This window comes from Trachypithecus francoisi, unplaced genomic scaffold (assembly GCF_009764315.1).
Source record: "Trachypithecus francoisi isolate TF-2019V2 unplaced genomic scaffold, Tfra_2.0 Lachesis_group17, whole genome shotgun sequence".
Lineage (NCBI taxonomy): Eukaryota > Metazoa > Chordata > Mammalia > Primates > Cercopithecidae > Trachypithecus > Trachypithecus francoisi.
The window spans coordinates 37,244,620-37,739,705 of NW_022681462.1; the positions used below are offsets into that span (position 1 = coordinate 37,244,620).

A 495,086-nucleotide genomic window follows, 5' to 3' on the forward strand; every position below is an offset into this window, starting at 1 on the left:
TATTATTATTATTTTGAGACAGTCTCACTCTGTCATCCACGCTAGAGTGCAATGGAGTGATTTCGGCTCACTGCAACCTCTACTTCTGGGTTCAAGCAATTCTCATGCCTCAGCCTCCCAAGTAGCTGGGATTACAGGCACATGCCACCACACCTGGCTAATTTTTGTATTTTTTGTAGAGATGGGGTTTCACCATGTTGGCCAGGCTGGTCTTGAACTCCTGGCCTCAAGTGATCCACCTGCCTCGGCCTCCCAAAATGTTGAGATTATAGGCATAAGCCACCACTCCCAGCCAACAGTTTGAGGAGTAGTTTTCAGGTATATTGTAGATTACCCCTCCGTTGGAATTTGTCTGATGTTTTTCTCATGATTAGACTGGGGTTATGTGTTATTGGGAGGAAGACCCATAGAGGTAAAGGGTCATTCTCTTCACATCATATCAAGAGTGCATACTATTAGCATTACTTATCACTTGATGTTAACCTTGATCACCTGGCTGAAGTAGTGTTTGTGAAGTTTCTCCACTGTAGTTATTCTTGTTTTCCTCTTTCACATGCATGTATGCTTTGGAAGGAAGTTACTATGCACAGCCCACATGGAAGAGGGGAGAGTTATCCTCTGCCTTCTTGAGGGTGAACTATCTACATAAGTTATTTAGACTTTTCTGCTGGGAGATCCGTCTCTTCTCCATTTTAAAATTCAATCATTTACTTTTATTAGTATGACTCATAAATATTTATCTCACACTTTGGAGATAAATTACTATATTACTTTATTTTGTTGCTCAAATTGTTTCAGCTTTGGCCTTTGGGAACTCTTTCAGTTGGCTCCTGTGCCCCTTTGACCTCTTCCCATCAATGTGAGTTGGGGTGTGTGTGTGTGTGTGTGTGTAAAACACTTCCTTACTTTCTGGCACTAATGATGCTCCAGCCTCATCTCATCTTGTACATTTCCTGCCTGTCCTAAAATCAATCTTTCCTTTATGAGACAAAATAGCGAACATCTGCCTCTGACTAGTCACATAGTTGGCCCTTACTGTAAAGAGGGAGGATCACTTGAGTCCAGGAGTTCCAAACCAGCCTGGGTTATGTGGTGAAACCACTGCTCTGTACAAAAACTTAAAAAAAAAAAAAAAATTAGCCAGTCTTGGTGGCATGCACCTGTAGTCCCAGCTACTCGGGAGGCTGAGGTTAAAGGATCACTTGATCCCAGAGTTCGAGGCGGCAGTGAGCCATGATCACACCACTGCACTTCAGCCTAGGCCACAGAGTAAGACCCTGTCATAAAAAAAAAAAAAAGCTACGTTTGCTCCTTCTGCTCATTCAGAAACCTCTGACTCAGTGACTGAGCACAGCCCTCCGGAAGAATGCTTTGAAGATGATAAGCAGGATAGAGAATATGTTCCCACATCTCTTGCCTGATTACCACATTTTTAGAAAAGATAAGTTCAATGATTCTAGCCTTTGCCTTTTCCTGTACATAAGACAATGACAGGATGAAGAATTATGCTTCCGTAATCTATTACCAGATATATCTTACACCCAAACTTTGATGAGATTTTGCCCGAATGTAACTTCTAAATAACTATTACTTAACAATGACCTGTAATTCTGTTTCAATTATATGTTTTTAACCTTTTGACATCTTCGGCAGGTTTCCCCAGGATCAAAATACTAAATTAAGTGTTTTTATTCTTTTTTTGGCTTCACGTAACTTTGAGATTTTCCAGTTGGGTTGCTGAAAAACCTAAAAAAAAAAAAAAGCATCTCTCATCTTGCATAGATGTTAAATGATTAGGCTTATTTGGTAAATTATAAGGAAAGCATGATCAAATCATAAATGACACTAGATCTTCCAGTTACATTTATGGGTATGTTATTGATATAAATGTTCCAAAATTATATAAATCCAAAAAATTCTAATAGGTTATCTATCAAATAATTTTGATTGTAATGTTAAATGTTTTCCAAAGTTATATTTGTATGGATGTTATTAATGTGAGCATTCTAAAGAGTATACAAAATTTATAAAAGACTGATGGTCCTGATGGGTCACTGTCTGTCATCATTCTGGTCGTTATCTTAAAATACTGTATGTAATAGAAATAACTAAATTTTCTTCAATTGAGAACTTTCATCAGATTTTAACCATGGCTCTTATAAGTTTCTGTCATCCACAGTTATTGTTTTGAATTCTTCTCTAAGTACTCTTTTTTTTTTGCTCTGTTACCCAGGCTGGAGTGCAGTGGTGAGATCTCAGCTCACTGCAACCTCCACCTCCCCAGTTCAAACAATTCTCATGCATCAGCCTCCCAAGTAGCTAGGATTACAGGCAGGCACCGCCACGTCTGGCTAATTTTTTTGTATTTTTAGTAGAGACAGGATTTCACCAGGCTGGTCTCGAACTCCTGGTCTCAAGTGATCTGCCCACTTTGGCCTCCTAAAGTCCTGGAATTACAGGCATGAGCCACTGCGACTGGTCTTAACAAGTACTCTTGAACATAGATGTCTAGTAACTTTAAGATCAATGGACTAAATAAAAAATTCCAGAACTCTAATGACAGCATTTATGAAGATTGCCAAACATCAATCAGAACAAGAATTACATGGGACTGAACTATGGAGAACTAAAGCAATTTTCATGGGGCTGAACTGATGGAGGGTTACAGTGATTCTTATGACTTCTGTTTGAAACATTGCTGATTCTATTTATATTTTGTTTTCCAAAGTGAAGAATGCTTCTTTTCTTTTGAGCTATTTTACAATTGGATAAGTTTACTTTTGTAAACAAAATTAAAACGTTTACCTTTCTCTCTACCTAAATTCTTCAAAATTGGACAACTATTCTTCAATGGCTAAGGCCAAAGTACTGGTCACCCACTGACAAGAGATGAATCATTATTCAGGAGAATGGCATGCAACCTTGTGTCGTGACCTACTCCATGCTGCTAGCAATCTGGCCTGCCTGCAATAAGAAGGTTCTTCCCGCCTGCCAAGAGAGGTGACTTCCTGGGAATGAGTCTGATAACATCTGACAAGATTAATGATTGTGCCTCTGTAATCTACAACCAGATGGACTCGCGTGCCCAAACTTTGACGAGATTTTGCTGTAATGTGACTTCTGAACTCAAGCAGAGAACCTCTGTCACCTGTATGTGAGCTGTGGGCTGAAATACTGCTTTGGAGCAGTCTAACAGAAACTCTCTGAAAGACCCCTCTGGGGTTGGACTCCTCTGTAAGACTCTGAGTAATACTAACTTTAATTGTCTAAAAGCTTGTTTTTGTTGTTGTTGTTGTTGTTGTTGTTGTTTTTCCTTTAGTGGCCATTTCCAAGAAGCCCTGGCTTCTTTTATTAGAGGATGTCATTATAAGAATCTATACATTAAGCATGCACATTACAAATAAGTTAACAAAGCCAGCTTTATTTTCGTAAGAAATGAAAATCATCAGCCAGGTAGGCAGACAGGGAAGGCCAGTGGCAGAAAAAGGGTCCCTGTTAGGAAGGCAGGCGGGACGAGACACTGTCCCTGGGAGAAGGGTGTGGCTGGGGCTCCGTCACAGGAGACTTGCAAAACAAAGAGAGTCCACTTAGACCTGTTCTGACCCCATCTCAGGGCTCCTCCTGAGTGGCCAGTGGGCTGGGGGTGGGGAAGAGGCAAGGGCTCTCCTCTCCCTCTCTCTCTCTCCCAGGGTCACTCAGAGCACGCAGGAAGGGGCAGGAGTGGGAGGTCCCTGCTTGGGGCCTGGCTGCCCCAGTTCCTGCCGTGTTCTGGTGTACCAGGCCGGACCTTGCACAATGCCTTTGGGGTGATGTTCAAACCTGTGTCTGCTGGTCACTCTCTTTAGCTGCCTGGCTGTACCACAAACCCAGTTGTGGAAAGTCCCACCACAAGGACCTTGACAGAGGTGGAGGCCCTCCCCATGCAGAGGCCAGAGAACAGTGCCCAGTGTCCCGGTATCCGTCGGTGGGACCACAACACACGCCTGTACTGCTCACTGCGCATGTGCAGTCAGCTCTGGTCTGGGCTGGTAGTGGGGCACTGGGAGGTAGGAGCTGACTCTTGCCCAGCCCTGGCCCAGCCCTGGCCCACAGCAGGGTGCCAGGTACACTTGGTGACCGACCCAATATTGTCTCAGGAGTAGGGTTGCTAGATTTAGCAAATAAAAATATAGGACATACTTGTGCTAAATGGGACCTGCTTATACTAACAAAGAAATTAATCCGTGTTTATTTGAAATGAAAATTTAACTAGGCATCCTGTGTTTTATCTGGCAGCCTCACCCAAGGGAACTGTCTGAGGACTGTCTCAAACCAGAGCAAAGTCAGAGGTGGGACTGTGCCCATCAGGGTGTCTTCTTCTAAGTCAGGTATCAAGTCATCTCTTACGCAGTCATTTTGCCTGAAATCCTGATAATATTCAACACAAACTTCCCCAGCTGATAAAAGGCAATTAGAAGTGTCAGTATTTGTTTTGCTATGTGGTGGGGTTGGGGACACTGACTGTGTCATTTACTCTCAGTCCCAAGCACAGCACCAGGGGCTCAACGTCAGGATGATGTCCAAGGAGCTGAGGTGCACGCACCAAGAGTGTGGAAAATCCAAAGAAGGCACCTGAAAAGAGAATTAACTCACCTACTGAGCCAACCAGGATGGGAGAACTGGGAAAGCTGAGACAGTAGCCAAGTGTTACGGGACAATGGGGAGGTGGGTGTGGTGGAAATCTGATGACATAGGCCAACATGCACCTGAATGTGCACCCTTTCCTACTGTGTGTGACAATAAAGATAAGATGACCTTTCTCCTAACCCTGTATAAATGACATAAAATACAGCCAGTAACTTTCCCCCATTTATATGCCTTTCTCAATGAAAGCAAGACATTTGACTGGGTGCAGTGGCTTACGCCTGTAATCCCAGCACTTTGGGAGGCTGAGGCAGGTGGATCACTTGAGGCCAGGAGTTCGAGACCAGCCTGGCCAACCTGTTGAAACTCTACTGAAAATACAAAAAATTAGCTGGGCATGGTGGCAGGCACCTGTAATCCCAGTTATTCGGGAGGCTAAGACAGGAGAATCGCTTGAGCCTGGTAGGCAGAGGTTGCAATGAGCCAGAACAAGGCAAAATCGTGCCACTACACTCCAGCCTGGGAGACAGAGCAAGACTCGATCTCAAAAAAAAAAAAAAAAAAAGAAATCAAGACATTCAAGCAAGCGTAGCAAATATGGCATTTGCCAGTTCTCAATTGATAACTGTGCTTTCTCCCATTGGATACGGACACTGCCTCAGACTCATGCTCAGCACCCTACACTGACCTTGCTAACAATACAAAACCCTTATTCCATCTCTGCTTTACAGCTGCTTATTTCATCCCTATCTACTGCTCCGATCCCTGGACAATGCCATCAGACCTCTTGAGTCAAATGACCCTATAAATTTATGAGGATTTTTATTATCTTTGTTTTCTTTCTGTAGCTGGGCAAGTGAGCTTGATGCTATTTTGTAAAATTTCAAGTCATTGTTCAATCCCTAGCCCTGCAGGGAAGATAGCACAAGTTGAGACAGGTAGAGTCTGTACTGGGGTCCCAGGGAGAGATCGTGGGAATGTTCTTACTGGTAGCCTGAGTCTAGATGCTGGAAGATGAATATCAGGCTTGCGTTTGGGACTCCAGCTTTTTCGAAAGTGGGTGGAAAAATTACTGTACTCCTATCAAGCACAATGTGACATGTTCATCTGAGTAAAATCCAGCTTTGAAATATTACATATTTTCATGCCTAGAGACTCAATCTTAATAGTTTCTGCTTGAATTATGTGATTTACTTGAAAATTGCAGCATACCCATCATTTGTTTTGGAAGTTTTATGTCAACCTTTGACCCAAAGCAGAAAAGTTCTGGAGAAAATAATGAAATGAGTGTTGGTGGCTTCATTAATACATTAAGCACTGCGCCTGAGGCAGAAAGGGTCTTCAATAAATGGTAGCAATGTTCATTCTCCTTCATTAATTGTTGACAAATAAACATTTTCAAATGCATTTCTAAGCTAAAGGAGTTCAACAAAATAGCAGCCACACATGTACTCGGGACTTCTGTAGAAAGCGTTAAAAAAAAGACATGGTAATTATTGTCTAGGGTTTCTGAATCTTGTCACGATTGGCATTTTGGGCCAGATAATCTTTGATGTGGGGGCCTATTGTGTGTACCGTAGGATATTTAGCAACATCCGTAGTGTCTCCCCACTAGATGGGTAGCACCCTCTTCTCAATTGTAATAACCACAAATCTCTGCACACATTGTCAAATGTCCCCTGGAGGGAAGGGAGGCACAAAATTGTCTCCAGCTGAGAATAACTAATCATTGTCAAATCACCTGTTTTAAGGCTAACAGAAGGCAACAAAATCTGTGTGCAACCACAACTGGGTTATAAAGAAGGGAGTATGTTATGCAATAGGACACTTTGTTCATCTTGGATCCAATGTAGCCAAAACAATGTTGAGATAAGAGAACAAGGTTGGAGGACACAATTCAAATTTCAAAACTTACTAAAAAGCTACAGTAATCAAGACAGGGTGGTACTGGCATAAGGACAGACATAGATCAATGGAACAGAATTGACAATCCAGAAACAAATCTTCACATTTATAATCAATTGATTTTCAACAAGGGTGTCAAAACAATTCAATGAGGAAAATAATAGTATTTTCAGCAAATGGTACTAGAACAACTGCATATCCACATGCAAAAGAATGAAGTTGGACCTCTGTCTTATACCATATACGAAAATTAACTCAAAATGGATCAAAAACCTAAATGTCAGAGCTAAAAAATTATAAAGCTATTAGAAGAAAACATAGGCATACATCTTCATGACCTTGGATTATATATGACACTAAAAACATGTGACAAAAGAAAAAAAGAAACAAATTAGACTTACTCAAAATTTACTCTTTGTACCTCAAAGAATATAATCAAGAAAGTGAAAAGACAACCCACAGAATGGGAGGAAATTTTCACAAACCATATATTTGATAAAGGTCTTTTACCTAGACTATGTAAAGAATCCTACAAGTCAATGATAAAAAGATAAATAACCTAATTTTAAAATGAACAAAGAGTATTAATAGACATTTCTTCAAAGAAGATATACAAATGGCCAATAAGCAGATGAAAAGATACTCAACATCATTAGCCATCGAGGAACTGCCAATCAAAATATATATGTTCACCTGATTGATGGCAAAGGTGACACCTACAGTATGGTGGGGCAGGGGGGCAAAGATGGTCTTTTGAAGGGCAATTGAATACTCAAATGGACAAAATAAATTGTGACCCCTACTTCACATATTGTTCATAAAAATTCCAGATGGATTGTAGGTCTAAATGTGAGAGATTTAAAAATAAATCTTTTTTTTTTTTTTTTTTTTTGAGATGGAGTCTTGCTCTGTCGCCCAGGCTGGAGTGCAGTGGCACGATCTCTGCTCACTGCAAGCTCCATCACCTCCCGGGTTCACACCATTCTCCTGCCTCAGCCTCCTGAGAAGCTGGGACTACAGGAACCCGCCACCACGCCCGGCTAATTTTTTTTTGTATTTTTAGTAGAGATGGGGTTTCACTGTGTTTGCCAGGATGGTCTCGATCTCCTGACCTCATGATCCGCCTGCCTCAGCCTCACAAAGTGCTGGGATTACAGGCGTGAGCCACTGTGCCAGGCCAAAAAATAAATCTTTTAGAAGAAAACTGGGGTAGGCAAATGTTTCTTACAATGACACAGAAATAACTTATTGTAAAAGAAAAAAAGAAAAATTGGACTACATTAAGATCAAGAACTGCTGTTCATCAAAAGACATCATTAAAAGCATGAAAGATAAGCATAGACTGGGAGAAGATATTTACAATATTGGACTCATGGTGATGTGAATGCACTATTCAGGTCCTCCTTTAAGAAAAGACCCCCTGTGAAGCTATGAGGAATGTGATGAACTCACAACTTCCTGCTGTTGGTGCCTGCCTTCAGGTCCACATCAGCTTTTGAGCCAAGGTTGTGCTCTTCTTGGAGGCCATCTGTGGCCAATAATTCAGAAAGGCAAAGGCAACCAACCATGCTCTTTGCAGAGTATGCTCCAGCCAATGACTAAAGAAGGCAGTGGTACAAAGGCCTAGCTATTTCCACCTGAATCAGGGCTCCTCTGATGGGCAGTCTTGGCTTCAGAGCTCCCTATTGGGCTGTCAGAGGCCACCAGGGCTGTATTGCAGTTCAATGGCTCCTGTTACCCAATCCCACCTTCTTTCCTTTTCTTTTGTAGTGTACTCCACAATAAGCCTTTTACACTTTTTTCTCTTTTTCTTTTTTTTTTTTTTTTTGAGACAGAGTCTCGCTCAGTGGCCCAGGCTGGAGTGCAGTGGCGCGATCTCGGCTCACTGCAAACCCCGCCTCCCAGGTTCATGCCATTCTCCTGCCTCAGCCTCCCAAGTAGCTGGGACTACAGGCACCTGCCACTATGTCCAACTAATTTTTTTTGTAGTTTTAGTAGAGACGGGGTTTCACCATGTTAGCCAGGGTGGGCTCAATCTCCCAACCTCGTGATCCACCTGTCTTGGCCTCCCAGAGTGCTAGGATTACAGGCATGAGTCACCACGCCTGGCCCAGCCTTTTACACTTCTAACACCACCTCAGTCTCTGCTTCCCAGGGAACACAAACCAGTTCAACTTATATAGAATATATTAAAAAAAAAAAAAAAAGAAAAAGAAACAGCATATATAAAAAGAACTCCTAAAATCAATAAACAAATCAGTAGACAACCCAATAGAAAATGGGCAATATACCTGAATGACTACTTTATAAAAGAAGATATGCAAATGGCCAATAAACAAATAAAAATATGTTTGTGTTAATTTCCTGGGGGCTGCTGTAACAAATTCCCATAATCATGGCAGCTTAACACAACAGATATGTATTCTCAAAGTTCTGGAGGTAAGAAGTCCAAAATCAAGGTATTGGCAAGGCCATGCTCCCTCTGGAGGCTCTGAGGAAGATCCATTCCTTGGCTTTTCTCACTTCTGGGGGCTGCTGGCAGTTCCTGGCTTCCTTTGGCTTGTGGCTGCATCACTCCAATCTCTACCTCCATCTTGCTCTCACCTTCTCCTATATGAATGTCTAATTTCCCTCTGCCTCTCATTTAAAAGAACACTAGTGTATTCTTATAAATTATTAGTCTGTATTAGTGTATTAGTCTGTTCTCATGCTGGCTAATAAAGACATACCTGAGACTGGGTAATTTATAAAGGAAAGATGTTTAATGGTCTCACAGTTCTGCATGGCTGGGGAAGCCTCACAATCATGGTGGAAGGCAAAGGAGGAGCAAAGTCATGTCTTATATGGTGGGCAGGCAAGAGGGCATGTTCAGGGGTACTGCCCTTTTTAAAACTGTCAGATCTCATGAGACTTATTCACTATCACGAGAACAGCATGGGAATGACCTACCCCCGTGATTCAATTGCCTTCCACTGGGCCCCTCCCATGTCACATGGGAATTACGGGAACTACAATTCAATATGAGATTTGGGTGGTGACACAGCCAAACCATATTATCCTGCCCTGACCCCTCCCAAATTTCATGTCCTCACATTTCAAAACCAATCATGCCATCTCAACAGTCTCCCAAAGTCTTAACTCATTTCAGCATTAACTCAGAAGACCATAGTTCAAAGTCTTGTCTGAAACAAGGCAAGTCCCCTCCACCTATGAGCCTGTAAAATCATAAGCAAGTTAGTTTCTTCCTGGATACAGGCATTGGGTAAATAGACCCATTTCAAATGGGAGAAATTGGCCAAAACAAAGGGGCTACAAGCCCCCATGGAAGTCCAAAATCCAGCGGGTCAGCCAAATCTTAAAGCTCCAAAATGATCTCCTTCGACTCCATGTCTCATATCCAGGCCACACTGATGCAAGAGGTGGGCTCCCAGACTTTGTGTAACTCCACCCCTGTGGTTTTGCAGGGTACAGTCCTGCTCCTGGCCACTTTCAGGGGCTGGTGTTGAGTGTCTGTGACTTTTCTAGGTGCATAGTACAAGCTGTCGGTTCATCTACCATTCTGGAGTCTGGAGGATGGTGGCCCTCTTTTCACAGCTCCACTAGGCAGTGCCCCAGTGGGGACTCTTTGCAGGGGCTCCAACCCCACATTTCCCTTCCACATTGCCCTAGCAGAGACTCGCCATAAGGGCCCCACCCCTGCAGCAAACTGCTGCCTGGACATCCAGGCATTTCCCTAAGTCCCCTGAAATGTAGGTGGAGATTCCCAAACCTCAATTATTGACTTCTATGCACCTGCAGGCTTAACACCATGTGGAAGCTGCCAGGCTTAGGGTTTGCACCCTCTGAAGCCATAACCTGAGCTGTACCTTGGCACCTTTTAGCTACAACTGGAGTGGCTGGGATGCAGGGCACCAAGACCACAGGCTGCACATAGCAGTGAGACCCTGGGCCCAGCCCAGGAAGCCATTTTTTCCTCCTAGGCCTCTAGACCTGTGATGGGGGGTGGCTGCTGCAAAGGTCTCTGACATGCCCTGGAGGTATTTTCCCCATTGTCCTGGTGATTAACATTGGGCTCTTTGTTACTTATGCAGATTTCTGCAGCAGGCTTGAATTTCTTCCCAGAAAATAGATTTTTCCTTTCTATTGCACTGCCAGGCTGAAAATTTTCCAAACTTTTATGCTCTGCTTCCTTCTGAATGCTTTGCTGCTTAGAAATTTCTTTTGCCAAATATCCTAAATCATCTCTCTCAAGTTCAAAGTTCCACAGATCTCTAGGGCAGGGGTAAAATGCCATCAGTCAAGTAAAATGCATATCAAGATTGACTTTTACTCCAGTTCCCAACAAGTTTCTCATCTCCATTTGAGACCACCTCATTCATTCTGGACCTTATTGTTCATATCACTAGTAGCATTTTGGGCAAAGCCATTCAACAGGTCTCTAGGAAGTTCCAAAGTTTCCCACATCTTCCTGTATTTTTCTAAGCCCTCCAAACTGTTCCAACCTCTGTCTGTTAACCAGTTGCAAAGTCGTTTCCACATTTTTGGGTATCTTAACAGCAGCACCCCACTCTACCAGTATCAATTTACTGTATTAGTCTGTTCTCATACTGCTAATAAAGACATACTCAAGACTGGGTAATTTATAAAGAAAAGAGATTTAATGTACTCACAGTTCCACATGGCTGGGGAGGCCTCACAATCATGGCAGAAGGCAAAGGAGGAGAAAGGCACATCTTACATGGTGGTAGGCAAGAGCACATGTGCAAGGGAACCTCCCTTTATAAAACCATCAGATCTGATGAGACTTATTCGCTACCAGGAGAACAGCATGGGAAAGATCTGCCCCCATGATTCAATTACTTCCCACTGGATTCCTCCCCTGGCATATGGGGATTATGGGAGTTACAATTCAAGATGAGATTTGGATGGGGACACAGCAAAACCACATCAATTTGTAATGGCTTTTAGTGCCCACCAGATGATCGAGAATAATCTACTTATCTCAAAATGCTTAACTTAATGACACTTGCAAAAACTTTACCATGTAAAGCAACATTCACAGCTTTCAGGAATTAAAGCATCTGATATTTTTGGGGGACACCACTCAGCCCACTACAGCTTGTATTATTAGGCATCAGGAAAATCCAAAGGAAATGCAAATTAAGGTCACAATGTGCTGCTACTTCACACCCACCAGAATAGCTAAAATGAAAAAGGCAGGACCAAGCAGAGCTCTCATACACTGCTCATGGGGGTTATGCCAATGTAATTCCTTTGTCAAATTGATTGGCACCACCAACACTGAGTATATGCATACCCTGTGGCCCAGAAATTCCACTCCTGGGGATGCGTCTAATTCTTTGACACACCTTTCCTCAAGAGGCAGAATCTACATCAAATGCCTTTGAATTATGGAGAGCGTGACAGTTCAACCAATAGAATGTGGTGTTTGTGACACTATGAGACTCTGCAGAGAGAAAAAGGTCATAAGATGCCTTCCAGCTTCAATTTTCCTTTCTAGAATGATTACTCTTAGATTCCTGAGCCTCCAGGCAGGGAGTCTGACCATATCAAGACCTTCCTGCTGTGAGGAAGCCTAAGTCACAGGGGCAGACTATGGAGAGGGATCCTGAGGTTTAGTCCCAGGTAAGAGCAGGTTTCAACTTATTCCAGCTCAGACACCAGATTTGTGAGCAAGAAGTCTCCACATGACTCCTGCCCTGGCATTCAAATCATCCCCAACCATCTGGATTTCCCAACTGAGACCCCACACAAGGTGGAGCAGAGCAAACCATACCTTCCATGCCCCCATTCAAGTTCCTCACCCACAGAGCCCATGGGTATAATAAAATGAGTGTTGTTTGACACCATTACATTTGGGACACTTTGTCATGCAGTAATAGGTAGCTGGAACAACACTCAACAGAAATGTAAATTCATCAAAAGACAAACCTGAAAATACTCATAGCAGCACTATTTGTACTAACCCCAAACTGGTAACTACCCCAAAACACTCATCAAAGAGTGGGATGGATAAATGCTTTGTGGTAATATTAACACAATGGAATATTGGATCTGTGACAGTTAAACTCCCTAAGGCACACCCCAGGATCTAAATCAGTATCAGCAGGAAACAGAGTGTAAATGCTATGCAGCTCCAAGAAGCATATTTTTATGCCCACTCAGACGTGACCATGGGGGACAGGGGATGGGGAGGAGACTCAGAGAAGGCAAAGTGATGGTCACAAAGGACAATAGATTAGGATGTTCCTCCCAAATGGAAGAACCTGGGGCTGCCAGATGTACTAACCAGGCAGCTTACCCCACTGCTAGGGCTGGAAGCCTCCACTCCTCCTCCCCAACTGGACTTGGTGATCACTATGGACCAGTGATGACTGCATGCTTCTCATTTTCCCCTTTGCTGAACAAGAGCTATAATTGTGTTAACCTATTCAGTCATTGTTTATTAGATGGATTGTCTTTTGTTTTATAAGTCACTAGAACATAAAGAGCTACATCTAGACCTGATGGGAAGACCTCTGTGTCACCCAAAGATACTGAACTTTGACCTAGATGTAGTAACTGGATGGGAATTTCAAGGTTTCTCTTTTGGAGGTTGAACATGTTCCAAATGTGGGAATGGAGTGTAAAATGAATGTCTGATAGCCAAAAGGCAGACTGTGGTAAAGATTGGTAGTTGCCTATTCTAATAGCACTCATCCTCCTCTTCATATGTCAGAACCACAAATTCATTTGGAATGGTAATTTTCTCAGTTCATTTGTGTTGCTATAAAGGAATACCTGAGGATGGTCAATTTATTAAGAAAAGAGGTTTATTTGACTCATGGTTCTGCAGGCTGTACAAGAAGCATTGTGACAGTATCTGCTTCTGGTGAGGGTGTCAGGCTACTTCCATTCATGGTGGAAGTCAGAGCAAAGCTGGCCTGTGCAGACATCAGACGGCAAGAGAGGAAGCAAGAGAGAAATGGGAAAGGTGCCAGGCTCTTTTCAACAATCAGCTTTTGCAGGAATTAATACAGCCAGAACTCATTCATTACCATGAAGATGACACCAAGCTATTCATAGAGGACCTGCCCCTGTGACCCAAACATCTTCCATTAGGCCCCACCTCCAGCACTGGGGACCAAGTTTCAACATGAGGTTTGGAGGACCAAATGTCCAAAGTATAGTAGCAATGCAACCTACTAAAGTTCTATTATTTCTAGCCTCCCTTTTAGCTAGGCATGGTCATGTGACTGCATTCTGGCATTGAAGTATAAGTAAAAGTCTTTAAGACTTCTGGGAAATCTCTTCAGAGAAAAAGGGGCAAGCCCTCCTTCTCTTGTGCCATCCTACTGGCTGGGACACAGGTATGAGGGTGGGAGCTCCAGAAGCCAACTTAGACCCTGAGAAAGGAAGCCATTATAGGGCAGTGGAACAGTGAGCTAGAAGACCCTTAACAACCCGGGATTGTCCAACATCTGACTACTTGCATGCAAGAGAGAAATAATCTTCTGCCCTTTACAAACCACCATTATTTTGAGTTTTCTGTCACATGTGTTTAACTTAGTTCTAAATGGTGTAGACATAAATCGACAGATTCAGAAAGCCCAACAAATTCAATGCAATAAAAATAAAAGAAAGGCCGAGTGAAGCGGCTAACACCTATAATCCCAGCACTTTGTGAGGTCAAGGTGGGTGGATCACTTGAGGCCAGGAGTTTGAGAACAGCCTGGCCAACATGGTGAAACCTTGTTTCTACTAAAAATATAAAAAATTAGCTGGATGTGTTGGCAGATGCCTATAATCTCAGCCACTCAGGAGGCTGAGGCACGAGAATCGCTTGAACCCGGGAGGGGAGGCGGAGGTTACAATGAGCTGAGATTGTGCCACTGTGCTCCAGCCTGGGTGACAAAGCAAGAGTCTGTCTCAAAAAAAAATAAAAAATTAAAATTAAAAAAAAAAGGAAATTTTAACTAAACACTCATGGCAAAATTGCAGAACACTCGAGACAGAGATCTTAAGGGCAGGCAGACAGAAAAGACAAATTACCTACCAAAGAATGACAAACTGGTAGTTGACTTATCAACGAAACAGAAGTCAAAAAACAGCTTAATGATATCTTCAAAATAGAGAAAATAACTGTCAGTGTAGAATTTTTAATCCAGGAAATTCTCATTCAAGAACAAAGAATAAAATAAAGACATTTTCAGGCAAGACTGGTAAGTCCAACACACTCCTACAGTAGAACTCCAAAGGATTTATTTCAGGAAGAATAAAACTGATTCCAGAAAAGCAATCTAAGATGTATAAAGAAAAAGTGAGCAAGAAAAAAATGTGGACGTCTGGTAAAATTAAGCAAACACTGACTATATAAAATAATGATTTGTGTGCTTAAAAAGAACTAAAATTCTACACAATGCCATATAAATTGGATGATGGTAGTTTGAGTTAAGGTTTTTGTATTTTGCAGGAGAGTAAAGATATTAACTGCTAGCAGATGCTATCAGTGCCCTGCCCATACAGCCTTGGATTTTAGCATTTCTGGCCTCTCTCCTAACTTTTAACTGGCAGTATTTGGGGCTCTTTGCATGAGGGCTCCCTCTGACCACTGTGTCTCCCCTGCATGTGTGCAGGATAAGCTGGAAGTGCTGAGGAATTAATGTCCCCAGAAGCAGGCCTCAACTAATAATGGGTTGGACTTAATGGATAAACACCCCAGCTCCCTTACCCTCATTCCTTGGTTTGTTCTGCACTGTCTCCTAGAGTTACCTATTGGGATTTAGCCCTAGCTGGCCACACTGGTAACCAAATGAGACATACTTTATTGGCTTCCTTCCCTTCCCTGTCTCATCTCTCTACTCCCTTATCAGGGTTCTCTCAAGCTACCTCTCAAATAAACCTTTTCATTCAAATTCTTACCTCAGGGTCTGCTTCTGAGGCAATCCAAATTAAGACATTAACTTTGAACATCTGTAATAAATGTAAGTGGACCAAAATCTCCAGTTAAAAGACAGATTATCAGATTGGATCAAAAAAAACCCTCAACTACATGTTGCCTATGTGACACAAAGATAAAACATAAGAACATTGAAAATTTGAAAATAAAAGCATGAAAAAATGATACCCTAAGCAAATTTTATTGAAAGAAAGCTGGTGCAGCCAGACTGATAACAGATGAAATAGGCTTTAAGTTTAAAAATTATACTAATCATAAAGAGAGTTACACATTTTGCTACAAAATTAATTTCACAGGAAGATTTAACAATTCCAGACTTGCAAATACCTACTAACATGCCTTCAAAAGATAGCAAAAATTAGAATAACAAGGAGAAATTGACTTATCCATCATTATAGTGGGAGATTTACAGACCAAGTAGATAGAAAACAAAAAAATTCATGAAAATATTAATGATTTGAACATCACAATAATTAGTGACTTATATAGAACTTTTCACCAATTAATTTAGGAAAACATTATTTTCAAGCACCCAAGATATGTTTTATAACAACTGACACATGCTAGTACAGAAAGCAAGTCTAAATAAAGTTCAAAGAATTGGCATTTATATAAATCACTTTCTCTAAATAAAATAATAAAGTTAATCAGTAAAAACAAAAAATCTATAGACTTGAAATTAAAACATATTGTCTAAATAACTCATGCCATAGGTCAAAGGAAAACTGATGATCTGAGGCTCTAAACTTTCATGAGGTAAAACAGTGGAAAATCTCAATGTTGGGATGAAGGAAGAACCTTTAAGAAAAGAGAACGGAATGTTGAACTTGAAGCTGCATTGACTTCTTTAGCATGTTTTGGGTAAAGAAGGCCTTAGTGCTTGTTGTCAATCCTAATTGACTGTGTTTAGGTCACATGCCCACAACTGAACAAAGTGGATAGAAAGACGGAGTCCTCTGTCTGGCTATTGTGGGCTAGGTCCCACTTCTGTGGAGATGGAATAGGGGTGGGGGTATTTGGACTCCCAGAAACTCCAAAACTACATAGGGCCAGAGAAGAGGTCCCTTCTGGGAGGAAAGCTAGAGCAAGAAAATCACCCTTCTTCCATAAATGCAATTCTCTGAATGCCCCCACCTAGCATAATACAATGAGTGTATAAACAAAAACTTAAAAACCAATTAATATCTAGTTGCCAGATCCAGTCCCAGGCCCAGAGCTTCTGGGTGATATATTTTCCTTCTTCATTAGGTTTTGAAACAACCTTCTGTGGATTTGGTAGACTATAGCTTTAAAAGAAGTTTAACTGTCATCACCACCATGCCCAACATAGGGAGGCCCCAATGATAAAGGGAAAACAAACACTGCAATAAAATCTCCCATTTGTATACTGCATGCTTTACAGGGAAGGAACTGCGACAGCCCCAGGCAGGGCACTCACTTCCTTGGTCAGCCAACCCAAGTGACCCCAACTCCCTTCCTATTTCAAGGACACCCCCTGTCTAGGGTTTTCGATGGCCACTTCCGAGAAGGGCATAGGGAAAGACTTCCCACTGGGGGCCTCCTCTCATCATAATTGCAGGGTCTGGAAATTGCCCTTGCATTTGAGCAATCACAGATCACCATTTGCCAAGTTTGGAGTTCTCTGGAAATTTTATTTCCCCACAATCCTACTGGGAAGTTGTTCCATTTGATCTTTTATTAACTGATAACTAACTTCAGAAAATTGTTCCTGGTTATGGTCCTTGAACCGAATTTTCCCTTGTAGTTTCTGACACTTAACAATAAGCACAGCCCCTTTGACCTTATGCCCAAATTGAGGGCTTCCTCTGGACTTGAAATGGGGAACAAAGCTAATCTGACCTCTGCCTCCAGCCTGTATCCCAGTGCATGGTGAAAAAAGAGAGAATTTGTTAGCTCAATTTACAGGTAGATCCAGGTATGGCTCCAGCTGAAGGTATAGCTAGATCTTGGGGCCCAAATGATACCGTCAGTGCTCTGTCTCTTCTTCCGTCTCTCAGATCTGCTTGCCTCCGCTTGGCACCAGGCTAAATGAAGCTGTGTTCATATGATGGACAAGGGAGCTCCTCAAATTCATACTCATTCAAATTAGCAAGCAGCTGAGAGAACATTCTCTCCCCATATCAACCTTAGGCAATTCTCTGATTGACCCACCTTGAGTTCTGTGGCCACCCTTGTGGCCAGGCGAGTGGGGCATTTTTGCCAGCAGTCAGGTACCCACGCCTGTGATGGAGGTGGGGCTGGGCACTCTGATTGGCAGCTCTGTAGGGACCATATGGAGTGGGACAATATGTGTCACAGGAAGGGATGCCAGGCAGACGAAAACAAGGTTCATTCTGGACAAGTAAGAGAAATGAAGGCCAAATAGTAGGATAAGAGGCGGGAAGCAACTCTGCATAAGTTCCTGAACATTTATTATAAGGGACCCCCGATATACCCTAAGTTTCCCAACGATGAAAGCCAATAAGTTCCTAAACATTGATTATAAGGGACCCCAATATACACAATGACCCAGTGAGTTTCCAGTGACGAAAGCCAATAAGAAAACACAATCAGTCATGTAAGCCAGATGCTGGCTGGGATCCCCAGGCCCAGGGGAGGTGCAGAGCATGACTTAAGTTTTCTTCTGTTCCCCTGGAGGCCAAGTTTCTCTGAGCTCTTGATCTTACAAAGGCTACCTCTTTCCACACCACATGGCTTGCAGATGTGAAGCTTAGCCTTTTCTTTGACTTCTACAAAGACTCTACTCACACAAAATAGTGAAGATGTTTACAGAAAGTTAAGGTTAGGGAGATGGAGGACACGGCCTTTGACCCTCTGCCACTGGCCTTCACTTCACACACTATCTTATAGGCATCTCTTCCCTTTCTTTCCTGGCTTCTCTGAATTTTCTCTCCAGCCTCTTAGAGGCCAAATTCCCCTCTTTGTCTCAGGTAGAATAGACCATCTCTTACCTTGAGTTACTTGTAGAAACATCCAGTACTTTGGGCTTCTATTCCCACCACTCACAGCTTATGGAAATGTTTTCCCAAACAAAAGCCATTTGCTGCCTAAGAAAAATTCAACTCCCAGCAATTGAAATAATACAATTTCCCTTTATTATGTCATTTTTCTAGGGATGAAGACATTCCAGTGCTCTTTCACCCCCGCGATCCTGTGTAAAGGAAACTGAGTCACATCCATCCCAACATGCCCACCATAAACCCACTCAGCTCAAGCATACAGCGAGGGCCCAATACCCAAGGGCAATGAAAGCAAATGTGATACTTGCAGGGAAGGTCAGAGTTCCAAGAGCACAGGCGTTGATGGTCTGGTTCCGTCAAAAATCTATAGGAAGAGATACATTAAATACACTCCAGGCAATCCTCTGTGAATGTCATTTCTCACAGGGTTGAGATTAGGATTGGCAGCAGCAGTTCAAATCTGAAAGATTCACAAGGTCACGGCACACAGACATTGCCATTATGATTACAACAGATCCATAGAGTTTTAAAATCAACCATACGAAAGATGAGGCAAATATTATTATAATGTCCATTTCACATTTGAAAAAATTGAGGCTCAGCTTAGTTGAGTAAGGTCAAGGTCAGAGCCAATGTTTGCATCCAGTCTGTTTGATGCTGATGCCTCTAACCTTGAAATTTAGCTCTTGGTCTCATTTCTGTTAGTTTGAAAGGCAATAGGTATACCGGTTAAGAGCAGAGGCTCCAGGTTCAAATCCATCCTGGCTTTACTATTTCATAGCTGAGAGGTTTCCTGTAAGTTACTTAACCACTCTGTTCTTCAGTTTCCTTAGCTGTAAACTGAGGGTGGCAATAGCACTTGCCTCACAGGGTTGTTGTGAGTATTAAATGAACTTAGAACAGTGTCTGGCTTGCAATACGTACGCAGTGCATTATTCTTCTTCCTGAACTAGAGCTTCTTGTGTCTGTCTGGTCTTCATCAATAGATCTGTAGGAAGCACCTGCCAGACACTGTGTCCCTCCCCTGACTTCAAGCTGCTCTAGCAGAGGTGGGAGAGACACAAGTGTCAACAACCAAACGGCAGTAACCCTATTACACAAGGTGGAGACCAGAGTAGCAAACTGCCTAGAGGAGAAGGTACACAGAGCAGTGACATTTTCTCCAGCTCTAGGAGAGTGAGTAATGATTTTCCAGGAGAGGCATGCTATTTACAAGCATAGAGTCCTCAGGGACTGGTGGTTTGTCATGGGCAGCAGGAGAGGTGGAGGAGAGCAAAGGGTATCTGGGGGCTGGGGAGGTGATGGCGAGATTAGACATGATTTTTACCTGCAGGGAGGGCTCACGCCGGTGTTTAAAATGTTCTGGCCAGCATCACAGGGAGGGTGGTTGGTGGGATTAAGGAGACTGTTGTTAGGTTGTTAGGTGCCTGTTGTCTAGAAAGGTTTCATTCAGATCTCGTGCCTAGGCACCAGCGTCTCGTGAGAACTCAAATGGGCTGAGTGTCCCAGGCTGAAGTGAGAAGAGGGAAGTTTCCACCCTGATAAGGCAAAAGCTCTGAGCAATCTTTGGTCCAGAGACCAATGTTCACGAGGTCTCTGCCTGACTGTTTACCTGTCGGGGCAATGCCTCTAGAGGGCCTATAGGCTAAGTGAGGTCTGTGGCCTGCATGAGGGAAAGATCAAATCATGTGTCCCTGAGCTCTGGAACAATACTCGAGAGAGTTGGATGAAGCATGTGACTCTTCTGAAGAACAGTCCACCCAAGAGATGGCCACCATGCAGCTGATAAGGCCAGGGAGTTACCCTAATTGCACAAGGAGGTGTGTACCCAAAGTTCACCTGATGCTGGAGAGACGTTTTCTAACCAGAGACTAGCTAATCTTGGACTATACAGCTGCTTTGCTCCCTAGGAAGAAATGTGTTTGTGAGAACCAAAAAATATGGGTGAGCAAGAGCAGTCAGGTAGTTTTTAGACTCACAATGCACATTAGAGTAGTAAAAGTCCCAAGAACCCCTGCTATTTGGAAATAATCCCGTGTAAAGTTGCTAAGTCAAGGGAAGAAAGGCAGGAAGGAGGAGAGAGGGAGGGAGGGAGGGAGGGAGGAAGGGAAGGAGGAAAAGGGGAGGGAAAGAAGGAGGCTTCATGTTCAGGAGTCCCCTTAAGTGAGCTGCCTCTCCTTATCGTCCTAACCACACCTGCAGCCTGAACTTGGTCAGGGAGCGTCCCTGTCTGCCCAGACCTGACAGCGTATGCTGATGGCACAACCTTTGCTACTCTCCATGGGCACACCTAGGTTATGACACAGACTTTCCCTTGCTGAATCTGCCATCCTGATCTGGTATTTTCTCTCTGGTAGGGTAACCTGACCCAGGCTCCAGAGTGCCCCTCCACATTGACTGGGGTCTATACCACACCCCCAGGTACCCCTACCTTCCTGTCACTCCAGTCATTCCTCTGGACATCAGTGACCAGTGATGTGCTTACAGAAGAGCCGTAGTGGCATCTATGGTCCTAGGTGGCTTAGACCTGGGGAAGCCCCTCTACGGGGTTGGCTGTGCAAATACAGCTCTTTATTGTGAGCAGCTTGTAGTTCCAATGTCTTTTGTTTCTTTCCAAAGCACCAAGCACAGAGCAGAGAATGAAGGAATTGTCTCATGAATGCCATTTGGAATGGCTGTGTTTGCCACAGAGCACTACCATCCTTTTGCTAGAGTCTCTGCTTCATGTCTAGGGAGATCCCACAGTTGGGGATGGAGGGTGACATGAAGCCGTTTGAGGGTGACTATTCTCTGATACCGGAGCTGGTTGGGCCCCCGGGCATGTGATGAGGAGCCAGGGAAGGGAAAGAAAGCACCTTCTGCCTGCTTCCTTGCTTCCTCGTTCTCTTCCTGCCCTTTCACAGCCCCATGGACACTGCTTCTGAGTGGCCTCCCTCCTGCTCACAGGCACCTCTGAGATTTCCTGGCTGACACATCGCATCTCCCTGTGGCCACAGCCAAGCAACACCAGATGTCTGCAGTAGCAGCAACACTTTGGATTCCTGATGGAAAACCCTAAGACAAGCCTCTGTGAAATACCTGTTTCATTTTGGCTTCATTTTCATGCCTTGTTATCTGATCCATTTACTTCTTACCTCAGGGCACAGACCACGGCTGTGACCTTCCGTAAAACCCTGTGGGATGGGGAAAAGTAAAAATGACACACACCGGCCAGGCACAGTGGCTTACGCCTGTAATCCTAGCACTTTGGGAGGCCGAGGTGGGTGGATCACCTGAGATCAGGAGTGCGAGACAAGCCTGGCCAACATGGTGAAACCCCGTCTCTACTAAAAATACAAAAATTAGCCAGGTGTGGTAGTGGGCACCTGTAATCCCAGCTACTCCAGAGGTTGAGACAGGAGAATCGCTTGAGCCAGGGGGACAGAGGTTGCAGTGAACTGAGATTGTGCCACTGCGCTCCAGCCTGGCGAAAGAGTGAAACTCCATCTTGGCGGGGGCTGGGGGGAGGGGGCGGAAAAAAAAAGACACAGACGTCTCAGGGCATGGCTGCTTAGGAGGCTATGAGGCTCTTGCTGCAAGCTTTTCCCCACTTTTCATGGCTGCCCTCAGAGGATAGAATTGCCACAATTTTAAGGATAAAGAAACAGGCTTGGAGAGGCCAGAGGCTTGCCCAATACCACACAAACAGGGGTGCCTTTGTGTTTCTGGGTCAATGCTGTTTTTCACACAGACTGGACCTCATGGGGGTCAGGAGCAGTGGGACTACCTCGTGCTCTCTCCGCGCTCATACCTTCACATGGTGTTGATCTCCCCTTGCTTCCCAGACAGAGCAACACGTGCTTGCCACCTTGATGGTGCAAATGTCACTGGATCTGAATTTGAGGTGAGGAAATTCAAGGCAACCACGGTACACGTTGTCCCCCGTTGGACCCAGGGAAGGACACTTGAGGCAGGAGCAGGCCTGTGGTGCTCTTGGCACAGGGCGAAATGGAGGAATAGGGTGGTGGCGGCGGGGTGCCCTAACCTGGTCTTGGGGCGTTTAAGGAGTTTCTGTTCTGAAGTGTTTCAATAGCCAGTGAGAATGAGCCATGAGAATAAAAATGTACAAGTAAACAGTCGTTCCACTTATACACAGTTAAGGACTTGTGGGAGGGGGGCAAGTTCCAGTTTTTCAACATAGTTTCTAATTGAAAGTGCTATCGTAACCCTCCTTATGACCACCAGCTTAAATTTGAGGTCTCCGTTTGCCCTAGAATAAACCCCTAGGTTTCAGACTTCCTGGAGCCACCATCCTTCATCTCTTCTGTTTACTTTTTTCTCTTCTGTTTAAATTGGAGGGCCGTTTCTGCCCTACCCTTCCCCTTGCTGAGGTTCTGTACACAATGTCTGGCACACAGGTGTTTTTACCTGCACAGGCTCAAGACATTCTCACCGTCAGCCCATAGATTGGTTTCTTCTCTCAGTCTTAGAGATAAGGAAACTGAGGTCTTAAGTGGTCCAGTCATTTGATCAAGTTCACTTGGCTGCAAGTGGTACCCACAGTGCTAGCCAATGTCTCACTGACATGTGTGCACACCATGTGGGCCCATGCGTGGTCAGGGACCTTTCCTGGCTCTGCCCATATTATCCTCATTTGTCTTGTTTGCTTATATTTTTCTTACAACTACCTCACAGCCTCAACCATGTCTTTAAAATTATTCAATTATTCATAGAGGTGGATTTACAAGTCTGGGTCTCCTTCGTCAGGGGTGGCCTTCTCCTCCTCCTCCTCCTCCTCTCTGGAGGTGGTTTCATCACAGACTGTAAAGGCTCTGTAAAAACTAATCTCTTCCGTCTGCCTGAAGCAGTTCTCCCTGTGCACCAGTGACTCCTGCTATGGTAGACTGGGGTAGTTACAGGGTTTTTTTTTGTTTTGTTTGTTTTTGTTTTTGTTTTTCTGAGACAGAGTCTTGCTCTGTCACCCAGGCTAAAGTACAGTGGCACCATCTCAGCTCACTGCAACCTCTGCCTTCTGGATTCAAGCAATTCTCCTGTCTCGGCCTCCTGAGTAGCTGGGATTATAGGCACATGTCACCACTCCCGGCTAATTTTTGTATTTTTAGTAGAGATGGGGTTTCACCTTGTTGGTCAGGCTGGTCTCAAATTCCTGACCTCAAGTGCTCCACCTGCCTCAGCCTCCTAAAGTGCTGGGATTATAGGTGTGAGCCATGCGCCCAGCCCTAATTACATATTTTGTTTGGCTTTCCCATTTTCAGTCCCCTAGTAACAATGTTCTTCCTTTTTTTTTCCTTTAGGGAATTGTCTTTTCTCTTATCCTAATCCATATGGCTCAACTGTCAATCACAGTCTTCCTCTATCCCCTAGCAACAGAGGAGAGATGTGTGACTGAGGCCTGACCAATCAGAAGATCCGATCCTTCTGGCCATTGTGATTGGTTCAGGGACAAGTTCATGGCCAAGTGATTACAATTTTACCCTCTCCAAGCAGTGACACAATGAATAGGCTACAGTGGTACCAATGTCAGTTTTCATTTGCCCAGTTATTCCCACAAGATAAATGTTTGGTCTGTAATTGCCAAGTTATACGTATATACATTTTAAATGTTGGTACATTTTGTGAGATCGCCCCACAGATAGGTTGGTGCAAATTTACACCATTCCAGCAATATGTGGGAGTCTGCTTTGCACACCCTAGCAACACCTGGTGTTGTCAGTCTTTAACATTTGCCAGTCTGATAAGTGGAGACAGCTGTTGAAACCTGTTCTCAATTCTGGGCCTCCCTTGGGTCATGTTCCCACATGCCTGTCCCTAATGTTGCCTCGCTGGCCCTTGCTTCTAAATCTCTTGCCTGCTTCTTTATCTGGCTTTAATGGTCTGCTTATCACCTGGTGTCACTGTACTAGACTAGAAAGTGGGTCTTTATCATATATATATATATGTTTTTTTTCTTGAAACTCCTGGCAGGTGCTAAGAATGGTTTTGGAATCTAATAATTATTTGTCAGATGAATGAATGGAAACTCCTCTGTGATTCTCACCCATTTCCTATCACTGAGTGATACCATGTGGTTGGATCAGTGCTAACCTGGGTAGATGAATGCCCAAGAACACCAGATTTCAAGAATCCCAACATTTTAGTGGTTATATTGGATGCTTAACATGATAATGGAGCATGACTATCCCATTCCAGGAAACGACACTCCCCACGGGAAGTCCTTGGTTAACAAATCTTTAGTGATGGTGTGCCATGTCTCTAGTGTGGGGTCAAAGGACCCAGTCCCTGATCTCAAGTGACTAAACATCTGTGTGAGAGGCAAAACTAACTAAAGAAGGATTTTAAGTGGCATTTGTATCAGGTGGCATTTATGAAATGCAATCCTTTGGGAAAAATAGAACATATCTTGAACTGGAAATGCTTAAGAATATTTTCTAAAAGAGGCAATTGTTAAGGGGATTTTTATGAGGATTATTCAGGTGTTCTGGGCTCTGCCAGTTACATTTTGGGGGTCTGATATCATAGCTGGTGTGGTATGAAGCAATGTTATACGCCTCTAATTTTCATGTCCCTCAAGTTGAGTTTTTAATCTTTTTAGTTGTTGGGTTTGGATACCGATGGTCCAAGAGGAAGGTCCTCATTCCTAGTGTTTTGGGGACGAATGTCACAACTTGCTACAAGCTCACCAGGAGGTGAAACAAATATTTCTGAGTTAGGGGAAGTGCTACAGTTGTGGGAATTGCTCTTAGGCTCGCCCAGCGTAGTAAAATTCCCAAGCTATTTCAAACCAATTTTTTTTCTTCTTTTTAGTGGTGTCAGGATCCCAAAAGGTCACAGTTGCTATTTAATAGAATAGAGCATTCTGGCCCTCTTAACAGGGAATTGTAGAAATTATATAAAGGAAGGGAAAAGGAAGTTCATTCCAGGCAGGGTGAATGAAGAAGAGCATTTCCATGAGACTTAATAGTTTATAAGGTCCCTTGACAAACATAATCTTTTTTATAATTCCAAGGAACCCTGAAGGTATTATTTATTATAATTATTAGCATTTCTGTTTTCATATGGAAAAACTGAGGCTTAGAGAGGTTAAACAACTTGTTCAAATTCTCTCAATTATTATTATTATTATTTTTTGAGACAGAGTTAAGACCTGTTGCCTAGCCTGGAGTGCAGTGGAATGATCATAACTCACTGCAGCCTTGACTTCCTGGGCTCAGGTGATCCTCCTACCTCAGCCTCCCAAGTGGCTGGGACTACAGGCACTCATCACCATGCCTAGCTAGTTTTTAGATTTTTTTTTTTTTTGTAGAGACGGGTCTTGCTATGTTGCCCAGGTTGGTCTTGAACTGCTCGCCTCACGCAATCCTCCTGCTTTGGCCTCCCAAAGTACTGGGATTACAGGTGTGAGCCACCATGTCTATCCCCTCTCAACTATTAAGAGGCAGGGCCAGCAGGGCGCGGTGGCTCACGCCTGTGATCCCAGCACTTTGGTAGGCTGAGGTAGGAGGATCGTGACGTCAGGAGCTTGAGACCAGACTGGCCAACATGGTGAAACCCCGTCTCTACTAAAAATAAAAACATTAGCTGGCCATAGTGGTGCGTGCCTGTAATCACAGCTCTTGGGAGGCCGAAGCAGGAGAATCAATTGAACCTGGGAGGTGGAGGTTGCAGTGAGCCAAGATCGTGCCACTGTACTCCAGCCTGGGTGACAGAGCAAGACTCCATCTCAAAAAAAAAAAAAAGGAAAAAGAGGCAGAGCCTAGGCAACCATTGATTGGGGAGGAAAAAAAAAAAAAAAAAGGCAGAGTCAAGCCTCAAATCCATGTCTCTGACAAGGGATGGTATTCAAAATATTTAACAACTAATATGGCACAGGTACAACACGAGACTGGTTAGCGGCCCACCAAACCCATTTCCTCTTCTCCTTGGGTTGACAACTTTCCAGCCTCCTTACTGTTAGAAGTGATGCCTGCCACTTTCAGGCCAGCCTCAAACTTTCTGGAAAGACATGTGTTGCAGTTGACAGAACATAAGAGGGAAGGAACTTAGGCCCCAAGTTCCCTCTTAGAGGAGATCCACCCACAAATTAGGAATACCCATTTTAGACTTTATCTGAAAAACCAGCTGCTTTTATCCTTGAATCACAGTACGTTTTCGTTATGGCAGCCAGCTTTACCATAACTAATACAGACCCCCACTATTAGAACCGAGGTCATCTGGTGCGCGGAAGCAGAGGCCTGGAGACCCCTGCAGTGCCTGCGCCACCCTAGGACAGCAGTTCCTGGAATAATGTCATTCAGTTCAATGTGGTTTCGTTCTAACACTGATGAGAAAAAAATCGATCCCCAGCCAAGCCTTGTCTGTGTGGAGCCTGCAGATTCTCCTTATGTCTGCATGGGTTTTCCCTGGGTACTCCAGTTTCCTCCCACATCCCAGAGACGTGCACATTGAGTGAATTGAGGTGTCTACCTTGTCTCAGTCTAAGTGAGTGTGGATTGTGTGAGTGTGCCCTGAGATTGGCTGGCGTCCTGTCCAGGGCAGGTCCACACCGGGAGCTCTGAGCTGCTGGGATGGGCTCTGACCCACCCCACCTTGAATGGAATAAGCTGGTAAATCATTATCTTGCTTGTTTTTATTAATCTTTTAAAAATGTATGTATAGCTCACATTTATTTCAATGGTTAATATTAGAAGTATTTTTGGTCTCTATTTAGAAGTTTAGTGATGTTTTTACAACCGGAAGTAGGCTGTAGGAACTTAACTTCTGTTTAATCAATTAGCCTCTGAGAAAACTGGTTTCTTTTTACATCGTTTTCCTTAGACATTAGGTGAGGACTTACTGTAATTGTTGGGGAAAGTACATTCTCAGGCACTTCCAATACCATGTAGTCTGAGGATAGTCCTTTGAGAATGAGCTGCAGTTGCTGGCTGTTATGGGTGGGTGGGAGGAGGACAAAAATAGTTTTTAAAAAGGATGGAGGTCCAAGCTGAGCACCAGCATTGTCCACCAGTGGGACCAGACCGTGGAAGCCTTGAATGGCTAGAGAGGAGCTTGAGCTTAATACACCCCAAACAGGGACCTCTAGCAGATCCCCGAATTGGGGTGTTCGGGGATGAACGTGAGGGAGCTCCATATCTCACGATCTGGTCACCCCAAGTGTGACGGCTTCCCCCCTTGCTCCCAAACACACACACTGAGTGTGTTCTATCTCTGAACTGTAACAACTTGCTTTCCTGTGAGCTCCTATGTCCGCTCAGATCCCCTCACCTCTAAGTGGCATATTTTAATTTCAGGAACTGTCATGCTCTTCCCTAAGCTTTCCTGCCATCCCAATCAACCAGCTAACAGGGATCAAGTCTGATTTTCAATGTCTGTGACCCCAAGTTCTGGCTGCACATGGAATATACATGGAAAATGGATTAATATTTGTTGACTGCTCACTACGTGCCAGACTTGGTGCAAAGCATTTAAAATAGCTCATTAGTCACCTTCTCCATAGTTCCTGTGATGTCCCCAAGGCTGTTCTAAAAGGAATCCCCCAACCCCCTGACCATTCCTGAAGGGAGGCAAGGGGCCGGAAATACTTGGCAGTCCAGTTTTTTGCCTCAGCTCATATCAATCAGTAAAGTTGTATTGCTTTTACAATTGAAGCCTTCCATATTTCTTATTGGACCTATTTATAGATGTTTGATCTTTCTGTGTACAGTAAATGGGATTTCTTTTCTGGGATGGTTTGAAATTAGCTATTGCTGATGTATTGGAAAATGATTTTGTATGTTGATTTTTTACTTGGCAACTTTTTATGCTCTCACTTTTAATCCATTTTAAAATTTATTCTCTTTGATTTTCTTAGTAGATAATCATGTAGCTGATAATGATAATTTTTTAAGAGCTATATTAAGATACAATTCACATACTGTTACGGGATCCCTGGAGTGTCATTTTTCTTGCCAGAAACCTCTGTGGCTGGTGCTGTCTTTGCCTAACTTTTGCTCAGGCCTGCTGGGCTCGTTCTGCTCACTCGGCCTGGCACACTGCGCTCAGCTCATGCTACCAGCCTGGATCCCACACCTGCCAAGGGCAAGTCAGGCATGGAGTGGCGAGGGGTGTGTGAGCAAGCATGGGGTCTGGCTACTGATCAGTCAGACACGCCAGCTGCTGCAGAGGGTGGGCGTTCCAGGTGCCAGTGTGGGCTCTCTGCGAGGCTATGGCTGGACCAGGCACACTGCAAACAGTTTCCACAGCTGGCACCAGGGAACGTGGGGTGCCTGGAAGCTTGGAGATGCCAAGAACCACAGGGCCCCAAAGAGGGAGTCACAGCCCTGACTTGGGGAGCTCCCAGGTCTGGGCTCCCCGAAGGGTCACAGCTCTCTCTCCCCTTCACCTGCAACGTGGTGAGCAAGATGGGTATCTCAGTCCTGTGTGTGTTACAGCTGTTTTAGCCCCACCATTTGATGGGTCCCCAGTTCTTGTCCTGCGACCAGGAAGAATGAGGTACACAGAAAAGTGGAGAGTGAACAAGACAAAGGGGAGATTTGAGTGACAGAACAGCTTTGAGGAGACCCGCAGTGGGTAGCTCCTCTCTGCAGCCAGAGTGTCCTGACAAGTGTTCAGCTTTTTGCAGAGAGGAGACCCTGGAGTGGGAAGCTTCTCTCTGCAGGCAGGTCATCCCATCATCTCTGCAGCCAGAGAGAAGCCAGGCAGTGGGAGCAGGCACTTCTGAGCCTGTGAGGGCAGGGTGTGCCTTCCTGGGCTCCCAAGAGTGCAGAGATGCCTGGGTCTGCAGTTGCAGTTGGGGCAGCTGCAACTGCGCCTGGGGAGCGGGTCTCCTTTCTGCTCTGTGGAGCCAGAGGCCTGGGTCTGCAGGGACAACTTTGGCAGCTGCAGCTACACCCAGGAGAGTGCGTCTCCTGCCTGCTCCCAGCCCCGAGAGTACAGGGATGCCCAGGTCCACAGTCATGGATTGGGCAGCTGCAGCAGCATCCAGGCAGCTCCTGCCTCAACACAGAAGGAGAGGGTCTCCCGCTTGTCCCTAGCTCCTGCTGGCTCAATAGAGTGCAGCCCCAGCCATGCCTCACTGCTGAAGCCAGCGTGATGACAGCAGCTGCTCCAGATGGCCTGTCACTGCCATCAATACCATAGGATTCACCCTTTTAAAGGATATAATTTAATGATTTTTAGTATGTTCAGAGTTGGGCAATCATAACCACAATCCATTTTACAAGAAATGGCAACTTTTAAATTCATAATTTTTCTTCTCCTTTCTATTTTTATTTCTTATTGAATTGGTTAGGATCACCAGTAGACTATTAAATAAAGTAGTAATGGTGGCAGTGGGCCATCTTGTCTTGCTCTTGACTTTTCTGGGAATGTCTAATTTTTTGCCACTGAATAGGATGTTTGCTACAAGTTTTTGTTAGTTAGCCCTTAGTAAGGAAAATTTCCACCTACCTTTAGGTTGCTAAGATTTTTAGGTTCTAATTCAGAAATAGGCATACATTTTATCATATCTATTCATGAAAGCATTTATTGTGATGGGAATATCTTTTCTGCCCTTCATATACTCCTGTAGCAAATTATCTTAATATATTCTCTACTTAAAGCTATCTTTATATTCTTTATGTATAATCCTTTTAAAACACCGTTGGAGTCAAGTTGCTAATAGGCTTATTATTATTATTTTTTGCCTTTAAGTTTTTAGTGTGATTAGCCCATAGTTTTCTTTCTTTCTCTTTCTTTCTCTCGTTTTTTCTCTCTTCCTTTCTTTCTCTCTCTCTTTCTTTCTTTTCTTTCTTTCTTTCTCTCTCTCTTTCTCTCTCTCTCTCTCTCCTCTCTCTCTCTCTCTCTCTTTCTTTCTCTCTCTCTGTCTCTTTCTTCTTTTTTACAGGGTCTTGCTCTGTTACTCAGGCTGGAGTGTAGTGGCACAATCATGGCTCACTGCAGCCTTAACCTCCTGGGCTCAGGTGATCCTCCCCCAACCTCAGCTCTGCAAGTAGCTGGGACTACAGGTGCATGCCCCCATGCCCAGCTAGGTTTTTTTTGTATTTTTTTGTAGAACGGGGTTCTCGCCACATTGCCCAGGCTCAAGCAATCTTTGTGCCTTAGACTCCAAAAGTGCTGAGATTACAGACGTGAGCCACCATGCACAGCCAAGTTTTCTTTTCTTTCTTCTTCTTTTTCTGTTTTTATTATTTTGTGGTGACACAAGGTCATGCTTTTCTCAGAATGCTTTCAGGTTATGACTAAGCTAGAGTGAGGAAGAAACAAGGGCCCAGCCAGGCGTTTTCCTTGAACACAAGCCTCGGCTTATTTGTTTGTTTATTTATTTTGAGATGCAGTCTTGCTTTTTCACACCCAGGGCAGAGTGCAGTGGCATGATCTGGGCTCACTGCAACTTCTTCTTCCAGGGTTCAAGCGATTCTCCTGCCTCAGTCTTCCAAGTAGCTGGAATTACAGGCACCTGCCACCATGCCCAGCTAATTTTTTGTGTTTTTAGTAGAGATGGGGTTTCACCATGTTGGTCAGGCTGGTCTTGAACTCCTGACCTCAGGTGATTCACCACTTCTGCCTACCAAATTGCTGGGATTACAGGCGTGAGCCACCATACCCGGCCTCTAATTTAATTTATAATTTTATTGCATGGCTTCTAGAACTCTGGAGTTTCTCGTTGGGCTGATAAATACTTGGTCAGATATGTATCCTGGTCTGACAGCTTCTCTGACCCAATCCTGAGCCTGCCTTTTCTCTTTTGCAGGTGTGACAAACTGTTTGCATCCCTAACTTCAAGTCAACAGTTGCCTCTCATGGCACCCAGCTGGCACATATGCTACACTTTCCAGTTTGGTATCTATTCTTGTAGATTTCTGATTATTTCCTTTACTCTGGAAGAATTCATATATCATAGAAAGTATTAGACCCTTGAAAATTAGATGTAATTCACAAATAAAACCATCTGAGTCTGTTTGGGTGTTTTTTTAAAAAAGAACTTTGACAATTGTTCTAATTTCTTATGTGTTTATTGACCTATATAGATTTTCTGTCTCTTCCTGTGTTAATTTTGGTAATTTTGAGAGTTGAATCCAATCTCTCTTCCCTGCTACAAAATCTCATTGCAGTAGTCCCTACAAAAAAAAAAAAAATGGTAATTTACACTTTCCTAGAAAATTGTATATTTCAATCTAGGTTTTCAATTTTTTAAATTAACAATTTCTTTTTGGTCATCTCTGGAAATATTTTTAAAATCTCCATAGTTGTATTTTCTTGCTCATTTCAAACATTAAATGTCTTTGAAAATGAGTTTTAACTAGATTTGTAAATAGCAATGGTTTTTTCAAAGATCAAGATTTTGTTTTATTAATTAAGTTCATATTTTTGTGTGAGTGTTCTACCTTGTTAAATCCTGCTGATTTTATACTCCATCCCTTTACTTTCTTTGAGTTTATTTTGCTGCCTTTTCATTCTAGACTGTTGATTTCATGCTCTTTCATTTAGTGTTAGCCCTACTTGCTTCTAATAAACTTATCCTGAGTCCCACTTGGGCCATGTCCCACAGCCCCTTAAACAGAGTTTCTGATTGTCACTTTTTCTAGTTTACAGTTTCCTCTTTAACTTAAGAGTAATGTCAGAGCAGGAGTCCCCAACCCCCAGGCCACAGACTGGAGCAGTCTGTGACCTGTTAGGAACTGGGCCACACAGCAGGAGGCAAGCAGCCTGAGAGTGAGCATTACCACCTGAGCTCCACCTACTGTCGGATCAGCAGCAGCATTAGATTCTCATAGGAGTGCAAACCCTATTGTGAACTTCACATGCAAGGGATCCAGGTTGTGTGCTCCTTATGAGAATCTAATGCCTGATGATCTGGGGTAGAACAGTTTCATCCTGAAACCAGCTCTCCCACTGCATATGTGGAAAAATCGTCTTCCATGAAACTGATCCCTGGTGCCAAAAATGTTGGGGACTACTGCCTTAGAGGTTGCTTTAGAACTTCCAGTTGGGGGAAAAAGTATATATATAATGTATCTATATATATATTTGTTATCTTGTATGTTTCATTTTGCTTTTTATTTATTTATTTATTTTGAGACCAGGTCATGAGGCTGGCTAGTTTTTGTATTTTTGGTAGAGATGGGGTTTTTCCATGTTGCCCAGGCTGGTCTCGAACTCCTGGCTTTGAGCTATCTACCCACCTCAGCCTCCCAAAATGCTGGGATTGCAAGCATGAGCTACCACGTCTGGTTGCTGCTTTTTAATTTTTAATTTTATTGTGCAGTGACCAAAAAACTTATATAAGTTTGTATAACTTATGCTTTTTGAAATGTATTGGAATTCTCCTTGTGGTTAAATACATGATTCATTTTGTAAAAGCACTGTAGATGTTTGAAAGAATGGGTACTTTCTATTTATTCAGTATAATATTCTATTGATATGTATATATTAAATAGATTTCGGAATTCTATTTTGAGGTATACTGAAGCATATGATTAGTATATCTTTTTGGTGGACTATAACTTTTATCAATATGAACTCTCCCTGTTGGCCTTGATGCTTTTTATTTCAAATTGTTGTTTCTGGTGTTCATATTGATATATCTGTTTTTATAGCAATTTACCTAGTGTTTGCTGCTTATTATGTAATAAACAACAATTTATCTGTTCTTGAAGCAATTACATAATATTTGATACCCATTTAGGTAGCATATATAGTTCTATACCTTTGTTTTCAAATATCCTGCATAATTTCATTTTAGATATGACTTTTGGCAATGGCAGTGGCTCATTTTTTAAATTTGTTTTACCTAAACTGAAACTCTGTGTCTTGCAATAGGCTAATTTAACCTATTCATGGGTACTGTTATTACATATATGATTAGATTTATTCCTGTCATGTTATTTTATGTCTCCTATTTATCATGCTTTCTTATTTTCTTTGTTTCTTTTACTTTTTAATCTTTTCTTCAGATGATCATTTTTTTTTATTCCATTGTTTTTCCTTTTGTTGATTGGCAGTTGCATATCCTATTTCTATTCATCTTGTGGTTATAATTAAATTTTGATGACATGTACTTAAACATAATTTTCTAAAATGTTTTGAAGTAATCTAGACTATTAAACTATACTACGGGCCAAATGGAAACAAACCGAATAGTCCCATAGACTGTTCTTTTGGATAAACATAGAAATTGACCTTTCTGATCTTAAAGCTTGAAGTTTACATTTGTTTTATCTGAGTGCCTTCCTCAGGAAAAGACCTTCAAGCCTCTCAAGAAAGTAGCAAAGAATTGAAACTCCCCAGATCATTACATTCAGACAATGATATGCCTGACCCCTCATTCATCATGATTGCTTCCTTGCCCCTCCCTGGTTCCTGTTTCTTTACACATCATTACATTTCTTCCCTGCTATATAAACCCCAGGTTTTAGTTGGTCAGGGAGATGGATTTGAGACTGAGCTCCCATCTCCTTGGCACCTGATTAAAGCCTTCTTCTTTGGCAGTGTGTGTTGTCTCAGTGACTGGCTTTCTGTGCTGTGAGCAGCAGGACCTAGACTGAACCCCTAGTATTTTGGTAACAAAATCCCACCTGTCCCACATTTTTGCACAGCTTATAAGCTAAGAATTTTTTTTTTGTATTTGTATTTATTTTTTATTGAGACAGGGTCTCACTCTGTCACCCAGGCTAGAATGCAATGGCACAATCAAGGCTTACTGCAGCCTTGACCTCTGACGCTCAAGAGATCCTCCCACCTCAGCCTCCCGAGTAGCTGGGACTATGGGCACACACCACCATGCCCAGTTAATTTTTATTTTTGTTTCTCTTTAGGGGGTAGAGACAGTGTTTTTCTATGTTACCCAGGCTGGTCTTGAACTCCTGAACTCAAGTGATCCTCCCGCTTTGTTCTTCCAAAGTGCTGGGATTCCAGGAATGAACCACTGCATTCAGCCTTTATATTTTTAAGTGGCTCAAAATAATCAAAAGACAAATAATATTTTATGACACATGAAACGTATATAGCATTCAGATTTCAGTGTCCGTAAGCAAAGTTTCATTGGAACACAGCCACACTTATTTGTTTCTATATTGTCTTTAGGTATATATATTTGTTTATATGTAGCTGCTTTTGTGCTATCATGGGAGAACTGAGTGGTTTAGACAAAGACTGTATGGCCCACGAAGCCTAAGATATTTGCAGTCTGGCCCTTTACTGAATAAGTTTGCTGATCCTTGATCTAGACGTTTATCCCCAATCCCCATACAAAATGAGAATTAATACGGAGATTAATTATTTCCATCCAAGACTCACTCCATATCATTTCTATATTGTATTCATTTGGGATTTGAGTTCCAGAAACAGAAAATAATCCAAATGTTCATCAACAGGTGAATGGATAAGCAAATTATGTACATCGAGCACAATGGAATGCTACTTTTCAGTAAGAAAAGAATGAACTATTGATACATAAACAGCGTGGGTAAGTCTGAAAAGCATGTGGCTGAGTGAAAGAAGCTAAATGCGGAAGTTTACATACCATATTGTAACATTAATATGACATTCTAGAGAAGGCGAAATTATAGTGACAGAGAGCAGATCAGCGTTTTCCAGGGGCCAGGAGTTGGGGAGAGGTGATTGGCTGCAGAGGAGCATGAGGGAAAGTTTTGGGGTGATGTGAGTATGTTATGTCATGGCTCTGGTGGTGGTTGCACAACTGTGTCACAACTTTGTTAAAACTCATCCAGAAAAACAAAATAGATGAATCTCATTGTATGTAAATTATAACTCAATAAAACTAAATTGAAAAACCTGTCCTGGGTAAAATGACTCTTTAGTGAAGAGTGGGAAGAATCTATGACAGGAAGGGGCTTGAGAGAACTCTCCGAGGTGACGGCAATGCTTCGTGTCTTCATGGGCATTTGCATTGTGCAGGTGTGATGCATTTGACAAAATTCAGCTAACACATATGCAAGATTGGTACATTTCATTGTATATAAATTTTACATCAAAGAGAATATATCAAATATTGAATTCTAATTAATGATCTGTATACTTGAATATTTAGGGAGAAATGTACTGAAGTCACAATTTACTTTGAAATCTATAAAAAATAAGATGGATTAGTGAATGGCTAGATGAATAGATATGTGATAAAGCAAGTAAAGTGTTAGTGGTAAATGTCATGCTAATGGTGGGTGTTCTCTATAAAATTAAAATAAAATCTTCGTTCTGCCTTGTAAGAAGGTTGTGTTGATATTGAATGGTTGTATGCACTCAGCCTGGCACCTGGATCCAGTCTCTTTAACTATTTCATCTATAAAGAAATAGTGTTGAAATATTTTTATGCAGAGTACATATCTCACTGTGCTCATATTGCCTTCTTTAAGTGCCAAGGAAAAGACATGACAGGATCCATGTACTTGCCTAGTTCGAGCCAGCAGCTCACCTGGACCTTCCTGTTTGCTGACATGCAGCTGTGTTTGTTGATGATCTACAGGGGGCCCTTCTCTCTAAGCCTGAGGGAGTACAGGAGTTTAAGCGGTTCCCTGGGACCTGGTTTACTGCTGGAACCCTGGAGATGGCATGCTGGCAATGAGAGAAATTTATGGAACTCAACCTGGTACCAATGCCCTAGTGGAAAAGTAGTGGAGTCCTTATATGTTAGCACTGGAAGAGCACTTAGACACCATTTTACAGATAAGGAAACTGAGGTCCAGACAGGGAAAGTGGCCTGCCCCAGCCCACAAAGCTCCATGATAGTAGGTTCTACACCCCAGCTCTCCCTACTCTCAACCTTATTTGGGCTGCAGCCAACCTGATGGTTTCTTGAGGGCACTGGTGGGAGGATTCCTGGGGTTTGTGAGGTGGTAACAGCCACAGTGTGAGTGAGATCTGGATTCCACCTCTAGCCCTGTGACCTTGGACAAGTTATTTGATCTCTAATACTGGGTTTCTTCAGGAGTAATATGAGAAGAACAATATCTTTTTTGTCAGGGTACTGTGAGGTTTCACTGGAACATCATCTGTGGAGCCATTTATGCAATGCCTAGACCTGGCGGATGCTCACTCCATGGGCACCACTGTCATTGGGGTACTCATGAGAACACTGACCTGAGATTCTGAGAAGCCAGATTCTGGCTCTGGTGCTACCCTCAACAGCTGTGACTCTACTCCTCGCAAGCATCTTCAAGGTAGTAGTTTTTTTCCAGGTTTTACAAATAAGGAAACTGGTATGCATGTCCAACCTCAAATCTTCAAATCTGGATCAAATGCAAATATTATTTCTAGTCATTCTCTTGGCAGGAATGGCCTCAGCACGATCACCAGTAGGCAAAGTTTATTTTAGTGCTTCCTTCATCTCTTTCCAATCTTCTGTCCTCCTCTCCCCACCAAGTAAGCGGGAAGAAGAGAAAGTTGGGGACCGTCTGATGTTCCTGGGTGACAGTAACACTTGAGGGAGCCACACTTCCCAGGGGCCCTCAGGGCAATCTAGAAAGCTCTCCACTCTTCCAGCACTAGCAGACAAATCCAGCCAGTGCCTAGAAAGGGTTCATTTGTGACATCCACAAGGCAGGGGCACTTTACACACACTTCGCTGACCATTCACATCTGTATCATTTGGGAGCTTGTCAAAAATGACAATTCTGCCCCTGCACCACCCAGACCCACTGAATCAGGGTCTCTGGGGATGGGGCCCAAGAATATCAGTTTTAAGAAGCTCTGTAGGGGATGCTTCGGCACGGTAAGGTTTGATCTGTAGGGGATGCTTCGGCACGGTAAAGTTTGAAAAGTACTATTCCAAGGGACCAGTAAGAGGACATAGGAGTGGACCAGTCTCTGTAATTTTGCCATTTTCCAAAAAGAGACCTCTAATCTGTGCTGAAGGTCATTTCCAAGGACTGAGTAGGGTTGAACAGGGTAAATCTCATTTTTAAATAAGTGTTCCCTCATTCCTCTCACAGCCCTCTTCCAACATGTTGTTTTCGCCTTCGACAGAATGCCTAAGTGAAAATGAGGGATGCAGTGTGTTTGGCAGCATGGAAGAGATCAGAGGGGTGTGAAACGAATTCATACGTGGCATGACCAAGCTCTGTTGGGAGGACCTGGCAGGGTGTGATGCAGCCTCAGATGAGAGGCGGACGCCGGCCAGTGCTTAGAACAAGAAGCCTGTCAGCTGCTGCCATTTTCCTGTGTTGTAGGAAGACCACAGATCCAAGTCTGACAGGCCTGGCGTCTAATCCCTGGGACCTTGGGTGGTGACTGGGCTCTCTCTGCCAAGAGGATTATGTGTGTTCGAGCACCTGGCACCTGGTGTAGCCCCTCCTTTGACCCTTGTTGGGAAGGGGAGGCAGTGCCAGACCCACACCAAGCAGCCTTTCTGGTAGCTGGTCTTTTGGTCACACAGGGGCCCCCTGATGCCTCGCTTCAAGCCCTCTCTATAGAAAACCCATAGAGTCAGGGTTTGCTGTGGCTCCTCTGCCCTGTTGAATGTGTCTCCGTGACCGTGTCCCCATCTGGAAGACTGAGTGTGTGGCCACCTTGACTAGCAAAGATCACCCTCCCTCTGCCAGGTTCTCTCCTTCCCACTCTCTCTGCACCTCTGCCCTTTGGTCCTTTTCAAGTACTAGCCCCTGTGCCCAGTCTTCGATGTGGATGTTGGGGCCTTTTTAGCCATTTCTGTCTGCATGGCTGGTTGGTGGGCCGGGGGTGTGGGGTGACGAGTGGGCTGGCAGAAAGTTCCTTCAGATTTCATTAACCCTCATAGTGATCAGCATTGAGGTAATGCATCTGCAACATCACATGTTCAACCTATGAGGAGTAAACTTACTGTTAGCATTTCTACTATATCTTGTTATTCAAAAATGGTATATGTCTAGGTCAGGTGCAGTGGTTCACACCTGTAATCCCAGCACTTTGAGAGGCTGAGGTTGGTGGATCACCAGAGGTCAGGAGTTTGAGACCAGCCTGGCCAACATGGTGAAATCCTATTGCTACAAAAAAAATTCTGTAAAACTACAAAACTCAGCCGGGAGTGGTGGCTGGGCACCTGTAGTCCCAGCTACTTGGGAGGCTGAGGCAGGAGAATTGCTTGAACCTGGGAGGTGGAGGTTGCAGTGAGCCGAGATCATGCCACTGCACTCTAGCCTGAGCAACAGAGTGAGACTCCATCTCAAAACAAAAACAAAAACAAAATGGTAGCTATCTCCTCCCTAGCCTTGAGTTGCTTTGTGAGAGCCTCAGTAGTTCCCACACTCCAGGAAAGGGGGTACAGAAGAGGGAACACCTGCCTCTCCATCATGTTGTTATTGATTAATTAATGTTTCACCTTGGGCATCCTCAAAGCTACCTGAAGAATCTCACTCTGGGTGTTTTTTCTTTTCCTTTTACTTGTACTGATAGGGACCTGGGTTCTCAAATAAGAATTCTATTATGTACTGAAGAGCTAAGGGAATGGTGCATGAAGATCCATCCACAACCATCGCCCTGTGTCTGAGGCACAGGGCTTGGGGTAACCTGATCCCACAGGAGGCTGCAGAGTTAGCCATGCATTTATTCAACAACAACTACCCTAGTGTGCTTTGGTCTAAAAACTCATCATGTGTTATCAAAATGCATGCTGTTACAATCCTCAAAGCCAATTCCAGGCCAGATGGGGGCTTTCAGGAGGGAGGTAGAGTTAGACGTGTAAAAGATTAGAGAAGTTTCTAACAACACAGTTTATGTTCTTAGCTTCCTACGAAGATCCACCCCTTGCTTGCTGCTGTCCTCAACTCTGTTTTATTTGTATCTTTCTGTTTTCTTTTTCTTTTCTTTTCTTTTCTTTCTTTTTTTTTTTGAGACGGAGTCTCCCTCTGTCACCCAGGTTGGAGTGCAGTGGCATGATCTTGGCTCATCGCAACCTCTGCCTCCTGGGTTCAAACGATTCTCCTGCCTCAGCCCCCAGAGTAGCTGGGATTACAGGCACGTACCACCATGCCTGGCTAATTTTTGTATTTTTAGTAGAGGCGGGGTTTCACCATGTTGTAGTAGAGGCAGGGTTTCACCATGTTGGTCAGGTTGGTCTCAAATTCCTGACCTTGTGATATGCCTACCTTGGCCTCCCAAAGTGCTGGGATTACAGGAGTGAGCCACCCGCCCAGCCGCATGTTTCTATTTCAGCTCCTACCTCTCATCACTCCCAGTTCAGATGACCCCCAAACTCCATCACCAGAGGCAGAAACTACAGAGTTCTAAATGCAGCTGGAAATGCCTCCTGGAGTTTTTGCATCTGGCAGTGACTATCTCACCTCTTAACCAAACTTAATCACTGGCAGGGAGAACCTCACTTCAAATCTGGCCCCCTGCCCAGCTGGGTTCAGTGCCAGGGTGTGGCTGGCACAAGATTAAATTCTGTAATGTATTAGCAGCAGAGTTGCATTTAACAAAAGCCAAGAGCTTCTGAATACACATGTTGGAAGAAAAAAGAAGCAAGTTGGAGCTTAGCAGCCAAGCAAAAGCCAGGCATGGGGGCATGAGGTGGGTGATATTTCTCTTAGGACCAGGGGTCCAAGGGTCTAAGGGTCATGGAGGAATCTTTGTTAGGGCTACAAGGCAATAGCAATCAGTTAATTCATTCCAGAAACACTCAATGGCACTGTTCTAGACAGTACAACTGAAAAAATGGCACCAGAGATGACTAAATATGAGCCAAGGGTTTTTGTTTGTTTGTTTGTTTTTCTGAAAATTATCCCTCAGAAAAGACTAATTCCATATAGTCTTATATTGGAAACCTTAGCCTCCTCCCTCCCTCCCTCACTCCCTCCATTCTTCTCTTCCTTTCTCCCTTCCTTCCTTCTTTCCTCCCTCCCTTCCTTCTCCTCTTTCCTCTTCCTTCCTTCTCTTTCTCTCTCTCCTTCTCACTCTCTTCCTCTCTTTATTTTTATTTTCTTTTTCTCTTTCTGCATTTCTCTTTCTCCTTTCCTCCCTTCGCTTTTTTTCTTTATTCATCTTTTGAAGTAATGACAGCTGTCTGAGATGCCTTCACCTGAAATGACCTCAGTCGTTTCGCCTGATGGTGAAAAAATAGGCAGAGAAATTTGAACACAGATTTAGTAAGTCTCCCTAGGGATATGACCTCACCATGAAAAGAGCTGTATGTTTTTGTAAACAAGGCTTTTTAAAATCATTTTAAAATGCAAGCTTGAAGACTATAAATATATATCTATGGGGCAGATGGGATAAAAACTGTCTGTATGTTATTTGAATGTGTAATTGTGGTTTGGGTTAAAATTCCCAATGTCAGCATCAGATGCAGGTTCAGAAAATGGTGCCTATCAAACAATTTAGGTGGAAGTGAAATTATGTATTCTGAGAAACTGAGTTCAAGACTCAAAAATTGTCCTAGTGAAGCTATTACATCCCCTTTCCAGACTGTGGTCCCAGCTATCTGGGAGGCTGAGGTGGGCGGATCACCTGAGCTGGGGTGTTCAAGTGGTGGCTGTTCTCCTCCTGCCCTCATACCTTGGCCCTGGGGTGGGGTCAATATCCTCTTCAGTACTGATTGCTGATTCCAAGCCATTCTCTCTTTCCTTCCTAAACAACCACTGGGTTGAATCTCCCTTCGAATCTCATCAAACTATGCCACTGGTCCCCTCCTTCTTTTTTTTTTTTTTTTTTTCTTGAGACCAAGTCTCACTCTTGTTCCCCAGGCTGGAGTGCAGTGGCACGATCTTGGCTCACTGCAACCTCTGCCTCCTGGGTTCAAGTGATTCTCCTGCCTCAGCCTCCTGAGTAGCTAGGATTACAGGCGCCTGCCACCACACCCAGCTAACTTTTGTATTTATGGTAGAGATGGGGTTTCACCATGTTGGCCAGACTGGTCTCTAACTCCTACCTCAGGTGATCTGCCCACCTCGGCCTCCCAAAGTGCTGGGATTACAGGCGTGAGCCACTATGCCCGGCCTACCCCCTCCTTCTTGAAGGCACCTGCTAACCCCAGGTCACTTCTCGTCTTGATCCTTGAGGACTTTGAGTTCATTCTCCCTCTCTGCAGCACTACATTTATCTCAAGGTGATTTCAATATCCACACAGAAGATCCTTCTGTGCCTCTCAGTTCTGTGTCCTACTGTCCACCAGTGACCTGGTCACCTCTACCCTAACCTCTCACTCCCACAGTTGCACCCTGGAACTGTCATCCTTGCTGGCTGCAGTTGTCTGTCGTCTAAGTTTCTATGTCCCACTCTCCAACCACCGTGCCCTGGGTTTCCAGCTCACTCCTTTTCTTATTCAGACTCCAATAATCATTCTACCAACTGAGACTGAGAATCTATGATCCAACCACTTCTTCATGAATCATTAGCCCCTTAATTGCCTCATTTCACTCCTTTCCCAATGTAGATTTCACAGTTGATCATGAGAGAACTTCCTTGCTCACATGCCAACTCCCACTATTGGATTTGCATTGGTGAACCTCACCATGTCTGACCTGGAATAACAATATGGGAAGCAGAACAACAACTTAGTTCTCTTCCTTTGTCTCTCATCCTACTTTAGCCATTGCTCCCTGCTCTGTTCCCCTATAGACAAAACTGGACTTTTTTTTTTTTGAAACAAGGTTTCACTCTCACTCAGCTGTAGTGCAGTGATGCAATCACAGCTCACTGCAGCCTCGACCTCCCAGGCTCAAGTGATCCTTCCACCTCAGCTTCCCAAGTAGCTGGATCCACAGTCGTGCATCACCACACTCAGCTAATTTTTTGATTTTTTTTGTTTTGTTTTGTTTTTGTTTTCTGTAGAGACAGGGTCTCACTTTGTTGCCCAGCCTAGATTACTTTTTTTTTTTTTCTGAGACAGGACCTCACTCTGGTTTCCTAGGCTGGAGTATAGTGATGCAATCAGGACTCACTGCAACTTCCACCTCCCAGGCTCAGGTGATCCTTCCACCTCAGCCTCCCCAGTAGGTAGGACCACAGGCGCAGGCCACCACACCTGGCTAATTTTTTTGTATTTTCAGTAGAAATGGAGTTTTGCCATATTCTCCAGAGTGGTCTCGAACTCCTGGACTCAAGCAATTCACCGACCTCAGCCTTCCAAAGTGTTGGGATCACAGACGTGAGCCACTGTCCCTGGCCTAAAGAATCTTAAGAGTGTTCCAGTTCCTGTCTCAATTCCCTTCCTCAGAGATTTGACATGAGCTGTTTCAGTGGAGCCAGGCGACAAAAGTCAAAGAAATTTGTTGCTTTAACTCCTGCCTGTTGACTTTTATTACCTGGCTCCACTGAAACAGCTCATGTCAAGACCTCGGAGGACCTCCAGCTGCCAAATGCAACGGGCCATTCTCAGACCTCATTTTACTTGGCCCATGAGCAGCAGCCTTTGACAGAGTAACTCTCTCCATTCTCCTGACCCTCACTCCAGGGATCTCCCCTCCCTCACTGGCCACTCCCCACTTCTCTCTGCCCATGAACATTGGAGGGTCCCAAGGTCCAGGCCTGGGTGTTTCCTCTGTCATTCCTTCCTGACCTCACCCTCTTTCTAGGACTGAAGGACTCCTAAAGCTAGATCTCCAGCCCAGACTTTTACCCCAAACTCCAGACTTCTATATGCAACTTACAACTTGGCCTTTCTACTTGGATGTCTAATGGGCAATTCAAACTTTTTGTTTTAAGACAAGATCTTGCTCTGACACCCAGGCTGCAGTGCAGTGCTGTGATCACAGCTCACTGCAGCCACAACCTTCTGGACTCAGCCTCCCACCCAAGTAGCTGGGACTACAGGCACATGCCACCATGCCCGGCTAATTTTTTAATTTTTTTGTAGGGATGGAGTCTTGTTATGTTGGCCAGGCTGGTCTCGAACTCCTGGGCTCAAACAATCCTCCCATCTGGGCCTCCCAAAGTGCTGGGATTATAGTCGTGAGCCACCCAGCCGGGCCGCACCCCAGATGACATCTCCTCTCCCTCTAATGTGTTCCTCTTTTTTTTTTTTGTTTTTGTTTTTGTTTTTGTTTTTTTGTTTGTTTGTTTGAGACAGAGTGTCACTCTGCCACCCAGGCTGGAGTGCAGTGGCATGATCTTGGCTTGCTGCAACCCGTGCCTCCCAGGTTCAAGGATTCTCCTGCCTCAGCCTCCCGAGTAGCTGGGACTACAGGTGCTCACCACCATGCCTGGCTATTTTTTGTATTTTTAGTAGAGACGGATTTCACCATGTTGGCCAGGCTGGTTTCCAACTCCTGACCTCAAGTGATCCACCTGCCTCGGCCTCCCAAAGTGCCGGGATTACAGGTGTGAGCCACTGCACCTGGCCCTCTTGGTCTTCTAACTCTCAAATAAGGGCAACTCCAGTTGCTCAGACAAAAACTCTGCGGGTCATTTTTGATTGCTCTCTTCCTCTCATGCCCTTCATGGCTCGGTTAGTAAATCACATTGGCATACCTTCAAAACACATCCAGAGCTCAGTGTTTCTTATCACTGCTTCTAATACAGCGCAAACCACACACAGTCCTCTCCCACGTCACTGCAGCAGCCTCCTAACTGGTCTCCCTGCCTCTGCCCTCACCTCCACCATCCAGTCTCCACCAAGCAGCTGGAGTAAACCTTTTAAAAACTCAAGTCAAATCATTCTACTCCTCTATTCAAAACCCTTCTGTGACTTTTCATCTCATGCAAAGTAAAACCCCAAATCCTTAGCAATGGCCACAAGGCCTGACATTGTCTAGTCCCTAGCACCCCACTGACCAGGTCCACTCTTTCCCCACACTCACTCCACTTGAGCTCTGCTGGCCCCGGCTCTTCCTTGGATGCACTGAGCATATTCATTCCTACTTTGCAGTCCACGCCCTTTGCTGCTCCCTTTTCCTAGGACAGTTGTGACCACATAGTCACAGGGCTTGTGTCCTCACTTTACATATTACCTTGTCAAAGTGGCCTTCTCAGATTACCCTGTGCAAAAGCCCAGACCTACCCCTACCCCTGTCTTCCTGGCCGCTCTGAGTCCAGCTTCACTCTTCCTTTACAGTACACATCACTATTTGACATACTCAACAATGATGTTTCCACAGTTCTCGCCTTCTCCATGGCCCCTGCATGTCATGTCAACTCTGCAGACTTGTCTGTTTCATTCACTGCTGCATCCTAGAGCCTAGAACAGATACGGGGCACATAGTAAGAGATCAATAAATGTCACTGAGTGAATGAATGGATGACAGAGAGCAATTGTCAGCAATGGAGAACTAATTCCCTCTATTTATTGGGCAGAGTCTTATACATAGAGTATTTTATTTGCATTATTTTACTTTTTTTTGAGATGGAGTTTCACCCTTGTTGCCCAGGCTGGAGTGCAATGGCGCGATTTCAACTCACTGCAACCTCCGCCTCCTGGGTTCAAGTGATTCTCCTGCCTCAGCCTCCTGAGTAGCTGAGATTAAAGGCACCTGCCACCACACCCAGCTAATTTTGTATTTTTGGTAGAGATGAGGTTTCTCCATGTTGGTCAGGCTGGTTTTATTTGCATTTTATGAGAATACCTTGTGAAGGAGATACAACCTTTCCCATTCACAGTTAACGCTGAGGCAGTTAACACATGCCATCAGCCTCTGCCACCCCGCACCTGGGGCAGCCTGTTTCCCCACCCTGAGGGCACGAGGGCAGGCCTCACTGGGAGAGCTTGCCCAGGTTCTCCTATTTCATTAAATCTCACACCATCTCTAAGAAGGAGGTGCCTGAATCCCCGCTTTACAGATGAGGTAAACCAAGAACTTCAAATGGCCAAGTTTGAACTCTAATGGCAAACCAAGAACTCTAATGGCAAACCATAACTAATTTGCCAAGTTCTAATTTGCCAAGAACTCTAATGGCAAATCAGAACTTCAAATATGGCCATCTCGGGCTGGGAGCAGGATGGAAGACCAGAGAGGTGTGGAGTGATAACCAAGGGAGAACAGTATCTAGCGGAGCCAGCAGAGCCAAACACAAGGAAAAAAATTAAAAAATTAGCCGGGCATGGCGACATGTGCCTATAGTCCCAGCTACTTGTGTAGGGGGCTGAGTCTGGGAGGCTGTGGCTGCAGTGATCTGTGAGTGTGCCAAACACAAGGAACTGTGTTCCAGGAGCCTCTGGCTGTCCTTTCTCTTAGTCCTGGGGGGCATCCAGTTTGATCTTTTAGTCATCGTTCCAGGGGGCGTTCAAGGGTGTGCCTTTAGTCTGGAATGCTGGAAAGATTCCCTGTCCTTACAAAGGCAAAAGTCGGCCAGGTGTGGTGGCTCACGCCTGTAATCCCAGCACTTTGGGAGGCTGAGGCGGGTGGATCACGAGGTCAGGAGATTGAGACCATCCTGGCTAACACGGTGAAACCCCATCTCTACTAAAAATACAAAAAAAAAAAAATAGCTGGGTGTGGTGGTGGGCGCCTGTAGTCCCAACTACTCGGGAGGCTGAGGCTGGAGAATGGCGTGAATCTGGGAGGCAGAGCTTGCAGTGAGCCGAGATCGATTCACTGCACTCCAGCCTGGATTACAGAGCAAGACTCCATTTCAAAAACAAACACACAAACAAAGGCAAAAGCCATGTCTACATAGAGCTGGGTTTTTGGGAACTGCCACCTGGGAGAGTGGAGGGGAGGCTGGGCAAGGCTTCCACAGTGAGCCATGGTTTCTGGTGGGTGCCTGTGGCTTCTCCCAGGAGCCTCTCTTGCCTAGGATGCAACATCCCCAGGCAGAGGAAACAGAGATGCTTACAAGCTGGGCTGAGCGAAAATAAATTCAAATTGTATAGAAATGCAGAAACACTTAAAAAAAAAAAAAAATATTTTAGCACTTACCAGAAATGCTTTAGATGCAGCGAGAACACATGCAAATGTGCTGAGTTTGTAAATCTCACCTTCCAAATAGGAAGCAGTTCTATACTCCCAAGGCCTAGCTATCTCACCTCTCCAAGAAGGAAACCCCACCAGAAAGGCCTACAGAAGCCCAGACTTAAGGATGATCGCAGTCTCTAAGTTTAAAAACCAGGACACACCATTAATGAATGAATTTTTTAAAAAGGTAATTTTTTTTTTGAGGTGGAGTCTCGCTGTGCCACCCAGGCTGGAGTGCAGTGGTGCAATCTCAGCTTATTGCAAGCTCCTCCTCCCAGATTCACACCATTCTCCTGCCTCAGCCTCCCAAGTAGCTGGGATTGCAGGCGCCTGCCACCATGCCCAGCTAATTTTTTTGTATTTTTAGTAGAGATGGGGTTTCACCATGTTAGTGAGGATGGTCTTGATCTCCTGACCTCATGATCTGCCTGCCTCGGCCTCCCAAAGTGCTGGGATTACAGGCATGAGCCACTGCGCCCAGCCAGTGATATGTGTTTATAATAGAATGCTATGCAGCCTTTAAAGAGAAGGAAATCCTGTCATTTGTGACAACAGGGGTGAACCTGGAGGACATGATGTTAAGTGAAGTAAGCCAGGAACAGAGAAACAGACAGCATATTCTCACTTCGTGGAATCTAAAAAAATAATTTAATAGAAATCAGGAGTAGAATAGTGGGATGGGGTAGGATGGTATTGAAGAGACATTAGTCAAAGGACACAAAAGTTCAGTTAGGAGAAACAAGTTCAAGAGATCTGTTGTATAGCATAGTGACCATAGTTAATAGTAACATACAGTATGACTGAAAATTGCCAAGACAGTAGATGCTAAATGTTCTCATCATAACAATAAGTAGGTGAGGTGATAAATATATTAATTAGCTTGATTTAACCATTCCACAATATACACTTATATCAAAACTTCATGTTGGAAAGCATAAATATCATTTGTCATTTGTCAATTAAAAAAAGAATCAGACACATAGTCTGACAAATGATGTCTCTCTGGTTTGCAATTGTATTCATATTGAAAATCCAGCAAATGCTGCTGGCTGTATATACTCCTTACCCTAATGCTGGACTGAAAAGTAGGAAATTCTGTGAGAGTCATACCACCATGGATAGACTGGGATGTATGGTCACCGAAGGTGTGATGTTGAATAAGAAGTTTGGTCAATTTGGGGGCTGAATTTCAAGGCCCGGTGCGGTGCAGTGGGGAGAACAGACGCTTCACTTCAGACAGCCCTCCACTGGCATCTGATACTGTCCCCTCCTCCTGAGGCCCCAGGCGAGTCGTTGGCAAGAGGATTGGTGATGATGACGTAAGGGGCCTCAGCCCAAGGCCTCGCTCATCAGGCACTTAATGAATGGTATTAATTTCACCTCTAACTGCCATTCTCCATTCCTGTGGCCTGCTGGGACGTGTCACCAAAGCTGTCTTGGGAGGGGTGCTCTGTGCATGAGGAAAACCCTCCTCTTTCCTCTTCACCTCATCCTGTTCTGCTAACCTGGGCATCAGTTCACTTCACACTAAGTGCTGGAATCCAGGGGCGTATTCCTCTGCAGGGAGCCCAGTTAGACTGTCCCTGGCAAATAGGTTTTCAACTCACTTGTCACCTCCAACCAGTTGTTTAATACTGGTTTGGGTGCGGCATAGTAGCTCACGCCTGTAATCCCAGCACTTTGGGAGGCCAAGGTGGGTGAATCACCTGAGGTCAGGAGTTTGCGACCAGCCTGACAAACATGGTGAAACCCCGACTCTATTAAGCACAAAAAAATTAGCTGGACGTGGTGATGCATGCCTGTAATCTGAGCTGCTTGGGAGGCTGAGACAGGAGAATTGCTTACCTGGGAGGCGGAGGTTGCAGTGAGCTGAGATAGCGCCATTGCACTCCAGACTGGGCAACAAGAGCGAAACTCCATCTATAGATAGATAGATAGATAGCCTGATTTAACCATTTAACCATATATATATATACAATATGTATGTATATGTATATGTATATATGTATATATACTGGTTTGAAGTACCCTGTTGAGAACTCTGGGCTTCTAGAAAACAATGCTGCGATTGATTGGTAATGTCTGCCGTGGCCTAGGAGAAGAGAGCAGGGCACACAAGCTCCATGGTCGAATCCCTGACCCAGGGCTCCTTCCCAGGCAGGCTGCTCACATTGGGCTCCCCAGAAGGTGACGCCAGGACAAGGATTTGTGTGCAAGTAGTTTTTAAAGATGGGATATCAGGAGTGGGGAGTGGGACAAGGAAGGGATAGAAGACAAGAGACAGAAGCCTATACAGGGGTGCTAATAAGTGGGTTCCCACTAAGTTACAGAGGCCCGCCTGGGGGCACCTCTGGGACAGGACAGGGAATGTGCCTTGGAGTTATCCACCCGAGGGGAGGGGGAGGGACAATTTATCCTGCCATGCTCCCCAGCCTGTCAGCCCACCCCACAGTGAGCCCTGAGTTGGAGGTCTTGGTGGCTGTGGCGGACACTCTTATGCATGCCTGGACAGGGTGCCAACTCCAGAAGCCCCAGTACCAGTGTCACTGAACCCAAAGTTCACAAGGGGAGATTCTGGAGTTGGCCAAACCTAGGTTCAAATCCTGGCTCCAGCTGTGTGACTTTGGCAAGTTACTGGACTTCTCAGCATCCCCTAACAACCTAGAGGCAACAATTCCTGCCATTTGGGTTGTTGTGAGGGTCCCCCGATACTCCCTTCTGAGATACTTCCCTGACACTCTAACTAACTCAGCATCTGCCTCCCCCACCCCCGTCTTGCATCTACCTGGCTCTGCACACACATATAAAACATAAATTGCCCAGAGACCCAGCCTCTATCTACTTGAGAAGATCTGGGAGCAGAGTCCTGAGCTGCCACTGGGGACATAAAAACAGCCAAATTGCCTCCAGACACAACGCCAGCCTAGAGATCCCCAACAGGCAGGAGTTAGTGGTCCACTGCCGGGCAGAGGGAGGATGGTTGTCCTGCCTTTTATGCTCATTTGTAATAACCTTTTATAAAAGTTTTGTTTTTGCTTTTGTTTTACAACATCCATCAGAAATAATAATGTTGTGCAAGTATGCAATTGATGCATAAGCAGATACACATATTAGGGTGTGTGCTCAAAAATATTTTATTAATGCGTAACCAAAAAACTTTGGAGACAATTGGAATTGATCCTCCTTTCTTGGCCTGGATAACGTATCTGGCCTTGCTTGCTCTTAACTCTCCGCACGCCTTGCTCTGCTTGTCTCACTCTCTTCTCGTAAATTACGTCTTGCTAAAATTCAGTCCCTGGGATCTAAAAGTTTATAAAGGAATCTGTTACATGTTACTTGTATGAACACCATGAGAAGCCAAATCATGCCCCTTCCCAGCCTTGGATTATTTTTTCTGGGCCTCTCTCCCATCCCCACCTCCTGACCCATCTCCCACCTGTGCTCCAGCCAGACCACACCTTGGCAATCCCTTAGGCAGAGCCTGAGTGTCCCACCCCAGGCATTTCCTCAAGGTGTATGTTCCCCCATCCCTGCAGGTCTTAATCGCCCCTGGCTCCAAAGCCCAACACAGAGGCCACATCTACCACAAAGCTTCTCTGGATCCTGAAACCACCAGGAGACCCATCCTCTAGTGCTTCCTGGACACTATGCCTGAATGTGCCCAGTGAGACCTGACACGTGCTGCTTTGGGTGAGGACATGCTACATAATTTGTGGGGCTCAGTGCAGAATGAAAACATGGGCACCCTGTTCAAAAGGGGAGAAAAAAGTGTTGCTAAAGTGCTAAAATGTAAAGCTTTCTCCTTTCCCCCAGTCTCTGTCTTTCGATATATCATCCCGCTTTTTGTTCTCTATTTACGGCCATGTTCCATCAGGCACGGGGATACCGATGTGAGTGCAGACCCTCACAGGCACCCGTGCTCCCACCCTCTACCCCGGAGCTCACAGACCACTGGCTGCCCTGATCCCCTCCCACTATAGCTGCTGAGTCAGCATGTTGAGCTATAACTGCTGAGTCAGTGTGCTGAGCCGGGCATCTCCCTATTCCATGGGCCAGCTGCCCCAACCCACAGTGGACGGGAGACCTCCAGGGATATCACCATTTCTGCACTGGCATGCTGGATCAGGGGTGGGCAAGAGGTCTACCTCTGCTGAGTGACCCACCAAGCATAGTGTTAAGCTGCCCCCATGCCTTCCACGCCTTAAAGAACTCACAGTCTCGGGTAGTAGTTCCCAAACTCTGAGTACCGTCTTCCCATATTTTGCTACAGGCACTATCATTTACTTAATACTTTTATTTTTTAGAAGGGGTCTCACTCTGTCACCCAGGCTAGTGTGCAATGGTGCCATCATAGCTCAGTGCAGCCTCAGCCTCCGGGGCTTAGGCGATCCTCCCACCTCAGCCTCCAGAGTAGCTGGGACGACAGGCATATGTCACCATGTCTGGCTAATTATTAAATATTTTGTAGAGACAGGACCTTGCTTTGTTGAGTTGAGGCCAGGCTGGCCTCAAACTCCTGGCTTCAACAAATCCTCCTGCCTCAGCCTCCCAAAGTGCTGGGATGACAGGCGTGAGCCACTTAATATTTTTCTTTAGAGTAACTAATTATTTTACCTGCAGTAAGTTTGCCTCTAAGGGAGTCTGTGTACCCCTGTGAAATTATATTAATAGATGGAATGTAATAATCACATTTTTTCTAATGCACATCAAAATCAATACTAAACTATTAAAATGTTTAAAATGCCTGTTCACGTATCACCAAATGGCATCTTGTGGGCCAGCCCTGGAATGAGCTGCCTTCGGGGAAACGCTGATTATATTGAGGAGGTTTGACTTACACAACGTGCAAGAATAATTATAACCCAAAGCAGGGCCGGTCATGTTTGAGACCAGTGTGAGGCCCTCACTTAAAAGGCCTCACGTTTGGGGTTTAATGCTCTGAGTTGATTATCTTGAAATTTTCTTCCCCCGAAATGGAGTTTCGCTCTTGTCACCCAGGCTAGAGGGGAATGGCGAAGTCTCGGTTCACTGCCACCTCCACCTCCCGGGTTCAAGCGATTCTCCTGCCTCAGCCTCCCAAGTAGCTGGGATTACGGGCACCTGCCACCATGCCCGGTATTTTTGTATTTTCAGTATTTTTTGTCTTTTCGTATTTTTGTATTTTCAGTAGAGACAGTGTTTCACATGTTGGCTAGGCTGGTCTCAAACTCCTGACTTCAGGTGATCCACCCGCCTTGGCCTCCCACAGTGCTGGGATCACGGGCGTGAGCCACCGTGCCCGGCTTATCTTGAAATTTTTAATGATTTTCTCTTTGAGTTTGTGTTTTGTGAGTTGATGGGAGGATGAGGTATGTGCCAGTGACTTGGGCCTTGGCTTATGTGCCATTTTGCCTTCTACACCTCCCCAGGATCACAGTCAGTAATGAGCCAAAGCTGAGTAACTAAATGAACAAATCAACAAATGAAAATGTGGACACCCAGGAGCCTGAGCTTTTCCTTCTAAAATTTTATTAAGTAGGACTGTTTCTGATTAACCAGTTCACTCAAGGTTAATTTATACACATTTTAGAAAAAATGATTAAAGAAATGAATTCCTTTAAAATATATAGGTGGTGGTTCATGCCTATAATCCCAGTACTTTGTGAGACCAAGGCGGGTGGATCACCTGAGATATGGAGTTCAAGACCAGCCTGGCCAACATGGTGAAACCCCATCTCTACTAAAAATACAAAAATTAGCTGGGCATGGTGTTGGACACCTGTAATCCCAGCTACTTGGGAGGGTGAGGCAAGAAAATTGCTTGAACCTGGAAGGTGGAGGTTGCAGTGAGCCAAGATCGTGCCATTGCACTCTAGCCTAGCCTGCTCAACAAGAGCGAGACTCCATCTCAAAAAACAAAAAACAAAACAACAACAACAACAAAAAACAACAACTCATCAGACACATTTTTGGGTCAGGTTCAAATGAAATTCATGATTCCAAGGGTCTTCTAGACTGACCCAAAGATTTTCTCCCCATCACCAAAAGCTGGAAGAACAATCTGATAGTCATTAATTTTTGAGGGAACAGCTGACTCTTCTGAGACCATCTACTCTCTGCTCACAACCTCTCCTGCATACCCCAGCTGCAGCTCTGCTATTCATCCCAAATGTTCTGGCCAGGCCCACCCACTTGGCAGTCAGACCTAGTTGATTGGCCTGACTTCGCAGTCAGACCTAGTTGATTGGCCACTATCCTCACAGGAAAAGTCTGAGCTATGAGAAAAAAAAACTAATTTCTTCCAAAATATAAAAAGAAAACTGTATGATCAAAGTGAATAAATGTTTAATTAAATGCCTGTGAAGTGGAACACCATGTCAGCTTCCTTAATTGATACATTCAGTATTTTTAAAAATTTCATTACATTTGCAAAACAAATTGAAAGTAACATTTCCTCCTTTGCAAGAATTCTTGAGGAGTGTGTGGGGATTGCCAAGAAATAACAAGTTGCTCATGTCCTATTATTTTAAAAAGAAAAATTATTAAAACCATTTAAAGATATTTTGCAATATTAAAAATACACATGATCCTGATCTGATCACTACACATTAAATGTATCAAATCATCACTATGTATTCCAAAAATATGTGCAATTATTATGTGTCAATTAAAAATAAACAAATGAATAATACACATATGTGTACATATATGTGTATATACATACATATACTCAGTGTGGGCTGTGCTTGATGTGTTATTGGAACAAGGTCTTTAAAAGTAAGCTGAGGGGCACTTTGGGAGGCCGAACCGGGCAGATCACAAGGTCAGGCGATCGAGACCTTCCTGGCTAACAAGGTGAAACCCTATCTGTACTAAAAATACAAATATTAGCTGGGCGTGGTGGGGGGCGCCTGTAATCCCACATATCGGGAGACTAAGGCAGGAGAATCACTTGGACCCGGGAGACAGAGGTTGCAGTGAGCCCAAATTGCGCCACTGCACGCCAGCAAAAAAAAACAAAACAAAACAAAACAAAACAGTAAGCCAAGGGCTAAAGGGCCTCACAGGTCTTCAAGAGGCCCAGCCTGGGATCAGCACACCCGGGAACCCTGTGCTGAGTCAGGATCCCCTTCTGTGGACACAAGATAGGAGTGGTGCTGTCAAGAGGAAGTTCTAAAAATAGACCTTGCATGTGGGGCAGAATGTTAGTGGTTCTGAGAACTAGGAGAATCAGAGGCAGAAATGAGACACGTGACCAAAATGAAAACCCCACAGCCCAAAGGGTGTCTGTCTCCCAGGCTCCCTGGGCTCTCTAGAAAAACTAGCAAAAAACTAGAAAAACTAATAAAATTATTATCATTGGAGCCAGTGGCATTATTGGCCTCTGTCCCTCACTAAAATGTGAGTAACTTCAGGAGAAGATGCTCTTTTCTTCCTCCCTTCAAAAAACTTAAAGTGTAACATGTATAGTAAAAAGAATTTTTTTTTTTTTTTTTTGAGACAGGGTCTTGCTCTGTTGCCCAGACTAGCATGCAGTGGCACAATCACAGCTCACTGCAGCCTCAACCTCCCAGGCTCAATCGATCCTCCCACCTCAGCCTCCCGAGTGGCTGGGACTACTTCCCTAGGGGTCCTGGGGAACCCACCCAGGGGTGTTCTGGGCAGTGTGTAACCACAGCTTTCTGAAAACAAAAGCCCTCCATGGGTTGAATTGCCAGTTCACTGTGGTGACTAACATGAAAGTGTGGGCGTGGAACTGTGAAGGGAGGAGCATGGTCAGCTTTTCTGAGCTGGTATGAGCTGGCTTCAGCACATCACTGCATCCCCCAGATGTGGAATCTGAGGAGTTAATATCCAGGAATTCGGAGAAATCCTGGGAAACTGGGCAATAGTTCCTTTCCCAATAGTTCCCCAAAAGATGAGAGGAGCATCCCTGGCTGCAAATCGGGTAAGATCCTCTCAGGGTGCAGCTGACCCTGATTCCCACCTTAAGTCCCTTTTGCAATGGGGAGGAAGTGAGAGCAGTGGCTCTACCCAAACCAAAGCTTGGGTGTCACACACCCTGGGTGGGACTGGCTCCAGTGTACCAGCTGTGTGACCCAGGCCGAGTACCCCTGACCTCTAGTTCTTTCTCTGCAACATGAGTGGGCACAAGGAGGATGAAGAGGGCTCGGGGCGCCACCTGGCATGGATGATACCATCTGTCAAGGAGAGTCACTGGTAGTGTTTGGGTCCTTAAGCACACTCACTCCAGGGGAAATGGTGAAGTGGATGGCTATTGTCCTGGGAATCTTTGGGACTATACATGACGATCATTGGGGCTCTTTTGTTTTTCTAGCCCATCGATGACTGACTTCAGACCCAGCAGAATAAGAAAGCCTTAAACTAGTAGCTTAATGTTCTTTTTCTGGATCTTCCCCTAAATTCTAGGAAGGATGTGGCAGTGATCCATTTTATAGATGAAGAAACTAAGGCCCAGAGAGGCAATATATCTGACCTTGCTTCTCTGTGACTTATTTGACTTCTTCATTTAGAGACCCTGAGAGCCAGGCAACCGTTCTCTAGGACAGACATGCAGGAAGGTCAGAGGAGCTGCTTCCACCCCACCCCCTGCAGAAGAGGCAGGACTCAGCTGGGACAGAAGGGGAAGACCTGTGAGAGGCCTAATTATGCATCCTCTTTCCTGCCCTCCCTGTGGCATCTTTCCTGTCTCTGGTGAAACACTCTAAGATGGACATAGGTGGGTAGAGAGTCCATTGTGTGCCCCAGAGTCAGGACACACAAGGAGAAGGAGGGAGTGGCGGTGGGAGAAACGGCTGTGATACAGTTCCAACAAAGACCTTGGCCAAGCCCTGGAGGAGCTCTGGAGCTGGGCTGGACGCTGAGAGCTGCCGTGAGTTGGGACAAGCGTACTCGGCCTTTATGCTCTGTATTAACCATTCATTGGATTTGGGTTGAATTTCTTCCAAAGAGGGCTGAACTGAGGGACGACCACTGGGCTGCAGGCCCTTCAGTCCTGGAGGAGTCTGGGTAGTACCATGCCCAGTCCAAGTGGAACCAGTGTCTCCACCAGAGGCAATTTTCCTCTGAGTCTTGAAGGCCACATTCTTGAGAGGGAGAGTGTCATGACCCCACTCACTTGTCTGACCCAAGCTACCCAGGTCAACGGGCACTGGCCAACCCATGGATTGACCAGTGTTTAGGTGAGGCATGCAGGAGTCTCCAAGCTAAATTTATTAATTAATTTAGAGACAAGGTGTCACTCTGTCACCCCGGCTGAGTCTTGTCACTCCTACATGTGAATTGGTAGAGGAGAGAGACAACCTATTGATTCAGTGAGGGAAAAAGGCACAAAGAGGGCATGTGTCATGGGTCTGCCTCCCTTCCCCGGGTGAGCAACTCCTGAGGAACGCATGCCTGGATTTAGGATCTCATATAGTGTCTGCCCCCAACAGCTCCACCCTTTCCTGAAGAAGAGGAAGGAGGTGGGCAGCTTCGGAGGCCCTGGTCCCATCTCATAGCTCAGTGCACAGGGGCATCTGCAGGGCCAGAGGGACAGCTCCCCTGCCTCGCACCCCCTCCTCCCCACCCCATGGGAGAGGTGGGGCTCAAGAACCCCCACACAATGTCTCCATTGTCACTTATGGCCAAATCAGCTTCTGGGTGCCATGGAAACCTCTCCCAGGAGCCCTGAGGGAAAGCAACAGCCCAGCCCTCCCACACTAAGCTCATTGTCCCCTGAGCAGTGAGAGCAGCCCCTTATCAGCCCCTTCTCAGGCCTGCAGCTCCTGGCTTCCACCCCATCAGCAACACGAGCTTTCCTCTTGCGGGCCAGGCCTGGGCAGCCAGAGGGGTCTCATCAGTCACATAACCCACCACCACACCTGGGATCCTGCCCTCCTGGGCCCATTCCTTATGTCCTGTGAAATCAAAGGCAGCCCCAGTAGTGAGGAAAGAGAGCTCATTTCTTAGTTGCTCTGAGCCTTGAGAGTGGAGGGGGCACCAGGAAAAGAGAGGCCCCTCCCTCTGTTTGGGGCAGCCTTATGCCCTGAGCCAGCCACAGTGTCCCTCAGGCCTGCAGGAAGAAGGCCAGGCTCTGGGAAACGGCTCTGGAATAAATCCGTCTGGGCCACCCCATGCCTGGTTCTGGCTACAGGCTCCACTCATTCTTTTCTCCTCCCCCAAGTCCTGGAAACTTCCCCAGAAGTCCCTCCCCTGCCAATGCCTGCCTTCCTTCTATCTCCCATGTCTCCTTGGGCCAAGGCCCATCAGCGTAGATCATGGCAGAATAAAGTCAGAGAATGTCAGGGCCAGGAGAGGCCTGAGAAATCAGAGGCCCGCATCCCTCTCCCATTCCATCCCCACTTACCATTTTATAGAGGAGAAGCCGAAGCTGGGTATGAGGAGGGACTTGCCCAAGATCACAAGCCAGGGCCTTCCCCTCCAATGGGCACCATTTCACCGACCTCATGGGCTATTCTCCCTGCTCTGACCCGGGACTTGATCATCACAAACCAGGAGTCTGCCAGGTCTTTGGAAGCAGTAAAACCCATAGAGATTGGAAGGCCCCAACCCAACTCTACCCAAAGTGGGGGTGTCAGCAACTAGAAGGAAGAAGGGCTCACGATTGATTATAGCACCTCCTCCCTCCAGCTGTCACCCAGGTGTCCCCATAATGACTCCCTCCACAGATACCCAGATGGCCAACAAGGGCAGCTGCCTTGAAATAAATATCCCCCGAACTCCTCAGCCCCAGGAGGGAGAGGCCATTGGGATGGGCAGTCCAGAGAGCCTGGGCTTTGCACCCAAAACTGGGCGAGCTCAAATCCAACCTGACCTACTGGGACAGTTTATGCAGCCTCCCTTTCACCCTCTGTAGAAGGAGAATCACAAAAAATTCTACCTACCTTATAGGATTGCTGTAAGGATTTGGCAAGATACTGAATAGAAAGTTTGAGACAACACTGGGCACAGAGAACACAGGGTGAACAGATGGTGTTGCTGTTCTCATCTGTGGCAAACTTTCACCCTTAGAACTCTGGGCACCAAGTTGGGGTGGGGTGCCGGGGTGGGGAGGAGTGCCAGGGAGCCAAGGGGAGGCCTTTAAGTGACCCTCAGAGAGGCCCTGACCTTCCCCAAAGTAGGAGTCCTTGGCCCAAGGGAGAATGAGTTTTGGACAGCCATGTGGCCCCCAGTGAGGGGCCCCCCTAACTTTCCAGTTGGGCTTTAACAGGGGGTGGCCCGGAATGTCCAAGAAAAACAATCTGGTTATTCTGAGTGAAATTACAGCCTGGCTAAGGCAGACTGGGTCTGCTTTAAATTAAACATAGCATTTCTGAGATTCTTTTCATCTCCTTGCCACTGCGGGTTAGCGGAGACATTACCTCACCTCACCTTCCACTCTGAGGTGGGAGGCCGACAGGGTGTGGGTCTGGGGGTGGGGACAAGAGAGGGAGGCTGGAGAGCCCACCCAGGGGGGCGAGGGGTCCCTCACTCCAAGAGCTCAGGCTCTCACTGGGGCTGGGAGCAGTGGCTGTGTGGGGAAGGGGAGCACCCACGCACAGCCCACTCTGTCCTTGGCATTTAGCAAAGGAATGACGGCACTTTCAAATACACTGCTTTCCTAGGAGCACTTGGGGAAACTGGGCTGCGGTTTCACGGGTCCAAGGTCAGTCCCTTTCTTGCTCCCTGTCCCACGCTTAGGTGCTGGGTGGCCGCGCCTGCGAGCTCTTCAGAACTCCAGGATGTTCTCGCTCGAAACCAGATGGAGACACCAGTTTCCTCACAGAGTGGTTTTGGTTGGGGGTGGAGTTCTCTCCTGGCTTTGGCTGTTGCTTTTGGCCAGCTTTGCCTGCCTGTGGAGTCCTAGAAAATTCCACAGTGCTGCAGTTGGGTAGACCCGAGTGTGAGTCCCGCCTCCCAGGATAAGGTTCACCTTATCTTACTCAGATCCTAAATTCCCTCTTCTTTAACATGGGGAAGGATGTCTCCTTTTCAGGGTCATGGGTTAGATGAAATGAAGCATGCTTGAGGTTCTTGTTTTAGATGAAGGATACCCAAAATTCTTTGGTTATAACCAAGAATTTAACCAAAGAATATAACCAAAGAATGTTGGGTATACTTCATCTAAAACTTGAGGAAGTTTCTATTTCTTATAACCAAAGAATTTTGGGTGTACTTGAAACTGGAAACTTTGGGTATACTACAAACTTGAGGAAGTTTCTATTTCTGCCTTGTGTAAAATTGACATTTTTTTTTTCTGAAATCAGGAGACTTTCACGGAAACAGGCCGCAAAACCTCTCAGAGAACTGGAATCACGAATTAGAAAAGGGATTAGCAGTTTCTCTCCCTCCGTCTCTGCCTGTGCTCGGGTATTTGCTTCCCTCAGGGCCTCAATGGCAGGCTCCTGTCTGTACAAACCATTTACTCAGAGCCCCAACCTTCGCCTGACATCATTTCCTCACACTGGGTCCATGGTTAGAGCTCAGTGAAAGATAGCAGGTTTCTGTTGTGCTGCTTGGTTTCGCACATCAATAGTAGCATGCTGAAGGTTTCGTTTGTCCCTCCAGACCCACTTGCTCTCCTTTCTTCTCCACCTTGCCCTGATCCTGGGACTGGCCTGTAGGAACCATGTCAACTGAGCTCCCATACCTTCTGGGTTCTGGTTGAGTTCAGCCCATCGTGGCCAGCAGCAGGGAATAGGAGGGCAGGAGGAAAGAGCCACCCCGGTACTTATTGTTCTCCCTCTTTGCCATGGAGGGTGGCTTGGTGGTGAAGTGTCTGGTTCCTCTACTGAAGGCCATGGCACCCTTTCCAGCAAGCCCCTCCTTTGGCTGTAGCTCTCTCTGCTTTCTTTTGTTGTTGTTGTTGTTCTTTTTTTTTTTTTTTTTTTTGAGACAAAGTCTCACTCTGTTGCCCAGGCTGGAATGCAGTGGCATTATCTCGGTTCAGTGCAACCTCCGTCTCCCAGGTTCAAGTGATTCTCCTGCCTCCACCTTCTGAGTAGTTGGGATTACAGGCACCCGCCACCACATCCAGCTAATTTTTGTATTTTTAGTAGAGACGGGGTTTCACCATGTTGACCAGGCTGGTCTTAAACTCCTGACCTCAAGTGACCCGCCCACCTCGGCCTCCGAAAGTGCTGTTTGCATTCTTGATGCCACGTTCCCACTTTGGTCCTTCACCCTTAGGGTGGTGATAGCTCCCCACTGTTACTATCCCCGAGGTGCCGCACCACCCTTGTTCATTGTTTTCCATCTTGCTCATGTCTTTGTAAAGCGTCTGCTCACTGTGTTCTCTCCAGCGACTGAACTGTAACTTTGAATTGGCATCTGTCTCCTGCTGGGACTCTGACTGATGCAATAAGATCAAAGGGGAGTCAGCTTTGTCTCTTTGCCCCACCTCCCACTCTGGCTCCCGTAGGAAGTGGATGAAGAGCTCTAGGTTTGAGATAAACATTAGCAATAAGATAGAACTGAGAAGATACTCATTCTGCTAGAGTGAAAAAGAATGCACGTGCACTGGGTGAAGTTACTTCTTTTGTAAGAAACTTCATTTTCCTGGGAGAATGTGACCATGGGAAAGAGGTGGAAATGTGCTATCAATTTGGTCAGGGCTCTCTCTTTTTCTGGGGACACAGATGCCTAAAATTTCAGCATCATACAGGTTGTGGACAGATGATATCTTTAAATTGCCAACTTCTAAGTATTTTTCACTCTCAAATTCATAGGATTAGTCACTGGAATCCCTGTCTTTTCCTTTCCTTTGGCAGTTTGGCTCATGGATACCTCACTTTTGGCTTTGACCACAACAATAGCCTATGGCCCTGTCTCTGGTCTCTTTTTCCCTGTCTGTTCCACAGCCCTCTGTCAAGTTTGTCTTGGTTTGACCCAGATCTACACATGTCAAGCCCCAGATCAAAGCGTTTTATGGCTTCCTGTTGAAGTGTCTGAACATTTCAGTCTGACATTCAAGGCTTCTGCAGCAGTTCTCAACTTTCTGGTCTGCCTCCTATTTCAGGAACTTCCCACACCTGACAAATCAGATCTTCCTCACTGACCTTGCAACCCCTGCTCCCACTCTCTCCATTTGTTCTTCAACATGCCATCCAAATCCCACAACCCAGCTAAGGCCTTCCCTGCCCACTCAGCCGGAGGTGACTCCTGAAGGTGAACCCCTGCCATTTTGAAGTGGGAGTGCTCCGAGATCAAGGAGGAAGAGCTGATGGAAGGAGAACCATGTTCCTATTCCAGTTACAGCCTCTGTGCTGTCCTGTTTAAATATCATTCAGGTACACACAGAGGACCCTCTGTGTGCCTCACTGCACAGATGCATAGCCAACTTCATCCCAGAGGAGCTAAAGGGAGACCCTGTGGCTCCCGGCAGCGTCACCTTCTCTTCAGGCCTCTCGATTACCTGGTTTTGGCCTCTGGTTTCATCACATGATGGTGCCGGTCACTCTCTCTTGACAGAAAAATCTGGGGCCCCAGGTTGTGTCATCTGAGTGCTTGGATCAAAGGCGAAGACTGGGGACCTTAAGCAAGCATCAGGAAGAACTTCCCCTGGGAGGTGCCTTCACAGAACAATCTGCCTGTCTTCAGATGGGGAGTCCTGACCTGGCCTTGTGAATGCTGTGGGATCCCAGGTCTCCTTTTGCCCATATAGAAAGTCCAAGTCTTTGCTGCTTTTGAGGTTAAGCGTCAGTTGGTTTCAACTATCTTTGGCTACACACACACACACATACACACACAGGGCTTTGAGGATTCATAATTCTTTTGCTCATTCAATCTTGAGTTGCAATTACTTTGACCATAGCAACAGAGTCCTCTATAACAAAGGCCTTTACAACACTTTAACAGTGAATATAATGCAATTAATTTTTGCGGCAATTAATTACACATGCATTAAGAAACCAGAGACTTGTAGATTTCTGTCTCTCCCTGGGAAAATTCTAGAATGGTTCATTAAACATTAGGTTGTGACTACACAGAATATAAATTAGAAATAAAAATAATTTAAATTGGAGCATTTTTAAGTTAAAAGAAAAAATATATATCATTGGAAGCCAATATAAATTTACCAAGAATATATCATGTCAAATTAATCTCATTTTCTTTTCTCTCAGAGTCAATAAGCTGATCCGTTAGAGATTCACTATAGACACAGATTTGAAGAATTTTAGGTGAAGTACATTGGTTTCCACAAAGCACATAGGAATCCTCTCATAAAAGCCGTGATAGTCATTAGCACCGTGCATAGATAATCAGTTTTTCCTCCTCTCATCCCCATAGTAAGGTTGTATTTTCTTGCCTTCTTTGAAGTTAGATGCTATCATGTAAACTGCTTTGGCCAATGAAATGTGAGTGGAAGGATGCCCCATGATGAATGAATCAATGTACCAGGTAGTTCTTGGATGAACACTCACAGACAATAAATGAAGCCATGCCCGGACAGCATTATCAGTCCCTCCAAAGGGCAGGCTAAAGAGAGAAGGACCTTTCAAAGTAAATAATGGCAATGACTTTGGAAGCAAAGAGGTGTTAATCAGAAGAAAGTGCTTAAGGTGACAAAAGTCAGCCTTCTGGGTGAGACGTGGGGACCAAGCATAGACACATCAGAATCAGGGTGGTCAGAGCCTGGAGGCATGACACCACGGTCTGTCTGGTGGCTGGCTCTGTGACCTTGGCCAGTTCATACCTTTGAGCCACTGACTCCTTCCCATATGTGACTGGGGGCTCGATGAGGTGTAAGTACATGGGAGGCAGAGGTGCAATGAGCGAAGATCGTGCCACTGCCCTCCAGCCTGGGCGTGGAGCGAGACTCTATCTTAAAAAAAATAAGAGATGCCAGACCTCCCTATTAATATACGCAAATGGGTGCTCAGGCAACTAATGGGGAAAACGCAACAGATACTTTTTTTAAGCTTGCAAAGTGAGTCACAGCTATTATGTGAGTATGCATTTCCTAAGACCAGCACACATTTAACCTGTAGGATTAAGTGAGATAATAGACAAGAAAGTGTATTTGAAAAGAAGAGTTACACAGGCATGAGGACAGCAGGAACTAACACGGATTCTCCCTTCCTTCTTTGTACTAATAGATTTAGTCTTGAGATTAAGCTGGGCTTATGGCTGCACAAGTAAAGACTTCATTTCCCAGCCTCGCTTGCAGCAATATGTGATCATGTGGCTAAGTCTGAGCCAATGGGATGTGAGCAGAAGTGATGTGTGCAACTTACAGATCACACTATTATCAGTAAATGGCTCATCCTCCACTTTTCTTCTGTCCTGTGGACTGCATTGTGGACATGGTGCTGGTGAGAGAGCACCTTTGATGATGTGGACAACCTCATTAAACCAAATGGCCGTCCCACCTTGTACTGCCAGTCTACTTCTGACCAATTTCATAGGCAAGGCATAGATTTCTGTCTTATTTGAGCCTTTGTAGTCACTGTATTTCAAGATGTCTGTCACCTTACTTGTGTCTTCACTAATATAAGGAGTGGTGAATCCTACTACCAAGAGCATTGTTCAGCTTCCTGCTTCTAAGGATTAATGGGGAAGCAATCTGTGGTTGTGACTGCCTTGGTATATTTTTTTCCATTCATTCAGCCTGTCAGTCAGTCCACCAATGTTTAATGAGATCCTCTCAAGTGCTAGGTGCTATGCAAGGGGCTGGAGATACAATGGCAAACAAAACAAACATGGGTTCTACTGTAATAGAGATTTCCATCTAGTAGGGAGATTCACATGAAAGACATAATCCCACCGATAAATGTTGAATTACAGACTGTGATATGTGTTTGAATTAAAAGTATAGGATGTGGGAGGCTGAGGCAGGAGAATTGCTTGAACCCGGGAGGCAGAGGTTGCAGTGAGCCGAGATCGCACCATTGCACTCCAGCCTGGGTGACAGAGGGAGACTCCGTCTAAAAGAAAAGAAAAAAAAAGTACAGGATATCTTGAAAGGATATAGTAGGGTCTTCATTTAGTTTTGAGAACATCTAGAGGACTTTCTATGTTGAGACTTAAAGAATGAGTAGGAATTAACCAGGTGAAGAGTTAGGGGGAAGTGTTCTAGAAATGGGAACAACTTATTTCTTTCCAGAGGTTGATACTTCAGGCAAAGGAAGGCTAGTGTGGCCAAAGGAGGGCAGACAATGAGGACAATGGCTTGGATCACATCAGAGGGAGACAGACATACGGGCCAGACCATGCAAGGCCTCAGAGGCCACTGTGGTAGGCAGGATGCTAAGATGAGCTCCAAGATTCCTGCCCCCTGTGTACACACCCTGTATCATCCCTTCCCCTTGAGTGCAGGTTGGACCTGTGAATATAATGGGATGTCACTCCTGTAAATAGATTACATTATATGGCAAAAGTAGAGAGATTTTGCAGATGTGATTAAGATTCCTAATCAATTGACTTTAATTGATAAAAAGGAACATTATCTTTTCTCTTTTTTTTTTTTTTTTGAGTCAGAGTTTCGCTCTTATTGCCCAGGCTGGAGTGCAATGGTGTAGTCTCAGCTCACTGCAACCTTCATCTCCTGGGTTCAAGTGATTCTCCTGTCTCAGTCTCCCGAGCAGCTGGGATTACAGGCATGTGCGACCATGCCCAGCTAATTTTTGTATTTTTAGTAGAGATGGGGTTTCACCATGTTGGCTGGGCTGGTCTTGAACTCTTGACCTCAGATGATCCACCTGCCTCAGCCTCCCAAAGTGCTGGGGTGAGCCACTGTGCCCAGCCTGGAACATTATCTTCTTGGGTGGATGACCATTAGGTCAGTTTATGTGAGCCATTTAATAGAAGGCCTATAAGCCAGTTACAAATAGACAAATACCGTATGACTCCATTTATATGAGGTACCTAAAGTAGTTAAAATTACAGAGACAACAATGTGAAAGTACTTAATGCCACTGAACTGTACACTTAAAAATGATTAAGATGGTCAATTTTCTGTTATGTGCATTATGCCACAATTTTTTTTAAAAAGGGTCTAGATGTCAGAGTCAGAAGAACCAGCAGAGATGTTTTCTCCTTGGCCTTGAGGGAGCAAATTGCCATATTGTGGAGAGGACCATGTGTTAGGGAACATCGAGCAGTCTTTAGAGGCTGAGTGTCAGACCTATAGCTGCAAGGGCCCTGCCGAAAATGAGCAAGTCTCAGATAAGATCATGGTCCCCGTCAACACCTTGACTGCAGCCTTGCGGGATCCTGGCCAGAAGACCCAATTTAACTGTGCCAAAACTCTTGACTTACAGAAACTGGGATTATACATGTGTGCTCTTTTAAGTTACTACATTTGTGGCAATTTGATATGTAGCAACAGGAAACTTATACACGATGCTATAGGTTTAAGGTCTTCTACATACTTAGGAATAAATTTAACCATCTCATAAAAGAGGACTGTGCAGGTTTTCTTAAATTTAGGAACATGGTGAAAGGCATAGTCTTCCTCGTAAAATGTAAGAGTGGTGACAGCAAATTAACTTTAAAATACAATGCAGAGGTGAGGCTGGTGGCTCACACCTGTAATCTCAGCACTTTGGGAGGCCAAGGTGGGCAGATCACAAGGTCAGGAGATCGAGACCATTCTGCCTAACACAGTGAAACCCCCGTCTCTACTAAAACTACAAAAACCTTGCCGGCATGGTGGCAGGTGCCTGTAATCCCAGTTACTCAGGAGGCTCAGTCAAGGAGATTCACTTGAACTCAGGAGGCAGAGGTTGCAGTGAGCCGAGATCACACCACTGCACTCCAGCCTGGGCAACAGAGTGAGATTCCGTCCCCCCCCCCAAAAAAAATGCAGAATAAAAATGGGTCACAACGACTCAACCATGACAGGGCCCTAGGTCAGCAAAGCCTCTGCCAATCTCTAGGCATTCCAATGGCAGCAAGGTGACTGCCCCAGCTCCACACCTGCACAGGATGGTGCACAGAGGCAAGGGAAGGAGGGGATGAACCTCTCCCTATGGATGTAACTAGGTATTTTCCCAGAAGCGACTTACATGCCATTGATCAGGGTCTGGCCAGTCAAGAGCACAGGGGCTGGGGTTGCTATGATTGGTTTAGGCCAGTTATAGCTGAACATATTACAGCCTGATTGAAACTGGGGTTTTGTCAGTAAGGGAGGCAGAGCAGGCAGAGGGGCTGCAAAGTAGGGAGGGAGATGTCACACAACTGCTGTTGCTGCCTCCCCCTAGTCCCCACTCTGGGAGCCCACTGTAGAAGACACAGTAGGAGGGCAGGAAACAGATGTGAAAAAGCTCAATTTTTACAATGCAATAAATGTTAAACAGCTTTGTTGGAGAGCAAGGAGCCTCATAAAGTGAGTCACCGAGGATCCTTCTCACAGGACTGGGGCACGCCAAAGGGCAGGCTTTGAGTGTAGGTAGACCTGGCCGCCTCTTAGTGCACCTCTGATGGCACCAGCTCCTGGGCAGGGAGCTGTTCCCCCAGGGCACTGGCATCTGGGCAGGGCCAAGGAAGTCCTCACCTCTGCTCCCAGGCACTTGACGTCCTTCTTGGCTGGGAAAGTGTGAACTCCAGGAAAATGCTGGAGACGTGCAGAGGCCAGCGCCCTCTGCATGGGTCTCCTGGGAGGCCTGTGAGGGGCCTGGGAAATGATCACAGGCTTTTCCCAGACTTCCTCCATCCTTGGGAAATTTGCTGAAGGCCAGTCCCCTGTTGAGTGCGGGGCTCTAGGCCCTCTTGGGTCCTGAGCAGAGCTAGGCCCTGTTCCTTTCTCTCCCAGCAGTGACCATAAGACACTGCCCCCAAGTGAGGAGATGGAGTCCTGTGTGAATGGGCTGCAGGAAGCCCTTGCTCCTTTCTCAAGGCTGCGAGCCAAAGAGAGCAGGCTTCTGGGGCTGTCTCTTCACTATCCAGTCCAGCCCTAACAACCTACTCCTGCTTGGGTCTCCCCACCCCCTACCCTCTGCCCTGTGCTCCCACCTTCCACTTCAAGCAAAGGAGAGAATGTGCTGTCCTGCACATGCTCACACATTCTTTTGCCTATTACCTGCACCCTCACCTGGAAGGCCTGCCTTTGATCTTCCACCTAGACAGAGTTGCCCCCCTCTGGCCCTCCCAACACGCAGCTAACCCAGGATGGTCCTGCAGCCCACACTGGCCTCGAGGAGTACATCTCACAGGGCTAGGTAGGGGTCACTGGCTGAGAATTAGTGCCCAATGGGGAGAGGCTGCAGCAGAACCAGAGCAGGAGCACGTCCAGGGCAGGATGCCCACCTGCAGCTGTCCCCAGGGGGCTTGGCCATGCGCTGCTGGTGGAAGAAGCTTGACTGAGCATGGGGGCAGGGGAACAGGCCCCCACACACACTCAGACGCACGTTTACAATCACGTGAGCTGCATTCTAACAGCTAGCGCATGTCTTTTTTATTCTCAAAAAATTTGTTTTACTGTAGTTAATACACATAATATAAAAATGACCTTCTTAACTATTTTTAGCTGTACAGTTCAGTAGCATTAAGTACATTCACATTGCTGTGCAACTCTCACCATCATCCATCTCCATAACCCTTTTCCTCTTGTAAAACTGAAACTCTGTACCCATGAAATACTAACTCCCCATTTCCCCTTCCCCCAGGCTCTGGCAACCATTCTGCTTTCCATCTCTATGGTTTTGATGATGCTAAGTACTTGAGTCTTGAATACCTTTCTCTATTCCCCACAGCACCTCGCTCCCCAGTCGCAGACACCTTTGCCTGCTCTTGATTTGCCTGTGACATTGCAGTGGTTAACATGGGCCCCCTTGTCTCCAGTCAGAAGGCAAATCAATCCCTCCCCTGCTCTAGCAGGATTGGAAGTCACTGAACCTATTTGCTTCTCATTCAAAGTGATGGCAGCCAGAGGGTGATGTGGCAGTGCTAGGATGGGTGGGGTGCAGGCAGTGGAGATGGCAGGAAGGGCAGAAGTCTCAGTTGTTCTAGGGGACAGTGGCAGGAAGAGCTACCTGTAATCCAGACAGACCCCAGTATAGGCATCTGTGCAGCATCTCTAAGACAGATGCAGCATATCCTGTACAGTGGGAGGAAGGAGAAGGGTGAACCCTTCACGAGAGACTTTCAACTGTCTCTGATGGTTCATCCCTACCTCACAGCCTGCTGTGACACTTAGAGTTCTCTAGGCAGCCATCCCTAATTGAATATAATGGACTGAATGTCTGTGTCCCCCCCCTCAAATTCATATGTTGAAGCCCTGACACTCAGTGTGGATGTATTTGGAGATGGGGCCTCTAAGGAAGTAATTAAGGTTAAATGAAGTCCTAGAGTAGGGCCTTGATCCAATAAGATTAATGTCCTTCTAAGAAGAAATACCAGAGTGTGCCAGCACATGCTTGTGCTCCTTCTCCTCTCTTCTCTCTCTGCCTCTGTCTTCTTGTGGAGGAATGAGGAAGGGCCATGTGAACACACAGCAAGATGGCAGCTGCCTATAAGCCAAAGAAAGAGACCTCAGAATAAAACCTACCTTGCGGGTATTTTTATCTCGGACTTCTGGTTGCAGATGGTGAGAAATAAATTTCTGTTGTTTAAGCCACCCAGTCTGTGGTATTTTGTTACAGCAACCCAAACAGGCTGAGACATTGAATCATCATGAAGCCATGGGGCAAAGGCATGGGAGTATTAACAGGCATAGCTTGTATCAGAAACAGGGAGTAGCATGGTGTGTTCAGAGGCCGTGGTATTTAGAGAGGGGTGTATCTAGAGATGGAATCAGAGAGCAATAGCCTCTGTATCATTTATGGCCATATAGGCCATGCCAGGGCCTTGGGACTTACCCTAAGAGCATTGAGGAATGATCTTCAGATTTGCATTTAGAAAGAGCTACCTGACTGCTCTGTGCAGGCTTGATCAGTAGAAGTGGGCAGGAGCAGTAGGAAGGGTGATGAATGTGCAAGAGATCAAGAGGCAGCTGTTCCATGGATCAACCCTAGGGTAGATGTGGGCCATGGGAAGGGATGGGCCTGGTCACCAACTGGCTGCAGATGAAGAGGCAGAGGTGAATTACTCCCCAGTTTCTGGCCCAGATGATGATGAGTTGGATGAATGGTTCTCCCCTTGACAGAGATGTGATTGACTCCCAAGCCTGGGAAGGTCCCAGGTTCCAAACAGAACAAAAGTCCCCGAATCTTATTTCTACCACATTCAGTTGGTCAAAGCAAGTCACAGGCCAGCCCAGATTCAATGCTGGTGGGGCCTACCTGACAGTGTGAATACAAGGAGGCTTAAGTCGTTGGGATCATTTCATAACACCCCACCACCACATCCAAGTTCCAGACAGGAAGAAAGGGAAAAACAAAGTCAAAGGCCAGAAGCACCTGCCACCTAGGCCTATCCTTTTGAACAACCTTTCCCCGAAGTCTCATTCAGTGCCTTCCTCTGGTCCAGAGAAAGAAATGGGTCACATGACTACCCCTAGCTGCAAGGGAGTCTGGGCAACAATATTTTAACCTGAGCACACTGACATCACCAATAAAATCTGAATTCTCAGTAAGGAAGAAGGAGAGGCTAGATCTTGAGGAAGCAACTAGGAGGCCCTGCTGCAGAGGCCATGGAGGAGTTGGGGGAAATCACCACCACTAAGTGCTTTTGTGGGAGAGAAGTCATGCTCAGCATGCACCACCTTATGAGAAAATGGAGAGGTTGGTTCATCAGGTCTGGGGTGGGGTCCAATGTGTGCATCTCCAACACGCTCCAAGGCCTGCTGATGCTGGCAAGAGGAAGACCACACTTGGAGTGGCCCTAAACTGGGTTACACTGGGGTCACAAGCAATCCCACATGTCAGAGGCTTAAATCACTGAGATTTGTTCCTTACTCATGCAGCCTGTGCACTGTGAGTTGGCTGGGGCTTTGCTCCTGGGAACCAGGCAACCAGAGCATCTACCATCTGGAGCAGCACTGGTGACCAGGCCAGAGGGAAAGAAGTCATTCACAGCAAAGAATTAAACAACTCTTAGAAGTCATTCAAGTCGAATGGCCATGCCAACATCTGGCAGGGAGGGGAAGCCGATACTGGTGAACGATACTGCAGACTATGACAGCTTCACAGAAGAGGTGGGATTTAAGCAGAGGGGTCTTTGAAGGATAAACAGGAGCTTACTCTGTAGAGAAGGGGCCAGAACATTCTAGGCTGACGGAACATCATAAATAACTATAACAATATTGAACACCTGTCATGTGCCAGAAGCAATCAAATCGTTTCCTGCCTGGTCTTCATGAGAACTCTGAGATATTATCAGTCCATTTTATAGAAAAGGAGGCTGGGGGTCTGAGATCAGCTGACCACTTGCTGAAGGTCACAGGGCCAGAAAGTGGGGCCCAGGAAATCAAACCCAGTGTCCCGGCCCTTCCTTCTCCTGCCACAGTGGAGTCATGGAGCCTCGTGACTGTGTAGAGTGTTTGCAGAATAATCTGCGTGCTGCTCTTTTTCTGGAAATGGCCCCAACACCCGGAGGATTTTTTTGGGGTGGATGGGGGAATTACTAAGGGGTTGCAATAATTTTTTATTGTGGTAAAATACGCATAATGTAAAAGTTATCATTTTCATCATTTTTAAGTGTACAGTTCAGTGGCATTCAGTACATTCACATTGTTGTACAACCATCATCACCATCCATCTCCAGAACTTTTTCATCTTTCATAATTGAAACTGCCTCCATTAAACATTAGTTGCCTATTCCTTCCTCACCCCAGTCCCTGGCAACCACCATTCTACTTTCTATCTTTAAGAACTGGAGTGTTCTAAGTACCTTATATACATGGAATCATATAGTATTTGTCCTTTTGTGTCTGGCTTTTTCTCTTAGAGTAACGTCCTCAGGGTTTATCCATGTTGTAGTGTGTGTCAGATTTTCATTCCTTTTTGTGGCTGAATAAGGTTCCATTGGATGTATACACAACATTTTGTTTATTTATGCATCGGTCCATGGATACTTAGGTTGTTTCTACCTTTTGGCTATTGTCCATAGTGCTGCTATGAGTGAGCAAATCTGTCTCTGAGTCCCTGCTTTGGGTTCTTTTGTGTACAGACCCAAAAATGGGATTCCTGGTTCTAGAGGAGATTTTCTGTTATTTTTGTTTTGTTTTGTTTTTTTAGACAAAGTCTCACTCTGTTGCCCAGGCTGGAGTGCAATTGCACCATCTCTGCTCACTGCTACCTCCGCCTCTCAGGTTCAAGTGATTCTCCCGCCTCAGCCTCCCAAGTAGCTCGGATTACAGGTGCCTGTTACCATGTCCGGCTAATTTTTTTATTTTTAGTAGAAATGGGGTTTCACCATGTTGGCCAGGCTGGTCTCAAACTCCTGACCTCGTGATCCACCCGCCTCGGCCTCCCAAAGTGCTGGGATTACAGATGTGAGCTACCATGCCTGGCAGGAGTTTTAAACATACAAGACAAAGGTGCCGGTGGGCTTTGTTGGGTCTGGGAAAATGCTGCGCAGAAGTGCTGCAGGAGGATGCCAGGCCCTTGGATGTCCTAGGATCTCCCTTCAGCTGGCTCTGGGGAGGAGGATCTGTGGGAGCCCCACATCCCATCCAAGATACACAAAGCTTCTCTGCCAGTTGTTTAACTGCTTCACAGACACAGACCTTGTCCCCAAGGAGTCGGAATGTTCTCACGGGAAAACAGTCGATAACACACCCGAGTCTTCCTTTCCTTCACGTATAAAACAGAGGTGCTGGTGTAGCCCTCCTGACACCTCACAGACAGTTTTGAAGTTTAAATGAACTAATGCAGAGAGAAGCCGGTGGCTCACTCTGCACCTGCTGCTGCTGTAGACCTGCCATGCCTAGCCCGCTTTGGGTCAAACTGGGGCGCTGACAGGAGCTGCGATCTGCAGAGGCTGAGGGTCTCTGGAGCTATTTCCACAAACCCAGGAGAGTTCTGGGGCTGAAACAGCTAAAAAGAGGGCAGGCCAGAGGTAAGATGGCTTCCTCATGACAGTTCTAGGGCAGTGGTTCTCAAACTGGAGCATGAGTGAAAATCCCCCAGATAGTGTTCAAATTCAGATAACAGGCTCCAACCTGCAGTTTCTGACTCAGGAGTCTGGAGTGTGGCCTGATAATTTGCATTGTAACAACTTCTTCCTTTCCTTCCCCTCTCCCACCCCCTACCCCCTTCTCCTAATCCTTCTTCTTCTTGAGACAGACTCTCGCTCTGTCACCCAGGCTGGAGTGCAGTGTCGCGATCTCATCATCTCAGCTCACCACAACCTCTGCCTCTTGCGTTCAAGCAATTTTTCTGCCTCAGCCTCCCAAGTAGCTGGGATTACAGGCACACACCAACACGCCCAGCTAATTTTTGTATGTTTAGTAGAGACAGGGTTTCATCATATTGGCCTTCTGGTCTCGAACTCCTGACCTCAAGTGATCCGCCTGCCTTGGCCTCCCAAAGTGCTGGGATTACAGGTGTGAGCCACCATGCTCGGGTTGCATTCTAACACGTTCTTAGGGGCTGCTGTTGCTGCTGACCTGGGGACTTCACTGTGAGAACCACTGCTCTAGAAAACGAAGGAGAAAAAGATGTTCATTTTTGAAGACCGTGGACATACGGATTCCCTCCTCCTTCCCTTTTTTCCCATTTCTTCCTTTTCTGTCCAATATTTAATTGCGCATTAAAATTGGGACTACAGAGGAAAAAAAAAAAAGACAGAGTCTTGGCCTAGAATAGGGAGTCTAGAGCTGGGCTGGCCAGATGGTTGCCGGCTGCCCAGGGGCCCAGCCTGTGGTGTGACCGGACGTGGAGGAATCCCAGCGAGTCAGCCTGCGGGTGGAAGGGAAACACCGTGTCCCAGGCCAGGGGCCAGGGCGGCTTGCCGGGTCCTGTGAGAGCCCAGGCAGCCCTGTCCTTGGGATTGGTTGGTCCCCAGGCAGCAAGATGCTGGGTGAGGAGCCGGTCTGTGGGAGAGCATCTGCAACAGGGCTGTGGCAGGCACGGCCAGCCTAACACAAGGTGCCCGCCCAGGCCAGGTCTTCAGAGGCAGGGATGGAAGACAGATGAGAAGTACAGTGAGCAGGGCAGACGTCCTGTGGGCAGCGGAGTGACTTTGGCCTTGGCTGGTCAAGTTGTTCCATTTCCCGTTTTCAATACTCTGCCTCCTATGCTGAGCCCTGCAGGCCACCTTCCCATGCACCCACCCTCCAGGCTTCTATGCCCTTCCCTTCCCTCCTTCACCGACCTGGCTTTCATTCCTCAGGGGCCTCCTATTTTCAAAGGAGAGAACTAGCTGCTTTGATCAGCACGACCTAGGAGCTGTCACCCTGCACCAGTCAGAACCCGAGGACAATGCCACAGGTGCCCCATGCAAAGGCACAGCTCCCAGAAGGGCAGGAGACCTGGCCTCCCCTTCACCACTAGATCCGTTTCTTCAACTGTGAAATGGGGCCAACAGGACATGTGTCACAGGGCTGTGGGGATTTGATGAGATGATATCATGAAGGTTCTTCGTAACTGGTACAGTCCATAGCTAGGTCCTCTCTGCAGGAAAGCCCCAAGGCTGGACGATCCCTTTGGGTTAGCCCAGCACTATTTCCTCAAACTCTTCAATATTGACTTATGCTTTGATTTGGGCCATCACTTGGGAGTCTCAGTTCTTTAAGGTGACTGCTTGTTATTTATTTGCTCTAATTTAACCTCTTGTGAGCTGCCAGCTCCCCAGCTCGACAAAGTGCAGACCCCACCTCCTAGTAGTCTCATCTGTCCCTCCTAGAGACATACCTTAGAAGAGGTGTTCCAGGGCCTGGGGAGGCATTTGGTGCCTTCACATCTACCTGCCGTACCGCATGCAGGGCAGGCTCTAACAAAGTCCTGGCATCAGGGTTTGTCCAAGCAAAGGGGGTGGATGCAGGGAGGAGATTAATGACGCGGACTCTGGAGACACCTGCTTGGCTTCAAATCCCTGTTCCACGACTTGATGACTATGTCTTTGGGTGAGTTACTCTAAGACGAGGAGAGTCACTGTACTCCCTCACTGGGTGGTTGTGAGGAGTGGACGGATGAACAGGTGTAAAAGACTGGGGCCAGCCTGCACCTGGCGAGCTCCAGGTCAAGGTGAGCCCCTACATTTGCAAGTGAGCCAAGCAGAAGCCACGAATGACGGCAGGGCTGCTTCATGTTGCTCCTGACTTCTGGTAATTCTCTGCTCTTGCCACAGTCCCCTCCAGCACAAATGGACATGCTGCTGTAAGTGTAGTCTTCTTATCCGTCACAATGGGTAATTTGCCTTTTTAAAATTTTTTATTTTTGAGACAGAGTCTGGCTCTGTTGCCCAGGCTGGAGTGCAATGGCACAATTTTGGCTCAGTGCAACCTCCAGCTCCCAGGTTCAAGTGATTCTCGTGCCTCAGCTTCCTGAGTAGCTGGGACCACAGGCGTGTGCCACCATGCCTGGCTAATTTTTTGTATTTTTAGTAGAGACGGGGTTTCGCCATAATGGCCAGCCTAGTCTCAAACTCCTGGCCTCAAGTGATCCCCCTGCCTCAGCCTCCCAAAGTGCTGAGATTACAGGCGTGAGTCACCATGCCCAGCCGTGCTTTTTCAATCAATCTATGTACCTTAGAAAATGCTCCAAAAGGTTGCGGTGAGCCGAGATCGTGCCACTGCACTCCAGCCTGGGTAACAGAGAGAGACTCCATTTCAAAAAACAAAACAAAACAAAACAAAAACAAACAAACAAACAAAAAAACTGCTCTAGAAGCCCTAGCCAAAGTCTAAAGGTGGCCACTGGCCTGGGTGGCCAAAAGCTAACATCTTTACTCAAGGTTTTACATAATGCAGGGACTGCACTAAATTCGTCACCTGGCTTGGGAGAAAAATGTTTAGCACAGTGACAAAAGGTTATCTGTATCTATAGTAAATACAATTCTTTAAAATTGACAAAAGCAATACCAATAACCCAACAGAAAAATGGGCAAAGGATACAAATAGGCAGTTCTCAGAAGTGCAAATCAGAATAACCAGTAAACATGTGAAAAGATGCTTAGATTTATTAATAGTGAATTGCAAACTGAGGTACAAATGAGGCTGGGCATAGTGGCTTACTATGGGAGGTGAAGGCAGCAGATCATGTGAGCTCAGGAGTTTGAGCCTGGGCAATATGGTGAAACCCTGACTCTACAAAAAATTTAAAAATTAGCTGGGCATGATGTTGTGCACCTGTAGTCTCAGCTACTTGGAGGGTTTCTTGGTCCTGGGACTTCAAGGCTGCTATGAGCTGTGATTGCGACACTGTATTCCAGCCTGGGTAACACAGTGAGACCCCATCCCCCACCCCCCCAAAAAAAGCCACTGTTTCATCTATCAGAGTGGCTAAAATGTAAATGATTCCACTTTGTAACATAAACAATGTTAACCTGCTATCTATGTGTATGTGGCAGGGTTTCCTCAACCTCGTCATTATTGATATGTGGGGCTGGACAGTTCTTTGTTGTGGAGACTGTCCTGTGGACTGTAGTTTAGCAGCATTTCTAGCCTCCACTCCCTAGATGCCAGTAGCACCTCCCTCCAGTAGCAACCAAAACTTTGAGACACTGCCAAATATCCCCTGGGGGGCAAAACTGCCCCAAGTTGAGAACCACTTAGTATACAGGTACACACGTATAGTTGTGTGCGATTTAATGAACACAATTAATTGTATCACCATTTTACATAAAAGGAAACTGAAGTGCATTTCTTAGGGTCCCACTGTAAGTTGAGGGCCTGAGGTTCCAAGAAAAGTCTTATCTCAGAGCTCAGTGTCTTGCCCAGAACGCAGCCTCACTGCTCAATCACATTCTTGAGGTTTGATTGGCTGAATGCACGTGGAACATCAGGTTCATGTTTCCAAGCAAGAATCATGGGTTGGGGAAGGCAAGTGTTTACAGTGGTCCAGCTGAGGACTGTGGTGTCTGAAACTCTGTCACATGGGAGGCTACAGGTCCGGGGCTGCCTTGGCTCCCGTAAGAACACTGCAGCAGGCAGCCAGTCTGGAAGGCAGCATCTGGCAGGACCTCCAGGCCTTCTGAACAAGGAAGACCCCAACTTGCAAAACACGTAGAGGCAGCACTGTGACTGGAACCGCACACCCACACCTATATCACCTATATTCAAGGGCAAAGGGCCAGCAGCCAGGGTGGAAGTGGGGGCAGAAGGTGGGGGGGGATGGCTGGACTCTTCATTCTTTTTCAATTTCCCTCCCGTCTGGCCGCTGAACAGCTAAGTACCTCCCCACTGTCCTCTCCACTCTGTCCTTCCTACAAAGCACCCTCTAGAGTGCAGCCAGCAGTGCAAGGCATGATCCTATCTGGGGGCAGTGTGCATGTAAATGAAGCCTGCTGGGTACCTTAACTTTTGGCCTGATCATGATGAGGGGGAACTGTCTTGTTTGGGGCAGAAGACTACAAGTTCTGTGAGGGCAGGACCCACATAGCTTGTGCATCTTAGGGTTCCTGGGACACAGTGGAGATTAAGGTTGGATGGATGCAGCATGGGGGAGGGAATGGTTAGGATGGGAATGGTCAGGCATCTGTGGGTTGGAACAAACCTCCCAGGCCACTGAGTCCAACTTGCGCGAAGATAGTCACTGAGGAGCTGCGGTGACACCTGAGCCTGTGAATAAACCAGGTCCTATCAGGGGGCAGGGTGCACATGCACATCAAGCCTGCTGGGTACCTTAACCCAGGTGGTTACCCAGGTACCCTGCTGGGTAACTCAGAGTTGAGTTAAACCCTGCTCTTTGATGACCACTTGTGGTAGGACAGCGATGCTGCTTAAAGAACTTAAGGTACAAATCTTATTAAATAATTATGATTTAGCATTTTAAGTGGAAACCTCTCATAGAGCTGTTTGTAGGAAATGCTGGCTGGCTGAGTTCCCTCCTTCTGCCCCCACTGGCAGGGACTTTTAAGTTGGACAAATGGCCTTTCTGTGCTGGGCTGGCAGAGCTGCAGGCCTCCAGTTTTCTGGAAGCATCATCCCTTTCTTTTTTCAGGCTTTGTTGAGCCCCAGGTGGAGCTGATGGTGGCATCTTTGGACTCCACTGTAAAGTCCTTGCAGACATCTGTCATGGCACTATGACAGCTTTACCACACATGTACTCACTTGAGGGCAGAGATCAGATCTTAAGATCTTACTGCAGAAACCTAGGGCCAGTGACTCACTCCTTGAGATGTCATCGTATTGATAGGTGGTGACGGTGGCCATGCATTTCCACAATTTAGGGCTTTTTCTAAGTCCGTGGCTCTCAATTCCGCTGCACCTTAGACTCTCTTGAAGATCTTCTAATGCCTAGGTCACACTCCAGGCTAATAAAATCAGAATCTCTGGGCAAGGCCTTGGGATCAATCTTTTTTTCAGACAGGGTCTCACTCTTGTCACCCGGGCTGGAGTGCAGTGGTGCGATCATAGCTCACTGTGACCTTGAACTCCTGGGCTCACTTGCTCCTCTTACCTCAGCCTCCTGAATAGCTGGGACCACAGGCACATGTCACAACACCTGGCTAACTTTTCTAGATATGGGGTCTCACTATGTTGCCCAGGCTAGTCTCAAACTCCTAAGCTCAAGTGATCCTCCTGCCTGGGTCTCTTAAAGTGCTGGGATTGTAAGTATAAGCCACTGTGACTGACCAGAATCAATCTTCTTCTTCTTTTTTTTTTTTTTTCTGAGACCGAGTCTCACTCTGTCGCCCAGGCTGGAGTGGCGCAATCTCGGGTCACTGCAACCTCCACCTCCCCAGGTCAAGCGATTCTCCTGCCTCAGCCTCCTGAGTAGCTGGGTGAAACCCCGTCTCTACTAAAAATACAGAATCAATCTTTTTAAAAAGCTCCCTAAGTGTTTCCAAGGTATAAAACTGAGAGCCTCTAAGTGGACTCTGGACAGAAGTGGGGGTGGAGGTTGATGGTGTAGGAACTTTGGAATTTTTGACTATTTTGGTGGTTGTGATTGAAGTGAAACTGCACCAGGGTCAGGAGACCTGCGGTAGGCCCAGCAACTCTGTGACCTGTCTAAACTACACCATCTTAAGGGCAGGCTGTGGTATGGGGCTGCCCCATTAAGCCATCTGCAGAGGTGGTATCACTCAATGATGAAAGACTCAACAAAACCAGCCTTTAAGGACCAGTCTGTCCTATTTCAAGAGCAGTCTGGACTCCTATAGCCCCTGATTCAAGTGCAAACTAAAAATTTTAAGACTGGCAAGCAACAGACACTCCTTACGTGATTCCTAACTCTCCGCAGGTGCAGAACACTTAAGGCTCCCAACATCTGATTGAAACACAGTCCATACCAAACCACGAGACGGCATCTCACATGCATTAGGGTGGCTACTATACCAAGGACAAGGATGTGGAGAAATTGAAATTGTTGTACACCGTTGGTGGGAACATAAAATGGTATAGTTGCTGTGGAAAATGGGACGGCAGTTCCCCCAGAAATATTAAAGAATTACCATGGGATCCAGCAATTCCACTTCTAGGTATATATTCAAAGGAAAGCAGGGTCTGAGATTTTTTTTTTTTTTTTTTTTTTTTTTGAGAGAGAGTCTCACTCTGTCACCCAGGCTGGAGTGCAGTGGCGCAATCTCGGCTCACTGCAACGTCCACCTCCTGAGTTCAAGCGATTCTTCTGTCTCAGCCTCCCGAGTAGCTGGGATTATAGGCACACGCCACCACGCCCAGCTAATTTTTGTATTTTTAGTAGAGACGGGGTTTTGCCATGTTGGCCAGGGTGGTCTCAAACTCCTGACCTCAGATGATCCACCTGCCTCGGCCTCCCAACGTGCTGGGATTACAGGTGTGAACGTCCGTCCTGGTCTCAGATATCTGTATATCCATGTTCACAGCATTATTTGCAACAGCCAAGAGGTGGAGGCAACCCAAGTGTCCACCAACAGATGAGTGATTAAACAAAATATGGTATATACACATGATGAGGTATCAGCAGCCTCAAGCAAGAAGGCAATTCTGACACATGCTACAGCATGGATAAACCTTGAGGACATTATGCTAAGCGAAATAAGCCGGTCACAAAAAGACATGCTGTACTTTTCCACGTGTATGAGGGACCTAGAGAAGTCAAGTTCACAGAGACAGAACGTAGAACAGTAGTTGCCAGGGGCTGGGGCAGTGAAAGGAATGGGGAGTTCGTGCTCAGTGGGTACAGACATTTGTATATATTATTTGGGGTAGGGCAAAGTGGAGAGAAAGGAAGGTTCAAGTTCCAGACTGGGGATGAGACAAGGTGCTTCATCCATTCCTCGGTTTTATTCTTACTGAATGCAGGATAGAAAATGTTTCAAAGACTCACAGGAATATCTGTGGGAATGCTGACAGCGTTTCTGGTGAGAACCCAGAAAAGAGACACTAAAAAAAATTAACTGGCCAGGCACGATGGCTCACACCACCCAATACTTTGGGAGGCCACAAGGGCAGGACCGCTTGAGCCCAGGAGTTTGAAACTAGCCTGAGCAATAAACCAAAACCCTTGTCTCTACAAAACAAATAAAAAATCTGTTAGAAGCAAGCAAGTAGGTATGGATATCACCCCAAAGGGCAACGTGAGAAGGATGGCCAAACAGTGGCTAGCTAATGGCATCTCAGGATTCTGAAAGAACTCATAGCTCCAGCCGGGCACGGTGGCTCAGGCCTGTAATCCCAGCACTTTGAGAGGCTGAAGCGGGCAGATCACCTGAGATTAGGAGTTCGAGACCAGCCTGGCCAACATGGTGAAACCCTATCTCTAACAAAAATACAAAAATTAGCCAGGCGTGGTGGTGGTGCATGCCTGTAATCCCAGGTAATCGGGAGGCTGAGGCAGGAGAATTGCTTGAACCCGGGAGGTGGAGGCTGCAGTGGAGTCGAGATCGTGCCATTGCACTTAGCCTGGGTAACAAAAGGAAAGTCCGTCTCAAAAAAGAACTCACAGCTCTCATGAAAAGTTTGTGAACCCCACTAGATGATCAATCTCCATTACATTTTGATTAAAAATGACAATGCAGCGTAATCCATGTTCTTGAATCCATCCATCAGATTTGACTTGGGCCTACTTTCCAGAACTCAAATGCATCCTCAATGGGCACTTTCAGTGCTGAGAAGACTCCAAAGCCTCTGCCACCTTAAACTGCCAAGGCCACTCTCAGAGGCTTCTGGGCATAGAGAACCACGGAAGTGAGCGTGTAATCCCCTAAAGTGACCACAGTGAGAGTCCTCGCTCATCAGGATGTGCAAGCTCCCAAATGTCTGTTTAAAAACCAGACATGCTGTCTTAATACGCATCCATCAGGAAACAAACAGGAATAAAACAGAGCTGCCCAGGAACCATGTGGATGGGTGGGGCAGGAGGGCATCCCTCACATCCCAACACAGGTCGCAGGTCTGATCCAAGTGTGAGGGTCACAGCCCTGCCAATATGCAGGGCTCGCTCCTTCGCCTCTGCGCCCTCAGTGCCTGGGAGAGATGGAACCCACAGAACCAAATACTTATCCATTCACCATGTGTCACAGTCACCAGGTTACTTTGTGATCTCCTTTAAGGACAATCTCTCATAATTCTAGCGTGTGTAGAAATCATCAAGTGAATATGCCCTTTAACTCAAAGAATGAATGCCTTACCCTGCAGGCTGGGCCCTTCCTGCCTGCCTCAAAACTGTCCTATTCCTCTGTGCTGTGCCTTGGTGAACCTGGCAGACCCTGTTAGGATGTACTGATTTCTGTTGGGCTTTCCCCAGTGTAGGCGTAGGAAGTGCAGGCTGGGTCCTATTGTGTGTCTGTAGGGAGCAACATGGTCACTCTCCCTTAACAAGGCCTCCCTTGATCCCCAACCCTACCCTCGAGGTCACAGCAGCAGCCTCCCCAAACCAGACCAAGGCGAGCACAGCTTCTGCATAAAGGCTTCTGCCCTGTGATTCTCCTGGCCACAGGGCCAGCAGCTAGCTCTGGAAGGGGGTCACTGCAGAGGCAGGCCAGGGGCAGAGGTGCAGGAGGCTGCAGAGGCTGAGCTCTTCCTGCTAAGGCCTCACACAAGAAAGAACAGGAAGAGGGACCCAAGATCTGACCGTGCCAAGAAAATCCCTGTCCTGGGTTCTCAAATCCAAATGCAGAAACTGCAAACCAAGGGAAAAAATTGTTTTAAAAAAACCCAAGTTTTTTTCTGTCCTAATAGCTAGTTCCAATGATGTTTATTACCCGCCCTGAGCTGAAATAACAGTAGACAAAAATAGCAGCCTCTGGTTTTACAAAGCCTTTGCACAAGTCCTCTCTGTCTTTTCTGTCCATGCCAGGGAAATGTGTTGCTGCTGGTAGAGGGAGACAGAATGTGGACGACCAAGTACAGGGCGGCACAGTCCTCTGGGTGGAGGCCTGTGTTCCTTCCCATAAGCAGGGCCTATGGGGCGTATGGGGCAGAACATAGGCCTCCACACCAAACTGACAGCAGAGAAAAGTCAGGCAAACTGTTCAATCGCCCCAGCAGTGACCTGGGTTCTACGGGCGGGAGTCAACTGCTGCCGCCCTGGAGCGACTGTCCTCAGCCTTGGGGCTGATGTGGTCTAGAAGGACACCTTGCCACCCTGGGTGGGCAGAGAGGATGGGTGGGTGGAGGACTGTGCTACCCTGTACTTGACTCAGGGAAGGTCTTGATGGGGACTCTCTGTGGACTCTGCCCCTAGGGACTGGAGCAGCTGGAAGGAGCAGGCCTTGGGCAGCAGGCTCCATGTTCCTGCTCATCGGGAGCCCCCAGGAATCTTGTCTGTTGTCCCTGGCCACTCATAGCAAAAGAACCCCGCTTCCCTACTCTGGAGGTGCCTGGGGTCCCCAGCAGCAAAGCATTGCTTCCCCTTGGTCTTCTCAGTGAATCAGAGCTTCTCCTTAGCGGTTATGCCACAGAGGCCTCCTGCGGCACAGGTGAGGCCCCAGCCATCTCAGGGGGACTCAGAAGACCTGGTAAACCTTGATACAAATGCAGAGACAGGGAGGGGCAAGGATGAGCAACTTTGTCACTTTCCAGGTGAAACTGGGCCAGCTCAGAGACCCATTGTTTTCAGGCCCAAGGTCGCTGCTGTGCTCTGTACTGTCACTTGGAACTGCCCTGGATTCCAGTCTCCTGGTCCTCTCATGCAGAAGGCGGGCTGGGCCACGCCCTCCCTGAGGGTCCTTGGAGCTGGGCAGATGGTGTCGCTATCTCAGCGGCTGCTTGAGCTCGAACAGACCTGTCCCGCCCTTGACGACCTTCCCGACCACAAGGCAGGCAGAAGGAGACCTCAGCTCATCGTGGGATCCTGGCAGAGACACAAGAGCACCTGTTAGGGTGTTGAGGTGGAAGTCGGGAATGCTGCGAGGGGACTGTGGGGCTAAACACTGAAGCCTCAGGACTCAGGTGGGTCCTGAGTCTCTGAAGCTAATGGGATCACGAGGCAACCCCGCTCTAGCACTTGAGAGGGGAAGGCCCTCTTCCTGTTCCTTCAAAGCGTAGAGGCAGCTGTTGTTCTGCTATTCAGCCCCCTCCAGCTGCCCCTGCTCCCCTCAGATCCCAAGATCCCACTGGTGTGCAAGGAACCATGGAAAGATGACCATGGGCAGGCCAGTGTGCCCAGGGTGGTCAGGAGAGGGGAGGTCAGGGTTCCTGCCCACACACTAACCCAGCATGGTGGCTTGCTTCAGAAACTGGAAGCTGGTTTCAAACGTCATCTGCTGTAGCGGGGAAGAGTTTGACCGGATCCCAAAGCGATTCAGTGGTTTGTAAACACCCTCAAAGCACATATAATCAGCAACCAGGGAGAGATGGCGAGGGTCGACCGTGATGCCTGTCACACGGGAGGTAAAATCAGAAGCGATTAAGCAGTGACCATGGGAACAGTCAGCAGACACAAGCCAGGCTGCCTCCACATCAGCACATGGCTCGGGAGTCAGACTCGGGCTCCCCTGCAGCTCCGCCACCTGCTCACGCTACTTAACCCTTCCCCACGGTCTGGGGCATCTTTCCCTGACCCCTGCATCCTGCTTCCCGCTTTCCTCCAGTAGCACAGGAAATGAGGATCTAACCGCACTGTTTTCACTTGGGAACTGAAACCCCAAAGGCAGGATGGGGCCAAGTTATCAATCAGGAGCTTCCTCTAAGGGACCAGCAGATGAGACAGCACTGAAGCGGCCCCAATGATGGGAGATGTCACCTCTTCACAGATCTGCAGTCTCCTACAGGTGCACTCACTGCACCCGTGCTGCAGTGTTCGCCTTGGTGCTGGACTGACTTGGTGCTGGGCTGACATGGTCCTGGCCCTCCTGCCCTGAGCCTTCTGGTGTCCTGACTGGTGTCCAGACCTCAGGGTATTATCTGCAAGCTCCTCTTACCATACACGGCAAACACATCCTTGATCTCCTTCTCGATCACCCGCAGTGCGGCCTCGATGCCATACGTGTTGGCCATGGCGTGGATGTCATTGGAGTAGAGGCGGCGCAGATCCAGGACCTGGAGAGAGGAAGGAAGGGATTTATTTAGAGGGCCTGGCCTTCTGCTCCCTTCTGCCTGCATATCTCCCCATGGCCGCTCTCTCTCTCCTTGTGTCTGGCAGCTTGGTACAGTTGATGACAAAGTGGTCAAGAGGTGGCCCAGGATTAACAGAAGGAAATGGCTAGGCAGAGCTGCTGACGGCTCGCTGGCCGCGGCCCAAGGTCTGTATCGTCATTACAAGAATCCAGGGATAACTTCAGACACGCTTTAGATTCAATAGGAAGAAACGGATTTTTTCTTCTTATTTTTAAACTGACAGACCTATTTACTAGGATTAAGGCTTCCCTTGGGAAGCGAGGAAAGCTCCCCCCGCAGTGACACATTACACACCCTCCAGGGTGCATGGAGTGCACGTGCGGTCAGCCACACAGGCATCTGCTGGGCCTCACCAAGCGGCCAAGGCTGCGGCTGAGCTGTCTTGGAGAAGCCTCTCACCCTGCACTCTCGGCAGGTGCCAATCCTCCCTGCTCATCCTCTCGGAAGCGTTTGGTAAAAGAGTTCAGGGGAGCAGGAGACTTTACAGGGTGGTCATTGGTGGAGGCAGAAGTGTACCTGGCAGGGGGAGCTTTACCAGCCTACTGTAGACTTGTTGGGGAGTTAGGCTAGAGGGCCCCAGTTCCTCAGTGTTCTGTGGGGGAAACCTAGAAGGTTCTGGGAGAGTCAGTGAAGTGGGAGAACTTGGAGACACAGTTCAGAGGAAAGAACAGATGAGCTGGTGAGCAGGTGGGACAGGAATGCCAGGGCACCTCTACCCCGGGACCCCCTTTACCAGATAAAGCGAGCAACATCTAGGCAGGCGATGCAGCAAGGATTTCTTACAACTCTACTTCGGGAGGGTCTTAATTTCAAGGAAAAAACGACTCAAATTAGCCCGGGCGACTCTGGGTGGGATAAGTTCAGCAGGGTGCTTTACTGGGGCCCTGACTGAGGCTAACATGCCCGGGAATCCCCGGGAGGTGGATGAGGGCACACACACTTGGTGTGCGGAATGTGGCCTGGAAGCATGAACGGCTCAGGAAGGGCCAGAGTAAATCGGCTAGAGCGAGCGTCCCAGCGGCCGGGTCCTGAGACAATGTGGGGTGAGGGCTACTGCTTTGTCCCAGGCCAGCAGACAGCCTGTCGGGGGGGACACTTACCTCTGCATACTTGAACAGCTCTGGGAGATTGATTCCTTCTGTGTTTAGCACAAGTTCCTTCTCGTTCTTATTGTTGGTTGTTTCATTCAGGAGGCACCGAGTGATGCCCTTGGTCGCATAGATGACGGCGCCATGGGCCAAAGATACTACCAGGGAGCCCATGTCAAAGTTGATCTTCATCAGAGGGAGCTTCACGGTCACCTGCAAAATGAGGGAGAACTGGGTAGGGAGACAGCCACCCCAATGCCCACAAAGAGGACTGGGGCGAGACTCCTTCCAAGCCTTTTCAGGAACTCCCTGGCGGGGGGAAGGAGATCCTGCTGGAAAAGCCGGCAGGTAGTCTGAACACTGAAGATGGCTCAACTGCGTGCAGGTCAGCCATCTCCAGTCCCCCAGATTCAAGGGAGAAACAGTGGGGTTGTTTTCACAGCTGTCGGTGACAATGCTGAGATTCACATCCACTCAGCGCTGCCCTTAATGTCCTTAAAGACCACAAAGCATGGTACATGTTGTTTCACGCGTGCAATCCCATCAGTGATTCTTGTTATTACCCCATCACTTGGGAACCACTGAACTGGATCAAAGGAAAGACAAAGCATTAAATGTGTGCACATGTCTAGGATCCAGACCATCCAGGCTTTAAGGGAACCATGAAATCCCTAAAAAGATGGTGGCAGGGGCTGTGTGTGGGGGGAACTGAAGTGTCCCTGCCTGAGGGCACGAACAGTGTCTCTATAACATGTGTGGTCCATGTTAACATGTCTGTTGTACTGAAGATTAAAGGAGGTGGTGTACCTAAAGGGCCTGGTAGATCGGTCCGTTGTGTCTTGAAAGATCTGGAGAACTGGCTTACCAGGGGTTTGAAAATGACACGTGTGGGCCCTTTTTTGGGGCAAAGGGGTTTATAGCCATCACCAGATTCCTGAAGGGATCTGGGATTAAAAAGAACAAATGACTCTTACAGGCCCCAAACAGGAGGCCTGGGTATGCTCTGAGTGGGAGACGATGGGAAGTGCTGGCTGTCCCCCGCCCAGCTGTGCAGGGGAGCTCAGCAGGCCCCTTCCACACAGGCACTTGGCCAGCTGGACCAACTACCCAAGCCCTGGCCTGCACAGCCACACTGACCTGGCACCACAGACTCTCCTCAGTGTCGTACTGGTAGTCATCTATGAACGAGTGGATCTCACGCACAGCCTGGACCCGGCGCTCCACGGCCTCGGGCCCCTGGGGCTCCTGGCCGTGGGTGGGTTTCCGGGGCTGAGTCAGGAGGGCGGGAAGGGCCGGGTCCTCTTCGGCGCCTGAGCCCACCTCTTCGTCTCGCTCTTGGGTCTCTCGAGCACCTTCCCTGTGGGGCTTTCGTTCCTCCTGCGTGTTTTCATCATCGTTCTCCTCGCCCTCCCTCTCCTCCTCTTCCTCACTCTCATAATCAACCTGGCAGAAAAGGGAGCAGAGGTTGTGTCACCTGGGGCCCCACCATCTACCTGGACTCTGACTGTGGAACTAAGACCCCCGCAAAGCCTTGGCTGGCCTGGGCTACCTAGGCCCCACCTACTCCACGCTCCCAGCTCCTCTGCTCCGGCCTGGTTGGTCTTTCCTCTTCCTTTTACCTTGAGAATGCCACCTCTCTGTCCCACTGAGCCCCCCACAGAGGTGGAGCTCACCCTCGCTTGGCCTTCGCTGGTGCTCCCACTCACCAGTAAGTTCCCTCGGCCATAATGACAGCAGGGGACTGGTTTGCGGGAGGAGAGAGAGGTGTATTTTCATCGTAAAAACCAGAGGCAGCCTGACTTTTTCTCGCCAGAAGCCTGTCTGGGTCCTTGAGTCTGATTCAAGTCCAGGGATGGCCAGATCTAAATGGTAGTCCTGGAATGGACCTGTGCCAAATTCCCACCCTATGAACCCCATCTTCTCAAGAGAGAGGTGGCTGGGCACGCAGGTGCAGCTTCAGGGTTCCTTGTGGGTTCATGGCATGACACAGAGGTGTGGCCTGGGTGCCGGGAGATAATCCCTCCAGGTTAACAGGGAAGGGGGCCGGGACCACAGCCCCCTCACCCCACACAGGGTCTCTCACCTCCTCCTCCTGCTTCTCCTTGCGTTTGGCATCAGAGGCATCAGCGTCCCCCTCCTCAGCTTCAGCATCCACAATGTGCCCCTCTTCTTCCTCATCGCCCTCCTGCTCTCCCTGTGGTTTGTGGGCAAGGAAGAAAAAGCTTAACTCCAATATCTAGTGCTCAGTGAATCCATCCATCCACTCACCAACCCATCCATCCATCCATGCCCCACTCTTCTAACCCCTTCCCCCATCCAGCCACCACCCTCCGTCCACTGCCACTCAACCCAAACCGTCCACCGGCATCTACTCTGTCCAGCCCCGGATCCCAGGCCTCCTTCCCTTCAGTCTTCATCTTTACATACACTACTTACTTGCAAAATTTCATGCCTAAGAATTAAAAAAAAAGTGCCAGGACTTGCTTTCTTAGAAGAAGATGGTGTAAAATATTGTTCCAAATATTTTTGATCAACCCAGTTGTAGGTGGGGATGAGGAAGGAAGGGTTATCTTGTGGAATACTGAATATCTCTTCCTTTCTCCTCCTGAACTTGGCTCCTAGTTTTTTATACTTTCCTTCCGGTTGAATTAAGAATTAAGACCAGGCAGCATTCTAAAGATACTCCATGCCCACTTGTGCTTGAGCGAGCTAGCACGTGAATTCACCAAACAGGAGAGACCTAGCATTTTCCCTGGTGTAGGCCAGCCCCTCATTTTAGGGGTGAGGAGACAGACCCAGAGAAGGGTGACACGACTGAGACCACAGAGCTGGCTGGGGGCAGTCCCAGTCCATGTCATTCCCAACCCGAGCAGGCTCGCTGCTGGCTACCTGTACCACCCTCAGGTCTGGTCTGCTCCTGGGTCTCCTGGCAGATGTCCGAATAGTTATTCCTGGACTATTTTGCTCCTACTGGTTTTTCCCTCTTCTTCCCCTTTTTATCACTGCAGCCCAACTTCCCTGCTTCCATCTCTCTGGTCCCTGCCAGTGCCCTAGTGGGCCTCAGTTCATCTTGCCCAGGCAAGTCAAAGGCAGAGCCAAGGGAAACCAGAAGAACTTTCAAAGGCTCAGTGCACGCCATGACCTTGAGTCCCTCCTCAGGATGAAGACCACTTACGGCGGGGTCTTAGAGAGCAGAGTGATGATGCAGAGGCCCGCCCCGGGGCTGGCCACACCATGCTGCCTGGCAGCCTCACCTGCCTGGCCCATCAGGCCAAGAAGTGAATGCTGCTTCTGGGCTGTCTCAGAACAGCAGGCAAAAGCTGAGATAGGTAGGAGATGGGCCAGCACCAGGACAGGGCTGGAGGAGCACAGAGAACAGGCACAGTGCCTGCCCAGTCTGGGGGCTCTCCCTGTGCGACCCTAGTGATCCCCAGGGACTCACTCACACGACTTCTCCCTGACTCTCCAGCGTTGTCCAGATCCCGCTGCGTAGCTCTTCGAGTATTTACATTCCTGAAGGCTGATGCTTTATTATTCTTCTTTTTGATGGATTCCATCAGAAGTTTAAAGAATCTAAAATGAGAAGAAAGCCACAAAGCCCTGTGCAGTACCAGCATGTCCAGCCCTGCCCTCATTGCGGGGATAGGACGCTGAGGGATTCCCACAGGGGATTAGTGCATGAGATGGAGGCCCAGACTCTCCTGGCCGCTCACTTTTCCCTACCCACTGTTTTGGAACCATCTCTGGCGTGTCAGGAACACTGGTTCCACAGCCTGATAGGCCTGGTCTCAATATGTGCACTGCCATTCCCGGGGTATGAGTACGACAGGCACCTTCCTCAGCTTTAAGCCCCTTGTCTAGAAAATATGGTAATTACTACATATTCTGCAATCTTCTTTGCTAACGATGAGAAACAACCCTATGTCTGATTCCTTTCATAGGGCCTGGCAGAGTGGGTGCCTGGTGAAGGACAGTTGTAGGTGCTGCTGTGGTCGTCCTCTAACAAGGAAGGCAGAGTCTACTGTAGGAGAGGGGAACCCCACCCAGGACTAGGACCTTCCGCTGCCCACCACCTGCAGCATCTCCAGAAGGTGGTGTTGCTCTGGCCAGAGAACTCTCATCTCCTTGGTGTGGGAGCCCCAGCAATGTGATGAAACGACGACGACTTCGGAAGGGCTCATCAGAATTTCGAAGGGCAGGGATAACTTAGCTTGTGGCAATGAATTGTGTCAACAAGTTAGAACCACACCAATGTAAAAGATAACCAATCTGAAGCTCAGAACCTGGCCCCCTGCCCCTTCCTCTGGAGCCATCTATTTTTACGGCCTCTTAGGATCCATCCTGTCCCCTCCATACCACTTCTTTCCTCATGTAATCCCTTGCCCGTCTTTTCCAACAGGCCAGAATAGCACACCAAAAAGGGCTGCTTGTGACTGTGAGAATCAGGTCCTCACGCATCCAGCCAGCCATCCCATTTTCTCTGAGCGCCTATACTGTGCCCAGCATGTGCCAGCCCTGGCGGCAAAGCAAGGAGGAAAAGACAGGCTCCAGGCCCTCAAGGAGCTTAGAGTCTTCATTTGAAAAGCAGGCAGGTCAAATGGATACTATTTTGCTCATTAAAAACAAAAGAATGCCACTCATCTTAACCAATATTATTATTATTATTTGTTTGTTTGTTTGTTTTGAGATGGAGTCTCCCTCTATCCCCCAGGGCTGGAATGCACTGGCGCGATCTTGGCTCACTGCAACCTCCGTCTCCCGGGTTCAAATGATTCTCATGCCTCAGCCTCCTGAGTAGCTGGGATTACAGGCAGGCGCCACCACGCCCAGCTAATTTTTCTATTTTTAGTAGAGATGGGATTTCACCATGTTGTCCAGGTTGATCTTGAACTCCTGACTCACGTGATCCACCTGCCTCGCCTCCCAAAGTGCGGGGATTACAGGCGTGAGCCACTGCACCTGGACCCCAATATTATTTTGGAACTTTTTAAAGGTGTACATGGTTTGCTCTTGGCAGAAAAAAAGCCCCTCATCCATTAATCTAGACAAGAGCTTGTTTACCAGGCACTGGGGACAGGAATAGGATGGCCAGATGAGAGGAGGCCGGGCTTGACTTTAGAAAGATACAATTCCACTGGAAAGAGAAGGCGGGAGAGATGTTTCTGTAAGGACAGGTTCAGGTTAAAGTCCTCATCCTGCCACAGACTGGAGAGGAGGGCCTTGATCTCATCTGCAACATGGATCGCTCTCACTCCGTGCCCGAGGCTACTGTGCAGAGTGGAGGAGATGGAATGAGGCGGAGTGGGGGTGCGGGGCTCAGCTGCTGCCACACACAGGGCTGCTTCCCACAGCTGGGCACCCAAGCCTGTCTCAACTTGCGGCAATGTCTCGGCTTTGATGCTTTTGCTCTCAGCATTTCACATCTGGCCTCAACTCTAACTGCCCATCTGCTCCCTCCACCCTGTGCACCCTTTGGGCCTTTGCTTGAGCTGCTCACTCTGCCAGCAACTTCCCTGGCCAATATCTACCGACTGAAGCTGTACCCATCCTTCAAGGCTAGGTCTCAGCAGCTGTAACTCCTCCAAGAAGCCCTCCCTGATTTCCCCAGTTGGGAATGCTTTCTGCCTTCCCTGCCTCTTTTGGTGACCAGGACTTGTGGAGAACATAGGAGGTGAGGAGGCAGAATGAACGCCCGGTGAGTAAGTGGTAGGCATGCGACCAGTGTGCTAGTTTTCCTGGAGGTGCAATTTGCCCTTCTGTGATTTTGCCAAGAGCAGGGGAACTAATGGTCCACAGTGACTGCCTTCTCAAGGTTGTGCTGTTCATCAGAATGTAGCAACCGAAAGGGAACAGGAAGGGCAGGGGCAGAGAAGCCTCCCATCCCACGTAAATAATTACAAACAGAGCACATGACCCCTGGCGGTTTCTGAATGCGCCTGGCAACAGCTCCACCACCTGCTGTTTGGAAAGTCAGATTCACAGCAGCTACAATTACAGACCCGCAGCTTGGTCTTTTCATGGCTAGGGACCGGAGGCCAAAACTTACAGCCCCTAACTCCTAGCTCAGTGCTCTTCCCACTTCACCTCCCCGGCCACCTGCCAGACAATTTACACAAACAGCCAATGTGACAGGTGCCAGTGCAGAGATCTGGGGGGCCTTTTATGCTTGTATATCTCTACCTAGGGAGCCATCGGTCTCGTGTTTTTTTTCTCCAGGCTCTGTCAAGAGTCTCATGACCCCACAGCTGGGAGAAGGGAGGGTGGGGGCAAAGAGAAAGAAAAGGAGGGTAGTAGAGAGGAAGGAAAGGGGAGGGAAGGGAGAAAGGAAGGAGAAAAAGCTTCTTGGGGGTTGGCTGCTCTTTTGAAAGTGCACTCACACTTCCTCCCATTTCCTGTGGGCAGCCAGAGGCCTGAACACAGCTGCTCTGCTGCCTGGGGCCTGACACAGGGAGTCCAGACCACACCCAGCTCATCCACTGCCCCATCTTTTAGCTCTCCCTAACCCCTCAGCCCCATTCTGCTCAGTCCTTGAGGCCACCTCCACCGAAAGCCACCACGCATGGCTTTATTTATCATGGCTTTTCAAGCACACAAGCAAAACACAGGGAGGAGGTGAAAAAGTCCTTCATGGCTGGGAACAAGCCAGGGCTGTCTCTCATCAGGAAGAAGTCTTAAAAAGTGATTTCCTATTTTCAATTCCATGAGGTAATATAAGTAAAAAGAACCCCAGGACGGGCTGGCGCCGGCCTCGTGCCAACCTATCTGCTGGGCAGGCCTGGGCCTCCTGTGAACAGAACTGGGGCAGAACATCTAACTCCGCCCACCCTTGGTTATTCTCAAGAGGCCATGAAATCTGAATTCCCATTTCTCAGAAAACTGCTGCCAGGCCAGCACAAACGTCCCCCGCACTTGGTAGTTATGTTCCTTGCTGTTATTTAAGGAGCCGGCAGGTGGGTGCACACAGCACTCCCCTGCCACTCTCCCAGTGCCCAGATAACACGGAGGACCACTCGACAGAAAGAACGTTCTCAGCCCAGGCTGGCACCCACGCAGCTGCTCCCAAGGCCCAGCCAACAACTTCACCCATGGCTCATGAACTGGGGCAGGAAGCACCCGGCCAGTGACCCCCGTCCAAAGGACTGAGTTCACATCCAAGCTCGTCCACCCCAAGACCCACCATCCCAAATGCCACCTGCACAGAGGGCTGGCTCGAGGCCAGGCCCCATAAGGTGAGAGGGCACAGGGCTGAGGGCAGAAAAGTCGTACCGTGTTGCCCACGCCTGTCCCTGTGACTCGGCGACGAATGGGCATGGCTCAGTATGTGTTTGTGGAGGGAGCTTTCTGCTTCTGCTCTGTCATTGTTTCTCTATCTGAGCAGCTCCCAGAAGACCCGAGAACTGGTCTAGATTAGAGACAGTGGTCAGTGGCCTATGGCCAGATCCTGCAACAGATGAGATCCATCTGGGCCTTACTGGGCTTTTAAAAACACAGGAATTAGTTGCTGATGTTTAAAAGTCAGGAGACCTCAATTATATATAAAGCAAAGGCAAGTAACCAAGTAACCCAAGAAAGAAAAAAAACGTAGGGGGTGGGAAGCTTTCTTTCTTTCTTTTAAAATCAAAAGATGTGGCCCCCCCTGACCCCCATTCCTGCATGGTAACCGATGCCCCTTGACACAGGTTCCACACTCTTCAGTCTGCCAGGGGCCCCCTAGCCTGCTTCACTGGCCTGTCACCTGCTGGGCTATGCAGCCTGTTTGTGTTCACACTTCGCCGTCTAAGGTTAGCTGGTGAATCAAAAGTGCTTCGTGGGCTCTTCCAGGCTTGCCCCAGTCCCCCAAAAGCCCATCCTCCTGCTCCCCTGAACTCAGCATTGCAGCCTCTGCTTTTCAAATATCTAACAGTAACTTGAATTTGAGACAAAAGTTCCTTTTCCCTAGCAGACAGGAACTCAAATTTCTCTGGAGGCAATCCTGGTTATAGAATGGAGATCTAAGAGCAGCACGCCACCCACACATTGTTCATTATTCACAGAATCTAAATGCATCAGGAACCACATTATACTGCCTGGAGTAACACCCTAGCAAACATTAACAGCATGTGCTGCTCTGACAGCACAGAGGCACCACTTGACACTGCTCCCTTCTCTTTACCACACCCACATTTCCATGTCTTAATGCCTGCAAGCCCCAGAAGACAACAATCCTGATGTCAACCCAAGAGAAGAAATGGGCTCAGGGACTGACATGTGGCTAACAAAGTCACACCCACAAGCCAGACTGGGGGTCAGGTTTCCAGATCAGGCTGCAAGGCCTTCTGTTTTCCTAAACACTTCCCTTGAAGGGCTCATTTGGGAAAAGGCACTCAATCTCTAGGAGCCTTGTGGCTAGGTGCTTCCTGCCCCAGTTCATGAGCATTCTCTGGGTCAAGGTCAATGACAATCACAGCCTGAGCTCTGACCTTGTTTCCATGAAGCGTAGGATGTCCTCGGGTCTCAGGCACTTCTCCTGCTGGTAATATGCATGTGGCAGGAAGTGAAACCGCAGCTGGTACACCTGGAATTTGTTCTGTTTTTCTTCCATACAGAAGGACTCCTGGACGTCAATTTTCTGCAACACCTGGAACCAGACGGACACAGAGAACATGACTTGTTCAGGTCCTCGGTGACTGTGCAACGTGGGTGGGTTACGAGACCCAAGGGTTTATAGAGATAGCAGCTGAGAACACAGGCCAAACTCCAAAGAAACCCTGGCAAGCTATACTGGTGTGGATCTGCTGGGGGCCCACAGCCTGCAGTCACCTCCAGAGAGTGGCCTGAACCTCCTAGGAGTGGCCTCAGCAGAGCTGGTAGCAAACTCAGGAAACGGTTTGTTTTTCAGGCACAGGAGGATGCTGTGGAACTAATGACTCTCTTAAAAGCTTCCTGATCCATCTCTGCTCAGCACCTGGCAGAGACAGCTTATTTCTCATGGGTGGGAATCTGAGCCTAGGGTCAGTGCAGTAAGCAAAGCCTGTTCTTCATACATGGGGAGGATATAGAAACGTGCCTTCACCCCATCTACAGCCCGGGAAGGAGACATTACCTCCCCTAAGCACACCCTGGTGAGTTGTTTCTTCAGGCTTTTCACTCTCTTCAGGGCTTTCTTGGTGTTGAGCACGGGCACGCTCATCATGGGCGTCTTGATGTTGGCGCTGGCCACCATGAGAATCTCCCGCAACCTGTCACAGAATAAGGACACATCCAATAATGAGTGGCAACCAGACCCTCTGTTTGGGTGCAGCTTCTCCTAAGGATGTCAGAGGTCTTCTGGGATCTGAGAGAGGTCTGGGGATCTCACAGGGATAATATGCTGGATCAGAGAATCCCAGCTCTGGCCCTGTGTGCAACAGTAAGGGACTCCCCTGTCCCTCCCTGTTTCCTCCCTGGAGTGCCCACTCCTTGAGCTCAGGGCTTTGTCTGATTCTTGTTTCCTATCACCTGTGCCTTAAACAGCAGGTGCCTGCTGATGCTTACTGAATGAACAAGCGATGCAGGGAAGGCAACGAACACCCACAGTGCTCCTGCTGAGCTCAGCCAGCCCTCACTGCCCGGATGTACAGTGAGTCCCAGCCTCTGGCATTCCACAGAAGGACCCCTTGAGGTTTGGAAAGTGAGGTACCTGTCCAGAGTCCATCTGCTAGACAAAGGCAGAGCCAGGGACTGAATGCAGATGGGTCTGACCCCACACTCGTTCCCCTTGCCCAGTGCATATATTCACCTGAAGGGCCAGGGCCCAGGGCCACGTGGAGGCACGTTCTATGTGAATGGTTCCCCTGGAGTTGGGCAACCAGGCACCCTGTGTGGGGCTTGTTAACAATGTATGTTCCTGAGTCCCTCCCCCAGCAGTGTGCAGTCTCACAGGCATCCCCAGGAACTTGCAGGCAGGAGTTGGCAGAGGGATAAATGGAGATCCTACCAGGCCTGGGCACCAAAGAAACCAGCTGGGCTCTGGAAATTCTAACCCTGATCCCCACTTTAATGAGACTGACTCTCTCTCTCTCTCTCTCTCACACACACACACACTCCCTCCCTCCCTCTCATTAAATGACTCCTTCTCCAGGAGAGGCTAGGACAGACCCCACCCCGTGCTCCCTTGTGCTCCACACCTTGGAATGCCCAGGGTGACGTTCATCTCGCCTCTGCCTGCAAAGTGGAAGGTGTTGAGGGTCATCTGGGTGGAGGGCTCTCCGATGCTCTGGGCAGCTAGCAGGCCCACAGCCTCACCCGGCTCACACAGTGAGCGCTGCCACTTCAGCTGCAGCAAGGTCCTCAACCTAGAGAAGGCAGTGGGGGGTGGGGGGGAGTGGCAGGGTCAGAAGCAGACACTACAGACTGTCAGTGCTGCCTGAAACCAGAAACCTGAAACCTCTACCTCTTTCTGGACTCGTTTTTCCCAGGCAAAAGATCCCTCTAATCTTCAAATTCCCACCAGTGACCCTGAGATGTCCTGAAATTACACAGCACAGATCCCAGCTGGGCGGGTGAAGCTCTAGACATTCATGCTTGGACTCTTCATGTTTGCCTCCAGAATGTCACATGCCCACTCTGGGCCTGTTACCACAAGCCCCCTAAGCAGGAGAATTTCTGGGTTCATTATTCACTTTTTCCTTTATTCATTCTTTTTTCTCAATTATGACAATTTGGAGACAGCTTAAACCTCCTGCTAGGCCATTATGGGGATGAGGGTGATGACAGTGTTTATATTTTTAGTTAGTGCCAGTGGCTGCAGCCCCCATCAGAAGTATTCATGCTGCACAATTCTGTAATTTACTAACCATTTTTCCTATGAAGCCTGACCCTGTAAGAACAGCCACAAGGAGCACTGAGCTACACTGTGTGTGTGTGTGTGTGTGTGTGTGTGTATGTGTGTGTGCGTGTGTGTGTGTCTGTACTAGTCCAAGCTGAGGCCTTCAAATGGGAACCCAAAGTTCAAAGGATCACTGGAGTAATCAGATCCAAGACCTCATGAAAAGTTAAGACCTCGTGTCCCTGGGCATGAATGACCTGTCCTGGGTCACATGGTTGGCAGCAGCTGAACAGTGGATTCCCTGACTCTCAATTAGCCCCACCTACCACACCAAACCCAAGAGAGCCGACATTCCTGCAAGCCTCTGTCCCAGCAGACCACCATCCCTATCTTGGCCCGGAGTGGGGTGTCCACTCCTGTCTTCCTGCACTTGTTCACTCCTGGGCCCTCGGGGCTTGTGCGGTGCCCCTGGCTGTCTTACTGCCCTCCCTCTACCTGGAGTCTCAAACCCAGGAGGCAGCCCTCTTCTCCCAGAGTGGGTGGGGCAGGGGCTAGGAGGTAGATTCTCCTGCACATGTTGTGCAACAAATCACTGTCATTACCTGTCGAGAGAAAGCTCTGATTTCTCATAACTCTTCTCTGTTTGAGCTGCCCACTGTTGACTATAGTCATCAACCTTTGTTTCAAACGTTTCGGAAACTGATGCAAAGTAAATATCAGGACGCCAGACAGACAGACTGGGGTCAGGACAAGTGGCCGCCTTCTTCTGGTATTTCCTTCGGCTTTCCTCATCCAACTCATACCACATCCTCAGCATCTGAATGGAAGGATGGGTCTCAGCTATGTGGGAGGGACACCCAGTAGCATAAGAGGGATCAAAAGCATTGGCTTCCAATAATAAAGGGAGAAGAAAGACAGAAACCTGATTGCAATGAGAAACCATCTCCCCATTTAAAATGGGGAAAGACTTCAGTCTGTCCTAGTTCACCCTGCTTGACTACAAGCCTAGCAGCTCTTCATTCTGGCCTATTCAAGCCCAGAGAGGGTGAGCATGTAATTTACTGAGCAAACTGGGATTCTTTTAGAGTAAAACAGGAGACTGTTATGATTAGGATAGGACAAGAGGCAAAGCCACGACTGTCTCAGGCCAGCTAGGACACAGTCACTGTGCTGGATCCACGCTTATTTCTGGATCCAGGCTCTTTCACACGCTCTGTGACCCTCAACGCAGTCCCAAAGTGACTGCTTCAAAGAGATCTCCTGCTTCCGGCTCCCAGGTGTGCTTGGCTGATGGGAGGCACCAGTAGCAGAGGGAAAAGCAGGAGGAAGGGGATCCTGGTATTTATCCCCAACCCCCCTCTAGTGGGTCTCTACCCAGGGCTCTGTCCAGTGGCCCTAGCACATAGCCATCCTCTCCATTTCTCATGACTGCTCCCCATTCCTTCACACCTGGGATCGTGGGGAACCCCAAAGTCACAGGCCCCAGTTAGTTCCCCCAAACCCTGCCTACACCCTTGTTAAGAGTCCCTGCCTTACACTCCCATTTGAGAGCCATTCTGTTCTGACTGACGATGAACAAGGCTGGAATTCATGATTCTACCTTCCCTTAGGAAAACAGCCCCTAATCAGTCACCCACTGACTAAGCCTGGATGTGCTGGATGTTAAGGACATCATCTCCCTGAGTCACCTCCTGAGTCCTGGGGCTGCGGCCATTCCGGTTTTCACTCTCAAGGTTCAGGGCTTTCACAGCCGCCTGAATTTTCTGGGAATAACTCAAGAAGGCGCCTCTTCTCAGCAGCGTGTTGGGGTGCTTGCTTTGCCATTTTTTGATAGCTCTGAAGTGGCGGAGAGCTTTTTTGGGATCTGCTCTGGATAAAACTTCATGGAGATGCTGCGATTTCATTATCACCTAAACAAACAAACAAACAAATCACACACGAGATCAAAGAGATGAGGGTGTGACAGAGGGCCATGGAGCACAAATTCAGGGGACCCAGGTGGCTGGTGTGGAGCCCTCATGATGGGGCCAAACACCCACTCTGAGAGGCTGAGCATCCATTGCTAATCAGGGCCCTCACTTTGTGCAAACCAGATTTGGGAACCAATGGTCTTGGGAGCAGAGGGAGACACAGGAAAGAAAGCAGCACACTCAGAGCCCCTCCAGGAGCACAAGCGAGTTTCTGGGAAGAAAGGAAGAGGGGAAGAGTGATGGCCAAGTTCAGGGATAGGAACCGGGATGGAAAGGACTCAGCACCAGAGCACAACCCTCAATTCTACCGTCAGCTTGATGACCTTGGACAGGTCATATCAGTTTCAGTTTCCCTATCTGCCAAATGGGGTGACTCTCCAGTCAACAGTGATTGTCACTACAAGGGCATTAAGGTACAGAATGAAAAATCATGAGTTTGTGTCTGACGGGCCCATGCTCAAATGCTGGCTCCGCCACTCACTGACTGTTTACTTACGCTTTGATCCTCAGTTGCCTCAGCTGCAACATGGACAGAGTAATGCTTACTTCCCTGGGTTGCAGTGAGGAGGAAAATGGATAGTATCGATAGTGTGCTTTAGCTGAGGGCCCAGCACGTGGCAAATGGCCCCAAAGAGTAGGTATTATTCCAGAGGTGCTCATGCCCTCCAGCCACCTCAGGTGATTAAAGTTCACAGGCTTTGAAACTGTCAAGTGTTTCAGGGCATAGACTGATGTCTTATAAACTCTTCCCACTCTACTTTCCAGTGGCCACTTGGACTGGGTTGCGAAGCTCAGCGCATTCCAGTTCTCTAAACTCAGTGGGGGAGGCCCACTGCTCTGGGGTCTAGCACGCTACCTCGTAGTTGCTGGCCAGGAAGGGGAACTGCTTGGGCTGCAGAAACTGTGTCTTGGGGATGTCCAGGCCATCCTCCCCATACAGGAACTGTACCACACTGCCGTCGCTGTCACGGACCGTGAGATCATACTGCACGACCAGCCCCTCCAGGTGCTTGATGATGCACCTGTAAGGACACCATTGGCTCAGTCCCCGCTGGCTCATCACTTCCCAGGGCGGCCTCTGATGAGGGTTGGGGTGGTGGAGGGGAGGGAAAGGGGGGCTGCTGTTCTGCAGGCAAGCAAGACTTTGGAACACAGGCTGGATCCAATGCCCCGGGGTCTGGGTTGGCTCCATTGTCCCCCAGCCAGAGGCTGCATTTCCTGATGGTTTTCTAGGAGGAGGAGGCTGCAGCCATGTGAGAGGCTTGGCTGTCACCCCTAGAGCTGGGCTCCCATCTAGCCCCAGCTGCTGAGGATAACTGCCTGCCCCTGCACTCTCCTGCAGTGCAGAACTCCCCAGAGACCAGTGACCTTAGAACCACAAGGCGGGCGAACCAGGGAAGCTGTCAAGGATTCTCAAACTTGGTCAACCCAGGGATCGCCAAGGACACTAAGGGGAATTAGGAACTAACTACTGATGTGAATCCCTCCGCTGGCGGCCTTTCTCCTTGGTTTTATCTCAACGTCTCCTGCTCTCTGCCCCGGTCCTAGCTCCTTTGCTCACCTCTCTGGACACTCTGCCTAGGTTTCCCCTCCTGCCACACTAACAGGGGGCTTCCCAGGAGTCACTGTCCCCCGACCCCAAGCTGTGAGGACAGAGCTCAATGTTAGTCACTACTGTCTTGGCAGCTGAGCCTTCCAGGAAGCAAGACAAGCTTGCCACTGCCCAAGACCTTCTCCCACAGCCATCGCTTCCCCCAGGGAATGGCAGACCCTCAGAACACAGAGCCCTTTGTATAAGCCTCTGAGCTCATGCTCTACCGATCCTGCGAAGGGGAAGAGTGTTTGCTGCTTTCTGCCTCAGGCCATTCATGGAAACTCTTCAAAAGTTTTTTCATCCAAGGAATCTTAAACGAGCTGTTGATATAATGTGAAAGATAATGGGATGAAGGGTCCTGGCACCCTACCTCAAGGGGCACGGCAGACACATTTTACCTTTGGAGATAGCCTGAGCGGCTGGTTTTCACAGCAGTGTCGACCAGGCCCTCTCGTCCTGCCATGCAGTGGAAGAAGAACTCCTGCAGAGAATGGGACCCAGGTCCCAAAGGTGACCGTGAGGACAGTGTGCTTCCCAAAGGGCTCAGGCCAACACCTCCAGCAGCCCTTCCTGACCAGACAGGCCACTCCCTTCCCTGATCTCCTAGGACTTTTTGACCTCGACAGCTACAACAGCCCCCAGTGTCTTCTGCCCTACTCTGTAGGGCAGTCATAGTTCACTTACAATTAAGCCTAGAAATAAGGGAAAAAACTACAGAAAAACCAAAATACATACAGGAGGTTTGATGCCAGTGAGGAATCTGCCAGTGACAAAGCCACCAGCCCTGGGGGTGAACTCATAAGGCTCAAAGCAGGGCAGTGACTTGCCAGACGCCATCAGCGGGGGTCTCCGACCTTCCAATTCAATCTGGCCCAGGAGGCACGAGATCTAGAGGACAGGAAACCCACAGGAAACTGAAGATCCACATGTGTTTTTAACAGTGCTTTGTCCCAGCAGGGAAAGTATAATCTGACCTTGAAGAAAAGCTGCATGGAAATTGAGTTCTTGAAGGCTCACCTACATTTCTAAACAAACCAGGAAGCTTTCATTTTAAGAAAAAAAAAAATACCTGCATCTTCCTTTTGTTGACTGATCTGGATTTTCACATTTGGGGTAGGTTGAAAATGGGTGCTGTCTAGAAAAGGAGCCATGACTCAGAACCATCTCATGTTATACCTGTAAGGGACTGGAGGGTCCTGATGGGGAAAGAGAGGCCTGCAGGAAACAGCCATTTACTGCAATCCTCACATTCTAGAGCCAAAAGGGAATTCGGGGCCGGATGTGGTGGCTCACATCTATAATCTTAGCACTTTGTAAGGTTGAGGTAGGAGAATCCCTTGAGGCCAGAAGTTTGAGACCACCCTGGGCAATACAGGGAGACTCTGTCTTATTTTCATTAAAACAAAAACAACAACAAAAACGGGAACTCAAGCTATTGAGCCGTTTGCTTAGAAAGTTGCCTGTTAATACTCTTGGAGTGATGGAGGACAGCAGTATATCTAGGTTTCGATTTAGTCAGGGGATTTCCTAATGGCTTTCGGCCTTTCTGTTGTCATACTCAACAGACAATGGGGTGGGCCGTTAGACCCTCTCAAGGTCATTAAGGTTTAAGTTTAAGAAATCTCTAGGACAATGTTTATAATTTAATATTAAGAAAAGAACGGCCAGGCGCGGTGGCTCATGCCTGTAATCCCAACACTTTGGGAGGTCGAGGCGGGCAGATCATGAGGTCAAGAGATTGAGACCATCCTGGCCAACATGGTAAAACCCTGTCTCTACTAAAAATACAAAAATTAGCCGGGCATGGTGGCACATGCCGACAGTCCCAGTTACTAGGGAGGCTGAGGCAGGAGAATCTCTTGAACCCAGGAGGCGGCGGTTGCAGTGAGCCGTGATGGTGCCATTGCACTCCAGCCCAGTGACAGAGCGAGACTCCATCTCAAAAAAAAAAAAAAAAAAAGGAAAGAAAGAAAGAAAAGATCATGCAAAAGTACATCAAAATTGTGTGAGTATACATAATGTATCTATATAACATGAATATACGCAATAGAAGTTTGTAAATTTATAATATATAACTACATTATATATATCCCATCTGGACAGTCATAGCTACATCTGCCTTTAACATTGGCATGTTAACAGTGTTTAGCTCCTGTAGTGATTTCTATATGCTTTTCTCTTTTTCAGTATTTGCCACGTTTTATAGGGAACAAATTGAAACCACCTCCTGCTATCCCCCACCCGCCTTTGCTGACACCTGTAAAGCTGCCAACCCGCCTCTGCCCACACCTGCATCGTGTTCACAGTTGAACCTTTGGCTCCCGACTGCACCATCATCTGCAGGCTGTTCTCTGGGAACTGTCTGTGTAGGCCAAAAGGCATGCATGCCTGCAGATTAAATCAGCACACAGTGGTCAGTGACTTCACCGCCTTTAAAAATCCCAGAATCAGGATGTAAATCCAGGAGGCAGAAGCAATACAGCCAGAATATTTATTCAGACCTAACTGCCAAATCCCACTCGAGCTAAGGGAAAGCCTCATTTGGCATTAATCCTTCCCTGGAACCCCTAAGAGGTCAAATAGGTGCTCCCTGGACTGTCCTGCACTCGCTGGACTTCCTCTGCCAGGATCCCTGAGGTTCCATTCATTGGCCAAAGAGCAGCAAAAAAGGAGAAAGAAAAGGAGAAGCAGAGGGGCTGGCAGATCCAGTTCGTGATTCTAAAAAGAAGCTGGAGAAGAATAAAATTTAAGGTGATGCCCTTGATTAGCCCAGCAGAGCCTGGCCTGGGTCCTCTCCCAGCGTGAATACCAACGTCCGCATCATGTCATATTTATGAACATGCCACCCGAGCCCCAGGTAGGAAGCTCTGCCTTGGCTCAAGGGCCAGCAGAACCAAGCATGCCTCTTCACGGGAAGCCTGGGGAGATGCTGGGAAGGGGGCTCTGAGTCTGGGGCTTTTAGCCTGTGCCTGGAATTCCACAGACTCAGCCCAACACAGGAGAGGCAGAGCCTGGGTGGGCAGAGATGATGGGAAGACGGCAACTGGAGGGACAAGAAACCATTCTGAGATGCATCTGAAGACAACTTCCCTACTCCCAGCATGCCTAGTCAGCCCTAGAAGCTGAGCCTCCTGATTCTCAGGGAGGTGCTAGGAAAGCTCCTGTCAACAAAACCCCTCAAGGATGGAACCTGTCCCCATGAGAGGTCAGTCTTCTCGGCGGCCTAAGGGATGCTAAAAGCCAGGCAAGAGAGCACCACAGACAAACTTTGTCTTTTGATGAGCATTAGCATTGCCTCCTCCTCACCACTCCTCAGGCTGGGCCCCGAGGGCCTAGGAGGCAGGTTGAGGGCCAAGCCAGCTCCTCCAAGCAGCAGGATGGACAGCCCTGGCTCTGGGGCAGAAAGGCAGAGAAAAGCAGTCTGTGGTTTCAGCTCATGCAGAGATTTCCCTCTCCTTTCTCAACTGCCCAGGAACTGGCTTGGCATTGTGTAATAGTAGCTCCTGAAGCCTCTCTGCAGCCCTGTGAGGTAGTGCCCCTCACAGCCCCACTTCCAGGTGAGGAAACCAAGGCAGGGACTGGTTATCTCACTTGCCCAAGGTCACACAGCAAGTTCAAGGCAGAGCCAGGACTGGAACCTGAGTCTCCACTGCTGGCTCTGCTGCACAAGCAGCAGGGGCGATCTGGGTCCCTCACCCTGCTTATTCAGCCCCTTGAATGCAGTCACCCCAAAATAAAAACATTTAAAAAGAAAAACAGTACAAAGCATTCTCTCTCGCCACTATTCCGAGGCCTGTCTAGACCCTAACTGGGGAAGGGAACAAAGCCCTGGGCCCTTCAAAACAACGAGTTCTACCCATCCCACCTCACATCTCACCTAGTCAGCTGTTAAACAGCCGAAGTGCTCCGTAGGGCCCGGGTGAGAATCAAAATGTAATTTCTTTAAAAATCAGCATTCATAGTGGTGGGGATAAATGCATGCAATGCTGGGCTAACCTTGTTAATCTCATTGCTGTAATGGTTCACTTCCTCCTTGAACTTCAGATCAATCATGTTAAAATCCCTCTGGTCCTTGCCCAGATGGGCATCCTGCCATTTTCCTCGGATCTCATCATACGATGTGGCTTCTGGCAGGTTTAATGCAGCCCTGACAGCCTAGAATGAGAACAGAAATACATTGGAGGCTGAGGTCAAACGAGGAGGGTTGTGGGTTTTGACTCGGCACACACTTCACCCCTCTAGGGCAGGCCACGGCCTCGAAGTCCGTCCGTACCCGGGGCCCACAGTGGGTGGATTCTTCAATGATACGTTGCCTCTTGACATCTGCCTTTGGCTTCACCAAAATGTCTTCCACGCCTGTGAAGTGAAACAGACAAGCTTGTAGGGGACCTCAGGCCTGATTTCTCCCACCAGACTAAACTCAGTAAGGTCAGAGCACAAAGCCCAGTGCCACAGATGCAGGAAATACCTGAGTAATGAAGATTATATTAACATCATTAACAGATTGTCACCATCTCTTAGGTGCCTACCAGAGCCCAAACCTTATAATCCCCATTTTACAAATGACAAAACTCAGGCTCAAAATTGGGTCACACAGGTAGAAAGTAAACCCAGGCCTGGGTCCCAAATTCATGTTCTTAGCCACCAGCTATACTATCACCATTCTATAGGCATGTGTTGGATGAATAGGCTGAAATATTTGGAATTCCCAATGCAAGGTCCTGGAGGGCTTCTAAGAACATGTGTGAACAGAAGGGGAAAGAAACAGTTCCTCTGTAAGCAGGACACACCATGAAAGTGGGCCTTCCCATGGGGTCAGCTCCAGGCCATCTAGCTGTGCCCTTTACAGACCCCGCTAGCTGAGACAGGCTGGAGTGAAGTCAATCTCTCGCCTGTTCCCTCTCGTAGCCCCACTCCCAGCTTGGCCCTGCTTCCTTTCTCAGCCCTGAGCCTCTGGATCATCTTCATTCTCAAGGGACCAACTGCTCTTTGTACCATGCATTAAGCAGAGCTAAAGCCTGGCACCTATGTTAAGTTTGCTCCTCATCATGAGCTGGGTGTGGGATCCTCCTCTATTTTCATTTCAAAAGCACTCTGATTTCTTTCTAGCTAGCAGAAATCCTTGCGCTTATTCTAGGTCAACATCTGAAATTGAAATATACATTTCATGAGGTGTAGTAATCATGCTTCACTTTCTTTGGTTATCCTGGAAGGGACTCTAGTCTGGTTCCCAACTGGAAGTGGGTGACCTTGGACACAGATGTCCCCAGCAGTGGCTCAGGTCTCTTAGTGGAATTAAGATGGGGGAAGGTGAGTTTCAGTTGCCAAACAAGACTTAACTTATAATCCTTATCCTGGTAAAATAATGGGACATACAAACCAAGAGGTTTGTTCAAGGATGCTCATCTCAGCAATAATGTGAAAATCTGGATGCAGCCTAAATGTTTAATTATAGGAACTGGTTAAATAAACTATGATATATCCATAAGAATGGAGTAATCTGTAGTTACCAGACATGAGGATGTAGATTTGTATTAGCTGATCCCAAAGGACATTTATAAATACATTTGGACGTTTGGTGGGTGGGTAAGGGAAGTAGAGTACGTAGCATAGGATCCCACTTTTTCCAAATGTATTTGTACTAGAAAAGTCTAGAAAAACAAACATCAAATTACTATTAGTGGTTATCTCTGACAAACGCATATTGGGTGATTTTAAATTATCTTCATGTACGCTTTTTTTTTTTAACCTTTCCATAATTAAATATGTGATAAAATGTATAATGCAGGACCCAGCGTGGGCCAATGAACAAACTCCAGCTGCAGCAGGCGCAGGTCCACAGGCCCTATGCTGAGACTCCCACTCTGTCTGCACATGAGTAAATCTGTGAAGCAGAGGAGCTTTACTTCCACCATGAACCAGACAACACCTATGCACACTGCGGTGCATGTCTGACACGCAGCATCTCGCATCCCCCTAATGGGAACAGTGTGGAAGGGCTGGACCCTGCTCTGTGTACATGGAGACGCAGTGTCCTCCATAAGCCTGGCCAGAGGCTGAGCCTTTGGATAGATCTGATCTCAAGCCCACACTAAAAGGGGCCCAGTGACTGCTCCAGGGGAGCCCCAGGGCAGTGAGCCCAGCACTTACCCAAGGTGAAGCCTCTTTATCAAAGCCACTTTCCTAAAGCAGCGTGCTCTCATTTCTAGGGTGCAAACAAGGTAGTTCCCCTTCCTGTCTTAGGATCACCCCGACAGGTTTGCCCAGCATAGTGTTTCCAAGAGTGCTGATGGCCCCACTGCATTGGGAAGGCGTGGGCAGTTCTTTTGCTCCATCACCCAGGCTGGAGTGCTGTGGTGCAATCTCGGCTCAGTGCAACCTCTACCTCCTGGGATCAAGCAATTCTCCCGCCTCAGCCTCCTGAGTAGCTGGGATTATAGGTGCACACCATCACACCTGGCTAATTTTTGTATTTTTAGTAGAGATGGGGTTTCTTCATGTTGGCCAGCCTGGTCTCGAACTCCTGGGCTCAAGTGATCTGCCCGCCTTGGCCTCCCAAAGTGCTGGGATTACAGGTGTGAGCCACACGCGCCCGGCCGGCAGTGGGCAGTTCTGACAACAGGGAAGCCCCTCTGTGGAGTGCGATGGGCCCTGATAATTCTGAAAGCGCACTTGTGTAGCAGGGAATGGGGTTGTATGAGTATGAGAAATCAGTCTGAGGACAGAAACTCGTAAAGGGAGGGGTTAGGAAAGGAACAGAATGGAAATGGGCACGAGGGTGCCATTCTGCACTGTGAAGGGGAATAAGCACTGGCTATGGAGGAGAGGGGTGGCCAAGTGAGGGTGCCTTTGTTGCAGGAGCCTGGTTGCTTCCCCGCTCCTTCCCCTGAGAGGACACAGAAAAGAATTTCTAGCTGCATAATGCAGCACCCATGAAGCATATGGTCTATAAAGGAAAATAAAACTGGCAGCTTCAGCGGTGAATGGACTGTCCGTTAAGACCCTGTGATAAAGCACTGTGCACTGGGGACCTGGAAAGGCTTCTCCACTGGGAACACGCAGAGGCCTTGGAAATCTTCAGTGTGGACGGCTCTCTCTGCCCTCGGCGCGGGAGATGGCCAGGCGGCTGCACGGACCCTAAAAGGGGCCAGGTCACTGTTCCAGGGCAGTGAGCCTGGCACTTACCCAAGGTGAAGCCTCTGTAGAGCTGCAGGTAGGCGGTGAAGAGGCGGGCCAGGCAGGTTAGAACCTTGCCGCTGGTCTCGCCCCCATAGATCTCATAGCAGCAGTGGACCAGGCCATAGGCGGAGCTCCCATAGTGCGCCTTGTCCAGCACTCCGCAGAGCAGCTCCCCTTCCCTGATGACCACCTGTGGAGGGCAAGGCCACCAATGCTGGGTGGTGGGGGATGGCTCCTATGGGAGCCACCCACACTCTACTCTGTGTATGACCCTCGTTGTGCAAATCCCTCTACAATACCTGCCTAGAATCCTTCATGGAAAAAAGTAGGGCATTTGTGAAACTAGTATTTTCTCTCTCTATATATTATTATTATTATTTTTTATTTTAACAGAGGCAAGCATATACAGACCAGCAGGTTTTTTTTCTTCCCTTCAGGGACTATACCACATATACACACACACACACACGCACACTCTCTCTCTCTCCAAGTTTTATATCCCCTACTCCCCACACCCACCCATGCTGACTTGAGGTCAAGTATCCTTGACAAAGACCTGTGACCAGATATGGGAGCTTCTAGCCACAAGGTCTCCTGAAGTGGTGAGCTTCAACCTCATAACTGTGCCTCTGGCCTAGGTACTTTCTGCCTTGAGCCCTGGGAGTAACAACAAAATCTTCCTAACATCCTCTAAGGCCTGAATGTGTACTTTCTCAAAGCTGGGTTAAAGCATTGGAAGCTGAACAGAAAAGCATTTCTAGATGCGTAATGTAGCACCCATGAAGCATACGGTCTATAAAGGAAAAGAAACCTGGCAGTTTCAGGGGTGAATGGACTGTCCATTAAGACCCTGTGATAAAGCACTGTGCACTGGGGACCTGGAAAGACTTCTCCACTGGGAACACACAGAGGCCTTGGAAATCTTCAGTGTGGACGGCTCTCTCTGCCCTGGGCCTGCCCTCTTGCGGCCTGGTTCCTAAGGCTCAGAGTTGGGGTATGGAACCTTACAGCAGTTTGATTATCTCAAGCCACTCAGCAGTCTTGCGGGAAAAAAGGACTCTGTGTTGCCAAGCTTTGCATAATCAATTTCAGCTTTTTTGTAGGAGAAGCCTTCCTAAACTGCTTGTGAGTTTTATACTGAGGGTCAAATGCTGGAGATCAACCCTGAACCTTTCCAAAACAAAAGCTGACACCAACTCAGGCACAACGCCTTCTCTTCTGAGGTACAGCACCTGCTTCTGTGAATGTGCCTCCATTTCTGTATCTGTTTTAAACCAATCTGTCTAACCCTGGGACTAGAAGTCTCCACTCCACACAGCTGGACAGCCATACCTGGGACTCGCACATCGAGTCAGGGTTAAAGCCAGGAACAGATCGAGGAGTTTCCTTCACCCAGGCTTTCCCGGTGATTTTTGCCTTTCCAGATAAGTTCAGCGGGATGTGATCCTCTGGGATTATATTTATGAGCAGCGTTGACAAAATCTGCAAAGAAAAAGAGGACAAACTGATGGCAGAAAGAAAAGTTGAGAATTTCCCTTTTAGGACCTCCTGCCCTTGGATTGCCATTTCTGATGATCTCAGGTATGGCAAGAAAAACAGACAGGTCCACCTCCATAGGACAAGGTGATCTCAGTTTTTATTTAAACCAATGAGGAGTGAAAACAAAAATACACGAGAAAGAACTTCACTGGGATTTTTACTCCCTAAAATAGTTCTTAAAGTGAATAATACCCTAGACTTGAATTAAATTACTAAATAGACCAAAGGAAGGAGAGGAAAAAGTAAATTGTTTTCATTTTATGCCACATACTCAGATATTTCTTTACTATGACTGGAATTAATTATAGCTACTGAAAGGCCAAGGAATCTTTCCCCGGCCCCAGCTGGATCCCTCAGAGGGGTCATCTACCCAACAAGCAGTTGCTAACAGGAAGCCAAGAGAAGCACTTTCTCAAGCAGCTGCTCTGCAGAGAGCTCAAAGGGAGGCAGCTTTATCTGCAGATAACCAGAGTTGGTTCCAGAGGGGTTGAATGCAGGTGCACACATTCCCAGAGATGAAGCAGGGCAGGGGCAGACTGGCAGGTGTCACAGGTTCCAGGGCTGGGAGACTAACTGCCATCAACAGCACTTAGTGTGCCTGCAGCAGGCCCCACAAAGCAGTATCTTTAGATGTGTGCAACAAGGGCATGGTGGCTCATGCCTGTAATCCCAGCACTTTGGGAGGCCGAGGTGGGTGGATTCCTTGAGGTCAGGAGTTCGAGACCATCGTGGCCAACATGGTGAAACCCCATCTCTACTAAAAATACAAAATTTAGCCGGGCATGGTGGCATACACCTATACTTCCAGCTCCTCAGGAGGCTGAGGCATGATAATCAATTGAATCCAGAAGGCAGAGATTGTAGCTAGCCAAGATCACGTCACTGCACTCCAGCCTGGGTGAGAGAGTGGGACTCTGTCTCAAAAAAAAAAAAAAAGTGCAACGGGACAGGGCAGTTATGAGAGCAGCTGCCTTTTCACCCCACGTGCACCAGGAGCAGGGGACAATGGACAACAGCATTATTAAAGAGAGCAGAAAATACTCCCTGTTTTCTCAGCAGAAGATGACCAGAAAGGTCATGACTCACACTCTCCATGCCTCAGCTCCATAGAAGGCCAGCACTGTGCGGTGAGTAGGGTGAGGGAGTAAAGGCAGGAGGGTGACACTTCCCTGGGGTGCCTACTTCAAGCTGCACCTCAACCAAGGTGCCACATGCATAGTGGGGACCCCCCCAGGCTAGGCATAGTCAAGACTGGAACTTAGTGTGAAACACACCCATCCAAGGGCAGGGAAATATGACCTGCCACTTCATCTATGAAATCAAGAGGGCAGAAGAGCATCTGATAAACTCTAACACCCTTTCAGGAGAAAAATACTCAACAGACTAGGAACAGAAGGAGACGTCACCAACCTAATAAAGGGAGGCACCTATGAAAAACCTACTACTAACATGCTCAGTGATGGAAGACCAGATGCCTTCTGCCTGAAGTCAGGACCAAGACAAGGATGTCTACGCTTGCCATTTCTATTCAACAATGTACTAAGAGGTTCTAGCCAGGGCAATTAGGCAAGAAAAGAAATAAAAGACATCCAGATTAGAGAGAAAGAAGTACAACTACATTTGCAGATGACATGATATTATACAGAGAAAATCCTTAAGTGCCAACAAAACAAATTATTAGAGCTTGTAAATGACTTCTTCAAAGCTGAAGGATACAAGATCAACATATAAAAATTAGTTCTCTTTCTATATATCAGCAATGAACAATCTGAAAATGAAATTAAGAAAAAGTTCCGGCCAGGTGTGGTGACTCACGCCTGCAATCTCAGCACTTTGGGAGGCCAAGGTAGGCGGATCACCTAAGGTCAGGAATTCGAGACCAACCTGGCCAACATGGTGAAATCCCGTCTCTACTAAAAATACAAAAATTAGCTGGGCATGGTGGTGGGTGCCTGTAATCCCAGCTATTCAGGAGGCTAAGACAGGAGAATTGCTTGAACTGGGGAGGCGGAGGTTGCAGTGAGCCAAGATCGCGCCACTATACTCCAGCCTGGGCAATAAAGAGGGAAGCTCCGTTTCCAAAAAAAAGAGTTCCATTTACATTAACATAAAAAAATACTCAAGAATAAATTTAGGCAAAGAAGTGTAAAACTTGTACATCAAAAAGTCTAACATACTTGAAAGAAAGAAGATCTAAACACAGGCATATCTTATTTCGTTCTCCTTTGCAGATAACATGGTTTTTTACAAATGGAAGGTTTACGGCAACCCTGTGTGGAGCAGTCCAACACCATTTTTCCAACAGAAAGCGCTCACTTTGTGTCTCTGTATCACATTTTGGTAATTCTCACCATATTTCAAACTTTTTCATTATTACTGTATCTGTTATGATGATCTCTGATCAGTGAGTTCTGATGTTCCTGTTGTTGTTTTGGGACACCCCAGGCTGGCAGATTTAATTGTGGTTCATGGTTCTCCTGAACAGTCCCAGGGATGGCATGATATGATCTTATTCTCATTTCTTTTATTTTTTTTGAAACAAAGTCTCATTCTGTTGCCCAGGCTGGAGGGCAGAGGCGCAATCTCAGCTCAATGCAACCTCTGCCTCCCAGGTTCAAGCGATTTTCATGCCTCAGCCTTCTAAGTAGCTGGGATTACAAATGTTCGCCACCAACCCTGGCTAATTTTTGTATTTTCAGTAGAGACAGGGTTTTGCCATATTGGGCAGGCTGGTGTCAAACTTCTAGCCTCATGTGATCCACCCACCTTGGCCTCCCAAAGCTCTGGGATTACAGGCATAAACCACCATGCCCGGCCTCATTCTTATTTATTTTCTATGAGAGTATGTGTGTATACGGAGAGTGACAGTGGGGCTGGGGAGGGATGGAGTTTTTCCTTTTATGTTTATCTTTATCAATAAACTTGTTTACTTTTATAGTTTAAAAGAACTTGAAGGACAGAGATCTAATAACTGAATTCATAAAGCTTGTTGAATATAAGGACAATATACAAAATTAATTGTATTTCTAGATAACCATAAAAAATTAGAAAATTTAATAAACAATATCATCTGCTGTAGCAATACCCAGGAATGAATCTAATGAAAAGATGTATATGGCTTTTACATAATTGAAGGGCATGCTATGTTCACAATTTAGATGACTCAGTAGTGTAAATATGTTGATTCTCCCTAAAGTGACCTACAGAGGCAATGCAATCCCAATGAAAAATCCTAGCAGGTATTTGTGTGCACAGTGTGAATGCTTACAAGCTGACTTTAAAATTTATATGGAAATACAAACGCCCCAAAATATTCAATACAGTCTTTTTTTCTTTATAAAGGTATACTGAGATGTAATTAAAGCCTATCAAGATAGTCTTGAACACAGGTGGAGACTTTTACTATCAGAAGTCAAGATTTAGTATAAACTCACAGTAATTACCACAGTGTGCTGTTGGTGCAATGGAAACAAACTGGGTCCAGAAACAGACCCACTCATATATTAGTACTTGGTTTGTGACACAGGAGTACTAGCAGTAGAGAAGTGGACTTTTCCAACAAATGATGTTGCAATCACTGGATAGGAAATCCACATGGGAAAATGTGACTCTTGACCCCTACCTCACTTCATGCACATCCACAAAAATCATCCCTAGGCAGACAGCAGACCTAAGTGTGAAAGGTAAAACAGCTACAAATGATAACAGAGGGGAATACCTACAAGACGTCAGTGCAGGCAAAGAGCTCCTATTAGGACTAGTCACAAAAAACCGAGATTAGGGAGCTATAAATTAGAAACTTCTGATCATTAGAAAATAGCATTAGGCGAAAAGGCTAGCCACCAAGTAGAAGGTATTTGCAATATATATATATCTGGTAATGGACTTACACCAAATTATATTTTTAAAAACTTCTCATCTGTCAATAAGAAAATGACATAGAAAATAGGCAAAAGATTTGAACAGGCACATCACAAAAGATGATATCCAAATAGCCAATAAGCATATGAACAGGTGCTCGACCTCTCTGTCATTAAGGAAATGACAATTAAAACAGTAAGATACCACTACATACTCACCTGAATGGCTAAAATTAAGCCAGAAAGAAAACAGCAACAACAGCTGGGTGAGGTGGCTCATGCTTGTAATCCCAGCACTTTGGGAGGCTGAGGCGGGTAGATCACCTGAGGTCAGGAGTTCGAGACCAGCCTGGCTAACATGGAAAAACCCTGTCTCTACTAAAAATACAAAAATTTGCTAGGGGTGGTGGAGCACGCCTGTAATCCCAGTTACTCAGAAGGCTGAGGCAAGAGAATGACTTGAACCTGGAAGGCAGAGGTTGCAGTGAGCCGAGATGGCACAACTGCACTCCATCCTGGTAGAAGTGTGTATTATTACAAGCATTTTGGAAAACTTTAGGAAACTATCTATTAAAGTTGAACACATATCTTATGACCTAGTAATTCCATGCCTCAGTAGTTACCCAATGAAATGTATATTTGTGCTCAACAAAAGATACACACAACAGTGTTCACAGTAGCCCCATTTGTAACAGCCAAATGAAGGTAAGTGAGACAACTCAAATGTGTATCAATAGAAAAATGGATAAATATATGATGACATAGTCACATAATAGAATATTATAAAGCAATAAAAAATAAACTGCTACTATGTACAATAATATGGGTAACACACAAAGATTTCATTTCAATAAACTTCAAGGAAAGACAAAACTTGTTTATATGTTGGAAGTCAAGTTAGTAATTACCTTTGACGAGAGGTAAAAACTGGGGAGGGGCCATGGAGAGGTCTTCTGGGGGTGCTGGTGATATGCTACTTTCTGATCTGGGTGAGAATTTGCAAAGATGTATTCACTTTATGAATGTGCACTGAGCTATAAACTCGAGATTTGCAATGACAGGCAAATATCTTTCTTTGCATGCTCTTTGAACAAATAATGACAGACCTTCGGTTTGTAAATAGAAAATCAATCAAGAGGCTGTATGAAATGTCCTGGAGAAACACTCTAAGACTTCATTTCCCAGGGCAGTAGAAATAAACTTCCTAGCTAAGTTCCTTATCTTCTGATTCTAAGCATGGTTTTTCTCTGTAGCACCAGGCTGAACCATGAACAAATTCTTGTATAGTGTAGTCACTCTTGCCCTTTTCACCTATTTGCAAAATAAAAAAGCCTGTACCAACCTTTAGAGATACACTGAAAAACTTCACCCATGACAGAAGCAAAACTTGGGCCTATTTCCTGATTTTATTTGGCACAAAGGATTTTAAAAGGATCCAAGGTGTAGTCTCTAGGCATAATGAAATTAAACTGGAAATCAACAACCAAGATATTTGGAAAAGCCCTCAATATTTGTACTTCTAAATAACTAAACAACATACTTCAAAATAACTCATGGATCAAAAAAAAAAAAATCAAAAGGGAAATGAGAAAGTATTCTGAAGTAGATGAAATGAAAACATGACATATTAATTTGTGGGACGCTACTTAAGCAGAACTTAAGGGGGAAATTTATACATAAAATGTCTAGATTGAAAAGAAGAAAAGGGGTCTCAAATTGACTTCAGCTTCAAACTTAAAGAACTAGGAAAAAAAGAGCAAATTAAACTGAAGTAAACAGAAGAAAGGGGAAGAAAGGGAGTGATAAAGATCAAATCAACGAAACAGAAAACAGTAAAATAAAGTCAATAAAACCAAAAACTTTTTTTTTTTTTTTTTTGAGAATAAAAAAACCTCTAAGCAAACTGATCAGGAAAAAAGAGAAGACACAAATTATCAATGTCAGGAATGAGAGAAGTGACACCACGATAGGCATTACAGATAGAAAAGGTCAACAAAGGAACATTATGAACAACTTTGTGCCTATAAATTCAGTAACTTAGACGAAATGGACAAATTCCCTGAAAAACACAAACTATTAAAGCTCATTCAAGAAACAGATAACCAAAAACAGCACTATGTCTACTAAAGAAACAGAAATTTTGATTGAAAATCTTCCCACAGGTTGGGTGTGGTGGCTCATGCCTGTAGTCTCAGCATTTTGGTAGGCCAAGGGAGTTCGAGACCAGCCTGACCAACATGGAGAAACCCCGGCTCTACTAAAAATACAAAATTAGCCGGGCATGGTGGCGCATGCCTGTAATCCCAGCTACTTGGGAGGCTGAGACAGGAGAATTGCTTGAATCTGGGAGGCGGAGGTTGCAGTGAGCCAGGATCGCACCATTGCACTCCAGCCTGGGCAACAAGAGCAAAATTCTGTCTCAAAAAAAAAGAAAGCGGGAAGGAAGGAAGGAAGAAAGGGAGGGAGGGAGGGAGGGAGGGAGGGAGGAAGGAAGGAAGGAAGGAAGGAAGGAAGGAAGGAAGGAAGGAAGGAAGGAAAGAAAGAAAACCTAGGCCAGGTGTGGTGGCTCACACCTGTAATCCCAGCACTCTGGGAGGCTGAGGCAGGTGGATCATGAGGTCAGGAGCTCGAGACCATCCAGGCTCACACGGTGAAACCCCATCTCTACTAAAATATAAAAAATTAGCCAGGTATGGTGGCAGGTGCCTGTAGTCCCAGCTACTTGGGAGGGTGAGGCAGGAGAATGGCATGAACCTGGGAAGCAGAGCTTGTAGTGAGCCGAGATCACGTCACTCCATTCCAGCCTGGGCGACAAAGCGAGACTCCGTCTCAAAAAAAAAAAAAAAAGAAAGAAAGAAAGAAAGAAAGAAAACCTTCCCACAAAGAAACTCTAGGCCCAGATGCCTTCACTGGTGAATTCTACAACACATTTAAGGAATAAATAATATAATATAGTACTATACTAACTCTTAAAGAAAATCAGAGGAAATATCTCCTAACACTTCATTCTATGAGGCCAGCATTACCCTGATACCAAAACCAAACAAACGTATTATAAGAAAATAAAACTACAGAACAATATCTATCACAAACACAGAAGTAAAAAAATTCTAAATAAAATATTAGCAAATTGAATTCAATAATATATAAAAAGGATAATACCTCATGACCAAGGAAGGTTTATCCAGGAATGCAAGGTTGGCTTAAAAAGGAAAATCAAGTTGCAGGTCCACAAACTAAGAACTGGAGAGCAAGAAGAGACCTTAGAGATAATCAACTTGAAGCTGAAGTCATTGATTTGGGACCCTTTTTCTTCTTTTCAACCTAGGCATTTTATGTATAAATTTCCCCCTTAAGTTCTGCTTAAGTGGCATCCCACAAATTATATGTTGTGCTTTCATTTCATCTACTTCTGAATGATTTCTAATTTTCCTTTAGATTCTTTTGACCCATGAGCTATTTAAGAAGTACATTATTTAGAAGTACAAATATTGAGGTCTTTTCCAAACATCTTGTTTGCTGATTTCCAATGTAATTTCATTATGCCCAGGGGCCACACCTTGAATCCTTTTAAAATCCTTTGTACCAAATAAAATTAGGAAATAGGTCCAGGTTTTGCTTCTGTCACGGGTGAGATTTTTTAGTGTGTCTCTAAAGGTTGGTACGGGCTATTTTTTTTGCAAATAGGTGAAAAGGGCAAGAGTGACTACACTACAGAAGAATTTGTTTGTGGCTCAGTCTGGTTTCAAAGAGAAAAACCATGTTTAGAATCAGAACTTAGCTTAGAAAGTTAACTTCTACTGTCCCAGGAAATGATAAGGAACTGAGACCCGCAGGGCTAAGATCACATAGCCAACTAGAAGTTGATCCTTAAGGCTGATCTTGGAGACTCAAGCAATAGTAGAAGAACATATTTTACTGTTTTTCATCATTTGGTCATCACATATCATGTAATTTTGTTACTTTGAGAAGAAGTATGGTATGATGTTTCGAGGGTTGAAAAGTCCTGGGTTTGATCTGCCTCCTGTGGTCTTGGGCACGTAATTTATCATCTCCTAAAGGGAGATAATAATGGTCTCTGCATTGCAGATTAATTGTGAGGATTAAATCAGATAATATGCCTACAGCACTCAGCAAACACATGGAACTTCCCCAAAAATATGACTATTACTCCACCAGCACCACTGCCTATTACCACCATATTTGTCTTATGAGGATGCCAAATTTAAGTTAGAAGCGAAGGACAGAAACTATGCAGTCTAGTTTTTTTTTTTTTTGGAGACGGAGTCTCACTCTGTTGCCCAGGCAGGAGTGCAGTGGCGTGATCTTGGCTCACTGCAACCTTCACCCCCTAGGTTCAAGCGATTCTCTTGCCTCGGCCTCCAGAGTAGCTGGGATTACAGGTGTGCACTTCCACGCCCAGCTAATTTTGTATTTTTAGTAGAGATGGGGTTTCACCATGTTAGCCAGGCTGGTCTCGAACTCCCGACCTCAGGTGATCCGCCCACCTCGGCCTCCTAAAATGTTGGGATTACAGGTGTGAGCCACGGTGCCTGGCTACTATGCAGTCTACTCTTGCTAGACACTCCCTTGAAGCCACTCAGACTCAGGAAGCCACTCAGACTCTTTCCCCAAACAAAGGGGAAAGAAAGTCAGACTATTGCTAGCTTAGCCATTTCTCTGTCTCTGGTATAGGCTCTTCTGAGAATAAAACGTTTTACATGAGTGGCCTATTTCCTTTTGTTACATACATTGGTTGTTCTCTCCCAATTACCTGTTTTCCTGTCCACAGCGGAAAGGGCTTCAGGATGGAAGGAGGAAAGAGCTTCACGCGCCCCACTTTGTCTGTGAGTCCTCGGTACACCAGCTCCATGTACTGCTCCCGGGTGAAAAAGCAACCCCGAGTAGTCATGCTTGCACCTGAAACCATGTGGTCCTGGATCAGTCCTGCCAATGGTTGGCCATCCTATAAGCCAAAACAGACAACACAAGAAGAATGAAAACAAATCTTAAGTCAAACTCTAATCCCTAATCACCTGCCTGGAAGCCACTTTCTAGCAAGAGCCCTTCTTATATCCCTGTCTTGTCTGGCCCACGTCCTCACTATGTTCTTGCTTGGGAGCAAACTGCTTCACAAAGCACATGACCAGGGTTTAGCACTGGCTTCTACATTTGCCATTTGCCCACTATCCTGTATCAAAACTGTTTCAAACTCATCCAGTTCCCCAAGCCTTCTCTGTTTAATCCCATCTGGTTCTAGTTACTCCAGCATATTTTTGGCATTTATGCCTAAATTTGGTCTGGCTGCTGTCAGCTGTGTTCTTGTTTTTATACTTTGGTTTTATGCTTTAGTATTTTTCACACATTTCTGGCCTGGCTCTTCTGTAAATCAGTCATGCACTCAACAAATATTTATCAGGAGCCTCCTGAATGCCTAGGCCCTGGGTAGGCTTTTCTGTACTCCAGTGGACCAAACAGACATGGTCCCTTATGATGAAGAAGAATTAGACAGTAAACAAATACAGTATCACAAAGTGTTTTAAATGTTAAAGAGGAAAATAACAGGGTAGGTCATAATATAGATTTGAGGTGAAGAGGATGGTCAGAAATAGCCTCTCTGAAGGGCAGTTTTACAGCTGAGGCCTGAGGGGTGAGTTGGCCAGTGTTGGGAGAAGGGGTTCTGGCAGATTCCTCAAGAGAACTGTCAGTGGGCCTGACTGACGTACATGATTGCAGAAGGGAGAAGAGCCATTATTAGTTATCTCTTCACAACACAGTGCAGGGTTCATGGTGGGCCCTTAATAAAGGCTGTTATCTACCAGATGCCAAAAACAAGGGCTTTTATGAAAAGCCTGAGATTTGGTGAGTGCATTAATTTCATCTGACACTTTCACAGCCATTCTGATTCCCAGTCTCCTGAACCTTATCTGTCGGGTCTGTGTTCATGGCAACATAACGCACACTAAAGTAAGAATAGCTATGCTCACTGACGTTCTTTAAGATGTAGCTTTTGTAAACTTTTCAATGTTTATAGGAATTTGAGAAAAACCTGTGCCTTGGATATAAGGATTGTTAATCATTTGATTATTTGGTAAATACTAGCCAACAGTATGGTCATGTTTTATAATTAAGGCAAAGGGAACTCACAAACGCAGCCTGGGAGAAGCACCAGAAATTTAACCACATGTACTAACTCAAAGGCTAAAAAAGGATCCTGGTCAAATGGTCTAAACACTACAGTGATAGGCTCTATGTAAACTCAAAGATAACGATTACAGATGGGCTGGAAAGGTGGCACAGACCTAAGGCAAGATCAGATGGGGCACACAGCCCCTCTTATGAAGGCTTTGACTTAATAACGTACATAAAAAATTACACTCTACCCCTTGTTGCCTAGAGGGTCTTATTTTGCTTGGGGGAAAAAGCCAAACCAGTATTATGCATTTGACTCATCTCACCGTCTTTGGCGGGCAGATACTGATTTTTCCTTTTGTTTTCTTCCTTAAAGAACATAATTACAGGTTCTGCGATCTATTCAGTGCCTTTTCCTCTCTCTGTCCAGATTTTTCCGTGACTAGACAATTACTTTGATGGCTAAATCGCTTTCAATGCCATCATCACAAATTACATGGCAGAATGCTGATTAAAGCAAATTACGAAAGGTCTACTTATAATTCTAAATTTCCTAAATCCTGCTGAGAATCAGAAAGAACATCTCTGAATCAAAATCCCAGAAAATTGTCATCTTTACTATTCTCCTTAATAGCACAGCAAAATGACATTACAATTAATGTCTCTGGTCAGGATGCTTTGGGAATAGGGTATTCTGTAATTTGAATTTTCTAGCTGACTAGGTAGAAGTCAGGAAACATATCTCAAGCTTTGCTTAAAAACTTTCCACAAAGCATGGGCCCTCAATAAATAAACAGAAGGAAAAAAAATTAGTCCAAAAAGTAACACATAAATGAAAAGTTTAACTGTTTTCATGGACAAGAAATAGAGTTCCATTCAACTCCTACTTTAAGTAAAAAGATGCCACAAAACTCTACTAAGTACATAAAACTAATGACAAAACGTACTTTAATTTGGTATTATGGTTAGTTAAGGGAAAGAACCTGGTAATACAGAAGAAATGGAATTATAAATAAATATGGAAACTAAGGGAAATAAAGATACACTAAGAAAAATGACCCCAAAATACGGGTTTTCCTAGTTTAACCAAATCAGCTCTTGTCCTTTTAGGACTCTGCCAATAAAGACGTTGCATTTTTATAACCATTAGCAAATATAAGGATTCCACTTCTTGGCATTTACACCAAGGACTAAATGAAATTTATCAAGAATCAAAAGCTCTTTACCTCTGACAAAAGAAAGTGAATGAAAGTACAGTGAATCTTCAAAGCTATCTCCCACAAGCTTTTTTCAATAAATTAATTTATTGACCTTAAGCTTATTTACCTGTGTTCTCCTGCCTCCCTTAAGTGTACGCCCAACCTAAAACTCATAGGCATATGAGCATGTGATGAGGCCCACGTGGATTTACATAAGTCAGTCCACTGTAGGACACAATGTAAGCATGAAGTCTCCTACGGCTTTTGCACCTTATTCAATCAAAATCAAACACAGCACATTCAAGATCATTGGCCTGAGGACTTTACAGCACCTCAACTCCCCACGTAGCTAATGCCTCAGGTTCACTCTGCCAGCAAAAAACCATCTGCTGCTCCCTGGTAGCATCCCCTCTGGTGAAATATGACTCGGCTGCTATAGAGTCAGAGACCCACACAGTCCTGGGAGCCACTTCCGGTCACCTGCCTTCCCTTAATCCCAGCCTCGCCTGTCGAGTGGGGCTAAGAACATGCTAAGAATACGCACAGGCAAGCACATGGACGGGGGGCGGGGGGGATGTCGTCCAAAGCTGCTGGGTTCGAGTCTTGGCCTCATTGCTGGCTGACATATTACTTACTTGGTGTTTCCTTGTCTGAAAATCACACGAACCTCATAAGGAACGGAATGTCTGCAAACTGCTTACAGCAGTGTCTAAGGCCCGTGGCCCACTTAATAAATGGCAGCTTTTACTGCCCCCACCACGAGAGCCACATTATTATTTATATGAAAACATAAAAAGTTACTTTTCAAATTAGCAAATGTATTTTTTTAAAAAAATTTCCAAGTAATCTGGGTAGGCCCTTCACCACTTCTTCCTACATCTAGTTCCTTCGCTAATCCACAGCCAACAAAGGTGGGCAGAGAAAGGAAAGGCCAACTTAAACAACTGGGATCCTTGTAAAGCCACAGTGGTGCATCTGGTGGGAAAAGGGTCTGGGAAGTCAGGCTCCTGGCCACCTGCCTGATTCCCTAGTGGCAGACAGCTGATGGGAACAGAGAAGCTCCAGGGAGCAGAGGATGCCGATCGACGCCAGGCATCTCTGAGCAGCCTCTGGCACTCCCTGTGCACAGAGCTCTCCATCCCTGCGGCAGCACAAACCCCAGGAAGATCTGGGAGCTCCTTGTCCTTCCTCCTGCTTCTCAGCTGAGCGTCCCTGGATAAGTTACACAAATGCTTCAAGTGTAAAATGTGGACATGAATAGCACCTACCTCCAAGGACTGTGGGGAGGGTGAAATGAGGAGCCTCTAAAGTGCTCTCTGCACAGTGCATGGCACTGAAAAAGTACTTGGGAAATGGGAGCCTTGGTCTGACATTAAACGATTATTCTTCATACTCCACCACAATCCAAATGAATGATGTATAACTGTGAATCACTGTGGTGCAAACAGCTTATAATTTAGGAGGCCTCGGACCTTTGGGTGGGTGGTGAGGGTGAAGCAGGTACTGGAACACACTGTGTCTTCTTCCCTGCAGCCTGCCTCTTTCCCTGCTCTGACCCTCCCATGAGCACATGCTAACTCAGGCCCCTGCCACTCCTGGTCACGAGTCAGCTGCTCAGGAGATGGGGGAAGAAGTTCTATCCTTCCCACATGTCCCTCTGGATAGCTGTGACCACATGGGGTTGCCCTTGAGGACTGAACTTGGAGAAAGAAGGAAGGGATTCAAAGAGGAGAGAAGATGCCTTCACGGGCTGATGGGGGATTTCTTCTGGGCCCTTGGGGTTAGGCTGCTTCTTAAAACTCATGTTTGTCAGAACAAAGGATCAAAGTCATCTGTGGACCATGAGAACCATTACAGTGTTGGGATGCTAACGCTAGCCAGGGGCTACTAAGTTGCAGAATCCAAACTTAAGTGTTGAATACAAGATCTATTATATAGCTATTAAGGTAGGCTTTCTGGGATGGCTATCACAATTTCTGTCCTGATTTACATTTTACAACGTAGCAAGACAGAAATATTTCCCAGCATCTAAGCAACTAGATGGGCTAAAAGCCCCGCCTGGGAGAAACCAGGACCCTCCATTCCAGGTGCCCCTGTCCCGGAACTGCCCAGTGACCCCAGGGGCTGGCAGGGCCCAAGTTAAAAGTGCTAAGTCATGCTGACGATGACCACGGAACGGCCTCAAGGTCAGACTTACCTTGGGAACAAGGTACTGCTGATCAGTGCAGGCCAGGACGTAGGCCTCCGCCCGGCCCAGCTCACTCTGGGGGAAATGGGCATTCATCTCATCTCCATCAAAGTCGGCATTATAGGCCTTGCAGTTGGCATAGTGGAGTCGCAGCACTTTCTCTTCAGGCAGGATGCGGGCGTGGTGGGCCTGGATGGAGGGTCTGTGCAGGGTGGGCTGTCGGTTTAGTAGCAGAATGTCCCCATTCTTCACATGCCGGCACACCTGGGAACAGAGTAGACAGGTAGGTGATCAGTGCAAACATCAGTATCACCACTGCTCTTTCCAAGTGCTCACCTCAGCTTGGCCAAGGTGTGGCTTCTGGCTTCTGTCTCACGTTGTAGTCAGCTAAATGCAAGCGGAATTTTTAATCTGGAGCAAAACCCTAGAAATCTCTGAGAAATACCTCCTAAGCCCTTCTGGTCCTGGCCCTTTACAACCCTGATCTTGGCTCTAGGCTCAGAAGTATAAGGAACAAATAAGACCACAGGTCTTTGTCTTCTTCAGAGAGGCATAGCCCTCCCAGGTTCCTGGATTCCTCTGAAAACTAATCTGAAGAAAGAAATGGATACAACTCCTGAAGACATAACCATAACAAAATGAAGACATAACCATAAAACCACTGGGTTTGAAAGGCATTGGCAGACTCTCAAATCCCCCCATGATCACATGTGAGTACATTATTCTAAACAGAAATTCTGCATTTCACAAAAAATTTGCCCAGCTTCATACAGCAGAGCCAGAACAGGGTTCTTAGTTAGTTCAATGCCCTCAGAGAACACTTTATTGCACTTCAAAAATTAAGAACTGTACATGGTCATCGTCTTTTGGGAACGGAGTTTGAAAATAGCTATTAGAACACTTAAAACACATTTCCTGTTGGCTCTTCAGGGAAAAAAAAAGCACCCACACAGGTTAGATGAGTATGTATGTCCATGCAGCAGCATTTACAGCGGCAAAAGCTAGAAATAACCTGACTGCCCCATAGAAGCGACAATAGTGTATCCACACTATGGAATATTATGCAGTGATGAACAAGGATAAGGTAAATATATACAAGGTCTGAAGTGATGGCAATAATGTATTACAGCAAAGAAAAAAAAACCCAGGTGGCATGTGACGTGATGAAAAAAAGCAATTTAAAAACCAACCCAGCTTCTGTGTGTGTGTGTGTGTGTGTGTGTGTGTGTGTGTGTGTCTACATGGGAAAGGGGTGCTTGGATCCTCTCTAGGCTGTTACTATTTTTCTGAGACAGGGTCTCTCTCTGTTGCCAGGCTGGAGTACAGCGGTATAATCATGGCTCACTGCAGCTTCAACCTCCTAGCCTCAAACGATGTTCCTGGCTTGGCCTCCCAAAGTGCTGGAATTACAGGCACGAGCCACCACACTGAGCTACTTTCCTACATCTTAGCATTGTTCTTCCTATAATGAATATGTGATGCTTCTGTAAATTGTAAAAAAGATCTTCACTTATTTTTAAAGAAAGAAAGAAATATTGAACAAGTGTTATGCTTATTGCGGGAGGGAAAACAGAAAATACAGACAATTTTAAAAATAAGGATTTAAAAATCACAAGTAATTGTACCCCTCTAAGACAGCCACTGCTCATACTTTTTCCCCCTTATAAATACCTGGCTGGTCATGTCCTTCTGACAGACATCTCTCTCACAAAGCTGACTTTCCCGTAGCACCTATTAAGACCCTTACCACCCTTATCTTTAATTATATTAACTACTGGGCCTCCTAAACACTGAACATAAAGTGACACCTTAAAAGACAAATGCATGAAGGTAACTGCCATCCCATGCATTTTAAAGGGATCCTCTTAGTAGTACAAAGGAATTACGGAGACTTGGTGAAATCTCTGCCACCCCAAATCTCCTCTAAATCACAACAGATAGCAGGTAGGAGAAAACAACAAATTATTGGAAGTCTAGTTTCTTCTTATGTTGCCTACATTTATGAAACTGCATGAGAAAGTTCACTAAAGAGAGAGGCTAGAAGTAATTAAGAGATGCTCCCCAAAACTCTCTCCCCAGTTCCTGTTCAGTGAGGTTAAAAGTTCTCTCTCTCTAGCTCAGGGAAGCAGGGAGCAAACTCCTCATGTGCTACAAAGCAGTCCTAAAAGTACCTAGCATGGAGTCCATCATTTTGCTCCCCAAGGAATTCAAACCTTCCCCTCCCCATTGCCAAGTCCCATGTTTCCAAGGAGACCTAAACTCTGAGGGTTCCCATGAGCATCTGCCCAGGGCACTGGCTGCCGTCTGACTGCGTCATACAAACTGAGGTCTTCTTTCTTTAGCCTCTCAAGGGAGGAACTGCCTAGATCTGTGGCCCAAGCCCAAAGAGCCAGGCTGGGCCTAGGATTTGAGTCTTGCAAATTCGAGACATCCTCCAGCGTAAGCAAACTTACCACAGCTGGGAAGGTACACAGGCCAGTCTGGTAGGCACTGGCCAATCCAAACAGAAGCCCTGGAGCACAGGGTATTCCCCTTGCCAACCCAAACCGGAGGCCCTTCCTTTCTCTTGTCTCTAAATAAATACTGCAGTGAAAATTAACGTGCCCCAGTGCCCCCAGGGTCAGAGATTTAAGAGGCAGGCTCGGAGCCAAAGGCTGGCTTCTAGCAGGCTGCTGAACAGGGCAATGAGCCTTGGATCTTTGGGCCATTTCCTCTTTTATGTACGAGGCCCAGGGGATGGGGCGGAGCTTTCATACCTCACAGGGGAAATGGGTCCTTTTGGCCTTTCCCCTCCTCACCTCGCCTGTGGTTCCTCCTCACCCAGACCTCGGTGTTTCCTTCCCCATCAGCCTCACACAGCCTTCAGCCTTGCCTTGGCCCATAGGCAACACATTAACCAAAGTCTTCCAAAATCACAGGCCAGGAGCAGTGGCTCATGCCTGTAATCCCAGAGCTTCGGGAGGCTGAGGAAGGCAGATCTCTTGAGCCCAGGAGTTGGAAACCAGCCTGGGCAACATGGTGAAACCCCATGTCTACAGAAAATACACAAATTAGCCACACCTGTGGTCCCAGCTACTCGGGAGGCTGAGTCAGGAGGATCATCTGAGCCCTGGAGGTGGCGGCTGCAGCAAGCTGTGATTGCGCCACCGCACTTCAGCCTGGGAGACAGAGTGAGACCTTGTCTCAAGAGAAAAAAAAAAAAGAATCACAGTTTTGGGGGTAGCAGACTATAGTCCTCAGGCTGGCCACCTGGTAAATAAAGTTTTACTGGAACACAGCCATGCCTATTTGTGTACTATCCGTGGCTGCTTTGGCATTAGGCGGCAGAGCTAAGCAGCTACAGCAGAGCCTGCATGGCCAAGGACCACAGAAATATTTACTATCTGACCCCAGAGGAATGAGGGCTTGCTAAGGCCTGAGGGAGCAGCAAGAGTTCGCTGCCTTCAGTCCCCTCTTTAGCCCTGAGGCTGGCCCCAGCACCTGGCTCACAGCTGCCTCCTGATGACCCCAAACTCCCCCTGCCCACGTGCCCTGCACATTCCCCTCAAACTTGTTTCTTCTTCGGCATTATATGCTTAAAGTCACTGTCTGTCACTGCTGTTCCCTGTGGTGTCTTCCACACCCCTCCGCAACAGCAATACATTTATATGCTCATTTCTTAGTGGTTCCCCCACCCATGCTGTCAACTCCAGGGTGGCGAGGATCCGTCCACAGGGACTGCAAAGTGCTAGCATGCAGGGGGCATCAGTACTGCCTCATCCCTCACCGCTTCTCCTAGTCTCTTTCTCATCCTTTCCTATTGTGAGTCTGTTTCACATGGTTGACCTGAGTTAAATGTAAGTGAAGTGAAATACACCTTGCTTCTTTTTGCATTGCTCACAGAGTGCCTAGCCAAACACCAGGCACTTAGGAAAGGCAGACTGATTCTACGAACCTGAATACAAACCTTACTTTGTGCACTAGAGAAGAACAAAAGAGGTGACTTGATCTGTGTTTGCATGTGCCCCATCGCCAAAGGATAAAACAGGTGGTGTATTACTGTTGTCCTCAGGATGGCAGTGAGAACCAGAGGAAGCAAGAAGGCCTGTGGTGAGCAGTGATGAGCACCGCCGCAAGGCCAGGAGCATTTCCTTTTCCTCTCGGTTCCTCCAAAGTTTCTCCAAAGCTGATGCAACTTTGCAGAGCTGAACTTAGTGTTAAAGAAGAGTAGGTCAGCCATGGGGTATGGGTGGGCAGAGGGCAAGGAGATGCCTGCCTGCTCTGCAGGTGGGTGAGGAAAATCCAGGCAGTCACCCATTGACTCCGGTAGTCACTTGTGGATTACACCCAAGTCGAATCCATTTCCCTCCAACAACTGCTGCCACTGTTGCCTAGTTAGGGGTCATCTGCTACTCCCCTCCCAGCAGGAATGGCTATTACGTGACAGAGCCACAGAGCTGTCACCTGCTGATTGTATGGATTCAGCAACATTGTTAATTGATCATGTGCTCCTTCCAGTGGAACCAGATAGAGCCTCAGGATTCCCTACCACAGCACTATGGGCTGGCATTAGCAATTGCCCCAAATGGAAACATTAGTTATAACCTGCCACTTGTTGGTTATCACTGGCACAGAGCACTGCCTTCCTAAGAGTGGCTCTCAAACAACAGCATGCAGAAGAACCCTCTGGAAAGCATGATAAAGAAAGATTCCATACTCTATTCTCAGAGATTCAAATTCAGTAGGGGTGGGGGGATCTGCATTGCTCACAAGCTCCGGGGATGCTGCTGATGCTGGTCCGGGGACTACCCTTTGAGTTGGCCTGTTTAATAAGGGCAGTCATTCTTCTGCCCAGGGACTACAAGGTGAATCTTAAAAGCCACCCACGTGTGGGGGAGTTTCCTCCTAGGGATGGGCTCCTGTGTCAGCGTGCACTGGAGCCAAACCTGATGGCCACCAATTACCAAGATCTGAACAGGAGCCAGATAGGTCCCTGACCAAAGCTGCCCATACTCACAATTTTTGTCCCCTGGGGCTTAGGTGCCCCTGTGGCTGGGGTCAGGAGCTGCTTGGCCACGGCCTCTCGCTGGGTCATGTCCACAGCACTCAGGGCTGTGCGGCTGCCGTCCTCATTGATGACCATGGAGGCTCCTGGGTGCACATTGGGGCCGTTGATGACCGCTTGCCTAAGTTCCTGAACATTCCACGGGGTAACTGGCTGCGGGTAGGTCAGTTTCGTGGCAAATACCTGGAAATGAGGAATGGAGGTAGCAAATCAGAGCAGGGAGAAAAAAAGGCCTCATGGACCCCAAATCTGTCTCAATAGGCTGTTTCTTTTCCCCCAAGATGAGGAGGAGCTGTCTGACTTGGCCAAGGCCTTCCAGTGAGCCAAGTAACATCCTGCCTGTCTTCTGCTACTCCCTTAACGGTATAGAGACTAGCCCTCCTTTTCCAGCAGTTAGTCTGAGGAGAATAATTTAAGCGCAGCAGTTTATATATTACAATTTTTTTTTAAAATTTTTTTTTGAGATGGATTTTTGCTCTTGTTGCCCAGGCTGGAGTGCAGTGGCGTGACCTCGGCTCACCACAATCTCCGCCTCCTGGGTTCAAGCAATTCTCCTGCCTCAGCCTCCCGAGTAGCTGGGATTACAGGCATGCACCACCACACCCAGCTAATTTTGTATTTTTAGTACAGATGGGGTTTCTCCATGTTGGTCAGGCTGGTTGCGAACTCCCAACCTCAGTTGATCTGCCCACCTCGGCCTCCTAAAGTGCTGGGATTACAGGTGTGAGCCACCACGCCTGGCTAATTTTTTTAACCCACTCTAAAACTTCATTTTCTTATCTGTCAATAAATTCAAAGTTCCCAAAGGTGGCATGGGGCACTTGCTTGAGACAGGTGGCAAATACCTGTCCTCAAATACCACGACATTCCTCATCCACCCCGGCAGACATCACTAACGGATCATGGCGCTGTCCCTGAGCCCAGACATGGCATTGGAATCTCTCAGCTCCAGTTCTGCAGCAGCCATTACAATCAAGGTGGTACTTGAGACGAAACTGACACATTCCTCTGACACCTAAGAAAACGCAGTGTGCTGTGTTTAAAGTTAGGCCTGGGAGACGCTCCAAGTAAAACAAGTTCCCTGTTTAAATGAGTTTTTGAGCTACTGAATATTATAAATCTCTAATGTACCTTCCAAATGTACACAAACACACCAGAGGCTCTGAGACATCCTACATAAAGGAACTCGTCTAGCTTTGTACAGGTCCCTTGCAGCAGCACTTTCTCAGAAGGCTCCTGGGGCTACCCCAGCCCCTGCGTTCCTCAGCCTGAGCCTGCTCTACTATTGCTGATGCACTTACCACCCATCACCGTTCAATAGAGCGTATCTATACTTGTTCATCTATTTACTGTCTGTCTCCACCCCTGGATACTGCTTTATATGGGAGCACACTAGTCTGTGCTTCACTGCTGGTCTCTAGCTCCTTGCTCCTGTGGTACCTGTCAACAGTACTCTATGGGAAGCGTGTGATCCAAGAGGCCAGAGGCAGTTCTATCTGCTCTGTTCTTCTCAGCTATACTGTGAGGAATACCTACACCCCAGGCCACCATGGCCCTGAGACTCGCAGCAGTCTGCAGATGGGCAGAGAAGTGACTTCGGAGTCTCTCCTCCAGGGACAAGCCACTACCAAACAAACCCAGATCCACGAACGAGAACCCAGCACCTTAGAAGACAGAAGAGGCAGCACAGAAGGTCTCTCGCAGAGCTGGGGACGCTGTAGGCACTATGAGGTCAAGGCCAACAAGGGTGGTCCCTGCCTTCTGTCCAGAGAGGGCAACCAAAAGTTGCTACATGTCTCCTCGGGGCCTCAGATTTGGGAATGTCACCACTGGATTTCACAAAGCTGGTCCTCACCATGTGATCCAGCTTTCGGATGCAAGGACTATGGTTCCCAGGAGGCAGTGGGCACAGGACTGGGCCTTCTCGGACTCCTGTCTCCTCATGCATCATGCCTTTGTCCAGGAAGCCCAAGTGTGCCACAGAGAGATGAGGCCATGGGGACATAGGATGATCGGAAAGAACACTTCAGCGCTGCTCATCACCAGTCCCCAGAGAGGGGTGGAGCGGGTGGCGTGCGAGGAAATGAGGCTCTCCACAGAGGGAAATTAAACCACCTTCACATTATTGACCTCGAGGCCCATTAAGGAAGAAGCTCATTAAAGGCTGCTGCTGCTGAGCACCATGGTGTGAAGTGCTAAGGAAGTGAGAAGATGAAGCTGGCTCCCAGAGGGGGTTGGGGGAGAGCACTAACAGGTGAATAGTAAACTGCCTATCCTGAGAAGCAAAACAGGGCATGGGCAACATGCACACGCCTCTCTCCGGGACTCACTCCCTTTCCTCTTCCCAGTAACCTGGGGTACAATTTCTGACGCCTGGACCCCATGCCCTCTTCCTCTCACCTGTCATGTATTCAATTTGGTGAGGAAGGTCAAAAGACTAGGCTGAGGTGGGCAGGAGGAAGCTATGTGGGCAGGGATGTGGAATACTCCGCAATCAGCTCCCTAGTGCTGACTTGTGGGTAGAAGGTGTCTGTAAGCCTGGCAAGGAGTGAGAGCAATGCCATCATGTGGCTTCCAGTCACCTCCTCATGGGCTGTCCAGGAAGAGGCAGAAGCTAGTTCTGCCCAAGCCACTATAATCTGCTGCACATCCTGTCCCCAGCCCTTTGTGGCATTCCTGTCTGCCACCCACAGGGAGCAAATGAGCCCTGCACGCGCGCACACACACACACACACACACACACACACACCATGGGAATTCCAATTTCGTTGGTGTTGATGTACATGTCTGGGCAGATGACTGAGCGTGCAGCGTAGTCCACTCGCTTTCCCATCATGTGTTTTCGGAACAGGCCTTCTTTCTTCTCCAGGATCTTTATGGAGAAAAAAGGTCATAATAACATTCAACAAGAATTCCAGTAGGCTTATTAGTTTCTTGTTTCAATACAAAATGTTTATTATTTATCCTCAGCAGCTAGCAATGGGAATCCAGTTTTTGCTCACCTGCCTAATGCCTGGGTACTTGTCCATCATTAGTTTGTCCATCTCACTATCAAACACAATATTGACGTGGCTCTGAAGGCGAATCCAAATGTTGTAAAGTTTGTCTATGAAGGACTGGCCTGGAAGTGTACTCAAAAAGGATCGGTCAATAGCAATCAAAGAGTCTTTTTCCTGGAAGATAAAACCAAGAAAACAGGAATGATGGAAAAAAGTTCCAAAAGGCGTGGCTTGATTTAGTTCTTCTTTCTTACCCTGGCTCTGACGACTATGCAGTCTGGAGTTTATCTCCTCTGAACCTGACAGATCAGAGACAAACGTGCTGATAAATCAATCTTGTAAGTACATGTCGATAAGACATATCGGCACTATTACATATTTACCAGTCTGTCTCTTTCTAGTAGTAAGATGAACTCAAAATGAGTAAGCATGCTCCTTTCTTAAGGCATTTACTGAAATTCTTTAATATGCAATTCCTAAAGAAAACTAAGTCCTTCCCACATCAGTACATTTCTCAGGAAGTTCTGCTATCCCACCAGATAACTGATTCTCATATGCAGTTTCAGTTTTAGTTATAGCTTTGAAAAACTTGATCCAAACCACTTACAAACATGCAGGTGGAACAATTTCTTAAAAGGAATTAGGTTTGCCATATGATATTCTATGTCATCAATTAAGATGTGGGTCTTCAACTGAGCTATATCAAGTTACTGGCTGATTGCCAAGTCTCATTGGAATATTTAACCAATCCTTTTTTAATATTTTTGCCCCTAGCTCCATCTCCTCCTCTCTCTCACTCCCTACCCAGGGGACAGCAACTGCCTTCAGCTGGTTTAGAGCACCACCTATTAATACTGTCTGGCCACTTACTGGCCCCATTGGCTGGGTATGACACAAGGAGACAGATGGTCCCATGTCTTCCAGTGTGGGCAGATAAGAGAAGAAACCTGTCAGTGTCTTGAGGTGGGAGGGTGACGGTGGGTGAAGATTCAGTAAATGAGAATGTCATGAAAACCCAGTAGTGATGAAGTGGGCTTGTCCTCAACCCTGAGGAACACAGGAGTCTTCTTTAGTTGGAGGGAAAATAGATGTATCCTACATAAAACACTCAGGGTCCCCTTCTGGCTGGAGTCCCAGTGGGAGATATGGTCATCTGCATGATGACTGAGTCCTGTTAGCCCAACTCACTGCTCATGGCATTACCTGGCTCAGGACCAGTGATTATGAAATGAGTGAGAACTTGTCTCACTGGCGTATCCCCAGTGCCTAGACGGTGCCTGGCAAGGGCTGCCATGAGGATTGAACACAGAGAGTAAGGGGGAAGAAAATACACGTCCTGTCAATCACAAGGAAAGAGGACACTGGGGCATAGGAATCAGAGGATGCTATTTGCCCCTCAGAGACCAAGCATTTGTTCGACAAAGGGAATGACCAATTTTTTTTTTTTTTTAATTTAAATTCTTGAGATGGGGTCTAACTCTGTCACCCAAGCTGGAGTGCACTGGTGCAATCATAGCTCACTGCAGCCTTGACTTCCCTGGCTCCAGCAATCCTCCCACCTCAGCCTCCTGAGTAGCTGTCACCATAGGCATGGGCCACCACACCCAGCTATTTTTTGTGTTTTTGGTAGAGATGGGGTTTCGCCATGTTGCCCACCTGGTCTAAACCTCCTGGGCTCAAGTGAACCTCCTGCCTTGGTCTCCCAAAGTGCTGGGATTACAGGTGTGAGCTATCATGCCTGGCCAGGCTGCCTGAGTTTTAAGGGACATCCAACTAAGATTCTCAACTCTAGTCATTGGGAGCAGTTATCCCACGGTCTTTCCTTGGAAACTGCACTAAGGCATGCAGATGGCTGATTTCTCTCACACTAAGGAGTTTTTAAAAGCACACCAATGCTGGCCGACCAGGAAACAAGCAAAACCAAAGAAAGCCCCAAGTGTAACCTGCAGCTTAAGTGTCCAGGAGACAGTGGCGCCACCTTGTGATGGGCCCGACAGACAGTGGGACCGTCCCAGTGGCTGGAGTCTGAGAATCCTGTCTGTCTACCCAAGGCTGCCTATTTGCATCCAGAGAGTACTTTAGAGCTGGGAAGGATCCTGATGACCTCAGCAAGCTTCCTGGGTGCCCAATTCACCTTTGTACCCACTGAAGACCTACTATTTAACCCGGCATACAGAAGGGGCTCAGGAAATGTTAGTTGAAACTGTCCTATTCTGAGAGGAATTTATACTCTGCAATACTGCTTTCCTGACCCCAATGCTGGAGACATTAATGTGTCCAAAATAGAGCTGACAACGTGAGCTCTAGTACTGTGACCCAGAAGGGACACTCTTAGAGCCTGAGGGAAGCAGGCTATTCTTTCTAGAGCTTCTGAGAGCTGGTAGCCCGGAACAGCCTCAGTGTGAAATCTCACCACAAATCACATGCATTTTATAGTAGACACTAGTATAAGAAAGTGACTCAACTAGGGTCACCTGGCATGGTCGTTCGGCACAGAACCCAGATCTTTCCATGCTCAGACCCATGTGCATTCCCCTAATGTTCCTAGGTGCCCCCTAAGCCCACAGCTCACACTAAGGCTGCCGCCAGCTGCACAGAACATCCCAGGAAGCATCTCCTGGTACCCGGTGTCTGCATCCACACCGCACAGAGTTAGCACCAAGTGTGTGTGCTCATCACATCAGCACCAGAGCAGCCCTGACCTCATCTGGACGGGGTGCGGCCACTTCCTCTGGCAGCTTCTGTGCTTGGGCCATCAAGGCCAGAAGTTTTCGAATCAGAACTACATCCTTCATGACAGCCTGCAAGTTCACCGTCTGGCCATTGGTAAACATCTGGTCTCCTAGGCGACTGACTGGGCGATACCTGCAGGGGGACATACAGAATAAACGAATGTTTAGTGTGAGGAAAGGGTCATGTTCTTCAGCCTCTCACCCATGCCTACTGTAGGGAGCACACCCCACCACGCTTAAAACAACCAACCTTCCCAATCAACATTCCGGCTGGGTGTGGTGGCTCAAGCCTGTAATCCCAGCACTTTGGGAAGCCACGGCGGGTGGATCACTGGAGGTCAGGAGTTCGAGACCAGCCTGGCCAACATGGTGAAACCCCATCTCTATGAAAAATACCAAAATTAGCTGGGTGTGGTGATGCATGCCTGTAATCCCAGCTACTCGGGAGGCTTAGGCAGAAGAATCACTTGAGCCTGGGAGGCAGAGGTTGCAGTGAGCCAGGATCATGCCACTGCACTCTAGCCTGGGAGACAGTACAAGACTCCATTTCAAAACAAACAAACAAGCAAACAAAAACAATTAACATTCCTATCGCATTCACAACAAACAGGAAGGAAAGTAAGCCCTCCCACCACCCGCACCTGGAGCAGAATTGCAGCTCTGTCTCAGTGCCCTCGGCCCTTTCACCTCTCCTAGAGGTCACGGTTCAGTTCCTTAGTAAGCATTTTTACAGGTGAAATAAGTTAATTAAAGGGTATTACCTTGAGGGTGGCACCACCAAGAAATCGAGAAAGAACACACTGGGATTGAATCTGGACTCCATACCATCATCATCCATTCCCGAAAAAAGGTAGTTCAGAAAGAATCCTGCGTTGGAAAGCAACCGAGGAGACCATTTAAATCTATCACTAAGGGCATGGGAGGACAACCATAAAAATATTACTGAGTGAGGAAAAAACAGAATACAAGATAATATGTAGAGTTAAGGTCACATTTTTCTTTTTTGAGACAAGGTCTCACTCCTGTCACCCAGGCTGCAGTGCAGTGGTGCGATCATGACTCACTGCAGCCTTGACCTCCCAGGCTTAGGCAATCCTGCCACCTCAGCCTTCCAAGTAGTTGGGACTACAGGTGCATGCTATCATGCCCAGCTAATTTTTGCACTTTTCTTTTTTTTTTTTAAAGAGATGAGGTTTTGCTTGGTTGTCCAGGCTGGTCTTGAACTTATGGGCTCAACTGATCCACCTGCCTCAGCCTCCCATATTGCTGTGATTAGAGGCATGAGCCAATGTGCCTGGCCTTATTTTTCTTTATAAAAACAAAAAATAGCCTCTGTGTACATGACAGTTTGTATGCAGGGGATATGACAGCATAAAAACAGGTACTACAGGGACAATAGCTCTTAACCCAGGAACTGAGATGAGCAAGGAAGGGGAAGAAACTTTACTGTTTTTAATCACCCTCCTGGACTATTAAAACACATACACATCACACACATAATTATTACTTTGATCTTCATAAAAAAAATGTTGAATAAAAATTTTTTTTCTAAGTCAGTCTCCTCCTACCCCTAACAGGTGCTGCCAAGAAAGGATCTTCTGTGGACCAAAGCTGTATTTCAGGTTTCTGGTGACGTGAGAAAAAGATTAAAATGTGCTAGGGCCTGCCGCAGAAGCAATCATACTAACTCCAGTGCTTTTTTTTTTCCTGACACCCCTTTAACAACATGTTCGTTTGTAAGTGCTTATTACACAGAAGTTATAGTTAGCGTTCCACAACACACTCTCACAAGGGCTTGAATATACTGCATAGGTTTGGTTATACATTCAGAAGGAAAGAAGGATTTCCCTTATAGTACAGTCTCAATTTAAATAAGACAGAGTTCATTCTCTGATTCACAGAAGGACAAAGCATTTTACTTATGGGCATTTAAAATAAGTTACACTGAATCTTCTAAAAATACGCCAACCTATATTAAGCGAGGCCTACCTGCAGTTGTCATTTGATAACCTGGCTCAGCTGCAGTAATTGTCAAGTTTTTGGTGCTGGGTATGACCTCCCCTGCTCTATGACATCTCAATGTCAATGTGCCCTGAAGACTGCCCCAAACCTCTGGATCAGTTCCAGGACAGAGCTACAATCATCACAATGTAAAAGAAGTAATAAGTCAGGGTTAATAAGTCCAGGAAATAAACGCCTAGAGGAGATCAAGGCTATTTCTTTAGCCTGATACAGCACCTTCATTCTTCCACAGGGCAAAAAGGTGTTCGCGGGCACTGGTGGGTGTTAAGTATCCTCGTTTTCCCATCTGAGTTTCCTCAATTCCTGGAGCCAAGGAGGAGAATCAAAGTGCAATAAATCAGGAACAGGTACGCTTTCTGCAATGGGATGTATCCATTCTTTATCAACAAGCCTGCAACTTGACCACAAAAATCAATCTCTATGGTAGCATATTCTCATGCCTGGATTCCCTCTGGCCGTTAATCTCATTTCTATAGTAATAAAAATCATATGGCTATTGTATAACTCCCCCCAAAAAAAGCAAAGAAAACATTACCCATAATCCCAACACATTAACAACTATCACTTTTATATATTGTTTTTCCAGCACTTTTGTCTATACAAGTATTTTACACAACTGTAATCTTCAGTGTGGATTTATTTTGAACACTACTTTGCCCTTTTAGTATCATCTCATCAGCATTTCTGCACATTGCTATGTAGCTTTTACCTGATCACCATTTTTCATGGCTATGTGATATTCCATTAAGGATGATTCCTAATTCACTTAACCATATTTTCATAATTGGACATCTGGATTGATTTCCATATTTTGCTATTATAAGTAACATTATAATAAATATCTTTATCTACCTGGTTTTTACCAGAAAGGTTCACATAAGTTGAATTATGGATAAATAAGTATTTTTATGGGTAAATACTGACTTCTTTTTACAAATATACTGGTGTGCAAGGAATAGATTGGGCTTGGGTTCTCACACTAAGCAAGGTCACTCTGGGATGCTGTCTACCAGTAACACCCAGGTTACATTAGAAAACCAGGCTTGGGGCTGCCATTCAGGAGGTAGGGTCCAGGCATTTAGATGATTAACTAAGACAAGTAAGTAGTGTGTCTTTCAGGTTCAAAACTTTCTGGGCACTTTGGGAGGCCAAGGCAGGCATATCACCTGAGGAGTTTAAGACCAGCCTGGCCAACACAGGAAACCCTGACTCTACGAAAAATACAAAAATTAGTTGGGTGTGATGGTGCACACCTGTAATCCCAGCTACTTGGGAGGCTGAGACAGGAGAATCGCTTGAACCTGAGAAGCAGAGGTTGTAGGGAGCCGAGATCGTGTCACTGCACTCCAGCCTGGGTGACAGAGTAAGACCCTGTCTTAAAACAAAACAGAACAAAACAAAAATCCAAAAAACCTTTTCTGGATACATCCACGGAAACTAAGCGTTGCTCAATTTTCCCTTTTTATTCACGTATCAGGGCAGGAACTATGCCTTGTCTGTGTTCCTAACACTTGACAGGGTGTCTAGCTCACAGCAAATTCTAAATTAAGAGTATACGGCTCAAATATAGATGTTTAAAATAGCCTAAGATAGTCCACACTTAAAAACACCACTCTTGCCTTTTCCTCCATTTTTTTTTTCTTCGAGACGGAGTCTTGCTCTTGTTGCCCAGGCTGGAGTGCAGTGGCAGGATTTTGGCTCACTGCAACCTCTGGCTTCCCAGGTTCATATGATTCTCCTACCTCAGCCTCTCAAGTAGCTGGGATCACAGGCACACGCCACCACTCCCTGCTAATTTATGTATTTTTAGTAGAGACAGGGTTTCGCCTGGTTGGCCAGGCTGGTCTCGAACTAATGACCCCATGATCCACCCGCCTCGGCCTCCCAAAGTGCTGGGATTACAGGCATGAGTTACCGCACCCAGCCTCCTCCATTTTTAAAAACTAGCTTCATTCCACCTCCAATTCCCCAGCTAGTTTATTTAAAATCTGCAGAGGATATGTCATCATAGGTTTTTAGAGAAATCCCTAACTTGGAGTACAATTAACAAAAGCACCGTAATTTAACTAGTCTCTGTTAATAGGTATTTAAGTTATGTCCAGTTTTTTTTTGTTTTGTTTTTTTGTTTTTCTGAGATGGTGTCTCGCTCTGCCATCCAGGCTGGAGTGCAGTGGCACGATCTCCGCTCACTGTAAGCTCGCCTCCCGGGTTCACGCCATTCTCCTGCCTTAGTCTCCTGAGCAGCTGGGACTCCAGGTGCTGCCAGCATGCCCGGCTAATTTTTTTGTATTTTTTAGTAGAGATGGAGTTTCACCATGTTGGCCAGGATGGTCTCGATCTCCTGACCTCGTGATCCGCCCGCCTCAGCCTCCCAAAGTGCTGGGATTATAGGCGTGAGCCACCACGCCCAGCCCATGTCCAGTTTTCAACCATTCAAACAACACTGTGAGTATTCTAATTCCTTAGGATAAAGTCATCGAAGCAGAATTGCTAAGTCAAGGAGTCTGCATGTTTAAAGTTTTGATGGCGATAAAAGCAGAATATTTCAATGAGTTAATGCAGTTGAAGGAAGCATGGGTATGCAATGAAGAACGGCATTCGTGGACAACCACAGCGTTAGAAAGCTACATATGTTCAGTAGGAGAAAACAGACCCCATTAACCTGCATTTTGTGGGCATTTCTGAAAATGAATGTCTGAACTTTCTCTTCTACTAAATACATCAGAAATGCTGAAGATCAGTCAAATCTCCTGAGCTCCTGTACCAGCAATGTCCCCACTGCAGTTTAGTCACCGTGAAGGCAGAGGCTGTTCTTCAATCACAGGATCTTAGAGTCAGAGGAGAGCTGTGGAAGCCCATCTCCTCACACGAGCTGCATCCTCTCCTAACAAGAACTTCTGCAGCTTGCAGCAATGACTTCTGCCTAGCTGGGATTTCAGAGCATCTTGAATGTGTGTTTCTTTCAGCTGTCAGAGGTGCCACAGGAAAAACGGATAAGGAGGTCAAATAACCTGGGATCACAATGGGTGGAAGTGTCTTGGCTATATGAATTCTTATTTTAAATGTTAATGTGCCTTGTGGGGCTCAGGGGGCACAGGGAGCACACTGGAGCAGCATTTGCGGCATTTCACAAACTGACAGCACTCCTTGTGGGATCACCAGTCCGTGGGGACTACTCAGGCACAGCCCTCATTTTTTATTTTATTTTTTTTCCGAGACAGGGCTCCGCTCTTGTGGCCCAGGCTGGAGTGCAATGTTACAATCGCGGCTCACTGCAACCTCCGCCTCCCGGGTTCAAGCGATTCTCCTGTCTCAGCCTCCCGAGTAGCTGGGATTACAGGCGTGTGCCATCATGCTCGGCTAATTTTTTTTTTTTTTAAGTACAGACAGGGTTTCACCATGTTGGTCAGGTTGGTCTTGAACTCCTGACCTCAGATGATCTGCCTGCCTTGGCCTCCCGAAGTGCTGGGATTACAGGTGTGAGCCACCACACCCAGCCCAGCCCTCACTTTTTGAGTCCCTCTGATACCAGGAAGATGGTCAGACCCACGCTGAGGGTGCTCGCCTTCCTCCACATCACCTGCTGCTCCCCAGAGTTACTGACCTATGTCGCTTGCAGCCCCTTCAGAGGCAGAGACCACACGGTCTGGTCTGTATCTTGGCATCGTGCTCATCACAAACATGGTCCTTGGCATAACGCTGAGTGCCCAAAAAATAAATGTGTGCTAAATACTGAATACCCAAGCCTGGAGCTGTAGAAGACTACGGTCTGCTCGTTTCTAATGCACAGACTTGTGGTTGCACCATCATATTCGCGTGGCTGCAATGGAAGATGACTTGGGTTTGCGGAAGGCATTGAAAGGCTACTTACCTGCTGGACATTTGCCCCACGAAAACTATCTTCTAGAATTCTGACCATCTTTGTTCTCAATCTATGAACATTTTATAAGGCATCCTAAGGGCTACAGAAGCAATTCCCAACTGGTATTACAAGAAAATTGTTTTGAGGGCTATTTAATGGTTAAGTGCAGGAAAATCCAATCTTATGGTGTTAACTGCCAACCATGAAACAACAGTAAAAAGGCTTTCTAAATGTAATGTGGTATCCTGGGTTGGATCCAGGAGCATAAAAAGGAAATTACTGGAAAACCAGCAGAATTTTAAAAGTCTGTAGTTTAGCCAGTAGTGTTGCACCAATGTTAAACTCAGTTTTGACAAATGCACCATGGTAATCTACTATGTAACATTAGGGCAAATTAAGTAAAGAGTATAAAGGAATTATCTGTACTATGTTGACTACTCTTCTATTAAGTCGAAAAATTATCCTAAAATGTAACACTTAAAAAATAATAATAAACAGGTTTTTCATTTACTCCAGGTCATGCCTGAGTGTTCAATGTAAAAGATACATCATGCATCTTCAGGAGGGGATCTTATTTCCATGCTTATTCCATATTCTCAAGCTCTGGTGAAAGGTTTAGTAACAGTATCTGCTATGGACTTCCATGCATGTAATTTCGTCAATTCTAGGCAAGAGGCCTTACGAATGCCATTATAGAGTTGGAAATGGAAGCTCCTCAAAATAGCCTTCTATCCGCCACTCAGAAAAAGTGGCAGAGCCAAGTGACAATTGCAGGTTGTGCTTTTTCTTTCTTTCTTTTTTTGAGATGGAGTCTTGCTCTGTCACCCAGGCTGGAGTGCAGTGGCACGATTTCAGCTCACTGAAGACGGCGCCTCCTGGGGTTCAAGCAATTCTCCTGTCCCAGCCTCCTGAGTAGCTGAGATTACAGGCACCTGCCACCAAGTCTGGCTAATTTTTGTATTTTTAGTAGAGATGGGGTTTTACCACGTTGGCCAGGCTGGTCTTGAACTCCAGACCTCAAGTGATCTGCCTGCCTCAGCCTCCTGAAGTACTGGGATTACAGGTGTGAGTCACTGTGCCCGGCCAGGTTATGCATTTTCTATCCTGGCAAGCTGATGACTTAATAAAAAATGAACAGTTAACATCTACATAGCACATATTACACAGCAGGTATTGCTCTCAGTGCTTCTCTTGGAATACTCTATTTAATCTTCTGACCACTTCAGAATAAAAACCAAAAAACATTTTTAAATAAGCCTACTACTATAAAAATTAAAAAGTGGGAGTATTAAGTTATCTCAAAATTTGTCCCAAGCAGAGCTTGGGTGGGGCAGAGCTGAGGAAAGAACTCTACCCAGGGGGGATCTGGGTGGATAGACAGGAGCAGCCTGGCAGGAGGCGCTAATGTTTTGCTAAATTCTTGCAGTTTTTCTTAAAAATGATTCACCTACATTTTATTCCAAAATAGATCCACACTTGTATTACAGTAAAATATTTCAAAATATTTGCCAGGTAAATTTCTTAATTTCTTCCTGAAAAACCTTTCAGAAAAACGACCAGTTAAGGCCAGAGGCGCCTGTGGGGCACTGCCTCATAAAGCAGCCCCTGCCATCAGCTCTCCCGTGTGAGAGGCCTGAGCTGGGCGCTCGCCAGGGTCCCCGTAGGCCTTAGAGGCCTGCACACTGTGCCTCTGCTGGCCCCTCCCAGACGCGGGGAAGAAACACGTAGTGAGGAGAACCAGGTATTCCCAGGGTTTAGGACACATCTGCTGGCCTCACATGGAGCTCCTCTCCAGACCCAGTGTGCTCACCCAGGGGCTCGGAGTCCTTCTGGCCAGCTGTCCTGTGCACCATGGCTGGAAACGTGATCGTCAACTTGCTGTTGTGTTCCTTTCGGACAACAGATCGCCCAGTCCTGCGCAGGAGGACAGTTGTGATTGAGGAGATAAAAAACCCGTAAGATATTTAATAATAGCCATGAGTGACTGCCCAGAGACGTCTCACCTGGGGAAAGGGCCCTGATACTTACTTGCAGTGGGGACAGCGCTTAGCATTCATATGTGCCTTCCAGAAGACAGCAGTGAGCTTGCTCTTGCTCTCACACACGTTCTTTACCTGTTTTTTTAAAAAAAGTCAGAGAACCTTGGAGTGCCATTTTGAAGAGAATCCAATATATTTACTTTATGGTTTTCACCTTTTATTTTTAACCAGAGGAAACACCCCTACCACCACTTTCTTAAACAAAATCTTCCATAGAACCCTAATATAGTTGAGCTCTGACAATTATTCAGTGACCTCTTTAAACCTTCAGTTTCCTCAATTATAATATGGGAATAAGAATAGTAACCACCGCAGCAAGCTCTTACTAAGATAAATAACCACGAATGCAGTGGGGGCTTAAAATACAGCCAGTACTTACTAGGCCGGGCGTGGTGGCTCAAGCCTGTAATCCCAGCACTTTGGGAGGCCGAGACGGGCGGATCACAAGGTCAGGAGATCGAGACCATCCTGGCTAATACAGTGAAACCCCGTCTCTACTAAAGAATACAAAAAAACTAGCCGGGCGACAAGGCGGGCGCCTGTAGTCCCAGCTACTTGGGATGCGGAGGCAGGAGAATGGCGTAAACTCGGGAGGCGGAGCTTGCAGTGAGCTGAGATCCGGCCACCGCACTCCAGCCTGGGCGACAGAGCCAGACTCCGTCTCAAAAAAAAAAAAAAAAAAAAAAAAAATACAGCCAGTACTTACTAAATGCTAGTTACATTCACTTGTAAAAGGAAGCCCTCTGGATGCAGCTGGTCTGCCTCAGAAGGACCTCAGGGTTCTGAGGAAGGCACATCCACAGTCCAGCCATGAGTGGCTCTGCACCTGGCAGCAGATGGGAACCATTTGGGAGCTTTTGTAACTCCATTTGGACCCTATCCCAGACCAACTAAATCAGAATCTCTGGTGTGAAACCCAAGCAGGAAGTGAAGCAGATTTCAAGACTATTATCACAGGTGAATTATCTACCCATTCATTCATTTGAACAAATTAATACTTAGGCAGTGTATGGAGAGGAAAATAAGGTAGCGGTGGGTTAGAGACTAGTGATGGAGAAGGAAAAAAAGACCTGATGCCATTTTTTAAGAAGAGGCTTGCTGGATGCTATACCGAAACCAACTAATGTCACATAATCCTCTCATTGGTCCTGCAGGCAGGCATTAGAGATTAGATAGTGGACACTCGGGGACAGTTGCGCAATTCGTGAGGTTGCAGGTCTCATGAGAGACAGAGTTCAGATTCAAATCCTGGTCTACTATGGGAAGCCAGAAGTATACGCAAAGGACAACACAAAGGGAAAGTGATAAAATAATGCCAAAAACAGCATGGGAGAAAGACAGTGTTAACTCACATGTGCGCCCTGGGACCCCAGGAGGTTGTTCTGCACAATTTCAACTGTGTATTGTTCTAATTCCTCCTGAATTTCAGAAGCAGAGGGATCAGCATTTTCTTCCAGAAACTGGAAAACAAAGAGGAAAACCACATTATCACCGTAATGTACACCTCTGACGAGCAGCACAACTGGGACCAGCCTCTCCACGTGTGGAAAAGATTCATTTGAAGGGAAAAAAAGAAACCATGGCTACTGTGTTGCACTTTCAAAAGAGTGAGACAACATACAGCTGTTAAAAAAAAATCAAATGAGGTCAGGCATGGTGGCTCACACTTGTAATCCCAGCACTTTGGGAGGCAGAGGCAGGCGGATCACTAGAGCTCAGAAGTTTGAGACCAGCCCGAGCAACATGCTAAAACCCCATCTCTACCAAAAATATAAAGAGTTAGCCAGATGTGGTGGCATCTACTTGTGGTCCCAACTAGTTGGTAGGCTGATGTGGGAAGATCGCTGGGAGGGGGATGTTGCAGTGAGCCAAGATTGTACCACTGCACTCCAGCCTGGTTGACAGAGCCAGACACCATCTCAAAAAAAAAAACAACAACAACAAAAAACATCCAGTGAGAACATCCTACTTCCAATAATGGTGGGCTAGATTCCCCAGACCAAACCTAAGACTGCGAAGAACCAAGATAGGTTAAAATATTTTAAAAATCTTAACGCTCTGAAGAGCTGACAGGACAGTGAGGAATAAAAAACCAGAGCAGACTAAAGGGGAACAAAGAATCTAGCGAGATGAAAGAGCATGCAGCCACGTGCACTGATGTGGGGCTTTGGTGCTATGCTGAGGCAGGACATCACTTGGGGTACTCATGTGCCCCAGGGAATAAGCCCATGATGCTCCCCAGGAGCCCTGGCCTTGAGTGCATTTTCCAATGCAGCAATTTTGAACTTTTTATTCACAAACCCTCAAATGATGTAGGAAACAGAAATGAAAGTCTTAACCTAAGCCGGGTACAGTGGTGCCTCTGCAGTCCCAGCTACTCCAGATGCTGAGATAGGGGCTCGCTTGAGCCCAGGTGTTTGAGGTTGCAGTGCACTATGACTGTACCTGTGAATTACCACTGCACTCCAGTGCTTGCCTAAGCAACACAGTGAGATCCTGCCTTTAAAAAGAACAAATTTAAAAACCTAAAGCTTTTTTAGTATAAGGTTAGAAATCTAACAGGAAGCCATCATTCTTCACCCCCTGACACATAAACATAGGAAGCTGGAACACAAAGGGCTGTACTCTCAGGAAACTACCAGCCCTTGTACAATCACTCAGGCCATCCAGGGAGCTTTAAGCGTTGAACCTGGATAATGACAGTCCCAAGTTGGCAGTGGTGCCATGCACACAGCAGAAGCAATGAGAATCTTCTCTGGAGAAGGCAGCATCATCCTAGCCTTCAAATTATTCCTATAAATAATTTTTATTTTTACATTTATTTTTTATAATTATTAGAAAACTAAAGGTAGCATCTTGTTATGTTACCCAGGCTGCTCTTTAACTCCTGGGCTTGAGAAATCCTCCCACCTCAGCCTCCCAAAGTGCTAGGATTACAGGCATTAACCACTGTGTCCAGCCCCAACAAAGAATTTTTAAAGGACAATGACAGACAAACTGTCAAAAATAAATACACAAGGGGACAGGGAAAGGAGGGAGGGTTTTTGGGGACAGAAACAATATGCTGACATTGAACTGGACTGTAAGGGTGATGGTTACTTTGTATTGGACTGTACATACAATTAAAGCATTTTTGTGTATATTTTACAAAAAAAAAGATTAAGGTATAATAGTAAGCACCATGAATAATTTTATGCCAATAAATCTGAAACTTTAAATGAAATGAGGGAATTCCTAGAAACATGTAACTTATTGTTAGCACTGGTTTAAGAAAATCTTTTCTTTCTCTCTCTCAATCTCTCTTTTGGACAAATGTGACCATGAGTTAACTTTTTAGCTCTGTTCCCTTGGAAACATAATAAAAGTAGAAACAGGCCAGGTACGGTGGCTCACGCCTGTAATCCCAACACTTTGGGAGGCCAAGATAGGCAGATCACCTGAGGTCAGGAGTTCAAGACCAGTCTGGCCAACATGGTGAAACCCCATCTCTACTAAAAATACAAAAATTAGCTGGGCATGGTGTTGGACACCTGTAATCCCAGCTACTTGGGAGGGTGAGGCCAAGAGAACTGCTTGAACCTGGAAGGTGGAGGTTGCAGTGAGCCAAGATCATGCCATTGCACTCTAGCCTAGCCTGCTCAATAAGAGCAAGACTCCATCTCAAAAAAAAAAAAAAAAAAAAAAGACAACTCATCAGACACATTTTTGGGTCAGGCTCAAATGAAATTCATGATTCCAAGGGTCTTCTAGACTGACCCAGAGATTTTTTCCCCATCACCAAAAGCTGGAAAAACAATTACTACAAAGCAATTTGTAGATTCAGTGCAATCCCTATCAAAATACCAATGACATTCTTTGCAGAAACAGAAAAAAAAAAAAATTATAACATTTGTATGGAACCACAAAAGACCCTGAACAGCCAAAGCAATCTTGAGTAAAAAGAACAAAGCTAGAGGCATCATCACACTACCAGAATTCAAAATATACTACAAAGCTGTAGTAACCAAAACAGTAGGGTACTGGCATGAAAACAGAAACATAGGCCAATGAAAACAGAGAACCCAAAAATTAATCTACATATCTACAGCCAACTGATATTTGCAAAAAGTGCCAAGAATATACATTGGGGAAAAGGACAGTGCCTTTAATAAATGATGCTGGGAAAATTGGATATCCATATGCAGAAGAATGAAACTAGATCTCCACCCCTTCCCTCTACAAAAATCAACTCAAAATTGATCAATGACCTAAATATAAGGTCTGGAAAAATATTTTATGAATCAGACCTTGAAGCACAAGCAACAAAAGCCAAAATAAACAAATGGGATTATATCAAACTAAAAAGCTTCCGCACAGCAAAGTAGTCAGTCAATAAAAAGACAAGCTACAGAATAGGAGAAAATATTAGCAAACTATTCATCTTAGGGGCAGAGGCTTAATATCCAGAATATATAAGGAACTCAAACATCTCAACAGCAAAAAATCCCAAACAATTCAATTAAAAAATGGGCAAATCATCCCAACAAACATTTCTCAAAACACACACAAATGGCTAACAAATATATGAAAAAATGTTCGATGTCACTAGTCACTGGGAAAACACAAATCAAAACCACAATAAGGTTTCATCTCATCCCAGTTAGGATCGCTATCCCCAAAAGACAAAAAAAAAAAAAAAAAAAAAAAAATGCTGGCGAGGATATGGAGAAAAGGGAACTCTTATACACTGTTGGTGGGAATGTAAACTAGTATAGCCACTATGAGAAACATATGAGGGTTCCTCAATAAACTACAAATAGAACTACCATATGATCCAGCATCCCACTATTGGGCAATTATCCAAAAGAAAAGAAATTAGAATATCAAAGAGGTATCGGTATCCCCATGTTTACTGCAGCACTATTCATAATAGCCAAGATATGGAACCAACCTAGATGTCCAATAATAGAGGGATAAAGCAAATGTGGTATATATACACAATGGAATACTATTTGGCCATAATAAAGCATGAAATCCTGTCATTTGCAACAACATAGATGGAACTGGAGGACATCATGTGAAATAAGCCAGGAACAGAAAGTTAAACACTACATGTTCTTACTCATATGTGGAAGCCAAAAAAAAGTTGATCTCATAGAAGTAAAAGTAGAATAGAGAATACTAGAAGCTGAGAAGGATAGGGAAAAGAGGGGAACAGGAAGAGATTTGTTAAAGGAGATAAAATTACAATTAGACAAGAGGAATAAATTCCAGTGTTCTACCCCATTATTGGATGACCATAGCTAACAATAATATAGTTTCAAACAGCTAGAAGAAGAATATTGTATGTTCGCAACACAAAGAAATGATAAATGTTTGAGGTGATAGATATGCTAATTATCCTGATCTGATCACTATACACTGTCTGTATCACACCATCATTATGTACCCCATAAAATATGTATAAATATTATGTGTTAATAAAAAAAAGACCAAAAAAACCAAACACAAGAAGTAAACAAAGTAAGCATTACCAATAGGTGAACAACCTGACATCATAGGCCTCCTAAAATGATGCAATACAAAGTACCCTGTATCATGTAGGTTGTATTCTTGCCAAAAAGTGAATCTAATTACAGGAAATAATCAGACAATCTAAAATGTAAGAAATCCTATCAGACAACTGGCCTTGAGCCTCCAAAAAGGTATCATGAAAAAGAATTCTCTACATTACAGTGTTCTACTTTAAGACCAATCACGAGGTCAGGAGATCGAGACCCTCCTGGCTAACACGGTGAAACCCCGTCTCTACTAAAAATACAAAAAAAAAAAACTAGCCGGGCGCGGTGGTGGGCGCCTGTAGTCCCAGCTACTCGGAGGCTGAGGTGGGAGAATGGTGGGAACCCGGGAGGCGGAGCTTGCAGTGAGCCGAGATTGTGCCACTACACTCCAGCCTGGGCGACAGAGCGAGACTCCGTCTCAAAAAAAAAAAAAAAAAAAAAAAAGACCAATCAAAGAGATGTAACCATCAAAAGCAATGTCTTTTGATTGAATAAACCTTGACTGAATCCTCGGTCCAGAAAATCAGAAAAAGCTCATAAATGGATTAAATGGTATTTCACTATTGTTTCTATTAACATTCCTTTTATTATTCTTATAGCTTCCTGTTTTCACACTCAGCTATTGGTATCCAGTTATAAGATATAAAGATCAAACGTTCTGGTGAGTATTGGCATGGTAACTAGGACAATATACAAGCATCTCTAGTTCTCCACCCCTTTGCGTTTCCTGATTTCTGTGACCACCACTACCCACCTACCCTGTTCAGAATTCTCTCAAGCTCGTAGACTGCTTGTAGGGCCCCGACTTCCAGAACCCTTAGCTGGCAGAGTAAGAGGTGAATCACGGCCCGGGGACAAGTCAGCATGTGGCAGTTTAAACAAGAGCCCCGAAGCAGCAGGTACAGCTTCTGAAGAGGGAATAAAAACGAACAGGATATTAGAAAGAGACACAGTAGTCATGGTGATTTTCAGTATACTCACAAGTTTCTTCATTTAGTCAGTCTATTCCTTTAAAAACTCTACTTTAGCCGGGCGCGGTGGCTCAAGCCTATAATCCCAGCACTTTGGGAGGCCGAGACAGGCGGATCACGAGGTCAGGAGATCGAGACCATCCTGGCTAAGACGGTGAAACCCCGTCTCTACTAAAAAATACAAAAAACTAGCCGGGCGACGAGGCGGGCGCCTGTAGTCCCAGCTACTTGGGAGGCTGAGGCAGGAGAATGGCGTAAACCCGGGAGGCGGACCTTGCAGTGAGCTGAGATCCGGCCACTGCACTCCAGCCTGGGTGGCAGAGCGAGGCTCCGTCTCAAAAAAACAAACAAACAAAAAAAAACAAAAAAACTCTACTTCAGCCTACAGGCTTAGAAAGGTCTTTGCTATCTTGGCCGGGCGCGGTGGCTCAAGCCTGTAATCCCAGCACTTTGGGAGGCCGAGACGGGCGGATCACGAAGTCAGGAGATCGAGACCATCCTGGCTAACATGGTGAAACCCCGTCTCTACTAAAAAATACAAAAAAACTAGCCGGGCGAGGTGGCGGGCGCCTGTAGTCCCAGCTACTTGGGAGGCTGAGGCAGGAGAATGGCGTGAACCCGGGAGGCGGGGCTTGCAGTGAGCAGAGATCCGGCCACTGCACTCCAGCCTGGGTGACAGAGCGAGACTCTGTCTCAAAAAAAAAAAAAAAAAAGAAAGGTCTTTGCTATCTTAAGAACCAGATAAATATTCCCCTCTATTTTCTTTTAAGGTTTTATTTTAATCCATTTAGATTTGAAATTTACTTTGGGCGTATGACCTGAGGTAGAGAAATATCTTTATTTTATTCCAAGATTTAATTAAGACCCTTCTCGGCCAGGTGCGGTGGCTCACGCCCGTAATCCCAGCATTTTGGGAGGCCAAGGCGGGCGGATCGATCGCTTGAGGCCAGGAGTTTGAGACTAGCCTGGCCAACACGGTGAACCTGTCTCTTGTAATTTTTGTAAAAATATAAAAATTAGCTGGCATGGTGGCATGTGCCTGTAATCCCAGCTACTTGGGAGGCTGAGGCACAAGAATCACTTGAATCCAGGAGGCAGGGGTTACAGTGAGCCAAGACCGTGCCACTGCACTCCAGCCTGGGAGACAGAATGAAACTGTCTTAAAAACAAAAACAAAAAAAGACACTTCTCTTTAACATGATTAACAGACAAAAATCATGTCCATGTATACCAACATATGTGCAGCTTAAAAAAAAAAAATCCTGCAAGTGAGGTTAGCTGAAATAAAAAGCTGAAAATGTACAAGCATGACTCTACACAGAAGCTTAATTCTGATCTCACTGTTGGGCTTTCTGGGGCTTTGCTTCTCCTGCCACCACCCAAGAGCCTAGAGAGACACCTGAAAGGCTCAGGGAGGCCTTGAGAACACTGAAGCTCTCTCTATTACCAGGCAGGTGCCACTGAGATTTCTGAAGAGCACAAAGCCCCTGAAACAAAAGGTGTAGGGAATGAATCTGAACCCTCCCTGGCCCTCCACGTGAATGGAATCAGGCTGTGGCTCTACTCAACTGGAAGCAAACTGATACTCATTTATTTAGGGCCACAGGGTAAGTTGAAGTTATTGTATTTGGCTCAAAGCTTCAAAATCTCATTCTACAGAATGCTTTCATTGGAGTGTCTGGGGCTTAACGTCCTTAGACCACTCTTGTGGGAGAGAGGCAGAACTCATAAATTCCACCAGCAGCCCTGAGACCCACACAACTAAGGCAGCACTTACATCGAAGAGGAGAGGGTTATAGACCGTGAGTGGGAGCTCAATGTGGCCCAGGTGCCCGGAGCAGTTGTTGAAGTCCTGCACGCAGGTGGAGCACACCTCTTTGGAATCTGCAGGACCCAAAGCTAAATCGTATAGGCCATTTGCCGATGGGTTCCCCAGGCTGTCCAGGTACCGAGGGTTCGTAATGGATTTAACACTTAATTTCCTAAGGGGATAAAAAAGACCAAGAGGAAAGCTAAGGTTACCAACCTCTCTGGTATTTCCTTTCCAGCACAAAACTATAGTTAAGTGATGATTTAATGCCTGCTTGATAGCTCTGGAAGGCACAATCTCTGTCTGCCTTGCTCACCAGTGCACCCCAATACTAAGTGCAGAGTTGGTACCCAACAGTTAATAAATACATATGTGCTAAATGAATGAGTGGTAACATCTTAAAAACAGATTTAGAACAAAACTTGCACTAAGTATATTGGTAAACTGTTTATAAAAACAAGTTAAGCATCTACTATACACTGCCTGCTTCACAGGCAGCATTATTCTGTCTTTTTTTTTTTTTTAAACAAGGTCTCACTCTTGTTGCCCAGGCTGGAGTGCACTGGTGCAACCTTGACTCACTGCAGCCTCGAACTCCTGGGCTCCAGTGATCCTCCCACCTCAGCCTCCCGAGTAGCTGGGACCACAGACATGTGCCACTATGCCCAACTAATTTTTCGATTAATATTTTTTTGTAGAGACAGGATTTCGCCATGTTACCTAGGCTGGTCTTGAATTCCTGAGCTCTACAGATCCACCTGCCTCAGCCTCCCAAAGTGCTGGGATTACAGCAGTGAGACACCATGCCTAGTCGCATTATTTAGTTTGATCTTAATCCTCTGAAATGGTCATCACTACATGTACTTTTCAGGGGATGAAACCAAGGCTCAGGGAATTTAGGTGATTGAATCCAGGTGACACAAACAGAATGTGGGGGAGGCAGGATATGGAATAGACTTAACTCCAAAGCCTACTCAGTTCAATGAAGGGAATGTGATGCAACAATCCCTGTATGCAGAAATAGTAAATTTGACAACATTAAACACATATAGTCAAACCTTAAAAAAGGTTTCATCACATTTTATGTTTGGTTTGAAAGGTGCTCCCATAGGACACAACTATGTTTAGTACGCTAACTTTGCTTTTACCACTTTCTCCTTTCTGATTTAGAAAATAAAGACAAGGAAACTATCCCAATCTCACAGGCTAGAGGAAATCTGAAGGTTGAAAGGAGAGTCCCCTAATGATGTAAACACTCCCTTTAATAAAGCACAAAAATAGTGTCAAGTTTTCATGAGTGGTGACATGTTCTGAGTGTAAAACGATGTTAGTCTATCAGGAATTAAGCTGCTCAGATCTAGAAGATTCTATGTTGCATGGCCAGTGTCACTGTAAGGGTCAAGGCGACATGGTGGCAGATCTGTTGTGGCTGTTGTCTATACGGTCACCTTGCTGCCAGTAAGCTAATTTCATGAGAAACTTGATCTAACTCAAAAGTTGTGTGTGTGGTCTCTTCCCACAAACCTGGAGTCCACCTGCAACCTTGAACTGGGTAACATTGAACAAATTACTTACCTTTTGTTCTTTAATCTTAACTTTTGAAACTGTAATTATATATTCATTATCTTAACTGTTTCAATTAGTACAGTTCACTGGTATTAAGTACATTTGCATTGTGCTACCATTACCACTCTCCATCTGCAGAACCCTTTTTCATCTTGTAAAACTGAAACTCTGTACCCATTATATAATAATTCTTCATCTCCTCTGCTACCATCATTTTACTTTGTTTTGATTAATCTGACTGCTCTAAGTACCTTATATTAAGTGGAATCACACCGTACTTGTCCTTTTGTGACTGGTTTATTTCACCTAGCACAATGCCCTCAAGGTTCATCTATGTTATAGGATGTGTGAGAACTTTTTCCCTTTTTTTATGGCTGAACAATATCCCATTGCATGTATATACCACATTTTGTCTATCAACCCATCCATTGATAAGACACTAGGGTAGTATCCACTTTTTCACTATTGTGAATAACGCTGCTATGAACATACGTATACAAATATCTCTTTGAGACCCTACTTTCAATTCTTTGGCTATGTAGCCAGAGGTAGAATTGCTGGATCACATGGCAATTTTGTCTTTAATATTTTGAGAATCCACCCTACTGTTTTCCATAGTGGTTGCACCATTTTACATTCCCACTAATGGTGTACGAAAAGGTTCCACTTTCTCCACACCCTTGTCAACACACACTACTTTGTTTTTTTGATAGTAGCACCCTACTGGATCGGGAGGAGCTTTTTATTTGCATTTCCCTAATAATTGGTGATGTTCAACATCTTTTCACATGCTCACTGGCCATCTGTATGTTTTCTTTGGAAAAATGTCTATTTAAGTCCTTTGTCCATTTTAAAATTGAATTTGTTGTTGTTGTTGAGTAGTAGGAGTTCCTTTTATGTTCTAGATAACAATCTCTCATCAGATACACAATTTACAAGTATTTTCTCCCATTCCATGGGTTGCCCTTTCACTCTGTTGACTGTGTCCTTTGATAACTACCTAATTTTTTCTCACCTGAAGTCTGGGCATCGCAGCAGCTCTATGAGGATGATTAGAAGATAACATATAGAAAATACAGTGTCTAGAACAAAGTTCCTCTCTCTTTGTTGGGTAGAGGAGAAAGTCCCTCCCACCACTACAGGAGTGGGATGAAGAGTAGGGGCAACCAGCAAGGATTCCACCGGAGAGAGCAGAGTTTGAGATCAATAGACTTAGGTTTGAAGAAGACCTTTGCCACTTCCTAGAGAGACATTTTGTTCTCTGGGCCTGAATTTTTTACTGGAGGTGACACCACAAATGGGTGTTGTTAAGAACTGAGAATGGGTGTTGTTAACGACTGAAAGTGCCAAGCACTGAGCAGCTAGCTCCTCCATCCATCTATTCATACACTCAACAAATACCCACTGAGTGCTCACTATGTGCCAGATAGCATAAAGTGCCAAGGACACAGACAAAAACCGCTATGCTTAAGGGCCTTACATTCTATTGGAGGAAGAGGAACAGACACAAAATAAATGTATAGTCTGTTAGATGGCAGGAAATGCTATGATGAAAAATAATACAGGCAAAGGGAAGAGCGGAGTAGTTAAGTGGTCCTAGAAGCCCACTAAGGAGGTACTTGGGCAAAGGCTAAATGAGTTGAGGGAGCAGGCCATACAGTCACCTGGGCAGAAGGTTTTAAAGGAGGAAGAAGCAGGGAGTGCAACGGTCCTGAGGTGGATGTGTGCCCGTGGTGCTCTGGATGTAACAAGGAGGTCAGGGTAGCCGGAAGAGGTGAGATCAGAGAGGTAATAGGAGACTGAAATGGCCCCTCCAGGCCATTTTTAACTCAACCCTAAACCAGTTTGGAAACTCCACAATTATCTTTTTAAAAATTCAGGAAACTTAAAACACTTTTGCTTTTGGATGAAATCGTATCCACTTATGGCGGTGATGATATAACTGGAATTTCTGGGCTAGCACACTGTTACCAATGACACCAGAGCTCAGGAGTTTATTCATCCATTTATTCAGACTTGAGGATAAAAGACAAGAGTGGCATACATAAAAAGCTCAAGAGTAGTGGAGGAAGACAAATATACGTAAGCACAAAAAGTGACTAAAGCACCATAACAGACAACTGTACCATGTGCAAAATGACCTCAGAAAATGAGGGAGGTGAACAGAGCTTTCAGGTGTGTGTGTTGGGAAAGGGACAGAGGGAAGTACCTCCTTTTGGCTAAAAGGACACTGCAGGCAGAGGGAATAGCTTTAAAAAAGACCCAGATGTTGAAATATGAATGGCAGTTTCTGGAATATGCAAGTAGTTTAATAGGGCTGGAGAAGGGATGATGTTATAGCTAAAATCAGCATTGGACTGATCATGGGAGACTTTGCAGGCTATGCTAAGAAAATATCCTTTATCTGAGGGAAATGGAGAACCTTTGGAGGGTTTTAAGGGTGACAGTAGCATGACCACATTTGCACTTTGCAATAATAATTTTGACAGCAGTGTGGAGTATGCACTTGAGAGGTGTAAGGGGAAGGTGGAAGGAAAAGACAATTCAAATATGAGATAAGGGCCAGAGGGAACACAGTAGCAATTGGGAGAAAAAGGAGAGTAAAGAACAAATAGACATGTAGGTGACACAAAGTAAGAGCCCAATAAATAAGTTAGATGTCAAGAGAGATCTAGAATTATTTTCCAGTTTCTAGTGACCGTCTTGCACTAGGTACACCATTTTGGAGGGGTAAGTTACCCCTCCCTTTGAAGAGGGGTGCATGTTGAGGTTTTTTTTGTTTTTTTTTGTTTTTTGTTTTTGTTTTTTGAGACAGTCTTGCTCTGTTGCCAGGCTGGAGTGCAGTGGCGCAATCTCGGCTCACTGCAACCTCCACCTCCTGGGTTCAAGCGATTCTCCTGCCTCAGCCTCCCAAGTAGCTGGGACTACAAGTGCCCGCCACAGCGCCCAGCTAATTTTTGTATTTTTAGTCGAGACGAGGGTTCACCATGTTGGCCAGGATGGTCTCGCTCTCCCGATCTCGTGATCCGCCGGCCTCAGCCTCCCAAAATGCTGGGATTACAGGCGTGAGCCACCGCGCCCGGCCATGTTGAGCTTTTGATATGCATTTAAGATCGCTGTGTGAAATTTAAGTAAAGATGTCCAGACAGCTGAACAAATGGGTCTGAAAATCAGGGAAAGAAATTTGCGTTGGGGATTTAAATTTGAGACTATAAATCATGAAAGCGGTGAGATTGTCAAGGGGCAATATTTACCATGAGGAAAACAACATTACCAGAACAGAATCTTGAAGAACATCAACATTTAAGGAGTAAAACGAAGTACAGACCTTGCTCACCAATGTGTCATTAACGCCTAGCTTGGTACCTGGAAACAACTGGATGCTTAATAAATGTTTGTGGGGTTATAAGACTGATAGAGGAAGACAGGGAGGTAGAAATATTTGTCATAAAAATAGGAGAACTTGAAGACAAATAAGGTTCTGGAAGAAAGGAAAGTTTCAAGAGAGTGCATTGGAGAATGTCAAATGCTACCGTGATCAAAATGAAGACTAAACAGATTTCCCTTGATTTAACAACCAGACAGAGAATATAACGGAGTCCTAGCAAAGATAAGTTAACTTGAAGGACAAACATTTTATAAACAAGAGGAAACTTAGTACGTGCCTAATTAACCATGTCAGGTGCATTATGGTTAATTCTACAAACGCTTGTTAACGAGGAGACTGGTAGACGCTAACGCTGCAGACCAGGACCCTCCCCACTCTTACACTCCCCCACCCCCAGCGCAAACTCTTTCCGCCAGCCCCACCGGACTCTAGGCAGTCCACGCCGGCCCAGGAACGTTCCTAGAACTACGGCTCCCAGCAGGACAAGCGCCAGACAAGGCTGGACTCAAAGGATTGACTGGGCGCAAGGGCTTCTGGGAATGGTAGTTTAGGGCGCAGATCTCAAGAGCCAGGCTGGGCACGCTACCCCACCAACTCCTTACTTGAGCTCTTCAGCCGAATACATCCCGAAGGAAATGCCCTGCAGCCGCCGCCAGGGCATGTTCTTGGAGATCAACATCCTCCAGATCCGTTTTGAATTCCAACACCCAGAGAGACGGTCCACTCACCACCTGACTATTCTTAATTCAGCCTCAAGCTCGGAGTCACCACGTGATTCAAAGTGCGCTTGCGCGCGGAAGAGGTCGCAGGAACGACATTTAAGTGGATGAGATCACTTCTACATGGGGAGGGAACAAATAGTTGTACGACTCTCTGCTCGCTCATTTATTTTGAAAACAATCAAAGATATATAAGATATCAAAATAATCATTTAAGAAAATTCCTCCGAGGCAAATGAGGTGTATAGAGCTTTTAGCTTCCGTGACAAAGTCTTTCAAACCATGAGCTTGCAACCTCCCATTTTATGTTTGCTTTCGTCTTCCGCTTCAGCCAATAGCGGAGCTGTTCCCTGCTCCCCGCCCACTTCGCCCCTTCTTCCTGAAGGTCGAGGCGGGCTTTCCCAACATGCTCTACAGAGAAGTCAAAGATGGCGGCTGTAGCTGCTGTTCGCTGGCTGGGCCTCCGCAGCAGGCTTGGCCAGCCGCTGACAGGTCGGCGGGCGGGTCTCTGTGAACAGGCACGCAGCTGCAGGTAAGAGACGCTTAGGGGTATCCGCGAAGAAGACTGCAGAGTCACCAAGTCCCAGCTTGCTGTGGGCGTAGGCACGATGAAGTAAAGTGGTTTGCTCATGCGCGCCCTTGGGGCCGCGTGCCCTTAAGGCCAGGTACGCGGAGGTGGCCCTTTGAAATAGGGGCCGCAACGCATTTATTCATTAGAGAAATACTTATTGATTGCTTGCAGTGTTCTGTAGTTACCACCGGCAAAGCTGGGTCCCTGCCCTCATGAAGCTTACGTTCCAGTGAGTGTGGCTATTAGCAAAACTACCCCAAGTTAAAAATTATCCGCCTTTACTTATTTTAACCCAGTCAGGAGGAGCGCGGAGAAAGTACAAGAGCTTCCCACATAAAAGGCAATCTCTGGTCGCCACGGTGGGGTCTTTGGCTAAAGAAGTTATCAGGTTTTCATGAAAGCAGAAAAGTCTAAAAGATCTGACCATGCCCTTTTGATCTGTGATTAGTTATAACTTGGAACCTGTATGACCTATTTATGTAATATTTTTTTCACTCAGTGCACACAGTGGCATTGTGGGAACATGAGAGGCAGTAATTTGTAGTGAAAATTTGCTAAAAGCCTAATTTTAGATTTAGTATTTGCCATTCACTTAATTGGATGATAGTAGACAGATTTCCTCCTCTGCAGACTGGAGTTGGTAATAACCATCCGAAAAGTTTGTGAGGTATAAGTGAGATATGTAATTTACAATTTTTTTTTTATATGTACTCTCCCTTAGTTCCCCTCAAGAAAGAAAAACCACTCCATCTGATATTGCAGAAGCCTTTGTGCTGCCATTCAATGTCAGTCCTTCTTTTCCTGGTAGCCATCGTTAGCATTTTTCTACTCATTTTCTTTGCTTGAAGCAGAATCTCTCCCTCAGCATCCGTTCTCAAAATAACCGTGATCTCTGTTTTAAGGTCATGAGAAACAAATAGCGTGACTTGAAAGAGTTGATCTCTTTCTGAAATGTCCTTAGCTTAGAGGGGCATTCTTGTTTTAAAATGATACCTGAAACCAGATACTACTGGAGGAAGTATCTTTCTATGCAATCACATCTTGACAACTTTCTGAATGTTACCGGTGCCATTTAGTAAGGGGAAACACAAGACAATATTAACGGTGCACATTATCTGTATGATGTGTTGACTGTATTTTCAGTGTGATCAGAACACCTAAAAACTCAGTCATGGGCCAATGATTCTATATTTTGGTTTAAAAAGGATTTCATATTGAACCTCTGAAAATAGAAAGTATCAGCAATTCCAAGTCTGAATCAGGCTTTATGTATTTGGTACGTTCTTGATTGTTGAAGGAAGTGGAATGAAAAAGCCATGGGTGATCTTCCCTATGTTGTAATTGCTTTAAGTGAGGTAGTCCTTTCTGATCAGGGCAGTAACCATATAGAAGCAAGAGCTCACTAAATTGTTCTTTTTAATGTCATAGTGTTTTGGTTCCTGAAGTTGAAATTCTTGCATTTCAAACCAGATTGTTCAAGGGCCATTAAAAACTTCCCTCCCCCCTCTACCATTTATGTAATGAGATTGCTTGCTTCCAAAAATATTGACTAGCTGGGCATGGTGGCATATGCCTGTAGTCCTAGTTACTCAGGAGGCTGAAGCAGGAGGGTCGCTTGAGCCCAGGAGTTTAAGGGTTCAGTGAGCTATAATTGCACCACTGCACTAAAGGCTGGGCAATGGACCAAGACCCTGTCTCTAAAAAAAAAAAAAAAAACAGTTTTGACAGTCTTGTCTATATCTTATATCCATTCGTTAATGATATCGAACATGCTGTACTACAGACTGTCTTCTCAGCATTCATTGACATGAGTATCCACTTTAATCCGTGATAGTTGGAGAATTTGGGCTCAAAGTACACACAGGTGGAGGTGAGCTGGGTACTTCATTAAGGACTATTAGCTTTAAGGCTTTTATTTTTTTGCAGATTTTATTCTGGTAGTGCAACCCTCTCAAAGGTTGAAGGAACTGATATAACAGGTATATTTTAAAATATGTTGAATTCTATTTTTATATCAACACGTTGGATTCCATTGTAGTACTAGAAAACTGATTCATGTTTTATTTTTTACATTAGGGATTGAAGAAGTAGTAATTCCAAAAAAGAAAACTTGGTAAGTATTCTATCAGTGTTCATTCAGCAAATGGTTGAGTGCTTACTATGAGAGAAACATAAGGGTTAAGTAAGGAGACAGCGATGGGAAGAGCAGTAGGAGAGCATTCTTGAAGAGAGAGTAGCTGAGTGGGGAGAAGCTAGGAGTTTAAAGGACAAAAAATAGAAAGGTGGAGAATAGTGAGTGAATGAGCAATGAGATTTACTTAAAAGAACAATTGAAAGATATTTTGAATTAGTGTGGGTTAGTATTTATGTGGTTAATAATACATGGTTATACATGAACATCATCATTATAATTTTTTTAAAGGAAGTTCTCTCACATGGTTGGAAGAGCAGACAAAATTACTGTCTTTATTATCTCTAATGAGGTAAAATAAAGTAAATGGTGTGGACAGCAAAATTTAGCTTTTTTATTCAGTGGATGTATCCTTGAACAAATTGCCTCATCTCATTTATTCAACATTTGTTGAATATGTAGGAAGTAAAACTTCACAAAAGTGCTTGTTACAATGTAGTACTATTGAACGCATTTAATGGCCCCTTGAAAAGCTAGGTCTTAAAATTATGTGACCTAAAGACTCGGATTCATTAAAAAGCCTTTTTAAAAAACTTTATTAATCTGAATTGTGTGATTATTTTAGGGAGCCAGGGAGCCCAGTTATGTCAATGCATAGGTAACTGGGATCATAAAAGAAGTGCAAATTAAAACTTACCAGATTGGCAGAGAGGGAATTTGGAGAAATACGTTTGTTCGTGGGACAGTAAATTGGAACAGCTCTTTGGCAGGAAATTTGGCAGAATCAGAATTGGAAATGTGCATACCGTACTGGTTAGCCACTTTGGAGGAACATTTGCATATATACATGGACAAGACTGTTTATTACTTGGGAATCGTAACAGGTTGAAACAGCCTGAATGCCCATTGGAAAGTGAATGGATAATTTTAAAAGGTTATCATATAATAACTTTTTACATTGAAAGGAATTAGTTAGCTCTATATTTAATAACATGGATAATGCAGTCGAACTTACGTAGACACATGCAGAATGACAGTGTGTATACGTTTTTTACGGAGATGTATGTGTAAAAATACTTTAAAAGTTCTGGAAATACAAATACCAAATTCATCGTGTAGAGGGGTCACAAGATGACAGCAGACACTTTAGGTTAACCTGTAATGTTCTAGTTTATTTTTTTAAGATAATATATGATAACTTTTTAAAGTAACCCTTTTAAGAAAGCGAATTATTGAGTAATCTGCCATCATTTTGTCACTGCCATTTGTTCAATGTGTTAGGAAAGTATGCTAACTTGCTAAGACTTAAATAGGCTATTGAAAGATCTGAGGAAATGCTGAGAGATGAGAGAATATGTCGTCATCACACTTGCTGAAGTTACATAAATGTGACTTCTAAATGTGGAAAGAAAATCTTGTGGATATTATATACATCAGGGAAGTAGTTTTGATGAAATATAAAATGTCCTGTACTTTCGTTTTTCTCAGATGACTTATAGTCTTAAGAATGTTATGTTAAACTTTATTTAGAAAAATACTCTTGGTATAATTCCCTTTTGGAAAGGAAACACATTAAATCTAACATAGGAGGAAAAATACATTTGAGATCGAATTATCTTGTCTGTCATTTACTCCAGTGAAGCCTTTTCTAATAGTTCAGTGAAGGTCTCTATTCAGAGGTGCAGTGGACAGCTGGCCTGCAATTCTTACCATGAGGTTATATGTGGTTGAGAGGTTCTAAACCAGGAGGGTGCATCAGAATTATCTGGGAATTCAGTAAGAATGTGTGTGACAGTCCTCCGTGGATCTTGGGAGGCTTTGATGCAATAGGTCCAGAATGAAGCCTGTGGTTTATTCTTGTATAACTGAATCAAGAGCTACCAATTAAGTTAGTAAAGGCAACAGTAGTCCTGAAAGCCGCAGTAAGAATCCATAGGAAAGTGGATAGAGGAAGTAGGCCAGATAGTTTTATGAGGGGAGGATGGAAATCACTAGCCCTGGGTTATGGCATTATCCACCAGGCCAGAGAGGACAGGCATAGCAAAGAGAGGCACATGTACCAACTAGGGAAAAGAACTGGCAGTTTTCTTCATTTCTAATTTATTCTAGTGACCTTGTGACATATGAACCAGCTTCAGATGAGATGTGCACTTTGTTATTGGCCAATACACTGAGAGTAGAATCACTTGTTCCGTTTGTGGCTGTGAAGAGCCCTGATGAGGATTAACTTGTGATTCTTATTCTTAGGGATAAAGTAGCTGTTCTTCAGGCACTTGCATCCACAGTAAACAGGGTAAGTAGGATTTTAGTGTTTTTTTAACCTAAAACTTGGCTAATAACATACTTTTTAACTTGGCTAATAACACATTTAATACTCATACCTCTTCATTATTCAGAATTAAACTGCTGTGGATCTAGAAAGTTTCTTTAAAATTATCTAATCCAGCTGAGCCAGGTGCCTCATGAATGTAATCCCAACACTTTTGGAGGCAAAAGCAGGAAGATCACTTGACATCAGGAGTTCAAAACCAGTTTGGGCAGCATAGCAAGACCCCCCATCTGTTTTTTGTTTGTTTATTTTGAGACAGTTTCGCTCTTGTTGCCCAGGCTGGAGTGCAATGGCGTGATCTCGGCTCACCGCATCCTCCACTTCCCGGGTTCAAGCGAGTCTTCTGTCTCAGCCTCCTGAGTAGCTGGGATTTACAGGCATGTGCCACCACGCCCAGCTAATTTTGTATTTTTAGTAGAGACAGGGTTCCTCCATGTTGGTCAGACTGGTCTTGAACTCCAGACCTCAGGTGATCCACCTGCTTTCCCCTCCCAAAGTGCTGGGATTACAATGTGTGAGCCACCGTGCCCAATTTTTTTCTTTTTCTTTTTTTTTAAGAGTGGAGTTATTGACTGGGTGCGGTGGCTCACACCTGTAATCTCATCACTAATCCCATCACTTTGGGAGACCAAGGCAGGCGGATTGCTTGAGGTCAGGAGTTGGAGACCAGCCCAGTGAACATGGTGAAACCCTGTCTCTACCAAAACAACGAAAACAAAAATTACGAGGCATAGTGGCGCCTGTAGTCCTACCTTCTCAGGAGGCTGAGGCAAGAGAATCTCTTGAACCCCGGAGGCAGAGGTTGCAGTGAGCCAAGGTCGTGTCACTGCAGTCCAGCCTAGGCGAGTTAGTGAGACGCTGTCTCAAAAAAAAAAAGAAAAATTAAAATTATCAAATCCCTTCATTTGGCAAATGAGGAAGCTAAGGTTTTGAAAGTGGCCAGTGACTGGTTACGATGTTAAAGCCTTAATTAAAGGCTTAATTCCACATCTTTTACCTCGAAATGCAGTGTTTTTCTACCATACCAGTGATCTTTAATCCCTGGAAGGTATGTTGAAATATATGTTCTTAGGAGATGATTTGGCTGTAGTATACCAACTTGGAGAAATAATGTACCTGTGATGCTGACAATCATGCAGTGATTAATAATCTGGGTCCTGGAGCCTACTGGTTTAATAGACAAGCAACTAGCTTTATGATCTTAGGCAAATTACTTTACCTCTTGGTAACTTCTGTTTCCTAGCTTATAAAATGGGAGTTTATTATAGCACCAAACCTCAAGGTTGCAATGGGAATTATTAACAAATGAATTAAATATACATACGATTTAGGACAGAGTCTGGGACAAAGGAAATGCTTGGTACATGGTATTTTGTTACTACTACTATGTTGTTGATTTCATTGACATGAAGTTTGTTCTGTTGGCAACTCAAGAATAGAGTTTGTAGTCTGGTAGATACACTGAAACTTTGGTAAGTGCATCAGAAATGGAACTTTCTGCTTGGTTGTAGTTTTTATTAACCGAAAACTTTTAATTTCATCTGTGGGGAAAAGTCTAAAATAATTAAGTTTTTTTTTCTGCCACAGTATCTGTATGGATATTGATCCTCCTTAAGTTGATTATTACAAGTACACAGAATTGTTCTTCTATTGTAGATGTTAAACTACATCTAAAAGTGGAACTACTAGGCAGGGCATAGTGGCTCATGCCTATAATCCCAGCAGTTTGGGAAGTCAAAGCGGGTGGATCCTGTGAGCTTGGGACTTTGAGATCAATCTGGGCAACGTGGTTAAACCCTGTCTCTACAAAAAACACAAAAATTAGCTGAGCATGGTAGTATGCGCCTGTAGTCCCAGCTACTTGGGAGGCTGAGGGGAGGCTCACTTGATCCTGGGAGGTGGAGGTGGAAGTTGTGGTGAGCCAGGATCGCACCACTGTACTTCACAAAGTGAGACCCTGTCTTGCCCCCACAAAAAATAAATTAAATATAAAATAAAGATGGAGCTACTAAAGATAGTGTCGGGGCTAATGTGCATTGGTGTACTCTACCAGTTTCTGAAAAAGTACTTTACTACATCTCCCTACTTGCAAAGCATTGAGGTTTTCAGTAGCTCACTTATCCATAAATAGGCACCTGAAATGTAAACATAGAAATGGACCTCTGAGATATCCTCAACATTTTAATGAGAATGGTCCAGGGCCACCTTCAAGTCAAAGAAGTTATAGAAATTATGTGTAGAATTGTGACTTACCTGGCCCTTGAAATCCAAGAGTTATTCGTTTATCCATTCACTCAGCAATCGTATATTGTGCCCTTATGATGCTTATCAAGCACTGTGCTGATATAGAATTAGACACAGTTATTGTGTAGTTCTAGAGGGGAAGACTGAGGTAGCACTGAGAAGGGGTTACTTCGCTGAGACTGGGAAAGGAATTCTTTTTTTTTTTTTTTTTTTTTTAAGAGATGGAGTCTCCCTCTGTTGCCGAGGCTGGAGTGCAGTGGCGCGTTCTCGGCTCACTGCAAGCTCTGCCTCCCGGGTTCATGTCATTCTCCTGCCTCAGCCTCCTGAGTAGCTGGGACTACAGGCGGCCACCATCATGCCCGGCTAAGTTTTGTATTTTTAGTAGAGATGGAATTTCACTGTGTTAGCCAGGATGGGGGGAAAGGAATTCTAAGCAGACATTTTAGAAAAGACAGCAATGTGGAGAATGGGAAACCTTTCCACTTGAGAGTGTGATAAAGATCTTAACATATCCAAAACCAAACCCCTTTCCCTCCAAACATTCCTTACACATTTCTTTGCCATCTCATTAATGGCAACTCCATTCTTACAGCTGCTCAGGCCAAAATCCTAGGAATCATGTTAGCAAAGCCTTTGTTTATCCCTTCAAAAGATGTGTGAGGTCTCCGTGACTACTCCCAGACTAAGAGTTATGACAGCAAGACATAACTCTTATGCTGACAAAGCAAAGTCAACAAAGGAAAGGCTCATGGGATAAAGACCAAAAGAAATCAGTCACAAGCTTCCAAAAGACGTCTCCAGAAGATTCAACACAGGACATGCTTGATTCCTCCATCAATGACTTGTGACAACACAGGCGAAGTGTCTAACAAAGCTCATTGGAGACCCAGTGCCAGAGTTTTTAGGGGAGGCTGGCCATGTAGACCACCCACTGGCTGGCATATATTATATTAAGTTTCCACACTCCCAGAAGGAAAGCAGATATTTGGCACAAAACACACTGTACAAACAGGTTAGGCACAGTGAACCATTGTTAGCAGTTTGGGAATGGTGGGAACCCTTCCAATATCCAGGTTCCCAGATGGCAGCCAAGGGCCAGCCTTGGAAGCAGACCTTTCTAAGGATAGTGGTTTCAGGCCTGTTAACTCTTTTCTGTACAATGTCAAAATTTTAGATGCTTGATATCATCACCGATCACCTTGGTGATTGTTGTCTTACAAGTCTGGATTAATTGCAACAGTCTCTGTCGTCTCCCACTTCAACTCCCTACACACTGCACTCAGTTCAGCAGTTGTAGTGACCCTGGATCATATCACTCTTAAGAATTCAACATTGGCTTTCCGTTAGTATAATTAAAAACTGAAGTTCACAACAGGGCTGCTAAGGTGAGGCTCCAGGGAAAGGGGTTTTTGAAAGGGGTAGCAGAAAGCTAGGTCCAAAATAACATACTCCCTCCAGGCTCCAGGTATGAGCAGCTTTCCCTTGAGAGCTGCTGGGAAGCTTCCACGCCCCCTCCCCAAGGAGTCCAGGTCAGTAAGACAGGGTTAAGGATATAGGATAAGTTTTTGTTTGTAATAAAGGCCCAAGTAAGGCACTCAGACACAGAAGAGAAGAATAGAGAAAGCAATTCTGGGGCATTTCTCAGTGGGGACCCTGGTGGTATTGGAGAGTTGATTATGCTCAGGTTTAGGGAGCAATTTTAATGGGCAACAGGACGTGGGAGAAGCTGCTGCTGTTCACTCCTGAGGGGGTGCGGTGGTATCTTCCATTTGGAGGAGGGACTCTTGGTAAAGATGAGTGTGGGTAGATAGTGACCTTGCTTTGGAGGAAGTCCTATTCTGGGATTCTGCTGTTAGGACTAGTTAATTCAGATGATTCTTACCTAGAGTTTAAAACAGAAATAGTCCCCAGTGATAGCAAACTTAAATATTAAAATCAGCCATGCGGGGGTGGGTACAGCTTAAGCCATTGTTTGCTTTGCGTAATTAAAGGCAAGTCTTGTAGAGCTGGGAGTACAGTGCAGGTGTTTGTCTTTTTTCTCTATATACCCATGTATATATGCCCTCATACATTTGCGCATGTAGGTTACATACATAATTAAAACTTACAGAATTTTTGTTACTCAAAACTCACAAGGTCCTTTTAAAAGTTTAGCTGAAAAGACTTGTGGGCTGGATGCAGTGGCTCACATCTGTAATCCTAGCCATTTGTAAGGCAGAGGTGAGAGAACTGCTTGAGACCAGGAGTTTGAGACTAGTTTGGGTGACACAGCAAGACACCCTCTCTACAAAAAAATTTTTTTTTTTTTTTTTTTTTTGAGGCGGAGTCTCGCTCTGTCGCCCAGGCTGGAGTGCAGTGGCCGGATCTCGGCTCACTGCAAGCTCGGTCTCCCGGGTTTTACACCATTCTCCTGCCTCAGCCTCCCGAGTAGCTGGGACTACAGGCGCCCGCCACCTCGCCCGGCTAGTTTTTTGTATTTTTTAGTAGAGATGGGGTTTCACCGTGTTTGCCAGGATGGTCTCGATCTCCTGACCTCGTGATCCGCCCGTCTCGGCTTTAAATAGCCAGCTGTGGTGGCACACACCTGTAGCCCAGGCTACTTGGGAGGCCCAGGAGCTAAAAGTTACAGTGAGCTGTCTTCAAAATAAATACAGAAATTGTATTATGTCTTTTCCACAGGATACCACAGCTATGCCTTATGCGTTTCAAGATGATCCTTACCTTATACCAACATCCTCTTTGGAATCTGTGAGTATTTTCATATAATATTCTAGTCTTTTATCTCGCTGGTTTGCGCACAACAGTACATAAATAATTTAGTTGTAAGAACCTGGGAAAGGTTTACAAATGCTGAGAAATTAATAGACTTTGTGAATCCTTTACTACTTTTTTCAAAAAGATGTACATATAGTCAACGGGGAGAGGATTTTTGGTTTTGGTTTCTAATACTTAGGGCTTTTTCACACTGGAGTGACCCACTCAGTTTAAATGACTTGCTTTTTATGTATTTCAATCTGTGTGTAAGATGCTAACTGAAATTGTATCACAGTAGGAAAGGTGGGATATTCTATAATTTCTAATTGGGATTCTGTTTGTCGTTGCATTTTTTTTTTTTTAAGGGGGGAGAAATTATTGCTGAGAGTGTAACTGTAAACTTGAGTCTAAATTACATGTATTTAAATCTTTTTCTTTATGTAGCATTCATTTTTACTGGCAAAGAAATCTGGGGAGAATGCAGCCAAGTTTATTGTTAATTCATACCCCAAATATTTTCAGAAGGACATAGCTGAACCTCGTATACCGGTAAGGACAGGTAGTTACATTATTTACATAATACTATTTTAAATGTAAATTAAACCAGGCTTTCATAGCTAATATTTAAGTAGCCATTTGAATACCCTCAATATTTGGATGATAAGCCTTTTAAAGTGTGGAGTTAGCTTTGATCACAACACTAACCTTTTAAAATTCTTTCTGTATTTATTTGCTCTTCATCTTAATATTTTCCCCATTTGATTTTTTGTGACACCATGCTCTTAGATCTTTACTTCTGTGACTAAAGTTTCCTTCACTACCTCTCTATCCACATCTTTCTCTTCCTTTTTTTTTTGAAACAGTGTATCATGCTGTCACCCAGGCTGGAGTGCAATGGTGCAATCATAATAGCTCACTGTACTCTGGAACCCCTGGGCTCAAGTGATCCTCTTGCCTCAGCCTCACAAGTAGCTTGGACTACAGGAGTGTGCCACCATGCCTGGCCAATGTTTTTTAATTTTTAGTTTTTGTAGAGAACAGGGTCTTGTCTTACTGCATTGCCCAGGCTGGTCTCCAATTTCTGGGCTCAAGCAAACATCCCTCTGCGGCCTCTGAAATCTCTGGGATTGCAGGTGTAAGCCGCTGCTGCTTGCCCTTGATCTGCTTCTTTTTTTGTTTTTGTTTGAGATGGAGTCTCACTCTGTTGTCCAGGCTGGAGTGCAGTGGTGCAATCTTGTCTCACTGCAACCTCTGCTGCCCGGGTTCAAGCAATTCTGCCTCAGCCTCCTGAGTAGCTGGGATTACAGGTGCCTGCCACCGCGCCTGGCTACTTTTTGTAGTTTTAGTAGAGATGGGGTTTTACCATCTTGGCCGGGCTGGTCTTGAACTCCTGACCTCGTTATCCACCCGCCTTGGCCTCCCAAAGTCCTGGGATTACAGGTGTGAGCTACCGTGTCTGGCCTTGATCCACTTCTTAAGTACGGGTGTCTTTCTTAGATTTTTATGCTCATTTTCTTTTTTTATTGTGTACACTCTTCTGTTTCAGTGACTGTTATAATCCATTTGGCACTCTTGTATATCTAGCCTAGATCCCTTTACTTTGAACTCCACATTGTATTTCCAGCTCCCTCTTTGTTCTGTAGTTTGGAGTGAGGATTTATGGAGTGTAGTGGGTATTGTGCTTAGTGTTTGTCCATACAGTGGTGAGCAAAACAGATGTGACTCTGCCCTCCTGAGTTTGTTGGTGGAAGTACTAATCTCAGACTCATCATATCTAAACTACTCCCATCCCCCCACATCTCTGCTTCCCAAAGCTCACAGGGAAATATACACTTCTCGTTTTCATAGTAGAACTTGTGGACAGATGAGGAAGCCAGTGTGATTGTGTAAGTCAAAATATTAAAATCCTGAACTAAGACAGTGGCAGTTGTGGAATAATCATTTGTTGGTTATCTGCTTTCTCCATTAGATTGAGCACCCTGAAGGTAGAGAATGCCTTTCGTCTCTGTATCCCCCAGTGCTGAGCTTAATGTCTGGGATCACGTAGTAGGCATTCAGAAAGTATTTGAATAAGTTAGTGAATGAGGTAAAATCAGCATACCTTGGGTAGTATTAAATGTTTAGAGGATACACAGCATTAGAGATGAAAGGTTTAGTTCAATTCCCTGTGAAGACAATCATGTTAAAATGATAAACAGTGTCTGGTGCAGGAAACATGAATTGGAGCAGTGAAGTTTTACTTTGGTATGTTGGTGATAAAAATTTTGTCCTACTCAGTTATCCTTTCCTCACCTTTACCTGTTTGTAGTAACTTTAGTCATCTTGTTTTCCTAGTGTTTAATGCCTGAGTACTTTGAACCTCAGATCGAAGATGTAAGTGAAGCCGCCCTGAAAGAACGAATCAAGCTCAGAAAAGTCAAAACCTCTGTGGACATGTTTGATCAGCTTTTGCAAGCAGGTGACCTGAGTTCGATTAAAGCCCCTCTAATAACATGGGCTTTGAAGTGGGCCCCAGTTACATGATTCAGATATTTTGAGTAAAAGTTACAGGGCCTGCTATACTTATTTTGCTTTTATGGCCGCGTGCTTTGTATTTTTAATAGTTTATTTCATTTTTAGCTTTAGTGTTATTTAAGAACTATAGGTGAAGTAGAATTGCAGCTTTGTTGCTTTATTGTAGCACTAGTAGAGAAATTGTATCACCCTTCTACCTTAGCTTCTGTTTTTAACGTTAGGTAGGTATGCAGTGCTCCCAGATTTCCTGTACTCTTTTTCTTTTCTTTTTTTTTTTCTTTTGAGACGGAGTCTCGCTCTGTCGCCCAGTCTGGAGTGCAGTGGCGCAATCTCGGCTCACTGCAAGCTCCGCCTCCCAGGTTCACGCCATTCTCCTGCCTTAGCCTCCCAAGTAGCTGGGACTACAGGCACCTACCACCACGTCCAGCTAATTTTTTTGTATTTTTGGTAGAGACGGGGTTTCACCGTGTTAACCAGGATGGTCTCGATCTCCTGACCTTGTGATCCACCCGCCTCGGCCTCCCAAAGTGCTGGGATTACAGGTGTGAGCCACCATACCCGGCTGAGACGGAGTTTCACCATATTAGCTAGGATGGTCTTGCTCTCCTGACCTCGTGATCCACCCACCTTGGCCTCCCTAAGTGCTGGGATTGCAGATGTGAGCCACCGTGCCCAGGTTTCCTGTACTTTTTAAGGATGTTTGGAAGATTGGGCTACAGCACACAAGAAGGAAATATGTAAAAAGGAAAACACACTCAGTAGGATCGGGGCTTTGATGCTGGTGCCATCTGTGTCACTAATTGTTCTTAGCATTCAAAAAGTTACTGAATTTCTCAGAGCTTCTAGCTCTAAAATTGTGTGGTTCTCTGAATTGGAGCTGGATGTAAACTTTCGGAGCTACACATGTAAATAGCACAGCTGGTAAATCACCATGAAAATGTATATATAGCAACATCAGAAGCAGCTGGCATTACGTTTTTAGAATCTGGAGTGCTATTTGGTGATTTAGAATAAACATGGAAGTGGTGGAAACTGGACTGAATCATTATACACTTGAACCAAAGAAACATTTGCAGAAAGCTATGTTTGAGAATTTTGGTGTGTGGCTTGGTACAGCATCAGATGTATGGGTAAGTGATGGCAGTAGATTATAATTTAGTGAGGCGCTTCCCTCTGTTTGTTAATATGATCGGCAACTGATGTGAGTCAGCATTAAAGTTCTTAGTGCTATGGCTTGTCTTTTTTTAGTTTTACCCCCTTTATTGGGTAGGTGTGTGCAGTCCTTCAGTAAAGACAGGTGTCAGACCCATAGCTCAGTAACCAAGTGAGCTAACATACCAGGGAAAGGATCCTAGAACATTTCATTATCAGGCCTCTAATAAGTGCAAAACACTGTGCTAGTCATTTCACATACTTAATTCTACAATACCTTATTCATTGGTGTGTTTTTTGGTTTTTTTTTGTTTGTTTGTTTGTTTTGAGACGAGTTTCACTCTTGTTGCCCGGGCTGGAGTGCAGTGGCGCAATCTGGGTTCGCTGCAACCTCTGCCTCCTGGGTTCAAGCAATTCTCCTGCCTTAGTCTCCCAAGTAGCTGGGATTACAGGCATGCACCACCATGCCTGGCTAATTTTTTGTATTTTTAGTAGAGATGGGGTTTCTCCACATTAATCAGGCTGGTCTCGAACTCCCGACCTCAGGTGATCCACCCGCCTCAGCCTCCCAAAGTGCTGGGATTACAGGTGTGAGCCACCACGCCTGGCCCTCATTGGTGTGTTTTATAGTAATCTTATGAAGGTAATTATTAGGTAATTTTTCCAGGGTCTCATAGCTTTGAGATGGTGTGAACCAGTTGCTTCTCCATAGCCTGTACCCTCTTCGCTCTGCCCTGCTTTCTCTTCTGTACTCTTACATTTCCTAATACTCATTTTAAATTTATCAATGTATTTTGTTTAGAAAGAAAATTTATTGGCTGGGCATGGTGACTCGCACCTGTAATGCCAGAACTTTGGGAGGCCAAAACAGAAGGATTGCTTGAGCCCAGGAGTTCAAGACTAGCCTGGGCAACATAGTGAGACCTCATCTCTGCAAAAAATTTAAAAATTAGCCAGGTGCAGTGGCACATACCTGTAGTCACAGCTGCTTGGGACGCTGAGGTGGGAGGATCACTTGAGCCCAGGAGTTCAAGGTTGTAGTAAGCTATGATGTCCTTGCACTCCAGCCTGGGTGACAGAATGAGACCCTATCTCAAAACAAACAAAAAGATACATTTACTTTTCTTCTAAAATAGCAGATTATATCTCATACATTATATCTCTTCCTCCTGTTCCCTTTTTAGCGTTTTTAATGAGTGTCAAGATGGGGACATAATGTTTTGAACAATTTTTAAGAGACTAGTATAGTTAGACAATTCTGCTAGTGTTTCTAAGCAAGTTTTTAGTGAGTATCTGGATCCAAATGGAGTAATGCTGCTTGCATTGTTCAAATGGACCTGAGCTGAGGGAAGTAAGTGGGGATAGTTTCCAGTGTGTTCAGTTTGGAGATGATAATTAAAACCATGAAGTAGCTTGAGAAAAATGAGTACATAAAATAAGTGAGCACAGGCCCAAACCTCATCTTGTGTTCCAATCTTTTACATCAAATTACATGGTTAATGGGGGTTATGTCCCTGTCTACGTCACTCCAGGTGTTTAAGTTGATGTTGAGTGCATAAAGTGGTGGACAACATTAAGTATGTAGCCATGAAGACCACAGCTAATATTAAAAAATGAAGCATTTTCACCTAACAGGCTTTAGTTCTTCATTGTTTCAAGGTTTCTTTCCCTTTCTGTTTCTACCCACAGGAACCACTGTGTCTCTTGAAACAACAAATAGTCTCTTGGATTTATTGTGTTACTATGGTGACCAGGAGCCCTCAACTGATTATCATTTTCAACAAACTGAGCAGTCAGAAGAATTGGTAACAACTGTTGGCCTTGATTTTTTTTTTTTTTTCTTAAGCTTCTTTTTGAAGAAATCGCTTTTAAAAATAAGATGGGTTCTTTTGCCGTGTGTCAGGGTAGTAGTAAGAGATTTGTACTGAGATGTGTGGTACCATAGCCTTGATTAAAAAGTGGTACAGGAAGAAGAGAGATTTTAAACAGTTACTTCTGTCCTAGTTTACTTTTTAACAATATGTTGTCCTCTCCTACCTCATATTAAGGCAAAGCGTTGATCCGAAATGTTTGGGCTGGCCTGTGTCACTTACATGATGTATTCTGGCCAGGTAAAGACTCCATGGCCTGGGCCCCCTCAAAAATTCATACATGGACTTAGAGGAGAGAACACACTAGGCTGGAGACAGAACAGTAGTGTGCCTGTAAATTGAGTCGTAGCCTCTCTCTCAACTCGTGAAGTTTACTTCTAGAACTAGGTCTCAAGAAATCCTTTGGATCAGTCAAATAGAGATGCTCATGTGACATTTTTCATAAGGAGGTGTTTATACTTGCAAAAATGTTGAAAACAATCTAGATGTCCAACAGTAGATGATCAAATTATGATAAAAGTTGTGTGGCCATTGAGCACATTAGAGTAGATGTGTTTGGGTATGGAAAGATTCATCCAATAAGTGGGAAACAGGCTATCAGCAGTATATATTCCATTTTTGTTAAAATGTTTTTACAAATGCGTAAGAAAAAAATCATTTAAAAAGTGTTTCTGGGTGATGGGATTATTGGTGTTTTTCTTCTTTTCTATCTTTCCTACTCTTTGCCCAACTAAATGTGGATTTTTTTCCCCCCCTCAGAGACAGTGTCTCACTCTGTCACCTAGGGTGGAGTGCAGTGATGCTGTCATAGCTTACTGCAGCCTTTAACTCCTAGGCTCAAGTGTTCCTCCTTCCTCATTCTCCCAAGTAACTGGGACCACAAGTGTGGGCCACCATGCCTGGTTAGTTTTTGTTTGGGTGGGGAGGGTGGGTAGACATAGGGTCTTGCTGTATTGCCCAGGATGGTGTCTTCAACGCTGGGACTCAAGCAATCCTTCAAGCCTCCCAAAGTTTTGGAATTACTGACCAATGCACCTGGCCAAATGTGGATTGTTTATGTAGAGAACCTTACATTTTTAAAAGTGCATAGGCAGTAGGTTGCAGTTACACCTTACTTTCCAGAGCATCACTTCCTGAAGCAATGCCAACCAAGCCTGTATTGCTCTATGTCAGCCTTATCCCAGACCTTGGTTTATAAATAAAGACAAGATTTAGTCTTGTAAGAAGTCTTGCTGGGTGCAGTGGCTCACACTTGTAATCTCAGCAGTTTGGTATGCCAAGGTGGGTGGATCATGAGGTCAGGAGATCAAGACCATCCTGGCTAACATGGTGAAACCCTGTCTCTACTTAAAAAAAAATACAAAAAATTATCTAGGCATGGTGGTAGGCGCCTATAGTCACAGCTACTCAGGAGGCTAAGGCAGGAGAATTGCTTGAACCCAGGAGGTGGAAGTTGCAGTGAGCCGAGACCACGCCACTGCACTGCAGCCTGGGTGACAGAGTGAGACTCTGTTTCAGGAAAAAAACAAAAAAACAGAAGTCTTAGTTTGCTTGGGTGAGTGTTAGACATTAACTATATGTTGTTTATCTTGCTTTCACCCTAATTATGACAGTTTATCTGTATGGATCAAGCCAGATGTAGTCCCTGAGCAAATAGGCTGTGTTGTTTGGTTTTCCTCTTTCTATCTGACGACCAGGCCATACAGGGAACTGGCTTCATCTTGTCTCCATGCTGTCACTTGTTGCTTTGAGGGTCAACTTGACTTTTCATCTGATTTGCACTTAAGAAATTAACTGTATAGGTGTAAGCGTTATTGGACTTCCTCTTTGCCATCTGCTGGATCTGTGTTTCCTTTATTTTTCTGAGTTCCCTTTGCCTTTCTGATTTAGAGTAGTCTGGGAAATGCATTCCATCGCTTTAACTTTTATTTCTCTTGATGATGATTCATTTCAGGAAGAGGAAGATAACAAGAAATCTAGGAGGAAAGCTGGTCATCAGTTTGGAGTTACATGGCGGTATGTCACATGTAATTAGAACCTTGAATTACAGTGTCTTACAGTACATGGAATATGCCCCATCACCCCGTGAAGATGTTTTCTTGTGATGTTCTTAAATAATTGATTTTTATCGTGCAATATAAATTTCACTATTTGTATTCCTATACATTTTAGACCATTTTTCAGTAGGGTCTTTGTCCATTCAGCAACACAAGAATCTGTTGAGAGGTTGACCCTTTTTTTTTCCCCTCATCTGTTTAACTCAGCATAACTTTCATATGGTATGGTTCCTTTGGTAGTTTCATTAACAGTGCTACCTTGGAATATATACCTCTAATTTTGAAAGATTTAATACTTTTGTTTACTAAAAGTATCATAGACACTAGAGTGTACTGCTAAATTAAGACCACTCACCAACATGTAGACGTACACAGCAGTTTAAATGAAAGGTGTAATAATTATGTTGGAGAATTTAAGTTAGCTGGGTGTCTAAAAGGAGGATATTTCATGTGAATGTCTGGAAAGGGAAAGCTACCATGATTATCTAAAATCGTTATTGAAGTGATGAATTTGATAAGATAAAAGGTTAAATTCCTTGGGGTAGGCTGGACGCGGTGCCTCACGCCTGTAATCCTGGCACCGTGGGAGGCCGAGGTGAGTGGATCACTTGAGGTCAGGAGTTTTGAGACCAGCCTGACCAACATGGTGAAACCACATCTCTACTAAAAATACAACAATTAGTTAGGGGTGGTGGCATGTGCCTGTAATTGCAGCTACTCCTGAGGTGGAGGCGGGAGAATCACTTAAACCCGGGAGGCCGAGGTTATGGAATGGGAGAAGAGATGAAAGTACATATGCTGGAATAAGACCAGAAGGATCCTCCAAAAGAAACCATTTTGCCTCTGGGAAGTAGCAGCTGAAGATTGAAGAAGGATGAGGCAACTTTACTAGGGACCTTGTCATACAGTTGCTTCTTGTTTTTAATACATAGATATTTATATACTTGTTTATAAACTTTTCATTTTCAATTCTAATTCTGCCACTTACCCTGCAAAGCCCCAACAACACAGCCCCGACAACACATTAAGATTATTAAGTCTTGATTTTCCCCATTTTCAAAATGATAATAACCATAACGCCCTGTGAGAATTGAGATAATGCATGTAAAGTACTTGGCACATTGCCTGGAACATAATAAACCGTCAGTAAATGGTGGTAGCTCTGATTGATATTTCCTGTTGCCCGGGTTCACATTTACTCTCTTGTGTCTAGAGCAAAAAACAATGCTGAGAGAATCTTTTCTCTAATGCCAGAGAAAAATGCACATTCCTATTGCACAATGATCCGAGGAATGGTGAAGGTACATTTGTTTTATTTATTTTTATCTTTAATTTCCACCAATCAGGGTGTTTCAGCCTCAGAACCACTAACATTTTGGGTCAGATAATTTGTTGTGGGGTCTGTCCTGTGCATTGTAGGATGTTAGTAGCTCTCTGGGTTCTACCCACTGGATGTGAGTAGTACACTCCTCCCCCACTTTCAGTTGTGACAAATAATAGTATGTTCGGGCATTACCACTAGATAGAAAACCACTGCACTAGAGTATGAGCTTCATGAGAACAGGAGCCTGATCTATTGAGCCTGAGCTATGTTAGCAAACTCTAAGACAGAAATGTGCAAGGACTTCTTAAGTAAATGAATTTGATGATGCTTAATTTTTCCTTTTCCTTTTCCAGCACCGAGCTTATGAGCAGGCGTTAAACTTGTACACTGAGTTACTAAACAACAGACTCCATGGTGAGTTTGAGAACTCCCCTCCATCCCTTTCTGCATTTCCTTCTTTCTCTTAATTGTCTGTGTGAAGGCTTTGGATCTTGCCTCAGTCATTGGCCTATACTTTGTCTTTTCCTGAGGCATAGGTGATTGAAGCAAGAGTAGAGATCCAGAAAGGAGAGTGGTTTTCCAGTTTTGTGGGCATGTGATTAGCCAAGGGACACATAGGAATGACTGCTTTGCCTTAAACTCTGCCATTTAGGGATTCATCTTCAACCCCAAATTTTATCATTTTATTATTTTACAGCTGATGTGTACACATTTAATGCAATGATTGAAGCAACAGTGTTCGTGATAAATGAGAAATTTGAGGCAAAATGGAGTGATATACTGGTAAGGAGGAATCCTCAATTTATTTTTTAATAGGGCTTAAATACTCTTTGCCAGAAATAGATGGGCTGGCCAGGTATGGAGGCTCAAACCTGTGATACCAGCACTTTGGGAGGCCGAGGCGGGCAGATCACCTGAGGCCAGGAGTTCGAGACCAGCCTGGCCAACATGGTGAAACCTGTCTCTACTAAAAGTACAAACAAAGCCGGGCATGGTGGTGCATACCTGTAATCCCAGCTACTTGGGAGGCTGAGGCAAGAGAATCGATTGAACCCGGGAGGGAGAGGTTGCTGTGAGCAGAGATTGTGCCACTGCACTCCAGCTTTGGCAACAGAGCAAGACTCCTTCTCAAAAAAAAGAAAGAAAGAAAGAAAAAGAAGTATATGGGCTGGAGATAGCATTTATGAGCATGTGCATGGCAGTCACTGTGTAGCAGTTAACTGTTCACTACCCTTTCCGCAGCCCTGGAACTCAGCTGTGTCTGGCACATGAGAAGAAAAAGTTACTTGACCCAGCGTATACAGCTAGAATTCTGGACCATTTTATTCATTTATTTTTCATAATAGTTTTTCTGTTACAAAGTAATGCATATTTGCTGTCAAATTCCTATCAGGTGTAAGTTCAAAAAGTTGAAATCACTGGATTGATTCTTGCCTAGTAACTTAACAGAAACAGCTGGGCACGGTGGTTCATGCCTATAATCTCAGCACTTTGAGGCTGAGGCGAGTAGACTACCTGAGGTCAGGAGTTTGTGACCAGCCTGACTAACATGGTGAAACCCCGTCTCTACTAAAAATACAAAAATTAGCCAGCCATAGTGGCGCACGCCTGTAGTCCCAGCTACTCAGGAGGCTGAGGCAGGAGAATCGCCTCAACTCAAGATTGCGCCCCTGCACTCCAGCCAGGGCAACACGAGTGAAACTCCGTCTCAAAAAAAAACACCAAAAAACAAAACAAAAACAATTTTTTATATCATACTGGTCTATTACTTTTGAGTCTTTTCTTGGAAAACTCTCCTTGGTAGAAGACTGAAGACAGTTGACCATCTCGATCAAGTGGGGTGGGTGTTTGAATTAGCAGGCTTCTTTAAAAGGCAGAATCATGGAACCTGCTAATTAATAAACAGTTCTTAAAATAGGGATATAGTTACTAACCTGCTTTAAACATAAGCAAGAAAGCTAAATTCTTTATTTTGTATGAAACATAGATTATTGGACAGATTACCCAGGCATGAAAGATACTTGTTTTTTATTCAACTAGGAGCTGCTAAGACACATGGTTGCACAGAACGTGAAACCAAATCTGCAGACTTTTAATACCATTCTGAAATGTCTCCGAAGATTTCATGTGATTGCAAGATTGCCAGCCTTACAGATTTTACGTGAAATGAAAGCCATTGGAATAGGTGAGGATGCGCCCTTGAGTCCTCTGAAGACAGAGACTGTGCCAGCCAGAGGTTTCAGGGCAACATAAGCAAAGACCTTTAAATTCTTCTTCTGCTTACATAATATGCTGGAAATTTTGTTTCCACGTTTGGCACATTAAATTAAATGTACTGTACTTATAGTGGGAGTGTCTTTATCATCTTAGTGTTCATTAGTATTTTAGGTACTTTGTTTATGGTTCTGTTGAATCTGAGGAGAAGTGATTGCTTTGAGTCAGCTAGTTTTAAATTCAAGACATTTTTCCAGCATAATTAGGTATTTGAACCTAAGTGTGTGCTAGTGTATTGTATATTTTTCATTAGTTACTTTATTGAAAGTTGCTTTGGGAATCAATTCACTTCAATATATTTTACTGTTCTTAGTGAAGAATGTGACTAATAAGTATTTGGACTTTCAAAAAGTGATTAAGTCTTTATGATAGTTCTTCACCTTTACATTAATGAGTTGGAAAATACCTTTGTTCAAAGGAACAGAAATGCATCTTTTGCTTAAATATTAACATTAATATGTTTTAAATTCAGTGTGTCTCAGTAAACTACATTTTGGATTGCTGTGTGTTTACCTCGTTGTTTATTTTTTCTATCCACCCGGTAATTCAAGAACCCTCGCTTGCAACATATCACCATATTATTCAGCTGTTTTATCAACCTGGTATGTATGGCCTTAAATTGTGTTAATTTATATAGAAAATTGACCAGCTTTCTTGAATTTATGTGATTAATTGTTGCAGGTTATCTTCTCTGCATATGAATTAAGAAAAGATAATTTGTAAATTAACCTGTATAGCCTGAGCAGAAAGTTGTGGCTTTTTCTTTAGAGATAGGATCTTGCTTATTGCAGCCTTGAACTCCTGGGCTCAAGCAGTCTTCCCTCCTTAGCCTCCTGAGTAGTTGGGATTACAGATGCCTACCAGCATGCCCAGCTGATTTTTTTTTTTTTTTTTTTTTGAGACGGAGTCTCGCTCTGTCACCCAGGCTGGAGTGCAGTGGCCAGATCTCAGCTCACTGCAAGCTCCGCCTCCCGGGTTTACGCCATTCTCCTGCCTCAGCCTCCCAAGTAGCTGGGACTACAGGCGCCGCCACCTCGCCCGGCTAGTTTTTTTTTTTTTTTGTATTTTTAGTAGAGACGGGGTTTCACCGTGTTAGATGGTCTCAATCTCCTGACCTCGTGATCCGCCCGTCTCGGCCTCCCAAAGTGCTGGGATTACAGGCTCGAGCCACCGCACCTGGCCTCAACTGATTTTTTTTATTGGACAGTGTCTTACTACCTAAAATTATTCTTGAGGTTAGCACTCTTGTTTATGGTATGAAACCTGAGCTGAAGGGGAGAGGGTTATGGAATGTACTGTCAGTGATGTTGTACAAATGGGAATGGTTAGAATGTATTTTGGCCGAAGTCCCTTTTGTTCTCTGGAGCTATGCTATTTAATACCGTAGCCAATAGCCACATGTGGCCAATTAATTAAAATTAAGTAAAATAATAAATTACTTTGTCACGTTAGTGCTCAGTAGCCATGTGTCTAGTGGCTACCATGTTCAGTGATGCAGGTTCAGAACATTTCCATCTTTGCCAAAAGTTTGTGGACGTTGCTGCCTCAGAGGAAAGGTAAATTTATTATGCAGCCTTTTGGGAGGACCTCAAGGCTCCATTTTTAGGTCAGTTCCAGTTGTCCGCTTTTAGGTCAGTTCCAGTGGGAGCTTTGCTCTGTAGATGGACTTTGGAGAGAGACACACCTCAACTGAGATATCGGCTCTATCATTTATTTACCAGCTATATCAAAGTGACTGGATACCTACCTGAGGAATAGCAGCAGGGTGTGGTGGTTAAATGAGTTCCACACCGTGTCTGCTACTGTGTTTGGAAGGCACATATGAGACACTCCGAATCTTTTGGTTCTTATCCATTTATCCCCAGCCTAAGAAATAACCCTTGAGTTCAGAATTGACAGTTCTAGTCATTCTTTCTTGTGATAGACTATAAAAATTACGGAAGATAACTTGATTCTCTCTGGTTTGGAGGACTAATTTTGTAAAATCCATATCCTCACCTGTATAGGCAAATTTTATCTTTAGGAAAAGGAAGCAAACAGTTAATTGACTATACCTTGGAAACAGATAAAGTTTCCATAATTGTGTCCCCTAAAATTTTACTCAACCTTGGTGAGATTGTGATGGAGCTAGTATTTCTGACCCCAAAGTATATTCCTTTCCTCTGTAACTCTCATCGCTGGTTCAATTGCTAATCAAAGTCAGATGTACTTACATTTCCTAAGTAACAGCCAGGACTGGGGGATGGGGAATCTGGGGGAGCTGTGTTGGTTTGTCTTATGTATATAAATTGCCTGTCTGCAATAATAATTTTGGCTTACACCTGTAATCCCAGCAATTTAGGAAGCCGAGACAGGAGGATTGCTTGAGCCCAGGAGTTTGAAACCAGCCTGGACAACATAGAGAGACCTCCATGTCTACTAAACATGAAAAAAGTAGCTGGACATGGTGGCGCACCCCTGTAGTCCCAGCCACTCAGGAGTGTGAGGCAGGAGGATTGGTTGTGGCCAGGAGGTGGAAACTGTAGTAAGCTGCGTTTGTCCCACTGCACTCCAGCCTAGGTGACAGAGTAAGACCCTGTCTCAATAATAATAATTTCTAGGAATTTACCCAAAAGAGAAAGCCTAAATTAACCAAGAAACAATACATTGAAAAGGGAATATTATGTAACTGATAAAATTAAGAATGTTAGCAAAGGGAAACATGCTTGAGCAAATTGTGGAACTATCTGTACTGTCATTACAACTCTGCTACCACGAACACACAGAACAGGTAGGGAACAGAGTGTAGAGAAATATTTGACTGTGAATATTGTAGATGATTTTCTGACCTATTAGTGCTCAGCTCACGTTATTTTTAAGAACTGCCCTGTCCATTCTAGTTTACTTTTTCTTGACCTCATTCTGATTATATTTAAAGGGAACACAAATGATTACTAGCAAAAAACATTTTTGGTTGGGTGCAGTGGCTCGTGCCTGTAGTCCCAGCACTTTGGGAGGCTGAGGCGGGCAGATCATGAGGTCAGGAGTTCAAGACCAGCCTGACCAACATGGGGAAACCCCCGTCTCTACTAAAATCACAAAAAATTAGCCAGGCGTGGTGGCGGAGGCCTGTAGTCCCAGCTGCTTGGGAGGCTGAGGCAGGAGACTCGGTTGAACCCGGGAAGTGGAGGTTGCAGTGAGCTGAGATTGTGCCATTGCACTCCAGCCAGGGCAACAGTGCATCACTCCATCTCAAAAAAAAAAAAAAAAGTTTTTCTAAGTACGCTGGTTTGGTGAGGGAGTGTGTGTTACTGTCTGCCTCCTACTCCAGTAAGTCAGGCTTCATGTGAAGAGCCTAAAGAAAGGGTAAAGTCGGGCCGGGCGCGGTGGCTCAAACCTGTAATCCCAGCACTTTGGGAGGCCGAGACGGGCGGATCACGAGGTCAGGAGATCGAGACCATCCTGGCTAACACGGTGAAACCCCATCTCTACTTAAAAATACAAAAAACTAGCCGTGCGAGGTGGCGGGCGCCTGTAGTCCCAACTACTCGGGAGGCTGAGGCAGGAGAAAGGCGTAAACCCGGGAGGAGGAGCTTGCAGTGAGCTGAGATCCGGCCACTGCACTCCAGCCTGGGCGACAGAGCAAGACTCCGTCTCAAAAAAAAAAAGAAAGGGCAAAGTCTCAGTGGAGCACATGAATAGAAACCTGTAATTATTCCAGATTTTACAGAGAATTGCTCTCTGCAGGGTGTAGTGGTTCCTTTAGCAAGCATTGGCCTCCACTCAGCTCTATGCGAGGACTTAGGCTGGAGGTGAAGGAAGGAGAAATGTGTCCCTTTGTACTAGGTACTGTGAGGTTGGTGGTGGTAAAGGAAGTGGATTAAACACATTTGCTTTCTTGTTCTGCAGGAAACCCTTCAAATAGATCATCCTTCATCATTTATGATATAATGAATGAATTAATGGGAAAGAGATTTTCTCCAAAGGACCCGGATGATGGTATGTACAGAAATCACTTGTGTTTTCCTCCTCTGAAGACAGAGGGCCAGTTTCCCTGAGTGCCAGTTAGAGGCCTCGTCATCCCTATATAGCTTAGTAGTATTTTTTTTCCTATTTTTTAAATAAATTTGAGTACATAGTAGGTGTATATAGCTTAGTAATATTTGCCATGATCTTTCTGAGAAAGCCAAAATGTCTGTGGCACGTTCCTGCCTCTCTTAAGTTTTTACGTTCGTAGCTTTATTTTACATGTTACCAGTTTTGTTGGCAGGATTTTTGTTAATGCTACTGACTTGAAAATTTATCCATTGTAACCAAAGCTCTTGTGAACTTTGATTTTCAGATAAGTTTTTTCAGTCAGCCATGAGTGTAGTAAGTATCATTTCTTTATTAATTCACTATCCATTTCCTAAATTTATCTGTAGCTGGAGGGTTCTCCCTGGTTCTTTTCACTTTCTAACTCTTCAGTCATGTCTTTGCTTCTGTTTTTTCTTCTTTCTCTAAAATCTATAATTGTTTTTTCTCTTAGAGATAGAGGTTCACTGTGTCACCCACACTGGAGTGCAGTGGCTCACCACAACCTCTGCCTACTGGGTTCAAGCGATTCTCCTGCCTCAGCCTCTTGAATAGCTGGGACTGCAGGTGTGCGCCACCACGCCTGGCTAATTTTTGTATTTTTTTTTTGGTAGAGATGGAGTTTTACCATGTTGACCAGGCTGGTCTTGAACTCCTGACTACCTCCCAAAGTGCTGGGATTACAGGCGTGAGCCAACGCACCTGGCCTAAAATCTGTACTTTTGAATCACATACTATCCCTACCCTTTGTTTTTTGTTTACGTTGATGTTTTTCATGCCCTCGAACAGATAAGCGTCCATAATATTTCGGATTTGACTATTAGTAAGTTAAAATTGATAATGGTTTTTATTTTATTTAATCATGCTTATCATAGGAAAAATTTCAAGCAGTTTTAAGATGAACCCTGTTCCCTAAGGGTAATTTAATTGCTTTACTATTAGATTGGTGCAAAAGTAATTGTGGCTTTTGCCATTACTTTCAGTGGCAAAAACCGCAATTACTTTTGCACCAACCTAATATTTAGTGTGGATCCTACCAAGGTATTTACTCTGGGTACTTAAGCGTATGTATATCCAGGCATACTTTCAGGGTGTTTTATTTATTGACAGCAATCAGTATTTCATAGTAAGAACTATAACTTAACTTTCCTGTGGGTAGATTTTGGAATTACTTCATGGAGATTTTTACTAGTCCAGACTCTGCACTGCAGGTGTCTTTTGTGCGCTTGACCAGATGTTGTTATAGGATTAATTTCTAACGGTATAATTGCTAAGTTAAAATAATATTGTAATAAATTTCACAGGACTTGGGATTTGTCTCCCCCTATTTCTTGTAACTTATTTGCTGTCAACCAATAATACGTTTAATCAACATTTAGTATTTTCACAAGACGCTCTACTGTTTTTATTCATTTGTGAACCACGTGGCTGACAGGGTATCAGAGTGATACTTACTACTTGCAAATTTTCAGTGCTCATCTCTCAGAGATCTAGAACTTGCCTACCAAATACATGACCTTTTAAATACTGGAGACAACCGGAAATTCATTGGACTTGATCATCAGCGTAATTTCTATTAGTAAGTGTGTTGGAAATGTATCCTTTTGCATGAGTTACCATATTCTGCAAGTGGGAGGCTGTTGATGTCCCCTCATACCTCACCTCTGGTTTCAGGCAGCATTCCAGTGATCTAATAGGACATGTTAATTGAGCACTTAGGAATTAAAGCAGTGGTAAAACTGCCAGATTTGAAAGACTGTACTAGCTTGTGTCCTTTGAGTTTGTTTTTTTTTTTGGCAACACATTAAAATCCACATATCTTTTTCCTCTACCCCCTCTCATTTTACATTTTCAAATTGTCATAGCAGGGTGAGCCCTGAAGTTTTCCTCTCATCTCCCTTGCTTTTGTATTCAGAGATCAAGATACCGGAACCCAGAGATACTCCCTGAATGGGTTTGCTTTTAGGCAGATAAGAACATGAATTTAAGAAGGCAGCATGTTAACAGATGTGTGAGAATCGTTTTCTGTGTATCCAAATCCTTGTTTCACATTGAATGTTTCTAAAATGAATTTGAAGTTCAGTATCTGTTCACCATGACCTAAGAGTAGACAGAGGAAACAGTTAGAAATGACCCGTGAGGGTAACGGGTTCAGTTGGGAAGTCAGCATATACTGGCAGCTCTTAAACCAAGTGTTGGCTCGTTTAACTTGAAATTGTAAGTATTTTGAAATTCTTTGTAACATATAATATGCTATAATTTCACTCATTATTTCCCCTGTTGTTAGGCATAGGGACTTTAGACTAATATACTTTTTGCCTTCATCACAGTTCCAAGTTCTTCGATTTGATTTGTCTAATGGAACACATTGATGTCACCTTGAAGTGGTATGAGGACCTGATACCTTCAGTAAGATGGTTCATTACTTGTTATTTATCATTCTAGATGAATTGGGTTTCTGTAGATTAATGCTTTAAAAATGTGTTTCTCTTAATCAGGTCTGCTTTCCCCACTCCCAAACATTGATACATCTTCTCCAAGCACTGGATGTGGCCAATCGGCTAGAAATGATTCCTCAAATTTGGAAAGGTCTGTTTTACTTTGTGTGTGTCCAGGTGCATGTCACCTCAGTATCTTCTATTTTGATAATGAATGTGCTAACATTACTGTTAGGGGATGAAAACTTCCATTTTGACTGAACTGAATGTGTTAGTTGAGATCTACTTCAAGGTCACGTGCTCATGTTGCATGTTGACTATCAGGAGAAAAATTTGTTGAAAATGACTTAAGTCAGTACCTTGGTGACATAGGAATGAGCTGAGTTTTGTGCACCTGTTGTGTGATATGACCCAAAGAAAGTAAGTGCTGATGACGTGGCAGACCCTAAAAATGAATGAAGGCCTTGGATCCGAGAGCCTGTGCAATTCCTCTGTGCCAGTATGGCCTCACTTTGCTAACCAGTCAGTGATGATTATGATTCCAAGTCATAGCCATGAGCGTCACACATCACGGGTGTGTGTACTGGTCTGTCTTATGTGTATAACTTGGCTGCAAAATGAAATAGATACTCTGTATCTTCCACTAGGTGACTTCTGTATTATAAGCAAGTAGACTCTAGTCCTGCCCTCCTGCTTGACAAGACTGCTCTAATGAGTAATAAAAGTATATCAAAAATTCCCAAGTGCTATAAAACAGTGTCTTGTCTTACCACGTGGAGCTGGTGGCCGCTCCCATGTAGTACACGTGCTGTGATGAACACTTCACTGGAACAAGGCCCAGGCATTGGCTTTTACATTTGTTCCACCTTGAATCCTGGTGGGTTTCTGGAATCCTGGGATAAGCCTAGAATAAATAATAGCAACTTATTTTTACCCAGCAAAAAATAGGTTGACAGTGAACAAGAGAGTGTTGGTTTTACATAACAATGATCACTGCTTGTTCCTTTCTTGTCTCAAGATAGTAAAGAATATGGTTTCACTTTCCGCAACGACCTGAGAGAAGAGATCCTGACGCTCATGGCAAGGGACAAACACCCACCAGAGGTAGGCCTGAAACTCACCAGCCAGTATATCCTCCTATACTGAGGTCTTCTTAAGGCTAGCTTCCCCAGTTTCATCTGCCATTTTGGAGAGTTCTGCCACCCAAACCCATATTTGAGTGATGATACATCTAAACATATCTTGCCTTTAGCAGAAATCTGTCCTTAAAAACCCTCTTTCCTGTAGTCCAAAGCAAGCAACATGAAATTAGCTTCTGTCTTCATCTTGCTTTTTAAAAAATCTCCATCTACAAAGGAAATGCATAGCTGAATTTGAAAGTTGTGGCTAATCAAAATACTTAGGACAGGGTCCTTTTTTAATTACTCATGTGCTATACACATAATATATTCAAATGGTAAAATGTATTTCTCAGAATTTAAGGATCCTGTAATTCTGAACTGAAATTCTCACAAAATCAGTTAGGCAGTTCTGCTGACTCCTAAAGCTTCTCAGCTTCAGGTGGCATTTGCTGACTGTGCTGCTGATATCAAATCTACATATGAAAGCCAACCCATCAGACAGACTGCTCAGGATTGGCCAGCCATCTCTCTCAACTGTATAGCTGTCCTCTTTTTAAGGGCTGGGAGAACTCAGGAAGCCTGGTGAGTACAGTACCACAAGTATACACTTTAGAAGCTTTTGTATTTGGATCTAAAACATTGACCCACGCTGGTAGAAGTTCTCTCATTTGGCCATATAACAAGTATTTGATTCGGGAACTTGCAAATACCAACTAAAAAGGAAACTTTTGAAAGAAGACAATATGCATGATGTATTTGAGATAAGGCATGGTTCTCTCAAACCATAGGCTGAGAATTAATTGTCTTTCCCTTTCTGCTTTCTATGTCTATGGACAAGTAAGTCACTTAACCCCATTACTCCACTTAAATGGACTAAAGATGAAAGTAACGTGATCAAGGAAACATAGTTTTGAAAATGTTTTGGTCATTTGGGTTATTGAAGTATTTTTGGATGCTTTTCCCATCCTGCTCTCCAACTTAAAATGTGGGCTATGTACTTAGACTTCTGGAAGTAATGTTTATACACATTAACTAAACTTGGCCTTGACCACAACCCATCCTTGGTTGGTGCCACTGTGTTCTGGTTATGTTTTTATCAGCACTTCATTCACATACTGATTTTTGTGTTTGTGAATGGGAACCTTAGGCATATTCATGTTTCCAAAAATGAACAAAAGGATCTTTTGTAGGGATAGTGACAGGTGGTTTTCCTGTGTTTTGTTTTGTATATAAATGTGTGTTCTAAGAGTCATGAGTGGGAGGTGCTTGTGCATGGCTCCTTGTACAAGAAAGTAACTATTTGAACATCCGATGGCCAGTCAGCTATCTCCAGGAAAAGATGAAGGCTTGTCTTTGAGGTGCAGCTCACACACGCCCCTCTAGCAACTATGCTGCTAGTGACAGAGACGTATGACATTTGCATTTGGTTGTTAGCTCAGGCAGTTTGGCACACACTTGATACGACCAGGCTGTGATGATTGGCGCAGGGGTACGGACCTCAGCTGAGTCATGGGAGCTGAATGTATGTGTTTCTCTTTTGTCCTGCGTGTGGCAGGCTAATGGGGAGCACTTACATGAGACTGTTGCCTCAATCTGAGCCTGCTCTTCATAACAGAATTCTAAGACAGACTGAACCCCTGCCGTATTTTAAGAGAGGGAAACAGCATTGTTCTGTTCCATGCCTCTTTTCCAGCTGTGCACAGGATGGATTCCCTCCCTAGGACAGTGGTGATCCTCTACAAGAGGACAAATACAGTTGGAGTATCCCTTTTCCAAAATGCTAGAGACCAGAAGTGTATGGGGTTTTAGATTTTGGAGCATTTTTGGATTAGGAATATTCAACCTGTACCAGCAAGTCTTGACATTGGCAGCATATCAGATTTACCTGTGAAAATTGCAGTATAGATTCGTTTGGGGAGTTTAAGCACCTGTGGTGATTCTCATGTACACGCAGGGCTGGGAGCTAGTAGAGCCCACAGATGTGTGTCTTTGGGAGCTTACAGTGTAGTTAAGAAAAGGGCATTTAGTCTCTGATTACAGAGGGATGACAGCTATAGTATCTGATTGCCTTGTTTTTCTAATAGTATTCATAATCTTTTTCGTATCTTGAGCAGGAAAATGTTGGGACTTTGCAGGAAGCATAATAAGATCCCTAGGTAAGTTGAAATCAACCAGCTCTCTTTGAGTACGGCCTAGAAGTAGCCACATTTGGAATTTTTTCACCAGCCCTAGCCACCACATTTGGGCACTCTTCTGTTAGGCAAGCATACCGTCAACTCCCTAGTATCCAGGGCGTCCTGAGGCAAGCAGTTTTTTATCTGTGCTCATGGATCACCATGAGCTACACAGAATAGATCATCATGAAGTCATAGTGAATGAATGTTGATAATCCCTTTGGCCCTTTAGACTTTCCAACCTCACTGGAAACAAAATAAATGTTAGACTTCATCTAATTTTGTCTCCAGAAGTACTGTTAGGAATTCTATTACTGAACTTACACTGGATCTTGCCTATAAATGTTTTACTAAAGAGGCTGGAGAAAGTTCACACTTTGCCTTTCTTTTACAGAAATGAGTTGCTGAATGAGTTTATGGACCATGCAAAAGCATCTAACAGCCCTTCCCAGGCCATTGAAGTAGTAGAGCTGGCAAGTGCCTTCAGCTTACCTAGTTGTGAGGGCCTCACCCAGAGAGTAAAGACTGATTTTGCAATCAACCAGCAACAAAAGTAAGTGGGTCACCACGAAGGAAAGTTTGTAAAATGGTGCAGACCTTTCGTCCATCTGCCCATTCAAAATGTTCATAGCTTTCTATCCCCTGTATTTCCTTGCAGAAGGTCAGAATGTAGTAATTTAATGATGATTTCATTTGTCATGCAAGTCAGGAAGGCCTATAGATTTGACTGTTAGAATCTTTTTGTTCCTAATATACTTTAATGCAGCTGCAGGGTCCCTTTTTCTGCTTTCAAAACTGATAGGCTATAGGTGTCAGAGACACCAAGAACCCCAGCACCCAATTGAATTGCAGTGTAATCCTCCATTTTCTTTTCTTAACAGGGAAGCCCTAGGTAACCTAACTGCACTGAGCAGTGACAGTGATACTGACAGCAGCAGTGACAGCGACAGTGACACCAATGAAGGCAAATGAAAGTGGAGATTCAGGAGCAGCAGTGGCCTCACCATAGCTGCTGGAATCACACCTGAGAACTAAGATATGCTAATATTTAACACTGTTACAAAGAAGACAAGATAAAGATTTGGTGACTTTGTTACTGTGAGGCACAGTCAGTACACAGCCGACTTATGTAGATTTAAGCTCCTAATTTGCTACTTAATAACCATCTATTAATGCACGGTTAAAGGTTTAGCATTTAAGTAGCAACATTGCGGTTTTCAGACACATGGTGAGGTCCATGGCTCCTGTCATCAGGAGAAGGCTGCACACCTAGTGTCTGAGCTGACCTCACGCTGCTGTCCTCGTGCGACCGGCATCTCCCTGCCGCTGGGCTTCTGCCTCTGCTGGCCTGTGCGCTGTGGGGCTGGCCCTTCATCCTAGAAAGGTGTTCCTGCAGTTCTATCACAGTTGGGGCTGGGTCAGTACTTTCCCAATTTCAGGATATTTCGATGTCAGAAATAAGCCTCTTAGGAATGACTCAACAAGATAATGGCAGTTTAGGCTGCACAACTGGTAAAATGTAAATAAATGTTGTAATTAATGTACACGTTTGCATTTCTCTTAATATAGCCATTGCCATAGTTTTCCAACTTGAACAGCCATGTATGTTTCATGTCTCCCTTTCTTTTTGTCTATAGCTGGTACCTATTTTAGTGGTTGAAATGAGAGAGTGATGACAGAAGGATGTGGAATGTATTCTTGACATCATTGTGTTATTGCTGGTAATCAAGTGGGTAACGACTACTTCTAGCAGCTCTTACCACTGTGACTTAAATGGTCCTGGAAGGCAGTAAGTGGAGGTTTGCAGCATTCCTGCCTTCATGAGGGCTTCCCCCACCAGCCACTTTGCACATACCTGGCTTGCAGATTTACTTAGGTACCCCGTGAGTTGTCCACATGAGCAGCTTCATCTTTACCTTGCCAGAGTTGACAATTATGGGATGCTCTAGTCTACTAATACTTGTGTTCCCATCTGTCTGCCATCCTCTGAAGGCCAGGACCCAGTCACACATCCTTAGAAACCAAAGTATGGTTTGTGCTTTCTCTTAGGATGTCAGGTCTTAAGGCATTTAATTGAAGGAAACCCCCTAACCCCCGCAAAAAAAAAGCTGATATAGTAACTAGCTACTTAAGCATCCATGGGTATTACTCCGTATCAAAGCAGATTTGTAGGACAGAGAGGAAATTAGCCTCCAGTCTTGGTTTACAGCTTCCAAGGAGAACCTGGCCACCTGAAAGGTTAACTCAGTCCCTTCCTGTCTCTGGTTCATCAGCACCTGCAGATGCCTGACTCTTGTTAGCCTTACTATTCGATACAGTCCTTAGATTCATGGTATGCGTTTCCCTATCCAGGTGCCAATTCTGAATCACCATGTTGCTCTGCAGCTAGAGTTGATAGGAGAAAATCCCATCTGGGAAGATGGCCCATGAATTTGTAGTGGACTTTTCAAAATGAGTGATTTGTTAGCTTGGTACTTTTATGTTTGTGGTACAGATACTCCAAACCTATGCTCTGAGCAATTAACTGCCTTGAACTCAGAGAAAAATTAAGGCCTCACAGGGTAAGTCTCCATTCTCTGTAAATGCTTATTTTATCATAGTCTAGCCTCTACTATCAGTAAAATGTTTTCTTTGGGTGTGGTGACTCACACCTGTAATCAGCACTTTGGGAGGCAGAGGCGGGAGGATCACTTAGGTCCAGGAGTTTGAGACCAGCCTGGGCAACATAGTGAGACACCAGCTCTACAAAAAAAATAAAAAGCCAGACTGGCAATGTGCACCTGTGTCCCAGCTAATTGGGAGGGTGAGATGGGAGGATTGTTTGAGCCTACTAGAGGGAGGTTGCAGTGAACCATGATCGCACCACTGCACTCCAGCCTGGGCAACAGAGCAAGCCCCTGTCTTAGAGAAACCAGAATTTTGGAAGAGCAAATAGGGCCAAGTGTGGTGGCTCATGCCTGTAATCCCAGCACTTCGGGTGCCAATGTGGATCGCCTGAGCCAAGGAGTTTGAGACCAGCCTGGGTAACAGTGAGACCCCCCTCCCTACAAAAGATTTTAACAATTAGTTGGGCGTAGTGGTGCATACCTGTAATCCCAGCTCTCTGGAGACTGAGGTGGGGGGATTGTTTGAGCCTGGGAGGCTGAGGCTGTAGTAGCCATGATTGCACCACTGCATTCCAGCCTGGTTGACGGAGTGACCCTTGTCTCCAAGGAAAAAAAAGCAAATGGGATTAAGGAGTCTCATGGAATGGGGAGGGGTAAGGGAGTCTTAATATATGTGGAATAAACTTGCTCAGTGTTGTTGCCACAGAGTTACATTACCAATGTGTAGAAGTCAGAAACTGGACTTCGTTTGGTTCAACCTTTGAGGATTTGAGGATTGTCTTAAAATTATAGCCATCAAAGTATTCAAGAGGTTGGATGGCACTCAAAGATTCTACATGTCTAGAATCAAACTCAAATTAGCACCTAGGTCTTAGTAAATGCTTTATGAATGCCACCAACTCTGCAAAGTATTCATTCGTTGATTTTGAGACCTTAGTCACGTTGCTACTACAAGTAGGGCATATGACCTCTTAAGAAACAACTTCGAGAAGTCCTTACGTAACCACAGTAAAGCAGACCCTCCCCTTTCAGCAACCTCAAAGCAAAAAAACAAACAAAACCCCTAGTGAGCTGCTGTATGAACACTATGCCAGGCACTAGGCTTAGAGGAAAAGATGTCAGATTGTACTGTCACTGGCTATGTACCTATAGTCTCTAAGATAGGGTAGCCTTTGTCTTTCAAACTGCATTGCAATATAGATCTGTGCATAGATATATGCATTCAGTGTAGCAAATTGTGATTTAAATTTTTTACTGCTGGTCATGGTCAAAAAGTAAGATATGCTATGAAATTGAGTCACTAGGAGCATGGATGTATAAGGCAGGTTTTATAGAACCATTTAGATTCAACATTAATGGTAGAGTGGCATTTTACTAAAAAAATCGGCGTATTTGGTTTGGGTGCTGTAAGGCAGTTTGCTAGGACATGGGATAATCAGATTACACAAAATGTAGGCAGTGAACAAGTCTTCATCCTGGCCCAGAAAATAGCCTATTAAAAAATGCTGTCCAGGCCAGGCACAGTGGCTCATGCCTGTAATCCCAGCACTTCGGGAGGGTGAGGCTGGAGGATCGCCTGAGTTCAAGACCAGCCTGATCAACATAGTGAGAACCCATCTCAAAAAAAAGAAAATGTCCAGCTGTGGACTTTCAGGATTCAGTACTGCTGGGGATCAAGCCCAAGAACGTTTTTCAGAGCTCTGATTTAAGGTGCTTGAAAAGTAAGAGTGTCCAAGAGGAATAAAGGTCACGACAGAATTTACTCCCAGGACAGTCTAAGTTCTGCACAAGTACCCGTGGTGTCTGTTCCCACAACAATGGCCCCTTCACAAGCTCTTGCCTCACAACCCCTGCAGAAGCCCTTCAGCAAAACTGATAGACTAGTGAAACCTACTCCTCACGTGGGTAAGAGTTGCAGTGGGCAGGTGACTCTCCTGCTTCCTGCCCCCATCCTTTGCTTCCTCAAGCTCCCCGCCAATCTCAGGGCCCATGGATACATCAATGGGAAGGAAGTCAGGGGAGAACAGACCTATCGTATAACAGGGATGTGGTGACCACTGGACCTCATGAAGAGAATCTGCCTGACATTTAATAAGCCTTTTTATTTCCCTTCTGCGTTACATCAAATGATCTGTTCTGCACTGAGCCAAGCAAGTTACTTTAAAACTGGTGGCACAACTCATTTGGGACTTGGAGACTGCTTTTATCCAGAACCTGTTAAGAGAGCAGGGGATTTAAATTAATACAAAGGAATACGAAGGTAGTGTGCCTTAAAGACTGTCTAAAATTAGGTGTTAGTTTGTTACATTATTAATTTTGAAATATTAAACACGAAAATGTTCAGTCAGGATGCATGAGTTTTAAAATGTTGAACACTGTCCTACATCAGTGAGGAGGGAGGCAAGATAATTTCAGACTAAAACAGATTGAGGATGAAACCAAGACAGAAGTGATGATTTGGCTTTTTATGATTTTTGCTGTGGCAGTAGCAGTCGCGTGACTTTTCACTTGCAGTATAAATGAAAGGTTGAAGTGAAGCCGACCTGCCCTAATGGCTCAGGGCTATAGCCACCTCCCAGATAACCCTGGCCCTTGGGACTCCATCTCCTTGAAGTAGCACTGAGAACCCAAGAAGAGGCTCCGCTGCTTTTTGCACATAGTTACATCTCAGGAAGATTTTTAAGCACGAGAAAGGAAAATAAAGGCCTGGCCAAGCAGGGTCCCCTTTTCAGTATCATCTTGGTTCCTAATAAGCAATCAAGGAGGTGGGTGTGTTGGCTGGTAAAGGAACTACTAAGATTCAGAAGCCTGCAGTCTTCATTATTTTGATTTACAGGTTAAAATAAACCACTCGGCTGGGCGCGGTGGCTCACACCTACAATCCCAGCCCTTTGGGATACCAGGGTGGGCAGATCATGAAGTCGGGAGTTCGAGACCAGCCTGGCCAACACAGTGAAACCCCATCTCTACTAAAAGCACAAAAAAATTAGCTGGGTGTGGTGGTAATCCCACCTGTAATCCCAGCTGCTCGGGAGGCTGAGGCAGGAGAAACGCTTGAACCTGGGAGGCAGAGGTTGCAGTGAGCAGAGATCGCGCCACTGCACTCCAGCCCGGGCGACAGTACGAGACTCTGTTTCAAAAAATAATAATAAAAAATAAACCACTCAGTATTGTTTCTTCTAAGTTCAAACAGATAATCGTATCTGAAGGAAGTTATTTCGGGGTTCCAAGATAAACTTAGATTTTCTTATAATCTATAATATTTTACATTATCTCATACAAGTAAAATAGAAATTATAAGCATTTCTAGTATGACAAATAGGGAAGTTTAGCTTTACAAGTAATGTATTTTGCAATTTTGTGCCATTCCAAAAGGGAAGACTGAATTTAGAACAGTCCTATTATCTTCTAATAAAAACTTAGTATCCCCCAGGTAGGTGGGCACAGAGTGCCTCTCTCTGCCTTTGAGATTAAGGGCATTAATCTCAGGAAGGAATACAAAGCATGTGTTCCAATCAGAAACTAGATGTATTTTGCTGAATTAAATAAATCCACTTAGGAGGGAATACAAGGACTACTGACAACATTTAACACAAGCCAAAGGTGGACCAATATATCCCCAAAGCAAAGGACAAGGCCAGTGCCATACAGACACTAGAATGTAATTACCCAAATGCTGGGGCTGGCATACACCTACAGATGCAGAGCCTGTCCCCTTTGTGATTGCAGATGTGTTGCTCAGAAAAAAGTGCCTCCTCAATTTCTTTGTAAACACACAATCCCCAACAAAAAGTTGTAACTCTGAAGAAAGTTGACAATATTTTTATGTAGAGATGGTGGTCTTCATGGATTAAAAGAATTTGTTAGTGCTTATGCAATAACTTGTACTAATCTTTAGAAAGGTGAACTGAGAAAGTTCTCTGGGTTTTACAGCAATCTACATCAAATACACAACAAAACCATTTAATCTCTTCATTAAGATTTCAGGCTCCCCATCCCCACTTTGAAGGGATTCAGAGCCTGGGTACTAGGAAGAACTGAGCTCCGTTACCATTGTTTTAGAACTGGGAGCTGTGACCCATACAGGGCCGCTGAATTAACTTGTGGGCAGACCAACATTTTAATGTCACTAGAACGATATATCCCCAATTACAGATACATTGGCACTTTGGCTTGTATATTACTCTTTTGAGACTGAGCAACAGGAATCAATTCACCAAAACCTTCAAAGCCAAAAAGCAGGCTGTGGACTTCTGGTGACGCAATTCACAGCCTGGAAACTGTGTGTGCCAGAAGTTCCTACTTCTGCTGTTGTTGTTTCTCCAGGAAATTTTCTGTACATACAACAAGCTAGAATTTTTTTTTTTTTTGAGAGAGAGTTTTGCTCTTGTTGCCCAGGCTGGAGTGTGATGGCACAATCTTGACTCACTGCAACCTCCACCTCCCGGGTTCAAGCGATTCTTCTGCCTCAGCCTCCCAAGTAGCTGGGATTACAACAGGCATGTGCCACCACACCGGCTTAATTGTGTATTTTTAGTAGAGACGGGTTTCTCCATGTTGGTCAGGCTGATCTCGAACTCCCAACCTCAGGTGATCCACCCGCCTTAGCCTCCCAAAGTGCTGGGATTACAGGTGTGAGCCACTGCACCCGGCCAGAAATGCACTTTTTGAAAACGGGTAAGATACTCAGTTTTCATCTTGTTGCTTTATTCAGTTTGCTCCAAGGGCAAAATCAACAGTAGTACAGATCACAAACATTATTTTGATTGGCCTCACAAGCCTCATCAGTAAAACCTGAAAAAACAGAAAAATGTTACACAAGTTGCAAAGAAAGCACTCCTGGAGTTCACTGACATGATAGCAAATGGAAAGAATATAAATGCAACAGGTGTTAACATTTACAACAGTACTTGTAAACCTGCTCATTTCTAGACAATTCTGGGACCCTTGTTGCGAACCCTTCATCTATCACTGCTGATTTCCTTTGACATGAAATACAACTTTATGAAAATCTTCCTAGACCTTACTCTGGCTGCACTTGAGTGGTTCCTATTCCTACGGCGCTGGCATACGCTGTCAGGATTTCCACTATCTGTTTCGTTTCTAGGGTCATTCGGGCTTCCTTCAGCCAGTCCTGTGCCACTCGTCTGGATTCCCCCTTCAGCTGATTGACAAACTTTGCTGCTAGCTCCAGATCACCATGCTCAATGCAATAGGAAGCATATGACAGTAATTTAAATGTGTTTATATCCTCAGGGCAGAGCTCCGGGGGCGGCTTCAGTTGCTGAGGCGGGAATAGGAGCAGGGACTGTAGGTAGGAGAGGAAGTACTGGTACAAGCTATTTCTGGTTTCATCAATCATTGCTACCCTTCGGGCCAGTTTTTGAACAGCATAGAAACGGGCTCTAAGGGTCTCTTCACTGTACACCCCACGGGTCAGGGACTCTGGAGGGATAGCTGCGGTTAAAGCTTGGGTAAATTCGTTATCAGAACAGTTGGCTTTGATGGCCTCAACTGCACTACCCAGTGGGATAGTAGGTGTTTCTGCAGATGAGGTCTTCATGCTGTACTTTAACGCCTCCACTGAAAGCCAAAGTTGGTGGGCTTTTCTAGCTTCCTCTTCAGCAACTGCATGACCTACAAAGAAAAAAAGGCAAAGCCAAACATTTTTCTCTATATCTGATGACATACATCCACAAAACTGATGCACATTCAACAAGCTACGTCTACACATGTGGAAGATGAGGCCAGAAAGAGTTTCTTACAACCCCACCCCCACCACTTATTTCTGGTGTATTTTCCTAGCTGGCCTCTTCGTATCAATCAGGCAGTAAGACATGACATGATTTTATGGGGACTTGTTTTCACTAAAGTCATGGAGAAAACAGGGAGGATATACATGCACCAGCACAACTAAGTCTCCCTTCCCTCTTCCTGTGACACCCAGGACAATGCTAGGTCAAAGAGTACACAGAAGTCATTCACATAGGCCGGGCGCGGTGGCTCAAGCCTGTAATCCCAGCACTTTGGGAGGCCGAGACGGGCGGATCACGAGGTCAGGAGATCGAAACCATCCTGGCTAACACGGTGAAACCCCGTCTCTACTAAAAAAATACAAAAAACTAGCCGGGCGAGGTGGCGGGCGCCTGTAGTCCCAGCTACTCCGGAGGCTGAGGCAAGAGAATGGCGGGAACCCAGGAGGCGGAGCTTACAGTGAGCTGAGATCCGGCCACTGCACTCCAGCCCGGGTAACAGAGCCAGACTCCCGTCTCAAAAAAAAAAAAAAAAAGAAGTCATTCACATCTGCATGCTATCTAATCCACATATTTTTACCTTTAATAGTTGAGAAAGAAACATACTATTTAAATTAGGCTAAGACTTATGCTAAGGCCATCAGAAATTTTCTGCAAAAGAAATGAGACTTTAGGGCCAGGCACAACGTTTCACGCCTGTAATCCCAGCACTTTGGGAGGCCAAGGTAGGTGGATCACTTGTGGTCAGGAGTTCAGGACTAGCCTGGCCAAGATGGTGAAACCCCGTGTCTACTAAAAATACAAAACCTGGCTGGGCGCGGTGGCTCAAGCCTGTAGTCCCAACATTTTGGGAGGCCAAGACGGGCAGATCACGAGGTCAGGAGATCGAGACCATCCTGGCTAACACGGTGAAACCCCATCTCTACTAAAACAAAAAATTAGCTGGGCGAGGTGGCGGGCGCCTGTCATTCCCAGCTACTCGGGAGGCTGAGGCAGGAGAATGGCATAAACCCAGGAGGCGGAGCTTGCAGTGAACTGAGATCCGGCCACTGCACTCCAGCCTGGGCAACAGAGCGAGACTCCATCTCAAAAAAAAAAAAAAAAGGTACAAAACCTTGCCAGGCGTGGTGGCACGCACCTGTATCCCCAGCTACTCAGGAGGCTGAGGCAGGAGAATCGCTTGAACCCAGGAGGCAGAGGCTGCAGTGAGTCGAGATCACACCACTGCACTCTACCCTGGGCAACAGAGCAAGACTGTCTCAAAAAAAAAAAAGAAAAAAAAAAAAGAAATGGGAGACTTCAAATGAACTTAACAGACTACTGGATCTTGAAATTCCATGAGTATGGAATTTATTTTTATTGTTATGTGACAAAAAAAGATTCCACAACATCCTAAAAAACCCATTTTATTAACACCCTCATTGTCAGGACATTTCTCTTTCAATGTGGCACATGGAGGCCTCAGCATAAATACTGTCCATTTGGTAGTTGGACTTGGCAAATCATTTCCTCCAGATAACCCACCAGGCCTGCAGAAGGCAAGCATGGGACCACACTGACGCCTAGCCCTTACCACCCAGGCACATGAGACATAACCAAAGGGTACTGGGTAAATAGCCTTGTAAATGGTGATTTTGTGTTTGTCATACAAGGTATAAAATTTCTAGTTATATAGATTTTGCCATTACTTTTAATGGCAAAAACTGCAATTAAGTAGCGTGATTAGTATTTTTATGTCCTGATGTCAATACATATACCCCATTTTCCCTATAAAATTATTTTAATAAATTATGCTGAGGAAAATTATCTGTAAGATAACATAGCTTATGCTTACTCTGAACAGCCTGTTCGATTCCTCTGAGTCTGGCATAGGCAGTGTTTATATCCAGAGTAAAGTTGTCAACTTGCTCTTGACTGAGACGACGAAACTGTAATTCTTGTTCAGAGAGTTTCTCAGACAGGTTCTGAAATAAAACAAAAATGGTTTCAGAAAAAAGCGACACTCAATGCACGTCACGTAACTGTGTAATCTTCCAGCAACTACTTGCTGAAGCAAAGAGGGCCTTACAGTTGTCAAGAAATTCCTACATTTTGTGTAAAGAAAGTTTCAAAAATGTCTGACTCATATTTGATGCATATATATATATATATATTTTCTTTTTTTTTTTTTTTTGAGACAGAATCTTGCTCTATTGCCAGGCTGGAGTGCAGTGGTGCAATCTCGACTCACTGCAACCTCTGCCTCCGGGGTTCAAGTGATTCTGCTGCCTCAGCCTTCCAAGTAGCTGGGATTACAGGCACGTGCCACCATGCCCAGCTAATTTTTGTATTTTTAGTAGAGACGGGTTTCACCATGTTGGCCAGGATGGTCTCGATCTCTTGACCTCGTGATCCACCCGCCTCGGCCTACCAAAAAGTTGGGATTACAGGCGTGAACCACCATGCCCAGCTGATGTATATAATTCTTTACAAATTTACGGATGGAACCTAATATTAGAGGAAGCATACCAAGAGAAGAGAGAAGGCTGTTAAAGTCAGAAACAAACTGCCAACTGTATTTTATTTTTGAGACAGCATCTTGCTCTGTCACCCAGGCTGGAGTGCAGTGGCACAACCTCAGCTCACTGCAACCTCTACCTCCCAGATTCAAACGATTCTCACGTCTCAGTCTCCAGAGCAGCTGGGATTACAGGCATGCACCACCATGCCCAGCTAATTTTTGTATTTTTAATAGAAACAGGGTTTCGCCATGTTGGTCAGGCTGGTCTCGAACTCTTGGCCTCAAGCAATCCACCTGCCTCAGCCTCCCAAATTGCTGGGATTATAGGTGTGAGCCACTGTGCTCAGCCACAAATTGTCAGCCTTAGAAAGTAAAGTAGCTGTACTGCAAACCTAAACGTAATAATTAAATTCTATTCCAATAACATGTATTTAAGAGCTTATCCATTAATTTTTCTCAGAAAAATATCCATCAAATAGAATTTAAAATACCTTTTCATATTGACATACATTGCGATTCTCTGGAAGATTGTACTTAGAAAACCTCAATATCTTCTTGCAAGACAAAGTAACAAGTTAATATTACTGTAAATGATTTCTTGAACAGAAATTATAATTACGGGCATCTTGATAATTTACTGGGATTTCAAAGCCTAACATCTCTGGGAAATTACCTCAGTTACAAAAATCTAATAAGCACTACCATGCCATCTATAGGAGGAAGATGCACATGTCAAATATTACCGTCTGCATTCCTGAAATCCCCTTTACCAACTCTCCTTAAAGCTCTGAAGATTCCAAATGACTAGAATATATATTTTAAAAACACATCTGATCATGAACACACAGGTACACCATTATGTAAAAAGAAGCAGTTTTGTAGACATACAAGGAGATTTCCAATTCTTTGACATCCTTGGAGTACATTAAAAGGAAAGGAGAGTCTGTTAATCCTGTCAGGAAGAGGGGAGTAGGGCTAAAGGGAGTCCAGGTCCTCACCTGCTCAAATTCAGACTTCAGTTCCTGTTCTTGTACCCTAAGGACATCACGCAAGTGATCAGTGTGGGCAGCTGCCTGTCGGCGAAGTTGGGTTCTCATTTCATTCTCCATGGCATCTCTGACTTCCTCTATCTGTGAAACCAAACATAATAATTATTAGTTTCCAATTCTCCACATATACTTTTAGGAAAACAGAAAGCCCACTATCAACCATGACAACAGCGGCTTCCATATCCTGAACCCCTCTAATGTGCTGGGCATGTGTACACTTCTACTTCTTATATGAAACAGAAAGCTAAACCCTGGAAGGTGACTCAAACAAGATCACACAGCTGTGGCAAAAAACAGATTTCAAACAAAGGTCTCTATCACCCCCAAATTTGTGGTTTTTTCCACATCACCAGGCTGCCTCTCATATAAAACACTCATTTCCTGAATCACATGCTCCTCTGAGAAATAACTAAATCCAGGATATGAAGAAAAGTAACTATATACTTGGGATCAAGTGTAGCTTTACTACAATCATCTGTGTGACCTTGGGGAAATGATTTCTCTTCTCAAATCTCCGCTTTCTCATCTGTGGGTAATAATACCTACTTGGAAGAATCATTAAGAAAATAAGTAAGTATCTGGGAGTTATTGAACACAGTTTCTTCTAAACAAAGAAAACTGCTTATTTTTAAATGAATTTAAATTCAACATGGGCCAAATAAAACAAAAAATATACCTTGCCTAACAAATAGCCGTAAGTCACTTTACAATTACTTAACACTGATTACTTGAAATTCAGAACTTATTTTTTCTCAGAAACAATATAATAAATCAATGAATCCATTCAGTCAGTGCGTAAGTATTTATGAAGTGCCAGCCCTGTGTTCCAGGCAGTGCCTACTATCTGTATGGATCCAATGGTGCTTAGGGCAGACGAACTTCTTGCTCTCACACAGTGTGTATCTCAATGGAGGCAGCAGACAGTAAACAAGTAAACAAAACAGACATGTCAGATTGTGACACATATTTCTACGTATGACTTTGAGCAGGCAAGGACCTGTTGTGAAGCATCAACACCCCTTCAACCGCCTTTTCCCCCACCTTACATTTAAAATAAACAGGGCAACATAACAGAAAGTAATACAGAGGCTCTACTTTGGACTGAAGGGATAGAAAATCTCAGTCTTGCTAAGAAGGTGACATTTAGGCTTAAAACTTAAGCTTAGAGCTCAAGGTTTAAACAGAGAAGACAAAACAATGTGCCAGGCAGAGAAAACATAAAGGTCCCAAGATGAAAGATATAGTCAAGGTACAGACAAAAAATACCAGGGTGCCTGAAGCAGTGAAACGGCTCATGGCATGCAGCGCTCAAGAAGCCTTTTGGGTTTTGGTTAAGAATTTGGAATTATATTAAATGAAATGGGTAGTCCATGGAGGATTTCCAGCAGTGTAGTTCGTGTCTGATTCGACTATGTTTTATTTGCCTGCGTAAACAAACACAGAAAGAAGGGTATGAGGAAAGGGGAAATTGGCTGGGCATGGTGGCTCACACCTGTAATCCCAGCACTTTGGTGTTTACATTCCTTGGGGTAGGCTGTGCATGGTGCCTCATGCCTGTAACCCTGGCGCCGTGGGAGGCCGAGGCAGGTGGATCACTTGAGGTCAGGAGTTCGAGACCAGCTTGGCCAACATGGCAAAAGCCCGTCTCTACTAAAAATACAAAAATTAGCCACGTGTGGTGGCATGCGTCTGTAAGTCTAGCTACTCAGGAGTCTGAGAGGCATGAGAATCGCTTGAACCTGGGAGGCAGAAGTCGCAATGAGCCAAGATTGCACTACCACACTCTACCCTGGGCCACAAAGACAGACTCTGTCTCCAAAAAAAAAAAAAATAATAATAGTGGAAGCTATTAAGATGACAGTTTGGGCTAAGGTGGTAGTAATAGAGTGGACAGATTTGGGATTTATGTTGGATGCAGAACTGGTAGGATCTGTGGGGCGACTGAATATGAATTGATGGAGGAACAACGAAGCATGATTTGGGCTTAAATAACTGAGTAGTTTGTTCAACTCTGTTTATTTAGAGAGAAAAAAGCTGAAGAGCTAGAAGACAAGTTGGAGAGAATAAAGAAATCTGTTTGGAACGTGATAAGCATGAAATGACTACTGAAAATCCAACTGGAGATACCAGGTAGGCTGCTGGATAGGAACCTGAAGCCAAGGCAGACGTCAGAGTTGGAGATAGAGATTTATCAGGTATAGATGGTATTTAAACTTCCAAGCCACGGGACTCAACAAGAACACTTAGAGACAGTTTAGATGGAGAAAAGGTTTCAGAACTAATGCCAGGCATGCCACTATTTGAGAGGCTGAGCAGAATAGGAGGTTAAGGAGTGGCCAGCAAGGTAGGAGAAAGGCCAGAAGAGTATGGTGTCAGGGAGCCTAGGGAAGAAACAGTTTCAAGAAGGAGGGAGTGGCCAATAGTACTGCTAAGAAGACACAAAGGTGGGATGAGTAGCTAGGTTCCCAAATCAGCCTGTGTACACCTATTTAATAAATGATGTGCCCAGAGAGAGGGCTAAAGAAGGTGTTTCACCTGATTTTTAACCACCAACCACTTAACAACACTAGCAGGGAAAAATATACTCAGACTCCAACAAAGATTCATTCAGCACTGCTTTAAGGGACAGAGGCCCAGCTCCACTGGAAAGATGAGCTAGATAATCCTGGATACCAGTAGCTTATTACCTTCTTACACTTCTGTATCTGCTCAACATAACGGAACTCTGCTTGATCACTCCTTTCCTAGAAGTTCTCATGAGGAGAATGAGGACCTAAGCTCCACTCTAAAGGTCAGTTAGCATGACTTATATTCAATATCCTAAAGCCAATGACTGTCAGTATTTTTTTTCTTTCTTTTTTTTGGAGACAATCTTGCTCCATCGCTCAAGCTGGAGTCAGTGGCACAATCTCAGCTCACTGCAACCTCCACCTCCCTAGTTCAAATGGTTCTCCTGCCTCAGATTTTCCAGTAGCTGGGATTACAGGTGCGAGCCACCACGCCCAGCTAATTTTGCTATTTTTAGAAGAGACAGGGGTTTCACCATATTGGCCAGGCCAGTCTCAAACTCCTCACCACAAGTGATCCACCCACCTCGGCCTCCCAAAGTGCTGGGATTACAAGCATGAACCACTGCACCCGGCTGAGCCAGTATTATTTCTAGAAGTAAACAATCAAGTTAGAGTCACTTTAAAATGTTAGGCAACAATTCTCACTTCTTTTACCTTTCTGTCCTGTTCAGCCTGTATTTCACTTCTGTGATGCTCTAATGCTTTTGCTACTGCAGAGTCAAATGCCCGCTTTTCTTCCAGCTTTTGTTTCTCCAAGGCTAACGTGATGTGCTGCTTTTCAGTGGCCTTCTGTTCTGCCAGCTCTCTGTTCAGCTGATCGATTCGACGATGTGCATGAGCAATCAGGGAGTTCAGATCATCAGTAGAGAGCTTGTCAGCTAAGCAAAAGAACACGTTAAAATTCTAATGATGTCACTGAAATTATACTCATTACAAGGTAATCTGCATCAACTGACTGTAATTTAAGAGCAGTAAACAAACGTAAAACTTAGCTAACATGAAAAGAGATTTAGATTCCCCAGTTCTATCAGAAATTGGCTAGTGCCCAATAAGATATTTTCAGCCCCTGGCAAAAATCAGGTACCCTTCAGATAATCAGTTGTTTTCCAGGAACCCTCTTTTAATCTGAACTAATTATAAATAGACTTTCTACTTTACTGTAACTTTGTCTTTAAAGAAAAAACTTGCATATACAATCACTTCTATATTTTCTTTCAGCCATAACTATGATTAGTTACAATAGGCATCCAATTGAAGATTCTTTTCTGCTAAAACTAAAAATCAAATTCAAATTCTCTCAGACTTTTCCTTAAGTTTTTTTACTTTTCTTAAACACATATGATATAGATTAAACCCCAACAGAGCAACCAGAGCTGTCCATCAGAACCACTGCAAAGCTTTTTAAAATATGCCCAAAGATTCTCATCCAGGCTTAAACCAATGTTTGTGTTTTAAATCTTAATCCAAAAATGTACCAACACATACACAGATTAAGAATTATGGTTCCAGCCAGGCACGGTGGTTCATGCCCATAATCCCAGCACTTTGGGAGGCTGAACTGAGGTGGGCAGATGACCTGAGGTCAGGAGTTCGAGACCAGCCTGGCCAACCTGGTGAAACCCCGTCTCTACTAAAAATGCAAAACTTAGCTGGGCATGATGGCCGGCACCTGTAATCACAGCTACTCAGGAGGCTGAGGTAGGAGAATTGCTTGAACCCAGGAGACAGAGGTTGCAGCAGGCCGAAATCACGCCAGTGTACTCCAGCCTGGGAAACAGCAAGATTCCATCTCAAAAAAAAAAAAAAAAAGAGGGAGAGAATTATGGCTCCACTGGCCAGATGCAGTGGCTGATGCCGATAATCCCAGCACTTTAAGAGGCAGAGATGGCTGGATCACCATAGGCCAAGAGTTTGAGACCAGCCTGGCCATCATGGTAAAACTCTGACTCTACTAAAAATACAAAAATTAGCCAGGCGTGGGGGCACGTGCTTGTAATCACAGCTACTCAGGAGGCTGAGGCACAAGAATTGCTTGAACCCAGGAGGCAGAGATTGCAGTGAACTGAAATTGTGCCACTGCACTCCAGCCTGGTGACAGAGCAAGACCTTGTCTCAAAAAAAAAAAAGAAAAAAAAAGAATTATGACTCCATCTCTTCTTAGTCTTTTGGCTAAGATGAAGTGAAGAATTATGGCTCCAACAGCAAAATATAGAATGTAGGAAAATCTATAAGACTAATGACTCAATTTCTTAATAAATACATTGAAAAGCAAAAAACAAAAAGGGGCAAGAGATATATATACTGACTAAACTCAACACGTGGAATATCTTATGGGTATCAATTCGAATAAAAAACTGTAAAAACTCATTCTATGAAACAACAGGGGATATACCAACACTGAATGGACATTTGCTGACTAGGGAATTGTTAAGAAGTTTTGGGTGTGATAATAGCATGGTGATGTTTTTGAAACATACTCACAGTATTTACAAGGGAAAGAGTATGATATTTGAGTCTGCTTCTATATGAGCTGAGGAGGAGTGGGAATAGATGAGACGAAACTGGTCATATGCTGATGGCTACAAAACTGAGTGATGGGTCCTGGAAGTTCCTTAGTTTTCTTCTTACTTTTTAATGTTTGAAATTCTCCAAAGTAATCAGTTACAATCCATATTACACACGCGCACGTGCACAAACACACACGCACACACACTTCACATCTATAAGACTCCAATCACTTGATGAAACATTTTCGTTCTTGAGAGCATTCGGATGCCAAAAATATCCAATTCAGATTTATCACGTGACATAATTCTACTTTATATCTATTTAGATGGCTTTGTGTAAGAAATCATAGGCACAACAAAAAGACTTTAGTCTTTTAATATCCAAAACAAAAGACTTTAAATGTGAAATATACACTCACCTAAGTCTGAAATACCTACAAAGGAAAAAACAGAACAGTTTGAAAAAAAAAAAAAAAAGCACATACGTTAGTTATTGATCATTAAACAGAAATATCTAAAAGGAAACAAGAAGGAAACGGAGACTAGTACCAGGAAAAGCTATTTTAATACTGGAAAGTGAAATGATACAGCTATTTTCTAAAATGTAAACTGTAAAACAAGACAAAATCAAGGTAAATAACATTTTAGAAAATAAAAGAATCATTGATATTGTGGTTTTGGTTTTAAAGGACTTATCTTTGTTTCACAGTAATCAACTTAAATTGTTTGTTTTTTTGTTTTGAGACACAGTCTTCCTCTGTTGCCTAGCCTGGAGTGCAGTGGTGCAATCGCAGATCACTGAAACCTCCACGTGCTGGGCTCAAGCAATCCTCCCACCTCAGCCTCCCAAATAACTTGGACTAGAGGTGTGTGCCACCATACCCAGCTAATTTTTGTATTTTTTGTAGAGATGGGGTTTTGCCATGTTGCCCAGGCTGGTCTCGAACTCCCGGGCTCAAGCGATTCGCCTGCCTCAGCCTCCCAAAGTGCTGGGATTACAGGCATGAGCCACTGTGCCCAGCAACCTAAACATTTTTTTTTTTTTATTTTGTTTTGAGACAGAGTCTTGTTCTGTCACCCAGGCTGGAGTGCACTGGCGCAATCTCAGCTCACTGCAAACCCCCGCCTCTTGGGCTCAAGCGATTCTCCTGCCTCAGCCTCCCAAGCAGCTGGGACTACAGGCGTGTGCCACCACCCCTGGCTAATTTTTGTATTTTTAGTAGAGACAGGGTTTTACTATGTCGGCCAGGCTAGTCTTGAACTCCTGACCTCAAGTTATCTGCCCGCCTCAGCCTCCTAAAGTGCTGGGATTACAGGCATGAGCCACCATGCCCAGCCTCAACATAAGCATTTCATAGAAACTATAATTTTCTTTTATCCCTCATATTTTTATTAGTTCATACAGTATTTTACTAAATTACAGTTTTGACTCTCTGTTCTCAGTTCCAGGCCTCTCTTAACATTTCAAATACTTAATAAATTCAGTTTTTCTTTGAAATTTTTAAAATAATGAATTCATACTAAATTTTAATTTAACCTGTGCAAATTAAACAAAGAACTACAGTGGCCTGATTTGAGAGTAAAGAAAAAATGGCATTCTGTATAGGTGGAATGATGTCCCCCACCACCATCACAGGTATCCCAAGCACCCAGTGTGAACACGTGACAGGAGAGGGGAGTGCAGCCAGTCGCAGCTACTGCCTCTCAGGATGAGCTGTTGAACATCCTGGTATGAATGTCCTGACCATCTTTTTTTTTTTTTTGACGGAGTCTCCCCTGTTGCCCAGGCTGGAGTGTAGCAGCACGATCTTAGCTCACTGTAACCGCCACCTACCGGGTTCAAGTGATTCTCTTGCCTCAGCCTCCCGAGTAGCTGGGACCATAGGCGCACGCCACCATGCTCAACTAATTTTTGTATTTTTAGTAGAGATGGGGTTTCACCATATCGGCCAGGCTGGTCTTGATCTCCTAACCTCAGGCAATCCACCCGCCTCAGCCTCCCAAAGTGCTAGGATTATAGGTATGAGCCACTGCACCTGGCCAGTCCTGACTTTCTTAATAACCTTTGGATTCAACATGTCCAAAGACTGGTATTTTTCATCCAAGGGGCTCTGAACATCAACTGATGTTCATCACTCCCTCCTACACCATCAATCTCACAAAAATAAATTTTCCTCCTTATTATGGTTACATCATTCTTCTTCTCAAAACGCTAAAAGGGAGTCCCATGCTGCTGATACAAATCATTCTGGCAGAGAATAGTGAGGCTAGTGAGGGAGAATGAAATCCCGGCTCTACCCCAACCTTGGGCAAATTACTTTTCTGCCTCAGTTTTCTCATCTACGTAATTGGGATAATAACAAAATTTGCCTTATAAGGCTGTTATGAATTTCAAATAAGTTAAGATATGTGACGCACTTAGAACTCAGTGCCTGGTACAAACTAATGCCCAATACCACTAGCTATTATTACGTTTGGAACCTTGCTCAGCTATAGATAACACAGAAAGAGTACTGGACATAGTGAACATCATCAGGACATTTGTTGTTTAGGGAAATAATAATAAAAGCAATCCCAGAACTTAAAGTATAATAAAAAAATGATAATAAGAGCAAAATGCCTCATAACACAAACCAGTACTAACAAATTTGGTTTAGGTCTTAGTGCATTCTGATTTCAGAGTTGAGGACATCCACTGAGGGCTAGGGTAATCATGGAATAATTACTGTCTCTAGAAATACACAGGAAATCAGTAATACCGGTTGTCCCTGAGGAGGAACACCATGTGAGAGGGAAACTTCAAATGCCATTTATACCTTTCAAATTTTGTATTGTGAATATATACTCCATTTAATAAATTAATAAAGATTTAAATGGAGAAACAACTCAGAGATTGCTTCACAAGGGACATTCACTTTCTACATGGCACCCTTCTTTAGCACAGGTTTCTCAACCTTGGTGCTACTGACCTTCCGGTCCAGGCAGTTCTCTGCTGTAAGGGGCTATTCTGTGTACTACAGGATGTTTAGCAGCACGTCTGGCCTCCACCCACTACATGCTAGTAGCTCCCTCCAGTTGCTCCCTCCAGTTGTGGCAAACAAAAATGTCTCCCAGTGCTGCCAAATGTCATGTGAGGAACAAAATGCCCTCGGTTGAGAACCACTGTTTAACATTTTCATGTTTTACGATAGGCGGCCAGGCATGGTGTCTCACGCCTATAATCCCAGCACTTTGGAAGGCCAAGGTAGATGGATAATTTGAGGTCAGGAGTTTGAGACCAGCCTGACCAACATGGTGAAACCCAGTCTCTACTAAAAATACAAAAAAATTAGCTGGGTGTGGTGGCACACGGCTGTAATCCCAGCTACTCGGGAGGCTGAGGCAAGAGAATCGCTTGAACCCATGCGGCGGAGGTTGCAGTGAGCCAAGATCCCACCACTGCACTCCAGCCTGGGTTGACACAGCAAGACTCCATCTTACAAAAAAAAAAGATTTGTGATAGGCACTTTCAAAAGCAGAAAAAAAGAAAAAAGTTAAAACTGTCAGAGCTGGCTTGGGAAAATTAGTAGGATTTAGTCTACTGGGAAGACCAAAGACAGAATGCAAATTCTTAGGGTTGATGCTCATATCTAACTCTCCACAAATAAAATTTGTCCTGCCCTGTCAACCTAATTTCATTTTATTTGAGCCACTGGAGACTCCCTACTACTACCAATGTCAAGTTTATGCCAAGAAGCTTACATATATCTAATGCAAGGAGACAACAAACAAGCCAATGAATAAGAATTTCAAGAAGATAAAATAAAGTAATACGGTACAGTGGTTTGTGGAGGAATATAATCAGGGAAGGTCTCTGAGGTGCTCACATCTGCTTCCATTGTAACCTCAACGAAACACAGACAACCCCTTGAGAAATTCTGATGAGGGAAGCAGTGTCAATGTGGCTCAAGTTTATCCTTCTCAAGGACTAACTGTCCACAATGCCCTCTTTGCTAGATGGTAGCTATCCAGTGTCTAAACAAGAGTCACTGGTTCCAGACTGAACTTTGTATTTCTCCACATTATTCTCTCTCATAAATCGTACTGTCACTTTTTTTTTTTTGAGACGGAGTCTCACTCTGTCGCCCAGGCTGGAGTGCAGTGGCCGGATCTCAGCTCACTGCAAGCTCCGCCTCCCGGGTTCACACCATTCTCCTGCCTCAGCCTCCGGAGTAGCTGGGACTACAGGCGCCCGCCACCTTGCCCGGCTAGTTTTTTGTATTTTTTTTAGTAGAGACGGGGTTTCACCGTGTTAGCCAGGATGGTCTTGATCTCCTGACCTCGTGATCTGCCCATCTCGGCCTCCCAAAGTGCTGGGATTACAGGCTTGAGCCACCGCGCCTGGCCGTACTGTCACTTTTTTATTTGACAACAGTCTAACTGATATCTGCCTCCTGAGTCAACTGCATTCAAAGAGCTAAATGTCTGAGTTATCTTTTGACAGCCTTAACTCCACTTCTTGACATTTAGTCTCCCTGGATGGCCATGATGCAGAATGATTATAAATCCTTGCACTGGTGTTTCACTTCACTCCTTAGACCAGCCATGGTTCTTTGAGGCAACCCTGATACCTTCAGCCTGGAGAGGCCTACGACATGAGAAGTCTCCTTTCTAACAAATGCTAGCATTTGAACAGTGTTTTAAGCCAGGTGTGGTGGCTCACACCTGTAATCCCAGCACTTTGGGAGGCCAAGGTGATCACTTTAGGTCAGGAGTTCAAGACCGGCCTGGCCAAAATGGCAAAACCCTGTCTCTACTAAAAGCACAAAAAAACTGGTAGGGCGCAGTGGCTCACAACTGTAATCTCAGCTACTTGAGAGGCTTAGGGAGAAGAACTGCTTGAACCTGGGAGGCAGAGGTTGCAGTGAGCCAAGATAGCGCTACTGCACTGCAGCCTAGGCAACAAGAGTAAAACTCCGTCTCAAAAAAAAAAAAAAAAAAGAAAAAAAGAAAAGGTACAAAAAAATAGCCTGGTGTGGTGTTGCACGCTTGTAATCCCAGATATTTGGGAAGCTGAGGCAGGAGGATCGCTTGAATCCGGGAGGTGGAGGACTGTACTGCAGCCTGGGCAACAAAAAATAAAAATAAAAATAAACAGTTTTTTAATTTTGCTGAGACGGGTGATCTCTGTGATTCTCAGTACTGTCACAGAACTTCAGGGAAATGTGACTATAGTTACACCATGAAACGACTTCAGCATCAAAATTCTCTGTAGTCTCAGCCTGAGGAAGTGGATAGCCAGACAGCTCGTTCCTTTCTCAGTGCAGGGTCCCTAGGTACATTTTCTTTTTTTTTTTTTTGAGACGGAGTCTCACTCTGTCGCCGGGGCTGGAGTGCAGTGGCCGGATCTCAGCTCACTGCACGCTCCGCCTCCCGGGTTCACGCCATTCTCCTGCCTCAGCCTCCCGAGTAGCTGGGACTACAGGCGCCCGCCACTCGCCCGGCTAGTTTTTTTGTATTTTTTAGTAGAGACGGGGTTTCACAGTGTTAGCCAGGATGGTCTCGATCTCTTGACCTCGTGATCCACCCGTCTCAGCCTCCCAAAGTGCTGGGATTACAGGCTTGAGCCACCGCGCCCGGCCCCTAGGTACATTTTCAACAAAGTGTTGTTTTGTCACAGAGCAGACATAAAATGTGCTTTAAATAATTCACTACAAATACTTTTAAAGTAACAAGGTTTTTAAAAATACTTATACAGTAACACTTCAGTAGCATCAAGGTTATAATGTCACTTGTGTTCACCTGAATTCCAAACTTTTTTTTTTTTTTGAGCAGCAAAGATCAGAACAGAACCAATCACGGATTATGAAATTAAACACTAGCTGAAACTCATGTTCATCACGGCTAAAACTACAAGAGTACTGTCGCGGCTGTGTCATCTGTAATGATTGTGGTTAAAATAAAACGCTGAAACAGTGTACTGTACACAAAAAGAGATATGCATGCATGTCAGAGGGATTTGGACTAAGATGGAGATGAAGCAAGTTTAGATTCGTTGATTAGTTGTTAAAACATCGAAAAAAAAACATTACTTCAGTTGTACTTACTCATTCCTTTCCACCCAGGAAGGACTTCTGGAGTAATACTGTCTAGCTCTCGTTTAAAGTCGTCCCGAGCTTGGACCACCAGCTCATGATACTGAGATACAACCTTAGCCTCAGACTGAGCTGCTTGGACCTGAGCAAATACAAAGGGTATATGATAAATTGAACAAAAAGTACCACAAACATTCCAAGAAACAGAAGTAGTATTCCTTCTTTTGTTTACATTTCGTTGGAAATGTGTAAGGAAATCTGAAGCTCAGAAACGAAACATAAGCCTTGTTTCCTTCTAATTCCTATTCAAATACCATGGACAGGCCCTTTCCCATCTTACTAGGCCCCCTCCCTCCATACAGATCACATAAATGCAGCCAGAAGATCTGCTACAAAATGGACATTTTCATAAGTGACAAAAATCATAACCAAAAATGTTACCTATTATAGAAAGTATCAACAATACAGAACAATCCACTTGGTTGGTGTCCAAGGCAAAATTTTTTTTTTTTTTGACAGGGTTTCACTCTGTCACCCAGGATGGAGTGCAGTGGCACCATCTCAACTCACTGCAGCCTCAACCTCCCGGGCCCAAGCCATCCTCTCACCTCAGTCTCCTGAGCAGCTAGGACTACAGGCGCACACCAACACGCCCACTTAATTTTTTGTATTTTTTGTAGAAACAGAATTTCACACCATGTTGCCCAGGCTGGTCTCAAACTCCTGGGCTCAAGTGATCTGCCCGCCTCAGCCTGCCAAAGTGTTGGGATTACAGGTGTGAACCACCACACCCAGCCAAGGCAAATTTTTTAAAACAGTAACAACTAATATATTTTGCAGGAGAAAAGAGGGGAGATGGTAGGAATTTACTGTTTTCCTAAATCCTTAAAATCCTCTAAGAGATTATATTTTAAAATATAAAATATTATAAGGTAGGAAACATACCTTTTTGACCACATTATCCAGATCAACTATCATGTTGTGAAGTTTACCCTCTGCAGCAGATATATGAGGCTTGGCCCCAGTAACCTCTTTTTTCTTTGCATTTTCAATCACACTTTTCATCTTCTCTAACTCTTCTCTGGAAACCAACAAAACAAAGATTTTGTCAACTGTATTAAGGCGTTTTAATGTCAGTACAGTATATAATTGTTAAGTCTATGAAAGAGGCCAGGAATAGTGGCTGATGCCTGTAATCCCAGCACTTTGGGAGGCCAAGGCAGGAGGATCACTTGAGTCCAGGAGTTCAAGACCAGCCTGGGCAACATAGGGAAACCATGTCTCTATTTTATTTTAAAAAACGAAAAGAAAAGTCAATGAAAGAAATGTAACTGCTTTTTCTTTTTTTTTTAAAGACTAGTCAAGTGCAATAGTAAGAAGAGAGGAAAAACTAAAGCGAGAGAGTTCCATCCATAACTGACTGTGAACAATCAACTGAGCTAACTCACTACCTTTGGACGAGCATCAGTGCTTTTTTGGAGTCAATAAACGAGAGGCTTTTCTCATCAACAACTGAAAACATCTTGGTTAGAAGCTAGATTTACTAGAGTGAACCAGAGAGGGAATATGGTATATGGAGTGACTCAGACTTTAGAATAAGACCCCCAGATTCAGTATCAGCCTTTCATTTCCTACACGCTTTTGTGTAAGGAAGAGAAGTTAATTCATGAGAAGTACTTAGTGCCTGGCCGAATCATTAGCATGCAATAAACAACAGCTCTTGCAAGGATCAACCTGACTCACCAACCAATGAGAGAGAGCTAAGGAAGGCAAAGGCACAGGAGAAGGCCAAAAACCTCACTGAGCAAATACTTAACTGGGACTCAGGGAGCCCTCACGACTCAGAATGTTTCGTAAGTCAGACAGACTGTGGTCTACCCACCATAAAACACCGAACTCAAAGTGATATGAGCATAATGCCTTAAATCTCCTAAAAGATATGCTGGTTTTATCAAAGACTTCTTTCTCTACTAAGAATAAATATTTTCCTAAGAAAGACAGCAAAATTTTGAGTGACAAATAACTATTCCATACTGCTGATGAGGATCTTTAGTCAAATAGAGGTTTCCACCAACGGAGGTTGATCTTATATCTGGGTATGCTTGTTCAATGCTAGTTTTAGCCAACTTCCAGGAATCAAGGTCAAGGTGGCATACCTATTACATACTCACTATTTTGGTTGTTAAGGCAAACAGACTGTGACATACTTTCTACATTCTGATAAACTGCCCAAACTGTCCCAGTAAAATCTTAAAATTACAGCAGAATCTCAGCACATCTGAAGAGATACATCATCTAAGCAATAATCCAAAGCAAAACTGACTTTTATATAAGATCCTCTATATGTCTGGGTATGGTGGCTCATGCCAGTCCCAGCTACTCAGGGGGCTGAGGCGGGAGGATGGCTTGAGCCCGGGAGGTTGAGGCTGCAGTAAGCCCTGATCATGCCCCTGTACTCCTGCATGGGCGACAGAGCAAGACCATGAATTAAAAAAAAAAAATCCTTTATATAAGTTTCTGCCAAATTTATTCTGGCCTAATTTTATATATATACATTTTGAGACGGAGTCTCGCTCTGTCGCCTAGGCTGGAGTGCAGTGGCACAAACTCATCTCACTGCAACCTCTGCCTCCTGGGTTCAAGTGATTCTCCTACCTCAGCCTCCCGAGTAGCGGGGACTACAGGCGCACACCACCACGCCTGGCTGATATTTGCATTTTTAGTAGAGACAGGGTCTCACCATGCTGGCTAGGATGGCTCAAACTCTTGGTCTCAGGTGATCTGCCTCCTAGGCCTCCCAAAGTACTGAGATTACAGGTGTGAGCCACTGTACCCAGCCTGGACTAATTATATTTTATTCCTTCTCTCTTTTTACACCTTTGTACGAGTTCCTAATGCCAATTCAGAACAAGCACGGGTGGAAAAGGGAAGGAAGGGTTTCTCTACCTCCTCTTTATTCTATACAGACAATACAAAAAAACCCAGCCCAAAGAAAGCCACCAGGAGGCCCTAATTACTTGTTAAAGTCCATGAGTAATTACTTGGCTTTGAGAAGGGCATCGGCAGCTTCATCTACTGCCTTTCTGCGTTCCTTCAATGCACCCTCCACTGTGCGCCACTGAGCAGATTTCTTCTCGCCTGCAATCTAAACAAAACATTTTAATTATATAATAAATAATTGCTATTATTGTCATATAATAGGCCAACAAGATTAAACACAGAAACATGTGACATTAAAGTCAAAGGTAAAAATTTATATGCAATATTTCTCCAGAGTAAGAACTCTTAATTTAAGGCTTATGATCCGCCCACGTCAGCCTCTCAAAGTGCTGGGATTACAGGCACGAGCCACTGCCCGGCCATATAAGCATTTTTTAAGGGGATTTTTTTTTTTTTTAAAGATTCTCAAAAGGATGTTTTTGAGTTTAAGGATAAATCAGAGTTTAAGGATAAATAGCAGGTTTACATATTTGTATGATCCTTATTCCGCCTAAATGTTACTCTAAAGAATTACTCTTCCTAATTAGTTACATATAAGTCAACTATTCTCAAAAACCTCCCTTGTGGTGACTTTTACGGTATGTGAATTGTGTATTAAAAAAAAAAAAATTTTGGCCAGGCGCAGTGGCTCACGCCTATAATCCTAGCACATCGGGAGGCTGAGATGGGCAGATCATGAGGTCAAGAGATCGAGATCATCCTGGCCAACATGGTGAAACCCCGTCTCTACTAAAAATACAAAAATTAGCTGGGCGTGGTGGTGGGTGCCTGTAATCCCAGCTACTCGGGAGGCTGAGGCAGGAGAATCGCTTGAACCCAGTAGGTGGAGGTTGCAGCGAGCTGAGATCACGCCACTGCACTCCAGCTTGGTGACACAGCAAGACTCCTTCTCAAAAAAAAAGTTTTCCTTGAAAATCTTAGGCAGATCCAACACATTTTTCTCCAGCTATGGAACTGATTGCCACTTTTTGAAGCAGAGCTGGCTCATATTTAGGGAATATATTAGGAAGAAAACCCTCTAACACTAATACCACTAAGTGCAGCAAGAGGCTCACATTATGAGGGGGTGCAAGGTACCCAGAACACTCAGGGCCTAGACGTGGTTCAGTGGCTCATGCCTGTAATCCCAGCACTCTAGCAGAATCACTTAAGCCCAGTTGTTTGAGACCAGCCTGAACAATATAGGGAGACCCCATTTCAACAAAATAAAAAAAACAGCCAGGCGTAGTGGCTCATGCCTGTGGTGCCAGCTACTTGAGGGGCTGATCTGGGAGGATCATTTGAGCCCGCAATGAGGCCACAATGAGCCGTAATCACACCACCGCACTCCAGCCTGGGTGACAGAGCAAGACCCTGTCTCAAAAACAAAAAAAATGTGAAATAATAAACAAGATCTAGTGGTAGAACTAATAAATACCCTATTTAGAACTAGTGATGAGCATACATAATATTCAAGAGATCTGCAAGTACTATAATGTGATCTGAAAACATCTGTGCTTTCTATTGGTGACATGGTCACAGTACTGCTAACACTACTGTGGTTTGCTGCCAGTATTCATAGTTGAAGAAAATGGTTTTAAATTTCAATTTGAGGCTCGGGAAAATAAAGATGTTTCCCTCCTTCAAGTTCAATGAGCACCTGAATTCTATCTACAGACTCAACTCTAGGTTAAGAGCCCACACATTTAGAAGAAATATTTGTATTTGTCTTCGTGTATTGCTTTTTAAATGTTCTATGTAGCCGGGTGCAGTGGCTCACAATTGTAATCCCAGCACTTTGGGAGTCTGAAGTGAGCAGATCACCTGAGGTCAGGAGTTTGAGACCAGCCTGGCCAATATGATGAAACCCCATCTCTACTAAGATGGGTGTGGTGACGGGCGCCTGTAGTCCCATCTACTCGGGAGGCTGATGCAGGAGAATCGCTTGAACCTGGGAGGCAGAGGTTGCAGTGAGCCGAGATCATGCTATTGCATTCCAGACTGGGTGACAGAGCAAGACTCCATCTCAAAAAAAAAAGAATGTTCTATGTAAAATTTTACAAAGTATATCTTATTATGTGAAAAATAAAGTTGATGTTTCAGTGAGTTCCCACTGTAGTCTTTTTTTTTTTTTTTTTTTTTTTGAGATGGAGTTTCACTCTTGTTGCCCAGGCTGGAGTGCAATGGCTCGATCTTGGCTCACCACAACCTCCGCCTCCCAGGTTCAAGTGATTCTCTTGTGTCAGTCTCCCGAGTAGCTGGGATTACAGGCATGGGCCACCATGCTCAGCTAATTATATATTTTTAGTAGAAATGGGGTTTCTCCATGTTGGTCAGGCTGGTCTTGAATTCCTGACCTCAAATGATCTGCCTGCCTCAGCCTCCCACAGTGCTGGGATTACAGGCATGAGCCACTGTGCCTGGCCCACTTTAGTCATCTTGAAAATAAAATACATCAAGAATGGATACTGATTTGGTGCCAGGCATGGCGGCTTGTGCCTATAATCCCAGCACTTTGGGAGGGGAGGCAGGTGGATTACTTAAGGTCAGGAGTTCGAGACCAGCCTGGCCAACATAGTGAAACCCTCTCTCTACTAAACATACAAAAATTAGCCAGGTGTGGTGGTGGGCACCTGTAATTTCAGCTACTTGGGAGGCTAAGGCAGGAGAATTGCTTGAACCTGGGAGGTGGAGGCTGCAGTGAGCAGAGATCATGCCACTGCACTCCAGCCTGGTGACAGAGCGAGACTCTGTCTCAAAAACAAAACAAAAAAAGAATGGACGCTGATTTGGGCCACATGAACCAACCCAAGTAGAATCACAAAGCATGTAAATGTCAATGACATATCTGGGGGCCAACATTTATCACCCTTGTTGAAGGTACTCCTGCTTACAGAAGTCCAAGGAAAACCTACTCTGTAACAGACACAGATTCCCCTACAATCAAACTAAATCCCACTATTACCAAATCCAATTCTTCATAAACACTGCTTTGTGAAAGTTATTCAGCATATACTAGAAATTACATGTGCACCTGTAGCTTCTACTAGAAAAAAAGAAAGCTGGAATTCATTCTTAACATTTCAAAACGTGTTCATACATTTTTCTAATTATTTTGTACATTAGCTAATACTCTAATCTGTTAACTGCTACCATTAGGTTGTAAAATCTTGACTGCAATAGATTTACATTGTCTAATCACCATGTGCTACACATTATGTGCACTGGGAAGACGAAATACCACCTTGTGTACCCTTATACCCAAGTAGTAACATGGCATTTAAAGCTTCTAATCTGTGTCCTTCTGAGGGATACTGGTCTACTTGGGTTTGAACCCAGCACCCTGACATCATGCAACTTCTAGCCTTCCCGTATCTGTAACGAGCAAATTAAATTTCCTGAGTGGTTTCCACTTTGCTGACTGAACTCTGATATTTAAGTATTTTTCTTGGACTTTGACTAAAATGGAATTTTCCTTAAGTTTTCAAAGGTTGTAGTTTCTTGCTATTAACATCAGAGATCTAATTAAACTCTTTTGTAATATAAGTATATAGGACTGAAACAATGTAAAGTGTGTGTAAATTTTTTTTACAAACTAGAGTTATGACGGCATAGTAACTTTACTGACCATGTATGATCCTGATCTTTAAGATTAATAATTTATGTATTTTACTTTAATTTACTCCTTAAATGACCTGGAATAGAGATACATTTATACATAGTAAGTAACTTAATGTAATTATAAAATAATTTATTAGGTCCCAATATTAAATTTTGAAAAATCAATGTTATTACTTCATTCTTTGAAGTGTTTAGCATAAATTAAATAATCATAAACATTTAAAATAGCAGGTGTTTCAGGGAACATGGGATCTCTCTGTATTATTTCTTAAAACTGCAAGTCAAGGCCAGGCGTGGTGGCTTATGCCTGTAATCCCAGCACTATGGGAGGCCAAGGCGGGCGGATCACAAGGTCAGGAGATCGAGACCACGTTGAAACCTCGTCTCTACTAAAAATACAAAAAAAAAATTAGCCGGGCATGGTGGCGGGCGCCTGTAGTCCCAGCTACTCAGGAGGCTGAGGCAGGAGAATGGTGTGATCCCGGGAGGCGGAGCTTGCAGTGAGCCGAGATCGCGCCACTGCACTCCAGCCTGGGGAACAGAGCGAGAATCCGTCTCAAAACAAACAAACAAACAAACAAAAACACTGCAGGTCAAGTTTGAAAAGTATCTTTAAAAGTTTATCTATGGAAATAGCAATTTTAAAGCAAACAACAAAAACATTTAAGCACTATTAAAATATGAAAGCAAATCTGAACTAATTACTGTACTGCATCAGTGTTGTAAGATAAAATAAAGCACAGTGTATAAAATTCATTCTAAAAAATTTAAAGGCTTTTTTCATTTTGTTTTTTAAAGATAATCACTCTAAGGCCAAGCACAGTGGCTCATGTCTGCAATCTCAACATTTTGGGAGGCCGAGGCAGGCAGATCACTTGAGGTCAAGAGTTTCAGTCCAGCCTGGCCAAAATGGCAAACCCTGTATCTACTAAAAGTACAAAAATTAGCCGGGTATGGTGGTGGGTGCCTGTAATCCCAGCTACTCGGGAAGCTGAGGCAGGAGAATCGCTTGAACCTGGTAGGTGGAGGTGGCAGTGAGCCGAGATCGCACCACTGGACTCCAGCCCAGGCGACAGAGCAAGACTCCATCTCAAAACAATAACAAAAAAAGGTATCTTCCCCTAGTGAGAGAAAGCCCGTACCATAAGGAAGAAAGCAGTCTATTAAATATTACACTTCTCTCCACCCCCGATTTTTCTTTTTGACCCCCAAGTCATAACAGCTAAAAACCTTCTAATCATTCATTGGGCTCACCTCAGAATTGTCCATGGCGGCTTTCAATATGTTGGAGTGTGCATTGACAGCCTGGACCGCAGCATTCTGAGCTGCAATAGCCTGCAGAGTGACACTTGCAGTTTGCCTCAGAGCATCTTCTAAGCTCTTGGCTAGAGCTTAAAAAAAAAAAAAAAGAACAGTTAAAAAACAAATCCCTACCCCATAAATGACTAAACTTTTGCTGTTCTCCTATTTAGTCTTCCATTCCATTTCCCAAAAAATTTAAAAAGGAACAACAAAATACACAAGACTCAAATTTAGGGAATCAAAGTTTCACTTAACAATATGGTAAAGGGTGGGTGCGGTGGCTCACGCCTATAATCCCAGCACTTTGGGAGGTCGAGCTGGGTGGATCACAAGGTCAGGAGTTTGAGACCAGCCTGACCAATGTGGTGAAACCTCATCTCTACTAAAAATACAAAAATTAGCCGGGCATGGTGGCGGGTGCCTGTAGTCCCAGCTACTCGGGAGGCTGAGGCAGGAGAACTGCTTGAACCCGGGAGGTGGAGGTTGCAGTGAGCCGAGATCGCGCCACCGCACTCCAGCCTGGGCGACAGAGTGAGACTCCATCTTAAAAAAAAAAAAAGTATGGTAAAATACTGATAATTTAGTCTGGATGATAAATGTATGATTTATTATTTCTTTTTTTTTTTTTTGAGATGGAGTCTTGCTCTGTCACCCAGGCTGGCGTGCAACGGCACGATCTCGGGTCACTGTGAACTCCACCTCCCGGGTTCATGTGATTCTCCTGCCTCAGCCTCCTGAGTAGCTGGGACTACAGGCGCCCGCCACCACGCCCAGCTAATTTTTTTGTATTTTTTAGTAGAGACGGGGTTTCACTGTGTTAGCCAGGATGGTCTTGATCTCCTGACCTCCTGATCTGCCTGCCTCGGCCTCCCAAAGTGTTGGGATTACAGGCGTGAGCCACTGTGCTTGGTTTTTTTTTGGAGATGGACTCTCACTCTATCGCTCAGGCTGGAGTGCAGTGGCATGATCTCAGTTCACTGCAACCTCTGCCTCCTGAGTTCATGTGATTCTCCTGCCTCAGCCTCCTGAGTAGCTGGGACTACAGGCGCCTGCCACCACCCTTGGCTAATTTTTTTGTATTTTTAGTGGAGACGGGGTTTCACCGTGTGAGCCAGGATGGTCTCGATCTCCTGACCTCGTGATCTGCCCACCTCAGCCTCTCAAAGTGCTGGGATTACAGACATGAGCCACCGTGCCCAGCCTACTTTTTCTTTTCTGTATATCTAAACTTTTTCAAAATAAAAAGTGTTTTTTTCCCTCAAAATTATTTAAAGAAGGGTAATGTATTTCAAATGGGAGAAACAAGGTTTAGGACAATATAGCCCCTTTTACATATTTGTGGCTATAAACTCAACAAATCCATCAGCTTTCTTCATTTTAAACAACAATTGTACAGACTCAAAGGGAAAAAGAAGTGCCCATTTTCATCCCCTTAGCAAGAAGGAATACTCATAGCAAAACACTTATATTGACAAGACATAAGAAAACAGGAGAAAGAAAAAGACAAATAAAAAAATAGGCCAAAAAACCCCAAAACAAAACCCAAAGGCAACTTGAAATGGAGAGTGTTCTTCCACAAAAGGACTCAAGAAGTAGCAGACACCAATGTTCAAGAGGCACCTGTTAAGATCACATTTCTATATGCTGTCTCAGGAATACCAAAAAGTAAAGCAAACAACCATTTTAGATAATTTACTAAAATGCAAAAAAAAAAAAAAAAAAAAAAAAGTCATTTGAAGAAAGAAGGCTAGTGAGAATACTAATTTAATAATAAATGGGCCGGTGCAGTGGCTCACACCTGTAATCCCAGCACCTTGGAAGGCCGAGGCAGGCAGATCACCCGAGGTCGAGTTCGAGACCAGGCTGGCCAACACTGTGAAACCCCATCTCTACTAAAAATGCAAAAATTATCCCGGCATGGTGGTGGGTGCCTATAGTCCCAGCTACTCCGGAGGCTGAGGTGGGAGAATCGTGTGAACCTGGGAGTCAGAAGTTGCAGTGAGCCGAGACTGCATCACTGCACTCCAGCCTGGGTGACAGAGTGAGACTCTGTCTCTAAATAAATAAATAAATAAATAATAAAATAAATAAATAAATAAAATAAATGATATCACATGGCAAAAAATAAAAAAAAATTTGACAAGTGAGAAAAAAAGATGATTTTGAGCAAAAGAAGCATAAACTAGCAATGAACAAATGGAACCTGATGAACTACAAATGGTACCTCTGTAAGATAAAAGAGGAAAACTAACAAAGAGAAAATAAAAAGAAATTGACAGAAGTGATAGAAGTGAAACGAGAGCAGGGGATACAAAGAGAGAAGGGGACAAGGGAGAGAAACCGTGGTATCTGGATCCCATGACATGCGTGAGTGAACAGTGGACATCAAGTACAGGTAGTTGTGAGCCACTTTATGGAGGCCACAGAAAGTGGGCTGCTGGGAGGCACCTGCTGCTTCCAGCCCTCTTCAGAGGTCTAGTCACTGTCCTTTGATCCTTGATAAATATTTCACATGCAAATGCATGCATGTGTATTTTTAAAGTCAAGTTTGAGGGAGAATTAAGAGGTGACAGATAAAATTCTGAAAATGTTCACTTTGCCCAAAATGAAAGATGAGAGGAACCAGGCAAGGAAAAGAACAGCTGAAACAGCAGACATCTCCATCTTACATTTATAACTTAATTTCAAGGTGCCCAAGTGATAAAGAGAGAAAAGTGAAAAGTGAAGAAAAAATAGGACTAAAAGAAAAAAGGAGTAGGAAAAAAGAAACATTTCACTTAGAAGTCATTTATTAAATATTCTAAAATATTTGTAACACAATCAGAAGAATACAAAAAATGAAAAACAAAAATCCAAATCCAAGTAGCAAAACTAATGCCATAGGCACAGAATGACACCTATGCTATTCTAAGAAAATTGGTTCCTCAGGGTAGGGCAGAACCAGCACATTACAAGGGAAACAGGAACAAAACAAATGATGATGAGATCAAAAAACTATAAAGAGTTGCCATGAGTACTTAAACAACTCTCTGTCCAGCAAAAAGCTATATCCCACGACCTCCAGAGACATCAACATATTATAGCACAGTACAAAAAATCATGTTACAAGTGCTTTAAGACAGAAAAATAAATTTATAAGTATCTATTACCTTTTTTAAACCATCAAAAAAATTTAAGAATTCTGACCTACCAAGGACAGCAAAAATAATAATAAAAAACTTGGCCAGGCGTGATAGCTCATGCCTGTAATCCCAGCACTTTGGAAGGCCAAGGTGGGAGGACTTCTTGAGGCCAAGAGTCCAACACTACCCTGACCAACATAGCAAGAGCCCATCCCTTAAAAACAAACAAACAGGCCGGGCGCGGTGGCTCAAGCCTGTAATCCCAGCACTTTGGGAGGCCGAGACGGGCGGATCACGAGGTCAGGAGATCGAGACCATCCTGGCTAACACGGTGAAACCCTGTCTCTACTAAAAAAATACAAAAAACTAGCCGGGCGCGGTGGCGGGCGCCTGTAGTCCCAGCTACTCTGGAGGCTGAGGCAGGAGAATGGCGTGAACCCGGGAGGCGGAGCTTGCAGTGAGCTGAGATCCGGCCACTGCACTCCAGCCTGGGCGACAGAGCGAGACTCCGTCTCAAAAACAAACAAACAAACAAAAAAACCATAAAATTGAAACTTAAAAAGGAATATGCTTGTTAGCTGGAAACCAGCGATGTGTAGAACATTCCATGCCCCACCAGTGTCAGACGAGAGCACTACTAGAGAGTCCAGAGGCTAGATGATAAGGCAGTGTAAGCCATTCTGACTCCAACAAATAAATGTACAATTATTAACAAACAGTTATTTACAATTATAAATTGACAATTATTAATAAAAGACTCTTAGGGCTGGGTACAGGGGATCACGCCTGTAATCCCAGCACTTTGGGAGTCCAAGGTGGGAGGATCACTTGAGCCCAGGAGTACGAGACCAGTCTAGGCAACATAGTGAGATGCCTGTGTCTACAAAATTTTTTTAAAAAATTAGCTGGGTATGGTGGTACGCGCACCTGTAGTCCCAGCTACAGAGGAGGCTGAGGTGGGACGATGGCTTCGGCCTGGGAGGCTGAGGCTGCAGTGAGCCATGACAGTGCCACCACACTCCAGCCTGGGTGACAGAAAAAAAGAGCCTGTCTCAAAAAAAATAAGTAAAGGACTTTTAGGCAAGCTGTTAAAACATAAATAATCGCCGGGCGCGGTGGCTCAAGCCTGTAATCCCAGCACTTTGGGAGGCCGAGACGGGCGGCTCATAAGGTCAGGAGATCGAGACCATCCTGGCTAACCCGGTGAAACCCCGTCTCTACTAAAAAATACAAAAAACTAGCCGGGCGAGGTGGCGGGCGCCTATAGTCCCAGCTACTCGGTAGGCTGAGGCAGAATGGCGTGAACCGGAAAGGCAGAGCTTGCAGTGAGCTGAGATCCGGCCACTGCACTCCAGCTTGGGCGACAGAGCAAGACTCCGTCTCAAAAAAAAAAAAAAAAAAAACAACTAAAAAAAAAACATAAATAATCAATTTCTGTTACCCAGAGTATAAATAATCTTTAGTGCTAACATAATCTTTAGTATTATTTGGAGTTTTCACCAACTATACACTAAGAATAGCCTTTGTCACTTGGGTAAAAGAAGTTGGGATGAAATGAAGGTGGTGAATAAAGCAATGCCACTAAAAAACAACAATAGCAACAAAAGAAACCACAACTAGCTGACAGATGACAAACTTGTGCTGATAGTTTAAGAAGAGAGCAACTGGGAGATGACCCAAAATCCTTAAGAAGCTGTCTGGTTTACATACACTCAATTTTAACTTGTTCTTGTTTTTCCTGTTGTGCAAGGCGAGCTGCAACTTCTTCAGGTGGTCGCTCCCTTATAGAAGATGAAGATGCTTCTTCTTGCAGCAAAAGTAAATAAGAGGAAATCAAATTTCAGCACAGAATTTTAATAGCTAACAGGGATATAAAAACCAGCATCATTTGTACTGGCCAGTTGTATCAACACAGGGCATTTCTGCGGTAAGAATTCTAAAACCATTATCATTACTCTTAATGATTCCAAAATGAAGAAATAGGAATCAGTCTTTAATCTCCTTGTTTAAAAAGATGTATTTGGACACTTAAATTTTTAAAATTTCCTAAGAAAGTCTGAAGACCTGAACCTAGTGTAAATGTATACATAGTGCCTACATGTTACCTAGCCATTACATAGTTCTGATGAGCATATCATTCATAAAAGAACAAACAGAAATAATTAAATTACCTGAAAGCGCAGGTGTGGGTTTTCCTTCACCAATTTCAGGGTAATCAGTTTTTAAAGATTCCTCAGGCTGAACCGCAGGGGCTGGGACTGACAGGGTATCACCTGCTGCAGAAATAATTTGAGCTGCTTCTGTAGGTGCTATAAATATATGTTACTCATGGTATCTATACTTTCCTAGGTTAACAGAGAAACAGACAGGAATTTACTACCATCACCACCCACTTCACATCTGACTCCTTAAAGACACAAATATTTGTACTGCCACATGTTTGAATAACACACAAACAGGAGCACTGTCCACTGCATATATAAACTCACACAAAGTGGACAATGGTTGGGAAAGAACAAAAGAAAAGAAGTCTTGTCTGCATCCACCCACATTTTAACCAACATTATTCCAGGCAAGGCTTCTAGTAATAATATTAAATATTAACACACAAGAAGTGGACATTTACACAACATGGAAAAAGAATAACATAGGAAAAAGCCTGTTAATGATGAAGACAGACAAAAGAAAGCAACTAAACAGGATATTTTTTAATTGTTTTGAAGAGAGGTGGAAGATGTGTGAGCAGGAAAAAGATTACAGTTTTAAACACAAAGATGAAAGGTCACAGTGATCAAGAACAGAACTGAGTTAAAATATACATATACATATATATATATATAATTTTTTTTTTTTTTTTGCACACTTTGGGAGGCCAAGATGGAAGGACTGCTTGAGGCCAAGACCAAACATGGCCAACATAGCAAGACCCCATCTCTATCAATCAATCAATCTTTTTTGTGTGTAGTATTTTATATATTTATTGATTGATTGATTTTTATTTTTGAGACAAGGTCTCACTCTGTTGCCCAGGCTGGAGTATAGTGGCACCATCATGGCTCACTGCAACCTCGACCTCCCAGGAACAAGCAATACCCCCACCTCAGCCTCTGGCACATAGCTGGGACTACAGGTGTGTACCATCACACTTCGCTAATTTTTAAATTTTTTTGTAGATACAGGGTCTACCTCTCTTGCCCAGACTGGTCTCAAACTCCTAGGCTCAAGTGATCCTACCTCCTCGGCCTCCCAAAGTGCTGGGATTACAGGTGTGAGCCACTGTGCCCGGCCTTGGTTTTAAACCAAGTAACAGTCAATTATCAATCCCCTGGCTCAGCATTCTCTTCCCATCCCACCCAGAACATGAAACATTTTCTTTTGTTTGTTTGAGACAGAGTCTTGCCCTGTCACCCAGGCTGGAGTGTAGTTGTGCAATCAGAGCTCACTGCAGCCTCAACCTCCTGGGCTCAAGTGGTCCTCCCTCTCAAGTGCTGGGACTACAGGCATGCACCACCATCCCCAGCTAATTTTTAATTTTTTATAGAAACAGGATCTTGCTATGTTGCCCAGGCTGCTTTCAAACTCCTGGGCTTAGGTGATCCTCCTACCTTGGCTTCCCAAAGTGCTGGGATTACAGACATGAGCCCCTGCACCTGGCCTAAAATTATTACAATGGCTTCCAAGGACTGCCACAATAAACTTTTTGCTCCCTCTCTGACCTCATTTGCTCCTGTTCTCCCCTTACTCAATTCACTCTAGCCTCATCTGCCCTTTGCTTGAATATGTCAAGTCTCTACACCAGCTAATCCTGCTGCCTGGGATGCTTTTTCCCCACCACCCTTTTACATGACTTACCCTCCTTATGTCTTTCTAATCTTTGCTCAGATAACCCCTTCCAGGTAAGGTATTCCTTACACACTCCATTTAAAACTGCAGTATTCCTTCCCACAATGTCTGACGTCCTACACATTTTACTTGTTTATTCCCTCTCCTTATCCAATCAAGAAATATTAGCTGGAATTTTTTTTTAACTGTTTTGTTCATGGCTATTTCCCCAGGGCTTACAAGAATGTCTCGCACAGAAAAGACAGTAAATATCTGCTGAATTAAAGTCGAGTGATTTAATTAAGAACAGATGCAACAAAGGAGAAACATAAGAAGTTCAAATGTATACTGAAGAGGTTAGAGTTCAACAGGCAAGTGCTGTAAATTAGGGTGGGGTGACTGGTAGTTTCTGAAGTCAAAAAATATCTGCAGGGACTAGAGCAAGACACTTTCATCACTAAGAAAGAAGAGAAGATAGAGAACTGGTGAAGAGGCTGGGCATGGTGGCTCACGCCTGTAATCGCAGCACTTTGGGAGGCCAAGGCGGGCGGATCACCTGAGGGCGGGAGTTTGAGCCGGCCTGACCAACATGGAGAAACTCCACCTCTAGTAAAAATAGAAAATTAGCGGAGTGTGCTGGCACATGCCTGTAATCCCAGCTACTCAGGAGTCTGAGGCAGGAGAATTGCTTGAACCCAGGAGGTGGAGGCTGCGGTGAGCCGAGATCATGCCGTTGCACTCCAGCCTGGGCAACAAGAACGAAACTCTGTCTCAAGAAAAATAATAATAATAATAATAATTGGTGAAGAGATTTACCTAGAATTTTAAAAAGATGGTTAAAATATAAGTACCTGTTGCTGAAGCTGGAGTATCTCCCTTTTGTTTCTGGAGTTGTGAGGCAGGCTGTTTAGATTCTTTCATTACTTCTGATATACTAGAGATTTTTAGTGGACCAGACTGAATCTTGGAAATAAAAAACATTTATTTAACATTTCAGATATACTACTATTTTTTAAAAAGGTACAGTAATTTGCAGTATTTCAAATGTCAAGTCTTTCAGGCTTTTAACGTAAAGTTATCAACACTCTATAACACATATATTTTATTAAACATAGTTGAGAGAAACCACCATTACTAGAAAAGTGCAGTCCAGAAATTTCATTCCAAATGACCAGCCCATATTTTAATAGTAACAAAGGTTTCTATTAGGGTGACCAGTAAAGTCCATGACACATGATCTTCTCATTAAACACCATTCCTTGTACTTACACAGTATTAAGAAGACTATTATAATTTCCTTTCTAAATCAAATTATGATGTCTTCTGTATACATTCAGTTAGAAGCAAATGATTATTAAAGGCTCTGAGTAAAAATATACATGAATTTTGTTTCTTTGATTGCCAGGATTCATGCAATTGCACAATAAGATATATGATATCAATTTGTAAGCAAGGCTTGCCTTCCTCTTTCCCAATTATTGCCTGCCTTAAGTTTAAGACATTGTTCATTTAAGAGGGCTGCCAGATATGTGCCAGGGAAAATTACTTTTATTTTTATTTCCACTTATGTTATTCCACTTTTTGCCCTAACTTAGCAGTAGGACTCAGATATCCCTAACATGACTACTTAAACACAACAGAGATGGTTCTGAACTTAGTCATTACCAGAAACTAGAATTATTTCCATTTTCATTAAAATATTATTTTTGAATGATGAAGAATGATTACTGTAACAAGCAAAACAATACCAAGATATACCAGTGGCTTTAACTTGCCTCTTCACTGCTCCTTTCCCTTTCCACTCTCTTAGGTAGGCACTGATAATAGCCTGGAATCTATCCTTCTACTCCTGAGCAAAAACTCAAGTATATACACATAAACAATGTTTCACTTCCTTAAACAAACCAAAATAGGGTTATATTATACAAATTACCTTGTAACTTGCTCTTTTTTTTTTCATTTAACACTATATCATGGACATTCTCTTTCAGGTCAAGAAATTCTTTTTAGTTGCATAACATCCTCATATAACGATTTCCCATAATTTGGTCAACTTCTCCTCTATAGTCATTCAAGTTGTTTCCTGTTTTGTTTTGCTTTGCTGCTACAAATAAAGCAATGAACATCCATCCCTGTCCGTTTAACTGAAAAGCACCATAGAGTGACATCTATCGGACAGTTTTCAGAAGAGGAATTGCTGGGTCAAAGGGGTTGTATATTTTTAACAGATGTTAACAGATCACTTTCACTTAAGATTCTAGTGATTTACATTCTCACAATTAAAGTGTGTGTGTGATCTATTTCCAAATTCAGTTGCTCTATTCCTCTAATTTCTTTTCCTGTGTCACAATCTTATTAAAGTAGCAGTATAAAAAAGTCTATCTAGAAAAGCACCCCCCTCATGCCTTTTTCAAAATGTTCTTGAGTAGTCATGTACATCATTAATTCCTCCATATGAATGTTAAAACTGTATTATCTGGTTCCTCACCATCTAGAAAAATTCATTCAAATTCTTACTAGATTTGTGTGAATAGACACACCATAAAAACATTTCTCTCTAATATATACATATACATTTCTCTCAAACATATATATGTATGTCATATATATTTAGTACTATCTTAATGTAATTTGGTACTATCTCAATGTATTATGGTATTATCTCAATACATATTTGGTACTACCTTGGTACTATCTTTAATGACATACATATATATTTGAGAGAAATGACATTTTTATGATATGAAGTTCTATCCAGGAATATAACAGTTGTAACCATTTAAGCAGGTGTTATTCCATGTCCATCAAAAAGATTTTATGCATGGACAGTAAATATAGAGACAATGTTACAACAAATCATGTTGCTACTAAAAAGGTTACCATGAAATATAATGCACAGCAACAAGTTGACACAATGTTTAACAGTAGAGAGTGCTTGAATAAATGGTAAAAAATAGGAACACTAACTGCTATTGTAATTCAGAGGAGAGAAAATTAAGTCTATGCAGTGAAGGATGCAGCCCTTGAAGAGAACATTAATGGGCAAAGGAAAGGAAGTCATTCTGGTTAGGAGACCATCCTGTAAAAAGCTGGACAAATGGAAGGGATCTTAGATCTGAGTTCTCTCTTTAAGCATGGCCCTTGGAACATTTTAATCACTTGATTAACATTGGTGGAATAAATGAGGAAAGCAAAGACATATTTGTAATGAAGGGCAACTGGTGCAGAGCTAAGGGCTTATGTGCAGGACCCAGAGATAAGGCTGCAAAGGTAAACAAGTGCCAGATTGCCAAGGGTATTGAATGTCAACTTAAAAGTTAGCAAAGACCACAAACTACAGAAATAAAGGAGTCCAATGGCCAGTTCCTAGGTTGACATTTAAGCACTACTGGCTTCATACTTATTCAGAAGGTGAGATAGACTCTAAGATTTCTCTAGTTTTTACATCCCGTGGTCTTCTTTTAAACATTACATCCTGTGGTCTTCTTTTAAACAACACGAAATATCTAGAAGTACATTAATAGGTGTTATCATGAAAATATCATAGCACTTCTTTTAGAAGATTCTCTGATATTGATATAAAGATGACCCAGATTCTGTTAGGAGAGATCTAGGTGGGTAGAGACTGGGAGGAAGATGGGAAAGACTGTGTGCACATGGAGAGCAACAGGTCTAGTTAAGAAGATAATTTGGATATGAAGTGATAAAGGTCAGAATAGGAGTACAGATAGTGGTAATGCAAGAAGATTAAACAAGATAGGATAGCTAATGAAATATGGGCAACCTGTGAAGAATCTACGAATTCTGGCCTAGCTACACCTGACAACTTGGTATACTATCTTTAATATAAAAAAGCAAATAAGGAGTAGTATAAGTATGGAGGTGGTGTAGTACAAACGTGCTGAGTTATTAAGTAGAAATGTTCTCCAAGGTAGCTAAAGTGGAGTGAGAAGAGGCTATTTGGAGGGATAAAGGATTCATCTACAAAGAATGACATTTGAAGTCATGTCAACTGAGAAAAGAACACTGCTCTGAATTTTTTAACCATACTCCATGCTCCTAGAATAGCTTTCAGCTATTTCTCCTGGGTCATGAAGCTTAAAATAGATTCAGGATTTTAGAATAAATCCACAGGGTTCTGCTCCTTGACTTATGAAGCTGCCACATTATCTCCCTCAGTCAGTATGGTCATTTTAAAGTCCGTATAGAAGAATAAATGATGTAGAAGACTAGTCAAAAACATGTTGAAAAAGTATGGTCGGGGTGGGTTACAGGGAGGAAGTTAGATGACAGTTCTTTTCCCAAACGTTAACTTTGCTATAGGATGGGTCTCTAGATCATGTTAGATACTAGAGAGTAAGTCCACCCAGTTTCTAAGAATAAACTGATCAGCCATGTCCAGCCTCATAGCATAAAGAAATACCCAATACCAAAGAGTCAAAAATCCATGCTCTTTTACAAAATTTTTGTTTTTTACAAGAAGCTGTGTGTGAATGATGAAACATTTAAGATTAGAGTTTAAAAAAACTTTTAGGCTGGGCGTGGTGGCTCACGCCTATAATCCCAGCATTTTAGGAGGCCAAGGTGGGCGGATCACCTGAGGTCAGGAGTTTGAGACCAGCCTGGCCAACATGGTGAAACCCCATCTCTAATAAAAAAATGCAAAAATTAACTGGACATGGTGGCACACGCCTGTAGTCCCAGCTACTTGGGAGGCTGAAGCAGAAGAATTGCTGGAACCCAGGAGGCGGAATTTGCAATGAGCCGAGATCACACCACTGTACTCAAGCCTAGGTGACAGAGCAAGACTCTGTGTCAAAAAAAAAAAAAAAAAAAAAATTTTTTTTAGGCTGGTGAGAAAAAAAGGAATACACACACAGTTACAGGAATAGAAGATATCCTGTCAACTAATCAGCATCTAGCTGAAAATTCTGTGACTTTGTGTTATGGTCTAAAAGGAACCACTACTAACCATAATACATGGTTTTATGTCATGACCATTCTGCACTTGTTTTTATAGTGTTCTAAGTAAGAGCTTGATAGCTGCAACAGCATGGGATAACATATAGACATCCCCCTCAGTCCACAGGGCAACCATGGTTACCTCTGCCCAAGGTGTCTCCTCCATTTACCCTTATGTGCAGCACAGTTATTTTCTATGTGGTATGTACTGACAGCACTTATGGGACTCCAAAAGCATAATTATCCATCTGTACCAGCTACTATTAGTTCAATTTAAAGAAAACTGGCCAGGCACCGTGGCTCACACCTGTAATCCCAGCACTTTGGGAGGCTGAGGCGGGTGGATCACCTGAGGTCAGGAGTTCGAGACCAGTCTGGCCAACATGGTGAACCCCATCTCTACTAAAAATACAAGCAATTAGCCTGGCATGTTGACAGGTGCCTGTAATCCCAGCTACTCGGGAGGCTGAGGCAGGAGAATCGCTTGAACCCAGGAGACGGAGGTTGCAGCAAGCCAAGATCATACCACTACACTCCAGCCTGGTTAACAAGAGTGAAACTCCATCTCAAAAAAAAAAAAAAACCAAAAACAAACAAAAAACAATAAAAGAAAAAAACTGCACCTGTACTGAACATGGACACTTTTTTTCGTCATCATTCCCTAAATAACAAAGTATAATGAAAATTTACACAGCATTTACACTGTATTAGATATCACATCTAATCTAGAGATGATTTAAAGTATATGGGAGGGTGTACATAGGTTATATGCAAATACTGTAACATTTTATATCTGAGACTTGAGTATCCATGGGATTTTTGTATCCACGGGAAGTCCTGAACCACTCCTTCAAGAATATCAAAAGAAAACTGTATTTTCAACATGAAAACAACTTGCTTTTAAAGTATTTCATTGGATAAACTGAAATATTGTTTAAAACTCTTACCGATTTCTTTGGCAATGGAACATCATAAACTGCAGAACCAAGAACCATCTCGAAGAGTTTGTCTGAGTAAGGTACGGTTTTCTCTACACTTTCCCGGAAATGGGAATCCCATTTGGCATATAAGATAGTGCCACCAATACCTCCCCCAACAAACAAAAGGCCAGCTCCAGCAATTTTGCCAGTAGTCAACCTAAGTGAAAGAAATAGGAAATACATTTATATTTATTGGCTCTCCTACACCTATTTTCCTATACCAATGTAACCATCTCAAAGACCTCTAGCCTCTACTTATCTACCACAAATTCAGATCATAGCAGCCAAGTTTACCACCACATCTGCACATCACCTTTTCCTGATTTGTTTCTAACATGTTGCCACCAAAAATAGTATTTATTCATTTTGGGAGGCCTAGATTAAAGGGTTGCTTGAGCCCAGGAGTTCGAAACCACCCTAGGCACCATAGTAAGATCCCATCTCTACCCGCCGCCCCTTGCCAAAAAAAATTAGCCAAGTATAGTAGCAGGTGCCCCAGCTAATCACGAGGCCGAGGTAGGAGGAATGCTCAAGCCTGGGAGATCAAGGCTGCAGTGAGCCGTGATCATGCGACTGCACTCCAGCCTGGAGCAACAGAACAAGACCTTGTCTCAAAAAAAAAAAAAAAAAAAAAAAAAGAAATAGAAAAAAGTATGAGTAACTAAAAATAACTACAATATCTAGGAATCCACCCTTTAACATTTAATTCAACATGTCCACAATCATGATATTCTCTCTGAATCCAAACAAGAACTATCACTAACTTTCAAGGCTCCTCTTCCTCAATCAAACATTTCTATAAACACAATAAACTTTTTTTTTTTTTTCTTGAGACAAAGTCTTCCTCAGGCTGGAGTGCGATGGCATGATCTTAGCTCACTGTAACCTTCGCCTCCCGGGTTCAGGTGATTCTCCTGCCTCAGCCTCCCGAGTAGCTGGGATTACAGGCATGCGCCACCATGCCCGGCTAATTTTTGTATTTTTAGTAGAGATGGGATTTCACCATGATGGCCAGGCTGGTCTCAAACTCCTGACCTCAGGTGATCCGCCCGCCTCGGCCTCTTGAAGTGCTGGGATTATAAGTGTGAGCCACTGCACCTGGCCTAAACACAATAAACTCTTTACAAAAGATAATAAAACATCAGCCAGGCATGGTGGCTCACACCTGTAATGCCAGCACTTTGACAGGCCGAGGCGGATGGATCACCTGAGGTCAGGAGTTCGAGACCAGCCTGGCCAACATCGCAAAACCCTGTCTCTACTAAAAATACAAAAATTAGCTGGGCATGGTGACACGCACCTATAGTCCCAGATACAGGGGAGGCTGAGGCAGAGGCAGAGGCAGAAAAATCGCTTGAACCTGGGAAGCGGAGGTTGCACTGAGCCAAGATCGAGCCAGTGCACTCCAGCCTGGGCAACAGAGCAAGACTCTGTCTTAAAAAAAAAAAAAAAAAAAGATAATAAAATGCCAAATAAATTTAACACTTGTTTAAGTCACAACATGAAAAGATAATAAAATGCCAAATAAATTTAACACTTATTTAAGTTACAACATGCTGAGTTCTGGATATAAATCTATTTGCCGTAGAATGGAAGACTGCACATGCAAGGAGAGCTCTGCTTCAGATGCCATCCAATTACCAAAGAGCCAAAAGGTGCATTATTAACAAATTATTACCTACAAACAATGCTCCAGAAGATAGCCCAACAATGTTACAGCAAAGCTTCGGTGTATGTATCCCTTAAAAAAAAAAGGTTTAGACAGCTATTCCCACATTCAAGGAAAACACACACATACTCCCTTAGCAGCACACAGTGAAAAGCCTGGTTATAGGGAGACACACTACATACCCAGAGCTGCCTGAAGTTGAGTATCTGCGGCATGGTCGCAATGGACGGAGGACAAACTTCCCACAGAGACAACTCTAAAGAAGGAAAACACATCACAACCAATACAGTTAAAGGAAACTGGTAAGCTTTTTGGGTTGGTAATACAGATAAAACACTTTTATTAAAAATGTCTTCATTAAACAAAAAATTACTTTTTTTCAGAAGTCAATTTATCCCATATTTATAGATTCCTAAAAGCAGTGATGCTTCTTATACCCCAAGGCTCACATAAAATTACTTTTAATATTAAAAAGAATTATCAGACTATGATCAATTAGCACCTTTAAATAAGTCTTAAGTATGCTATTTCTTGAATACAATTGGTATTTGCTATATGTTTTCTTAATTGGCAAAAAAAAAAAAATCTATTTTTACTTTATAAGCTTAGTTTAGACATCTGAAAAATCATCCACAAAGTCTAGCCAAAAACATGGCATTATAGGATACACACTCAAGGGACAGATCTAACCTCAGCTAACTGATCCAGAAAACCAGGTTTTCCATCTCTGAACTAACTATGTAGCTGGTCAACTCCTAGAGGCATTCATTTAAAAGCTGATTTTTGGTTTATCTTAGCATATTGTTAGTCTAAAAGCCAACCATTTTAAGAAAAACATTTTAATTAATGTTGCAAATGCTCAAGTACACCTGTCCCCATATAACTAGTCTATTCTTACATAAAACAAATGATCAGGGCTATATGGTTTGTGATTGGTTTTAATAAGAGTAAAATATACCAAAAAATTTCTTAATAATATGTGGATCCCCTAAATCAAGCAAATGAACAAGCATCTAAATACTGTTGGGAAAGGTTTTCATAAACTTTAAACCATTCATACCTATCAATTTGAAAATTTACACTTACCAAATCCATAAAAGTATCTTCTTTTAAATACAAAGAAAAATTAAGCTGCAACAAGGGGAAAAATGCTTTCTCTAGGTTCTTTACTGAAATTGTATTTAAGGAATATCAGAATAACAAAAACTTCCTTTTAAAAGTATCTATAGTTTTAGGAAAATATATCACATCATCAGAGGACACATGAAATTACTCTATAGTTATAATTTATACTCTACTGGCCAAAGCCTAGAGGTAAACAGCTAACTAATGTAGTCATACATTTTGAAAAACAAAAAAACAAATCAGATGTTTTAAAATATGTAAAGCAGATACAACTGGTATTTAAAAGTATTTTAATTATTGGCATGGTGGCTCATGCCTGTAATCCCAGCACTTTGAGAGGCTGGCGGGGGTGGGCGGGGGGATTGCTTGAGCCCAGGATGTCAAAACCAGCCTTGGCAACATGGCAAAACTCCATCTCTACTAAAAATACAAAAACTAGCCAGGTGTGGTGGCACGCACCTATAGTCCCAGCTACTTGGGAGGCTGAGGCAGGAGAATCACTTGAGCCTGGGAGGCGGAGGTTGCAGGGAGCCAAGACTGTGTCACTTCAGTCCAGTATGGGCAAAAGAATGAGACCCTATCCCCTCCACTCCCCCCAAAAAAATGAAAACAAAAAATAACAACAACAAAAACCCCAGTATTTCAATTATTACCTACCCTGTAGAATTCCCAACATTTTTAAAACCATTTTTAATAGAAAAGATGTTTTCCTTCTATTCTGTAAAGCAGGTAGTATGAAATTATAAACAGAAATGCATCTATTTTTATATGTCAACAACTCCATTTTTGTGACGTAGGGAGAAAATATTAAGAGGCCACTGAAGTTGTATTATATTTAAGGTTGCATTTTTTAATCTGTCTAGGTATAAATAGGTATTCAGGTCAAAAGTTAAGGCACTGTTAACAGTGGATAAGTAGCTAACTGGAGTATCAAGCAGCAAGCATAATGGATAACCGACTCCAGGAAATCAGGGACAAATTTAACACTAGAGTTTGAGACTACCGAAAGTCACATCAGTTTTTCTTTGAATAATATTTTTGCTTGTTTGTTTGTAAAGACCAGGTCTTGCTATGTTGACCAGGCTGGTCTCAAACTCCTGGCCTCAACCTATTCTCCTGCTGCGGCCTCCCAAAGTGCTGGAATTATAGGCATGAACAACCATGCCCAGCATTAGTATTTTTAAATGTTTATCTACCTTCTATTTTCTTTTATCTTGACTCTCCATCCTCCCTTTGACAGAATGTATTTTGACTATAAGTTAAAACTTCCTAATACTAAATAAATTTAAAATCTTACTTTAAATAATAATTTTAAAAGTTTAAATATACATAGAGTGAAATCTCCCTCATACTTCTTTCCCCAGCCACCCCATGCTTGCCAAAGGCAACTGACAGTCAGTTTCTTATTTATCCAGAGACATTTTATGTATATTTATTCAAATATGCATATTCTCCTGACTTTCTCCACCTTTACACAAATGATACTATAATATACACACAGCTCTCTATTAAAGTTCAAGGATATATACTTTAAATCACTATATATCAATACATGAAAAGCTTCCCACGGGATTTTATGATTTGGCATTCCATTGTTACTTAATGTTTAATTGTTAACCAGCCCCTATTGACGGACACTGAGGTTTTTTCTAAATTACTGTTAAAATAAATAATGCTACCTGAGTAACACTGTATACACAATTTTGGGTCTATTCTTTGTTTTTTTTTTTTTTTTTTTTTTTTTTTGAGACGGAGTCTTGCTCTTTCGCCCGGGCTGGAGTGCAGTGGCCGGATCTCAGCTCACTGCAAGCTCCGCCTCCCGGGTTTTACGCCATTCTCCTGCCTCAGCCTCCGGAGTAGCTGGGACTACAGGCGCCCGCCACCTCGCCCGGCTAGTTTTTTGTATTTTTAGTAGAGACGGGGTTTCACCGTGTTAGCCAGGATAGTCTCGATCTCCTGACCTCGTGATCCGCCCGTCTCGGCCTCCCAAAGTGCTGGGATTACAGGCTTGAGCCACCGCGCCCGGCCGGGTCTATTCTTAAAAGTAAAATTTGCATGTCAATATTGCCAAATTAGCCAAACTGCTCTCTAGTAATATGCAAGTATGTTTTCCCACATTTTCTCCAACACACTGTATTGTATTTTTTTAATCATTGACAATCTGAGGGGTGAAAATGTAGAAATAGAGTGTTTCAAACATATAATTTTTTTTTTTAAGAGACTGTTGCCAAGGCTGGAATGCAGTGGCATTACCATAGCTCACTGTAACCTCGAACTCCTGGGCTCAAGTGATCCTCCAGCCTCAGCCCCCTGAGTAGCTGGGACTACAGGCACATGCCCACCATACCTAGCTAATATTTTTGTTCTTGTTTTTTATAGAGCCAGGTCTGCTATGTTACCCAAGCTGGTTCTGAACTCCTGGCCTCAAGCAATCCTACCTCGGCCTCTCAAAGCACTGAGTAATTTTTACTTACATAATTTATATATTAATACGCTTATTATTGTTAATATAAGATAACAATTATAATTACACTGCTATTTAATACCACTAAGTTTAGGGTGATCTGTTACACTGCTACAGATAACCAAACATATGTTTATATCTAGAAGAGGGGTGCTACTACAACAAAACATAAACACGAGGTCATGACTCTGGGACTGGTGTGGGGGTGGCAGAAGCTGGAAGAACCTTGAAGAGACTGTTAGCAGAAGCCTAATGGCCTTCGCAGAGCCTGTTGGTGAGCGCTTAAAGAAAAGCAAAAAAAAAAAAGTTTTTGGAACCTGGAGGAAAAGATATCTTGTTACATACTGACAGAAGTTTATCAAAACTGTCATCTGTAATGACAGACATGGAAAAGAGAAAATTAAGCATAGCTATAGCTATACCTAACGAACTGATGTATTTTGCTGAAGAGTTCCAAGTACAGTGTTCACAAGTGCTAACTGATTTCTTTTAGCTGAGTATAAGGACAGAGATGAGCATTAAAAAACAAAACAAAAACCTGTTTAGCTTTCAAGCAAAATTTAAAGGAAACATAAAAGAGTCAGGATGGCTGGGCATGGTGGCTCACGCCTGTAATCCCAGCACTTTGGGAGGCCAAGGCAGGCGGATCACAAGGTCAAGAGATCGAGACCATCCTGGCCAACATAGTGAAACCCTGTCTCTACTAAAAATACAAATATTATCCAGGCGTGGTGGCACGTGCCTGTAATCTCAGCTACTCAGGAGGCTGAGGCAGGAGAACTGCTTGAACCCAGGAGGCAGAGCTGCAGTGAGTCAGGATTGCGCCACTGCACTCTAGCCTGGCAACACAGCAAGACTCTGTCTCAAAAAACAAACAAAAAAAGAGCCAGGATTCGGTGGGTTCAAAAATAAAACTGTTTTTTGTTTTCAAATAGATTCTCAAATAGAGAAGGGTTTCAAGCCAAAGACCAAATCCAGTGTGTGACCAAAAGACACTTTGAGATCTCGGAAAGATCTAAGGAGATGCCCCTCATAGAGTCTTTTTACCTTGAGAAAAGGCCCTCTAAGAATCTAAGGACGTGTTTCCCAGATTCTATTAAAACAATAAGGTTACTCAGAACATTAAAGGTGTTACCTACAGCAGCCTCACAGGAAGCCCAAAATGGAGAAGGGCTTATCTTGAGAAGATGTGTGAGTATCACGCGTCTAATGAAGAAGACCCCATTAAGATTCACAGGAAACTCACAAACTTGTTAATTGTATTAATAAAAAACATCCTGGCTTATATTTAAAGTGAAAAAGAGGACAAAATGAAAAGAAGCTTTTGGACTCTTAAACTTCTACAGACAGAAAGTAGGCTATGAAACAATTCAGCTGCAACAGGCTACATATTCTGGAAACAGACGAATAATTCAAGTGTAAAACCAGGAGTCCAAAGGGTAGAACAAAGAGCTGAAGAGAATCATTCCCAAGCAGTAGGATTGAGCTCTAATTAAGGAATTAGAAACAGAGCACCAGCTGAATTTTACACTTGTTATTGAATGGTGACTGCTGTGTGCCTCTTAGTTTCTTCCTTTTTGAATAGGAGTGTCTAGAATGATTATCCTGTGCCTGTCATACTACCATATGCTGAGTGTATGGGGAGCAGATAATTTGTCTCTTTAGTTTACAGGGCTTTAGATCACCAAGAAAAGTGTTTAAGAAGCTATACCCTAGGGACCACATTCAAGATGCCTTATCCATAGTAAGATCTGATTTAGATAACAAGATCTTATTCCTAATGCTGATGCTTTGATGGCATTAGACTCTGGAGGGTCTTGGAGAAGGTTGTGAGTGTATTTGCATGTGGGAGAGATGTCAGTTGCGTCCAGAAGGCTGAGGATAATATCCGGAATTGACTGCAACAATACTTCCTGTACCACACGCTGTTCCAGAAACCTCCCAACAATAAGTTTTATGTACACTTCCCACAGGGCAGGCCTTTGTTACTAATTCACTAATAAAAGGCAGTGAAAGTGATGCTCTGTAACTTCTGAGACTAAGACATAAAAAGGATACAGCTTCTACCTGGCTCTGTCTCTTGTTACACACTTGCTCTTGGAACCCAGCCACCAAAGTGTTTGGAAGTCCAGACACTTAAAGATGCCACAGATGGGTGATCCAGCCAACAGTCCCTGCTAAGGTGTCAGCTGCAGCCACTATTTACTGCCACATATGAGAGTAAAGACGACTTGGGGATGACTGTAGACCTAGTAACTATCTGACTGCAACTTCATGAGAGTCTCTGGGCAAAATTTTCCAGAACTGAGTAAACCAATAAATACTGTTATTTTACCCCAAGCTCAAGTTGGCTTGTTATGCAGCTATAACTGATAAGAACAGACCTTTTTAAATTCATGGATTTCAACACTTACGATGGATTTCAACCATTTGCAATTACTGTCTTTTTGATCAAATTTTCCTATCTTGGGCCACTGGAAGCCTCTTCAAGTTTAGGGTGTGTATGTGTGTATCTAGCTCTGCCTCTATACTTCAGGCCATCTGCAAATACCTGGTGGCAGGTGTTATTTTTTTTTCCTCTATGTGACAAAATTCCCGTAACATAAAATTCACCATTCTAACCATTTTAAAATGTACAATTCCATGGTATTTAGTACATCCACGATGTTGTACAACAACCATCACCACTATCTAATCTTAGAACATTTTCATCACCCCAAAAGGAAATCCTACATCCATTAAGCAGTCATCCCCTTTTCCTCTCTCTCTAGACCCTGGCAACCACCATGTACTTTCTGTTTCTATGAATCTGCCTATTTGAGATATTTTGTATAAATGAATCACACAATGTACATCTTTTTGCCCAGCTTCTTTCACTTGGTATAATGTTTTCAAGATTCATCCGCATTGTAACATGTATCATATATGCAGCTTGTACTTCATTCCTTTTTATGGCTGAATCTAATATTTTATCACATAAACATACCATATTTTGTTTATCCAGTCATCAGTTAATGGACATTTGGGTTGCCTCACCTTTTGGCTGTGAATTGTGAATAATGTTGCTATGAATCTTCATCTAAAAGTTTTTGTTTGAACATCAGTTTTTTATTCTTTTGGCAGGGTCATGTTTAATTCTATGTTTAAATTACTGACACACAGCCAGGCTCGGTGGCTCACACCTGTAATCCCAGCACTTTGGGAGGCCGAGGCAGATCACCTGAGGTTGGGAATTCGAGACCAGCCAGACCAACATGGAGAAACCCCATCTCTAGTAAAAATACAAAAATTAGCTGGGTGCGCTGGCGCATGCATGTAATCCCAGCTACTCGGGAGGCTGAAGCAGGAGAACCCCTTGAACCCAGGACATGGAGAAACCCTGTCTCTAGTAAAAATACAAAATTAGCTGGGCGTGGTGGCGCATGCCTGTAATCCCAGCTACTCAGAAGGCTGAAGCAGGAGAATCCCTTGAACCCAGGAGGCAGAGGTTGCAGTGAGCCGAGATTGCGCCATTGCACTCCAGTCTGGGCAACAAGAATGAAACTGTCTCCAAAATACTACTACTACTACTAATAATAATTATTGAGGCACCACTAAACTACTTTTTCATAGCAGCTGTACCATTTTACATTCCCACTAGCAATGTAAAAGAGTTCCAATTTCTCTATACCCTCCCCAACATTTGTTTTTGTTTTGTTTTTGAGACGGAGTTTTGCTCTTGTCGCCCAGGCTGGAGTACAATGGAGCAATCTTGGCTCCCTGCAACCTCCGCCTCCCAAGTTCAAGTGATTCTCCTGCCTCAGCCTCCCAAGTAGCTGGGATTACAGGCATGTACTACCATGCCCAGCTAATTTGCTATTTTCCATTTTTATTATAACCATCTTAGTGGTTGTGAACTGGTTTTAATTTGCATTTCATGTTTTTAATTTGCATTTCACAATCTCATGGTTTTAATTTGCATTTCCCTAGTGTCAAAGGATGTTGAGCATCTTTCCATGTGCTTCTTTGGCCATCTGTATATCTGCTTTGGATGAATGGCTATTCAAGTACTTTGCGCATACACACACACACACACACACACACACACACACACACACACGTATATATTTGGAGACAGGGTCTCACTCTGTCACCCAGGCTGGAGTGCTGTGGCACCATCATGGTTCATTGACGCCTCGACCTCGCAGACTCAAGCAATCCTCCCACTTCTCAGCCTCCCGAGTAGCTAAGACTACAGGTGCATGCCACTACACCCAGCTTATGTTTGTATTTTTTGTAGAGACAGAGTTTCGCCATGTTGTCCAGGCTAGTGTTGAACTCCTGTGCTCAAGCATTCTGCCTGCCTCAGCCTCCCAAAGTGCTGGGATGAAAGGCATGAGCCACAGAGCCTGGGCCCTTTGCCTATTTTTTTATTTGGCTAGTCTTTTTTGTTACTGAGTTGCAGGAGTTCCTTACCTAAAAAGGAACACCTCATCAGATATCATGAGGGTCTAGTATCCAAAATATCTAGTATCCACTAGAATACTTTCATTCTTTTCACTCTCAACTATCCCTTTGATGCACAAAAATTTAAGATTTAATGAAGTCCAATTTATCTTTAGTTTCTTTTGTTGCTTGTGCTTTTGGTGTTATAGCTAAAAACCATTGCCAAACATAAGGTCTGTCTCCAGAGCTCTCTTAAGTACTAAACTATCAATATAAACTAAATATCCTATATTAACACACAAAATATTGGCTACTTCTTGCCCTGGAATTCCTTTTTATTAATAAGGACCTATGACATAGAAAGGACAATACTGTTTCAAAGCAATCTGTCTAGACATATAAGGTTAGCCTTGTTGCTTCTAACCTGCAGAAACGTGATATTAAAAAAAAAAAGGAAACATACAATTCCCACGTAATTTTTTTTTTGAGATAGAGTCTTGCTGTGACACCCAGGTTGGAGTGCAATGGCGTGATCTCGGCTTACTGCAACCTCCACCTCCCAGGTTCAAGAGACTTTCCTGCCTCAGCCTCCCAAGCAGCTGGGATTACAGGCACCTGCCACCATACCTGGCTAATTTTTCTATTTTTAGTAGAGGTGGGGGTTTCACCACACTGGCCAGGCTGGTCTTGAACTCCTGACCTCAAGTGACCCGCCCCATGATTAATGTTGTTACACAGACCATCTGTTCCTTAGCTCTACCAAAGTGAAGACATAAAGAAACCACAATCTAGCATGACAACCTGGACATGGAGCCTGCAATATGAGCTGCCTCGTGTTAACTCTAATTAGAGGTTTCAGGTTTCCTCCACAGACTGCTGATTGCTGTCAGCTGATAACATTTTTGTGGATTTTTGTCATAAGGACTCCTCCCACACAAAAGAAAAGGCACCCATAAGTTAATGGGCAGTTCTACATTTGAAATATAGACTGATATACAACAAATTAACTTTTCCTACTGTTAATTTAAAATAGTTTATACGAATCATGCATTAAGGTTAAAAAGTATATCCCACAAAAAATCGAGTAAGTTTTTACACTGAAATTTTACATTACACTAAATTTCATTACATGAAATTCTACATTTTACATTACAGTTTTACAATGAAGCAGCATTACACTTCAGTATAAACATATTCTATTCTAGGAGAAAAACATGCTCTTTAGTTATAGAAATGGCAGATACTTATCAATATGACAAAAGCAGGAACTTGATACTTTAGCTTTCCCTGCATATATGTGAATATATTTTATACGTTATCACTTGGGTATAGTAAGTTAAGGCGTAAGATGTATTTCAAAATGGTTTGAAGGCTACTGGTCTACAGATATGAAAAAAGGAATAATAAAGAGGATTCTAGAAAGGGTAGAAGCAAACACCTGGCCGCATGATCTACTAAACTACTTTCTAGCACGTGCAGTTGGCTGCCTATCTCTATCACTGAGCAACATAATGTTTCATAATCCTAACAGAAAGAAGGAATTCTAGAAGATGATAGCTCATGTCCACACACAAGTTCAATCCTAAACTAGCTGAGCTATCAAACTTGGTCTTAAATAAGCTGGCATGGTTGATCCTCCAGAATAATAATGTTTCTTCTTCTTCTTTCAAGTTATAAGCAGGAAAGATACTCCATATATAAATGATCACTTCCAGGTTTGTAGTTTGAGAGAGGGCTAGGCTAAGTGGAAAGCCCATGTCCTCCAACTCAATGACCACTTCAAAAAGGTTGGGCCTGGTGATGCAACACTGGGACTAACAGAAGAAAGATGGTGTTAGGTCTGAGGGAAAAAAAAGGAAACAAAAACAGGAGGGACTAGAGTTCTAAAGCACATTTACTGAATACCCACATCTAAGGCATGCAAGGATGATGAGCCCAAACATAAAGAATAAGGTAGATACTGGGCCGGGCGCAGTGGCTTATGCCTGTAATCCCAGCACTTTGTGAGGCCAAGGCAGGCAGATCACAAGGTCAGAAGATCAAGACCATCCTGGCTAATACGGTGAAACCCTGTCTCTACTAAAAATACAAAATATTAGCTGGGCACAGCGGCACACACCTGTAGTCCCAGTCACTTGAGAGACTGAGGCAGGAGAATTGCTTGAACCCGGGAGGCGGAGGTTGCAGTGAGCCGAGATTGCACCACTGCATTCCACCCTGGACAACAGAGCAAGACTCCATTTCAACAACAACAACAACAACAAAGAGTAGATATTATCTGTGATGGTTCATTTTGTGTGTCAACTTGGATTGTGTTTTTGGATGAGATTAACATTTTAATTGGTGAACTAGTGGCCAGGCATGGTGGCTCACTCCTATAATCCCAGCACTTTGGGAGGCAAAGACGGGTGGATTGCTTGAGCCCAGGAGTTTGAGACCAGCCTGGGTAATATGGCAAAACCCTGTCTCTACAGAAAAAAAAAAAAATACAAAAATTAGCTGGGTGTGGTGGTGCATGCCTGCAGTCCTAGCTACTCAGGAGGCTGAGGTGGGAGGATGGCTTGAGCCTGGTGGATGGAGGTTGCAGTGAGCTGAGATTGCACCAATGCACTCCAGCCTGGGTGACAGAGCAAGACCCTGTCTCAAAAAAAAAAAAAAAAAAAAATTGCCCTATAACATGGGTGGGCTTCATTCAATCAGTTGAAGGCTCAAACACAACAAAAAGCAAGAGGCAGTTCTCTAGCAGACTGCCTCCAGACTGAAACTGCACGATCCACTCTCCTGGGTCTCCAGGCTGCTAGCCAGTAGACTGAAACTGCAATATTGGCTCTCCTAGGTCTCCAGCCTGCCAACCCACACAGCAGATTCTGGATTTGCTAGCCTCCATAACTGTGTGAGTAGAGTCCTTATGATGCATCTTCCAGTCGGGTGTGGTGGCTCACGCCTGTAATCCCAGCACTTTGGGAGGTCGAGGTGGGTGGATCACGAGGTCAGGAGATCAAGACCATCCTGGCTAATACAGTGAAACCCTGTCTCTACTAAATACAAAAAAAAAAAAAAAAAAAAAAAAAAAAAAATTAGCTGGGCATGGTGGCAGGCACCTGTAGTCCCAGCTACTCGGGAGGCTAAGGCAGGAGAATGGCGTGAACCCGGGAGACGAAGCTTGCAGTGAGCCAAAACTGTGCCGCTGCACTCCAGCCTGGGTGACAGAGCAAGACTCCGTCTCAAAAATAAATAAATAAATAAACAAACAAACAAATAAATAAATAAATAAATAATCTTCCTAGGCTGAGCACTATGACTCATGCCTATAATCCCAGCACTTTGGGGAGGACAGGGTCGGGAGATTGCTTGGGCCCAAAAGTTCAAGATGAGCTGGAACAACATTGCGAGACCCCATCTCTACTAAAAGTCCAAAACATTGGCTGGGCATGGCAGCCTAAGCCTGTAGTCCCAGCTGCTCAGGAGGTGAGGTGGGAGGATCGCTTAAGCCCAGGAGATTGAGACTGCAATGAGTTATGATCACGCTGCTGTACTCCAGCCTGGGCAACAGAATGAGACCCTATCTCAACACACACACACACACACACACACACACACACCCCTACTGTTTTTGTTTCTCTGGAGAACCTTAATATATAATCAGAGGTTTGAAAATATATGGGATGTTTAAAGGGAAGTCACATCCACTTACGCAGATTTAAGAAAAATTCCACTTTGGGAGGCTGAGGTGGGCATATCACTTGAGCCCAGGAGTTGAAGACCAGCCTGGGAAACACAATGAGACCCCATCTCTAAAATATTTTTAAAAATTAAAAAACAATTTATGAACACATTCATTCTTTCATTTATATATCATAAAACATTCACTGAGCATCTACTTGGAGCCAGTGACTATTGTCAATATTGGAAATACAGCAGTAAACAATATGGACACAGTTCCATTGTGGAGCTTACTTTTTAAAGGTGGAAACTGTGTAATAAATACACATTATAACATCAGGTAGTGCTAGGAGCTACAAAGTATAACAAAGTAGGATGGGGTAAAGATACAGTGATGCAAGGAAGGCCAGAGTAGTGAGAATTTTATTTTGGATCAGGATGCCCTCTCTGAAGGGAAGATGACATTTGAAAAAACACCTGAAAGGAATAAGCTAAGCAAACATGTGTGAGAAGAGTTCAGGGCAAAAGAAACAACTGATGAAAAGGCAGTGAGGCACATGCTGGAGATTACCAGGAGAATATGAGTGAGGCAGTAGAAAAACGAAATACGAGAAGAATCAGATCAAGGGCCCATGGTAAGCAGTTTAGATTTTATTCTGAATGTGATGGGATGTCTCTAAAGAGCATGACCTCATGTTTGCATGTTTGCCTTTTAAAAAGCCTTTTACTAAATGCCTTACTGCTTTTACTATTCCCTCCTAAAGAATGGACTCCAGGAGGCAACAGTAAAAGCAGTAAGACATTTAAGAAGATGGGGTTGGCTGGGCACAGTGGCTCAACACCTATATTCCCAGCATTTTGGGAGGCAGAAGTGGGAGGATCATTTGAGCTCAGGAGATTGAGACCAGCCTGGGCAACACAGAGAGACTCTGTCTCTACAAAAATTTTTTAAAAAATTAGCCAGGGATGGCAGCACATGCCTGTGGTCCCAGCTACTCAGGAGGCTGAGGTAAGAGGACTGCTTGTGCTCGGGAGGTCAAGGCTGCAGTGAGCCATGATTGCGCTACTGCACTCCAGCCTGGGTGACAAAGTGACACTCCGTATCCAAAAAAAAAAAAAAAGGAAAGATGGGGTTTAATAAAGTGGAAAGGATCTTGACATGTGAGATATTCTGGATAAATTGGCACAATCAAATACGATAAGGCTCGAGAGTCATCTGCTTGGGGATGAAAGTTCTGACAGTTGATGTAATCTCAAATTGGAGAGTCTATAAAGAGACAGGGAGAGCTGAGAAGGTGTATATTTCGAGGTACGAAGAAGCAGCAGACTCAGTAAGGGAAAACTAGATGGGACCCAAAATATTACTTGAGAGAAGCCAAAAGTGCAAACAGCCTCATAAAGCAGATGTCAAATGCTACAGAATGATTGAGGAGATGGTGAGAATAAACCAAAGAATTTTACAAGATAGCAATTTCAGGAAGTTTAGACATCTGGATTCAGAGCTATAAAAGGGTTCATTTTTTATTACCAAGTTTTAATTAGTTTTCTTATTTCCCAAATGGCATCCCAAAAAGTTGACTCTGCATTAACTGAAAAGGAGGTCATCCAGGTGGGCCTGGTCTAATCACATAAGCCTTTTAAATCTGGGTCTAGAAGAGGAAAGACCGAAATAAAAGAAATTTGGAAGTTAGAGAGGCAAGCTCCTGGAAGCCTGCACGAAAGCAGCCATCCATGTTATGAATGGCCTCTGGAAGCCTTGAGGCAAGGAACTGTGGGCAGGCTGTAGAAGCTGGGAGCAGTGGCTGACAAGAGGCAGCAAGAAAAAAGGGACTTCAGTCGTGTAACCGCAAGGGACTGAATTCTGCCCACAAACTGCATGAGCTTGGAAGAGGACTCAGATCTCCAAATGAGAACCACAGCATGGCTAATACTTTGCAGCCTTGTGTGACCTGGAGGGGAGAACACAGATCATCCAGGACCAGGCTTCTATCCTACAGAACCCGTAAGGTTCTGCTAAATTTGTGGTTGTTACGTAGCAATAGAAAACTAACATAGCTTCGTTCCACTTTCCTATGGAAGGGGTTGCTTCTGTTACCTAGCAGCAACCCCTTCCAAATAGGAGGAGAAGCGAACTTGAAAAAACAAAGCCTGACTTTTATGATCTCTAACTCACTCTTCCTAGGGATTCTGTTCACTTACTGCTTTAGTCACAGTACTTGTTTTGCTATCTACAACATTTTGCCAAAATATCAACTTTCTGATAATCGTGAGCAATGGAAACAGGCTTTTTTATTTTCAATTTTAGAAAGTAACTTTGGCAATTACGTAAAACTAAAAGTAACTGGGTATTTAGGCTTCTTGAATGTCAAAGTAGTCCCAGCGCCTGGAGACACAGATCCCTGTCCTAATCTCAGAAATGAGCCACAAGGTCATGACTCCTGTCTTTCCTTGAAGACCAGGAGTTTCAGCTCCACAAAGGAAAATCTTTCGCTTTTGTTTGGATTAAGAATAGTGCAGAAGTGTTCCCAGCTGCGAAAAGAAAGGCAGTCCCTCACAGATAATTACAACCTTGACTCCTAAAATGTGGACACTCGCTAAAAGTCCAGGCACCTCCTTATTAAGGATGCAACAAGCCGCGGCTCCGCTCGTCCTGCCGGGAACTGTAGTTCTCCCCCGTCGACCTTCAGCACTAAAAACCTATCGCGCGCCCAACCGGCGACCCAGACGCCAGCAGCCAGGATTGGTCCTGGACGGGGGCAGCGCGGCGCTGATTGGACTACACGCCCTCGAAGCCGCGCCTCCCGCTACTCTCCACACCCCACCGCGCTGCTGCAATAACCTCAAGTCATCCCAGTCTGGCGAACTCCCTGGTGGCTGCCTCGCTGCCAGCCCGGGCCTCTCCCGACGAGGGAAGCCCAGAGACTCGCCTTTGTTCTGGAGGCTAGGCAGAGTCCAAGGCTCCCCCGTTTTTCGCTGGCAGTCCTAGGTCAGCCTCCTCACGCGCCCTCGGGAGCCCCAGTGCTCACCTGGGCGGCAGCGGTCACACCCGATAACTGACAGGCCCGCAGCATCTCAGTCGAGCGGACGGCACTGTTGCTGGACTCGGGAGCTGCCGAGGCTGCGCGAGTTAAGTGGAGGCGTGCTTGCGTGTGTGCGTGCCCGCGTCCGCGCCCGGCGCACCGGAAGCGCGGCCGATGCCACTGCGCACGCGCGGCCCCTTCTGCGGTCCGGACTCGGCGGCTCTTAGAGGGTGGGCTCTGTCCCGGCTGCGGAAACGCCAACTCCGGGCGATTGGTGCGCAGGAGGCGAAAAGGGCGGATTCCTTTTCCGGGTCGCGCCCGGGCTGCAGGTCCTTAGCCCCGAGCTGGGGTTACTAGGTGAACGCGGCTGGAAGGAGAGCGTTCTGAAATCCAGTCTTCAGCCTCACGTGGGAAATGGACAGCTGTGGCTCTTCAGAGAATTAAAGCAAGAAAGAATCTCATCCGGCTCTGTGAGCTAGATATTTCGTAGGAAGGAGCCGATTTGGCGAAAGTTACGTAAACAATGCAGTTGTCACAGGTTGCGCGTTTGTTTCGTCTGACGGCCCTTCAGGGAGTCATCCTGATTGCTGGAGACGGTGAACGAACACTGTAGGGACCCTTGTGTGGAACGTGTCAAGTGGCACGACAAGGATAGGAACACGGGTCCTTTGGACTCCACAGCTTCTGCTCCTTCCATGTTAAACCACACTGCGTTCTCCAAGTTTTTACTATAGTAACATCATTTTGGCTGCAATTTGTGGATGCGTTGGAAGATGGGAAGTCAGCGCAGAAGCACCGTTGAAAGTATTCCACTGGGCCGGGCGCGGTGGCTCACCCCTGTAATACCAGCGCTTTGGGAGGCCGAGGCGGGTGGGTCGCCTGAGGTCAGGAATTCGAGACCAGCCTGGCCAAAATAGTGAAACCCCGTCTTTACTAAAAATACAGAAAATTAGCTGGGCATGCTGGCGGTTGCCTGTAATCCCAGCTACTCCTGAGGCTGAGGCAGGAGAATTGCTTGAGCCCTGGGCGGGGCGGGGCGGGGCGGGGCGGGGGACGGAGGTTGCAGTGAGCCCAGATCACACCATTGCATTCCAGCCTAGGCAACAAGAGTTGAGCTCTGTCTCAAAAAAAAAAAAAAGTATTCCATTGATTCGATAATCAAAATAAAACATGTTAAATATTAAGCGTGGTATTAATACTCCATGTATACTCCAGAATTAGTATGTGAGTATTAATACTATTAGCATCTTATTGCAATATCGTGGAAACTAACTTTTCTATCTTCTACTGAGTTTGCAAAGTATTCCAAGTCTAAACTGGGTAATTTATTATAGTATGTATTCTCTCTAGAGGTAGGCTGCGCTATGACTTGTAACATGGAGAGAGAGACTTGAAAATTATCTAAAATCGAAGGGTTATGTTTGCATATCTTCTGTGGTTTTCAGGGGACTACAGTAATTACATATACTCAGTTTCGTATCTCTTTCACTTAGCTTCCAGAGCAGTCTCCTGTTTTCTTTAGTAATTTTAGCAATTGAATTGCTGCCTCCCTGCCCACTGCTGTCATGCCCAGTGGTGCCGGTGTGATGACTTTTCTAACACCCTTGGCTTTGAACTTCTCAATGCCAGTGAACGCTTTCATCCTACTTCAGTCATGTACATCACAGCCACAACTTGCACCTGAACATCATTAGCAACCTCTCTAGCTTCAAGATCTCAAACCTCAAAATTAGTCTCCCAACCCCTCATAAGCTATGTGGAGAGTCCTCACTCTCCACATGCAAGTTGTCAATATTTTTGCTTTAAAATGTTATCAGGGAAGCTGGGCGCTGTGGCTCACACCTGTAATCCCAGCACTTTGGGAGGCCGAGGCGGGCGGATCACCTGAGGTCGGGAATTTGAGACTAACCTGGCCAACATGGTGAAACCCCTCTCTACTAAAAATACAAAAATTAGCTGGGCTTGGTGGTGCGCGCCTGTAATCCCAGCTACTTGGGAAGCTGAAGCAGGAGAATCGCTTGAACCCGGGAGGCAGAGGTTGCACTGAGCAGAGATCACACCACTGCACTCTAGCCTGGGGCACAGAGTGAAACTCCGTCTCAGAAAAAAAAAAAAAAAAAAGTTATCGAGGCTGGATGTGTTTGTTGGTTCATATCCCGGCATTTTGGCAGACTGAGGTGGGAGGATCACTTGAGCCCAGGAGTTTGAGACCTGCCTGAGCAAAAGAGCGAGACCTCTTCCAGCACTTTGGGAGGGCGAGGGGGGTGGATCACGAGGTCAGGAGGTCAAGACCATCCTGGCTAACACGGTGAAACCCCGTCGCTACTGGAAAAAAAAAAAAATACAAAAAATTAGCCGGGCGTGGTGGCAGGCACCTGTAGTCCCAGCTACTCGGGAGGCTGAGGCAGGTGAATGGCATGAACCTGGGAGGCGGACCTTGCAGTGAGCCGAGATTGTGCCACTGCACTCCAGCGTGGGCGACAAAGCGAGACTCTGTCTCCAAAAAAAAAAAAAAAAAAAAAAAAAGCGAGACCTCATCTCTACAAACAATTTTTTTAAATTAGCAGGGGATGATTGTGCATACCTATGGTGCCAGCTACTTGGAAGGCTGTGGTGGGAGGATCCCTTGAGCCCAGGAATTACAGGGGGCAGGGATTGCACCACTGCACTCAGACCCTGTCTCTAAAAAGCAAAATTTAAATCAAATCACTCACTTGTTCAAAAATGTGCAGTGAGGCCAGGCTCAGTGGCTCACACCTGTAATCCTAGCACTTTGGGAGGCCGAGGTGGGAGAAATGTTTGATTCCAGGACCAAACAATTGAGACCACCCTGGGCTCACATAGTGAGAGCTAGGTCTCTACAAAAAAATTAAAAATTAGCCAGGTGTGGTGGTGTGATGCCTGAAGTCTCAGCTACTCAGGAGGCTTAGATGGGAGGATTGCTTGAGCCTAGGAGGTCGAGGCTGCAGTGAGCTGTGATCACTGCAGCCACTGCACTCAAGCCTGAGCAACAGACCAAGACCTCGTCTCAAAAAAAAAAAAAAAAAAAGTGTGCAATGACTCCCATTGCCAATTCAAAGAGCTTTTATGAATGTCTCAATATACTTGTCTAGCGTATGTGCCTGTTTTTGGACTCAAAGTGGCCACCATAGGTGGGAGATCAAGTTGGCAACAATAGTGTTCCAAGGTAATACACCCTAGGTCTCGCTCTGTACCCCAGGCTGGAGTGCGGTGGCTCGATCTCGGCTCACTGCAACATCTACCTCCCGGGTTCAAGCGATTACTCCTGCCTCAGCCTCCCGAATAGCTGGGACTACAGGCGCGTGCCACCACGCCCGGCTAATTTTTTGTACCCCTTAGTAGAGACGGGGTTTCACCGTGTTAGCCAGGATGGTCTCAATGTGCTGACCTCGTGATCTGCCCGCCTCGGCCGCCCAAAGTGCCGCGATTACAGGCGTGAGCCACCGCTCCCGGCAAGAATTTTTTTTTCTTTTTTTTCTTTCTTTTTTTTTTTTTTGGGACGGAGTTTCGCTCTTTCGCCCAGACTGGATTTCAGTGGCGCGATCTCGACTCACTGCAACCTCCGCCTTCCGGTTTCAAGCGATTCTCCTCCCTCAGCCTCCAGAGTAGCTGAGATTACAGGCACTTGCCACCGCGCCCGGCTGCTTTTTGTATTTTTAGTAGAGACGGGGGTTTCATCATGTTGGCCAGGTTGGTCTCGAACTTCTGACCTCGTGATCCGCCCGCCTGGGCCTCCCAAAGTGCTGGGATTACAGGCGTGAGCCACCGTGCCCAGCCCCAAGAATTTTTTTAAATAATAAATTTTGTGGAACCTTCTATAGGCACTCTCTTTACAGCGGCGAAGAGCGGAACCCGGCAGATAACATTGAATAAAGGTTGAGTGGACAACTCCTTTGTTATTTTCCTTTTCCTTGACTCCGCCTCCTTGCTTTCCCTTCATTCCCTTTTGCGCTTGTGCTTTTAAACCCAAAGCGGCCGCCGTAGGCGAGGGTGGCAAGATGGCTTCGTTTGCCTTTGCTAGTGCAGTGAGAGCTGCTTCAGGTCAGTGGAGAGCGACATACTCCATGCATGCCTTCACAGGAGGGGGAACTGGTGCGGGATAGAATGGGCGTTTAGAGGGAGGTTAACAAGCAAAAAGGGTCATTATTTAAGATAAGAGGGTTGAGCCCAATTTTCTCTGGGGCGGTGTGACCGGCAGCCTGTACCAGGTTCCCTGACTCGGACTCACGTGGGCCTGTGTGTCCCGCATTTTCCACTTCCTTACCAGCTTTTTCTTCCCTAGAAAACAAGCCAGAGAAACTGGAACGGAGGGGGCGAGGGAGACCAAAAAGTCTCACCTAACTTTCTGATTTGGAGGCTAGGACCCGCCATTCTGGACCTTTAACCTTGAGAATTAATTTCTCCTAACTTCAGGTTATACACCTTTACAATGGGGGTCATACCACCTACCTGGGGATTAAATGAGATAATGCACGTTAAGCGTCTTGGGCAGTGCCTGACACATGGTAAGCTTGAAGGCCAATTTAATTTTTAACTACAGCCCCCGGCACAAGGGCTGGCATGAGGACTTCTTGACTGAGAGATAGCAGAAGTAAAGGCGACTAAATTAAGTTGCCGTCACGTTAAGTACTTGTTGCACAAAGTTAAAAATCATCTAAATACCATAAAATGCTCAGTAAGTTATTTTCACACAAAATATATTAAGTTAGGATAACATTTTGTGGGAGAATATACGAGATCAGTCAAGAAAAAGCAACGATGTAAATTTTCCCGTTAGAGAAAAGCTTTTTTTATGTGAAGTATTTTTTGTGTTCGCAAAATATAATACATACGAAGAAAATTTTATATAGTATGCATGAATGGTTTAACAATTCTAAAGCAAACACCTGTTTAACACTCAGGTCAAAACAGTGCACCACATCTCCCCTGTGTATCAAAATTCTCTACTTCCCCCCCAGATATAAACACTGTTCTCATTTTTATAGTTACTATTAGATTGCCTATTTTTCCTATAGTAGTTTTAGCATCTATATATGCATCTCTCAAGAACATAGTTTTGTCTGGTTTTGAACTTCACATGAATTCATACAGTATATACTCTTTAGTGTCTTTTACATTGTGAGATTCATTCATTTTGCGTAGTTGTAATGCTTTCTCATTGATATACAATTTTTATTTTTATTTATTTTTTTTGGGGGGGGGGGATGGAGTTTCTCTCGTTGCCCAAGCTGGAGTTCAGTGGCACGATCTTGGCTCACTGCAACCTCCGCCTCCCAGATTTAAGTGATTCCCCTGGAGTAGCTGGGATGACAGGCATGCGCAACCACGTCCAGCTAATTTTGTATTTTTAGTAGAGATGGGGTTTCTCCATGTTGGTCAGGCTGGTCTCGAACTCCTGACCTCAGGCGATCCACCCGCCTCCGCCTCCGCCTCACAAAGTGCCGGGATTACAGGCATGAGCCACCGCGCCCGGCCTGCTATATAATATTGTATGACTCTTCCACAATTCTCCATTTCCAGTTTGGGGCAATTATGTACAAAGCTGATTGATCTTGTCCTGGCGCATGAGTCTAATTGTTTCTAAGGATGTGGGTGTGTGTGAAACTCGCTGTGAAATTGCCTGGTCAGAGAATATGTATATATTCAGCATTGCCTGATATTGCCAAAGTGTTGGGGCTGCACATCCTCACCAATACCTGATATTGTCAGACCTACAAATTTTTGTTAATCTGGTGGCTTTGTAATGATATCTCACTGAGATTTAAATAAGCATTTCTCTGATTAGTAACAAGCTGTAGTGTGTTTACACATGTTTATTGGCCCTTTGAATTTCCTTTATGAAATATCCACTTAAATATTTTGCCCATTTTCCTATTGGATTGTCTTATTTAGTTTTTGTTTTGTTTAGTTTTTGTTTTTCATTTATGTGTGTCCTTTATCTTCTCCCACTCAGGCTTGTCTTTTACATTATTTTGGAGTGCCCTTTGATGAAAAGTTATTTTTCATCTACTTGAATTTATGGTTCTTGTAATTTTTAAATAGATGATGTAGGTAGTTATCAACTTACTATTAATTTAGATTCTACTGAAAACAATTTAAAGAGTGAAGTGACAGCTTATTTTTAAATGTCAGTATTTTAAATATGCTGGAAATTATAGCCTTTTAAACAATTTAAACTATTTGATATTTTAGATATTAAGTATTTGTGAAAGGGTAGTTTTTCAAAATTCTTTTTTGTTGTTGTTGTTGTTGAGATGGAGTCTTGCTCTGTCACCCAGGCTGGAGTGCAGTGGTGCGATCTTGGCTCACTGCATGCTCCGCCTCCCGGGTTTATGCCATTCTCCTGCCTCAGCCTCCCACTACAGGCACCTGCCACCACGCCTGGCTAATTTTGTTTTATATTTTTAGTAGAGACAGAGTTTCACCATGTTAGCCAGGATGGTCTCGATCTCCTGACCTTATGATCTGCCCGCCTCGGCCTCCCAGAGTGCTGGGATTATAGGCGTGAGCCACCGCGCCTGGCCAGTTTTTCAAAATTCTTTTAGGAAACATGGGATCAAAAATCTTGAAGACTCGGCCGGGGGCTCAAGCCTGTAATCCCAGCACTTTGGGAGGCCGAGACGGGCGGATCACGAGGTCAGGAGATCGAGACCATCTTGGCTAACACGGTGAAACCCCGTCTCTACTAAAAATACAAAAAAACTAGCCGGCAGCTACTCGGGAGGCTGAGGCAGGAGAATGGCGTAAACCCGGGAGGCGGAGCTTGCAGTGAGCTGAGATCCGGCCACTGCACTCCAGTCCGGGCGACAGAGCGAGACTCCGCCTCAAAAAAAAAAAAAAAAAAAAAAAAATCTTGAAGACTCCAGGTTTCGATACTGTCACACTCTGCTCCACTCCCATCCAGTGCAGTTCATGTCCCCCATTCATTCCTTTGATTCATGCCACATAGGGCCAATGTGATTCCCCAAATGTACATCGTCGCCTTTGTACATCCTATTCCCTCTGTCTCTTCGTACTCTTTCAAAGCTCTGGTTTTATGTTACTTCTTTGGTGAAAACATCTGTGTTCTCTATACAAGAGTGTATTTAGAGTAGATTAGTCTGTATGAAAATGCCCAGACAGGGGCAGAGGACTGAAGGAAATTAGTTATTTCCCTTGATGTACTTGCACTTTTGTTAACAAAGCTAGTCTGTTAGGTTTCCCTCACAGGCTTAATCACATGATTGGTCCACCAGAAGATGCAGTAGATAGAGCCTCCCCACATATTTTCCCATGAACTGCTCTCAACCAAGTTCCCAGTTCCTGTTGTTCCCGTAACCATTTTCTCTAACTTCAGTGTATTTATTCCTGATTTCATCTTGTTGGCTTTGATCTGTTTTTCTCTCTTACTGAGATCACTTGGAGTTCTGATACTCTGTCTCTTCACAAATACGTTAACAAGCCATCGTTCCCAGCTTGCTTTTTGTGAAAATTGATAAATATGTCTTATGCAGCCTCAGGATCTTCATAGAAATTGAGAACAAAAGAATTTCTTACTTTTTTAAAAAAAGTTTTTAACTAAGAGATACCAAAATCTGATGACCTATGGAAATTGGAACATTTTCTTGTCTACAGTCCTCCAATGCACTTAATCTTCCAAAGATTACCTCCTGCCTTATTACATCTGCACATCTTTTCAGTTCTTTAACTTATTTATTTGATTTCCAAGACCCTATGTAAGGGCTCTCTGATCAGTTTTCTGCACCAATGTTTATACTACCCTTTTCAGTTGCAAATTGTTACTTTTTCTTTTTTGGAGACAGAGTCTTGTTCTGTCACTCAGGCTGGAGTGCAGTGGCATGATCTCGGCTCACTGCAACCTCTGCCTCCTGAGTTCAAGCAATTCTCCTATCTCAGCCTCCGAGTAGCTGGGACTACAGGTGCGCGCCACTCTGCCCAGCTAATATTTCTATTTTAGTAGAGACGGGGTTTCACATGTTGGCCAAGCTAGTCTCGAGCTCCTGACCTCAGGTTATCCACCCGCCTCGGCCTCCCAAAGTGTTGGGATTACAGGGATGAGCCACCACACCCGGCTCTGTTATCACTGATGGCCACATATTAATATACAGGTTAGGCATCTCTAATCTGAAACTTTTTGAATACCAACATGACACCACAAGTAGAAAATTATTATTATTATTATTATTTTTCAGACGGAGTCGCGCTCTATTGCCCAGGCTGGAGTGCAGTGGCACAATCTCAGCTCACTGCAAGCTCTGCCTCCTGGGTTCATGCCATTCTGCCTCAGCCTCCCGAGTATGTGGGACTACAGGCACCCGCCACACCACGCCCAGCTAATTTTTTTAATTTTTAGTAGAGGCGGGGTTTCACTGTGTTAGCCAGGATGGTCTCGATCTCCTGACCTCGTGATCTGCCTGCTTCGGCCTCCCAAAGTGCTGGGATTACAGGCGTGAACCACCATGCCCAGCCCACAAGTGGAAAATTCTTTACCTGACCTCATGTGATGGGTGGCAGTCAAAACTTTGTTTCATGCACAAAATTATTTAAAACATTGTATAAAATTAACATCAGGCTGTATGTGTAAGATGTATATGAAACAAATGAATTTTGTGTTTGGACTTGAGTCCCATCTCCAAGATATCTCCTTTATGCAAAATTTTAAAAAATCTAAAATACAGCCGGGCGCGGTGGCTCAAGCCTGTAATCCCAGCACTTTGGGAGGCCGAGATGGGCGGATCACGAGGTCAGGAGATCGAGACCATCCTGGCTAATACGGTGAAACCCCGTCTCTACTAAAAAAATACAAAAAAAAAACTAGCCGGGCGACGAGGCGGGCGCCTGTAGTCCCAGCTACTCGGGAGGCTGAGACAGGAGAATGGCGTGAACCCGGGAGGCGGAGCTTGCAGTGAGCTGAGAGCCGGCCACTGCACTCCAGCCTGGGTGGCAGAGCAAGACTCCGTCTCAAAAAAAAAAAAAAAAAAAAAAAAAAAAAAAAAAATCTAAAATACTTCTGGCCACAGGCGTTTCAGATATTCAACCTGTATCATCTTTGCTAAGTATCCCTCTTCTTTATTATCTGCCATTAGCATTCGTTAAATGTTTTCTCTGTGCTACTCCAGGCACTTTACATGCTTCATCTCATTCAAGTCTCATTATCTCTCCATAATTAACTTGATTTAAATTTGAGGAAACTGGGGCACAGAGAGGTTAAGTAACTTGCCCCTGGTTACATAGCAAGGAAGTCATAGAGCTAGAATATGAGCCCAAATCATCTGATTCAAATCCTAGCACTTCTGTATCAACATGGCCCCTCATTTATTATCTAAAATCAGTGCAGTAGAAAATAGGAGAGTAGTTCTAAGTCCCAGCTGAGCATCAGACTCAGGTGGAGTATTTTTCTCTTTTTTTTTTTTTTTTTTTTGAGATGGAGTTCCACTCTTGTTGCCCAGGCTGGAGTGCAGTGGTGTGGTCTCGGCTCACTGCAACCTCTTCCTCCCAGGTTCAAGTGATCCTCCTGCCTCAGCCTCCCGAGTAGCTGGAATTATAGGCGCACACCACCACGCCCAGCTAATTTTGTATTTTCATTAGAGATGGGGTTTCTCCATTTTGGTCAGGCTGGTCTCGAACTCCTGATCTCAGGTGATCCGCCTGCCTCAGCCTCCCAAAGTGCTGGGATTACAGGCATGAGCCACCTCGCCTGGCTGCAGTATTTTTATTAACCAATTTTATTGAGGTAGAATTTACATGCCATAAAAGTACCCATTTTATGTGTACAGTTTTATGATTTTTTAAATTAATTTAGCAAGCTGTACAACCATTACCACATTCCAGCTGTAGGACTTTTTTTTTTTTTAGTTTTGTATTAGTGCATTTTTTTTTTTATACTTTAAGTTCTGAGGACATTTTCACCATCCTGTGGAACTTGTTTAATGCACAATTTTGAGTCCCACACTAGACTTCAGTCAGAATTTATAGGTGGAGTCAGAGCTCCACGAGTGATTCTGATTTGCAGCCATGAACTATTAGTCTGGCCATAGTTGGAAGGACTGATAAGAGGACTTCATCCACACCACACATCTAGGCTGTCTGAAATCTGCCTTCTGACCTGTTCCACCCCACTGCCCACTACTTCTCCCAAGGCGTCTCTGATAGTCAGGCGAGCAGTCTCAGCCTCTGAGGCAGGTCTGGTCCTCAACCCATACATGTACAGTTGACCCTGGAACAACACAGCAGGTAGGGTGTCAACTCCCAAGCAGTTGAAAATCGAGTATAACTTTTGGCTCCTCCAAAACTTAATTACTAATAGCCTACTGTTGGCCGGAAGCCTTACCAATAACATAAACCATTGATTAACATTCTGAGGCCGGGCACGGTGGCTCACACCTGTAATCCTAACACTTTGGGAGGCTGAGGCAGGTGTATCATTTGAGCCTAGGTGTTCAAGATTGGACTGGGCAACATGGCAAAATTCTGTCTCGACAAAAATTAGTCAGGCATGGTGGCACGTGCTGTAGTCCCAGGTACTTGGGAGGCTGAGGTGGAAGGATGAATTGAGCCCAGGAGGTCAAGGCTGCAGTGAGCTATGATTGTACCACTGCACTCCAGCCTGGGCCACAGAGTAAGACCCTGCCTCAAAAAAAGAATTTTAAAAACATATATCCTTCATGTTATATGTATTATATACTGTATTCTTACAATGAAACAAACTAGAGAAAAGAAAGTCATAAGAAAGAGAAATAGGGTACTGTTCATTAAGTGAAAGTGGATCATCGTAAAGGTCTTCATCATCTTTACATTGAGTAGGCTGAGGAGGAGTTGGTTTTGCTGTCTCTGCGCAAAAAAAAAAAAAAATGATTGCAGAGAAAGAAGAGGTGGAAGAGGTAGAAGGGGAGACTGGAAAGGCAGGCACACTAGGTATAACTTTTTTTGAAGACAATCTGTATGTAAGTGGCTCTGTGCACTTAAAACCCATGCTGTTCAAGGGTCACCTGTATTTGTTTCAGTCCCCATGCCTTTGCATAAGTTCGTCCTGCCTGAAATGTGTTCCTCCTCTTCTAAGGGTCTGTTCACTTTCTTTTTTTTTTTTTTTTGAGACAGAGTCTCTGTCGCCCAGGCTGGAGTGCAGTGGCGCGATCTTGGCTCACTGCAACCTCCGACTCCCGGGTTCACGCCATTCTCCTGCCTCAGCCTCCCAGTAGCTGGGACTACAGGGCCTGTTCACTTTCTAGAGCACTTTCACTTTCTAGAGAACTCAAGTGCCTCTTCTGTTTCCTTCGAGAATCTTTCTCTCGCCACTCTTGTCAAGTGCATCCCTGACCTGCCATTGTACTGTGTGTGGGAGTTCTGTCTCACCAGAGTGTAAGATCTGGGAGGTGGGAATAAATGTTACACACATCTTTTTTTCCTAGTACTGGACATAGAGCTAGCAAACGTCTGACTGGATTGTGACGATGATTGTGCAGCTCTCTAAATTTTCCAAAAATTGTTGAATTGTATACATAAAATCGGTAATTATTTTATGGTTATACCTTAGTAAAGTGGTAAAAGCTTCACAGATGAGTCTGATGCTCAGGGCACGTTAATTGTGTTTAATACTTGGTGGCATTGATACATCTCTTAATTTTTAATATCTGGATGCATACTTTGGAGTATTATATTAAGTATATACGCTCCTATCTTTACAGGAATTCTACGGCCCCTGAATATTTTGGCATCTTCAACCTATCGCAACTGTGTCAAGAATGCCTCTCTTATTTCTGCATTGTCCACTGGACGCTTTAGTCACATTCAGACACCAGTTGTTTCCTCCACTCCCAGACTTACCACATCTGAGAGGAACCTGACATATGGGCATACTTCAGAGATCCTTAATAGGTAGAGTATATTTCTTTGTGGGTATATATTCTCCTGCCTCAGCCTCCTGAGTAGCTGGAAAGTACTGGGATTACAGGCGTGAGCCACTGTGCCTGACTGGTAGAGTATATTTCAATAAACATGATGCTTAGACAAACTTTCCAAGATATTCATGCCTGCAAAGGTATCCTAGAAGTAGGTGGTATTCTTTGCCTACCTGCAGTTAATTATGTAGACTTCTGCTTGATTGAGTGGGAGACTCTGACTGACAGCCATGTATCTAGGCGCCTGCAGCAGGAAAATGCCAAATACAGCATGCTTCTGATGTTGTATGTGTGCTTTCCTGCATGGAAGCTGTCATCCAAAGTAGAGGGTGCACAAGATGCTCAGTTTGTAAGGATGGGCTGCGTGTGTTGGTCATTCAGTCAGCAAACATCCAGTTAAACACACCTGGGTGCCTAGCACTGTAGTTGGCAAAAAGGACACAAAGGTAAACAAATTGAAGTCCTCAAGGAGTTTGCAATCTGGTGGGAAGATGGATAAGAAATCAAGCGATGATGATAGAATGAATTATTTTACAGGAATTGAGGGGTAGGTTTTAGAAGACTTGCGAGTTGGTGATGGTTGCTATTCTAATTTATACTTAATATCACGGGTCATTGGAAGTAATATTGTGTATGAAAAGTTAGTTCCATCCCATTGGAGCAGTCATTTCTCAGTATAGATATGAATTTTAATCTTGTAATCAGTCTGATTATATACTAAACATTTTTAAATATATTTTTAGATTGGCCCCCGTGCTTCCAAGTGTCCTGAAGCTACCAGTCAGATCTCTAACATATTTCAGTACAAGAAAAGGCAAGAGAAAGACTGTGAAAGCTGTCATCTATAGGTTTCTTCGACTTCATTGTGGCCTATGGGTGAGGAGAAAGGTGGGTCTTCACACTGTTACTAAATTGAAAAAGGAGTGTGAGGCCGGGCGTAGTGGCTCACATCTATAATCCCAGCACTTTGGGAGGCCGAGGCAGGTGGATCACGAGGTCAGGAGTTCAAGACCAGCCTGGCCAGCATGGTGAAACCCCATCTCTACTAAAAATACAAAAATCAGTCAGGCGTGGTGGCAGGCACCTGTAATCCCAGCTACTCAGGAGGCTGAGGCAGAGAATTGCTTGAATCCAGGAGGTGGAGGTTGTTGTGAGTCAAGATGGAACCACTGCATTCCAGCCTGGGTGACAGAGCGAGATTCCATCTCAAACGAAAAAGGAGTGTGAACAGATTAAAATGAAACAGAATTCAGCCAGGCACTGTATGTAGCTCACGCCTGTAATCCCAGCACTTTGGGAGGCCAAGGCACTTGAGGTCAGGAGTTCAAGACCAGCCTGGCCAAAATGGTGAAACCCCATCTCTACTAAAAATAGAAAAATTAGCCAGGTGTTGTGGCAGGTGCCTGTAATCCCAGCTGCTTGGGAGACTGAGGCAGGAGAATCACTCAAACCTGGAAGGCGGAGGTTGCAGTGAGCCAAGATCACACCCCTGCGCTCCAGCCTAGGTGACAGAGTGAGACTTCATCTCAAAAAAGAAGAAAGAAAGCAGCCAAGACCAACCAGTTTTGCAAAACCATTTTTGTGATATAGTAACTGCCCAAATCATAATTCCCTTTTATTACTTGGAAATTAAATCTTTAAAAATCAAAATTTGGTTCCCTGTAAAAATAAAATAGTTGGTAGAACTTTCTTGATGTTTGAAAGGTTGAAAGGATTCTCCCGTTTTATAAACAGTCCTAAATTTGTAGATAAATGGGTTGATTGGAACTCTCAGCTCTTATCTCTGTTGAAACACTGGTGGGTAGTTTCCTACACCAGTCAGCAGAAGCTCATATGATCCATAAGCAGCTAAACTAAAGGTCTAATGTTCTGAGTTTTGTGAATTTGAGACCACTGGAAACATTTCTTCCCTTTTGTGTGTGTGGTTTTTTTTTTTTTTCTTTTTTCTTGAGACAGAGTGTCACTCTGTTGCCCAGGCTGGAGTGCAGTGGCACAATCTTGGCTCACTGTGACGTGTGCCTCACGGGCTCAAGCCATTCTCCTGCCTCAACCTTCCGAGTAGCTGGGATTACAGGCATGCACCACCATGCCAGGCTAATTTTTGTATGTTTAGTAGAGACGGATTTTCACCATATTGGCCAGGCTGGTCTTGAACTCCTGACCTTAAGTGATCCACGTGCCTCAGCCTCCCAAAGTGCTGGGATTACAGGCATGAGCTGTGGCACCTAGCCCCTACTTTGTTTTTATACCAATTATTTTCAGGTCCTCTTCTAGCCCTAGGTAAAATGAAATGGGTGGGTTTCCTTGCCTTCCTTTCCATGTCCCTCTCACTGGGCTCTGGAGCCCTCATGTTACTGTAAAGGACCCGATCATACTGTCCGATCATAATACCTAACTTCAGTTCAGGGATCCCGAAAGTATACCCAGTATAGAATGCCCTGCCTCTTCAAAATCTAATTTTCAGAGAAAAACAAAAAATCTGGGTAGATGAATTCATACTAACGTGTAAAACAAAGTATCTTCCATGACACGGTTTTATCCAGCAGTCCTTGATATTTATTTATTCCCTCCTTCCATTTTTGAATCTAGAGACTGTGTAAAAAAATTCAAGCATTTTCATAGTGATTCTATTCCGTGAATAATCTTTAAAGGATACTGGTGGTAATGGGCAGGGCAGCAAATTAAGTGTTTGTACGTCAGAGATCCATAGTAACCCTGTTTGGCCTACAAACTATAAAATTATTACACAGATGTGGAGATTTGGCTTTGAATGTTTGCATTTAAAATTGTAAACAGTGAGTAGCAAAAATTTAACTTCTAGCATTTTAAAACCAGAACTATTAAATAACCTTTCCTAATTTCATCACTGTCCTTATAGAAGTTGATGGTCACAGTGATGATACTAAGACATGTCAGAAACCCAAGGCACATTCTCAGCAAAGAGCCATGGTTTTATTCAGTTGGTATTGTGCCATAAAGAACCCTTGGCTTGAAAGGACCCAAGGGCTCACTGTGTGGTTTTAGCCAGATGTTAAGCTGGGTGGCACCTAAGATCCCTTCCACTTTAAACAGGTTATGATTATAGTTTTTATATTCAATCTAATTTTCCTTTCCTGTCTTTAAAAGTTAATTATTCAAAATTAATAATACCTGTATGGGTGTATATGAAAGTTCTGGGTTAAATATGTGGGTTAACCATTCCTTCACCACTCCTAATAATAGTCTTACCATATTCATAATTCCTTAGAAAAGTACTTCCTATAAAAATTGGTCCCTTGTGTGTGAAAAGAATAAATGAAGCAATATATTTGAGAACTGTGCTTCTCAACTCTTACAATACTCAGCTTAAGAAATATTAATGTTGTTACCTAGCCAGCACTGCATCCTCCTCTACATTAGGAAAGACAGTGGTTAAGAACTCCTATTAGCCTGGGCAAGATGGTGAGACCTCATCTCTACAAAAATTTTAAAAATTAGCTTGGTATGGTGGTGCACACTTGTGGTTCCAGCTATATGAGAGGCTGAGGCAGGAGGATCGCTTGAACCCAGGAGGTAGAGGCTGCAGTGACTGTGATCACGCCACTGCACTCCAGCCTGGATGACAGCGTGAGACCCTGTCTCAAAACAAAACAAAAAAAGAACTCTTATTAGCCCTTAGACCTCTGTCTGCTACTTCTCTAATCAATGGTTTCTTTTTTTAAAGATGTAAAATAAGAATAATAGTACGTTGTTAAAGATTGCTGAAGAGATAGTAAGATCATACCTGTTTAGTGATTATAATTCTATGTCATTATCTTGTACTTTCCCAGCCACACACATTTAGTTTTATTTTCTGTGAGTTTCAGTAACATTTTTTTCTAAAATAGTATTTATTACTATTTCTTTTCAAACTACACATGCTTTCTCCATCCTGCCCCCTCCATAAAGAATCACATCTTTCCAAGAAGTGTTCCAGCCTCTATGGAAGTGTGGTTTTGTTCTTATTGGGTCTATAAACCTTGAGTTGTGAAGATACCTATTGTTTCATACATAATATGATGGTTTACATTTCTTTGTAATATCTGACAGGCTGGCTATAAGAAAAAATTATGGAAAAAGACACCTGCAAGAAAAAAGCGATTGAGGGAATTTGTGTTCTGCAATAAAACCCAGAGTAAACTCTTAGACAAGATGACGACGTCCTTCTGGAAGAGGCGAAACTGGTATGTCGATGATCCTTATCAGAAGTATCATGATCGAACAAACCTGAAAGTATAGATTAGAAGTTTCACTTGTTTCTCAGTTATTGGATATGTATCTTTGTGTACATGATATCTTTGCAAAAATGGATAAGTACAAAACTTGATGTAAATTGTACCAATGAATATGTAAACATACAGTGACAACATTAAACTTATAAAAGTATAAAACTTAATGGATCAGACTTTGCCAGATTTGGTTAGAGAAACAGAAATTTAGAATGGTGCATTATTTTTAACAAATGGTATTGGCTTAACTAGTTGTTTCAGTTAGGCTCCTTTAGTTGCAAGGAATCTCAAGTGGGACAAACATAAGAAGACTCAAAAGCCACAAGTTAGCTCAAACAGTATGACATTATTTTAAGGATATGTACCTGGGAATTCAGGAACCACCTCACCAACCCCATCTCCCACCCAGAAATCACCCCCCAGCCTCAGGAAGAGCAGAAATTGGGTGGTGCTCCTCAGCAGGGGCAGGTGGATGTTTAGGCTTAGGCTCTGCCACGCATGTGACTTGCTTCTTTTTACATTGTTAACTCCATTCTCTTTGTGTTCACCAACTTCTCTACACAGCTTTTGCATACTTACAGTTTCTGTTCCTTTGGAATAACTTTAACTTGCACCTTTGAGGTTCTTTTCTACATCGTGACCTTCAGCTCCTGTCTCTAGTGTCCAGTTGCCAAGGAAATTTAACTGGGCCAGACTACCTTTTTATACTAGGTCTGGTTGGGTCATTGTCTAGAGCAGGGATTGGCTGTTCTTAAGTCGGAAGCCCACCCTAGCCCGCTTTGTATTAGCAAGTTTGCATGCAGCAAAAAAAGAGTTATGTGAGCAATTTCACTTGGAGGTTCACATGGGGTGGCAGCACACTTAACGTCTAACACACCAGGTTCATTGTGTTCATAACACTTCTCATTTATTTTAACAACACTTTTTCATAGAGAGGAGAGGAGCCCTTCAGCATGCTCATTCATGAAACAGAAGAGGCTGTACAAGTGAAGACAAGGGCCTTTTATGCAAGTTTTGAAAGATAGGTATTTTTTTTTTTTTTGGAGACAGGAGTTTTGCTCTGTTGCCCCGGTTGGAGTGCAGTGGTGCAATCATAGCTCATTGAAGCCTCGCACTCCTGGGCTCAGGTGGTCCTCCTGCCTCAGCTTCTCAGGTAAGGATATGTATTTCTTAAAAGTTAGTTTATCCATTTCAGATTTCATGTTTTCATTTGTAAGGATAAACTTTTCCCACAAATTTTCAACAATCATTGTAGAAACTAAGGGGAGAAAGTAATCTCAGTTGTTTTAGAAATGATGAGAGAGTTAAGCATTGTTTACTTGAAGTGGGCAGGGAAGCATCTCTTCAATTGAGTGGTTACAGTCTAGGGCAGTGGTTCCCAACTCTCCCATCAGAATCATGTGGGAAACATTTTCAAACAGCAAAGTACTTTGAAAACCATTATTAAATAGAATTATGCATGAATTACTGTTTCAGAAACTTTAATGTAGTAGTTGGTGATAAGATGAAATTCCTCTGTTAGTAAAATTATGAAATTGAAGTTCTGCAGCATGTCAGGCCAGGATTATTAGTACTTGAAAGTAGTGTGTGTTTATTAAAAGGAGAAAGGATAACAATAGAATATTCTACAACCAGAAGTCCAAGTGCGTGTCTATTTATGGGACCAATAAATAAAGAACAGACATTTGATTTGAGGTAAGGTAAAAGCCTGAAACATGGAATGGCATTCTGTTTTGATGGATTTTCATTTCTTTGCACTTTTGAGACGGCAAAGCCAACCACTTAGAAGGCTTCCACATTTTTGTCACCTGCCTGGCTCCTGCCCTTTGATGTACCTCTGGGTAGTGGGATGGAAATGGTGTCTGCAGAAGTTGGGGAGGAGGAGACTTTTGCACAGCCTCCATGACTTCTTTAACGCAAATATAGATGACAAGGGTCTCTGTTACAGGGGCCTCAGAGCACCTTCGTTTCTCCTCTAGACCAGGGACAGGAGGATAGAGATAAGGACTGGCAACCAGAGCCTCAGCATCCAAAGATGGTCTGAAGTGGGATGGCTGACAGGCACATAACTTAGGGGAAAGGGAATTTCATACGTACGATTTTTGTTTTGTGGGTAGGAGGGCTTATCATCAACACTGATTTTATAATCTGACAATAAATGAAAGACAATAAATGTCTTTCATTAAAAAATTTACCTAAATGATGTTCGATTATATGTATAATTTATAACATATGCATAGTTTGTTTATTCGGGTATATGTATAATTTATTGAACACCTACTATGTCCCAGCATATCTACAAAACTGGGTACATACATATCTATCTAACTGCTAATCCATATTTCCAGTCTTACAAAGGATATAATGATCAGTTAAGCCCTAATTTATATTTGAGGAAACTGAAGCTGAGAGAGGGTTAAATAAATTACCCAAAGTACAGCTAATAAGACCCAGAATTTCAGTCTCACTCCTTGGGATCCTGTGTATTTCCCTGAGTCTTCTGACAACATAAGAAAATTCATATATAAATCAACAAGTGACTGTAATCTGGTACTATAAATACTAAATAAACACTTCTTCATAACACTGTACCAATTTGGCTTTTTTGTTTTTGTTTTTGTATCCAATATATTACCTTTGTCATTAACAAAAATTATATCTCTCATTATATATTTCTCGGATCTGAAGTTTTTATTCATAATCAGTAATTTCTGTAAAGGACAAATCTGTCTCTATTTTCCATATCATTTAGAAATATACCACATTCACTCTTTTTGATGTGAACTTTCCCAGGAAATTTCTCTTGTGCCTGTTTAGTTTTATAAGAGTGTCATTTTGTGCTATTACATCAATATCCTGTTTTATTTCCATTATGTTTTTCAACAACCAAGAAAATAAGGTTTTTCTTAAAAAGTTAGACATTTTCTCTTATTAATTCTGTATCCTGATATTTACAGCTGAAGATAAACTATTTTAACTTCAGTGTAAAATGGTTTAGAATAGCAAATGATACAGTCCACTCAGAGTTTACAAAAAAAACATTTACCAGGTAGACAATAAATAAAACAAGCACTTGGAAAAAGTTCTTTGAAAACAGACCTAGGGACATCCACCTGCATCTTTTGCGCAGATTTCATTAAGAAAAGGCCAGATCTAAAAATGTACTGTCAAGAAACAAGCAAACCAATGCATACATACGTAGGTATTCTAAATAGAGGTTTATGTGGTGTCCATTTAGAGTGACTGATGCAAATACCAGTTGTAGAAGCATTAATCTAAATCTTTTACTCGGCGACAGATTTCCTCTGTGAAGTCTGAGCATTTTGCATTGCCTCCCAAATCTTTTGTCAAGCTCTTTCCATCCTTAATTGTAGCAAAACATGTGGCCTCAATTCTTGCAGCATGGTCAAATTTTATTACTTTGCTTTCCTGTCCTTTGCCAACTCTTAACCTGGATAATCCCAGTTCTGTCAACATTGGACCAGGCTCAGTAAATAAACAAATGAATGGATTTCCAGGCTTTTTTTTCCCATCTCTTCCTGCTTTTAGTCCCCTGAATCTGCTTCTTTGCTTACTGCTGCTTTATTTTACAGTGGTTTGGTCAAACCTAGAATATAGGACTAAAAATGCAAAGAAATTGGGTTTGTATTTTGATGTTTCAAATTTTGAGCTTCCAAGTCTTTGTGGCCACCCAATGAAGTTTGAGTCTGCCTGTTCAGATGTGAAAGGTAAGGGCTGCAGCAGGTTTTAGGGCATCCCTTCCACCCACAGTGGCCCTTCACCACCCTGTTGTCACCTGCACAGGCATTCCCCCATTTGTAGATGAAGAAACGTTCAGAGAAGAAAAATGATGGACCAAAGGTCCGTTTGCACAATTGAAACTCTACCAGTGGACTATTCTATTTTCACAACTACCTAGTTTCTGCTGATGATTTTTTTAAATGTAAAATAAAAGTGATACTTTCAGGTTTGTAGTTGTGTGATGAACTGGTTTTCAAAACACTTATATCATCTGATTTTCTTACCTTCTCAACATCCTATGCAGCAGGCATGGGGCCAAGTCACCAGGCCAGTCCATGGCTGAGCACTAAGCTTCTAATCCTTGCTACCTCCCATATTTGAAAAAAAGTATTTCCTTTTTCCTTTTAAGCCCAACATTACAAAGATGTTTTTTAAAAGAAAAATGTTAAGACTTTATTCAAGATGTGTATCAGGCATTATAACAAAACAGCAGAACTTCAACCTTTGGAATACTGTAATTTTACATCCCTTTGATGCACAGTCCAGTATACTATTTTATTACAGATCGTTCTATAGGGACTACAGAAATGAACTAGAGGAAATGTGCACAGTCACAATCCAGAATATCAGCTCTGGGAGTGTACACTGTTAGAGGATGAAGCACATCCTTTGCCATTTCAAATACTGTGCCAGGTGGGAGACTAGGAAGGCTCAAAGATGGTCATGGTTGACAAGCACTCTTATCACAAACACATGGACAGCTTATCATAGAGAACACATTTCAAAGGCCAGCAAAGTGAGCAAGCTATTCACACAAAGCCAGGAGGGATTGTGAGTAAACTCTCCAGTTCATAAGCACAAGTCCACATCTCACCTCCTCAGAACAGGTGCTCAATGGCAATTAACTAAAAGTTATGACATGAACATTACAGACTTTCCAGCTAGCGTTTTGTAAACAGCCTGTGTCTGTAAGTCAGCAAATTAAAAACATTCAGTTGTATCCTCTAGACAGAACACCACACCACTACATGTACACTTACAGGCTTTCACATTTTATGTCAGTTCATACACAAATGTACAGCTTGTCAGATACGTAAACACATTTTGCCAGAAATATGACAGCTGCTCTCAGTTGTACAGTGAGTGTCTTTAAGAGAGAAACCGACTCCCTAGTCAACACTTGAAGGAAAAATAGTTACATTTACATTAAGACAGCAGTTTGGATACCTTCATCTTTTTCAATCTTGAATGAGAAGTAATATAGCATGTCTGAGAATAGAGCGCTTCAAACATTTTTGGCATAGTTAAGTGCAAACTTGATAACCTGTACTTGTCACAACTTTCCATTGTAAAATGGTGAAAATATAGCTTGTTCACAATAGGATTTTAAACTGCTGCTAAAGGCAATTTATTGTTATGCCAAAAAAAAAAAATTGCTAAGAAGCTGTGTAAGCTTTTTTTTTTTTTTCTGCTCTTGTTTCTCATAATTCTGGGTACTTCCAGCTAACAGGTAAATATATTTTAAAGAGTGTATTATTCTTCCGTCTGGAACTACTCATTGAGCACAAAGAAAACATTTTCTGTCTTCCTTAACAGATTTAGGTATCAGTGGGTGTGGGGCACAGAAAATGAGCAAACAGCCTCTGTTTATCCTCTCAGCCACAGATTTGCTTTTAGGCATATTTTCCTATACACTTTTGCAAATTACAAAATCACCTTCAGAGGAACTATGGGTAGACAGGATTCCAGTATGCATATCTGGCAACAATCAGCTTCAAATTAAACCCTTTCTGGGGTGGCTAAGGTCCAGCTAATGTATCATCAGCAAAGGCCTCTAATATGTGTTTGCGTACTAATGGAACAGTTTTTAATTGGGCCTGTTTATAGTTGATTGACAGTTCTATGTTGTATATAACACTAATTGTCTAGTCTTCTGGGCATATCCACGAACAAATACAATCCAAATATTATGAGTAACTGGGTTGTGACCACTGCATGCATTACACTGAAAGAAAACACCAACTCGAAGCACAAATATATTATTCTTACATTTCGGCTCAGCTCTCAGCAGGGAGAGCAGCTACCTCAGACCACAGTGCCATTTAAACCAGATTCTTTTCAAATAAAATTCTCAATCTAAGTGGAAAGCCCCCTCAGAGAGTGTCTTATTCCCCTACTAAGCAATCCACTCTTGTATAAAACGTCTGAAAAGGCCTGTAGTGCCCACTGAGTGTGAGTCTGCTGTTTCTATTCTGCACAGGCCAGGAGGGGAACAGAAGGTGTGAGCCACAGGTGCTCCTGGGTCTGACCAGCAAGTGTGACCCATAAAGATCTCAAGCTCAAAAACCATTCTAGAGCCCACCATTTGATGGTTACACATGTGTTTCAGATGTTTGTTATGGCGTATCTGAAACAACACAGTTCTCAGTTTTTTGTGTGTTTGTTTTTGCTAAGCTAAACAAGTTTCACTAGAGTTCGCTAAAACAAGGTGCTCAGAGTGTAAGCTCCTCTGTCTGGGGAAATCAGCAGCACTGGTCACGAAAAAGGAGAAATCGTCCTTTGTCAAGCACAGAATTACTCCTTCTAACAGCTCTACCCGTTCCCATCCTCAAGAAATTGCGCCAAGGGTGAGCCACCTGCCTATCCCTGGAAAAGATTCAGAAGCTCCTAATCCAGAATCCAGGGAGGAGATGAGCTTCCTGTGATTTTTCTCTTATCCTAGGATGTTCCCCTGACCTCTCATCACACTTTACTGTGTTGTGAAATATTGTTTCTCTTAGTTTGTAACTTGTCTGGTCTTTTGACTAAACAACTATCTAAAGAATATAGACCACATTCCTGCAGGGAAAGGGATGTCTTACTGGAGTTGTATTTGGAAGCTTTATAAGCACATCTGAGACGTTCTCTAGAATCAAAATATTTTTCTCTATTTGTTTTTGCAGTTTTCTTACATGTCAGAACCTCTGGCAGCCCTTGCAAGTCCATTATATTAAAAGCCAAAAGCCATAAATATGTACATCATAGTTGAAAGTATTAGTACCAAGAACAAAGAAAGTTTTAAAAAATGCTTTGTTTGCATTTACAGGACTAAAAACTAAGTATGCAACAGATAAATTACAAATGTACATCTCAGCGGCATAGGGGTGATTCTCTTATCTTTCTAATTAACACACTGCTGTCTATAATGAGAATCCAATTGTGGAAAATGACCAACCTCAGAAGACTTAAAGGTCACCACCCCCGCCCCTACTACCTTTCCCTTTAGCCTCTCCCCAGCAAAATAAAGAAAAGGGGGAAAAAAAGAAATCCTTAAAAGTGGAAGGGGAGAGAGAAAAGGCCGTGTTTGTGAAGCTGCACACTCCAAGCACACCCAGCTTGCGGATTTCTATGTTATTAGTGAATAGCTCTTTAAGGCAGAGAAGAAACATTCTGTGGATCCGGTGCTGTTGGCTCATCTCACTCACGTGGTTTCGGTGGCTGAGGATGAGGTACTTTTCTTCCTGAAGTGAGATCGAAGGATTCTAGGCGGTGCCTGGTAGAGAAAACAGAAAGGTGTCCCTCAGTTTGGTGTGAATGTGGAATCTTGGGGTCAGCACCTGGAAGGCATTGTGTTGAGACCCAGCTCAAAGGTCACTTCCAGCTCCTTTGGCCAATGCTGGCTAGGGCTGGGGTCTCCCTGAATCTCCGCAACAGGAAGCAATCATCAGAGTCCCATCCCACATATTCCATGAAGCTGACCCTTTGAGAGGCTGATGCCTCCCTCTTAAATTAGGCTCCTCGATCTCCCAAGGGAACGGTTGTGCAGAATGACACATCTTTGTTGTTTCCGCCTGAGGAGCAAAATGATCTTAAATGATTCAGCAGAAGGAGACATCTCCCCATCGCTTCCTTTGCTTTTGTTATTTACTTTGGGAACCAGCCTAATGTTTTTTGGCACTTGCCTCAAATTTTCATCACCAAATTTCCAGTCCCCTTTCTGGATGTGAAACCTCTTAATGTACAGCACACCACACCACAAAGGCAAACACCAGGTTGGAGTTCAGGTTGAATATCCCTTATCTGGAAATGCTTAGGGTCAGAAGTGTTTTGGATTTCAGATTTTGGAATATCTGCATATACATTCCAATTGAGCACTGCAATCGGAAAATCTGAGATTCAGAATGCTCCTAAGAGCACTTCCTTTGAGCATGACCTTTGTGCATCATGTCCGCAAAGAATTTCAGATTTTTCGATTAGGGATGCTCAACTTATATAAAGGGCTCCACCTCATCTCTCCCACAGATGACTCTCAAGGGACCCCTCCTTCCATAGGATACACAGATCACAGGAGGAGTTCCTATTTCAATGAAAGTGAAGGGGACTGTTTCTGGCACAGCACTCAAAGGGGTTCGTACAACTGGCCCCAACCTACCCTCAGCCCCCCGTATCTGTCCACTTCTCTGTATACACATAGAACTTGCTCTACACTGTGCCCATTCATACCTGTCTTCCTTCTGACTGGAAGCCCTTCCCTCCCTCCTCTGTCTTGCATATTTCTAGGCCTCCTGAGGACCCAGCTCAAAGGTCACTTCTGCAAAGGTTTCCCGGAGCCCCTCTTGCCACTGCCTAGCCACACACAACCAGGCATTGTCACCTTCTGTGTTCTCTCATCATGTTTTGTACATGTCCCACAGCAGAGGACTTTGCACCCAGTGAGAAGGGGTTGTGTGGGGGCCCTGCTCACTCTCCACCAGACTGGGGACTTCCTGAGGGCAGGAATGTGCTCGTGGCACATTCACTACCATTGCCTGGTGAGTGGCTCAGTGCTGGGCAGGCACGTAGAAGGGAGGAAGTGAATGAGCTAGAGAACAAGACTCAGGCCCTCTCATAGAATCCTCATGCTACAGCCTTACCACTACGAGATGCTTACCAGCCACCTCTGGACAGAGACTGAAAACAGAAACAACGGAACCCACCTTTACAGTAATCTGCCTCTTGGCAGGCTGGTGAACAGTAAACAGTAAAGCATTTTGTGCAGCTTTAATAAACAAAAGCAAAACAGCACAAACCCTTGGGCCCTAGAATTCTTTAGGCTGGGCTCCTCTCCCCATCAGGAGGCTCCCCAGGCCAGATTGCCCAGGCCGGACTCCTCCAGCAGTGTCCAAGCCCAGAGCATCCTTTCCCAAACCCTCTAACTTTAAAAGGGATGCATGTGCGCCTCACCTTGGAAAGGAACCTGATTAACTGCACATAGAGGTGGTCATAATTACAGTCCTAACGAATAAGAATGCTAGGCTGCTCAGTGTCTGTGGAAGGGAATATTTCAAGGCATCTCCCCATGTAAGTCTCACAAGGGTCTGTACAGAGACTTCCTGTTTGCTTCAGATGGCCTCTCAGGCGGTGATACTCAGCAGATGGGGAATAAGAGAGGAGACCTTAGGAAGCAGAGAGAAAGACTGGGGTCCCTGCACCTGCGCTTATAACTGGTGACTCCCTACCCACGTCACAGAGCAAGGCCCAAGAGGCTCCTGCTGCCAGAACTCCATCTACATCCTACAACTGACAATAGCATGTATGTCAAGGGTATTGGTTCTGGTAACTCTAAAGGGCTGTACCCCTTCAGTAACATTTCATGAATAGCTACTTTGAATCCAGGCACTATGCTGTTCTTGGAGATACAGCGATGAACAAGCCTTGTTCTTACTTATGAAAACTTTTCAAATAACACATTCTGAGTTTTCTTCCCTCAAAACACTCATTTAGGTTGCTTTTCACTTGTACGTCAACTTACAGTAGTAGTAGTTAATACCTGGAAAAAAACAAAACAAAACAATAAAGACCTAGATACTTTACCACTCTCCTATTACTTTTTTTTTTTTTTTTGAAAAGGAGTCTCGCTGTGTCATCCAGGCTGGAGTGCAGCAGCGCAGTCCCACTGCAACCTCCTCCTCCTGGGTTCAAGCGATTCTCCTGCCTCAGCTTACCAAGTAGATGGGATTATAGGTGGACGCCACTATGCCTGGCTAATTTTTGTATTTTCAGTAGATAAGGGGTTTTGCCATGTTGGCCAGGCTGGTCTCGAACTCCTGACCTCAGGTGATCCACCTGCCTCAGCCTCCCAAAGTGCTGGGATTACAGGCGTGAGCCACTGCACCCAGCTCACACTCCTATTTCTAAATGAAATTAATAGGATTTCCTCTCCTTGGCAAGTAGTTGCATGCTATCCAGTGGCTGGTTCTGCTTGTCTGATGGAAGGAGATCTTTCCACCCCAGGTATTGAGGAGATGTTGGTGCCCCAAGAGATGCTGCTCCCAGGACCCCCAATCTCCAGGGCACAGCCTTTGGAAAACACACTCCAACCCACAGCCCCAGACACTGTGTACCTCCACGGGCAATTCTGTCCTTCGAGGTGCTTTATACTTGTACATGAAATCCAGCAGGTCTTCCTCCTCCTCGTCAGAAAACGCCAATGGGTTTTGGACCTGGTGGGGCTCCCATGCCTTCACACCACCCTCATTCACATCTCCCTCAACCACTTAATGTCCATTTACAATCTACACAGAGGAGACAAAGTATAGCAAGGAGGCATCAGTGCAGGGAGCAGGGAAGGGCAAGGTTAGGCACACAGCACAGCAAGCCAGGCCTGTGAGGACAGCTGAGGCCCCTGCATCTGAGGAAGCACTGATGTTTTGGGGGCCTCCTTGTAGGGGGTCTGCGATTGTGAAAATGAAGTTGTATGACTCTCCAGGCACTGTGCACAGAAACAACCACAGACTCAGAATCTACTGAAAAGCTACCAAGGTGGCACCACTTCCCTGGGTGAAGAAAGAAGCGGCCTTAACTGACACACATCAATCCCTGCAGCTCAGTCCTGTGATCCCACACCAGGTGAATGCTCAGGGAAAGAATCTCCTCTAGAGAAGATGGCAGCAGTGATGTGGGGTGGGGTGGGGAAGCAGTTTCTATGTTATACATACAAGCCATGTTGACAGTGTATATTATTTTTTTTTTTTTTTTTTTTTTTTTTTTTTCAGACGGAGTCTGGCTCTGTCTCCCAGGCTGGAGTGCAGTGGCCGGATCTCAGCTCACTGCAAGCTCCACCTCCCGGGTTTACGCCATTCTCCTGCCTCAGCCTCCTAAGTAGCTGGGACTACAGGCGCCCGCCACCTCGCCCGGCTAGTTTTTGTATTTTTAGTAGAGATGGGGTTTCACCGTGTTAGCCAGGATGGTCTCGATCTCCTGACCTTGTGATCCGCCCGTCTCGGCCTCCCAAAGTGCTGGGATTACAGGCTTGAGCCACCGCGCCCGGCCGACAGTGTATATTATACTTGCATATTCAACTCCAAGCATTCTGTAAGAGACAGAATGTAAAATGCCAGGAGGCCTTAAGGGATAACCTTAAATAAAGCTATATAGTTTTGTTTTTTTTTTCCCCAAAGGCCCAGTCCCAGAGAAGCAGGGAAACCTAAGGAAGGAGAATCTGACAGAAGCCGCTGACAAAAAAAAAAAAAAAAAAAGCAAGATTCCTGGTTTAGTCTGCCTTGAATACATCTGTAGGAAAAGCTTCAGAATTAATTCATCTCATTGAACCCACAGTATTTCTTAAATGTTAAATGCTAATACATACTCCATGTCATCTGTCTAGGTGGTTCTTAGCTAGCTGAGATGTAAAATATCTTCTGCCCCTACCCAGCTATCTGATATCATACACACACATCTTTCTATGCTTCATCTATTGTTTTTACCTATAATCACAGAATGTAGAACTAAGGAGATCTCAAGCCATCTGGTCCAATCACCATGAGGCCTCCAAATAGAAACCAGAGCTCTTCCTGGGACACCCTGCTCCTAAGAACATATTCGGCCACCAAATGTGCTCTCTCTCCATCAACAGTGGACTTGCTAGACTATTCCACCACCAGGCGTGGAGTGAAACAGACAACTGAACCCTCATCTTGGGCAGCTTTACCAGCTACTACTGCTGTGCTCCCCAGCAGCCAGCAGGAGGCAGCACAGCACCGAAAGCTGACTTTTAGGCTGGGGTGTGATTGGTTCAGGCTGGGCCTTAGTAAGTAAAGTCCTGAGATCATTGATGTTCCTTTGTTTTTTTATTATTATTATTATTTTTTATTTCTACTCTGCACTTCCCTCAGCTTATTTACTCTGGGTTTAGTTTTTCTTCTGCTCCCTTCCTCTGTCCTAATCAGCTGCATCCTGTTGAGCACAAAGACCAGTGACTCCAGGGAGCCCTTGCTGAATACTCTGACCCTCCCTGGCCTCCCCACTCTGAGACCCGACAGTGCTTGGAGGCTGTGCCACACAGCTTGTGTTGGGTGCCCTGGTCCTCATGTCAGTCTCATTGCCTTAGCCAACAGAAGGCATCCTGAGGTTGGGGGGCCATGGCTGATCCTCTCTCAGTCCCTCTAAGCACCTGACCCAGGGCTGGGCACACAGTGGCCACTCATCAACTAAACTAAGTAGAATCCTGAAGTCATCTCAGTAGAGCTGAGCTCTTGTCCCAAGTCAAAGCTTGATACTCCCATTAACCAAACCAGGAAATTGCTTCTGGACACAGATACCTCCTGCCTGGCAGGAGGGAAAGAAGACCAAAAGCCCTCAGACCAAGGCAAAAACTGCAGAAGCATCCTGGCCAGCTCCACCCCCGCAGCAAACTCCATGACGTGGAAGTGGGGTAGGTACCATTTCGAGTCTGTGCCTCTGCATATGCTGTAACCTCCACATCCAGGTCCAGGGCTTTCCCTGTACTGATAGCTGTGGGTGTCAGAAGGTGACCCAAAGTCACCGTGAGATCCTCAGGCATCTAACAACCCAGGCCAGTCATCCAGTCTGGATTCACTGAGGCTGAGCAATGAACTCACACATTACCAAAATCACCATCATCACTATAATCTCAGGCTTTGTGCATGTTCTCCACTGCAAGGATTGCAGGGTAGAAAAGAAATGATCCTCCAGCCCAGTAGGAGTGATGGTTCAAGGACAACCCAGATATCCAAGCAGGATTAGAAACAAGTACTCAGCTCAGCAGAGGCTGGGAGCAAAAAAGGTCAGTGTGGGTAGTAAGGGGGCCAGAAGTAGCCTCAGGAAGCAGCTACAGAGAGAACCTTCTAAAAAGAGAAGACCTCTCCTAGTCACTGTGTCCGCTGAGCATTTCTGCTAAGAGTGTTGTTGGTAATATTTGCCTTCCTCTCAGAACCAGTGAGAATAAACATTCTAAATAAGACAAGCTTCCACGCCTCTGGCTGGCTGTTGCACAGTGGACATGAATCTCTTAACTAATTGTATTTCCCTCTTTGCAGTGGTTTCAAGGAAGCCAGGTGTCTCAACAGTCTTCACCTTGATGGCATGCATTTAAAATGTTCTTCTCCCCACTGATTCCATCTTACTTGCCCACTCCGTTTTCCCCATGCTTCAATTTTCTTACTTTTATTTGCTACTTTAGATATATTTCCACAAGTAGACCTAACTCCTTTTTGTATCAGGAAGGAATATACATGGAGAAATGAACCCCACAGAACACAGTCCCAAAAGAAAGGCACCAGGAGGAGCATGAGAGTGAGTAGCTGGGTAGAAAATCCCATGCTCTGCCTCCTCCGTGTTCTTGTCCCTGAAGATCTAAAGATTGGTGACCCAACAGGTCCTTACCCCTGGCAACAGGCCTGAAAGAGTATTGCTATCCATATCTTAGGACTCTAATTGGCTCCCAGAGACAATGTGTATGGGAGGAGGGTCTCCCACCCAAGTTCATGGCCATAACAACTTGCAAACCTCAGGTGATGGTGGCCACGGCCTTGAGCCTGCAGAGCTGCCACTATGATGCCCAAAGCTGGGGTGCTTCTAGGAAAGGGGAGGGTCTCTGCTGTCTTCCACAGCAGGGGAATGGGTGTGTGGCCTTAGCTGATGTTTCTGTATTAGCAAATGTGTCAACAGGGTTACAGCAGCCAGGGCTGCAGGCTCCACCTCTTCTCTCTGTGGGGAAGGCAGGGAGGGAGAAACTGGCAGAGCCTCTCAGCCCTTTAAAGGTCTATGTAGCCTGCACTGGGCCTAGGGCCGCCCCACCCCTGCAGTGCAGTAGAACCTCCCCTAGGTTAGCAAAAACATCCCACACAGCACACATTAGCGGGAGCATTAATGGAAGGCAGCAAATGTCTGCAGAAGAGCACGCCTGTCTGGAACACTTAATCCACGTCCCCAACAGCACCGAGGAGAGAGAAAAGAACATTCCGTTAGAGAAGGGTCTGTGGCACGGAAACTCACACATGTGTGCACCATGCACACATGACCATCCACACACACATGCACACTCACATGCACACATGTAAACACACACATGCTCACTCACTTCCCATGCTGTAAACCTCAGGCAACTCGTCCTGCTGTAATCAGGACACTGCCCAGAGGCCACACTCAAAATGCAATTCTCTCTCTCTCTCAGAGGACAAAAAGGATGGCGGCTTTTAAAAATTATGTCCTACATGCTTGATTTTAAAAAGCAGGGAGGGGCACCTCTATGACTAACCACACAGGCAGTAATCCAGAGTTCAGCTCTATATTACATAGAGGTAGGCAGAGAAAAAAGGAGAGAGAGAGATAATAATAGACACACAGAAAAAGAGAGACAAAGACATGCAGAAAACAATAGGGAATCAGTTGACAAATGGGGCAGGAACACAGCAAAGATGGGAAGAGAATGTTCTGGCATCTGAGATGTGCAGCTTAGAATAGAGGCTGCTGCCCTCTGGGGCCTCCAAACTCTGTCACTGCCCTAAAAGGCACTTAGCAGCCTCTGAAAGGCCTCCTTTCCCCTACCCCCATCATGAATTAAGACCTGAATTTACAGCTCCTAGAAAATGTTCCTGTCTGCTAAGGGATCCTGGGGCTCTGCACGGCCCCAGAAGTAATTTGAATCTTCCCAGGCGCCCCCTGTGACATTTCAGGGGACCAGGAGAAAAGTGTCCCCGACACCTGTGAAATCCTCTTACCGCTGGAGAGTCAGCCTATAGCCCCAGGTGCAAGACAGACCTCCCCCAACACCATCTGCCACCACTGCACAACCCAGTAGACTGTCAGAGTTGGGAGGACCAAGGGACACCTAATGGAGGGGGAGACCGAGGCCTGAAGAGTGCAGGGGTTTTCCCAAGGCCTCAGAGGGAATGGTGTAGGCCAATCATCAAAGGGTTCCTCACATGCAGACCTGAGAGCCAGGACACAGGTATTAAGAGGCCCTTGGAGAGGCAAAGGCCAAAGAAAGGAAGGGCTGGGGCAACGGCTTCCAGGTCTTGAGGCCGCCACCAGGCCTCACCTGCTTCCCACTGTCCAGCAACCCCCATCCCAGCAGCTCCCAACTTGCTCGGGGATGAGGAACCAGAACTTGGACACTGAATCTTGGACACACTCTTATGCATGTGCAGCCTTCCAGAACTATTCAGTTCCTACAATCAACCACAGCTCTATTGAAATGCACTGGAAACGCTCTGTCTGATCATGAAACCACCAAGTGTCATGGCAGGAAAGGGCTTCTGAGAGCAGCGCAGAGCAGTGCCAGGGGAAGAATGGAGGAGAGGACAGCCACTCTCCCCGACCAAGTGCCAGTCTCCCAGAATTAGAGGCTTTTGGAATTGCTCACAGAATTTGCAGACTCAAAACTACAGTGTGAAAAGACAGAAATCCCTGCAGTTGCCTGGAGCCACTGGCACCACAGGGTCATTTCCCATGAACTAGTGTGTCCACCAGGCCAGCGTCTAGTGCCCCAGTGCTAGAAACAGCTGAACGCAGCCCCTTCATTTCCAACTTGGACCAGGAGGCCCCACAGGGACACAGGGTTAGAGTCAGAGCTGGGCCAGGACACTTGTCTCCACCTGCAGCCCTGCTCAGACTCGTCTGTCAGCTCAGTTTGGCCTTACGGCCTCCAAAATCCCCAGCTTTTTTTTTTGATGGAGTTTCGCTCTTGTTGCCCAGGCTGGAGTGCAGTGGTGCTCTATCAGCTCACCGCAACCTCGGCCTCCAGGGTTCAAGCGATTGTCCTGCCTCAGCCTCTCGAATAGCTGGGATTACAGGCATGCACCACCTCGTCTTGCTAATTTTATATTTTTAGTAGAGACAGGGTTTCTCCATGTTGGTCAGGCTGGTCTCAAACTCCCAACCTCAGGTGATCCACCCGCCTCGGCCTCCCAAAGGGCTGGAATTACAGGCGTGAGCCACCGTGCCTGGCCTAATCCACAACTCTTCTATAAAGGACTTAAAAAGCTGAGCACTGAGAGCCTTAAAAATAAAGCAATGCAGGGAAAACAGGACACGTCACATAATGCAGTTTCCTGTCTTGCTCACTGCCGATGTGGGAGGGGCATGTCATGTCTTCGCGGCACCAGGGCTGGAGCAAAAGCTATATTAGGCACCTTGCGTGCCTTCCTTCCTCCCTTGACAGTAGCCAGCAGGCTGCAGGCCAGGCATAGCCCCTGTTGCCTTCTGAGCCTAAGGCAGCTTCTCCATGGGGAGCCAGGCAGCATGAAAGGGGCGCTGGATTAGTCCAGCACCCTCACTAGTCCCTAATGTATCTAGTTAAGGTTAGGCAACTGGAGAAGCAGGTCACGGCAACCACCAGGTGGCTGTGGCTCCAACAAGCCATCACTCACACACTGGGAAGGCAGCAGCAGGAGTCCCTGTCCAGAACTGGGAGACCTCCACTCTCCCGGGGGTCTCCTGGCTGCTCCAGGCTATCACCACCACCACCATCACCATCACCACCACCACCACCATCACCATCATCATCATCCTTCCCAGGATTATTATGGCCCTTTCACAGCCATTTTCACAACAGCACAGTGATGCCAGGAAGCAGGATCTCATCTCCGTTTTAAGAGGAGGAACTGAAGCTCACAGCGGTTAGGAGATTCATGCAAAGTTGCACAGCTAGTAAGTGGCAAAGCAGGACCAGGGCTCCCTTAGCTGCCCTAGGACCAGAAACCCCTGGAACTTCAGGACTTCATCATTTCAGAGGACCTTAGTCCTCTGAAGTTCCTGTGTCCTTACCTGGAGCACAAAGAAGTATGACCCTGTTGTGGCTTTTTTTTTTGAGATGGGGTCTTGCTGTGTCACCCAGCTTGAGTGCAATGGCACGATCATGGCTCATTGCAACCTTGACTTCCCAGGCTCAAGCAATTCTCCTGCTTCAGCCTTTCGAGTAGTTGGGACTACAGGTGCACACCACCGTGCCTGGTCTTTTTTTTTTTTTTTTTTTAATTGTAGAGATTCATTCTTGCTATGTTGCCCAGGTTGATCTCGAGCTCCTGGGCTCAAGAAATCCTCCCACTTCTGCCTCCCAAGTTCTGGGATTACAGGCATGAGCTACCGCACCCAGTGACCCTGTGGTGGTTTTAAGATATCTCCACACATTCTTTGATGCTCCTCCCTTCAAGAGGTGGAGATTAATTCTCCTCCCCTTGAATGTTGACTGGGCTTAATGACATGCTTCCGACAAATAGAATAAGGCAGAAGTGATGAGTGTGACTTCAAAACCTAGGACAAAAATGGTACCCTGGCTTCCTGCCTGCCCTCTCTCTCTTGAATGGCTCAGTCTAGGCCAGGCCACCTGCCATGTTGTAAGGACTCTTAAGCAGCCTCAGAGAGGCCCATGAGGTAAGGAGCCTCCAGTCAACAGCCATCTTGAAAGTGGACCCTCCAGTTTTGTCAAGCCCTCTGATGACTCAGCCCGGGCTGACATCTTGACTGCAGCCTTTTGAGAGACCCTTAGCCAGAACCACCCAGTTAAGCTGCTCCCAGATTTCTAGCCTACAGAAACTGTAAGCTACTGTGTTTGCTGTTATAAAGGGTTAACCTCCTGACCCCTCCCTATGACCATGCAGCTGAAAGGGAGCCCCAAGATCAGGTGCCCACTCCTGGTTAGAAGCTCTTTCCAAGTGAGAGTCCAGCACACTGCAGAGAGGCTGTCTGCTTACTTACCTTTCCAGGTCCTGCAGGTGGAGCAGCAGGTACACACTGTGGGAATGGGGTAGGGGCACCATCAGTGACATCCCCCACTGGACAGGAACCAGCCCCGGGCAAACAGGGAGGCCTCGGAGAGGTGTGGGGACCCCAGTGTGTACAATATAGGGATCCCAGGAATGTGGGTCTCTGTAGAGACACCAAAGTGGGGAAAGAGTCATCTCAGATTCAATTTCCACTCAGGTGCAGAAGATACCCTCACCCGGCACACAAGTCAATTCTTGCACCCTGCAGCCCTAGGCAAGGCAGGCAACAGTCAAAGTTCCCTCTGGGAAATAACTCCAAGCACCCCTGCCCAGAGCCTCCTCTTTTCGCTTTCCAGTTCAGAATGTCCTCCAGGAAACCTCCTCAGACTTACCTCTGAACTCCAAAGTGCTTCATATCTGGGCATTTGCAAAGGCCTAACTGGCTGCTGCCTTGTACATGCCATTGGTCTTGGTGCACATCTGGGCCTTGGCATAGAGTAGGTGCTCACTAAATACATGCTCACAGAATGACTCCAAGTCCATGGAAGGGCAGGGTCATTCTTTCAACATTTCTTGTACACTTCCTGGTGTCCAGTGCTAGGCATTCAGCATATGGTATCTGACTACACACCTCCCAGCTCATTCTGCAGGGAGGGCCCTGTCAATCCCTGCCTGCCCTGACCCTTTAAGCAAAGAGGAAAACTCCAGGCAAGAGAGAGGTCAGGCCAAGTACACTGTCCAGCCCCATTCTGGGTGCTGAAAGCAGCAGGAAAGAACTCTCCTTCCCCTTTTCCAATGCCTAGACCCTGTGTCCTCAGAGCACATGCAGAGGTCTCTGTGTGCCAGGCATGTGGTGAGTATGTTGGGTAGGCATTTACAGAGGGAAGCACAGAACCCTTGTCTGCCTGCCAGGAGCTTGCAGCACTGAGTGACCGTGCAGGGACAGTCTTTGTGCCCCTTCCTCTCTTCCTTGTTTGTGTGCATCTTCCTTCCTTTTCTCAAGATGCAAGAGGTCGCATGGATATCCCTTCTCGGCTCACAGCAAATGGTCCATACTGGTTCATGGGATCCCCCTCATTTTTTTTTTTTAAATGAGACAGAGTTTCACTCTTGTTGACCAGGCTGGAGTGCAATGGCATGATCTCAGCTCACTGCAACCTCTGCCTCCCAGGTTCAAGCGATTCTCCTGCCTCAGCCTCCTGAGTAGCTGGGATTACAGGTGCCCACCTCCACGCCTGGCTAATTTTGCATTTTTAGTAGAGATATGGTTTCTCTATGTTGGTCAGGCTGGTCTCGAACTCTCAACCTCAGGTGATCCGCCTGCCTTGGCCTCCCAAAGTGCTGGGATTACAGGTGGGAGCCATTGTGCCTGACAACCCTTTTTATGTGCCTTTACATGACTTTTATTCCCACACCTCACTCACATTCTCCTTCCTCCTCAAGGAGTGTCACTTCTAATATTTTAATGTGCAACTTTTTGTTTGAACATGTTCTTCATATAAGCTCTGTATTGTTACTTTGCATGATAGGCGTAGCTTTTTATTTTACATAAATTGTTAGATAAAATCTCATTCTGTTCTGCACTTTTCTTCAGCTGGCATCATGCTTTCAAGTTCCATTGTGTGCACATTTAATCTGTTGCTTCCAGAGGCTGCAGAGAATTCCACGAGGCGCAGCTCCCACCTCTCTCCAGGTTGTCTTCAACTCCTGCCACCTGTCCAGGGTTTGCAAATTCTCTGGTTTCCTCTCCTCACAACCCTAAGACATAAGCTGAATAGGGATTATTGGGCGTTTTGTTTTACAAAGAAGAAAGCCTAAGGGAATCAGGTCTGTCCTCTGTGCCAAGGTCAAATCCTATGGTAGCGCCTGCCCGGGTTGTTCTGAGAGATGTCCTGAGGCTGAATTGAAGCTCAGCAGGAACGAGCATGCCTTGCTGTGCTGCATTTGCTGTGTCTGCACAGGCCCGGCATCACCCAGCCAGGATGAAGTCTAGCGTCTTCCCCTCTTCTGGGGCCCTTTCTGCTACCTGATGTGGCCTGGCATTCGAGGCCCACACTGGGGGCTGAGCTGGGAAGGCTACACCAGCCCAGTATAAATGGGCTTCCTCTGCCAGACTTCCTCCAAGGCATGTTGACCTTACTTGAGGGTATGATAGCCCAAGAGCCTCTGACCCAGGCAATTCTGCCCTATATCCAGGCCCCAGGCCATCTTTCACCTGTCTTCCTTTTTTTTTTTGAGACGGAGTTTTGCTCTTGTTGCCCAGACTGGAGTGCAATGGCGCAATCTCAGCTCACTGCAACCTCTGCCTCCCAGGTTCAAGCAATTCTCCTGCCTCAGCTACTCCATGAATAGCTGGGATTACGGGCATGCGCCACCACGCCTGGCCAATTTTGTATTTTTAGTAGAGACGGGGTTTCTCCATGTTGGTAAGGCTGGTCTTGAACTCCCGACCTCTAGTGATCCACTCGCCTTAGCCTCCCAAAGTGCTGGGATTACAGGCGTGAACCACTGCGCCCGCCTGGCTCCTGTCTTCCTTTTTGAGATGGCTTTTATTTTAGGCTCCAGAACAGCTGGAAAGAGCACCACACTGTTCCTAGCCTCCTTGCTGGGTTGCACCTTTCCTTTTTGCCCCCTGTGGTCACAGGTGCTGAGGCCAAGGGGGCCAGCAGTGGGTAGGGCTGGGGCATGATGCAGCACAGCTGGTCCTCTCAGCCCAGGACAGCCGGAACACTCCCCACTGCCTCCCTGGGGAATGGCAGGGGACGTCATCCCCTCTGCTCATGGAGAGTGGCAGAGCCAGTGCCAAAGCAGTCATCTCACCAGGTAGCTTTTCTACCTGGTGCTGGGCTGGGAAGATGCTCCAGGCCCAGAAGACACTCCTATCTCCCTGCAGACCCTGCCAGCTTCTTGCATTCCCAGTTCTGTGGCTGCCTTGAATAATTCACCAGGGGAGGTCTAGGCAGGAGGCCTGGATTCTGGGCCTGGGGGCCTCAGCCCACTGCACAACCTCTCTGAGCCTGCTTCCTCCACTGGGCTCACCTCTAAAATGGCAACACAGACTCTTAGAGGCAAAGGGATGCCAGGGCCACCTAGGCCCGCTTCCTAGCCAAATCAGGAATCCCTCCCTTGAACCTGACCATCCAGCTTTGGCTTGTGTACTTCCAATGTCAGGGATCTCACTACCTCCCAAGATGGCCCATTTTGCTTCTGGACACTCAGCATAACCATGCGCCTTCTCAGGCGAGACAAATTACAAAAAAGAATAGTGGTAACAGCCACCATGCGCTGGTGCCAGGCATGACCATAAACACTTTTACATAGTTTGTTTCACTTGAAGCCTCACAGTACCCCTACAAAGGGGTGTCATTCCTTGTGTAGATAAGAAATCTGGGGTGCAGAGAGGGTAAACAGCTTGCCTGGGTCATGCAGCAAGCAAGTGGCTACCCCCTTGGAACTTCACCCCACTGGCTCTTGCTCTCTGCCCTCTGGGTTTCACTGAATTGAGGTCCCTTTTCCATCTAAGGGGCAGCTTTCATCTGAGGCTTGGTAGATGATGAGCTGATACAGTGTGGAGATGAGACCTAACTCTGTTTTGTATCCCTATTTCTGGGGCAGTGTCCAGCAGGTCAGAAGCTGTAGATGCTTGACAAAGCCTGGATGGTTGATGAGTGAGTGACCAAGGGCACTGGCCCCGGAGTTAGGAGGCCACACCCTACTGCAGCCCAGCGTGGGTGACTCTGCACAGTCCCCTTCCCTGGACCTCTGTCTCTTCACCCGTAAAATCATTGGATTTAACTGAAAGATCCCTGAGGTCATTTCCTGCCTGGCCTTTTGGGATTCCATTCCTGCGGCAGAGTAGGGGGGGTCCCTCAGGGGGTAACCCCTCCCTGAGGTGGCCATCACCCCCACAGCCGAGACTCCACCTCCCCAACCGTCTCCTGCTTCCAGCAGTGACAGGGTTAAAACATCTTCCAACAGAAAAGCCACAGTCTTAAGACCTGCGAAGGGCCAAGGGACACTGCTGAGAGGGAGGAAATGGACAGAGCCCTGAGCTGCACTTGGCTCTGAGCAGGAGTTGCCATTCCCAGGCAGCCACAGGCCTCATGCCTTCCTGTCAATGGCTAAGACCCCCAAGCATCAGATGGGGTCTGTCAGGACATGGGGCTTATGGCCAAGGTGTCCCCTGCAGGCTGCACCTTATAGCACACGGTCAGTCACAGGTGGCCAGACATCTCCATTTGTAGATTTAAGGGCCAGGCAGCCACTAGACATACGTTGTGGACATCGATTCCCACCCCTCTCACCACAGGGAGGCAGAAGAGGTGATCCAGAACCGTCCCGCACGCTCCCACCATCAGTCCTGGGCAGCTGCTGTGCTCAGCCCCTGAGAGCCAAGGCCCCTGGTATCCTCCCAAGGAGCAGCCTGGGAAACTGTGTGTCCCTAGCCTGTGTCCCCACCCTCCCTGAGCCTGAAACCCACGCTGGTGGATGCGATGCCAGGGGGTTCCCAAACGTGACTGCATCTCCATGAAATCACACTTCTGGGTCTCACCGCAGACCTAGTGAAGCCTCTGCGGATGGGCCCAGGACTTTGCATGTTTAACGTGGTCCCCAGGTCAGTCCCAATACCGGCAATCCCACGATGGGCGTGTGACACCAGAGTCAGACATTGGAGGCAGAGGTGTGGTTACCGTAAGGTCCCGGTCACCACAGGAACCAGAACTCAGAGCTAGCATGGCCCTTGGTATGCAGAGGCTGGGGATGGTGTGAGGTACATGAGAGGTCAGAGATGAGAAGGAGACAGCAGAATGAGAGAGAGGACAGGCAATATTCAGGCAGGGAAGAGGGCCCGTGAGAGCAGTAAGCCCGGGTAAGAAGACAACGTTCAGGTGTCAATAGGTACGCTTCCCCGGAGTCTGAGAAGACAACACAGAAGGCTTCTGGGGCCCAGGTCCAGTTGTGCCTGCTGCCTCCAGGCTTTGCCTAGACACTATCCCCCAACTACCCCCAATTCCCCAGACAATCATATGGAGGAAGGGGGACCCTCTGGTGCAGGTGACCTAGCCCTGTCCCTGATCAGAGTCACCAGGCCGGTTTCCTGGCCTGGCCTGAGGGGTGCTCTGCCCCTTGGCTGACCTGGCATGATCTGATGGACACCTCTGTTGGTGGCAGGTCCATGGGGCCAGGGCCAGTCTGCATGCCACACTGCGGACTGGGCCTCTCTTAAGGAAAGCGGGGCCCAAGGAGTGGGAAAGAGGGGAAGTCAAGTAACACCTACCTGAGCTGCTGGCGCTCTCAGAAGCACTCCTGGACATCTTAGGCTGGCCGTGTTTGCTGCTGGCCCGCCCAGGCCCTGGTGGAGGGGGGCCCGAGGGAGCAGGGGCGCCGTCTCCCCTGATGGTGGTGAGGTCCTGCATGCTGAAGCTCCGCAGTCTCTCTGATAAGGCACCCTGTCCCTGGATACAACACAGGAAGGGCACACGTCAGAGGTCCTGCTCCACAGGTCAGACTCGACAAAGGCCAAGAGGGAGCTCTGATGGTCAGCAAGGCGGAAATCAAGACCTGGATCAACTCTGAGGCGCAGGTGCCCAGACACTGCTGCTGGAAACACAGAGAGAGTCAAATCCCAGAATTTTCTAGGGGGTCCTCTGGGGCTCAGCAATTGCTCCTTTGGCTCCAGGCTCCCTCCCTACCCTCAGACACTCCCACGATGATACGATGATGATCCTGATCAGGAGCCTCAGACAGACCCAGGGCCAAGAGCGTGACTACTGCCTGCAGCTCCTACTCCCTCCAGGCCACCTGCTGCTTCTCTTGCTTTGCATAAATAAAAATCCACATGTATCTACGTTTTTCTAAGTACATGAGAATCTGGTCAGGCAATCAAAACCTAATATTCAATGTACTTAGCTCTTACTATTTTCAAAGGACACAAAATACAGACAATATTTTTCTAAATGTTTGACAACAGAAATTTCTTTTATTTGTATAGCATATCACTGTCTGCAAGGCACACTTACTTCTGCTGGTGCATTTCAGCTTCATAAAATACCCAAAAGGTAATGAATCAGGAAGGAAAAAAATGATTTAAAAAACCCCTGCTGACTGTCACCATTTCACATTCTGAGGGAGACAGAGAATCTCGGAGGGGAATTGTTCTTTTGTTTAGAAAGCAAGATCAATGCATTTTACTTAGGAAAGAGCAGCTCCTCACTGTCTGGATGAGAGAATGTGTCAGAGTGAAAATGATCACAGTGAAGGCTCAGGGATGGTGGCATTGCTTTGTGTGCCTCAGGGGCTGCAGAGAGAGGCTACAGAAACCTGAGAGTGGGAAGAGTCTGGGGAAATTTGGAGCAAGAAGTGACAGGCAAGTAACTACCAGGCAAATGAATGAACTCAGACATCTTCAGAAAGAAGAAAGCCTGGAGGGTATGCAGGCTTCCCTCGGGTGCATGGCACAACAGTGGCATGGGAGAGGTATTCTATGCCACTTGGACAATGAAGGAAAGAGTGCTCCCAGAGATCCGGGTGACTTGAGGACAATACTGCACAACAGACATAACAGAACCAACAAATCAGCACAAAATCAATTCAAGCCGCTGACAAGAGGGCTGTTGGTGGGAATGATGAAACAAGCAAGGGCCAGAACCGTTGAGTAAGAGGTTTTCACGGGTGAGAGAAGGGTTTGGGAGATTTTTTCATTTTACTTAATATAAAAAAATACAGAAAATGAACCAACAAAGCACAGCAATTCGCTGAAGTGAAAGATCCAGATGGGATCAAGGAGCAAATGCAAAATGAGTTCATTAAAGGGGAGGGGAAACAAAAGGGGCCTGCAGGCAGGTTTAAAAGAAATGCCAGAAGAGACCAGGCCTGGTGGCTCATGCCTGTAATCCCAGTACTTTGGGAGGCTGAGGCAGGAGGATTGCTTGAGTCCAGGAGTTCGAGACCAGCCTGGGCAATGTAGTGAGACCATGTATCTACAAAAAATTTTAAAACCTAGCTGGGCATAGTGGTATATGTCTGTAGTTCTAGCTACTCAGGACACTGAGGTGGGAGGACTGCCTGAGCCCAAGAGGTAGAGCCTGCAGTGAGCCGGGATCATACCACTGCACTCTAGTCTGGGCAACAGAGTGAGGCCCTGTCTCAAAAAAATAAAAAGAAAGAAAGAAGTGCCAGACTAAAACCAAGATGCACTAAAATATGAACCAGATCTGTTCCCAACCTACCAAAGATATAAAAACCATGTCGCCAGGAAACCAACAACAATAGCACAAAGAAAACGATTTAAATAATCAAATAAATACAATTAGAATTGTAAATCCAGGCCAAGAAGTATTTGGAGGCTATTACATGAAAAAAGACAGACATCACCCTGGTTGCCTCCGACACTGCTCTAGAGTGATGGTGGGCAAGGGTCCAAGGCCTCACGTCCTTGGCAGGAACAGCTGGGTGGTCTTTGCCAACGTAGGCTGGACCAGCCAGACACCCATTATATAACCCCTTCAAATATAACAGCCAATGATCCATGATTATTTTACTCAGAAACATTCTAGGCGGCATCTAGAATTTAGAAGAAATTTGATGACTAAGGAACCAAACTTGACTCTGAAATGAGTGAGAAAATATTCTGCTAATTATAAGTGAGTAACTCAGGTTAGTGTTCAAGCCAACTATTCACTGACTCACTCGTTCATCCTCTCATTTCTTCATTTACTTTACTTGTTCAACAATTACCAAGAACTTTTTATGGGCAAGAACATGGTGCTAGGTGTTAACATGAAACACCAAAGGTACACTTTGATTTCTGAGAAAGTGTAAAACGACAAATATACAGATACAACACAGAAGTGCCCTAACAGAAGCTACAGAAAGTGAAGATTGAGAACAGTTAGTTCCTGAGTCAGGCCTGGATTCAAATTCCAGCCCTATCATTCAACAGCTGAGTGATCTTAACCTCTCACCGCCTCAAGACCTTCATTTGCAGAAGAGCATCCAAATGGCCAGCTGCTGGTGCGGATTCAATGAGATTACATCCTTAAGATACCCATCACATAGCCCATTGCATATTTAGTCTTCAATAATGTCAACTATGATGATAATGATGTTGATGCTGCGGCTACTGCGTAACACACAAAGGTTGCTATTGAAAGCTAGTGAAAGCTGCCTAAGACACAAAGGTTGCTATTGAAAGCAGAAGTGGAAAAGGTCACTTCCTGAGCTTCATTTATTTGGGACCCCAAGCCCAAATAAACGGCCAGGGACGAATTCCCTCAACAGTTTGCCAGTTCTCGCTCACTGTCGCTCGGCAACATATGTGAGAGAAAGTAACAGCAGGCATCGCACACCTTCATTTTAGCAAAGTGCTCCATTCGACTCCCAGAAGCCAGCCAGTCTAGCTCCAATATCACACTGGCAGTGGCAGAGGTTGGGAAAGAGAGGGAGATAATAATAGCTCAGTATCAACCTAGGCCTGTGTCAGAGGAAATTATAGTGGCATAGATACAAGACTCTTGAAAACAAATTAGTCCTTGCCCATCAAAACACTCTGAGATGGTTAAAATCAATATGCCTGACCGGGTACAGTGGCTCACGCCTGTAATCCCAGCACTTTGGGAGGCCAAGGTGGGTGGATCACTTCAGGCCAGGAGTTTAAGACCAGTCTGACCAACATGGTGAAACCCTGTCTCTACTAAAAATACAAAATTAGCCAGGTGTGGTGGTGCACGCCTGTAATCTCAGCTGCTCAGGAGGCTGAGGCAGGAGAATCTCTTGAACCCAGGAGGCGGAGGTCGCAGTGAGGCAAGATCGCACCATTGCACTCCAGCCTGGGCAACAAGAGCAAAAACTTCATGTCAAAAAAAAAAAAAAAAATCAATATGCCTCTCTCATTTGTAAACCTTTCAGCCCTTCTCAGTCTCTACACAAAATCTCATTCCTATTCACTTTCCACAAACCCCATTCCATACTGTCAGTTCAGCTGTGCTCTGTAGAATCTTTGTTATTCTAGACTATTGTCTTCTGGGAAGAACCACAAGTTGTTCATTGGTATTCTACAAAATTGGGTTCCCTACTTTGGGGAAATAAATTTGGATTCTCAAGTGTCAGAGGGCTGTGGGTGCACCGGGCAGAGGGCACACATCGGAGAGGCAAGGCGTACCAGAGGAGACTGCACTTGAACTTGGGTGGGTGGAGGACTTGGGTAGGTGAAGATGGAGACCAGGTAGAAAAAGAAGGAATATGTGTTAGTATTTATCACCACTGAGAGTGGCCACTTCAATCCACCCCCAAGTGAGGTCTTTGCAGTTTTGTGTGCTAAGGAGATGGGGGTCCACTTATACCTTGTTCATGGCCAGGGATGTATCTGAATGCCTGCAGAAAGACTACGTGGTTTCTTTGTAAACAACCATGCCAGTGGAAGGCAGGGGTAAGAGTAAGACTTACTCTTCACTGGACACTCTCTTTTGTCCTTTTAGAATTCTGCACCAAGAACATGCATTACCTTTAAAAAATCAGTACAATTTAATTTTCAGTAACACCCACAGCACTCACTCAAGGTCACCCTGAGGACCTCATTTTGTGAATATACAGTGTGCACGATGCAGACCAATGCCATCTAGACCAAAAAAAAAAAAAAAAAAAAAAAAAGACATAGGAGTAATGAAAACAGCAATAACAGCAACACAGAACTAAGAAGGAGTTCACGGTATCTCCAGAAACTGAATGAGTTTTGAGCCTTTAATGAGGTCCTCTTTTCCAGAGGGACACACCAAGTCACAGGGGAAGGCTCCAGCAAAGCACAAAGTTTAGCCCATCTCACTTGACACAATATCTAATGCCTGCTACTGAGGACAACAATAAAGACAAAGGGTTTTAGTGAGTCAGGAAATTGATAACAAAGCCACCAGCACAACCGCATTTCCCACCGGTAATTCAGAAGGGGTTAGTACTTCCTTCCAAACTCCACAGGGTGCCCGCCTCACTGATGGAATGAGCCTCCACAGCCATACATGCACCACATCCAAGCCAAGCAGGCTCCCAATGACATGCTGCATGAGGACCAGGCCCTTGTTTGTGACGTGAAATGTGATTAACAAACCAAACAGAGAAGGATAATTTCTACTGCAATAGCATCCATCATCAAATTCAATCCATTCTCCAGGCATTAAACAAAGGAAAAAAAGCCCAAGTACGTTAATCACATGTTAGATGCTACCAAATTCACACCATAAGAGTCTCTGGAAAGACGATGAAGCGGGGCCTGGCTCTGTGTGCCCCACATGGATTAACACACACGCACACGCAGGTGCTGAGGCAGCGGGGACACCTGCCTCTGATCCAGACCACGTGCTGGTGAGCAGAGCCGGCGGCCTGGCCTCGCTGCCCGACTGGATCAGTTTGGAGTTAGTCACACCTCTCAACAGGGTTACCTGCCCTTCTCTCGGGTCCAAAGAGAAGATAAAATGAAAGAGTCGAGCCACCTGATAAAGGGGAAAAGGAGAAAAAAGCCATGGGCACCAAGGCAACAAAACGGGGTTGAAGGGAGCCATGTCCTCACCTCTTTCCTCCCATCACTCCCTCGCTCGCTCACCCGTTTATTCACTCACTGGCAACAGACGCTGCTGGAGTGTTCACAAAGCTCTGTGTGAAGCACCGCAGAGGAACAAAGATGAGGATGGTATGGTCCCTGCTCCCATGGAGCTCACAGTCTAGCTGGGGCATCAAGACACAAAAGTGTATACAAGGGCACAAGTGACAAAGATGACCAAACGTGGAAGAGTCCAGGGCAGGGGACAGCACCTTCACCGTGGCTGAGCACGCACAGAGGCCTCATCCTGTCATACAATGGGTGAAATCCAAGAGAGGAGTGAGGTGAGGGCTGCATCCTCTGAAGCGGGTGGGGGAAGGTGCGTGCTGGTGGGGAAGTGCTTTGGGCCAGGGCGTGAGAGTGGATGAAAACCCAAGGTACATCTGGGAAACGGTGGATGAATCCACCGGGGGAGAAGAGGCTTTGGTGCTAGTGAGTAAAAGGAGACCAGCCTGGGAGAACTGGGCTTCAGCTGCCTACACTTGGTTTTTGACAATAAACTGAGCACTCCACTGAAAGTTTCTGAGAGGTGAGCAGCGTGAAGGAGGCAGGATGTTAGAATGATGAGAACATCCTAGATATGCCATGTGGCACACAGCAAGAACTTGCCCCCAGTACCTGTTCTCCCCTTTTCTCTCACTTTGCAGCAGGCACGTGGTTGTCTGGAATACAGACTGTATTTTCTAGTCTCCTCTCTGGGAAGTGCCCTTAAGGAGAGACAGCATGCAAGAACAAGCACTAAATGGTGAAGGAGGTGGGCTTGGTGCTTCTGGTTCGGAGCAGGCTGGATGGGAGGTGAGAAGCGGGAGCCCGGGAAGTGAGACAGGCCTGTGCTGACCAATGATTGTGCTCCGGGGAGTCGGGTCTTTATAGCCAGACCAAGCCTGGCTATCTGAGCCAGGCCCTTGCCCGGTGATGGGGAGTCAGGGCCACCGGGAGAGACCCTCTACACACAGCTGCTGCCCCTGGCCTTGCCCATGGAAGTCTCAGCTGGAAGCTTTGCTTTGTCCATGCTTCCTCCTTCAAAGGCAAAGGCCCTGCTGGAAAGGGACAATGAGAAGGGAGGAAGGACTAAGCGTGGGAAGGGGGAACCCACGGGACAAATCTGCCCAGCTGCTGGTGCAAAGTGAGCTCTAATTATACTGGTGTGCAAACATGCCCATGCTATGGCACGTGATCGAGCTTTACAGAAACTGTGACTTATGGTGACACCTACTTGTGATCCTCATTCTTTCACCCTGCATTAAGTGTTCCCCAGCCTTGCCACAAGGCCAACAGAGAGCTGATCAATCATCAGAAGAGCAGTACCTGGGGTGTGAGAGACTCTCAAATCCTCAGTGAGGGACAATCACCTCTCAGGTACTCAGCCACCAGGACCTGGTAGTGTAATCCAAGCACAAAATGGCCAGGAAGTATCAGTTTAGGGTGTGTGTGTTGGGGTGGGGGGTGCTTGGAGTGATGCAAGGGCACTGGAGGAACTAGAGACCCTGGTGCTGATCACGGCTCAACAACCAACAGCTGCATGGCCTTGGGCACGTCACTCAAACTCCTGCTTGGTTTCCTCCCTGAAGTAAGGGTTCCAGCTGCTCCAGCAGCCCACATTTGACCTTCCTCCTGTCTTGGCGGGTGACAGGTGCTCATGTGTCATAAGCTGCCCCTCAGGGGCCCACATACCTCAGGGTGGAAGAGGAGGAAGAAGCACCCCTATGAAAAGTCAGGCCCGTAACAGTGGGGAACCCTGAGTTCAGGGGAGTGTGACTTGCGCAGGAAAACAGAGCACATGCGAGGTGGACCAGGATAAGGCAGGAAAGTCAGCCTCCTGTGCAGAAGAGCCTGCCTTGTAAATAACGTCCCAACGCCAGGGCCCGACTTCTTTGTTCTATTCTGTTCAACAGTGAAGAAAGAGAAGATCATAATCAGCCTGAGATCAAACTGACATATGAGCAAATAACAGGCAACCTTTATTAAACATTTATTATGAGCTCTGCATCCTGTGAAGTCTTTACACTGCCTCATAATTCCTGTGGCAGGTACTACGATCATCCCTGTTTGCAGGTGAAGAAGCGAGGTTCACAGAGGTGCAGCAGTAAGTAGGGAGCTGAGACTTTTAAACCTGGCCTGCTTATCTCCAAAGCCCAACTTTGGATATCATCAATGCTAAGTATTGCTCTGTTGGTCATGGCAGCTAAAAATATGCACAACAGTCTTTCATTCCTTTAACATTTAATGAGCACCTATGGAGATGCAGGTAAAACACAAATATAAATGACAACAGTGGTGCAGAGGACCCAGGAGTGAGAGGCCAGTTCTACCTGGGACCAGAGGAGGCTTCATGGAGGAGATGGCATTAACCTGGAAGGGTGGGGAGGATTTCAAAGAGGTAGAAACAGAGGCAGATGAAGCACCAACATGAGCAGAAGCAAGAAAGAGAAAATTCTGGAAGTAGCACTCAGAGTTGCTATTTCCAGAACAGTACAGAAGGCAGTGCTGTGAATGCAGTATCACAAGAGCCAGAGAAGTAAGGAGAGACAAGACTGGAAGGCTAGGATCAGGGTCGGACTGCACAGGCCTTAAACAGTAGGGAGAGGAGCAGTTGACCATTTGGGTAGCTACTGCAACAGTCCAAGCTAGAAGGAGGGGTGTGGAGGAAGGCCCGAAAGCAGAGAAGGGATGTCCAATAGTTAGGACTTAAAGAGTAAGTTGGGGGAAGGTGGGGCATCAAAGGTGACAGAGATTTGGAGCTTGGGTGCCTGACAGGATGGTGATTTCATTATCATCAGAATGGTGGGACACGTGGAAGGGCAGATTTGGAGTTATGGAACTGTCGACTAAAGTACGAAAGAAACAAGGGAGATGTTCAGCAGAGAACCAGGAACACTTGGATTGAAGCCTGGGCAGAGAAGCCCATCTGGGAACCAGGTGCATCAGGTGACAGTTGAAGGTGAGGGACAGGATGAGATGGTGCTGGGAGAGAGAGGAGAGAAAGGTGGGGCCCAGAGAAATTCATCTAACACTGAGGAGTGAGGAAAGGAGGGAGGAGGCAAACACGAGAGGGGAATCAGAGAGAAGAACGAGGAAGTGCCATGTCACCACAGCCAAGAGACAGCCCTTCCTGCTCACGCCTGATCCTCAGTTTCCTCAGACCTCTAGGTTCCACCGGGCCCTGTGAGGTCAGGCAGGCAGGCTTCCCTCTTTCCTCTTGGACCCTTGAGGCATCAGGCTGCACAGTCTCCACAGGTAGCCACAAAACAGAGCAGGTAAGTAATGTCGGACCACCAACTCCATGTGAATTCCTGGCCCTTCCTCCTCAGCTGAGTGTGATGTGGGTGTTTCATTCATTTGAATCCACTTCACTATTCATGGAGCAGTGTGAGGTGAGGTAACATTCCAGGTAGAAACACTGGGAGAACAGGAATCCAGCACACTGATAAAAAGTCTTGCTTGGTTCTGCTTCGACACTTTTTGAGAGTGAAACTTGGGTACGAGTTGACTAATATTTGGGAGACTGGATGGGTAGGGAATACTTCCAAACTTTTTCAGCAGTTTGTCCGTAACAGTTTAGATAATCTTGGTGTTTAAAAATGGTTGCCGTGGTGAATTCTAAATATTAATTTCATGTCACATAGTACTTGGCTAAAAAACGAAGAAAGAAGGCTAACTTGATGTGAGCTAGTACAGTGGCCAGGAAATGCTTCTCTGAGGGTTGAAGAGACAAACACGGGCTTTCTGGAATCCTTACCCTCTTTGATTCAACAGATGGTAGAGACTAAAGCCAGAGAGGTGAAACATATGGATCTGGGTAGGGGACAACATCTCTTCTCCGTCCTTGGAAATACCTCCTAAGTATGAGCTGAGACAGGGAAGTTTTATAAAAAGAAAATCAATGCCTGCCCTCTGACTAATTGTAAACAGGTAGTTTTTTTGCTAGAAAGCAAACAAAGGCAAGGCAACTGACTCTAGTCAGGTGAGAAACCCCAAATCACTGGGCTTATGAAATTCCTCAAATGAGCTTTTGATTCCAAAAATAAAGTTTCATGGTGATTTAAAAGCAGTATTTTATTCAAGCTAGACATTTAGATAGAGCACTGATGGATAAAAGATAAGGCTTTTTTTTTTTTTTCTTTTCTATTGTGCTGAACTGTTTTGTGGAGCTTCTTTTTCTTTTTAAGGAAAAAGTGAGTGGGAATTTTCTTTTTTTAAGTGGAAAAACAAAGTAATTTAACTCTCAGTGGATTGTTCCTGGCTGTTCAGATGCTAAGGGCTATAACCAAGGCTTGGTTATCCCCTGTTGGCCACTGACTATAATTGCAGGCCAAGTGCCTGAGTTTTAGAGGGCAAGTCAGGAAAGCAGAGGTCATGGTGTGAAAGCAGGGCCAGACCAGTGAAGAGGAAGAAGAAATAAGAGCTACAGCATGGGTGCTGCTATAGGCTGTTTCCAGCTCTCTATTTTCCTGGTGAACCTTATATACAGAGGCCTCAAGGAGCTGAGTAGGTAAGGAGGGGTGGGTGTCCTGTTGAAGCCAGAGCAACTATGGGCAAAGGGGTGAAAAAGAGGCAAAGGAGAACCCTGGAGGGTTAACAGAGGGCTTGGGGCAGTGCTGTCCAAAATAACTTTCTTCAATGATGGAAATGTGCTATCAGCCACACTGGCGAATGAGGACTTGAAATGGGGCTAGTACGGTCAGGTACGGTGGCTCATGCCTGTTATCCCAGCACTTTGGGAGGCTGAGGCCGACAGATCACCTGAGGTCAGGGGTTCAAGACAAGCCTCGCCAATATGGCGAAACCCCATCTCTACTAAAAAATACAAAAATTAGCCAGGCATGGGGGCAGGCACCTGTAATCCCAGCTACTCTGGAGGCTGAGGCAGGGAGAACTGCTTGAACCCGGGAGGCAGAGGGTACAGTGAGCTGAGATCATGCCACTCCACTCCAGCCTGGGCAACAGAGTGAGATGCCATCTCAAAAAACAAAAACAAAAACAAAAACAAAACAAAACAAAACAAAACAAAAAAACGGGGTGGGGGGCTAGTACAACTGAAGAATTCAATTTTAGGTATACTGTTGGGAAAAGGGCTTGTGGGGTGCCTGTATAAACTGGCCATAAAAATATGGGACAGTAAGTTGTGGAAAGCCACAACAGGCCTCTGAAGAGGAAAGCCTCCTAATTGCCATCATGTTCCCATGCTCAGAGCGAGACCTGCTCTCTTATCCGTAAACACTGTGTTCAAGGAAACAGACACTCCTTTGAAACACTGGGATGTGGACAGATGTGCAGACTCCTAGTTAAGCCTGCTCCCACTAGCTACTCTCTGATAAGTTAAAGATAGGCTGTTTGCGCACAAAGGAGATTCATTTAAACCGCTATTGCTATAGATTATGCCTATGATGTACTGTCTCCTTTTCACTGTTTTGCCCTGAATATCTGCTTCTTAGATCTAAGTGATTGTATTCAATAAATAGTGTGGATACCAGAACTCTGGGCCTTTTGCAGCCTCCATTTTGCAACTGGCCTCTTGGCTCCTACCTTTATGAACTCTTAACCTGTCTCTTCTCATTCCTTTGTGGCCACCAGACTTCAGGTACCCTATGGGTGGTGTTGAGGTTGGTCCCCAACATATACTCAATGTTTTTTTTTTTAGACAGAGTCTGACTCTGTCGCCCAGGCTGGAGTGCAGTGGCATGATTTTGGCTCACTGCAAGCTACGCCTCCCTGGTTCACGCCATTCTCCTGCCTCAGCCTCCTGAGTAGCTGGGACTACAGGCGCCCGCCACCATGCCTGGCTAATTTTTTGTATTTTTAGTAGAGACGGGGTTTCACCGTGTTAGCCAGGATGGTCTCGATCTCCTGACCTCGTGATCCACCTGCTTTGGCCTCCCAAAGTGCTGGGATTACAGGCATGAGCCATTGTGCCCAGCCGCTATACTCAATTTAATTAATTTAAATTTAAACAGCTACATGTGGCAAGCGGCTACCATATTAGACAGGGCAGGTTTGGAGGAATCAAAAAGGCATATACTTCAAATCAATCAACAAGGTTTAATGAATAGCTATGAGTGCAAAGCACTAAACAACAAAGCATTGTTCGGTTTTTGTTTATTTTCTAAGCAAGAAGCGAAGGAAAAGAAGCCAGAGCCCCTCATCTCAAGAAGCTTACAATACCAGATTTGGGGATGGTGGAGGATGGAACCGTATACACACAAACACAACTCTGAAAACAAACTGCAAGAGAAGAATCCCTAATTTACAGAATGCTGGTTTTACTTAGAGCAGCTTTCTTCAATAGGTGGACTATAGTAATAGTATTGGTACTACTGGAAATGTTCTGGAGACGAGATTTCCAGGGGGAACTAAAACATTATTTTTCGAGTTATGAGACAAGCAAAACACTAATGTTGTTTTACCACATCTGAGAATTCAGCAGGCAGAAAAAATCTAGTATGTGGTTCAAACTGCAAAGGAAGTAAGGTAGCCTGGAGACCCTATGGTTTTAAAACTTTTGTTCAGTGGCTCGTCTCACTGTGGTTTCTTTTTCTTTTACTTTACTTTACTTTTTTTTTTTTTTTTTTTTGAGACAGAGTTTTACTCTTGTGGCCCAGACTGGAGTGCAGAGGCGTGATCTTGGCTCACCGCAACCTCTGCCTCCTGGGTTCAAGCGATTCTCCTGCTTCAGCCTCCCAAGTAGCTGGGATTACAGGCGCCCGCCACCACGCCCGGCTAATTTTGTATTTTTAGTAGAGATGGGGTTTCATCATGTTGCCCAGGCTAGTCTTGAACTCCTGGCTTCAAGTAATCTGCCTGCCTCGACCTCTCAAACTGCTGGGATTATAGGAATGAGCCACTGTGCCTGGCTAGGGCTTCTATTTATATAATAATGTGGTTTACAAATTTTTTCCACACTTCATGATGATACAAAAAACACTCCTGCAAACATTAATTTTTTATTAGAGAAAGGACACAGGGCTCAACATTATTTTTGAAAGGATTAACTAAAAGTGTAGTCTAAAGATTTTTCATTCTTCAGTTTAAGCTCCATAGTTTACTCCTAGGAAGTCACTGAAGTATGGGAAAAAGAAGACGGAAGGAAGAATTTACTCTTTCATCCCATCATTTTATCCCAGCCTCCAAGTAATCTGTCAGAACGAATCTGTTTCCTAGCCTGTAATTCCAGCCCAGTGTGCGGAGTCTCTTCCAGGAATGATCCTAAGGAAGGGTCTTCTCAACATGCAACACTCTCTCTTGCATCCCTTTCACCAAATGCAGTAGATACTGAGAGTGAGAACTGATGTGTAAGTTGAGGGTGTTTCATGGGAGGAGAAGACAGACAGGTCCAAGAAATTTTAAATGAAGCCAGGAGTCACCTGATCATAAATCCTGGTTTCCTTGGGACAGGTCTAGTTTATTTATTTATTTATTTAATTTTATGTATTTATTTATTTATTGAGACAAGGTCTTGCTCTGTCACCTAGGCTAGAGTGTAGTGGCATTATCATGGCTCACTGCAGTCTCTACCTCCTGGGCTCAAGCAATGATCCTCCTGCCTCTGCCTCCCAGGTAGCTGGGACTATAGGCATATGCCACCATGCCTGGCTAATTTTTAATTTTTTGTAGAGACAGGGTCTCACTATGTTACCCAGGCTGGTCTCTAACTCCTGAGCTCAAGCAGTCCTCCCACCTCAGCCTCCCAAAGTGCTGGGATTACAGGTGTGAGCCACCACGTCTGGCCAAACAGGCCTAGTTTAGACCTGTTGCTTCAGAGTAATTATAAGCATCCTTTACATTCTCAGATGTGTCCTGGTTTGAACAATAAATTATATAGTCACCCCAGCCATGGATGACTTTGCAGGGTGTCTTTTTTTCAGGCAGTTGCTCTAATTATTCCCCTTGGGTAATCAACAAGGTTGATAAGGGCTCAGCCAGGTGCAAGGCACTGTGCTAGGCTCTTGGGAGCACTACAAAAGAGGTGGGATACCTGTAATTCCAGCACTTTGGGAGGCCAAGGCGGGTGGGTAACCTGAGGTCAGGAGTTTGAGACTAGCCTGGCCAACATGGTGAAACCCAGTTTCTACTAAAAATGCAAAACTTAGACAGGCATGGTGGCAGGTGCCTGTAATCCCAGCTACTTGGGAGGCTGAGGCAGGGAGAATTGCTTGAACCCGGGAGGCGGAGGTTGCAGTGAGTTGAGATTGCACCACTGCACTCCAGCCTAGGTGACTGAGTGAGACTATATCTCAAAAAAAGAAAAAAACAAAAAGTGGGAGAATTTGTCGTCCCATCATAGTATTTCTCAATTGGCAGTAAGTTTTGGAGAAATAAAAACCAGCCTCCCCTCACCCCCGCCCCCGCCAGTTCCCACACATGCCACTGCTTTCCTCAAGGTTAAGGCTTCTAAGGAGGTGAATCTGCATTCCAAGAATGTTACAGAAGTTAACTGCTTCAACCCTAATCACCTGTGCTCCCTGTGGTTCTGTATGGGGCCTCAGGCAGTGACTTGTACAGAGCTGGTTGTTTAAAAATCATCTGGGGAACTTGTTAAAAATAGAGATTCACGGGCCCACTGCCTGAGATTCTGATTCAGCACATCTGAGAATCTATTAAAAAAAAAAAACAAAAAGCAAAGCTCTCCAGGTGGCTTGGGCATGCAAGCCAGATTTGGACCCACTGGTGAGTCATCATCCTTTGACCAAGGCCTGAAGTGATCCACTGTTGCTATGGAAACCACTGATGTACACCTCGGCCAGATTGGAGTTTTGGATTTTACTTCTTCTTTTATTTTTTTTTAAGTACACATCTGGTTCAAAAATAGAAGGCATTATTTTTAGAAGAGAATATGTGTTTTCTCTCTCCAGATATTTATATTTAGAGAGAAAAAGCAAAGCCCCACAAGGCAGAAAATTTTCTCCTCTGAAACCAAATTCAACAGAAAGCAGATGTCCCTCACTACGTTAGTCCAGCTGGAAAGAACTAATGAGCAGTTATTTCCTGAGGCAACTTTCAGACTGTCTGGCACTTCTTTTAGGTTTTAGCTGCTATAAGGTGCCTGGCTGGAGAAGACTTGGGCTCACGGGCTTCCCGGGTGGTCAGAGGACAGGCAGTGACTGGCCAGGATGATAGGAAGACTCCGGAGGCTCCATCTTGAGGCAGACCCAGAAAAGGATGGCCTGCGGAAGTTATTGTCAGAATGAAATCTACACACACGCAGCTATGCCGCCAGGTGACCCACACTGAACCACCCTGACAGATATAGCACGTTCATACTCCATGAACGAACGGAGGAAAGAGCAGCAGCAGCCTGTTTTCCTTAGGCTTCAGAGGCAGAACAGATGGGGTAGAGAGAGGCTGAGACAGGGTTTCTGTAGCTTTATGTTGCCAGATTTAGCAATTCTGAGTTCTCTTTTGTTTCAACTTAAAGATTAAAGCATAAAATGGTTGCATCTCAAATAGAAGGTGCTTGGAATTTATTGCTGTTCATAAATCCTGATTGATCTTGGGAAATCAAAGCAGAATTTCCCTTCCAAAAATACTAATTGGGATCCCTCATTTTGCCAGCAGCTATTATAGTAAAGGGGGCAGGGACCCCCTGGATCCCCTAGACCCCCAAACCCGAGATCTGCCATATGGAGTGGCAGGATGCCTTGCTTACAATTCTGTTATAGACGGAGCTGGTCTTGTCTGAAAGGGGAGTCATTCATTTTTGGTTCCCCTTCCCTCTTGCCCAGGCTTTGTCTGCAGAATTCCTTGGCTTTCTGAAAGGTACTTTTCAAGCAACCACCCAGCCCAGTGTGCTGAGTCTCTTCCAGAAAAGATCCTAATGTGCTTCTCTTTGGTTCAGGGCAAGGAAAACCCAGCTCAGTCTTTTGAAACTGGCTCTCAGCACCCTCCATCCTGCCATCCGCACAAAGCTCATAAAGCACCAAGATCTGTACTAATCATCTTCTTGCAAACCTTTTACAGCCCCTTCGCCTCCTTTCCCAAAACCCTCACATCACCACAAGGGACTAACTTCCTTATGCTAATACAACTCACCTCCCAACCACTGTGTCTTTCCAAACATCAGCATGACTGCCTTCCCTCCACCACCAGCCGAATGTACTCCACATATGGTTTTTGGGGAAGGGCTTGTCACTGGGGAACACTAGGATGATCTGCTGATTTCACATGAGAGGAAATATCTGACCCATTTAACTCTTAGGGTCTATGTAAATAATGAGAAATTGACGACAACAGGAGGGTGATGTGAGAAGATACTAGCAAGAAACACAGTTTTGAAAAGGGCTGGAGAGAACAGAGGAAGAAGTAATGCTTATACCGCAACATCTCACAGACGGGTGTTTATTTTAAACCTCCTCTGCCTCAGTTGTTATGGCTTGGCACGTTACTGACCTCCATGTCTGGACCACTCAACTTATTCTAGGACCTGGGTTCCTTCCCCTGGATCTGCTGGGCCACATGAGTGTGAGTGAGTCCACCCACTTGTTCAGGTAGTCTCTCCACCTGTCCACTGCATTTAGGAGACTCTCCCAGGGCACCCTAGGAAACTGCGGAGAAGCACTCTCTGCCTCTCTCCTCTGCCCTCTCTGTTTCTCCCAGGCCTAAGTGCCAAGTACGTTAGAGATTCTATTATTGTATTGTTTCCAGTGGGGTTGGATAAGTTAGAAATTCTTAACCTGGGACCCACAGATGAGCTTCAGGGGCTCTGGGAACCTCTTGATATTGCAAGTGTGTGGGCATGTGTGTGTGGGGGAGGGGGTGAGAATTTTCTGGGGCAAGATTCAGCATTTTTTTTCCATCAGATTTTCAAAAGGACCCCCAAAAGATGAAAACCACTGATTGGTCCTTAGCCCTATTCTGTGTGGTTGCACAGGTGATGAGCAGGGCAAACTAGAGGGACTGAGACTCGTGTAGTTGTGGTACTTCCAGCACAGTACCTTGGAAGCAGCCATCACAGCCGCTGTGGCGGCCACGTTCAAGCCCCGCTTCCCGAAGTGCACAAGGGCATCGTAACTTCGGTCTTTTGCTTGGACCAGGCAATCATCGATTTCCTGTCAAAGGAAAAACAGAGGCACACTGAGTTGGAGGTTCAAATACCTCTCTGTTCTCTTTCCTTTCCTCTGAGCATTGGGCTTGGCAGCTTGCCCAATCCTTGTTCTTGCTGGGCCTGAAAAGCTGTAGGCACTTTGAAAGTGTGCGTGCAGAGGGGAGAGCAGAGATACAGGAGAGTAGAAAAGGGAACTCTGAAAACACTGCAACTTATGGATCTAGCAATGCCCTGAGATTGTTTCTAAAGCCCTCTAACCTTCCAGGGGACTCTAGGAAGTTCTGGATGTGGACAGCCCTGCCTGCCATTCTACACACAGCCACTCACCAGACACTGAAATCACCCAGGGTGGAGAGAATGCCCAGAACTGACCTTGTAGCCTCAGACCTGTTGCCAACTAACTGTCAGACCTTGGCAAGCACTTAGCCTCTCTACGCACAGTTTTAGTCTTCTGAAAAACAAGAAAAATGATAATACCCAATTCGCGGAGCATGGTGAGGATTAGATGAGGTAATTCCAGTAAAACATCTAACACAGTGGCTGGTTTCAATAAATGATAACCAAGTCATCTTCCTTATCTTGACAGGGTTGAGCCCGTGCAGTTCTAAAATTCTGCTATTCTGTAGTTATTTAATTCTACAATCAAATATCACCCCATTTGTATATCGATGGGAGGGATTACAAAGCTGAAAGAAATGAGTATTACTGGATAAGGGAGATAGTTTTACCGATATTCAAATAAAATCAGAAATTAGAAGTCATCCAGTGTCATGCAACAAGGTAAAGATGAGATGGAAAACAGGATTGAGGTCTTTCTTCTTCAGGGACCAAAGCCAAGTACAATATTGGTTTAGCTCAAGTTTGTATTAACTTTGGTTTATTCTTTTTGTTTGTTTGGGGGTGTTTTATTGTTGTCATTGTTTTAAGAAAATGGCTGTTTGTTGGCCGGGCGTGGTGGCTCATGCCTGTAACCCCAGCAGTTTGGGAGGCCAAGGTGGGCGTATCACCTGAGGTCAGGAGTTTGAGACCAGCCTGGCCAACATGGTGAAACCCCATCTCTACTAAAAATACAAAATGAGCTGGGCATGGTGGTAGCTGCCTATAGTCCCAGCTATCCGGGAGACTTAGGCAGAAGAATTGCTGGAACCCAGGAGGCGGAGGTTGCAGTGGGCCAAGATCATGCCACTGCACTCCAGCCTGGGCAAAAGAGCGAGACTGTGTCTCAAAAAAAAAAAAAAAAAAAAAAAAAATTCAGAGTTCAGTAAGACAATGACATTTGGCCTCAGTCAAGTTCTGCGCATTATGTATTTCCATTGCCTTGAGGTGTACAAGTAGGTCAGCAACCTCCTGCTGGATTCCCTGTGGAAGGCTTCCCCAGGAAGTCACAGCAGCAGGCCCCCTAACTGTGACCCCCCTGGCCCCCACCACCACCCCTTTGGAAGTGATTCTTGGCAACTCTTAAGAGTCAGTCACCTTCACTTCAATGCAAGTTACACTGGCAGCTTCAGGGGAAGCCCGGCATTTGGGGAAAGGGAAGTAGGACCAGTAGAGATTTGATAACCAGGTCAAGACAGGGATCCATTCCTCAAAATCCACCCTTCTGAGACAGGAAGTGTTGCTGTCCTAGTTCTTAAAGAGATTTTCAGAAACTTCTACAGTAGCCTGCTCATCCAACTGACATGTTTCCCAAAGCCTTCCCCTTTCTAGTCCAAAGAATTCAACTTTCAGAAACAACAGACATTAATCTATCAAGCCACCTATGATGCTCCTATTTTATGTTAAGAAGCCCCACTACACAATCAGTTTAGTAAGTAATATAGTTAACCAATGATACAATGTTGGAATCGTTTGACTCAATCATCCTGCTCTTGGGAATTAATTCTAAGACAATCAAAGGAAGCAACTAAACACCAGGAATAGAAGTGCTCACTACAGGACTATCTATATCAGGAAAAAGTAGAGACAATCTAAATATCTAGCAGTAAGGGAACATCACCATGGGTATTATGAAGACCAAGTAGAAATGGATTTGTGTGCAAACACATTTAAGATCTCAGGATACAAATATTTTATGTATTTTAAGTTTTAAAAGTCATTTAAAAAATTCTACATAAAATTTTAATCTTTCTTTCTTTTTTTTTTTAGAGATGAAGACTCTCTAGGTTGTCTAGGCTGGCTTTGAACTTCTGGGATCAAGTGATTCTCCCACCTTATACCCCTGAGTAGCTGGGATTACAGGAATGCACCACTGCACCTGGCTTCCAGGTAAGATTCAAAATAGACTATGTAAAAATCATATCTATAAAAGGTCAGGGGCTAAGCATGACAAAAGGAAGGAAATTCAGTTTGCGTGGTTAAATTGTGAGTGAATTTTTTTCTTTCTTTTGTTTCAATTTATGGAAATGCTTTCCAGTAAATAATGACAAATAACATCTTTTAGAGAACTTCACCACTATTTCCAAACACATCCCAGAAATACACTTAAAAAAAAAAAGATTAGGAGGAATGACTTGCTGGAGGCAAATGAGAGCCAAATGAGAAGTCTCCTGCAATAAGATCATCCCTTTTTATTTATTTTCTTTTATTATTATTTATTTCACTTATTTTCTCGCTTGTTAGAAAGAATGAAAGGCATGGCAGCACATATTACCTTTTCTTTTGAAGATAGAGTGGGATGTACAAACTTCCTGTACAGGAGGCTGGAGCCTTTTGTGTAGGGAGACAGCAGCCAGGCTACAAATGCTATTTTTAGTTCATAATAGAATGGAAACCTGGAGAGACAGAGGAAAACACAAGTTCTGTTAGGTTCTCAGCAACACTGCCCTTTTGAAGGAGACCCGGTGGGTGGCAAGGACGCCTCTCCTGCTTACATACCGCTGCAAGTTTCCCAGATTCCTGTCCTCCACCTATGAAGGCAAGGGTACACACTTGCACACACACACAGTACAACCCCAACGCCTCTCTTTGAAAACCAGTTCGTATTTTCTTTTGTTACCAAAGCAAACCAGGAACACAGGTTCTCTCCAGCAATCACCCCCCATGACCCTGCCTGGCACAGGCTGGAGCTTCCTGCTAGGCTGTGCTCATTTAGATTGGAGCTGGGGCTCCGGCCACAGCCTACAGGCTCAGGGGATCTCTTCTGTGCTGTACACCCAGTCACTTACTCTTCACTCACATCCAAGAAGGCAAAAACACCAGAGGGAATTACAGCAGGGAGGAGCTGACAAAAAAATCTCTAGACTGAGAATGAATTCTTGGCCCAAATAGAGGCAAGGACAAGAGCCTAGCTCTTGATAGGAAGGAGAATGCTACTCACCCTACTCAAGTCAATGGCAGGCAAACAGATTTTGATCTTCTCAGTGCCAAGAAATAGAAGAGTCCACAGTGCAGATAACACATAATTTTGGAGTCTGCAGTCCTGCATACCCTCAAGCTTGTTCATTGATTTGTCCCCCCACAGGCACCCAGGCCCTGTACGTGCAAGCTTGTACTGAGCACCAGGTACAAGGAGGTACAGAGAGGCAACTGTGAGCAAATACCTGATTCCTGCCCTCTTGGAGCTTCTGGTCCAGTGGGAAACACAGACAAGATTCTGGCATCCTTGGAACTAAGGGTCCAGTCAGGGAAACATGCCCAGACTGTATTATTTTATAATTTTTTTTAAAAAAAACCTAAATGAAATGATTTATAAAATAATCACAAATAATATAGAACAGAAATCTGAGCCACGTGCCATAGTGCTAGCCCACACGGTGCCTTTGAATGGATTAGAAGAAAATTGGCCTCTTCAACTGGAAGTAGTTCTGTGGCCACATGAACCACAGAGCTTGGTCTGGATTTCAGCCCCGTTCACCTGCTTGGTCAGATATTGTGTGCTGTGAACAACCTGAGCAACCATATTTGGCAGTCCAGAGGTGTAGTAACCATGTGTTTATGGTTTATTTTTTATTTTCTGAATTCTGATGTACTTTGGGGCCTTGCTGACTCTGGAGGAACTGCCCCTCCCAAGGTGAGCCAATTGCTAGAGATAGTAAAGAACTCACCTGCAACATACCTTTCATATGCAAACCAACCAATCCATGGGCCCAGGCTCCAGCCACGACCTCTAATGGACTCTCACATTCCAGGCCACCATCCACCTGCCCCAATCACCCCAGGGCCAGGGTTAGACAACCAGAGACAGCCCATATACCCTACAGCCCACTGAGATTATTCAAACCAGCCAAGCCCAAGCCTGCCCACCCTGCTTTGCCCTTTCCTTCCTTCAGCATGGAACATGACAAAGTCCCTCACCCTGGTTCCTTCCTCTTCTCCTGACAGACCCTGAGTGGCCCCCAATGTGGCTCTGCCTGGTGTGCTGTGCCTCCTGTTTCTAGGAATCTGTGAGTAAAGAAACTTCTCCCTTCGCGACAATTATTTCCATGTCTGTGTCTTACCCACACTTGCTTAAAACAAATCCCAGGTATCCTTAAAACCTGATGCTATGAGATGAGACAGTCACCTGTCCTAGTCTTAAAGATCAGAAAGTCCTTTCCAGGCAAGCGATCCCCAGATAAGCGATCAGAAAATCAAAAAGAGCAAGTCATTCGAGGGCCCTTAACTCTCACATAGACACCCCATCCCCCAGTTAGCAGCCCCACCCACGCCTCCTTTCTTCACCAAGGTCTCCTGGGCCCCTGCCTTCTGCCTCTGGTGGGTGTTTCCTGAATATTCCCTCAGCAATTAGTGGGCACTTTCGTGGCAAGATTGTTTAATGTTTCACAGCCAGAAAAGAGAGAGACCGAAGAACAGAGGTATGATTCTCTCACATTGAACACTCCATTAATAATGGAGGAACTTTTGTTTTGAAAACAAGTATTCACCAGCACCAAAGGGAAAGGAAATGAAGCCAACAAGCTCAGACACCAACACAAGACACACACATAATCTGTCGCACTGCAGCTCTTTTATTTATTACATAAAATATGTCTTTTTAAAAAATAGGTCATGCATGCATATAGTTTTAAAAAATTCTAAAAGTCCAAAAGCATATACAACAAAGAGTCTCCTTCCCCGGCCTGACCCCTAGTCCCTTTTCTAAAAGCAAAAACATTATCAGTTACTTGCATATCCTTCCAGAGATAGACTAGGGCCAGGCATACATCATCCAGGTATATATGACTTCCTGAGTTGCCCCCAACAGACAGAAGCATTCTATATACCCATTACTGCATCTTGCTTCTCCCAGCACATACACACAGTCAACAGTATGCCTGGGGACTATCTCATACCAGTACAGGGAGAGCTACCTCACTCATCTTTTTTTTTTTTTTTTTTTTTTTGAGACAGAGTTTCACTCTGATGCCTAGTTCAAGTGCAATGGTGCGGTCTCAGCTCATTGCAACCTCCACCTTCTGGGTTCAACCAGTTCTCCTGCCTTGGCCTCCCAAGTAGCTGGGATTACAAGTGTGCACCACAATGCCCAGCTAATTTTTGTATTTTTAGTAGAGATGGGGTTTCACCATGTTGGTCAGGCTGATCTTGAACTCCTGACCTCCGGTGATCCACCCGCCTGGGATTACAAGCATGAGCCACTGCGCCTGGCCTATCTCACTCATCTTAATGGCTGTATATAAGTGTACGAGCACTGGCTCAGGCCCCCATGAATGGATATTTACTATGGTTATGATCTTTAGCTACTACAGCCAAGCTACAAGGGAACCTCTTTGTGAACAGTGCTGAGGGGAGTAACTGGCAGCGCTTCAGTGCTAGGGTTCCTAGGGCACTCTGGCTCCTCCCTTTCCAGAGTCTTAGTTTTTCAGCTTTTCCTTTTATTCTGTGAGTTACTTCAGCATCTACCAACAGAGTGTCATTGTTTTATATTCTTTTCCTTGAGTTTGTCAGAGGGGTCTCTGTTACTTGCTAGAATGGATCCAGGGGTCCCAATAACCCATGGCCCATGGGCCAAATCCAGCCTGTCATCTGTTTTTATAAATAAAGTTTTATTGGAACACAGTTATGCATAATGATTTATTAATTGTCTATGGTTCATTTCATGCTAATAGCAGAGTTGAGCAGTTGCAATAAAGATCATATGGCCTGAAAGTTCAAAACATTTACTATCTGGCTTTTTACAAAAAAAAGTATGCTGACTCCGGATTTAAAGCCAGGACCTCCCCACATAAAGCCTGAAAATCTGTCACTGAAGTGTGGGGGCATGGGTTGGAGGGGAACAGTCCTGCTGCCTCTGGAATCATCACATACAAAACCAGGTCCTTGACGGGCATCACAAGATAATCTAAGCTGATCCACTCAGACCCTGTGCTTCCTAGAGGCCTTGGGGTCCCTTGACTCTACCAACACAATCACCACCAAGTCTTCTTCCAGCCTACCTTGAGAGGCAGAGTAAGGCCCTACTCATTTTGTAACGAGAACTCCTTGAAGAACCCTGACCTCTGAGATGTATTTGAAAAGGCCAGATGCACCCACCACATTTCCTCCATCTTTTCCAAGGCATATGCACAGCACTGAGGAGCACAGGGCAGCTGTTATCTCCCGACTCTCCCCATATAACACCCAGACACTCTAGAGGGGCAGATGTATTCTAAGAGGGTTAGACAGGGGATGAAACTGTCTAAAATACATGCAATAAATGTGTAGAGAGCATTTCTGGAAGAAAAGAAAACACAAGTAACTTTTTTTTTTTTTTTTTTTTTGAGGCAGTGTCTCGCTCTGTGGCCCGGACTGGAGTGCAGTGGCCAGATCTCAGCTCACTGCAAGCTCTGCCTCCCGGGTTTACGCCATTCTCCTGCCTCAGCCTCCCGAGTAGCTGGGACTACAGGCGCCCGCCACCTTGCCCGGCTACTTTTTGTATTTTTAGTAGAGACGGGGTTTCACCGTGTTAGCCAGGATGGTCTCGATCTCCTGACCTCGTGATCCGCCCGTCTCGGCCTCCGTAACTTTTAACAGTGTTACTGGCCAGGCATGGTAGCTCACGCCTATAATCCCAGCACTTTGGGAGGCCGAGGTGGGCAGATCATGAGGTCAGGAGATAGAGACCATCCTGGCTAACATGGTGAAAATACAAAAAATTAGCCAGGCATGGTGGCACGTGCCTGTAGTCCCAGCTACTCGGGAGGCTGAGGCAGGAGAATCGCTTGAACCTGGGAGGCAGAGGTTGCAGTGAGCCAAGATTGCGCCACTGCACTCCGTCTCCAACAACAACAACAACAAAAAAAACCAATGGTACTTCTAGCGAGGGAGACTGTGGGTCTGGGGGAGGAGAGGGGGGGGAAAGACACTTACTCTTCAGTGTATTGTTTCTATTTCATTTTTCCTTATGTATTTATTATTTTATTTTATTTTTATTTTTTTGAGATAGAGTTTCGCTCCGTCGCCCGGCTGGAGTGCAGTGGTGTGATCTCGGCTCACTGCAACCTCTGCCTCCCGGGTTCAAGTGATTCTCCTGCCTTAGCCTCCTGAATAGCTGGGACAACAGGTGCTGCACCACCACACCTGGCTAATTTTTGTATTTTTTAGTAGAAATGGGGTTTCACCATGTTAGCCAGGCTGGTCTCGAACTCCTGGCCTCAAGTGATCTACTTGCCTCGGCCTCCCAAAGTGCTGGGATTACAGGTGTGAGCCACCATGCCCAGACTGTATTATTTTATAATAATAATAATAATAATAATAACTAAATAAAATCACTTCTACAACCTGTGAAACAAACCACCATCTTATCTATTCTGGGACCATAAATAATTGCTGTTTTCATCAAGATAGAAAGTTTTACAAAGTTAACCATGAAAAGGGACCTGCCCTAGAGGAGAAGTGGGAAGAAGGGAATGGGGGTGAGCGAAGAGTGAGGAAGAGAGGGTCCATACAAGGGGTTCCAATTCTGGAAGAGAACAGAAGTTAAAGGTGCTTCTAGGAAGACAGAAGACATATTTTAGGACAGAAACTCTCCCCTTAACCTTTTTTAATAGTAAAGAATGCTCACAGCTGTGGAGATGGTGCCCATGTCCTTGGAAGTGAAGCAAAATTCCTACATTCCCTGATGGGCCCATCCCGTGCCTGTTCTCAGGGTGAGAGGAAGGAAGGGGACAGAGGACCCTCCCAGAAGAAGACTAGGATCTATGATACCTGGAGGTTGGGAGAAAAAGAGAAAGCAGGGTGAGGGCATGATCAGGCTGTGGGATAAAGCAGGCAGAAAAGTTCCCAAGGAGCCTCTTTCCTGCAGAAGCAGAGCTCAGGCCACCAGGAGAAGAGCAAAGGACCTTCACTTCCCACCCACAAACTGCCTGGACACCCCCAGCTAAGAGACCAAATGAGGGAACAGAAGAGGCCTCCACATGGGTCAGGAAGAGAGGGGGATGCTACCCATACCTGCTCCAAATATACCAGGTATCAAACGTCCTCCTGTGGTCGGCAGAATTTTGGCCAAGTTCTTCTTCCTTGGTGTAACTCCCATGAATACGTTACTTTACATGGCAAATGGGACTTTGCAGATGTAATGAAGGTTACTGATCAGATGACTTTAAAATAGGGAGATGATATGGGATTATTGGGGTAGGCCTAATCTAATCACATGAGCCCTTAAAACTAAAGCAAAGATCCTCCCTAACTGGTGGCAGAAGCAGACAGAGATTCAAAGCATGGGCAGGACTCAACATGCCATCGCTGGCTTGAAGATGAAGGTGGTGGCATGTGTCAAGAAAACGCGGACCTCAGTCCTACAATCATAAGGAACTGAATTCTGCCAATAATCTGAATGGGCCTGGAAGGGGAATCTTCTCCAGAGCCTTCAGATAAAAGACCAGGCTGGCCCACACCTTGATTCTGGTCTTGTGAGATTATAAGCAGAGGATGATTCCACCTGTACTTTTGACTTATAGAAGCTGTGGAATCAAACATTTGTACTGTTTTAAGCTGTTCAATTTGTGGTAATTTGTTAAGGCAGCAATAGAAAACTAATATGACTCCCAAAATCAAAATGAAATCAATTCCAGAAATAGTTTTTGAGCACTTACTAGATATGAAACTCTGAAATTCCAGGGCCACAGGTAAGGGCATATTCCAGCTATCCAGGAGGAACACAGCCATCATTAGATAGGATTTCCACCCAGCAAAAAGCAGTGAGGCTGAAATGCTGATATCCCCAGGAATGAACTTGTGAGACCAACACGGGAGGACAGAAGAGGACCCTAGCACCAGACAGAGGCCTTGTTAAGGAGGAAAGGCTGGATGGCAGGACCTGCTATTTAATTGACTACACAGTCTTGACTGGGCTGGCCTCTACTCTCATCTTTGTGAATCAGACAGGAGTCTTCCTGATGTAGCTCTGTACAAAATGGCCTGACTTCCAGTGCCAATCTTAAGGCCTCAGGGAGACAAGGGATGGCTCAGCAGAGGGCTGTGTCTCCACTTAAGGAGACTCAGCTCCATCCAGAGTCTGCTGCATTATCTGTCTGTGGTGCAGGGCACGAAGGCACAAGCATATTGAATTAGGAAATTCAGACTCCTTCACTACAGTTTGAGGCCACAATGGCTGGGACATCTATTTCTCTCAGTGGAGGTGAAAGCTATGTTATGGGGAAAAGGACATACTAAGATAATTAAGGCCATTGACTCAAAACAGGATTCAGAGAGTGCTATTCAGGTCTGTTCCTTGGCCTAGGACATCCCAGAGGGTAATTCCATACTGATCCTTTTTGGGTAAGAACCTGTTTTCTCCAAAGTGGAAATATCTTTATTACTTTCTCTGATGACACTTGACCATGGTTAAAACATTCGTACAACACAGCAAATGCAAACCCAACCCCATGATCCCAAGTCGTAGAAATAACCCTCGTTAACTATATTTTCCACACTACTTTTAATACACATTCACATTCACATGTACACACACACAACTCTTTAAATACAAACAGAAATCGATATATTATTTACAGCTTCTTTCGCCTAAGAAGGCACAATAGAGCAATACAAAGATCTAGCTTGTTTTTAATTGCTTCATTGCTGGAAATAGCTGCATTACTTATAAGATCAAAATATGGGTATCAACTTAAATGCCCATCAAAAGAGGATGACTTAAATAAATTATGCTCCATCTATGCCATGAAATATTATGTGGCCATTAAAATAACAGGTAGATGTATTTATGCTCATATAAAAGTATTTCCAAAGTAAATTTAATAAGCAAAGTGAGAACTCTTATGTATACTATAATACTGCTTTTTAAAAAAAGAAGTGTGTGTAAAACGTGTGTATATACACACACACACATATTAGTTTTGTTTTTTTTTTTGTTTTTTTTTTCTGAGACAGAGTCTTGCTTTGTCACCCAGGCTGGAGTGCAATGATGCAATCCTGGCTCACTGCAACCTCCACCTTCTGGGTTCAAGTGATTCCCCTGCCTCAGCCTCCCAAGTAGCTGAGACTACAGGTGTGCGCCACCACGCCTGGCTAATTATTTTTTTGTATTTTTTTTAGTAGAGATGGGGTTTCACCATGTTAGCCCGGCTGGTCTCAAAATCCTGACCTCAGGTGATCCACCTGCCTTGGCCTCCCAAAGTGCTGGGATTACAGGCATGAGCCACAATCCCCAGGCCATATATTAGTTTTTTAAGAGGATACACAACTGTGAGTAGTGAATACGTTGACAATGAATTGAATGAGAAGGAAACTCAGTTTTTCCTGTACATTTTTGTGCATTGTTTCTTTCACTCCTTTTCTTTCTTTTTTTTTTTTTTAGAGAAACGTTGTGTTTAATGGTAAAGCTTAGTACACCCCAGCACCAGGAATGGCGTGGAGTAGCAGCAGCAACAGGCAGGTGACCCCCACGGAGCCTCACATGGCGAAGAGGATGAGGAAGGCGACCATCAAACAGAAGAGCCCCATGGCCTCAGACAGGGCAAAGCCCAGAATGGCATAGGAGAAGAGCTGCTGCTTGAGAGATGGGTTCCTGGCATAGCCAATGATCAAGCTGCCAAACACCGTTCCAATGCCAGCCCCTGAACCAGCCACACCAACTGTGGCTGCCCCAGCACCAATAAACTTGGCTGCTGTGTCAATGTCCCGGGAGACAACACTGGTCTGGAACTCCCGTCTGGCCACCTGGAGTGGGAAGCTGCTGTAGGAAGGCTGTTTAGATGAATTCACTGGGCTATTCAGGAAGGAGTCAGACACAGGCCTGGTTAGACCCCTGGTACAGCGGATCAGAGCTGGAGAAATGAGTAATGCCCCGGTAGTCTGCATTTTTTCAGTTCCCAGCTTTAGCCCTTGGTCTCCTCGCTCCTTTTCTTTTTTAACATACGAATGCGTCTTTACCAACTCCATTAATTGAGGATGTGTATCTGTCTTGTCCATGACTATATTCACAGGGCTTAGAACAATAACTGTTCTTTATAGGGTCATTCAATAAATATTTACTTGAAGAACAACTTTGTAGACTAATCTATTGAAAATGCTCCAGTTAACATCCCTGCACTTGTGTCTCTGGTCTGAGGTGAGGTTTGAGGCTGGGTTCAGCCCTTTCCCATATCCCCCTGACTGACACTAAGCAAAATCGTCCTTAGAAATGTCCCAACTCTTGGAGTACTTACCAACAAAGGAAGATGTCTGTGAATGTCTCTGCTGTGGTGAAAAGTGCAAATATAATCCAGTACATCATCCATTTGACCTGTTGAAACAGAAAGCAACACAGCTGGTAGAAAAGGTCTAGGAAAAATGCTGCCCAACACCAGGAAGAACAGGCCCTGGTGGCAGATACAGAGGCACATCCAGGTGGCGCAGCCTGCATTTGTAGCCTTCTCCTTATCCTTCCTCAGCTTATGTCCAGTTCTGCTCCAGATCTTGAAACTGGAAGCAAATGGGCTATTCCACAGCTGACTCAGGCTGAAGGTCAAATGGCCCACAAGTGAGCCAGGGAGACCTGCAGACCAAGAGTGACCCAGGATTCAGTCAGGTCATTTTTCAGAACTAACATCAGGGGAGAAAATGCTCTAGGCCTCCACACAAACACACCCTGGAATGAAGTGTAACTGGGCCAGACTCTCTGGGATGGCGTGGTAGTAATCTAAGAATCCTGATCTTCCTTTTTATCTCTCCCATGTGACCATCCTTTTTAATTTCTACTGCCTTTCTCCCCTAACTAAGGCCTTTTCCCCCTCTCTCTTAAACTACTCCTACTTCCCTTGTTTCGTGATTTCCCCTCAGCAACCCATTCTAATACCAGGCCACCCCTGTACTATTCTCCCGAAAGTATAAACTCATCAGACTATCACCCCATTTAAAATATCCCAGCCTGCAGAATCAAGTCCAGATTCCTTAGTCTACTCCTTCTGGCTTCTGGCAAAAGTAGGGTAGCTTGTATTGAACCAAGGCTCCTACTAATAATGATAATAAACACCAAACAAAATATTTCAAAACAACTGTTTGAAGGCACTGGAGAGCAATATAAAAAGCAGACAGAGATTGCAAGGGATTCAAGCTTTGGAGTACAGGAAGCACACTGGGTTAGTACAGGTCAGTGTGGCTGAGGACAGTCCTCACTCTGCACATCATGGGGCAGACAGAACTCGAACACAAATCCACAGTCTTATTTGTCCAAAGAAATGGAAAGTGGGGTTTGAGACTGCCAGAGATGCTGGAATTGGACAGAGAAAAATCTCAGAAATAGGGAAGCCATAAAGGGGCAGCCCCAAAAATCTATATATAAATTCCCTTCAAAAACCTGGCAGGTCCCTGAAATGCACAGAAGCAGGTAAGACTCCAAACAAAGAAATCTGTATAATAATATAGATATAGATACATATAGATATAAATGTAGATATAAACAGCTGGAAAGTTGAAAAGCTCAGAGTTGAGCAGAGATTCAGCTTCTGCCCACTGCTGAGGAAACAACGTTTGGAATTCAAGTCATGCAAAGTTAGAGGGGTTTGGTAAGCGTTAGGAATCTCCAGTGAAACACCCGGAGGACCACATCTTAGCAGCAAAAATTACATCCTAACACTAGAGCTTAACTCTATGACTAAGAGCAAAATTGAAATACACCTGTCCAAACAAAACTTATCTAGCTGCTACAGGGTCAAGGTGATCTGCCTGAATTTAACTGCCTGCTAGAACAACACTCAACATTCTTCACAAGAAGGCAAAAATAAATCTACAACTCAAGTGTCTATCAATGGATGACTGAATAAAGAAATTGGGGTGTATATACATATATGCACAATGGAATACTACTCAACCATAAAAAAAAATCATGTCTTTTGCAGCAATATCGATGGAATTGGAGTCCATTATCATAAGTAGAATAACTCAGAAACAGAAAGTCAAATACTGCATGTTCTCACTTATAAATAGGAGCTAAATAATGTGTACACATGGACATAGAGAGTGGCTTAATAGACTTTGGAGACTTGAAAAGGTGGGAAAGTAGGAGGGGATGAGGGATGAGAAACTACCTAATGGGTACAGTTTACACTACTTGGGTATTGGTTACACTAAAAGCCCAGACTTCATCACTATGCAATATATCCATGTAACAAACCTGCACTTGTACCCCCTAAAGCTATAAACATAAAAAAATAAGAAAAATGTATAAAATATCTGGGGTTTCCACAATGAATCACACACAAGTTTCTGTATACAATAAAATACTATATATGTCAGGGAATAGGAAAATATAATCCATGGTTAGGAGAAAAATTGGTCAATAGAAACAGATCCACAGATGACTTCAATATTAAAATTAGCAGACAAGGGCTTTAAAAGGTATCAGTATGTTTTGAGATAACTAGATATCCACATGTAAAAGAATAAAGTTGAACAACTTCACACCATATACAAAAATTAACTTCAAACGGATCAGAGACCTAAATGTTAAAATTACAAAACATTTACAAGAAAACGTATAATTAAATTTTTCTGACCTTGGATCAGGCAATGCTTTCTTAGATATACCACCAAAAGCACACGCAAACACACAAAAACAAACTAAAAGGCCAGGAACGGTGGCTTACATCTGTAATCCCAGCACTTCGGGAGGCTGAGGTAGGTGAATCACAAGGTCAGGAGATCGAGACCACCCTGGCTAACACGGTGAAAACCCATCTCCACTAAAAATACAAAAAATTAGCCGGGCATGGTGGTGGGTGCCTGTAGTCACAGTTACTTGGGAGGCTGACGCAGGAGAATGGCATGAACCCGGCGGGAGGAGGTTGCAGTGAGCTGAGATCGGGCCACTGCACTCCAGCCTGGGTGACAGAGCGAGACTCTGTCTTGGGGAAAAAAACAAAAACAAAAAACAATCTATTGGGAGGCCAAGGTGAGAGAATTGCTTGAGGCCAAGAATTTGAGATCAGCCAGGGCAACATAGTGAGACCCCATGATATGGTTTGGCTGTGTGGCTGTGTCCCCACTTAAATCTCATCTCAAATTGTAATCCAATTTTAACCCCCACATGTCAGAGGATGGACCTGGTGGGAGGTAATTGGATCATGGGGGCGGTTTCCCCCATGTGGTTCTCATGATGGTGAGTGAGTTCTCACAAGATCTAATGGTTTTAAAAGAGGTAGTTTCCTCTGCTCTCTCTCTCTGTCCTGCCAGCTTGTGAAGAAGGTGCCTGCTTCCCCTTCACCTTCCACCATGATTGTAAGTTCCCTGAGGCCTCCCTCTCCATGCAGAACTGTGAGTCAATTAAATCTCATTTCTAAATTACCCAGCCTCAGGGAAGTTCTTTATAGCAGTGTGAAAACAGACTAATACACACTGTCTCCACTGAAAAACTCAAAAAGTAGTCAGGCATGGTGTCACACACCTCTAGTCCTAGCTAGCTATTTGGGAGGCTGAGGCAGGAGGATGGCTTGAGCCCAGGAGTTCAAGGCTGCAGTAAGCTATGATCATGTCACTGCCCTTCAGCCAGGGCAATAGAGCAAGATCCTACCTCAAAAAGAAGACAAATTAGACTTCTTCAAAATTAAAAACTTTTTTGCTTCAAAGGACACCATCAAGAAAGTAAAAAGACAATCCATAAAATGGTAGAAAACATTTGCACATCATTCATCTGATAAGGTACTTATATCTAAATATATAAAAAAACTCTTTTTTTTTGAGATAGAGTCTTGCTGTGTCGTTCAGGCTGGAGTGCAGTGGCGCGATCTCGGCTCACTGCAAGCTCCACCTCCCGGGTTCACGCCATTCTCCCACCTCAGCCTCCGAGTAGCTGGGACTACAGGCACCCACCACCATGCCCGGCTAGTTTTTTGTATTTTTAGTAGAGACGGGGTTTTACCATGTTAGCCAGGATGGTCTTGATCTCCTGACCTCGTGATCCACCCGCCTCGGCCTCCCAAAGTGCTGGGATTACAGGCTTGAGCCACCGCGCCCAGCCGAAAAAACTCTTACAACTCAACAACAAAAGAGTACATAACCTAGTTAAAAACGTGCAAAGGGCCCACAGTCTATTTAAGAAACTGAATCAGTAATGAAAAAAATCCAACACCCATTTGTGACTTAAAAAAAACCTTAGCAAAGTAAAAATAGAAGGGAAGCTCCTCAACTTGGTAAATAACATATTAAAAAAAAAAAAAACCCTACAGCTAACATTAGACTTACTGGTGAGAAAATAGATGATTTCCTCCTAAGATCAGGAAAAGGGCAAAGATATTCTCTTCTATCACTCCTATATCATAATGGAAGTGCCAGATAATGCAATAAGACAAGAAACAGAAAACATATATGGACTGGGAAGAAAGAAATAAAACTATCTTTCCTCACAGATGGTGTAACTGTCTATGTAGAAAATTCCAAGGAACTCACCAAAAGATCCTCCTGGAATTAATACATGATTATAGCAAGGTTGCAGGATACAAGGTGAATACATGAAAGTCCATTGCTTTCCTACATAATAACTGGAACTTGAAATTAAAACACAAATACTACCTATGTTAGTACCACCTAAAAATGAATAACTTAGAAATATATCTAACAGAATATGTAAAAAGTCTATATAAAGAAAACTATAAAAATGATAGAAATCAAAGATCTAAATAAATTGAGAAATATTTCATGTTCACATATAGGAGAACTCAATATTGTCAAGATGTCAGTTCTTCCCAACTTGAGCTATAGATTCAATGCAACCCCAATCACAATCCCAGCAAGTTTTTTATGGATATCAATAAATTGATTCTAAAGTTTATATGGAAAGGTAAAAGACCAGAACAACTAATATAATACCAAAGAAGAACAACATTGAAAGACTAAAACTATCAGACTTCAAGACCTAATGTAAAGCTAAAATAATCAAGACCACGTGGAATTGGTGAAAAAATAAACAAATAGATCAATGGAACAGAACACAGATCCCAGAAATCGACCCATACAAGTATAGTCATTTGATCCTTGACAAAGGAGCAAAAGCAATTCAGTAGAGAAAAGATGGTCTTTTTAACAAATGATGCTGGGAAAACTGGACATTCACATGCAATAACAACAATGAAAAATGGATCTAGGCACTCACCTTACATCTTTCACAAAAATTAACTCAAAATGGATCATAGGTCTAAATGCAAAACACAAAACTAAAAAAACTTCTAGAAGACAACATATAAGAAAATATAAAGACCTCGGGCTTGGCACTGAGTTTTTGGATACAACATCAATGGTATGATCTATGAAAGAAAAAATCATTAAGTTGGACTTCATTAAAATTAAAAACTTTTTTCTTCATCCCTTCTCTCTATAAAGCCAATCCCTTCAGTTCAGCTTATTAGAACACTTGTTCTATTTTATAGAATGAAGTGTTGCCCAATTCTAGGCTCACAATAAAGCCAACTGAGGTATTTAAACTAAATTTGTTGTAATTTTATCTTTTGACCCTGGACTCCACTGTGGAAAATATCCTACTAGTCCCCCAAATTGTCTAAGTTAAATTTGTTGTCGCAGGCCATTTCATCTGCAAAATTAGCTAACTCCTAGATTATAACACTTTGTGGCATTCAGTGACAAATGTCCTAAATATTTTACCTTGGTTTGACAATATTACAATTTGTCTAGTAAGGTCTGAAGTCCCTGTGAGGTGAGGAATTCTAACAAAGCCAAAGTAGCAATTTTGCATTGCTCTTTTGATTCTTAGGCTACCAGCAAACCACCTACATACTGGATTGTAAGCCAAAAATAAAATTCTAAGCTCCCAACTGAACGAATGGACCCTTTCTCCCAGCAAAGGACATTTAAAAATAAACCTGAAACACTAGTGCAGGACATGATGGTAATAGGTGGTCAGGAAAGAAACAATAATAAAATCAAAAACTTCTGCTCTGCACAGATGACATTTAGAGAACAAGGAGACTAGGAGAATATTTGTAAAATACATATCTGATAAAGCACTTATATTTAAAATATACAAAAAAATCTTAAAACTCAACAATAAGAAAACAACTCAATTTTCTCCCACAGATTGGGAGAAAATATTTTGCAAGATACATATCTGATACAGGACTTGTACTCAATGTATACAAAGAACTCTTAAAACTCAACAATAAGAAAACAACCCAATTAAAAAATGGGCTAAAGATTTGAACAGACACTTCACAAAGAAGATAAGCAGATATACAGCAACTTATTAACAAAGCTTTTATTATGAAAACTAACTTTTGTTTTGTCACCACATAACAAGATACTTATCCTAGGAGGAAAAGGATGTGTTCAGTATTATTTTTCTTTTGTTTCTTGTTTGTTTGTTTTTTGAGATGGAGTTTCACTCTTGTTGCCCAGGCTGGAGTGCAATGGTGCAATCTCAGCTCACTGTAACCTCTGCCTCCCAGGCTCAAGTGATTCTCCTGCCTCAGCCTCCCAAGTAGCTGGGATTTATAGGCATGCGCCACCATGCCTGGCTAATTTTGTATTTTTAGTTGAGACAGGGTTTCTCCATGTTGGTCAGGCTGGTCTTGAACTCCCGACCTCAGGTGATCTGCCCGCCTTGGCCTCCAAAAGTGCTGGGATTGCAGGTGTGACCCACCACACCCAGCCATATTTTTCTTTAAAAAGTATAACTATGCTAAATAATCTAAAAGAAAATGTGAATATAATGAGTGGAGAGATGGGGGATTTCAAGAGAATGAAAGAAACTCTTAAAAAAGAAACAAATGATATCCTAGAATTCAAAGCACAATATCTGAAATGAAACAGTATGACAGAATTAATAGCAGATTGGATACAACAAAATAAAAGATCTGTGTATTTGAAGATAAATCCAGACTAAAGCCATGCAGACTAAAGCCTAGATTGGAAAACAACACTGAGAGGCTCAATATCTGTTGAACTGCATCAGGCAGTCTAATATGCATGTAATAGGAATTCCAGAAGGAAAGAAACATGAGAATGGAACCAAAAAAACACTTGAATACTGGCTACAAAGTTCTAAAATTTGATACAAAATAACAAACCCTGATCAGGCATGATGGGAGCACTTTGGGAGGCTGAGGTAGGTGGATTACTTGAGGCCAGGAGTTCTAGACCAGCCTGGGCAACATGGTGAAATCCTGTCTCTACTGAAAATGTAAAAATTAGCTGGGCATGGTGGTGAGTGACTGTAGTCCCAGTTACTTAGGAGGCTGAGGCACAAGAATTGCTTGAACTCAGGAGGCAAAGTTTGCTGTGAGCCGAGATCATGCCACTGCACTCCAGACTGGGCAACAGAGCAAGATTCTGTCTCAAACAAACAAACAAACAAACAAACCCAAAGAACCAGGACTCAGTGAATCCCAAGCAAGATAAATACAAAGAAAAAGAAAACCGTACCTAGGCCAGTCATAGTAAAACTGCTTTAAAAAAAAAAAGAAGGAAAGAGAGAAAAGAAGAGAAAAAAAGAATAATCCTAACCATGTAGAAAATCTTAAAAGCAGAGAGGATGGAAAGAAACATTACACACAGGAGAATGGGAATAAGAATTATAGCTGACTTTTCATTGGAAACAATGAATATCAGAGAAAATGGAACAACATCTTAAAGTGCTAAAAGGAAAAAAAAATCATCACCCAAGAATTCTATACCCAGCAAAAATATCTTTCAAAAATGAAAGCTGTTCTGGTGAATCCTTGTTGTCTTTGTGACTCTAAAACATGTTTCTCAATGGATTACTTACAGATCTTCTCTATCAGAAAAACAAGGTAGGTTTAGTCCATCAAATAACTACTATCTGAGACAGCACTGCCAAGGTTGCCTGTAGCAGGACTGACTTCTTAGCAGGGGGCAAATGAGGTTTTGTCCAACTGTAAAGTCTATAGCCTGCTGGGGCTCAGGATCTGGGAATTCTCAACACCAGTATCCAGACACATTGGCAGGAGCCTGAATTCCTTCTCTATAGGCTTTTTCTTTTTAGTAGTCAATTCATGCTTTGGGTCTTCAATTAGAGCAAAAAGGCAATGATAACAATTTTAAAAATCCCTTTCCTTGGTCAGGCATGGTGGGTCACGCCTGTAATCCTAGCACTTTGGGAGGCTGAGGCAGGTGGATCACATGAGATCAGGAGTTTGAGACCAGCCTGATCAACATGGTGACACCCTGTCTTTACTAAAAATACAAAAAAAAAAAAAAAAAAAAAAATAGCCAGGCGTGGTGGTATGCACTTGTAATCCTAGCTACTCAGGAGGCTGAGGCAGGAGAATTGCTTGAATCCGGGAAGTAGAGGTTGCAGTGAATCAAGATCATGCCACTGCACTCCAGCCTGGGCAACAAGAGCGAAACTCCATCTCAGAAAATTTTTTAAAAATCTCTTTCCTTGATGCAACCCTTAGCTACAAACATCTCCATTGAGTCATCTATACTTGTAGGATCTATTTTCTCATTCCTCACTTGCTCACTGCAGTGCATCCATTACATCAAAATTGTCCTCACTGGGGCCTCCACTTTGTAACATACTTCAAGGAAGGGTAAGAAACCTCTTTTCAGTTTTTACTTGACTTGCTTGACTTTTCAGCTGTTAGTGAAACAATCACATACTGAAAAGCTCTCCCAACACTACAGTTGTCCCGGTTTTCCACTTGCTTTTCTTGCCACTTCTTCTCAGTCTCTTCATTTCCTCCCTAGGGCTCTGTTCTAGACATCTGCTTCTAACTCTAGACTAAACACTGTCCCTAGGGAAATCTGTACATTCCTCACCTAACACAGGTAACCAGTCCCCAAGTTCTGTCACTTCTACCCTCTTGCTTTTTTCTTGAACCTATCTTATTTTCTCCATTCCCCTCTGCCATTTCCTTACTCCAGACCACCACCATCTCCTGTTTAGAATAGAGTTATAACTTTATGCTGGCCTTTACACCTCTGTCCCCTTCACAATCCATCCTCCAAATTCCAGCCAAAATGATTTTCCTAAGGCCAGGCATGGTGGCTCATGCCTGAACTGAGGCACTTTCAGAGGCTGAGGCAGGTAGATCACCTGAGCCCAGGAGTTTGAGGCCAGCCTGGGCAATGTGGTGAAACTCTGTCTCTATAAAAAACAGAAAAATTAGCTGGGCATGGTGATGCACAACTGTAGTTACAGTTACGAGGGTGGGTGAGGCAGGAGGATCACCTGAGCTTGGGCAGGTCGAGGCTGCGGTGAGCTGTGATTATATCACTGTAGTCCAGCCTTGGCAACAGAGCAAGACCCTGTCTCAAAACAACAACAACAACAACAACAACAACAAACAAATTCTTAAGCCTAAAGTGGGTGATTCTCTTTCCTAGTTTAAAGCCTTCAATAGTTCCTTACTGTTGTTAAGAGAAAGCCCAAATTCCTTACATTGGCTTATGAGGCCTAGCATAAACTGGCCCCTATGTTTTTTGTTTTGTTTTGTTTTTTGTTTTTTGAGGGGAGACAGGGTCTCACTCTGTTATTCAGGCTGAAGTGCACTGGTGCGAACACAGCTCACTGCAGTCTCGACCTGCTGGGCTCAAGTGATTCTCCCACCTCAGCCTCTTGAGTAACTGGGACTATAGGTGCATGCCACCAAGGCTAGCTGGTTTTTTTGTATTTTTTGTAGAGACAGGGTCTCACCATTTTGCCCAGGCTGATCTTGAACTCTTGAGCTTAAGCAATCCACCTGCCTCAGTCTCCCAAAGTGCTGGGATTATAGGTGTGATCCACCACACCCGCAAACTGGCCCCTAATTATTTTCATCAAAAGCTCATCCACACCCCTATCCTCTCACATTTTCCACTCCAACCATAAGGAATCTTTCAATTCTCAACAGAGCATCTTTTTTTTGCCTCTGATTTCAGCCCTCTGATCTCAGCAAAAACATGACCTCCTCTAGGACGTACCCAAAGTTTGGGTAAGTACCCTCTCCTTGTCTTTCTCTATAGTACCACACACATTCCCTGTCGTAACATTTATCACACTGCTTTGAAAGTACCTGTTTATTCCCCTGCTTTTCCCAATACACTGTAAGCTCCCAGAGGGTGGAGACCAGTTCTTCTTATACATCATTATATCTCTAGTACCCAGAACAGTTCCTGACATATAGTAGGTACTGAATGAGTATGTTTCAAACGACCAGATTAGAATACTGGCAATGTGAATGGAACAGAAAGAAATGGTTTCAAAAGGTTAAGAAGGAATATACTTTGAGAAAGACTGTCTAGATGGCTTTTTGAGAAGAAAAGACAGAATTAGACAGTTTGTGAGGCAACAGATGCTCCCTATGAGTGCCTACTGAGTAGATGACTCCATAAACATGGGAAGAAAGGCACCTGGTGAAGTCAGGGCATCGGTGACTGATAATTATGGGGTCACTTGCACCAACAAGAAAGTAAAGAAAGAGCCAATTTAGGCAGAAGAGTTCGAGCTTTCTGTGGTTCAGGGCAGCCAAGAAAAATGCCCAACAGACTCCTAGACCAAACTCAGGAAGGAGGTTGAGGCTATGGACAGAGATGCTGCAGCCATGTCTGAGAGGGGATTTAATGCATTCTCCTGAAGAAGTTCCCATGATGCACTCCTTTGAAATACTTTCATGCAGAAAGAAGGAGCTGAGAATGATTCATTGAGGCTAACAAGGTCAAAAGAACACTGGTGACTCAGAGATGGAAACCATATCCATCTAAAATTACTAGGAAATGATTTTCTCCATCATTCCTCGTGGAAATCAAATGACAGTTATTTTCCCCAAGGTTTGAAATATAATTTTCCATGTTTGAAAGATTCTATCCAAACCTCCCTGCAAGATAGGGATGAGGAGCCTGGGTGAGCCTTCAGTCAGAATAGAGAGAGGGAGCTATGGCCAATTTGAAAGGTAATATTCAGGAGTAACTCTCCTGGACAAATGGAACATTGACAGCATGACTGGGGAGTCTCTCTAAACTGGTCAGGAGCAGGATCTAGGAGTGAAGAGATGGGAAAGATGCTGTGACCCTCAGCCACAGCCAGAAGCTCCAGAGCTCAGGGTAGGAAGTGGCCTGGAGACTTTCCATGAGCCACAGCAACTGCCTGAAATTCCGTGGTCCATTCTACCCCACTGCCAGAGCTTCTGGCAGCCTGCCAAAGGCCTCCCTATGGGTTGCAGAGGAGGAGGCTTAGCCACTTCTTTAGCCTCACCTCACCTTTGGATTCTCCTCTAACCAGGCACACTCAATTTCTCAAGCCTTTCACACCCCTCATGCATCTGGGCCCTGCACTTCAGCCTCACAGGGAATTCCCTGTGCCAAATGACAGAAAGAAAAAAGTCAAGCCTGCCTTACAGATGACTCTGCACCATCTGATTGTATGAGCTCACCATGGATGGCTATATAGTCGGGGTGACCCTGGGAGAGTGGGGAAGTGAAATTCCCCTGTGGGCAGGAATTTGAGCAGGGCACTTAGCCTGGAGGGAGAAATGCCCTGAGTTAATGTTCACGCACTGTCACCGGGTATATGAACTCCATTTTCTTATTTTCTGTGTTCTTGATGCTTTGGCATCTGGGGCCTCACTAATTACAGAGGGACTGCCCTTCCAGGGCTAGCCTTGCCCCAGCACATCCTTCATGTGCAAACTAACCAGTCCAGAGCCTATATTCTAAATTACTTCCTTTATGGAGTTCCCACAAGTTGAGCAATATTCCCTAACCATAACCACCCCAGAGCCAGGTCCCAGACAACTAGGGGCAGCGCTCACACCTTGGAGCCTGCTGAAATGATTCCACCTAGCCAATCTGAAATCTGTTTACCCTGTCTTGCCTTACCTTTATCACAGAAACCACAACGAAGGCCACTGCCCACATTTCCTACTCTCCATCAGCCTCCTGACTGGCCTGGTGACCCTACAAAGCATGTGGCCCTCCCACTTCTAGACTTCTGCCTTCATGACAGTCATTTCCACATCTTGGTGTCTTTCCATCCCTAAGTAAAACAAATCCCAGGCACATTTTCAAACACCAGCTCAGGCTCTGTCTAGAGGATGAGGTTCTTGGAATAAGTGAGGCTGAGAGACTCCTGTTGAGGAGGTCTGGAAATGAGGTGAATGGTACCAGAGAATGAATATATTGGTGGCCCAAAGCTTATGCTCACCAATAGGTCCCATAGCAGAGGAGGCTCCTAGTGACCGAGTGCATGAGATGGTCAGGTCTGTGGATGTCGGCCAGCCTCTTTCCTCAGGCTTGATAGTGCATGTTCAATGGGGTCATGTACCAAGCAGTCAAGTGGAAGTGAAAGAGGTAGGATACGGGCTCAGCAATGTGACATCCCTCTCAGCAAGGCTGACCTGGCCACAACCACTGCTCAGAGATCATGTTGCCAGCAGCAATGATCAAGCATCTCCAGGGTGATACCATATCCCAAGGCATCAGCCAGTCTTCTGGAAGCAGGTTCACTCCACCATGCCCCTTCCCTCATGGAGTGGGTGGCATAGGGTCTTTTCTGGAATATTCATTTTTTTCTGCATGTGGACTTGCTTTTCCTACTGCTCTGCTTCCGGCAGCCACACAGCAAGCTGTGGACGCAGGGATTACCCTTTTCCTTTTGATACATCCCACACAATACTACTTCTCATCAAGGACCCTCCTTTATAGCAAAAGAAATAAGGCAATAGGCTGATGCTTTGGGGAGTCACTGATCTTATCATGCACCCAATGCCCTGCAGTGGCTGGCCTTATACGGTGCTACCTGGCATTGGAGGGTTCTGAAAGCAAACCAGGTGGGAGTCAGCATTTTATGAGATTGGTGTGCAGTCCTGGAGGGTGCAGTTTCTCCTCTGAACCAGTGACTAACATATGGTGGTGCTTCTTAGCCATAATCTAAAGGTGCAGGAACCAAGGAAATGAGGGTTCCTTAATCTACGATTAAGCCTAATGCCAGCTCCTTGCAATGAAAGTGAGGTCCATGGACCAGCACTGTTGGCATCATCTGGGAGTTTGTTAGAAATGCAGAATCTCAGACCCCACCCCAGACCTACTGGATATAATCTGCTTTTAAGGCAATCCCCTGTTCATTCATATGCACGTTAAAGGTTGAGAATCACCCATTCACAACATTTTTGCTTCTCATCCCCAAACCTCTGATCTCTGCTTCTTGATGATTTTAGTACTTAAGGGATGGATGCTTCCACCAGGGGATACAAAATGGTTTCAATGAAGTGGAAGCAGAGACTTGTATTGTCTCCTGGTGGCTTCACAATACTCATGCCAGTAGGAAATAGATGATAAAGGGGCTTATGGGCTTTGAAGGGGTAACTGATCCTAATTATCAAGGGGAACCAGGACTGCTGCTACACAATGAGGCAGAAAGAAGAGCAGATGGAAGTCAAACAGCCTTGGGGGGGCCTCCTAGGGCTGTCTTGTTCAGGGGTAACAGTCAATGGTTTGGCTGGCGTGGTGGCTCACATCTATAATCCCAGCACTTTGGGAGGCCAAGGCAGGTGGATTACCTGAGGTCAGGAGTTCAAGACCAGCCTGGCCAACATGGTGAAACCCCCATCTCTACAAAAATGCAAAAATTAGCCAGACATGGTGGTGCACGCCTGTAATTCCTGCTACTCGGGAGGCTGAGGCAGGAGAATCACTTGAACCCGGGAGGCAGAGGTTGCAGTGAGCCGAGATTGTTCCACTGCACTCCAACCTGGGTGACAGGGCGAGACTCTGTATCAAAAAAAAAAAAAAAAAAAAAAAAAGTCAATGGGTCATTACTACAGCCCTACAGAGGCAAAACTGCCAAGACCTCAGATTCCTCAGGAATGAAGATTTGGGCCCCATTACAGGATAAGGAACCAATCCCACTAAAGCTCTAGCTTTAGGCAACGGGAGCATGAATTGGATAGCGGAAGAGGAAAGCCTCAGGAAAACCCGAGAAAGACTTCAGAATGGGTGTCCTGTGGAATGCTAGGTGTCCAGCATGTCCTTCTGAATTATCTTGATTCTGCAGGTGTCCTGCTTTTCAATGTCCTTGAGCTATTTTACAACTTGGTAAGTTAAAACTGATGGCAATGCATATGGTTTCACCCATAGAGGTACAAATAAATTTTGTCCAGTAGAGATACAACTGATCTCCCCATCCCACCCTCCAAGTAATCAGTTTAATATTTATTAACAAATCAATTTCGACATTTCTGATTGCCTACATATGTCTATTATTTGGGGTTTCCTTTGAACACCTTACTGGTTGCCTCATTAGTAAGTTAAGCAAAATCTTCAACATGTGTTCATTTTATATTCATACAAGAGTCAAGATTCTACCCTCTAAAAACTTTTTTCTTTTAACAAAAGACACAAATACAGCTATGAACTCATGACCAGTTGCATGATGTTACGGACTATATCTTCTATACATATTTTCCTCCTTTCTGTGTTAAGTACAGATTTTAATATTTTAAGTAATTATATTTTAATTCTTTCTCTCCCCACTAAAATAGTATGTGAGCTGCACTGGTGACAGTTAACTTAACAATTCAGTGTTTGGAATGCTGAATATTAAGGTTGGGTCTTGTCAGAACCAGAGGAGGAGAGGACTTTGCCCAGGGATACTGGGCCTGGAGCTAGACTCAGCAACTTACAGAATTTGGATTTGACAAGTGAGTGAGTTGTATAGAATTCTTGTTGGAAGCTTGTTTTTAAAGCCAAAATATGGGCAAAGGAATGGATGTGGATGTGGATGTAGTTTTGGGGCAGCCTAAGAGTCAGCTGTATTGGTTATTTATTTTTTTTCCATGAGTACTCAGCATCCAAAACCTTCTAAATTGGGAGACATCTCCCAACATGAGCATCTTTGTGGGAGGCAAGTCCTGCTATTTGGGCCCCTATCCAGGACTCTGCACTGTCAGGGGATGCTTCGAAAGCACAAGCATCCGGTGTCCAAGATGTGACTTCAGCAGAGGTTTCCTAATCAGACCCTTTCCTACAGCGTGAGCTGGGCCGTCAGCCTCACCCAGCCTCCTTGGATCCTCCCCGGTTCCTGGGTATCTTTCTCTTGCTACCTAGTCAATTCTACAAATTCCCGTAAATTCCCTTCTGTTTAAGTTTTCATCCCAAAACCTTGAATCCAGGTACAGTAAGTTTGGTTGGAAGACATAAGCAGCCATAAATGTCCTGAACAATGTTTCTAAATTGGAGATCCTGTGGAAAATGCCCATTTTTATTTAGGAGAGCTCCCTCTGCTTCCTGACCAACTCTAGTGGTCCCCCTGTGTGGCCCTATGTGGCATGCCATGCCTCCTACTTGTAGGGGAATGCGAGTCAAAACTTCCTTCATGATAGCCATTTCTGTGCCTTCCACAGAAAGACAAACCCGAGTCTTCAATTCAAACAAGTTCCCAGGTGGTGCGGATAATGCTGGCCACTGACCACACCTTGGGTGTTGAGATTACAGCACTGAAGATGTGTAGAGAAGCGGCTGGGAAGTAGGGAGAAGCAAGATCGAGAAGGGTGTTAAATGCTGTGTAATGAAATTTGTGCTTGATCTTGCAGGTGATAAGCAGCCATTAATTGACCCGGGGGGAGTGAAATAAATAGACTTCCATTTTTAAATGGCACTGGATGTCATGTGACAACAGAGTGGGAAAGCAGGGACAGGAGGCAGGAGAACCAATTACGAGGTGTGATAGGCACAACAATGGCCCCCAAAGATGTCCATGTCCTAATCCCCATATGGCAAATGGGACTTTGTAGCATTAAGGACTTTCAGATGGGAAGAGTATCCTGGATGACCCAGGTGGTCCCATGTAATCACATGAATTCTTAAAGTGGAGAACCTTTCCCAGTGAGCCTGAGGGAGATGTGGTTATGGAAGAACAGCCAGAGAGATGCAATGTTGTTGGCTCTGAAGGAGGAGGAGGAAGGGGCACAAGCCTAACAATGCAGGAATGGCCTCTAGGAACTGGAAAAAGCAAGGACACAACTTCTCCCCTGGAGTCACCAAACGGAGCACAGTCCTGCTTGATTTTAACCTAGTGGGACTTGTTGGACTTCTGACTTTCAGAATTATAAAATAATACACAGGTTTTTAAGCCACTCAGTTCATGGTAATTTGTAATGGTGACAATAAAAAACTAATATAGGAGGCCATTGCAACCTCCTAGGGAAAAGGGTGAGAATCTCATTTCTGAGAGTGGCAGCAGAGAAGGAAGACAGACCTGGTTTGGAAGATTACTCAGGAGATAGGGATGAAGGGACATGGTCACCAACCGGGTGGGTGTGGGTGTGTGGGTGTGAGTATGTTAAGGAAAGTCACAGGTTTCTCTCTTGAACAAAATAGGCCCATTAGTCAAAAGGACTGCAGGAAGGAAACACAGGAGCGTGAGTGCAGAGAAAGGCAGTTCCCTCCTGATACTACCCGGCTCCTTTCTTCAGATTCCTTTTTTACCAAGAAACCTTCTAATCGTAACTCTCGCACGTTCCCTACTGGGAAAAGCATGTGCTCAGCAGCCAACACAAACAGCTGCTCTACTCATCAATTATGGTTTTCACTCTAAATTAATGAATTGCCATTCTAGTCATAAACCAGGCTTTTGTGAGTTTAGTCAGAGCAAAATAATTTACCAGGGTTTGATCTCTCTCAGAAGAGCTGACAGAGTTGTTTTTGCCCCTGCAAAGTAAAGGATTAGACCTTATACCACAGTGATCCTGGTAAGGCCTCCTTCCCTGGCACAGTTGGCAGGTGGGAAAGGGTTGGGAAAGGGAGGGCTAGAAGAGGCTGCCTAATGCTTTGCCCTGTGCCAAGTCAATTGAATCAGGAGGTTCTGTGCTTGCAATTTAACAGCTATTTATAGCGTGCTTTCTGAGATTCTCTCACATATACCACAGACCCGGTCTCCAGAAGAAAAATTGCCCCCCTCTGGAACTCCCTGCTTACAAACAGCAAGGTGCAAGCCCAGGCAAGTTGTTCTGGGAAAGTGGGAGATTGCGGGGTGGGGGGTGAGTTCTGGTTGCAGTCGATCTGGAGATGGCTGGTTTCATCATAAAGACTTCTTGGGAAATCTGAGAAAGAAAATACTGACTTTCTAAGCCCACTTTGAATTGTTTCTTTACCTACGTCAAACCTGCCAATAGACATCTGAGTAAAAGAGGCAAAGGCATGGCTATTACCCACCCCATTGTTCAGATGAGGACACTTAGGCTCTCGGAAGTTTAAGCTACTTACCCAGCACTGCATCATTCAAATGTCAGAGCCAGGACTTGACCGACCTCAGTGTTCTGATGACAAAATCCACACCTTTTGCACTTTGGGTTTGTGTCCTGTATGGGGAAGGACACCCTTCCCTCACCACCCACCAGCAGGTCTTTCTCAGTCAGCAGTGGCCTAATGGTTCTCCTGCCTGAAGGTGCCAGACACATTTAGGGGTGGTGATTAGAGCACCCAGATCATCCAACAGTAACTGATATTATCCTCTGACCAGTAAGTCCTCCCAGATCCCCTTCCTGTGTGCTCACCTTCTGCAATGTGCTACAGAAGATACAGGGGCCAGGCACTGTGGCTCACGCCTATAATCCCAGCATTTTGGGAGGCCAAGACAGGCAGATCACAAGGTCAGGAGTTCGAGACTAGCCTGGCCAACATGATGAAACCCTATCTCCACTAAAAACACAAAAATTATCTGGGCATGGTGGCACACACCTGTAATCCCAGCTACTCAGGAGACTGAGGCTAGAGAATCTCTTGAACCCAGGAGGCGGAGGCTGCAGTGAGCCAAGATTGCGCCACTGCTCTCCAGCCTGAGTGACAGAGTGAGACTCCGGCTCAAAAAAAAAAAAAAAAAAAGAAAAGAAAACAGATATACGATGATGACAATCCCCTGCCCTCAGAAGGTTACAGAGCAACAGAACCTGAATTGTGGAGATGGAATGAAAGAAATGGAATGGGACAGAGTTGCAGAACCAGGAACCAAACCCAGGTCTGCCAGACTCTAGAACCCGGGCTCCTGCCCACAATGCTGGACTGTCTCTCCGTCATGGTGCTGTAAGGTCTACAGAGTGCTTTCTAGACAAATAAATCAAGGCTGAGAGAGGTGAAGTCACTTGTGGCTTGTGTCAGAGCTGAGACACTTCCAATTCCAGACGCCACCGCCTCTTGCCATACCTCCCTGCTTTTCTCACCTCCATGCTCTAGGTCTAGGCAGGGGAAGGTCTAGGCAAGAGAAGGTCTAGACAGAAAAGAGGACTCCTGAGACGTCTCATGAGAACTGTGATGAAGGGACTCCTTTTCCCTACTTCCAGTGCCCACAGCAAGGAGGGCATCCCCTTCCCCCAACATTTCACACCCGACCTCACTCCAGCCAACCCCCTCCAAAATACACAGTGCTACTTACATATTCCTTAATGTCCTTTGATTTCACAGCCTTGTAGGAATAATACGCAGGGTAAAGGGTGCCAAATATAAGCCTGGAGGGAAGAGAGACAAAGAGAAATATGATTTTTTCATTTATCTTACTTAATGGAAAATGTCTGTCTTCAATGCCAAGAGCAGCTCTCTAAGCTACAGAAAGTGCTGCTGTGGGGCTTGATTTATTTTTATGAATGCCCTGAAGGTGTTCTGCTCTCGGCTGGGGCATCCTTGGGCACCTCTATCTTCTGTTAAAGCCCACACCCACCTTCCTTCAATCTGTGGTTTGGCAACATGAAAGGGTGGTTGGGGGTCATGGCAGCCAAAAATGGGGATGTGAGGGCACAAAGACCCCTGAAATTAAAGGCTGCCTTTCCTCTCCTGCTGTTAACCCCCTCTGAAGCTCTATTAAGCCTGCAAACACCTAAGGCTTTTTTTTCCATCAAAACCTTTCCCCTCAAATTTCACTCCCCTTGGACTTGATCTCAGCATCCTGCAGCCAGAATAAGCTCTTCACATTTCATATTGTAAATTCAATCAGGCCAAGCCCTCCTCCCACCAATACATCCCCATCTTGTATTAGCCTGTTTCTCATTGCTCTTAAGATGAAGAAGCAAAAATACCAGCCCCGTGACAGTGTTTGAGCAGCAGTTCTCACTGATCTATGCTCAGGGCTACGTTGGGTCATTAAATGATCTTGTGCTCAGCCCTGCCTCTCAGGACCTGCATGGCAGAGCTCCACCTGCCCTCATTCTCTCCATCATGCACTATCCCCCACCCAGAAAGCCTCTGCCTGTGCTGTTCTCTCCTTCTGGAGTCTTCCTTTCCCGGTCTTTCTCTGGTTAATGCCTGTTCATCCATCATATTCCAGCTCAAGTATGACTTCTTCTTCCCTGGCCTCCCTAACTAGCTCAAACCTCCTCACTACACTCATAGCACAATGTACCTATCATCAGAGTGTTCCTTTATTGTTGTTTGTGTGATGCTTTGATTGACAGCCCTCTTTCCACAGCACTGTAAGTGCCTTGAGGGCAGAGAATGGATCTGTTTTGCTCAACACTGTGTTCCCAGAACCTACCCCATAGTAATCCCTCAACAGATATTTGTAAATGAATGAATTGAGCTGGAGGTTTAATCTTTTCACCTGACAGATGAGGTCACCCCAGGGTGCCAACTCAGGGCCAAACTGACTGGTGCAGCAGTGGGCCTGGCCCAGGCACTATATGAGCTGACATCTCCTGTGACAACCCCACAGATGGAGCTTTCAGAGTCCCTGCAATGAGCCAGCCTACTTACAGAAGACACCACACTGAAGAAACCCAAAGCTGTGGTTCACTGGGTATTGAGAGGCTGTACAGAGAACTCCTAGTCCGGAAGCAATTTACCAAGCAGGGATCAGCTTTACCATGAGCACTGTTGCCAGGGTACACCCTGATATTCCACAATCATCAGGTTTCCAGGGAAAACAAAGTTGACTGAACCAAGTCTGTTTCTGGCACCGAAAGGGAGAGGGCTGTTAACTCTTGACTCACACAGGCCTTGTGCGAAGTGCTTTAAAGCTTTATCCCACTTAGACTGCCTTGTCCAAGGGAACCCCTTTTACAGACAGGACTCCAATGCATGGAGCAGCCAGTCACTTACTTGTCTAAAGCCTCGTGACCAGGGAAGCGTAAGGCAGGGGCTGGAGCCCAGCCAGGCCAGCCTCCTCCAAGTCTGACTTCTTGTGGCCACTGTGCACTACCTTGGGGAGCCGCCCACCCTCCAGGAAGGCTGAAATGACCTGTGTGAAGAGCAGGATGAGCCAGTGGGGGTACAAGAGAATAGTGGAAGAAAGGAGAAAAAGTAGGACTGGGGGTGAGGGGGCAACCTTTAAGAGAGGGTAGTGCCAAAGACAGCAGGCAGGCCAAGGGGGAGGTGGCTGGGGAAGCCTGCTGGGTTTGGTCATCGCTCCCTTGGTGAGGAAAGTCCCCACACTCCTCCACACTGCCTGCTTGCCTGCCCCCTCCTAAGCATTCTCATGTATCCAGGAGACTCACTTCCTCAGGGAGGCCTTTCCTGACCTGGTCACACCCTGAAGACTGGGCTCCTCTCCCTTTTTAGCTCCTGTACCTGCCCCTTTCTTAGCTCTTGTCCACTGTATCTACTTGGTCAGCTCAAGGTGCATCTCTCCCACAAGACTGTGTGTTCCACAAAGCCAGAGATGGTGTCCCTCATTCATAACACACTCCTGTCCCCCGCACAGCAGGAAGGACTCAGTAAGAACGTGTTCACTGTGTGAAGTATCAGAATGGGGAAGCCAAAGCCAGCACCATTGAGGGAACACTCGTGACCTTGTCTCTGAGGTCTCAGCAGCGAGGTGGATGCCAGACGGCACCAGGCTGATTCAGCAAAGCCTTGGGCACAACACCATGGACTGGGGGGAAATAAATACACCATTCCTCGGGCATAGGTGCCATGGTTATTACCCATGTCTGCCAGGATGGTTTCCAGCCCCTGCCCTGAGGCAGCATGTGAGCAGCAGAGGAGAGACAGGTGGAAAGTTACAGCACTACCCAGCAGCCGATTGATGGGATCCCCGTGAACCCCAGTGTGTCATGACACCCTCTGAGTGGTCATGGAGCAAGGAAGGCAAGACAGGAAGGCCTGTGCTAGGTCAGCTGGACTCTTCTGAAGTGAGCTGGTTGCCAGCATCCTTTGCCTGGCTCCTGTGTGACAGCACAAGGTCCCTACACACATGAGTTTGCTTTTCAGTTTCTAAAAGCTCAGTAACACTTAGCATCTCACTGCCCCGGGAAAGGGGAAATGGGATGAAAATGGCCAGTTCTTCTTAACCTATTTTAGAGGTAAGAAATAATGAAGGAAGCAGCCTCAAGCCAAAGGGGGTTGGTACTTCTGCCCCTTCAGACCAAGTACCCCCACACGGCCCTTCGCCACTGGCCCCACCAGCCTTGCTTCCCACCCCTCCCTCAGCCTGGGGTTCGCAGAGCCAGCAGCCAGCAGCTGTCTCCTGATTAAACCACATTTGCTTGCAATCTGTGACTTCCTGGCTGCTCTTTCTTTTGTCTGAATGTAGCACAAGATCTTCCCCAATCCCACAACTGTTGTTTTTCCTGATAAAGCACCACCAATCCTTTAAGACCTGTCTCAGAAATGCCACTTCTTCTGTGAAGGCTTTGGTTACTGCCCCCTCAGTTTTCTTGAAACTGTTTAAGCCTGTGACAGGCCTTATGTAGTAGCAGCAATAATAAAACATTTAAAATAATATTATAATATTATATCATTGAGTGTTCACTAACGCCAGGCACTGTTCTACAAGCTGCACTCATTCTTTCAATTAATCCTCTCACACACATAGGGAAAAAGAATTCTTACTACCCCATTTTACAGACTGGGACACTGAGGCTTAGCATCATTACTCACTCACCCAAGGAGACACAACAGCCAGGTACAGAGCTGGCATCTGAACCCAGGCAGCCTGACAACAGAACCTGCCTTCTCCCGGGGTGGCCTGTGCTGGCTGAGTCTGTCTCCCTAGTCATATCACATAGTCCTGGGCAATCAGGAGGGTCCCTCATGCCTGGCACAGCACCTCCCCCTTTAAGTGGGTGCTTGAAATGTCTGTTGAGTAACAAGCAATTTCAATCTCTCTCCAAGGAACTCAGCCCACTTGCTAGACTCACATAACTTTCTACAAAGTCAGAAAAAATGTGGTAAAATAAGATGGTATAAAGCTCCTTTAATGCTGGAGTTGGGCTCAAGCAGAGGGAAGGTGGAAGGCTGGAGTGCCATCCTCCAGAGAGACCAGGCTCTGCACTAACACACTCCTCTTGGTTATCTCTGAATGGAGCTCGCACCTCACAGCTCTGCATCCACCCTCCCTCCCCACCACTGTCATTAACTGTTACCCTGAAGCCCTGACCCTGTGTAAAGGCTCCATGAATCTGCCTGCAGCATTTCCCTTATCTTTGTACTTCACTCCTCCTCTTGCTCCAAGTTAGGTGTCTTCATCCAGGTTGCCTCCCCACCCACCTCTTCCACAGCTGTGGCATCGCGAAGGGAGCATGAGTCTCATGTGAATACTACACTCTGACGCAGTGGCTCCCCACTGGGGTGATCTCGTTTCCCAGGGAAATCTGGGCAATGTCTGGAGACACTCTGGTTGTCTGAGAGGGTGCTACTGGCAGCCAGTGAGTAGAGGCAGGGATGCTGCTAAACATCCTATCATGCACAGGACAGGCCCCTCTCAACAAATAATCATCCAGTCCAAAATGTCAATTGTGCCACTGCTGAGAAACCCTGGTTTCTAGACTAGTGCGCTGTTTCCTGGTCCTTGGGCCATGGACTCTTCACCACCATTAAGGGTCATTTTTTGAACCCCAAGGATCATTTTTTTGAACCCCAAGAGTTCAAAAATGTCCAGTGTCCCAAGAAAAACTGTAAATGCTCAGATAGTGGGGGATGGCCCCAAATGGTAAAGACCACATACCAAGCCCGTTGGCCAATGTCAGGGAAAATACAGCTCTGAAGTTGCTTATCAGCTTCCTGGAGCTCTGGCCAGAAGAGAGAGATTGCTGACCTAGGGCACAGCTACAAGCTATGGCACAGCAGTTGCTGACCACAGCCAAGTCCTCTTGGCAAACCATGAAACAAACCAGTATTTTCCACAGTCTTCTCAGGCATCCTAGAGTGGCACCAACATGTCCCAATCCCAAATTGTGCTAAAAATTTCAAAATCAATGCTGGCAATATATTTTTCTAACATTAATTTTTTTAAACGTAAGAGAAATAACAAGCCTATTCATACAGCTGTTTATAGCATTAAAAAACAAATCACACTGAAGAAGTTGTATGTCACCCAAGGGCTTCTGGAACGCTCTATTTCTTGACCTGAGCACTTGCTTTATAATTACAAATATATATAAAACTGTACACATCTTATTTCATAATTTTTTTTGAGACAAAGTCTCACTCTGTCGCCCAGGCTAGGGTGCAGTGGCATGATCTCTGCTCACTGCAACCTCTGCCTCCCAGGTTCAAGGGATTCTCCTGCTCAGCCTCCCGAGTAGCTGGGATTACAGGTGTGTGTCACCACACCTGGCTAATATTTGTATTTTTAGTAGAGCTGCGGTTTCTCCACATTGCCCAGGCTGGTCTTGAACTTCTGGCCTCAAATGATTCACCTGTCTTAGCTTCTCAAAGTGCTGGAATTACAGACGTGAGCCACTGCACCCAGCCTTATTTCATATTTTTAAAAACAATGTACAGTACCCAAGAAAATAAATTTGCACAGTCTTCCAATTCATGAAGGCACACTGTTTCATCTGAGCATTAAAATGTATTAAAATTTATACTGATCATGTTTTGTGCTTTTTGTTAATAAAAATATAATTTCAAATTATGTTCTCCGAAGATACTTTCTAAAAACATATAAATCCATTTTTATCACTTTTTATGATAATTAATCTCCAAGACTGTTTTTGCTGTCTACTGTAATAGAAGAATGCTCCTTGGTTCTTCAGCTCCTTTTGGCATTCCAAAAAATATGCTATAATTCTTAATCTGGAGAAAACGGTAACACAGAGCAGATGTATTTGAAGACCCCTATATGTATTTTCCTGAAACAATCCTTTTCCTCCTCCCCAAAAGTCATCACTATCCTGACTTTGGTGTTTATCACTCTCACCATGTTTTTATTAACTACATGAGCCATGCATAAACAGAAAAAAAGTGTTTATACCTGTTTACATATTCTACAAATGGAATCACACTGTGATATGTTTTTTCATTCAAACTTATGTTTTTGAAATTCAATCCATGTTGACACTTGTCTTTCTAGATCATTTTTTAAAATTATTTGTTTTATTTTATTTTATTTTATTTTTTGAAACGGAGTCTCGCTTCCATTGCGCAGGCTGGAGAGCAGTGGCGCAATCTCGGCTCACTGCAACCTCCACCTCCCAGGTTCAAGTGATTCTCCTTCCTCAACCTCCTGAGTAGCTGGGATTACAGGCGTGAGCCACCCAGCCCAGCTAATTTTTGTATTTTTAGTAGAGACGGAGTTTCACCATGTTGGTCAGACTGGTCTTGAACTCCTGACCTTAGGTGATCCACCCGCCTCGGCCTCCCAAATGTTAGGATTACAGGCGTGAGCCACAGCACCCGGCCTAAAATTATTTTTTTATTTGTATTGAGACAGGGTCTCGCTATGTTGCCCAGGCTGGTCCTGAACTCCTGGGTTCACTGATTTCTCACCTCAACCTTCCAAGTAACTGGGAATACAGATATGTGCCACCTGCATCCAGGTTTTCTAGATTCTTTTAAACCACTGTGTACTACTTTGCTATATGAACATATTATAGTTTATTCTGTTGATGCATACTTAGGTTCCTTCCTATTTTTCCCCTTTACAAACAGGGCTGTGACGAACATTATTATACATGTCTCCTTGGCCACATTTGAGACCTTCTCTAGTGTACCTACGTAGTGTGGAACTGCTGGGCCAGAAGGTACAGCAGATAATGCAAAACCACTTGCCAGAATGACTATACCAATTTATACTCCTTCCTGCAAGTGTAAAAGATTTTAATACTCCCCATTCTTGCCAAACTTACGTAGTCAGACTGTTAGATTTTTGTCAGTGTGATGGGTGTAAAATGGTATCCCACGTTTGTTTCGATTTGCGTTTCCTCAGTGGCAGGTGAAGTCAAACAACTTTGTATGCCTGTTGGCCATTTGGGCTGTTTAACTACCCTGTTTATATCCCTCCATTAGTTTATCTTGTTCTTAGTGATTTTTAGGAATTCTTCATGAATTTTGGGTATAAATCCTTTCTTGGACATATGCATTACACATGTTTTTCCTCAATATAAGCTCTCTTAACTTGATTTGTGGTGCATTTTCTTGCAGCTTTAAATTTTATATAGACAAATATATCAGTCTTTTCTAGCTTTTTTCTATCTTGTTGAAAAAATCCTGGTCACGTATACTTTTTTACAAGAGTTTTAAACTTTTGCTTTTTCAATACTAGATTTTCATTCATTTGGAATTGATCTTTATGTATGGTGTGAGGAATTCAATTTTATTATTTTCTATATGGATCCCAATTGTCCCATCCCACTGATTTGCAGTGCTACCTGTCATATATAAAGTTTCCAATATGCACAGGTATTATTTTCAGCTCTCTGTTTGACTGATCTACTGTCTAACCATGCACCTATACCACAATGTCTTTATAATAACCATAATATTAACAACCATGACTGTAGAATAAATCCTAATAGTCTTAAAATTGTCTTGGCCATTTTTTTTTATTACAAATTTCAATGTAGAATCTTGGCTATTCTTGACCCTTTGTTTTTCTATGTAAATTTCATGATAGTTTGTCAAGTTCCACATAAAACCTTATTTAGATTTTGATTGGAATTTCACTGTATTCATAAAATTTACTAGAAGAATCACCATCTTTATGGTTTCAAGTTTCCTCTTTGTGAACATGGTGGCTTCCATTTGCTCATGTCTTCTTCAATGTCTTTTTATTACATGTTGTAAGTTTCTCCATGAAGATCTTGTACATGTTTTGTCTTACTGCTAGGCACTTTAGGTTTTCGGGGTTTTTTGGCGGCATTATGAATTTTTAAAATTAGATTTTCTATTGGTTATTAATGGTGTATAAGAATGCTACTGACTTTCCAGGCTGCTCTCAGAACCACTACCTTGCTGCAGTCAAAAGCATTTGGAGTCTCAAATGCATTACAGTGAGTGAAAGCAGCAAACTCAAAAGGCAACATGCGTTATGACTCCATTTATATGCTCTTTCTTTCTTTTCTTGTTTTTTGAGACAGAGTCTCACTGTCACCCAGGCTGGAGTGCAGCGGCGCAATCTCAGCTCACTGCAATCTCCACCTCCTGGGTTCAAGCTATTTTTCTGCCTCAGCCTCCTGAGTAGCTGGGATTATAGGCATGCACTACCACACCCAGCTACTTTTTATACTTTCAGTATAGATGGGGATTCACTATGTTGGCCAGGATGGTATATGCTTTTCTGAAAAAGGGAAGTTTATAGGGACAAAAACTAGATAAGTGGTTGCCTGGGTTAGATGGGGAGGTGGGGGGTTGACTCCAAGAATGTGAAGGAATTTTGGGGAGGGATGGAGCTGTTGCACACCTGACTGTGGTGCTGTTTACACAACTGTGTATGTTTGCCCAAACTCAGAATGAAAACTCACACTAAGAAGAGTGAATTTTACCATTTTCACCTCTATACACCTGACCTTTAAAAAAACCAAAGCATTCAGAGGAATTCACACTCATAAGGCAGGTATGTCGTGGGTCTCCAAAAATGGATCAAGTTGACCTGAGCATCAGCCTCCAAGCTCTGAAACAACCAGTACCTTCCTGATGTCAGAAGGTCCATGTGTGGCAAAACAAGCCTCGCCAAAACCATAATCCATCTCCAAGACCCACTGATCCTCTAGCCCTGAAGGGACCGTCTCAGATACGCTGTGGTCCTGGGATCTAAGTGCTTGAGAAACTCTGACCTTTACCACACTGCCCCAGGGAACATCCTCACTCATGATGGTTCTCTAGAAGCTTAATCTGGGGAAAGAGATCCTCCGTCTGAGCACACAGCTCAGGTTCCCATAGCACAGCAAACCACCTGGGCTTTGGTTGCCGTGGGTCCCAGCCCCTGGGCTTCTGCTTACTCCCAGTGACTTTCTAACAGGCTGGAGGGAGAAAATAGGAAAACAGCAGAACTGACCCACTATGCATTTTGGCTCCCTAGAGACTGTATTATTGTGACTTATAAGCCATTTATTTTTGAGTGCTCACGTTTAACCTTCACGTGAGACAGGTATCATCATCTTCCTCATAATAATGAGAAAACTGAGATTTAGTGAAAATAAATAATTGAGTCTCACAATTAGTCAGGGGAGGAGGTCAAAGTCAAACCCATGTCTAACTCCACTGCCCATCTCCTCACTGCTATGATACACTGCCTTCCTGACTCTGCAGTACGTGGCTGAGAGTCTGCAGCGGGTCTCTGAATGAATGAATGAGGAGTAGAAGAGTGGGAGGAAGGCTGTGCCTGCTTCCTTGCCTAATAGAATTCCACTCTGGCCCTGAATTATAGATTTACTGACAACAAGTGACAGTATAATTACAGGGTTTCAAGCACATAAACTATTCACATAAACGAGGTTCTCTCCCGACCTGAGCTGATCTTGGGAAAACAGAAACAAGACATGTCCTTCTTTTTCACCTTTGCATGGGATTCTGCCAGCCTCTCTGTAGTCTTTCCCTTCCCAGTTGGCTTCAGACCCTGCTCCTCTCTGCAGATCTGAGAGAGTGAACACATACACAACTCTTCCTTGGGTAACCCACCTCACAAACATCTCATTTGCTTATTTCTTCATCTGATCTGCACTGTACCCCTCTGAGATAATGGGACTACTTTCCCAGTTTAGAAATTTAAAAAACTGAGCCTCAGAATAGTTAAGGGATATTCCAAAGCCCTTTTCCTTTCCAACAAGAGGCAAACCCAGGCCTCCTGTCTCCAAGTCCATGGCCATTCCCCAATCCACACTGCCTCTCTTAGCATGAAGAGGAGGTTTCATTGCTTATTTAAAGTTGTCTATAATGTGTGCTGCAAAAATCCCATTTTAAGTTGGATTTTTATGCTCCCAAACCCAACTTACAAAGCACAAAACAGAAAAGTATGACGCAAGCAGGAACAAACATTCTGTAAATTTCCAGTTGATACTGTTCCACTCTACAATCCAATCCACACAAATCCCTCAACCATAAATGTCTGCTTGAATCTGTTGTTTCTGTTTGTTTTTAAGTCTTAATTGTAGAGATTCCTATTCTTAAGAAACCCAGCTTTATTGTGTGTGGTAGAAAGGGGCTGGGCTTTGACTTCAGACCTGAGTTTGAATCCAGCTCCGTCCCTGACTAGCTGTGGAGTGGCAAGCATGCTTCTTAACTACTCTGAATCAGTTTCCTTGAGTATAGAGACCAAGAACACTACTTTCTACAGCCACTAAGCAGATTAAATGAGGAGACTGTAGGTACAAATTTAACATACCAGAGACACTCTAGATGAATGACAAATATCAGTTCCCCTCCCTTCTACAGAAACAGTAACTGCAAATGCCAATTCTTTTAACCACAAAATACTTTTTATTCAATCATTAAATATGTGCTGATCACCTACTGTGTGCCCTGGGCCATCTGATAGGAAAGGCAGGCAGCAAGCAGATAATTATACAAATAACTAATTACTGTCATCACAATAATTGTGATGAGTCCTACTGAGTCTGTTTTGAAGAAGAGAGAAGATTCATTTACAATGACTGTCCTGTGGTTGCCTATATCCCAGCTTATGCTCCCCTCCCCAGACCTCAGAGCCAGAGGATTATGACCTGAAGGGTTATGGTTTTCTCCTCCTGGTGGGCTTCATCTAAAGCCCCCTACATGGTATATATTTAGGCTGAGAAAAGGACTGCTGGGCCTTCCTGTGTGCACCACGAAAAAGGGGTAGGGGGAAAGAGTGAGGAGTTCTTTGAGATTGACTGGCAGGTGGTCAGTGTGTATCTGTGGGGTTTTCTGGGGACTTGTCTGCTCAGCTGGTGCCCTCCTAGCTCTCACACAGCAGGTACTGATGTCCTCTGCCAGGTCCCAGGCAACTTTGAGTGCATGTGTCTGTCTGGCAGAGGGTATCAAAAGCCCTGGGGAAGACCATGGGGACAGGACAAACCTTTACTAATGCCCACCAGGCACTGTACAAGACACTGATCCCCACAGAAGTCAGGTGAAGTGACTACTATCATCGCCTCTTACATAGGAGGGACCTGGGATGTTAAGAGGTTAAATTCATTCATTCATTCATTCGTTTGTTCGTGCCACAGACATTTATTCAGTCCCCACTCTGTGTCAGATTCTGAGGCCAACACAAGGTCACAGAGCTGCTAACTGAATGAGCTGGATTCGAACGCTCTACCTGGCTTAAAACTCTTTGCTCTTTCTAATCCAACTTGATACCTCAAGGGCAGAGGTTTTATCTTCAGGGAAGTCACAACATGGCTGGGGTGCCAGGTATATTAGAACAAGAAAGGTGGCAGGCAAAGCTGTGTGTGCTAAGTATGGAAGGAAAGACAAATGATGATGGGTAAAACTACAAAGATGGAAAACATGAGCTGCCAGAGTCTGGCAGTGGGGGAGAAAAAGATGATGACTACAAAGGGGCATGGGGGAAGTTTTGGAGGCGATGAAACTGTTCTATATTTACACTGTGGTCATGATTACATGACTGTATGCACTTGTCAAAGCTCACAAAACTATACTGTAAAAAGGGTGAATTTCACTGTGTGCAAATTATCAGGAATTTATATAGGAAATTTAATCAGGAAAATCAGGATTTGAACTCAAATTATACAGGAAAGTTCAGGTTTTTCCAGCCCCCTCACTCAGCTGTACTGAGGCTGCATCACTTCTGTTTATAATCCCATGATACCATGTGAACAAACACTGCCAAATGAGGCTGGTCTTATATGTTTAGTTACTGATTTCCTCATCTGTTAAGATCAGCCAAGTTAACAGAGTAGAATGTAGCTAAGTCTTAAAGTGGTTATGTCTCAAAAAGATATTTGCACACCCATGTTCACAGCAGCATTACTCACAATAGCCAAAAGATGGAAGCAACCCAAGTGACCATAAACAGATTAATAAACACTGAATATTATTCATCCTTTCAAAGGAAGAAAATGCTGATGCTTGCTAAAAGATGGATGAACTATGAGTATATTATGCTAAGTTATACAGGCCAATCACAAAAAGGCAAATACTGAGTGATTACCTTTATAAGTGGACTGCTCTAGAGAACTCCTTAACTAGGTAAGTCAAAATCATAAAAACAGAAAGTAGAATGGTGGTTGCCACAGGCTGGGGGGATATAGGGAGTTGATAATGGATGTGGAGTTAAAATTTTCAGTTTTGCAAGATGAAAAGCTTCTGGAGATTGGTTGTACAACAATGTGCAATAAATATACACTAGTGAACTAGTGAAAAAATGGTTAAAATGGTAAATTTTATGTTATGTGCTTTTATCACAATTAAAATAAAATAGATTTATAACATTTATGAACCAAAAAAATCTCTGCATGAATATTTGTTCAAAACCATCCATACTTAAAAATTTTATAAAAACAGAATTTACTTAGTACAGGCCATTAGTTCATTTAATCCATAAAAGATTAATTCTAACAAAGTTATAAAACAGAATATATAATCTTTCAAGTTATATCTATTCTGTTTCATGCGGCAATGCTATTTTGTAAAAATTTACTAAAATTTTCAAACATCTGTATTCAATCCATTGTAATGACATTTAAGATGAGTGAAAATTAACAAGTAATGCAAGTAAATATATTTTTTACTGGTTCTGGTTGTAGAGGAAAAAATCATGGCTGTATATTATGTTCTATTAATAAGCTACACTATTAAAACGTTTCTGAGATTGATTGATAGAGATAGATAGATAAATTTCTGATTTGTTCCAGAAAGGATCTGAGATGGCTTAATTATAAATAATTGTGTGGCACATAAGAAATTACCATGATTCCAGGCCACTGGGTTTATCTGGCAGCAGAAAGGCTCAGAACTGCTAACAAAAGCATGGTTGTCACCTCATTAGAAGAGAAGGGCGGGGCTGTGTTCCACCTGCCCACGGAAGAAAAGGATTGTGCGAAACACAAGATGTTTGGCTCAGGTCCAGCATGCCACCCTGATTAGAACACAAACCTATTTAAAAAAAAAAAAAAAAAAAAAAAGCAAGCTGGAAAACAGCTCCGCTTTACTTCAATGAGCAAAATTTAAATTCGGAGAGAATTTTCAACACGTGTTTTAATTATGAGTGAGTCAGGACAGTCAGGGAACAAATGCAGTTCACAGCTGCTAAAGCGCGCTTCTGGCTGGAAGTTCTGGACCTCGCTCCTGAGTCGGCCAAGCTGAGGAAGAAGAAAGCAGAGAGACTGGGGCGGGAACCCACTGTATGAACCACTTGCACACCATATACAATACAGACCCTCTGAGGAAAGTGAGGTCCTTCTTTGGATAACAATTTTTTATGTTTGATGCTTTGAAGGGCAATCCTCGGTAATGCTCTAAAAAGTATGGTGGAATACTACATAATAGTTAAGTTAAAATATAGCAAACAGCTGCTTTGTTTTGGGGGTTTTGTTTGTTCGTTTGTTTGTTTTGAGACAGGCTGGAGTGCTTTGGCGCGACCTCCACTCACTGCAAGCGCCACCTTTGCAAGCTCCGCCTCCCGGATTCAAGCAATTCTTTGGCTCAGCCTCCAGAGTAGCTGGGACTACAAGCGCCCGCCACTACGCCCAGCTAATTTTTTTTTGTATTTTTAGTAGAGATGGGGTTTCACCATGTTAGCCAGGATGGTCTCGATCTCCTGACCTCGAGATCCACCCGCCTGGGCCTCCCAAAGCGCCGGGATTACAGGCGTGAGCCACTGTGCCCGGCCCACAGCTGCTTTGTTTAGAAAAAAAAGATTTCTCTCAATTACCACAGAATGAGAATTCCTCTTTAACAACCGTGCCACTTGCTTTTGCAGATCTGAAGAGAAGAGATAAAACTAGGTCACTAAGGAGAAAAACATTCCAATACAATAACAGAAGGAGTTAGTTCTGAGCATGGAGATGTAATAAATTTTATTTGCTTCAGAATGAAAACAATATACATTCTTTCCATTGTGAACCACAAATGGCCACAATCATAGGTGACCATAAGGGACAGTCCAAGTGAAGAATGTCCTATTATCCAGGAATCAAGACTAAAAAGGAAAGCTTCACACTTTGGGGAAAAAAAGTTACCAGTATAGCACTCCTCAGTAATTAGCACTGGTTACAATATAACACACGCTCTGTACACAGCTTTTAGCAGTTTATATCCATTTGCGCATACAAAAACTCTATGAAGTAGACATGATTATAATTTCCATTTCACAGACTGGAAATGTGGATCAGAGAAGTTAAGTAGTTGGACTAAGGTCACACACCGAGTTTATAGCAGAGCTAGAACTAGAATGTGAGATTTCAAAGCTTAAGTACTAAACCATGGATGCCCCAACTTTTTTGATTGCACAAAATCAGTAAAATATTTTGATCACATGTATTTGTATTACCACAAGTCCTTGGCTTTACTGAGGAAATCTTTTTAAGTCATCATGAGGATTGGTTTAAAATTGGATTGTCTAAGGCCGGGTATAATGGCTCATGCATGTAATCCCAGTGCTTTGGGAGGCCAAGGCAGGCGGATCACCTGAGGTCAGGAGTTTGAGACCAGCCTGGCCAACGTGGCGAAACCCTGTCTTTACTAAAAATACAAAAATCAGCCAGGGGTAGTGGCAGGTGCCTGTAATCCCAGCTACTCAGGAGGCTGAGGCGGGAGAATCACTTGAACCTGGGAGGCGGAGGTTGCAGTGAGCTGAGATCGTGCCACTGCACTCCAGCCTGTGCAACAAGAGTGAAACTCTGTCTCAAAAAAGAAAAAGAACAAGAAAAAAATTAAATGGTCTAATACATAAGTTCACTTAACAAGCCTCATGTGAATTGTAACACAACTGGGGTTCTGCTGAAAACAATCAAACAGCGAGGGACCGTGTTGCTCCCTCCATGTCATGGATCTACCCCCACCCTCAGCATCTCCCACCAGAGCATGTGCCAGGTCATGCGCATCAGGCATGCAGACCCAGTGCCCCTTGCTGAGGGCCTACTCCAGGCAGGCACTGTGCTACCAACCAACCACATGTTCTCCTTCCATACTCAACATCTAGAGGCTTCCCCTGCCCAGAGAGCTGGCCAGCACAAGTGATGGGGTGTGGCCTCTGTTCTGCCTGGCTGTGAAGCCACTCCAAGCTGCACCATGGAAGGAGGGACCACCCAGGAGAGCTTGGAGCTTGGGGACCTTGGTGCTGCTCTGTGCTATACCACTTACTAGACATGGGTTCATGGACAGGAGCCCAGAAGCCTCACTTGCTTTATCTCCTCTGCAAAATGTGGTGTCAAACGGGATAATATGTGTTATGATACTTGAAAATGGAAATGCTTCACAGACTTGCAAAAACATTTTTCCTACAGGGGAAGCTCTGACCAGAGGACCATGGACTGGTATCCCACCACTGGAAGGGCTGACATAGGAGCCAGCATGGGAGTCATCTAACCAGTCCTGGGGTGGAGTTGGTACAAGCCCTGGTACCTAGAAGATGCAGGGATGCCACCTAGCTGGGAGACCAAGAACAGCCACTACCTGCAAGACAGATTCTCCCTGGGGGTTGGAGGGAGGAAGGGAACATTTACTTTTCCAAGGTGGATGTTTTCTGAAGCCATGGGGAGGAGCGTCACTGTCTCGGTGGAATCATAATAGCAACCTGCCTCCTCATTCACTGGTTCTGGGTGTGAGGGAAATGCCTCTTCCCAGAAGATTCTGGGGGATCTCAGAGGATGCCTAAGGTCCAGCCTGGGTCCCTCTCAAAATAAAAAGAGAAAACAACTGACAAGTTCACACTGTTCCCTTTCCCTAGATGTGTTTGAGCTAAGAAGGCCTTACTATAAATGGTACAGTTTGGCAAATACTTCAGCACCATATAGGGACCCCTTCCCTACCTCCTGCCCCAACTGGTCCATTAAGAAATGCCTGGGCTGAGGCATCGCCAGAGACACCCTGGGGGAAGTGGATAACTATAGTAACTAACTAGCAGTCTTCCACATTTTAGTGTAGAGTAGTTTAACAGCTCCGTGGCCACTGGCAGCAGGTAGGGAAGGGCATGCTGGGCTGTTTCTCTGGGTTGATGGATTGATTGGTTTGGGGAATGGTGGAATTCAAGGAATGAGAGAGGTTTGGAGAACAGGGTGCTGGCTAAAGATGCCTAGCCAGGACCCAGGATGATAGCACCAGGTCTCTGGGCATAGAAGGGGAGATGTGGCACAGGGATGGGCTCCCAACTAGGGGTCAGGAATCCTGGTTCCAGGTTCAGCTCTGATCCCAACAGGCTGGGCAATCTTAGGCCGTCACACCCCCTCCCCGGATCTCAGTCTCTTCGTTCTTTCATTCAGAAAACACTCACCTAGTGCCTACCAGTATGATGGGTGTGTAACACTGTTCTATTGCTGGTGAGGCAGGAGTGAACACATGAAGAGAGCACCATGTTGATTTCTAGGGTGCCCTCCCCTTCTGCAGCTCAAGCACTGTTTATCCCCATGCCTGCAGTCTGACCCAGGTCCAGCCCTGGCCTCTGCTGGGCTGTTTCCACCGTGTGGACACTCTGAGCATGAACTGGGCCCTCTACACTCCACCCTGCATCCGGAGATAGTGTAAGGATGTTAGTAAACACTCAAAACAACGGTGGGCAAAGCAAAGCTGCCACGAGGCCAGCAGAACAGTCGTGGACAGTCACCCTTGCCATGGTACATTCCTGGAAATTGCAGCAGGAAGGAGAATGGTCAAAAGGGGATCACTTTTTGCTGTATCCCTTTGTCACCAGCAGATGGGAATCCTGGGTCAGCAAGGCAGAATGCTGACCGAGCTTTCCTCTGGATGGTGGAAAACAAAGAGTGGATAGGCTGGGGAGAAAAACAGGAAAACGGGTGTGTTTTCATCTTTGTGGCTGTGCAGATGAGCAATCAATGAAGCAAAGCCGGGGTGTTAAGAACTGACTCTATTCTTGATAGAGCTCAAAAGATACCATTGTTCCCTACTGCCCAAAGAAAAATGTCCAAGCTGTTTATGTTGATATCAAGGGCCAATGCCATCTAGCTGCAGCTGTTCCACCAGCTTCTTGGGCACTCTGCTAATTCCTGTCTACTCATTTCTGCCACTGTGCTCAGTCATCATTCTCTTGGCCTGCAGGGCTCTGCCCCCAACTGTCTGCCAAAATCCTATGCATTCTTCTAATGCATTGGACTAGAGGCCTCAGCACTACTGACATATGGGCCAGAGAATTCTTTGTTGTGAGGGGCTGTCCTCAGCATTATCCCTGGGCTCTAACTCTTAGATGATCTCACTCCAAGTGTGACAACCAAAAACATCTCCAGACACCACCGAATGTCCTCTCAGAACAAAACAGCTCCTGCTTGAGAACCACTGTTCTATACCTAGATCCAGGGCTATTCTTTTTATGAAACCTTTTCCTGATCTCTTTAGAAATAGGGTTATATGTGCCTTCTACACACTTGGTAATGTTCTATTAGCACTTAACTAGCCTTCTTCCAGCTTGCATTATGTGGTTGTATTATACCTTCCTCATTAGGCTACAAGTTCCTTAAGAGCAAGAACAATACTGTGTTCATCTTATACAAGCCACAGCACCATCTAGAGTAGCAATTAATATTGGCTACTATTTATTGGCTACTAATAAACTAGGGTTTAAGTTCTTACTGTTAACATAAGCACAACTCATCTAAATGTTAAAATACGTAAAAAAAAAAAAACCTAAAACTCAAAATCATCCACAACCCAACACCCAGCAGCAGCAGTAGTTAAAATACTGGTAGACTGAATATGGCCCTCTAACACAAGTATACCAGTAAAATACCCTCCAATCTTCCTTCTGTAAGTGCAGAATCCAAGGAAAATATCTGCAGCAGAGGCAGCAGCCCAGGGCCAGACTGACATGGCCAGGGGGGACCATGAGAGCCATCTTGTCCACCCCAGCAGATGCTTGGATCTGCTTTAGAATGCTGTTCTGGACTGATTGAACCTTTGCACATATAGGAACTTGTTATCATCCCACGCAGGCTGGTCCATCTTGGGCCACCGTAAGGAGCTCTTTGTTTTACTGACTTAAAATTTGTTACCCGGGATTTCACTCCTTGGTCCAGTCCAAATTCTACCTCTTCAGCCAAATGGGTCCACTCTCTCTATTTCCCATCGACAGGTCCTGCCCTCCTTTCTCTGTGCTGAGAACTGCGCCTCTCATCCACTAGGATGGGCCCCAGAAACCAGGTTCATACCGCACAACCCTTCCTGACCTTCAACAGTCAGGTTCTGTCTCCCAGGAATTGGCATTGGTACTGAGAAACTTGAGTAATTTCTGCTGGATACTTGAACTAAAGGATTATAAACTCAAGAGTGGAGACTGCAACTGTGCAGGGCCGTGCTTGGCAATATACCCATGAAAAGTAGAAGTCTAGGGAGAGAGAGAGTCAGAGAGAGTGCCAGACACACACAGAGAGTCGAGCAGATGTGGCCAAAGAAGCAGATAAGTGAGACCAGGGCCCAGGGGAGGCTTCCCAACTGCCTTCCAGGTCCCAGGGCCACATGAGTCAACTGCAACTTCCTGCCTCTTTACAATAAAGAGTTGCCGTTTTGGCTCATGCTAAGCCCAGTTGGTTTTATCTGTCTTGGTTCATGTAACCAAAACCTAAAAAGCTTAGAGAGGAGTTGACTCAGATACAGCCCTTGAAACCTTTAACAGTGGATGCCCCAAAACTTGGGTCCCCTTAGCCTTCTCTCCACCTTGAACTCACATCCACTGGGGGTGACCGAGTTCCCTCTGACGGAAGATCATGCATCTCTACGTACAAAGCCCTTCACGCCTCTGGGTACCACTGACAAATCCAGGTTGTGCTGGCACCATAAGGTGAGGATCCAATTCAGAAGCTGTCAGAGCCAAGAATCCAATTAAGCTGTATCCACATGTGAAAAAGGTGACCACCAAATGTGTATGTTTGTGTAAAAAGTCACATCACACCAACTAAATACAAGCACCCATGGTGAAGACGTGAGACCAGAGAGGCTGGGAGCTGTCCAACTCCTTCATCTGCATTCTCTTTGAAGCTCTTTGGAGCTGGCTCTAAGTGCTTCTCAGAGCAGATCACAGCACCAGCAGAAACCACAGCAGGCTTTTCCATGGGCATACATCCCCCACTTCCCTAGGAGCAGATAATGGCAGCCAGCTTGCAAGGTCTTCCTTCCAGTTCCTGACAGGGTCAGGGGCAGAACAACTCCCTGCATACTGGGCAGGGCATGGGCTTTGGAGTCAGACATAGATTCTCATCCCATTTCTACCACGTATTAGCTTTATGACTTTGATTAAGGTATTGAACTTCTCTAAGATTCAATCCCCTCATCTACAAAAATAAGTAACAACAATTCCTATTTTGAGGATTAAATGAAACAAGAGTTTTCAAGAGACCAGCATGACAATACCAGAAATACTAGTTTCCTCTCTCTCATCATGTTTATATTAAACTCTTCCATTCATTTTCAAAATTTACTAAATGACAATGTAATGTCAATTAAAAAATATCATTTATGAGACAGCATCCTCACTATATATGATCAGTTGGAAAATAACAACTTGATTAGGGCTCACTTTATTTTTCAGTGTCCTCTAAGTTGCATCAATTCCATAAATGTCAAAGTCAGCAAAAATAAGCAAGAGTATACTTAATACTTCAACAGATGCACCTGTCCAAGAGGCTGCAAGTTTGGTTCCCAGGCAGGTCCAATTCACTGTAGGCAGATGACTAACCTCTTAAAACCCACATTTGCTGCTGGGATTAACTGGCCAGGAGGCCCCATGCAGATGAATGCCCAGTCATGACCTCCCCCCACCATGACAGCAACAAATGCTTCATCCACACTCCTTTTTCCTTTAATTCCCCAGAGGTTTTATAAAGCCAGCCCAGCTTCCTGAAGCTTGACTTCCTCATTAATGGACGTGCAGCTAATGGAGTGCTGCCTGCGGCTTGTGTCCAAAGGTCACCAAGCAGCTTCCTTCCCTCCCCTACTCCAGAAAGCTGTGCAATCTCTCCAGGAGGCTCCGGGGTCCCAGAGTCCTGCCTGGGAAAAGGACAGGGAGGCTGAGAACATGGGCCCTTGTCACTGAGGGCCAACCTCTCACCCTCTAGGGCTGCAATGGGACAGGTCTTTCTCTACACCCTGGCTCCTATCCCAAGGAAAGCTGTCGTTTCCTCCAGATAGAAACAACAGCCGACGAGGCCATTGGTGCTTCGGTTTTTTTGCTTGCATCTCTTTATTCACAAACCCATCCATCAAAAACTGAGGATGAGAGTAGAGACTGGCACAGTCTAGGGAGACATTTTGGCATTATTTCTCAAACCTTAACAGTGTTGCTATCCTCTGACCCAGTAATTGCACTCCTGGGAATCTATCCAAAAGAAATCATCAGATGCAAACAAAGATTAATACATAAATATGTTCCATGGTGTTCTTACGTCCAAAGCTGAAAATGATATAAGCATCCAACAGTAAAGAAATAATTGGCTATAAAACATTAAAAGGTCACTAAAATCTTATCTTAGGACTCTTGTGGCCAATAAGAAAATATTAATATATTAATGGTAAATGGAAAAGCAAGATATGCAGTAACTTCAATCATAAACTTTTTATATTCAAAAAGTCTTAAGGACCCCTCCAAAATGTATCTCAGGGTAATGGAATTATGAGTGATTTTTATTTTCTTCTTTATCCTTTGCTTTTCTTCCCCATCCTATTGACCACAGTAGCATTTGACCCTTCATCCATGACAGATCCTTTGCACTGTCATGATACAAAGATGAGTGGGTCAGTCCTGCATCTCACTGAGTGCAAGTGTAGCTGGAGTCCAGTCAAGCAGATCATCACACCCATAATGAATGCTCTGAAGGCTGAAGCTGAATTGCTTTTTAAAAAATATTTTTATTTTTTAGAAATGGGTCTTGCTCTGTCACCCAGGCTGCAGTGCAGTGGCACCTTCTTAGCTCACTGTAGCCTCAAACTCCTAGGCTCAGGTGATCCTCTGACCTCAGCCTCCTGAGTAGCTAGGACTACAGGAGTACACCACGATGCCTGGCTAATTTTTTTTTTTTTTTTGGACAGAGTCTCACTCTGTTGCCCAGGCTGGAGTGCAGTGGCACGATCTCGGCTCACTGCAACCTCCACCTCCCAGGTTCAAGTGATTCTCATGCCTCAGCCTCCCAAGCAGCTGAGACTACAGGCCTGCATTACCAGTCTGGCTAATTTTTTTTTGTATTTTTAGTAGAGACAGGGTTTCACCATGTTGGCCAAGCTGGTCTCAAACTCCTGGCCTCAAGTGATCCTCCCAGTTCAGCCTCCCAAAGTGTTGGGATTACAGACATAAGCCACCACGCCTGGCTGCCTGGCTAATTAAAAAAAAAAAAAAATGCATAGAGATGGAGTCTTGCTGTTTTGCAGGCTGGTCTCAAACTCCTGGGCTCAAGTGATCCTCCTGCCTTGGCCTTCCAAAGTGCTAGGGTTACAAGTGTGAGCCCCATATCAGGCCTAAGACTGGACTCCCAATCAGCAACTTCTATAGGCAGGAGATGCTCCAGCAGATCTTGAAAGGTCAGCAGGGATTTGGAAGATTCTGGAAGAAGGTGGGGTAGGGGAGGCATTTCAGGAGGGGAGAACAACATGAATAAACCCCAGAAACATGAGAGAGGATGGTGGGTTTGCGGCTACAAATGGCTCAGTTCAGCTGGGTCAGGCAGAAGATAGGCTGAGGGGGGCAATCACCCCAGAGCACATCTGACAGCATCCATCCAAAGGGTGAGAGGAGGAGGAAAAACTGAAGAGGAAGGTGGCTAGGCCGGTGACTGAAAATATGAAGTCAACCTACTAGCACCATGCTGGACACTTGGTATATATGTAGTAAAAGGGAATGATTAAATGAATAAATGTACGAGTGGTGAAGGTACAGAACAGAGGTTAGAATAGCAGTTTACAACCCAGGCTGTGAAGGGAACCAGAGAGTTGAAGTTCCCCACTAAGGAAGGTGGGTAAAGAGTCATTCGCACATGTGCTCTTATGGTCTCCCAGGACTCATCAATATTCCAGCAAAATAAAGGAACAATTTCTGTAAAACCATTAGCAACCAAGCCTTTGATTTCACAGTGAAGAAAGATGAATGTATCCAAATTTGTCATGGCACTAACTAAAGACGAGTCTATTCTGGATAAGAGGAAAGACTATGGATGCCACCACAATTCCCTTCCTTCAGGTTCAGATGCCCAAACTCTGTTGTTTTTTAATTTGCAATTGCAAACTCTCAGGGCGGGGGGAGGACTTTAAAGCTTATCTGCCTGCCCTCTAAAAGAAAAAAGCAATGCTTCAATCCTCTGTACCCACAAACTCCTCTCAACAGTAAGGGTTTCTAATTTTCATTTAGCTCACACAAACCCACATTCCCCTCCAAAAGCTGATACCATTGCTGGAGCGCTTGTTAAGAAGTTAAGTTAAGCAAATAAAAACCATCTCCCTGCTCCAGCTTACATCATCAAGGATGAAAACAATGCCCCTGAAACACACCCTGTTTGGCACAGCTATGCTGCCCAATCCCTTGTTATAAAGACCACCCACCTTCACCCCCACCCCTGGGCACCCACCACAGGACTCTGTCTCCAGCTAGAGGTGATGTGACCAAAGTTGGGCCCAAAATCCTCTCAGATTTTTTTCCCCCAGCAATTTAGAATCAGGGCTGAGATATCTGCAGGTTACTTAAAACAAAGACTGTAAACTTAAGCAGCTGTGAGGTGGCCACATCTGGCCAAATGCTCACCAGAAGAGAGATGGATGTCTCCAGAGAGAAGATCAAAACAGACAGAAGCACAGACACTTCATGGTAAGACAGACAGGCAGACAGGCTCTATAGGCAAAGTCAAGTCTTCATTATTTTTTTTTTAAGCTCACCATTGGTACCTAGAACGGGTACCTTGTTAGAGGTTAAACAGATATACAGATACTGGTTAAATAAATTAAAAGGGGGAAAGGAGAGAGAGACAGACACAGAATTTGTGTGGGTTCTGGGCTCTCCTGAGGCCCTGTTGGTCCCTCTAGTCTTAACAGTCCAGGAGCTGGGCCAGTATCCTTCCCATAAATGTCCTAGCTTGCTCAAGCTGGTATGAAGCAGGCTTCTGTTACTTGCATTCAAAGGGATCTCCCTGAGACATCCCCAAGCTTGGCCCCAGTCCTCTGCCTTTCTGTGTACCCGTTTCCTCCCTCAGGGCAAGCCCCTGCACTCCGGTCTGCACCAGCTGAGCAGGCCCAGCATCCAAATCAGCCCAGCTGCTCTCCTGTCTCTAACAGCCTGTGGGAGATTTCCTCTTGGATCATATATCCTTGCCTTAAGCCAATTTCCCTATTCCAGGAGCTCTCAAACTTGAGAGGCATGAGAATCACCAGGTGGGTGTGTTAAAACACAGATTGCTGGGCCCACCCCCAAAATGTCTGATTCAGCAGGTTTGAGGTGGGGCCTGAATGTCTGCACTTCTACCAAGTACCCTGGGTCACCCATTGAAGACTCCTGCCCTCTGTACCACCATCTGCCACTCAGATTTGCCTCCTCCTTCTCTCTATTGGCACCCGCAGCCAGCAGGCTCCAGGCTTTGGAGATTTCCTCTGTAGGAACTTTTCTCCTCAGCCCTTCCCTTAGTCCTCTCACAACTCCAGCCCTCCTCATTGCATGCCCGGAGGACTCCTTTCGGCTCACCTTGTGCCTCACTGCCAGATTCCTCTGCCTAAGGTACAGTTCTCCTCGGGCCACTCGCCTGCTCATAACCTTTGGCTATTATGAAAAAGGCTGCTAAGAATATTGGAGTAAAGTCCTGTGTGGACATATGTTTTCATTTTGCTATGAAAGAGGGTAAGTATATATCTAACCTAATTTTAAAACTGCCAAACTGTTTTTTTAAGTGGCTGTAGCATTTCATTCCCTCCCTCCCCATAATCTTTGAATGACTCCATATGGACTATTAAATTTTTTCCAGATTCTGGGGCTTGACTTTCCAACATCTTGCAATCCAGCCCATACCTGCTGATCCAGCCAAAAGCAACATACCACATAAATTCTAACCCAGGCTTCAATATGTTCATGCTGTGTCCTCATTCTCTCTTAACCCTTCTGAAATCCCAAATCTGGTCTCTCTTCTTTGAGACCTTCTCCACCACCCTAGCCTGAAAACATAAAGGCTCCTCTTTCCAACGCACAGAATACACAAAAATATTTGAGTCAAGATCATCTAGCTCTCCATCCCACCCTTTGCTTGAAGAAGTATGATCATAATAAAATACTCCCAGTGTGCTCAAGCTGTTACCTAGTCTTTACTCATCCATCGAAAAAACACAAAGACAACGGAAGGATTTTATGTAAAACTATCTACAGTACTGCAATAAGCAACATTTTTCCAGAGGCTGGGGACAAGCAGTTACCATAGCCTTATCAAATGAAAGAACAAAATGCATTTCCCTGTCTTCTGATGAGTGTTATCTGATCTACAAATTGGTGTTTGGTAGTAGTTCTCCTAACAGATCTCAAAGAACCCTAATAGAACACATGTACTTACTCTTACACATTACTTATTCAGAGGCCAGGGCAGAGATTCTTTTTTTTTTTTTTTTTTTTTTTTTTTTTGAGGCGGAGTCTCGCTCTGTCGCCCAGGCTGGAGTGCAGTGGCCGGATCTCGGCTCACTGCAAGCTCGGTCTCCGGGTTTACACCATTCTCCTGCCTCAGCCTCCCGAGTAGCTGGGACTACAGGCGCCCGCCACCTCGCCCGGCTAGTTTTTTGTATTTTTTAGTAGAGATGGGGTTTCACCGTGTTCGCCAGGATGGTCTCGATCTCCTGACCTCGTGATCCGCCCATCTCGGCCTCCCAAAGTGCTGGGATTACAGGCTTGAGCCACCGCGCCCGGCCTGCCAGGGCAGAGATTCTTATAGGCCTCACACTGCTGGTCCCCATGGTAGAGGGAATAAATCAGTACTCCGTGTGAAAAGCAACATGATGGCATGTACCAAAAGTCCTCTGATAGTTTCCTGTTGGGAGCCAAAAGAACAACAAAAAAAGCCTTTTGAAAAGCCACACCTGGCTGGACACAGTGGCTCACGCCTGGAATCCCAGCACTTTGGGAGGCTGAGGCTGGTGGATCATCTGAGATCAGGAGTTCGAGACCAGCCTGGTCAACATGGTGAAACCACATCTTTACTAAAATACAAAAATTAGCTGGGCATGGTGGTGACTGCCTGTAGTCCCAGCTACTCGGGAGCTGAGGCAGGAGAATCGCTTGAACCCGGGAGGCAGAGGTTGCAGTGAGCCGAGATCATGCCATTGTACTCCAGCCTGGGCAACACAGCAAGACTGTGTCAAAAAAAAAAAAAGCCACACCTGTTATCCATGATTTTCCTTTATGGAATCTAGCATAAGGAAAAGACCCCAAAACAAAGGGGTAGACTGTACCATTATCTATAGTCACACACAAAAATCAGAAAAAACTTAAATGTCTAACAAATAGAGGCATGGCTCTTACATTTCCTATATTTATTTATTGTCCATTTGTGCCCAAAAGGATTTATGATACACTTAAGTAAATTGTGTTCAACTTACTAGAATGGATATGGCCATTAAGAATGATATTTAGGGCTGGGTGCAGTGGCTCATGCCTGTAATCCCAATACTTTGGGAGGCCAAGACTGGAGGATCACTTGAACCCAGAAGTTTGAGACCACCCTGGGCAACAGAATGAGACCCTGTCTCTATAAAAAATGTAAAAATCAGCTGGGCGTGGTGGCACATGTCTGTAGTCCCAGCTTTGCAGGAGGTCGAGGCTGCTGTGAGCCATGACGGCGCCACTGCACTCCAGGTCTGGGCGACAGAGCAAGACTCCGTCTCAAAAAAAAGAAAATAAAAGAAAAGAAAAAAACGACATTTACAAAAGTTTGAAACAGAAGACTTTCTATTATGTTACCAAGAGAAGTGAAATGCAAAATTCTGAATATATATAATTACAATGATATATTTTTACAGATTAAGTTCACAAATAGAAAACTAGAAGAAATATTCTCTACAACGTTATTGGCAGTTATGGTAGAATGATGCAAAGAGTGACAACATTTCCTTTCTATATAAATATTTTCCAAGTAATTGGCTTATTTAAAAAATATATCTTAAAATAAATATAGAAACTAAACAGGGGTTGTCAGGCATTCCCTATCATATAGCTCAGAGAAAATCACCTGTCCTTGAGATATAAATATGGGTTGGATCACTAGAACAAAAGGAAGACAAATGCAAAGAACGCACGAAGGCATGGGAAGATCCTGGCCATCATCCAGTGTACACTGCTAAGAATCTCTTAGATGCAAGATCCAAAGACAATAATGCAAGTGGTTAAGGCTGAGCTACTCCATCTGACGGCATTACAGAAAAAAGGGGGCAAGCATATTTGATGTGTGAATGGCACTTTTAATATGACAGAACACAGACCATGTTTTAAAAGGTTGATACCCAGACTAGGAAACATGGTGAAACCCTATCTCTACTAAAAATACAAAAAAAATTAGCCAGGCATGATAGTACATTCCTATAATCCCAACAATCTCAGCTATTCAGGAGACTGAGGGGAGGATCTCTTCAGCATGGGAGGCGGAGGTTGCAGTGAGCTGAGGTCGCACCACTGCACTCCAGCCTGGGCAACAGAGGGAATGGTAGAGGATTAACAACTAGGATTTCTCCTTGTGGTTTCAGAACCGCCCTACGTCTGCTTCCCTAAGGAGTATGCCATGACAACTGGAAGGGCACGCACAGTAGGGAACTGGTCTGAAGAGCTGGAGTGCGGCTTGAGCGCTGTTACTCACCAGTGGACCCCGGGCAGTCACTCAGCCTCTCTGCTCGTCTGTTCCTCACTTGTAAAGTGGGAAGCATCTTGGTAGAGGTTCTTTTGGTTATAAGTAACAGAAATGGACTCAAACTAGCATAAGCAGTAAAGAGAATGTGTGGGGAGGACACGGGTGCAGGGAGGGGTTAGCATACAAACGCCAAGGCGGCTGGGCCTCGTAACAGTCTAGAACTAGGGACTGGAGAGTCCTGGAAGGCCAGGCCATGTGTCTGCCACCTCAGCATTCTCCAGTGTCTCTATCACTCCTCCTCTTCCACTGACCCACCTCCCACACTGTCATAATTTGTTTAATATAGGTGCTGCCTTGGCATCCACTTTTAGACCTGACATGAGTTATCTGAAACACAGTAGCACCCTATCACCTTTGGCCTGGTTAAAAATTCCCCTCGCTGTGGGGGAATTACATTTCTCTCTCTCCAGCCCGCTCCTGCTACTTCCTAAGTGAGCTCCCTGCCACTTCCAGACTTCCCCTCGGCCTCCCGTCAGTACCCCTAACCTCTCTGGACCTATAAGTAATAAATGTCTTCTCTTTCACGCATTTTGGTTTCACCTCCCCACTGTATTTCACCTGACTGGCAGACCTAAACCTAACTTCCCCCTGGTCAAGGCTGTCTTGGCTTACAGCCACTCTCAGGAGAGACCTGAAGATCAATTTTGAAAGAAATCACAACACACGTGCTCTTCATGTGAACTGTTCTTCGATCCACACAGCCAAACACGGCCTCCACACCTCCTGACTCTCTCTTTACAGCTCCTTCCGCTTGACTTTGTCAGCTCAGGCTGCCATAACAAAACACTACAGACTGGATGGCTTAAACAACAGAAATCCATTTTCCCACAGCATTGGAAGCTGGAAGTCTGAGATTGGGTGCCAGCATGGTCAGATTCTGGTGAGGGCTCTTTTTCTAACTTGCAGATGGCCAGCTTCTGGCTGTGTTCTCACATGGTGGGAAAAGAGAGGCAGGAGAGCTCTCTAGTGTCTCTTCCTCTAAGGACACTAATCCCATCATAAAAGTCCTACCCTCATGACCCCATCTAAACTTAATTATCTCCCAAAGACCGCATCTCCAAATACCATCACATTGGGCATCAGAACTTTAAAATATGAATTTGGGGGGCAATTGGCTGCCTCTGAATCTCACATCTGTGATTCCAGGAGGGGGAAAATATAATTGGTTCAGCTTGGGTCAGGTGTCCATGTGTGATCCAATCAGCCATAGCCAAGTGGAGAGGGCAGATGATGCAGCACAAACAAGGCTGCCGGGGGCCTACCACAATCGCCAAGTCTGTCTGTACCTTGCCACCAGAATGAAAAGCCACAGGGAATCAGGTCAAGAAGTAGTTACTTCCCATTTTTCCCACGAAACTAAGCACTGGATAAGGGTCATGTCTGTTTTATTCAGCATCACCTCCCCATGGTCCATCACAGAACTGGGCACATGGAAAATGCTCAATGGTTCTGTTGTCCTTTTACAGAAAAATGAGGCTGGACTTGCTCAGAGCATAATGATGTTTCCGTCAACGATGGACGGCACATACGACAGTGGCCCCATAATTATAATACTGTATTTTTACTGTATACTTTCTATGCTTAGATACACAAATACCACTGTGTTACAACTGCCTACAGTATCCAGTACAGTAGCATGCTGTGCAGGTTTGCAGCCTGGGAGCAATAGGCCATACCATGTAGCCTAGATGGGTAGCAGGCGGTACCACCTAGGTTTGTGTAAGTACACTCTATGATGTTCACACAATGACAGAATCATCTAGTGACACAGTTCTCAGAACATACCCCTATTACTAAGCAATGCATAACTGTATATAGACATATCATTACCTTCTAGGGGCCAGAGAATAGTTTCCACCCTAAATATCAAGATTCCCCTTCAAGTCAACCTTCAACCTTTCTTCTTTCTAATCTTTCCCAGATGAGGAAAATTATCCTCCATCATTACTTCTCTCTCCTCCCCTTTCTCTCTCTCTCTCTCTCTGTGTGTGTGTGCGAGTGTGTGTGTGCGCATGCGCACAGTAATAACAATGTACAAAGTGTATAGAGGAGAAAAGGAAGCAAAAGACAGGCTGCATGCCTTCAAAGGACTGTGATTTAAACTTAAGAGGCAAGACATAAACACTGGTGAAGTTAAAAAAACAAATCTATGAGTTAAGAAATACAAAAACACACGATACCTCTGGACAGCTACATAGGACATTGTCCAATAATTGGTGCTAGCAGTGTGTGCTTTGAGGTGGCAGAACAAAGAATCTATTTTAGTCTAGAAGGGTCTGGGGAAGAAAAAGTAGACAGATATAGCTAAGGGAGGGAGGAGAGATGGCATTCTGGAGGGGGTAGTGGTGATCATGCCAATTCGTGGAAATCAGGAATAGTCATAGGAATAGAACTTCCCCTAGGACTACATTATGGGGTGACTGAACACCAATGCAAACTTCTAGATGGAATTATTAAAATAATTGTGAGCACTAGAAAGGAAAGAGACAAATACCAGGAGCCTGCACCAGTCCTACCAGGTTCTGCCTGCACGGTGTCAGGCTGCCCTTATTTCCTCCTGCAATAGGGAGGCCAGCAGGGGCCCATGGGTTTTTAAAGGTAGTGGACACTACATTCGTTTCTTAGGGCTGCAGTACCACAAATTTGGTAGCTTAAAACAATAGAAATTGATTCTCTCATCATTCTTCAGTCTAGAAGTCTAAAATCAAGGAATCATCAGGGTCATGTTCCCTCTGGAGGCTCTAGGGGAGGATTTTCCTTGACTTTTCCTAGGTTCTCACAGCTGCTGCCAGTCCCTGGAGTTCCCTGACCTGGACAGGCATCACTCCAATCTGGCTCAATTGTCACACGGTGTTCTGCATGTCTCAATCTGTGTCTAGATTTTCTTTTTATAAGGATACCAGTCACTGGATTGGGACTAACCCTAATCCAGTATGAACTCATCCCAACTTGATTACATTTGCAAAGACTCTATTTCCAAATAAGGTCACATTCTGAGGTTCCAGGTGGACATGAATTTTGAGGAGACATTATTCAACCCAATGTAGACACTGAGTATCGTCACCCCTGTGTGATGCTACCTGCCATGTAAGATCCTGTTCTACCATCTGCACTGGCAGTGACTTGATGCACAGCTATCACAGAGGTCACCAAAGGAGGAGTCCCTGCGCTGGGACAAGATGGGACTAGATGACTTCCAAAATTCCTTCTGATTTGCACACGTGTGTTCAAGGCCTGCCGATTGCTCCCATTCTACTGATGTGCCAATTCAGCCCTCTCTTTTCACGCTCACTACCAAGACTCGGGTTCAGCCCTTGTTGCTTCCAACTTGACACAGACACACTGCTTTCACATCACTCCCCCTGACAAACCCTCACCAGCTCACATCTGCCTGAAAGCAAAGTTCTGTATCTTGACCCCAACATCTACCTTTACCACCTGAACTCCTAAGATGACACTAATTTTCAAGCCAGTCTGGTCCTTCAACTGGCACAACCTCACCTTCACACCTAACCTCATACTGGCTGCAGAAGAGAATCCAAACTGTGTTTGGAAGACCATTTACTCCCCTTCCGTGCACCCTCCCTGGACCAGCCCGTCCAGCCCACAGCACTTCTGCATTTCAACGATTCTTCCTGTTTGCAGAAGCAGTGGACCCTAATCTGTCATTGCCCTGCACTGTAAATGATACATTCATGGAGATAGGGCTGCAGCAACACTTAGGGAAACACAACACAAGAGCTGTAAAATCAGACAGATTTGAATTCGATTCCTGACTCTAATACGTAATGTTTAAGAACTGAACAATAGGAGTTTGAGGCTGCAGTGAGTGATGATCACGCCACTGCCCTCCAGCCTGGGTGACAAAGTGAGACCCTGTCTCCAAAAAAAAAAAAAAAAAAAAAAAGAAAAGAAAAGAAAAAAGAGCTGGGCAAATTCCTTACCCATTCTAAACCTCTGATTGCTCATCTGTAAAATGGAAATAATACTACCTATCCCACAGGGCTACTGTCAGTGTTAAGTGAAATAATGTATGCAAACTTTCAATGCAACATCTGACATAAAGCATACTTGTAAATTATGTGTCAATAAACATACTTATTTTTATTATGGTAAATGGATCTAACTTTTGCCTTTAGGTCTGGGGATCAAGGCACAGATCCTGTGTCCCTCTGGCACCTAGCAGCACACTGTCAATGACTACTCAGAGTGACAGACATCAGTTCAGATGAGAACCCCAGAGAGCATTTAGCTACTATCCTTCTTCCTCTTCTTCATTTTTTTTTTCTTTTTTAGTGTGAACAGCAAATTTTGCTTAAAATTCTGGGACACAGAACAGGTTTATATCACAGAAAAGCAAACTGATTAAAAGAATATCAGAGATTATTTTATTTTCTTTTATTTTGAGACAGAGTCTTGCTCTGTCACCCAGGCTGGAGTGCAGTGGCACAATCACGGTTCACTGCAGCCTTGACCACCTGGGCTCAAGCGATCCTCCCATCTCAGGCTCCCTACACCCTGAGTAGCTGGGACTACAGGCATGTACCACCATGCCTGGCTGGGTTTTGTTGTTGTTGTTGTTGTTTGTTTGTTTTTTTGGTGTGTAGAGACAAGGTCTTGCTATGTTACCCAGGCTAGAGATCCTTTTAAAATGCCTTTCTGCTAGGTTGTTGGGCCATCACATCTCCTTTGTCTCCTTCTCCTCTCCTAGCTTCTCTGGATTCCATCTGTTTCTTATGCTGAGAAGTTTGCTACCTACCTAGCCCTCAACCTCTTTGTTTTATGAATGGGAAGGCTGGGACCCAGACAGGGCAAGTGACTCACCCAATGTCACAGAGCTATTAAGTGGCAGCACCACGATTGATTGGGCCGTGACTATTTTCCTACATGACATATTGAAATCAGTTTGAACCTCGTTTCCTCATTGGCAAAACAGGGATACTAATGCCCACCTCCCCTTTTGCTCTGAAAACACGGAATCGAGGGCCAGGCCAGTGATGGAAAAGACCAGGTGTGAGATGAGACATGGTAACCACCACAGCCTGCAGTAACTGGGCCCGGTGGGGCTAGGCAGATCAGGGAGCATAGGCCCTGGTGGCAGCCACCCCTTAGCTTGGCTGATGCTGCCCTGATGGAATCATCCTGCAGTGCCACATCTTCTGATTCTTCAAGAGAAGCCCAAAATTTGGATTTTGGTATCACATCTCTCTACTAAGTAGATTCAAATTTAAAACACCACAAGCTAAACAAGAAATATGCAGGCTGATTTCAGCCAGGAGCCACCACATTTGTGACCTTGCATCCAACAACAGATGTGAAGCCATTTGCAAACTGCCAAGTAGCAGACGAATGGGAAGGAAAGGCTGACCCACAGTGACTGGAATGATCTAGCTACCTAGGAAGCTTCTGCAAATTCTCCCGGGAGCAGTGCTCCCACCTGAGTGATTTCACCCAGCCCCACAGCTCCTTGCCTACTGCCAGGAAGGCCACAACCATAGCTGATCTCATCCTGCTGCTAGCCCAGTGGCAGCAGCTTGGATGCCTGGCTGTCAGCTGAGAAATTTGCCCATGTCTTATAGGGAAACCACCTCCCCACCCAGAGTCTCATTAAACTGGATGAGTTGCCTCCAGGAACACGCTGAATCTCTGTCTCACCCTGGAAGACACTGCAGGGCTGGGCTGGCTCAGGCTGACCTCAGAGTTTGGATCCCAGCCTCTCCTGAGGTAAGGCAGGCCCAGGTGGGGTGAGCAGGCTGGCTGGGGTGAGCCAACCAGGACAGGAGGCCCAGCGACAGGGCTAGACTGTTACAAAAGAAGATGGACAAGAGCCTCTCCAACCACTCCTTAAAGGCATTCTCTTAGGTCTGGGCAGGTAGAAGCCTCAGGAACTAGCCAGCCAATCCTGCACTCCTCACCTTCTCTTCTTCCCCAGTGTGCTTCTGGAGAGGCAGTTTTTTGGGGTTTTTTTTGGGCGGGGACAGGGTCTTGCTCTGCTGCCCAGGCTGGAGTGCAGTGGCGCAATCTTGGCTCAGAGGCTGAGATGGGAGGATTCACTGAGCCCAGCAAGCAGATGCTCAATCAATCTCCCCACCTCAGCCTGCTGAGTAGCTGGGACTACAGGCATGTGCCACCATACTCAGCTAATTTTTCTACTTTTTCTAGAGATGAGGTCTCACTATGTTGCCTAGCACGGTCTCAAACTCCTGAGCTCAAGCTATCCACCCACCTCTGTCTCCCAAAGTGCTAGGATTATAGGCATGAGCCACTGTGTCCTGCCTGGAGGCAGTTCTTAAGGCTCTGGCCTCTTTTCTCCTTGGTCTCCTGTCCTCACAAGCTCTTCACCATAAAAATCAAAGACCCTGCAGGGCCCTTGAGACCCTGGAGGGTCTAAGAGGGTGTATTTAGCTCAGAGTAGCTGGGACTCTTAGAGATGTAGAAGATGGGATGGTGTGAACAATCAGGGAAGCTGCCTGCCAGGAGGGTAAGCCCCTCCCTGCTCCAAGGACCCTGGGAAGAACAGTCCTGTGGCCAACACTCTTGCTGAGCTGAGTGACACCCCCAAGTCAAATCCAGTCTAGGGCCAGACAGTGTTGCTGGCACTATGGTGTCATCATGCTTGTCTGCCACCAACCACTGACTTGCTGGGTAACCTGCACAGCCTGCCTAGCCCCAGGTTACACTTTTGTCACCTGGGGAAGAGACAAGTAATGTCCACCTATATGACTGCTGCATTAATTAAATTATGAAGCTTTACATGAGAAATACTGTGAGGCAAATACTAGCTGTTTTCCCTCAGTGGTGACCCACATCTGGCTCACAGTGCCAGCTCACTCAAGACCAGATGATAGAGTGCACCTGCTGAATGAATAAAGAACGGCATGGCACAAGAACTGCTGCATAGGTGGTACTCAGTAAAGTGTTTTATACCCTCATGGATACCAAAACTCCTTGGTGGATGTTGGTGGTTTTGGATAGCCCATAGTTCCAGCTGACTTTATACTGGTAACAGGACCCAGATGCTCTCTGGGTCACCATCCCAGTGCCATGTGCTTGGACAACTGATCTTATCCCCAGATCCAGGATGGGTCCTGGCTGGTTTCAGTCAAACACATCCCATGCCCCTGCCATAGGGAGTGGTTCAATGACAAGTATGTGACCAAAATCAGGAGAGCTAAAGGCTTGCTAGGGGCTTCAGGCAAAAAGCTTCCTTGTCTCTCATAGGAGATTCTCTCTCTCTGGGAGAGATGCGTTTTTTCTGCTGGACACAAATGAGGGCTTCAAGGCCCCTAGAAGCTGCTAGCAGCCAGGGGAGCCAGGCTTAATATGAAACAGGCACCAAGCAAAGAGTACAGACAAGACACCAGAAAACCTGATGCTCTGGTGACAATCTTGAGCTGCAGGATCAAGCCTCACTTGAAATCAGCACCATTCTAGACTTGTAAGATGTGTGAGCCAGCCTCAGTTGTATTACTTTTTCTAAAACCAAAAGAATTTTAACTGATATACCTGCAAAACCAAAAAATAATCAAAAGGGCTGGGTGTGGTGGCTTAAGCTTGTAATCCCAGCACTTTGGGAGGCTGAGGCAGGCGGATCACCTGAGGTCAGGAATTCAAGACCAGCCTAGCCAACATGGTGAAACTCCGTCTCTACTAAAAATACAAAAAAAAAAAAAAAAAAAAAAAATTAGCTGGGTGTGGTGGCGGGTGCCTGTAATCCCAGCTACTTGGGAGGCTGAGGTAGGAGAATCACTTGAATGCAGAGGCGGAGGTTGTAGTGAACCAAGATCACGCCATTGCACTCCAGCCCGGGCAACAAGAACTAAACTCTGTCTCAAAAAAAAAAAAAAAAAAACTAAAAGGGCCAGGCGTGGTGGCTCACGTCTGTAATTCCAGCACTTTGGAGGCTGATGCAAGCAGATCACCTGAGGTCAGGAGTACGAGACCAGCCTGGCCAACATGGTGAAACCCTGTCTCTACTAAAAATATAAAAATTAGCTGGGCGTGGTAGTGCATGCTTGTAATCCCAGCTACTCAGGAGGCTGAGGCAGGAGAATCATTTGAACCCAGAAGGTGGAGGTTGCAGTGGGCCGAGATTGTGCCATTGCACTCCAGCCTGGGTGACAAGAGTGAAACTCCATTTCAAAAAAAAAAAAAAAAAAAAAATCAAAAGGAGACCATGGTTTCCAGCAGTATCAGATAAAATACCCTGACTTACCGTCCTACTGAAAACAACGAAAAATTCTGGATTCAAGGGAGTTGTAAATCTTTTACCAAGTGGTTGAGTTTGGCATCACCAATTGTGAGACGGTCTGACACCCTGACCTCCTGATAGGAGGCGGTCGAGGATGCACCTCCTCATCAACGTGGTGGAGTTGCCACAATTGTCAGACCTGGGTCTAATCATTAGGACAAGTCTGACACATGCAGAACACTCTCCACACAGCCGACCTGGACTCTTCAATAAATCGGGGCAACTGTTCCCGGTGGGTCAAAAGACATAACAGCCAAATTCAATGTATGAACTCTAATTGCACCCAAATAGAAACAGGAAAAAAACAAAACAAAACAAAAAAAATCAACAAAGGATTTTTTACAAATTCGGGTTAATCTGAGTATGGGCCTCATGTTGGATAAAGGTGTGGAATTAAGAGTTGAATTTCTTAGGGTGGTAATGGTTTTTGATGGTACAGAACAGTGAGCGATTCTTAAAGTATAATCTACAGACTCCTAGGGGATCTCAAGACCCTTTCAGGGGATCCCTAAAACCCCTTCAGAGAGTCCACGAGGTCAAAACAATTTCAACAATATTACCAAGACATTTGCCTTTTCACTATGGTGCAAATCCAATGAAAAGTAAAACTGCTGCTAGTACGTTGCATGAATCAGGGCAATAGCACCATACTCCACCTGTCATCACTGTGTTCTTCACCACAATATAACAGGGAAAAAAAATCCTGTTCCATTTAAGAATGTCATAGATGATATAGTCAAAATCATCATTTTCATTAAATCCAGACCCTTGAGTACAGATGTTCTTATCATTCTGTGATGAAATAAGAAGCACTTATACAGTGTTTCTGCTGCATACTAAAGTATGATGATTGTCTAGAGGAAAAGCACTTGTGTCATTGAGTTGTGTGCTGAATTATCCCCTTTTTCATGGAACACCACTGTTATTTGAATGACTGATGAACAACAGTTATTCAGACCTGGGTATCTTGCAATCCTTTTCTAGAAAAATGATTGATATCATCAGAAAAAACAAATAGTATTTGTTGCCAATGATAAGTTTTGAGATTTTTATGCAAAAATTAGAATTTTGGACATTTTTATCCACTACCATTAACTTAACGGTATCCCAATATTTGAAGGCATTTCTGATGAAATCAACAGTGATATTAACGCATACGGATTTTGGATATAATATAACGAAATGTGCCAACATTTGAAGATCTGCATCTATTTGGTGAACCAACAGTTTCCAAATGACCAATGCATAATGCTAAAAAATCATACAGAAAAGATCCAAACTATAAGATAGACCAACCCCCCCAATAAGGTTTCAGATTCCACACTGAAATTAACCTTGATACAAAACAGACTTACAAAAATGTACAGTACCCTCTTCTTGACTTTTTTTTTTGTTTTGCCTTTTTTCTGGAAAAAGTTGTTTTCTGTTTTTGTTTTTTTTCTGAGAAGGAGTCTCGCTCTGTCGCCCAGGCTGGAGCGCAGTGGCGTGATCTCGGCTCACTGCAACCTCCGCCTCCGGGGTTCAGCAATTTTCTGCCTTAGCCTCCCAAGTAACTGGGATTACAGGTGCCCACCACCACACCTGGCTAATTTTTGTATTTTTAGTAGAGACGGGGTTTCACCATGTTGGCCAGGCTGGTCTCAATCTCCTGACTTCAGGTGATTCACTTGCCTTGGCATTCCAAAGTGCTGGGATTACAGGCGTGAGCCACTGCACCTGGCCAAGAACTACAAGTTTGAGAACCACTGGTATAGAAGAGCAATCTTGTCCTTGAGTGACACACTTTAGTATTTGGGGTGAGGTAGCATGATGTCTGCAGCCTCCTTTCAGATGGTTAGACAAGAGGGAAACATTTGTATTTATATAAAAAAAGATGGAGTGGATGTGCCAAGATAAGAATAACGCAAGTATTTATCATACTGTTCTTTCAACTTTTATATGGGTTTCCAAACAAAACAAAAAGTGTGATCAATATAAATAACATTTGTAAACATATTGATATTCGATATCAGTGTAAAATGTTTTAGAGGCCAAAAGCAAAGTCAAAGTGGAACCCTAGAAAGGTAAATTAAGGGCACTTGCTAACTGAAGCATTGAATTTCAAATTACAGGGCTTGACAGAGTGTCAAGTACAGGAGACATAGTCTAGGGCAATGCTTCTTAAACTTCAGCCCACATAAGATAGCCTGGAGAGTATATTAACACACAGATTCCTGGGCCCTAACCTCAGGTATTCTCATTCAGTAGGTCTGGAGGAGGCGAGGCTGAGAGTTTATAGTTCTATTAAACTCCCAAGTGAGGTAATGGTGTATGGTCCCCAGACCACATTTTGAGTAACACTGACCCAGGGCATCCTTCTATAAAGCTTGGACCGTGGTATGGATTAAATTGTTGCTCAAAAAGATACGCTGAAGTCCTAACCCCCAATACCTGTGAATGTGATCTTACTTAAAAATAGGGTCTTGGCCAGGCACAGTGGCTCACGCCTGTACTCCCAGCACTTTGGGAGGCCGAGATGGACAGATCACCCGAGGCCAGGAATTCGAGACCAGCCTGGCCAACATGGCAAAACCTCATCTCTACTAAAAGTACAAAAATTAGCTGGGCATGGTGGTGTGCACCTGTGGTTCCAGCTACTTGGAAGGCTGAGGTATGAGAATCACTTGAACCCAGGAGGCAATGGTTGCAGTGAGCCAAGATCGTGCCACTGCACTCCAGCCTGGGCAACAAAGTGAGACTCTGCCAAAGAAGAAAGACAAGAAAAAGAAAAGGGTCTTTTCAGATATAACCAAGCTAAGGTGAGATCATTAGGTTAGGGTAGCCCCTACTCCAATATGACTAGTGCCCTTATAAAAGAGGAAAAGAGACAGACACAGGGAGAACACCATGTGACAACCGAGGCAGAGATTAAAGTGATGCATTTACAAGCCAAAAAAGTGCGAGGCTTGCTGACAACCTCCAGAAGCTAAGAGAAAGGCAGGGAACAGATTCTTCTCTACAGCCTTCAGAGAGAGCATGGTACACCCCGATTTAAGACTTCCAGTCTGCAGAACTGTGAGAGAATACATTTTTGTCAGTTTAAGCCACGCAGTTTGTGGCACTGTGTGCTAGCAGCACTAGGAAACTAATTCAGACCCCAAAGCACTGCGTCATCAGTAAAAGGGTGAAGAGAGAGAAGCCTGCTGCAATCGCTAAAGGTTAAAGTAAAAACACCCATTCTCTAGTCATGGCAGCAGGTGAGGAGGAAACCGTATTTCCCCTGAAAACTTGTAACCATTAACCTCACTCTCACATAAGTTTGCAGCCCAAATTTACACTACCCACGTGGTCAAAATTTTAAAATCTCAAGAAATTACTTTTCAGTAGTCCAATATTAGTAGTCTCCCTAGACACCTAACCGAAGCAAATGCAGATCTTCCCTGGAAGAATTCACCTTTGACCCAGGCCTAAAGAACTCCTACAGATAAAATCCCAAGGAATACAAGCTCACAGTGAAAAAAAAAAAAAGAAAAAATTACGAAACACATAACGCACCTTGATTGGGAGCCACCAGAAAAAACAGATCTAAATTGTCCCTGAAAAATAGTTTAGATGCTAGAATTATCAGACTCCGAACATAACATAGATATGTTTAATATGTTTAAAGGAATAAAAAGGAATTTAAAAGATGTAGAAGGAACAGACATCATAAAATATGGCCAGTTTTGAAACAGAACTAAATAGAATTTCTAGAATCTGATAAAAAATTGTAAATCAACGAATATGTTTAGCAGCTGATTAGACATGGCTAAAGAGTCAGATGTGCACACAATTATTCATAATGCAGCAATGACAGAAAAAGAAATCAGGAATAAGAAATGAAGAGACATTTTTTTGTTTTTTAGATGGTTTCACTCTTGTTGCCTAGGCTGGAGTGCAGTGGCATGATCTCGGCTCACTGCAACCATTGCCTCCTGGGTTCAAGCGATTCTCCTGCCTCAGCCTCCTGAGTAGCTGGGATTACAGGTGCCCATCACCAAGTCCGGCTAATTTTTGTATTTTGTAGAGACAGGGTTTTGCCATGTTGACCAGGCTGGTCTCCAACTCCTGACCTCAGGTGATCTGCCCACCTCGGCCTCCCAAAGTGCTGGGATTACAGCTGTGAGCCACTGTACCAGGCTGAAGTGAAGAGACTTGAAAGACAGAGTAGGAACATCTAACACATGTCTAATGAAAGTGCTAGAAGAAGAGGGAAGGAATAGGGTGCAGAAGCAATATTGTTAACTGTAAATAAATGTGAAAAATTACAGAAATGAATTAAGTCCTAAAATAATATTGATCCAAAAAGATCAAATAAACCTATAACCATTAAATAAATTGAATCAGTAGTTTAAAATCTTCCTGTTGAAAAAGCCCCTGGCTCTGAGGATTTTACTGGCAAATTCTACTAACCTTTTAAGAAAGACATCCAATATTACACACACTATCTCAGAGTGTAGAAAAAGATGAGACACCCCCAACTTAGTTTATGAGGCTAGCACAATCTTGATACCCAAACCATACAAAAGTGACATAGCCAATACCACTCACAAACATAGCTTTAAAAAAATCCTAAATATTAGCGAATCTCCTCCAGGATCATTTTAACTAGAAAAAAGCAAAAACAACTTTATGACCAAATTGGGTTTATCCAGGAAGGCAAGTTTGGTTTCATGGTAAAATTAATTAATACAATTTACCACTTAGACTAAAGACCAAAAAGAAAACATCGTCTCAATGAAAGCATTAGATAAAATATAATATCATTAATTGGCTGGGCACGGTGGCTCATGTCTATAATCCCAGCACTTTGGGAGTCCAAGGCGGGAGGATCATGAGGTCAGGAGATCGAGACCATCCTGGCTAACACAGTAAAACCCCGTCTCTACTAAAAATACAAAAAAATTAGCCGGGCGTGGTGGCGGGCGCCTGTAGTCCCAGCTACTCGGGAGGCTGAGGCAGGAGAATGGTGTGAAGTCAGGAGGCGGTGGAGCTTGCAGTGAGCGGAGACCACACTACTGCACTCCAGCCTGAGTGACAGAGCGAGACTCCATCTCAAAAAATAAATAAATAAATAAATCATTCATTATTAAAACTCTTAACGAACTATCACTTGAGAGTAACAAAGTATATTTCTGAAAACCCTACAGCAAGCATGATACTTTATAGGAAAATGTTGAAGCATTCCTTTTTAAGTCGGGAACAAGATGAGTATCTGCCTCACTAATTTTAGTCATCATGCACTGGGAATCCAAACCAGGGCAAAATGGGGAAATTAAAAAGAATAATGACCAGAAAGGCATAACGCTGCACTATTCTCAAATGACATGACTAGTTATCTGGAAAACCAAAAAGAATCTACAGGTAAGCAAGGTTGTATTCTTCCAACAGTTGAAGATGAAATTTTATTAAGAGAATAAATACACTGGCACCAACAAATATCAAATACCTTGGAATAAATCTAACAAATGATGTGTATGACATTTATAGCAAAATTATAAAATTTTATTGAAAGTCATTAAAGAAGACCCAAATAAATAAAGGCAGACACCATATTTATGGAGTGCAACAAACATATTAAGAACATCGGCTGGGCGCGGTGGCTCACGCCTGTAATCCCAGCACTTTGGGAGGTTGAGGCAGGCAGATCATGAGGTCAGGAGATCAAGACCATCCTGGCTAACATGGTGAAACCCCGTCTCTGCTAAAAATACAAAAAAATTAGCCGGGCATGGTGGCAGGTGCCTGTAGTCCCAGCTACTTGGGAGGCTGAGAATGGCGTGAACCCCGGAGGCAGAGGTTGCAGTGAGCCAAGACCGTGCCACTGCACTCCAGCCTGGGTGACAGAGCGAGACTCGGTGTCAAAAAAAAAAAAAAAAAAAAAAAGAACATCAATATTAGCCAGGCATGGCGGCTCATGTCGGTAACCCCAGCACTTTGGGAGGCCAAGGTAGGAGGACTGCTTGAGGTCAGGAGTTGGAGACCAGCCTGGGCAACAGAGACAGAACCTGTCTCTAAACATAAAAAATTGTTTTTTGACAGAGTCTTGCTCTGTCACCCAGGCTGGAATGCAGTGGCACCATCACAGCTCACTGTAGCCTTGACTTCCTGAGTTTAAGCAATCCTTCCACCTCAGCCTCCTGACCAGCTGGGACCACAGCTACTCTTGACCTCCAGGGTGCAAGAGATTCTTCTGCCCTGGCTCAGCCTCCCAAGTAACTGGGACCACAGGTGTGCGCCACTACGCCTGGCTAATTTTTGTATTTATTTTGGTAGAGAGGTTTTCAGCACGTTGTCCAGGCTGGTCTCCAACTTCTGGACTCAAGGAATCCACCTGCCTCAGCCTCCCAAAGTGCTAGGATTACAAGCATGAGCCACTGCACCTGGCCCCCAATTTTTAAAAAAATTATCTGGGCATGGTGGTGAACACCTATGGTCATAACTACTTGAGAGGCTGAGACCAGAAGGATCCCTTAAGCTCAGGAATCTGAGGCTGCAGTGCACTCACCACTGCACTCACCACTGCACTTCAGCCTGGGCAATAGAGTGAGATGATGTCTTAAAAAAATAAAAGGCCTCACACCTGGGAGACCAGGTGGAGGTAGGAGAATTGCTTAAGCTCAGGAGTTCAAGACTAGCATGGACAACATAGTGAGAACATAGTGAGACAATGTCTCTACAAAAAATTCAAAAATTAGCCAGGCACAGTGGCACACACCTGTGGTTCCAGCTACTTGGGAAGCTAAGCCAGGGCAGGAGAACCTCTTGCACCCAGGAGGTCAAGACTGCAGTGTGCCATGACTGTGCCACTGCACTCCAGCCTTGGCAACAGAACCAGACTCTGTCTCCAAAAATTAAAAATAAATAAAGAAAATCAATATTCTATTGTTTCATACATTCAACGCTAGTCCAATCAAAATCACAACAGATTTGTGTGCTTGTGTATGTGCTATAACACATAACTCTAAGCTAATTCTAAATATGTATTACGGGAGAGGAAAGCACTAAGGTAGGGCCCCCAACCCCTGGGCTGCAGACAGGGATGGAGACCGGAGACCGGTCTGTGGTCTGTTAGGAACCTGGCCGCACAGCAGGAGGTGAGCAGCAGCATTACCACCTGAGCTCCACCTCCCGTCAGATCAGCAGCGGCATTAGATTCTCATAGGAGCACGAATCCTATTGTGAACTGCGCATGTGAAAGACCTAGGTTGCACACCTCCTTATGAGAATCTAACTAATGCCTGATGATCTGAGGTGGAACAGTTTCATCCTAAAACTGCCCCTCAATACCCATCCATGGAAAAATTGTCTTCTATGAAACCAGTCCCTGGTGCCAAAAATGTTGGGTACTACTGCACTAAGGCACTCTTGAAGGAGAACAAGGTGGGGAACTTGCCATGCCAGACATCAAGATTTTTCATAAAGTTCTGGTAACTAACACAGCGTGGCACTGTGGCAGGCAGACGAACTATTCAATGGTACAGAATGAAGAGTCCAGAAACAGGCCTGCACATTATAGAAACTCACTTTATGACAGGGCTGGGCATTGCAGGTCTGAAGAGAAAGCATGAACTTTTGAATACATAGAGCCAGGATAACTGGCTTTTCATGTGAAAAAAAAAAAAGAAAAAAAGAAAAAAAATTAGACTGCTGCTTCACATCATATATAAAAATCAACTCAAGATAGATTAAGAAATTAAATGTGAACAGAAAAACTAGAAAACTGCTAGGAGCAATATGGAAGAATAATTTCACAATTTTATTTTCTTAGGACGCAAAAAGCACAAACTATAAGTGAAAAAAATGATGTCTATTGCATTAATATTAAGAACTTCTGGTTATCAACATAGACTCTAAAAAAGATGATAAAGTAAATCACACACTGGGAGAAGTCATTTGTAACACATAAATGACAGAAGTTTATCATCCAGAAGAGTTAAAGAACTCCCACTAATCAATAAGATAAGGACAAGAGAAAAACTGGCAAGACTTGAGCAGGCACTTCACAGAAGAAAGAACATGAATGGCCAATAAACATGAAAAGATGCTCAGTCTCAGGAGTGTTTAGGAAAATGCAAGTTAAATCCATAAAGAGATTCCATTTGGTACCCATCAGACTGGCAAAAATTCTAAAGTGTGAGAATATCAAATGATGGTAAAGACATGGTGCAAATGGAATAGCATCCACTGCTGAAAGAAAACAGTTTTGGAGAACAGTTTATGAAGAACAAATGGTGGAGCACTTGCCAAGCCCGACATCAATAATTTTTGTCAAGTTATGGTAATTACGACAGTGTGGTGTCGGTGCAGGGTCGGTCAAAGTGATCAACAGTACGGGATAAAAAGCCCCAGGATAGGCCCCTTTTTCTATGGAAACTTAATTTAGGTTATTTGGTCAAGTAGAAGATGCAATTATCTTCTGCCTCAGCCAGACTAACCCTAACAAAACCTGTGCAAAGGTACATCAGGAAACACACAAGAATGCTCACTGCAGCGCTCTTTCGGAGGGAGTGCAAAAGAAAAATCTAGAACAACCTAAACATTCATCAAGAGTTCACTTGATAGGTTACATTATGGTATATTCATACAATGAAGGTAGTGTTCTAGTTCTTAAACTGGTGATGAGTAAATGAGTGTTCACTGTACTATTATCCATTATCCCCTAACCACCTTTTCTTTATAAATAGTCTTTTCTATTGACTCATTTATTACTTTTTGCAAATCAAGGAGAGCCCAGAAACCGAGACAAAATAAGATGTTAGAAGCCAGGTGCAGTGGCTCACACCTATAATCCCAGCAACCTGGGAGGCTGAGGTAAGAGGATTGCTGGAAGACAGGAGCTCAAGGCTGAAGTGAGCTATGATGTCACCACTGTACTCCAATCTGGGCAACAGGATGAGATCCTGTCTTCTAAAAAAAAATTAAAACAGCCGGGTGCAGTGGCTCACGCCTGTAATCCCAGCACTTTGGGAGGCCAAGGCGGGCGGATCACGAGGTCAGGAGATCGAGATCATCCTGGCTAACACAGTGAAACCCCGTCTCCACTAAAAAGAAAAAATAAAAAAAATTAGCTGGGCATGGTGGCGGACACCTGTAGTCCCAGCTACTTGGGAGGCTGAGGCAGGAGAATGACGTGAACCCAGGAGGCAGAGCTTGCATTGAGCTGAGATCGTGCCACTGCACTCCAGCCTGGGCGACTGAGCAAGACTCTGTCTCAAAAAAAAAAAAAAAAAAAAAAAAGAGGAAAAAATATATAAAAAGTAAATAAATAAATAAAAATAAAGATAAAGACGTTAGAACATCAGTGTTCCCTTGTGTGTTTCCCCCTCTTTAGGTTTTTCTTAGATGAACTCCCCTCGGTCTAGAGGCAGTAAGAACTGTGATCTTGGGTGTGGTCAGCTGAGTAATGGCCTGCAGATATCCAGGTCCTAATTCCTAAAATCTGTGACTGTTACCTTATAAGGCAAAAGGGACTTTGCAGGTAGAATTAAATTAAGGCTTTTGAGATGGGGAGATTATCCTTGATTATTCAAGTGGGCCCTATTTGATTTGTGATTAAATGTGATTAAATGTAATCACAAGTGTCGTAAGAGGAAGATGTAAGGGCAGAACAGAAGACAGTGTGATCACAGAAGCAGAGACTAGAGTAATGTAGCCACGAGGAATGCTGGCAGCCACCAGAAGCTGGAAGAAGCAAGGAATGGAGTGTCCCCTGGGACTTCCACAAGGAATCAGCCTTGCCAACATCTTGATTTTAGCTCCAAAAGAGTCATTTCAGACTTCTGACTTTCAGAACTGCAAGAGAACAACCTCTGTTGTTTTAAACCACTAAATTCATGGTTACCTGTTACAGCAGCAATCATAGACTAATACAGTGGGAAAGGATGCTTGACTTCACTCACCTCTTTGTCTCAGATTGCTTTCCACTTAGCACATGTCCTCTGCCTTCTCTTTTCTCCAACATTGGATGCCACAGTGTCCCCCGGGTAGGAAGACGAAGCAGTGGTTTAATTCCTTCATATGTAAGATGTACCACTTCCCCTGCTGAAAGGGTTTATCCCTACAATTTCCAATCAAAGCCAGACAAATCATTCACACCCACACCCACACCCACAAAATATCCACCCAATGGAAACAGCACTGGGCAGGCAGACGGACACTTGAACTCAAGTCCCAGCTTCCCAATGACTGGCTATGTGACCTCATAAACTTCTCAAAGATGGAATCAGAACTTATACATCTTTATATCCCTGGTGCCTGGCGTGCGTCAAAAAAAATGAGCAGTACATCAATGAATAAATCGACCAAGCTATGAATCAATCAATCAATCAATCTTGAGCAAGGATAGAAGTCCTAATCACTGAAAAAGCTATTTTTAATAGTTCTTCTCTCTCTCTTCCTCAACCAGTATAAGGAAAATATTAAAATCATAAAATTTTGGTCAGGCATGGTGGCTCACGCCTGTAATCCCAGCACCTTGGGAGGCCAAGGTGGGCAGATCACCTGAGGTCAGGAGTTCAAGACCAGCCTGACCAAAATGGTGAAACCCCATCTCTATTAAAAATACAAAATTAGCCAGGCATGGTGGTGCATGCCTTTAATCCCAGATACTCAGGAGGCTGAGGCAGGAGAATCGCTTGAACCTGGGAGGCAGAGGTAACAGTGAGCCAAGATCATGCCATTACAATCCAGCCTGGGCAACAAGAGCAAAACTCCGTCTCAAAAAAAAAAAAGAAAAAATCATAAAGTTTTAGGGTTGGACAGTTTTAGGGTTGAAAGCCAGGAGCTCCCTGCCTCACAAGGCAGCCCAGTGCTGTCAGTGCCAACTACTGGAAACCTTTTCCTTCCAAAAAGCCAAAAATTTGTCTTCTAGCCACCCACTGATTCTAGTCCAATTCTCTAACCATATAAAACAAGCTTGCTCTCTTTCCCACATTAAAACATTTTCAGAACATGGACACCTGGCCTTAAGTCTTGGCCTAGCCAATTAGGCTAGTGATTTTGACAGATCACCTATCTCTGTGGGTCCCCATCTTCCTTGTCTGTTGAACAAGGGCATGACATCACCAAGACTCCTTCTAGCTCTAAGACGCAGTGTGAAAAACACCACCTTCTTGGTATTCAATCCTTCACCGTTTTAACCTATTCATTGGATTTTTAATGTCAACACTTTATTTTTTACTTCCAGAAGTGCTTCTTTTCCACATGGGCCTATTTCCCTCCCCTAGGTTACGCTGTTTTCTTTTATTTTCAGTTCTTTGCTTTATTTTTTTTTTTATTTAAAAAATCTTATTCTAGGTCTCTAACTGGTAGCTCTATTACAGAAATAATATACTAATATATGTATGCGCAAAGGTTGCTGGATGGGACAAGTTTGCCACCTTCTAAGAATAGTGAGGAGGCTGGAGCCGAGTGAGAGAGGGGAGGCCACTGCCAGGTAAGGTCAGAGAGTAGGCAAGAGCCAGACTGTTGAGTGTTGTTGACAATGGTAAGGAGTTTGAGTTTTACTCTTAGTCAGATGGAGCAGTTTTTAAACAGCAGGGGAAAGATGGCCTATCTTACTTTTTTTTTTTTTTTTTTTGGAGACGGAGTCTCCCTCTGTCACCCAGGCTGGAGTGCAGCGGCACGATCTCGGCTCACCACAAGCTCTGCCTTCCAGGTTCACGCCATTCTCCTGCCTCAGCCTCCCAAGTAGCTGGGACTATAGGCACCCGCCACCACACCCAGCTAATTTTTTGTATTTTTCGTAGAGACGGGGTTTCACTGTGTTAGCCAGGATGGTCTCAATCTCCTGATCTCATGATCTGCCCGCCCGCCTCAGCCTCCCAAAGTGCTGGGTTTACAGGCGTTAGCCATCGCGCCCAGCCCTACCTAACATTTTAACGAGATCACTGGAGGGACAGGAATAGAAGCAGAGAAAACAGTCAGGAGGGTTTTCAATGGTCCAGGAGAGCAACAGTATTTGGTTGGTGGCAGTGGTGGAGGCGGGAGTCATGGGTAGACAGGTGAGTATTTTAAAGGTAGAGCTAGGAGAACTTGCTGAAAAAGCCTGGATTCCACAACATGCAGCCTGAAGTGTGCACAGATCCTGCTGGATCCTGCAACTCCCTCAGGAGGGGCACATGTGGACTCGTGGTTCTCAACCTCACGTGCTCATGAGAAAAAGTCCTTGCATGTTCTTGGAAATCCAACGTGAATCTCCAGCATCAGCTGGCGAGGCTCACCAGCCTCTTTCTCAAGACGGGTTGTATTCCCTCTCCTCTGAGCAGCATGACCCATTCAGCCCAATATTCTGTCTGACAGGCATATCTTTGGCAGTGTAAGCCCCAGTTGTGACAAAACTAAATTTTACACTGATCACAATTAGGCAGCCCATCTGTGAAAGTAAGACAGGAGGCTGGGCCCAGTGACTCATGCCTGTAATCCCAGCACTTTGGGAGGCCGAGGTGAGGAATCATGAGGTCAGGAGATCGAGACCATCCTGGCCAACATGGTGAAACCCCATCTCTACTAAAATACAAAAAATTAGCTGGGTGTGGTGGTGTGCACCATTGGTCCCAACTGCTTGGGAGGCTGAGGCAGGGGAATTGCTTGAACCCGTGAGGCGGAGATTGCAGTGAGCTGAGATGGTGGCACTGCACTCCAGCCTGGCGACAGAGTAAGACTCCATCTTAAAAAAGAAAAAAAAAAAAAAGAAAGTGAAACAGGAGGACTCCCTTGACCCCTCTGTGGGACCTGTGACAGGGGTGTGGCTTGCTGACTCGGCCGGCAGTGCTCAAACCCCTTGCAGGAGGGGAAGCATGCAGGTGAGAGGGTGCCAGGGCTGGGGTGAGCATTTTTGGGCTCTGGTCCCCTGGCAGCATCTAGGGGTGTGTTACAATTAATGCTGTTTTAGCAGCTGCCATCTGCAGATGGCTGTTAACCAGCTCAGTGGAGTCACGGTGACAGTCTTTTACACCCTGTCCTCTTGGCCCCCGTGTTCTTGTCCAGTATCCAGGAAGAATCAGGTCACACAGACTTGAAGGATGGTGAATGCAGAGATTTTATTGAGTGATGGAGGTGGCTCTTAGCGAGATGGGGAGCTGGAAAGGGGATACAGCAGGAAGATAATCTTCCCCTGGAGTGCAGCCATCCCTGGCCAAACTCCTCTCAACGTTCCGATGCTTCTCTTCTCTCCTCTGCCACGCCACTCTGCTTCTCTGCCAGTGGAGTTTGGGGTTTTTATGGGTACAGGATGCGGAGTGTGACGGGCCAGAGTGGTTTTGGAAAAAGCAACATTTGGGCAGGAAAACAGGGATAACTGTTCTCACTTAGGGCTGCAGTTTCCAGGCTTGAGGGTGGGGCCTTTGCCAGGGAACTGCCCTCTTCTACCCAGTATTTCCCTGCCTTCTGTCCATATCAAAAGGTTCTTGGTTGGGCACTGGGTTGACAGAGTCCAGGCATGCTATTTAGAACTCATCATAAAAAGTTGGGGTCAGAACCTCTCAGAACCAGAAAGCATGAACCACAGTTTAGCACAAATGGTGGCTTGAGATTGAATCTCGGGTCCCAGGTCCACAGGCAATAATGAGAACCTCAGGCAAGTCCATCTCTTTTCAATTCACAGGGGACATGATGGCACCCCGTCTCCTGACTCAGCCCTTCTCAAGTTTTATGGGATCTTGTTAAAATGCAGATTCACTAGGCCTGGGACTCTGCATTCCTAACTACTTCAGTAATGCCAGTGCTGCTGGTGCACAGACCACACTCTGAGGAGTGAGGTCCTGACTCATTCACCATCCAACATGCACTCGCTGGGCACCTACTGCATGTAAGAAACTGTGAGGGAAACGAAGCAGATGTGGTCTGTAAGGGGATATCAATGCACAGACCACCACAGCACCAGGAACAAAGTGACAATGCCACTCTGGGGACCCATAGGACAGAAATCTTTCTTGGTTAGGGGACCTAAGGGAGGCTTCATGGAGAAAGGTAGAGACACATATGGAGAGTGTAGTGAAAGCCAGAGGGCACCTTCCAAGGTTTTAGCTATGGAATGGCATCAGCTCTTTGTAATTGCTAATTTCTCCTCAGACTTAAGATCTCCTTTCTTGACTCACAAACAGAATAAAGGGACTAAAAGGGAAGTGAGAGAGATATTTCCAGTGTAGAGATTGAAGGAGTATGTCAGGATTCTCCCAGTTTCACAATACCGTATTATGCCAAGGACATATCTAGGTTTGCAAAGCTGGCTAGGAGTCATTCACTCAACATATATGGTGGTCATTAGGGCTGTTCTTTAGTGAGGAGTGTAATTCCCCACCCACTTTGAATTCAGGTTTGGCCAATGACATGTGAGCAGAAATGTCAAGTTATCATCTCCAGGGGCAGGCACTTATGAGCCAGTATGTGACTCTCTATTTTTCTCTCCCTACCACAGTGAACTGTGGTGTGTGTGTGTGTGTGTGTGTGTGTGTGTGTGTTTTGAGACAGGGTATCACTCTGTTTCTCAGGCTCAATGCAGTGGCGTGATCTTGGCTCACTGCAACCTCCAGCTCCCGGGCTCAAGTGATCCTCCCACCTCATCCTCCAAGTAGCTGGGACCACAGGTGCACACCACCATGCCCAGCTAATTTTTGTATTTTTTTTTTTTTTTGTAGAGATGGGGTTTTGCCATATTGCCCAGGCTGGTCTCAAACTCCTGGGCTCAAGTGATCTGTCCACCTCTGCCTCCCAAAGTGCTGGGATTACATGGTGAGCCACTGTGCCCAGCCAGAATGCTAATGTCTTATGATGATAAGACAAAGGAAACCCAGGTAGCCTGGGACTCTGAGTGAATATGATGAGCAGAGTACCCCTGCCAACCCACAGTGAACAGGCTGCAGAAAGCAAGAAATAAACCTTTGTTTTCTTGAGCCACTGGGATTTAGGAGTTGTTACTGCAGCATGCTCTAGTCCATCCTAACAACAAATATTTAATTGATTATAAGCACCATTTAAAGTTTTCATTCTAGGATATGGGACAGCTCATGGCATCAAAAAAGCAGCTGTAGGAACTGGGGCCTGAGCCACCAAAACCAAGACTCTCTTGTGCCAGCCTCTTTCTCTCACCCAAGTCTCATCTCCATTTATTTTTGCTTTGCTGTATTCTCCACTTTTGCTTATGGACTTTCTCCACGTATGCCAGGGGGTTTAGATGCCTCAGCCCTAACTTCATATCTTTCCAACTCTGGGCCCCATAGGCAAGGCTATTCTCCCTCAGCTCCAAATCAAGAAACCCTGGGGAAGGATCTCAGTTTGGATCACCTGCCCACCTCTGGACCAATGTCCGTGTCCAGGGAAATGCATATCTAGCCCTGGGTCACATGCTGACTTTTGTGGCTGAGTGGAGGGAGGCAGGATGGAGCATGTTACCAGAAGGGAATGGAAAACTAGTTTTGCAGCCCCAAGTACTATCCAGAGTCCCATACAAAGAGGAGGGAAGGATATACACACATAAGTATGCAGGAGAATGTCTAAGGCAGACTTTAACTGAGCTGTGATCAGTGAAAGGAAAAAAAAAAATGGGGAGGAAATGTAGTATACACTATGCATCATAGTCCTAAGAGGAAAGAGAAGCAGGGCAAGACGGCTAGGCTGGACAGCTCCCTACAGTGGCAACAGGAGGCACCTTTGTCCTAGAACTGCCAGGTGACTGACAAGGCCACAGGGAGAGGGAGAGATGGGATGTCAGGAGGAGATGTTAACTCAAATAACAGATGCTCTCTGTTTACTAATCTAGTAAATCTGACAATGGGGCAAACCTTTTCTGATCAGGAATAAGCTAAGTCTGGAAGAGCAAATACTGAACAAACACGTGTGCCCCATCGCCATCTTCCCTGCATAAAGCAGTCTTGGGACTCCTTCCCCACTGAGCCCACCTCAGCTTCTTGCTCCTCAAGACAGTGTCCTAGGCAGCCTCACATTAATCAAAAGAGATGAACCTCACTTGCCATCCCTGGTCTGGGTACCCACGCATGCTTGAAGGCCTATACCAAATTACCTTTCAAGACTCCTTCTGAAATCCCTACTGTGTGGGGGTCCTTGATCCATATTTCCTTGATCTATATTTCAAGTTGGGTCCTTGATCTATATTTTCTTTTTCCCTGTATTCCCAGGGAAGCCCTGGTGTGACTTAAAAAACCCAAAATGAAAATAATGTGCTTCCGTACAAAGACAGATGAGATCTGAAAATTCAGAATAAATACTCTGAATATAATGATCCAACTTCCAGTTCCTCAAGAATCCCAATTCCCTTCCCAAGTCCTAGAATTGAGAGGAAAACATCCTTAGTGTCCAAGTGCACCCTCTCTTACTTCTTGTTGGGGGTTGGAAAAACTCCCCCAGACTAAGAATTCTGGTAACCAGCTGGGCATGTGTGTGGCTCATCCCTGGCAGTGAAATTCCAAAGGTATCACGTGCTATGGCTGCTGCACTGCCGTGACTCTCCTTTCCCTAGCCTCCCGACCTTCCCTGGAAACACACATACACACACTCACATGTACACAAAACAGCAGCCTCACTAAGTGTCCAAAGAGGGCCTGACTCCCACTTCCCTCATTCTCCCCAGGGCTCCTCCTTCCCTGACATAATACACCCTCCAAAAAAGATAGCTGGCTTCAGAAGGAAGCGGGGAGACTGACCCAGTAATAACCAAGTGAGACCCTCCCTTGTCAGCTAACCTCAAATAAGACACAGCGGGAAGAAGTGCATGAAAGCTACTTCTCAGCAGGTAGGCAGGGTTAGCAAACAAAGAAACCGGGCAGCTCCACAGCAGAGAAATCTAAGCTGGTATTCTTCACTTCCTTGAGGATACTCCTCCTGTTTATAAATAAACATGATGCATACAGGCCAGCTGGGGAAGGAAAGGACCTAGAGGAACACTGACTCCTGGAGCTCTAAGGACCTGCAGGGTGACTGTGGCCAAAAACCTGTCTCTTAGACAGGGAGCTGGCCCAGGTGGGTGGGAGTCAGCCTTAGCACTGTGGCAGTGGCTCAGGTCAGCACTGGGACTAGAACCCATGTCTGCTGCCTACTAGCCCAACATCTTTCCTTTCACAGTTCAACGGAAACATTTACCCAGCTCCCACAGTGTACTACAGCACGGTGCCAGGAAATCAATCCTCAACCAACTGGAACCCTCCATTAACTGAATCAGTTTCCTGCATGCCACATTTTAAAAAGCAGGCCCCAAAGAAAGGCTAGCTTATATTTAAGGATTTACGATCTTTTCTTTTTTTTTTTTCCATTTGTTTTGCAACAGTTGGGGAACATCTTGAGGACAATCCACATTCCTCCCAGCCCCATCCATTTTCATATCCCTGACCCAGGACAGACTTCATGCTCCAAATCCCAGTCCTAGAACTTAGCCAGATCTTCAACTATCAAACTAAGACTCTGTCTTGATCATCACACTGTATTTTCTAAAAACTAATATTTTTAAAAATGTGCTATGTGGAAATAAAATGTTTTCTGCACAGCCGTTAGTTATTCAGAAAATTTTGTGGACTTAGAACTCTCTTTTCCCCATGTAGTGAGTTGGGGTTTTAGTCTACTAATCCCATAAGGGGTGAGAAGCTCTTGATCCATTCAGCCAACGTTCTGGGCCTTGACCAAGACAATGAGGCAATATCTGCTCCTTAGAATAATGCTTCAAAATGGCATAGTCTTCCAAGAAGTTACAGAGCAACGTTGGTGTCCCCCCTCCAAAAGGGTGCACAAAAATATGCTCTCCCCAGTTTGAAATTCATTCATGCCTAGACCTTGAGTTGTGTGTAAAGAAAATGAAAGGAGGCAAGCAGGCAAGTCCTAAATAAGTCCCTGTGTCCTATGACGGTATCAACCAGGTTCTGAGTGCTATTGCACTGAGTATTTCTTCCTTAATTATTTACAGGCTGAGCCAAGGAAGTTAGGAGAGAGCTAGGATGAAAGAAGCATCTCAAACTGGTCCTCATCCTAAGAGCCTTGTCTGTGGGCAGAAGCCTATCTTGATGCCTGCTGACCTCCGTCCCCAGGGGACAGCACTAGTCAGCCACTCTGCTTGTCCCCAGGGCCTGGGATTTCCTTCAACACAACCAACCTTCACTCAGTGCATTCAGGTGCCAGGTACTTCGTGAAAGACCCATGGCAGGGGAAAAGAGGTTGTAAAGGGAAACAAGCCACAATCACTTTCTTCAAAATGCTCATGGCCAGTAGCAGTAGAGACATTCACAAGCACTGGTTGGCTGTCCCTGGAGGCCATCAGCTTGTCGTGATACCTCTGGTCGGATGGTTGGGACCACACAAAGACAGGAAGACACTCCCTCTCTATCCTCAGAACACAGTGATAGGTCTTCCTTACATGTTCCTTGATGTGACAGAGGCTTACAAAACCATAAAAAGACTGCTTACACAAAACGCGACTTGCAGATAAAACCATAGGATGCTCCCATGCTAGAGGTCTAGGGAGCTTGAAAGAGATCAATTTTTCAATTGGCAGTGGGGAGTGAAGGTGGAAAAAGCACTGGACTGGACTAAAAATCCAGAGCCTGTTTTCTTTACCAGCTCATCTTGTGTCCTTGGGCAAGGCACATTTCCTCTGCAGTTTTACAGATGAGGGGGAGGACTAGATCAGTTGTTTTTATTAGCAGTAAAACACATATATTTTTCTGAATTGTATTTTATCTAGAACCCCAATATATAAGACAAACAAAAAGGGAACTGCTTGGGTTGAATCAGAGATGAGGAGCCCAGAGCCCATCTGCTCAGGCTGGGTGGCCCTCAGGGAACCCAGTTTGAAACCCGCAGGAGTAAATTAAGTCTGAGAGCCCCTGATAACCTCTCATAGGGCTCCTGGGGAGGACAGAAGGAGGGACTTATCATTGATTTAGTGCTCTCCGTGGTGCCTGGCAACTTACACATCAAGTATCATGGAAATCTTTGCAACAGCAACATGAGGTGAACTAGCTGCGGATTAGCATCTGCTGTGATCTGAGTTGTGAACTGGGATCTTCTGGCAAGAGGCAAAACTGGGATTTGAACCACAGGTATTCTGACTCCAAATACAGTATTCCTCCTCTTGATAAGAAGTTCCTCAAGGTATGTGGAGTGTAGAATATTGAGCTGAATCAATAATATCCTTGAATTATAAATATATGTACGTATATGTATACAGGAAAATTTCTTGAAGAATATGCCCTCCATTATTATTATTATTAGTTATCTCTGTGTGGTGGAAATGTGGATGATTTTTCAGTTTTTCTTTTCTAATTTTCCCGTAATGAACAAATATTGTCTTCACGGAACAGGTACTGCTTATTAAAAATGATGTTTATAACTCATAATCAATATGCTCATGCTGGGTTTCTACAGTGAATTAGGGACTGGGGGATAAGTGGTATCCCTGAGCTTTTGGACTTGATGGTGGAAATAACAGTCTCAAATCCCATCAACTCTCCTTTTTTTACTCCTGCGGGTTTCAAACTGGGTTCCCTGAGGGCCACCCAGCCTGAGCAGATGGGCTCTGGGCTCCTCATCTCTGATTCAACCCAAGCAGTTCCCTTTTTGTTTGTCTTATATATTGGGGTTCTAGATAAAATACAATTCAGAAAAATATATGTGTTTTACTGCTAATAAAAACAACTGATCTAGTCCTCCCCCTCATCTGTTTTATCTGCAAGTCCTAGGCCACAGATAATTTCAATTCTCTGAAGTCTCGGTTCTGGGGAGTGTGGTTGTTTTAGAAAGCAACAGCAGGTCCCTGAGACACCTCCCAAATGTATGCCTCTCCTCTCCACCCTCATCAGTTGCCCGTTGTAAAAAAGGGGGAGGGGCTGGGCACGGTGGCTCACGCCTGTAATCCCAGCACTTTGGGAGGCCGAAGCAGGCAGATCACTAGGTCAGGAGTTCAAGACCAGCCTGGCCAATATGGTGAAACCCCATCTCTACTAAAAATACAAAAATTAGCTGGGTATGGTGGCGAGGGCCTGTAGTCCCAGCTATTCAGGAGGCTGAGGCAGAAGAATCGCTTGAACCCAGGAGGCTAAGGCTGCAGTGAGCCGAGACTGTGCCACTGCACTCTCCAGCCTGGGGGACAAAGCGAGACAGTCAAAAACAAAAACGAAAAAAAAAAAGTGGGGGGGGGGGACGGAGGTGCTAATAAAACTAATGATAGTCACATGACCCAGGACCAGATGCCCTCACTCCCAGCCCAGCAGGACCTATAGAGAGCCCACCAGCCAGGCAAACGCAACTCTCCAGCCCCACCCAGAAGCCACTGGCAATATCGATCCCAGAGAGGAACCACCACCCTGATGGCAAGACCATGTTGGTCAGGCATGAGGCAGGGCAAGGTGTGTCAGCCACTTCCCCGTATTATTCATGTCAGCTCTGCCGGCAGAAATCTTCCAAATGTTTAACGTGCCACCTCAAGATGCAGCGCAAACCCCCCACAGTCAGGAACAGCTGTGGCGAGGCCTTCACGAAATGACTTGGGGACTGAGAGACACAGACACTGGCTTTGGGAGGAAAGCCCTGAATGGTGGCAGGAGACAATGCTGAGATCCACTTCATAAGGGAAAATCAGTAAAGAAGGGACGGGAGATGGGAGGTGTTTCAAAACGTGGGGAGTGATGGTGCACAATCACTGGGGTCTAGAGCCCCGCGTTCTTAGACAAAGAAAAAGCCCGAGGTGCTTGCCACCCTCATCCCTGCCTTAGAATCCCCACACCCATTTCAGCCCCTGCTAGCTAGAGCAGGTGGCAAATCTGTTCTGACTCAGGCCAGGACGGTTAGGGAAGAACAGGGACTGGAACAGCCACGTCTATCTCCAAAGGAGAATAAATCCACCGGGGAAGCTCTTCAAACGCCTAGGGTCCTGGGGCTTGAAAGGGAAAATCGGCCCCCACGCCCACCCCCAATGACTTCACACAGACCTCACCCCAGATGACTCTGCGTTCTCCTGCAATGCCTGGGAGTTGTCATCGCCACCATCCGGGTGGCTGTCACTTGAAAATTTCCCATGCACTCCTGGAGGTACCCGCCCCTGTCTCTCAAACCCCTGCAAAAAGAGTCGGAGCCGAGGGCTCCAGGCGTCTACTCCAAGATTCATATGCGTCTTCCCGTGTCCCACCTGCCTTTGCCGCTGTCGATGTAGACACCAAAAAAGGAGGATTTTTCCAACCCCACTGGGAGTCCCGCCTCTGTCTCTCCCCACTTTCCGCGCTGACCCTCCAGGCAGCGCCCCTGGCTCGTCTGCGCTGTCCTTTCCACCTAACAAAAGCTGGGCGGCGGGCCGCGGCGCCGGGCGACCGCACATTTCTCCCAAAGGAGAGAGACGCGTGTCCCCGCGGCGCGCCCATTCGGGGCCTCTGCAAATCGACGGAGCTGGGGAACAAAGCGGCCGGGGCACGGCGAGACGCAGCCCCCACGGAACCCCCGCGCGCCCCAGCCCTCGCTGTCCCGGCCCAGCCCCCCGCAAGCGGCCGCCAGCTCCTGTTGCCTCCTGGGCAGCAGCCGCGTCCTGCGCCGCCCGTCCGCTCGCAGGCGTCCTCGGTGGCTACTGTACCTGCTAAATTTAGCTGCGCCGGGTATTAATAGCCCGAGCCACTGGGGCCGGGCGCTGCAGGGCCGCGCGCAGCCGGGGGCCAGGGGCGGGGAGGGAGGGGACGGAGGGGCGCGCAGGAGAAGGCCACTTACACCACCAGCCTGGAGATGATCCATGACACCATTGCGGGCGGGCGGGCGAGGCCCGGGCGGCGCGGCTCGGCTAGGCTGCGGGCGGCGCGGGTGGCTGCGGCGCTCCCGGCACGTCTGTCCGCTCACGGCAGCCGCCGCCAGACTGAGCGCGCCCGCCGCCCTGCCAGGCGTTCGCGCGTTGGCGCAGCCGCGGCACGTTCTGGCGGAGGCTGCGGCCCCAGCCCCCCGGGGCTCGGCGGGCGGCAGCGATTGGGCGGTGAGCCGGTCAGGGCACCCGCGGGCCCGCCCCGCCCCGCTAGCCCGGGCCCCCAGCTGAAGGCGGGCGGGTCCTGCGCGCGCCCCAGGGCATCGGCCCAGACAAGGGAACCCTGCGGCGGCCCCGTTTGCAGGGCGGGGACCCTCAGCGTTCCAGCACGGAAACTGAGGTCCGAACTTGGACCTCGGGAATCTGTCTGCACCTGTCTAGGTGGGATGCTGTCATCCCTCATTCAAATAGTGCGTTAGCCTCATAAAAGGTTTACTTGGATCCAGACCTAACCTCTTCAGACTGTCCCCTGCTAAGCACTTTCTGCATAAGAAACAAACCTGGGCGCTTGCCTCCCTACTTAAAATTCTACAGAGTCCCTATATCATCGTGGTACCTGCCTAGAACCGTGTTGCCAAGACCATTCCCCCAAATAGTCCTCTAGCTCTTTTCCCTGAGGGCATCTTGGACTCAAATATTTGCTGTTTCTTTTTTCCCTGTCTGTACACGCCATGCCTCATGGTCCTGCCTTGGTTTGATTCAGCTCCTTCTTCAAGGCTGGGCTGAAGGGCTACTTGTTCCTAGGGAAGGGCTTTCCTTGGAGGCTGCTCCTAGTCCTAGGAGGAGACTAGAAGCCGCGATTGCATAGCACCAGTGCCCCGCTGAGCCACGTTGAAGTCTTAGGCAAAAGGGAACTTGTGCACCCTATATAAACATTTTTACTTATTTTTTAAAATATCGTATTAACTATTACGGTTTTTTTTGTTTTTTGTTTTTTTTTTTATGAGACGGAGTGCAGTGGCCTAATTTCGGCTCACTGCAAGCTCCGCCTCCCGGGTTCAAGTGATTCTCCTGCCTCAGCCTCATGAGTAGCTGGGATTACAGGCGCGCGCCACCACGACCACGCCCAGCTAATTTTTGTATTTTTAGTAGAGATGGGGTTTCACCATGTTGGCCAACCTGGTCTCAAACTCCTGACCTCGTGATCTGCCCGCCTCGGCTTCCCAAAGTGCTGGGATTACAGGAGTGAGCACCTGCGCCAGGCCCTATTATGTATCTTAATTGCTGAATTTCTTTTTTTTTTTTTTTTTGAGATAGAGTCTCACTCTGTCGCCCAGGCTCGAGTGCAGTGACCGGATCTCAGCTCACTGCAAGCTCCTCCTCCTGGGTTTACGCCATTCTCCTGGCTCAGCCTCCTGAGTAGCTGGGACTACAGGCGCCCGCCACCTCGCCGGGCTAGTTTTTTGTGTTTTTTAGTAGAGACTGGGTTTCACCGTGTTAGCCAGGATGGTCTGGATTTCCTGACCTCGTGATCCGCCCGTCTCGGCCTCCCAAAGTGCTGGGATTACAGGCTTGAGCCACCGCGCCCGGCCTCATTGCTGAATTTTATGGCACCTCTGAAATGTTGCACCGTCGCTGAGCACCTCACTCTGCTCACCCTAGGCCCGGCCCCAGATAGTACATTATTCTGTTACACTGGAAACGCTTTGTCCTCTACTCCTTGGCTCTGCTGCTGCTTTTCCCACCCTCCAATAGCTTAGGTTCTGCGTGGTGCTTTCAGTGCCCTGTCCTTTGCTGCTGATGGTGTCATGTGTAATTCAGTGTCCGATGTGAGAAGCGCAGGAGACAGCTTAGTACCCTCAGGTATAGCAGAATCTGTGCGTGTGTGTGCCTGTATAGACAGAAGAAACACTTCACCGACAACAGAAGGACTGCAGATGAGACATGCTCTCATATCTCAGGTCTCCAAAGAACCCATAACATAGCTGTAACGTAGCAGTTTTTCATGCTGCCTTGACCCAGTTTTGAGACTCTGGCTGGAGGCTGGTCAGTTCCCCTTCTCCAGCAGTCTATTAACCCCACACCCCCAACCACTTCCGTTAGCAGGTTCTCACGTGGGACACTGTACACCTGCCCTAATTGCCCCAGGGCTAGGCACCGAACCATTTGTTACAGCCCCTGTGCTTCAGAACCCACTGAAATTATCCAAATTAGCCAGTCCTATATCTGCTTGCCTTATTTCACCCTTTCCTTCCCTCAGAAACCATGATAAAGGTGTTTGTCCACAATTCCCCTCTCTCCCTCTGTCCGTGACAGACCCTGGCCCTGAGTGGCCCTGCATGGTGTGCTGTGATCTCTCCAGGAAACTGTCGATATAAAAAGCTCTGAAACGCTTTCCAGCTTCTCTTCTTGATCTGTGTCTGACCCCACCATATCTCACTCAGGGTAAGGTTATGTGGGTAAAACAATGCTCCACAGGGAAAAGCTTTCCATACTCACTAGGCAGAGAGAACACCAAAGCTAGATCAGGACAGCACCCAGCACAGAGGACCTTCCTGAGACCTCCCTTCCCTTCCATCCATACCCCTCACCTATACTCCCTGAGTCAGAAAGGCTATTACCCATCTTGCAGGGGGAGCGGTGGAGGGGATGGGCTATGGTTCAAAGAGACCCTGTTGGTGGGAAAATAAAGAAGAAGGTAACCACATGCTGGTTCCCTACTCCCTATAAGTAGAATTCTCAGATTTGACTATTGCACAGGACTAAGCATTTAAATTACCAAAATGAAAGTATTTATGGGGTTAAAATATCTTGAGGTCTTTTTGTTAGCTGAAGAGGACCAGAAAACTAGTGAGACCAACCCCATATTTCTCACAAGGGATGAGAAAGAACTTGTCCATAGAACGGACTTGGATGGGCAGAGGAGGGGAAAGAAGAAAGAAAGAAAGTTGCTTTTTTACTGCATTCTGCCTCTTTCCATGTAACTGTTACGCTTATTGTATCTCTCTATCCTGGACCTCCTCTTGTTTGTCCTTGGCCCTGGAAAACATGAGGCCAGGGAATGGACTCCACCTTCTAGACAATAAAACTCTTACAGCTCTATCAGTTGCTTGACTTCAAGTTCTTTTTCGTAAGAATTGCTTTGATAGTAGATGCCTCTCGTCTGTTTTTACCCTGTGCCCTTCCCCTTTCTTCTGGGAAGAATTCTCTGTTTTTCACTGGGGAATGAGTCTCCCCATACTCCAACCTTAGAAACTGTGATTTTCTTAGATGTCCTCACTACCTTGATTGGCTTATGAGTAATCACCAAACAGAAACTGGGCCAATGATCTCCCTTGGGATTTTTAAAGTTGAAAATAGAAAAAAGAGAATTCCACTTTCATCTATGAAGCATTGGCTGCCGTGAGAATTGTCCTCCCATTGCAAACAACTAGAAAAACAGGATCAAAAAAAGAAGCAACTGTTTTTGTTTATTTGTTTGTTTGTTTGAGACGGAGTCTGGCTCTGTTGCCCAGGCTGGAGTGCAGTGGCGTGATCTCAGCTCACTGCAAGCTCTGCCTCCTGGGTTCACGCCATTCTCCTGCCTCAGCCTCCCAAGCAGCTGGGACTACAGACAGCCGCCAGTATGTCTGGCTAATATTTGATATTTTTAGTAGAGACGGGGTTTCACCATGTTAGTCACGATGGTCTCGATCTCCTGACCTCATGATCCACCCTCCTCGGCCTCCCAATGTGCTGGGATTACAGGTGTGATCCACCGCACCCAGCAAGAAGCACCAGTTTTTAAGCATTGAACAACAGACAGTACAGGACTGTGATAACTAAGAGGACAGAAACAAATGAAGTGAGTCTTACGTCCGAGTTTACTGTCTCAAAGCAGTTTCCAGGCATCACTGTAGGGATGGAGAACCCAAACAGATCCCAGAAATTTCACAGAACACAGGACACAGATCAGAGTCCAGGGAAGCCAAAGTGGTTAGAATTTGCGAAGCAGAATGTAAGAGTGGAGGGAGATGATTAGAGAGAGAGCTGTAGAGATCTGCAGAGCAGTCACTTCAAGTCATTAGCTGAATACTGTCCTGAGCACGCATGGGTGAAATTCTGTGAGGCCACAGGAAGAACTACCAGAAAGCAGGATGCCAGACAATTCCTGGAGCTCATACAGGACTGGGAATAATTTGTCTTCATACCAGCCAAAACAGAGACCTTTTATACACAAAGCATTGGCTACAGTCCACAGAAGGGTATCATCTTAATGCAGGGGGAGGCTAAATGAGCCCTAAAATAAACACTTACCTGGTCCTGCCTTAACAAAACTTAAAAGCAATCTTCGAAAGGATCAAACTGATCTCAAGTAACTTAACTGTGCTCAGAGAAAAAAAAGTCCAAAATTAGCTGCAAAACAAACAACTACAAAACCCAACACCCAAAAAGGTAAAATTCACAATGCTCAACATGCAAACAAAAATTATCAGGCATACAAAGAACATGACTTGTAAGCAGGTTGAAAAATCAACCAATAGAAACAGATCATGAAATGACAGAAATAATGCAGTAAGCAAATAAATACCTTAAATTATATAATATTTGAACGGACATTTCGCCAAAGAAAAAATACAAATGGCAAAACAAAAAGTACGTGAAAAAAATGTTCAACATCATTGATCATTAATTAGGGAAATACAAATCGAAATCATAAGAAGATATTACTGCACACATTTAAGAATGGCTGCAATGAAAAAGACTGATCATTTCATGTTCTGGCAAGGATATGGAGCAACTGGAACTCTCATATGCTGCTGATGGGAATGTAAAATGATACTACTTTGAAAAATGGTTTTCTATACTTCAAAAAAAGTGGAAATTACTTTTGCCTCACACCCTTCCCCTTTCTTCTGGGAAGAACGCTCTACTTTTTTTTGGTGAATGATTCTCCCCATGCTCTAACCTTAGAAACCTTAGAAACTGGTCTGACAATTTCTTTTTTTTTTTTTTTCTGAGATGGAGCCTTGCTCTGTTCCCCAGGCTGGAGTGCAGGGGCGTTATATTCTTCTCGTATAAAAAGCCAGATACAAAAGACTCATACTATATAATTTCATTTTTATGAAATTCTAGAAAAGACAAAACCATAGTAACCAAAAGAGCATAGTGGTTCCCAGATATCCGGGATTGGGTAAGGAGACTGATTGTAAAAGGGCAAGAGGAAACTGTTTGGGGTGATGGAAAAATTCTATATCCTGATTGTGGTGGTAATTACCAACCATAAACAAATTCATCACACTTTACATTTAGAATTGGCAGGTTTTGTTGTATGTAAATTATACATCAGTAAAGTTAAGTAAAAAAAAAAATAGAAAACATATTTTTCTATGATGTCTTATGTGAAGCTCTGTAGTTGTGGATAACCATGATTTTATTGGCCTTTTTCTTACTTATTATTTAAAAGTTTTCATATATTGAGAAATAAGCCTTTTGACTGTCATCCACATTGAAATGTTTTTCTCAAGTTATCATTTTCCCTTCAGATATTATTTATAACATCTTTTTAAAATGTTCAAAATTTTATGTAATCATTTTTATGTATATTTTATGGCTTGTGAGCTTTGTATTGGTTTATATATACTATTTGCCTCCACTATACTAAATATACATATTTTTAAAATTTTTCTTAATTTTTAAAAATTTAAAATTAAAAAATATTTCTGTGCATCTGCCTTTACATTTTAAATTTTAATTTTATACCTTTTATTTTACAGTCCATCTGGAATTAATTTTAGCGTATGAGTTAGTTACTTGTCTTAATATAATTTATTGAACAAGCCACCAGTTTCTCCTTCAAGTTGAAAGGCCATCTCTATCATATACTCTGTTCCTTATTACGTCAGAGTCTAGTTTTTCTAGACTCTGTTCAGTTCTGCGCATCCAGTCATGAATGGATGTAGTTTTAATTACTCCAGTGTTTTATAATATATTTTACTATTCAGTTGAGATAGTTACTTCACTTTCTTTTACAATTTTTCTGGTTATTCTTGCCATTTATAATTTCACTAGACTTTACAGTCATATTATCTCATTTTTTGATAATTCTGATTGTTATTTTTAATTGAGATGAGGTTAATTTTTAGATTAATAATTAATCATGACAGTATTTGTCTTCCTATCCAAGAGCAGGGTATTTGTTTTCATTTATACAAATTATCTTCTATGTTCTTAATAGCATTTAATTTTTTCTTCAAGTAGATCTTTCACATTTCTTTACATTGCCATTTGAACCAATGTGTTGTATTCCACTGTGTAAATATGCTATAACTGATTTAAACAATTCCATATCATTGGCCATATAATAATAGATCATTTTCAATTTTTCCTGATTAAAAACCTAGGGCCAGGCATGGTAGCTTGCACCTGTAATCCCAGCTACTTGGGAGGCTGAGGTAGGAGGACTGCTTGAGCCCAGGAGTTTCAGTCCAGCCTATGCAACAAAGCAAGACCCCCCTCTAAAAATTAAAAAACAATTTTAAAAATAATTTAGCAAAGAACACACTTGTAGCTATATATTTTAATATGTTCATAATGATTTAGTTAGGATAAATTCCTAGAAATTGAATCTTTAGGAGTATGAACTTTTTGGGGGGCTTTTGATGCATAATGCTAAATTACATTCCCAAAAAGTTTCAGAAATGTTTGGTCTAATTTTTGTAAATTATAAGTATTACATGTGCTATAGTAAAGTCTCATCACACAATCAATAACTCACTTGAATTAAACTCTATGTACTAAGGGGTCAGGAAAGAAAGAGAAAGAGGAAAATGGCCTGTATTACAGGGATTCTGCTTGTCCTTTCACTTCATGACTTCATGAGAAGACGCCCTGAGCTGTTGATACTGGAGAGGTGGCTCTGCTGTTTCCCCCATAGACCTCGGTTCTTTATCACACACACAGAGTGTGTGATTCTAGTGTTCACACATCCATATTGTTTGTACAACGTGATCCTAAGCACCTCCACTGCTTCAACTGGAAATGAACAAAAATGGAAAATGATCTGATCCACAGCCTGAGGAAGAGCTCATTGTGTTAGACCATTATGGGCCATATCATCTTTTACTGTATCAAATTTTTGCCTTAAACATTTACATTGATATGGAAACTCAACATCAAGTGTACCTACACCCAGAGTTGATTTACTATGAAGATAAAGCTTATGTTTTAGGACATCTAATTAGGACCCTGGGAATGACCCTAGCAGTGTATTAATATGATTAGATGTCTTTAGTAAAATGTGCAAAATTAAAGATTTTTATTAAAATCTGTTAAGGCAGCTGTTTTTTCTAATTCTCAATCACACTTCTCCTTGTGCTGAGTGTTATCCAAGTGACTGGAGGCATTTTTGGAAGTTGGCTAAGATGAAATTGAAAATACATTTAAAGTTTGGTGGGACATATGTATGGAGCTACAGTGATTTCTATGTCCCTTTTAGCTATGGTTGCTCCCGCATAAAGGAATCGTTCCCCAGAACATTCCTACTGCCCACTGTGTTGACTCACTCAGTTCCACAACACCATAAGCAGAGCTAAAGATTGTATCATACTATGATCGTGGCCTGCAGCCTTGGTCCTGGAACTGCTTGGAGAGTAGAAGAGAAACACAGTTTGAAATGTACAGAGCCAGCATCTAGTCTGTATCTATTCTTCAGTCATCAGATGTGGAAAATTATGAGTGGAGGGTTCAGTTCTCATCTACACCCAGTCAAAATGGTTCTCCTCTTTCAGGAATACACTCCATAATGCAATATAGACCATTACAAATGCACTATATCTATTTTTTAACTTTTTGTGGGCATGATGTGAAAGAGAACATATTAGGATGTCTGACTTTATAAAGCACAAACCTATAGCAGTGTTACAAACAGCAAGCAAATCTATGTGTGGAGTCATATGTTTTATGAATCTCAACTCTAAATAAGAATATATAGTTCAATAAACTGTGTTAGGACAAATTATATTTTTATCCTCTGTACATAAAATAGCAATACAAAGTTGTTGTCAAATGAAGAAATGATGAAAGTGTAGGCATCCAGAGAATATAGGAAAAAATGTTATAAACCAGTCTTAGACAGTTAATAAAAATATGTTATTTTTGCTGTTTTTTGACACTTGTGGGTTTTTTTTTTTTTTAGCATTTGAAACATTATAGTTTGCTGTGATTTATTTTCTTATTCCAAATAAAATTCTTATTCACACTTAGTTTTGAAATCACAGTTTTGAAGACCCAGCTCCCACATTTTTTTAAGTTTCAGGCTTCACAAAACCTGAATATGCTCCTGTGTATTTTATTGTATTTAATTTGCATCCTCTAAGGCATTCAGTGAAGTTGAATTTCATCTAATTGATTAATTCAATTTCTTTTTTTTGGGAATTGCCTTTCCTTATTCCTTACCGTTTTTCTATTGAAATGTGTGGGTTTTTTGTTTTGTTTTGTTTCTGTTTTTGTTTTGCCATTTTCTTATTGGTTTGCAGGAGTTCTTTGTATAAGGAAAACAAGCTTTCATATTTCATTGTGTTGTAATTTTCCCAGTATGTAATTTTTCTTTTAAATTTATCCATGGTATTTTTGACATACCGAATTTTTAAATATATATTCATTTATATTTTATCCTAATAGAACAATTTGTCTTCATCCCTAATGCAAAATTTTTACATTTATTCCTTTTTTTTTTTTTTCAGGGAGAATCAGAAAGGAGTAATCGGTGTTGCAAGTCCTGATTACATAGAGAATGAAACCATGTTTCATGCATCTCCTATCAGCCTATTCTATCTGCCCTCCAAAAGGAGAAACAGGTAAGAATTATCCCACCTGACGATGCATTTATTCCTGTTCCAGTTTGTCTGTTTTATTTGTGGCAAGCCTTTCGGTCTTAGATTATTTTTAATTCTGATTCCATTATTGGTGGTATTAATGATCATGACCAGTATGCCTGTTAGATTGTCTTCAGCTGTGAGTAACAGCACATCCAACCAAATAATATAAGTTCATCTTTCTCACATGACAAGAAGTCCATTTGAAGGTTGGGTTTAACAGCTCAACAATATCACCGCCCTAAGTCACCTTCTGTCATGGCTGAGCCAGGGCTTCAGCGGCTGCAGACAGTAAATCCTCACATGACCATCTCTCAGGCGGGAATGAAGGCAGAGGAGGCTTTCCTTCAGTGCTGCCTGGAGGCTGCCCACAGACTTTCCCTCACATTTCAGAGGCCAGAGCAGAGTCGAGGGCCATCCCTTCCACAATCCCTGGCAAAGGGAAATGAATGTACTCTGACTTACTTGGGCCACTCATTTTCCCTCAAGTATCGGGCCACCCTCCCTGAGCACATTTCTGTGTGATGCTGAACAAACTCAGGGTTTTGATGCAAGGAGAATGGGTGAATGGCAGCTGGGTAGGCAACCAGGAGGGTCTCATCTACAAGAAGGATAAATTGCTGTTTAGTTTGCTAATGGACAACCATAACAAATTACCACAAAGTAGGAGGCTTAAAACAACAGAAATTTACAGAAATTTACTCTCTCTCAGTTCTGGAGGTTGAGAGTCTGAAACCAAGGTGTTGGCAGGGCCATGTACCCCTGAAGGATCCAGGAATAATCACTCCTCAGGTCTCCCAGCTTCTGGTGGTTGCCGGCAGCCCTTCGCATTCCTTGGCTCACTTCAATCTCTGCCTCTGAATTCACATGCTCGTCTTCCTTGTGCATCTCCACATGGCTTTCTTATAAGGACAGTCATTGATTTTAGTGATTGAATTTGAATTGAACCAGTATGATCTCATCTTAATGAATAAATCTGCAAAGATCCTATTTCCAAATAAGGTCACACTCACAGGTACTGAGGGTTAGGATGTCAACATTTTTTTACGAAGGACACAACTCAGCCCCCAACAACTATCATTCATGCCTCTATCCAAATATCTGATGCAATGCTGAGAGATCAAGGCTGGGACAGACCCTCTGTGCATACTTCCAGGGTCCTCACCTGCAGCAGTCAGGTGTCCTACTCCACATGATGGCCCTCTCGATGGCTCACATACTAAAATCTCTCCCTGCTTTCCCAAAAGAAGCTCCATTATCACCAGTCTCCCGGCCTCCAGACGGACAAGAACCTTCTCAACCACAGGGCTTAGCTCCTGCCAATGTCCCCATCCAATGGCAACTCTGACATCTTCCTTCAGATAGCCTCACCCCTGCTGCCAATTCTCACCTTCAGGTTCAGAGAACCTATAAGGACAAAGTAACTTTTTGGGGGCTTACTGGCAGCTTTAGAAATTAGGAGGAAGGGCTGGGAATGGTGGCTCACACCTGTAATCCCAGCACTTTGGGAGGCTGAGGTGGGTGGATCATCTGAGGTCAGGAGTTGGAGACCAGCGTGGCCAACATGGTGAAATCCTGTCTCCATTAAAAATACAAAAAAATTAGCCGGGCATGGTGGTGGGTGCATGTAATCCCAGCTGCTCGGGAGGCTGAGGCAGGAAAATCGCTTGAACCAGGGAGGCGGAGGTTGCAGTGAGCCCAGATCACGCCACTGCACTCCAGCCTGGTCAACAGAGTGAGCTTCAGTCCACGCCCCACCTCCCTACCCCCCGCAAACCCCCGCCAAAAAAAAAAAAAAGATACAATGAAAAGGGAGTGGTGTTGAAGCTGGGACTGAGAAAAACAGGCTTCAGACAATGGTCTCAGGTACTCATTGGGCTTCTGGCTACACCTAGAAAAACCCACACCAAGGCATTGATGATAGGGACAATCTGAGGAGTGTGGTGGAGAATGGAAAGGAGGAGCAAACACTTGAGCCCTGACCCTAGCCAAGATCTCAGAAATTTGCCTGGCTTCTTGACCTGTGGATTTTGGTCATGTTGTATGAGATACCCAGCACATAGGAGGGCTGCCTGACTCACAGTGGAAGACTCAGACATGGGAAGGTGGGTTCTGAGAGATCAAGTCTGGGTTGACGCCTTCTCCCTGGCCATGATAGATTGATCCAGGGATGGGTAACTGACTCAAGCCAGCCCTTCTCTGAGATGTTTCAAGCTGGAATCAGGGAAATGTAATAATCCCACTCCGATGGACAGTGCATAGCTCAGAAGCTGTTGCTCTCATTTCCCCCTTTATGTGGAAGAAGACCATCAGGATTAGGAGGAATTTAGGCTGATATACAGAAACAAGAGAAGGGAAGAAAGATGTCAGCAGCACAATATCTTTGGTTCTAGAGCTCTGGGTCCAGCTTCATCCCTGACCTTCCCGTTTTTGTAAATATTCCAACCACATACCCTCTTTGGGCGTAGGGTGAGCTCCTGGCACTTGCAAGGAAGAGTCTTGAGAAATAAACGTATTTCCCAGTGGGGCTGTTGGCTCCTGGCCAGTCCACCTTCTCAGAGACCTCAGTGAGGGATGGCCCAGATGGCACTGCTGACTCTTTTTTTTTTTTTTTAGACAGAGTCTCTCTCTGTCGACCTGGAGTGCAGTGACACAATTTCAGCTCACTGCAACCTCCGCCTCCCGGGTTCAAGTGATTCTTCTACCTCAGCCTCCCGAGTAGCTGGGACTACAGATGCCCACCACCATGCCCAGCTAATTTTTATATTTTTAGTAGAGACAGGTTTTCACCATGTGGGGATGGTCTCAAACTTCTCACCTCAGGTGATCTGCCCAACTCGGCCTCCCAAAGTGCTGGGATTACAGGCATGAGCCACCATGCCCAGATGAGCACTGCTCTTACCACACATGTATCATGGCTGTTGAATAGCTCAGGTTGTCCATATTCTCCTGGCCATAGGTCAGGCAAGTGCAGCATAGACATAAGTGGGTTAATGTCCATGCTGGAGATGGGATTCATACAGGCAGGCTGGCCTGCAAATGGCAGAGGGACAATAAGGGCAAACTCCTTGAAGGCAAACAGTTAAAACTCAGAGAGGCAAAACCTGACACAGAGCCCAAAAGGCACTGTGAGAGCCCACGAATGGGGGAGCCAAAAGGGGGCCTGAAAAGCTGGTTCATGGGACTAGATCAGCCAAGGAGGAAGGCAGGTCCCTGGCCTCTCTGTAAGCAGTGTTAAGCATCTACAGTCCCTTTGCCTGCTTGGGGAGGGGATATGGTCAGCTGGATTAAAGGTTTGGGTTGAGAGGCCATGAGAACAGGAAAATGCAGGGAGGTAGACATTTAGCTCAGTACTTTACTAGTTTGGGGTGAATTTATTGGCCTTTTTGAGCCTAATTTCTTTCATCTATAAAATAGAAATAATGATACACACCTTGTATTGTTATAAAGGCTAAATGTAAAACAACAACATCAATGCAGTGGTTTTTTAAAATGTGAATTCTTTGATGCTCCTTTCATCAAGAGGTGGGGTCTATCTCGCATTCTATTGGATCTGGGTGAGGATGTGACAGACTCAATTAATATTTTACAGAGGAAGTGACTTCATATGACTTCTAAGGCTAGGTCATAAAAGGCCATGTAGTTTCTGCTTATGTACTGCACATTCTTGGAGCACTGAGCCACCAGGCTCATAAAAGAATATGATTTCCCTGAGGCTACCATGCTATGAGGAAGCCCAAGGCACACCGAGAGGCCACATGTGGGTGTTTAGTTGATATTCCCAGCTGAGCCCAGCCTTTAAATCACCCCAGCCTAGGCACCAGACATGTGAGCGAAGAAGTCTTTGGATGATTCTAGACTTCAGTCATTAGAGTCACCCTTGGCCAGCTGAGTCTTAATATATCTTGGAGCAGAGACTAGACCTCCCTCTCTTCTCTGTCTGTATTCCTGACCGTAGTATCTGTGGGAGTACATTTTGGGATAAATTGTTACACACAAATAGATATGTAACCAGGATGCCACGTAAAGGGCAGGTATAGTAGCAGAGTTGGGATTTGAACTTATCTAGCTTATTCTACAGATTGTGAACTTTCTGCTTTACTAGTGGTTCCTGAAAGCTGGTGCCTATCAGTGATAGCATTTTAGTGAGAGAGAAAAAAAGATCAGGAAAATGTAGTAAAGTTTTTAATAAAACCAATGTATTCCATTGAAAAATTTTCCATTTGAAAAATTTTCCAGTGTATTCCATTGAAGAGAGAGAGAGAGACAGACAGACAGGATCTCTCTCTGTTGCCCCAGCTGGAGTGCAGTGGCACAATCACAGCTCACTGCAGCCTTGGCCTCCTGGGCTCAGTCAATCCCCCCACATCAGCCTACCAAATAGCTGGGACTACAGGTGTGCACCACCATGCTTGGCTAATTTTTTTTAAAAAAAACTTTTTGTAGAGATAGGATCTTGCTATGTTCTCAGCCTGGCCTCAAACCTCTAGGCTTAAGAAATCCTCCCACCTCAGCCTCCCAAAGTGCTGGGATTACAGGCATAAGCCACTCGGCCTAGCCAAAAAAAAAAAAAAAAGAAAAAAAACAAAAACAAAAACAAAGACAAAAAACAAATATTATTCTGAGATTGCCTTTCCTACCTTTGGAGTTATCCATATGTCCTTTCTTTTATGACATAATGGTGATAGTACTTAGTGGTGGTTATTTTATTAATATCCTTACTTAGCAAAGTAAAAAATTATGAAACTTATGTTATTCCATTCAGTTACCTTTCCTTTTTAAAGCTTCACTGGTCTTTGACATTCAAAAGTCCAGGAGCTCCTGCTCTGTACCTTGGGTATCCTAGATCAGAGGTGGATCCATTGGAAGCTTGACATTGTTGCAGGGTTGTGTGTTTTCTTTGGTTGTTCCCTGTGATGGCTGAGGTGTGGGCTTGACTGGAGATTGCTGGTAAAGTGTTGCTTCTGGCTGTGTCTGTGAAGGTGTTTCCTGAGAAGACTGGCACGTGAGTCTGTGGACTGAGTGGGGAAGAGTCACCCTCCATGTGGGAGGGGCACCATCCAGTCAGCAGGGGCCCCAGATAGAACAAAAAAGGAGAGAATAGGATTTCCTCCCTCTGTCTCCTGGAGCTGGGACACTCTTCTCTCCTGCCCTGGGACATCAGAACTCCAGGCTTCTGGTCCTTTGGACTCCAGGACTTATGCCAGCAACCCTCCACTGCTACCCTGAGAATTACACCATCGGCTTCCCTGACTCTGAGGCTTTTAGACTTGGACTGAGCCACGCTACAGGCAACCCAGGGTATCCAACTTGAAGACAACCTGTCGTGGAAAATCCCCACCTCCAAAATTGCATGAGCCAATTCCCCTAATAAATACCCTGTCATCTGTCTATCATCTACATATGTATATCCTATTGGTGGTGTCTCTCTAGAGCACCCCGACTAACACGTTCCCTATTCCCTTTCAGGATTAGCACATGTGTTCATTTATAGTTTATACCCCTACCTGTTTTCAAAAAGGATAGTCTTTCTCCAGACACACCCCAGATTCCTGTAACAGTTACTGAGTCAGATGGGGCCCTTCCCCAGGCACCAAGAGGATTCAGTGGATGATGGGAGTGAATGGTGGATCATCTTGCACTCTCTGTTGAAGGCAAAGTCATCCCTTACCCATCCCTGGCCACTGTTTGAGATCTTTGTTGCCACAGTGGCCCTTGCCAGCGCTTGGCATGAAAGGCAGAGATTGAGACCAGTGGCCCTTAGCCCTCATCCTGGTCCAGCCCTCAAACGTGGGCTGGCAGCTGTGGCTTCTACTGTTTCCTCGTATGTGGCTCTTCAGACACCTGTCTTTAGGCTGTAAGGCTTTAACCTGTCTTTAGGTTGTAAGGCTTCATCTTAGGCAACACCTCTTCTCAGGTGGCTGGCAAGTCTTTCCAGTCATGCTTATAATGGATCACCCACGGTGGAGCCCAAGAACTTACTCTTGGGAGGCTAGTGTGTCCAAGGGGTTAAGAGTCTTGTTTCTGGAGTCAGAGTGCCTGGATTGAACCCTGATTCTGCCACGTGCTAGGTGTGTTGTGCCCTTGGGCAAGCTACCTTTGTGTGCCTTAGTTTCCCTGTCTGTAAAATGGGAATAATAATAATGTGTATTTCATAAGATTGTTGTGAGAAGTAAATTAATAAAGCACTTAAAGCAGTGCCTGGGAAAGGCCATTTAAGGCCATGTTGAGATATCCCACCCACCCATGAGAATGGCTAAAATTAAAAAGACTGACAGTACCCAGTGCTGTTATACCTGAGCACTGCAACTTTTGAACGTTGTTGATGGGAATGTGAAAGGATACAACCACTCTGGATAATAGGATGGCATTTTCCTGTGAAGTGAAATACGTACTTAAAATGCATTAGTATGAAAAAAGGCATAAATCTTTACAAAACAAATAATTTTTTACCCCACAGCCCAGCAACTTTACTACTGGGTATGCACCCAAGAGGAATAAAAACATATGATTACACAAAGACTTGTACATGAATGTTCATAGTAGCATTGTACTGTGGACATCATAACAGCTAAAACGGTAAACAATCCAAATGGCTTTCAACAGGTGCATGGGTAGAGAAAATGTAGGTTTTGTGTATGTGTGCAATGGAATACTACTTAGCAATAGAAAGGAATGGAGCACTGATACATGCAACAACATGGATGAATCTCAGAAACTTTCTGATGAGCAAAAGAACCCAGTAGCCAAAGAGTACATACTCTATGAGTCCATTTGTATGAAACTTCAGGGAAGACAAATCCAACCTAGAGTGACAGAAAGCAGCTAAGCATTTCTATAGGGAAGACAGAGAAGACTGAGTGGGAAAGGGCACAGGAACTTTCTGGAGATGATGGAAATCTCTGTGCTGACTGTAGTGGCAGTTGCACAGTATATACATTTTTTTAATGCAATAAATATGCCGGGCATTGTGGCTCACATCTGTAACCCCAGCACTTTGGGAGACCGAGGCAGGTGGATCACCTGAGGTCAGGAGTTTGAGACTAGCCTGGCCAACATGGCGAAACCCTGTCTCTACTAAAAGTTCAAAAATTAGCCGGGTGTGGTGGCACATGCCTGTAATCCTAGCTGCTCGGGAGGCTGAGGCAGGAGAATTGCTTGAACCCCGGAGGTGGAGGTTGCGGTGAGCCGAGATCGCACCACTGCACTCCAGCCTGGGTGACAGAGCGAGACTGTCACAAAAAATTAAATTAAATTAAATTAAATTAAACTAAATTAAGGTACACTTGAAATGGTATGGATTTTATTATATGGAAATAACATCCCAATAAAATTGATTTTCAAAACTTCTATCTATATGGAATGTGATGCCCTGGCTAAACGTTGGGGTACAAAGTGTTTTGGAGTTATAAAAGGAAGACACAAAAGGTAGGATGGAAGAATAAACTATTATTTAATCTTTGCTAGAAGATGTCTGTTCTAGAGCTCTAGTCTGGAATAGAAACTGCACAAGGGCAGAGCTCTTAGTTGGTTTTATTCTGCAGTGGATCCCAAGCACCTCCAATAGCACCTGACACTTGACTGGAACTCAATTAATATGTGTTGAATTAATGAACCTTTGGGACATACTGTTTCTTTGACTTGATAAAAATGGTCAAAACCAGTAAAACTTTATGTGTCCAAAAGGTAAAGCAAGTGTTCACCCATTGTTCTTGGGAAGATGAGGCCATTGCTGTCGTATGGTTACATGCCAGCATTAAGAGCCCTGGCTGGGAATGTGAAGTTGTTGTGCACTCTTGCACCCTGTAGCTGTGGGATATATCCAGTCTTCCCTCTGTCTCTCTGCATATCCTTAATTTCCAACCGTCAGTAAATGTTATGTGGCTGTGAATGAATCTAGAAGGCAGTGTCTTTGAGAGGTTTCCTCTTGCTGTGGTGATGGGGGTGGATTTTGGTTTGATTTAGTGGGGGGAGGGGTGTCACTTGCTGGGTCTGAGGATGGAGGGGAAGATAGGAAGGGCCTAACTTAATGAGAGAGTGTATGGGGCCCGAGGCACAGGTGGGGCTGCTTGGACACTGGGGTGAAGATGTGTGGTATTAGGGAGAGAGGAAAGGGTGTCCTTGACCTCTGCAGATAGAACCTAGACCTGCTTTGGCATGTGGATGAGGGAGCCGGAAGCCAGGGAGGCAGCTCCTTTGGCACAGTCCTCATGATACACAGGGTGCACTGCTGGCAGTGGCCATGCTGACATTATCTCAGGTCTTGGAAACAAGAAAGGAAGGACATTGCAGCTGCTACGTGGGAACCTTAGTGGACAGAAGGATTTGTAGATTCACGTGAAGTGCTCCTTGGGGACTCCCGTGATAACCGAGGATGACACTTTGTGGCGCTAGGAGGACCTGAGAATCAATCAAGGCACTGGGGTCTTGAGCGATTGTTTATTGAATATTAAACTTAATGAGAATCCGATAACCAATATTGTATATTATTTATAGATGCATACATATAGAGCAAAAATAGAAATAAAAAATACTAAAATGGAGATCCTTTACCTTTGGGCAGGAAATGGAGGGGGTATCATCAGATACAAGTACACAGGATGTATCAGCCAGGGACACAAAAACACCAGAAGATCATCTATCTACATCTATCTATCTATCTATCTATCTATCTATCTATCTATCATCCATTCATCCCCCACCCATCCATCCATGACTATCTATCTCTGTTACAAGATTTGACCTTATGCAATTGTGGGATCTGGTTAAATGGTTTCTGGAAAATTGTTATCTTCTCTGATGCTGGAGTTTAAAGTTCCCAGGGCAGGCAGTCAAGAAGAGAAGATGGATGTAAACTGGGGAAGAATGAGGACAAGATGGAACCCAGGAATATGAGCTGAAACCCACAAGGATGGACAGGAAACCGTCAGCCATTCACCACCTCCCATCTTGATGAAGGGTGTCTGGCAGGAGAAGCTGGTACCCTTTGTCATGGATCTAGACACACACCTGGCTCAGCAGTCACAGGAACTGAAGGAAGGAGCAGGGCCAAGGGGAGCAGGTGCAGGCCTGGGCGCTGTCCCCGCCAACAAGGTAAGCAGAGAGGCAACAATGTGCAATAAAAGCATCCACCTGGGCCTTCCATGTTTAAAAAATAATATGGTTGCTGCTTCAGCTCTGTCCTCCAAATCTCAAAAATGGTTTCCTGTGGCCCACTGAAGCAGAAACATCCAGGGAAGGGGATTCTGGGAAATGTAGTTCAGCCCAACCGAGTGAACCCATTACAAAGCCACTTTGAATTTGCAGTTTCATGTCTAAAAACTGGTAAGTAAGTATGTAAGTGTTCATTATGTAATTCCCTATTTTTTTGCATGCTTGATATGTTTGATAAAAGTTAAAAATGAATTGCAGACATGTTGGTTACACCTGTCCCTAATGTCTAGGGCCTGTACACAGTTATAATCATAGTTGCGGCAACTCAGACCCAGGGTCACCCAGCCAGCAAGGGGCAGCACTAGGACGGCCTTCCACGTTCTTTCCTCTACTAGGGGTGTCCAATTTTTTGGCTTTTCTGGGCCACATTGGAAGAAGCATAATTGTCTTGGGCCATACATAAAATACACTAACACTGATGATAGCTGATAAGCTTTAAAAATGCAAAAAAAGTCGTAGTGCTTTAAGAAAGTTTATGAATTTGTATTGGGCCGTTTTCAAAGCTGTCCTGGGCTGCATGTGGCCCGTGGGTCACGGGTTGGATAAGCTTGCTCTAGATCAAGCTGCCTTCAACAAATAGGAGTTACAGGTGACCTAAAAAGGCAGCTGCTATGTTGCACTATCTTTTTTTCTTAATATTCTGTTTTATTGTCTGTCTCTTGTCACTAAAATGTAAGCTCCATGAAAGCAAGGATATGTGTTCATTTTGGTCACTGCTGTATCATCAGAACCCAGAATAGTGACTGGCATATAGTAGGTGTTCAATAAATACTTGTTGAATGAATGAATAAATGCTCTTAGAGGAATCAGAACATTACATTCCTTCCATCACAGGAGAGCTTTGGACACAATCTTGTTGAACCCAACAAGACATCAATAAATCTGAAGTGGGAGCTTCAGTCCCACCCCCTCCAGTCTAGGCTTCTAAATATCAGCCAAATATTCCAGAGTCATCATGGCTAGTTACAACCTTTCTAAGCTTCAGGGTTTCGTTTCCACCTGTAAAATAACAATCTTTGCCCTTCTTACCTCATGTGATTGTTGTGAGGTTCAAATAAGACTGCTCTGTAAAGTCCTCCACGTGATTCTTGTTATCCTCATGAGATGTTTGTTCCTTCCGGGAGTAGAGAGGAAAACAAGACTTAGATGTGAACATAAAGGTGTGCAAAGGGCCCCAGCTCCCATCAAAGGCTTTCTGACCGCTGAGGAGCCCTGGATGCTACGGGATATTCACCAACGGCCACTATAGGCATAGCAAACCTCTGTGCTGGTTCTCTGGGAGGGCAACCCTGATGCCCACATCCACAACCCAGACCGCAAACCACACCACAGCTCAGAAAGCCTCTCAAGAGAGTTTCATTTTCCTTCATAATTTCTGACTTTCTCCTATGCTACATGCAGTCGATCCTCATCATTTGCAGATTCTGGGTGTGTAAATTTGCCTACTTGCTAAAATTTATTTGTAACCCCACAATCGACACACACAGAGCTTTCTCAGTCACATGCAGACTGTAGGGTCCCCCAGGTCCCCCCGCTTTTGCTCTTGTGCTGTCTAAGAAACACAGAGTGCTTTGACTGCTCTGTGACCCAGTCAGCTACTTGTTTTTCCCAGCAGGTTTGAACCCAAGCTGGAGCCTTGAACATTCTCAGGCACTGATAAAGTTATCTAGGTGTTGCTCAAAGCACTGAAAGAAAGTAGCCCCAGCCCTGAGCCAAATTTCTTAAACCCTCATATAAACTCCATACCCTGACCCCTTGCTGCAGACACACCTAGGTGGAACACCCCCATCTTTCCACTCCCCCCCACCCCGAGCACTGGCAGCAGCTCTCCTCTGTGAGTTCCTCTAGTAAATGCTTTGGATTGATCACCCTGAGGTTTAGTGCTTTTTTCTTTGAAATCCCAATCACTCTATCTTGGGACATTTTGGAAGCACCCTCTAGTGGAAATTCCCCTACCTCCCCTTGTGGGGTGACTTCAGCCATGGGTTCTGCTAGAGGGAACACAGACATGCACAGAATGGTGAAAATTTTGAGTTGTCTAATGTGCAAGTTAGCAGCTGCGGTTGCACAAGCCAATGTTCTGCTTTCTTGTTTAGGTTCTCATAGTGTCATCGAGTGTCCTTTCTATGATCTACTTCCTGCCCTCTTTTTTTTTTTTGCTGAGTTTTTGACCTTTATGTTGGTGATTGTGCTGTCTGAAATGGCCCCAAACATAGTGCTGAAATGCTGGCTAGTGTTCCTAAGTGCAGGAAGCTGTGATGTGTCTCATGGAGAAAATGTGCATTAGATAAGCTTCATTCAGGCAAGAGTTATAGTACTGTGGCAGTGAGTTAAATGTTAATGAATCAACAATATACATTAAACAAGTTGTCATAAGATAGAAACACACAGAAAGCAAGGTTATATATTGACTGATTGATGAAAATATCATGCCCAGAGTCTCATAGGAACCTCACCCTGTATTGCCCCTAGGAGCAAAAAATGTCCAGTATTTGCTAATTCAGTGTTTGTCGGGACTTTGTAGATCAGGACAAGTGGGAATAAGGACAATAGATTGTACTTTGTTAATTTATTTTATTGACTATCTCTCTCCCTGACTAGAATGTAAACTCACCTCGTTCATCCCCCTGCCTTCAGGAAACAAAATTTTAGCTATTCTAGGAATAAGAGTCTATCTCAGTAGAAATAATAATAGCAACAATAATTTGTTATTAACTGTATTTTTGGAAATCTCACTTTCCTTATCCACAAAATGGTGCACAGGGTTGCTTACAAGATAAAATAAAATCGGGCAAGGTAACACACATGAAGCAGGTAGCACCAGGGCAGCCACAAAGAAATCACTCCCTAAATTTCAGCTGTTTCCCTACCACAACTACAAGGAAACAAGATTGTTTTGTTAAAATAATAGTACCTGCCTATTGAATGAAAAGAATATAAATATATTATTATGTATACATAAATAATGTTTATATGCCCAAATATATTTATATAATTATTTAATATACACATATAATATAAATATTACATATATAAGTATATATTCATTTTAATTTTTTTGAGATGGCGTCTTGCTCCATTGCCCAGGCTGGAGTACAGTGACACAATCTTGGCTCATTGTAACCTCCACCTCCCAGGTTCAAGCGATTCTCCTGCCTCAGTCTCCCGAGTAGCTGGGATTACAAGCGTGTACCACCATGCCCAGCTAATTTTTGTACTTTTAGTAGAGTTGGGGTTTCACCATGTTGACCAGGCTGGTCTCGAACTCCTGACCTCAGGTGATCCACCTGCCTCGGCCTCCCAAAATGCTGGGACTACAGGTGTGAGCCACCATGTCTGGCCTATATAAGTACATATTTAAATAAACAATATGTAAATATTATATGTATACTGCATATTTACATTATTTTCATTTTTACAAAACATTCTACCTTAACAAAACAACCTTTTGTTTTTATCTTTGAATTGATTTAGTTTTAAATGGTTACTTCAAAAACAAGATCAGAGTTAATACTTTGAGCCAGATTAGGGTGTGAAACTTGAAATTCTGGCTTTAATTTTAAGTCTGCTTTCTCTGATTGGTAGACTGGATTTTTTTTCTAGTTATTTCAATTCAGAACCAACTAAAGCCTTTTCTTTTTCTCTCCACGCAGAAGAGGGTTCTGTGAAAGCTGGGTGAATTACCACCATAAAGTCTAATTATTCCTTCCAGAGCCACGTTATTGTAGTGAATGCTGGTTAGTCGCTGCACAGGAGAGCCATGCTTGCAGGACACTTGGATTCAGAGGTGGGAAGCATTTAAGCCTAGCACCAGGGCCACAAGAAAAGGCAGCTTTGTTCTTACCGTTGAGCTCATTAAACTGGATTACCATCAGGACAACCAACCCCCAAATAACAAACTCAGTTGTGCTGCAAGAGTCCTTTAGAAGTCTGTTGTGGAAACAGGAATGCATTTCCCCATGGAAACTGTGCTGCCCGTAGTGGTAAGGTGCCAGCCAGCATCGATGTCTGATTAACCCACATAGTAGCCAGGTATTCCAGCCTGGATTCTGGATTCCAGCAGCTGGGAGCCCGAGGTGTGGGAGGAAAATGATCCCAGTGTATTGTTTCTCTTCTCCAGACTTCAGGGAGCTGCCTTGGACCTGAGGGTGTGAATCTGGGACCTACGAACCTTTTGTTAGTCCCGGAAAGTTTGTGTAAATGTTGGTTCATGTTTGCATACATGCATTGTTCCAGGGAGTGGATCCAAAGCTTCCACACAACTCTCAAATATGTCATTGATAGGCCCGCTCCCCAAAAACGCTGAGAATCTTCGTCCTAGTCCCTGTCCTGAAATTGCCAAGTATGTATCTAATCTCCCCTCCCACCTTCTATTCTGCTTCCACCTCCCCATCCTGGCAACTCTTCTCATGATAGCATGCCCCACTCACCACACACAAACCCCTCATTCAGGAGGCAGCGTAGGCTGAGATTAAAGACTCACCTAACCACCTGGAGGGGTCTCCCTAGGGCCATCTCTTGGGACCTGATCTTGTTTTTTAATATTTGGGGCCATTATTGAAGACACAGATCTCTTTTTTCCTCTAGGTGCAGTCAGATCACAAATGTTGGAAAGCAAATTCCCCAGGCCCTCTAGTCCAAATGTCCAGGAGTGGCAGGGCTAACATATCCACCAGGCACAGTAGTCACCGTGCCTAGGGGCCACAATATATTTTGCACCCACGAAAATGTTTAAATTTCTTTAAAAAAGGGAAGGGAAAAAATGAACATGAACATAAGTCTAGCCTGGATCATGTACTTTGTATCCATGGCATAGTAAAATATACTTTTTAATATATTTTTATGGACAAAGGGGCCATGAAAATTGAGCAAGTAGGTGCTCTATATGTTGAATGAAGTACTGTCTATGTGCTAAGGGCAGAGTAACTGATCCATATTTTAGAGGGAGGGTCTCACTCAGTTACCCAGGCTGGAGTGCTTACCTTAACCTTGAACTACTGGGCTGAAGAGATCGTTTTCCCTCAGCCTTTTGAGTAGCTAGGACTATAGGCATGCACCACCACACTGAGCAAACTTTTTAAATTTTTAAAAATTTTTATAGAGACTGGGTCTCGATATATTGCCCAAGCTGGTTTGGAACTCCTGGCCTCAAGAGATCCTCCTGCCTCAACCTCCCAAAGTGTTGGGATTACAGGCATGAGCCACCATGCCTGGCCATTGTTTTGTTTTATATGCCCCCAAATTGGAACAGCAATCAGACAAATAGAAATCTGCTTTGGATAACAAGTGGGTTGTTTCAGAAAACACAGGAAGCAGAAAGTCCTTAGTTATAAACCTCAAAAACATTCAGGCAGCACCTCAAAAACCCAGTATTTAAAAACGTTTTGGCTGGGTGCAGTGTCTCACACCTGTAATCTCAGCACTTTGGGAGGCCAAAGCAGCTGGATCACCTGAGGTCAGGAGTTCGAGATCAGCCTGGCCAACATGGCGAAACCCCATGTGTACTAAAAATACAAAAATTAGCTGGGCATTGTGGTGTGTGCCTGTAATCCCAGCTACTTGGGAGGCTGAGGCAATAGAATCACTTGAACTTGAGAGACAGAGGTTGTGGTGAGCTGAGATCATGCCACTGCACTCCAGCCTGGGCAGCAGAGTGAGACTCTGTCTTTAAAATATATATATATACACACACATATATATACACATATATATACACACATATATACACACATATATATACATATATATACACACACACACTCACATATATATGTGTGTATAATTTCAAGCCAAGACATCTATCTTTACATTTTATCCAAATGCTGCATGCTATTATATGAAAGTTTATGTCTCCCCAAGGCTTATATATTTAAATTCTAACCCCCAAGGTGATGGAATTAAGAGGTGGAGCCTTTGGCTGATAATTAGGTTGTGTAGGCTCTGCCCTCACGAATAGGATCAGTGTCCTCTAAAAGAGACCCCTCACTCCTTCCACCATTAAGAATGCAGCAGGAAAACGCCATCTAGAAACTAGGAAACGGGCCCTCAACAGACACTGAATCAGCCTTGATCTTGGACCTTCTAGCCTCCAGAACTGTGAGAAACACATTTTTGTTGTTTGTAAACAACATAAACTACCCAGTTTATGATATCTTGTTATAGCAGCCCATAACTACGCTTTAATCAATTTATACAGGTTCTTGCCGTATCTGGCTTTGGTAGCGAATTATAAAAATATCCACAAGGCAGGGTGCAGTGGCTCATGCCTGTAATCCCAGCACTTTGGGAGGCCAAGGCAGGTGGATAACCTGAAGTTAGGAATTTGAGACCAGCCTGGCCAACATGGTGAAATCCCCATCTCTCCCAAAGATACAAGAATTGGCCAGGCATGGTGGCACATGCCTATAATCCCAGCTACTTGGGAGGTTGAGACAAAAGAATCTCTTGAAACTGAGAGGTGGAGATTGCAGTGAGCCGAGATTGCACCATCGCACTCCAGCCTGGGGCACAAGAGAGAAACTCTGCCAAAAAAAAAAAAAAAATCCCCAAACACTACCCATCATTTTCTCAAAAATCATTGGGAAGTCTTCCTGTCAGATCTGAAGTCAGGGCTAAATTTGTGACACTGTATTTTTTTTTCCACACTCTATACCTACTACTACTCTCCCTCTCAGTCTCTCAGTGAATGATAACATCAGATCAATTCAAACATCATGTTCTAGCCTTGTAAAGATGCCCCAGTTAGAGGAGAGTCTTTCTGTGTTTATTTGAATCTAAGTCCAGTCTCATGGATTTGTAGACCATGTCTCTCTCTCTCCCTGTGAGGGACCATTGGGTCAGATCTGAGGAATAGCAGTACTGCCACTGATGGGATGGGAGGTGAGAGAGTGAGCCTGTTGAATAGTGTCCCCTTCTTAATTCATAGTTAATAAAAGATATTTCTGACTGGGAGCAGTGGCTCATGCCTGTAATCTCAGCACTTTGGGAGGCCAAGGTGGGCAGATCACCTGAGGTCAGGAGCTCAAAACCAGCCTGGACAACATGGTGAAATCCCATCTCTACTAAAAATGAAAAATTAGCCAGGTGTGGTGGCGCATGCATGTAATCTCAGCTACTCAGGAGGGTGAGGCAGGAGAATCGCTTGAACCCGGGAGGCAGAGGTTGCAGTGAGCCAAGATCATATCACTGCACTCCAGCCTGGGCAACAGAGTGAGACTCTGTCTCAAAAAAAAGAAAGAAAAGGTATTTCTGATGTACTAAACAAACTTTTGGAGGTAAATTAGCAGGATGACTAATTTACCTTCAGACAATTATCAACAGTTTCATAATACATTCTGTATTTCTTTGCATTGTGTGATGGTTTTGTATATTTAAAAAATTGAAAGAAAAAATGCATGGTGTTATGCCATTCTTGCTTGCTCTAAAGAGATACCAAAGACTGGGTAGTTTACAAAGAAAAGAGGTTTGATTGGCTCGCAGTTCTGCAGACTTTACAGGAAGCGTGGTGCTGGCACCTGCTCAGCTTCTAGGGAGGCCTCAGAAAGTTTACAATCATGGCAGAAGGTGAAGGGGAAGCAGACATATTACATGGCCAGAGCATGAGCAAGGGGGTGGGAGGTGGGTGTGATACACTTGTTTTTGGAGCCGGGGGATGGGAGGAGCGGGGAATGGTGTCTCGCTCAGTCACCTAGGCTGGAGCGCAATGGCGCGATCTTGGCTCACTGCAACCTCCGCCTCCCAAGTTCAAGCAATTCTCTTGTCTCAGCCTCCCAAGTAGCTGGGATTACAGGCACCCGCCATCATGCCCAGCTAATTTTGTTTTTTGTTTTTGTTTTTTGTAAAGATGGGATTTCACCACATTGGCCAGGCTGGTCTCAAACTCCTGACCTCAATCTGCCCGCCTTGGCATCCCAAAGTGCTGAGATTACAGGCATGAGCCACTGCGACCAGCCTGGTGCCACACACTTTTAAATGACCAGACCTCATGAGAACTCACTCACTATCAATAAGACAGCACCAAGCCATGAGGGATCCGCCTTCATGACCCAAACACATCCCACCAGGCCCTACCTTCAGCACTGGGGATTACAATTCAACATGAAATTTGGGCGGGGACAAATATCTAAGCTATATCACATAGCTACTCAGAATCTGAGAATGTGACCTTATTTGGAACTAGTGTCTTTGTGGCTGTAATTAGTTAAGATGAGGTCATACTGGGTTAAGCTGTGTCCTGAATCTAGTATCTATGGTCCTTATAAGAACAGGAAAGGACACATGGAGACACATCCAAGGAAGAAGACCATGTGACGATGGAGACAAAGATGGGAGTGATGCAGCTGCAGGCCATGGAATGCCAAGGATTGCTGGCAGTTGCCGGGAGCCAGGAGAGGGGCACAGAAGAGATTCTGTCTCAGAGCCTCCAGAAGACACCAACCCTGCCAACACCTTGATTTTGTATTTCTGGCCCCAGAACTGTGAGAAAATAACTTTCTGTTGTGTTAAGCTCCCCAGATTATGGTAATTTGCTATGGCAGCCCTAGGGGACTTGTACAGGGAAGTTCCCTACTCGTAAAGGGAGCTCCCTTGGAGCTGCCTTTGCTTCTCCATGTCCTCTGTGGTCAGGGCTCTTCCTGCATCACCCACAGGGCCCAGGAGGGGACTCTCAGTTGTATGAGCACAGCATACAGGACTGTGGCTTTGTCACAGCCAGCCACAGGGTGGCCCTTCGAAAATAACCCTTTGCCAAGTCCAGGGATTGGCTAAGAGCCAGGATGCACTGCACGTCTCTGTTCCCCACCCCCACTACAATAGAGGTGATTATATACCCTGAGCATGCAGGTAATATTAGTGAATCAGAATTCTGTTAAAACTATGCCAGGCTGGGTGCAGAGGAGACAACTAGGAGGCCACAAACACTTGAAGGCCATAATCTAGTTCTTATTAATAATGTAATGACAAAACTGCCGTTTATTGAGCACTTAGCATGGGCACAGAACACTTTATAAGCATTGTGTTATTTTAGCCTCCCATCAGGCCTTTTGACGTAAATAATGTGCCCAAGGTCAAGGAGCTAGTAAGTAACAGAAGAGGGCAGATAAGACATGTGCTCATTAAAAGAAAGGAAGAAACAACAGAGCTGAAGATAGCATGTGCGTAGGATACAATTTAGCAGGAGAAGCAACATGTGGTGGTAGAAAAATCTGTAAAATTGTGACAAAATAATTCCAAATTCATGGGGTTGTTCTGAAGCCTAAATAAGCTAATGTTTCAAAGGATTTTTCCTCAGGTGTCTAGCATATAGTAAGGTATAAACATGAGCTGTGCTAATTTTTATTCAAATGCATGGGCCAGACATCCAGAGCCTTCCAGATGGAAAGACTGTCTAGAGAAAAAGTAGAGATTCAGAAGAGGTATATTTTATCTTAAAGTCAGGTGTTGACCCTGAGCATGGAGATGAAGAAAACAGTTATGGGTGGCTAAATAACACTAAAGACATTGGGAAAGTACTCTGTGGTCGGCCGGGCGCGGTGGCTCAAGCCTGTAATCCCAGCACTTTGGGAGGCCGAGACGGGCGGATCACGAGGTCAGGAGATCAAGACCATCCTGCCTAACACGGTGAAACCCCGTCTCTACTAAAAATACAAAAACTAGCCGGGTGAGGTGGCGGGCGCCTGTAGTCCCAGCTACTCGGGAGGCTGAGGCAGGAGAATGGCGTAAACCCGGGAGGTGGAGCTTGCAGTGAGCTGAGATCCGGCCACTGCACTCCAGCCCGGCAACAGAGCGAGACTCCGCCTCAAAAAAAAAAAAAAAAAAAAAAAAAAGGAAAGTACTCTGTGGTCTCCTGAGCTGGAGAGTCCTGAGACTTGCTGTGGGAGGGATAGGTAGGAATCAGGTGACACTGAGCTCCAGGCCCTTTCCTACCTCCCCCACCCTGAGCCAAATTGCACTGAGCTGGAGTTTTTCTTTTTCTTTTTTCTTTTCTTTCTTTTTTTTTCTTTTTGAGTCTCATTCTGTCACTGAGGCTGGAGTGCAATGGCACGATCCCCGCGCTCTGTAACCTCCGCCACCCCAGCCCAAGCGATTATTGTGTCTCAGCATCCTGAGTAGCTGGGATCACAGGAGTGCACCATGACACCCAACTAATTTTTTGTAATTTTCGTACAGACGCGGTTTCACCATGTTGGCCAGGCTGGTCTCAAACTCCTGGCCTCATGTGATCTACCCGCCTTGGCCTCCCAAAGTGCTGGGATTACAGGTGTGAACCACTGCAACTGGCCAGCACTGAGCCGTTTACCCACATGACTTCATTATGGGATTATGTCTATGGAATGCTTAATTTTGCTCCCTGCAGCCTTGTGATGTTGGAGACATCCCTTCACCTCTTCACCTCTCTGAGCTTCTGTGTCCCCATTGTGAAATGGGACAATATAGCACCTATCTCTGAGGGTGGCCAGTAGCACTCTATTATTCAATGCATGTCAAGAGCATAGAACAGTGTGGACACCTAGTACTAGCCAAAAGATTCTGCTATCACTTATAGAGAAGAAACTGATGGCAAGAGACAGGGAACAACCTCTGCAGGTGGCCAGGCTGGCTAGTAAAAAAGACAAGCCAAACCAATCTTTGACCTGTCAGATAACACTCCCATAATCCTGACCTATGCTTCTTCTATACCAGACACTGCTAAGGGCCTCACAAATATCATTCTTTTAAACTCATGACAATCCTGAGAGGTGAGTATTATTATTTTCTCACTTTACAGGTAAGAAAACTGAGGGCCAGAACAGTTAAATAATTTGCACAAGGGCTCAGAGCCGGTTAGTGACAGAGCTGGGATGCAAACCCAGGCAGCCTGGCACCAGACTATTAAACTTTGCTTCACTCAGGTGATATATCCATTTGTGGTCCAATCTCAAGAGAGAGTCGGTAAGAGACAAAAGTCAGGAGGTCTGGGATATAATTTGAGGAGCAGGGGGAGGTTTGCTGGGCTCTGTGTGGGGTGGGCAGGCCTGGGGCCTTGGCCTTTGTAACTAGCTCTAGGGGAGCTCTAGGGACAATGTCCTCCAACACCCAGCCTGCTGGTCAATCCTGTCTCCTTGCTGAGTCCCCTTTGCCCTTGTCCAGGTGCCCTTTGCCTTGAGCTTCTGCAGTGCCCTGGCTTCCAAGCAACCTACTCTGATAAGCTGCACAGTCTTTCAACTCCCGGGTTCAAAGCCCAGCTCCGCTATCTGCTGTCCTTGGATGAAATTTTTATTTATCCTCCCTACACCTCATTCCTCACCTATAAAACAGGGAAAACCTTCTTGTATTTGCTTTGCTTTACTCCAAGGATGATATCAGACAGTGTCTGCAAAACAAATGGCACATAGTATTACTAAATTCACATTGGTTCCTCCCCATCCCCAGTCTACTCTGCTCCTTCCTTATCTATCCCCACTTTCCTCTAATTGCGGAGCCCCAACTGTAGCTCTTTTCTGCAAACATCCCTCCATCAGATGACAAAATACTCCACTCAAACAGAAGTCAATCGATCCAAACTTAATAGTAACTAATATAACAGTGTTATGCACCAGGCTGGGGGAAAGTGCTTTAAATGCATTTTCTCCTTAAATCTTCAAATGAATGGTGCAATTTCCTGTGGTTTCAGAGACCTCAGTGAGTAACTTGCCCAAGGTCACACAGGGATTTAGTGTCAGAGCAGGATTTTGATCCACCCACCAAACCCAAGCAGATGGCTCCTGTTCAGTGCCTGCAACCTGCCATCTGTTCCTGTGAGAAGCCAGTCTGGGCCACCCAGTTTCTCTCCTCAGGGACCCCCCTGGCCCAGAGAAGGACCCTGTTCTGCAACCCAGAGAAGGGGACTCCTTGGGGATTTGGCCTGGGGCGGGTGCGCCCTCTGGGGGAGCCAGCAGGGAACGCCCAGAAAAATAAAAAACAAAACAACAAAAAACCCGCAGTGCACGGTGGGGAGGAGGCGGGGCTTGCTTTCAACAGGTACTTGGCCAATCGGGAGGTACTGCAGCTCAGTGAAATCTCTAAGTTAAATCCAAGTACAAGCCAGACTTATCGAACACTTATCTCCTGTGAGGGTCTGGAATGAATTGGTAACAGATGGATGAGAATTTCAAAACGAGAGAGGTGCCCACAGGAGCCAGCATGGGGGACAGTCCCTAGTGCTGGTGAGCTGACATCTAGGCATCCTGTTCAGTCCTGGGCTCATGAGAGGCAGCAGGGCGAGGTGGAAACTGTTCATGTCCAACTCAGAGAGTGTCAGATGCGAGAGGAATAGGACGACTGGGGGCACTGGTGGTCAAAGGGATTTCTGCTTTGGGTGCAAAATTGAAATAAAATAAAATTTAAAAACTCTGGAGATTCTGTGATTGAAATATCTGTCAAGAGTCTGTGATTCTATTACAGGTGCTGCTTTAGGAAAAAATGCACTTTGGGGTCCTGCTCACACCTGGGGCTAATCTAATGATTACAGAAGTGCATTTGGAGGGAATATTGAAGCAGATGGAGTGGGCTAGCCTAGTGGGTCTGAGTGTGGCCCCCAAACAGCGGCTTCAGCGTCACTTGGGAACTTAGTAAAAACACAAATTTGAGATTCCTACTGCAGGCCTACTGAGTTAGAAACTGTATAAGTAGGGCCCAGGAATCTGTTTTAATAAGTCCTCCTGAGGACTCTGATGCAAGCTAAAGTTTGAGAACCACTGTCTAGAGTTCATCTTAATCTGGTGGTTACTTTCCTCTATTTTCCTCACATAGTACTGATTTTTACTGCTGTTAATATAGCAATAGAGCATTTATCAATTCGGCATTTATTAGGAACCAACACAAAAATGAAAAAGACATAGTACCTTCTTAGTAGGAGCTTACAAAATGATGGGAAACTCCATTTTAACCCAGACAACTGTGATGTGCACCCCAGCCAAGGGATAAACACACTGAGGGTGCAGAGGAAGAAGGGATTCATTTCTACTGATAAGCCGGCAGAAAGAATCACTGAAACAATGATTTGTGATTTGGATTTTGAAGGACATGTATTATGTTTAGCAAGCAGAGAAGGAGAAATTGATTACTACTTAATAATATTTCGACTGTCCTTAAACCAAGGGTTTGCCTTTAGACCAAACAGAGCAGAATAGTTGTTATCCTTGATATCTTTATTTGTGGGGCAAGTCAGGCAGCATCATCTGCTGATGGCTCTCATGGTAATGGGAAAGCAAAAATGAATGATCTTCATCAGTTCATAAGGTTGCTAATCACCCAAGGTTAGGACTGGAGACTGTGAACCCAGATGCCACTGGTTTTGAGTTGAGGAGCAATATGCAGAGAGGAGAATTACCTGGTGACAGCAGGGATATATTGCTGTGTGTGGAGAGCTGGGCATCCAAAATGGGGAGAGCGAGATGGAAGAGACATCAGCAGAGAGGAGGAGAGAAAAAATGAAGGAAGATTTGACTGAACTTGATGGAGGCTTTCAGGAAAGAAGAAGAATCAATCATTCAGTAGTACTGTATTTGGCCTCCTAAATTAAATGTAAATAAGGCTTTGCAACCTGAAAGCATAAGAGGAAATTTAAGCCAGAGTTTCAATTATTTAAAACTGCAACACAGTACACTTGGAGTTGGTTTGGAGCTGAGATCCAGACTGTCCTGAGGAGTCAAAGTACATCACTCATTAGAGAGATCATCTCTGAACTCAGGACAGGCTGGCCCCTGGATCAGGCAGGGTCTAAGCAGAAGAGAGACACCACACAATAATTTGAACAGGAAAAGTTCAATATAAAGAATAAATCATAATAGTGAATTGGAGTCACAAGGGATTGGCTAAAAGAACAAAAAGAGGGCCGGGCGCGGTGGCTCAAGCCTGTAATCCCAGCACTTTGGGAGGCCGAGATGGGCGGATCACGAGGTCAGGAGATCGAGACCATCCTGGCTAACACGGTGAAACCCCGTCTGTATTAAAAAATACAAAAAACTAGCCGGGCGAGGTGGCGGGCGCCTCTAGTCCCAGCTACTCGGGAGGCTGAGGCAGGAGAATGGCGTAAACCCGGGAGGCGGAGCTTGCAGTGAGCTGAGATCCGGCCACTGCACTCCAGCCTGGGCGGCAGAGCGAGACTCCGTCTCAAAAAAAAAAAAAAGAAAAGAGAACTCTAAAGAATAAAGGAATGGTAGACATAAGGAGCAGCTGCAATGCTGGGGGCTACTGAGGCCCAAATGATAGCAGAGTTGCTTAGGTGCTGTGCCAGCACAACTTGCTGGAAGTCAGTCCTCTCGGGTGCTACGGACAGCTGCTAATAGGGAGGTGTCAGTGGAGGCACTCCACTATAAAACTACCGCAGGTGGAGTGCCAGGGGAAGCTGCTGGCCTCCAGGTATTGCAGGAGCCCGGGACTGGAGAAGCTGTGCTTGCTGCAGGAACCTATTGAACTAGGCAGTACACTGGAAGCAGGAAGCAAGACTCTTTCCTTCTGCGATGTCTCTCCAGTGCCCTCTGCTCACAAAACTTTTCTTGGAAAAGGAAAAATATTTAAAGGTCCCAGCTTAATTTCCACAGAGCAAGCAAAAAGGGTGAATTTGGAGTTGAAAAGCTATGAATTGGTAACTGGCACACTCCATAACTATCTTAGAATGTTCAGGACACTCAGAAAGGGTATCCTTTGATTCCATATGGCCTGTAGAAAACAGTTTAATCTTGTCTAAGTTTGGAGTTTAAGCAGGTAGAGGCTTGCCTGATGGGTGCCTGGCCATGTGTGCATCAAAGACTTTATAAAAATTGACGCCCTTTCATCTAGGACTTCCATTTCTAGGAACAAGCAGAGGTCAACAATTGTTCATTGCTGTGATATTTATTAGAAAGACAGAAAATGTGCTTAGAAGTCTGATATCAGGGGAATGGTTCAATAAATTCTGGTGTGTTTACAAGGTGAAATATAGGGTCATTAAAATGATATTTTAAAATAATTTTTAGTGGAATGAGAATATACTCATGATATAATGTAAAAAGAAAAAAGGATAAGAATAATATCTGTGGTACATTCCCAATTATGTTAAAATGTAAAAGAGTGTGTGTGTGTGTTTAATAAAACAGAAGGAATGATAATGGTGTTTATCTCTGGATGGTGATTTTTATTTTCTTCTCCATGCTTATCTGTATTTTTCATATTTCCTAGACTGAGCATGTGTTACCTTTGTAATTTAAAAAATTGTGAGCACGTTTTAAAGAATATGTACATCTCCAGCATTCAGTAGCAGGAGAGAAGCCTAACTTAACGATTCCTTCTGGAAGCTTACATTTAAGATCTGATTTCTCTTCAGGAGCACAGACCTTTAACTGCCTATTTACAGCTCCACTAGGGTGTGGGTGGAGACAGAGATCTTTCTGCCTATATCATTTCCTCTTTCTATATCTCTCGAATCTTTCCTTCCTTTGTGCAGAAGGAGAGAGAGAACAAAAATATGCAGCAGTGTGATAACATGGCCTTCATAAAACTCTGCTTCTGACAGCAGCCACTGTGTATTTACTGACTGCAGAACTCCTCCTCCTCAACCCTCCCTCCTGCTCTGCTAGATACTTACCAATTCATTTGTATCTGCTCTTCCTTTTGAAACAATCACTGGGATAAGATGAGATTCCCTTTTTCTCAGATTTTCGCTTGCCAGATCAGTATTCCAGAATTCTGTTTTTTTTTTTTTTTTAAAAGAACTCAGTTATGGTAAAGATATACATGCTGCATAATGATAAAATAATCTAACTTTCAAGTCAAATAATAAAATATATTAATCTATATTATTTTAATAGCTTCTTATACAATAAAAAAGCAGTGAATTTTCATAGGACACTTTTAATAAGTCGCAGCATGACCAACTCCTTCCTCTTTTCAAGAGTCTGATAGAAGGCCGGCAATTTAATAACAGATATCACTGAGGAAATATGAAAGAATAAGATGAATGGGACAGCTACCAGGAGAGTTGTTTAAACTATCAACCAATATGTCCCCTCTACACTCACACACACATGGTCACACAGACATGCACACTAGAAGGACACGAAAATCCTCCCTGGCCTGTGGGGCAGAAGACAGCTGGAGAGGAAACAAGACCTCAAATTAATTGAAATTTCAATACCCACATGAGGCTATGGCTCCTGTTTGGACAGCATAAACAGAGGCAGAGTAAGTTTGGAGATCTGAGAGCAGAGGAGCTATGTTTGCTCTTCCTCTCCAGAACTCTGGTACCTCACAGGAGTGACTCACGATCTTATGCAGTGGGAGCTGTAGCGTGACAATGACTGAAGGGGATGGCAGGGGCACAGGGGTTCTGGGACAGTCTTACCTGTCTTCCCACAGCTCTTAAGTGGCATGAGGGAGTTGTCACATTTTTCCGAGCCTCCCTTCCCCAAGAAAGATACAGTACTTAGATTTTTAAAAAGGAGAGAAATGCTAATCTCCAGGATCTATGAGGCAATACTGGGTAGAAAGAAGTGTGAACTCTATGACTGCTATCATATGACACCAGACCAAGACTGAAGGCCTCGCTATCATGGGTTCTGGGGCACTCCTCCCATATCCCTTCCCCAGGGCAGATGCACTCATCTCTCAGCTGCTGGGAATACTGGTTGCTGACCAGTATCCACTGGGAATTGCCCTGGCTGTGGGGAATTGCCCCCTGGGTGGGAGCAGCCCACACATAGTCAGTGACTGGCTGACGTAGGGGTACAAAAGCCAGCCTGTCTTGCTTCAATTTGGAGCAATTCTAAAGCATTGTTCCAGCTCAAGAGCTCCTCCTGGGATCTAGGATCTGTCACCACATTACAGGCTGGTTTCTATCTCTCTCCAGTCCTGCCTTCCTTATGCCCTTATTCCCATCTGTAAGATGCATATCTTGCCAACACTTTCCAATAACCCCTCTGTAAGCCTTTTTCCATCTCAGGATGTGAATTCCTTGTAATATAGTTGGTGCTGGGAGTGGTCCTAGGAAGTCAACTGTGAAAAGGGATTTTGGAAATGGGTCATTTGCTGGCTGGCTGGCAATGAGGACCCTAGAACTGTTGGTTGAGCATACGCATGGGGCAAGAGCCCCTCAGTGTGCTGGACAGGTAACATTGTTCTGATCAGCACTGACACAGAACACGGGGAAGCAATCAGCAAAAATCCAATCTGGCAGAAATCCTACAGGATAAACAATGTTGCTTGATTATGTAAAAATATCTTGAAAGATGGAAGACACTATAAGACAGGTTAGATGCCATAAGTGTGTCAACGCATAGAGCAGCTCAGGAATGTTACCCAAGAAACTGACAACGGATGTGCTGGGACCAGATGTAGGCAGCTGTAATACAGAGTGAGGAGGAAGATTACTTTTTGAAGTATTTTCTTTTTTGCATGTTTACTTCACCACCCTATCCAAGTAATTCTATTTTGGTATCAAGTAATTGTATTATTTCTTTGCAAACAACACCAATAAATAAATATGTCTTTCAAAAAAGATAGCAATAGACTGGGAAAACCAACATTAATATTCCCAATATGCAAATATTTTCTACAAGTCAATAAGAAAAAGATGAACAGAGAAATAGGAAAACAGCTATTCATCAATCCATCTCCTTCAAATGGTTTTTTTGAATCCCAAGCATGTGCCCAGCACATTCTACATGCTGGGGATAGGGTGCTGAAGTAAACAAAGACTCTGCAATCCAGAGGCTAACATTCAGTAATGGTGGGGTGTGCAAGGAAGAAGAGCACATATACAGGCAATTGACAGGAGCAGAAATTCTAATGGTTATAAAGAAATGAAAAATTCTCAACCTCAAAAACAAATATATACAAAGTGAAACAGGAAGGCATGATTTTAACCCATTGAGTGTCAAAGATTAAGTAGACCCAGAGCATCCTTCCATAGCGAGAGTGGGGGAATTGGAACTCCTTTGTAATGTTGAATGGTATGTAAACCAGTGCAAGAGTGAAGGAGCATAATTTGCCTGTGTGTGTTAAAATACAAATTATACATACACTTATAGCCAACAATACTACACTTAGGAAACTTCGGAAATAGTGTCAAAAGTCCAGAAAGGCATATTTAGAAGCAGTCTTTATTACAGCATTTTTTTGAAACTGAAAATTTAAAAACAATCTAGATGCTCATCAGTAGATGATAGTTAAATAAATTATGATATATCCATAAGTACAGAATAGTACTATTTTGATGTTAAAATAATGAAGTAAAGAATGAGGTAATTCTATAGAAATTAACCTGGAAAAAGAAAGTTGCCAAGCAGAATATAGAAATGTTCCCTGCTGGGTTTTTAAAAAGCTCTATCTGTGTGATAAAACTTAATTTGTTAAAAAATAAAATTCAGTATGTGTGCTTTAAACTTTTTTATTTTGGAACAATTATAGAGTCACAGAAAGTTTTTAAACTGTCTTTTAATGTTTTTACTTTTTTTTTTTTTTTTTTGAGACGGAGTCTTGCTCTATCCCCCAGGCTGGAGTGCGGTGGCCGGATCTCGGCTCACTGCGAGCTCCGCCTCCTGGGTTCACGCCATTCTCCTGCCTCAGCCTCCCGAGTAGCTGGGACTACAGGCGCCCGCCACCTTACCGGGCTAGTTTTTTTTTGTATTTTTTAATAGAGATGGGGTTTCACCGGGTTAGCCAGTATGGTCTCCATCTCCTGACCTCGTGATCGGCCCGTCTCGGCCTCCCAAAGTGCTGGGATTACTGGCTTGAGCCACCGCGCCTGGCCTGTTTTTACTTTTAACTGCCACAAAATTGTACATATTTATGGGATACATGTGATATTTCAATACATGCATGCAATGTATAATGATCAAATCAGGGTAATTGGCATATCTGTCATCTCAAACATTTATCATTTCTTTGTGTTAAAAACATCTGAAATCATTTCTAGCTATTTTGAAATATACAATAAATTATTGTTAACCATAGTTACCCTACTGTGCTATAGAACACTGGAACAAATTCATCTTATGTGACTGTAATTTTGTACCATCAATCATTCTCTCCCTATCTCCCCTCCCTTTATCCTTCCCAGCCTGTAGTAATATCTAGTGTTTTACTCTATATTTCTAAGAGATCAACTTTTTCAGCTCTCACAGATGAATGAGAACATGCAATGTTTGTCTTTTTGTGTCTGGCTTATTTCATTTAACATGATGTCCCCCAGCACCAGGCTCATCCACTTTGCCTCAAATGACAAGATTTCATTTCTCTCTCTGTCTCTCTGTCTCTGTCTCTGTCTCTCTCTCTCTCTTTCTATCTCTATCTCTATCTCTCTCCAGGGTCTTACTTATTGCCCAGGCTGCAGTGTAGTGGTGCGGAATGTAGTGGTGCAAACATGGCACACTGCAGCCTTGACCCCCTGGGCTCAAGCGATCCTGCCTCAGCCTCCCATGTAGTTGGGACCACAGGTGTGTGCCACCATGCCTCACTAATTTTTTATTTTATTTTTTGTAGAGATGGGGATCTCACTTTTTTGCCCAGGCAGGTCTCAGACTCCTGGGCTGAAGTGATCCTCCCACCTCAACCTCCTAAGGGCTGGGATTACAGGTGTGAGCCACCACAGTCAGCCATCAGAATTTCATTATTTTTTATGGTTGAATAATATTCCTTTATGTATATATACCACATTATCTTTATTCATTCATCTGTTAATGGATACATAGTTGATTCTGTATCTTTGCTATTGTGAACAGTGATGCAATAAACATGGGAGTGTAGATATCTCTTTGACATACTGATATGATTAGGCTTTGTGTCCTCACCCAAATCGCATCTTGAATTGTAATCCCCATAATCCCCATGTGTCAAGGGAGAGACTGAGTGGAGGTAATTGAATTATGGGGGCAGTCCACCCCACCATGCTGTTCTCATGGTAGTGACTGGTTTCTCATGAGATCTGATGGTTTTATAATGGGCTCTTTCCCTCTTCATGCAGCATTTCTCCTTTCTGCCACCTTGTGAAGAAGGTGCCTTGCTTCCCCTTCACCTTCTGTCATGATTGTAAGATTCCTGAGGCCTACCCAGCTATGCTGAGCTGTGAGTCAGTTAAACCTCTTTCCTTTATAAATTACCCAGTCTCAGGCAGTTCTTTATAGCAGTATGAAAACAGACTAATACACATACTGAATTTTCTTTTCTTTGCTGCATACCCAGTAGTGGTATGGCTGGGTCATATTGTATTTCTAGTTTTAGTTTTTAAAGGAAACTCCATACTGTTTTCCATACTGACTCTCCTAATTTACATCCCCACCAGCAGTGTATAAAAGTTCACCTTTCTCCACATCCTCACCAGCATTTGTTATTTTTTTGTCTGTTTGATAATAGCTACTTTAAGTGGGATGAGATAATATTTCATTGTGGTTTTTATTAGTATTTCCCTGACAATTAGTGGTGTTGGGCATTTTTTCACATACCTGTCAGCCATTTGTATGTCTTCTTTTGAGAAATGTCTATTCAGATCATGTGCCCATTTTTAAACCAAATTTTCACTATTATTATTATTATTTTTTAAGAGGAAGTCTCACTCCGTTGTCCAGGCTGGACTGCAGTGGTGCCATCTCGGCTCACTGCAACCTCTGTCTCCCAGGTTCAAGCGATTCTCCTACCTCAGCCTCCTGAGTAGCTGGAATTACAGGCGCCCGCCACCACGCCAGACTAATTTTTGTAATTTTAGTAGAGATAGGGTTTCACCATGTTGGCCAGCTGGTCTCAAACTCCTTACCTGACATGATCCGCCCGCCTTGGCCTCCCAAAGTGTTGTGATTATAGATGTGAGCCACAGCGTCCAGCCTATCACTATTATTTTTGATGCTGAGTTGTTTGAGTTCCCTCTATATCCAGGATATTAATCCTTTGTTGGATAGATAATTTGCAAATATTTTCTCCCACTTTGTAGGTTGTCTCTCCACTCTGTTGATTGGCTCCTTTGTGGTGCAGAAGTGTTTACAATTTTATATAATCCCATTTGTCTGTTTTTATTTTTGTTGCCTGTACTTTCAAGGTCTTATCCATAAAAATCTTTGCCCAGACTAACATCCTAACATATTTCTCCTGTTTACTTCTAGTAGTTTCATAGTTTCTGGTCTTTAATTTAAGTCTTTAATCTATCTTGAGTTGGTTTTTGTATATGGTGAGAGATAGTGGTCTAGTTTTATTCTTCCATGTATTCTTCAATTGTCCCAGCACCATTTATTGAAAAGACTGTCCTTTCCCTAATGCATGTTCTTGGCACTTTTGTTGAAAATCAGGTAGCAAAGAGGTGAATTCATTTCTGGGTTCTCTATTCTATTCCACTGGTCTATGTGCCTGTATTTATGCCAGTACCGTACTGCTTAGGTTACTATAGCCTTGTAGAGTATTCTGAAGTCTAGTAGAGTGATGCCTCCAGCTTTGTTCTTTTTGCTCAGGATGTCTTTGGCTATTCAGGCTCTTTGTGGTTCCATACACATTTTTGGATTGTTTTTCTATTTCTGTGAAGAATGTCACTGGTATTTTAATAAGAATTGCATTTAATCTGTAGATCACTTTGGGTAGTGTGGACATTTTAATAATATTATTTCTTACAAGCTCTGAACATAGTATGTTTTTCCACTTTTTATGTCCTCTTTATTTCTTCAGTGTTTTATAGTTTTCAGTGGAAATATCTTTTACTTTCTTTGTTAAATTTATTTCTAGGCCTTTTTATAGCTATTATAAATAAAATTGCTTTCTTGATTTTTTAAAGATTGCTATTAGTGTATAGAAATGCTACTTCTTTTTTTTGACAAAGTCTCGCTCTGTCACACAGGCTGGAGTGCAGTGGTGTGATCTCAGTTCACTGCAACCTCCACCTCCTGGGTTCAAGCAATTCTCCTGCCTCAGCCTCCCTAGTAGCTGGGACTACAGGCCCACACCACCATGCCCAGTTAATTTTTTGTATTTTTAGTAGAGACAGGGTTTCACTATGTTGGTTTGGCTGGTCTCCAACTCCTGACCTCAGGTGATCCTCCTGCCTCAGCCTCCCAAAGTGCTGGGATTACAGGCGTGAGCCACTGCTCCCAGCCGCTACTAATTTTTGTACATTGATTTTTGTATTCTCCAACTTTACTGAATTCATTCATCAGTTCTAACAGTTTTTTAGTGGAGTCTGTAGGATTTTTTATTTTTTTATTTTTTTATTTTTTTATTTTTTTATTTTTTATTATACTTTAAGTTCTAGGGTACATGTGCATAACGTTTATATCATGTATAACTCCCCAATGCAATCCCTCCCTCCTCCCCCCTCCCCATGATAGGCCCCAGTGTGTGATGTTCCCCTTCCCGAGTCCAAGTGATCTCATTTTTAAAATATGAGATCAAGGATTTTTAAAATATGAGATCAAGTTGTTTGCAAACAGGAAAATTTTGATTTTCTCTTTTCTAGTTTAGATGCTTTTCTTTTCTTTCTTTTCTTCTTTTCTTTCTTTCCTTCTGTTTTTGTTTTGTTTTGTTTTGTTTTGTTTTGTTTTGCCTAATTGCTCTGACCTAGGACTTTCATTGCTGTGTTGAATAAAAGTAGTGAAAATAGGCATCCTTATCTTGTTCCAGATCTTAGTGGAAAGGCTTTCAAATTTTCCCTGTTCAGTATACCATTAGGTTTGAGTTTGTCATATATGGCCTTTATTATATTGAAGTACATTTCTTTGATACCTAATTTGTTGAGAGTTTTTATCATAAGAAATGTTGAATTTTATCAAATGCTTTTTCTGCATCTATTGAGATAATCATATGGTTTCTGTCCTTCATTCTGTTCAAGCAACATATCACAGTTGTTGATCTGTGTATGTTGAATCATCTTTGCTTCCCTAGATAAGTCCTACTTGGCCATGGTGTTTTATTTTTTTGATGTGCTGTTGCATTCAGTTTGCTAGTATTTTGTTGAGGATTTTTGCATCTATGGTCATCAGGGAGATTAGTCTGTAGTTTTCTTTTTTTGTTGTGTCCTTCTCTGGTTTTGGTATCAGGGTAATGCTGGCCTTGTAGAGTGAGTTAGGAAGAATTTCCTCCTCTTGAGTTTTCTGGAATAGTTTGAGAAGAATTGGTATTAATTCTTCTTTGTAAGTTTGGTAGAATTCAACAGTCAAACCATCCAGTCCTTGACTTTTCTTATTGGGAGGTTTTTATTACTGATTCAATCTCATTATGTATTATTGGTCTGTTAATGTTTTTTATTTTTTCATGGTTCAATCTTAGCAGGTTGTATGTGTCCAAGAGTTTATCCATTTCTTCTAGGTTTTTCAATTTATTGGCACATAGTTTTTCATACTAGTTTCTATTAATTCCTTGCATTTCTGTGGTATCACATGTAACATATTTTCTAAATCTCAGATTATATTTCTTAGTCTAGCTAAAGGCTTGTCAATTTTGTTTACCTTTTTTTAAAAACTAACTTTTGTTATGTTAATCTTTTATTTTATTTTAGTCTCAATTTCATTCATTTCTGTTCCAATCTTTCTTATTTCTTTACTGTTATTAATTTTGGCTTTGTTTTGTTCTTGCTTTTCTAGTTTCTTGAGGTATATCATGAGTTTGTTTATTTGACATTTTTTGACTTTCTCAATGTAGGTGTTTATTGCTATAAACTTCCCTATTGGTACTACTTTGTCGTGTCCCATATGTTTTGGTATGGTGTGTTTTCATTTTCATTTGTTTTAAGAAATATTTAAATTTTCTTCTCAATTTCTTCACTGACCCCTTGGTCATTGAGGAGCATGTTGTAAAATGTATAAGCATTTGTACAGTTTCCAAAGTTCTTCTCTTATTGATAGCTAGTTTTATTTCATTGTGGTCAGAAAAGATACATGATATGATCTTTATTTTAAAAAATATTTTGTGATCTATCCTGGAGAATGTTCCATATGCTGATAAGAATGTGTATTCTGCATCTGTTGGATAAAATGTTCTGTAAATGTCCATTGGATCCATTTGGTCTAGAGTGTAGTTTAATGTTTCTTTGTTGATTTTCTGTCTGGATGATCTTTCCATTGCTGAAAGTGGGCCATTGAAATATCCTACTATTGTGGCATTGCAGTCAATCTCTCCCTTTAGGTCTATTAATATATTTGCTTTCTATATTTAGGTGTCCAGTGTTGGGTGCATATGTATTTATAATTTTTATACCATCTTGCTATATTGACTCGTTTATAAATACATAATGGCCTTCTTTTTTTTTTTTTTTTTTTACCATTCTTGACTTAAAGTCTATTTTATTATAGATATCCTGCTCATTTTTGGTTCTTATCTAATTAAGTATAGTTGTTCCTGCTATTTGTTTATTTATTTATTTTTTTTTTGATGGAGTCTTGCTCTGTCACCCAGGCTGGAGTGCAGTGGCACCATGTTGGCTCATTGCAGCCTCTGCTTCCCAGGTTCAAGCGATTCTCCTGTCTCAGCCTCCCAAGTAGCTGGGATTACAGGTGCATGCCACCATGGCTGGTTAGTGCCACCATGTCTGGTTAATTTTTTTATGTTTTTAGTAGAGACGGGATTTCACCATGTTGGCCAGACTGGTCTCAAACTCCTGACCTCAGGTAATCCACTCACCTTGGCCTTCCAAAGTGCTGGGATTACAAGCTTGAGCCACCATGCCCGGCCCTGATTTTTATCTAATATAAGTATAGCTATTCCATTTTTCAATGAAATATCTTTTTCCATTTTTTCACTTTCAGTCTTGTGTGTATTTATAGGTGAAGTGAGTTTCTTGTAAGCAACATATAGTTAGGTCTTATTTTTTCTTCAATCCATTCCCACTCTGTGTCTTTTAATTGGATAATTAAATTCATTTACATTCAAGAAGATTATTGTAAGTAAGGTAAGGACTTACTACTATACTATCATTTTGTTACTTGTTTTCTCATTGTTTTGTAGATCCTTTCTTGCTTTTTTCTGTCTTCCTTTGTAGTTAAGTGGTTTTCTCTAGTAGAGATGTTTTGATTGCATGCTATTTATTTTTCTATTATAAATGTATCTATTATAAATTTTTGCTTTGTGGTTACCATGAAGCTTATAAAAATACTCTTACAGTTATAACATGTTATTTTAAACGGATAACAACTTAACTTTATTAACAAAGCAAAAAACAAAACAAAACAAAACTAAACTCTATACTTTAACAATATCTCCCCTACTTTTTGGCTTTCTGATATTTCAAATTACATTCTTTATATTGCCTTTTAACCCATTATTACAGTTATTATTATCTTTAATAATGTTCTATTTCAGTCTTAATACTAAAAATATAAGTGGTTTTAACACCTTGATTACAGTATTAGAGTATTCTGAATTTATCTGTATATTCACTTTTACTAGCAAGTTTTATAAGTTTTATACCTTTAGATGTTTTCTTGTTACACATTAGCATCTATCTTTCAGATTGAAGAACTTCCTTAGCATTTCTGTTAAGACAGGTCTAGTGTTGATAAATTCTCTCAGCTTTTATTTGTTTGAGAAAGTCTTTGTCACACCATCATGTTTGAAGGATAGCTTTTCTGGGTACAGTACTCTTGACTGTTTTTTTCCCCCTTCAAAACATTGAATACACCATCCTACTCTCTCTGGGCCCGCAGGGTTTCTCTTGAGAAATCTGCTGAAGGTCATGTTGGGACTTTGTTGAATGTGATATATTTTTCTCTCTTTTTCTTGCTGCATTCAATATTCTGCTTTTGTCTTTGATTTTTGAGAATGTGATTATGATGTGCCTTGGGGAACTCCTCTTTGGGTTGAATTTGATTGGTGACCTCTGAGCTTCCTGTATCTGGATGGTGTTGTCTTTTTCCATATTTGGGAAATTATCACCTATTGTCTCCTTAAATGTGTGTTCTAGGCCTTTTTCTCTCTCATCTCCTTTGGGAACTCCTATTACGTAGATGTTATTTCACTTGATAGTGTCTCATAATTCCTGTAGGCCTTCCTCACTTTTTAAATTCTTTTTTCTTTTTGCTCTTCTGATTAGGTAATTTCAAATGTTCTGTCTTTGAGCTCTCAGATTATTTCCTGTTTGACCAACTTAATTGCTAACCTTTCAGTTGCTTCTGAGTCAGGGAGACATTCCATACGAGCATGTGGGCTGTATGGGAAATCCAGCCAGGGATTTGGGCCTTCCTGTGGATCGTGCACCCCTGAAGCACTATGGTGATCCACTGATCAGAATGAAGAGCAGTCACTGAGATCTGCATGGTAGTTGCTGAGATCAGCACTCCCACTCTTTGTCTCCAGATCACCTCAGGTGGCTCAGCCCTCCTGTTTACTCCCAATGCTTCTGGTAGAACAGGACAAGAGCAGGTTTTCCATGAAGATTTCTAGACTAGTAGGGAGATGAAATATCCACCTCCAATTCCCTCCTCCAAGCTCAGAAACTGTAAGTCCATCCATGGAAATTATCCATGGATGGCATTATTCCAGCTTAGGGGAGTGGGTGGTGCAGTCTAAAATGATCTTTTTTTTTTTCTTTTTTTCTTTTTTTTTTTTTTTTTACTAGTAGTGGCTTTTCTCATTTCTGTGGGCCCAGGGAGCTTCTCTACTTCTCCCCCAAGTTCTGGTGAATTCAGGATGGTATTGTTGTTTCTCAGTAGCTGCTAGTTGTACTTCTGTGGGGAGGGGTGGTGCTGGGGGTTGTCTATTCACCTTCTTGCTGACACCACTCTGGAAGTTTTAAAAATAGTACAGAAGGAGCTTGTGTATCCTTCACCCCACTCTCCCCAGTGATAAAGTCATACACAACTATAAATATCAAAACTTGGAAATTGGCATTGGTACAATACCAACTAGGTTATAAAGCTTATTCAGAGTTCATCAGTTTTTATATGCCAATTTGTGGGGGTTTTATATGCCAATTTGCATATAAAAACCTCATTTGAGTGTTTGCATATATAGGTTCTATGCAATTTTATCACATGTATACATTTATATAAGCATGGCCATAACTAAGACACAGAACTATTATATTACATCACCAAAAGGAACTACCTCCTGCTACCCCTTCTCTAATGCCTGGCACCACTTATCTTCTCTCCATAGCTATAATTTTGTCATTTTAAGAATGTTATATATGGATAGAAAGAATCAATATCGTGAAAATGGCCATACTGCCCAAGGTAATTTATAGATTCAATGCCACCCCCCCCATCAAGCTACAATGACTTTCTTCACAGAATTGGAAGAAACTACTTTAAAGTTCATATGGAACCAAAAAAAGAGCCCACATTGCCCAGACAATCCTAAGCAAAAAGAACAAAGCTGGAGGCATCACACTACCTGACTTCAAACTATACCACAAGGCTACAGAAACCAAAACAGCATGGTACTGGTACCAAAACAGAGATATAGACCAATGGAACAGAACAGAGCCCTCAGACATAATATCACACATCTACAACCATCTGACCTTTGAAAAACCTGACAAAAACAAGACATGGGGAAAAGATTCCCTATTTAATATATGGTGCTGGGAAAACTGGCTAGCCATGTATAGAAAGCTGAAACTGGATCCATTCCTTACACTTTATACAAAAATTAATTCAAGATGGATTAGAGAGTTAAATGTTAGATCTAAAACCATAAAAACCCTAGAAGAAAACCTAGGCAATACCATTCAGGACATAGGAATGGGTAAGGACTTCATGACTAAAACACCAAAAGCAATGGCAACACAAGCCAAGATTGACAAATGGGATCTAATTAAACTAAAGAACTTCTGCACAGCAAAATAAACTACCATCAGAGTGAACAGGCAACCTACAGAATGGGAGAAAATTTTTACAACCTACCCATCTGACAAAGGGCTAATATCCAGAATCTACAAAGAACTTAAACAAATTTACAAGAAAAAATCAAACAACCCCATCAAAAAGTGGGTGAAGGATATAAACAGACATGTCTCAAAAGAAGACATTTATGCAGCCAGCAGACACATGAAAAAATGCTCATCATCTCTGGCCATCAGAGAAATACAAATCAAAACCACAATGAGATACCATCTCACACCAGTTAGAATGGAGATAATTAAAAAGTCAGGAAACAACAGATGCTGGAGAGGATGTGGAGAAATAGGAACACTTTTACACTGTTGGTGGGACTGTAAACTAGTTCAACCATTGTGGAAGACAGTGTGGCAATTCCTCAAGGATCTAGAACTAGAAATACCATTTGACCCAGCCATCCCATTACTGGGTGGATACCCCAAAGGATTATAAATCATGCTGCTATAAAGACACATGCACACATATGTTCATTGCGGCACTATTCACAATAGCAAAGACTTGGAACCAACCCAAACGTCCATCAATGATAGACTGGATTAAGAAAATTTGTCACATATACACCATGGAATACTATGCAGCCATAAAGATGAGTTCATGTCCTTTGTAAGGACATGGATGAAGCAGGAAACCATTGTTCTGAGCAAACTATCCCAAGGACAGAAAACCAAACGCCGCATGTTCTCACTCATAGGTGGAAAATGAACAATGAGAACACTTGGACACAGGGTGGGGAACATCACACACTGGGGCCTGTTGTGGGGTGGGGGGTGGGGGGAGGGATAGCATTAGGAGATATACCTAATGTAAATGACGAGTTAATGGGTGCAGCACACCAACATGGCACATGTATATATATGTAACAAACCTGCATGTTGTGCACATGTATCCTAGAACTTAAAGTATAATAATAAAAAAAAGTTATATAGTTGGAATAATACAGCATGTGACTTTTGAGATTGGCTTTTTTCATTCATCATATTGTCCTTGAGATCCAAATTGTGTATATCAAAAGTTTGTTTCTTTTTACAGCTAGGTAGTATTTCATTATATGATTATACCGTTATATTGTGTTTTCACAACAGTGTGCCTTAATAAGCAGTGGTGAACTTAGGAAATGATAAATTATAAACTGTAGGCAAGGTTAACTCTGGGGACTGAAATAGGAGCAGTCAGAAGCAAGGATTTTCACATATTTTTGTAACTCAAAAGACAGGAGCTTAAGGGTATGTTTTCTTTTATTTTGTTTTCAGTGTCTTTTCCCCAAAGAATTAAAACATACTGAAAAAAAGAAAATTAGGCCAAAAAACTTGAACTGAATGCGTGTCAGTTTTCAAGAAATTTTATTATATATTTATATGTCTTTCTTATGTTGATTGAAACTTTGATTTCTACCTAGAGGAAAGTCAACAAAATATTTTTTGTTGCAGAGCAATTCCTGCTGCTCTGGATCCTTCCTCAGGAACTCCACCCGTAACCAACACACATCTTTAGAGTTCAATTTAACAACAATATTTATAAACTTCATCCTGATGTTGCTTGTTTCTGAAAATACCCAGTGAGATGGACAAGGCTGGTATTGTTTTTCCCATGAATCAAATACACCAAGGCCTGGAGAGCTGTGGATAGTAAAAGAATGACTCTATTGCCTCATCTAATGCTTTTCTCACTGCATCAGTCAGGCAGAGTCTGGATAAGAGGCCACCAAAACAGTTGCATTCTGCTCGTAGCCACATAATTAAACTATACGTCCCAGGTCACTTGCCCTTGGGTTGGGGCCTTGTGACTGAGTTCTGGACAATGGACTATAGAGAGAAGTGGCATTACCACTTCCAGACCTGCTTGGTCTACAATATGACCTATGTGAATCTCAATTCTCTCTTCTCCATCCTTAGTAATGTTGGCAGGTCTGTATTGAGAAAAGTAGCACTGTGAGATACGTATTTATTCTTACAGTTCTTCTGTTTATGGCATTTGATATCTATTTAGGTAAAAAACAAAGAGCATACCAAGAAAAAATTAACAAATGATAGTAAGACATGTGTGGGAAAAATCATACAGGCAGTGAATGCGCAGGGTAGAAACATTGCATTACAACCGACCACATTTCTATTTTGAGAGCAGGCATGATCATTGGAGGTGAGTGTAAGACTGAAGAGATAGGCCGGGAGTGGTGGCTCATGCCTATAATCCCAGCACTTTGGAAGGCTGAGGCGGGCAGATCACGAGGTTAGGAATTTGAGACCAGCCTGGCCAACACAGTGAAATTCCGTTTCTACTAAAAATACAAAAATTAGCTGGGCGTGGGTGCGTGCCTGTAGTCCCAGCTACCAAGGGAGGCTGAGGCAGGAGAATTGCTTGAACCTGGGAGGTGAAGGTTTCAGTGAACTGAGATCGCGCCACTGCACTCCAGCCTGGGCAACAGAGTGAGACTTTGTCTCGATTAAAAAAAAGAGTGAAGAGGTAAAAGAGAGGGTGAATCTGGGGAGACAGCATGGGAGAGCTGTCCCTAGAGCATCCTGTGGCAGCTGTAAAAGTGTGTTGGGCAGGACAGGATGAACAGTTCAAGCTTGCCCCAGTGACCCTGGATTCAATAAATACACAGTCAGTGTGTGCGTAACTGGTCCCCAACATTCGAGTAAAAGCCTTCTTTTGGGAAGAATGTGTATGTCTCTCTATCTGTGTCCCATGGCTGCTGGCCTGAGGCTGAACACTCAGGAGTCATTCAGAATGTCAGGCATGGTAACTCTAGTTACCATGGGGCAGGTGAGGTTTGAGATTTCAGTGCACCCCGAGCTCTGATGGGGTCACACTCCCCTGGCTGCCCCAGGTGAGCCACCTGCTGGAGCCCATGTTCAGGTAGTTATGGCCTGTAGAAAACTTGGGAAGGCTCTGGAGTTTTAGTAGCTTGGGGATACCCACTTTCTGCAGTCGCTTGGCTAATAGTGTCCAACATGGATTATATAGGAAGGACAAGGTCCTGGGGTCAGATTTAAGTTAGTTTAAGGAAAATAAATTTAGCAAGAGTGAGATTCATACCAATTATATTTATTTGATTGTACAGCTCCCTCTTTCCTACCTCACCCCCCTTAAAAGTAGATTAGGTATAAGCTATTTTAAAAGTAGATATGTATAAGCTACTTTACAAACACACACACAATTTTTAGAGCAGTTTTAGGATCACATCAAAATTGAGCAGAAAGTAGAGAGATTTCTTATATGTCTCCTGCCCCACATGTGCACAGCCTCTCCGACTATTGACATCCTGCCCCAGATGTACCTTTGTTACAATCCATAAACCTACACTGCTACATCACCACTGTGTAGCTAACAATTGGAGGACTTTTACATTTATAGTTTACACTGGGGACTGCTCTTGCTGTTGTACTTTCTATGTGTTTGGACAAATGCACAATTACATGTATCCATCATTGCAGTATCATACAAAATAGTTTCACTGCCCTAAAAAATCCTGTATATTCTGCCTATTTAATCCCTCCTTCCCTCAACCCCTGGCAACCACTGATCTTTTTTACAGTCTCCATAGTTTTGCCTTTTCCAGAATTCCAAGAGTTGGAATCATACTGTACGTAACCTTTTCAGCCTGGCTACTTTCACTTAGTAATATGCAGTTAAGTTTCCTCCATGTTGTTCCACGGCTTGATAGCTCATTTCTTTTTAGTGGTGAATAACACTCTATTGCCTGGAGGTATCACAGTTTATTTATCCATTCCCTACTGAGAGACATTTTGATTGCTTCCAAGTTTTGGCAATTATGAGTAAAGTCATTATAAACATTCGTGTGCAGGTTTTCTTGTAGACAATGTTTTCAATTCATTTGGATAAATACCAAGTAGCGTGATTGCTGGATCATCTAGTAAGAGCATGTTTCAATTTGCAAGAAACTGCCAAACTGTCTTCTGAAGTGGTCATACAATTTTTCATTCTCACCAGCAATGGATGAGTGTTCCTTTCCTCCACATCCTCACCAGCGTTTGGTGGTGTCAGTGTTCTGAATTTCGATCATTCTAACAGGTGCGTAGCAGTGTCTCATTGTTGTTTTAATTTGCAATTCTCTCATGACATATGATGTTGATATATATAAATAGTATGCATACTATTTATTTGTATATATTTTTTGGTGTGGTGTTTTCCCATTTTTTAATTGGGTTGTTCATTTTCTTATTGTTGAGACTTCTTTGTATATTTTGGATGATAGTCTTTTATCAGATGTGTCTTTAGCAAATATTTTCTCCCAAACTGTGGTTTATCTTCTTGTTCTTTTGACATTGTTTTTCACAGAGCAGAATTTTAAAAATCTTAGTGAGGCTCCCCTTATCGATTCTTTCGCTCATAGATCTATCTGTCTTCGTTGTTGTATTGAAAAAGTCATTGCCATGGCCAAGGTCACCTAGATTTTCTCCTATGTTATCTTCTAGGAGCTTACAGTCTTGTGTATTACATTTAGCTCTATAATCTATTTTTAGTTTATTCCTGTGAAGGGCATAAGGTCTGTGTTTAGATGAATTTTTTTTATGTAGATGTCGAGTTGTTCCAACATCATTTATTGAAATGACCATCTTTGTTCCACTGCATTACCCTTGCCCTTTGCCAAAGATAATTATATTTATGTGGGTCTATTTCTGGGCTTTCTATTCTGTTCCATTGCCCAATTTGTCTTTTTTTAATTATTATTATTTTTTTGAGACAGGACCTCACTCTGTCACACAGGCTGGGTGTGGTGGCACAATCACAGCTCACTGTAGCCTCAACATCGAATCCTTGGGCTCAAGTGGTCCTCTCACCTTAGCCTCCTCAGTAGCATGCCCCACCACATCTGGCTAATTTTTCTATTTTTTGTAGAGACGAGGTCTCACTACACAGCCTTGGCTGGTCTTGAACTCTTGGACTCAAGTAATCTTCCCACCTCAGCCTCCAAACGTACTGGGATTACAGGCATGAGTCACCATGCTCAGCCTGTTTTTAAATTAATACCACACTGGCCAGTCATGGTGGATCACACCTGTAATCCCAGCACTTGGGAGGCCGATGTTAGTGGATCACTTGAGGCCAGGAGTTCAAGCCTGGCCTCATGACAAAACTCTGTCTCTACTAAAAATACAAAAATTAGCCACATATGTTTGTGTGGGCCTGTAAACCCAGCTACTCGGGAGGGTGAGGCACGAGAATCCCTCGAACCTGGGAGGCAGAGGTTGCAGTGAGCCAAGATCGTGCCACTGCACTCCAGCCTGGGCAACAGAGTGAGACTCTGTCTCAAAACAAAACAAAACAAAACATCACCAAGTTTAAAAGAAATAAATTAATATTACACTGTCTTTATTACCATAGCTTTGTAATAACTTTTGAAGCCAGGTAGTGTCACTCTTCTGATTTTCTTCCTCTCCTTCAATATTGAGTTGGCTATTCTGAGTCTTTTGCCTATGCATATGAACTTTAGAATTGGTCTGTAGATATCCACAAAATAATTTACTAAGATTTTGAGTTGGATTGCATTGAATTTATAGGTAAAATTGAAAAGAGTTGACATCTGAAAATATTGAGTCTTCCTATCCATGAACATGGAATATCTCTTCAATTATTTAGTTTTTCTTTGCTGTCTTTCAGAGTTTTACAGTTCTGTTCATATGAATCATATACATATTTGATAGATTTATAACTAAGTATTTCATTTTGAGGGGTGCTAATGTAAACAGTAGTGTGTTTTCATTCCTTTATTTTTATTTTTTTTACCACATTCTATCATCAGTGTTTAAATGGTTATATGTTTTAAATTTCAAATTCTACTTGTTTGTTGCTAGTATAAAGGAAGGTTATTGACTTTTGTATATTAACCTTATATTCTGCAATCTTGCTACAATCATTTATTAGTTCCAAGAGATTTTTGTTGATTGTTTTGGATTTTCTTCATAGACAGTCAGGTCCTCTTCAAACAAAGACTGTTTTGTTTCTTCTCTCTCAATCTGTGTGCCTTTTTTGTTTGTTTCTTGTCTTGTTGTATTATCTAGGACTTCCAATACAATGTTTAAAAGGAATGGTGTGATTGGACATCTTTGCCTTGTTCCTGATCTTAGTGAAAAAGCTTTGAGTTTCTCACCATTAAATAAGATGTTAGTTGTATATTGTTTTGTAGATATCCTTTATCAAGTTGGGGGAGGTCCCCTCTATTCTGTTTGCTGAGAGTTTCTAACATAAATGGGTGTTGGAATTTGTCAAATGCTTTTTCTGAATCTATTGGTATGATCATGTAGCTCATTGATGTGTTGGATAACATTAACTGATTTTTGAATGCTGAACAAGACTTGAATACCAGGTAGATGTCCCACTTGTTCATGGTGTATGATTCTTTTTTATACACTGTTAGATTCAATTAGCTAATGTTTGTTGAAAGTTTTTGCATCTATGTTCATGAGAGATATTGGTCTGTAGTTTTATTTTCTTATAATGCCTTTGTCTAGTTTTGTTATTAGATTGATGTTTACGTCATAAAATGAGTTAAGGTGTGCTCCCTCTGCTTCTGTCTTCTAGAAGAGATTGTAGAAAATAGGTATTTTTTTTCCTTTAATATTTGGTAGAATTCACCAGTGAAGCCATCTGGAGTTGGTGCTTTCTGTTTTGGAAAGTTATTATTTATTCAATCTCTCTAATTGTTATAGGCCTATTCAGATTGTCTATTTATTCTTAGGTGAGTTTTAGCAAAATGTGACTTCCAGGGAATTGATCCATTTTATCTAGGTTAACAAATTTATGGGCACAGTGCTGTTCATAAGTATCCCTTTATCATTCCTTCAGTGTTCATGGGATCTGTAGTGATGTCCCCTCTTTTATTTTTTATATTAGTAATTTGTGTTCTTTTTTCCTTATTTAGCTTGGCTAGAGGCTTATCAATTTTTTTCATCTTTTCAAAGAACCAGCTTTTGGCTTTGTTAATTTTCTCTATTGCTCTTCTGTTTTCAATTTCATTCATTTCTGCTCTAATTTTTATTTATCTTTTCTGTTTACATTTAATTTTCTCTTTTTGTTGTAGTTTCCAAAAGTGGAAGCTTAGATGATTGATTTTACATCTTCCTTCTTTTCTAATATACAAATTCATTGCTATACATTTTCCTCTTAATATTACTTTCACTATATACCACAAATTTTGATAAGTTGTATTTCATTTTTATTTAGTTAAAAATATCTTTAAACCTCTATTGAGATTTCTTCTTTGGCCTATGTTTTCTATAGAAGCGTATTGTTTACTCTCCAAGTATTTGGGTATTTTCCAACTATCTTTCTTTTCTTTTCTTTTTTTAAACAAACCACATGACTGTGTTAGCCACCTCTTTAGTTTTGCTTTTCTTTTTTTAAAATTTATTATACTTAAAGTTCTGGGATACATGTGCAGAACGTGCAGGTTTGTTTCGTAGGTATGCACGTGCCATGGTGGTTTGCTGCACCATAAACCCATCATCTACATTAGGTATTTCTCCTAATGCTATCCCTCTCCTAACCCCTCACCCCCAAACAGGCCCTGGTGTGTGCTGTTCCCCTCCCTGTGTCCATGTGTTCTCATTGTTCAATTCTCATCTATGAGTGAGAACATGCGGCGTTTGGTTTTCTGTTCCTGTGTTAGTTTGCTGAGAATGATGGTTTCCAGCTTCATCCATGTCCATGCAAAGGACATAAACTCATCGTTCTTATGACTGCATAGTATTCCATGGTGTATATGTGACACATTTTCTTTATCCAGTCTATCACTGATGGGCCTTTGGGTTGGTTCCAAGTCTTTGCTATTGTGAACAGTGCTGCAATAAACATACGTGTGCATGTGTCTTTATAGTCAAACAATTTCTACTATAATCCTTTGGTTATATACCCAGTAATGGGATTGCTGGGTCAAATGGTATTTCTGGCTCTAGCTCCTTGAGGAATCGCCACACTGTCTTCCACAGCGGTTGAACTAATTTACACTCCCACCAACAGTGTAAAAGCATTCCTGTTTCTCCACATCCTCTCTAGCATCTGTTGTTTCCTGACTTTTTAATGATTGCCATTCTAACTAGTGTGAGATGGTATCTCATTGTGATTTTGATTTACATTTGTCTAATGACCAGTGATGATGAGCTTTTTTTCATGTTTGTTGGCTGCATAAATGTCTTCTTTTGAGACATGTCTGTTCACATCTGTTGCCCACCTTTTGATGGGGTTGTTATTTTCTTGTGAATTTGCTTAAGTTCCTTATAGATTTTGGATATTAGCCCTTTGTCAGATGGATAGATTGCAAAATTTTTCTTCCATTCTGTAGATTGCCTGTTCACTCTGATGACAGTTACTTTTGCTGTGCAGAAGCTCTTTAGTTTAATTAGATCCCATTTGTCAATTTTGGCTTTTGTTGCCATTGCTTTTGGTGTTTTAGTCATGAAGTCTTTGCCCATGCCTATGTCCTGAATGGTATTGTAGGTTTTCTTCTAGGGTTTTTATGGTGTTAGGTCATAGGTTTAAGTCTTTAATCCATCTTGATTACTTTTTGTATAAGGTGTAAGGAAGGGGTCCAGTTTCAGTTTTCTGCATATGGCTAGCCAGTTTTCCCAACATCATTTATTTAATAGGGAATCCTTTCCCCATGTCTTTTTTTTGTCAGGTTTGTCGAAGATCAGATGCTTGTAGATGTGTGGCGTGATTTCTGAGGCCTCTGTCCTGTTCCATTGGTCTATACAACTGTTTCAGTGCCAGTACCATGCTGTTTTGCTTACTGTAGCCTTGTGGTATAGTTTGAAGTCAGGTAGCATGATGCCTCCAACTTTGTTCTTTTTGCTTAGGATTGTCTTGACTATATGGGCTCTTTTTTGGTTCCACATGAAGTTTGGAACTCCTGACCTCAGGTGATCCACCTACCTTGGCCTCTCAAAGTGCTGGGATTACAAGCATGAGCTACTGTACCCAGTCAATGATGACTTTTTTAAAAGGAAGTAGCATTAAGAAAAATTAGAAGGCAGGAAAAGCCTCTGAAAAATCCAGAGGAAAATTTTAGGAAAGAGTTTGACCATAATCATGTGTTGGCCACTGGTGTATGGCATATACTGCATGCTATGGGGCAGCATCCTAGCCTCCCAGCTGTCACTGTAACTGAGCCCTCCACAGGCCATTCCACTGTTTAATCAAGCCAGCTGATTTGGGGTGATGTGTGCACACTGCAAAATCAGTGAATTCTATAGACACAAGTAATGAGCTCATGTCTATAGAACGCCCTTCACCATAAAATGATCTCCTTACTAAAGGCAATTTTGTGTGAGTTGCAGGTGTTGAGTAAGGCATTATTTAAGCCCACAAATGGTGCTGGCAGAAGGACCGTGGGCACAGAAGACAAACTCTTATCTTGAATAAGTATTTTTTCCCATAAAGACAAATTGTTGTCTCCTCCACAATGGAAAATGTCCAGTATAATCAACCTAAGATATTGGGGCTGGCTGGCAGCCCAAGGATAGGTGTCACAATGAGGGCCCAGTGTTATCTCTGCTGTTAGAACATTGGGCACTCAGCAGTGACATTAGCTAGATTAGTCTTGGTGAGAGGAATCCAAGTTGGTGAGCTCATGTAAAATCTACCCCTGCCACCATGGACATTTTGTTTATGGGCCCATTGAGTAAGCATCAAAATGTTTAGGGAAAGGAAATCACTTTCAGCCACACATGGGTTGTTCTGTGCACTCCACTAGACCACAGAGAGCTGCCTCTTCAGTAGATGCCTTTTGGTGAGCATTCATAGTGGTTACAAATATGTGCATTTTTAGTGCCCGTTTTGAAGAGTTAATTCACATACTTCCTGAAGACTTTCTTGCCACTGGTCTTCCAATCTTGTTCCTCAGAAGTCAGTGACCACTATTCTAATCCATTAACCCTTGATAATAAATTGGTTTAGTTGCATACTCCAGGGCATCTCTCCTTCTACAGTACATCTGTTGTCTCCTTCTAAGTGGACAACAGATGTACTGCTTAAAATTCTGCCTATTAAGAGGATTTTCTTTCACCCTTGCCTTTCAGACTCACTCTTCAGGGGAGCTGTAAAGCAGCAGCTGTTCACTTGCAGCTCTATCATGCAGACCCACTGCAAACCAAGCCTGTCTTTTTCTTCCTCTGTCAACTAGTCCTAGGCAACTCCCCTTGAGGCCATTGGTGTGGGCTGAGAGAGGTGGTAAAGTAGTAGAGGCAAAAATTGTGGGAGGGTGAACCAACTGCTTATGCAATATTCTTGAGCCTTTTATACCTGCTTGGGCCTTATCTTGTAAACACCATTTCCATTTTATACTGAGTACTGCTGCACATTCCAGTTTTATGACTCAGTGGATTAGATAATGCCCAGTTCACAATGGACAGTTTGGGTTGCCTAGCATGCCATGATCAGGATTCAGACTCTATCAGGGACTAAATTCAGCCTTGTTCTGGGAATTGGTGCCCAGGTCTTGTGGTTTCATGGGGTTTTCTGGACTCTCTAAAGTTGGCATACGGCTTCCTGTATGCAAAAGAAGTCCCTACACTGAAGACTTCCCTGACATGATTTTGTTGTTGCATAAACTGTGATAATAATGACTAACCTGACTTTCACTTTTATTTAGTTAAGCTTCATAACAATTTGGTGAAGTAGGTTCTCTTCTCCATTTAATCAGAAGAGAAAAATGGTGATATAGCTCTAGAGGTTAAATGCCTTGTCTGAGGCTACATGGCTCACAAGTGGTGACAGCTGGAGTCAGACTGCCAACTGCAATACTGTCCCCTTGGCCACCCAAAGTAGCTTCCTAAAGGCATATTTATATCAGCAACCTGCAGAGTCCTTTCAGTGCACAGAGACAAATTAAATTCATCTAGCCTGGGCCAAGGTATAGGGCATAGAGTAGGGTAGGTAAAGGCAAGGATATCAGTGGGTCTAGGTACAGGATGGTTTTGTTGAATTCCTAAGAACCACAATCTCAACAGTGATGCCCACATTATAATATATACTGAAGCAATTATTGATCAAATGATATAATTTCTAAAATTTGCTTTAAATTAGCCAGGAAGAGAGAAACCAGTGATAAAATAAGATTGGCCACGTGTTGATAACAGTTGAAGCCTAGTGATGAAAATATAGTTCATTATACTGTTTTTCCACATACTAAAAAGTAAAAAATATATTCTATTCACCATGGCAGACCACATTATGGGCCATGCACATATGTTAGCAAGTTTAAAACAACAGAAACTACACAATGTCTGCTCTCAGACTACAATAGAACTAAATCAGAAATTGATAAAAGAAAGATAGCTGGGGGCGGGCGCGGTGGCTCACGCCTGTAATCCCAGGACTTTGGGAGGCCGAGGCGGGTGGATTACAAGGTCAGGAGTTCGAGACCAGCCTGGCCAACATGGTGAAACGCCATCTCTACTAAAAATACAAAAATTAGCCGGGTATGGTGGCACGTGCCTGTAATCCCAGCTACTCAGGAGGCTGAGGCAGGAGAATTGCTTGAATCCGGGAGGTGGAGGTTGTAGTGAGCTGAGATCGTGCCACTGCACTCCAGCCTGGGTGACAGATCAAGACTATGTAAAAAAAAAAAAAAAAAAAATCATTATTTTGCTGTAAATCCAATGTTGTTTTAAAGTATTTAAATGTCACTTGAAATGTTGTTATAAATCCAGTTCTCTTTACTCCGCATCAAACAAGGCAAGGTGTGATCACATAGACTATTTGCGGGTGGGCGGCTCTGGGTCGTCGTCTCCACAGTGCTTGGTTTCTCTTCTCAAATCTACAGCTTGGAGTAGGTTGATTTTTTTTTTTTTTTTTTTTTTTTTTTTGAGGCGGAGTCTTGCTCTTTCGCCCAGGCTGGAGTGCAGTGGCCGGATCTCAGCTCACTGCAAGCTCCACCTCCCGGGTTCACGCCATTCTCCTGCCTCAGCCTCCTGAGTAGCTGGGACTACAGGCGCCCACCACCTCGCCCGGCTAGTTTTTGTATTTTTTAGTAGAGACGGGGTTTCACCGTGTTAGCCAGGATGGTCTCGATCTCCTGACCTTGTGATCTGCCCGTCTCGGCCTCCCAAAGTGCTGGGATTACAGGCTTAGGTTGATTTTTTAAATCTCCCTACCTGACTCCCTGTTTCCCAGGGAAGCGTTGCACTACCCACATGGCAGCTTTCTCATACTGCCTCTCTGCATTCCTCTGTTTCCCTAAATGAATGGAATATCTCTTAGATGTACTACTGCAAGGTCCTTTGGATCTCTCCCACACAGTTTTGGCTCACTGAAACCTCTGCCTCCCGAGTTCAAGTGATTCTCCCGCCTCAGCCTCCTGAGTAGCTGGGATTACAGGTGCCTGCCACCATGCCTGGCTAATTTTTGTATTTTTAGTAGAGATGGGGTTTCACCTTGTCGGCCATGTTGGTCTTGAGCTCCCGACCTCAGGGGATCTGCCTGCCTCGGCCTCCCAAAGTGCTGGGATTACAGGCATGAGCCACCACACCTGGCCTGATAATTCTTTACTCCTAGAACTAACTTCTCAAGATGTACTATACACACACTCACTTCCCCCAACCCCCACTCAACATACACATACAGAAGACTCACTTACTGCCCCATTCCCTGGAATTGGTAGCCTCTGTCTCCAGAAATATGGGGTGTGAGAATGGAGGGTATAAAAGAGAAGGGAAGTCCACAAAAGATGCACAAATGTGCATAAATAAATATTCAAGGGATTTAGAGGGGTGGATTAAATGCCAGCTTTTGTTCTTCCTATGTTTTGAGTGTCTGAGCCCAAGGACAAAACCTAGATGGAAGAATCAAGCTTGCTAACTTACATCCAGCACTCAGAAGGCAAAACTGGAGTTCGTGCCAGAAGCTGTAGCTTGGGTGCTTTCCTCAAAATGGCTATCTCTGTCTCATAATCAGATCCCAATTTATCTGTCTATTGATTGGTCTTAGTTTTCAGTGCTGCTGCAAGATCTGGTTATTTTCTTCATCTTCATGGACAAAACACTGGAAGCGGTATTTTGAGGACTGCTACTCTTCCCACGCTGTTCAATAAATCTCCCCCAGTTCAGTCAGAAACACTGAGAAGTCACCCTGTGCCAAGCCCTGGATCAGGTGGCACAGGCTCCATGATCATTGTGGATGGGTGAGCTCATAGTTTAGAGCCAGTGCCAGCCATGGAACTTGGTTAATGCCTCAGCAAACCTCCTGGCTCTCTGCTCCCCACCCCCTTTGCCCTTTGCTGACTTTCCCTTCATGACCCTGGTCTTTCCGTTGTGCCCGTTTCCATCACTCTCATCCTTTTTGTGCTCCCTCAACCATCTTTGCTGCTCCCTCAATCCCTGGAAAGCAAACCAACCACAATGCCACTAACACTGATCTCCACCCATAAAGAGGGGGACCACCTCCCTCCACACAGATGAGCCCCCCCAGAAGGTGCATAGACAAATACTTTAGCTATGCACCTATCTTGACTCTGGAAAACTTGGGCTGTGTTTCAAGAAGTGGATTGTTGTGGTCTCCATTTTTGCCTCAAGAGCAGTGCATAGTCCACAAGGAGGCAGCATAGTCCACAAGAAGCCAGGGTCCATGCTGAATTCCACATAGAGATAGCAGCTGTGTGGCCTTGAGCTTCACTTCTCCAGCTCCCTCATCTGTCAAATGGGGATAATAATGTGTACCTGATTGAATTTTGCAGGAAGCAAATGAGAGGAAATATATTACAGCACAAAGCACAGTCCCTGAAACAAAATGAAAGCTGTTTAATATTGTTTTTCTTCCCTATCTTATACATAATGTGAAAACATTCCCTAAAGAACTTGGTTTTGCCAATATGATGGGTGGGGCTTTTTTGTGTTCCTAGAAAAGAGTATTGTGTGAGTTGGATGAGTGTGCGTATGTGTACGCATGCTCGTTCACATGTGCACACTCTCCAGGTCTGCTAAATGGAGAATGCTAAAGTTAGTCTGTGTTTGTTTGAGATGAGGTCTCACTCTGTCTCCCAGGCTGGAGTGCAGTGGCGTGATCTCAAGATTACCTCCTGGGCTCAACAGATTCTCCCACCTCAGCCTACTGAGTAGCTGGGATCACAGGTGCACACCACCATGCCCAGCTAATTTTTGTATTTTTTTGGTAGAGACAGGGTTTTGCTGTGTTGGCCAGGCTGATCTCAAACTCCTGAGCTCAAGTGGTCCTCCCACCTTGGCCTCCCAAAGTGCTGGGATTACAGGCGTGAGCCACCATGCCTGGCTGCCAAAGTTAGTCTGTGTGTATACGTGAGTATGTGATGTGCATATGCTTATGCACACTTGCATGCCTATCTTGGAGATTCCAAAGAAATGACTTGGTTAAATTTGATTCAGATAATTATCTAATAAATTAGTCTTTAATCAATCGGCAGGTCTTCATAAAACCCTCACTTGCTCTAGATGCCAAGAGACACAGATCGATAGAAAATGTATCTTCTGCCTACAAGGATTTGCTGGTCAAAACTCTTCAAATTAGCTTAGGCACAAGGGTAAAATGTATTGGCTCAGGGAAAAAGACTGTAGAAAGAGTAGGTTCAGCTGGATCCAGGGCTTAAACTGCCAGGACTCTCATACTGTCCTTGGGGCTCTCTTCTTAACTCCTTGCTAGGTTTGTTTTCTTAGACTGGCTCCTCCATAAGATAAGGGACGTGGCTGTGGGCAGTCCCAGCATTACAATCCACACCGTGTGCAACCACAGCTCTCTTTTCCAAGTTCGAATGAGAAAAATCTAACAAGAAAACTCTGACTGGCCAGGCTTAGGTCATGTGTCAATTCCTGGCCCAAACCAAGCTGTTGGGAATTAATACCCTACTTGTGTCATCTGCATTCACTGACGGCCAGAACAAAGAGTATCACAAATGGCAGACTCACGTGGCTGGGGGCTGGGGGCAGTTTCCCGGAAGAAGGATGTTGCTATTATGAGCAGATGAGATAAATAAGTACCTACGACACAGATGCATGCTAAATTTTGCTGTGGAGGAAATTAAGTCAGTGAAACAGTAAGTCAGTATTTTTTAAATTCTATTTTGATGGTGTCAGTGATATATTTATATAACTTTTACCCAGTTAGAACAAGCTATTTGCTTTTTGATAATATAAATGAACCACTTTAGTCAAAGTTTCATAAAAAAGGTATTTTGATCCAGTTATTTTCAGCAAATTGCTGTGGTTTTACAGTTCAATGCATGCCCATGAGATGAGTATTCTCTCATTTACTTTATAGTAGCCTTTGTTAAGGGACTTATTAAGTCATAGTTTGTGGTACAAAGAATTTAAGTCATCTCTCCTCTCTATTCCACAAATGTCTAGGGCTTCTTTCTCTTTTGACCACTAATGCCTATAATTTCCAGTATTAATATCTTCTGACTTGAACACTATAATGTGAATCTACTAGATATAAACAGATGTAACAGCCATGGAATCCATTAGTAATGCTTTCAGAAAAAGAAATTTGGGATCCCAGGATCTGTCCCAATGTTTGTAATATCTTGGGATAGGACCAGAAATTATGCAAGACTAAATAGAAGGCATGGATGGTCTTGGACTTAACTACGGACTCCACTCACTGAGGTGGTGGTGGAATGGGGAGAGAGTGAATGGGTCAAGAATTGCGGAGACAAGATCAAGAGGCCTTGGCAACTGCTTGGAAAGGTGAACAAAGTAGAGGGAGGAGCCTGAGATGACACTGAAGCAGGGTGGAGGAGCGACTCACAGAACTAGGAGACAGGGAGGGGAAGCAGGTTAGAGGAAGAGTCCATTCCAGACACGGTGAAGATGAGCTACCAGGATTTGTTGGTAATATGGGAGATTTGTTGGTAATATGAGATTGAAGCTCAGGAGAGAAGACAGATTCTGGCTGAACCATCATGGTGAGTAAGATCAGCAAGTGAAGAAGTGTAGAGAGAGAAGAGAAGAGAAGACAAAAGAACTTTGAGGAACACTCCCTTAGTGGATGGAGGAAGTACTTGGAGCCAGAGAAAGATGCAGAGAAGGAGCATCAGAGAGAACGCAGAAATGGGAGAATGCCATGTCACATTAAAGAGCTTTGGAAGGAGAGTGGCCCATGGTGTCAGATGTTAAGAGGAGCCTGAGAAGGAGTCCCTGAGGCCAAACTGGAAAGTCTCTGCTAGATTGGTGCAATGGACTGAAAATGTGTGTCCCCCTACCCCACAAATTCTTAAGTTGAAGCTCTAATCCCAGTGTGATGATATTAGCAGTTTGTGCCTTTAGGAGGTGATTAGGTCATGAGGGTGGAACCCTCATGAATAGGATTAGTGCCCTTATAAGAAAAGGTCAGAGAGTTAATACACTTTTCCTCATGAGGATGTAAGAAGTCAGCTGTCTGTCACTGGAAAAAACCCTCACCAGAACCCAACCATGCCGGCACCTGTTTTCTGACTTCCGGCCTCCAGAACTGTTAAATTTGATTCAGATAATTTAAGAAAACTGTGAGAAATAAATTTATAAGCCACCCAGTCTATTACTCTTTATTACAGCAGCCCAAAGGGACTAAGAAGGTTGGGATGCCCCCACTTAGGAGAGATTCCTCAGAAGCAGACCCTGAGAGGGTCATGTGCAGTAGACTTATTCCAGAAGACATCTCTGAGGGTGTGGGGGGCAGCAGGACAGGGAAAGGTGTACATTGGAAGAGGCATATCATGGCTATAAGATTAATGGCAGCCTTAAGGCCCACTCATGCATCTTGCAGGGCTGATACTACTGGTCACTTAGTAGTATGCTACAACCTGACCTGGAGATTTCCAACCCTGGTCCATGGATTTCCAGGAGACAAGGCCACCTCAGCATAGATGCAACTTTCATAAATCATAAAACAAAGCTTACTCTTACAAGAATAGCTTCAACTCCCTTTATGAAAGAAACACTTGATAACTGAGGTAACTGACCTGGACTGAATGCAGGTATAAGAAAGAGGGAAGGATCCCCCAAACTCTGAGAACAGTCTCCAGATGGAGATCCTCTCTGTCATTTGTCATCTAATCCCCTGACAGTATCTAGCCCATGCCACCAGCCTGTCTGCTCCTACTATCTGTCTTATAAAAGTGCTGCTAGAATGAACTGCTTGAGCATCAGAAAGTGTCTAAGACTCATGTCTGATGCAAATCTAACTGAAGAGGAAACATCACTCTTGGAGAAGCTGGTTAACTCAGACCACTCAAAATCCCCCAACACAACAAAAGCACAGCAGGTAAATAAGGTGCAATTTCCAGCAAGTCCCAAGGAGGGGAGCTCCAGGCTGACTCTGCAGTAGGTGCTCTGGGCTTGCATTAGTCAAGGTTCTCCGGAGAAACAGAACCAGTAGGAATATAGATGCTCCTCAACTTACACTGGGGTCACATCTTGATAAACCAGGCATAATTTGAACAAATTATAAGTTAAAAAAAAAAATTCACTTAAGGGGCCAAGTACGGTGTCTGTAATCCCAGAACTTTGGGAAACCAAGGCAGACAGATTACCTGAGGTGAGTAGTTTGAGACCAGCCTGGTCAACGTAATGATATCCCACCTCTACTGAAAACAAAAACTAACCAGATGTGGTGGCACATGCCTGTAATCCCAACTGCTCAGGAGGCTGAGGCAGGAGAATTGCTTGAACCTGGGAGGTGGAGGTTGCAGTGAGCTGAGATTGCACCACAGCACTCTACCCTGGACGACAGAGTGAGACTTTGTCTCAAAAAAAAAAGCACTTAAAAAAAGCACGAATATAATAGCTTAGCCTAGTCTACCTCACATGTGCTCAGAACACTTACTCTAACCTACAGTTGGGCAAAATGACCTAACACAAGCTTACTTTATACTAAAGTGTTGACTATCTCATGTAATTTATTGAATACTATACTGAATATGAAAAACAGAAAATGGTTGTATGAGTACTCAAAGTGTAATTTCTACTGAATGCCTATCACTTTGCACCACCATAATGTAAAAAAATTGTAAAGTTGAGCCATTATAAGTCAGGCACAGTCACTCTTTCTCTCTCCCTCTGTCTCTCTCTCTGTATATATATATGTGGAAATTTATTATAAGAATTGGCTTACATGATTATGGAAGCCAAGAAGTCCCACAATTTGTTCTTTGCATGGTGGAGAACCAGGAAAACCAGTATTGTAATTCAGTCTGAGTCCAAAGGCCTGAGAACCAATGGAGACAACATTGTAACATATAATCCAAGTCCAAAGGTCTAAGAAGTAGGGAGCAGTTGGTATAAGTCCCAAAGTCCAAAGGTCTGAGAACTAAGAGCTCCGATGTCCAAAGGCAATCGATGTTCCAATTCAAGAAGAGAGAGACAATTCCCTCTTCCTCTGCCTTTTTGTTCTATCTGAGCCCTCAATGAATAGGTTAATGCCCATTCACATTGAGTGAGGTTGGATCTTCTTTACTCAGTCTGTGATTCAAATCCTTATCTCTACCAGAAATCCCCTGACAGAGATACCCAGAAATAGTGTTTTTACCAGCTATCTGGGCATCACTTAGCCCAGTCGAGTTGACACACAACATTAATCATCACAAAGTTGTCTTAGTCCATTTTAGTGTTGTTATAGTATTACAAGCTCACACCTGTAATCCCAGCACTTTGGGAGGCTGAGATAGGTGGATCGCTTGAGGTCAGGAGTTTGAGACCAACCTGGCCAACATGGTGAAACCCCACCTCTACTAAAAATACAAAAATTAGCTGGGCGTAGTGGCCCATGCCTGTGTCCCAGCGACTCGGGAGGCTGAGGCAGGCGAATCGCTTGAACCCGGGAGGCAGAGGTTGCAGTGAGCCGAGATCATGCCACTGCACTCCATCCTGGGCGACAGAGTGAGACTCCTTTTCAAAAATAAAAATAAACTATGTTAAAAAAAAATAAAGAAGGCAGTAAATGAAACAGAACAACAGCCCAGGTAGAGAACAGTACCCTGGGGAAGCCTCCATCCTTCCTGGCTGAGCAAAAAAGGCAATCTTGACTTGCCAACAATGTGAGACAGGGAGAGAAGATCCCCCATTCTCATGTATTGGGCCCCATCCCAAAGTGCTAATGGAAAGGTCTGGAGCTTTCTGTGCCATGCTTTGCTCATGAGTAATAATTATAAATGTGTATGGCCCAGTGCGGTTTCCAAAGCATTTTCCTGGATTTTCTAATTTAATGGCTGTGACAACCCCATGACATCAATGTTATTATTGCACCTTTATGAATGAGGACACAGGCTCTGATTAGTAACTTGCCAATCTCCAAAGTGAAACATTGGAAGAACTGAAATCCAGACTCCAAGTCCCTAGCTGTAGCAAACTTAGTTAAAATGAGGAGTTGGGGTGAGATCTGGGGGGTATATGCAGGAGGCCTAGCTCCAAGAGCAATTTTTAATTTTCTGCTTTCATTTGATGATAATGTCAACAACTGTTTAAACCATTTCTAAAGACAATATGTGAGCTTTTCTCAAACTGGGGGACAAGGACCTTGGGGTCCACAAAATGAGTTTCAGGGATTTTGTGAAATTTTTTTTCTGTTTCAAACAATTGTAAATATTATTTAAGTTTGAGAAGCACTGGATTAGATGCCCTTGAAGGGAGGATCCAGCTCTAATATGCATTTTATAGGTTTACTGTCAAGTAGGAACTGGGTGATTTGTTAGATTCATTCAACATCTATTCATTTATTCTTTTTTTCTTTTTTTTGGGTTAACCATTTATTGAATGCCTAGTATGCTTTGGGATTAAAGAGGCTGGGAAAAATTAGACCCTGTTCCTGGCTTTGTGGAGCAATATCCAGTGAGTGAGTAAGATGTGAGGGAAAAACTAAGATACATACACAAAAATGATATAATTCCCTATGTATTGCAATAGAAGAATTTACAGGGTAATATTATGCACAGGAGGTTGAGGAATTGGTTATGCCTCAAGGAGGAGTCATTGGTGGGGTGAAAGGCACAGCCATGATTAGTGGAGGAATGAAAGGATGAAAAGCAGTGTTGGGGCCAGGACCAGGGTGAAGCAAGTGAGGAAGCTGGGGAACAGTTTAAGGATGTGCTTCCTCTCAGGTATCAAGCCTGCACTTGTGTGACCCTGAGAGTGGGTGCCTTAATCACCTCACCTTAGACCCAGCTCTGAGTGATGTAATGGAACTCTGTTGTTGCCTGCCCAGATCCCTTTATATGAGTAAGACGTCCATCCCCCAGCTGCTGTGCAGTTGGCTGCTAACAGCTCCTGGCTGACTTTTTCTCCAGAGAATTGCCCTCAGCCAAATGGGAGCTGTCTCACTTCAGACATTATTCCCCTTCCCAGTCCCCATTCATGAGTAGCCCATAGCCAAAGAAGAGAAATTGCTAGCATGACAGTGTCAGGGGCATTGTGGGCCCACTCCCCAGTGAAAATGGTGACAATTATTAAAAAAAATTTTTTTAAATATCTGGAAATGGTCCCAAGGACATATAGCAAATGAAGAAATACTTATTTAAGAAAATATAGGCCGGACGCAGTGGCTCATACTTGTAATCCCAGCTCTTTGGGAGGCTGAGGTGGGCAGATCACGAGGTCAGGAGTTCAAGACCAACCTGGCCAACGTGGTAAAACCCTGTCTCTACTAAAAATACAAAAATCAGCCAGGCGTGGTGGTTCGTGCCTGTAATCCCAGCTACTTGGGAGGCTGAGGCAAGAGAATTGCCTGAACCTGGGAAGTGGAGGCTGCAGTGAGCCAAGATCGTACCACTACACTCCAGCCTAGGTGGGCAACAAAGCGAGACCCCATCTCAAAAATAAAAATAAAAAAAAAGAAAGAAAACATAATAAAATTTGATATGAAAAGCAAGAGTCTGTTATATTTGAACCCAGACATGATCCCTCCCTCCACCTTCCCAACTCAGTGAGATGGAAACTCCACTCCAGACTGGTTTAGCAAAGAACATAGGGCTCCTTCTCTCCCCAGTTCCCAGTTGGAGATAAAGGGCATCAGTATTTCTCACCTGGACTTCAGTTACCTTTCCCAAGTATCCCAAGTAAGTGTGGCTGACTAGTGGGGTTTCCTGTCTTCCTCTCAGCTTGCACTCATGGGGTGGAGACTCTACCTTGGGCAGTAGTACCCACTGAGAATACTGGACCCCAATTTCCCTCACTCCAGCTTATAAGGCAGTGATTTCACACCAGGAAAGACAACCCAAGAATATCCAAGTCTACTGCCTTGCTGTCACCAAATATTTAGCTCCCAAATGGAGTGTCACTCAAAGAAAAAAATGGCATTGTTTCTACCTCCAGGACTGTGACTCAGAATTTTTTTTTTTCCCTAGGAGGAAAAACAGACCATAAAGTAGATAGCGTCTAATCTCTTTTCAAGGAACTACCTGTATTTGCAATGGAGTGTGGAAAGCCTAAGGACACTTTCAAAAACAGTGGAAGTTGTGGTGAAATAAAGTTGGGAGGAAACTGGTAGGCTCATTGGACATACAGGCTAAACCAGAGGCCACTCGGTTTTCCTGAAAGAACTAGGGAAGGAAAGAGCTAGAGCAGCTTGCCTGGGATCAGGACAAATCTCAAACACTGATCTTGGGAACTAACCCTTCAAAGGAGCTGAATTTTATTGGTTTAGTCTGTGAAGCAAGTTATGCCCCAGGACATATCAGCTGACAATTAGTAGAGTTTAACTGCTGGGTGTGGTCAGGGAAAGAAATGCCAAAATCACTGTCATGTGGAGTAAATGGTCATAACCAAAGCTGCCTCCTTTAAGGAGCAACATCAGAGGCTAAATACTATGGAGGGTAGGGGAGTAGACTCCACTAGAATAATCCAGCTAATTATTAAACAAATAAAGAAGTAAATAATAATGACGAGCCCCAGAGGGGGAACTAGCACCCATAGTTATTATATTATCTAAAATGTTCAATTTCCAGCAAAAAATTATAAGATGTGCAAAAGAAATAGAAAAGTGTGACCCACACACTGGGAAAAAGCAAGCAACAGAAACTGCCCCTCAGAGCTACTAGATGTTAGATTTCACAAAGCTTTCCAAGTAGCCATTATAAATATGGTCAATGAAATAAAGGAAACCGGCCAGGCACAGCGGTTCATGCCTGTAATCCCAGCACTTTGGGAGGACGAGGCAGGTGGATCACAAGGTCAGGAGTTCAAGACCAGCCTGGCCAAGATGGTGAAACCCTGTCTCTACTAAAAATACAAAAATTAGCTGGGTGTGGTGGCAGGCATCTGTAATCCCAACTACTCAGGAGGCTGAGGCAGGAGAATCGCTTGAACTCGGAGGGCGGAGGTTGCAGCGAGCCGAGATCAGGCCACTGCATTCCAGCCTGGGCGACAGAGCAAGACTCTTGTCTAAAAAAAACAAAAAAAACCCCCAAAAAACCCAAAAAACAGAAATAAAGGAAACCATGATTAAATAAATAAAGGAAGGTATGATTACAATGTTGTATCAAATGGAAAGTATCAACAAAAAGATATAAAAAATTTAAAAGAAACAAATGGAAATTCTGGAGTTTAAAATTACAATAACTGAAATGAGAAATTTGCTAGCAGATGTCAACAACAGATTTAAACTGGCAGAAGAAAGAATTTGAGAGCTTGAGGATAGATTGATAGGGATTATATAATCAGAAGAGCAGAGAAAAAAGAGAATGAAGAAAATTAACAGACTCAGAGAAATACGGGGACAGTGGTAAGCACACCAACATACATGTAATGGGATTATCAGAAAAAGGAGAGTGAGAGAAAGGAGCAGAAAAAAATCTGAAGAAATAATGGCTGAAACATCCCCAAATTTATTGAAAAACAACCACCAACACTTTTGGGAAGCTAAATAAACCCAAAGTAGGATAAACAGAAAAAGATCCACAAACAGACACACCATAATTAAAATTCTGACAGCTGAAGACAAGGAGAAAATCTTGAAAGCAGCAAGAGAAAAATGATGTGTCACAAGAGAACTCAGTAAGATCAAATTCTCAGCAGAAACCTTGGAAATCAGAAGGCAGTGAAGTAACATATTCAATGTGCCCAAAGAAATAAGCTGTCAACTAAGAATCTTACATTCTCAAAGCTATCTTTCAAAAATGAAGGTAAAATAAAGACATTCCCAGATAAACAAAAACTGGGAGAATGTTTTGCTTGCAGATCTCCCTTATAAGCAATACTAAAGAAAATTCTTCAGGATGAAAGCAGTGATCCAGACAGTAATTTGAATTCTAAAAAACAAACAAAACAAGACCAAAAACTACTAGTAAAGGTAATTAAGTAATTTAAACAGACAGTATAAATGCATTTTCTTTTTCCTTTCTCCTCATTTGATTTAAAAACCAGTTGAATAAAACAACATGCACGTCATGTATTGTTTGGTATGCAACAAACAGAAATGTAATATATTTGCCAGTTGAGCACAGTGGCTCACACCTGTAATTCCAGCACTTTGGGAGGCTGAGGTGGGTGGATCACCTGAAGTCAGGAGTTCGAGATCAGCCTGGCCAACATGATGAAACCCTGTCTCTATTAAAAATACAAAAAATCATGTGGGTGTGGTGACAGGCACCTGTAATCCCAGTACTCGGAAGGCTGAAGCAGGAAAATCACTGGAACCCAGGAGGTGGAGGTTGCAGTGAGCCGAGATTGCGCCATTGCACTCTAGCCTGGGCAACAAGAGTGAAATTCCTTCTCAAAAAAAGAGAAATGTAATATATTTGCCAATAACAGCACAAAGGAGTGAGTGGAAGCAAAGCTGCATTGTGCTAAAGAAATTACTCCAGGCCAGGTGTGATAGCTCACACCTGTAATCCCAGCCCTTTGGGAGGCCAAGACAGCTGGGTCACTTAAGGCCAGGAGTTCGAGACCAGCCTGGCCAACATGGTGAAACCCCATTTCTACTAAAAACACAAAAATTAGCCAGGTCTGGGGGCGCCTGTAATCCCAGATGCACAGGAGGCTGAGATGGGAAAATCACTTGGACTCAGGGGGCGGAGATTGCAGTGAGCTGAGATCATGCCATTGGACTTTAGCTTGAGTGACAGAGTGAGACCCTGTCTCTAAATAAATAAATAAATAAATAAATAAATAAAGTAAAAAAGAAATGACTTTAGATAGTCACTCAAATCCAGAAAAACAAATGAAAAGAACCAGAAGTGATCAGTAGGAAGAATAATATAACAAAACCTATGAAATAAATCCTTACTCTCATTGCTTCTCTCAGCTTCTATAAGACACATGAAAACATATATAATAATGATTAAAACAATATATTTTTGGGTTTGTAACATTTATAAATGTAATATGTATAATAATAATACCACAAAAAAGAGGAAAGGAAATAGAGCTATATAGGAATAATGCTTCTATATCTCATTGGAATTAAGCTAATATAAACCTAAATTTGTTTCTGAAGATTAAGTTGTATATAATGAGCCCTAGAATAACCACTGAGGAAATATCTCAAAATATATAGTAAAAATCATTAAAGTAATTATATGGCTGCATTTAAAATATTCATTTGATGCATTAAATGAGTATTTAATGAATATATAATACATAAAATGAATATTTAAATCATTAAAGCTGTAAAAGAGGAATAGAGGAACAAAAAACATATGATAAATAGAAAACAAAAAGTCAAATGGCATGCATAAATCCAACTATATAAATAAAAACATTAAATGTGAATTAATTAGACAATACAATCAAAAGAAAAAATCATCAGACTGGATTAAAAAAAGCAAGATCTAACTGTATTCTGTCCACAGGAGAAATATTTTGATTCAAAGACATAAATAGAGTGAAAGTAAAAGATTAAGAAAATAGATAGCATGCAAGCAGTAACCACAAGAAAACTGGAGTGGGTATACTACTACCAGATTAAATAGAGCTTAAAATTTAAAAAAATTAGTAGAGATTTTAAAAAGAATCATTATAAAATGTCAGTCTATGAGGAAGATATAACAGCTATAACCATGTATGTACCTAGTTACAGAGCACCAAAATATGTGTGACAAAAACTGACAGAAATGAAGGGATAAACAGGCAATTCAATAATACTTGGAGACTCCTATACTCCATTTACAATAATAAATAGAACAACTAAGCCAGAAGTCTGAGAAGGAAATAGAATACTTGACACTGTAAAACTAAGAGGCATTTATGTAACATTCCATTCAACAACACCAGAATATATATATTTTGAGACGGAGTCTCGCTCTGTCACCCAGGCTGGAGTGCAGTGGCCGGATCTCAGCTCACTGCAAGCTCCGCCTCCCGGGTTTACACCATTCTCCTGCCTCAGCCTCCCGAGTAGCTGGGACTACAGGCGCCCGCCACCTCGCCTGGCTAGTTTTTATTTGTATTTTTTAGTAGAGACGGGGTTTCACCACGTTAGCCAGGATGGTCTCGATCTCCTGACCTCGTGATCCGCCCGTCTCGGCCTCCCAAAGTGCTGGGATTACAGGCTTGAGCCACCGCGCCCAGCCTATATTCTTCTTAAGAGTACATGGATTCCTCTCCATGATAGACTATCTGCTAAGCCATAAAGTAAACCTCAATAAATTTAAAAGAATAGAACTAATACAAAGTCTGTTCTCCCATCACAATGGAATGATGTTAAAAGGTGAAAACAGAAACTCAGGAAACTCACAATTATGTGGAAATTAAAAAAACACAATCCTAAATAACCAATAGGTCAAAGAAAAAATCCAAGGGGAAATTAGACAATGCTCTGAGATGAATGAAAATGAAGACACAACATTTCCAAACTTATGAGATGCAGCTAAAATAGTGCTTAAAAGGAAGTTTATAGTTGTAAATACCTATATTAAGAAATAAGAAAGATCTTGGCTGGGCATGGTGGCTCATGCCTGTAATCCCAGCACTTTGGGAGGCCAAGGCAGGGGAATCATGAGGTCAGGAGTTCGAGACCAGCCTGGCCAAGATGGTGAAACCCCATCTCTACTAAAAATACAAAAATTAGCCAGGCACAGTGGCAGGAGCCTGTAGTCCCAGCTACTCGGGAGGCTGAGGCAGGAGAATCACTTGAACCCAGGAGGTGGAGGTTGCAGTAAGCCGAGATTGCGCCACTGCACTCTAGCTTGGGCAACAGAGCAAGACTCCATCTCAAAAAAAAAAAAAAAAAAGATCTCAAATTGTAACCTCACATTCCATCTTAAGACATTGAAAAAAGAAGATCAAACTAAACCCCAAAAAAGCAGGAGGAAGGAAATATTGAATATTAGACCAGAAATCAATAAAATAGAGAATAGAAAAATTGAAAAATCACTTAAACCACAATTTGGTTTTTTGAAAGATTGACCTGAACTGACAAACTTTAGCTAGATTAACCAAGGAAAAGCAAGATCCCATCTGTTAAACAAATAAACAAAAAACTCTCAAAAGAAAACATAGGGGTAAATCTTCATGACTTTGATTTGACAATGGATTCTTATACATGGCACCAAATGTGTGACCAACAGAAGAAAAAATAAATTAGACTTCATTAAAATGAAAAACTTTTGTGCTTCAAAGGACACCATCAAGAAAATTAAAATACCCACAGAATGGAGGAACATATTTGCAAATAATCTGTCTGATAAGGGACTTGTACTAGAATGTAGGAAGAATTCCTCCAGTTCAATAATAAAAAGATACTCGAATTATAAAATGGGCAATACATCTAAACAGACATTTCTCCAAAGACGTTGTATGAATGGCCAATGAGCACTTAGAAATATGCTCAACATCATTAGTCAGCAGGGGAATGCGAGTCAAATGACAATAAGATACCACTTCACACCCACAAGGATGTCTAGAATCAAAAGTCCAGAGAATAGCAGGTATTGGTGAGGATCTAGAGAAATCAGAATTCTCAAATGCTGCTCACTGGAATGTAAAACGGTATAGCCACTTTGGAAAACAGTCTGGCAGTTTTCTCAAACAATTATATGGAGAGTTACCATAAAACTAAGAAATTTCACCTCTAAATATATATATACAAGAGAAATGCAAACCTGTGTCTAGACAAACATGCACATTTTTGTAGCAACACTATTTGTAGTAGTCAGAAAGTAGACACAACCCAAATTTCTATCAACTGATGAATGAATAAATAAAATGTGGTATATCCATATAGAGGAATATTATTTGGCCACAAAAAGGAATGAAGTACATGCTACAACATGGATGAATCTTGAAAACATTATGCTAAGTGAAAGATGCCAGTCTTAAAAGACTGCATATTGTGTATGACTCCATTTACATGAAATGTTCACAGTAAGGAAATTTATAGGGACAGAAAGTAGATTAGTGGTTGCTTAGGGCTGGAAGGGATGGAGTATAGGGAGGTGATAATTAAGGGTATAGGGTTTCTTTTTGATGTGATGAAAATATTCTAAGATTAATGGTGGTGGTTGTTGCATATATCTGTAAATGTACTAAAACTATTAAAGTGTATCCTTTAAATAGGTGAATCTCACGATATATGTATATCTCAATAAAGATGTCTTTAAGAAGCCAGCCAGGTGTGGTGGCTCACACCTGTAATCCCAGCACTTTGGGAGGCTGAAGTGGGCAGATCACAAGGTCAAGAGATTGACACCATCCTGGCCAATATGGTGAAATCCCATCTCAACTAAAAATACAAAAAATTAGCTGGGCGTGGTGGTGAATGCCTGTAGTCCCAGCTACTCAGGAGGCTGAGGCAGGAGGATTGCCTGAACCCAGGAGGTGGAGGTTGCAGTGAGCCGAGATCATGCCACTGGACTCCAGCCTAGAGACAGAATGAGACCCTGTGTCAAAAAAAAAAAAAAGAAAGAAAAAAAGTCAGCTTCCTGACTCAAGGTAGGATCAGCACACTTCAGAGGTTCCCGAGTGGTCAGGCTGCTTAGTCTGAGACCACGTCCTTGCCTAGCTCCTTGTTCCTGTGTTATCTAGCTTCCTCATTCCCTCTCTTCTGACAGCATGGCCTTAACAAATCACATGCCCTCAATAATTCCGTCTCAGGTTCCACTTCCAGGGAACTTGACATAAGATGATTGGTATTGAAATCAGTTCTAGGAAGCAGACTCTAAGAATGGAAATTGCTACAACATTCACCTGGGGTGAACTAGGATGAAATATACAGATGGAATACACAGGCTCAGATCACCTCTCTGGCATGTGAGAGTACAGGAGTGTATCAGGTATCTATTGCTATGTAACAAATCACCCCTAAACATAATGGCTTAAATGATAATTTATTATTTCTGACAATTCCATCAAGAATTCTGTTCCAATGATTGTCATGGCATGGGTTGACTGGCTAATTCTTCTACTCTACATGGTATAGACTGGGGTAGGCGATGGGCTAGTACGTCAGCTGGGCTCAGCTGAAGTTAGTGTATTTTCTTTTTAAAAATAGCTTTCTTTCTTTCTTTCTTTCTTTCTTTCTTTCTTTCTTTCTTTCTTTCTTTCCTTCCTTCCTTTTCCTTCCTTCCTTCCTTCCTTTCTTTTTCTTTCTTTCTTTCTCTCCCTCCCTCCCTCCCTTCCTTCCTTCCTTCCTTCTCCTTTCTGTCTGTCTTTCTCTCTCTCTCTCGCCCCTTCCTTCCTTCCTTCCTTCCTTCCTTCCTTCTTCCTTCCTTCCTTCTTCCTTCCTTCCTTCTCCTTTCTGTCTGTCTTTCTCTCTCTCTCTCTCACAGTAGTGTGATCATAGCCCATTGCAGCCTTGAACTCCTAATTTCAAGTAATCCTCCTGCCTCAGCCTCCCAAATAGCTGGGACTACAAGCATGTGCCACCACGCTCAGTTAATTAAATTTTTTTTTTTTTTTTTGAGATAGAGTCTCACTCTGCCATCCAGGCTGGAGTGCAGTGGCATGATCTTGGCTCACTGCAACCTCCACCTCCTGGGTTCAAATGATTCTCCTGCCTCAGCCTCCCAAGTAGCTGGGACTACACACAGCCACCACCAGGCCTGGGTAATTTTTTTGTATTTTTAGTAGAGATGGGGGTTTTACCATGTTGGTCAGGCTGGTCTCGAACTCCTGACCTCAAATGATCTGCCTGCCTTGGCCTCCCAAAGTGTTGGGATTACAGTTGTGAGCCACAGTGCCCGGCCTAAAAGAAAAAAAATTATAGGGAAGGGTTACCTCACTATGTTGCTCAGGTCCTGGCCTCAAGAAATCCTCCCACATCAGCCTCCAAAAGAGTTGGGATCACAGGTATGAGCCACTGCAACTGGCCAAAACACAGATGTGTTTTTAAAAAAACCACAATTGGAGTAAATGAAACACATTGTTTTACACCGACTTTTCCATTTAATGCTATGGCCTGACAATCATTCCCTGCTATTTCCTTTCTTTTTCCCTGCTGCATAGTATCCCAGAGTTGTATCATACTTTATTTAACCAGTCTTATAGTCTTATAGTGAACATCTTTACCTAAGTTACTGAGCATGTGCACATGAGAGTGAGTAGACCAGGAGGACAAAGTCTTTAAAATGGAATTGTAGAGTCAGGGGTAAGTGCTTACTACATTATGATAAATGTTGCCAAATGGTTCTTCCTAGAGTTTGAGCCTCAGTTTTCTCATCTGCAAAGTACGTTTTAATAAAAGTAACTACTCCAAAGCGATGTTGCAAGGTTTCTGCTCAATAATCCATGCTAGTAAAGTAAGGCAAGAAGATTCCACCCACACAGATGCCAAAAAGAAGATGGGTCTTAAGTAAAGCCACCCTTAGAGGAGCTAACGGTTAGAAAAACCTTAGGATAGGCCGGGCGCGGTGGCTCAAGCCTGTAATCCCAGCACTTTGGGAGGCCGAGACGGGCGGATCACGAGGTCAGGAGTTCGAGACCATCCTGGTGAACACGGTGAAACCCCGTCTCTACTAAAAAATACAAAAACTAGCCGGGCGTGGTGGCGGGCGCCTGTAGTCCCAGCTACTCGGGAGGCTGAGGCAGGAGAATGGCGTGAACCTGGGAGGCGGAGCTTGTAGTGAGCTGAGATCCAGCCACTGCACTCCAGCCTGGGCGGCAGAGCAAGACTCCATCTCAAAAAAAAAAAAAAAAAAAAAGAAAAACCTTAGGATAATTGACCAGTCTGAGAGTTTACTATGGAAATCAAGAGTCATTGTGTCATCCACATCAACAATGAAATCACCTGGGATGATTGCAGAACTACTGTCAAGCAGGAACTAAATTCTTCCTGGAATGTGGATGAGTGAGAATAAGGAGGGAAGGTGATATAAGCCAGTGGAACCAGTCTCTAAGGAGGAGGTGTTTTTACACAAAGGTGGAAAGGTTTGGGTTAAAAAGAGCACTGGCCTTTCCTCTAGGATGAAGAATGAAAATGAACTCCCCATACTCAAGGTGCTACAGCAGAAGAGGGTTGAGTTAAGGCCAAGAAATGAAAGAGGTTGAGGCTAGGAAGACTGGCTTAGCAGGGAATGAAGTTCCACAGATGCACCTCATTGGTTCCATGAAGAGTTCTGAGGGCTAGTCCTGACCTAGGTTTAGGGAGGGGTGGGAACACAAGGAGGGTGGAGAAAGAGAGTGGAAGGACAGCGACAGCACAGTTCTGGCAAGTGAGAGGAGGTCTCCACAGCTGGAAGAGGGGTGATTTATTTCTCTTATTGTTCTTTTCAAGTTTTTTAACGTAGTGCTGAAGAGCATGTGAAATCTATTAAGAGAAGCCAGCGAGACAGCTGTAGCCATAGCTGCAAATAAATCTCCCCAGTTTATGGTGAGTTTTCCCTGAAACTTGCAATTTCCCACTAACTTCCTAACAACCATTATGAAAACAAACAGTAAAGAGTCAAATTTAAGAATAGGAAGAAATAGATAAAAGTATTAAGATGAAAAGCTATGTTTCTAAGGGGAAAAAGTAAAAAAATTAAAAGAGGAAGGAAAGAATCATGGTTCAAACACATGAAACAAATTCAAAACAGAAAAACCAGAAGCTTAATCATTCATTTGGGAAAATTAATGGCACAGTTTAAGTATAAAAATATTTTAAAAATAATTTAAAATCATATAAAATATGAAAATGAACACCAACAAAAAGTACTAAAATGACCTTTAAGAATGACTAAATAAATCCCAAAGCCAGTATGCCATGTTCAGTTAATAAAAGGGAATAAAAGGCAAAGAGCAGAAATTATAAAATAAATAAAAATAAAGAAGCTAAATATAAAGATCTTTAAATGGTCTATAAAAACTAAGCTAAATAATTTAAAATGTAAAGAATTTTTTAAAAAGACAGAAACAAGTAAAACTAGAAGATCAAAAATATTGAAGATAAAATAGTGATTGCTAAAGTATAGCAGGGTGAAAAAAGAAAAAGATTAAAGAAAGAAAAACAGCTCCCCCAAAAAGATTAAAAATAAAACTAAATGCTAGAAAAATAAAACATCGTTCAAATTGAATATAAAATAAAAAGTTTAAGAAGAAAACATGAAAAACAAAAAGAAACATGAAAAGATTGGAAAGATAAAATCAGAAAATAGCAAAACTTGAAAGGTGAATAAATAATACTGTAAGTCGGAATAAAAAATATACTAAGACAACACAAAGGTACAAAGGCAAAAATACTTCAGATTAAATCCTTAATGAGGTACAAAATACACGTGAAAAAATAGTTAAGGGTGAGTGTTTAAGAAGGAATTTAGGGTTGCAGCAGCCACAATAGGGAACTGAAAGGAGGTCCAGGATAGGGGCAGAGAAAGGGAGCAGGACCCAGGCTCCCATCCCTGAGTGGGAGCTCCTGGAAGACGTCTCCAGGAAAGGAACCACACTGCAATAATAAGCAGCTGGCAGCCAAGATCTGTCAAAGCAACAGAGCCTGCCAGGAGGCCCCCTCGCCCCTTGCATGTGCCTAGCAGCAGCTGCAGCAGTCAATAATCTCTATGGATGACAGGCACCTTTTCACTCTGAGAGTCACAAACAGTACAGGACCTGTAAATACATGTACCAACTTGAAGACACACTAATTCGTCCTTCGTAGCTTCATGCTCTGAGGTAAGTTTCCCAACTTCTTGAAGCCTCAAGTTTCTCATCAGAAAAACAGGAATAAATACACCTATCTTATAAGGCTATGTTGAAGACTCAGCAAGATAAAGCTTACAAATTGTGGTACAAACCATGAACGAATGACAGCCTTTATTATTTATATTATTCACTTGCTAGAAGAAAAAAGTTATTTATGACAGTTATACAGAAAAAAAGACAAAATATTTTTAAGGTATTAGGATTTTCTTGAGGGGGAACTGAAAAGTTTCAAATGGGCCATCTTTTTTTTGGCTTAAAACATCACAAATTTATTATTTTACAGTTCTGGAGCTCAGAAGTTTTAAAATCAAAGTGTTAGCAGTGCTGTATTCCTGCTGGAGACTCAAGGGGAGAATCCATTTCCTTGTCTCTTCCAGCTTTCAAGGCCACCTGCAACCTTTGGTTTGTGACCCCTTGTGCCCATCTCCAAAGTCAGCAGCATCTTCAACCCTCCCCCTCCCTTTCTCTCTCTTCCATGACTCCCATTTCCATTATCACATCTCCTTCTGAATCTATCTTTCTGAATCTGAAAAAAGACTTTTGCAATTCTATCAGGCCCACATGAATAATCCAGGATAATCTTCCCATTTCAAAGATCCTTAACTTATTCACATCTGCAAAGTCCCTTCTGCATGTAAGGTGACACATTCACGGGTTCCAAGGATTAGGATATAGACATCTTTAGGGTATCATTATTCTGTCTACCACATCCCCTGAAAGGATTAGCCTAGTATCCATTGAAATGTGCATAGGTTTAAGCCCTAACTCTTAGTAGGGGCAAATTATTCAGATCTAACTCTGAAGACCATCTAGGCATCAGACCTCTGTAGTTAAGATTGTTGCTCCAGATCCTTGATCCTTATGCAAAAGGGGCCCGGCACTGAGTCCAGTGGCAAACAGTATCTTCCTCAAAAAGTGCCAGGGGGAGGAGAACTGGAGGCCCAGTGGTTTGTGGTGAAAGCCAAGGGGACAATGTGCCCTAGACATGTTACCATCCCTGCTCATCGGGAAGTCACAAGGAAGGTAAAAAGGAAGCAAAACTGATCAGAAGGAGAAATAACCAGCTTTCTACACTTTCTCAGCTCCACTTGAATAGGCTGTTTGTGTGTGCGCATGTGTGTATGTGTATGGTGAAATTTACATAACATAAAATTCACCATCTCAATTATTTTAAAGTATACAGTTCAGTGCTGTTAGTAGATTCACAATGCTGTGCAACCACCACCACTATCTAGTTCCAGAACATTTTCATCACAACCCCCTATAAAAGCCCTGTACCCACTAAGCTGTCACTCCCCATTCCCCACTCCTTCCAACCCCTAGCCACCATTAATCTTCCTTCTGTCTCTTTGGAATGTCATATTCTGAATATTTCATATAAATGGAATCACACAACACGTGGCTTTGTGTCTGATTTCTTTCACTTAGCCTAATGTTTTCAAGGTCCATCCCTGATGTAACACGTATCAGTACTTTAGTACCTCTTATGGCCTAAGGATATTCCATTGTACGGATATAGTGAATTTTGTTTATTCATTCATTCGTTGATGAACATTTGGGTTATTTCCACCTTTTGGCTACTGTGAGTAGTGCTGCTTATAAATATTTGTGTATAATTTTTCATCTGAGTACCGGTTTTCATTTCTTTTGAGAATATAACTAGAAGTGGAATTGCTGGGCCATATGGTAAACTTATGTTTAATAGACCATCTTTAAAAAATACTACATAAATAAAACAATTTTTAAAAACTGTTATTATATTCTATTAGTAAAAAAGAGCTCTCAAGCAACCATGAGAAAACGAAAAGAGAAAGAAAAAAAAAAATGCATAAGGATACAGATTCCATTGCTGTAAAAAAAACCAAAGTAACAATGGCCTGGACAAAATAAGAGTTTATCTTTCAATTAGGCAACAGTGACGAGGTAAGGGCCACTTCCTTCTGTCTTCAACATGCAGCTCCCAAAATGGCCTCCTCCAGTCTCTACTACACTTAAGGTGACCAACCCATCAGTTTGCCTGAGACTTTACCAGTTTTATCACGGAAAGTCCTGCATGAGGAACCCAGCTCTATCACTCCAGCTAACTGGAGAGGGAGAAGAGAAAGTGAAGTAGAAGTCATATTTTCCCTTTAAAGAGAAGACCTGGAGGTATATTTACTACTTCTGTTCTTATCTCATTAGCCAACAGTCCCATGAGCACATCTATTTATAAGGAAGGCTTGGAAATGTAATCTGGAGCTGGACAACTATGGGTCCAGCTAAAAATTGAGGATTCATGACTAAAGAAGAGGGAGAATGGTTAGGCAGAGACAACTAGCTGTCTCTGCCAACACACACGGTAAAGAAAGGTACCAGGACACAATGCAAGTAGGGAGAGGTGTGCAAGGAAAAAATGCAGTATGTCACATGTGGTATGTCATTACTTGGTTTATAAGTTTGGTTGTTAAGTGGTTATTTCTTCTTTGGATACTTATGATTCACCAATTGGTAGTAGTGCCATATTAAACAGGTGTCCCTTCCTTCCTTCCTTCCTTCCTTCCTTCGTTCCTTCCTTCCTCCCTTCCTTCCTTCCTCTTTCCGTCTTCCTTTTTAATAAGGAACATGACTTTATCAGTCAGGATCCTGGCAGTAGTAGCATGGGTAAGAGATAACTGAGGAGAGTGGAATGAAGGGACTATATACAGGGGCAGGGAAACCATAGGGATGTTGCAATACTCCAGGGCTAGCAACCAGTTAGAACCATTACCATCCCTTGTCTCAGGAAGGAGGGGTTACCGGAACCTGGAAGGAGCAGCTGTGGTTGTTCAGAGGGCCACCTAGCAGGCGCTGTGGCCTCCACTAGAGTAATAAAGTTAACCCAAGGCCCAGCAGGGAAAGAAAGAGCCTGGGGAATAAACATTCACCTCTCTCTCCTGCCCTCCAATCTCCTGCCCGACAGGAGGATCAGCCTCTTGGGGTACAGAGAAAGGAGAAGGGCCAATCTGGAGGGGCAGGTACAAAATAGCCAGCAAATCAACTTTTCATTAAAATAGTCCTGCTGTACCGTTAATGACTTAAATGGATTAATAAATATTACATAGTTACCTTACCTTTGAAATTAGCCTTAGTATTGCTGATTATAAAACTTCATTGAATCCAGGCCAGGGGCAGTGGCTCACGCCTGTAATCTCACCATTTTGGGAGGCCAAGGTGGGCGGATCACTTGAGGTCAGGAGTTTGAGACCAGCCTGGCCAACATAGTGAAACCCCATCTCTACTAAAAATACGAAAAAAAAAAAAAAAATTAGGCATGGTGCTGTATGCCTGTAATCCTAGGTACTTGGGAGGCTGAAGTGGGAGGATTGCTTGAACCCGGGAGGCAGAGGTTGAAGTGAGCCGAGATCGCATCCCTGCACATTCTAGCCTGGGCAACAGAGCAAGTCTCCGTCTCAAAAACAAACAAAAAAAGCTTCACCAAATCCTAGTCTCATATAGATTTGCAATTCCCATCGGAATGCACCTGGAATCTGATTTTGAAACCTGATCTAGGACTCCTGCTTATCCACCAGATTCACTTTGTAGGTTTCTGTCTCTGTTTTCAGTAGGGTATTTTACCATATTACAAAATATATTTTGTTTATCCCTGAAATTATTCCTTTGACATAGCTTATTTGCTAGACATGCACTCCCCCTTCCAATAAAAACAAATAAGCCAAACAAAACAAGCCATCCTTTTGAGTGTGCATTTATCTGGGGCTTCCAGTGAGATGTTTTAAATAGGTTCCAAGCTACCAGTAGGTTATTAATCTTAAAAAAATCTACCTTTCATTATAAAGAAGGCATATAAATCACTAAGACCAGCGCTATCTCCCTAACTAATCAATGGACAAGGATATAAATAAATGTTTTAAAAATGGTAAGAAATATTCTGCTTTACTTGTAATCTAAGAAAATCAGTTTTAAAACCAACCAGGTACAAATTTGTTTGCCAGAAAATTCAGGAAGAATAAAAGGATTTAGTATTCCAAAATATTATGCAGCACACAAGAACTGAAAGCACATGCTTCTTGAAGGTCGCACTAAGAGGATACAGAACTTGGATAAATTATTTTTGTAGTGAGTTAAAGATACCATAATTGGCACTGTCAAGCTCAAATACCCAGGGAAATAGACTGTGGTGGGCCACAGAAGTGAGCACAGCCACTTTGGGAATGTCCCCCACACAGCATCTGTGAGTAAGGCCACTGTGTGAAAATGGGGTGATATGTTGGCATGGGTTGCATCCTGAATCTCCTATTTTTCACACCTCACAGCCAATCCATTGGCAAAGCCTTTAAAACGCATCTATAATCTGATCATCTCTTACCACCTCCAGTGCTACCAATATCTCTCACCTGGACCAATAGCCTCCTAACTGAACCCCCAACTTCTGCTCTTGTCCCAAAGAGGGTTCTGTTCAAACACATCAGATCATTATCTGAAAGCCTTCCAGTGGCTTCCCATTTTGCTGAGACTAGAAACCAGAGGGCTTGCAGTGTCTATAAGGACTGACACTGGCCTTCTGTGGCCTATTGACCTCACTCCCCTTCACTCACCCTCCTGCAGCCAATCTGGTCTCCATGGGGCATGCCAGGCACACTCTTGCCTTAGAGCATGGGCTGGCCCCTCTGCCAGGAATGCTCTTTCCACACTTACCCACATGGCTTGTTCTCTCACATCCCCAGGTCTCTGCCCAGAGGTCACCTTCTCACTTAGGAGCCTGTTCTTAACTTTATTTTTCTTCATAGCACTTTTTACCTTCTGACATTCTGTGCAATAGACTAATTTACTTTTTGCCTACTCCCTACTAGCATCTAAGTTCCAGGAGGGCAAGATTTTTTTCTGTTTTATTAATTATGGCATACCTAGTACCTAGAAACAAGGCCAAGCACATAGTAGGTGTTCAGTAAGTCTATTTCTATTTCTCCACTATATCTGAAAACTACAAAATTAAGCTATAAGTATCCTTGGACTGGACTTGCATCAGAACTAAAACAGCTTTCCTACTGGTCTCCTGTCTCATGGATAGCATCACCATCTACTCCATGGTTCAAGCCAGAAAGCTGGGAATCATCCTGGATTCCTCCTATACTTTCAGCTCCTCTCTAAGCATCACCAAGTCCTGCTGATTGTTCCTCATTGTTTTCCAGTCCCTTCTGTGTCCTTCCACCCCAACTGCCAGTAGTCTGGATTAAGGCACTATCATCTCCCCTCTAGATTAAGAAAAGTCTCCCAACTCATCTCCCTGCTGTTCTCACCTCTTCCAATTTATAATTTATGATATAGCTAATCAAAGGAATATTTCAGAATGCAGATCTGCACAGAGATGCTTAAACTCCCTCAATGGTTGCCTTTTATCTTAAGCGTATGGTTCAGATTCCTTAACATGGCTTAAAAAACCCTTTCCATCTGGGCACCATCTAATGCTTTAACCTCTTTTCTGTAGGCCTACATGCTCTTCCCATGGTATTAAACACTTTCTACATCTCCTCTTTGCCTGGTTTACAGATTAGGTGTCACTTCTTCCAGAAGGCTGGAGCTTTGACAGAACCCTGTAATTCCCTATCACAGCATCCACCACCCACTTTGTTGACTACTCCCACACCCCACCTCACTTACTCACCCTATTCTGTGAGTCCTGCAAGAACGATAATGAAGGCTTGGTGCTCAGCCCAGTCTCAGGGAGTGAGAGATGGCATTGAAGCTACGTCTCAAAGGCAAGCAGGAATTAGGCTTTGGAGAATGGATGGGTATTCTAGGTTCTCAGTAAAGCATGAGAAAAATCATGAAATCAAGAAACAGCAGCATAGGGATGGGGAAGTAATTTGAAGCTATGTTCAAATTAATCAAGGTTAATATGAGCAGAGGAGAACAAGTGGGGAGAGAGACAGAGGAGCTCAAAAGCCATCAAGGGTCTTTGGATTGTTATTTCCAGCCACTGAAGTATTTTTGCTATGGTCAGATTACACTTCAGGAGAACCATTCTGGTGGTTTTGAGGATGACACATAGCAGGTCAGGGGAGCAGTGAGGGAATTCCACTTCCCTAGAGCCACATCATACATGGTGACTATGTCCTCAAATCTTCGTTATCATTGGTTATAAGAGCCAAGACAAGCTTTCAGTTTCAATAATTAAGCCAGTAATATGCTTACGTTTTTATGGAGGTGAGAAAATAGTCACAATATTTTTTCTGTTGGAAAAATATTTAAGGTAATCTCTGAATTATTTCATTTTTCATGATACTTCCCCAATTTTCCAAGGTTATGTTTTCTATAGCTCTTGTTAAACCAGCAACTGGAAGAATGAAACTCAAAGAATGGATACAAGCAGTTTTAATTTATTGTGGCTTTGTGATAAGAAATGAGAGGAATGCCTCTCTGACTTTAGGCAAATAAGACAGAGTTCAGAAAAACTCTAGACGAAAATAATCTATCACACTTAAAAAAAATCATTGATGGTTTTCACCATGAATTTTCCTAACACCATCTTACTTTTCTTAACCCCTTGATCTCACCAGTTCAACTGTGAGCTCCTGGATAGTTTAAGAGTTATGACTCTTTGTACTTTACATACATGTTTCATATTTCACAAGGTGAACCATCTCTTTCTTGATATATTTGGATAATTTTTCTTATTCTTCAAAGGAACATGCTGTAATACTTTGCTATTTTTAAATCAATTTTATAAATACTGTGATGGAATATGTAGGCAAAATACGCATAACTAAACAACCTCTTTTCTTTCATTAAAATATTTCCCTATCTGCCTATCTATCTAATGTATGTTATTTTATCTAACCTTATGTGGTAGGTGTTAGTGGAATAATTTTATCTGTGAGAAAACCAAGCCCCAATCAAATTAGATAATGTGCCCAATCATCCAGTAAGTGACAAAGCTAGGCCACAAATCAGGGCTTGTGAGTCAAGCCTTGTTCTTTCCATTGCACAATTGCCTCTCCTTGTGTCTATTATTCTAATAGTGCAATTAAGAGCCTACAGCAACACCATGAATAGCACCAAAAGAAAGACCCCTAAGCCCCAGGAAAGATCTTAAAGGCTAAAAGGACTCTGTGGGAGATGAACCTGATGACAAAAGTAGAGATCTGAGGGGGGCAAGACCCAGAAGCACAGCTGATTGTGGGTATTTTGAGATACAGATGAGAAAGCTTTGTAGAGTCTTTGAAACACCTCTCAGATCCTACTATTATAGCCTACACCTAAGGCAGAGCCATTATATTGGATTTATGTTTATTTCACAGGGCATCATCACTTTATTGCCGGTTTTACTCTTATTTTAGATCTGTAAGCTCTTAGATACTTGATTAGAAGACAGCGATACGAAAAATAGAATGAGTTATTTAAAAATTCTTCTTAATTTTCTTTTAGTACCTTTATGGTTTTATTTTTTTCTGGTTTCTCTGACCTTCTGGTGTAAGGTGTGAGGTAGGGATTCAACTTCACCTATTTTCACATGACTACTCAGTTTGTGCTGTGGGACTATTTGACCTATTTGTAGCCACCCAGTGTCATTTGAATCATATTTCTGTACTTGGGGATGTTCTCAAATTGTAAGGCAGATCCAAAGTTAAGTCCCCGGCTTCTCTTGTGGCTCTGAAGAAGTTGCATGACTTGGTTTCATCAACTAGATATGCATTCAGGAAATCTTGATTTTGGAAAGAACATCATGAGAAGGCAGGTACTACCAAACATAGTTCCTGAAGAGGGTGATGAAGCACAGCAGAAAAATATGGAGAAGTTAGCAACAGCAACAGCAACAGCACAACTATGGTGTGAAGTATGTTGCCAGCACCAGAATGTTGCAGTCATTCCTTTGAATAGTTGGACAGGTTAATTCAGTTTTCAGAGGCTTCACCTCAAAGTCTAACTTTCTGGCCCATCTGGAAAATTTGTAATCTATTAATAATGTTTAATATACTTCTTTTCTGTTAAAACTGTCTCATATTTTATCCTGTAATTGCAAATTAGAACCTATTAATATGTGTACTGACACCATTTATAACAATTTATCTTTTCCTCCACTGAGATGAATTGCACTTTTGGTGGACTTTTATCAGTTCCTGATACTGTTTCAGAAAGATAGCATCAGGAACCAGATTTATCTTCCTGTATGAAACAACAAAGAAACAAAAAAACCTAGACAAAATATATGAAACAACGGGTTTCAGACATGACATCAAGTGGGGCAGGACAGTGATCCCTAAGAAAGGTGAAGCAAATAAAGTGAGCCCTATTATTGCCCCAGCTTACTTTCTTTTTATTTTTTTCCCTCCCTTCCTCAGATCCTCAGTTCCATCATGGAGCAACTTACTTTCTTGAGAGAGTTTTCAGGCCACAGTGCAGGATGCAGGAACTCAGGTAAGACCTGGAGGTCTCTCTGAATTGAATAGAGTTGGGAGATTGGGAAGTATAAGGCACCTTGAGTTCCCACACACAGTGGCACAGGGGGAAAGAGTTGCAGAAAGAGAAAGTTCTAGAATCTGTAAAAGATTCACCCTGTCATCAGCTAAATACTGATCAGAGTATGCAAGTAAACTACTCAAAGCTAGAGAAATAACTGTCTCAATGGAATGTAGTCAGCAGAGCTCACAGAAGGCTAGGAATAGTCGATGGTTATACCAGGCAGAGTGAAAAACATCATAACTCAGGGGGCATTGGGTAGAGTCCTCTGAAGGGAAAAACAAGCCCTAGACTAATTACCTCAATAACATGGTAAAGTTAGCCCTATTGTAAAAGCTGCTTGCCCCAGTTAACAAAGTTCAAAAAGAAGCCTCAAAAGGATCAAACTGTTTTTATGTAACTTAGCCACATCTCATAACAAACCTCAGTAATATTTGAAGGAATGCAAGAACATCCAGCACCCAGCAGAGTGAAATTCACAATATCTGGCATTTGATCAAAAATTATGAGACATACTATGCATAATGTGGAGGAAAAAGATCAGTCAATTGAAATAGACCCAGAAATGTCATAGAGGGTAGAATTAGTAGAAAAGGATATAAAAACAATTATTGTAAATTTATCTCATATGATCAAGAAGATAGAGGAAAGCATGAGCATATGAAGGAGAGACAAGGAAAATGACCTAAACTGTAATTCTAGAGACAACAAAAACCAATATCTATAATGAAAAATACCAAGGAAGAGATTAGCAGCAGATTAGACATTACAGAAGAAAAAATTAGGAAACTTGAAGCCAGAGCAACAAAAAATAATCCAAAATAAAACACGTATAGTAAAAACACTGAAAGACAATGTAACAGAACATCAAAGAACTGTGGGACAACTTCAAATGGTCTGATCTTTTATTTTATTAATATTATTATACTTTAAGTTCTAGGGTACATGTGCATAACACGCAGGTTTCTTATACACGTATACTTGTGCCATGTTGATGTGCTGCACCCATCAACTCGTCATTTACATCAGGCATAACTCCCAATGCAATCCCTCTCCCCTCCCCGCCTCCCCATGATAGGCCCCGGTGTGTGATGTTCCCCTTCCCAAGTCCAAGTGATCTCATTGTGCAGTGTCCACCTATGAGTGAGAACATGCGGTGTTTGGTTTTCTGTTCTTGCGATAGTTTGCTGAGAATGATGGTTTCCAGCTGCATCCATGTCCCTACAAAGCACACAAACTCATCCTTTTTTATGGCTGCATAGTATTCCATGGTGTATATGTGCCACATTTTCTTAATCCAGTCTGTCATGGATGGACATTTGGGTTGATTCCAAGTCTTTGCTATTGTGAATAGTGCCACAATGAACATATGTGTGCATGTGTCTTTATAGTAGCATGATTTATAATCCTTTGGGTATATACCCAGTAATGGGATGGCTGGGTCATATGGTACTTCTAGTTCTAGATCCTTGAGGAATCACCATACTGTTTTCCATAATGGTTGAACTAGTTTACAATCCCACCAACAGTGTAAAAGTGTCCCTATTTCTCCACATCCTCTCCAGCACCTGTTGTTTCCTGACTTTTTAATGATTGCCATTCTAACTGGTGTGAGATGGTATCTCATTGTGGTTTTGATTTGCATTTCTCTGATGGCCAGTGATGATGAGCATTTTTTCATGTGTCTGTTGGCTGTATGAATGTCTTCTTTTGAGAAATGTCTGTTCATATCCTTTGCCCACTTTTTGATGGGATTGTTTGTTTTTTCTTGTAAATTTGGTTGAGTTCTTTGTAGGTTCTGGATATTAGCCCTTTGTCAGATGAGTAGATTGCAAGAATTTTCTCCCATTCTGTAGGTTGCCTGTTCACTGTGATGGTAGTTTCTTTTGCTGTGCAGAAGCCCTTTAGTTTAATTAGATCCCATTTGTCAATTTTGGCTTTTGTTGCTGTTGCTTTTGGTGTTTTAGACATAAAGTCTTTGCCCATGCCTATGTCCTGAATGGTACTCCCTAGGTTTTCTTCTAGGGTTTTTATGGTATTAGGTCTAACATTTAAGTCTCTAATCCATCTTGAATTAATTTTCGTATAAAGAGCAAGGAAAGGATCCAGTTTCAGCTTTCTACTTGTGGCTAGCCAATTTTCCCAGCACCATTTATTAAATAGGGAATCCTTTCCCCATTTCTTGTTTTTGTCAGGTTTGTCAAAGATCAGATGGCTGTAGATGTGTATTATTATTTCTGAGGACTCTGTTCTATTCCATTGTTCTATATCTCTGTTTTGGTACCAGTACCATCCTGTTTTGGTTACTGTAGCCTTGCAGTATAGTTTGAAGTCAGGTAGCGTGATGCCTCCAGCTTTGTCCTTTTGACTTAGTATTGTCTTGGCAATGTGGGCTCTTTTTTGGTTCCATATGAACTTTAAAGCAGTTTTTTCCAATTCTGTGAAGAAAGTCATTGGTAGCTTGATGGGGATGGCATTGAATCTATAAATGACCTTGGGCAGTATGGCAGTTTTCACGATATTGATTCTTCCTATCCATGAGCATGGTATGCTCTTCCATTTGTTTGTGTCCTCTTTGATTTCACTGAGCAGTGGTTTGTAGTTCTCCTTGAAGAGGTCCTTGACATCCCTTGTAAGTTGGATTCCTAGGTATTTTATTCTTTTTGAAGCAATTGTGAATGGAAGTTCATTCATGATTCGGCTCTCTGTTTGTCTGTTACTGGTGTATAAGAATGCTTGTGATTTTTGCACATTAATTTTGTATCCTGAGACTTTGCTGAAGTTGCTTATCAGCTTAAGGAGATTTTGGGCTGAGACAGTGGGGTTTTCTAAATATACAATCATGTCATCTGCAAACAGGGACAGTTTGACTTCTTCTTTTCCTAACTGAATACCCTTTATTTCTTTCTCTTACCTGATTGCCCTAGCCAGAACTTCCAACACTATGTTGAATAGGAGTGGTGAGAGAGGGCATCCCTATCTTGTGCCAGTTTTCAAAGGGAATTTTTCCAGTTTTTGCGCATTCAGTATGATTATGGCTGTGGGTTTGTCATAAATAGCTCTTATTGTTTTGAGATACGTTCCATCAATACCGAATTTATTGGGCGTTTTTAGCATGAAGGGCTGTTGAATTTTGTCAAAGGCCTTTTCTACATCTATTGAGATAATCATGTGGTTTTTGTCTTTGGTTCTGTTTATATGCTGGATTACGTTTATTGATTTGCGTATGTTGAACCAGCCTTGCATCCCAGGGATGAAGCCCACTTGATCATGGTGGATAAGCTTTTTGATGTGCTGCTGGATCTGGTTTGCCAGTATTTTATTGAGGATTTTTGCATCGATGTTCATCAGGGATATTGGTCTAACATTCTCTTTTTTTGTTGTGTCTCTGCCAGGCTTTGGTATCAAGATGATGTTGGCCTCAAAAAATGAGTTAGGGAGGATTCCCTCTTTTTCTATTGATTGCAATAGTTTCAGAAGGAATGGTACCAGCTCCTCCTTGTACCTCTGGTAGAATTCAGCTGTGAATCCATCTGGTCCTGGACTTTTTTTGGTTGGTAGGCTATTAATTATTGCCTCAATTTCAGAGCCTGCTATTGGTCTATTCAGGGATTCAGCTTCTTCCTGGTTTAGTCTTGGGAGAGTGTAAGTGTCCAGGAAATTATCCATTTCTTCTAGATTTTCTAGTTGATTTGCGTAGAGGTGTTTATAGTATTCTCTGATGGTAGTTTATATTTCTGTGGGGTCGGTGGTGATATCCCCTTTATCATTTTTTATTGCATCTATTTGATTCTTCTCTCGTTTTCTTATTTATTAGTCTTGTTAGCAGTCGATCAATTTTGTTGATCTTTTCAAAAAACCAACTCCTGTATTCATTGATTTTTTGGAGGGTTTTTTGTGTCTCTATCTCCTTCAGTTCTGCTCTGATCTTAGTTATTTCTTGCCTTCTGCTAGCTTTTGAATGTGTTTGCTCTTGCTTCTCTAGTTCTTTTAGTTGTGATGTTAGAGTGTCCATTTTAGATCTTTCCGGCTTTCTCTCCTGGGCATTTAGTGCTATAAATTTCCCTCTACACACTGCTTTAAATGTGTCCCAGAGATTGTGCTATGTTGTATCTTTGTTCTCATCAGTTTCAAAGAACATCTTTATTTCTGCCTTCATTTCGTTATGTACCCAGTAGTCATTCAGGAGCAGGTTGTTCAGTTTCCATGTAGTTGAGTGGTTTTGATTGAGTTTCTTGGTCCTGAGTTCTAGTTTGATTGCACTGTGGTCTGAGAGACAGTTTGTTTTAATTTCTGTTCTTGTACATTTGCTGAGGAGTGCTTTACTTCCAATTATGTGGTCAATTTTGGAATAAGTGCGATGTGGTGCTGAGAAGAATGTATATTCTGTTGATTTGGTGTGGAGAGTTCTGTAGATGTCTATTAGGTCTGCTTGCTGCAGAGATGAATTCAATTCCTGGATATCCTTGTTAACTTTCTGTCTCGTTGATCTGTCTAATGTTGACAGGGGGGTGTTGAAGTCTCCCATTATTATTGTATGGGAGTCTAAGTCTCTTTGTAAGTCTCTAAGGACTTGCTTTATGAATCTGGGTGCTCCTGTATTGGGTGCATATATTTAGGATAGTTAATTCTTCCTGTTGAATTCATCCCTTTATCATTATGTAATGTCCTTCTTTGTCTCTTTTGATCTTTGATGGTTTAAGTCTGTTTTATCAGAGACTAGGATTGCAACCCCTGTTTTTTTTGTTCTCCATTTGCTTGGTAGATCTTCCTCCATCCCTTTATTTTGAGCCCATGTATGTCTCTGCATGTGAGATGGGTCTCCTAAATACAGCAAACTGATGGGTCCTGACTCTTTATCCAGTTTGCCAGTCTGTGTCTTCTAATTGGACCATTTAGTCCATTTACATTTAAGGTTAATATTGTTATGTGTGAACTTGATCCTGCCATTATGATATTAACTGGTTATTTTGCTCGTTAGTTGATGCAGTTTCTTCCTAGCCTCGATGGTCTTTACATTTTGGCATGTTTTTGCAATGGCTGGTACCGGTTGTTCCTTTCCATGTTTAGGGCTTCCTTCAGGGTCTCTTGTAAGGCAGGCTTGGTGGTGACAAAATCTCTAAGCATTTGCTTATCTGTAAAGGATTTTATTTCTCCTTCACTGATGAAACTTAGTTTGGCTGGATATGAAATTCTGGGTTTAAAATTCTTTTCTTTAAGAATGTTGAATATTGACCCCCACTGTCTTCTGGCTTGTAGAGTTTCTGGCGAGAGATCTGCTCTTAGTCTGATGGGCTTCCCTTTGTGGGTAACCCGATCTTTCTCTCTGGCTGCCCTTAAGATTTTTTCCTTCATTTCAACTTTGGTGAATCTGACAATTATGTGTCTTGGAGTTGCTCTTCTGAAGGAGTATCTTTGTGGCATTCTCTGTATTTCCTGAATTTGAATGTTGGCCTGCCCTACTAGGTTGGGGAAGTTCTCCTGGACGATATCCTGAAGAGTGTTTTCCAACTTGGTTCCATTTCCCCCCTGACTTTCAGGCACCCCAATCAGACGTAGATTTGGTCTTTTTACATAATCCCATACTTCTTGCAGGCTTTGTTCATTTCTTTTTCTTCTTTTTTCTTTAGGTTTCTCTTCTCGCTTCATTTGATTCATTTGATCCTCAATCGCTGATACTCTTTCTTCCAGTTGATCGAGTCGGTTACTGAAGCTTGTGCATTTGTCACGTATTTCTCGTGTCATGGTTTTCATCTCTGTCAGTTTGTTTATGGCCTTCTCTGCATTAATTATTCTAGTTATCAATTCTCCCACTCTTTTTTCAAGATTTTTAGTTTCTTTGCGCTGGGTACGTAATTCCTCCTTTAGCTCTGAGAAGTTTGATGGACTGAAGCCTTCTTCTCTCATCTTGTCAAAGTCACTCTCCGTCCAGCTTTGATCCGTTGCTGGTGACGAGCTGCGTTCCTTTGCAGGGGGAGATGCGCTCTTGTTTTTTGAATTTCCAGCTTTTCTGCCCTGCTTTTTCCCCATCTTTGTGGTTTAATCTGCCTCTAGTCTTTGATGATGGTGACGTACTGATGGGGTTTTGGTGTGGGTGTCCTTCCTGTTTGTTAGTTTTCCTTCTAACAGTCAGGACCCTCAGCTGTAGGTCTGTTGGAGATTGTTTAAGGTCCACTCCAGACCCTGTTTGCCTGGGTATCAGCAGCAGAGGCTGCAGAAGCTAGAATATTGCTGAACAGCAAGTGTACTTGTCTGATTCTTGCTTTGGAAGCTTCCTCTCAGGGGTGTACTCCACCGTGTGAGGTGTGGGGTGTCAGTCTGCCCCTAGTGGGGGATGTCTCCCAGTTAGGCTACTCAGGGGTCAGGGACCCACTTGAGCAGGCAGTCTGTCCATTCTCAGATCTCAACCTCCGTGTTGGGAGATCCACTGCTCTCTTCAAAGCTGTCAGACAGAGTCATTTGCGTCTGCAGAGGTTTCTGCTGCTTTGTGGTTGTTGTTGTTGTTGATTAGCTGTGCCCTGTCCCCAGAGGTGGAGTCTACAGAGACAGGCAGGGATCTTTGATCTGCTGTGAGCTCCACCCAGTTCGAGCTTCCCAGCAGCTTTGTTTGCCTACTTAAGCCTCAGCAATGGCGGGCACGCCTCCCCCAGGCTGGCTGCTGCCTTGCAGTTAGATCACAGACTGCTGTGCTGGCAATGAGGGAGGCTCTGAGGGCAGGCATGGGACCTTCCCGGCCAGGTGTGGGATATAATCTCCTGGTGTGCCCGTTTGCTAAGACCCTTGGTACAGCGCAGTATTGGGGATGGAGTTACCGGATTTTCCAGGTGTTGTGTGTCTCATTTCCACTGGCTAGGAAAAGGGATTCCCTTCCCCCTTGTGCTTCCCAGGTGAGGCGATGCCTCACCCTGCTTCAGCTCTCGCTGGTGGGGCTGCAGCAGCTGACCAGCACTGATTGTCCGGCACTCCCTAGTGAGATGAGCCCAGTACCTCAGTTGAAAATGCAGAAATCACCTGTCTTCTGTGTCGCTCGCGCTGGGAGCTGGAGACTGGAGCTGTTCCTATTCGGCCATCCAAATGGTCTAATCTATATCCAATAACAGTAACAAAAGGAGATGAGAGAGGAGAAAACAAAAAATATTAAAGAACCCAAAGATTTTCAAATCATTTGAAAATAAAAAACTTACAGATCCAAGAAGATCAATAATTTCAAGCATAAAAGCATGAATAAGGCTATCTCTAGGCATATTATAAGCAAATTGCCTAAACTCACCAGTGTACATACACTACAAGAAATACTAAAGGAAGTCCTACAGGTAGAAGGAAAACGACACCAGATGGAAATCTGGATCTACGTAAAGGAACAAAAAACACCACAAATGGTAACTATATGGATAAATAGATCAGACTTTTTCTTATTATCTTATTCTCTTTAATAGACAATCAACTTTAAACAAAAATAATAAAAATGTATTTTGGAGTTTATGACATATGTGAAAGTAAAATGCAAAACAAATATATCATAAAGGACTGAAAATGGCAGAGTACGGAAGTTCAAAACTGTGTCTGTCTTCTAAAGCAATGATTAAGTTAGCAAAAGCTGTCCTAATCAACTTTTACAGAAATCTGGAACATAATAAAAAACTTACAACAACCAGGGGATGCTAAACAAAGAAAGAAGCAATTCCATTTTAGTAAGGCAGCATTGTAGCATTTTACTTACCCACTTACAAAATCCACTCTCCAGATCATCATCAGCAGCCACTAAACAAGTCTTAACACATTTTAAAAGATGGAAATTATACAAGATATCTTTTTGACCACAGTAGAATTAAAGTAGAAATCATTAACAGAAAGAAAACTAGAAAATTCACAAAGTATAAATTAAATAACACAGTCTTAACCAATGAGTCAAAGAAGAATCACAAGGGAAGTTAGAATGTATCTTGAGACAAAGGAAAATAAAAACACAACATAACAAAACTTATGAGGTCCAGTAAAAACAGTGGTCAGAGGGAAATTCATACCTGAAACATGACATTAAAAAAAGAGAAATATCTTAAATCAATAATTTAACTGTACACCTTAGGAAACTAGGAAAAGGAGAACAAACTAAGTCCAAAGCTAGGAGAATGAAGTAAGTAATAAAAATTGAAGATAAATGCAACAGAGATTAGAAAAATAATAGAGTCAATGACCCCCAAAGTTGATTCTTTCAGTATCAACAAAATTGACAAACATTTAGCTAGACTGATCAAGAAAAAAAGAGAGAAAGCTCAAATTACTAAAATTGGAAATGAAAGTGGAGATATTACTATGAACTTTATAACAATAAAACTATTATAAAAGAATACTATGAACAATTGTATACCAACAAATTAGATAACATAGATGAAATGGAAAAATTCCTGAAAACATAAAAACCACTAAAACTTATGAAGAAGAAATAGAATATCTGAACAGATCTATGAGTGAAGAGACTGTTATCTCTTAGTCAGTGATCAAAAACCTCCCAGCAAAGAAAACTACAAGACTATGTGGTATCAATGGTGAATTCTACCTGGTTCCTTTAAGCATATTGTCTTGCTTTGTCCCATTTTTTCTTTTCAGGTGTTTTGCCCTGTCTCTGAATGCCAAGCATTTAAAATTCTTTTCTGCTATGTGTATGTATGTGCCCAGGTTTTTCTCTAATTATGCTCTGCTCAACTGCTAAGTCTGTCTGGTACATTTGCTGATCTCATAGATATGCTGATATTTCTTGTCCCTCTTAGCCATGCCTGGTCATGTTTAATATGCCGAAATGGATCCTGGACGACACAGACAGAGAAAAAGGCAAGGAATCAGGTAATCGAAGAACTATGCAAAAAAGGATGTTGCTTCAGAATATAGAAGGTTAGAGAAATTGAGAAGGAATATGTGAGCAATAGATTTAAACTGTCCAAGGTCAGCACAATATTTATTGAGCAACAACAGTGTGCTAGTAACTCTAGATTCAAAGAAAAATAATACAGGATTGAAAAGCCAAAGGAGAATCTTAGAATGAGAAGACAGATAAGCCCAGTTCAGATGCAGGGAATACAAAAAGATTAGGGTCAAAGTTGAGTCAAAGGCAAGTTCATCGGAGACCATGTTCATCTAAGGACTAAGAGTTTCAAATAGTGGATCAGAGTCAGCCCGGCTGTTATCAGAGGAGTAATAAAAGTAAACAAGAGACTGCTGCCTCTACTCTGCATGTAGAAATCTTCAAGATAATATTGTTCTAACTGTAATGATGAGAATGAGTTAAGAATGTACAGAAGCATAGCTATTTTAAGCCTTTTAGAGAGCTTGCAAAGAAACCTAATGAATGAAAATCCAAGAATTGACAAGCCCTCCTAGGAAAGAATGGACCTGTGGTAAAGCAGCAACTTCAGCAGAAGAAAATATCCATAGATGTAGGCAATAACAAAGCAGCTGAGGCTGGGTGCAGTGGCTCATGCCTATAATCCCAGTGCTTTGAGAGGCTGAAGTGAAAGGATCGCTTGAGCCCAGGAGTTTGAAAGTAGCCTGGGCAACATAGTGAGACATCATCTCTATTAATAATAATAATAAATTTTAAAAGAAAAAAACAGCTGAATCTTTAATGCAATTGTAATGATGGAATGTGGGACAGTTTCGATTTCCTGGATGGTGAAGACACGGGAGTCTGAACCAAACTGCCAACTCTTTTCCATAGGACTTTCCAATGAGTGCTCACAAAACAGGTTATGGTAAAGACCTGAGAGACAGATGTGCTACACCTGTTGAAGTCTGAGGGTGAAGCAAGAGAATGGAGAAGCAATCTGGGCCTTATACTGAATATGACGGAGCAATTGCCTACCAGTGGGGAAGAGACAGGTAAGCCGAGAGACAACCTCCCTGAATCAGGCAGCAGCCATCTATGGCTTGGGCGAGCTCAGTGAGATCCCCTGAGGAGCAGTCACATGGAACCTGCTGACGTTTGTGCACACATCAAAAAAAGGAAGGCGAATCCTCCAGGAACTCAGACTCTAAGCCCTGCTAAAAGAAACATCTTGATATTAGAGGGCCAGGACTAAGGTAAGGCAAATAAGGTGGATGAGGCACTTGCCTTGGGCACAAAAAGGGGAGGCCAAAACACTCAATTAATCATCATAATAAATAATATTTTAATGCAATATTTAAAAATTCAGTTTGTACAAAAAATCCATGAAGAGAAAAATATGAAAAGTTTTAAAAAGGCCTGAAGTGTGGTTCATGCCTATAATCCCAGCACTTTGAGGGTCCAAGGCAGGAGGATTGCTTGAGCCCAGGGGTTTGAGACCAGCCTAGGCATCATAGGACAATCCTGTCTCTACGAAAGTAAAAAAAATAAAATAAAGTTTTAATAAAGACAGAAATGGTCTTACTGATGTTTCCTTCTGCTTCAGGATTCAATATTTCTTGGCATAGTCCTTACTGATCTTCTCTCTTTTTGCACCTCAGCAAATGCCTCACTTACCTCATCTCAGTCCTGACCTTGACCTGCTCTCAAATAATTCAAAGTATGTAATAAACTGAGTCTAATTAACATATACAAAGCCCAGTCTCATTCAATTTCAGACTAGATTGTCCCAACCCCCTACATTAACAGTATGACAGAAGAAGAGATACACCTTCTCTGAATGTAAGTATTATTTACCACAAGCTCTTCTGTTATTTGACACACAGTATATGCCAATAAATTTAAGACAGATCCAATCCCTAAGCATCTGAGAACAGCAAGATGCTGCCAGACTCCAGACTCTTGATCTATAAAGTTATCAAGATGGCTCACTAGAGGTGCCCAACACTCACTTCCTCCACAAAGGACCAAAACAACAAATAACGCACTTTGAGTACCTAAAAGAGGACAGTGGAGTCTAGGAAGGAAGAAACAACAACTCTCCGAAGCACAAAAAGTTAAGATGGCAGCGTAGAGAGGGAAGTGCAACACCCAGCCAGGATTGGCTCAAAAGAAAGAGGGACTCCCTACTATAGGGAAAAAGCAAGCAGGAAACCCCCAGCAACCCCCATTACCAACCGTCCTAGCCACAGGAGAACCCTACAGTCCTCGTGGGCTTTGAGCACAGTACCAAGAGCTTCCTGAAGTCCACATGGCAGCAATATTCCAGAAGAAAAAAAAAAACTCATGTTAGGAAATTTCCACTCCCTAAGACCAAAGTAACTAAGGCACAGTGCCATTTTGAGAACATAGCCACTGCTAGAGTACATCCTGCTCTGGGCCTCAATAGCTGTTGCATCTTTACATTGTTGGGGACCCAACATCATCCCACAATGCCCACACAAAAGGCTGCGATGCCACTACCCCACCTTTACCCAGCAGTACAGCCATGACACTGGCACAATTCAAGCCCACATAGCACTATACACCCCAAGGAACAGGCAGTTCCACACAGGAGGGAGGTGGCCCTGAAGACTGAGGGAGCTAATGTGTGTGTTTTCCAGGGCTTGAGAACCTCCTGCCTGGCCCCTGCCACTGCCAGCAAGTCCACTCTCTTGACCAGTGGAGCTGCTGAGCACGTGACCCAGGAGATGGAAGCTAGCTTATCTAGTACCCACCACTGCCAGCAACTCTGATGTCTTGACTGGTGGAGGTGCCACATGCAGAGCTCACCTCAGGGAGTGGGGACCAAGGACCAGCTGATTTGACACCTACTGCCACTTGTGCTGCTGCCCTCAAACTGGCAGACCCACCATACATGGCATGGGACACTCTTCCACTCCCAGGACTGGAGAACTGGCTGACCTGGCAATTTCTGCCCCCAGAAAAGCCACACTGTTGCCTCCACAAATGCTCATAGTCTAGGCCACTCATGCACTTTCAAATACCACTGATGTTAATTATAGCCAAAGAAATCATATGGAGACTACATTGCTGTGCCCAGGCAGAAACAAAGCCAAAGCACCCTATCCAACCGACAGTATAGAACACACAGAAAAAAAAAGTCCTTCCCAAAAAAGCTACTCCATAAAATTGGAAGAGGTAATTGCTCCACCAGATGTGCAAATATCAGTGCAGAGACATAAGAAAGACAAAAAAGCCAGGAAACATAATATCTCCAAAGGAGCACAATAATTCTCCAGTAATAGACCTCCCAAAAAGGAAATCTATGAAATGTCAGACAAGGAATTCAGAATAATGACCTTAAGGAAACTCAGCAAGACACAAGATAATACAGATAGGCAACTCAATGAACTCAGAAAAACTATTCATGATCTGAAAGACAAATTCAACAAAGAGATACATTTCATTAAAAAGACCAGACATAAATCTTGGATCTAAAGAATTAACTGATTGGAATTAAAACAAAACAAAACAAAACAAAAAAAAACAAATGAGAGATTCAACAATAGATTGGATCAAGCAGAAGAAATAATTTCTGACTCAAAGACAAGTCTTTTGAAATAACCCCATCAGACCAAAAATAATAAAAATAATAATATTAAAAAAAAGAATAAAGAAGGCATACAGGAGTTATGCGACACCAATAAGTGAACAAATTTTCACATTTTGTGTGTTTCAGAAGGAGAAGAGATGGGAAAAGTCATATAAAACATATGTAATAAAATAATAAATTTATGAAAACTTTCCAAGTCTTGGGAGAAACATAGATATCCAGATCCATGAAGCTCAGAGGTCCCTAATAAATCCAACACAAAAGGTTCTCTCTGAGGAACATTATAGTCAAACTGTCAAGAGATAATTAAAGACAAAGAGATAATTCTACCAACAGCAGGAGAAAAGTGTCAAGTCACATGTACAAAAATCCCTATTAGATTAACAACAGATTTATCTGCAGAAACCTTACAGACCAGGAAAGAATGGGAAGATATACTGAATACTCTGGGAGAAAATCCAAACTCATAGCCAAGAATACTATATCCAGAGCAAACATCCTTCAGAAATGAAGGAAAAATAAAGTCTTTCCCAGACAAGCAAAATCTGAAGGAATTCATCACCAGTAAGGTGGCCTTCCAAAAAATGCTTAAGAAAGTCCTACATCTTGAAGTGAAAAGATGATAATTAATACCATAACACATGGAAGTATAAACTCAGTGGTAGAGCAGATGCACAAATGAGAAAGTAAAGAGAATAAAACCTTATCCCTATAGAAAACCACCAAATTGTAAAGATAAACAAAATGAGGACAAAAAACCAAAAGCAAAATATATACAAAAAAACCAAAAAAAAAAATTAACCAAATGAGAGCAATTAGTTCTTACCTATCAATAACTTTAAATGTAAATAGATTAAATTCTCTAATTAAAAGGTATAGATTGGCTGAAGGGATTTTAAAAAGGCCAAACTATTATATAACATAAGCTGCCTTTGAGAAATTTACTTCACCTATAAAGATACAAACAGACTAACAGCAAAAGTATGAAAGAAAGATATTATACACAAATGTAAACCCAAAAGAACCAGGAGTAGCTATACATATATCAGATAAAATAGACTTTAAGTCAAAAACAAAAGAATACAAAGAAGGCCATTCTATAATGATAAAAGGACTAATTCAAAAAGAAGATATAACAATTGTAAATATATATATGCACCCAACACTGGAGCTTACAGTTATATAAAGCAAATATTATTATATATTATGTATAAAGGGAGACATAGACTCCAATGCAATAATAGTTGAAGGCTTTAGTATCCCAGTCTCAGCATTGGACAGATCATCTACACAGAAAATCAACAAAGAAACATCAAATTTAAACTGCACAATAAGGCCAGGCATGGTGGCTTGCACCTGTAATGCCAGCATTTTGAGAGGTTGAGGCAGGCAGATCTCTTGAGCTCAGGAGTTTGAGACCAGCCTGGGCAACATGGTGAAACCCCACCTCTACAAAAACTACAAAAATTAGCTGGGTGTGGTGGCATGTGCCTGTAGTCCCAGGCACTTGGGGGGCTGAGGCGGGAGGATCACTTGAACCTGGGAGGTTGAGGCTGTAGTGAGTCATGATTGTGCCACTGCACTCCAGCCCAGGCAACAGAGCAAGACCCTGTTTCAAAAATAAACAAATAAACTGCACAATAGACTCAATGGACCTAACTGTTATTTACAGAACATCGCATTCAAAAGATGAAGAATACACATTCTTCTCATTACCCAAGGAACATTCTTCAGGATAGTCCGGATGTCAGACCATGAAACAAGTCAACCAATTTTTAAAAATTGAAATTATACGAGTATATTTTTCTGACCACAATAGAACAAAATTAGAAATCCAGGACAAGAGGAACTTTTAAAACTGTACAAATGCATGGAAATTAAACAACATGCTCTTAAACCAATGAATCAATGAAGACATTAAGAAACAAATATAAATATTTCTTGAAACAAATGAAAATGGAAATACAACATACCAAAACATATGGGATACAACAACAACAGTACTAAGAGGGAATTCATAGCAATAAATTCTTACATCAAAAAAGTAGAAAAGTTTCAAATAAACAATCTAATGAAGGACTCCAAGAAACTAGAAAAGCAAGAACGAAACCCAAAATCACAGAAGGAAAGAAATCATAAAGATCAGAGCAGAAATGAATGAAATAGAGACTAAAACAAAACTAGAAAGGATCAATAAAACAAACAGTTTGCTTTTTGGAAAGACAAAATTAACAAACCATTAGCTAGACTAAGAAAAAAGAAGACTCAAAATAAATAAAACCAGAAATAAAAAAGGAACATTACAACTGATGCCAGAGATATATAAAGGATTATTAGAGACTACTATGAACAACTATATGCCAACAAATTGGAAAATAAAGAGAAAACAGATAAATTCCTGAACATATACAACCTACCACAATTGAACCAAGAAGAAATAGAAAACCTGCACAGATGAATAATGAATAATGAGACTAAAACAGTAATAACAAGCTCTCAACAAAGAAAATCCCAGGACTGGATGGCTTCACTGCTGAATTTTATAAAATATTTAAAGAACTAATACCAATTCTTCTTAAACTATTCCAAAAAATTGAAGAGAAGGAAATTCTGGCTAACTCATTTTACAATGCCAGCATTACCCTGATACCAAGACCAGCAAGAATGCAACAACAACAAAAGAAAACTGCAGGCTAATATCCTTGATGAACATAGATGTGAACCTCACTAACAAAATACTTGCAAACCAAATTCAACAGCACATCCAAAAGATTATATACCATGGTCAAGTAGGAGATATATCCCAGTGATGCAAGGAAGGCTCAGCATATGCACATCAATAAATATGATACGCCATATTAACAGAATGGAAAGAAAAACACATATGATCATCTCAATAGATGCAGAAAAAGCATTTGATAAAATTCAACATCTCTCCATGATAAAAACTATAAAAACTTAGGTATGGAGGGAACATACCTCAAAACAATAAAGGCCACATATAACATACCCACAGCCTACATCATACTGAGTGAGGAAAAGTTGAAAGCTTTTTCTCTAAGAACTAGAACAAGACAGACATTCCGACTTGCACCACTTGTATTCAACATAATACTGGAAGCCATAGGCCAGGCCAGACTAATTATGCAAGAGAAAGAAAGGGCTTTCAAATTGGAAAAGAGGAAGTCAAATTGTCCTGTGTGCAGATGACATAATTTATATATTAAAAAAGGTCTAGACTCCACCAAAAAACTCTTAGAACTGATAAATTCAGTAAAGTTGGAGAATATAAAATCAACCTACAAAAATCCAAAAATCAAAAGTGAAGGTGAGGTTGGGTGCAGTGGCTAACACCTGTAATCCCAACGCTTTGGGAGGCCAAGGTAGGAGGATCACTTGATGCCAGGAGTTTGAGACTAGCCTGGACAACATAGCAAGATCCTGTCTCTAAAAAAATGAAGGTGAAATTAAAACTTATTGAATAGATGAAACCTGAAATAATTTATCTCCAGCAGGTCTCAACTTCAAGCTATACTAAAAGAAGTTCATTAGTATAAAATAAGAGCCAGACTTTACCTGAAAGCTGCAAAATTTAATGGTTTAGATTTACGTATAATAAACTTATTTAAACTTTTTCCATAAGAAAAATTAAGACAACTTATTTGAAAACAAAGATGAAGTCTCATCTTCCAATTGACTTTCTCATTAGTTTCTTCCAAAGTAAGGTCTTAATGTGGTGACTGACACTTTTTTCATAATGAACCCTTTCACAACATTGTATAGCCTGTGGTAAGTACAAAGAGAAAGGAAGACATATTTAAGAGCTTTACTATCAGTATTAACTCTTTCCGGTTCAATTGTGTTCTTTTTTTGTCTATTAAGCTAAAATACAAACCAACATTGATATTTACTTTCCAATATGTTAAAACATAACGTTACTTATGAAAAGTATTTTTTATGTAATTGTGTTATGTCTTGTGTATATACCTCAAAGTCAAATCAATGGCTTTCATGTATGTTCTAAAACAACATAAACAACATAAAATTAATAATATCCTTAGTTATAAACATAAGATGTTTTGCCATTGCTGCTAAATGCCATTTTATACTTCTTTCCTTATGCTCTCTGTATTGTATTAAACAACTCCCAGTGCTGTTAAACTGCTCTGATTTTAAAAAACAAAAAAAGTAAAAACCTTGACATTGAATACATTTTTTGGTTAATCACATCATATACATAGAAACATGTAATGCAACAGAGCTGAATATATATCAAATTTTTGACTTAGTATTACCAATGAGCAGAAATGCACAGTAAGCAAATATGTTATTATTCCCTTTATTTGTCCTTACTGATATCTAAATTACTGAAAAAGGTATGAATCTATTTCTTAAGCCTGATTAGGCTGAAGGGAAATTATATCAGATGGAAGTCTGGTTTTGCAGGAAGGGATGCAGAAAGAGTAAAAATGTTGGAAAATATAAAGAGCAGAAAAGGAACACAAATGAAACACAAAGAAATGTTATCTAAATCCAAACATATTCATTGTAGCCAAGAACTGAAAACAGTCCAGATATCCATCAACAAAGCATAGACATACTGACCAGGCACTGTGGCTCACTCCTGTAATCCCGGCACTTTGGGAGGCCGAGGCAGGTGGATCACCTGAGGTTAGGAGTTCGAGACCAGCCTGGCCAACATGGTGAAACTCCATCTCTACTAAAAAACTACAAAAACTAGTCAGGCATGGTGGCATGCCCCTGTAGTCCCAGCTACTTGGGAGGCCGAGGGAGGAGAATTGGTTGAACCGCGGAGGCAGAGATTGCAGTGAGCTGAGCTAATGCCACTGTACTCTAGCCCAGGCAACAGAGCAAGACGCTATCTCAAGACAAAACAAAAAACAAAAATAGCGTGGACATACAAGCTGTGGCATATTCAGACATCGGGTACTACCCAGCAATGAAAAGGAACAAACTTCCTAGAGACGTGATCACCTGGATGAATCTCAAAAACATGTTGAGTAAAGGAAGCTAGGCACAAAAGAGTATATATTGTATTACTACATTTAAATTAAACAACAGGCAAAGGTAATTTATGATGATAGAAACTGGAACAACAGTTACTCTGGGAAGGAGTATTAATGTAAAAAAAAAGCATGAGGGAAAATTTAGGGGTCATGGAAATGTTTTGTATCAGACTTGGGCAAATCTTTTCTATAAGGAGCAAAAGTATTAGTATTTTCGGCTTTCAAGGACATACAGTCTCTGTTATAACTACTTAAGTTTACCACTGTAGCATGAAATCAGCCATGGATAAAACATAAACAAATGGGTATGGCTATGTTCTATTAAAATGTTTTTTTATAGCTGAGTTCGTGGCTCATGCCTGTAATCCTAGGACTTTGGGAGGCCAAGGCAGGTGGATCACTTGAGCTCAGGAGTTCGACAGCAGCCTGGACAACATGGTGAGGCTCTATTTTTAAAAAAATTATTAATAAAATAAAAATTAAAACAATATTCTTTGTAGACACAAAGAATATAATAAGAATATAATAATTTGTCACCAATTATATAAAATTTGAATTTCATATAATTTTAATGGGTCACAAAACATTATTGTTCTCGTTTCTCCCTCATATATTAAAGAATGTAAAAACCGCTCTTGAAAAGCTGTAGCAAATTAGGCAGTGGAACAGATTTGGCCTGTGGCTGTAGTTTGCTGACCCCTGTTCATATCTTGATGGGGTGTAGGTTATTTGGATGTATGTAATTTATAACCTGATAAAAATGTTAAGATCTATGCATTTCTCTGGATATAAATTATTCCTCAACAGAAAAAGTCTAAAATACCCAGAGGCAGGAGCTTAGCGCTGACACTCTGGGATGACTTCATTAATTGTCACATGTGCTTTGCATTAACAGAAATAGCATAAGACATTTAGATTTCCACATAAAACACGAGTTATTCTTGTGCTATTTAAGGGAAGCAGATTTAGGCAAAAATATTGTGCTCTAATTGTTTTGCAATTGAGAAATCAAGGTCAAGCATATTCCAAATTTTCTGTTGCCAACTTTCTTAAGGCATTTGGGAACTTCTGATGTCCTCTGAAGCTATGGTTGACACAGCAGGTTAGTGTCAGGATTTGACTGGAATGTATATGCTGGAGCTTGGATAATTTTTACTAACCAGTGAAAGTGATTTCTGGCAATACTCAGTGGCTAAAATATATTCTTTGGCAGTTTCAATATCCTGATGCTCAGTCCTCCATCTGTCTTGACTTCAGTGTATCCTTTTACCTTACTGCATGGTCTTCCAAGTTGAAATTCTTTTTGGCTTGTTTCTAGAATGCACCTCTCACCTGGTTCTCCTGCTGCTTCTAAGAGATTTCTTGGTCTTTTCAGCACCCATTGCTGGTCCCTACATGAATGCCCTCCTCACTCTCTCTGGGTTCTGACATCCATGTCAGACCACTCTCCTACACAGACACTCTTCTCCCCCTCCTCAGGCTTTGTTACTCATGCCAGGCCTTCTTCTCATGTAAACAGTCTCTTCACTCTGTTTGGGCTCCAACATATCACACCAGGCTGCCCCCATTCATGGATGCCCTCCTCACCTCACTTGGACTCTAGATACCCCGGGCTGGGTTAACCTTTTGTGTGTCTACCCTTCTCACCCCACTTGGGCTGTGACTCCCTACTCCTTACACTTTAGAGCTCTAACATCCCATGGCAGACAGCCTCTCCTTATTAACACCTATCTTGCTCTGCCCCTCCTAATGGCCTCAAGACTGAAATGTTCAAAGAGGAAAGGAAAGAGAAAAAAGAAGTAGAGAGGAGGGAATTTAAAAATATTTTATTGGCTTTTAAAATATGTAGCATTTTGATCTACCTGGAACTTATTTTTGTGAATGTTGGTGTAGGAATCTTTGTCATAGTTACATTATATACATTTTTTTTTTTTTTGAGACAGGGTCTTGCTCTGTCATTCAGGTTGGAGTGCAGTGGTGTGATCTCAGCTCACTGCAACCTTTACTTCTTGAGTTTAAGGTTCAAGTGATTCTTCTGTCTCAGCTTCCTGAGTAGCTGGGATTATGGGTGTGCACCATTACATTCAGCTAATTTTTATACTTTTAGTAGCGATGGGGTCTCACCATGTTAGCTAGGCAGGTTTCAAACTCCAGACTTGAAGTGATCTGCCACCTCAGCCTCCCAAAGTGCTGGGATAACAGGCGTAAGTCACTGCACCTGGCTTATATATACATTTTTAATGGATAATCAATAGACCTCAAAGCATGTATTGCATAGTTTATTCTTTACACCCACTAGAAATATTATGTCAATCACAAACTAATTTTTAATATATATTGTATCTGTTTCTTTGTTATCTTAATTACTTACATATTTATGTCTTGATGTTTTTATTTGTTGTTTCATTAGAGGAGAAATGACATATTTATCAGATCATCTAAGGAGATAGAATTTTTCATCTTCTTTATATATGTCAGCAAAGTCTAATTTTCTTCATATAGGTTGTGTTCATGTATTAATTTTTAGGTATTATGTTTTATTATCATTAATGGTTTCTATTTTTCTACTGTATGTTCTAATTGATGCTTGCTAAGGAATAGGAATTCTTTTGATTTTCATTTGTTGATCTTTTACTGCATTATCTTTTTGACTCTTGTTTTAATTTTAATAATTTGTCACTGATGTTTTTCAGTTATCTACAAATGTTTTGGGCTTTTTCTTCCATTCCAATGTTTAATTGCATTATTTTTCTTGTCTTATTACATTAGCAATTAACCTCTATTGTAACTTGAATAGTAGTGACAGCATTGAGCATCCTTATCTTGCTCCTGACTTTAATGGGAATTTTTCTAAAATTTTACAATTAAGTATGATGTTTAAGTATATTTCTGGTAGATACCCTTTACAAAGTTATAACCTTTACAAAGTTATAAAAGTTTGCTTCTTTTTATAATTTGCTAAGAGTTTTTATAATGAATGAAAATGAAATATAAAATTTTTGGTGTATCTATTGAGATAATCATATGTATTTTCTCCTCTGTTAGTGTAGTAGATTCCATTAATGAGATTTAAAAATTAAATCTTAAAAGTAACATCCGAGTATATTTACCTTATAAAATGAGAGAATTACAGGGAGTGGGGAGATTGAGGAGACGTTGGTCAAAGGACACAAAATTTCAGTTAGGAAGAATAAGTTCAAATAATCTAATGCACATCATGGTGACTATAGTTAATGTCAATTTATTGTATATTTGAAAATTGCTAAGAGTGGATTTTAAGTGTTTTCACCACACAAAAAAAGATAAGTATGTGAGCTAATGCATATGTAAAATAATTTGATTTAGCTATTCCACAATGTTTATCTATACCAAAACATCATATTGTACACCACATAGTTTTACCTGCCAATTAAAAATAAGGTGAAAAATCTGAAAAAAAGTACAAAAAATATGTACTTATAAAAAATGAGAATTACAAATAATGTGTGTTGTCTTTGACTAACACTCTTAATTCTAGTGTGCACCCCCTAATCCCAGTAACCATTACTGTAAGGTTGAATAACCATATTTAACAGAACATATATGCTGTTGTTTTTGTATGTGTATTTTGAAATAGTACCAAATGCAAATTTCTTTTTCATTCATAATGTATTTTGGTAACTATTTTTATTGGATCATCTAGCTGCTTTTACTCCTTTACAAATCCTCTACATCTTTCCAATATATGCATTACACTCCACTTATTATTAATAATTTTATTTATTCCTTCTCCAACTGAAGTACATTTAGATTATTTGTAGATGTTTTCTTGTTCATATGTGTGTGAGTGCTTTTCTATGGTGCATAACTGATATTCCCAGGTTTTTAGAAAGTTTAAAAACATTTAAAAAATTATGAGTCATATTGAATATAAGTGTAAACGTATAATATTCTTAGTTTTCTATGTAACTTAAAAATACTCTCAAGATCACAAGTGTTCAATGTGACTGCATGCTCTATTTAGCCTTGACTAAAGTGAATACATGATTTTTCTTTTAACCTGTCATGGTGAATTTGAGTAATTTTCTAATCTTGAAGTATCTTTGTATTCATATAACACTAATTAATCATAGCAGTTACCTAAAAGATATGCTGCTGGATTTAATTTGCTGGCATTTTATAAAAGAATTTCTCATCTATGTTCCTAACTATAATTGAACCATAGTTTTTCTTTCTTATACTCTCCCGGTTCAGAATTTATAAAACAGTTTGGGACTTTTATGAAATGCATTGGATATCTTTCCATCTTTTCTAAGATCAGTAGAATTTTTCCCTTGTTTTTCAGATTAATATTTAATTACAATTATCTAAGTTCTCCATATCTTCTCTTGTATTTTAAATTTGAGTTGCATACTTCTGAGATATTTGTCTTCTATTCAGATAACAAATTGTCAAATTTGTAAAATTTCTCATCATTCATAGCATTAGCTTAGGATAGGCCATGTTTTTAGATTCATAATAGTTCAGGAGACCATATTGTCTTCATGGACTTTATCCTTTAATATGAAATCCTTTCTCTTTTGATACTTTTAATTATATTAATATTGCTATATTGCTTTCATTTGCCTACCATTCGATTAAATATTTTAGTCCAATATTTTCAAGCTTCCTGTGTTGTAAGAGTTTGCTTATGGCCAATTTATAGCTGGATTTTTCCTTTTAATCCCAATTGTCTTTTTAAATTTGTGAGTGAAATTAACCCATTTATATTTATTGTAAATACTGATGTTTGGACTTACTTTTCACATTAAAAACATTTTTACCATATGTTCCAGTTTCTTTTGCTTATCTCGTTCCCATTCTGCCTTCTGTTCAGTCGGATAAGTTTTTTTTTTCATTTAGCAGCTCCCTTCCTTTAAATGGTCTGCAGATCATAAATCTAATTCAATTCTTGTGCTATTAACTTTAAAAACTTAAAAGTCACATTCAGAATATGTATATTGAAAATTAATATCCAGAGTTAATTTGCATCTATAATCCCTTGCATGTTTCCAAACATTCTCTGATTATCCCTTTTCACACTTACAAAATGGAGGCATGAGTTCTTCTTAAGGATTAAATGTGATGTAATGTCAAACACCAGCCTTTATGAACATGTCTTCAATTTCTTT

The 495,086-nt window shown here is 43.9% G+C and overlaps 6 protein-coding genes and 2 non-coding genes across 22 annotated transcripts; 3 read left to right on the plus strand and 5 right to left on the minus strand.

The window, feature by feature from the left end:
* Positions 1–74,881: 74,881 nt before the first annotated feature.
* POLR1A (RNA polymerase I subunit A) lies at positions 74,882–153,352 on the minus strand. 3 transcript variants are annotated; one of them, XM_033175348.1, is made up of 34 exons: positions 152,905–153,352; positions 147,316–147,520; positions 145,326–145,475; positions 140,380–140,487; positions 139,017–139,102; positions 138,799–138,902; positions 133,343–133,429; positions 131,866–131,971; positions 131,075–131,237; positions 128,376–128,546; positions 128,123–128,245; positions 125,326–125,556; positions 120,339–120,593; positions 115,585–115,776; positions 106,744–106,893; positions 105,418–105,601; positions 102,506–102,588; positions 102,229–102,387; positions 100,522–100,620; positions 98,968–99,120; positions 98,631–98,713; positions 97,495–97,660; positions 96,357–96,578; positions 95,271–95,485; positions 94,028–94,195; positions 92,965–93,100; positions 92,342–92,499; positions 87,329–87,455; positions 85,966–86,076; positions 85,020–85,325; positions 83,895–84,095; positions 82,599–82,716; positions 81,890–82,054; positions 74,882–81,529 (listed from the first exon to the last, which is right to left on the minus strand). In XM_033175348.1, the coding sequence occupies exons 1-34, from the start codon at positions 152,979–152,981 to the stop codon at positions 81,429–81,431; spliced, it is 5,163 nt and encodes a 1,720-aa protein (XP_033031239.1). In that variant the 5' UTR covers positions 152,982–153,352; the 3' UTR covers positions 74,882–81,428. The 3 variants fall into 3 exon arrangements, with proteins under 3 accessions (XP_033031239.1, XP_033031241.1, XP_033031242.1); XM_033175350.1 differs by having other exon boundaries at positions 78,474–81,529; positions 85,966–86,079; positions 87,332–87,455; XM_033175351.1 differs by lacking the exon at positions 147,316–147,520 and having other exon boundaries at positions 78,474–81,529; positions 85,966–86,079; positions 87,332–87,455; positions 152,905–153,027.
* A 70-nt stretch (positions 153,353–153,422) lies between these two features.
* PTCD3 (pentatricopeptide repeat domain 3) lies at positions 153,423–185,629 on the plus strand. Of its 3 annotated transcripts, XM_033175352.1 has the most exons (24): positions 153,449–153,553; positions 155,519–155,571; positions 155,669–155,705; positions 157,971–158,016; positions 162,976–163,044; positions 163,495–163,599; positions 165,385–165,508; positions 168,406–168,521; positions 170,542–170,603; positions 171,858–171,945; positions 172,322–172,382; positions 172,666–172,751; positions 174,009–174,153; positions 174,794–174,844; positions 178,131–178,220; positions 178,564–178,592; positions 179,768–179,874; positions 180,626–180,704; positions 180,794–180,884; positions 181,752–181,837; positions 182,288–182,436; positions 183,969–184,010; positions 184,423–184,581; positions 184,910–185,629. In XM_033175352.1, the coding sequence occupies exons 1-24, from the start codon at positions 153,450–153,452 to the stop codon at positions 184,998–185,000; spliced, it is 2,070 nt and encodes a 689-aa protein (XP_033031243.1). In that variant the 5' UTR covers position 153,449; the 3' UTR covers positions 185,001–185,629. The 3 variants fall into 3 exon arrangements, with proteins under 3 accessions (XP_033031244.1, XP_033031243.1, XP_033031245.1); XM_033175353.1 differs by lacking the exon at positions 155,519–155,571 and having other exon boundaries at positions 153,423–153,553; positions 184,910–185,623; XM_033175354.1 differs by lacking the exons at positions 153,449–153,553; positions 155,519–155,571; positions 155,669–155,705; positions 157,971–158,016 and adding an exon at positions 161,827–161,839 and having other exon boundaries at positions 184,910–185,623.
* LOC117063160 lies at positions 183,320–183,456 on the plus strand. Its single transcript, XR_004428774.1, has one exon. It is a non-coding gene; the product is annotated as a small nucleolar RNA SNORD94 (small nucleolar RNA).
* A 5,691-nt stretch (positions 185,630–191,320) lies between the features above and the next one.
* Positions 191,321–245,104, minus strand: IMMT (inner membrane mitochondrial protein). 9 transcript variants are annotated; one of them, XM_033175356.1, is made up of 15 exons: positions 244,248–245,103; positions 229,727–229,800; positions 227,843–228,032; positions 222,785–222,896; positions 220,283–220,420; positions 219,822–219,914; positions 214,942–215,078; positions 210,129–210,232; positions 208,033–208,168; positions 207,100–207,229; positions 201,433–201,447; positions 199,161–199,384; positions 195,886–196,017; positions 194,222–194,351; positions 191,321–192,271 (listed from the first exon to the last, which is right to left on the minus strand). In XM_033175356.1, the coding sequence occupies exons 1-15, from the start codon at positions 244,290–244,292 to the stop codon at positions 191,658–191,660; spliced, it is 2,274 nt and encodes a 757-aa protein (XP_033031247.1). In that variant the 5' UTR covers positions 244,293–245,103; the 3' UTR covers positions 191,321–191,657. The 9 variants fall into 9 exon arrangements, with proteins under 9 accessions (XP_033031247.1, XP_033031252.1, XP_033031251.1 ...); XM_033175361.1 differs by having other exon boundaries at positions 220,283–220,384; positions 244,248–245,102; XM_033175360.1 differs by having other exon boundaries at positions 219,822–219,917; positions 220,283–220,384; positions 244,248–245,102.
* Positions 245,105–248,124: 3,020 nt separating this feature from the next.
* On the plus strand, positions 248,125–262,609 carry MRPL35 (mitochondrial ribosomal protein L35). The gene is made up of 4 exons (XM_033175367.1): positions 248,125–248,303; positions 255,947–256,136; positions 256,903–257,047; positions 260,228–262,609. Exons 1-4 carry the CDS (start codon positions 248,261–248,263, stop codon positions 260,414–260,416), a joined length of 567 nt encoding a protein of 188 aa, XP_033031258.1. The 5' UTR covers positions 248,125–248,260; the 3' UTR covers positions 260,417–262,609.
* On the minus strand, positions 248,491–386,379 carry REEP1 (receptor accessory protein 1). 3 transcript variants are annotated; one of them, XM_033175364.1, is made up of 12 exons: positions 386,150–386,379; positions 329,463–329,535; positions 311,320–311,396; positions 302,388–302,508; positions 299,628–299,741; positions 283,390–283,567; positions 278,104–278,139; positions 270,510–270,661; positions 267,612–267,679; positions 256,333–256,579; positions 255,008–255,092; positions 248,491–248,540 (listed from the first exon to the last, which is right to left on the minus strand). In XM_033175364.1, exons 1-10 carry the CDS (start codon positions 386,179–386,181, stop codon positions 256,537–256,539), a joined length of 894 nt encoding a protein of 297 aa, XP_033031255.1. In that variant the 5' UTR covers positions 386,182–386,379; the 3' UTR covers positions 248,491–248,540; positions 255,008–255,092; positions 256,333–256,536. The 3 variants fall into 3 exon arrangements, with proteins under 3 accessions (XP_033031255.1, XP_033031256.1, XP_033031257.1); XM_033175365.1 differs by lacking the exons at positions 248,491–248,540; positions 255,008–255,092; positions 256,333–256,579; positions 270,510–270,661 and having other exon boundaries at positions 264,575–267,679; positions 386,150–386,321; XM_033175366.1 differs by lacking the exons at positions 248,491–248,540; positions 255,008–255,092; positions 256,333–256,579; positions 270,510–270,661; positions 278,104–278,139 and having other exon boundaries at positions 264,575–267,679; positions 386,150–386,321.
* On the minus strand, positions 310,454–311,098 carry LOC117062157 (ATP synthase F(0) complex subunit C1, mitochondrial-like). The gene has a single exon (XM_033175368.1). The coding sequence runs from the start codon at positions 311,081–311,083 to the stop codon at positions 310,565–310,567; it is 519 nt and encodes a 172-aa protein (XP_033031259.1). The 5' UTR covers positions 311,084–311,098; the 3' UTR covers positions 310,454–310,564.
* An 8,523-nt stretch (positions 386,380–394,902) lies between the features above and the next one.
* LOC117063134 lies at positions 394,903–395,034 on the minus strand. Its single transcript, XR_004428751.1, has one exon. It is a non-coding gene; the product is annotated as a U8 small nucleolar RNA (small nucleolar RNA).
* Between the last annotated feature and the right edge of the window lie 100,052 nt (positions 395,035–495,086).

Bases quoted from the DNA above. Each gene is read 5' to 3' on its own strand.
- POLR1A (XM_033175348.1), bottom strand. From the start codon at position 152,981: ATGTTGATCTCCAAGAACATGCCCTGGCGGCGGCTGCAGGGCATTTCC. The intron at 97,661-98,630 runs GTAAAATGTGTC...GTGTCCTTACAG, and splicing joins CGCTCAGGCTATCTCCAAAG to GTGCATCATCAAGCACCTGG. The intron at 95,486-96,356 runs GTGACTCAGGGA...CCTTCCATTCAG, and splicing joins GCAGCCCCAGGACTCAGGAG to ATGCTGAGGATGTGGTATGA.
- PTCD3 (XM_033175352.1), top strand. From the start codon at position 153,450: ATGGCGGCTGTAGCTGCTGTTCGCTGGCTGGGCCTCCGCAGCAGGCTT. The intron at 155,706-157,970 runs GTAAGTATTCTA...TCTTATTCTTAG, and splicing joins ATTCCAAAAAAGAAAACTTG to GGATAAAGTAGCTGTTCTTC. The intron at 170,604-171,857 runs GTATGTCACATG...TCTTGTGTCTAG, and splicing joins CAGTTTGGAGTTACATGGCG to AGCAAAAAACAATGCTGAGA.
- IMMT (XM_033175355.1), bottom strand. From the start codon at position 244,292: ATGCTGCGGGCCTGTCAGTTATCGGGTGTGACCGCTGCCGCCCAG. The intron at 215,079-219,821 runs GTATGTAAACCA...TTTTTTTTTAAG, and splicing joins AGAACAAGTTAAAATTGAGT to CTCTAGCCAAGAGCTTAGAA. The intron at 196,018-199,160 runs GTAAAAGAAGTG...TTGGTTTCACAG, and splicing joins AGGCTGAACAGGACAGAAAG to ATAGAGGAAGTCAGAGATGC.
- MRPL35 (XM_033175367.1), top strand. From the start codon at position 248,261: ATGGCTTCGTTTGCCTTTGCTAGTGCAGTGAGAGCTGCTTCAG. The intron at 248,304-255,946 runs GTCAGTGGAGAG...CTATCTTTACAG, and splicing joins TGCAGTGAGAGCTGCTTCAG to GAATTCTACGGCCCCTGAAT. The intron at 256,137-256,902 runs GTAGAGTATATT...ATATATTTTTAG, and splicing joins ACTTCAGAGATCCTTAATAG to ATTGGCCCCCGTGCTTCCAA.
- LOC117062157 (XM_033175368.1), bottom strand. From the start codon at position 311,083: ATGGACAAGACAGATACACATCCTCAATTAATGGAGTTGGTAAAGACG.
- REEP1 (XM_033175364.1), bottom strand. From the start codon at position 386,181: ATGGTGTCATGGATCATCTCCAGGCTGGTGGT. The intron at 302,509-311,319 runs GTAAGTACTCCA...CTGTCTCTCCAG, and splicing joins ACAGACATCTTCCTTTGTTG to GTTTCCATTCTATTATGAAC. The intron at 267,680-270,509 runs GTACACAGTGTC...TTTCTCTACCAG, and splicing joins GGACAGAATTGCCCGTGGAG to GCACCGCCTAGAATCCTTCG.